At 36.3% G+C, this 576,716-nt stretch overlaps 1 protein-coding gene across 2 annotated transcripts; it reads right to left on the reverse strand.

Annotated features, from left to right (window-relative positions):
- Nucleotides 1–78,651: 78,651 nt before the first annotated feature.
- NCAM2 (neural cell adhesion molecule 2) lies at nt 78,652–353,336 on the reverse strand. Of its 2 annotated transcripts, XM_036394284.2 has the most exons (18): nt 353,171–353,336; nt 216,513–216,587; nt 215,325–215,531; nt 212,913–213,056; nt 207,500–207,637; nt 203,027–203,144; nt 197,778–197,938; nt 188,823–188,968; nt 172,667–172,817; nt 159,292–159,479; nt 158,519–158,615; nt 148,213–148,386; nt 127,084–127,203; nt 124,805–124,926; nt 117,213–117,393; nt 94,700–94,904; nt 90,298–90,417; nt 78,652–84,958 (listed from the first exon to the last, which is right to left on the reverse strand). In XM_036394284.2, exons 1-18 carry the CDS (start codon nt 353,220–353,222, stop codon nt 84,847–84,849), a joined length of 2,511 nt encoding a protein of 836 aa, XP_036250177.1. In that variant the 5' UTR covers nt 353,223–353,336; the 3' UTR covers nt 78,652–84,846. The 2 variants fall into 2 exon arrangements, with proteins under 2 accessions (XP_036250177.1, XP_036250937.1); XM_036395044.1 differs by lacking the exons at nt 78,652–84,958; nt 90,298–90,417; nt 94,700–94,904 and adding an exon at nt 102,323–108,274.
- Nucleotides 353,337–576,716: the final 223,380 nt, after the last annotated feature.

Genomic DNA, 576,716 nt, shown 5'->3' on the forward strand with positions numbered 1-576,716 from the left:
CACCAGCCAGGCAGAGGAAAGGGATAGCTAGTATTACTGGACTGTATGGAACAGGATTCCTGGCACATCAGACCCATGGGAGAGAATGCTTTGGTGGACAGTGGTGCACAGTGCAATTTAATGCCATCGGGGTCCACGGAGGCAGAGCTTAGCTGGATTTCTGGAGTGGCAGGGGGTCCCAGCTGGTGAAGTGACCCTAACAGGAAACAAGGGGCATAACATACCCTACTGTGGACCAGCCCAGATTTCCAGGGTGTCCTTGTCAGAGACCACCTCAGAAGAGGAAACAGCAAGGACTAAAAACTATACCATGGGTATACTTTTGTTGTGGACACCATGAAGATTGAACAGCTGTTTACCTTGCCCAGCCTCTGAGATGATCCATCTGTAGTGGGCTTGCTGCATGCCAAGGATCAGCAGGTGCCAGTTGCTACCATGATGGTGCATCAATGGCAATACTGCACAATCCAAGTGCCTCTGGTTACCCTCCCTGAGTTTATTCATCAATGGAGAATGAAGAGGTCATCAGCAAGAGTTCATCACACTTGAACAGTCCCATACAGCCAGTGCAAATAGTCTGATGGAGAGTGCAGTAAACTATTGTGACCTGCACGAAGCACTTTCCACAGAGTGCAGCCATACTGGATGTGTTTGCACTCCAGTACAAACTGGAGTTAAAGGCAGGCAAGTGATAGAACCTTACGTGATCAATGCTGCTTTCTCTGCTGCTTTGGCAGACTGTAGGCCACAGCTTGCTTCCATGCAGAGGGTTGTCCATTACCTGGAATTGTCTGGCCCACAAATGGCAGTACAGTGTAGCATATGACAATGAGACTTATAAGCTGAATTGATCTGTTATTTGCAGAGTTCAGACAGTACTTATACACTCAGTGTGGGAATCTCTGTTCAGTCCTTCAGACACAACCTGGTTTCAGGCCTGTAATAAATCCATCAGCCTGACAGTTTGTTAGTTTTCTCAAGGTTTGCAGGCTTCAGAGAAACAGGATGCTTTTCCTGTGTAATCTAAGTCCTTCCATGCTTCCCAGGAATTTTCTGCAGTGTCAGGCTTTGCTGGTTCCTTACAGTACAGTCCTACCATTTGCCATGGATTGATATAGATCACAGTGGAACAGGGTGAAGCTGCCCAACATTGATGAGTATATAATGTGGGACAGCACAATGAAAGAAGCAATTAAGAAAGTGTTTTTGGACCCTACCTGCAGGGCTGCATCCAGGTCTGGGATCCCAGTCCAGAAGGGACAGGGACTTGTTGGAGGCAGCTCAGAGGAGGCCACCAAGATGATCAGAGGGATGGAGCAGCTCTGCTGTGAGAAAATGCTGGGAGAACTGGGAGTGCTCAGCCTGGAAAAGAGAAGGCTTTGGGGTGACCTACTTTGGCCTTCCAGTGCCTGAAGGGAGCCTACAAGAAAAATGGAGAGAGATTATTTACATGGGTCTGGAGGGACAGGACATGGGGGAAATGGCTTCAAACTGACGGAGAGTGGGTTTAAAGTAGATGTTAGGAAAAAAATATTTTCTGTGAGGGTGGTAAGGCATGTGTACAGATTTCCCAGAAAAGTTATAGCTGCCACATTCTTGGAAGTGTTCAAGGTGAGGTTGGATGGAGCTCTGAGCAGCCTGGTCTAGTGCAAGATGTCCTTGTCCATGTCAGCAGTGTTGGAACTAGATAATCTTTGAGGTCCCTTTCAACCCAGGCTATTCTGTATTTTTATGATTAATATTTTCCCTTAACACTGACTTTGCCCAAAACAAAGCAAGGCAAGGTACCTGCACTAGGGACTTTGTTTTAGGAAATAAAATTTCATTTAGATATAGCCACATGTTAATGCGTGTGAATTATTATTATTATAGCAGCCATATTCCCATCAGCTAACTGAAAGAGAACACAGGCATGCTGAGTTTCTAGACAGCGCCTATCCTTGGTTGCAGTCAGACTGGAAGTTCTCTCCAGTGAATAACACAAGAAGTATTTCAACCAGTTCCCTAAGCATCAACAATCCTTTGAAGAGACCAAACATGAAATTAATCATGCAGTAACACTAGACCAGCTGGACAGGACCGGAATGTAAGAAGGATTGCTTACACCACAGCCAGGAAATTGTTTTTGCAGACAGAGAGCACCTAGACAGACCCAAGGTCAGACTCTGCAGTTTTGGAGCCAGGACACAGAAGATCTGAATCCCACTGCACCCTAGCTATGAAAAAGACATACTGGTAAAACACTGGTTCAGGTTGCCTCAGAAGTGTTGTTACAGAAGCACAGCTCTTCTTACAGCACCACAAATATCCATACTGTCCTGAATGATCAAATGAAGGATCCCTCTACACATCATGCAGCTGACACTACATGGCTCACAGTTGCATGAACATGCCAAAGAAAATATCACATGGTTTCTTAGGTGGAGATTGCTATTGGATGTTCAGAAACTTACTCTGTAACCAGTATTGCCACTCAAAATACCTCAAACTTCAAGAAACAAGTTTGATGATGACAACTCACCACAAAATGAACATAATTGGACAATATGAGCCAACTATGAAACTGCTTTGTAGGCATCCAGGCCAAGAAACACATTCCTTGACTGGGAATATCACATTCCCTGTCATGCACCAGCCACCAGGAAGACAGAACAAGGCAATGTATTATTAAGAAATATGCTGAAAGCAAGTTTGCAGGCTTCAAAGCTCAAGCACTGTGATGAACATTAGACAGAAGTCATATGTTTAGCAAACACTAGAGGATCTTCTTGCCCAAATAAAAACCCAGAATACTGTGGAAAGAGCTACAGCTCCCATGGCACATAAAGGGAATTGGATCAGTAAGTGTGGGTTTTACCTTCTTTGGGAAGTTCAAGGGATAGATTTTTTTCCTAAGGACACAAGTGTATTGCTGGTTAATTCAGTCAGATGGAGTAATCTGATGTGTTCTTCCAGGATGCCTAACCTTTGAGGAAAAATAAGGTCTGCTTTGAGTTTTCGTCATAGTTATACTCCATTGGGAAGCACCACATCAAGAGCCAGTAAAAAGACAAGCCTTGTAAGGAACCTGTTAAGTGCAGACTTATCCAACCTGAGTTGGCATCTGCACTCAACAATTCAACACACAATAGCATGCCTCCCCTCTCAAATCACCACCACAACAGAAAGACCCCAAGTCATAGATTTCTTTCTTCCCCATCCTGCTGGAGATTTTGGACAGTGGCAGCATGAACAAGAGGCTGCTTAGTTGCTGTCTTGTACAATCTCCAGCTGCAACTTTTTTGTTTTTTTGTTTTTTGTTTTTTTTTTCAAGACAGATTCCTGATATCTTCAGTTGGAGTTTAACTGGACAGAGGATGCTGGAATAATTTTTCTTTTACTGAAAATAATGATTTTGGTTAAAGGGAAAATACCATGCATTTAAATACCTGTTATTTTGTGCATTTGCCTTTTAGGTCTAATTTATCTTTAAGTCTCATATATATTTACATCCATATATAATTTGCATGTAATCAAACAGGTTTTGATTCTTACAGTTCATGTTCCTTTCTGAATATAACAAATGAGAAAAAATAGCAGTCAGGTATAAAAATTTGTATGCTACCAATACCACTGAAAACTAATTTAATCTTAAATTCCCTTGTAAACATCTGTTCCTAATAAAATATCCACCCTTTAAGCAATTACAAGACTACCAGGGAGCAAATAAACATCTAAATGATCTTTATTTCATTTTGCCTCCCACTGGAGGTCACTGGGACATATATTTCTTTCTTTCTCATCTTTTCTAGCCTGTTCCATCTCTTCCAGATTAATTCTATCTTGAATGCATGCCTCAAAAAATGAGCTGTTTGCCTGAAAACATGCCCTAACTTCGAAATTTGACCGGAGTTATAAGAGTTGTTCCTGTAAGCCTGCATCAAGCAACCCTGTAATTAATCATCTCTTTCCTTGAGGGCTGCTGTCACTCAGAATAAATCAGAGAATGTGTTTTCTTCTTGTTAAGGCAAACATTTGTTTATCTCTTTATGAAAAAAAAACATTTGGGATTCTTTTTTTTGTTTTTTTTTTTTTCTTATGAAAAGAAACATTTATACTCCCCCTTAGTTAAAGAGTCTCAATCAAGGACTCTGAAGGCACAATATTTTCACCTTCATAGCTGAACCTCCCTCAACAACTTTTGTTTTGCTAAATTGATATTTAAAGGTCTGGTTTTTAGTGAGTCCATTTTCTTGTGAAAATATAGCTTGTTAGAAGATTGAAATTTTTATAGGGGAAAATTGCCATGGGACAGTAAGTATTTGGAGGTTCTTCTTTTGCTTTTCCTTAGAAGAAAAACTGAAACATTTTTCCCTGAAGCAGAAGACTTTTTTTCTCTTCCCACAAAGCTTTTGCCCTGGCTCTTGAAACCATTTTCTGCAAGGATGAAACCTGCCCTAGTTTTGAGGATACTTCGCATTGGCTGGACCCCAAGCATTGAAAGGTCTGCTGGATTTACCAGCACCTCTTCAAGGTTGACTGGGAGAAGCTGACTGGGAGAAAATTAATTTGGTTGTCAATAAACAATTATCTTTCCTTCTAGGAGTTTGTACCTTATTCCTTGGGAGATCTGCTGACTTTTACTGTGTAATTGGTTCTGACTTGAATAGAGCACAGATGTATACGGACTAAACTTTAGTCAAATTAAGGTTGACTAATCCATTATCCTGGAGATGCAGCAGCAGTTGCAGGTTCACATGTGGTAACATTTTTCCAGTGGGATTTAAAAAAAAGAATCAGGTAATGCAAAAAGTGTAACACATTAAATTCAAAAAGACTTTAGTAAAACTACAAAAAACTGATGCCAAGGGAAGCTGAAAAGAACCTAGGTCAAATAGGAATGATAACACCATCACAGTATCCCAGGGAAATGTCCTGCATACTTAATCTGCTAGTCTTTGATAGCACACTGATACCCTATTACAATACTAAGGAGAAATGAAGTGACTTATAAGTCTGACCTTGTCACCGTGATATTTTCTGAAAAACCCCTTCACCAGGATTTCTTCCCCTGGGAAGATGAGAAGCCTCAGCTTCTCCATGTTTTGCTCCTCTGGAATGTGGTCTGGAGATTGTTTATCCAAACATGTGAATTGTTTTTAATTAATGGGCAATCACAGCCAACTGTGTCAGACTCTCTGAGTCAGTCACGGGTTTTTATTATTCCTTCCTTTCTAGCCTCCTGATGTCTTCTTTCTCTCTCTTTAGTATAGTTTTAGTATATAATATCATGTAATATCATATAATAAAATAATAAATCAGCCTTCTGAGAACATGGGGTCAAATTCTTATCTCTCACCTCGTTGTGGGGACCTCACAACACCACATGACCCTAAACTTCAGTTTCCCACATCTTACATCCATCTCACAGCTGTCCTGGTGAGGATAACCCTCAAAGCACAAGTCTGCCAAAGACTGAAGGATCACAAGTGCACTGGCAGACATTTATGGAGAAATGAGCACACATGTATGATTGTTTTAGGCCAGACCTATAAGGCATAGTAAGGCCTGAGAAGACTTACACGCTCACTCAGTGGCACATCTGGAGGAAAGGAGGCTCAGGGGGACCTTACCACTCTCTACAACTGCCTGAAGGGAGGTTATAGCCAGGTGATGGTTGGCCTCTTCTCCCAGGCAACCAGCAGCAGGACCAGAGGTCCTCAGGATGCACCAGGGGACATTCAGGTTTTACATCAGGAAGAATAACTCCTGTCTGTCAAGCACTGGAACAGGCTGTCCAGGGAAGCCATGGAGGTGTTCAGGAAATGACTGGATATGGCACTCAGTGCTCTGGTGTGAGACACAAGGTGGAGATCAGTCACAGGTTGGGCTCGATGATCTTGGAGGTCTTTTCTGAGTTTCTCTCAGTACAGCCTGGTGTTATCTATATTTACATAATTCTGTCTCAAAGAAGGAATTTCCAGGATTTTTTAGAATTTTCACTCCTGAGAAGAACATAACACTTGAGAAAAGACATAGCAGAGAAAACTGTTTTCACTGCAGGATTTGGAGCTTCATGGGTCAGTGAAAGGGGCTGCATGGCATGGCAGCTACAGCTGGAATCAACGTGGAAAATCCTTTCCATGTCATCCTAGCCCAATGAGACTTCAAATTGGTAGGCAGCTCTCAGAGTAGGTATGGCAATAGGCAAAGAATAATGCAGATACTAAATATCCAGTATTATCTCAAACTACGGATGTTTGGTTTCTGATATTGAACAAACAAGAAAAAAAATACAAAGTCTTGAACAAATAAATGTTTTACAGTAATCTTGAAGAATAAATTTAGTAATACTTATGATATACATTCCATTGTCCCTCTTTATGTAACAAAGATTAATCATCAAGGTCTGTTCACAATGAAATGACTTGTTCTCTATTTCATGTTTGTTTTGCTAGATGATCAGAAAATATTAAATGCGGGTAATTCAACTTTGCTTCCCAGAATTTTAAATTCTCACCATAGCTTTGATCAGCCCTCCTTAGTTATAAAAATCACATCTGTTTTTAACTTATGATTTTTTAGGAAAAAAAGCAGTACGAAGCATAGGAAATTTCAGTCTAATAATTCATTCTTAAATAACCACATTTTACTAAACAGAGATCTATGTACAGTAACATTCAATTTATTTGCTATAACCAAGGAAAAACAGATCATTAAGCCAAGGATTCCTGGGGCAAGATATTAACAAAAGCCTTTGTGACTCTTTTGATGAAATAGCTCTTCTTCTACTAATAGTTACATTAACATATGTTCAACTCCAATCCAAGTAATTGCAGCATAAGGAAAAAAACTACTTTCATATTTAAATCAGACATGCATATGTAGTTATATGTTTGGTTGTATAAATAACTAAACCAGGAGTCTGTTAAAATTCAGTTCTGTGTTTCTGGTTTGAGTGAGTTGGGGTTTATGTTTGGGGTTTTTTTTACTGTGTTTTGGCTTTTTTTTTTAAGAGTTCTGCTTTTATTTTATCACTCAAAAGCACCTGGTTTCCCCAGGGATTAGTTTTCCTACCCAAACACCAATCAGGGAAGATTTGAGCAACTGCACCTACTTCTTCCCCTCTCTCCAGCACAGAGAAGCACAGAAATAATAAAAATTATACATCACAAAAGATCACTAGTGGATATGTAACATACATTTTTCACTAAATCAAAGCAACTATTCTGTTTTCAAATCTCCTACTGAGATGTGTTGGGAGAGTTTGCATGACAAGAAAGCTGTGATGGACACATCTCAGTTCTGCAGGAGAGGAAGGCTAGGGAGACATGGGAAGGGAGTTGCCTTCTGTGCACAGGGGCAGTACAGATTCAGAGAGCTTTTCATTAGGATGAGAGACAATCTTGTTGAGAACTCATGGGTTGGGATCAGGCAAGAGGCTTTTAAGGGTGATGTCCTGGGGAAAGTCTGTCACACACTCCCTGATCAAGGCGATGTAGCAGAAAAAATCTGTAAAGAACTTGAAATCTCTGTGTCACAGACCCTTGTTCACACCAGAAGCCTTGACCTCCCTGATATTTGCTGGTAATGCAACATAGCAGGACACAAAAAATCATGAAGGAGGATGTCAGGGGATAACTTCCATATCTAATTCACTTTTAACTTTCAATTGTAATTTAAACATAAGCAGTTTCTGTATCAATATTGCAGTTAAAATGTAAGTGACAAACTGCTATTAATGGAACGTACAGGCCTGAAGCAATAATGACAAATTAATCCAATCTCTTCTGCGCATCATACATTACCAGATTCACAGATGAAGAATCCTATGTGCTTTCCATAAATGAAATATTAATATTTAGATTAAGACACTAATCTTAGATATAAGTGTGTATTTAAGTTTGCAGTATTCACATTTCAGAGTATGAACTAATAAACGCAGCTTCAGAGGAAAATTATTTATAGAAATACTTTCAGTGCTATCTTGCAAATGGAAGGTTTAAGGTAAATTTTATGGAACTGCAGAGGCAGAAGTTGACTGTAAAACATCTCACTGTAGGGTATTTAAACACTTCAAGCAAGAAAGTTTCTCTGTTTCCCAGAGCTAAATGTAGAAGGCTGACTTTTAGAAAGGTTAATAACACCCAATGGCATGCCTTTATCCTTATATATAAAACATGAGGATGACCAACTGTGATGGAAAGAACAAACATGGGCAGCCATCCTTTAAGGACGCAGACCCTTCAGGACTCTCCTAGCACTGTGATGAAATCTGCTTTTAAATCTGTCTCCAAGGAAAGCTGACAAGGTGCACATGTGCCAGTGTGTGCTACAAACACTGGCAAAGGCACTGGTGCCAGGAGAAGCTGCTGACAAATTAATCTCATTTGATAACCATAGGTTTTTGAGGTGATGGAGCTGGTACTTTCCTACACTAATCACCTCAAATGTCTCAAGATCCTTACTTATATCCTTAAGTTCATGTTCTCTCAGGAATTATTCTTCCACTAGTTGACATCCCTCTACATCCCTTCTGAAACCTTTAAGTAAATGAGCTTTTATGAATTTCATATTAAAGCATCACATTTTATTACAAATCACAGCCCACAGAACTTACACAGAATATAACAGTAAAAAAGGCATCAGAGATTTCACCAAGCTTTCTTTTAACTTCACACTTCTCATTTAGTCTTCTACTGTGCTAAACAAGGGGGTGGAGACAAATTGAGGTAACCAAATAGTGCAGAACTTAGCACTTTATTCATACACTGTCTGTTTTAATCAATCTTAGAATGTAGAACACAGGCTAAATGACAGCCAAAAAAAATCATTAGATGAATTATTCACTAACAGTTTCCACAAAACAGTCTTATTGCACTCCAGTGTGGTAAGTCAAAACACCCCCAGCTTATATCTGTTATATGTAAACAGCAACTGTAATACAAATAGCAATAAATACTTCTACAGCAGGATGGGTTTCTTTCCTCCTAAAAAATTGCCTGGATTCTGCATTTTGTCAAAAAGCTGCTCTAAAGCAAGGGTAGTCCTGACCCAGGATGTTCATATCATCAACAGGACATGCACCACCTATTTCAGAGAGCAGAAGAATGACAATACCTTTGAATTAAGCACCAGGCTGAAGGCTGGACATGCCTGGACCTCACACTGGTGATAGGTTTTCATAAAGGAATTTATAGCCAAGGGTGCCAGCACACTCCACCCACAAGGAAAAGGTAGCAAGTAAATCCTTCTAACTACTTACATCTTGGAGGCATTTAACTTGGCCTTACCTTATCAAGGAAAAAGGAGGTATACTGAACAAAATGTAATAAAAACAAGCTCTGAAATTAATTTTAATTATTTATTATTTATAAATTATTTGTTTATTTTTTTTTTCCTCCTCTACTGGGGATATATGCAAGACCACAAGCTAACTCAAAATGTCCTAACTCTCGTTATTATGTCCTTTAAAATGGGGAACAAGATCTCACATTCTCTCTATTTCAAAGCTCAGTTACTCACTAAACAAAAGGGCTTATGGGCTTTGTCTCTCCTCCTTGACAAATTTCCCTTCCAAAACTCTGGAGCAGGACTACCAACTTAGAGCAGCTCTCACCCTTATATTTTCTATAAAAATATAAGCTAAAATAAAATGAAAGCTGGAAGGCTCATGTCTGTATCTGTCTAATTTGGTATCACAATTCTTTCTATGTGCACCTTTGCTGCTACCACTTCCTGATGTGCATCCTCTCCTTACTTTGGCAAACTGTCCCACTGAAACTATTGTAAATACTGGAGAAATCAAGAGCACTGACAAACAAATAAAAAATTAACCCCATGTCTCTGATTACATTGCATTTTTAAGCTTTGTGATTAAAATAACTATTTTACCACAGTCTTAAAAGACTGTAGCATCTTGTTAAATACTTAGAAAATACAAAATGCTCTTCTATTTATAGTACATAGTAACCAATTAGAAAATCTGTGTTCTTAGAGTGGATGTGTTTTTTGTTTTTTTTTTAATGGGATGTGATGTGATTTCAGGTTCCAGTTTCTTAGCTGACATAATACTTCATTATTTCCAGAGAGTGTTGAGCAGACATATTTTAAAAAGCAGAACCACTACAGGTTTTATTGACTATTTATTTCTGAAAAGGTAGACCACAGCCGTTATTGCTGGCTCTGACATCAATGTGCTCTGACACATTTTTACACATTTTTTAAAGTGTTGTTTTCTCACTTTCCTATTTTCAAAAATTAGTCTTGTAGTATTTAGCTTCTTCATATGGTGGTGTGAAAATTAATTTGTGTTTGACAAGCTATTGTTATTTATTTTGTTGTGCTCCTTTACAGCCTACTGTACACAAGAACCTATCAGGAACATGTATTTGCTCACCACTGCTATTTACCATAGGGAAAATATATTATTAGCAAGCACAGATGTCACTCTGAGGCACAGGTGATATGAAAATTTAGTGGCAGTCATTACAGCTGTCATAGGACACAAAATATCTTCCTATGAATTCATTAAATGACACAGAATTACCCTGAAATATTTTGCACTTACCAAACAAATTTGATCTGTAAAATCTCAATTTATAAATAATTTTTATGCAGAGATGTCCTTGTGGTCGTGTAGAATTTTCTGTAAGACAGTGATGGAGGCAAGCATCCTTAAGTACACACACATTCCTTGTCTCAAACCACGTGAGAGAAGTGCTTACATTTCTCACAGTGTATCTGTGTATCTTCATTTTTCAGCTGAAAGAGATGGAGGATGAAGATTTCCTTCCATCTTAAGAAAGGAAATCTGTAGCTAGGATCTTGATGTCTGAGCTGCTCCAGCAATCTCCAAATATCAATTCTCCCCACTGCAGAACTACAAACTCCTTTTTTTCCCTGAAAAGATTGAAAAAAAGTAATTTTCAAAGTAGCCGTATCACTTAATTTTCTGTTTCAATAGAGGTGCACCACTACATGGTGGGTTTGGGGATTTGTGTTTTTTTGTTTTGATTAAGACTAAATTAATTTTTTAATTTAATTTTAAGACTAAAATTAAATATATTTAATCTGAATCATTTATTCCTTTATTTTTCTTATATGAGAAAAAATAGGAACTGCACATGTTATGCAAGGGAAGCTCCATTTCCAGTCTCCTTTCTAACCTATGACATTTCCCCAATTACTGTTTCAATTAAATATGGTGTACTCAAGCTGGGCATTCAAATAAATGGAATATAATGAAATGCTGGGTTACTCATTATGTTAACCTCATTAGAATGAATTAATGTTGTGATAAATAGATTGAGCTGTCTTTAACTGATGACAAACTAAAAATGGAGCACTAAAGAACTCCCACCACTAATTTAAATAATAAATCAATTTTCATTTTCTGATTAATTTAATGTGATATGAATGTTGTATCTTGCCTTCAATTAAGCCAAACTGTATTTCTCTTAACTAATTTCAAATACAATTGTATGTTTTCTTATTATCAGGTGAATGCCGTTATGTTTACCTTTTATCTAATCCTTAGTGTCCTTGATGTCCTATATAAACTACACACAATGGATCCTAATATGGGGCAGTGTGATGGAGGAGGTTTATTATCCACAGCCTCACTCATAGACAGAAGAGGCACTTGCAATTCTGATCAACATGGACTGGAAAAGTGAAAAGATGACTGCAAACAAGAGACAGAGAATTCATTATGAAGTCCATGTATGTTCTTCTAAATCCAGTGATAAATACCTCAGTTCAACAATAATATATACACTAAAACACTGGCTGGCACTAACAATAAAACAGATGGAGTTCTGATACAGAGCCAGGATGCAGACTGCTACAGGCAGATCACCCGTGCAGGACCTTTTCTTTGAGGTAAATTCCCCAAGTAGATGCCTTTTAATATGTAATACATTTGACCATCAATGGGTTACTTCCATTGCATTCTTCTTGCACAGCATCAGTAATCTTGGTCTTCACTGCTTATTTATTAATTTTTATACTTTCCTGTGTCGAGTTCTTTAAAGATCTGGTCCTGTTTTATAGTGTGAGATGGTTAAATTCCTCAAAGCGAATAATGAAATAAACATCTCTTGCATGTGATTAAAAAGTTTGTTTGGAAGAACTTTAGAAGGTTTGTGGAAATGGAGTAACCTTAGATATACAAATAAATAGTTACTAATCACCAGTGAAGATGCAATGTAAGGATATAAAGATGTTCTCTCTTCTCCTCAAACTTACATAGATGAGCTTGGTGCTGTGACAAATCCCCCGCTTGTACAAGGCTTGTCTTCACATTTTGAGCAGGCCCCAAGATGCCACTTGAAGCACTCCAAGTGGCAGGGTCAGATGTCCTAATTATTAATTCCATTAAATCCTATCAAGTTCATTCAAGAGAACTGGATCCTTGCCAATAATGCAATCTGCAGCTTCAGTCCCATAAGTTCCCAAAGTAAAAGCAGCTTTGGACTGAGTCTCCATCATCAATCAAAACACATTATTTTTCATTTTGAAATCTTTGTAGACCTTAAATTTAAAGGCCAAATCTGAGACTATGACAATTGAATCAGGAGTAAGCAGGCTGAGAACACTATTGATTTTGCCCCATCACACATAAACCAAAAAAATCCAAACCCCTACATAGCTTTAAAGTTTTCTTTAAAGATTTTGAAGTATGAATTGGGGAGAAAAAGGGGATAAGAAAAAAAAAAGGAGCTACTATAATTAAATATTTCTATTAAACGCTATAAGTTACAAATTGAAAAAACATATAGCCACGGGTGTATCTATTTTACTGAAATGCCAGAAATCCTTCTTTTCCAAATTTTGCATGCTAATCCCAGAGTTGAGATGTCAAATTTCTGTGTGAAACAAGACAGTCTTAAATTCACTGCAAAGACTAAATCATTCTATATCAATTTGCACAGAATTGGAACATTGGAAAATAATTAAATGGCTGACAATGTAAATTTAATCAGTGTCAGTTAAGCAGCCCTGTGGCAAAGGAGTCTTCAAAGTCCAGTTGGATATAGTGTCTGACCCTCAAGAATTGAATTGATTAAGGCTGACTTGGCAATTCTGAATACAGCCACAGATGATAATGTTTTTCTGCTTGTTAAATTTCAGAGAGATTTAGGGGTTTTATCCAGACCATAAAAACCAAACCCAAACCCAAAACACTTCACAAATTCTTCACTGGTGGTGCTGGTTGCAGAGGAATTTTCAGTTTCATGAAGGTGCCTAAACAAGAATAAGGTTACCCTGTCTTATCAGCAGAAACACAGGACTCCTGCTGGAGCCAATGTGAAGAATTTTACACTTGTTTTCCCCAATGATAAAAACAGTGAAGGAATTAGTGCTTGGTTAATAATTCTACTAGCCTTGCATTTGCTGCATGTCTATAACTCATGGAAATAAAGTCTGCATGGCTTCACGTGCCAGGAAAATAACCATTTCTGTAGCTGGACACATTTTTTTGATGTCTGGACATTTCCATGCAGTCTGTGCACCAAGTTTGAATTTCTGAGTGCATGATGCACTCTCTCTTTTATGCCAGATCTGATTTTAAGCCTCCATAAAAGTGCTACCACATACTTAATGGAACAGCAAAGTACATTAGCAACAGGAACTAAAAGGGATAAGTGCTATTTATATCTGACTTCTGTTCCCCATTGATAAGATAGTTGCCAGAAAACAGCAAGAGTAGTCAAAATACAAGTGTTATAGCTATGTATGTGTATGGCATTTGTAAATGATTTTACTGTTATGATGCTTCTAAACCACAATAATAGTAACTCATGATTCCATATTACAGTAAAGGAAATATTTTTCTGGCCTCAGGTAGCATATTACTCGTAGGATTTGGAGGGTACTGAAGAGGACGAGGAAAAAAATACCGAACTCTGTATATCCATAAGGAAAAAGTTTTCCTTTTTATGCACTGATAAAAAGTGGCCACAAATTAGAGTAGAAACTCATCATTAAAAATGTTCTTAGCTGACACTAATTCGGAGAACAGTTCAGAGAAATTCTGCATATAAATACAAGACCTGGAACTTTGTTGCTTTTAATTATCATTCTGTTTTCCTGTCTTTTGGAGGACAGGAGTAGTTCTTCTGTTTATTCTTTGTGATAAGATGATCCTGACAACACTGCATGACCACAGAATGCTGATATACTGAAAAAGTAAAAATTCTAAACCAGCCTCTAATAATCTGACCACAGAGCTCCATAGAGATTAGAGTTTGGATGTTTTTCCCCATTCTTTCTAAGAGATCCCATGTAAAACCTAAACTGTATCTTTCTCTGAATACTTGTTTCCAATTATCAAAATTTTAATTAGCCAGACCGAATAATTCTAATCATGATGAATCATTGAAAATGAGTTACCAAATGGTCTTCTGCCCCTATAGGGCAAAACAGGATGTCACACTCAAGAGCTACAGAAATAAATACTGCAACTGTATTTCTCTTACTACAGCAATTGTAGTCAGATAGGTAAGTTTTCACTTTTGGTTCAACTATAGACTCATGAAAGTTGGAAAAGACCACCACGGTCATCAAGTCCAATCTTGAACAACACCACTATGTCAACTAAACCATAGCACTAAGGGCCATGCCAAGTCATTTCTTGATCCCTTTCAGGGACACTTCCCTGGCCAGCCTGTTCTCATGCTTAACCACCATTTCAGTGAAGGAGTTCTTCCTAATATACCATCTAAGCCTCCCCAGCACAAGAAAATGCAGATATAAAACACGTTTATATAACAACAGATATAAGATTTACAGAACAAAGAAGCACAAGAGCCCCTCTCCTATCAAATGCAATAGAACTTGGACTGCTGCCCCAAATTTTATCATTTTAAGTTCAGTCCCTAACATGAAACAAGGTTTGTGACTGGCCCTAAGGGAGCACTTACACACACAGGTAGTGGTATACAGTCCTCAGTAAAACCTCCTAATTCCACTCATCAGTAATAACTAATAGAAGGAAATATCGGTCATTCCTTAAATTACTAACTATACTTAAACTCAACAGACTCATTAATATCTGCCTTACTTGCTTCCACAATTCTCATTCCAACATCTTTACAAAACTGTTGCTCAACAAAACCGAGGAAATCACACAAAAAATTCTGTAAGATCTATGCATTCCTTTCTCAGAGATCACATACTCTGACAAAGAAGCTGAAACTCCTCTCCAATTTATCCTTTATTAAAACCTGAAAGTCAATTAAATTACAACTATTAAAATGTTCTCATTTTAAATTCCCCTTATTTGACTTTCTTTTCTCAAATTCTCTATAGACTTTATAGACTTTTTCTATTTTTGTAGGAATCCTGCTATTTTCAGAAATTAAAATAGCTCAGAGATGCTCCTACTTCATAGCTTTGCTTTAGCCCTTTCCTACAGTGCTTCTGAACAACCAAAGTATTACATTTGAAGTGATGTAATAGAATAAGAGTGACCTTTACAATACCCTTCTTCTCATAGAACCTATCCTCAGAGCCAGGTGACAGACTACCCTCCTGGGCACATGAAAACCTCAAGAGAAAGGCCACTACTTACAGAGTAGAAATTTGAAAAGAGAATTAAAATAAATGTCGCTATGCGGGATTATGTGGTCTTTACTCAAACATAGCCTTTAAAAAAACTCCAAATGCCAGTATTTTTAGAAGCTGGGATAAATATGGAACATTTTTTTAACTCCTGATTCTATTTAGCACTGCGTTATAATCAAAATACAAAACCAGAACAGACAGTCAGGCTTCACTAAAATGTATATATTTCATGTCCATATTTTTTCTTGAATAGAGATAAAACAGTCTGACAAATAACTAAATGACATCTAATTTAATTACATCTGAATTACTTTGAAGTAACATCTCTACACTTAAATGGATTCATTTAGGCTAACCAAGGGAGGCAGGGAGGAATTGTCAGGGACTGCCGAAGAACTGGTTAAAGCTAGTTACAACCAGCTTGTTTGACTTCAGAGATAAAAAAATTGTATAAAGTGCATAACTTTGTGTAAATGGAATTGATAAAATCTGCTCAGGTTGCTGTAGACCAGTAATTTCCCTTTGGAAGACTTTACTCAAGGAGAGTACAGTCACCAAAACTGCTTGCAACTATGCACAGCCCCAGCCCAAATATTCTGAAAGAGAGGGGCTGGAAGAGCCCAAGGTAACAGCACTGACATTTCCCTTTTCCACTGCTGGTACTCTGAACACTGTTTGGGTCTCCGATTGATTTTCAGACTGCAAAGGAGCCATACCTCACTACAGGTGCAACATATCCTTTGTTAGGAGGAAATCCTTCCTCTGTTAGCAGGAAATAAGCACTTCTCAGACCTTGCTGTCTGTACAGTGAACTGCCCATCACCATCTGTCCCTTGGACAAGTGTTGACATTCCTAAATAGCCAGTCCTCTTATTTAAAATAGATATCCACATGACTTAGTGTCATTTGGAGAGCCAAATAAATTTTTCCGCCTGGCAAGTATTCCAATATGACCTTGTCATTGAGTGCTGGGTGGAAAATCCTCAGGATAATTTTTTTCTGCTTATTAAAACAGATTTTTTTTTTTTTTTTACTCTACCACTACACTAAGACACAATGCCATTTTTAGGAAGGAAGAAATGTTCCAAATTAATCACTGATGATGAGTGTACATGAGTTATTATTTGGACAGCTTGACGCCAGACCTCATTAAGTAGGTACCACACAGAAATTGTACTACTTCTGCATAAATATTTGCATGAGTTTCTGCAACCCTTTCCTAATTCTGGCTGATGAGAAAGTTATGTTTATAGCCCTTCTGTTGTTTTCCTGCTTTCCAAACTGAATATTCCCTATATCATAGCTATGGTATCTGTTTAGTCTTCAAATTGCACAGGGTTTTTTACATGCTCACTGATGAATACTGTCATGAATCACCAGAGCTCAGCTTCTTGAGAACTTCCTACTAAAATATTGGAATAACTAAAACTAATATTTTTGAAATTCTTGCTAAGTGAAACCAACATTGAAATACTGAGAATTTTGGGATCACAATTCTGAAACTATTTAGAGCACTGATTATCATTAAAAATCCCCAGCTCATAAACTGAAACTGCTCATCACCATACCTTTCTGGATACTCAGGAAGAAGACATCTGTCATTTTCTTAATGCTGCTATTTTCCCTAATGTGAAAGCAATTCATACTTGTGTCTTTCTATGTTCATCCTCAGAGAGCAGCTGGGTAAGCTGAAAGACCTGCACTGGCACCAATTTAGGAGTATCTGCTCTATCTCCCAAATGTATAAATACATTTCTACTTGCACACATTTCATAACCAAATAGTAGGTTGAGTTAAAAGCCCTCCAGGCTCTTCAACCTTGTTTCTAGGTAACTTTTAAAAAAAGGAAAAATACTGCAACGTGACAGTAATGTCAATGAAAGTAAATTAATTCAATACAGCCATATATATGAGTCTGGTGTAAATGTGTTGTTTGCAAAGTTTTGAGGTCACTGTTTGTCTACAAAACTCCAAATGTTAAAGAAGGAGTACGCTGTGGCACAGATGTACTGCAAAAAATATTTATAATTAAAGGAATTTATTCAATCATTATTTAGAATCTCCCAAGTAGGTCTTGATCCTCAGACTTTATTTCAAATATTCAATTTGTACTTGGAGTAGCTGGCCTTAAAACCCAATTATTCCATCCTCCTACAACACAACTGCTTAATTAAAATTAGTTCAATTTGTGTACACTCTTACATTTATGCTGGACTTCTGGAACAACAATTAAAGGAAATTAATTCTGGTCCTCTCTGAGTCTGAGAGAGCTTATATAAACACATATTAGCAAACTTGAAGAAAAACATTTTCAGATTGTTCTTAAGAAAAGAAGTAGCACACTGAACATGCCCATTCCCTATACCCAGACAGTAATCAGGGGCCAACCCATCACATTTACACCTGATGTGAAGAATAGTTCTCCAGAAACTGGAAGGAAAAAAAATAAATTAAAAATCCCTGTAGCTTGTAGAAAAAGGGGAAGCAAATCCAGTGCTGTTCCTTTTTTTTTTTTTTTTTTGAGTTCTAGCCTAACCACAGAGCTGCCAGAATTAATCTTTTCAAGACTTGGTTGTAGAAACTTGATTATGCACGTTTCAAACAAAGAACCATATTTTACCCAAGCAGTGGTATTTCTGCATACACACCACGATGAAAATAAAGATGCTGAAGAAGGGTTGATGGCTAAAGAAACAGAAAGATAAGCAAACTGTTTTCCAGCTATTTATAGTCAGATGGTCCTGCTGGAAGTGACCAGAACTGTATAATTTTTTTACCTGTATCTGGATGTAGGTCAGTAAAGAGTATTTGGGTCTAGACATGTAACTCTTGTTGTTTTCAGTGGAGGACAGTGAACCAAGTCTTCCTGAATGGGTGTTGTTTTTTTGTCTTATATATATGTAAATATCTTAAAATTGTAAAATCTGATTTAGACTTGTAAAATCTACCTACCAATCTTCAGAAAGTCATAAAATCAACAATAAAATTTAACTTTTTTTTTCCTAAGAAGTTCATTGCTCTCACTTTTTAGGATGCCAAATATTTTAGGAGTTCAGAAAGATAAGTTTATCACAGGACCACTTCTTAAAGTGGGCTTGTTTAATCAAACCTAATTTCAAAGACACTTTTTATTTTATTTTATTCTTACTTTTTGCATAATTTCTTTAAGACAGATAATTTTTAACATCTAATTTACTGAATAACACTCAAGATGTTGAATTTAATCCCCCTCATTTTAAATATATATTAATATCCTTTATTTCTCAACATCAAAATCTTTTTCAGAAGATGAGAGAACAGTAAATTTTCTTTTTTCTAAACTTATTGTAACATGAAACATTTGCAATAAAAAAGAACATTTTATATTAGCAGTCATTTTCAGGGTATATATTCAGCACCCTCTCTTTTTATTTTTTTATGTAAAGAAAAGTTCTGAAAGCTCATAATCATAAATCCTCTATAGTCCACACAGAGCAGATACATCACTTTGAATCCAGGCTCAAAGGAAAAACCCAAAAAGAAGTGAGAATATGGCTTTCATTCCCTCTTATAACTGTTTGTTGGTTTTTTGTTTGTTTATTACAATAAAATATTACTCATTCACAAATCTCTGAAGTTCCAATTAATTTATGAATATGATTCAGCCAAGAAGCTTACAGGCTGAACTGTGTTTATCTTCATGATAATAACAACAGATTACACTGCAATTCTTAATGATTAGCAAGATATTGTCAAAAATGTAAATACGGAATTGAACTGTTTCCCTGACCAATTGACCTTCTGGGTTGGAGTGACTACATCAGTAAGAGGAGGGGTACAGATGGCATCTCTCTGGAGTTCTGTAATGATGGCAGCTCCCCACAACATTCTTACCTCTAAATTTTAGAAATATGGGTTTGATGGGTGGACTGATGGATGTGTAAGGAACTGGCAGGATGAGCAAGTGCAGAGTTACAATCAGCGGCTCAGTGTCAAAGTGGACACCATGAGTGTTGTCCTCAAGGCTCATTACAGGGATTATCCATTGTTATACAAGCCCTTGGTACTACCAAATTATGTATCAGTAACCATCAAATCACCACCATGATTGCCATGATTCAGCAGCTGAATCCATATCTGGGCTTTTATATCTTCTTTCTTGGATGGTCAAAGCCTCATCCTCCCACCCAAACCCATTAGGGTTCACATAATTTTTACCTAAGTGACCTGAAGAAACTTTTCAGTTATTTTTATTTAAATGTATCCAAAACTATGCTCCTGCATACTGAAAACTCTATTTTGCTTCATATTTTGTCTCTTGTTATCTTGGCCTTGAAGGATAACACATTTAATAACTTTGAAGCAGCAGGATATCAGAAATACCAGCATTAGAAATATTCAAATTACACATTTGATATGCAATTCTTCACTTCCCATCAAATGTTTTCAAGCTTTTGTTGCCTACTTCAGCAAACAGGGTTATTCTAGTCACATTTTAAGGTGTTTTCTTTGATGTGCAAATAAACGAAAAAGTTCAGATAAGAAAATCCAATATATTTTGTGTACTTCACGTCAGCAAATCAAATAGATGAAGTGAGCTTATTTTGTACTGAAGGCAGAAAATGTCAGAAGGCATATTTAAAAATAAATGTAGTAATTGCAGGAAAATGTGTGTTAATACACTATTATAATAACAACAGGAGACCACAGATGAAAGGGTAGAAATAAATTTAAAATATCTTTGCTAGTTCTAACCAAGCACAGCACAGAAAAGCAATATACTTTTTATGGGAGTAGGACTGCTAGCCATACTTTAAGCCATCTCAATTTTTTCTTGAGATTTTAGGTACTGAAGGAATGAAACAATTCTCTCTAACTCACAATGTCTTTAAAGATAATGATGTCTACTTACAATGATTAATAAGGAGAAGACTTGCACTTTAGGCAACCTAAATTAGCTTAAAATAAAAACTTCTGACCTATAAAATCTACTTTTTTTGTCCATAGTTTATCTACTCAGTTGGGCTATATTTAAGTTACAGAAACTAATTAGAGATGTTCTTGGTTCCTCACACGGTCACAAAATTGCTGTGGAGATGAAGAATTGCCAGAAACCAGGTGGGTAAACCAGAGAAACAGCCACACCAGAATCATGAGATCCTGCAGGTCAGAGCCTTCTGGAAAGTTACTCTGCTATTTGTTTGAACAGGTTTGTGAAATGAGCAGTTTAAAAACAGAAGTCTCAGCTTCGCAGGTAATGTTTTCCCTTATAACCTTTTCAGGTTGCAGGACTGAGCTCAGCTTGGAGCCTTTAGTATTCTGGAGAAGCCTTACAATCTCTATAAAGCCATCTATCCAAATCCTTAGCAGAACTGGGAATCATCTTCTGGTGTTTCTGCAATCCACCCTCTTAATAGTGTCAACATCATGCACCACCACTTTTTTTTCCTTTTTCTTTTCTCTTTTTGTTGATAGGAAGCAGCACAACTGCAGGGCAAGTTGAAGCACCCACAACTTGCAGCTGTGTGTGCCCTCAGCCCCAGAAAGAGTTGCATGTTTGGAACTCACACCACTTGGGAAAGGGGGTGCCTGGAAATGCAAGGATTAGCTGCAAAACAGTATTTTGAACATGTAAAAATTATTAATGCTTTAGAAGTCTTTAGTATTCTGTTTCATCAGTTGTATTAGTCATATTGATCCCAAATGTGTATTTCACTGATTGCTGCCTAATTATGAATCATTAATAAATCACTAGATTAATTAAGCTACTTTGATCCTGATTTGGTTAAGCTATATTAGCCTATGACAGGTGCCAGCTCAGCAAATGTAGGAGCAATTCCTAGAAATCAGAATTCATGCCAGTAAATTTCATTTCCTCCTTGTGTTCATTTGTATGCAATTGTAGCTTGAATGTGTAGCTGCCATGGGAGACCCACTACTTAATTTAGTGTTGCTTGCCTTTCTCTGGCAATACAGAATTTCTAAGGGGAAAAAAGCTTTTCTTCTGATTCCTAAATATGAAAAGAATGAAATATAACACAGTACAGGATAATCTTAAACAAAATAAAGTTAAATAAATCTTTTTTGCAACTGCTCCAAGACAGTCACTTGAATTATAATTTACCTGAATTTTCCAACAAGGAGAGACACAGACAAGTATTCTGTGCCTGTACTCTGAATATCAGGGGAAAAGTATCACACATCAGTTACTGTAAGCTAGAAATCCTGACTACACCAAAAAAACCCCAGATAAACATATTTCCACAAGTGTCTCACACAGGACTTCCATGCAACTACAGTGATGCTGTACAGTTCTACTGCTGCATATGTGGAGGTTTCTCAGACTCCACTGCCTTGAGTCTTACTCTAATTAACAGCTGCTCTTTAGAAAAATTATCTGGATTTTTCTCCTCATTGCTGAGATGAAAAAGTGATGACAATACTTGCATAATGGGAAGTTGATATTGATCCATTGGATTTATATTTTTGTAAAGTTTCATATGAGCTCATAGGTCATACTGTGGTTCTACACTTATTCTATGTAGAATGCCTCTTTGTAACATTTAAGAGCAGAAACAGAAACATCAATTTCCCAGAAAACATTAGACCTCTGTCTAAATTCCTTCAGGCATAGAAGCAACATGTTAAAGATGTAGAAATTGACATCTGTCTCACAAAGCTGCATGGAGGACCCTGAAGATAAAACATCCTAAATAATGCTCAAGACAAATGTTTATTCACAGGATTACTCATCTGAATTTCCAGTATTTACCCTTAGATGGCAGTTAATCAAAACTTTTATGAAAAGGGGGAAAAAAGGCAGAGGAAAGAAAGCTAGAATCTAGCTGCAAAAAATGTAGTTTAAGCTTTTTTTAAACTAAACCCAATTTTTTTTTTCCCAAAATAAAGTATGTTAAAAGCTGTCCATGAAAATCAGTTGAAATAGGCCACAGATTTTATACCATCAACATGGTTTTAATGACTTATCTTCTTTTCATCCCTTGGGCTGAAATTGTGTGGCTGAAATTTCCTGACTCTCCTAGATTTCCTGAGGGGTTGTTTTATCTAATGGGCCTTATAGTGCTCATTTAATTCTTCCAGTGCTTCCACCTTAGGGTAGAAAAATGCCAGAAAAATGCCACAGGCTTGCTAGTTTTTCTCTAGACTTGAATCTGTGGTACTTCAAAGTCACCAGGCATGTTTATATTGCTCTTGGCAAACAGCAGTTATCCAGAGTGTGTTGTGATCTAACAGCTTCCAGAGGTTCAATACGTAGAGGTGTGGATCTCTCTCCTGGTGTTACTCAGAGTGTATTAAAATATCTTGAGTTAGAAGGACTCATATGGATCACCAAAGCCACCTTCCAGGTCCATCCCAAGAGTCACATCCTGTGCCTCAGGGCATTGTCCAAATGCTTCTTGAGCTCTGTCAGCCTTGGTGCTGTGACCACTGCCCTGAGCCGCCTGTTCCAGTGCCCCATCACCCTCTGGGTGAAGAACCTTTCCCTAATGTCCAACCTAAACCTCCCCCAACACAGCTTCAAGTCATCCCCTCAGGCCCTGTCACTGTATTGAGATTAACATTTCCCACCAAAATTTTGGTATGAAACAACATTAATTGATTAATCTACTGATAGACCAATTTTTAACAGCAACACGAGAGTTAAAAGGAAATTTTAAAATATTTTAAATGCTTCAAATCAGAGAGATAGGATCTGTCAGAACTACATGTGACAAAAACATAGAAGACACACTTAGAAATGTTTGGGAGATAAGAGGAGAAGTTGTGCTTTACTCCAGTTCAAGGTCCCAAAGTATTCATTGAGGAAGACAGAGCAGAGGAGCTAGATCAATTTCTTGTTCTTTCATAAGGAAAATAAATTATTAAATCAAATGAATAAATTAGATATAAATTAGAATAACAGGAGTCACACAGGAGCTCTGAAGGAACTCATGTGGCAATTATAAGAATATAGACTAAGGTGTTGCTGTGCCAGGAGACCACCAGGCTTGCCAGGATAACCCTTGCCTACAAAAAGAGATTTTCAGGGGATTCCAGGAACTACTGGCTGATGAGTCTGATTTTCATTTCAAGATGGATATTGAGATGGAGGGTGTACAGGAAAACACACAGTCACTGAGCCTGAACATAAACAGCCTGTTTGGAAGGGAACAGCCTGGCTTTCTGTGAAGAAAAGTCCTGGCCCAGCAGCCTGCCAGACTTTTTTGAAGGGGATCAATAACCACATCCAGCAGACATAACATATTTGAATTTTCAAGACACTTTCAACAAGGTTTTTCAAAACAAATTGCTATAGAAACTGAACTACCTTATGACTGGGAATGTTTTCATAAAATAAAAAGCTAATTAAGGCAGAGAAAAAGAAAAGGAAGAGCTTGGTGTTCCCTTTTCAGTACAAAGAAGAGCCAGTCCTCAGGCCCTCCAGGCATCAGTGTTGTGATTGAGTCATTTTATTCACCTTTCATGACAGAAAAGGAAGTGCACTGTCAGATCTCCAAGTCTGCTGACAATAATGAGCTTTTCCAGGTAGACAGATGCCACAACAGTGGTGAGTATCTCACTAAGCTGAGAGTGTGAGCATTAGTTGGCAGATGAGCTTCAGGGTAAACAGGTGCAAGTTTGTGAACAAAAAGCAAAAATGGTCTGAAACAAGCTGAGCTCTGAACTAGCAGACAACTCTGGATTGGGGAGTCACTACCAGCAGTTCCCTGAAATCTTTTGGTCAGGGTATAGTGGCAGGCAAAAAATCCAACAACCCTTTGGGCATCACTAGAAAGGATACAGGGAGAACAGGAGCACAGAAGGCCACACTGCAGACAGTTCTGATATCAATGTCAAAATACAGCTTGAGCTTTCTTCTCCTCATGAAGAAAAGCTAGAAAGGTCTGGAACCTTTCCTTTCAAAGACCACAAAGCTGAAGAGGGTATGATAATTTCTCAAAATTGTGAAGATGCTGTACATTTAAAATTATTCCAACCAAGTTCTGCAAGGTTGGAAGTAAAGGGTATTTAATACTAGATTTAAGAAGTATTACAAAGCAGGCCTTGAACTTCTGGACTTCCTTCTGTCAGGTTGTTAAATTAGGCTCTGACAGAGGGTTCAGAAGGAGTTTGGACAAATTCAAGTACCACAGATTCATTAATGGATGTTAATGACAAGTTGCTTGTAGAAGGCCTGGCTCTGCTGTTGTTAGATAGGGAACAGTGATTCGAATAATCAAACCTGGAATAAAACATTAAGTTATTACTCAAAACCCAAAAAAGCATTTAAAATATTTAAATTTTTAGGTATAAGAACAAGTATCTTGATTGCTGACAATGCCTAGAAGTAGAAAAAGCACCACATGATTTATAAGATTCTTTCCTCTTGGAAATAAATGGGCAGCAAAAAAAAATAAGAAAAAAATGCAGAAACTACTTTATAATAAAACCAGGCCAATCCACAGAAGTGAAGAAATATGGTTTGTTCAAGCAGTTTGTGGCCATGTGTCAAGCTGACAAAATTTTGACATATGCTCTTTTCAGCATGGAAACACATCCCACTTCCCTACAAAAAGCTGGCAATTGTCGCATGGTTGGTTTTAGTGGGGTTTTTTGTTGTTTTTGGTTTTTCTTTTTCATAGTGACAATAATTTCATAAATTTAATAGTTTATATTGCCTTCTTTCTCATATGCTACCACTTTACATGCATGCTTCATGTTCTCAGGCTTTTCCTATTTGTTTGTCCAAGATCCATTAGTCTAGTCCTGAACCCAGGATGTTATTTGACCTCTATTTTGTTTCTTCATTAAGTGACATGCCCAAAAAAATTTGTCCCATAAGAATGAAAACAACAAAAACTAAATGTACTCTTAAAAGCAAGTCTTTATGGCAAGAAGTCAATAAATAATCAGGCAGTTGATAATAGCAGGAGTAACTGTCACTACTCTTGACCACTTACACCATCCTTAAACTCCTTTCAATGAAATAAATTTTCAAATTCTCTTTGTATATTAAATTACCAAAAATATCTTAAGTGACAATGATACTAGCATAGATTCTTTAGAGTGAAATTACCTATTCAACTACAATCTAAATACTGATCTACATGAAGATAAATGTTTTTCTTTCAAGTCATTCAGCTGTGGCTTCCTCTCCTTTTGCACAGTCATTTTACTTCTGAAGCTGCCAAGGCTAATCAGCTTTTCTTTTATACTTTCAAGTTCTCAGCTCTTCCTTTTCTCACTGATTGGAAAATGTATCAGCCCTAATAAAGAAAGCCATTTATTTCCTTTCATTAGGAGTGAAAAAAACAATACACAACCGATTGTCTGTGGTCAGCGTTAAACGAAACCTGTGTCAGTGATGAAGATCACCAATACTCCTTTATGGCTTGTGAATAATCAGCTCTCAAAAGCAAGCAAGGAACAAGAGAAAACAACAAAGTTTCTTTAGGATGCAAGATTCATCACACCAATAAAGATAGCACTATATGAAGATTTGTGGATCCATAATCTCATGTGCCTACTTTCATTTTTTTTTTATTTTGTTTTTCTTTATGGGCATAAGTTCTTCAGAAAAGGTCAGGTATGTAAAGCACAAGAAAAATACAGAGATTACTGTGACGGTGTTCACAGGGGTTTTTGGATTGGGGAAGAGAAGGGAATCTGACTCCGTGTTTCAGAAGGTTTGATTTATTATTTTATGATATATATTACATTAAAACTATACTAAAAGAATAGAAGAAAAGGTTTCATCAGAAGGCTAGGTAAGAATAGAATAGCAAAGAATTATAACAAAAGCTTCTGTCTTGGACAGAGAGTCTGAGCCAGCTGACTGTGATTGGCCATTAATTACAAACAAACTAACATGAGCCAATCACAGATCCACCTGATGCATTCCACAGCAGCAGATAATCATGGTTTACATTTTGCTCCTGAGGCCTCTCAGCTTCTCAGGAGGAAAAATCCTGAGGAAAGGATTTTCCATAAAAGATGTCTGCGACAGATTATCACCTAGGTGCTTTTGAAATTTCTTGCATATCCAGCTAAACAAGTTGTCATTAAGTCAGATGAACATCCTTAATCTCCCAATCTCAGGGACAACTGCTGCAAAGCTGCAGAGAAGCATCTGCCACAACAGTGTTCTGCAAATAAAACTCAGATGAATGTAAGCTGGCAACAGGACAGTTCAATATTTTTCTGAAATATTTTCAGACTCAACATTTGGGACAGGAAGACTAAAACAGGTAACTATTCCTGTTAATGCTGATGGATATGGGATCTTTGGAGTGAAAAAATTGGTTCAAATAGTGCCTTGGAAACCAAGCAGGAATCTCTGAAACTATAACCACAAGGTGTAGGATTTAGCCAAAGTGCTAATTAAAGCCCTTCAGAAAGCAGAAGGCCAACACATCTCTGGCAACATATGTAAAGTGTGTCTATTCACAGTGCTTTTTCATAACTTCTCCATTTTCCACACAGAGAAGGCATAAGGGAAATGTTAATTAGCAGCCTGTAATGGCTTGTAAACCACAAATAAATAAATAAGGAGATTTAATTGTAATTTTTTTAAGTAAAACGTTACTATTATGTGCAAATAATTAAAAATGCAACTCTCCATGGGATGAAAGATTTGATAATGTTATATTTTTATATGAAATGTTTCTAGTATCTCCAGAACCGTATTTAGCCATTGCCAAAAAAGCAAATAGGCCACCATAAAGCATAGGATAAAGGGAACAGAAGGATGGAGCTTTTTTTATCCTATGTTTGCCTGTCTCCTGCTCTTCCCTCCTCCTCCAGCATTGGGAAATGCTAGAAATGAAGTTAAAACAATGTACGTCACAAGAGATGAGAGATTCAGCTGTCTCAACAATACATCTGACAGATTTTATTACAGCAGAAAAGGACATGGAGCTAGGCAATGGAATCTCACAAGGGACTCCAACTGGTGCAGAAAACTTTTTACACTTTGAACTGTAGCTCCACATGAGAAAATTTTAAAAGTTCGGGATGCAACTGTTCTAAAACTTTCACTTTTTTAGAATGTCCTTCCATAGTTGAAGATCATGTAACGGAGCTGAGTTTCAGTTCCTGACTGAAAGTTTTGACATAGAAATTACATAGATATCCTAAGACACATTTTTCAAAGACATATTTCTATTTAGACCTTTCATATTCTTTGCTGGTGCAAAGAAAACTAGCACACAGGTAACCAAAATTAGGCTTTCAGAAACATTTAGGTCTGTGACAAGGGTGGTTTAGGTTGCATGCTAGGAAAGGTTCTTCCCCCAGAGTGTGGCTGGGCACTGGAACAGGCCTGGAATGTGGTCACAGCACCAAGCCTGACAGAGTTTGGACAACGCTCTCAGGCACAGGGTGAGATTGTTGGGGTGTTCTGTGCAGGGACAGGAGTTGGACTTTGATGATTCTTGTGAGTCCTTTCTAAATCTTTATATCCTATGAGTCTATGATTTCAAGATAAGGAAGTAAAATATGACCCGATAAAGCATTAAAAAGTAAATGCCTACTAAAATACTATTTGTCTTTTGAGAAACCCTTTTCGTCTTCAGCCACTATTGAACTCTGTGTGTAGCCTCTGAAATATGGACAAGCAAAAAAAATTTAAATACACAAGCAAGACAAAAATTAAGATGTCATATAAAAGGACAGGACTAAAGTCTCTCTCTCTCTCTCTACTCTCTACTCTCTCTACTCTTGATTAATGTGTACCCTATTAAGCAAAAATAATCTTTTAAATCAATTCAGGGAGCTATTTCACCAGCTGAGAGCATTAGAAAAGCATTTATTTTCAAAAGGAGGCATAACAGAAGGTATTCCAAATATCCATGCAAATTCTTAACATCAAAAATCAACTGCAGAAATGCCTTAGTCTTCACAGGTCTGAATCCAAGCCCTGGAGCAAAACTTCAAATTGTCACCATCTGATTGGTGTTTAGTCACACACAGCCTATAAAGTGCTTAAGTGAAGTCTGATGAACATAAACAACAACAAGCAACTTGTTAACATTTCACTCCATGAACACACTCTATATTCAAAACTTACTGTGTGCAGCCATATAAGCACTTAAACAGGTTAGCTAAAAAACAAGTATATGTTTAAGGTACACATAAAACCAATTTTGGTACATCATCTAGTAAATAAAAAAGTGGAGATTGTCTTATTTGTGGTCCTGTTATTCTGGTGTTGAAGTACACTAAAAGAAATTTTCTATTTTAGAAAATCCGAGCAAAAGAGGGGAAGCTGCCTTTCCTAAAAAACTCTACAACAAAGAAGAAACAAACCTAAGCACACTACTACAACACAGCCAACTTCTAGAAAAGATTAAATATAACACTTGGAAATCTCAGTGACTTAAACCTGGGAGCCCAGCCTGCCACAGTCCAGCTGGTGCCAATCTTGTTTTTAAGCACAATTCAATGAAGTAGTCATCACTTACAGTTTAAGTAGAAATGTGTTATTATGAATACACAACTTAGCAGTGACTACTGAACCTGAAGTCAGACTCATCTCTAAATTCCCATCTTCTACTTTTATTCACATATTTACTCTTCTTTCCATGATAAAGATCTCCATTCTATTCTGCATCATTTCACCAGAAAGAAATCTGTTTGCTTTGCCAAGTTTTGTCTCTCCATCCGACTAAGTTCAACATCACTTTATTGCAGCTCTCATGTAATAGGATACCAGGACCTATTTTTTGCATCTTCACATGTAGATTTACATTTGTACATGTAAAAATATCTCATATCATACATATTTTCCTTATTAAGAGTGGGGTACAGGTGTTATCTTACTGCAGTAAGCAAATACATGGATTGTATAGTCCATGTTACCAGACTGATGCTGAAAGAACCTTTTCTGTCTGGAGCAACTTCAAGTAAAATCTTTGCCTTTCAGTATTTCCTTATAACATTTTGACAAGCTGAAACAAAACCTTCAATGCATTTGACTTCTCTTGAAGAATGAAAATCTAAATCCAAGTACCATGTTGAAGCACAATTGCTCATAATAACTAAGAAACCACATTGGCTACAGCAAAAGGGAAAAAAAAGAAGATAATTCTGATTTTTACCTGAAAGTGCACTTCATGATGAAGTCTGTCAAGCTTCAAGTGTTGAGTTTTGGTGCGTGTTTTGACAGGACATTAGCGAGGACACAATCTGACAAATATAGACTGTCCACTGCTGCTAGTAATTTTTAGCAATCAGCCTTTTATATAAAAAGTAGTTCAGACAGACCTATCACATTTTGCTAGGAGGGTTTTGGAGGAAAGATATATAACACCAGTGTGAAATTCACATCAGTACATTCTATAATTCAGTCATATTTGTTGTACACATTTGTGTACAAGCAACAGAACAATCTTTGATGGATAAAGCTTAACTGTATGTAAAATAAAACAAATAAAAGAAATAAACCATATGAAATTTTGAGCCTGTTACCAATTTTTCTAGAAAATTTCACTGAATAAGAGACTAACCACAACTTGCAGGGTTACACATGGACTCACATACTGAAAATAGATTAATTAATCTTTAAAATATTTCTGCCCTTGGAAAGCTTAATGACCAGTTTCAAACTAACTAAGTCATAAAAGTGTCAGGTAAAAAGAGAACATAATTTTACTTTTAGCTAACAAAAATTACATTTTTCCAACATGTAGCATTACAGTCAGCACCAGTGTTTACAATGCCATACTCTTCTTTACAGATGTTTATATTTACTTGTTCCTGGTACATGTACATTGAAAGAATGTGGTAGTCAAGGCATTATCCAGCATTTGAGGACAAACAAATAATCACAGAATCATAGAATTATTTGGACTGAAAGGAACCTTGAAGCTCATTCCATTCCACATCCTCCTGCCATGGGTGGGGATGGCTTCCACTAGACCAGGTGGCTCAGAGCCCCATCTAACCTGGCATTGAACACTTCCAGGGATGAGGCAGCCACAGCTTCTCTGAGCAACCTGTGCCAGGGCCTCACCACCCCCAGAGGGAAGAATTTTTTCTAATATCTAGTCTAAAGCCATTCCCAGTTTGAAACCATTCCCTCAACGCTGCCATTTGGAGACAGAGGAAAGACATATTAAATACACATTTACTATGAAAAGAAAATCCCACACCAACCTAACAAAATAATTTTTCTGCTCTCTGAAGATTTTAAGTGTCTGTATGTACATGAACAAATAAAATCTGCACAGTACATAATGTTATTTCAATTTAAATTCAGTATTCTATTTTCAGTGAAATTATGGCCATATTTCTTTATTTCAACACACCAATCTCATCAGAAAAGAAGTTAAGTTCTTTTTAGTGTTAGGTACCAAAGTAGTTTTCTACCCCCAAAAAATACACTATCATTTTTCCAAATTTTTCTAATCTGACTAAATGTATGGATTAGAAAAATAAGGTTTTAAATAATTCTCTTGGTGTACTTTCCTTGCTCTGAACCTTTGGAGTGTGTTCTGCTGTAGTATCTACCATCTACATGAGTGTACTCTTCAGCTTTTTATCCACATTAAAGATATTTTAAAGAAAATTGCACTTTCATAAGCCTTCTCAATTTGTTAAATTAACCATGTGATACTTTTAATATAATTTTCAAGAAAGAATGCCATAAGCTCTTTCCCAGTTTTGAGTATGCAACCTGTAATCACAAGGTGAAGACTGCATCTCCCATTTTAAAAGAAAATAGCTTTAGAAAAAATGGGTACAAAATATATGGAACTACTTTTCTTCCTGAATTGATTATTTAGGGTAGAATAAACACCAATAATAACTTAAATCCATATAAATACAAAACACATGGCATTGCCATGACTGGCTTTTGTAATGCTAAATTTAATGAATTGTTATGTTTCGGTGATGAACATTTTGTTTCCTGGAACAGATTTTAGAAACCTTCTAATCCTTGCCAAAACATCTGTATGACACTCATTATTTCAGGACATACACTATGCTTCCTGTATTTTGTGTAGAGTTGTAGGATGAAATTCAGAAAATAGACTCCTTAAGACACATTCATCCCAAGTAATCTCTAGGACAGAGATAATTTTTGGAACTACATGAAAGCAATCAGTCTTCAAGTAATTATTTGCACTTAAATTACATGATATTAAAACATTGGCAATGCCAGATAGATTCTCCAAAATCACATTTATCTCAATACAGTGTGGTGTGATGTTTTGGGTTTTTGCCCCAGTTCAATTATTTGGATTAATGGTTGGTTTTAAAAAGCAGAAGGCCCTCTTATTAAGAAAAGGAAGACCATGTTTTAATTTTTTAAAAATATCATTTACACATTTTTTGAAGGTGAATACTCACAATTATGATTTTTCCTCTTTTTCAACTAACGGTAAATCTTCCTGAAGAGTGAGAAAAAAATAAAAATTGAAGTTTAGAATCCAAGTAAAATATACTATCCCCCTAAATAGAGTGTTTCTTTAGGGTTTAAAACTGTGTTTAATTCTTTAAAGGAGATTAATCTATGGTATAGGGTGAATTTTTTTCATGTCATCAGGCGCGCTCTGTTTCAGAGATAGAAATGTTATCCCTTATGCAATATTTAAGTAGGGTTTTTCCTGCCACGTGCAAAATTCAGCTTTAAGACTTATTTCTACCGTTTCAAATTTTTATGGAGAGTGATTTCAGAACATTTTACAGCCAAAATACTTACTTGAAGAGTATATAATAGCAGGAGCTCTTCTTCTGAAACCAAGATCACATTGTTGTAAATAAATAAGAAACTTGGCTAGAGGTGGCAGCTGATCCACAAATGTTGCTAAAGAAACATTAACTAACATTTACAGGGGTGGACAGATTTCTGTTGTACACTAGTTTGAAATAGAAAATGCAGTAACTGAGGGCTTAGTTGTGGAGTGACAACACCGAGTGTGTCTGGGTACTTCCTGACTCCAGTCAGGCTTCCCAAGGCCAGTTCAGTTGGCCCTGAAATTCTCATGTAGAACACCCAGAAGAGAGCTACTGAGATTATAGCATGAAATGTGATTCCTGCGAAGCTGTTTCAGCCAGTTTCACACAGTAAGTGTGACATTTTAAAACTTTAAAATAATTTTGCTTCCATCAAACCTTTTTTCTGTGATCGAAACAAAGGCATTCAACTCTTTAGCTGATATTAATTTTTCATTTCCTGCCCTATCAACTAATTGATCAATGACAAAGTGTTACCTCAGTATCACTCTGATGGGTTATGATTTAGCCCTGTTCTTCAGTAGATTATCCTTTTTTTCTATATTTTGAATTCATTTAAATACAGCTAAAATATTTCAGTTTTAAGATTTTAAAAACAAAGTTTTCACAAACCTCTTAATCAAGACCCTGTTTCTCAGTTGAAGCATTTATCATGACCAACCATGAGGTCATCAGGATTCATCAATGTAATGTTAAGGTTACTAAATGTAAATAAAGAATTTAGTTTAACATCAAAACAGATTTTCATCAGACAGTAATTTAGCGAACACTTAAAAAACCAATGAGAATACTAGGAACAAAGACCCTGCACTTGCTTCCATATCCTGAGTGAGAACTTCAGTGAAGAAACATCCAGTTTTGCAAATTCCTGCAAACATTATATTGTTTCTCAGTATAATGAATTCTGTTACATTCCAACAGGTATTTCAGATGTACAGATTCCCAACCAACAGGGGAAGGATGTTACAGAGTCAAAATCCCCTAGCACGAAAGTCAGTTCTAGTCCTAGATCTACACTGCAAATCTCTGAACAAAAATAACTCAAAACTACTCTATAAATATGCTGAGAAATTAGCAATGTCAAAGAAAAAAAAGAAAAAAGAAGGAAAGAAAAATCAGATCCTAAAAGAAAAAAAATGCCTATTTGGTGTATGTCACCAGTCTATGTGCTTCACCAGCTGAGGAATACATAGGTTATGCTCTACTTCCCAAACTGAGATGGAAAAACCTTGATGCTCATTTCAGAAGGTATTTAATTGATTTAAAACCTTACTGGCAGAGCACCGTGTAATAGTTAAATTCTCTGTACTATAAGTCCAGATTGGTGAAATTTGTTCCGAGCAATTCTTATTCCCCTATCTAAGCACTTTCCGTAATAATAAAAAGCAGCAGGGAACCTATGGAAAGAAAATAAATTCAACATCAATAGAAATACTGCCATGGGAATGTATTATGGATTCATCTTTGGAATATCAATAAAAGTAAATTCTGTAATAACATCTGCTCCATGTTTTATGTCACAGCCAGAAGTGGCCCCTCCAACCAAACAAGCAAGTTGAAACTAAGCATGTACTTTCTGTGCATCCTATTTTCCAACTGTCACCTGCTCTTGTTTAAATGGATGTTAACAGGATAAAAAATGCTTTGTATTTGTCATCTATTTGACTGAACAGTTTATTATGCCACATTATCACTGTACACTATTGATTAGACAGCTTCCTGGCACCCACAGATCCAAACCCACAGAACATTTTAAAAATGGAAGGTGCCTCTGTAGATCACCTAGTCCAGTCCTCTGCTCAGAGAACACAGCCATGGGGCAAGGTGCCCAGAGCAAGGGCTAGGCAGATAGTAAGCATGTCCATGGACAAAAACACCTCTTAGGGCAGCCTGCTCAACACCTTTTGAGAGGGAGAGCAATGACTCTCCCTCCTCCCCTCTAATAAGCCCTGAATGCATCTCAGTCTGCTGAAGGTAGGCTGGAAAAAGAACACAATATGTGTAATCTTGTATTAAGCTTTTGAGAATTTAGGAGAAATTAATGAGGCAGATGTGCAATAAAATGCAGGAGGCCACATGAAATCCATCAGTGTTATGGATAATGGTGGGAAAATTGACTGTACACATCAAATTTGCAGTGTCTTGCAAATGAGGAGCAACTTAAAGCCAGTTTAACAAGCTGGCATTTTTTACATACTTCAGAATAATATAGAGCAGCTGAAGTGCTGATATAGCTTTAAAGAAAAAATTAAACGAATAAAGAAAAATTAATTTTGCTATCATTGCCCACATCATTGCCTATATTATCTGTCTGCTGCAGCTCCTGAAGAGCGGTGTCAGTGTTTCTGCACTGAGTTTGCTGCAGCACAACACAGCTAAAACACATAATTGTTTTTTACGTAAGACTGTGCCAGTTTGGTCCAGAGCACTCACAGAAACCCCCTGTGAAGTACAGTATGTCCTCACAGTCCACAGGTTGTTTGGCCTCCCAGTGGATTACTTGCATGCCTCGTGTTGGAGGCCTCATTGCTGGGTAGTATTTGTTTGTACTTTCTTTCTTGTTAACTTTACTAGATAAGTACATTTTAAAATCATTAACCAATCAGTGAATAGTGCTACATAAAAAAAAAAAAAAGATGACTCAAACCTGAGGTAAAATTTATTAGTCCTTTGTTGTTTCATTATGCTTGGATAGCTGCTCCTCAGACTGTCTGCAATATATGAATGACCAGTTTTATGGGTTCAAAGGCTGATAACATTATTTTTTTTTTCATTTACTTCACATTCATTATTTCAATGTCCCCCAGAGAAAAAATGTTGAAAGAATTTCAGGAAACCTTATATTATTGCTCTTAGCTACAAATGATCATCAGTGTGAAGGGTTGGTTTCTGAGAAGAAAGTCAAGGGATAGTCCAACAGTTGACAAACAGCTGCTATATGACTACATATATTCAACTACTTAATTTAAACTACATGAGTTATTAAGATTTGGCAGAATACTTACTGGAGATGCTTTTATCACAGTGGCCAGTACATAGGCCTTTGATTAATAAAATTCTTTTTCACTTTTCTGGAAAATTAGGGGAGAGAAAGGCATGAAATTAAGGACAAAGTCAGAAATGTTCCATGGAAATCAGGTTTTTAAGAAATTGTTCATTTGAAACTGAAACCAACAGTATATTTGACCTATGATCTGTTAAATACAGATATCTAGGAAATTAAAATGGGGATTTATATCTTTTAACTACTTGGAAAATTCAGATTTGCATGAGGCTTTCTGTTTAACATCCTGGTGGATCAATTTTAGTGCAAACAAAAGCATTCACTGGTGTGTAATTGGGCATGAGGTTTTCATGAAGATTTGCAGCCCAGAGAAACTCACTGTGGGATCCCAAACAGCATTTGAGTGGGATTGTAACAACTGTAAAGATTTTATCATAATAATTAAAGCAAGGTATAGGAAAGGTTGAACTCTGTTCAAGCGTGTACAGAAACTATTGTTCCTGTTCCTCAGATAAAATGTGCAACTTGACTTAGGTAATTGTTTACATGACTCAGAATAAAGCAAGCAGAATGCTGCAGTAATACCTGCATCAATTATTGTTTTGGGAGTCCTGCTCTGGGTAAGATAATACTTCTCTTATGTCCATATAACCTGGAGGATGAAGCACCAAATATGAACAAAAAGAAAGCCCCAATCAGTCTCTTACAGAAGCTGCTCTGTAGCCTTATGCTGCAGTAACATATATCAGGTTTTAGAAGGTTTTCTTTTCACATGCTGCTCTTCCTCTGCTGCATGCAGTATGTTAGCTTTATCATGGAAGAGATTTTGGTAAATAATATTATACTGAACTTATAGCACAAGTCAAAAAGTGTTCAGTAAATCGAGTTCTTCCTTCTTACCCTGATATTTTCCTCGTTAGCAAGGTTTGGTTAGATACTTTTTTATTATTTTCCTTTGCTTGTCACCCATGTTCAATAACACATTGTCATCAGCCAGATCAGGAGGTAACTCTATAGAGCATACATCTGAAAACTGGTAGCTGCATAACAGAACCTGAGACCCAGACAACAATCTCACATATGCTAAGGAGCAGTTTTTTTTGTAAAAATCAGTAATTTGCAAGGTGTTAGTCGGATTTTAGATGGTGTTCCAGGTAACTTTTAAGTTCTGAGGAAGGCCTGTAGACAGTTGTCTCCCTTCTCTGGGAGGGTGGTGTTTCCACTGTCAAAGTGGTACTGCTTTTGGGTGTGGCAGTATTAGAGACTGGAAAAGAATCAGTGAACTGTAGTTCTTTCTAACTCTTCACTTGGGAAAACAGTTTCTCATTTTTTTTATGCAACCCCGATGATACTGAATATTTTCATCAGATTCCTGTGACACACTTGTACTTTGCATTATATTTTCAAACTGTCAACAGATACTAACAAAACCCGACATCTTAAACATCAATTGCAAGCCTTTATTGAAAATGTTTGTTTCTACCATTTCCTGGATGTTATTTTGGACATTTCATTCTTTCTACTTGGAAGCCTTTACATTGGAATCCTGGAAGCACTTGTATCTGAATCCCAAAGCTTTGCATGATATTCTTTCTGTCCTCTATGGTATCAAGTTATAGTCAAGCAGGATTTTAGTTGGTTCATCCTACTTTATTTCTAGCTTTCTTTATAATGCTGTGTATTGTTTGAAATGCTATGTGAGAAGTAACTTCCACAGGCAGGTGTTTGGATACTCATTAGAAGCAGCAACATGTTTGAGTAGATTAGAGCTCCCAGAATGACAGAATGGCCGAAGTAGCAAGGCAGCCCTGGAGATCAGCTTGGCTACTCAGTTAGGACCACCATGCTCAGGACCATGTCCAGATAACTTTAAAGTTACTCAAAGGTGACTCCACAACTTCCCTGAGTGATTTTACCCAGTGTTTGGTCACCCTCTCTGTGAACAAGTGTTTCCTAATGTTCAGGTGGAACCTCCCGTCTTTCATTTCGGCCATTGCCTCTTGTCCTGCCACTGAGCTCTCATTTTTATCACCCTCCCTACAGATATTTGTGTCCACCAAGATCTCCCCATAGCATTCATTTCTTCAGGCTGAACAACTTCAGATCTCTCAGCCTTTCATCATAGGAGAGATGATCTAGTCCATTAGTCTTCTGATTGCCAGACTCTCTCTGTGGTATTTGCTGGGGTCCCCAGGAAGAAGGAGGAATTGAGAATCTGACTCCATGTTCTTAGAAGGCTAATTTATTATTTTATGACACTATATTATATTAAAGAATGCTATATTAAAACTATACTAAAGAATTGAGAAAAGATACAGACAGAAGACTGAGCAAGATACCAACTGAAAACTTGTGACCCTCTCCAGAGAGTCCGACACAGCTGGACTATGATTGGTCATTAAATAAAAACAATTCGCATGAAACCAATGAAACAACCACCTGTTGGATAAACAATCTCCAACCACATTCCAAAGCAGCAAACACAGGAGAAGCAATCAGATAATTATTATTTTCATTTTTCTCTGAATCTTCTCAGCTTCCCAGAAGAAGAAATCCTGGTGAAGAGATTTTTCCAGAAAATATGACAGTGACACTCTCTCCATGATGTCTCCCTTTGCAGTGGGGAGCCGAGAACTTGACCCAGCACTCATGATGTGGCCTTGCCGCAAGTGGTGAGTCGAACAAAAGAACTACATCCCCTGGTGTCCCTTGACCTGCTGTCAACACTCCTCCTGATGCAGCCCAGGACATCCTTAACCTTGTTTGCTACACGGGGACATTCCTGCTCCATGCCCAGCTTGGTGCCCACCAGGATTTCCAAGGCAAAGCCATTTTCCATGCACTGGTGTCTGTGGTTGCTCTTTCCCAGGGGAAGCACTTTGCCCTTGTCCTTTTTAAACTTCCTGAGGTTCCTGTTGGCCAATTTCTCCAGCCTGACAAAGCCCCTGGAAGCCATCACAACCATCTGGTGTATCAGCCATTCAAAGCAGGAATTGTGTAGATGGAAATAATTTTAGAACCTGAAGGGAAAACACAAAATGTCTTCCTAGAAATCTGTTTACTATCACAGCAGATCATCAGAGTGCATTGAGTAGGCCAACTCCAGAAAGGAATGGGTTGACTGTTTTAAGTATAGGTATCCAAATCCTTTACTCCTAAGTTAAGCAGTTATTTTCAAAAATTCTGAAATACAGCCAAAATTATTTATGAAATTTGCTGGTTTAAAGTAACAGCAAAAGAACTTCTTTGAGTTATGCATTTGCAATCAGTTATAGAAAGATTAGAAGTCCAAAAATGGAAGCAAAAAAATACCTCTCTGCTCATATTCAGTGGCAGAATTGTACTTGTGGGCTATTATTACAGATTGAAAACACAATATTCACTCTGATTTTTTTTTATTCTGATAATTATTTACATAACACTGTAATGTGCATTGATCTTTAAAATAGAGGGGAAGAAGATAGGGAAAAAGTGGAAAATTCTTCAACTTATAGGTAACATCTAAAGCTCAAAGGAATAGAACTTCAATAAAGAACAGATGCAGGATGAATGTTAATACTGAAGTGTTTGTTGTAACAGATGGATTTTGAAGAGAGAAGGGAATGTGGGGCTATGGGCACATTTTTTTTGGCAGGCAATTTGGAATTAAGGCCTTTATGCTTTCTGGCCAGTATGAGATTGTCCAGGGACATTCACATGAATAAAAACATTGTTTTCTTTTCTGATTTATCCTAGTTGTTCAAGGGATAAAAAAAACCAAAACCCATAATCCATGTGATTTGAGGTTGAGAACATAAATTACTTATAGAAAAGACAAAGAAAGAAAGCATAATAGCCTGGCCATGTATTTACTCTTCAAGAACACAGTTGCCGTATCAGTGAGGGACCTCTTGCAGATCATAAGAAACATTGGATTTAGTAAAATAACTGATGTGGTGCCCTTTATGTAAAATACTCCTTTCCTGTTCAGATACAAGTTCAAACCAGAAAGGATTGGTAGAAACAACTGTATACTGAAATTCAAAACTAAAGTTCTTTCAGTTCCCACTAAAGATGATTTAAAAATTTTGACAGTGAGGTTTCATAAATTCAGGATTTTTTTTCTGTTATTGCAGGTTCTAAAAGTCTAATTTTTTAAACTACATGCAGACCAATTTAAATATCTAATTATGTAAAATTGACCCAGTCATTGTAAAATTACAGTAAGATACTTATATCTTGTAAATAAGGAACTTGTCTTCACATAAGACTCTAAAGCTCACCATTTTTGAAAAAAAGAGAGATTTTGCACAACAGAATTAGAACGAATATAATTTAAATTCTGAACTTACTGATCTAAAAACAGTGAATAGTAAATCTCTTTATGAATCATAATTTAGTATAGCTTTGTCTCACTTCAAACAACCTCATCTTTGTCCTTAGAGATACACCATGCAGACTTTATTTTTTAGCATGACTACTACACTGTTACTCATGGTAGTGCAGTATCTGACAATCTAACACTGGGGTTGCTTCTTACCATTTGCAAAAATTGACTTTGTGTCAACAGCACTGACTTGTGCTTATTTCTCCCCTTTTCTTTGCTAATCAGGGAGTGAGCATGCAGTTAGAAATGGGAAAGATGGGACCTCTGGCAATACAGCCCTTTGAAATTTATCTCTTTTTCCTTCTTCCTCAGGCCTTTGTTGGAGGCATTGTCAGTTACCGTGAAAGCTTTCCCCTCTCTGTGTGCCTGGTCAGAATGAAGAGAAAGAGCTTATTGCTTGTTGCTCTTGTTCACTGGTGCCTAATCAGAATGCTGTAAGGAATTTTTACTTTGTCTCTTAGGGCTTCTGCTGTTTGCTCTAGGCAGTGTCAGGCTCCATGTGGGAATTGAGGTTTTTCCATTAGACTTCTGTGGTTACAGAATACTGCCAAAAATAGCAAGGCATGTATATTACATACTCTCCTTGATGCACAGAAGGACAGGGATGCACTGCAATCCTTGCAGCTAGGATTTGCCATCTTTCTTTCTCCTACTAACTTGAGGAATCCTGGAAAGAGTGATGACCTCTGTTTGCACTCAGTTAAACTCTGTGACTCCTCAAAAATGTTTCTCTCCTGAGAGGTGCTCCAGCCAGGCTGGCAGTCACTGTGTCCTAGGCAAGACAAAACACCACTAGTTTTCTTTATCATTGGCTACCTGCAGATGAATGGGTGTTTTCTTGGATAACCTGAGTTATGGGAGCTCAGAATCAATATATTCTGCAAGAGCAACCACACTGTATCTTGATTTTTCTCATCAAGAAAGTTGAATGCAGGGCCAAAAAAATCTATATTATGTCTGAAGTTCTGCACACTTTACAATGCAATATTTATATAAATGGTGCATGGCGTAAGATTTCCTGGCAGACCTGGTAATGGTGGTGGACAAGACCTATAGACAACATTTAAACGGGTAACAGAATTACAAAATGAACATAAATTATTGCATTCACTAAAGAAATTCAATTGAAATGCATCATGCAATAACAGTCAGTTCTAATAGCTGAAATTACCTACTGTCTGAAGAAAAACTTGCTATTTTGGTACCATATTATACATAGGTCCTAATCTGTATATTAATAGAATACTTTTAGTATTCTGAAAGGAAAATACATAGGACTTTGATTAGCTGTGGGTGCAGTGGTAGAAGAGTCTCTGATTTTCTGTTCATTTTTTGTCTTAGATCAACTTCCTAAGGGACCTGCAACTTCTTTCTAAAAAATATTTCTAACTGAAACTTGATATTTAAAATATGTAGATATGTAAACTCTTAGACTGGAAGCATGTATAATAAATTATGCTTCTGTGAAAAAATATAAAGGAAAAAATAAGAGCATTTATACTTTATTCTCATCTTTGTCTTCAAATAAATATCTTGCAACATCAATTTAAAAATTGCTTTTTCTAATGTTTTTTAACAGTTCTGTTGCACTTGGAAAATTTGGGGATTATTTTTCAAGGATGGAGAGGGAAGATAATAGATAGTATTTAACTGAGGAAATTCATAGTGACTTTTTAAATTATAATTCCATGAGATTTGTAAATGTGGAGTTTCCTGATACAGTGTGGAAATGCATTTTTGTATGTATTATACATGTTTTGTATATAAATATATACAGTTGAAGTGATGAACAGAAGGATTTCTGCATGTGTGTATAGAAGCATGTGTACACATTTAGTAATATAAACATGAGCTCATTTAAGCCAAGATATAGAAAAACTACATCTTTTAAAATTGAATTTTGGTACAAATTGGCTTGATGCAGTTGCACAGAAAATATTTCAGACACAGTGCTCATCCAAGGATATAAATATAGAAGCATTCATTTTGTAAATGTTCAAGCTTTGTATTTCCATATCATAATTATTCTTATCGTAAGAGCATTCTAAGTTGTTTTCATAAAATGAATAGAGAGTCTTGACTCAGCCCCTGCTGTATGTTTTGCTAGGCACTATGTGAATATAGCTTTTAAACCCTCAATCAATTCTCTTTGCCTATTCCATTTAAAATTGTTCTTTTCAGAATTTTTTTTGTAATTTATTCCTTTTTCCTTTAGTGTTGTACATTTTATGCAAAAAATTCTAGCACTTTTATACCATTTTCCTAATTACATAACTTAAAGTTATCACATGTGGGGATTTTGATATATTTAATGGCCTGTATAATCTCAAGTATACAATTTTGGAGAGGAGCTTCAGTTTGAAAATAACTTAACTACTGACTCTGAAAGGAGAGATGGAATTTTTTTTCTTTTCTGTTTGCAAAAGTGTGTTTTAAACTACCATGATGTCTTTTGAAGGAGGCAGCATTGTGGACCATAAGCTATGAAGGTTTCTGGAATGCATTCCTGACCCTGGTGATGGAGAAGCCCATGGGGTAAGATGACCTGCTAGAACTGGTATTAAAAACAAGGAAAGACTGATTGAGGATGTGGGAGTTGGGAGAAAGTAGTGCTCATGAGATGGTGGAATTCAGGATCCTAAAGTAACAAGGGAAATCATGCCTGATGAACCCAAGAGGTTTCTGTGAGGAAGTGACTGACTTGGGGATGAGGAGAGAACTGTGGGTGTTGCTGATTTCAGCTGCCTCACATCACATCACAACTGAAAAACTGATGCAGAGTGGACTTAATACTTAATAGGGAGGGGAGTGGAAGGGAGACTTCTGATCACTGTTGTGATCAGTGGCAAAATCCAGTCCCTGGCAGTGCTCTGCGGGGTTCAGTGCTGGCCCAGGTATTTCTTAATGCCCTCAGTCCTGAGCCATATGAGAGGACAGAGGGTACCCTCAGCAAGCTTTGTAGGTGAACCCAGCTGGGCTGATGGACCAAAGAGATGGTTGTACAGCCTTCCATGAGAATGTGGGCTGGAGAAATGGGTGGAAAGGAGTGTTGTGAAGTTGAGCAACAGGAAACATGGAGTCCTGTATTTGGAGGGGGGCGGCTCAGGGAATAACCTGGTGCCCAAGTACAGGCTGAGGACAGACAGGCTGGAAAGTAATTTGAATAAGAAGGTGTGGGAGGGGCATGGTGTGATCATGGTGACATCCTGGTTGATGCCATGAGCAACCAATGCACCTGTGTGGCATCCTTGAAAAGTCTCACACACTGGTGGTTGTCCTGGGCACCTTGCCTTGTCCACCAGCTCTCTGAGCCAAGGACTGGACTGGCAACCTCCAGAGATGCCTCTTAACCTGAGTAATTTTGTGAAGGCCCTTCAATCTACAGGCTACCAGCTCAATTTTGGCACTAAGAAAGTTCCTGAATGCTTTCTGATAATTAGAGCCTTTTTTCTTTGCTTTCTGTGTCAAAGATGAAAATGTAATTTTTTTCTTTTTTTGGAAGTTTCTTCTGAAGGAAGAAGAAACATACATCTGTTAGTATGCAGATGCTGTAATAATGCTATCCACCAAAGAACTTAAAATACAGTGGTTATTTAGGCTTTATTTTCTTACAAGTTTTTTTTTACTGCATCAAGTGTCAACATTGATATCAAGCACTTGAAGGAAGAATCTGATATGAATTATTACTGTATGAAATCTGAATATAACATAATAATTACATAATTGTACTATATTATGACTTTTGTCTTTGAATATTTCAAAAATATTTAATCAATAACACTAACTAAAAGGTTAGTGTTATTGATTAAATTATTTTATAAATAAAGGTTCATTTTTATTTGTGTTGCAATTGTGCTTAATAATCTGTGGTGTGCATTGCACTACTGTTTCTATGAATATTTTTTTGTGTAATCAGGGTAAAACCATACATTGCCATTTTGTGTCAGTTAATTTTTCCCTGTTGCATTTTTTAGGAAGGGGAGTGCACATGTTTTTCCCCCTTTTCTTTATGAGAGGGAGACATTAGTGATTCTAATCCTAGTAATTTCTAATCCTATAGCAGTTTCCTAGTTGAGCTCTGTGAAGCAGGGAAACTCTCAGGGTGGAATATTGAAGCACAAGGTGCAGAATTACTGAAAAATTAGTTTTCAAATGTGACTTCAGAGATGAAATGGTTGCTACATCTGTGTAAGTGCATAGTAGCACATGGTAGTGGCATACTGGTGGTGTAGCTGCAGAAAATACTGAGATTGTTGGTATTTTGGCCAAATATTTTTAAGTCATCTGTATACAGAAGAACTGAGCCCCACACACTGTGATAGTGCTCTGTCTTTCTATCCATGGTGTGTCACAAAGGGATAATAGACACAAAGTGCAGGGGCAGACAACCTCTGGAAAAGGTAATAAGAGCTGCATGTTTTTCAGGCTCTGTGGAAAGAGATATTTTAGGAGGAAATTCTCACCTGTTTTCTCCAGCTTTATAAAATTTTTAATGTTTCAGAGGGTAATAGATGGAGGAGGAGCAGAAAGATTCTCGGTGCCAAATCAGACAGCTGTAAAGCCTGTGTCCTCCAAAAAGTCGTATATAATTAGTACTTGTCATTGTGAGGAACAGTAATTAGTTACTGTGTATAGAAGCACAAAGAAGAAAACATGTGATATACTTTTCAAATTTTGGAGTGAGAGAAGCTTTGAGCACAATCTAAACTATCCCTTGATTAATGATAATAATGGTAGCCTACAAGATATGTACACCTTTCTTTTAAAGATCAGCGAGACAAAAACCTAATAGCAAATATTTCCCAGGTGTTTCACAAACATCACAACTTTTTTCTATTTGTTTTGACTAAATTTCAGAAATCAGCTGCAGAAGTTGTGAGCTAACTAGCATATTTTCAAACAGAGGTTTGTTTTCCTAATTGAGAATAATATGCAGATACATTTATCTTCTTTGGTATGTCCTAGTTGTTAAGTGTAAAGGTCTTTATCTGTATATATGCATACTGCATGCATAAATGAACATTTTCAGTAGGTGTTCAGTAATAAGCATTTTAACTGCAAATTGAGATAACATACAAGCCTTCCCAGAGTAATTGTAAATGGTCCTCTAAAAAATTAACTGAGTGATGGTTTTATTAATTAGTCATCAATAGAACAAATGAGTGACTATCTGCCTGTCAGTATTCCCTACAGTACTTAGTCTCCTTTGAAATATTAAATGTGAGCTAAATAAAAATTCCCATGCACTATAAAATATGCTTTTAGAAATGCTTTATGTTGTAATCCCCTGTTTGTAAGTATTGAATGAGAGATGATTTTTGAAGATGAGTGGTTTGAGCTGTGTATAGACACACATGGACTTTGGAACCTTTGATATGGTATTGTACATGATATTGTAAAACTTGTGTTCCCTGTGGGTGCTGTGTTTGGGGTAGTTGTAAGATGGAGCAGCTATAGTAAATGAAATCAAAGGTCTGGAAAATGTATTACCTTTGATGTTGATCAGAAATGTCAGTCTTGAGAAGAATAGGTAAAACATCCCACAGCAAAGTCCAGAGCTGGGCTGACAGGAAACAACCATGTCACTGAGGAATGGAGAATCCAAGTGGGATGAGCTAAGCAGATAGAGAGAAGTGTGCTCTTTTTCCCAGTAAAGGCTTCTAACCACCACTCAAGAAAAGAGAACATTTATTTGATCTCACCCAGATGAACATCATCTTCTTATCATTATTTAGCCTTTACACAGATATATCTGTGTCCTACGCATTATGTAATGCTGCACAGTGACATTTCTCTTATTTGATGATGTCAGACCTCTTTGAGTAACACAGATCAGGTTTTTCGGGGATCCATGTGTGTAGTATAAATTGAAATTAACTGTATTCTTTAATTTTACAAGATGCTTACGAACTTTTAGATTTTACTGCAGCTTCAGGTGTGTTCCAAGGAAAGAAAGAAAAAAGACAAAAAATTAGAAATTTAAGGGAATAAAATAAAAGAAAAAAATAATATAAACCCTGCCATTTTGATCATATGCAACAATTTATGCTTTGGGTTATAATTGCAACATATCACCTTACTTTGGAATGACACTGAAATAATGCAGAAAATATGCTGCCTTGTATTTCTCAAGGATTAGTGTGGATATCAACATTTCCTGCAGACAGCAGATAATTTAAAGCTGTTGACAGCTAGAGGTAATATTGTGTAAGGTGGAAATGCAGTGGAATGAGGAATGCTGTTGCTACATAAAAACTATGTTTACTGTCTAAACTATTAATGCTTTAACATGTCACTGAAAGGTCAGCCTTAAAGAATAATGGAGAAGCTTTTGGAATGAAGGGAAATAAATTGAAAAGGATGTATTGTGAGTTCATTCCAGCTCTATCTTTTACATAGGGGATGGTAAAGTAGATTTTTTTAATATTATTTTCATTGTTTTGTTTTGTTTGGGATTTGGGGTGGGGGTGTGTGTGTGATTTGGAGGGGAGGGGTATGTGTGTGATTTTATTTATTTGTTTAGTTTGGGGTGGTTGTTTTTGGGGTTTTTTTTATAATTGTCCTAGTTTTGGTGGTGATACAAATATTTTTTCCTAGCAATTGACTGATTTGGATTTACTATGAGAATGATGCACACTGATTGTGTGATTGCTGCTGAGTAGTGCTTACCACATCCCTAAGTCAAGGACTTTTGTTGTCTCATGCTCTACCAGGGAGCAGGTGCACGAGGAGCTGGGAAGGAGCACAGCCAGGACTGCTGACCCAAATTGGCCAAAGGGATGTTCCATAACACAAAATGATATACTCAGGATATAAACTGGGGGAAGCTGTCCAGGAAGGTCCAATCACTACTAGGAATATGACAGGCATCAGTCAGTGGGTGGTGAGCAATTGTATTGTGCACCACTAGCCTTTATTGGGTTTTATTCCTATTTAATATCTCAATTTTCATTGCTATTATTACTATCACTCTTATTAATATTGTTATTGCTGTTATTGCTACATTACTACTACTACTATTATCACAACAACAACAACTAATAATAAAATTGATAATAATTCAATTATTAAACTGTTATATTCTCAAACCATGGGTTTTGTCTTTCCTATTCTCCTCCCTATTCCATTAGGAGTGTTGGAAGCAAGTAACTGTGTGGTACTTACTTGCTGCTTGGGTTTAAACCACAGCAATAATGAGAAGGAATTAAGAATTTTCTAGATTTGTAATACTCTCCAAAACCATTGGAGAGTTCTAACCTGTCCTGATATGATTTTAATCAACATTTTCCTGCATTTTATAATGTGATTCATTAAAGAACCCAAATGCACTGTAAGAACAGTTCTATTCTTATCCAACAGGGAAGAACTTGGGTAGCACCAGCTGAGTGGGTGCTCCTCATGCATGCCAATACCAGAACCTGTCCTTGAACAGGTGCTCAGCATGAAGCTGCATCCCTCTGCTTAAGATTTCTTTGCTAGTACACATTAATATACATCACCCCCCCCACATGTGTAGTTCCAATCTACCCACATGAATATATCTATTGATTTTTCTCCTGTCCATTAAAGTCTGTTTTTTTGGGGAATATTACATGAGTTTTCAATTTTTCTGCCATAACTGTGTGTACTTTTGATTGACCAAACAGAACATACATCTTCATGGCTGTTGCTGATGTGGTGCGTCTAGCTTGTCAGCTTTTTAAGTAATTTACATTGATGTCTTATGGCGGGACCAAGCTCTCCTTTCCTTTAACTAGTTTTTAGCTAGCTGAGGCAGAGAAGTTCCCTGGACTGTGGTTTTTATTTTTCTTTGGACCTGTTTAAACCTGCTTTGGACTGAAGGCCCAGCAGAGCACCAGCAGCTCACACCTGTGGCCCACTGGGCTGGGCCTGGGCTGCATTTCCAGAATTTCCAGCACTGGAGGGACTGATAAGAGACTGAGTGAGCTCAGCTACAGCCCACAAAGGGACTTTTTGAGTTTTTCATCTCTTCACAGAGGTGAGAGGTTTCATTTTTTAATATTCCTTTTTTGTGCTGGTGAATGCTTTGCCTGTTAAATAAACAGGTTTTTTACACTTTTCTCCAAGGAAATATTTTCCCAAACTAGCTGGAGGAAGGACTGCTTGAATCTTTCATGCTTTCTAGAGGAATCCCTTTGGAGGTTTTCCTCCCAAATTTGCCCTAAACCAGGACAACACCTTTGCATTAAAATTTGGAAACAGAATCGCAGAATCACACGAAATAGTTGGGGTTGCAATGGAGTTTTGGAGATCATCCAGTCCAACCCGTGCCCAAAGCAGGGTCACCTGGAGTAGGTGACACAGGAACACACCCAGGTGGGTTTGGAATGTCTTCAGAGGGAGAGACTCCACGCCCATGCATGCACTTGTTCCAGTGCTCTGTCACCCTCAGTGTAAAGCAGTTTTTCCTCATGTTCAGGTGGAACTGCTTGTGTTTTAATTTATGGTGTGCTGCATAAGGAAAGGTTCAAGAAGTACAGACTTCCAAATTGTTTATCAATTTATAGTTTAGCATTAAAAAAAGGCCACTGTATCAGTGATGAAGATGAATGACAGAAGATGAATGTCATGGAATAGGTGGGCCTAATGTCTAACTCTCCCAAATGATGCCAACAACTTATCTGGAAGAAACAGAGCCTTTGATATTACCAGGAAACTGAATTTAAAAATAACATTTAGGGGGAGGTAAGTCAATAAAATTTATATTTTTTTTAATTATCCAGGAAGTATCCTCCTAAGAATACTGCAAAAAAGGGTGCTATTTCATAGAATTTTGAAACAGAGACCTCTCTGTTCTTCAAAAAACTAGCCAAAAAGAAAAGGTGTATTTCCAATTAATCAAAAATTCTATAAGCACCAACAAACATGTAATATATTAAAACAGTGAAATGTGAAATTTATGCAAGAGATTCAGAATTTAAATAAGTAAGAAACTGCTCATCAGTAAAAAAAAAAAACCCTCTATCATAAAAATACTTGAAACAATTTGATATTCATCAATTCACTTCTAAACATATACATTCATACATAAAAACATCTTACATTCAATTATGGAGTGGAAACTAATGCCCTTTGAGAACACAGAAAACAGGTCACTCCTCCTATCATGTCCTCCATTAGTTTTTGACAGGTCATTGTTGACTCCATCAACATTACTTGTGAAAAAACTTTTTTTTTTAAATTTCAAATATTTAAAGATAGGACTAGACCTTTCAGAGTCCAGCTACCTGAACTGTGTCTATAAAGCAGGTTTGGTCTGTCAGAAAATTTCAAGAGATTGTGATGCTAATGCAATTCAAAACAGCCCTTCTTTCACTACCTCTGAAAAAAACTTATGCTGTGCAGGAGCCAATGGGACAGCCCAAAAAGCCTGGACAAAGTATGCACTGGGCTTGTTTCCTTCAAATTCCATTTCTCTCCAACATTTCAAACAAACAGAGGAAAATCCCATAACAGAGTGCTCTTGGTGTAAGGCTGCAAAGGATGGTAGGAGAATTTTCACCTCTCCTCTTCTGATAGGAAAGGCTGAGTAGTAGCCCTGTTTCAATGCAAGAGGGGCTAGAATGCAACTGATTGCTCCATTTTGTAGCATTCCAGGCATTTCCAGACTTAAAAGGGCAGTCACTTCTACTGAGGACTATAAAACTCATAGCCCACCTTATCACTGTGACAGTGCATACATGAGACAGGACTATCACAGCAGCAAAAAAATTCCTCAAATGCATACAGAAAAAAAACAGGTAAAGAACAAGTCTTGAAAGAAAAATGGGAAACTATCGTGCAATACAAAAATAAATGCATTTCTATAGAAAGAAGTCTCTAAGCATTCCAGTGTCTGTGCCAGTGCAGCACATAGAAATTTTTACTGCATATCTTAAGAAGCATAAAGACAATGAATCTAAAATTTCTAAAAATGAGTCTAAAATCTCAACACCCTGGTGACCACATTTGGAGTGCTGTTTCCATTCTGGTCTATGCAGCACAGGAGAGACATGAAGCTCCTGGAGTGGGTCCAGTGGAGGTTACAGAGATGAGGAAGAGGCTGGAGCTTCTCTCTTGTGAGGAAAGGCAGAGGGACCTGGGGCTGTTCAGCCTCGAGAAGAGACAAGTGAGAGGGAACTTCATCAGAGTCTGTCAGTGCCTGCAGGGAGGGGTCAGAGCAGGGACCAGGCTCTGCTCAGTGCTGCCCAGCAATGGGGCAAGGGGCAACGGGCAGAAATTGATGCACAGGAAGTTCCACCTGAACATGAGGAAGAGCTTCTTTCCTGTGCACTGACCAGGCACTGGAACAGATCACACAGTCTCCCTCACTGGAGATATTCCAGACCCATCTGGATGCAATCCCGTGCCATGTGCTCTGGGATGACCCTGCTTGAGCAGGGAGGTGGGACCAAATGACCCACTGTGGTCCCTTCCAACCTGACCCATTCTGGGATTTTATGAAACTGTTTATATAAAATGCTTGCCATGGCCTAGCTCATGAGATTTCTTTTTTGAATTTCAAGAACAAAGAAACTATTTCTGTGTTCCTGGAAATTTCCAACTCCAGTGACAGACTAAAGGAGTAAGAGTAAAAAGTAGTCTTTATAAAAGGCCAAACAAAAATTATTACTCATATCTTTTTTGTTCACTTCTACTATTTGGGCAGAGTCCATCTGACAAAACTTGCCTATGTTTAAATAACTATCTAAACCCAGAATGAGCCATCTCAGTTGAAATTTTATCTTGACTGATTCTGCAGAGCCTACAGATTAGTCAATCTGGAAACATGCACTTGAAAATACATCATGTAACTAAAATGTACCGTGGTCTTTTATTCTCCCAGGAAGGCAGCTCAAAAATATATATTTTAAGCAAACTCACAACCTGCAGAGGACATTTCTCCTGCAATATAAATAAAAAAATCTTGCTACCTGAATTTTTTTATACTTATCCTTACTAAGTTTTAGTCAATCTTTCAAAACACATGGATGAGTGTACAGGCATGTATCTACATTTTATATATGTAAAACATATGCTGTCATTCTTCAGCTGCTATAGCAAATACGGGGGAAGTGAAAACAGCCTCTCTCAAATTAATAAAAAAGAAACTTCTGCCTCTAAGACAATTCTTGCCCCCTCAGTAAATATACTTGTGTAACTAGAAGCCAATTTCTTGTCACAGGACTCTGAAAATTCTCTCTGACAATTTTGAAATATGTAGTTTGTTTTAGTCTGATATATGAGACCACTTAGGTTTAGGTATGTCTTCAAGATACATTGCCCTCAAGCACAGCAGCTGATATTTGAAATGCACTCCTTTACAAAGGTTGTTGGGATTCATCCACTAAAGAAAACACATTTCTTGCATGACTGCTGAATACCACTGTTGACCAAAGACTGAGAATACATTAAAAACCAATTCTGCTATGAAAACTTGGGTAGGTTGATGCCTCTTTAGAGAAGTATTCAAGAAAAAAATAGGTAGAGGAAGAATGAAGCAATATATTGGTCTAATATGAAAGAAAATTTTAAATGATATAATGTCTTTACACATTATCCTAGAAAATTAGGGCTTAGTTTTGGTAATGCATGTTCTTACTTTTGCCAAGCAGAATTCCTATCCACTGACCACTGTCCCATATAGTCAGAACAAAGATATTATGCTCTGGAAAATGAGACTTCCCTGGCCTTTCAAATACCAGAATTTATCAGTGTGTTTGAAACAGTCTCCTCAGTTTCCCCCATTTCCCCAGATAAAACATGAGCACTCACATGGGTCACTCATTGGACAATGTTTCTGATCCATCAGTGGATCTAAGGCTTCTAGGGAGGATGGGCACTTGGTAATTATGCTTCCTCAAATCAGTGAGGGTATTTAGGATGGGTTCTGGGATATTGCCTTATAAAATTATACCCTCATTCCCAAGGATCACTGAAATCAGGAGCCTCTGAGACACAACTTCAACTCATAAAACACTCTTAGTTCTTGAGCACATTTAAAACAGACCCTGAAGCTTCTTACACATGGGTACATTTGCTAAGCTGCCCTAAAAGGCCAGCCACAACCTGAGGTATAAACACTGTGAGATTCTTTCCCCATTTCAAAATTTACAAAATTTGCCTTTTGTGTTAAAACCGGTCAGCAGTAAAGTTGCACATCCTACTCAGATGAAAGATAGGGGAGCATTTTTTCACTGCCACAACAGCTCCTCTTAGAACACTTCAACACACATTAATAGCACAATAAATTAGGTGACTACTTAGCTACATCCACATATAGCTTTTTCAGATGGGAACCTGCAAGGAAGAAATATCCTCCTTAGGAAGGTGGGGAGCAGGCATGGGACCAACAGTCAGGAAAAACAAAGTCTGGCTGGATCCTTCCAAGCCTTGTTAGGTGCTAATCTGCCTAAGTTTCCCCACTAGAAGAGCCAGGAAGCTCAAATGAAGCCTGCTTGTGGAGGATCAGCACGTGAGACAAAAGCTGACAGGGATTAAATTGAAAAGCAATACTGAGAGATCACAATTACATCACTATGAGCATATCTTTAAATAAACACGGTAACAACAGTTACAGGCAAGACGACATAAGAGCTATGTTATTTTATCAAAATGCCTCTAATATTTTTTTAAAGGTTGTGTATGGCCTCCAATCAAAGGTGATTCTACAAGAGGCAGGAGGGTGCATTTCAAGCACTCATTAATCAGACTGCTTCTGTTGTTCAACAGTGAGTCCTCTTGAAAGGCAGCTCCCCCAATTCTCTTACATAACAGGCACAGATACTCTGATCTAATCACTACCATGAAAGGGAACAACAACAGGAGACTGAAAAAACCAGAATATTTTTGTTTTCTTCTGTATATATCAAAGGACTGGATAATTTAGTACATTTGATGGTCGTGTCCCATTCCCCAAAGATTTCTATAACCAGAGAACTCAGGCTATTCAGTGATTTCTTTCAAAAATTCCTTCTACAGTTTCACTTTAACATCTGTTGTACTTTGCTGAACATTGAGGGAGCAAGCATTCTAAGACTGACATTTATTTAAAAAGAACAAGCATCAAAATCCCTCAGAGCACAATGATTTTACTCCTCCCCAAATAATGCAAGGATGTTTGCAAATGTATTTGTGGTGAGCATTTCCAGGATTACTACATTTCTATCAGAAATTTTTGTGTGATTAGCCTTCATCAATCTCACAGAATCAAGGGTCAGGTTTGAAGGGATCACAGTGGATTGTTTGGTCCCACCTCCCTGCTCAAGTAGGATCATCCCAGAGCACATGGAACACGATTACATCCAGATGGGTCTGGAATATCTCCTGTGAGGGGGACTCCACAGCCTCTCTGTGTGATCTGTTCCAATGTTTGGTCACTGCACAGGAAAGAATTTCTTCCTCATGTCCAGGTGGAACTTCCTGTGCATCAATTCCTGCCCCTTGCCCCATTGCTGGGCAGCACTGAGCAGAGCCTGATCCCTGCTCTGACCCCTCCCTGCAGGCACTAACAGACACTGATGAGATCCCTTCTGTCATTGCATCTTGAGTCTGAACAGCCTCAGCTCCCTCAGCCTTTCCCCATAAGAGAGATGCTCCATCCCTTCATCATCTCGGTAACCTCCACTGCAGCTGCTCCAGGAGCTCCATGTGTCTCTTGTCCTGAGGATCCCAGATCTCAACAGGCTGCCATCTCTCTGCTCTCTTTGATTCCCAGGTGCCTTCCTAGACACAGGCACTCACCTGTAAAAGATGCACAACGTCTCCACAACCACAGCACCTTCGCTCCTTGGGCACATAACTGTCCAAAGATGTCTCTTCAAAACATTTTAGAGACAAGCATCAATAGAAGCAAATAAGCACAGAAATTGGCAGCAAATCGTAAAATAAGTTCATGTCAAAAGACCTGCAAAAATACAAGTGTATTTCCCTGCCTCAGTTTACATACCAGTTCTGATCCTCCAGTGCAAGTCATGTAAGTCAGAGCCCTGGACCTCGAGCAGAGGTCATTCTATAAAGCATTGGACTTCTAATTAGAGAATTTAAGCAGTTTTTGTAAGCACCACAATGAAGAGAATTAAAAGGGTACCAAGATTAGCACATAACTACATGGTCAAAATCAAAAGTGTAACAAGATTCCATTTACTGTTGCTCAGCAGCATCTCTCCAGTTATTAAGCAATGTATTCTGACCACTGGCACCAGCTGAAATCTGTCAGTAACATTCAGTGTAAGTTAGCTACATTAAGCAAAGTATCATAAAGCTAAAATACATATACACCTAACCATATTTTGTTTTCCTTTTAAAAAATGGCTGTGAATCCTTCCAGCTAACCTGTCAAAATTCAAGAAATTCTGTAGACAAGAGAGATCACAGTTTCTTGCCTGCTTGATTTTCAAGTTCGGGCCTGAAATGTTGCTTATGCAGGAACTAGAAAGGGCAATACCCATCTTTTTCTCCAAAGGATATTTCTTTTTAATAGACAGTTAATATTAGACTATCCCCTATAGTTATCTCTATGCCAGATTTTGTTCTGACACCTCCTGTGAGTTTGGCTCGGTATGAAAACAGAAAACAGACGTGGCAGAAAACAAACTGCAAAATGCAGTTTGCAGTCTGACACCCATACAGAGAACCTCTAACACCAGGAAAGATCTGGTGCATAAACACTTTCCCTAGGCTGTTACAATAACATTACAAACCAAAAGGTTTGTGCAATGCTTTCTTCAGCTGACATTTAAAGCACTGTCTCATTTAATTTATGCTGCCCCCTCTGTATTTGTCCTCCTCAGAAGAATGTTTGGGTGGCTCAGAATTGTCATGACTTGAGAGCCATTTTACAGAGGCAGAACAATAAAAAAAAATTATTCCTGGATTGGTTGTATATAATTAAGACTTTAAAATATGTGCCCAACACAAAAGCTATGCAAGCAGCTGACTCTGACATACAGGGTAAGTGCTCAAATGTGTAAAAGCACATTCTACACATCCACACAGAATCTGTAATGTTTCAAGCCTTTATCCAATCCTAATTTTATCTGTGTCGCCTACACTGAATGTAAATCAGTAAGACAGGATATTTCCAAACATGCTTAACTATTCTGTAAAGGAATGCAAGGGCTAGACTTGCTTACCACCATTTCAAACTGTAAATAGAAGTAATCCCTCCTGCTCATTAGAAAATCTGAACCACATTCAGGCTCTCCTGTGGGTAACAGGGAAGTGCAAGCCAAACATTTCCTGCTCCAGTACTTGATTATAGACCTGAACTGAAGTGTGAAATACTGTAAATTTCCAGTAACTAGATTGAAATAAGGTTGTTTCTCAAGGTACACTTTTGTGTGCTGCTTTTATGCTGCCATTGTTGGCAGTGGCCAGACTCCAGCAGACAGGATCTAAAAATCGACATGCAGATTTCTCCTGATCTTGCACAAACTTCTCAGTACCTTCAGTGGTGATACTGTCTGTACAGTCTTCAGTATCAAGCTCTTCAGCAGCAGCAGATATAATTGGGTACTTCCTGAGAAGACAAATATTTTTCCTTCATCCGATCTCTTGCTTGAATTTTCTTTAGAATCCTTTTGACAATTACTGTGAAGATTCTAGAATGTAGGGGGTAACGGAGATGGGGTTTATGTATTTCATCATTTTTCCAGCTGTATTTTCATAATTGCACATCATTGCTCATTTTTTCATGGCATTTCAAGAGTCTTAATTTCTTTTAAAATATAATAGATACTGAAAAATTGTTTTAAATGCTACGGGTTTACCTTCCAGCCCCTGTGCTATGATAAGTTATACATACAACTAATCCCAGTGTTGTGCCTAGTTTTCCAAACTGGCTACTGGGAGGCACTCATTTTATTGTCAAAATAAAATTATTTCTTCTTTACTCAAACTGCTGAAGTGCAATAAAAAATATGGAAATAAACTATGAAATGCAGTTTTCATTTTGTTAGAATTTATTTTTGCTGGAAGATTAAGGGAATGGGGACATTCATGACTTTTTCCAGAAATTTCAGTGTCAAGTAGAAGCATTGTCACCAAAAATGACTCTGCTTTTAATTCTGTGCTGCTAACCAAAGTGCTTTGACTGCATAAATGTATTCTCTACATTGCATTATGAATTGTGGTACTAATCTCAGGAGCCCTAGGCAAATAATACAATGCACAACAGTGCCTTTTTATCTAAAAAAAGCTGTTTTCAGCTATATGGATATACTAGGTAATGCCAGTCTTCAAGAAGCAATGCATTTTGGAAATGTATTTATGTGGCATAAATAAGTTCAGAGTGAATGTAAACAACTGCAGATATCCCATGTTGCTTTGTTATCCTAGAAACCTGGGAAAAGTGCTTTATGATTTTGGTTGAGAGCACTGGTCTTGACAGCTCTGCATGTTTCTCCCCTAAAACACACATGATAAAAGTCACAGATAAATGCTTTCACTGCAGCAGGTCCTGGATTTTTGTCATTTCCACAAGCATAATACTTATAACCATCAAATTTTTACTGTTCATCTAGCTGAGCACTGAACTCAGTCCCAGAAATTAAGCAGATTCACCTGTATCAGAAAGGTCTACAAGAGCAGCTTACCTTACATAAAGACAGGCTGTTTAGAAGCTCCAAGAATTTAAGAAAAGAGGGATATCCCTGGGAATGGTCATAAGTGCCTCTCACTTCCCTATAGATAGCAATGACTACTGCTTAGGGCTGCTGCCTAAGGGCAAAATCTACACACAACCTAATTCAAACCTTGTAATTTATACTTTCTGTCCTTCACAGGTAAAAAGCTACCACCAGCTGTCTGACTTAAATCATGGAGATACCACTGAAGTTCAAAGACACTCTGAGGGTTATGATTCAGCGTTTAATGCAAACCTGACCTTGAAAGTACCGGTAAGAATTTCCATTAATATCTATGGGAATTACATATGCATGCCATGGAGACCATGAGGCTCTAAATGCTTTTATTGCATGATTTAGAATCCCCTTAAACTGGGTATCACGGTATTTTAGGGCCTAATTCCTCCTGCCTCATCCAGCCAAAACTCACATGAGGAAGAAAGGTCTGGATCCATAAAGCATACTGAATTAAAGCCCATAAAAGAAACCAATTGCTTACCAGAGTGATTAAATTCAGATATGGTTCCAATGGGAAAAGAAGTAGCTTCTTTGCAAAAAATTCACTGCCAGAAGTAGCTAAAATTCCCTTTAGAGATAGTCACACTTTTCTTGAAGTATTTCTAACAGACAGTGAGGGAGTCATGAAACTTAATGCTTTCTTTCCTTTTCATATGTCAACCTCTTCCCTCCTCCCCAGCTCTACTCACTGTACCTTTTATTCTTTGAGACAGAGAACGCAAACACACACAAAGTATTAGACTGGTCTATTCTTCGATTTTCATCTTTTTTATAATCTGCTCCTCTTCCCCTTAAAAGTCCTTGTCAACAAATATTATTTTCTCTATAATGCAGTTTTGTTTTGCAGCCAAAGGTTTGACAAAATGAGAGAAGCATCACTATTGTTTTTTCCCTGTATTAGTGTATGATGGGCCGGCATCACCTATTGCAGGATACAGTTGTGAAGCTATCTGAAAGACTGCAATTTTTCCTCACAAAAAAGAAGAATTATAGAAACTTCTATTTTTACTTTAAAAGTCTAAAAAACCAAACCTCTAAAATTTATGGGAGAGCATTCATTTTCCTGAAAATAATGTTAAACTATAATTTCAGACAAAAAAGTTATGCTAGCAGGTAGAGTTTTACTATTGGGGCATTTTATATCAACCATTAGTATTTTATCTGTTTCTATTTTGTCCTTTTTAAACATACCTGAGTTAAAAGAAGACCTAAATAATTTTCTCTTGGAAATGGTACATTTCCATCATCTTTCAACTTTTTTTGGCCTTCAGGATGACACTTGAAGGTTCTAGGAACATCTTTATCCTTTAAAACATACCCTAAATGATTCATTTCCATAGAATCATATTCCCAACATCAATTTTTGTTACACATACAGCACAAGAAGCTCTTTTCATTACATGCCATGGGTTAATTAAATTGATTAATTTTAAACTGATTCATCATTGTACCCCTAACTGACTGGAAGTCATGATGTTGGAATTAAAAAGTAAACTTTTCTAAGTCCAATAGAAATGGTCAAGACTAAGAAAAAGACTGTGAAAATATTATTTCTAGACCGAGGTGTCTGCAGTAATACTAAGTCAATAAGGAGCAAAAAAAAAATGGAAAAGGACAAAAACACACATCAATATTCAGGAAAAAAAAAAATTTATGATTTCATTACCCTTCTACTTTAAAGGACTGGTACACTCAGATTTTGACCAATACCTATCCTCTAAGGAGCCACAGAAATTTATGAACCTGACAGAAATCCTGTATCTCAAAATCCTTCAAGGCAACTATTAAATACTAACTGGGGAATCTGATGATTCAAAAGCCTTATGATCAGGAAAAGAAAAACAAACAAAAAAACCCCAAGCACTTTTCATATCACAAAGAAAAGCCAGAAAGTTCCAAATTGGAAACAATTTTCAAATGACCATAAATTCCTTTATGTTGTTAATATAAAAGCATGTTCCACATGAGCTTTCTGTGGTACATATATCATTTCTTTAGAGCCGCACCAAACTGGGGAGTGGCTGTTATACTCTTAGAAACAATAACATGGAACAAAATTGTATGTCTCATTCCAGTCAATTGTCATTAATAAACAAATGGAGGCTTAGTGCAAAACAGTATTTAGCTCTTTTTGTAACTGGGTCTCCTATTCAATCTATCATAGCAGAAGTTTGGCAGTGAACTGCCTGCAATCAGCGTGAACTCTCAACAATGCCAAAACCCTGCAGCTGACTCTTTATGCTACTTGATGCACAGGAGTTTCCTTCCCAGAGCTTAGAATGCTTACTTTGTGTGTTAATTTTTAGTCAGTGGATACTAAGACGTAGGTATTGTCACTTCTCCTGAAGGCTCTACTATGAGGAGAAAGCCTCTAGTGTCTCTGCTGCAGATCACTCTGTATTCCATAGCAGCTGAAATCATTCCAGCATGTACAAAACACATCCCCACCCCTGCCACCAACACACGCCTGTGGGGCTAATTAACCAACTGCTAGTTCCACTAGGGTATCCAACTCCTTCTCCACAGAGCTGCTATCCTTCCATCCATCCATCCATCCATCCATCCATCCATCCATCCATCCATCCATCCATCCACCCATCCATCCCTCCATCTCTCCATCCCTCTGTTAGTGTTCAGGAATCATGGAATGATTATATGCAGGTGCTGTAAGAGCTCTGGGTGTCAGGGGTGCACAGATCCAAATCTGACCTGCCATGGTTTTGAGCCAAACATGTTTTATATTCAATCGTTATATAGCTTACATATTAATTATTAAGCTTACATTGTTCTGTTCTATACATTAATTCCATCCAAGCATGGATTTCTCATGATCCCCCTTTAAACAATAATTATATCTAATCACCTCTAACAGTCATATCATTTATCATATATTGACTACAGAGGTGCAGTTTCACATGATTTAGCAAACACAAGGCCTAACATTTCCCAGGGTCTACCCTTAACATTTTCCCAGGGCCTACTAAGCCTAACTTTATTCTAACTCCCCGAATTTTCTATGATTTTAAAGTCTTTTACTATCACATCCATCCATTCATCCATTCCCTAGTCTGTAAACCAGGGATTGCCCCAACTCATGCATAGGACATTGCACTTGACCTTGTTGGATCTCCTGAGGCTCACAAGGGACCATTTCTCAGGCCTGCTAAAATCCTGCTGGATGGAATCCCTTCCCTCCAGGGTAACCATCATGCAACTTCACGTCATTCACAAATTGGGTGAGTTTTCAATCTAATTGTCTGTGTCCCCAAAAAAGATCACAAAGGTAGAGAAGAGTACCTTCAGACTGAGGGAATGATGTCTTCACACATAAATGAAGAAATTCTGGAGAGGGAAGAGCAGCAGGCCAGGACAGAGAATTTCAGAATATGCTATAAAACAACAACAACAAAAAAGAATATGCAGTGAGCATGGCTTATCAGAAAATTAGGCTGTTGGGATTAATGGCTGAATTCCTAGGGCTGCTGGCCAACCTAGTGCATCGTTCCTGGTATTTGTGGGCTTGCCTCCAGGTTATGATCATCCCTAACATTTGCTCCATGGAAAGAGGTAAAAGGCTAAAATCAGAGACATCTGCTGCAATCATCGAGTACTCTGTTTGCTAAATCCAACAACAGCAAAAGCTATTACAAATAGCTCAGCTGTTCTCTTTCTGTCATAATTAGGAAATAGAACTTGATTTCATGGAAGAAGAAAACAAGGACAGTGAGACAACAAAATGCAAGGCTCTAATAAGAGCTAAGTTCAGGAAGTTCTGGTTTCTTTTTTCCAGAAAACAGTTTACAAGGTGGGAAAAAGCATGTCAATATGTCTCAATTTAATTTTTTGAAAAAAAGGCAAACTTGAATTGGTATATTTACCTCTGACCTGAGAAGTTAATGGTATTTTTTGTCTTATTTTACCTAAATTCACTTATCTATGCACCTTTTTCACTATGTGATTATGACAGAAAAGAACCCCACATTCTCCAATTTGGAACCAATATTTCCCCCCCTTTTCAGATGCATTCTGTTATTCCAAAAATGAAAAAAGTGCTAAACCAGGTCTTCAGAGTAGTATCATACATGAAATAATTTTTTTTTAAAAAAGTAGTCATCCATGATAAAATTCCAAAACAAGTTTATAATAGAGACTTGCAGGCCTGAATTGTTTGAATGGTATCTCTTTTATTCCCAAGAGCCTTATCAGTAGCACAGACAAATAAGCTTTTACCAGGGTTGTGTTTCTTCCATCACTTTCCTTCAAAAGGTGGAAACATTTTTTTCCGGTTTGCTTTATCTGTTTGAATATTTTTTTCTTCTGTCTCTTAATACTCATACAGAACTTTAAATAGCAACAGGTCTACTTTTTAAAATTTGCCTGTTGGGAAGCATAGTATTAATTAAAACACAGGAACAATCAGTTGTCAGGGGGATGGGAGAGAACTCGAGCACACATATAAACACTTGAAACTCAAGTTTTCTGTTGGGAGCAAGATAAGAGTTCTCAACCTGAACCTGAGGGAAAGGACATGCTGTTCCTCCAGATGTTCAATTAAACATCACACACTGAGGCAGGAAAATTAGATAGAAGGTGATCTCTCTCTAAGTAAATGAGTTCTGATGATGAGACCTTTGCTTCTCTTGATAGATTGAAAGAATTCCTAAGAGATGCTTTCAAAACGTTTTTAGGAATTTCCATGTGCTCCAGATTACAGAAGCAAAGATAAACAGACAGCCAAGAAAAAAAAGATTACCACAGTTATTTCTGCATTTTCATTAAAAGAAAGGTCCTAATACTCCAGTTCCTTCTGGGGCTGGACTATTGAGTAGATCATTAAAACATCTAGGATGAAATAAGCCCCATAACTGGAAGACACTCTTTTATGTGCTGGCGTGAAAGAAAAGTTATAAAAATATTGAGAACTTCCAAATCAGATGATTTCAGTGAGACTGGTCTCTGAACAGCATTCACAGATACTTTAAAAATACAAAAAACCCCGTATCCAGTCTCAAAAATAACTGTGGTTTTATTACAAAAAAAAAGCAAAAAAAACCCCAAAAAAACCAAATCTTACACCAAGACAAACCAAAACCCAACCCCTCTAAAACTACACTAAGCAAACAAAACCAAAATTTCAACATTATAACAGTTAATGTCATTCTAAAAACAGAATACAAAAGCAATAGCTGCCAAAACCATGTGTCTTATAATTGCATCTTAAGTTCCCTAAGAATAAACAACAAAACATCTATGGAAAATGTTATTGCAGAGGGTAGTTAGACACCTCACAGACTTCAGCTGAAATGTAGTCTTGTTTAACAAATAAAAAAGAAGCATTATAAACTAAAAGATAAGAGATCAGGCAATGGCACAGCCTTCTCAGTTTTAATTTCTTTAAACTGAATCTGCAGGGTTTCTCCCCACTTTCCCTGTGAATCAGGACTGAGGTGCTTTTCAGGCATGATCTCAATCAATTGAATGTGCATTTCCAACATCTTCTGGGAGGGACTGTCACGCTCAAAATCTCAATATGGGTAAAAGTGAGCACACTACACATGTGGACCCAAGAATTTGTTATCAGCCTAGTGAAAGTTTTGACATTCAGTTGGGCCAACTAATCAAGCACAGAGAATTCACAGTGGTTAAAAATGTTACATGTAAACTTATGTATGATTGTATTAAAGAAGACATTCCCAGTCCTTCCTATCTCTGGTATGCCTCCATTCTCAGAGTCTGTGTGGGTCCAATGGTGTTCCCCAAGCAGAGAGCTGGGGAATGTCACGTGTCACAGACATATTTTCTGAAAAATCCTTTGCTAGGATTTTTTCTCCTGAGAAGCCTCAGAGGAAAAGAAAAACAATAATTATCTGCTGCTGTGGAATGCAACAGGTGCATCTTTGATTGGTCTCATGTGGATGTTTTTAATTAATGGCCAATCACAGTCCAGCTGTCTCAGACTCTCTGGTGAGTCACAAGATTCTATTATCATTCCATTCCCTTCCTTGCTTTGCTAGCCTTCTGATGAAATCCTTTCGTCTATTCTTTTAGTATAGTTTTAGTACATCATTTTCCTTTAATATAATATATATCATAAAATAATAAATCAGCCTTCTGAAACATGGAGTCAAGATTCTCATCTCTTCCCTCATCCTGGCACCCCTGTGAACACCACCACAGTCACGGACACATCAATGTCCACAGCTCTCTCTTTGGGGCAGGTGAAATGCTGGTGGTGGCATCCTTTCCTTGTCAGAGCCAGCTCAGGATCCTTTGCATACCTTTGCATACTATGGCCTGCTCCCTTCTGCCAGGGAAGAGGTGAAAGCTCTCCCACAGCCACGCAGCATCCCTGGGGCTGTCAGCCCCTTCCCCAGGGGCATTCCCAGAGCTGGACTAAGACAGTCTGGGCAATGGGAGCCCATCTCAGCCCCCTCAGGGCAAGGGCAGCCCAGTCACCCCTGGGACCCAGCACAGCCCAATTCCTGCCCTGACAGCATTTACATGCTGACATGATTTTGCTCTTCCCAGGTACATGTAGCTACCTGCTTTAATAGATTTATTTCTCCAGCTGTTCTCCAGCATGATTCATCTGCTAAATAAAGAGATTGGCACCATTTGGAATTTGTGCTAGACATGGCTAGCTGGGGAGCTATAATTCATATTTCATTTTCTGAACTCATTTCAGTGCCTGCTTGCCAGACTTTTAAAGTTACTCAGGATTATCTGTCTCTCACTTTCACCCAGTTCAGTAAGAGTCTTAATCAGGATAAGACTCATTTACTTCAATAGGATTTACTGCTTAAATTAGGCAGACGCTTAAGACTCTAATTCAGCAAGGTGTTTAATCATTACAGCCTGCCTGTCAAAACAGTAATCCCAATGGGAGCAGTGATTTAACACTTATTTAAACTCTTAAATATAAATTTAATTAATTTTTTTTAGCGCTGTTCAGAATACAAAGGAACGTAAGCACATGCTTAAACTCATATACTATATGCTTTGATGCATGGACTTCATATTCTTTGAAATAGCACATTAACAAGTTAGGAGAAGGATTTACAAACTCATCTATCCTTTATTCCTGATAGTCTCACCATGAAATCCATTATACATATATACAAAAGCTTCAGTTAAAGGGAAGAAAATCCTACATTTTTTATTAATAATAGAAGAGTTATTTGACTAGCATTTTGGCAAAGAATATGAGCCCTTTACGCTGTTATACAGGTGTTCATAAAATAGGTGAAAATGAAAACTTGGAAAGGCTATAAAATGTTATTACCATGATAAACTTACTTGAACAGAGATGAAAGTCAGCTCAAAGTTATCAATACTTTGAAGAACTGCAGAACTATATAAATACCTCCTTTTAATTAAAGTATTTGTACAGGGAGAAAAATTACCACTCAATCAGTATGTATCATAGCTCTCATGATAAAAGTTTTAAATCTTTTTCTTGCTCAAAACACTTTTATTTAGTGTTAGTATGTGGGGAAAAGGACTGATCAACAGGCTTCTGGGCTTTCATTCTTCCTTCTGCTTTCTTTGCTAGTATGAATGCTCAACTGCTACTGGACATCACACCAAAACACCTCACTGACATCACTGCATGCAAACTCCAGGTCCAATGAGTTTGTACATAAAATTCATTAATTATCTGTTTATGAGATAACATAGAATCATTCCAACATAGGGAGAGTGTACAGGAATATTCTTAGTCATGTTTTACATGTCTTTCTGAGTGGTGACTTGAGCAATTTCCTAAATGGAGATAATCTCCCAAAGTGGATGTGAGGCCAGAAGGACTTGCTTCAATAAACAAGCCCTAGCAGTCTAACAAGCCTAACAAGGTTAACAGTCCCTCCAGGTAATAACATAATTGTCTGGAACCCAATAACCTGAGAGTCCATCTACTTTTTTAGAGATACTGCCACACTGAGATCAAGGAATACAAAGTAGCTGCTTTCAAAGTAAACAAGGTACAAGGCTGGAACAGTCTCTGGGGCACCTTAGTTAAGTAGAACTATGTTCAGTGAAAATTCCTTTTATACACATACTTTTACCTAACTTTATTAAAACTGTTGAATATTACATGGTCTGCAGTAGCAAAGTTTGGGGATTTTTTCAATTTGTATCCTACCATAAATATGACCGAAGATACAATTTGAAAGTAGTCCTCACTTTTCAAAGTTACCTAAGCAGGGATTTACACAAATTAGGTTTTTGAGAAGAAAATTATCAGAAGAGCAGCAATAAAGATAAACTCTCTCCTTAATGGCAGGTCTGAAGATGTATATTTACTGAAATGACACAACATAAGTATATATATTTATCAGAATACAACATGACAGCAATAGTACCTATTACCTTGCACTGTGGAATTACCACACTTTCCAATAAAATCCCTGCTGGGATGTCATACCTCACTAGTATCTAGACTTGTATCAACTACTTTCTTAAAGAAAAAAAAAAAGATTTCTTTTTTCCTTAAGGAAAAGACATTCCTTTCCTTGTAAAACCATGTGCAAATTAAAATTTAAAAAGTATCCAGCTCACACATTTTTTTACTTGAATCCCAAACAATAAGAATGAATGGATGGAGACATACTAAGTAAATGCAGAATTTTGTCTTGTGAAAACTGGGCTCTTAATAAGTAGACTTTTTATTTTAATCATTCTTTTGAGACATGTGTGAGCAATATCTACCAAAATGGGGCTGAGTAATACAGCTTCCCAAGCCTTCATGCACTAAATGAGCACAGGAAAATGACAATAACAAAGTTATTTGGTTTTGACTCCTTCAAAGACTTGAATTAAAGCAGCAAATTTGAAACTACCACCTTAAACACAAGAGGTAAGGGAAGAATTCTTCTAAATTGATTTACATCTCAGATTTTATTGAAAAAGAATGCTGAATCCTGTCAGGAAAAGCCCAAATTTATTTTTGTTTATGCATGCCAATGAATACTGACAGGTATAATTCATAGTCAGTTTGTAATTTATGCCTCTACCTGTAGACAGTGGTTGATTTAGAGTTTTAATATTAAGTCAGCAAAGAAGGAGATATAGCACATATTATTAAGTATGTGCAGATGATTTTATATTGTGATACTTAGCCAATAAATTTCACAAGTAACAAACTCATGAATGGATGGAGACAAACAAAAAAAAAATATAGAACTTCTTCTTGTGAAAACTGGGCTCTTAATAAGCAGATTTTTTAAAACAATTTGAGGCATGTGTAAGCAATATCTAATACAATTCATTCTTATTCTTTGGGAATACACACATTTGCTACTCCTCTTCATCAAAATCAAAGTAGAGAGTAGCAGGACTAAAGCCATAATCTGTGAAGTAGATTTATTCAGGGTTCCATTTTATCTGCATATGTACCATTGCAATAAATCATCCCATGTACAACCAAGATGATCCCAAAAAGCTGTGCCTGAATTATTCTGAGAATTCAGCACTGAGATTTGAATGGCTCAGAATAATTTGGAAGTAACTAGTCTTCACTTTTCCCTTCAGATTGTGCAATTTTATCTTATTTTCAGCTAATTTTCTGCAAAATGTTAAAATATCTCCATTAAATTTCTGAATTTTAAACAGCAAAGGTATAGAACATTTTTCATGTTTATGTCATCTCTAGGGTTTTTTTTTAAAACCACATGAAAGTTTCTTGTACTTTGAACATTTTACATTGGCATCTTATAACTTTATTGAAATAATATACCATGTATTCAGGTACAAGATTTTAGTCGATTTTCTTTAAGAATGATTCACAGAGGTCTGAGGTTCAGTCACTGCACACTTCCAGAAGAAATCTGTTTCTCTCAGACGTCCTGCTTTGAGTCCAAGCCTTGTTGTGCAGTCTTATTTTCAGCCTTGCCAGACATTTAATTTTCACTACTACTTTTAGTTGAACAGACCATTGCTTATCCGAGAAGAGACTGGGGGAAGAGGAAAAAAAGGGAGAAGAAGACTAAAATTTGTATCTTCTCCACAGAGCCAAAATACATTATGCTCTGATTTAAATGTGACTGTGATAGTCAGCTTGTCCATGGTACATGACTCATCTTCCCTAATCAGCATTCCTCAGTTTGACACTAATGTGCCCTAACAAGGACAGCCAGAAGTTGTGTAAAAATAAAGAAGAGATTTGGCAAAGAGCTGAAGTTGTCAATAAAATCTTACAAGTGACTCAAGGTCACTGTGTCAAATAACTCACTTCAGCTTGTGTAGAACTGCAAATTGACATGGGAAGACAAACAGGTTTTCAGAGCCCTGTCTCTGCCTGCTGTAAGACAGATTCCAGGCAGGTTTCAAATTGGGTGTTTTGAAATCTAAACACTGAAGTATCACAGTTTCATCAGCTCTATCATTTCTGCCTATGGGCAAAGTAAATTGAAGGCTTCCAAGAAATGTTTCATTCAAAGCTAACATAAGGATGTGTTGTGCCACATAAACAGGACTTGGGAAGGTATATCTGCTACACCACTGTGAAACATAAATGAAAATGAAAAAGGCAGATTAAAAGTATAGAAAAGTGATACTGAATGTCAGGGACAAAACAACAATATCATTTTAGTCTGAAGACATAAGAAAAATACAAGTGGTAGAAATTTCAGGAATACATTACTTTTAATTACACAAAAACAAAAGCTGCTCCAGCTGGAACTTGGGTGTGGTTATTCATGAGGGAGAACTGGATATAATTTGATTTAGCTTAGATTTAACAGTAAAGGAAACTAGTTAGTTGAAATAAACTACAGATAGAGGAAAGAACAAGATAAGAAAATAAAAAATGAAAATAAAAGCTTTAGCATAGAGTATCACAGGAAACTGTGCATAAACAGATTAAAGCCTCTCTTAGTACATTAATTGAATATGTAAAAGTCAAAACTATTTATAAAGATACAGACTCTATTAAACTAGCATAATTGGGAGTAATTTCTAAAAGTTACTCTGATAATTATGGCCATACAGAAAGTTTAGGCCTTAAACTAGAGAGAGTTTTATTACTGCTATGATATTCCTGTCCATGATTCTTTGGTCTAAATTGTATATATGTGATATATATTTCACCATTTCTTTCATTTAATTTTTTAGTCAACTTATGAAAAGATGCAATGTTTTTGTAAAATGCCAGGTGAATGACTCTGAGAAAGGAATGGGGGTTCACACCAATATGCTGTTGATTTTGCCACTGGAAATTGTACTCTGTATATTGACAACTTCAAACACAGAAAAAAAATGCAAATATCTGAGGAAAAAAAAAAAGTGAGTTTTGCATTATACATTTTGCATTATGTTAAAAGTGGAGAGCCCAAGCTGTCACTATTCCATTAAAGAACAATATCATCCACATTTTACAGGAAAAAGTAGTGTATCTCTGTGCCTTATAGATGAAAACGTGTTACTGGATTCCAGAAATTGGGACCTCCTGGGGCATTTGATGGAGTTAGTAGCAACTGTTTCATTGAAACAAGCATTTTGGAATGTAAAAAAATCCCATCATATTATAACTAGTATTTTTAGTTATTTTGCAACATAATAATACATGAAGCAAGGAACAAAGTCGTTTTTAAATACAAGAATAATTTGTAAAGAGATATTTTAAATAATCTGTGTTATTTTTCTTTCTAAAAAGCTGTTATGTCCAATTACAGAAGGAAAAAAAAGCCAACAAAGCCAACCTGCTCTTATCTTGGATAAAGAAAACAAACCAAACTCACAGCTAAAAAAGACCATTCAAAGTAATTTTTTCTGCTTCTCGTTTTATATTTAATTTTTGGTATGCTTTCCAAAATGTCTAGTGGTTAAAAAAAAAAATATGTTGCAAGTCATCTTTAATCTTATGCTCTGTTTGTATTATCCCATTCAGCTCATCTAATACATGTAATTTGCTGAAACTCACTTTACTACAGAGTGAGGTATATTAGCAAAACCCATTAACCTAATACTTTTGAACAATGAATAGATATTCTTTTATATTGTACCCTTGATAAAGTCAAAAGGAAAAAGGTAAAACATTCATCAAATAAATCATTCATTAGAAATTAGCCACCAAGTTCTAAGAATAGAGGGCTGATATTTCTATGTTTATAGTGACTTTCTCAGTGCACTGAAACTAAAAGTATCTCTGGAGACTCTTAAGCTTAAAACACGAGTTTATGAATTTAGCAAAATAATGGAGGACTTTAAGACACATAGCTGGAGATATTTGACTTATAGTTAATTATATATATGTGTATTTTCCTTCTAACATCCTTTTCATTCTAATATTTTTCTTTCTGGAAGGCTAAATTAGCCTGTTAAAAAAAGTTGCAAAGCAAGTCACAAAAAGCTCCTCTCTGCATTCTTTGATTCCAATGACATTTGAATATACCATTAGGAAAGGGGAATAGAAAATCTAGACTGCAGACAGCATTTGCATTGAATTTCAGACTTTACATTAAATACCTGGAATGATCTTAAACCAAACCCAGAGAGGAAAGCTTTGCCATTAAACTGCTGTATAAACACACATTTTCATTAAATCTTCCTCATACTGCAGATTAAAATTTATAGAAGTTGATTAGTAGCTAGTAAACACTTAGACTGTGCCAAAATGTTGCTGTGTGACCTCTGTGATGTGAGTACCAATCAGGAGTTGTAAGTGAGAGCAAGCAGAAGAAGCATAAATCGTGCAGGGAGAGGACATGCTTGTGTTTATTTATGCAATCAGAGCTTCTCAAGTCTTTCTTCCTGATGAACTACTGCTCAGCTGAGGGAAAAAAGAAAAAGGCAGGTTATAGAGACAGCATAGATTGCCTGCTGGAGTGATTACACACGAGGACCAAAGCTGCATGAGTGAAACATTAAACATAAAACAGCTTCAGAATTATATTTTGAAAGAGTTCACAGCACAATTATGAAACCTAGAAAACTAATTGAGGATATAATCCTGTCAACATGCATTATGAATTAATATAAATAAATTTTCTCTATTTTAAATTCTTAAAGGATTCATTTCTGTCGGTTAGATCAAAATAATTTTGTTAAAAATTCCCATCCACCTCCATATGTATGAAGACACTGATGTCTCTCTATGGGTCCCTCTACCTAAAAAGAAAACAGTTTGATATTTCAGAATTCAAGTTGCATTCAAGAAAATTAATTATATCTTAGACAATACCAGCACAAGAGGGTCCAATTAAAAATCTTTTTTTAAATTGCATGTATAAGACATCAGAAGAGTAAGAGATCCTGTATTTCATATGCAGATGACAATAAAGCCCTGGTATCTTAGCAAGATCATATCTTTATATTTAGGGTCAATATTTTTTCTCAAAGCTTCCTAAATCAGCAGCAGCTTGTGGGTGTGCCTGTTACAAAAATATTTTATGAAATAGGAGACAAGGGTCAGTCAATTAAATTTAAGAACAGCAGGAATAAACAACTCCTCTTAAAATCAGATGGAACATTCTTCAGCTCCAACACTTGACTGTCAGATCCAGGGAGGTATTGGAGGGGCAAGCATAATACAAAAAAAAGTTATCATATCTAACAATTTTAATGGCATTATTATTAATGAGGATTTTCTGTACTAATTTGTATTGTGTTCCTATGGCTGGACTATTAACAATATTCATATTGTGATTAGGTTTTATAATTTTCTGTTAGGTTAAGAATAAATTCTTAGTACTCCTTCTCCTGTACGTGATGTAGTTTTCTCTGTAATAACAACTTGTCATTTTGTATGTCTCAGTTTATTTTCTTGAACTATATCCCAGAAGCTCAAATAAACTGCATGTACAATTGTTTTAAGTTCTGTGCTTAGACATCAGAAAAGCTGGCAGTCCAAAGTTGCAGTCCTGTAAAATATGATATGACAAGCCAGGAAAAAACGTTAAGAAAACAAACAATTGTGTTGTATCTAGCAAAGTGAGGAAAAAAAATAGAGATTAAAATAACTGCCTTGAAAGCATGTAATAAAAAAACCTGTAAGTTCTTTGTCCTTATCCAGAGCTGTGTTGTTTCCTCTTTGTACTTTTAGATGATAGAGTCAAAATGGGACTTGGTGATGCTTTCTCACCTGTATCTTTTAATCCTTATTAAATATATAATTACTGTCCTTTTTGGATACAAGGCCAGTTTGAGAAGTTTTTTGCTTCATTACCACAATACTTAGTTTTTCATACATAACGGCATGAAAAAACCACAATTACGTTTTCCACAATCAAAAAACAAGAGGACTAAGTTAGGTATGAAATTTGGGGTGCAAGGAGCAGAAGGCTTGCAAAATGTAACCCTTTCCAGGCAGTTGTCTGGATCTGGTTTGGCTTTGGTAGGACTATGCCAGCACACAGCAGCAGCTTGATTTGCCTAGGGCACAAACCAGACCTCTTTATCCACCCACTTAAGTGTTTTTTCAAGGGCTGACATCAAAAATTGGGATGGAGGCAAGCCTTGCCTCTAGACAGGCTGAGAACAAGCACCTGGAACACTGGCTTTGCAGAGCTGCAGCCATAAATGTACCCAATGTGAAGAGGAACAATCATCTGAAATGCCCAACATGTGGGGAAACAGCTGTTCCAGTTTCAGCATGTGCAGCTCTGAGCAGTCATTTCAGAGGCTGGATCTTTGCTACCTGCAGGATGTGTGGAGCCATTAACAAGCACCTTCCCTGCAATGTGAGCAAAGCCAAAGAAATTACCCTGGTACTCTCTAAAGTTCCTGCAGCAGCTGTGTCAAAGGAATGGGTGAGAAGAGAGATTCTGTTGATTAACTTGTAGCTCAGAGAGAGCTAGACATGGACAATCCTGCTACCAATTAAATCTAGAGTCGCCTTATCCATACAGAGATCAATCTAATGTCTGTGGCATCTTTTCATGGCATCTTATCATCCTCTCTTCATTAACATACTAAATCACACACCAAGTCAACAAGCACTAATTTGGATCAAAGAAGAAGAGGTTATTTTCTAACTGGGAGAAGAGAGAATTAAAACAAACCCTAAAATGAACTTCCTTCTTATGGGAAGCAGCTCACTATCCTGCTTTTCCTTCTGCCTTCCTGCTCCATGATTTTCCTTCTTCATTTTCTTACATAAACAGAATACACATGGAATATAAATTCTTTTGTATCTCTGGCTAACATTTTGTATACAATGATTTGCTATTTAAGCCATCAGGAATGTAATTAGGATAATAACTAACTAGGCAGTAAAAACTTTTCTTCTCCCTCTATTCAGCCTCCCCTCCCTCCCCCATGTTTCTGCACAACTGGAGGATGTTAATTATCTTTAACAAAAGGTAAAAAATCCTTCTAGTGAATGTTAAAAAAAACCCCCAAACTACATGGTTTTAAATTAGCTGCTATGTTAACTCTTGCATATCAGTAAATTAATTTTAGCTTAGCAAATATAGCAGACCTAGCTCAAAATATGTGTACATAGAAGTCTTAGGCAAGAGCTGCACTGAAAGACAGACCTATTTATAAGCCATGGATGAATACAGAGCACGAGTTGTGGGGTATCAGCACTTCACTTTCTGCACCAGCTTTGTTGCTCCAAGTGTGAGAGGAAGCTCAGACAGACTGCAGTACTTGGGAATGGGTTATACCTGTACAAACACGGGTCTGCTGAAGTTAAATGGAAGATATAAGAGAAAATCTGCATGGTGAATCAGTATTAATAGTGAAGATTGTCCATTATACTTTCTATTTCTGTAAAGCTTTACAAAAAGCCTACTTCTAGGGTCCCTAAATGGGTTGGGTTCCACCCCAAAAGCAAAGCTTTGATAAAATTGCCAGCGCAGTCAATTTGCCTCCCTTTGCTCTCTGTGGATTCCCCAGCATATCTGACATAGTCTTTCTAATTTTGGGTTTAATTGTAGGCAGTAAATTCTGTGATGACTATTTAACCATACCAGGGACTGACTTAACTCAATTTACGTATATCATGTTAGGTCTTACAACAACCTATCTGGGATTTTTCCTATTCCTATTTTCATCCCCATGCAACACTGAAAACCTCAGCACAGATGGTTCAGCTTTATAATACGGTAATTTAAAGTGTATTATCTCAGATGTTTTGGCAGTTCTGGATGGTCTGAGGAGGTTTTCTGGCAAAAGAAGTCAAGCTGGTACAATATTGTGATGAAAAGGAAGCAATTATGATGTTTATTTCCGATATATTTTGTAGCAAATGATGAATCAATCTTAATTCAGATGCAGATAGATATTTATCTCACTGAAGAAGTTAAACTTCTGAGAAAAAAAAGCAAAGCAAACAATCCATATCTATCTGCCTGTATACTATGGCAGAGTAACATGTGGTGGACCATAAAAATCAGGAAGAGAAGCTGTGCATAGAGGCAATGTGTAAGTCATCTGCATCCATCCCAACTCAGATCTAACAAAACCTTAAATTATACTGCTATTATATTTTGAGCCTAACAAAAATAACTGATGAAATCCAGACGTATGGTGTATCTTTACAAGCTGGAATTTCTTTTAAAGTCAGGTATTACTCTTTGCAGAACTAAATGCAGCACTGTGTGATGGCAGTTTGTGTACAGTGACTCAAAGGGAGTAAAGAGAAGAGACTGCAGCTGAGACAGAAAATTTCTAGATTTGAACAAATTTGTGGTTACACATGCTAGCATTCAGAAAAGAGATTGACAACCTCATGTTAATAGACTTTGTAAAAGTGATCAATTTGGCTATAAGGAAAACACAGGACAGAAATTAATTTTAACATGATTTGGAAATAATTTTTAGAGTATCTTGTATTACTTAATACAATGGACAAAAATGCATTTTTTTTCTTGGCTACAGGAAGGCAGCCCATTTTGCTCCTAGAAAATCCCAGCCTGGTCTCAACTAATTGGGAGGGATATGAGTAAGATTTAGCAAAAGGAAGTATACAAATATTCAAAGGTTTCCAAATTAGCCATTCATAAGAGAGTCCTGGGTTTTTTTTGTTTTTGTTTTTGTTTTGTTTTGTTTTGTGTTTTGTTTTGTTTTTTGTTTTTTTGTTTGTTTTTGGTTTTTTTGTTTGTTTGTTTTTTGTTTTTTTTTATTGTAGTAAAGAGATTTTTTGAGACACATGTATTGTATGGTCATTCTGCAAACACGTTTAGTAAGGGCCAAATAACTGGAAATCAATTTATAAAGAAATCAACCCTATTCCAACAGGTAACTTTGTTCAAACACTCAATTTGAGTAAAACTCTACAAAGCCTACCAGTCCACCCAGTCCATTCCCAGCTGATCTGCCCAAGAGAGCACTTCTGGATTAGGGAATTGTTGCTAAGTAAAAGCCAAAACCTTCTAAAGATGAATATATTCGATTATTCAGAATGTTGTTGTCATCTGCCTGCTTGCTCAGCTAAATGAGTGAAGTAAACCACAGCAATTCTAACAAAACCTGTCTGCCTGACACTTTTTTGAAGTTGAAGAAACGGAGTCATGACCACAAGTAAGAGCAGGAGGTCATGCCATAGGCTCATCAGTCAATAGACCCATACGTGGTTCAAAGAAAATGTCTGTGCACAGAGAAGGGAACAAGGAAAACACAGTATATTTCTCATGTTTGTATTTTTTAATTCAAGCTTAACAGACAAAAAAATACATAGTAGAATAAATGTTCAATTACGTAAATTGAGCTTAATCCATCCTTAAGGCTACTCTAAAAAAATCCATAAAAAGAAAAGATGCAGGAAATATAATTTATCAGGACTAAGCAAAAATTCCACCTCAGAAATGCTTTGGAGCACACCTGGGTGCTATGCAGCTTTGAGAAGAAATAGTGAGAGCCTGAGAGGAAGGCAATGTATTGTTAGCAGAAAAGTTTGGGTTTTGTGCTCAGCACTTTAGGAATAGGTGATGTTACACAGGTCAGAATGCTGAAGGTGTAACAGTGCCTGAACACTTACCTCTGGGAAAGAGCCAAGTTACATGGACCAGCCAGCTGCAAAATAGTCACACCACACTTGCATTTGTTTAACCCCTTGAAAGGTGCCCTCAAAAGGCATAGTAAAGAAAAAAAAAAATCCTTGAATATGTTAATTATGCTATTACAGATAGCAAAGAATTTTAAAATAGGTTAGCTAGGATAAGTTCATGTTTCTTTTGTTGTCCGTTAAGCTGCTTCCAGGGAAATTTGGTTGATGTGGTATAGGAAGATGTTGTCTGTATTCTCTGAACAATAATTTAATTCACGGCTGCCCTTTCACATAGAAGTAACTGCCAACACTTCAGAGGACTATGTCTCAACAGGCAGCATAACATGTTGATACAGCAGAGGTTTAGGAAGATAAGCACAGGCATTCAGTTTCTCATAATTTGGTAAAAGAATTCATAACTCTTCAGGGTGAAATTAACAACATCACCATTATTGATAACAGTTCTACTTTGTCCAGCTTGCCACTCAAATATCTTACAGATCACAAATTCTCATCTCAGGGTTTGGCTACTGCTCTCGTGCTCAGATAGTGGTACCAAGTCAGCTGTTAAATGTGTGCTCAGTAACACGTATTGCAAGAGCTGAATGCTCCAATATGTTCAAACACAAACACACTCACACTCCATGAAGCAGCAGGAGAAAGATTTCTCACAAAATACAGCAAAACCCTCTTTTAATCTAAGGTGTAAATCTGGCAAACTGTTTATGCGTCTTCTTATATTTATTGAGAGTGGTCTCACTGAAATCAGTAGGATAAATGGGTCCATAAATCTTTAGCAAAAAGTAGCCAAGGAGAGGAAAAGAAACATTACACTTTCCTTTCAATTGATTTGCTCAATCCAAGCAACTGTCACCCAAGATGGAAATCAGACCCTTTGACCCCGAATTCAGTGCTACAGCCTTTCTCATTGCTCTCCCACCTGAGACAAATTACAAACTACAAGGACCTTATCTCCCAAGGATTCTCATACAGAATAAAACCAATCTGCAAAGGGTATAATCAGCCTACTTGTAGCACTATATTTTCCTCTGCTGAGAATTGTGCTTAACCTGAAACACCTCAATAATCAATATCTTATTGCTTTAACATGTTGGCAATGGGCACTTACCCAATACCCATCTCCAAACCCCTTTTTTTTTTGTTTGTTTCCTCCTCAACATCTAACACAATCTGAGAATAGATTAAATTCTTTGTGAAGATTTTCTCTAACCTTCCAGGCTCTGGGAGCCCCGACTGAGCCTGGAGCTCCCCCCACCTTATCCACAACCCAAAACTCATATCAACCTCCCAGGGTCATCAACCCCTGTTCCCACCTCAGCTTCACTCACACACCAGGGGGAATCCTGGCTTGATTTTAACCCTGAGATCACTGGGGCTGAGGCTGCCTCACCTACTCCTCCCCCTCGTCCTGGCTGTCTTGTTCCTGGGATAAGGATGGGGGGAGAGACCCTGGCTGCCAAAACCTTCCAGATCCCTCACGGGTCCCCTAAAACCCAAGCGCCAAGGAGCTCCCAGACATCACAGCACCTCGACACTGATATTTCAACACCATCAGAGAAATCTAATACCAGCTTCTAATTGCTTCAGGGGTTTTATGGATATTTTTAGTTAACAGAGTTAACAGCAAATTCATCAGTAAGTGATGGAGTGGCTTTTATGCCTCTGTATTACTGCTTCTTTCCTATTCCCACATCCAGCAAATAGAAAGTGATATCTTCAGAATTTCTAGTCTGATGCTGGAATCAAACTCCCAGAAAACAATCAAACACTTTCTTTGATCAAATTTGCAGCATGTTTGCTGCATGCAAATACAAAACATATGGATGCTGGTGCATGAGACAAGACCATGGATCATTCAGCTAGCAATAGGATGTTTCAGATTTGGCAGTTTATGTTGACTGAACACAAGTGGCCATGTGCATGGCAGTGATAATAATATCTGTGTTATATCTCCAGATTATACAAGTGATTTTTGTCTGTTTTCCTTTATGCAAAGAAAAAAAACCCTATTTTCAAGAGCAAATGCCTTTAATTTTTCAAAAGATTCCACTTTCTACTGAGTATATAGTTTACAAAAAAAGAGGATAGGAGAAAATGCTGCAGATAGGTGTGCCATGAATTCCAAGAAGGGCAGAACCACTACTTCAGTGTAACAATTGACACGTACATCCCATTAGGGAATGGCCTCATTACAAAACTTGTCTATAATTAAAAGTTTTGTGTAGAAAACTCTAAAACACTTCACTACATTTATTCTGTGGTACTTATCACACAGTAGTTTGAATTTCAGTGCAAGTGCCTTGTCAATTAAATTTGCAGTAAACTATGTGCAAACACCATTACCTTCTCTAAATTCTTTTTTCTTAAAGATATCTGTAACTCTTAAATCAATTTGAGAACAATTCTTAAAAAATCCTGATGTTTATTTCTGATGGTTTTGGAGAATGCATAGTAGTACATAGCAACTTTCTATTTCTTGTGATTAAAGATATTTAGCCTTCAGATACAAGTTAATGATGAAGTGTTATTTCTGTGCTCTATGATAAAAATTAGTGTCAAAGTAAAATTAATTCATCATGATGTGGTCTATGAAAATGAAACTACTTTTTAAATTTTAAAATAATAAGATATAATTTCCCAATTCCCAATTTAGTCCAAAAAGATGGCATTTGCTTAGTAGAATAAGGTTTTCTTTTTCATTCCAAAATTTTGTTCTCTTTATCATCAGATTGCCTGAGAGAATTTTAAAAATTTGTGCCTGACTTGATCAGTCTCCTGCCAGATGTGATTCATTCTGCTTTCTCAGCAACACCTCTGGCATTGCTTTATATTGGCACTGAGTGTGAATGGGCTTCAGTGCTTTGTTTAATCAAAGACAGTTTTATCTGTTTGCTGCATAAAGGATTTTTACAGAAATTAAAGTCTGACACAATGTTCAGCCTAGAGGTTTGGGTTTCTTTAGAAAGTGTTGAATAAATCAACAGAGAAATTTTAACCATACCCCCAGAAATAAGCATTTTCCACATAGGAATGAGCTTACAGATGCAACTTGTTTTTCAGGATCTGCTAGGGCTCCAATGAGAGAGTTAAGTCATCTTTTGCCAAGAATCGAAGTGTGACTTTTTTTTAATTTTGTTTGGGTTTTCTTGGTGCAGTGCTAGCTTTGTGTCTAATTTAGGAATGACACAGATAAACAAACTATCATTATCAAGGTACCTGGCCATAATTTATCTTGTGTTTTGAGTAGCACGTCTGAAGATTGTGAGAGCATGATATATTTTGACAAGGTTAAATTTTAAAAGGTTGAATCTGTTTCTGAACATGTCTTACATTACCTTTTTGTTAGCAGCAATTTGCAATAATGGTATTAGTACCCACCTGTAAATTAAAGGAGCAACCTCTCTCGTGGCCAGCGAACTGCACTGATTGGCTTTCAAGAGATCTAAACTAAATTCGTTCATCATTTCAGGACATCTGGGGTTTTTATGATCAATAAACATGATTATATGAAAAGCTTTCAGTGACAAGCTGATGTTGAGAGGACACTGAAGTAGTTCTCGCATGTTCAGTTTTTTAATGGAAAGAGACATTTTTCTTAATGCTTGCTAATGCTTCCACTGGCACTTAGAGAACTACATGCCTAAGACATCTGCAGTGGCAGAGCTTAAGGATCTGTGGAAGGAAGAAAATGAAGCTGTGAAGACTTTGTTGGGTGAAAAAATATATTTCTCCTATGTACTGCCCCTCCATTCTTAGGCTGGTGTGGTTTTTTTAGAGCTTAGGTTACACTCAGAAAACTGTTTCTTAGGCATGAATACACAACCTAGGAAGTTTCTCTTGGGTTACTTTATTCTATTGCTGGTAATATGGATGCCACAGACACACCTCTGCCATTTCAGGGAAGTGGCTGAGCTGGGCTGTGCTTTGTCCATTTTCTGTCTTCAGTGGAATAAAACCCAGCACAGCAATAAGAGCCCATTTATTGCAGACCATGCCCAACCTGTTTTCATCATCTCCTGGTGGTGCTAACACAGTTACAAGACTTTTGGAAGGTTCTAGGTTTGGCAAAATAAGGTGGCTTCTGTCCATAAAATCTTTTTCTCTGGCATAAACTAAATACCTCCAAAATGTCACGCTTGTGTTGTTTGGAAAAAAAAAATAATATTATCTATCAGCACATTCTCTATTGGGGATGATCATAATGGGCCTCAAGCTCAGCTGGAGACTCAGGATGCTAACAATAGATGTATTTTGACAGAAAAGAGAATAATAAATTGCAGGTCTGTGTGAGCATTATTCAGTAATTCTATAACAGGGGTAAAATAAGGGGTATGTTTCTTTCCGGAAATGAAACTCCTAATGAATCAGACATCTTGACAGAAACACACTTAGCAAAAATAAATGTAACTACAACAGTTCATTAAAGTAAAAGTATCTTTACTATTAATATACAAATGGTGAAGAGTGACAAATAATTGATATACTTTAAGCCATACTTTCAATGTCTTTCATAAATACAAAACCAGCATCTGCGATATTACTTCTTTTTACAGTATAGAGATATATATATATACACACAGCATTTCATAGGGACATAAGATTCTGAAACAATAAACAAACTAGCTCCAGTGGTAGCTAACTTATCAATATATAATTCAGGTGGCAGATATCGCAAGTGGGCTGTTGACAACATGTGGAATAACAAAAACAATAGATGGTATGCTTTAGCTCATACTGTACACAGCATACAAATACGTACCGACTGCTCATTGCAGCAGGAAAGCCTTTTTTTTTTTTTTCTCCTTTTAAAACCTTGTCTAAGTAGTTCAAAGCTCTTAGTGAGAACTCTACACCATGAGCAATAGAATTATCTTCTGGGGGAATCTGACTCCTCTATGTATTTGTCATTGATCTGTGGAGACTCTGAGGGTTTGTCTTGCCTTCCTCCAACCCTGCCTTTTACATCTGAAAAACCGTAGCCTAATTACATGGGGGAGTTAAAGGATGCGGCAGGGTTAATTCCTCCTCTTCTCTGGTTTTCAGAGCTCTCATTACCTTGTCTTTTGGCAGTGCCCTTCAGCAGCCTCCCTTGCTTCAGTTACTCCCCTTTTCCCTTGTCAATGTTAAGGAGAGATGCTCCCAGCCCTCTCCTGGCTCACTCTTTGGCACCTGTTCTCCCTGGCTTTCCCGAGCTCTGTCGGCACTGCATCTGGTCGCCTCGCCCGCTCCCCATCTCACCTGTCACTTAAAAGCTGCCAATACAAATTTGGCAATAAATATTTATTTCATTTCTCTGGGCTAAAAATGGCCAATATTCAAGTTTGAAAGTCAAACATTACGAGGATCTCAATGCCTCTTAAGAGAAAAGATGGACTGGGAAACTGAGAATTCTCAGAACCTGATCCAAAGCCAAATTTATAAGGCTTATTTTGGCTCAGGTCCAAGTAAATTGATATAAGAACACATATGAGCAGTGGAAATACTGAAGATCACTTAAAACTTACAGAACTGCTGTCAAGTGGACAGGGTACTTCAGGAACTTGAAAAAATCTGAAAAAAATCTGGAAAAGGGGTGAAGAGTTTTTTAAAAAATATTTATTTAACCATGGTAGCTTTTCAACTATCAGAAAGATTATCTGAAGCTAAACAAGGAGATTTAAGAAGGATAATTATTTACTTAGAACGTTTTCATCTTCAGCTAATGAAGTATCGCAATCACAATGAGATATTTAAGAGATGTTTTCTTTCTGGACATAGTAATGTATGGGATAAAACTGTTATTGGATATTCTATCATAATTTCCTGATCAGTAGAAACTCCTGATAGAAAAACCTCCTCTGTGCAAAATGTCAGTAGGAGTTTGGCAGGACATTTGAGTTCCACTTACACCTGGAAATCTGGTTCACAAAAACAGCTCCATCAGTTGAGGACACACAGAGCCTCGCTGAGATGGATGAATAAAATCCAGGTCCTGCTGGAATCAGGTTTGTCTTAAATCCCAGAGGCCTGGATTGAGACCTGGATTCCTGCACTGTGTCTCTGTGCAGCGCTCGTAGTACCCCTCCATAGATCAAAGAGGTCTTGAGCTTTCTCAGTAAATGGCCTTTTTGGAGGTCCTTTAATCAGGCGTGAATATCCAACAGACACAACTATTCTGCAAAGATGTTACTTCTTAAAGCAGCTTACATAGCGACGGTGAGGCTGCAAATGATTGCAAAACGAACATTCTCTGCAGTTTATCTCCAGAGGTAAAATGCTGGGAATATCATCTTTCAGATTTGAGGAAAGATTTTAATGTTTTAGGTCTAAGCACTTAACTAGAACTAAGGAGACTTTCTATCTGACTCTTGAACTTGAGAAATTGGTCAAAACACCCCTACACATCCACTACATTCTCCTTCTATTTGAAACTTTTCAGCAGTAAGACACCCACCATGACCCTCATTGTAATCGTGATCTCAAAAGATTTTTGCAAATTTTGTGTTTCAAATAGTTATGTTACTTGAAAATAATACCTTCAGTTTGATTTAGATGAATATTTGAGAACATTTGAGCAGAAAAGTATGTGACAGTAAAGCTTTCAATTATTTTAAACAGGCTTTGTAGACAAATTATTGAAGATTTTTCTTTAATAAAGCAGAGTGGCATGCTATCAAAAGGCACAAATACATTTCCATTATCTGGTCTAGGAAACAGAAAAAAATGGCATGATGATTATACTACAGTTTGATGATTGGCACTTAAATAAATAATCAAACTAATTACCATCATAAAAAGAAAGCCACTTTTGTTTGGATGAACATCAATGCAGAGGCTGAAGACAGCAGCTGGGATTTACTGCACCAGGGACTGATGTCAAACAGCCTTTTAGATGATGGCCACGGTGTAACTATGTTGTAGATATCTATGAAGAGATAGAAAGTTGGCCCAATCCTGCAAGGTCTCTTAGGAAAGTACATCCATCTTCCACCCCACTGATGTCAGTGAGGTGCCATATAAGGGGTGGGTTCAACCACACAAAATTTCTTGCAAGACCGAGGCCTGAATAAATTAATCTTTGTCACATTAGGCATTAGCATCACCAGAATAGCAAATATTTCTGCAACCACAAAAAAATCTTATAAGTCAAAAAAGGCAAATAAACAAACAAAACCAGGAAAAACCTCTCCAGGGTACGTTTGATTACTAACTTGTAAAATATTAATTAAAAATTTTTAATTATTGTGATAAATCAGAACTCAAGTTCACTAAAAAACTAAAAAAATACCAAGGAGCTTTAAGTAATTTCACTTAACTGTACTCCTTTTTTTTTTTTTTTGAAAAGAGATTGTCACTGCCACATTTTGTTCAGTACTAATTTCAATGGCTCCCTCCCACCTTGGTCCCTGGAGTATGTTAGTGTAACAATTCAGATTACTTTTACAAATAGTTATATTTTGTCAACTCTTCTGACATTTCATACTAACACTTAAAATTACTTTAGACAGTAAAAGTGACATTTATACAGATACCTGTTTTTGTTTGTTTTGTTTTGTTGTTTTTAATCTAGAATAGGAAAAGAAAATAAACAAATGTTATTATTCCAGTTCTACACATATCTTACAAATTACTATGCGCAAATTATTTCCTCATTTGGAAATATTTGGAACTATTTTGAAATATCAGTGTTTTTCAGCATTCTTTCGTAGTGAGAGTTTGATTTTCTCCTGCACAGCACAGAGTTAAAGCACAAGAGATAACCTATTAATCCATAGACCAAAAAGGTGTGCTTGGACAGTCCATCAGAAATTTAGAGCTGTTTTATTCTCAGCCCTCACACAGATCAACTGCCAAGAGACATAACAGCAAGAAGAAATTAAATACTCCTGGAAACAGCTTTTGATTTGTAATGCAGCATAGTGGGAAATGCTTTTGCTTCCAATATTGAAATAATACTGCAATATATTTTGCTTGTAAAGAGTAGCACAAGTGTATTAGCAGTAAATGTGCTGACAAGACCTCTTAAATCTTCTAATCCCTTCACACTGTAATTAGAGGCCATATCAGGAAAAAAAAAGAAAAATAAAAAACAAAACAGAAAAAACCACCAATATAGAACCGTTAGGTCATTTTTTTGGGTTTTCTTTGTGTAAGTTCAACTAAAAAATACTAAAATTTGAAATGCATCTGCAGTTGAGCCTAGACACTGTTAGTTCTGCTACATTGTATAGTCACCTTCTTTTGGAAATGATCAGGCTAGCTTCAGAAAAAACACCATTTGTGAAGAGAAGATTGAATGGTACCATCCAAATTTGTCACAGCAGGTGAAGAGGAAACTGTCTACCATCTTCATCCTCATCCCGGTAAAAATATTGTGTGAGAGGATGTTCAAGCCACATCAACCACATTATTCTCAGTTGCTGGAGTTGTCCAGGTTCCTTCTTTGCATTTTGATAGAAGAAGAAAGCCCAGCTGCAAATACATACTTTCTGGAAAGACTACAAGTCCATACAGATAAATAAAACAACTGTTCTTCTAATTATAGGCCATGAGCAGGCCTGCTTGCCGTGTGCTTAGAACGAATCAGGAAATCTCATTAGAAATTATCAGAAATCTGATAATTTCAAGCAGCTATTTGGTAGTACTGCCTGCCCAGTATGTGGAAGCAACACTGAGAGTTCATAAAGAAATGTCTTCATTTTTCCTTCATCCAGAATTAGTGCCCCAGCATTTAGAGATACTTCTTTTCAGCAGTTTTCAATTGTAATCTTCCATGAATTTCATCCCACATTGCCATCCCCTCTTACCCATTTTTTTTCACTTTGGTACCGATTTTGTGGGAACTTGGCCTCCTATCCTAGCCACACCAGCAGTATGCCTCTGTCCTCAACTCCTTAGTTCATTTTAGCTATTTCTCAAAGTGAGGAAAAGTTGTAAAAAACTCATAAAATGACTTGGTTTTGAAAAATAAGAAATATTTAAAAATTAAATATAAATATATTCTCCTCAGCTCTTTCAAATGCACTTAAACTTGGGTTTACAAGAAGGTTATGATATTTTCCTCAAATTTAAGGGGATCCTTTTACATTTCATTTTCAGTTTTACTGTACAGAAGTCAAAAATTACAAAGACTTCAAATATGATCAAAATTCAGATGAAGAAAACACAATTTGATGACCAAAAGTACACTTAAACCTCATGCATGACTTAGATGTGGAAAATTCACAACTTATTCTACCAGTTACTCCTGACAAGTAGAATTTTCCAGTCTAGTTTTCTATATGGTTTATCTACTTCTTTCAAAGCAAGGCTTTGAAGAGTTTGGTAGGTGTGGATACACTATACTGGAGTGGAAACAAACTATACTGCTCCAGTTAGTGACACCACTAAATCAATTATTAATTCATGTGAATGAATTTCAGATCAAATAAATCTGTCAAATTTCCTGGTGGGGAATGTTGATCAGAATAATAAAAAGGAATATCTTAAAGAAAGCTTGACATGGGAAGAAAAAAGCATTTTGTTGAATATAAGATTGAATTAGTCAATAATTTAAAACTGTTCCAAACTGCTTAGACAAAGTTGCCCTTCCATCTGTTCTCACATTGTACCTAAGACAAATGGTATGAAATCATAAAGGGAAGAGTCCTGATTCAAAAAGGCCAAGTTTAGTATTTTATACACCGATTTGGGGAGAAAATGTATCTACTTCACTAAACTATAGTTTTATCCCTTAGCTAAATGGATTGAACTAAGACAAAAACGAATATCCTGTATGTATAAATATGTTGGGACAAATATTGTAGGTTTTCATTTGAAGTGAAGATTATGATTAAAAATAGATTTCTTTTTACCCCTTGGCTGCATTTTAGTTCACATGTAACTTTCAAAACATTCATACAGAAAACATGAAGCACTGAAAATCCTTGAGCCTTTCATAGTCACACTCTTGTAGCTAGGATGAGGCCAATAGACTGTTGAAATATTTAGCCAATTTTTGAGCTTGTATATTGTGAGTACTAGCTTTTTTAAAATGTATTTATTGAAGAACCCAGGAGAAACTGCAGTGGGACCTGGCTCTGTGTTGAAGAGTTTTGCTTTTTTGATTGCCTCAAGTGATAATCACAGCTGGAATGGCTATTGAGTGTCAGACAGAGCTAAGGTCTTAAACATTATACTGAGACTGGTTTAGTTGAGGTTTTTTTTTAAAGGCAACCCAAAATATCATTTTATTATAAATGGAAAAAAATTATTATCATATGGCACTTTATGTATGTAGCTTGCACTGAAGACCTGGAGAGGCCTGATGTGATTGTTTGTGGTTAGGAGTGCTTCAGAATTTTTCTTCTAAGTAGACACTCTTTTTCATATAATAAATTACAGTTCTTATTCTGCAGATTTTTCAGATTTATAGCATAGGACTTGGTGTCAGCAAAATTACATACTAAACCCAATAACAACCAAACAAGAAAAAAATATAGAAAAGAACTGTAGACAGGAACTGTTTCATCGTATGTACACATGTACTAACTATTCCAAGCTTAAGTTTCCCAAGAAATTAAGGTCAGCTGTAAAGTTTTGGTCACAGGATTACTTCAATCCAAATGCATTATCCAGACAGCTGTAGTTTATCTTATTATGCTTTGCTATCATCTTCTTTTGACTGGATGATGTCATTAGCAACTTTGATTTCTATGGTTTCTGGATTTAAAGCTTCTTTGCCATTTTCCTCCTTTAGTGGAAGCTTCCTATCGGGAAAAAAAAAAAAGAGGAATCATGGTAACACAAAAATTAAATAATCTGTAATTTAAGTCTATAACATATATACAGTTCATATAGGTCACAGTGTAGAACAATAGTTTTTTCCTAAAGTAGTGTATAATTATTTTATTAGGAGCACTGAGGTTCTTTACTTTTAAAGCAATTCATATTAACCCTTTCCATTTCTATAAAGCCACAAAAATCACATGATAAGAACATCGGTGCTGCTCAAAATGCAGTTCTTCAATAAGACAAAAGAAAAAAAAAGTCAAATTACTTGACCCAAGACAGTACAAAGGTATGTGTTGCCTAGAATACTGTGAAACACTTATAGTCAAGTTTTTTGCTTGACTCTTAAATCTTAATTAAACTCTTTTTAATGCCTTTTCTAAATGCAAATTCAGTTGTATACGAAAGAACACAGCTATTATTGGAGATTATTCCAAGACATAGGTAAAGAATTTCTTAAAGCGCAGAAGGTAATGGAAGTTATCATTAGAAAGTTCTACAGTTTAATTTTCATGGATCACACAATGTAGCATCATTAATAACTTCCAAGGTCTTTTAAGACTTAGTGAAAACTCTGAAGATTTGGCAAAAGAGTCCCCACTCTCTTGAATGTGATCTCATTGAAAAAGGTCTTGAAAATCATTGATTCCCTTCTGCCAGTAATTAGCTGTCGAAAAATATAGCTGTCAAAAAGATGTATGGTTTACTGAGATGTTCCTGTAATAATGTCTCCTGGACATTATAGCTCTTAATCACAATTCCAGTTTGGGTTTGTTTTCTGTTTTTTACTAGGGAATAGTATGCATATGCCTTTTTTAGTCATAATAACTGTTAAATATTTCAGTAAATTTCTGCTTTGCTTGATTCAATGTTCCAAAGAGCAATACAATGTTCAAAACCTGTCTGAGGAATCTTGTAGGAATGTCTTATTACAAGACAGTGTTTCATAACAGAAAATAAAACAAAACAATACCTGAATTCCCAGTCTTATGAAATTTAAGTTGTCTGAAATGAACTAAGAAAAATACTGTTTATCCAGAAGTTAAACAATGAGCACAACATGTATCTGAGAGAAATTAAGATTAACTTGTTCTACTACAGTAAAATACATGGGATATATCATCAGATGTCTGGCTCTGAGCACAGAGGGAGGTTTCTACTAATTGTCTGTTTCTCGTGGCAAACCCAAAGGAAACAGATTTCAGCTCACAGCAAGATGTCTGAAAGAATGGAAACAACAGAATCAACATAAATCTATTTTTAACAGAAGGTAAAACACTGGGACAGAGGAAGGGCAGCTCATGAGATGCGTTTTTGGTAGGCAGGCATTTGTGCCAGACATCTGCTTAGGCAAAACACTAAAACAAGTACTAAAAAACCCCCAAAACCTAATTTAATGGAGTTTTAAGAAAAGCAGAGTGATTTCTCAAAAGATGGTTCTGGAAAGAAGGAAATATTTAGTCAAAGTCAAAACTGGGGAATTGACAAATTATATTGAGTGGAAATTTAAAGACATTGGTTTAAGTGGATTTAAATCATGTTACAAAATATTTGAAATAGGAAGATTTGCTAGAACCCTGTTGAAAGATATTGGACATTGTTGAAATCCATGCTCATTCAAATAGTGGGATAAATTTGTTTTTACATGCAAGCAGACAACAACAACTCAACATAAGATATACACAAGTAAAAAGTTTTATGCACCAAAACTTTCCTCATCACAAAGTCCATGCACCATTCTTAAACCTTATTGTATTTTAAAACTTGTTTTGAGTTGTTTTTTTTTTAATAGGGTGTGAGTTATGAATGCAAGTTATCATTAGACATTTTTCTTTTTCCCTATGACAAAATTTTTGTTATTTTGGAATTTTTGTTTCCATTTGCTTTAAATACATATTTAATCTCTATTAAGAGATTAAATAATTTTCCTCTTTCAATTAACTAATTCAAGTTTAAGTGTTTTAATTATACCAATCTTTCTGCACCAAATTTTTCTTTAGCGACATCTATTAGAAAGAATTTTATATTTTTCAGCTGAGCAGACTAATCCTTTCAAAGGTTTATTAATTTTATAATAAAAAGATTTTTTTAAAAAAATCCCACAAAAACCAACAAAAAATTTTCTCACTTTAATCAGATGTTGGCTGCTATCAATTATTAATAATATTGACTTCCTCTAGCACTTCATGTGGCCAAACATCAACAGTCTGCTGATACCTATACAAAACTTTAGCCTCAATATTTACTTTCTTATTTTATAGAAAAATGACTCCTAGCCATTTTGATACTGGAATTCACCCAACTGCATTAACACTAAGAAAAACTCAACCAATATTAGAAACATATTAATGTCAGACTAGGAATATAATTATTGTACCACATTGCATGTGGTATTTTGTTCATATCACAAGACTGTGATATGAAATGCACAGCTTGAACTGATTTCCTGACAGCATGATTAAAACTTGTTGACTTGCAGATAAAGTGCTTTGAGATAATCTGTCATACATGGATTCCAAACATGGATCATCTGAGATAAGGTAAAAAATAGTTTGCCAAATAATATACTGAGCAAAATAATAAAGAATATTGTTGTAAGAGGAAGTAATCTCTTTACTAATTAGTTCCCACCACTTAAATTGCATTTGAAATTCTGAGTGTAATTTGCTATTATTCAACATAATTCAATAATTGTTAAAAATATTTTACCTAATTTTACCTCAAGGTTTATCATGTATATCTTTAAGACAGCCGAAATTAGTCATAATGAACCTCACCTTGTTTCACCCTCTGCCTGAAATGTCCTTGAAATTTTCTTTCCTGCAAGCTAAGCTCTCCCCTCCAAGATCCCTTCTGGTCATCCTCACCCTGCCCAGCATGTGTCTCTCTGGCTGTTGTTGACCAAGTATTTTCGTGTTATTCCTACTGAGAGACTGATTTCTCCTCTACTGCATCTTCCCTTTGTGTGTCTCACTCCTACTTTACATGGCTCCTCTGTTTCAGTGGGTGTGACCTGTGGCTGAGTCAAAGGCCTTTCCATATTCCCCTGGTATCAATGGCCCTTCAGGCGTCCCCCATTGCACCATCTCTTCTCATCTTTAGTTTCCCAAGGGATACTGTCCCAGATCTTGGGGAATGGTCCCTGTCCCACAGCTGACTTCTGTACACCTGTGCTTTTGGTTGTACAGGTCACACCTTTTGCCATTGGTTGTGAGGGAAGAAATTACCAAGAAGGAAGCTGTCATCATTGTTAATATCTCTTAGCAGTCCTATTTTTGCAAGGACATAATGCTCATCAAATACTTATCAGTTGCTCCTGGGAGTTAGTTTTTCAGGGGTTTTGTTGGTTCTTTTTTTGTTTTGGTTTGGTTTTTTTTCTGTCATGACAGTGGGCACTGATTCTTTCCCCCTCCCCTAAAACAGTAAATATTTTTGATTTTGACTCTCTCAAATTTCACTCCTGTCAGCTGATCTAATGGTTGTGACAAGCAGAAAGAATTGAACTGGATCTTTCCTTGCATCATGTTTCCTGCAAGATGCATCTTGTAGTAAACCCCACAGATTTAGGAAAAGCACCATGGAGGATATGAACAATAGGAATGCTGAAACAGCAAAAGAAAATTCCTGTTTTCCTGTCCTCCACCCCTTAACCTACCTCTGTAACCCTAAAAGGCAATGTCATGTTAACCCCTTACCCATTGGTCAAGCTTGGATCCTTTCCAACCCTATAAAAAAAGCATACTGTACCCCATTAGGGGAGAAAGAAGAAGAGCAGAGACCCTTCACGGACCTCCCCAAATAAAGCCATCTTCGTGGAACAGCCTGCGCCTTCTCCTTCTCTCTCTCCGTCTGCTGCAGCCTCAAGCCCGGGGCACCGCTACCAAGCAAGCAGAGCTGAAATCCTGAGAGCTTGCAATCACCATAGAGCTGATAATCACCATGCTTGCTAGATGGTAGCCCTGCAGCGTTGGCATGAGCGAGCGAGCTTCGGGCACCCAGTCCCTACCCAGGGACTGAGCTCCTGAGCCCTAGTGCTCTGCTTTATGATAAGGCCAAATATGAGGCTTTATTACATCTGATTTGCAAGATCTAGTGCTAAAAATAGTCTCAAGTCATGAACAAACACGGACCTGGTGCTTTACCCACTAACATATCCAAGGCTTGCTGGACTTGTGCAATGTTTACACCTACATTCCCCTGACTCTTTAGATACCTGTGGGCTTTCCACTGTGCCCCTGATTATAAATTCTAATATGAAGAGCAAACATATCAGTAGTCACTCAAAAGATTGCATTATTATTTCATTAACACAAGTTCAAACTCTCTGTGCACAGCTTCTTCAAAGAACTATACAGCTTAATGTGCAGCTACTTAACTCCCTATTTACTAAAAATATCAATGGCAGCTGGCAGCAAACATTTTTTTTAATTAAAGGTTCTGGCTCTTACAGTTTTACATAATGGCAAAAAATGAAATTTCTTCATGTTTTCAGAAAAGAAAAAGACTGTTTTGAAAGAACAGCCTCTCCTTTTAAAGAACTATGATTTCATCAAATTATCAACAGGTGAATTTCTGTATTTACTACCTAATCATCTTCATAACCTTGATGCCTTGAAGATGTCATGAGACAGGAGATTTTCCCAATATGTGTAAAGTGTTGGGATCAAAGCAAAGAGAACTTAGAGGTTTCTTCAGCAATTTCATCCCTGGGCACAAGCTGGTCCCATTATTCAGAAGGCATCCAGAGCCTGTGAGCATGGCTGCAAACTGCGAACTGCTTTCTGTACTGAGAGAAGGTTGCAGGGAAGGAAGGCGGGATGAGGAAATGGAGCAGAGGCTGCCCTTCAGCACCATTAATCCAATTCCACTATGTGGACCTAAATACCAAACTAAATTCTCAGTTCCATGTATGAAAGCAGGAAGGGGCCACTCCAGTGAGGAGCTGGGTTTCTGGAGCACAGTATCCTTGTGCCCCATCTTCAGGATGTGTGTGAAGATGCATATGTGACTCAATTTAAGGTCATTCGTGAGAGCCAGGAGATTGTTCCCACAGGATAGTTAATAATTGCTGGATAAGTGGTAAATACAAGGTGCAACCAAATTAAGAATCCTTGTATGGCTGTGCTCAGCCAGTGTTGATGAAGTACCATGATTTACATTGATTATTGTAAAAAACAAACCAATCAAACAAACCCTACCCTCACACACTGCCACTCTGGTGATGCTGTGTACCTCCCCCCAGAGTGTGGGAAGTCCAGTCTGTCCACACAGCCAAGATCAGCTTGTGTGAAACTCCAGGGAATATCAGGCTACTTACTCTGGTTCTGTGAGGGGAGTTGTCTCATTTGGCTCATTTACTGGACTCCCATCTTCATGGCTGGTAATTCTTTCATCCTCTGTTCTCATTTCCACTATTGGCTCTTTTGATCCATCTTTCCTAAAAATTATTAAAAGAGTTTTAGTCTCTTATCATCACATTAACTACGTACATTGCACATAAAGAATTACTAAGATCCTTTCTCTCAAAAGTTGGCAAAGAAAAGGCAGAACTAATTATCAGTGACTAACACCACCAAGACACATTTAACAGCGTGTTCCCAATTCCTTGAAGTCTTCAAAGCATCCTGTATCCATGGTTACTGCCCTAACTCTGTAAACACGATGAATTAGCATCTCAAAAGAGCATTTTGTTTATGACTAATAATAAGGTGACAGCTTCTTCATGAGAATAGATGTAAACTTCCTTAACCTAGTATCCTTAACCTAGTAAAATAATGATTGGACTTGATGCCTAGTTATATTTGAACTTTTCTGGCAGTGTTAAAGAGCTGTTATGTGAGTATATACACCACAAAAGTGTGCTTTAATCTCCTGGATTGTGACAACCCCAGCTGCCATTGATGCAAAGAGCCCTTGTGTGGTAAAAATCAAAGCCCTTCTGCTTTTACTGGTAGAATAAACTGTTTCTACATCATATTTCCCCCGTTTGAGGAACAGCTAGTCTCTCAAGTAAGTAAATGTACAAATATTGTGCTAATTAAACAATTAATTATAAGGAGATGGAGCAGTGAGTGCTGTCATAATGATTTTGTTGGTAACCAAAGAATCATAGAATAGTTTGGCTTAGAAGGGACATTTGTAGGTCATCTAGTCCAATGCCCCTGCAACTAGCAGGGACATCTTCAAACAAATCAGGTTCTTCAGAGCTTCATTCAATCTGACTTTGAATGCTTCCAGCAATGGAATGTCTACAACCTCTCTGGGCAACCTGTTCAAATGTTTCACCATCCTCATTGTAAAAAGCTTTTCCTCATGTCCAATCTAAATCTGCCCACTTTCACTTCAAAACCATCATCCCTTCCTTGTAAAAAGTCTGTCCCCATCTTTTTTCAAAAATTCCTGTTCAAAGGGACGCAGAAAAGTCTTTATCTCAGCCTGACCTCAGAGAGGTCCTCCATCCCTCTGATCATCTTTGTGTCCTCCTCTGGACTTGATCCAACAAATCCATGTCTTTCTTTACCAAGAACTGCTGAGCTGGATGCAGCATTCCAGGTGAGGTCTCACCAGAGCAGAGGGGCAGAATCACCTCTCCTGAATTTCTGGTCATGCTGCTTTTGATGCAGCCTGGGACACCTTTGGCTTCCTGGATGTGAGCACACATTGTTGGCTCATGTTCAGCTTTTCATTAACCAGAATCCCCAAATCCTTCTCTGCAGGGCTGCTCTCAGAAATATGGACCTGATTTGGAAATATCTGTTCACTGCCACAAAGTATTAACAATACATACTAATTAACAATACTTATTTAAAGTAATAATTAACTTTTATACAGTTTTGCTCTCAAAAAGATCAGATAATACCTGAGATATATATATACACACACACATACATATATACATATGTATACATATATATACATATATATACACACATATATATACACAATACACACACACACACACACACACACACACACACACATATATATATATATTTACAAAAAAAGCCCCTCTTTTGATGAAAATATTTTCTTCCTATATCCTGGAAGAGCATCAGCTGCAGTCTACAAACAGAGGGTAACTGAGTTACAATTACTTTTATATTTAACAGGTTCTTTTCTGGACTGGCATGTTGTAGGGATCTGTTAGACTGCTACAGGCCACACCAAAGACCTGGCTAAATTCTTCTCTAATTCATGTCTCACATTTTCATACTGTTTCTTCAAGATAATGGATAAAACAGGCTTTTGCAACAAGATGTATCAGGAAAACTCTACCATACTCTGACAGGTATCCTTAAGGAAAATCTTTGTAGGTTATTAAGAATGTAGCCCAGATAAAGAAATAGTGTGAAGAAGAATTAATAAGTAAAAGTCTAAAATATTTCTGTCTATTAAAAAAACCCAGAATTGCATGTGCTTGTTTATTTCTGCAAGTGACACTTAAGATACGCATATAGATACAAAGTTCCTTTTGGTAGATGATGCACTTAACTTTCTTGGCTACCTCATACCTGGGAAAAGATCAGGGATCAAAGTTGGACTGGTGGGTGGATTGGTGAGTTCTTCTTGCTTTGTTGATACATCTACAGTCTTACAAACAGTATTGCATGACAAAAGGACTAAAAAAGATGTTACTTGTGACCAGCAGTCATGTATATTTACAGAAGGTAGAAACTGTAGCATTTCAAATTTTAAGTGATTTGTAGGAAATCCATTATGTCATGGGTGTCTGTGTGTGTTACATGGATTATACCATCATCATTCATTACACATAGAACATTATTATTTACTATATATATATTAGGCAATACCAGTTACCATGTTATAAATTTAAATGTTGACTCTTCAAGCTTTTCCTGGGAGTTTAGTCTGACAGTATATTAACGCACAGAATAGGCTAAAATAAGAACTGTCCCAAATATTTTAAGGTCTGACTGACTGAAGACCATTCTGACAAGGAAAGAAATATGATAAAATAACATAGCTGTTCTTGCAAAAGAAGTGCAACAGAAGAATTAATATCAAGAGACGAGCTCAGTGCTTTTTTGGGACAGCATGGAATGGCATTTGGTAATAAGATGCTGATAGCAAGGTATAAACTGCTGTCAAGTGACATTTCCAACTTTATCTCCCTAAGGTCTTCCCATTTAGGAGAGTCTGTACACCAATTTATAGTTGGCCACTCCTTGAATGGGAAACTTAAGCATAAACTGCAGTGCTGTGCTCAACAAGAAAGGACAGCTGGGTCAGGGCCAGAAGCTTCACATCTTGATTCTATTGATTGGACAGGCTGGCTTCACAGGATGGAAAAAACACTGCTAGTCTTCCTCTCACTGTCAGATGTGAAGAATTAGGAAATAGCTAGTTTATGTAATTTCTTCTATTTAGAAGCATTATAAGTACTTCTGTGCTCTCTCACAACTCTGGTTTTGTCCTGTGGAGTTGTTTCTGAAATATCACCTCTTTCAAGAAGAACCCAACTAAGATGTGTAGCCAAGTGACCTAAGAAAGACACAGCCTGAAACCAAATAGCCAGAATTAAATCCCAAGAAGACACTTACACCTCTACTACTGGCAATGGAGACACCTGCTCAGCTATGAATAATGAGGGCTGCAAGATCTAGTATGCTCTACATCCATCTGAAAATGGATGAGACTTAGGAAGCTGAAGGATAATGAACAATAAAGTCTGACTATTGGGAGAGGCACATAGCAGTTGGACCAGCAAATGTGATTTAAACCACATACAGACAGTATTCTCACAAATATTATTGTGCATGTGTAAGTTGCCTACCAGATGAACAGGATGAGAAAATTATGGGGTTTTTTCTAGTAAAAAAAGAGAAATGTTTAAAATTAAGGCCCATATGTAATCTTCTTTCTAGTTTACTTATTGAAAACTCAGTAAATGTCACATCTCTAAAGTGTGATTATTTTATGTAATCAGTACTTGAACTGTTTTACCAGAGATCTCACTATCCACTCTAATAATTTAAGAGACCATATTTTCACCATATTTTCATCAATGATCAGTTCATTCACATTTGAGTGATGGAGTATTCACTACAAAAGAGTATTTGTGAGAATAAGTATTATTTCCTACTCATGTTTTGCAATCATTGACTGTTGCCATAGAGAACAATCACTCACCACCATTTCACCAACATCCAACTCAAAACTCCTATTTAAAAAAAAAAAAAAAAAGACAAGATCTTTCATTCCTAAAGCCCACAGACAAGAATCAAGGTTTTCCATCAAGTGCTATATCTAAGAAGAAAAACTCTCTCAAGGATTTTCTATAATACCACGTCCTTCACTCGTGGATTTACTGGCACTGTCACAGCCATAGGCTGCGTTTCTGGGTGTTAGCAGCTCAAAGACGGATTTGCAGAAATGGAGTTACAATGATCCATTACCTGCTTCTCATGAACCAAATCTGTGTCTCCAACTAGTACTGAATTACAATTGATTTCCTTTGTGTCGAGCTGGACAAAGAGGTCATCCTAAACTGAGCTACAGTATATTTCTTTTTTGTGTCTCAACTTTTCTTTTAAAGGCAATAAACAACTCTACACACTTCAGAGAAGCACTTTTCCAAGTAGTAGAAGCATTTTATTAATTCCCTTTGCGACACCACAAAATGGCCATAAAGTTAATGTAAGTTGGACAGCCAACTTTTTCTTTTAAGGATGTTTCCAACCCACGTGATTAATACTCACAAGTAAGCAGCTTTTCCTTCTTCCAGTTCTTTACTTTTCCCACTTGAACCACTCTTCTTCCCACAGATTCTCCTGGTGATGCACATGAGCAATCCGCATTGTCGTACAAAGAAGCAGCTAACATCAGTCACAACCAGGATTAACAAAAGGGCTGCCACTCCCAGGCCAATGACAGCACCAAGTCCAAGACCATTAAAAAGAGTGTCTTCAAGGAAAGAAAATTAAGATATATTAATAACACTAATCCTAAAATGTAATTTTCTAAGCTGTTGGTCAGGAGAGTAAAGAATGTTTAGGAATGAGCCATTCAGAAATTATTGGAAATAAACAGTTCTGATGATTATATATAGTACCTGATTAAAATCACAAAAAACCTCATTTCTTCTGCATAATATTTTCCAAAAGCCAAAATTCCAGTAAGTTCAAAAAACATAAATTTCATTAATTAATAGCAAATAATATCACATCTTAATATTCCATTACTCAGAGTATCAATGAGCAGCCTAAAGAAAATATTTTCAGTGTTCAACATGAACATTGATATAAGTTATCTTTTCTGCGTTTCAAATACAATTAATTAGCAGTGATGGTAAGCAGAATTACTGAAAGATTTAAGAGACTGGCAAACCAGTATTTATTCTTGTAATTTTCTGAATTAGAGTGAAAAATAACTTAATTCAAGTTATTTAATCTGCAAACAGTTGCACGCACTTAGTCTTAAATAATTTAATATGGGGAAAAATATGCGTATCGTCAAATGATTATAGGGTCAGGACCTCATCTTGTTTAGTCTTGTACCTTGAAAATGCAATCATACACTTCAAAATAAAAATATTCCACACCTGATCTTGCTTTCTGTGTTTGAATTTTGAGAGCTGATGTTTAGCTAATTTTATTTCATTACAAATTTCAGGAAAAATAATGCTTTGCCTCGTTTGATATTCCTATGTAGCAATGTTGTAGCAATGCTACAAACTCTTTGGAATAGTTTGATTCTCAGGTGTCTGTGAATTCAGATGAGGCTTATATAGAAGAGGATTTGTATCTGATCATTGTCTAGGGGAAAAAAAGGCTCATGCACCCAGCTAATTCAAGAAGATGACAAACCAGCTCAGCTATCGGACAGTGACAATTTCCTGGTGTGAGACTGTGCCCAGTAAACCCCAGGGGAGTGGAACTGGGTGAGTTTGCCCCTGGGTGTTGCACATCAGCATTGCTTCCCTGGCTGTCCTGTGCCCTGGAGTGATGCCTGAGCCAGCACCACTCACTGGGACATTTCCATCTGCTGCTCTGCCTGTTGCCAAAAAAAGAGCAAGATTATTCTGACCAGAGATTACTTGAACTGTTGTAACAGACACCAAACAATTTCATAATGTAATATAATATAAATATTTTAACTGGGTTACTAATATCATCATCCTCCTCTTTCTCTTCCAACTCCCCTATACACTATAGATTGTTTTCAGATTAAGCACAGATTTTCATGTTTTTGCTAAACAATTTTAATGATAAAATATTTACCACTTCAAATGTAATTTGAAAGTTATCCTAAATCAATAAATATATATTCTTTGTCTAGTCTTTGTTCAGAACTCTAAAATGGAAAAGTAAAAACTTTTTTCAAAAGAAGGGGAGCCTTTATTTTTAAGTAATTGACTTCATTGTCTATTTTATGGGTTGTTTTATTTTAGAAATGATTTCACAATGTTATTATACAGCAAACTAGAATTCAATGTATATACTTCCATGGATGGATAAGCAGAAAAACAGACATATTATTTCAAAGTTATTTTCCTTTGTTCAGAAGGACTCTAAAACCACTACACAAATTATAAAAATAATGGTGCATCAATGAAATGATTTATCATTTATGCATTGCCCCATCAGCAATGTCAAAACTTGATGTTTTAAATTTTTATTTTCTTTTTTAAACAACAGCATTCATATTTAAATATTATACTTTGTGATATGTCTTTCAAAACTTATTTTATACCTATATCCACCCACATATTTGGTGAATTCCTTTGTAACCTCAGTAATTTTTTTTGCCAGTATGAAATGTCAGAAAATACAAGTAGATATTTAATTCCAGTTTATTAAAAAGCTCATATATTTCAATTACTGGTATTGTTATAATACCAGTAAATTTTATAGTCAGCTTTAGAGCCCTCATACAGTGAGGTCTTCTCAACCATCAACTAGAATGTGAAGGAGAAAAATTAGGGTGATTTAATCCAAATTTTGAAAGAAATTCAGGGTTTTTTTACTGTTTTTTTTTCTAGGAGTATTTTCTTAATAAAGTGTTAAAAAGTTTTTACTATGAAGAGATACATTTTCCACTGCTGTGAACAGCACTTTCAGTGTCCTTGGAACATTGTGAAATGTCAAGGTTCTCATTCTAAGTGATCCAGGGGCAGAAATGACTACACAGTATCTTCACTGGCAAGTGAAGGGAATGTTTACAGTTGCAATATTGCTCCTTTGTTTTGCCATAGTTCCCATAGTGGAACACTCTGTTTTTTCATTTTTAGTTTTCCTTGTATGGATGCTGCATACTTCTCCATCTCTTCATGGCTGATGATTTCCTTTACATTCAGCATTCCCCATCCTTGCTGCTGCTCTACCAGTCCTAAGTAATTTTTTTCCGTCTTGAAACCCTTTTGTTCTTGCAGATGTCTGTAACTCCGATTTATTAAAATTATCAACACTTTTCCAACATTTCTCTCCTTTCTTTCCTGCGCCCCAAAAGTGAGAGTAACATGGCCAAATCCAGAGGTGAGGTGAGGAGCATGGCTCTGATCAGCCTTCTCACCTGTCTGAGGATCTGATGTACTTCTGAAAACAGATAGAAACTGGACAGCCTTGTTCTTTAAATCTACCTGTGTTATGGTTTATCTTTAATCTTAATGAAAACATACAAAACTAGTTTTTTAGAAGTTTATCTGTGGCTTAATTCTGTTCTTTCTCGAATTGCTTTGATTTTGTACTTGCCTATCTGCTCCCACCAAAGTCAGCTGTAAAACTAGTCCCAATAACTATTAAAGCAGATGAAGGCCTCTCCTCACAGGTTTCAAAAATCATATCCTGATATATATGTAATTTCAAAACAATGTGATTTGTTTCTTTATATGTTAAGACATCAACAGAAGTTTTAATTCTGTGACAGGATGAAATATCAATTTCATACTACAAACATCCTTCCCACCAACTTTGACAAGCAACTTTGTTATCAAAATGTGTTGCCTTAAATGAAAATAAATTATTATATTGTTATTGTTATTATAGTTATATCAAAGAAGCTATTTTAAATATTTGGTGTTTTTCCAGCTTTCCAGTATATATCAAACAAACTCAAAATAGTAGCTCTACTTTGTGCTCCTAAAATAAAAAAGTATTTATGCATTATGTAGCTTTTTTTTCCTAGTTGAACAAAACCACTTTAAATCACAAAAATTCAATGTTAATGTGAAAGAATCAGTTCTTAAAAACTTTTTGAAAATGTTTATTGTATACCTGACTTAGTTATCTAACTATAGAGGGCCTTTTAAAACACTTCTTGTTAAAAAGAAAAAAAACAGGGAAGTACAAGTTCCATAGTTCTGAATGAGTTTTAATTGTAATTTGTTAAAAATATGCTAAATTGAAAAGGATATGTTTATTTAATACACAATGTGGCATAAGTAATGTAACACCTTGACATGATGATGAAGGAAACTGACAACTTTAAAGATACTTTTTTCACCCACTTCTTCAAATAAATGATCATCAATGAATGGAAATAAGATTTAAAAACTTCCAGAAATGTAAAAAATAAACTAAAAGAAAGCCAAAAGCAAGTTTCTACAAATGTCATTGAAAGTTTTGGCAATATTCAATTTCTTCTTATTAAATAAGTTATGTTATTATTTCTAATAATTTCTAATGAGATAATTGAACATTTTTTCAGGAATCATTACTTGATGAGAACGAGGAATAAAGAGCTTTGGTAAGTAAAAAGAAATTTTCCAGTGAAAAGAACTAAGTGAAAGGATACATTTTCTGGACTCTCAAATGTAAGTTCAGACTAAATTCCTGTAAGGTTCTGCACCAGATACTCTAAGGGAAGCAGGTCAAAAGGGAGAATCTCCATCAGTGTATGTGTGTACAGAATCAGAGAATGGTTTGGGTTGGAAGGGACGTTAAAGCTCATCTCATTACGACTCCCTCTAGACCAGTTTGCTCAGAGCCCCAGCCAACCTGGCCTTGAACACCTCCAGGGTTTGGGCATCCAGAGCTTCCCTGGGCAGCCTGTGCCAGTGTGCAGCTCTGCTTTACATATGGCAAAATAAAGGTTTTGCTTCTGCACAGGAACAAAACATGCAACATCAATATATTCAGACTGATGTTAAAGGGACCTCTGTCCTCTGAGGTGACAGAATTTCTCTGTGCTCTTACAGAATCACATTGTATATATTTAATTACTGCTACAATAAAATAGTAATTACAAACTTTATAACAAGCACTCTGTGTGATCCTGGGGGGTTGGATAAGGTGACGTCCAGATGTCCTTTTCCCACCTTCAGTGATACTAAGTGTTGCTGGGGAGAAAAAAGCACGTTAGCAACTTCTTGCGCATTATTCCCTTCCCTCCTCCTTAGAAGGCATGGAATGAAGTTAAGATGAAAGATAGATGATTATCCAAACCTCCCTTTTACAGTAATTTGAGTTTTTAAGGAAAAAAAAGCAATGCTGTAAAATACTTTCCTAGCTTACAGGGCAACACCTGGCTGCTTCAAATGCATGGTGCAGAGTTAAGATACATGTTTTTCTTTCTTTCAAGACAGTCAGAAGATAAAGTAAACTGCTCTCAATCTAAAGGAAAAATTTGAAAATTATGATCTAACTAGAGGGCGAAATTGAAATACTGCACTAGGTCATGGCAGGAAAAAAACATTCTTGTTTATCAAGCTGAACTACACTTTTGTATTGACCCTTAAAAATATGCCCAAACATGTTGGTTATTTCTGCTCTGCCTCTGAATATTATCTTTGATTTTATATCTGATCTGGAACTTTTCTTAGCCTCAAAGTCTTACAAAATGTGTATACTTACCTGAAAACCTCTAAAAAGACAGAAAGTACAGGTCTTAAAATTCTTTATCCATTGATGAGCACCAAAGAAATCATAATGCAGTACCAAAAAATTAAACAGCTCTACAAAATTTTCTACCAGTTAACAGCAAAACAGTGGCAGCCCATGACCAAAAGAAGTAAAGAACCAGTGATCCCTCCTTGCTACCCAAAGAAGCTCCAATACTTTGACTGCCAGATCCAGAGCTGCATGACCTGTTTTTAGCAATTTATATCGATAAAAGTTTTCTTTTGAGCCAGGTAAGTGCCCAGAAGCATTATGTCTTCCTTCAAATGAAATAAACAAATCGTTACATTTGCAACATCAGCTTGCAAGAAATCATTGGGATTCTATGCAACATTTACTGTGGGACTGTTTGATGCAAAAGAGAATGTGACAGTAAGGTGCATTCTTTTCTATCCCATTTCTTAAAGCAAAAAGATGCTAACAAGGCCAGAATCAACATTAATTGTAATGTTTTTCTTCCTGAGTGGTTTTTCCTACAACTGTCTGCTAGGACAGATTCTGCTGAAGGGCAGTGGACAAACACATGGATGTGTGCTCTGAGCTGCTGGACTGAGTAATGTGTTCCGACAGATACACTTGACACACAACTTTGAAAAATAAGGAGACATTACTACTGGCTTCCTCTAACTTTCTTCTACTCATCAGTGACAGCTCTTCATTGTGTCCCCATCTCAGATGAAGTCTGAGCTGCACTAAGTCAGGGGAGCCTGTGGTGCCACCGGGACTATCAGTTACAAAGATGTGAGCTACTGAAATAAGTGTGTCTAAAAGGTTGTACTTTTCTGATGCTTATCTAAGCGAAGGAGTTTTTCTTCATTATGGCTGAGGTCCTCTTGCCAACAAATTTTCTGAAATGGATTTTTGCCTTTAAATTTTACAGGAAGATGTCTTGTATTATGAGTCTCTCAGGATACTGAGTAAGTAGGACTTGAATTCACATCTCCTCTAATGGCCTTTAACAACATTTTTCATAGGAAGGTGTCTTAATAGACATAAATGCAATAGCTAAGTGTAAGAAATGCAGTGTAAATAGCTAGCTTGAGTATTTCTGGCGACAGTGTTTTGTCTGTGGTCATTGAGGAATAACAAGGGAAAGGATACTAAAAACCCTTTCTTTACTACAAAAAGGATTCTGTGTTGTGAAAATGTTCTCTGGCATTGTCATTTACTATTTTTTTAAGCAAAGTTTTAAAAAAAGAGATCCTTTGCATAATCAAAGTATCCCTAAGCAGACTTCAGTAGCATTTCTAATATGCCTAAGTTATCCATTTACAGCTACAGCAGCTTTTTCCTTGTATTTACTCAGTCATCATAGTAAAGGTATTTTTTTTAGCATTGTCTCCTTCCATGGGAAGCCCCAGAAAACATGCAGGCAGAGAGATCCCAGTCCTCCTGTGCCTTGAGAGGGAAAGGCTGCACTGTGGGTTCATGGCATCAGCACTGCTCCCAGGTTTTGGTTTTCAGTAGATTTGGGAAAATAAGTTTCTGTGTCCCACTTTCCTCCACTCAAGCTGACAGCAGATTTACTGAACACGTCTCTTGGAGGAGTTCCTAAGAACCTCTGCAGATTAATTAAGATTGATGTGAGTATTGAGAACATACACTTAAGTGTGGTTTCAGTACTGCTATTACATAAAAGGATAAATTATTTTAATTGCTTCATTTAGGAGAATTCAAAACCATGCTGTGCATATACCACAGAGACATGGGAAATTTTTCCATCTTTATAGCGGATGACAACCCTAAGTAGAGTATTGCAGCCAGGAGATCTGAAAAAGAGTCAAACTATCTTAGGCTTTTATTTAAATTGAGAAAATATTTCAAGTTTGACAGCATTTTCTATAAGACCTATGTAAATTCAAGCACAACAGTTTTAAGAAGTAATACTCGGAATATTATATTAAATATATAATTATTTTATAGCATTAGCTACAAAAAGAGAAGTTTAGTATTATAAAGCTGCCAGTACATGGTGCATGTTTTTACTTTAAAAGGTTCAGCCACTACAACTGCAACTTCCAGCAGAGTCCTGCTTGGTAGGGCAGCTTTTCCCAGTATTAAAACTTCCTTTGGGGATACAACCTCAATCAGGCAGATTAAATCAGAATGGATCAAGCTCACGCTGCATATTTATACAGACAATGCACATACTTGCTTCACTAGTGCAGTAGCATGGCAGCCACCTAATGAGCAAAACTTAAAATTCGTGAATTATAATTTTAGTGACTTTGATGATTGTGGTGGAGTGGGGATTTTTGTTTGTTGGGTTTTGCATTTTTCTTTTTTTTTGGTTGTTTTGTTTGGTAATTTTTTTTTTGTTTTGGTGCTTTGTTAGTTTGGGTTTTTAAAAATATTCACTATTGGATAAAACCCTATAGTTAAAATGCAGATACAACGCAAAAAAATATCTCTGCAGATACAAAATACATCATGTAGATAATACAAGAAAAAAAAGAGCATTTATCAGCAATAAAGAAAATACAGATATTAATGCTTTAAGTCAGTTTTCTTTATTACAAAAAATGAAGACAGAAGTTGCATGAACTAAAATGAACTTTGAACAACAGATGAAAGACACACTAAGTTACATATATTTCTTGATATTGTGTTTGGAAAGGTGCTGAGGGACATCACAGGTACACCATGCACATGTTCTTCAGGGAAAAAGCAGAGATGACAACAAGTGTTGCATGCATGAAAAAAATCAGTGGAACAAAATGGTGGTGAATTATGAACAAGATAAAAATAAGCAATGTTTCACAAATTCAAATTAAGTACTTTAAGTCCAAGTTTTTTTCCTTGCCTTTCACACTGTTTTTGAAAACAGAAACTTACAGATGTTGCAGTGTATTCAATATTTTTAACAAAATTAGCTTTTAGTACATTGTATGTATTTTCGTTTGTAATTCTGTTGGATGCATACACTGAGAAAGATTTACTTTGCTTCTATTATGGGCATTTAATACATGCATTAAAGTTAAAACTTCATGTAAATAAAATATGCACTGGAAATTGCCTCTACAAAAATATTAAATGTGTAAAATAAATATACAGAACTATTAATTGGAATATCGTACAACATAATATTATAGTGGCAAGCATTACTACCACAGCTTCTTGGGGCTTCAGACCCAATAATAAATGAACAAAAATGAATATTCCTAGCTCAGTTTCTTGCTCTTGTTGTAAAATATTTAAACTTAGCGCAGCACTCAAGGGCACAGCTTACATACAGCTACTGTTTCTAAGCAGGCAAAGTTGGTTGACCTCTACACTTGGTATTTGATGCCATCAGCTTTATATTAAGATGTCATTGATATTAAAGGGAAAAGGTGATTTTCCATCACTTATACATTATGTCTGATAAATAGATAGCAATGGAAAACTGAACATTCCTTACATGCCTGAAGAAAATGAATGGATAAAGTAAATGTGATGAGCATAAAGGAGCCCTAAATATAGGAAAGATTTCAGTGATGTCATTATACACCTCAGAAGCTACATTTCTCTATATAATAGTCAATTTGCATCCTAAAAGTAACATTTGATTTTTTTTCCTTTGCTCCTAAAATTCCTGAAAAAATAAAAAATCAGAAATCATCAACATACTGGACAGCAGATAGAGAATTGGCAACTATTAGCACGATCACAAATTGTATACAAATCTCCATTATGTCTTAAAAAAAAAAAGAAACCTCAACAACTGTTTTTTCAGGCTAGTTAATTTTACATTTGCATACACATTTGAGTGGTGCCTATGCAGGTTTCCATGATGGAGACAGAGTACATGGTAAGACCCTTAAAACTGACTGAGAATTGGTCATAAGGTTATGTGTACAATTAAATCACCATATCTGTTAATCTTTTAAATAAATATTGTTCACATGAATATAATATTTTTTGCATCAGTGCTTGGCCTTATAATTTCACAAAAAACATTAAATCAAATGTTATTTTGTAATTTGGTAATAGTATGTTTTGTACACCTCAAAAAAACATTCAGAAGTTATATTTTTTACCCAATGTATGCTATATGTGTGTCTATTTCCTGGGCAATATTTTTCCTATTTAGAGGGACAGCAATTTATATTCCAATAACCCTACAGCAGTAAAAAAATGATCACATTTGAAGTTGCATTATGTAAATACTTTGATTTGTGAACAATTTGTAAATGTTAGGAACTCGTCAAAACTCTGGAAAGAAGAAAGACAACAAATAAAATCTGATTAGGAAAGAAGCCAGCCTTAGACTCTAAAGGTTGTAAATCAGAACATTTCAAAAATACTGTTCCTTAGAGATATACTGCTATATCACAGAATAATCATTACCCCTTTTAAGTTTCTGTGCCACCAATTTGGATTTAAGGCACAAGATCAGCACAGTATATTTTAGGACTTCAGTGTTACAGACAGTTTAATATTAGCATTTCAAAATATGTGACAATGTTAAAAAAAATGTAATATTTTACACTGTCAGTCATAAGACCTAAAATCCCTTTTACAATTACAACATTTAAAGGAAAAAATTTACTTATCTAACATTTAAATACTAATGTCAAAAGTAAATTGAATTCAATTGGTAAAGACATATTTATAATTTTAATAGAGTTTAAATTAAAATTTTAAGCTGGTCAGTCTATACCTATGAATTATAATTTAATTTGAAAACGTCTCTGTTCATTTTTTCCTCATTCTTGTCTGTAGGAAGCCAAGATTTCAAAATCTTCCAAATATTCACACAGATTGCACAAAATACTGTGAAATAATCTTGTTCTCAATTGTTTTTAAAAATACAATTATGAAATGCTCATAAAGAGAACTACAAACAAAGTTGTATTAGTCATTCATCTGAGGAGATATATGACAACCCAAGGACATTATTCTCTTCCACTTTTTCTTTCTCATTACAGAGGTTTTGGGTCACTGCCCAGAACTGCCTGGCTCTGCAGTCACATAATCCCCACAATATTGGTTTAAGTCATTCTCTTTGGAATTTGATGGGAAGAGAAGGGCCAAAAGGAAAAGATCACATTCAAAGTACTTGATAACCTCAAAATACAAAGCACAGAATAATTTAAATTGGAGCTGACCTAAAATTTCTCTCACTTAACAGAGCAAATTTATCTAGTTCCCAGCTGAAGCTACTATCATTTGGAAAAAAAGATAAGTGATCCAAATTTGTCTCTTTATCCCACTGGCATTGTGACACTGAGGATAAAAGACAACTTGCCATTCATAATGTATATTTAGCTTCTAAAATTTCTCAAGGCTTTTCATTATCTCCTTCACAGTATGTTTGGAGAGCTCACAGTCGATCAGTCTCTGAGCTCTAATTCCTATCTTGTCTTCTTATATACTTATCTGCAATGTTAGAATGACTTGCTAAGATAATAAATTTATAGCCTGTAAAGAGCTCTTCAAATGTCTTATTGGAGTAGAAAAATGATATGGGAATTTTCATTTTTCTGCTTTTCTGCATACCTGTAGTAGTGTCCAGTCTTGCTTTATTAAAAAAAATTAAGAACAGTGACAAGTATGCAGAAGGTGAAAATATATTAGACAACATTTAGTAGAGTAACATCAAGGTTTCAAATTTCAGAAAATTAGGAAAATTCTACAAAATAAGGAAATACTGGGATCAAACTGTCAGTACAATCTTATAAAATCCTATTTTATTTTTCAGTTTACGAGACAATATAAGTGTTACTCAAGACTCTTTAATCCAGTGGTAGGTGCTCATTAGTTTTGATTGGATCTGCAATTTTATTTTCTTTACTGTTCAGAACAGCAACTGTGCGTCCACAAGAGAAGATTCTGTTCTCTCATGTGCATGCAGTGCCTGTCTAACAGTGGGATCAGAATGCAAATGGATGGGACTGCAAAGAGGAGCCCCTAGAAATAATTTGCTGCTCTCCTGGACCAAAAGGGAGTCCCAGTGTTTGTGCACCACTGAGCTCCTGCAGACTTAGATCTCCCAGTATTGGTTTCTGGTATGCTTGTACTGTGGGTTTCTTTCCCCCTTAGCATCTACTACAACACCTACTTAGTAAATATTAGCCAATCACCACTTCTTGGATGGTAAGTACAGATATCATTGCCAATTTGTTACCCACAGAAGGCAATAGTGGCAATAGTGACAGCAAACAAACATTTTCACTATCTGGATTTTCACAATGGTAAGAGAAAAAAAAAGAAAACCTCTTGCAAAGGTTCCTGCCCAAGGTGATTATTTCACTAAAAACAAATTTAGTATTAGAAACAGAATTTGTCTGAGTTATACTCAATTGAAAATATGTTCTCAGATCTGAAAGTTTTTGGTAACTTATGTGTAGCTAGCAATTCCAAATCTGCTGTAACATAGTTAAGATGAAAAGTTTCATTTAAAATATCATCTAGCCTTCATTAGTTACATCTCTTGGTTCAATAAGCACTTAATAGTTTAAAAAAATAAATAGTATATATTGGAAGAACACCTATACAACTAAATTACAAAGTCAATATATGTATTAAAATTTTTTTTATGCATGGAAAAATGGGCTTTCACCTGAGTGGCCCTAAATAGGAACCCAAAGTTTCAAGTCCTACAAAATTAGAAGAGAAAATGTCTTTCTTTACCAAACTATGTCAGGCACTCATCAATGTAATTAGTTTCAAACTAATGTCATGACATTAAGTCCAAGTGACAGAACATAGTGGCAAGGGCCATGGATGGAACAGTGGCTTGACTTTACAGTGAGAGCTTATCTGCAGATCACAATGAAACTAATGTTTTCTAGATAGTAATCTTTTCAATTCCAGCTACTTCATTACACTGAATATGGGAACTATTTAAAAAAATATTTCTATCAATAAATTATTGCATAGACTTACACACTGAAGACATCTTACTTGTGACATAGTCCAATTTTCTAAAATGATTGTTAGCTGGTTTACATGAGGATAGCGGGTTTTTTTTTTTATATCCTAAAGGAAAGACTTCCAAAAAATATTTCAAAACTGGCAAAAATCATCATTATCAATATTTCTTAGAAGTAAGAAAATTCTTTAACTGAGTGAAGATATATAGATATTTAATTTTGACCAGTTGATTTCCAATTTGTAAGATAACTTTTTTTAGATCCCAAAAGGTATGAACTATAAGGAGGAAAAAATCAACATATACAGTTAATTTATCACGTTTGTTATATTAAGTAGCAATTTGAAGGGAACTGTCTTAAAATAAATATTTAATTCTGCCTTAGTTTTAAAGTGCATTGCCTTCTTGGGTTATTCTGTATGCAACAGAGAAATGAACCATAAACCTAGACAACTACATAAATTTTAAAATCAAATATATGTAATAAAATATATATATATGGACTCTTATTTAATAAAATCTTTTTCCCGAGGTTTTGCACACACTGCTGCAGAGCTCATAAGCCATGCTTTTAATATATAAACAGGAAAAAATGGTTTTTCCATTTTTACTACAGGTCAGAATTGAACCCCTGGAGCTCCCAAGTCCTACAGATGCCGTGAAATGAAATGTGGCACATTTGCAGTCACAAGAAGTGACTTTGGAGGGCAGGGACCTATTTTATGTGCTGAGGCATGTCAGTGGAGAGGCACAGAAAAAGTATTTTAAATGAACCACTATGAACTAAAACGATTTATAAATAATTGGTTAGGGAAGACATGCTTGTAAAAATCCATTAGAAGGTACAAAACATGTCTGTATTCACAGAACCATAGAATGGCCTGGGTTTTGAGGGACCTTAAAGATCATCCAACCCTCTGCTGTGGACAGGGGTACCTTCCACTAGACCAGGTTTCTCAGAGCTCCACCCAGCCAGGACTTAAACCATTTTTATTACGCATAAAGTTTTAAGTACCTTGTATCAGGAACCAGTGAAAGGACAACTTTTTGCAAGGCGTTAGTACAAAATGAAAATACTCTCCTGGAAGATGAATTGGTGGAGTACCTGGAAAGCCATATGACTGACAATGGTAAGGCAACTGCATGAATTTCTTATAATCAAAATCTAGCTGAGAAAATAGACCCAAATCATGTTGATTAAATTCAGTAAGTCAGATTCTCCATGCTCTGTCTGACTGGAGTGTCAAGCATCATCTTTTGAGTTTGTCACAAAACTCACCAGGCTTCCAAAAAGCCCATGAAAAATTTTGCATGCACAGACTGAAGTAATTACTCTATTTAGATCTTGACTAGGAATGGAAATTTTGGAAGGGCTGTAGAAAAGTACAAATTTTATAAGGTCTGTTTATTTTCCAGCAAATAAAAAATTAGGAGAGAGAGGAAGAATACATATTGCTTGTCTTATCATCAACAATATAAAAACATGCACCAGAAACTTATGACTACAATGAGAGAGAAAACAGCAGCATTCAGCTGCAGGGACTGGCCTCCATTTTCACGTCTAGTAGCTTCACAGCATCTGTCTGTGTGGATAAGAATAGTTATAGAAAATCAAGAGTGTGAAAAACAAGTAAATTTTAGGGAAAAAGAGTGGAAAAGTTGAGATAGTATGAAAAAGGAAGTATCAAAAGGAAAAAAAAAGTGACAGTGGGAAAGAAAAAAAGAAAAAAAATAATATTTACATTGTGCCAAAGACAGTCGCTTGAAAGACATTACTCTAACAAAAACATCAAATTATGAGTAAAGCATAGATAAAATGGCAACCATTGAAGTACCCTGGCCAAATCTATATAGTCTAGTACTAAAATTGTGGACAAGGTATACCTCCATAGCAGCAATATGGTCCCCGTCAGCAGTCAAAGCAGCAAACTCTTTGGTCTAATTTTAAAACAATTTATTTAAGTGCTTAACCTGAAGCATGTTTCTTGCTTCCCCTTGAGACCATTCAGCCAAGCCCTACCTGAATACAATTTTGACTTTTATGTTGGAGGTACTTGGAACTCGCAAAATTGCCATGTAACACGGTCCTGTAACTATCAGAAATAGTGACTACTGACTATTTAAAGCAAGGAGTATTGAAAGCAAGGAGAAACACCAGCCTGTAGGCTGAAAGGAGAAACTAGAACTGTGTCAATAATTATACAAAAAAAAGGTTTCAGTCATCCACAAGAAGGGACAAACTCGTTTATCTGTTTCTCCTTGCTAATGACTTTATCTTTTCCCTGAATTATTGTAGGAGATCACAATGGGCCAGCAAGAAAACTGGCTTCAATAATATGGACACAGGTCCAATTAAAATATGAATGACCCATGCAATTAACACATGCAGCTCAGTAATTAGATATTGACTTTGGCACTAGAGTGGGAACAAAGTAGCTTCTTAGACATTCGCATCCTCACAGTATGTCTGCTTACAATTACAAAGTTCAAATATATTTTTTCTACAAATATTTATATTAAAGGTTCCTTTTTTGGCAAATAATACAGTCAAATTTATTCAATATATAGTGTATTGACTAGACGTTTTTTCCAGCTACAGTGACACAATAATTATGTTGGTAGTGATTAATAGCAGTGTTAAAATAATATTTTGAAAAAGACTTCAAAAGAAATGAAAATGTATAAAATCTTATATTGCAGTATAAGCAACAACCTTGGTTAATTTTTTACTTTAAAACTGATTTAAGAAATTGTAATGGAAGCAACTATAAAGCAAATGGAAGCAAACTATAAAGCCATATATAGTCTTGTATGCATAATATTTAACCAATGAATTATCTTATCACAGAAATGCCCCTGTTCTTGCACAAATACATGCATGATAACTATCTTATGTAGATAACTATCAAATAGAAAAGGCAGCAATATAAATAAACTAAGAACAATTGGACAACTAAGAACAATGGACATTATTCCATCCTCATGCATATCTCTATTGTGATGTTTCCAATGATACATATTGTGTTCAAGCCATTCAAAATTCACAACCAATTCTTTTTAAGACTTAAATAGTTTGGTCCATGTACTCATAGAAAAAAAAACAAAAACAAAAAAACCCACAAACCTTGAACACATTAAACTTCCACATTTACTTCAATAATTCAGCTTTTAAATATTTTTAGAGGACATACCTAACCATCTTTTAATTGGCACTCAGGGATATTTTAATTAGAAAGCATCATAATGCTAGCAATTAACTACAACAAATGATAAGGATTAGAGTACCATAAATGTAAAGTGTGGCCTTGCACTCCAGCATTCAACATCTAGAGTGAATTTCTTTTTTCTTCATAGCATTCAAAAAGATAAGCAAACTAAAATTCATACGATAAAAGAAAAAAATTAAATGCCTTTTGAAGCAGAAATTCTGACAATACAGAATAGCTCTTTGATTGCTGCTCCACTGGTATTCAGTGGTAGTTAATGTCTGTGATATCTGTACCATAAGAATTACTTTTTTTTTTTCTGTTAACATTTTTGATGGTTCAAGCCTTTTTGTCTGTCTTTTTGATTTATATCAAATAGGTTTTATCAGTTTTAGTGAGGGATTCCTATCCCTTTTCATGTAATACCTTTAGTCTTTGCAGGGAATGGAGCAAACAGCTGGTTTTAGCCTAGAGCAAGAATATTCCCTATCACTTTCAACAATGATCATCTCCAGGATTTGATGAGAAATGGCTCTCATTCAGCAAATTCTACTACTGGTTTGAAAAACAAAACCAAATAGGTTTTGTGGGGGCTGTTATCTTTCTGAAGTTTTAGACACTACTTAATCTGATTGGTGTGAGTCCTACCAACTTTTTTCTCAAAGCAGGAGACCTCAAAGATACATTTAATCTCTCCATTCTTTTCAGAAAATAACAAAATTATTCTTCCATCACAGCAATACTGGCTGAAGAATTTAATTTACACTTTTAGCTCAGGATTATGATCTGAACAAAAGTCAGACAAAAGCCTTCATTTTCAAATTCTTATTTTGGAATTACAATATCCTTCAGCCTATGAGAAAATGAGTCAGGTAACTTCATAAGGATAATGCTGCAGCTCTTCCTTGCCTTGGGAATATGATCAGAGCCCCAGGGAGACTGACATGCCACAGGCTTTCCTTTTTCACTCCTGCATTTTGATCTTCATTTTAGATTTAGCTAAAACCCTAACTAGTCAGATCTGTAGAAACAGACTGAGAAATCCTGTAATGCACAAAATCGTACAAAAGAGACACTAATTACCAACTTAAAATTTCAGATCTGTGGAATGGAAATTTTACCTGTGAATATCTTTCGAACTTCTTCTGTGTTTTTTCTTTTTCTTTTGTGGTTTAAATTTAAGGTGGCTGTCCAGGTTGGTTTAAGGATCAAAGGTCAGAAAATTCCAACTAGTCTTTTCCAAATCATTCCAATTGTTAGAAGCATCTGAGGGTTTAATACAATATTTTGTCTACTGCACTACAGAGAATTTTACTTCTATTTTCAGATAAGATTTTATAAGGAAGGTACAGGAATGCTTTAATTTTGAAGCCCCCTTTCTCTGACAAATTTAGTGAAATTGTCAGCTATGTCCAAAAGTTTTTAGAAGCCACAAACCGATGGATGTTTGTGCGTGCACACACAAACACAGAAAGGCAGTGTAGTCACAAACCATAGGCTTAAAATCAGGCTAGTCCTGAAAGATTCTACAGTCTTTTTATGGAGATTTAGACAGGCAATTTGTAAGCCACAAGTGATGACATTTGATCCTGGCTCAAGTACCTACTGACAGCCTTTATAGCTTTTTCTATGGAAAGAGAATACAAAAGAAGACTAAAAGTCCCCATAATCCCTCTAATTTAACTTTTAATGATGAAATTTCCTAGAATTGAGAATAGGTACCAAGAGCCAAATTGGGGGTCAATATGGGTTTCAATCCTGTTCAACATCATTAACTATTTGAGTGATGGGGCACTGAGTATAGTCAGCAACTTTTCTGATGGCACACAGAGGAGTGGCTGAGGAACCAGACAGTTGTGCTGCCACACAGAGGGACCTTGGCAGGCCAGAGAAATGGGCTGACAGGAACACTGGGAAGTTCAACAAGAGGAAATACAAACCTCTGCCCGGGGTAAAACAATCCTGGTGCCCAGTTCACAGCTAAGGGCCACCCAGCTGAAAATCAACTTTGCAGAAAAGGTCCTGGGGACACCAAGTTTAACAAGAGGCAGCAATGTGCTCTCAAGGCAAGAAAGGTTAATGGAAATGACAGCAGAGGCCTTGGCCATGCAAGCCTGCTCTCATGGGATACACTGACATTGAGGATTGGTTGTAATCACATAAAATCCAATTTCAAACAGATATGAAATGATTTAAAATCCAGGAAATATGTTTCAAAGGACATAAGAGCTGTTCAGTTTGGAAGTTTGCCCATAGGAATGGTCAGTCAACAAAAGTTACATATTTTAGTGGTGGAGAACTGAACATGAGTGAGGAAGGTGGCTTTTTGGCTTCTCTTAGTGGATGTATGGTCAGGGATAAGTCAACCCTTCAGAGAAGGGGGCAATGCCCTTCAGAGCTTGGGAAACTGTGCCAGGGCCCGCAGGGATGAAGGAGTGTGAGAGATAGGGTGCAGCAAGGGAATATGCTCTTGGATTGCAAGAGGTGACAGGAAGAAAAACCTACCCCAGCTACACAGATGGGATCATATAGCATTTATTTATATCCTCAAAAGGTCACCTGATTGCTTGATTGAGATGAAAATTTAAGGAAAATGCCCTTTGCCCTGAAAGAAAATTGTGGGAATCAGGGAAATTTGTTTCTGTTTTCTGTAATTAGTAGTTTTGAGTTTCTGTCTGAAAAACCTTATCCTAGCTTCTATTCTAACAATATATTCTGTCCATATAGCTCAAAAGCTCTAGTAATACATCATAAAATGTATGTACATAAATGCAAACCCAAATATATACACACATACTTGAAGCAATGATAAGAGCTGCTTTTTTTTTTCATTCATGTCAGGACCACTACAGATCCCATTGTATTTTTGTAAAAACTAATGATAAAAATCATGTTTAACATGGTGATTATCATCTTTGCTATTGGTGGTGATGAGAGAAAATGCTATGTATTATTGTCCCTCTTTTGCCTCCCAGTATATGATTTAAAGTGTGGAGATACATATGCATAGAAAAAAATAAATGAGATGTTCAAGGGACTAAAACATTTTCAGACAATAAAAAATTACACTCACAGTTCATGCAGTATTGGAAAAAAACAACCAACCAACCAACCAAAAAACCTCAAACAACCAATATCACAAAGTAAGAAAAATAGATCCAAGAGGTTCTTGTTATATCCAAATATTTTTTTCATTTTCCCACTATTGCCCCAAGTTATTAACTTTTAGTGAAGAAGGAAAAAAAACTGATAAAACACAATTTGCAACCATTTTTAATATATCTACTGGCCTTTCAAAGTAACAGCACTGACTGGATAAGAGCCTTTGGAAAATGGCACTTTCATAAATCTGCTGATAATTCCTGAAAATATATTTAACACTTGCAGAAAGGATCTTTTTTAGCACCTTCCATTTCAACTTCTTTTGAGATTCAGTATTAACCTGTAATATGTGTATTTAGGTTGCAACTGTAATGGTTCAGGATGACAGCAGATTTGGACACTTTTGTACCAGCTGTGGGGTACAAAGACAGGATCTCTGTTTTCTCGCTGTAGAGAAAGAGTGAAAGGGCCCAAAGAAATGGGCTGTGGAGTCAGCTCTGGGAGCTAATGGACTTGAGGGGCTTTTATGGCTGCAGAGGTTCGTGCATGCTCTCCTAATGTGGATGAAGAGCTAAAGCACACTGCTCCTTTGAGAATCCCACAGAGCTAGAAGCTTAACAGTACAGATAAGCCAGAAGCAAATTTTATAAAACATTACAAATCAGCACTAAAAGTGTGATAAATACTTCACTCAGAGGCAAACACACTGAGGTTAGAGTTGTACCTGCCTGCAAGCGTTGCTAACTGACATCCCTAGTGAGTTTTTGTAACACATAAAATACTACATTTAAGACTGCGTCACTCTTTCTCCAAGAATGAGTCTAAAATACATGTCCATATGCCTAAGTGAAATGTGAAATTCAGATATAGAATTATGACCACAAAAAATAACTCAGAAAAGTAGGAAGGAAAATGGTATAATGGTGTATATATATATATATATATATATATATATATATATGTATATATATACACACATGAATGTTTTAAGAAGTTTTTTTGCTGGCATTTCTCAAAGTCAGTGCAAGTTTCCATTGATGAACTGTTTAGAAAACCTGGACACTTTTATTAAAAGGATTACAAATTGTAAGGAACTAATCACAAATATGAGTGGCTCAGTGAATGGATACTGTATTACAGGCCTAGGAACATACATTATGAAATAAGTAGATCTACATTTGGAGGCTGCTGAGGCCAACCACATAAAAATTTAAGGCAATGTCTGTCTCATTTATGCACCTCCCTGATGCCAGAGAGCAATTTGCAGCCTCAAGCTCCTTCCCAGACCTAAGACTATTACTGGAAGATCATCATTTTTGCTATCATGGGATTTGACTTGCAGCCAGGAGCTGGTACTTGCACACTTCACTAGGAAGCAGAAGCTGTGGATTCAGTGCCCACAGGAGTTGTATATTCACATAAGTGGAGTTTTGGCTTCAAATTCCTGTCCCCAGGGATCACTACTTCTGCCTGATATCCAATGGCTTTTGAAAGCACAAACAAGCTCCTTCTGCAGAATTTAGAAGCAGGGTTTTAGTTCTTGTGACTACTCCTATTTCCCTAATAAGCACCCACTGAAGGACAGCCAACATGTCCTTGCCTCCATCTCCCTTCAGTCTTGCTTCAACCTCCCTGATTTATTGCATTAGCTTGCTACACTTCACCAGGGTGTTATGTTATTTGTAGTTAACCAACAAGATATGCTTGGGATAAGCAATATTCATGAGATTGCATACATAGGGTCTGTAGATTTATTTCTCTTTAAATTTAGGGTCAGACATAAACACTCCAGCTGAAGTGCCACAAATTTGGGCAAACACAGATGAACACCTTCAGGAGTCTTAGAGGCTTTTATACTAATTACATCAATAATATGAAAGGAAACCTCACTTACTGTAGCTACTGAGAGAGCACAGGACAAATGATGAAGATTTCATCCAAAAGTCTACCCAGTTTCAATCTTGTTGTCTATGTCCTGTTTAAAATTTATCTGTAGATACCTAGCTGTTAATGCCAAAGCCTCAAACAAATAGTGCATCATCAGCATTAACTGACATCAGAAAGAATATTTCTGCTCAAACTTAAGCATTTATACATAAACTCTATTACATTTTAATAGATTGCACTCATATTTTTGCAGCATTATGTATATATGTATCTAATGTTATATCATAGTTATAATATTATGTCATTTCAAAACAAGATAATAATGCTGACTCATGAATATGAAGACTAATGGTCCACTGATTCTAAATGTCTTTTGACATACTTTAAAAAATCGCCTACAGAATGTTCTTATGATGGGAATTTCACACTCTTTTTCAGGCTTTGAAAAAACAGTTGTCAAGGAAACTAATTAGTTCCACAATCATAATTGCAGTAATGATTCATATAAAGAAGACTTGAAGTTAAATAGTGTAACAGAGTTCTTACAAGTACTTAGAGGTTATGGGAGAGCATTGAAAGGAAAAAGCCCCTAAGCACCTATAAAACTCTTTTTAGAGAGAAATGTTCTATCTTTCTTCTGAAAATAAATTAACTAAGCTACTTTTTACTTGAATGTCTAGAGATCACCTACGGTATCATTTACTGAGGAGAATTAAGCTTCTCTGCTACAGCAGCTATGGCAATAGTACAGATTAGTTTACATAATTATAAAATGCTAAAGTTGGAATTCATGGCAAAGGAAGTAATAATTTTTTTTCACATATGCAAAATTGAAAAGTGGCTTATCCCTTCCATCAGTAAGTTTTTACTTATTTTTCTACTTGACAGATATCTTCATTTCCTCAGGACAATGAGTTTCCCTACATTTTTTTCCCCTTTTTCTTTTTCAATCACAGGAAATTTTATTTCTGAATGATAGGAATCACAAGGCCCTGCCTGTTTAAAAACAAGTACACAGAACCTATTGAGACCCTGAATTTCAATCAAGATGCAAATCAACTTTACTTCAATTCAAGTGCATAAACAAATACTTGTACTAGAACTGGATCTGAGTCTATGAATGAATTACAAATGTGTTTTCTTCACAATAAATAAAAGGTAAGGATGCTTCCAATATTAAAAATTTCTATGGAATACTCAAACATATTGCAGAGATCGTGAGACAAATTTCCTGAAAATATACTGGAAGGAAACTTATAATAAACAAGAAAAAAAATAGCCAGTTATTTCAAAATTTTCATGACTCATTCCAGCTCATTGGCACTGTATCAATGCTAGTCAGGTATTCAGATTGAAATACAAGTATTAATATGGTTTACATTTTAATATATTTGCCATTGTATTTATTTGGCAAGTTCTTTGTTGATTCTAATACACTAACAATTTGAAAAACGGCAGTCAGAAAATACTATGTTAGAGGATTTATAACCTGATTTTTCAAGTGGTAATGATGATAATGATCCAATTTAGAAATAATTATTAAGGATGTAGTTCATAATTTTAATTAAAAGTTTAAAATATTTTCCTCATATCATTTTCTTTAAAAAAATTAAAATTACTAATAATACTCTAGAAAATACCTTATTTTAGGTTTATTGTTAACTAAACAATTTTTCATTGTTGCATCAAAAAAACCCCCTTATACTGGGAAGTATTAAAACTCATACACTCACTCTTAACTAAAATGCAGTTTTTCTTGAATGGAATTTCAAACCTTCCTATTTACAGACTTAAAAATAAGAACAAAGTTTCTGTAGATTTCAAATGTTCTAATCAGTCTCATAGAAGACTGCTTGGTCACTATGTTAGGGTGAATCATTCAGACAATATCTAAACAAGACTATTTGAAGTCTTAACCTCATCAGACACTAAAATAAATGCTTTTATTACATGTCTAGCTAAAAGCACATGTAGAGATGGGAATTAAATGAAGAATTCTAGAAAATAACTGGCTTAACCAGACAACAGGCAGTACAAGGCAACTTGAAAAGCAGGTGTATCTTAAATATGGTATTTTTTGTTGAGTGTCATCAACAGGGTTGAAGAATCAATGTTTCTTCTATACTCAAAAATTACTTTATTACTAAGAGAAAAGTGGGACACAGAGTCCCATTTAAGGGTCCTGAATAAATTTTTTTGTTGATAATAAAATCTGGGACCTCATGTTTTTCCAGTCCAAGACTTCAGTTACGGTATGCTCAACTATACACAGTGTACCCTGAGTTGGAATAATTCATAGAGAGAAAACACGATGAAATTAACTTACCTGTAATAATGTTGGGCTTTGGTGGCATGCTGAATTCATACAATGTTGGTTCAGAATAACCCAGTCTGTTGGCAGCTGTAATTTGTACTTCGTAACCCATGGTCCATTGAAGGTGCTCTAAGATGATGTGGTCTCTACTACCCTGTACTTTTTTCTCTAGCCACTGGTCTTCCTTATCTTTCTGTAAAGAAGAAAGTATTTGTTTCAATTATCCCTGCTTTCTCTTCAATTCTCTTGTGTTATTTGTTTAAAGTCTGTATGCACATGATGCACAAAGATATGGAACTGCCTTTACAGAGGTTATGAACGCTAATCTAATTTTGGAGTTCTAAGTACTTAGGCTTTTTGTAATTTTGACTACTCCTTATCACGTTTCCACAATGTGGATTTAGAGAATTTGGTGGTCAATCCTTTTAAACTTTTTGGCTTCAATTTATTCTTTGCTCAAATACTGGGTTTTATTTTATAGAACAGCAGGCTAATCACTTATATAATAAAATGCTAAAAATAAATTATGTAAGAAGTTTATTTTATACAGACATTTCAATTACCTTTTGATCAATATTCATTCAAATAAACTTGCCATTAAACCCATTCTTGAATTGTTCATGAGTCCAGCTGTGTTTATATCACACATTAGTTATTTAACAAAATATACATTAATTGTAGCAATATGGAAACCAGGTTTTATGAAGAATATAAACATATTTTCTCAATGATGTTTATATTCTTCATACAACCTGTTTTTTTTGAAAACCAGGTTGTATGAAGAATATAAACATCATTGAGAAAATATGAAGTACTATGTCTGCACCTGTGAGAGGATACATGAAAATCCTTAGGATGGTGTTCTAGACAAAAAAGGATTCTCATAATTTCTCCTAGTTCAGGTAATTAAGACATCTATACATAGAGAAAAAATGAGGACTTAAATTGCAAACTTAATTCTGGCATTTCATAAATTTGGAGTTCTTACCTTTGCAATCGCTACTTTGAGTGCACAATACATTTAATTATTTATACAAATAGAAATTACGCAATAATTAATAGGTAGAAGGATAAAACAATAGATATTGTCAAAAAACAAAGTAATCTTGTTCAAAGGACAACCAATAATAGTCAGCAGGAATCCATGCAATCCTACCCTTACAAGACTGAGGTACAATAACATGGCTCAAATATCTCTTGAGAGACTGGTGCTGGCCATCCAGCCACTACAGCAACACAGACCCAATCAGTGGGTAAAAACCATATGGGAAAATTTAAAGCCAGACAAACTTATAATACCTGCAAGTATAACTTCTTAGCTGCACACTACTCAGCAGCTTATAGTTAGGCTCTTTGCTGAAGCATCTTGCTCTTCACTGATACAGGTTTCAGAGAAAATAGCAACTAATTTAGAGATTTCAGGGACCAATCATGTTCTCTATGACTTACTTTTTATTTGTCCCCAGTCTTCAGAAAATAAAGGATACACTAAATTCCCTTGTGTGCATTGCTGCAATAATTTATTTGTTATCAGCTCTGAGGCTGAGGATTTTTCCATACTGACTTCACCTTTTCATAAACTTTCTTGCTTTGTCTGCATTAGCATTGGTATTGTCACGTGATAGTTCTGAGAATGAGTAAAATCCAACAAAACCTCTTTTCAGGAATATTTTCATCCAGGTGAAAATTCCTACCTGGTGCAGTGATAGACTAATGAAAAACATCAGAATGGTAGGTCAGTTACAAACAATGAAAAAAAACCTATATACACTGGAGTAAAACCAGTTTGTTCATCATATAGTGAAAGCAGTATTTCCTGTAAAGGATATTTTCCCCATATCCTTTCTATTGCAATCACCTGAGTGAATCCACTCACATTGTCACTATACTAAACTCCTTTTATAAGCTACATTTTTGCATAGCACTGCTGAAATAGAAGGAGCTAATACTGATTGCAAAATGCATATGGAAATACTCCTTAGTGATATTAGGAATAGCAGTGTTATGTAGCACTGTACTTTAATAGCTGTTGAAATTGGTGAGGTATGAGAGGAGTTACAAAAAATACAGCTAGATTTTAAAGAATATCAACATGAATCAGAAGTTCCCTACATAGTTTCAGTATTGTGCACGGATGCCATGTGAATATACCAGGGAATTCCCAAGGGTTTCAGAAACATAGAAAGACAAAAAAATATACTAAAGTTGGAAACTAAAGATTCAAGCTAACACAGCTGCTGCAGAAAAAGACAGTATTGAAAACAGAGATTTGATTATATTTTGAAAAAAAAGTGCAAAAATCTATCTGATGAATGTAATAAAGCTGCACTTCTGAAGACAGAAGAACAAGGGGAAAGGCAGGTGTTCCACAATTTGGTAAGGTGAAAAATAGTGAATGAGCTGAAGTATCACAAGATACCTCTGTCATGCATATGCTATGACAGAGATGCCAGAATTTTAGTTGAAACTGAAACCAAATGGGTGAATTGAGACAAATGAAACAAAGTCCAAAACCTGAGTGTGAAGACAGAAAAGTTTTTAAAAAGTGACAAACACAAGTTAGGAGGAAGAGAAATAAAGTGTCTGGAGAGCAAGGTGTGTTCTAAAGACAGAGATTAGATCTTCCAGAGTACTGCTTATAGCTCCATAAAGATGGAAAATAAAACAAACAAACAAACACACCCCCCCCAAAAAACCCAAAAATAAGACCACCAAATCAAACCAAACAAACCCCCAAAAAAAAACAAACAAAAAAAAGGAAAATAACTTCTATGTCCTTCATTATAGCTGTTATTTCAGCTATATTGCATTTTCAAGTACTTTCCCCTAAGCAGAGCTCAGTAATGTGTCCATGTTTGATTTACTACAAGTGTAGAAATGGAAAAAGAGGGATGAGAACACGAATCATGGGTCTGCCAGGTAAATCTTCCCAAAAATATCCCTGTTTAATGTAGAACCCTTTCAATTGTAGCTTAAGGAGCAGAAGAGAGAACCATAACAGATCACTTTGCACCTTATTAGGTTGTTCTGTTATTAATACTTAAAATTTATAGAAAGCTCTACATATGCACACTGTTCTACAACAAAAGGAATGAAACTTCTAAATTACAAACAGTAGTCTAGGTTGGGGGATGAATTAACATAAATGTCTTTAATAATCATTAATATCAAGCAACAAATTCGCATTTACAGAAATTGTGATGGGATCTGCAACCTCAGAGATGAAACTGTTCCTTTATTTACATCTTATTTTGTTTGATATTATGCAGAAATACTCCTTTACACAAGGCCACTTACAACTTAGTTAGTGACTGGCAGTTCTGGGGATTTCACTGCCCACTTCCATTACTCTTCAGCCTTATATTAACACACAAAAAAAACTAACTACACAAAATCCTCACATCATTATTTCTTAAATGTGTATATATTGGCTTTATGTAGTTTTGGCTCCATTTTTTTTTCATAGTATAAGCATCATCCAAATTTATTTAAGAAGAGTCTAAGAGCTAGGTTTTGAAGACAGCTGTAACCTAACCACCTAAATACCCTGACAAAAACAAAAACAAACCCACCTCCACTGAAACAAATAAATCCACAAAAACAACCAAAAACTAAACAAAACAATGTAAACTCCAGTCTACCATGGCTTGCTTCTCAAAATTGAGGGCACACCTGACAACAGTGGAAGTAAAGCCAATTCATTTTTTAGGCAGCAGTTTACTAGTCTGGAAAATACCATCTCTCTATTTAATGGTCATTCTACATTGTATCCTAAATCACATTCTCTGGGATCTCATAAAAAGTGAGAAAAAGTGATTAATCCCCTTCAACTCCTCCCTTATTCCCCATCCTCTCTAAATTGTCGAGCTGAAAGCTCAGCTCAAGCAGACTTATGATGGTGGTCCCTGTGATGAAAAAATGGACAGCAGACACTACACTGTCTTGAAAGCTGGCAGGAAAAATATCAAGAAATCCTCTCAGAAGAAAATCCAATCATTTAAAGCAGTGACTTCACAAGAATTAATTACATCAGGTTAGGGATTTCTAGGTCTGGTAATAAGGGTAATAAAGTACAGGGGCAAATACTGAACCAAGCACAAAACAGCTGGTAAAATGTACATGGTGTTAAAATACACACAAAGTCAGAGGATCCGGCAGGTAGACAGGAACCTAGAGATGCAAAAGCATTTACCTGTTTCGTGGTAGGTAGCTCAGAGTGGGAGTAAATGAGAAATAATCTCTTTTAAATTATTCTATATCTATAAAATTTGTTGTAGAACCCACCATTAAGGAACAAAGTTAATATGTCCCACATCAACACAGTCAAAAAAGAGAGAACGTGCTTCAGAGCAAAGCACATAAACTGTCAACTCTTATCTGCCAAAATTCAGGACATTAACAGTAATCCTGTCACAGGTCAAAAAGAGGTGAACAAGCTTTAGGCCTGTAAAAACCAGTCACTTTAGTAATTTTTCTTGCTTCTATCAAAAGGTTCATAATCATAAAAGAGAATTATTTTTATTATTCTGTTCTAATTCCAAATGTTCCCTAACATTTTCCCTGACAGGAAAAAACAAAAACAACCCTCTTCCCCTCACCACACTTTTTTTTTTGTAGCTTACTGCTGGCATTCTGTGACCTGGCAGTATAGAAATGTTAAGACACCTATTCAGAACTTTCTTTTTAAGCATTATGAAGTAAGCTTAAGCAGTGTCAATACTTTCCAAAGGCTGCTTTGTGGCCTGCCTTTCTCTTGTCTGTCTGTCCTGGCTGCTGTGACAGCCTCTCCCCTGTATTCCAACTGCTCCTTCCTCCTGGCCCCCCTTGTCTCATCAACACTCTCCTCTTGATTTTAATTTATTACTCTGGTACTTGGTAAATGCCCCATCAGATAACAGCCACTTACCAACTCAGTACACATTTCCATAATTTACATGGATAAAGCTTCACATCTGATGTGAAACGCCATCATGTGTGTCCCAACCAACTTTGGAAGCACCATAAGCAGAAGAACCAAAGGGAGGTTTGAGTTGGCCCCCATGAAAAGAATATTAAGGAGTTCCTCTGAGAAGTGTGGTTGGCTGTCATCTCTGGCACCAGACAGGACGCTTTCCTAGAGAATTCCCATCACTGCTCTTTCCAGCTGATTACCGGGGAACAATTTTCCCTTGTTTTAATCTCTCCCTTCCTATTCTTTCCTAAGGTAAGTTTGAAGTCAATGTGTGCCATCAGCCTCAGACTCCACCAGTGAAGCTTTGTCAGGCTGTCTCAACTTTCTTAGTGCAACAGCATGAAAAAAATTGAGGCTGCTAATCATAAAAATTGCATAGTACCTAACACTCTGGAATACAGAAGAAAATGTCAAGCTGCTGTAGTCTGATTGTAGACAGTAATTCCTGCCCATAATATCAAGAAACTGATGCTAGGAAAGGAATATTCAACAGAATTAAATACTGGATTTCCAGGAAAAAAATTACTGTTTGCCCTCAACCAGGCTGTAATATTGCTTTAATATATTAAAGGCTGTCCTTCCTCCAGTTAAAAAAAAAATAATAAAAATCTGTATAAAACTTATACATGGCTGAATTAACTTTCTGAAGAAAAAGCCATTGATGTATGGGTTGTTATCAAATATACTCTTCAAACATGCAAGCAAATACATTGGTCCAGGTGCTAATAATGAGGCTGGCAAGAGTTATAAGAAAGCTAATTAAACATGGCCAATGGGGAAGATGGAAGAGAAGCAGTCAACAGATAATTATGAACCTTAAATAGCATTCATTCTTGCTGATTAAAACACACAAAAAATATTCTGCTTCTTTTGTTGTAGAAAGGCCTTTAATTTAGTCAAATTGCTTTTTCAGTTGGAAGTTCAAGGAGTTCGAGGTCCAAGGAAAAGCATTCTTCAACCTTTTAAGTTTCCAGTTACTGCTTAAACTGCACATTTACCTTCCAACACCACACAGAAAAAGTAATTTTTTATACTATAATATCGTACCTTAGTAAAAACACAAGATCAAAATTAGATTTCCAAAAACTTTTTGGGATAGAACCAAAAGAATTTATCTTATTTTAATCATAAAAAAAGATTAAATTCCATATGCTGCATGAATGTGTTGTATCCAAACTGTTTATTTTGTACTCAGTGGTAGATATTAAAGGCATTGTAATCCAACTAGGAAGTTCAATCCTGCAAAACTTCATTTTTATCTTGTATTGCATATTTTACTACCCTCGTCTTCTTTGCTATTACTTTTATGTCAACTGTATTCACTGGATGGAAAGTCATTTAAGAAGGTCAATTAAGATTTAGGGATCAGTGATAGCAGAATAACTGCTGGTCATTGGCCCAGACTACTCTTAAGAGTGCTACCAAATGTTTCTCAACTAATTTGCACTATTAATCTTCTTTGGTAAAATTTAGCAAAGGAGAATAGTTTTACGTATCAGGTTTAGCATATGGATAATCCTTAGACCATTACCAAAAAGTTAAATCATAGTAAATATTAGGAAATGTGACAAAAACCTATTACAAGTTAAGGAACTGTCTTTTCCTTTTGGTAACATTCCAACAGGTTCTACAGTCACTTTCTCAAAAATTGCTTCTTTCTGTGAATAAATAAATTCCTCACTACCTTCCATTTAACATGCCTAGATATCCAGTGTTACATTCCCAATTTTCTAGTCTCTTCATGGACATGAAATTCTGCTGTAAAACTCTGGTAAAATGGGTCTACTCAATAAAAGTACTGCACAAGGAAATTTTTAAAAAATTTACACTGGAATGAAACACATCACTTTTGCCAGCTCTGCAGCTACTTCTTCAACACAATCTCTTCTAAACACAGCACATCAGGAAATGTATTTTAGCTGCACTATTAATAATAAAAAACTCACACAATTTTTTAAAAATATATTATATACTGCAGAAAATCCTGTTTTCTAAACTTGCCAGGTTTGATGAAAGAACACCAAAACAGAGCTTTCTAGAAGGCAGAAAGCAAAAAACCTCTGCCCAGTGGCTGTCTAAGAACAGATGTGTGCCCTGAAACTTATGAAATTCCCAACAATGTGCCAATGGCTTTTGGAAGATGAGACTTGGAATTCAGGCAGATAAAATATATGAAACATGATAAGCTGATTAATGTCATTTACTATTGACATGAAGCACTCCAATATAGCTTTCTATCAAAGTAAACGCATTTATAATAGATTAAAAAATTGCTGTTCAAACAACCTTAAATGTGTAATTTTAATGTTTGCTAATTTATTGTAAGTTCAAAAGGTGAACACGAATGTCCCACTTTACCTATACAAACAAAAAAGAATATAGTTTTCTTGATAACATGAATTTTCAGTATACCTTTAGGAATAGCTGAGTGCTTTTTTTTTTTTTTTTTTTCAATTTTTATTTTATATGCTGGCAGCTGCAACTTAGTTCCAAAAGAAAACATACTATATGGGTTTGTTTTTGTTTTTTAAAATTATTTTCTGGAATGCAAACCACTTTGGTAAATTTAAAATAATATCAACAATTTTCTCTACATCAAAAGCAGATATTTACAAGCATAATTTCACTTATTTTGATTAACTGAAATACTTACACTTCTGTATTTGACAATATATTCCAGTATGGGGGCACCTCCATCATCTTGTTTAGTTATGCTAAGTTTAAAACTCTTGCCACTCTCTGGTTGTCCATGAATTGAAGGAGGGCTTGGCTCCCCTAAATAAGGAAACAAACAGTACACAATAATAATAATAATAAATAAGCAGTGAGATAACTCTTAAATTACAGCTAGGAACTTGTCTATAATAATATTAATCAAAATCTTAAAGTCAATATGACCATTCCAGGCACTACAAAACAGCCTTTATAAGAATGTGAAATACTGTGCTTGAAGTATGTTCTAATGGAGATTCCTCATGCAAGGAAATAAAATTATGTGAAGTATGAAAGAAATATTCATATCTTTGAGACCTTCTGACTTCAAAACTTTTAAATGGAATTTCTTTCCAAAATCATTTAGTCATCAATTCAGCAAGCCAGACACTCTCTTACAAGTAAGCATCCATAACTTAAGCATTACCTTTAATCCTCTGTCAGATGTCTAAATTGCAATACAGTTTTTCAATTTAAAGTAAACTTACTCTCCAATAAATGTGCCAAGTCAAATTAGAGTAAAAGTTATCTTATATTAACAATGTAGAGAAGTCAATATTAAGAATAAATGTAAAAAAATAATATTTTCAAATCTAAAACCAAATGTCTTAGTTATAATAAGAAAATAAAGGTAGTCTTAAACATGAAATCAAAGATTAAAGACCACTTTCAGACTCTTTCCTAGTCAAAAAGCCACAGATTATTTTTTCTATATGCAATGCCCATTACATTTTCTTAAAAAGAGGTCCTAAATGAACATATACTGAAGTGTCTTATCTTCAAAATACCTGTAAATGTGCATTTCACCAGACAGATAAGATTAAAGACCACTTTCAGACTCTTTCCTAGTCAAAAAGCCACAGATTATTTTTTCTATATGCAATGCCCATTACATTTTCTTAAAAAGAGGTCCTAAATGAACATATACTGAAGTGTCTTATCTTCAAAATACCTGTAAATGTGCATTTCACCAGACAGATACTGTTCCTTTAGAAATAATTGTACTGTGTTTAGTTCTTATTAAAGTAAGGATAAACTTACTTAGATCACAACACAAAACTTATCTAGCTCTCTACCAGATAACATGTATAATGTTAAGAGATATATATGTATAATGTCTTTCAGTTTCTGTCATTTTTCCATCAAGTATGCAGATAGGAGTAATAGGAAATTATCTCATCCGTCCTGGAATATATTTGGAATATGTGTATGCTTCAATGAAAAAGAAATTTGAAAGCTGTCAAGTTACTGTTCTGGGACAGAAGAAATGCATACTGCAATGTAATATAATATAAAATAATATAATATAATAATTAATATAATATAATATAATATAATATAATATAATATAATATAATATAATATAATATAATATAATATATAATGTAATATAATCTAATATCACAGAAATATCTTGTGTTCTTTTGTCGTTACATTACTTTTATTTTTCATTTCCAGTATTAGCTACACTGAGTAATGCCCTATTCAGGAAACAGTTCTGTTGCAGCAGATTTATGACAGACTGGTCTGGCAGTAGCTGCTGATGTGTTTCAGAATATCTGTTTGATTACTGTACACTGCCATCTGGTAGTTCCTTTCCTTTTCTTTTCTCTATTTATTTAATTTATTTACTGTTGTTTCTATTTAAAGATAATTTGAGGAAAATATTTTTCATTTGCCCTTAATATTTTAATCTGAACCTCTGGCCTATAGTTAGTACAAATACAAAACTGGTTTCATAGAATTTCTCATTTGCATGTAGTCATAGTTAAAACAATTTATTCTCATCATTTCTTCCATAGCTTAAGATTTTCATTTGATGCTTGATAATTGCAGAACAATAGCACCATAATTTGGTGAAGAAATGTCTCCAGAAATGGCCAATTCACTTCTTAGATGTGGATAATACTCTGAGTGTTAACAATGAGAAAAATTTCTTATTCTAGTATCTCTCATGGTTTATGCTCCATTATATCAAATAAAGGCTTTTCTGAATCTCAAAAATGTAAGATAATGGGATAAACTCTCCAATTTAAGTACACTCATACTTCTTGAAAGGGTGGAATAACAAAACAAGATTTCTGAGACACAATGAAAAAACTGATATAATACACTGGAGAGTGGATTAAAAACCTGAAAAATTATCTACAGTGGATCATAATTCAAATCAAGAGATAATAATAAAAAAAATAATAATTTAACAGCACAAGTTTTACTCACGGACGGGTAAGGTCTGAAAGATCTCAATTTTGCTGTACTCTCCTTGCCCTTTTCCATTTACAGCAGCTACTTTGATTTCATAGGTTGTATTTGGTTCCAAATTGCTCAGAACAACCATAGCTAAAGGGAAGAAAAAGAAAAGGAATAAAATTTGACGAAGTAATAAATTTATAAAAAGAAAAGAAAGACAAATTCATAATTTGCTTTCTTCACTTGTAAATATCAAGTCTCATATTCTGACAGTACATTGGTTTTATCACAGTACATCAGCTTTTTTGTTGAGTGCTAATAGTCCCTTTTTTCATCTGCATAAAATCATTGTTGTAACTGAGTAAGTTATGCTTCTGAAGGAACAGTGAAGTCAGTGTAGGCAACAATTAAGGACCTCGATGGGGAGCAATGTCTTATATTCAGATTTTGAGCACAATGTATTGGGTTTGCACACCCAGGTTTTGGGTAGAAAGGCTGCTGCAGGGGTAGCTTCTCTGAGAAGGTTCCAGAAGCTTCTCCCATGTCTGACAGAGCCAATCCCAGCTGGCTCCAGGCTTGACCCACAGCTGGCCAGGTCTGAGGCCATCAGTGACAGTGACCTGTGATAACACAGCCTTCTATGATAATGTATTTAAGAAGGAAAAAAGTTACTGTGCAGATGTACTTGTGGCCAGAGAAGAGCAGGCTGAGGATGTGAGAGGAACAGGCCTGCAGACACCCAGGTCAGTGCAGAAGGAGGGGCAGGAGTTGCCCCAGAACTGAGATTCCCCTGCAGCCCATGGTGCAGCTCAAGGAGATGCAGCCCATGGGAGACCGGAGTTCCACCTGCAGCCCACGGAAGAGGTGCACACCAGAGCAGATGGATGCTGAAAGAGGGCTGGAACAGGCTCCTGGCAGGGACCTGCACACCTATTCCAGGAGCCCATGCTGGAGCAGGTTTCCTGGTAGGATTTGTGACCCTGTGGGGGGAACCACACTGAAGCAGCCTGTCCTTAAAGAATTGATCCTGGGGAAGTGACCCACGCTGGAGAAGTTAATGGAGAACTGTTGCCCGTGGGACAGACTCAGTTTGGTGCAGTTCATGGAGAACTGTCTCCCTCCTGGAGAAGGGGAAGGACTCCACTCCCTGAGCAGCAGTGGGAACAACATGTGATGAAGTCCTTTTATGACCAGGTGCCCTGCCTGGTGGAAGCAGGAAAGGCTGTGGATGTTGTGTACCTGGACTTCAGCAAGGCTTTGACGCTGTCTCCCACAGCACACTCCTGGACAAGCTGGCAGCCCAGGGCTTGGACAGGAGCACTCTGTGCTGGGTTAGGAACTGGCTGGATGGCCGGGCCCAGAGAGTGCTGGTGAACGGTGCCACATCCAGCTGGGGGCAGCCAGCAGGGGTGTCCCTCAGGGCTCTGTGCTGGGACCAGCTCTGTTCAATGTCTTCATTGATGACATGGATGAGGGGATTGTGTCACTCATTAGTAAATGTGCTGATGACACCAAGCTAGAAGCATGGATTGATCTGATGGAAGGAAGGAGGGCTCTGCAGAGAGACCTGGATCAGTTGGATGGATGGGCAGAGTCCAATGGGATGGCGTTTAATAAGTCCAGGTGCTGAGTCCTGCATTTTGGCCACAATAACCCCCTGCAGCATTACAGGCTGGGGACAGAGTGGCTGGACAGTGCCCAGGCAGAAAGGGACCTGGGGGTACTGGCTGACAGGAACATGAGCCAGCCGTGTGCCCTGCTGGCCAAGAAGGCCAATGGCTCCTGGCCAGTGTCAGGAACAGTGTGGCCAGCAGGAGCAGGGAGGTCACCCTTCCTCTGCCTTTGGCAAGTCGTTGTAGAAATGTAATATCTTAAAAAAGAGCCAGTAGTATCTTTCACAGTCCCTAGGGAGCCTAATTTTTCTTATTATAAGAAGCTTTTTTTAGTTGCTTTAGGCCTTCAAGTTACATATCCAATGAAAGCATAATTATTTCTGTCTGTACTCTTTGTTATTCTTTTCAGTGCAGATTTATTAGAATTTCTGTTTCTTTAGTTTCTACAGCAGTCCAACAGAGTTCCCATTAAATGTGAAGCTAAAGGGATTTAATGAATTTGGAAAAAACAGAAACTTCTACATTTCACACTCTATTATGGGCATTTTGCATGAATTTGCCATTGAAACATAACTTTTCTTGTAAATAGAGCAGTAGAATTGTATGTCTTCCAGCATGCTTTAGCTTTATCATTTTACGAGATTTAAAAATACTGAACTCTCAAGTATAATCATGTCATGAAAAAATAATGTATCATCATGAGAATAAGAATAGAATTAGGAGATATATCACTGAGTTCTGTTAAGATGAAATTTAAAACTTAACTAAGCAGTAGCAGTATTTGACTTGCCTTTCAGCCATGATTACTTTCCAAGGCTGAATAATTTCACTGAAAAGAAACCTTAGGGCATACCGAATATTAGTGCTACTCTAAATGTTTTTAAAATTTAAACAACATAAAAGCACGACTAGGAGTCTACATTTAAAAAAATGCAAATGTGTTAGCTACATGAAACCTAAGGATCCAATTTTATAAGCACCCCTGGGACCTATAGAAATGAATAAAATTTCTTATATATGCAGTATTTAAAGAATCAGTGTATATTTTAGAGTCCCCTGCACAGCACTATGCATCTAGATACAATGACGTTTGCAATTACATTTGTGGAATTAACCCAGACACTGGACCCACTTTGTATCAGTGATGGTGTCAGGTGTATATGTTATATATGTAGGAAAAATTATAACTGTGGCCTTCTGAAAACAGAGAACCATTCTGGATTAGAATACATACTCCACTTGTAAAAGAATACTTGGAATAATTAGCATTAAGAAGTTGTCACACAGAGTGTGACATAAGTGCAGGACTGAAGAGTAATCTAAGAGAAATGAAAATTTTACTGCTCTCTAGAAGTTGAGATTGGAAGAAAGTACTGAAAATAATTCATAAACCAGTTAATTTTTTTTATCATGTGTGTATCTGTTATTTAAGTATAAAATCAGCTTATTCATCTTTCCATATACAAATAATTTTTTCTCACATGAAAATAGCCCTGGGCACAGTGGATATATTTTTTATTTCTTTCACATTTAGTGCATAAATGTGAAAAGAACCAATCCACTGCATGCCATATATTTACATTATTGATGGATATCAAGTTGCAGATATACTGAAAGTGAAATTCCTTTCTTTCAGAGTATCATCGGAGATTTTCCAGTTTCTTCTAGCTGTTTATCAGTAGATAATGTCTTTCTAATCACAGTATCTGTGAAATTTAACTGGATAATTCAATTTTGTGGATTGATTTTGTTGGGATAATTCACATAGTGACTAGTTAGATTGAGGAGTAGATCTGGAAGGAATACTCCAAAGAGGGAAAAGCAGAGCAGTCACTTGTGAGATCTCCAAATTAAATAAATTATCAAATTAGGTTAGTTAATTAATAAATTAACATGATGCACAACAGCTCAGAGCTTAGTGTTATCCATTTATAAGTGAGGCTTTAAGTCTCAAGGTAGTCTTGGAGGACAATATGACACAAGAAGTTACCAGGTATTTATACTAAACCAGGTTTTGGTTTAGTATGCTATATTAAGGCTTTAATACAAAATTATTATTATTTTATGACAAGATATCCCACAAATATTGTTACTAGTTTGGTTGGGTTTTTTAATTTCGTCTACCAGAAGTTAAAAAGAAACACAACAACAGAAAAGAATTAAATTTTACTGAATAAAAAATTAAGTTTAACCTATTATGTGATAGTAGGGTAATCCTAAATTTTAAGCAACATTAAGTATAAAATCCTTATTTTTATTATACAGATTCTCGTAATTTGCAAACAAATCTAATAAATTGAAAAAAAAAACTCAGTACAGAAAAAAACCCACAAAAATATGTTAGATAGAAAAAAATGCAGAACTTTATACTATTTAAAATACTGCTTGCAAGGATTTCATCTAGAAAACTTCCTTTTATTGTCTCAGAATTTTAACTGCTGTCAAAATGAACCATGGGAAAGCAATATCTGACACAAGATTTGTTGTGAAATAAATTGTACCATAAATCCAAGTCAGTAAAACCAAAACAAAATTCCCCAGCTGCTTCTCTGGTCCAGGGTAGGTTGTTTATGTTACTTTATATTACAGCAGAATGAGAGGAAAAATGTCTGGCATATTAAATTGTCTTTTCACTGAAGTAATCTGCCTCAGAAACCTTCTAAGAATTGTGATATATTACATATACTATCACCAAGGAAAAGAAGGTTAAGGGAGCTTGCAGTACAGTTCCTCTACATTAATCCCAAAGTGGATCTCATATGAGGTTAATTAACAAAAATACCACATTGTTACATTGCTCTCATTGGAGAGTTATCTGCTGCAGAGAACAATGTTATTCCAGTTCCAAATTCAATCCCCTGAGGCTGTCAGATCTAACTGAAGAAGGATATAAATTTATTTTGAAATAAAGTAGCTGAGACACTGTTGCTGAAACAACATCTTCACTCCTATATATGTGAGATTGTGGTGGCAGAGTGAAATTTCTGTCAAAGAAGCATTACAAATTTTAGGATGGTTTGGGGTTTTTTTCTTACTTCTCTCCCTTTATTCTGAATCTCTATTACTGCAGAGGGTGTATGCAGCCTGACTACTGCATGTTAATAAGTGGAGTGCTTTGATTTAACAGCACTTTGCTGCACCTATTACTCACTATTTTACTACTCCCAAGGAAAAACTGAGTCCCCTGGAAATACCTGAATCTCTTTCAGAGGAAAAAAAAAAATGAATAGCATTTTTATGAAGCTTAAACAGGTTTGTGATGATGATTCATGTTCTTTTAAGGGCAGGAGAAAAAGTCATGGGAAGACAGCAGTGAGCAGCTTGAGGTGATAAAGTAATAAGGTTCTGTACAAATGTCTGAGACTCTTGTAGATGTCACAGAATATGAGGAACTTTGCCTAAAATCTGTCTGCCTGGGATGAGCAACAACTGTTTTGTTTATTCTGTGTGTTTGCACAGTAGGAGGAAGAGTATATAACCTCTTTTTTCTAGCTGAGACTCACAGTTAGCTCACAGAAATACTGACAGAATGAAGTTAGAAATTGCCACAGGGGAGAAATACAGGGGAAAAAATAAAAAAAAAGGATTTTGCTACACAATAGACAAAATGTTAATTCATATGCAGAAACAGCCAGGCTGTCTCAGTTCCATCTGTCTGCCTTGCACAAATAACAATTAATTTCATAAATACTCATTCAAGCATCTGGCTATAACTGTCAGAATTCAGCTAACACAAATAAATGAATTTTAATAATAAAACTGTTTCAAGTTGCACATTCTATGAAATAAAGATAATGATAGCAAATCATACTGTCAGTGAAATCATTGTCATAAATTGGTGACAATATCTAACGTTAATTCCCTAAAACACCAGAAACAAATGTCACCATTTTAATAATCAGATAAAATGGTTCTGTTCCTGGAATTTCCATCTTTCTCTTTACTATAATGTATAATTATTACATTATTTTGGAATAAAAGTATTAGCCATTTATTTAACTGTGAATACAAATAAAAACCCATGAATAGAGATCTACAGTATAATAGATCAGGTATAATTAATATAATCTAATGTTCACTAACATGACTAATTTCCTTACAAAACATTTTTCAGTAGCTGATATTAAAAATGCATTTGGCAAAAAATAGCTGTAATATTTTTATTAATATTAATATATAACACATTAAAACACAATTACCATGTTAAGCTCCTTTCTTCCATGTATTTAATTTTTAATTTTACTGGGCTGGATTTTGAGATATCACTATACAAACTGAACCAAAAGTAGCATCCCTATTCAGGGATTTTCTTTGATACCTATTTCTACTGAGAAAAAAAACTAGTCAGAAAAAGTTAAGTAATCCATGGGAAAATCATAGTTACAAAATACACAGTACTACGAATTAATGAAAATAAAGCAAGCAGGAGTGTAAACTAAAGTGCCTAGAAAAGAGCGAATTTGTGGATTGACAACATAATTTATAATGATTTGAATCATCATGAATCCAGAAGATGTGGGTCTTCATTTAACAAACTTCAGGTATAAAAATGAATAGATTTTCTTTAGAAGTTGATCTATTTAAAAAACACTCTTACTTCAACTTGGTTTTAATCAGAATAACACCAGAGCACACAGGGAAAAAAGAAAACATTCCTGGAACAAAAGCAATGTATTGAGATAGATTATCCTATTAGTAAACCTTCCACATCTTTATTTGAATAGAAACACACTTGCAGGAATTGCATACAAAATAAATCACCTATGCAGTAATTAAAAAAAAAAAAAGTTAATGCATGTACTATTTTTAGGCTATAGGTTTACAAAAAATATCTGTACTTCAAATGATAAATTAACCATATTAACTTGAAATCTTCTTCAATTTTTTCTGTTATACTGATTTGACAAAAAATCAAATATTTAATGAAAAAATCCTGCCACTTGTACTGATTACTGATTAGCAGATTAGCATCCTATCAGCAATCATGTGCAACCAGGATCTAGCTTTGACAGATTCTGTTTCCCATCACCACTACAATGGAATTTATATTTCAAACACACACCCTTTAATACCTCTTTCTCCAAGTTTTTATTTATATATTTCTTTGACTACCTTTATGATGACCAGGCCAGATGCTTAATACCAAATCTTGAAAAATCTTGAACTTCCATAAAAGGTACTTGTGGATATTAAAGGAAAGGGAAATGGAAGTCAAAGTATAGGAAAGGGAAAATAGAGAAGAAAACGGAAGAGGAAAGAAGAAGAGAAAGAAACAATGGGTGATTAAAAACTTTATAAGTACCACTAAATATAAAGTTCAGGATAGAATGCTTGAAACAACTGATATTTCCTGTAAAGAAGATCTTGTTAAACTAAATAAAGGCATCCTGAATGAAAAAAGTCTTTACAGAATGCAATAGGTAAAAATGGAAATACATACTCACCTTCAAAATCATACAATTCAAATACATTTAAAAAAAATGCTCTTTGAAATACCTCTTTTAAGGTGTCAGATCTCCTCCCAGTACTCATAAGCCCTTAATTTTATTTATTTAATAAGTGTTTTGGAACAAGTTTTTAAGAATTTTTTTTTCTATGTGTGTGCACAGCATTGTGACTGTTTTGTAGTGTTGCAAGTTATTGGACAATAATTTAAACAATGTTCAATGATGGCTAAGAGCTTCCTATCACAGCATTTAGAAGCATTAATTTAATCAATGTAAATTCTGGATCTCATGGAGACTGGTGAAGGACTTCAGAAAAAGTGACTGTATTTTTTTTTTTTTTTGGCATGTTCAGACCAGGTATTAGAAATATTGATACACTGGGAGAGAAGCACTGAAACAGGTTATTCCAAGAAAAGGGAGTGAGTAATCTCCATCCCTGGGACTCAAGACTGAGAGAGACAAAACCACACCTGATCTGATCTAAGACTGGCAGTAGTCTTGATTCAAGCAGGAGGTTGGACCAGATAAATACCAGGTATTCCAGCCAACCAAATTTTCTGTTTCTATAAATTAAAGGGGAATTCTATCTTGGTTCTTGGAACATTTTGCCCTCTGCTATAAAACTATTGTAAAATTCTTAATGGTAAGATTTTGCTTGGAGAAGCAGCCAGACACTTGAAAAGGACTATACTAAAAAGTTTAATGAAACAATAAATGAATGCAGTGAAATCAATGGGGATTTGGACTTCTACCAGATATTCCCTTCTTGATGTGAAAAGAAAGTATTGTTCAAAATGCTTTCTAACATATGACTAATGTTCTCAGCAGGGTTCATTGTTAAATATTTATGTCACTATAATTGCTGCAATTTTATAGTACAAATTATACTGCTAGATATAAAACCTGATTAAGTTAAACTTGTTCATTAATCAAATTTACTTTCTGTAGAGACTAGTTTTAAAATTATCCTGTAAGAAAAAATACAAGGCCATTGAATACACCAAACTTACATTGGCAATATGAACACAGAAAGACAGCAGAATTAAGACATCTAGGTAAGTAATACTTTATTGAGTGAACACAAAATACTAAAAAATGTAGTAAAGGAATAACTGTTGCAATCTCAATGCAGAGGGGCAATAATTGCCCCTTTTAAGAAAATTCACACTGTCATTTATCCTATTGTTTTTTCTCTCTTTGAATACCCTTCAAGGCCTGAAAAGAATGGTTAATGGGAGACAACCCAGAAAATAAACAAGATCACTTATTAAAAGACTACAAAAATATATTCATGGTCATCTTGTAGGCAATGCTACTATGTATTCCCTGTTTTACATCAAAGTTTGGAATCTAACCTTGATTACTGAAGAAGGAAGTATACTTTTAGAGGGGAGGCAGGAGTTAGTTATGAACGTATATCTTCCTTTCCTCTACTCTTGCTGCAGCTATATCACTTTGTCTCATTCCTCAGTTGTATAAATCAAACTCTGTCCTATCCCAGTCTATTCATCCATGGCAGAAGCTAGAATCTCTCACTCTCCCTTGCAGGGCAGAAGGAATTACTGGTATTTCAGTTTTTCCTGCTAGTTTTTTTGTTTGTTTGTTGTTTGTTTGTTTGTTTTTTGCTCGTCCTACACTGGAGTTCCTGTTGTGACTTCCATCCCATCTGAAATTTGCAACACAAAGTTGGAGTTCAAAATGGTCTCCTACATTCAAAACTCCATCCATGAATTCTTTGTTACTGAAAGATCCTGGGCAGAAGGTGAGGTGGGCTTCTCCTAAATTCACAACAGACAAAAGCTGCATCTTCTAAGCATGAAGACTATCCCAGGTGCATCACACTAGTTCCTGTGGTGCACCTGGGATACATTCTGTTTAATGTCTATACAATAGTTCATGGTGTAGTAAACACACACATTTTGTCATCTGAAGGTCCTGGTGACTGATTTAATATATCAGGGTGAAACTCAGGTCTAAACTAGCAGCTTATCCTGAGCTAGTCACTGATTATTGGGCTAAATATAGTCCCTTTCAAACAAAATACAAAAAAAAGCCCCCACAAACAAAAATAAAACCCAAAAAATCCACACAAACAAACCAAAAAAACCCAAACCAAAGCAAAGACCAAAGAAAAAACCAACAAAAATCACAGAATCACTTCAGTTGGACAAGACTGCTGAGATCGAGTCCAAGCTCTGACTGATTGCAACTTTGTCAGCTGCCACATCCATTTGTTTCTTGAACAACTCCAGGGACGGTGACTCCATCACCACTCCCTAGGTAGTCTGTTCCAAAGTTTAACAACCCTTTGAATGAAATAAACTCTTTGTGATGTTCAGCCTGAACTTCCCCTGCTGCAGTTTATGTGTCCCCTTGTCCTGTCACTAATTGCCTGGGAAAGGAGACTGCCCCCACCTGGCAACAACCTCGTTTCAGGGAGTTGTAGAGAAGGATAAATTCATCCCTGAGCCTTCTTTCCTCCAGATCAAACACCCTCAGCTCCCTCAGCTGCTCCTCACAGGACTTGTGTTCCAGACCTTTCCCCGGCTCCATTGCCCTTCTCTGGACATGCTCCAGCCCCTCAATGTCCTGGCAGTGAGGAGCCCAAAACTGAGCACAGGACTCCAGGTGTGGTCTCACCAGTGCCTACCCACCACAGGGGACAATCCTGCCCTGCTCCTGCTGCCACACCACTGCTGATCCAGGCCAGGTGCCATTGGCTCTCTTGGCCACCTGGGCACTGCTGGCGCATGTTCAGCCACTGCTGACCAAAATCCCCATGTCCTTTTCCTCTCAGCAGCTTTCCAGCCACTCTGCCTCAGCTTGTAGCACTGCAGGGGATGTTGTGGCCAAAATGCCTCCAAAGTTTAAGGAAAATAATGATTTTAACAACTGCACCTACTTCCTATCGTCAGCAAAGTTCCGCAGAGCTACAATTTCTTTTTCCTATGAGGCATTACAACATATTTAGGTTGTTTTATGTAGCAAAATACAATTCACTAGTTTTCTTATGGTGTTACAAAACTGTACTGTGTTATTACATACAAATTAGATGTGGCTTTCCTTAACCAGATGGACCTAAACTGCCCACTACTACAAATATATCAGTATTCTTACAGTGAAACAAAACAGATGCTGAGAATTCAGAAGTTCTTAATGGTAAGCCAAAGGAATACCTGAGAGCACAGGGAATGAATATTTTAAATACTATGCTTAGAGAAGCAGAGAATTTTTCATAGGTAAATTCAAATTAGCAAGACTTGTCTCTCAATTAAGACTGCTGTTTAAAATGCCAACATTTTAAATTTCACTTTAATTCTGCTTCCTAACAGTAATAAACAGAATATGTAAAATATGTATGACTTTGCTTACTTAAGTTGTGCAGCCTTGGAGCTGCCTAAAAAGCAGGTTCTGACACAGGACTTCTGTCTTTCACTCCTCTAAGCCATGCACTTTTCAAGTCTGGAGGATGCAAAGTGTGAGGAAAAGAAAGTCTACTTGCTCTACTACCCAATTCAGGAACTGGCAGAAACCTAACCCCCACCACTTGAAAAAAGAACAAAGCAGTTCCTGATTTCTGCTATCTCCACAGAGGACATTTTCATGATCCTGAATGTGTCTTTCCAAACATTCCCTACTCTGTAAACAGAAAGACCTCAAGGCTGACGTGAATGATGATTTCAAGAACTGTTCTTTTGCTTCTTACATGCAAAGATAATTTTCCTTCATAACTTTCCCCCTCATCCCCATCCTAATCCCATATACTATAATTTATTTCTTACCAATGAGAAAAGAAGTGGAGAGACAGAAAAAAGTCATAAAAAGAGATTAATTTAAAGATATTGTGAAATGTAATACAGATAGGGCCATGCAATTGTTCTGCTGCTCATTCTTGTATGTGGCTGAAGGAGAGCTCTATTCATAACCACTCTGTCTTTCAATGACCTTGAAAATACTTAAAGAATACTCTGTCATCCTGGAGCACTTCTCTATTTTGTATTACAAAGTGCAGCAGAAGTTTATATACACATAAATATTCCATAAATGTACCTTATCTTTCTCTAAGTAGACAAGCAATGTACAATAAATGTGGATGAATACAATACACTTGAAAGGCAAAATTTGCAGCTGCACCATGTGTCTCATTTATCAGTTCTTCATACCCAATACTGCACTGCATCATTCTCTGCTTAACAAGATTTACCTTTACAAGCCACGTCAGCAAGACCTTTACATCAGATCAGCTGTTCACCATAAATTTACTTGAGAGTGTGCAGTTATGAAAAGCATGAAAGGTCTAAATAGGAAATAGCACCAGGTGAAATACATTTGTAATGACTGATTCTCCCTTTAATTTCCTATTAAAATACTTACTACATACTCTTGCAATCAAAATACCTTCCATTTGTTCCTACGGATTTTAAGTCTGTGTCTTGAGAAAACTATAAATCGCATTGTGCAATGAGCTTTGACTGGTTGACTAAATGCAATTACAAACACAGAATTACCAGGAAAAAAAGAGTAAGTTCATATAGTGGTTATATCTGCAAAAAACTCAGTTGCTTTTAGTTATGAACTCATGCTGTGCAGTAAATTGTCTGGATTCTCTTCACTTCTCATGACATTTTATTCACCTTTAAATGTGAAAAGTACATCTCATTCTCCTGAAATTTCAGGTCTGTATAAAAACCTGAAATGTTTAAACATCGTTTTCCCTTTACACTTCTCACTTTCCAGTCTCTTTAATCCATCCATATAATTTAGTTTAAGACATTTATTTACAGTTCAACCTTTTCAACCACAAGAGACTTTAACAGCAAAGATTTGGATGGAGGCCAAAATTAGTATAGAGACAGAATTAAAGAGCTGAATAACTTTCTTACATGCAGGCATATTCACAAAATAAATTAGATAAAAAGTGATCTTTGTCCTCATATTTATTTTTAGCCTATAGTAGTTATAAAACTGCATACATTCTTTCACTTTTGTTTTTTTTATGACAACTTGCCATTGAAAATTTTATTGGAAAATTGCATAATGCCATTCTAACCCAAGAATGAAGATTTAAAAAAAAAACAAGGACTTTTTATTCATATTATTTGTATCAGGTCTTACAACACTATAGCTTAATAGTATATGTGTGTGTGTGTGTGTGTGTGTGTGTGTGTGTGTGTGTGTATATGCAATTCCTGGTATTCCTATTCCATTGGTATCTTATTGGTATAGCCAATTCCAAACTTCTTGTAATTTCAAAGCAGGTTTTAAGTTGAGAAAACTATTTTTGAGTCAAACTAAATACTCAGTTTATTTTGAAAAAAAAAAAAGAGTTTAGGCTTATCAATAGTATCATTAGATATTAACAGATAAGAGGAATGATCAACTTTTTTTTTTTAAATATTAACAAATATTGCCAACTGAAAATGGGCAATTTCTTAAATGAAAACATTTATTTTAGTCAATTTGACAATGATAATAAATATGACATAATAAAAAATTGGGTATAAAGCAACAATATATTTTTGGGGTCCAGCTTTTTAGTGGGGTTTGATCCATGATTTTGCTGTTCTTAAACTGCCTGCCTAACAGTCTGATAAATGAAGAACCATATCCTAAAGCTCAATTCACAAGACAGAGTTTTTTTCTGAATGGCTTATGCCATCATTTAGCAGAGTCAAAACCTCTGAGTCTTCAGGTACTTCTAGATTTGTGGTGTACATACATAGTTTTCCAGAAAGGCATAAACACTCCTCATGAATAGTAACTGTTATTGTTGAACTGAATGTGATCACAATTCATGCCATAGCGAGTAATCTGACAGATATGACAAGGAATTAAATGTCTCAAGATGAATTTTCCTCCTGGGACAGGCTGATGAAGGCATTTTTCCTTCTGTTTTTGCAGCTTGCAGTAGAAATTAATGAATTCTACCTTGAAGATTTTCAACTCTGAAAGTAATTTTGAGTGATGACTTAGCCTACCAAACTATTTGCAATTTATTTTGGTTTGATCTATAAATGATACAGATATATTCTCCTTAATCATTAAACCCATTAGGAAAATTATTTCATTATATGGGATTTGTATCTCTCAGGAATCTATTTAGAAGTCTTCCTGGTTTAATGGTTAAGCATTGTTACACTGGGAAACTGTTTCAGTAATCAGGGGGGTACATACTTTCATGCTTTAGTACAAAAGAAGCAGTAAATACAAAACCTGCAACCTAAGAGGTAATTCATCTGAATTCTTACTAGTCTGTCTATTAGATTTCCTCTCAATTTCAATAATAAGAGATAGTAATGGCTTTGTTTTATAATAGGAAAGAATATCTTCTGCCATAATGGTGCTTCTGAAATCTCAGGGGAAATCTGTGCAGAAATTCTTCCCTATGAGGACAGTGAGACCCTGGCACAAGTTTCCTAGTGAAGATGTGTACACCCCATCCCTGGAAGTGTTCAAGGCCAGGTTGGATGGGGCTCTGAGCTACCTGGTCCAGTGGAAGGTGTCCCTGCCTGTGGCAGAGGGTTTGGAATGAGATGAGCTTTAAGGTCCCTTCCAACCCAAACCACTCTAAAATTCTATGATTCAATAAAATTTTGAAGTCTTCTGAAAGAATGTTTGTTTATATGAAGTCCACCAAAATGTCCTGCTTAAGGACAGAAAATCAAGTTAAGCAGTTTTATCCAAAAACCTGATCTGCACAGACAAAAACAAAATCCCCCAAAACCCCAACCCTCTGCCCCACTCCCAAAAAAACCAAAACACACCACACCATTTCAGAGTTTGGAATGTTATATATATATATAATGTAAAAGAGAAAATGGAATAACCTTTTTTAAATTTACTGGTTTATGTTGTTTTGTTTTTTTCACTAAGAACTTTTATTGTGAGTTGCCTACATCATTGGTATCTTCTCATTGGTATAGCCAATTCAAAACTAAATAGAACAATACAGAGGGAGAGGACTTCAAGTTTTGATGACCTCATCAACACGGGCATGTACATTACTTCCTCTAACTTTAAGGACGTTTGCAGTAAAAGGAGCAGCAGTACCAGGCAGAACACACAGCACAGCAATTTAAGAACATGTCTTGGGTAAGAGAAAACACTTATCTTCTATAATGCACCTTAAAACCCAGTTAAATGTATGTGAATAAAATAGTAGAGACAGGATATGGTTTGAAAAAAAACCCCACTAATTTCACAAACAAACTGCTAAATATGGAATTTCCATGCACAGAGACATTTAGAACTCAGGGCAAAGCCCTAGCAAAACTTGGAATTTGGCCCTGCTGCAATCTGGGGGAATTGGAGCTGATGATGACAAGAATCCTACTGGTACCTTTAGTAATTTAGGAAGCTAAATTAATCTAGAATTTCATGAAGTACATGAAATGTAGTGTACCCAGATGAAAATGGAAGTAAACAGAACCTGCTGAGATTTGAATGTGAAATTACAAAGAATTAGTTATTTCAGATTAGAGACGTAAGTTGTTAAAACCCAGAGAGAAAAAAACTAAAGTTATGTTGAAAGCAAGTATTTGCCTTAGTGCTTGTAACTGGATAACTCCTTATTAGCTGAAACTGAAACCTTAAATTTATTGTTGTTCGTTTTCCATATATTTAAGATGCTGTACAACCTCAGATGTTTTCCTTATGCTGTGTTTATTTTTCAGAAAAGTAATATAATGCAACTTGTTCACCTATCAAAGGTTTTCTTTTCTTCTAGAAAGAATAAATATTTCAAACATTTCTTAGCTAGAAATATTTTTCATCCTTTCACTTTGCCTTTAAATGGAAAATTGTAAAAAACATATTTCACTTATTCTTGCCCATAGTCTGATTATGCTATCACAAGGCTTCAAAAATTATTGTCTCCTTCAATGAAATATTCACAAAAGAAATATAAACATATGTTGATAAACTATCTTTGGTATATTTTTATAAATATATTTCACTGCATGAAATATGTTTACAAGTAGCTCTTTTACTATTGAATAGTATTATACTTGGCACATTATTTGTAAAGTTTCTGCTTTCTGCCATCCAAAGAATCTCTAATATCAAAAAAACATTCTTGATCATTGAAACACAAAACACAGATATAAATTGAAAAAATCATCTCGTATAACATGTTGATTTTCTATACTTACCTTTTTTGTACCCCAAAGTTTGGAAATGTATGTATAACTTTAGCTTCTATAATTTGTCTATTGTAGAAATTATTTTATGTTAGTATCCTATAAGAGCTAAATTAATAATTCCAGGGATAATTTCACTTAAAGGGCTTAAACTCAACAGAATATCTCATGAAAAAATGCCAAGACATAGATGCCAGTAAAGTTCAGAGACTTTGAGCTTGTGAGGTTTTTGGTTTGGTGGGTTGGGTTGATGCATTTCTTAGGGGGTCTGTGTTTGGTTGATTTGGTTTGGGGGTTTTTCTGTTGTTTCTATTTCAGTTTTTGTTTCCTAGAAAAATAAATGAGATGAGACATTTCTGAGTTTTAAGATCCAGTCATTTCGTGCTGATGTAATTGTTCCTCATATAAGAAATTCTAAATTTTCTAGGGATTATACATTAGCAACTTCCCTAGAAACTCAGGAAAACTAGAACCGTCCTCAAATGTCTCTAAACTCAATGAATGAGAAGTCTTGCTTTGAGAAGTTTATTAAGTTTTTATATGAAACATAAAGTTTTTATATGAAACATAAATAATTGAATTTTAAAAGTTAAAATTTAATTAATTGAAATTTTTGCCTAAAAAATTCAAAGGATAAATACTTAGAAATAGGAAAATGAAATTCTGATCTGGAATCTGAAAACTTCTAAACACAAGTAGCTTAAAGAAAGCAAAGGTGGGGTGTGTGTGTGGATGTGTGTGGGTATGTGGGTGTGTGTATTGGCTCTACAAATCCCCAAATGTGTATCTCTCTTCTCTAAGACTGCCAGCCATCCACCCATGCCAGAGGTGAATTTCCACAGTAATCTGAATATAGAACTGTGTTTAATGTATTCCTCATGTTGTTCTATCACCAGCAAATTGAGTAGCACAAGAAATGCAGAGACTGCTTTTTTTCTTGGTATTTCAGTCAGACTAATGTTTTGGGAAAAAAAAAATCTTTATCTCTCTACCTGTAAATTGACGAACAAAGGAAATAAAGTGTTTTGTATTCCTGTTGAAGACACTCAAGTGTTTTCAGAGAGTGAACATTTTTCAGGTTTCAAGCCCACTTCCACAGTGGTTTGGATTTGTGTAAAAGCTAATTTTTACAAATGCATTATCTGCTACCTGTAAACCAGAATTACTAATGTCTATAATGCTATCAAGACAAAACAAGACCTTGATGGCTTCTTTATTAGAGTTAAACCAGTGGTGCTTTCTGAGGGATTGAATGTGAAGAACTGAATTTCAGAGACTCTATCTTGTTTCTTCCTTGGAAGTCCATATTGCACAAAACTATTTGTAAACATAAAGGAGTCTTTTTCTTATAAATTCTTTGTTGATTAGACAGAAACAGATCAGTTAATGTCCTTTCTTTAGAAACAAAACTGCACAGAGGATTGTGATAAGGTGATTTTTCCCAGCACAGGTATCTCTTACAGCTTGTCACTGGTTTCTTTGTGAGTACAGAAGAAAGCCTGGCAAATGCTCTTCACCCTTGGTTATCCACTTGCTGTTGGCACCTTCCCACACTCAGGGATTTGCCAGCTGTCTGGGTGAAAGGATGAAAACTCTCCTTGGAGAATTAATCCTGCCACTACTATCTGCATTTTTGCTACTTCAAGATTAGTGCGTTTCTTTTCACTTCTTTTTTTTCACTTCACCCCCCCCCCCCTTGGGACTCTAATCCACAGAGAACTCCACTGTAAAGTTGGATTTGTGGGTAGCCTTCAACAAAACTATTTTCATATTCAGAGGAGCACCTAAAAAGTGCAGAAAAATCTCACTGCCATTTGCTCCCTGATCTCTTGCTGAATTATGAGAGTGTTGATTATGATTTTAAATCCCTTAATAGACTGAAATTGGTGTATCAGATGATTGCTTCACTTTCTGTGCTCTGATTCAATAGCTGCAATCAGCACAGACTTTCAAATGAAATCTTCTTCATTATAAAAGACAAAGGGGAGAGAACAGGGAAATAGATATTCCTGGTTACAGCTCCAAGACTAGAATTTTCTCCTTACCTGAAAACAGCTCAAAGTAGTAAAGTTTGAGACAAATGTCACCTTTATAGGGATTTTTTGAAGAAAAGGGAAAATGAAGAGAATTGCAGAATGAATTTGCATAGAATCCACTTCATACTGCTTAATCATCCTGATTAAACTTATTTTTATTTACTGAATGATTGATTACAGAAGAATACCTAACAACTTTGATAAGCATCTATTGTAGTTTTCATACAAATAAAACAATTAGAATCTTAGTTGTAAAAGGTTTTATTCATAGCTATTGGATCATAACCAAATGAAAATTAATGCCTTGCTAGCATTAGGATCAATTATTCCCAAAAAGTTTTTGAAACACCTATTAATGCTTTATTTATAAACTTGCTTCTGTAGCCACATTTCTGTGAGGCTTGTTTAATTCTAAAATGCATTTTTCATTAATTTTATGATTTTATGGTTGCTCTTTGTTACTGTGTGAGGACAACTAAATTATTTCTTTAAGTCACAGTAGAGAGAGAGCAGAAGACAGTTTAGCCTTGAAAATCCCTGTATTGGAATTCTAACAGTCTTCCAGGTACAACACCCTCCTGCATGTAAATTTTTCTGTCTCTTTTCCTTGATGGTATTTTTAGAATTGGCACATTTTGTACATTGTGGCAAGAAAGGTCTGCAGTTTTACCCCTCCTGAGTTAAATCTGACTGATAAATAACCATCCTGTAAAATTTCAGAATATTTTGTCGCTTACTACTGGTAAAAAATCATGGCCCATGCATTATGTATGCACCACCACTTGAGATGTTCAAGCAGTTATCTGTCCCTGTGTAAACAGCATTTATATCTGAATCTTAGCCATAAACCATCCCTAAAATGTGAACAGATGTAAAAAGTGTTTTTGTTTCCATTAAGGAATATAGACTGAGTGTGGAAATCATGATAATCCAACTACAAATGGTAATACAGAAAACTGACTGCATTCTAAACGTCTTCCTCCTAGCTGAGATGATGCTGAGACATGCCAGGAAAGTGGTTCTTCATTACTTAAGCACAATCAGAAACTGTCCCAAGAACATGTATTTGTTATTACCCTTTAACAAAGTATCCTAAATGTCTCAAAAAGCTGAAAGAAAAAAGCAAAACAAACCAACCAAACAAAAAAAAAAAATAGCACCTTCACACTAATGAAGCTTCACACAAAGAAACTTTTGCTTCTTTGAAAAATATTTCAGGAATTGAAAATAGGTATTTTGGAAGAGGTATCTCAAGGTTATCTTAACATGACACTGTAAGTAGGATAAAATATAAATGGAGAGAATTTTAAATGGATATTTTAGAAATATTGCTAAAACCCTCTGAATGCCAGGAAACATGCAAAGGCTCAATATTCCAGAAGAATTCCATTTAAACTCAGTAGCATTTCCTTTTTAAAGAAGGACTAAGTTTGTTTTTTGACATCTTCATTTGCAAAAGCTTTTTCTGTTCTGAATTGTTATCCTTGTGCTTTAGTAACATGTTTTGGTTTTCTGGTTTGGCCCTATAGTACTTCACAAACAGAACAAGTTTTCAACTTATAGAATTATTATAGAATATCTGCAGGGACTTATGATAAATGAAACCAGGTCACTTTTGATTTCCCTCTACAACTACATAATGTACCTTCAATAAGATTTATGAAAACAAGATGTCTTCTCTTTAGTAAATGTTTGACAATCTGAAGTAGTTATTGATTTCTAAAATAGTTCAGAGAGCAATTCAGAGAAATATAGGATATATAGTCTCAATCTTTCTACACAGGGGTATATCAGTATAGATTTCAGAAAACATAATGAATTAATTATGAATTAAGTATTAATTTTTAATATTTCCCACTGTCCTTTCAATATTTATGTATTTACTACATGAGTCTTTGTAGACAAATATGGCTTTTCAGGTTGTATTCATATTTACTAGTTTTTGTCATCACTTGGAGTAATTTTTGGTAACATATGCTATTAAGAGGTATCTTTAATATGTCCAAAATGGTGTGACCTATTTTGTTTTCTCAACAAAAACTTTCAGCATACAATTAGGAGAAAATGAAATGAAGAGGACAACACATGCTTGCAAGATGGTATACCCCCTGAAATTGTCTGTGAGAAAGAGTAAAGTATACAAAGGAGGATGTGGGAAATAATATGACAGTATGCAGGAAGTAATACAGCTCTCTGCCAAAGAAATGTTTAATATGAGTAGGAGTGGCAGCAGAGATCCTAAATGCTCCAGTCTCCTTCATGGTCATAACATTTGCATAAGGACTGCAGGTATTTGTACCTGTCACTCTACTCCAGTTTTAGAACCATAGAATTCAAACAAGTCTTGGACCAAAATGATTCTAAGATCAATTCATGTTATACAGAAATATCCAAAGTGAGCAACAACCCTCAATGCTGAAAGAATGTTTCAAAAGAAAAGTAAATTTTTAAAGAAGGCAGCTCCAGTAAACTCTAGTAACAAGGATCTGTGAAATTGCACATCTTTTCTACTGTAATAAAAAAAAAATTAACAAATGTCCCAACAACAGAAATAAGATGAAAGAAAGTCTTATAAGGAGTAAGGTGAATATGGTTTTTGCAAATTAAACACTGAGGACATGTGTTTGTTCTGGCTTACAATGAAATCAATAATCTGTGTGATTGACTGATTGACTCTGTAGTCACTGGGTTTTTACTCATTTGAGTTCCTTGCACCCTACAATGCAGACTGGTCACTTCAGGGTTTTACTATTTGATATAGCTCATATCAGAAAACAACTATTGCAAATTCATTGAAGGAGATGATCTATGAGAATGTATGGAGCTATGAGAATAAAAGTCTCTAACTTGATCTGCAACATTGCATGAAAAAAATGGAAGAAGTATACCAATATCCATTAATGTGCCTGCCCTGCAAATAGAGGGCAGGCACATTCTTCTTTAGATCTTCTAGTACTGAGAGAAATTCAAGCTTTACTGGAATAAAAGAAATGTTACTATGATTTACATTATTACATTTATACACACAGTTACTGTGTTGAGCTAAGAAAAACAAAAGATAAGAAGTTATAAGCCTTTTTTCGAACATGTTAACTAAATGTTCATTATATGTTTCTTTGAAATAATTCTGTAATTTTGAGCATGTTCAGTTCAGTGCAGAATTTTTGTATTACAGTATGTGAAATGGAAAGAGACACACACTTTAGATTTGTAACATTTTGTCTCCTGTGACTCTGCTGATGGCTGCAAAACCGTTTACCTGCTGAAGTATTAATCAGAAAACTGTTGAGGCTGCCTTAAGTAGCACTGAAAATACCAAAAGGCATATTTGGATACAAGAGTTAACATTACTCTGTATGAACTCCCCAACTCATCAGGGGATGAGAAGAACTAAAGAACTCTTGTCTGTTTGGGGAGGCTTATGCTCTTTTCTGCCAAGAGACATGCAAATAAACACCCTTTCAGAGGGCATGAAATGTTTATTGAAGAAACATGATATGCTTTTGAAACAGGTATCTTGAATATTAACAGGTATGTAGAAAGTTACTAAGTAGCTCACAATCAGTAATTAATGCCCAGGAGTAAATATTATATAACAGCTTACTTAAAATGATTCATTTAGGTGCATACATAATGTATATTTTCAAATGCAATGTCATTTCTACTCTCTTTGAAATGTAGAGCCTCAAAAACTGGCTTTTGACTGGACATGAAAAATGGATAACAATTGTAAATTTTTTTAATAAAAAATGAACAGTTGCAAAGTTGAAAGACTATTTCTAACTGGTGTAGAGAGGTCTGCATTAATACAGAGATACAGCTCCTGGACTAATACAAATAAAGAAATAGTTAAGAAATACTTACAGTATTTTCCTTGGACATTCTTCTCAGTTAAAATGCTTCCATTTATTTTTTGTATACTTACTTTGAACTCCATGGGAGCGAACTATTTTCCAGGTTTCCGAGGCTACCTCTTTGACATCCACTTGGTAGTGGTGAATGGGCACACCTCCATGAGAGTCTGGCTTATTGAAGGAAACCTTGGCAGTGGTTTGGGACAGCTCTAAAACTCGTACTCCGTACGGATTTGATGGCACATCTGCAAAAGCACACGCACAATTTAAAAATCAGCAACAACCAGCCAGACCTAATCAGCTGATAATCGACCCACAAAAGTCTCCTTAGAGTCTTCCAGGGAGAAAAAAATAATATTGAATGTGGTGCAATAATATTTGTGTTAGATAGACAACTTATGCTTTCTACTACAGAGCTGTAAGAAAACCACATTAATTTCCTTGTATGCTAAATTACTGCAAAAATATTTTCCATTTTTGCCTTTGTTTTATAATATGATCTTCCTTAATAGCTACTTTCATCATATAAAAATGTAAGAGATCAGACTGTTGACGGTATAATTATGCAAAAGAGAATAACAAACTTTATATCAAATTTAACAAAACAAACAGTTACAGCTAATTAGATCATTCAGAGTCTAAATTCTTTAAAATAAGCTTATGACAAAAGAACCTTATAAATAATTTAGCCATTTTATGGAATTCTGAGACCAAGCTTAATACATCAATCTCTTTTTCTTTTTTTGTTCAAAGACTAGATTTCAAGCTACTAAGAAAATACGTTAATGGAAGGTTTCTTATCCTCTGCTCAGCTTGAGAACTAATTTACAAATTAGGTTGAAAGAAATATTTTCTCTGAAATCAAAAGCAAGAGTATATCTTTTAAAGTAGAAAAGATCTATGAAAATAAAGCAGGTGTTTGTAGGTGCTGAAATGCTACATATGAAACAAAAGACAAAAATAACATTGGAGTCAGTACATCTTTAAGAATAGAAATACTATATTATCTTTATGATTTGTGACCAAACACATAGAAGTCAAAAGACTAGCTTTTCTAATTGTTCTACATTTTTAAAAGTTAGAATTATAAAAAGTGATATTGAAAATTATAGGAAGAATTTTAATTCTGTGGACAGAATACCAGGGTTTTGAAACACCATTAAAAATTTGTTTTCTGATCCATTTGAAAATTATTTGCATACCTTCTTCTAGATTTGACATTGCTTTTGTCTCCATGCTATGGAAGATATTTTTGTAAGGACATGTCAGAATTTGAGCCAAAGCCTGTAATTCAGTTAGTGGGTAATGAACCATTTACATAAAATATTGTCTGTACTCAAAGGCTGTCAGACAGTGGTGAATAAAAAGAAATCAATCTGAGCTTCACCCAGCATTGGTACTTGAATGAAAATGAGACAAAAATTTGCGCAAAATATTAAAGAACTGATTTAATGACATATTCAGTCACAAATTCTCAGGAAAAGGACACTGCCAAATCTGGTCTAAAGGCACTGATTTATAAAACCTCTTAATTATCAGAAACTTAAACTTTTTTTTCAGAAGAACATCTCTATCAGTTGTCAGACTTGAGTGTTTTCATGCAAATATCACACCTCTTACAGCTGGTATTTCTGATTCCAGGTCTCCTGAAACCTCCAAAACTTGCTGTTCACTGGGATAAATCCAGCGTAGATTTTTTTTATGTGGATAAGAAAGTTGTAACATCTCTTACTTAAAGACACAACTATGTGAATCCATTACATTACAGATTTTAGTAGAATTCAAGTCTCAGCTTGAGGGATTCGAATCCTTTCCTATTCCAGAGAACAATTATCAGGATATGTGATTTTGCAAGAAATTTTCACGTTTCTTAGAAAGGGGTTGACAATCTGTGATCAGATAGAACATGACCAAATGTAACCAGTCTGCTATGAATCTGTGAAAACACAGACCTGGTTTTTTGTATTGCTTTCTGAATGGGTCAAAAAGTTGTGGGTCTTTAGAAAAAAGGAATTATGTTCAAAAAACATACAGACTGTTTTTTTCTGTGACCACACAGAAGAAGAATGTGAGTTGGTTGTTAAGTCAGTATTCACCCCAAAATCAAAAGAGGATGAAGATTAGAACCAGCTTCTGACCAGTCCTTCAGATTCTCCTTAGAGCTGAGAGAAATACGAATTTTTTCCCCCTATATAGTCATTAAGTACATAAACACCACTTTGTGTTTATGTGCTTAATGACTATATAGGGAGAAAAAATAACTATTGTTTTCTCACTTTGTTCTCTCTTGAGCTCAAATGAAAGCTCTGAGAAGAGTGGAGAAAATACAGTGTAAGAATCCCAGCCAAGCAATCCAGGACAGCCATACCTAAGCAGAATGGCACTGTATGAGCCATGTGGACACCATCACTTGGGAAGATGAATATCAATACTCAGTACTAAAGATGAATGCTCTTTGGATTCAATTACAAGCTAAAAGCTGCTGTGGATACCAACAGTATTAAAAATAGCGTCTAGACTTCTGAAAATTCTTTTTCTCTCATCAAAAGTGTTCAAAAATAAACAAACAAAACCAGGGGATGAATGAATACCTAATTTCATTCATACTACTTTTATGTTAGTTTTTGGATTATATTTTTAATAAGCCAATTCCCTGGTGTTTCTGTCTGCATCAAAACAATTATTTGGTCTATAGCATGAATCAAAAATGTGTTATTTACATATCCACTCTGTTCCTGGCTTTCCAAATGCTAGGGAGACCTCTCTTCCTTGTGCGTTAATGCCTGTATGTGTTTTACTATAATAAGCACGGCACAGGGAAGCTGAAATCCTTCAGGAAGAACCTTATGTTTGCTACTGCAGATTCTAGTATAATTTCTGCCAGAGGAAGATATGATTGCAGTTGATAATAAGCATGAAATGAAGCTCCTTTGAAAACCCAGTACGATATTTTGCGTAACTAGCACAATGAAATATGTTTGCAACTCACTGAACTGTAAAATACATCCACAATACTACTTTAAATATGTGTCTCACATTCCAAGCCACCCACATGTGCAGGTAAATTTTATACAGTTTTCAAACTTGAACGATATCAGTTGTAAGAAAGAGAGTGAATCACCTGAAGAAAATATAGACGAGATACATTCCTGGTGAAAACCATAACCAAATACTAGAAATACCATAAAAATATATTAAAATACCTATTATCTACTTCCAACTAGGCAGATCCTTAACTTTTTTTTTCCCCAATGAAGATCAATAACAGCATAATGAATTGAATCTAATTCTGTGGTTCTGTAATGAGTATGAATTTGATCATGCAAGGTATACGGCTTTCTGGTCCTGATCCAGATAAACATTCCTGCATTTGAACTGTCCCCTGTCAGTTGCAATTACTTGGAGCATTGCTGTGATTTTCATGTTAGAATTGCAAGGCTTTTGGATCAATGTTTAGCAGGGGTGAAGAATAATTTACAATACTGTGTACTCTGAATCTCTGTCTAGAAGGATAGAGCTTTGGATTTTTCTTGTTCTTTTTCATTCTAAAACCAACCAACAAAATGAATCTTAGAGGAGGTTAGCTACAGGCAGGATCACTAATTCATATACTCTTGTAGATATAAGTTGAAGGACTACGTAGTGGAAAAAGGAGGGGATTTACTTTCTATGATTTAAAGATCACTTAGTGATAGCAAAGATACCAGATTACTTCCTTGGAAGTTCCACTGCTATATTTTTTTGTCATTATACTGCTGTCAAAAAAAGAGAAAATTCATCACAAATTCAGCCTTTAAATTAAAGACATAAAATGTCACAACAAATGCCAGACATTTTGTCAACTTCATCTTCTCTCCACAACAACTATTTCTCTGTCCAAAATGTGACTATATTTATGTATGATATTAAAGAACTGCGAGGAGCCAATTTGCTTTTGATTTCTGTCTCAATACTGGTTGTCAGAGGCGTGTGGGGCAGGGGTTGCACATGTGCCACTAGCTGGAGGCAGCCAGGAGAAGATGGAGGAAAGCCTTTTCTCGGGGTAGACTTTGCCTGGTCACCCTTTCACACCTCACATGGGACAGGCAGTCAGCAGGAGACCACCAAGGATGCTGCACTCCCCAGAGAGGTTTCTCCAATCAATGCTGAAAGGTCTCCAGCAATAGACTGCAGTGGAAGGTTGGACTGGGCCAGTGGTCTCCTGTCAACAGGAGAGACTTTGGGAGGAGCCAGGGGTAGGTATAAAAGTAACTCCTCAACAAGCTCCTGGGGGCTTTTAGAGACTTGTCCTTTGGCTGGGGGCTTTTTATCTTTGGGCTTGTTGACTAGGACTTTTTGTGTCTTGTTTTTTGGCATTTTTGAGCCTGGGGGCCTTTTGGTTCTTGGTTTTTTGGTTTGGCTCCAGTCTTTTGACGTGTGCTTCTTGCCCTGTCCTCAGCTTGCTTTTGGCTCTCCTGCCCTCACTGGCTCTTGCTCACCCTCGTGTCTGTCCTTCCTCCCTGTGTCCCTGACCAAAGCCTTGCCTGCTTTGCCCCCATGTGCCTGCCTCTGGTTCAATGCCTGCTTTGTGTCTCTGTCTCCTCTCTCTCTCTCTTCCCACCCCAACCCCCCCCCACCTGCATCCTTTTCCTTTTTCCTTCCTCCTGTCTTTTCTAGCCCTCTTTAGTAGGTCAGCTCCGTTTTTTGTTTGTTTGTCGGTACCAACAAACAGTTCTCAGGCACAACGTTGTTTTGGTTGACTGAATTTCATTCTAGATCATCTATTTTTAAAAGAACTTGCAGTTCCCCACATTGGAACACGACAAGAATCAAATAAAACCACATAGTATCTCCTGCAAACAATAGGTGTAAAATTGCACCTCATCTATTTTGTACCCAGTACATAACGCTGGTTTGCACAAATGGACCTTGTGATACAATGGCTTAAATAGAATTGGTTTGGTTCCAAAAATGGTATCACAGCTGATAGAGAAGTACACACAGAATTATGAGTTCGTATTTGCCTCCACTGATGTGTAAAGTCTCCTACAATTATGACCAAACTTGTTCAAGAAATGACCACTTTTTATCACTGGGGATTTTCTTTTCAAGCTATTTTTTGATAGCTTTATGGAAGAAAATAACTCCCTCTCAGAGTTTAGCAGCCTTGGTATAAACAGAGAAAAGGAAGTGATTCTGTGAGAGTGGGTAGTGGGCTCAGGGATTGATCTTCCAGTCAGCTCTTGTCTCCTGTCAGTATGTTTCTACTGCAGTTCTTCAGCTTTTCCTCTTTCTGTACATCTGGCATATATATATTGACTGAAAATAACCATGTCTAAATGCTGAATCTAAATAGCACCAGGACCTTGGCAAGGAAAGAGATGAGCTCTGGCAAGGAAAGAGATGAGCTTTGGCAAGGAAAGAGATGAGCTGGGAAGTCTAGTCCCCAGATGAGCTGGGGACTAGACTTCTGGAGTCAAAAATCTCTATGAAATAGCTTGTGCTTGTACATCCTTAGAATGGGAACAAAAACCTCAATATTGGATCTACATGTATTTCCTTTGCCAAATCTCTGCGAGTTCTGGAAAAATAAGCATTCAGTTAGTAAACCCAACTCTGTTAGTAAGACCACAGCAAATAAATACAGAAATAATAATTAAAATAAGACACATGCACACGAAGCAAAACATACTGCTATGTTGATAGTTTCATACCTATTCTAATTGAAAATATGTTGCTGTTTGTTTAATTTTTAAATAAAAATCCTTTAGCTGATGCTGCTATTATGTGAATGGCAAGTTTTAGCAAGCTAGATTTTAGGTCTGCCCATATGTTTTTGGAGACAAGTGGGCTTTTGGCAGAATATGATTTTCTTTTCATTATACTATTCTCCAGGGAAAATTAAGTCCTATGACTTTGATTTTATTTTACCTGCATGGAAATGCAAATAAGGAAACATCCTTGTTTGCTGAACATGGTGAAACAAGGAACATCCATTAACCAGCAGCAAAGTGCCACCATCAAAACTACGGACAAGTAAATTTCTAAATTTGATTTGGTAGCCTTTGTCAGCTGTCAATCAGCCTTTTCATATTTTGGGCATGACTTTATTCCATAAAAGAGGTTACAGGGTGCATTTTCTGTGAAGCTCAATTATGGTCTTTCCCTTTTGCTTTTGTTGCCATTACTCCCCATATTCACTGACTTTCTGTGTGCACAGGATGCTTAAAGAATATCTAATTCAATAAGGTGCTGTAGGAGGTCTGAGTATCTAATGGCATAATTGACTTTTTGTTTTTTAATTCCCTGGAATATTCCTGTAGAAAGGAAAAAGATAAATCATACATCTCTAGCAGATATAGCATCTCCCATTTGCTCAGGGAAGCTGTGGATGCCCCCATCACTGCAAGTTCTCAAAGCCAGTTTGGGCAGGATGTTGAGCACCCCAGTCTAGTGAAAACAGTTCCAGCCCACAGCAGGATTTTAAAGCTGATGCCATCCCAGAATACATGGCAAAAGGGGAAAGGAAAGTCTAGGAATAGTAAGGCTATGAGATCCATAGAGGTAAATCATAGTTGACTTTTTAGGGCTCTAGATTCAGCCCAGCTATACATGCAGCTATGTAAAAAATCTATGTTAATATTTAAAAAAGAGAAACCTTAAAAATTTCTCATTTAGCTCTGTGTCACAACCTTGAAATTTACCATTTTAAGATATTAAAATATCTATTCCAATAACATAATCCTAAATTACTGATGGCCATGTGACTTTCTATTTACCTGTGCAAAACATTTGAAATAATTATACTCAGCTAAACAGAAGAATGCTTTTCTAGTTCATACTGGCTCTCTGCATAGTGATATTTCACATAAACTATGCATAAACTAGATTTGGACAAATCTAGGAATATTTATGCTCCCCTCAGCCTCTGAGACCCACTGGGGCAACCTGCCAAGCTGACCTGCCTTGCCAAAATTTAAGCCTGACTTAGATTAAAACCAGTAAGTAAAGTTCTAAAATACAAATTGTGGCTCCTGTGCTGACATGAAAAATCTAATTTGCAGTGGCAACAAGTGACTGTGGTCCTTTTCACATTCCATATGTACACACATAACATTTTAAAAGCTTGCGTAATGAGAAAGGAGGTCACCCATGTGTTATTTTTAAAAGTTCATCACCACTACAGTCAGGTCATGGGAACATCTGATTAAGCTTTCAACAAAACTCTGAAGTTTCTAAGCAGGCCATCACCTTCCAGAATGAAACCTCAAATACTCTGCAGCGTCTCAGTTGCTTTGAAAGGTTTAAATGGAATTCAGTCTGATTCAGTAGCTCTGTATAATCCAAGTGAACAGTCATGCTTTTTTCTGTCATACAAATATGGCTGTAAATTGAACACCAATTCTGAAATAAATCTTCCTTTCTAAAATCATCAATAAGTAATTTCTTAAGGAAGGCAACAGGAATAAAGATAATGGAATTTTGACAGTATGATAACTTTCTAAGTAGCATTAAATTAATAAAAAAAGGTAGTTTGATTGTGCTGAAATCTAGCAAATCAGAAAATTGAATGAAACATGAAGGAACAAGTATTCCTGCAGAATTTAAAGAGAAAGCTATTTAGCAAAATGATCATTATTTGTGATCAAATTTACCTTAGGACCATGCTGAATACTGTCTCCCAGCTAGGAATTGTATTTTTTTTTCCCTGACAGAGCCTTTGTGAAAGCATTCTATGCCCCAGCATTTATATTTACAATCAAAGCCAGGAGGCAAAGCATGCTGCATTGAAATGCATGAAATGATTTTACAGGCTTTAATATGGGAAATATCAATCATTAGGCCTTCATAATTAACCAGAGTGAAGCGACCAAGGTAATAAAACTAGGGAAAAAGCTACATTAGACATCTTATACCTGTATCTATTGTAGTGGTTTTATGCTCCGTATCCCTGATCATTTTCTGTTTCTAGCTGATGCCAGTTTAAGTGCAAAACTTCTAAGAGTGAATTACAGTTTGGGGTTTTATTCCAAAACCAAAGTCTATTTAGAGGGAAATGTTAAAAATATCAATCTTTCAGGATACTGAATATTATGCATAACACTATGGCAAGTAGTGCATAGCAGGTGGTAGTGCATAGTAGTGCACAGTAATGCACAGTGACACTCCAAATCCAGTTTTTCTAGCCCTGTTCATTATCACTACTCATAAACTTGCTTTTCTGTTTTCTGCATTTAATATCATTATCTAGAATATCCCCATATTGCTCACTTTACATGGTCTCTTCCCATAACTCTATTTATCCTCACTCCCCTTTTTATGTTTATAACTACAATACATATTTTTTAAGTCTTCATTGAGTTTCCTGAAAAATTGCCTGGAAAAAATATAAGCAAAACATTGCAGAAGTAGAAAATATTAATCTGTTTAAAAAACTGGCATTGGTAATATTTCTGATATAGTTGTATTAAAAAGAAAAAAAAAAGGATTGTAGCTTATTTGTTTTCCTTACATTTCCAGGGGTGCTCATGTGTGAATTTTCTGAAGTAAAATGACAAAATATCCTGTGCTTTTTCAATTAACTTTTCAATGCTAATATTCTTTATTACAATTGATTAATTAATAAATCATAAAAGCAGGGGATGTAGCTAAAATAGTCATCATGTAGTATCATGTGTTGTGATGAGACGTTGTTCTGCGAATCTAAGGAAAAAAAACATTCTGGAGAATATCTGTTGAAATGCTCTCCCAAGTGTATACGCATTTATGAAAAAACAGCACACAGTGGCAACCACAACATTTTCTCATCATTTTCTCTCCTGAGAGCTAAGACCCCAGAGGGATGCAAGCGGGGATTCTCCTTCCTTTCCTGTGATTTATGTTCATGGCTTCAAGAAAAGCTTTTTTTGTCAGTGGTCAAATGTAGCTTTTGAAGGAAGCTAAGATCACACCACAGCTAACACCCCAAAAAAGCTGTAAAATTAAGGGTAAGGGATGTTCTAAGTGATGTAAAATTGTGGGGTTCAGAAATTTGAACCCCTCACTTTCCTATTTTAGGAAGCTCAGCACTTTTCATGGTTCTTCAAAACCAAAAGATATATTATTGTAGAAATGTGTTCTAGAATCCTACAGAGGTGATGGGAAAATCTTTTAAAGCTGTGTACTAAGTCCAAGGAGACTATTAATATATAATGGGGTTTTATAACTCCTGAGACACCAAAAGAAAATAATTTTCCTGTGGAGCAAAAATTCTCAAATAATAGCAGCAGGTTAAGTCAGAGAACTTCCCTGTGACTGGATGTGCATGCTTCAGCAATGCTCCCCTAAAAGTGTTCTTGGTAGGAAGGAGTCTAAAGTGTTTTTTTAATAAAATAAAAAAACCCCCAAAAACCAACAACCCCCCACCCCAAAAAAAAAAACCAACCCTAAAACCAACAAACTCCAAAAAACCTAAACCAAAATAAAAATACCAAAAAACAAACAAACAAAAACCCCAAAAAACCTAGACCAAAACTTGCAACTGAAACATTAAGCATCACTTGGAATATGTGTCCTAATGAGAAAGGAAAAAAAAATTACATGTAGCATTAGTCTATTCCACAAAAAAATATAATTGAAAGCACTGGTAAGGAACTCTCAGTTTCTTACCAGTGCTTTCAATTATATTTTCTTGTAGAATGGACTAACGCTACATATAATTTTTAAAGAAAATATAATAAGAAAATATAATTGAAAGCACTGGTAAGAAACTCTTCTTTGGTGGAAATAATTATTAACTCAGTTAATAGTTATTTCCACCAAAGAACAAACATACAGTCAGATTTTTCTATTTGCCTAAACAACAATAGAAGGACATGAAAATTTTCAGACATTCTGCAAAAATAGAGTGTGTAATATCTCAGAACTTAAATGATTTCTATCTAGCACTCCAGTCAAATTCTAATTTCAAATAAATAAAAGTGCAAATGGAGATAGAAATTCTTTGCTGATGTATTTCAATCTCTTGTCATTGTTGTTCTATCAAGAAAATATGAGGTGGGAAAAAGGAAAAAAAAATTTCTAATTCCTTCTTACGTTTTACTGCCCGCAGGCCATGTGTCTCTCTGCTAAAGTAATAAAAATACATTGTTATAAACGTAGGATATAGTAAGAGCAAAGGAAAAAAGGTTAGACTAATTTTTTTCAAGTTTCAGAAGGCCTCGAAATTAAATCAAAAGAAGATTCATATTCTGAGGGAACTGGTTTACTTTACTTCATATTGCAGCTCAGTTCTTAGACAATTAAATTATCTGCACACAGTCCATGGAATAAAATAAACAGAGGAAAGGGTGTTGGAACTTAATGTTGACTAAATTTGGAAAAAATATTTAAAGAAAAAGAAAAAAGATTTTAACTTACCAGCTTGACCAAGGGTATACTCTTGATACCTTGTTCCTATTCTGTTTGTGGCTGTACAATTATACCGTCCAAAATCACTGTCAGATGTGGGAGCAATCTTTAAAATGAATACACTTTGTAAATATTAGTTGCTTATTAAATATATATATATATTTTTAAATTAGAGATTCAAGTATGTTCTCCTTAACCAATATGCAGATGTGTTCTTATTTCAACATATCTAGTATATTCTCCAAACACAGACCTAAATAAACATTTTTTCATGTTTTACTCACCCCTTCTTAACTTCAAATGAAGAAATCTGATAATGGAAAATAGCGACATGGTTCATCTTTAAATTTCACCTTTAAACAATAATTTTGAAAAACCCAAACAAGCAAAAAACCTCAAAAAAAAATTAAAAAACCTCCTTTTTTGTAGACAACAAGCACCTATGAGGCAGTCACTTTAATTTTCAGTCTTAGCTTGATATTTTAGTCTTATATTTATTTATGGATTTTTTTACTTACAAGAAATGCAAATTATATTTGTGTTGAGTGTAGTTGGAAAACTGAGCATACACCATTCAAATAAGATTTATTTTCTAACTGCTCATAAGATATGTGTAGATAGAACAGTTCATATACAGTTTTTTTTGTTTTGTTCCTTATTTAGGAGTTACCTATTAAATTATAGGTTTTAGCCTTAAATGCACTCTACACTACTCACAGTGCTGCCAAACTGAGGACAAAATTATCTTCTGCCACCACACTGATTTCCATGTGAAGTCTTACCTCCAGAATCAGCTTTCTTCCTGTACTGTAGGTCTTCAAATGAGTTGTATTTTTTACAGGTAAAACTAATTTTCCTCTTTTCCACTGAACTGAGGCAGATGGATTTGCCAGCACTTCACAGCTTATATTGATGGGATTGCCTTCCCAAGAGTAATACATGGTTTGATTGGACAGGAATGTCGGAGCATCTGGAAAAAGGAAGTAATGCACAAGTTCATTAACTGGTTTAGTAAAACATGCTGTATACCCACATCCAAGCTTTCATGTTCAATGAAAAATTTCAATTGACTTTTGTGTCAATTTACTACAGAACATGAGTTCACTGGACTTTTATCTTGGTAAGTTTCTCCTCTCCTAAATGGTTTCAGTTGAACTTCTTGGGAAAGAGAATACCTGTCAAATATATTTAACTTTAGGCAATTACAGGCCCTTGAAAGACACTCTCTCAGAAATGAGGAAGAGTGTTTCCTCTGGAGGATGACAAATTCTTCAGTCAGACCCTCATATGAAAAAGGGAGGTGACCTAAAAACATACATGGTCTGTTCATGTGCTGATTTTATAGTGTCTTCTTTTGCTATGGAGAAATTACATTCACTCCTCAAATTTTGTTGTGTTATGGCTTCACCCATTTCTGGCTGGAACTTTATTATACTTCATGAAATCTTTTTAAAGAGAGATGTTTGTTTGTGGAAATAAAACTTTAAAAATAGCAAAAGAATACCAAAGAATGTTACAATGTGTTCTACCTACTGCAGAAAATATATTGTGTGTATATTATTTAGAACAATCTTTGTATCAGTTCCTTATGAAATTATCAAGCTATAGCCAAGGAAAAAGTTGGTGTGTTTTTCTTACAACCTGACTGGTTTGTAAGAAATATCTGCATTAAACATATACCAAACACTAAGTCTGACACAGAGGAAATTGTTGGTTTGCAAACTGAATGTGATCTTCAGACCACAGTGCCATGAAGTGACAAGACTATCTCTTCTACTCAAGGTTTCTCTGGAAAGCAGGAAGTTTAGTGATTTCTATAAAATGAGAGGGAGTAGCTTTTCTCCACTTCTTCTTATGTCTTGGGTGAAGAGTGGGTTTTTCTATCAAATATTTCCTAATTTCATTGTTACTATCTTTTAACAGTATTAAAAAAATTCTTTATTCATGGAAACTTCCTTAATGCTTTAATTACAAAAGAGAATTATCAGTTACAGGTGTTGCAATGGTATCTCTTTTTAATATTTAAGATACATATGCATAAAGATATGTGTATATATATATATATATATATATATATATATATATATATATTTTGACAAATAGCTCTTAAATGTTTTCATATATGTCTCTGGAAAATCTATTCTAGTCCTCTCACATATAGCTTCGTTTTAGGCACGAAAGTTCCTAATAGGTATATCAGAGACCAGAACTGAGCATCTTTAGTATGAAGTAAAATTTAGCTTCAGGAATGGTTAAAAACAACTGGGTTTTTCTTCTTTTTTTTTTTTTTTTCCCTGAAGCGCACATTTTCAATTTCTTCCTGTTTGCCTCTGTCAAAAAGCATAACTTTTTTGATGACATATGCTGCTGCTGCATCTAGGCATACAGACTCCGAGCAAAAAGAATTGTTATCAATAGAGGTTTTAAAGCACAGATCAAAGCTGCTACATTGCTCAAGGCCAGCAGCATTTCCTTTAATAACTGTTCTGCCCTTATTTTTGTAGAAAAACAAGCATTTTCATCTAAATAAGTAAAGATTGCCTGGCTATGAATTTATTTACGAGACACAGGAGTTCATCTTTCTGCTCCAAGAGTTTTAATAAGTAATTCTAGCGATCCTGTTTTTCACAGACCTTTAAACACCCCATATTTCAGCAGCTAAACAGTTTAATGCAAAGAACAGACTATCAAAGAGTCTTCAGAGTGTGACATCTTACACTACTGGAGAATATGAAGAAAAAAGCAAACTGCATAAGTGTGTTTTATGGTTAGCTATGGTCAAGAATCTCAGAATACCAAGGCTCAGAGCCTTGGCTTTTCCTCAGGAAATAAAGTTCATGGTGGGAATCACTTGTAGAAAAACTGTACAAATTCATTTCTGCATGTTCAATTGGTGGATCAATAGCATGTTCAACAAATAGATTGGAAATCTCATTAGAGTCTTTGTGAAGCTGTTTCACAAATTTTATGTAAGCATTGTCTTCCAATGTGCTGTTTCTCACAATAAGTTCAATCCATTTATGAACACTGGCATGAATGTTGAAGATAAAAAGATACTCTGAATCTGAGAAATCCTCCTTCCTAGACAACATTATGTCGTATGATGCTCAATGAACATGTGGCAAACTCATATCCTATTTTAAGACTTGCAAGTGAAAAAATAGTGCACACTTTTATAATGCAGATAAAAGCATTTAAGTGAATAGGGACTTCCAGTTCCAGCTTCTCTCTCTTCTAAAGGTAGAGTTTGGATGCCCATTGTATATATTTTTTGATATTTTAAAAAGTATAGGTGAGTTATGGACTGCCATCTACCACCAAAACTACAGGTATTAAAAGTCATAAACACAATAAACCACAAGTAGGACTAAAAATCTGTCAAATAAAGATATATCCCGAAATAAACAACTCACAATTGTAAAGCATTCCCTTTAAAAAAAGAATTTTGTAATTTCCCTCAAAAACCTGTGTAAAATGCTTTGCAGCCATTTCCCCAGCAGTCAAGAGCTCCAGTATACAAAAAGAAGAGGACTGTACTAATGACTTGAAATGGAGAGATTATCTTGAGACAGATGATTTTTGATTTCCCAGTCAGGAATGGATTAAGATGCCTGGAGTGATATTTTACAAAAAGAATATAATTCTGTAAGTAGTTTTCTTTTTACAGTACAAATAAAAGATAATTTACATTTCTTATGAAACTAAAAGATTGAGCTGGAAGGGAATAATTTGTTTATAAAGATGACTTGTTTTTTTCTTGTATGCTCTTCATCACTAAATGCTGTTTAGCATGCTTTAATGGCTACTGAATTAGTATTTATTAAACATAAATACACATTATGTTTAATATAAAAGAATTAAAAAAAGACAAGCTTTAAAGCCAAGTCTTTGAAAACATAAGTCTGACTATATTATATGTTTACAAAACCTGATCCCACCAGTTTTATAATATAACTAACAAACAAATTACATTAAAAACCAGAATATTTATCAAAAAGTGTAAAACCAAGTAGAAATGAGAAGGTGGTTCTACGAAAGGATCTTTAAATGCAATATATTTATTCTTTAAAAAATAAATGATTCAATAGAAATCAATTAGAAAATTAGAACCATTAAAAATAATAATGCTTTCTGCTTAGCTTCTATGTAACTGAGAATTAATTTACACATGACAAAATTCAATGCAGGGTGTAAACGAACTGTTCCTTTTAAGCTTTTTTACATAAAGTAAAAAGTTAAGATGACATACTAGAGTTCTGAGCAGATAAGTAGAAGTAGGAGCTTGAATACACTCCATTAAAATATATACACCCTGATGGTATTTCTTATATCTGACCTTTTAGCACTTTACTGAAAACAAAACAAGTAAAATCCCCCAAAGCTGCAAAAAATTTACAAAATTTACCATTGATATTATTTATAGATGCACAATATCATAGAATAGCTCAGGTTGGAAAGGACCTTAAAGATCACCCAGTTCCAATCCCCCTGCCATGGGCAGGGACACCTCTCACTATCCCAGGTTGCTCAGGGCCCCATCCAGCCTGGCCTTGAACACTTCCAGGGATGGGGCATCCACAGCTTCTCTGGGCAACCTGTTCTAGGGTCTTATCACTCTCATAACTAAAAAGAAGTTGTCCCTAAAATCTAATTTCTGATGACTCTCTTTCAATTTAAAACCATTGTCCTCGTGCTATCACTACAGATAAAAACTCTCTCTTTTGCACACGGAAAGGCTGCAAACATCTCCTTGGAGCCTTTTCCTCTCCAGGCTTATCAACATCAACCCTCCCAGACTGTCTTCAGCACTCTGATCACCTTCATGGCCCTCACCTGGACCTGCTCCAGCAGGTCCCTGTCTTTCTTGTATTTGTCCCAGAGCTGGATGCAGCACTGCAGGTGAGGGTCTCACAAAAGGTGGGTAGAGGGGTAGAATCACTCCTCTTGACCTGCTGGCCACAGGGCTCTGGATGCAGTCAGGATGTGATAAAGCCCATAAGGTTTTAATGCTCAACTATGAAAGATCAAATATTATTTTGGAGAGATTAGGCAATCCAAATGAAAAAAGATGCTTTGAAGGAACAAAGACTATATCACAAAGATATAAAACTAAACCAAGCTATTCTATGGGTGCAGGATTCTGTAAGAAATTATAAATTTACCATAGCATTTTAGAGTACTTAATGTTATGGTACCAGCATCAGCTAAACTCTTGCTGATTATTTTGCCAAGCAAGAGAGAAAGTGACAGGTTGGCACTCCAGTTAGAACGAGTTCTGGAAAACCTGTGTAAGAAGATTATTTAAGAGTAGCAAATTCTGACCTGAAAGCTGTCTCTAGCATTTAGATATCCTTGTTAGTTATAATGTCCAGGAACAGTGATTCAATAACAGACTAATACATCACCTGCCTTGTCCAGAAAGTAATTAAATTAAGGATGACAAAAATCCAGCTCTGGTGTATGTTTGGTGTCATACACAAAATTAGATACAGCAAATTACCTGATTCAGTACATGTGTCCAGACAACTATAATGGAAGACTGGTGGGCAGAATCAGATTTGCACTTCTTAATTTAAGAACATAGGTTTTCAAAATGTGGCTATTTGTTTCCCTGGAACATGTAATAAAAATATGTGACAGATTGTCAGGTCTAAGACTCTGGGACATTTCCTACAGTATATTATTGGAAGCCTCGCTCTAAAATGATTAATGTTGGCATAAGTTTCCCATCATCAAGGACTTTAATAAACCACATCCTCTGGCAAATCTAGTACTGTCCTTGCCATCGATCCTGTAAAAGTGCCTCAGTTTTTTGTAACTCTGCCACAATTTAGTTAACAGCCATCTATCTTTCTCTTGTACTTTCTCCCTCATATCTTTTTCAATAGTTAATATTTTAAAATTAATAGCTCCTCCTTGGATACAAAGCAGAAGGACCTCCACAGACAAGTACAATAACTGTCACATATTCATTTGAAAGAAGAAATAATATTAGAAAGACTTCAAAAATGTGGTTAGGTGACTATATTTTAGTCTATAATCATTCTTAAAAGAAAGACAAGAATTGGAAAACTTCACCTACTTACTGCCACTATCACAATCATATGGCTGTAAGGAAAAACATCCAAGACCCACATAAGAAATGTCCAAATAGAAAAGCTAATCAAACTCATCACATATTGATTTTAAACTGCCATGATTATTAGCTATAACCAGAGGGGTCTTTTTTTTTCCTGAATCCAACCCATGACTTCAAAAGTTTTGAGAGGTTCATGTTTTTTTCAAAGCAAGTGCAGAAAACTCCACACTTATTTTAGGACGTCCTTTCCCCTGCCCCATTCTCTTGGTTCCTCTCAAAATTCATTAAAATATGGCATTGATATTCAATAGTATAATGCACTATTGACTGATTCTACCTTTATGAAAAGTAAGAGCTCCCTCCTACTGACAAACATTACTAGTTCCTGGAAACTTTAACTTGGGTATTATTTTTAATATTCAAACACTATACCAATTGCTCCATTTCCATAAGATACTTTTTGTTAGATGCAAAGCATGTTGATAATTGCACATTAAATAATGTTGGGCAATGAATGCATATATGGCTTAGGTGCTTGGTGCTGCCAGAATTGTAGGAATCCAATGTACCTATTTTTTCTTTTAATTTCACTTGACATTAAGGAATTGTATTTGTTTTTGTTTAAAAAAAAAAAAACAAACCAAAAACCACAAAAGACAAACTAAAGCCCAAGAAATTTTAATTTCATAGAAATGTCAGCTTTGAATTGATAAAAAATTGATCTAAAATTGCCTAAACTAGTTTAAATTAGGAGAAATACTAAAGAAAGCATACCTAGGTAAAATAAGCAAAATAAGCGACTAGTGAGGTATAAAATAAACTGTTTGCATTTGTCTATTACTCATTTTGTATGTCTGTGAATTGCCAACACTGGCCAACATCAGATCTAGGACAGGAAGATTCCCCCTATATATCCATCACACTAGCAGCAATTTTCATTTTAGTAATAAAATTATCAGGTGCTGCCCATTGTTAACACATTGTTCTCAAATTATGCCAATTTGTACCAAATTTTCAATTGTTACATGGATACGAGGACAGAATTACTGGAATAATTTAGTATGGCCTGGCTTCTCCATCAAATATTAGATTACATTATTGTCTTATAGGCAGAAGTGAAAAACTGCAATGTTTTCCTCAAACCAAGATCCTAACCCCATCTTTCTTCCTGTCCTATGTGTCACATTTCCAGAACAAAATCCAGCCTTTACCTTCCATATTTTCCTACTTGTCACCCTTACCTCCACAGTATGCCTCCTTATTGATATCATCCCTCCATTCCCTAATGTCTGTGTCTCTCTCATACATTCCCAAATCATAATAGCTGCTGTATGGAGCTAGCTCTTAGCCTTTTCATGTCTTTACTAAATTTTTACATGCAGTGCTGTCCAGAAAACAACAAGTAAAATCTTTAAAAATTTGTTTTGTTCAAGTTTCAAATATCAGTGCCACACTTATCATCTCACATAATTATTTTCTTCATTGTACTCAGATGCTGTGACTCTGCTTTGATGGATCTGTTTTGGAGGTATAAGAAGGCCACAATGTCTTTTTTTCATTCACAGGTTATTACTGTGTAATATGTATTACATTTTATATAGTATGAAAATACTTGTGAACCCATTTAAAATTTATAATATTCATTATCAATGTAAATATTTAAATTTCACCATGTAGAACCATGCTCAAGGAGGCATCAGAAAATTCTTCCTCAGTTTTTTCTTTTTTTTCTACCTTTACTTTTCACAATTGCAGATGTGAAAATTTATGACAGTAAGAAAATATGTTGAGGCATATATATCCATTAATAACTAAATTGTTAGAAACAAAAAAACCCAATTATTTTATTCTTTCAAATTTTGTTCTTCTATTAAGGAAAAAGTAGCTTACATGTTATTAAAAATCTACTTTAAATGATAGCAAATTAATTGCAAGATTAACCAAAACATGTAGTAGAGAGCTCTGTTCGGTAAAAATTTATGACAAATTTCTAATATCAATATCATGTTTAACAAGTGATTAACATATATTTAGGCAAAATGTTTCTAGGATGGAATTTTCTGTTTCAAAGTATTTTACAACCTTTTGGGCTAAATAATAGGTATATTTATTACATAGATGAATAATTTTTCCATTTTACCACACTGCTGTAACGTCAGAAAAAGACAATGGATGCCTTCAACTCCGCTTCACTCTGGGAAGTTTGGTGAAATGGTTTTGGAAAGTGACTGTATGTGATAAACCTCATCTTTTGCACAGAATTCAACTTTCTTGTCCCCTTGAAGTCACAGCAGTGGCACAGTAAACTTCCTCTGTGCAAGTGCACAAGCGCAGAGAAGAAAAATGATAAATCTTACAAGTGACATTCATAATATGTCAAAATTATCACACTTATTTCAGGATGTTAAAGGTTGACCTTTTCCATCTTTGCTTTCTCATTTTAACCTATAAATTTGACGGGAAGAAATGTAACTAAAGCCAATAGCATTTTATTAGAAAAGGTGGATATTTTCTATACTATTTCAATAGTATAGAAAAAATAGTATATTTTCCTGTAATTTTTTTTTCCTCTTGATTGTTTTTCCTGCAATTTTTCTGCAATTCATGTAATTCCTGTTTCTTTCCCAGGCCATATGTTTGTATTTATTAGTGTTGTTTTCTGGCTGTGATGACAGGATAAAGCTGGGTCCTCATGACTAATGGATGAAGGGAAGGTGTAAAAAAGACAAAGTCAGGTTTTTTCAGTGGTGTCCAGTGACAGGAAAGAGGCAATGCCATTCTGTGATTCTGTGAGTAATGGTGGGATGTTGCTGCACTGATCTCTTTTAACAGAAACCAAATGCAACTTATGAACTGTTTGAATTTATCATGATTTATGATAGCAGTAGGCAGCTGAAACCTTTTGTGACATTTATCACAACATTGAGGTTTCTCAGAGAATTGTGGATGATCCATCCATGGAAGTGTTTGAGGCTATTTTGGAGGAGCTCTGAGCAACCTGGTCAGTGAAAGTTGTCCCAGCCCATGGCACAGGGGTTGCTCCTGGATGAACTTTAAGATCACTGCCAAGCCAAACTGTTCTATGATTCTGTGATATTTGTGACTGTCTTGTACACAGTACTAGCATTTTATCAATTGAAAACCTTTCCTCCTAGAAGGTAAATACAATTTGTAGCTCAGTCTCTCGAATCCACTTTTAAGTAATGTTGTATATATTTTTTTTTGCAAACATATAAAATTAAATTGCATGAATCCAAAGCATCCCACTCAACTGCAGTGCAATGCAGCTAACACACAACAAAGCAGAATAATCAGTTAATGAAACCAAGTTCAATACTGCAACAGTAATAAAGTTGGTTTCAAATTGTGGCAGAGGAAAAAAAAATTTCAACCACAAAGGAAAAGACTGGTTTTGATGAGCAATACAATAGTATAACAAATACTGCACAGTTTTCTTTACAGATAAAGACTATACCACACATGTTGCATGATTATTTTTGTTTTTATCACTCAAAGTTGTTACTAAACTAATAGGGAATATTACTATAAAAATCATGTTTGGATGAAAAGCAATATTAAGAAAAATTCATATTCCTGGAATACACTAAAAATTATTTAAATGCATTTTTTCAGAAATTGCTTTTTAAGAAATCATTTTTATCAACTACTCACATGGCTGATCTCATACAAACACGTACCACATCACTCAATGTAATATATTTGTCAGAGATTTTTCTATCTCAAAATATTATTCTTTGAGCACTGTGAGGAAATAGACATTTTTTTGACCATCCAGTGTATCTAATAGCTGTAATTGAAATTGTAACCTGAAATTGAGAGGTTTAACTAAAATAGTGATGTAAAAACTGGTAAATTCAGCTAAAAAGGTCTCTTAGTCAGGATGCTTCCTGGATAGTGTATGGGAAAACAGAATTTTCCAAAGGATGTGGCTCAATGGCTTTCTCTGGTAAAAGGAGTACTGTCCAAAGGAATTTGCACCTGGTGATACAGAGCAGTCAGAAACAGTAGCATCTTACATAATGTGTGCACCTGGGAGGACAAAATTAAGTGAGGGCTGTGAAAACTTCCGACAGGTTAATGGCAGTGTGAACAAAATGAAGGGAAAACTGTAAGGGCACATAGAGAGCCTTTCAAAGATCATAAGTGTTGTTCATTGCTTCTTGTTTAAAGCTTTTCCAACTTAGCAATGATGCAGGGGCACCCTAACTAATAATAATACTATGGTGAAAGATGATCCAGCACACTGAACATGTAAAATTAGATTTTTCTTCAGTGCTAAGATGCAGTGAAAAATTTGTGAAACCCAAGACCTAATGTGTTCTCTCATCACAACTTTTCTTTTAGCCAGGTCTGTATTATGCTTTTAAAGACAAAAAAATACCACAATGAAATGCAAATATTTGTATAGCAAAACTAACTTTGAGAGACACCTGACATTATAAGCAAAATCAATTTATAATTCACTAGGTTTAATATATTTAATTTCCTCAGGCTATCTTGAAAACCTCATCTTAGCGTATGACCTGCTCTATCTCTTGTATGTATTTCTCTAATATTTTTAATTTTAAAAATAGTTATTTCTCTATGATAAATACGTAGATAATAACTATAGACACATCTTAATACCAATATACATCATATATTCAACCATACTATAATTCACTTTTCAATTGATTACTTATTATTACTCTCATCCAATACACACTAGGCTTCATACTTTAAACCAAATTTTGCAGTTAATGAAATCCATTAATAAATAATATTTGAAAATGGTATTTTATTTTGATGTAATTTTAATTTACTTTTCAGACTTTATATCAGAAAAATTAAACATAACTAAGCACAAAGATTACTTGGCAGGAAGAAATATTTAAAAATGCCCCCTGGTTCCCTGCAATTCATGTCTTCACAGCATTTCCTTCAGATAAAAGTCAAGGTTAACTGTTCCCAGTTGGTATCAAACCTGATAATCTCTTCTGTCCTAGAGAACTGCTCTTATCACCAGGAGCAACCCCAACAGAGAAGAAGGATAAAGCAGGGAAATTCTGTGCAATCCTACTGCCAGTTTAAATCTCTGATAGGGGTCAGGAAGTGAAAGGATGAGACAGTGACACCAGAGCACTCAGTGCCTTCATTCAGCCTGTTTGACTGAGGTGGCATTTAAGGATGGGATGGAAGCAGTTTCCTCTCCTGACTACACAAACTGTCAAATACAGTAAAGCATAAAGAAAGAATGCTGTAGTTTTGTTACTAACTTACATAAAGGCATAGATGCATTGTTTACTTCCATCTAGAAACTAGAGGACAATATCAAGAATTAAGTTCTGCTTATCTATATTTCTATTTTAATTTTTAAATAGTTATTGAAGTTTTATATGAGAATATTATTAAAGATAATTCAAATTTCTGTTAACATGGCTTAACTGCAAGACTGAGCCATACTTGAATAAATTCTTCTCAAAAACTGTTTGTAAGAGAACAAAACCAAACCAATGGAAGAGAAAAATTAAACTATTTTGAAGGGTTTAATGCAATTTTTAAAATGAGAATTTGGGGAAAAAAAAAAGTAAAAGCCCTGATAGCACTCTTTATAGCTGCAGTTATTATGCTAAATAAATGCCACTTGGAAAATAGTACCAGGAGAATCAAAACTATTAGATACTGACTTCATGGAATCCCCCCATTTTTAATAGTTTGCTACAAAAATACAAATTAGTTGTTTAGCTTTTGAACCTGAATCTTTTGCTGAAATTCCCAAGCCTGCAACTTATGAAGTCCCATAACTGGAATGACAGATAAGCATGACACTGCTTCATATAGGAAGATACTGGGGAAGGACTGTCAGAGCTTAGGACAACCCAGCATTGGGTGGAAATGGGGGCAAGGATGCTGAAAGGTTCTTCACAGGGGCTGTTTTGTTACAGAACTTCATGGCAGAGGCCAGACTGATGGGAAATGAGGTTGCAAAGAGGCACTTCTTCCTCCTGGGGACATTATTTTTAAGAACAGGAGAATTCTTTACCATTAAACAAGTGCTTTCTTTCCTGGGCAAGACAAATAAGTTGTATTTGAAGTTCATATACCAGTGCAAAGTTATTTGCAAAGGAAAGCGCAAAATTTCTCTGACTCATTAATCAGAATATGAGACAGACCTATACTATATCACCCCAGAAACACTTGCTTTGCATCATAGAACTACTTGACTTGAAGGAACTGAGGAAAATTGTATTTCTGTTAGTCAAACAATGCCTATGCTGGAAAAAAATACATTTGAGTTAAGGCTCACTATCAGTTGATTATTTAAAATTTAAAACTCCCATTTTAGAAATATAATAAAAATCTTCTGTTATACATTAAAAGTATCCATTACAATGCATGATTTCTCTGATGGTAGAATAATATTTCTATGTTCTTTATAAACTGTGTTTCCTCAGAGGATTTTAGAACTGTAGAAAATTTTATGCTGTATCAAAAACTGTGTCTACCAAGGCATAAATTCAGACTTTAACTTATTCCATTTTCTCATATACTGTATTTGATTGTTCCCACACATATTCAAAATTCATTCTGCCATACCATAAAAAGACTGCTACTTTTAAATTCTTTCCACATCATCTAAAACTTTCACCCTGAAAGGTGTCTTTGGTTATAATAATGTATTGGATGAATACAGACGTTTTATTATGCCCTCTGGTATGAATTCTGTATTGCTAATAAAACCTTAAATTTCAAGTGCCCATGTTTCATAATATGTGGTGCAACATATCTCTCTCCTCTGAATTCACAATATACTAATATTTAATGCTAAAGCATAGAGGCAACACAACCATAATGAAACCATGTATTTCATATCATTATGTGGAGAGTTGGCAGAATTTTAGAGAAACTACACTTAATTTAAATTTTTATCTATTTTTTTCCCCTTTATATACATTAAAAAAGTTATCATTGCATGCATTAAAGAAAACAAATATAGCAAATTAGAATTTATTTATTAGGTTTTCTGGCTTGGCAAATCTCTCCATTCCTAACACCTAAAAATTCTTTTGATCGTTCCTCATTTTTCTTTCAGATTTATATTCTATGCCACAATACAATGCTTCCCTGCCAAAAAAGAGCACAAAACTGTGTAGTGAAAGCACTTTCAGAACTCCTCAGGAAATCACTCCTGCAATCATTACTTTTATTTCTGTGCCACAGAATCCTATTCCAGCTTTTATCTTCCCACTGGAAAGAATTTTTCTCTTTGAAGACTCAGTTCAAACAGGCTCATGCAAACTCTACCGGAGATGTAAAATAATTGTATCTAGAAATTTCTAGATAAATGAAACAACAATGAAATTTAAAAAAAGAAGGATTTTTTTGCTTGTTTTAATTTTTTGAAGACCTTTGTTTATAAGTTTAAAGAAAAAATTGAAGAAGCAATTACCCAATGATTTTTTTTATATTTCAGATTTATATCTTCTGATTGGCTTCTCAAGCATGAGACTCTTCTAAGCAAAAATAATCTCCTTTTCTCCTGGATAAAATGCAAGAGCTTGGAGTAAAGACAATCTCTAAAAGAGACTGTTACAAACATGATAACTCCAGGAGGGGTTATAATAGTGGCTAGATGCCTTTTAGGGATTAGTAAATCAGAGGACTCAGAAATAAAAAAGAATCTTTGCTGAATCTTAGGAGGTTAAGCTCAAGACTTAGCTGCTGCTCAAATCAGTCCTTATTTTATCCCACTGAATACTTTTAATTCCCAGAACTCTCGGCTTGCCCAGAGATTCGAAGTTGTTAAGCTTAGCCTTAATTTAGTGGATAACAACACTGGAATATGATTTCAGACGAAATCCTGTCCTACATAAGTCACCAACACACCAGCAAGAGTCTTGTTAACTTCAGAAAAGACAGGATTCTTCCACAGAGGAATGAGCTACAGGACATGCTTTCTTCATTTACGCAAGTTTAATCATGAATTACCGCGAAAAAAAGGACCTTCCATTAAGAATGTACTTTTTTTTTTTCTTTTAAAACAGACTTAAAAGAGAAAACAAAATATTAGAACTTACATTCAATATCAAGGTACATGCTCTTTTGGTGCCCACCAATTCTACTTGCCGCTTCACAGTCATATCTCCCTGAATCTGACAACTTCACATCTTTAATATGCAGTGACGACTTTCCATGCTGCCCTTTGACTTCTATACGGCCATCTGGGCTCTGTTTACATTGATTCAGGAAAAAAGAAGGTTTTATATGTTTATATATGTATATCAATGTAGAATTTATATATATTAAACACTGCTGATAAGAATGACTGAAAGCATCTCTTCACCTATGGTGAGTTATTACTGACAGCTAAGCAACTTCTAAGTTGTCCAAATAAATTAAAAAAATATAGATAAACATGTTCTCTTTCTAGGCAGTATAATAAAAGAAATAAGTACATGCTTAAAGGAACATTGTCAAGGGAAACCACAAAACGTATCAAATTATAACAGCAATAGTGAACTACATACTCAAAACTTCTTTATGATCTCACTCAATGTGTTATGATGCTGTTAAGAAAAATGCATAGATACAACACTATATCTTAGATTACACACAGCATTATCTCTGGTCCTTACAACTGCAGCTGTGAAACTGAAAAGAAGTAATGGCTCAGACAATGAGTAAAACCCAGAATCTCACAACTGTTAAAAAAACTTGAACGATAAATGCAACTAGAGTTTCTGGATTTCAGTTCCTTTTCATTCCATGGAAAAGGCATGAAAAAATGAATGCTGCCTTTCAATTTTCTAGAACATAAATTTTATAAAAAATTCTCATCCGTAATGACTTTCCTTGCCCCTCCCCATCCCTCCCCACTTTTTTTTTGTAATTTAATGGGTATACAAATATTAGGTCAAACTAAACAGAATAAAGAAAAAGTCCTCTTCTTGATGCTTCAAACTTTATGAAATATTATGCCTGAGGAAAAAGAAGTAATTTTTTTCTGCTATTTACTTAAAGCATCATACAATACTTTGGGCTGGAAAGAACATTAAAGCTCATCTCATTCCAACCCCCCTGCCTGGGCAGGGACACCTTCCACTAGATCAGTTTGCTCAGAGTCTCATCCAACCAGACCTTAAACATTTCCAGGAATGGGGCTGTCCACAGCTTCTCTGGGCAACCTTTGGGAAATTTGTTGTACTTTGTCATCTCTCACTTTGTTTAAGGGAAAAAAACTCCAAACATGATTGAAAATACTGATGTTAACCTACCTTCATTATTTTAAGGTGGAAAAGGGATGAAAACCCAGTAACTATTTCAGTGCATGACTTTACACTTGAAGCATATTTTTATGTTCAATTCTATAATACACACACCCAAGTTTTCTGCATATTACACTCAATACTCACCAAGTGGCATCTGATGTTTAAGTGGCTGAGCTTTTAACTCATTACAACTGTTCCTTGACTTAATAAAGGAAATATGGCACAATTTAGACCTTAAAATAATTGATGTAAAGCAGTCAAATGAAGCATGCTGTTTATCATGATTTATATAGAAAGAAAAGTATCCCAATCCTATCTAAAAATCCAAGTAGAATTTTGTTTCTGTGAAAATGGCTATATAAATTAAAGTTCTTGAATTCTAACCCAGAAGCCAACATAAACCTCATGGGATTGGTAAAAATTAGCAACTTAGATCACTTAACTCTCAATTTTAATAGTGAAAATTCTATTTCCACAATATGATCAAAGAAGGAAAAGAAAAGTTATGATGTTGCTAGTAAACATGTTACAGTAGTGAACATCATGGCTTTTGGAAGGAATTCCTCAGCTAATTAAAATGCAATTTCTTTTAAAAAAAATATTGTTTCCTAATTTCTGATACAAAGCCAGTTTATATATATGTAAAACAATAAATGCTTATTTTTATAGCATTATATCTATTGTTTATATATATGTAAAACAAGTACATTCTATGACATAGTTAATACCAGTTATGAGCATTTTCTTCTTTATTTAAATATTAAGCATTTAATACCATGGTCAAACTACATTATTCCTACCTAAAATGTAGTACAATTCAGAAATTTAATTTCTGATTTTACCTTGATGACAAATATTTCCTTAAGAACTTACATTTTAAATGGTGAAACAACCTGTGACAATGAATCATAGATACAATAGTAAATACTTTATTAGTGATCCATTAGTTCAATACTAATCCCAAATACTTTAATTCACTAGTACATATTTCACTGTGATTCCATATATCCCTAAGCACATAAATGAGCACTAACAGATGTAATACAAGAAAATAATAATAAAAATAAGCACAAAGATCCTTAAATTAAATCGGTAATTTACAGTAATTCAAATAGGTAATTCACAGGTAATTACAGTAAATTAAATAGGTAATTTACAGGTAATTTCACAGTAATTTCTCAATCTCCTTTTAGTTTATTTAATTATTTTCTAATACTGATGGAAAAAATTTTGACTGTACTCAATATAACTTTTGTACATTCTCACATTCTCTTATTCAAATTTAGATGATGTAAGATATCTTAGATTTATAGGTAGGACAAAACTCAAGCTATAAATACTAATAAATATTCTGAATAATAGCTAATAAATACTCTGAATAATAAAAGATTTTCATGTATAATTTATTCTTATAATCAAATATATGGTAAGAAACATTGTAAGAGAGATTTACTAAGTTCAAAGTCCATAAAACAAATAAAATAATGGTAGGCAAGAAAATTTCACTAGAATTATAATAAAAATACACATTTACTAAAGACAATTTCTACTTTTTTTAGGTTCATGTGTTAAAATGGCTTACTAAATCAAGCAAAAATTTTAAATGTGTTCTGCTTCATTGCTTATAATGCATATTATACTGTGGCTTTTTAATAAACAGTTTAAAAAGTCCTGTTCCCTGAGTCTATTCTGCAGATGGATTGGTGGACAAATCCATCATTTATTTCTTTTACAAAGATACTGCAATACCTGATTAAAAATACACTGATAGGCTGGCATTCCTGAAAAAAGAAACACATGAAAGAAAACAAGAGCATAAATACAGACCAAGAAAATTCCATTTCAAACAAAGAAACAACTAATTAAACAAATAAATAAATGAAAGGAAATGTTTTGATGCAGGTGTCTCTATCAGTGAGAGGATTCCCAGAATATGAGGGAAACTATCACTTGTAAATCAAAAAATCTAGTTAGTATGGTCAAGTTTCAGAAGGACTTCAAAACACTGGTGGGACTCTATTATGTTTCTTTATGGTATAAATGAGACAAGAGAGATCTGGATAAATGATTCAAGGACATGTGATGACAGAAAAAAAAAGCACATAACAGTGCAGTTGGGTATGAAAAAGAGCAATGAAGAAACTGGACAAAAATCGAATGTGCAGCATTACCTGGAGCAAAAACTGAAGACACACTATTTACATTTTTCTGTTATTGCAAAGGATGTTATTAAAACCAGGATAAACTGAAAAAGCAGAACTTTCTAACCATTGGTAATACCTTTCTGGGGTTAATTTCTCTCCTGCACTAATTATGAAGAGCACACATTAGTACTATGTCTGGCAGCATAACACAGCAAAACATGAAGAGAAAGAGACACAGGTATGGGAACACTACACCTGCCCTGTAATCCTTAGGAGAAATCCCCACCAGGAAGAAAGCTTTGGAGCTACCAATGGGCCAAAACCAAACTACAGATATAATCTCAATAAATTAACAATGTCAGTAACTCTAAAGCCTGCCTGAAATAATAATGGCTATCCCATTAAACTGGGACATTCTTTTTTTTTTCTTTGCAAATGTTACAGCATGAGAGATGTAGAATCTGTATTTTATTTTATTGCATAATAATGATAAAGAGCATTAAAGGGACAGAACAAACCCCTAGACAATCAGAATAGTCTCTGTGGCCCAACACTTATGACTTGTGCTCATTCACTGAATTACTCTCCTCCCATCACGGAGTATGAACAAACATTAAGGTCTCAAAAACTTAAAGTTAAGACAGTACCATACAGATTTACATATTCTTTGGAAAAAAAATTATGTTAACAGAGCCTTACACTCTTAGACATTGGAAGAATGATGAAGTCTCCAGAAGTTACATTTTCACAGCATTTTAGAATTCCTAATAAAATCTAAAACATAAATATTTTTCATGGCTAATGTTCATTGGAGAATTTCATAGAAATCATAAATAAAAGTGGCGGTTTTGAGGCTTTGGTGGTGGGTTTTTTCTTCTCCCATAACTTTATCACCGGCATAAAACTAAGATACAAATGAAAAATCTTCAGCAGAGACTTTGAAAAGTGTTTTACTTAGTTAAAGTCACTTTGGGATTTTATTCCCATGAAAAGCACATTCCCTAAATTAGGAAGCAAGAAAGCCTTTTTATTTTGATTACTGATAGCAATCTAGTTCTCTGCCATTGTTAAAGGAAACTCTTCTATACAGGTCTGCAAGTAAAAATACCCAAAATGACACCACATAAAAAATATCTTCTGGAAAAAAAAAAAAAAGTGAAAATTTTTTGCACTTGGAATTTTCTTATTATGTGTAGATAAACACAAATGGCTCCTATGCTAATTAAAAAAATGAGAGATATTGCATAATTTGAGATTAGTGCTGCAGATTCCGGAAAGGTACATATATATTTTTGGTTTTGATACAATTTATGCCTACTATACATGTTATTTTATTCCTTGACTCCTTCTGTCACGCTCATGCTTCCTGGATGTCTTGCATAATTTGTAGTTCCACATGTGAATATTCCCAAAGGCCTGACCAGCTGATGCTGACCTGACTGGTCTATGCTCAGTTTCAAAGACAAGAACCAGAGCTCCCAAGGCAGGACCAGAACAATGATAACTGAATTTCAAGGATTCCACTTGCAGAGTGGATGGTGATGTGATGAGACAACAACATCCACATGGAGACAAGGATAACTTCTGGAACAGAGTAAATTATTCAGGAGTTTTCAATCTGCAAAATTCCACTGCCATTTTAGTAAAACCAGTTTAATTTTTTCAGGAGGAGAGAGTTTGCTGATTATGGTGCTCAGAAACTGTCATTTGTTTAAAAACTGTAGAAAGTTGCACTTGGACAGAGGTGGATGGTGTTGTTAGTGGATGAGTTTGATTTATCAGCCATTGCTCCAACTCCCACTGAGGAAAAGTAGAACCAAATGAGATGATGTTGTAGGGCTGCCAAAACCTGCATTTTGAGTTGGCTGAAAACAAGAACGGAAGGTAAGAACAGTCGCAGAAATTGGTGACTCATTTGTAGCTGGGTTCTAGTAATATTGCTTGAATGGTTAGAGCAGCTGACTTCCCTCCTTGAGTTTACCATTTGGCTGTCAAAGTATAAACAGCCTTCCTTCAGCCCCTGAAGTCCAAGTGCAAGACTGCAAGGAAAACAATCCCTTCATTTAAAATCTAGACAAGTTGAAATACCTTTATTTGTTTTTATTTAAATGTTTAAAGCCTATTCACGAGCAAAGTGCCACCACTGTCCATAGTTAAAATGCTACAGGTCAGTTTTGCCTGTCAAGTTTACCAAATATATCTTCTGACACCTTGTGTACTTTAGTATTATTTTGGAGGTGCGCTGCATATATTAACCACAGCAAAGATGAAGAGGTAGTGGCTTAGAATTGAGACTGTGCTTTTCTTTTGCAAAACATGGAGCAATGTACTAAAAACCAGTCACTGTAAGAACATGTAACTTGAGTAAAATCTGCAGGTGTTTTAAGTTTCCAGTAAAGGATCTGTTTCAGGTGCAGTGGGGAGAATTGAAAAAATCATAGTTCTTCCTTCTTTGGATCAAACTGTCAAAATTTTCCAACTCATTAGTTTGTCTTGGTTACGTTTCCAGTACACATCACTGAATTTTCAAGGAGAAAACAAATATTGATTAACAGAATCATCTTTGGAATTTCACAAATAACAATTTTTTAGGAATTTTGTTGATTTCAGGTTGTGTTCGCATCCACATGAGAGGTAACTTGAGATCATATACTTCAGGCTGATGCTTCTTATATGTGAGATTTAAGCAGATCTTAATTGGCCATGAAAATGTTTCTTGAAGCAGCATGAAAGATAAGAGCTTCTGCAACCTGACATGCTGATACTAAATGATGATAAAATTCCAGAAGTCTATTAAATGTACGTGACCAGCAATTCCTAGTCTGAAAATCTACCTTTGATGATGAGAGAAAGGGCTGTTAGTCACAACAGCCATCATCGTGTAGAAGCTGGTGGAAGCTCCCTTCTGGATTATGGATGGTATATTCACAATATTCCCCATTCTCTTCAGGTAAATGTATTCTATCCATGCACCTGTTGGAGACAGCAGAAAATTCCAAAGTATTGCTATGTGCATATGCCTTAATGTCCAGTGAATCAGAATAATGCTAAAGCAGTGTCTTGGACTTCAGTGATTTTTATAGGAGACCTTGTGATATTTTAAAACTTCAGCTTGTTAATTATACATGTCAGCATGCTGCAAATTCCTGAATTTCTAGGAATATGGTTTTCCTCAAAGAAGAAATTATTGAAGCACCTATTGGTTGTAGATCTATAGTGTAGCACCAGGGAAGTCACAAGAAAACCTAATGTTGAAGAAAAAAATACTGTTGTTTTGATTTTCTGTTCAGCTGCAGACACACCAGTTACTTTTATAGGATTCAGATTGTAAATGGCAGCAGGTTCTATGCAGGTTGTTAGCTGCATGTACAGTCTCAGGAAAAAATGTGCTCTTGAATGCTTCGTACAACTTTTTGAAATTATGAAGTGATATTTCATTGATTCATGCTGGCATTTCTTTCAAAGTTTAGTCATTATGCAAAGAGATGACACATGAAATCCTGACACCAAACACTTACTAAGACATGAAATAGAAAACTGAACTTCTTTCCTTCATTGGTTTTTACTCAACAATGAATATGCTAGAAAAATATTTAAGAGAGGAAAATGATGAGCATCCATTCAAGATTACTTCTGCTAAAGATGCAAATCCTAGATGTAAATCACAAATCTTAATGATGCAAATCACAAGAAAGAAATGGTTGATGATTTTTAATGGCAAAAATATTAGCATTATAGCAAATAAACTTGTAGAGTAGAACAAGCATTAGTGTTGCCCATGATAAATGACAACAGTAACCAAAAATGAGCGTTTATAAATATAACAGAAATACTACAACTCCAATAATTGCAGATGTACTTTGTAATTAGAAATCCTGTTTTACTCATAAATACAGTATTTAATGGCTTTATTCCTAAGAATTTTGCTGATCTGAATCTGCTCCAACACTGACTGTTATGATGCCATTAAAACTGGTGACTCAAATGGATTCAGGCCAGCAAAATTCTCAGGAAGAAGACTTTAAGTGCCACGTTCTTATTCAATACAGACCTCACATAAAACAGCCACTAATAACAACAATTTTACTATACAACTGAATCTTAGTTTAGACAATGAAATATTACTGTAACTTGGGACTGAAGGTGGTTGTTCTGTAATTTTACTGACCAGCAAGTGAAAACACGGGGAAAACTTAAAAAGGAAAGAAACCAAAAAAAACCTGTGGCTGGGCACTCATGAAGACAAGTCATGTCAACTTACAGCATTACAAATGGACAAAAACAACTTGAAGCTGACCTAAGGCAGGATGAAGAATTGTCAATCCTTTTCTACTTTTTTTTCTCTTTTTCTTTTTTTTTCTCTTTAAAGAAAAACAAGCACTGTCAGCTGACAGCCTGCCTCTGGTGTTTGAGTGATTAAAATAAGGAAAAGAAAACTGGGAAAATTTTGTACAACAATTTTTGCCATAGTGTTATTTTCCCCCCTTTATTTACTTAGATAATTTGAATTAAAATGTTCAAGTCATTTTAACTGAACAAAGAATAAGTGCTTGGTTTATTTTGTTTAAACTGATATTACTTTGACTGATAACAAATTCTTAGATATATACAGGTTGTATACTCCTCCTGCCCACGAAACTTTGCTGTAATATATGACAACCTTTAAAATTACTACTACTTCTACAAGAATTTCAAGCAGAGCTTAATTCATGTGCATATACATTCATTTCATTTTCACAGAATTCATAGTCAAACTTTAACACAGTCTAGCTTTAGTTGCAGGATAACTGATGTAGTGAGGGTATGTAGAACAAGAAAGAAAAGAGAAAAAATTAAAAAGATAAACCAAAACCAAATCACGATTTGAGTTTCTGGGTTGTTCAGTAGCAGCTTGAGATCCCTCCCAGTTTACCATAAAGTTGATGTATATTTCACTAAAATGATTTTGGCTTGACAGCAGATAAGAAGTCTGTCTGGAAACTGGGCTGTGACAGAGAACTTCAGGGTAAGCAACAAGGCTCCCTTAGAGGGAAAGTCATGGAAGGCCAGAAAGAGACACAGCTTGAGTCACAAGGTGAAGGGAATTTTCAGCAGGACAGATCCTAACCTCACAGATTACAAAGTCTTTGCTCACAAACATTGATAATTCTGGAGGGCTGTTTTCCTCTGAAGAAACAGAAGGAAATTACTGCAGTAGCAAGCAAATGGAGAAAGTGAGGTAACCTGGACATAACTGAAAGGGCATTTGTTTTCAAATAATTTTATTTAATTGATGTCCTGAATACAGCTCTCAGTTTCTCTATTTACATGTATATTTTGACAAATGTGGATATAAATAAAAGCTTATGCTTATTTTCCAGCATAAATCTGTATTTATGCTGGAAAATACAGATTATTTTTCTGTAATAGCAAATATCCAGCTAAATTGGATATTTGCTATTACAGAAAAATGTCGTGCTACAAGAGTTTGAAATAAGTTAGGAAGCAGAGATTGCAACCCATATGTTATTTTCCTGGGGAGAAAAATAAAAACTTTAAGCCAGTCTATTTCTTCTTTTCAGTCAGCTTGTAGGATTCCTGACTCAGCTGCACATATTAGGAAACAGAATATATGATTAAATTATCAGAAGTTATGTATTAGTACATCATTGAAGAAACAGATCTGTAATAACACATTAACTGAAGAGACTACGTGGATAAATTAATGACAGCTGAAATATTAGTCACAGCTCTAGAATTCTCTGGTATGCAGGTAATTGGAAGGGAAGACTGGGATCTGGAGGAAAGTAATCACTTTCTGTGTGAGGAAGAAAAGGAGAAGGAGGGCTGAGTAAAAAAGTGTCAGAAACAGCCCTTTAACCAAGTTATATAACCCTGAGGAATTTATTGTTATGTATAGGCTACCTATAGGACATATTAAAGCATATTAGATTATCATCTTGCAGTAAAGATTTCTACATGCTATTAACTCATTGAATTTTGCCACAAATGTTACAACTTGATTTGCACAAGCAGGAATTTATAAAAAGGCAAAATATAATTTTATTACTAATAATTATTTCTGCAACACTTCAAAATTTTAACAACACAGGTTGAGCCCATGCATAGATGGTAGTTCTTTTGACCATGGATGAAAACTCAGATGCATTTCCCCGTTATGCAGTCCTAAGAAATATTGTTTGTTGAATTTAATAAGCTGTCAGTAAGGGATGGTGCAAAGAGTCTTTACTTTCCCAGTGAAGAGAAATAAGACTTCTGCATTACGGTTTAGATGAAATTTCCTAGCATCCCAACTAGCAATACATTCACTGATACATCATCATTGTCTTGTTAAAGTGTCATAATTTCACTGTCTTTGAAATCTAGGAACTGGTATTAGTAGGAAAAATACTTTTTGAATAGAAACACATGGAGAGATTGCACAGTGAGAATGTGACAGGAAAATATGTATTTTTTAATAAGCATATTAAGGATGTTAACAAATTATCAGGAGCTAATTATTACACAGAGCTTAGATAAAAAAAAAAAAAACAAACAAACAAGGGATTGAAAAATTGAATACAGGCATTTGCTTTCATCCTGGCTTTGCCAAAAGTTCTGAAGACTTAAATTCTCCTAATATGTACAGGTACTCAAACTGCATTTCAGGTCAAGAGAACTGCAGACATTTTAATAGCATAAAACACATTTTTGCCAGCGTTGCATTTCTGATTTTGCCACTGATTATGCTTGTTCTCAATGTAAGCAGAATGTAGAAAATGCAACACTTCTTAAGTGTCCTGAGAAGGTCCTGTAGTACATGAGGGAATAATGGCTCCAGCTGACTCCAGTCTCTAAAGCATGGATGTATTACCTAGTGAATCGTCAAGTGCATATTCTCTATTTCACCAGAAAAGCTACAGCTATTTGGAACTTCTTAAACCATTAGCAAATAACACAAGTGATACTTAGGCTGAAGCTCATGAAACAACAGTTTGTATTGTAGAAGAAATGAGTGAATATTCCAGTCCAATACAAATGCTGGTATCATAGAAAATAGTCCATGAAAATTTCCCTGATAATTTCATTCTTCGTTAGTGTAACAGACCTAGTATCATCACTGATAACTAAATGGCAAAAACTAGAATTGTAAATTGGGAAATAAATGCCATTTCCAAGCCTTTAGAGCTTTATTTCAGCCAGTACATGCAGCACTACAACCTACAGAAAGTACCCAAAAAATACCTATTTGGTACCTAGGTAGTACAGAAGCAAATGGATTAAATAGAAAACAGTTTTAAAATTTTAAGTATAATTAGGTGTAAAAAGAGCATCCATCCATTTACAGAACTGATAACAGATCTGGACTTAATTTAAGGTATCCCATTAAAGAACAGCTTAAATTAGTCATGTTCTTAAATTAATGCTTTTCCCTAGGTTTTTTAAGCTTTTAATACAGAAGAGTTAATAAATTTTACATTTTCTTACCCTTTTGTCTCCTTTAAATAATCAAAAACTTTGTCTCTGCTTACTTAATTCTTTCCCAGTAGAAAGTGACCATAAGATTTTACTGAAAGTGTTGACAACATGAAAGGAAAAATGTACAGAAATGAGAGAATTCTGAACTGGTGTAATACCAGTACAGACAGCCATCCACACAGCATGAATAACCTGTCTCTGTGTATGTATAGGCACTTGGGCTTACTCTGAATAATAGATAATTTACCTTCTATCCCAAAAGAAGAACAAATCTGAAGGGCCCTCTGGTCGTGTGGCTAATATTAGTACTGTGACAATGCAATCAATATCTCAAAATAATTACTAGCTTAATTTTTGGCTTGATTTACACATCACTGCAGATACTGTAACCTAAAGGACTGTGTGGAGCTCAGACAACTGATTGAGGTCCTTGAGAACTTGAAAATTTCCACATTGACTCACAATTTCCCTATTTCCTCAGTTCACATAGGAAAGCTGCTCTTTCTTTCTAATGGAATACCATCCTACTCCTGCAAAATCAATCTTCTTGCTCAAATACTGTCACCTCCCAAAACTGGAGACAGATGAAGGAACACTCAAAACTATTCAGATTTCCATGGAGCAGATGGCTCCTGAAATTCTACTATTCAGTGCTCATATATAGACCTTTATTTGCTTATGTCACAGGGTATAAGCTTCTATATATCTCACCAGCATTAATTATCTAACATATAACTGACTCTCTTGGTCCAGTTCATTTATTGACCTTCTTCCAGTCACAATATTCTTGCTCTCTAACTTCATAGTCTTAATATGCAAAGCCCACTAAATTCATTTGGGGCTCACATACAAAAGAGAAGGGAACTTTCATGCCTGATTGAATTGTTTCAGAGAGTTTCAATTGCATAATCATACACAATTGTGGCTGGCTACATAAATTGTCCTGGTTTGCAGGCCTGTGCCAATATTGCAACACTAAAAACATTCATATGATATTGTAAGTAGGAGCTTTTCCCTAGGTTATAACCTGTTTCACCACAATATGTAGGTGAAACAGGTTATAACAATTTTCTCCAATACAGCAAAGAGATTGGCCTTGTATATTTCCCAGCTATTCAAAGGAGAATTATTCACAAAGAGCAGGATTTGGATAGCTCAGGAGGAAAAAAAAAATAATTCCTGGAATCAATTAAAATACCCTAGATACATCTCTGTTTTCTGTGATTCATTTCAAATAAAGACCTGATCCTTGATGAGCAAGAATTCAATAGGGCTCACTTTTCAAAAAGAAGGACAACATATTTCACCGACATTGTAAGACTGCTTCTTTTTGTGCAGGGAAAACCAACATAAACAGGGAGTAAAAAAAATAATATTCTTTTTATTAACATTTGGAATAGCTGAAGTGAAGTTAATAAGCTTGGGAAAAAATAGACTTGACCTTTCAAAGAAAAAGATTACCTTTGTCTATTGCCTAATCGTGAAAACTATTAAAAACTCTACAAGCTCCACTCTACAAATATTTATGATTTGCATGCAAATACAAAGTGAATTCAAACTTGGAAAATAAATTAATTCTTAGTCTGAGTTCTGAAATATTTAGCAACAATGTCACAGGAAATTTTTCGGGGAGAGCCAGGTTATTGTTCCAATGGAAGAAAGCAGAATTCAAACTGTTTCTGCAGTGTTCATTAAAAAATTAAAAATCACAGGTTGGGTTTTCCTTGATGGTACAAGGAGAATAGTACAAGGTATTTAAGAGACATTCAGTGAATCTGTATGAAATAGAGTACATAGTACAGTAAAAAATAGAGTATAAAATCCTACTCTACTCAACATAAGTTGCAACTGGGACCTCTCTGTATTGGCTCCTTTCATTCATTTTATGTGTTTAGATCATAAATTCCTCAGGGCATGCAGCATATGCCTCTTTGGACACATGCTGCATACAGTGGAGCCACTGTCTCATATCGAGCTCCATCTGTTATTGTGATTTGTATTCCAAAACAGGGCTTGAAATGCTAATTACAAATAACATTGATCAGCATTCATATTTCTGCTAGAATTAGATGCTATGAAAATGGGGCACTAAACTCTGTCCTCACACTTCTGCAGTACACACAGGATTCAGTGACAATTTTGTATCAGCAATCAGGATGTGCTGTCCTTCAGGGATGTGTGTAGAGTCGTATGTGCATGCCCAAAATCCATTTCATAACTGATTATGCCAAATTGAATCCAATCACTGTCTTTCCTCCTGTTCTAAAAAAAGCAGCTCTTCTCCTGCCTCCTCTTTTTACTGGGAAAAGGGCCAGGCCTGCTGGATGCACAGTGGTCTGTGGGAATGTGCCATTTGAAATCCCAGCTGGAAGGGGCACGGCCAGGTTGGCACATCAGGACAGGCAGTGCTGGGGAGTTGGGGACTGGAAGGACACAGGCAGAGTACATGCACCAAGCAGAGAGCTTTAGCTTGACACTGAAACAGCAGATGAAGCTGTGGCCTTGGACCAAGCCTCCATTTTCATTTTTACACCTTTAATGGTGAGACAAACACCTTCCAGCACGCACTGCTGTTCGTTTATTCAGCCTTGCCCACCCCCCATGTATTTATGGGCTATACAGCCACAGAAGGAGTACAGAAGTCATCTAATGTGACCTCCTGGAAAACTTTTCATTTAAGTTTCAAGAGAAGCCAGAAAAAAGGGAAAGACCCCTTTACTTCAAATTCTTAATGAAAGAGAGACCACACACTGTGTGGTAGATTGTTCTAAGAGCTAAATGATAAAAGGACAGAGGAAAAGGCTTCTTTGCTTCTGGTTTGAACTGACTTGGCTTCAGCTTTCAAATACACACTTCTGAGGTACTGAAAATCCTTTATCAAAGCTGTATTTTCCAAAGAGATAATTATAGAGCTCATACTCATTAATATTATCCTCCTTAAGCCCAGCTGGGTTACTTCTTTGATCTATGACTTTGGTGCATATTTTCCATTCTTTTGGACACAATAAATTCAAAATTCAGGAAAGTCTGTGTCCCAGTTATAAGATCTATCATTGGATAGAAAATATTTTGAATCCATGCAGGCTCAGAATGATCTCACATTTAGCAGTCTTCCTAATCCACATGAGGTACGGTTACATTTTAGTAAAATAAGAACCATATGATTGAGGAGCTACATTCTAAAGTTAATAAAAGTAAAATAAAAAAATAAGAACAGCACTTCCTGTATCCTTTTAAGGATCATTGTGTTAAAATTATTGCTTGAACAGTTTTTCCATCCTCTGTGCAAAAAATCATCCCCTAAAGATATTCTTAATTCAACAGACATGATGAAGAAGGTGCAGTTGATATCAAGAAAAAACTGACACAAAAATTCAAAATATGAATCCCTTGAATAAAGAAAATAATTTTTATGTTTATGCATAATTTATGTTGTTGAATGATGGGATATTATTTTAAAAGTTATCACACAAAAGTAATATTTTCAATTTCAGACTATGTTCTATGTTGCTCTACCCCCATTTCTTCAATTCACCTTTTCCTTCTCTTATTGTGTGCAAAATACTGCTGTATTATTTAACAACTATTCAATAATTAAATCACTGCCAGTTTTGTTCCCTATTCACCTAATTTGGTAGGAAAGCCCAAGCCAGGCTTTGGGCAACCCAGACCAAGAGACCGTGGGGCAAATATAGCAGCATATTTATAGGTCAAGGACTATTCAGTATTTCAGAATATTTATTCAAGACCCAGCAAAAGCTCTCTCATGAGCAATAGACAGAGTTCTTTCTTTGGCAAGAACAAAGGAAATCACATAACTGTATTTATTCTAATTCTTTTTGTCTTCCACATAGAGTCTGTCAGCACACCAGTAGGAAGTGAATATAGATATTCATTTGGTTATCACTATTACTGACTTCAACCACATTTCAGAGAATATTCCAGCAACATGGCAGTTTAACCACCTGCAGCTGGAATTAAGAATATAAAACAGTCTTATACAAGCACCGGATAAATTTCAGGTTTCAACTGCACCAACATTTGGAGCTTTTTCTGCTATTTTCTCTCATTTTCAATATCCTTTATGGAAAGTTATTTTGAGAACATTTCAAACATAAGTGAGTGGCTAACATTTGTAACCTTTGAACAAAGCATAGTTTTTGCAAGTCAGAAAGATGACCTTTAACTTGAAATATTTAAAGAAGAGAGAAACTGCTTTGTCTTAATGCAAAACTATTAGAAAAAATAATACATAAATACTGCTATATTGCTCCAAAGTGGAAATCACAGAACAGGAAAATGGTAGACAGAGCCTCACATAAACTGCCTCAATTCCAGGAAAGGTCAAGTCAGAGACTAGACCAGACCAGACCTTCTCCTTTAGAACACAAAAAATGAAGTACATAATTCCTTAACATACAGCAATTCCCTACGAATAAGAGATTTACTAAGTATCTAATTCCATTGGTGGCATGATTGCTATCTAGGTTTTCACCTGTGTGTGTTTTTTAAGCAACAGCTATGAATATGCAAGAAGAAAGTATTTTACTACAAAATTACCTAGCGTAAAAATTATGAATTAGTTACCCAGAAAGATGGTATCTCTTACTTCAACCACTACAGAGAAATTCTGTAGTCTATATAAGGAAATGAAGAGAAAATACTTGCTCAAATACCTAAATAATTATTTAAAAGGTAAAAAGAAGAAGAAGAACTCTGTAGAAACACAGCTTGCTATAAGCATGGTCAGGAATTGCATTGCACCATTCCCTTTTCATTTCACCATTCTACCTAAGCACAGCTCCTTTTCCCACACTGACTGACTTTCTCCATTTTCATACTGCAATCTTTCTCCACTCAACTTACTTTTGTAATAAAATATTAAAATAGGGAGATCAAATGGGAAAATAGGCTCAGTTTGTCTTCAGTGACAGGAAAAAAATTGGAAGAAAAAAGGTGAAGTGGGAAATAAAGAACTACGAAGTATTCTGTTTTTTTAAATTTAAAGTATCTTTAAGCTCCACTGTATTTTGAGGATTACTGGAAGAATCCAAATATTCTGAAGAAGTGCTATGTGTAGCCATAATAATCAAGATGAAATTGAAACCACTAGTAGGGATTATATATGACAATTTAAGCTACAAAGATGAATTGCCTTTCAGCATTTGATTGCTTTTTTCTTTTTTTTTTAATTTAAAATTTAGAATCTCCATGTCTCTCTTACTGCCTTAGAAAATAGCAATTCCTTCTAATTCCAGAGGAATCTAGAATTAATCTGTCTCTAAATTAATTTTCTGCTTACAAGGAGAAGATTAGGCAGACAATGCATATTGAGATATTTCATATATTAGAGGTAGATTTACCTTGTCGCCTTCCGAGAAAGTCATTCCATCAATGGCCCTTTTCCAAGTAATCTCTGGAACAGGTTCTCCTTCTGCTTCACAGATGAGGGTTGCTTTCCCATTCTCAAATGTGGTTTCATTTTTAAGTTGTATTATTTGAGGCTGCACTGTTAAAAATACAAATTGCATTACTGATCCTGCACAAATAATGTAATATCAAAATCTATATTTAAAAACACCTTTATTTGTCCAACTTTTTTTTTTTTTGGATTAACTAAAGTTTAATGTTATTATCTATAAAAGCAATTAACTTTTCTGACCTCAAGTTGCACAGCAACCATTTTTGTATGAGCTGGACATCGTACTTCCTTGGTGGGGTAGAGTGGGATCAGTCCTGGATGGTCTGGTTTGGTGGCTGTGTTTATGTGCTTTCTTCCCCTTAGGGACAAGCTGCCCAGGAGCCTGTGGAGCCTCCCTTCCTGGAGGTAACCAAAACCCAGCTAGATTTGTCCCAAGATATCTGCTCTTTCTGACTCTGGACTAGATGGTCTCCAGAGGTGCTTTCCTATCTCAGGCATTCTTTGATTCCATAATGCATTTGTTTGTCTTCAAATGCACATTATTCAGAAAAAAAAATAGGAATTATTACCATTCTTTGACTTTGATCTTTAGCAATGTTTCACTGGCCTACATGAATTACAGAATTTAACAAAATACCCCAGCATAAAACACATTTCGCTGGTACTAACACTATGGAGAAATGAAGAGTCCTCTGTTACAAAGGTGCTCATCCTTACTTACCAAGTAAACTGGTGGTAAGATACATTTTAAAAAGTCCAGATATTTTTTGCATCATTCAAATCATTCCACTTCATAGCCTCAATTACATATCAGCTGCATCTTTCAAACTATACTGTACCTTATCAGGTTATTTATACATAGAATACAATTTCTGGTAACATGTGAATACTTTTACACAGAGGATTTATCTGTACAAGAAGTCTGTATTAGTACTGGGATAGAATATTACTCTCTTGCATGACATTCAAGCATCTTCATTAATTTTTTTTTCCTATGTATTACCTCATATATAATGATTAATAAGCTTCTCTGAACCTATTCCCCTTGTATATCGAAAAAGACACTCATCCCCCTGAAAAACCCAACATGTAATCCTGTAATAAGAATATGATTCAATATATTTACACCCAAAAGCAGTGAATAAAATTTACATGAGAATCAAAAATTGGGCAGCTCTTAAGATTAACTTCATCAGCTTTAAGTACATTTGTTGAAAGCAATGTATTTTCTAAGCAGTTTCTCTGAGCTGCACTTTTGAGGAAGCACTACTGTGGTGTATTCCTTATGAAACAGAAAATAAAGAGATGTAATCTGTCTTCTAAAGGGGTTACTAAAGTGTATGCTATGGAGAACAGCAATATTGCCTTATGTTCATGGATCAAAATGGGAAAGATGCTCATTCAGGTTGGAATGGGCACCAGGAGAGCTTCTTGACCAATCCCCTCATCAACACAGCATCAACAGACCCTGCTCAGGTCAGACTGCACAGGGATTTGTCAGGCACTATTTTGAAAAATGTCATGAACAGAGAGTAGACAACCTCTCCTCAGCCTATTGCAGTCCTGGCTCAGCCTCAGCCTGGCTGTCCTGGGGAGGGGTGTTTTCCTTATGTCCAGTCTCCTGCTTCATTCTATGACTCCTCAGTTATAAGTATTGTCTCACAGACGTTACATTCAGCATCATCAAGAAGAATAAGTAAAGCAGGTTCAAACTTGCTATCTGTAGGCACATCACCCACTTTTTATCCATTCCCTCCACACAATTCTTGGTCTCACTTCTCAATCCTTTTCTCCATATTCTTTCTGTTGCTTCTGTAGTGTCTCTTCACCCTTTACTATTATGAATAAACAATTGTGTGTTTACTGCATAGAGATGAGAAACAAGTAGAATTTTACCTAAGAAAGCACTGAACTAATAATCCTGCTTCATTAATACATAATCTATGGTGAATGAGATCATGTGATGAAAGAAAACACCTTAAGTGATCAGGAATTCTTGAAATGTCAACTGGATGCAGATTTATTGGATGCAGTAGAAGGTAGCAAGCAAATAATTACATCAGGATATTAATTTGGCCAAGAAAATATAAAACTCCTCTGTGGTACAAAAATGGATGTCAGTGGAAAGACCTAAAACACCACCAGAATTAGACACAAAAGATAATTATGTTAAATTCCAAAATAACTTTAATTATTACTCTCACTTTCAGGATCATTCAAATGCCCATGAAATATTTCACCTTGGCACTCAAGTGCTCTATTTCTATAGCCATATCACCTGGCTACAAAATAAACTGTTCTATCCTTTCATTACTCTATCATCCTTCCTGGAAAAAAGGATGAGCTATAACAGACATAAGGCTTTTTTCTTTTTTTTTTTTTTGAGGGGTCATACATAGCATTTCATGCCAAAAATTCTCAAAAGTTATAATTATTTCCATCAAAATGAGTTCCCCATCTGGACAACATGACAAACAATGTCATTTGCTCAAGATGATGCATGTTCCAAAACACAAAAATAATTCTTAACCTTAGACTTATTCTGAATTCCTTCAAGACCTTTTTCAAATGGATCACTACAAGACAAAAAGTTTTAGCTTGACATTTTAGACAAGAGTACCTGACATTTAAAGGAATAAGCACTGATTAATCATCAAATACATCTAGCTGACAGTTATTACTTGGAAGAAGAGAGCTCATATGGGGGATATTATTTAATTAATTCATTTTTGTAGGTCACAAGTCATAACTTACTATTGACTAGAAGTTTTTACACTGTTTGAATACTTTTCAATGACATTTTGGACATTGGAAAATATTAAAATACATTTGTGTACATGTAAATAAAACTAGTTGAAAATGCCAAAACTAGATTGACAGAAATACCGGAACAGTCATTTCCCTCACCCTCCTGCCTCCAATTTTTTAACTGTTCTTTTTAAATTGATAAGGTCATTCTCAAACTGAGTTGGTATTTGCTTTTTGTATTCCAGAAAATATGAAGCAAATAAAAATACAGAGACTTGGAATGCAAATTCAGGAAGCATTCAGGGTTTTGCTGCTTTCTTCAGACAGAAATTTTGAAATGTAGATGTGATGTAGTTGAAACATTTGCAAGCTAAATGATCTGGCTCAAATGAAAGAATGCTTGAATATAGAAAGGAGCTAAACTTAATTAAAATTATTTAAGGTAAGGAACTATTATTACTAGACATGCATTGTTAAATATCAACGAAGTGATGATGCCAAATAAAGAAACAATATTTACTGATTGGAAAGTTTGTTTTCTGAGCCAAGAAGGTTGGTTTTAAGTTTTCTAACACTTCCACAGCAACAAAGTTTCTCTCAGACTTCTTTCTCGGACTATTCTGGATTTGTCTCATTGCTGTATACCTACAGCCTCTCCATTAAGCCTATGATGAACATGGATGGCAGTCTGAGGCTTTTGCTTACAACCAGTTTCTTGGAAAAGGTACACAATTTACTGAATTCACAGACTTCTACCCATACCTTTAACAAAGAGTTTCATCAAACCTTGAAAGCAACACATATATAAAGCTTGACATAGTCCTATTTATGCTTCACCAAAAGAATTTTTTGAAACAGTTTGATATTGATACAAACTTGCTTGTACTGGTGAGAAGCCTGGTGTATGTCTGTATGGCTGCCTGATGAATCACTTGATTAATACACCCCAGGAGGAATCATCCCTTCCTGCTGTTCTCCTGCCCAGACACATTTGAATCAGGTGGCAAAACTGCACCCCCATCCTCCTGGAAAGTCCTGATACAGTTTGAGCCTAGTAAACAAGCAAGAGCCCAGCATGGAAATACCTAAGAAAGAGGTTTCAGAAATTTGATCCCTTATATGATAAAGATTCACACACATGCCAGTGTGAAATGGTGACCTGACTTGTCACACCATGAACTCTCTCTTTGGATGGTATTATTGAACTATGTTAAAATGCTATTACTGCTTCACACTCAGAAGGGTTTAAAACTTTTCTTCTGGGAAAACTGCCATCACTGTCTTAACAGATTGGATATTTTTATTTTAAAAAGGAGAAGTATTCCAAAAAAGTGAGGAAGTAATAAGGAGGAAAAAGGAATGCAGAAAATGAACTTCTAATGATGCCTCAGGTTTCAGCTTTTATAATTTTCAGATTCTGTGCCACTTTAGTGTGTAATTCTGAGCTTCCTATTAGGGGATGGTGAGCTCTCTTCACAGAGTAGGTAGACAAAAGAATTCCTTCTCTAGCTGGGGACCAAGGACAAATGATCCAAATTTCAGTCCCAAGAGCATAAACAACATGGACTGAAGAGAGAAAAACAAGAAGGATGGGACTTCAGGAGTTAAAGCTATAACTGGACAATTAACTCCAATATGCTAATGGGCCAGAACTTGTAAAAGAGAGACCTTGTGACCAGTGGTCCATTTTGTGACCATTTTGGGTCCATCTTGAGTGTAGCTCTGACTGGGCTCTTGTACCGCCCAAGGTGAATCCATCAAGGCCTTTTAATAAATCCCTACTTTATTCTTTAACTGCTGCCTAGTCTCTGTTCCAGGTCAGCCTTCACAAGGCATTGCTAACATTACACCTGTAAGTGTTGAGCTGGACTTTGTGAAGCTGCAGTTGGTGAACTTTATGGTACCTGGGAGGAGCAGGCACACATAGCTCCATACACAGATCCATGGCATTCTCCTTCTAGAGGTATCAGTGAATTTAAATTAAAAGCTTCCATGTATGTGTTGAAAAGCATCTCATGACAAACAAAACAAATGACAAAAAGCATATTAAATACATATATGAATAATATATAATTAATAATATATATAATAATAGAAAAGATATATTAAAATATATAATGATATCTATTAAAATAATATGTATAAATATGTATAATATATAACATATAAATTTACTTGCTAAGCCCAAAAGAAAAATATTTAGGCATGCTCCAGGTACTATATAAAGGAATGCAGCGTTAAGACTGAAAATAAGGGGAAAATTTAGACAACTTGTCACCCCAGTCTCAGAAGCACAAGACAGCCTTTTTGGTTCCAAGATGAATGGATTTTGAAGGACTAAATTAACATAAAAGTTTTAAATTTTAGCATTTGAAATAAACACAAGAGGGATAAGATAGGAGAGGTCCATTGTATTTCCTCTTCTCTGTCAGATGATAAAAATATATATAAATAACAGCATATAGTTTCTCAATAATCAGTAAAAATTACATTTTGAATGTAAAAAACTGAAAGAAACTTTTCCACTAAACAACATTCATATTATAAAGGCATCTAGAAAATAAAAGTAGTATGTGTTTAAACAATGCATTAAGTACAAAGTGTCTTTTGTAATGCTTTTTGAGGTATCTCCTCGTTTGATTTTCGTGAAGTCATTTGTCAGAACCCACTGAAATGCCAATGAAATACTTTTACAACAAAATATTACTCAGACTGCCTTCTCACTGATTATGGAGGTAAAACACCTATATCATAGAGAACTTCAAATTAAGTTCTGCTAGAACTCCCTTAAAATTTTTATTATTATTGATTCTGATTAAAGAAAGAATATTTTTTCTTTCCAGGAAAGCAAATTATTAAACATATAGATGTAGCTTTCTGTGACCTAAGTACAGTAACAAGAATACTTGTTGAAAACCCCCACACTAAGTATCGTCAAATTGTATAACCACATATTTGAGTGTAAAGAAGTAGAAATAAGCAAACAAAATGAAAACCCTAGTAATATAAACACGATTCATATTAAGCACAAATATGTCTTTAATTAAAGCTAATTTTCTTTCATTTAGTCTGATTATATTTTTTGTTTTAACATAAATGAAGACTACTGCCATCTCCTTGGAGAGGAATGATGAAGCAAGGAATGTTTACTTTGGAGAAAGTAACGAGATGTAGGAAGCTTCAATATATTGAATTTATTGACGGTTCTTAAATCAACTGTTTGTTATTATGTTATTTTTGGAAATATTTTTGTGTTTTCCATAGATGTAAAAATGTGGTATTTCATAATATAAAATGATAATTTAGATGTATTCAAACACACAAATTTATAAAAATGGATAGTTACTACTGAAGAAAAAAATAAAGAAAAAAATAAAGTGGAACAGTATGAATGAAAGTGATAGCTATGAAACAGAGATAAATACAGAGAATATTTTTAAGGAATTAAAGGATGAATACCTATGGTTTCAAGCTGTTCAGTAGTAAACATAAATGAATTTGAATTAAAAACCTCAGCACAAGTTCTAAGCATTAATAGATAAGATCTTTTAGGTAGTAAATGCTAATGATACAAAAAAAAAAAAGCTATGTCAGATAAGAGGAGGACAGACAGAGATGATCAAATCATAACAACAAAGACTGAGAAAACCAGGGTTTTTTCTCTCTTTTTAGAACAAAGCACTGATACAGATGAACTGGGGAAGGCAGGGTATGTGCCTATAGGTTTCTACACATATATCAGAGCTGCAGAAAAACTGTCAGAGTAAGCATTTTATATCAGAATAAAAAGGGGGTTTAGCATTGATACTGAAAGAAAATCAAAGTTAAACTAAAGAATCTAGGTCATGCATGGAAACTAAATAGGTAGTTATTACATGACACTGAAATGAGCATGTCTATACAAAAGTCCTGTGCTCTAGAAAGTTTAAGTAGTGAATTCTATAATGTTACTATCATTTTTATTGCATTATGGTTATATTACTGTTATTATGAGTTTTAACACTGCCAGAGCCATGTTGTAGAAACAGTAGTTGTTGCCCTAAGGAGTTTGCATTGTAAATTAAAATTAAAGATAGCAGACATGTGAGACAAATAAGCTAATGAGGTGAGAGAGAAAAATGCAATTTAATAGGTCAATTTAACATAAACAAGTTGTTTGGGTACTATTTAGCTATAATAACCAGCCATCTGCCTCGTCATTTTCAGACTGACACTTTTTTAACACATTTAATGGAAAAAAGATAAGTAGTTGTTGGCTGTATGTATGACTGTATATAATCTGTGTGAAAGAGATAAAAGTGAAGTTTATTGTAGGAGACATTAAAGTCTGTTACAAATTAGCTATAACCTCTTGGGGCAGAAATGTGGGAGACACTCTAGAGAATTCTAGAGGAATTCTGTGGAAACTTAAACATAAGAAAGTATTTTCCATGTAAGAAAGAAAATACCTAAGAAATTTAGGAGTTTAGGATGTCATGGAAACATTAAGGATGTATAGGTTCATAATGGATTTAACCAACTCATTGCATCCATTAAAACAGTAGGATTTTGGAGTCCCCAGACTTCCCATGGAGCCCCCAGAAAAATGGTTGCTAAAGGATGAAAAATATAAGCAGGAAATCCTCTCTCTTAGTTTGGAGTCTCCTTTTTCCTATCCCTTTCATTAAATCAAGGAATTAAATCAAGCTCAGGAACACTTAAAATTACTTGTATAACACACACAGTTATTTCTGACTGAAATTTCCCTAAATTAATATCAAAATTAGAAAGCAATTTCTATTCCTTCCTTTTTTTTTTTTTAAGTTTGGAAATAGAGTTGAATGAAATATTTCAGTTTTCCAAACCAAGATGCTGTATTTCTTGAGGCTGGGATAAAATTTAAGATTTTATTTAATCTTTCCCTTGAAAGGAAATTGAGAATAACTCTCAAGTACCTCAAAACCACAGCCCAATGGAATCCACCCGGAGTGCAGAGCTGGAGACAACCCAGCATAAAGAGTTTCTCAAAGAGGAGACAGTGGGATGTGTGGGAACTCAGCCATGTTCACCTGACACCATGGCCTCAGCCTCAGGCTCCCAGGCCCCAAATGCCAGCATTATACAGCCCAACAACCACCTTCTTCAATGTCAATTATCAGATTCCTCTCTCCCGTTAGAACTCTTCACTTTTGTAAATTATTATTAGCTTTAGCTCGGAATAGTGTTAAATCCTAAATATTTGATTTCTTTTAAACTGGGAAATAATTTCATCTGTCTTAAGTATGGCATTTAACTCTTCAAATAGAAATTATCTTTCCCTATAATACAAGCTATATTTAATGTAAATATATATAATATATTTACATTAAATATAGCTTGTATTATAGAAAAGATAATTTCTCTCTATATAATTTTATATATATATATATATATTTAAACCCCAACACATTCATTTTTGTAGGTTTTTCATAAGTAAGTTACAGCCTTTTTGTTTTGCACAGTGATTCTGAGGGATGTTTTCTACATTCTTACGAATACCCACTCTCACTAGGTTATATCTCAAGGAAACCTCAAATAAATTATCAGTTCTATTTAAAGGAGGGAATCATTAGCACAGTTGGGGTGGTGGAACATAGAAAGAGAAATAAGGGTTTTGAGGTTATTACTTTTATCCTTTGAAGCTCAGCACATACAACATTGTTGTGACTGTATCTGCAATAGTACACCTAAAAAATAGATGTCAAGAAAGATAAATTGAAAAAAAAAATTAGGAAGATCTCTGCATGGCATTGCCTTACTAAAAACCCTCACTGCTTACAAGTGAAGATAACCTGCTTTTCCCCCTTTCAGAACTTCCCCCTTTCTCCTCTTGGTTTTCTTGCAAGCAGTCAACTTCTAAATTAAAACCAGGGTGAATTAACTATTAACACTCCATTGTATCCTGCATGTGAATAGCAGAAAAGCAAATGCTGAAGATAACCTTTTCAAAATGAAGTTCAGGTGTAAAGGTTTAAACAGCCAACAGGGACAAAAGAAATTGTAAAATCATACAGAAAGCACTTTGCTGCATCAGTAGGCACCTTGCAGAAATGAAAATTGTGATTGAAAACCTATTTCCTTACTGTTTACATTTTAAAAGGAAAGATGGACCATATTATGCAGTACTTACCAAAAACTTGAAGGACTGTCTGTTTTTTGTCATTTCCTGCTTTGTTTTTAGCATTACAGATATAAGGACCCGCATCGATATTTTTTATATCTCTTATTGTTAGTTGTGTATTGCTTCCTCTCAGGACATATTTTTCATTTTCTTCAATAAGTTTACCATTCCTAAAAAAAAAAAAAAAAAGTATAAATCTGCCACTAAGTTCCTTTAACAACGTGCTATAGAAGTATCAATAGGCTGAAAATAATATTTGAGGGAAGAGATTACTATTACACCAGCTTCAAAAATAACAATTTAATCAACAATTTAATCACAATTAATTAATAATTTAATCACAATTAAATTAATAATTTAATTAATAATGTAATTGTCAGGTTTATATATATATATATATATATATACACACACATACACATAAAAATATTATAATACCTTTATCCTTAAATGTTTAATATTGTCCAAATGTTAGAAAAATGGTTGTGAATAGGATTCTTATGTATGGCTTACATTCAAGGGAGGGCATAAGGAAATTGCTTATATATTGTATGCGAGAAACTATTAAAAACATATTTTTCAAGTGTAACTGCCACAGTTCACAGTAGTAACAATATAGCAACTTATAAAAAAATTAAATTACATTCACGTAGAACCTATTGGCACATCAAGAACCCATCCAAATTATTTCCTCTCAGTTGTTGTTGGCTAGCCACAACCTAGCAAGCAGGCATGTCTCCAGATGTTAGAATGAGCTGTGACCAGATGGTGCAGAAATAATAAAATCTGCAAGCAATTCTGAGGGCTGATTGAGGCTTGACCTGTTCATTTGGCCACCTTGGCCTACACACAGATGCTTTTTCAAGAGGACATTACTCAAACATTCTATTCTATTCAATATTCCCAGTTTAGGACATTAATTTTTTTTCAATATTTGAAGAAAAATTATTTCAATTTCATTCTCATATAACAGCAACTATATATTTTTCATATTTTCCTAAATAATATTTTCTCTAAAAATGAGAATACTGATTTTCTTCTTGGGAGAATCATAACTGTTAGCATGACTACCCTGATTTCTATATAGTTTGCACTTAGTACCAACATTTTTTTGTAAATAATTATAATCCACTTAGTTACCAACATCAAGACATTATTATGAAACTTGTTCATTTCCTTTCCAAAGAAAATCACAGAAACTGTTTTACAGAACAGGAAAGGCCTTATTTTCCATATTAGATAGTCTCACAGAAAATCAAACCTAACCAGAACCAGAACAACAGAAAAAGCCACCCAAACCCACTACACAACAACAAACAAAGAAACGAACAACAATGAAATATCCCAAACAACTAAAAACCCCCTAGTGATATTTTTAGGAGACAAAAGCATGTATAAAGGTTAGAAGTAATTCCAGGTAGTTGTTTTCACCATCATTGATATCTATAGCAGTTTCTCAGCAGAAATGAGATTATGAGCATTTCCCTGGACCCTCTAGAGAGCAGAGAGATTCATATTGATGTTGATATTGGGTAATAGGAAAACATGAATAGTATACTTAAAGTGGATTATTTCTTTTATAAGATAATCCTAAATCCTGTCAGCAAAGACCAGGAAATTGATCCAGCTAGACTTTAGCAGTGTAAATTATCTCCACAGCTATAAACAATGTTTTCAGTAGGACTATTCACACAAGTAAAGATTTCCAGTTCATGACCTGTAGTTACATTAGGATCATTATCTTTCACTCCTGGATAATTTAATTCCATTAGTGTATTGCCTCTCTTAAGTTTATGCTTTACATTGATGTAATATCAGCTTCAACAGAGATCCCAGTTCAATGCAGAATTAATTAGATTCTTTTAGTCCATGAAATATCAACCAAATATATACATATATGAAATAGAACAGCAACTAAACTTTGATGACCTTTCTTCTTGACAAGGTATTTCAAAGTGACTATTTTTTATAAGTGCACTAAAGGATTTTTGGAGAAAAATTGACATGTTAATTCAGATGCATCCATTTTAAATCGATCAAATCTAAATATCATCAGCACCTGGAAATAATAATCATCAACATAAATAGTTCAACTGCACCACATTAGCTAGTGTCTTAAAGAGCTAAAAGCTTGAGACTATTCTCTTGTCCACCATCTTGCTTACAGTCAACACACTGAGATATGAGGCCCTTCAATAGTAGTGTCATCTGATTTTAAGAATACAGATATTTTTCATGGCCTATCTGAAGCTGATCTGTTAAAATCAGTTAATTGGAAACCAAAAAGGAAACAAGGTCAGTAAAAATTGGGATAATTTAGTTTTTAGTTGACTAAAATAGTAGTCGACTGTAAGACTAGCTTTGAATAGATCCAGATTCTGCAGGTCTTAATAAAGAAACTTCATTTGACTGAATGACTGAATATTGGTGTGAGAGCCCATTTTAAAAGGCAACAAGGGCAGAAGAACATGGAAATGTGTAAACACAAGTCCTCAGTCTTCATGAACCACCTTAACAAGTATGGATATACCTTTTACACCATGAAGACAAAATCCTGCAGCAGAATGGAGTAAAAAATCATTTACCACCCTTTTTGTCCGTACTTTTCCACAGCTCCCCAGGAGACTGAATATACTTCAGAATGCTTTCCAATGAGACATCAGGAAAAGCTATAATTATGATTTTCTGTCAGAATATCTAACACCATGTCTCTGAGGCCATTAGCTATACCTAGCTAATCAGAGAATTCAGAAAAGAGGCTTCCATCAAATCGCTTTATTACACCTCCCCATTTTAAAAATGTTTAACCTGAGACAAATTAAAAAAATTGACTGAACTCACAGAGATAAAAGGTGAGGTTGGGTTTAAAACTGAACACAATTCCCTTGATTTGCTGTGACCAATAATTATAATCCTTACAAAAGCACTAGTAAAACTTTATCAAATTCAAGACATAATTCCACTTGTTTATTAAAACTGAAACACAGTAAAACTGAGCTTAGTACCAACTTACTTTCAACATCAAAAAGAATATTAACAGAACCAGATAGGGAATATTTTGCTATTCTGAAAAATATATTCAATTAGCTTTTCAGTGGATGACAAGCATATTATGATTAGATAAATTAGTTTAGATAAACTTCTCTAACACTCACTGAAAATGCTTTCTATATCTTTCTCAAAATCAAGAAAAAATATGTTGACCAGGTTTTCCTATGCTCAGGCTTATTACTAAAAAACCCCTGTCTGAACTATTGTAGAAAACCAAGGTCTTTATCTTGACATACCTTTTAGATAAGACCAAGGACAGGAGAAGAGATCAGCTGATTATGAAACCATGGACCAGAAAATTTTAGGACAGAGATTTCAGAAATTTGATGCAGAAATTTAGGACTGGAAGACCATTTAGTATTGTTTGCTTTCTCTAAAAATAGAAGGAATTCTCTTTCCCCATTTTTTCCCTGCTTGTGTATCACTAATAATATCTTTTCCCAGGGATAAATGTTTTTTTGATGGATCATTTTACAAAATCTCAGTGTCAGCAAATAAAAAAAAAAAAAAAAGAACATTTTTTACTGACAAGAATTTACACCTTAATCAGATGAAATTAAAAGACAATCAAAAGGGAAAAAATAAAACATCAAAAGGGAAGGGAGGTACTTTAGCCAATATTCCTCATTATGAGATAGTTTCTGAAAGAGAAATAGAACAGAAGTTTGCACATGTATGATTCAATATCCAGTCCACAAACCTTAAAAGCTTCTGGAAAATCATTACGAAAGATATGTAATGAACGGTTTAAAAATTTAGCTCCTCAAGGGCTGTCTAACCAAAGAGAAATCCTTCAGTGGGCTCTGATCAGTGTACACAGAAATAAGTGTCTCTCTAAGACACTTCGCCTGTGTGCATACTATAGTATTTATAAAACGTGGAAAAATCCACACTGTTAATGGAGATATCCACAAATGGTGGAAATTGATGTAATCTTCCTTAATATATACCATGATGCTTGTTGTCATACACCAAAGCCATTTAGGACAGCAGATTTCAGGCAACTAGTATGAATTTTGGTCAGATAGGAGAGACATTTAAAAAAGTACTTCAAAGACATCAAATAAAAATAATAGGATCTGAATTTAATATCAGTTCTTTGATTTGGGCTATACATATTTTGGGTTTATTTTTCCTCCTCTTTACTAAATTTTGTATTCTAAGCCACATTAAGGAATTAACTTTGCTTTCTATTTATTTACATCTCCTGAGATTCAAATTACATGAGAGAAAAATTCAACTTCACAACTGACCTATGGCATAACAAGATTAAGATATCAAAGGAGAGAAACTTAATCTAACATTGTTCAAATGTTCCAAAGGAGGTGAAGAATTGATGAAAATCACTTCTATGCCCATTTTGAAAATGGAATGACCTTTTAATCCACTTGAAATAATATAAGTAGATGCAAATTATTCTGGTCTAAAATAGAAATGTGCACTGGTTTGAGGTATTGAGATACTTTACATTCTAGGAATGATGCATATCTTTGTTGAAATTGAAAGAATACAGAGTAAATAGATATTTAAATTTTTACAAATGTTATAGGGTAAGTGTTCCCGAATGACATAGCTATACTATGCTCATGTCATTGATATAATGAAAAAAACACACATGAGATTTAAAAGCAATTCCACTTTCAAAGTATTTTATATTGATAAAATTATATCAAGTTACATTGAAACTTATTCAATGACACATTCCTGGATCCTACAAGTGTCTAAATTTGTACCTTTTTCTGAATCTCATTGAAATAGAGAGTTAAGGTTAAAATCTATTTTTACAAATGTGGAAAGTGCTACCTTTTTTTATTAGTATTGCTGACCTTTACTGGATACTTATTGATTACATAAATGCATATCTCTGCATTTATGTGCAGAAGTCGTTGTTAGATTGTTCTTTTACTGTTTTTGAGATATGGACTTATTCCTTTTCCCCTCACATCTGAAGAAATAATGACAATATGGTGTTTTTGTTACTTTATACATTTACCTCACTTGCTGGCAACCTGAGTGCAATTGAATTTGTGTGAGTCTGTTCACACATTAATGCTTAATCCAGCCTTAGCAGTGAGAATAGAAACGGACAGAAAATTATCTTAAAATTCAGCGGAGAAATTAAGCTGGCACAGCTTAATGGACTGTGCTAGAAGATTGGGACACATTAAAACGATGTGCTGTGATGTGGAGAGCTCGGCTGAACTCACCTGTACCAAGTGATCTCAGGGGGAGGTGATCCAGTGGCTCTGCAGAACAGAGTTATTGACTCTCCTCGATCTGCCGTGGCATTGAAGGATTTCTGCAGTAGAATGATTGTAGGGGGGACTGAAAAATAAAACATTTCCAATGAATGAAAAATAAAATATTTTAGGTGTTCCTGGAGAAATTTAAAACACAGGATCCTTTGCTAACTTGGGAATTTAGGCTTACAATTAGGGATCAAGTTACCATGTGAATTATTGTTTGTAGTATTTGTTCACTTTTGTTAAATTCAAGATTTTTAATATTATCAGGAAATTTATAACCTTTTTTTTTTAAATAGAATAGATTTTTGGAAGTCTTTTTCAGGAGTTCTTTAATTTTCTTACAGAAAACTCTAAGATGACTGAAATTACACCTAACACATATAAGACAATAAAAACATAAGACACAAAACTATGTCCCGATGTTAGAAAATGTTTCAAAAAGAGGGATCAGTACACAGGAGTCTCGATTGTGCATATTCAATCCTTTTATTGAGCCCCAGCATACTTCCCAGGCAGGAATATCACCAGCTTCCAAAGGGCAAATGCAATGCAATGGGTGCACCAATGCAATGTGCAACCAATGGATGCAATCCATTTGTATTTCCAAGAATTTAATTTTGTTCTAATAGTTAAAAAGGTTTTCTTTTCTTGATGGGATTAAATAATTATTAAAAGATAACATTTAAAACATTAATATTAATCAAATAATAACATTTTTAACTGTTATAAAATCGTAAGAGTTCACAAAGAACCTCTACCCAACCGAAAAAATAGCAATAATATTTGACACAGAATAACTCATGGGATGATATTTAACATATCTGTTTACATATCTTCTTCTATTAATTAACATGCAAATATGAAATGTTCAAGGCCAAATCAGGTGGAGGTCTGAGGAACTGGGTACAGCAGATGTCCCTGCCCATGGCAGGTGTTTGAAACTAGATGGTCTTTAAATTCCCTCCAATCCAAACTATTCTGTGATTCTACGAAACATACAAATAAAAACAATCCAAACAGGTTGGATGGAAGTTGATATGTGGAGAAGAATGAATGCCACAGAAAGTGAGAGGAAAGGGAAAAGGTTAGAGCTTCACAAAATAGAGGTCAGCTAGCAAGAACATCCTGGGAGATGACAGAGTGACTCAGTTATCCTTTTTATCTTTACTCTTTACTAGTGAAAAGATGAAACAGGCAACCCCAACAAATTTGTTTTTAGTGTTCCATTGCATTCCAACAGATTTTTCTCACCCACTCTTGAAAACCAACTGTTGTGGCTCTCTACCAAATATTTCAGAAGCCTTTTCACTTCTGAATCTTAAATATATCAAATTAATACAAAATCATGTACCAGAATTATCAATGATAAGTAACTGTGTGTTTTTATGTACTTTTCACATTTTTAATGGTGTGTTTCATAGTGTTTCACAGATCACTTCTTTCCTATCTGAAATTGCATGGGCCATTACTCAGCACACAAAACCCTTCTGCTGTGCAACGGGAATTTATCCATCTCCAATAAAAAAACCCCACACAATGCTACTTAGAAAGCTTTTAATGCATTTTAGCTATTTTGCAATGCATTCTAATGTCTGGACCTTGAAAACAGCTGGGAACATGAGGAGATAATTCTTTGCTAAAAGGATCTTCACTGTTCACCACTAAGAACTACAGGACTACAGGACGGTTCAGTGCATTACTTAAGTATTTACTAAGTGCTTCAATCTTCCAAGAGATACTGCAATGACAATAAAATGAAATATTATTTTCTCTTTTGAAAAGTAAAATTTTATTTTGTTCGTAATTTTTCAAGGAATAAATCTGTTTTTATGCTTCTATGTACAGAGGTTGGATCTAAAGTGTAAAGCTACAAGACGAAAAGCGAAATGAAGGTATGGTGGTAAATCTCTCTCATTTCATATTTAAAGCAGAGTGGCAGACCTCAGTCCCATATAACTGTGTAAATAGCTCTCTTTCATTAATTTCAGTGAGATCAGGATGACTATTTAATTTATGGAATTTCTCAGATAGCAAAAAGTAAATCTAAGTAGTACATTAGGGAAAAATAATTTTAAAAAAAGAATAAGGAAAACCAAAGAGAGACAAAAGAACAAATAAAAGAAACCTTTGTTTACAGGAGGACTTGAATTTTTTCATTCTCCTCTATATCAACCATTTGCAATCACAGAAAACCGTGACGTTCAGATCTCACTGTAAATACAACTAGAAAAGAAATGCTAAAAAAAATTTAGCATTGAAAGAAGAAAAGAAACGTAAACATCAGATTTCTAAGAGATAATCTAGCTGTCAACTTCTTACCCATTATAACCCTCCAAGGATTTCCATACATTAGAAATTACCCTGATATCAAACTTTGCTGCAAGATTTAATTATTTTTGAGTAAATTTGCAAACTGTTCATATGCAAACTTTAATTAAAAAAAACAAAATCTACTATATTTACCATGGTATGCCAGATTTCATAAAGTACCCCTTAGTTCTTTTGTTACAGTTTATCCTGCTTCAGAGACCTTACATACTTCTATCCTGGTTTAGTTGAAACCAGGACAACTTTTTCATTGGACTCAATGCTCCTTGGGGGTCCCTTCCAGTTCACCTCATTCTGTGATTCTTATTATAGAAATATTTTTAGCATAGATTTTTCATATTCCTGTAGATTCTACAGTGACTATAACAAGATGATTAAATAAACAGTAAAGCTCTAAAGCTGAATAACTTTTACATACAAATACGTTCATAATAATATTTTCTTTTTATTGCAAGCTCAGATTATCCTCTAAAGTATTTCTTCTTTCTCTTTTAGAAAAGAAGATGCAGTGAAAATATGGAAATATGGCCATGTAGCTTTTGGTGGCCTATAGACTGATCCTTCTCTTTTTTTTTTTGTTTTGTTTTTGTTTTTGAATCCAGTTCATTTATAGGCTTTTTTTTTCACCAAAAAAAACTTCAATTTTTTTTCTGCATTTTAATATTAAAACACTACAATTTTTTGCTGCATTTTAATATTACTCTAAAAGCTTTTTTGGATCAAATTTTATCCCTTCAACTTTATGTAGGCAAACCTACTTATTACTATAAATGAAGCAGGAAATAGCTCTTAATTGATGTCACTCTACATGACCAACAGTGTCATAATCACTTATTTGGCAGCTCCTTCTCCTCCCAAGACTGAAGTTTAGAGATGAGTGTTAAAATTCTTGCCTAGAGTCATAATAAATATAAGAAGGACCAGATTATTTTTTTATGATTCAGCAAAAAATAATGTGAAGTCTGACCATGGTTTGCAAACCAATGGTTTAGGTTAAATACAGACTGTCTCTGCTCAACTGCATATAAATAGAGATGAAAGTTAATCAGAAGGTGGGTTCATATCCCTGTACATAAATAGAAGCAGAGGAAAATCTCATTTGGCATTTTAAATGCTGCCAGATTCACTGTTGGAATTGTACATAACCACAAGTCATGGTAATGTAGGACCAGAATGTACCACCTACAATAATCTAGAGAATTCTGCCTCAGATGTTGCTGCTTGACAGTGTGGACTAAGAAATACCTGTGGCAGAATCTGCTCCTCCTGCTGAAACTAGCTGTGCCTTCACCTTCCATAATGATTTGTGTTTACTGGGGTTTGCTGGGAAGGACCAGTCAAGGGCACAGCATTTAAAGCTCTGAACCCAAGACACACTGTGGAAGAATTTCACTGAAAAGCTGACATTAAACAGACTGCAGAGATAAAAAATGCCCTTTATGAACGGTGTCCTTTCCAGGCAATATATGAAGAGATAGTTATCTTTCACCAGGTCAATGCAGAGGTTAAGAGAGGTTGAGTGAAATGCTCCCTCTTGTCTCAATTCATTGATTTTCCCTCTTAGAGGTCTATTATAAACTGATGAAAACGTACAATGCAAATTTTCAGGTAACTCCTCACATATTTTATCCCTCACAAAAATAAAAGTTGAAAAAATCTGTAACTGACACTGTAATAAAATGTATCTGTGACTTTTGGGACAGCTCATAAAGTACATTACACAGTGAAGGCGAATAATTATGAAAAATCAAGTGTGTTTTTTTTAAGAGTAAATGACAAAAAACTGAAAAATAGACTGACTGACTATTATAATCTGAAATTCAAGTCTTGAAATAATTATTGTACTATAAATGATGAATAATAATGATCTATGCTTTACATATTTATATTTACTGATATTATGAAATTCAATGAATTCTATTTACACAGTATAGTAGGTTTGTTTTTTTAATATGAAGGAATTATATTAATAGGAAACCAATACTAAACAGATGTGACAATTATATTAACCAGTTTAATAAGGTTTTTTTAGAAGTTGATACATGTTGAAATAGGCCATAATAATCAAATAAAGAAAGAAGTCAAATGGTCAACTTTACTCCTTACCATTCACAATAACAATTATGTCCCGAAAGTCAATTTCTCCTCTTGCTTCCACTCTTCCTTCACATCTGTAAACTCCTTCATCACTTTTATTGATCTTAAGAATTTGGAGATTATTGTTTGCTAATATCGCAAATCGATCTAGAAAGAAAAATAAGAGATCAAGTGGCATAAATCAAAGAAATCAAGACAACATGAGGAACACTAACTTAAATTATAAATATTTAAGTACTTTCTCTGTACAGTCAGAATACTCATTGACAAAACATTTGTACATTTAAAAAGAAAATGTAGGCTGAGAAGTTTGGGGTTTCTTCATTCCAAAGCACATTGAAATTCCTAGAATTCAATCTGGACTTTCCATCCATAATTTCCTACTTACTCCAAGGAGTAATCAACTGTAAGTTAAATAACAATTTATTGCAAAAGGAGTGGAATACTCATGAGCATTTACACAGAAGAACAAAAGGATTAAATGGAAAAAAAAAGACTCAAAAATTAAATTGATCAATTTTTAATAACATAGGCAACAAAATGCTGTTTCCCTCTCTATCTAGACCATCTGTCTTTGTACCCATTCTGCAGCCCAATGTTTAATGATTTTCAGCTTGCTTGCCCTTCCTTCCTCGGGTTCCTTTCTTTATTCACTCTTGGTCAATGATATCTTTCACCACCCTCTAACACTTCACAGAAATGGCAACAAAGACATAAACCAAAAAAAGAAAGCACTCTATCTTCTGAAAAGGCCAGCATAAACTGAAATTTAGTAGACATTTTGTGGAGCTGAAGGACACTGTAAAATCAGGCTCTGAAAGAAAACCATGTACAGGCTTTTCTGCAAATGCAGCAGCAAAATTGTAGTCTTCAGGAGTAAACTGGACCTGAATTTAATTTTTCCTCTCCCTTGTCTCTGAACTAGTATTGGGTTTATGTGTTGATCTGTTGGCCTCAAGGATCAGATATCTCCTTAGTAATCCATGGAAGATCCTATGCTACAGCAAATTAATCATGAACTGCAACCCAGAGAAAGGATCCACACTGGAAATGTCACAGACTGACCACAGGCTCCATTCCCCAATCTCCCTGCATTGCTTGGGGTGGGTGAGGTAGAGGAGTCAGCAAGGAAAGAGTAAAGTCTGAGAAAAAGGAGAGGGGAGATATTGCTTTAATTTTGTCTTTGTGTTTCACCATTCAACACTATTTAACTTGAAATAAATTTAATTAATTTTCCCCTCCGTCAAACCCATTTTGCTAATGCCGGTGAGCGCTCTCCCTGTCTTAATCTCAACATACTTTTTGTCTCATTTTCTCCTGTTATCTTGTTGTCTTTAGTTTTTTTGGCAAGACTTTGTGGGGGATACAGAAGTGGCTTCTTTGAGAAGCTTCCAGAAGTTTCACCCATGTCCTAGAGAGCCACTGCCAGCAGGCTCGAAGAAGGACCTGCCCCTGGCCAAGGCCATCAGCAGCTCTGGGATAACTGATTTAAGAAAGGGAAAATTAATGTGCAACAGCAATTGCAGCCAGGGGAGGAGGGAGAAGACTTGAGCAGAACCACCCTGAAGACTGCCAGGTCAGTGAAGAGGGAGGAAGAGGAGGTGTCAGAGCAGAGATTCCCTGGCAGGCCATGGTGCACACCATAGAGAGGCAGCTGTGCCCCTGCAACCCATCAGGTCCACAGGGGAGCAGAGTGCCACCTGCAGCCCCTGGATGACCTGGTGGATGCCTGAAGGAGGCTTGACCCTGTGGGAAACCTGTGCTGGAGCAGGCTCCTTGCCAGGACCTGTGAAGAGAGAGGAACCAGTGCCAAAGCAGGTTTTGTGCAAGGGCTGGGATGCCCATACTGAAATGGTTCTAGAAGAACTGCAGGCTTTTGGAAGCACTGCTGAAGTTTGTGGAGGTGTCCCCATGCTGGAGCAGGGGAAGAACATGAAGAGTCCTCCCCTGAGGAGGAAGGAGCAGGAGGAGAAAGTGTTTGGAATCATGTTAAGCCTGAGAAGAAAGAAGGTATGGGGGAAAAGTGCAATTTAAGACTTTTATTTCTCACTATCCTACTCTGATTATGTTGGTAATTATATTTGCCTCGACTCAAATCTGTTTTGCCCATGATGGCAATTGGCAAGCGATTTCTCCATGTCCTTATCTTGATCCATGAGCCTTTTATTATATTCACCCTCTCCTGTCCAGAGGAGGTGATTGAGCCAAGGTCAACCTCTTGAGGGGGGTTAGTGAGAGAAAGACTGGGTGGGTGCCTAGGAGCTCACCAAGGTAAACCCACCAAAACTAGTCCATATTAATGCACTCTTCTGAGGAGAATGACTTTCTGCAATTCACTGAATGTGGGTTTTGAAGAACTCGAACCCCTGTTATTCAGCTGTTGCTCTTGCTCTATTTTGCAACTTTCAGTATCGGAGGATTATGAGATTTAGCATTTAACTTTCATTTTTAACAAGCAAACAAATGACTTCTGTATTAGTGGCTAGAATTCTACCATAAAATGAAGAGAGAAATGGAAAAAAAAAGAAAATCATGCTTCACCTGATAGAAGTTCACAGGACATTAACACCATCAACATATTTACGCTAATTATATCTGGTTTGTTAAAGTCATGCTTGAATATTAATGCCATTTCATACACTACCACATACAAAATATATCTTTTCCTGTTCTGTTCCTACACAATTACCTGCTCAGAGCCATGCCTCCAAATGTTTTGAAATAGGGAGATCCAGCCCCTCTTTAAACCTTTAAGCATTGGTAAACCTTTTTTGGTTGGTTTTTCTGTTTGTTTGTTTGTTTGTTTTTTTCACCACAGGCATGCAATGTGTGAGATGAACGGGATGGCTGGAGGTGATCTCCATTTTTATAAAACAGAAAAAATGAGGATTCATTTAGTATCAGGAAACAAAAACTAAATGTTGGCTGGATAACTTTTCAGCTTTCATTGTAGAAAAATGGATACAGCAGTAGATAGTCCCATAAGTATATCAGAAGTTCACTGAGCCATGGATATCTTGAAAAAATTGTGCCCTTTACTAAGCAGATTCGAGTTGGTGAATCTGGAAGTAACTGGGCATTACACTACTCCAGATCATCACTGCATTGTCTGGACCAAACCCCCTCAACTTCAAATGCCTGATTTGGAACCGTCAGCCGCATGACCTCCCCCTTCAGTCATATCACATGTTAAGTGCTGTGGCTGACAGGAAGGGCTTATGTCTTTCCAGTGCCACTCAACCCAATCTGGAGGAATTTTTGGCTCATGGTTTGCAAATTTTGCTGTATATGTACCAGGCTTTGAGCCAGAATGTCCAATAAAATACTGTCTAATAGTAGGACATTACTAAAGAGCTGTTGAATAAAATATCAAAACTTTTGGAAAATGTTGAAGACCAAGACTTGTAATAATCCTTTTTCTCATACAACTGGCCATTCTTCTGTAATATATTCTAAACAAAAAATAAACACAGCATGTTAACCATCTTAAAGCAAGCAATCACCTTTGCACGTTAGTTAATACAAATGAATTTTAATGGCCTACATGGACTCTGCAGGGCAATGGCACCACATCTCCAGTACTGCAATTTGAACTGGACAAGCTAGTGATTTGAAGTGGAAAATAAATACGACTGCTACACTGAGGAAGCAGCAGGACTGTATTGCAACAGCCTGCCCAAAATGATCTGGAGGGCAAATTTGGCTCATTAGAAGCCTGCCTTCAGTCATCTTTCAGAATAAGAGAGAATTTGATCATCCACTGTAGATTTTGAATCTGGAATTTTAATATAAAACAGAATAATTTTTATTTCACTAGGCATGAAAAAAATTCTTAACTGCAAGAAAGTGGGCATGCTGTTTTTCACCTGTATTGTAAACCCACATAAAAAAAACCCACAAAGTTTATGGTGTCCTATTTTTATGTAATTTACAACTGCCACCTCCTAAACATGACTGGAGTTGTATTTGGATTTTGCTCTAGATCAGAACATAAGGGAAGTATTCTACTGTTTAACTTAAAACTTGTTTCTATCATTGTACCTTCTAGCACTGTGAAAGAAAATGGTTAAAAAAATAGAAGTTTATGCAGTAAAATTTTAAAAACTCCATTTTCAAAGTGCATGATTTTGAAGGAGAAAGGAAATGCTGCTTCATCTGCTTTGCTAATCCTACAGGCTGGTTGTAAACCAAAATGTCAATAAAAAATTTGAGCAAGATCTTTGAGGCAGTTCTACTTTTTCAAGCTCTATCATCCTCAAATGAATTTGTCCTAGATTGCTGATTCTTGTCTTATTTTCAGTGTTCTTATTTTTGAAAATTTTCTATGTTTAATTATATATATTTTTATATAAATAAATTGCAACCATTTTTTTCTAAGTGTAGAAGTTTACTGTTTCCTTTTAGTCTCTGTGTCTAGATGACAGAAGACATAGGATATACTAAATAAGAAAGAAGGGTAATCAAATCTTTCTTTCCCAATGGAGAGGAACCAAAGACTGGATCCAGAAATATCAACCAAGCTTTTTTTTTTTCCCCTAACAACTGTTCCACATTTGCTTATTTGACTTCATAAACCCCCGAAAAAACCTTTCATTTTGAAATAAAGAAAAACAATAAATTTTGACAGAATAAGAATTTTAAATATGTACTGCTACTCTGAGTTTCATTACATTCAGAGGAAAATGGATGAGAAATTCGAAACGCTGATTAATTACAATGTTAGTTCCATTTCCAGAAAATGTAAAAAAGTCCTGTTTTGAAAAGATGACTATTGAGACAGCGCTGAAAAAAATGATTCAAAGTTTTTGTGGGGGGTAAATAGAAAAAATACTGTTTGCCTAGGTAATTGCCTCTCCAGAGACTTAGAACTTGCATGTGGGGAAGGTGAGATTTATCTTAATCCAAGCTGTATCAGTCCAGCCTCAGCAGATTACTTATATCCCAGTTGCTTGTAACTCAGAGGGTAACAAGCAAACTCTCACAGTAATGCAAAATGCCTCTCCACCTGGAATTCTCTGAGCAGCTGGGCAAGTATCCCAAAGTCAGTAAGATCAGTATCACAGCTCGGTCTGCAGTGAAGTTTATCTCTGTGTGTTTTAAACATTTTCAACTCCTACAGAACAGGCACACCAGGAAGAGATCCTGTGAGGGAGGTCCCATCAATCTTTTGGGAATTTGGAAACTCATGTTACACCCAGACAAAATTCCTGATTGGAAAAAAAGACTCATGGAGGAAACCATTGTACACAGATTCTCTACAGATCACAGAACCTGATAAAATTACATTTAAGCTGACGGGCTAATGAAAACACCCCATTAAAATCCACCACAAAGTCCACTAGGACTTTAAAAAGACCTCTTTAAAAACAAGGGTTTAATATTAATTGTAATGTATAACTTAAAGAGTTACCAAAATACTAACTGTCAGCAATAGTTGTGACTTCCTCATTCCGATACAACCAGCTGACAATGGGAGCAGGTGAACTCGTAACACGGCACACAACTTCTGCATCTTCTCCCTGCCTGAACTCTTGTGGAGACACTATGTCCCGAAAAGTGAGCTTTTCTGAAAGGAAAAAAATAAAAAAAAGAAAACACAATACAGTAAGAGTCTTAACATAGCATTAAATTATATTCAATAACAAGATAAACACCACTATTAAATCTACTTATTGTGATAGTACAGAATTATTTCCATAACATAATTTTCCCACATAAGACTTAAATCATCCTGGACTCCGCCTGCAAAAATTACTTTACAATGCCTTTATATCATGCAAAATTTTGTTTATTTATATACATCCTGCAGGTTTTATAAGCATATTTTCATTGTTTTCAATGTTCCAGAACACAGTTTTTTAAACTCTACGTCTTAGAGGTTTATATATTCATGTTGATAGTTTATTTACTCTCTTGTGGGTTTTATTCCTCATTATTCTGTTATTGAATTAAAACCCCATGTTTTTATTCTATTAATTCTTCCATAAAAAACATTAAAATTTGGAAAATTCTCACGAGAAAAGTGGAATATTTGCCTCACTGCAAAAAACAGCAGCTGACTAAAATATAACATTAAAAGGCCAGTGAGAAACTATTAGGTCTATTATGACTATTAGGTCATAAGAAAATATATCATAATTTTTAGGAATTACCAAGATTGTTGTAGGTCTGCCAAGGCTTTTAATTTTTCCAAGCTCAAATAACCAAATTTGATTTTTCACATGTGTTGTATAAATCCAGTATTTTTAGGAGTCCAAGATGCTATTAATCCACGATCTCATATAAAATCTAATGCAGTTGACTAACATGCAAAAAAAAAATCTGGAAGAATTCTTGCACACAGAATAAACAAACCAACCTCTTGGCCATCTTTGTCTCTCAGGTCAAAGATGGCCAATTAAATTTCAGAATAAACTTTGGGGAGTTTAGGCCAGAGATGCAGCTTCATCTCTGTTTTTTTGTATTGATGTGAGTGCAGGCTCAAATAATCCACACAATTCCCACAGCAGGGGGAGAACAGATGTGTTGTTACATCTCTCATACATATTTGTATGAAGTCAGGAAAAAACCTCTCACAGACATCTGAGAGTCCTAAAAACCAGGCCCTAAGACTACCAAAAAGCAATCCTGCTTTTTCCTTACATCACAAATATGAATAAGGAAATTTTACACGTCTGTTCCCACAAACCTTAACATTACTTGTGTAGGTTTGCGGGTTTGTCTGACCTCAGAATTATTGAAATTAACACATGAGAATGCCTCTAGAGATTTCTGATTTTCTTAGTGTTCTACTAATGGAGTAACTGACATTTATATGCATACAAATGAATTCCTGAGAAATTGAAATCCTTTGAATTGTGAGGTTTCAAGCCACCATGTAATCACTTCTAATTGCTACCACCCTTTTATTGGTTGTTTTATCAAATGATTTTTTTTTAATCTTCTTTTTTTAATCTATGTCTTTTGTTATCTGAATTATCTGTATCTCTCAGAAGCAGCGCTTTACCATTCTACTCTGTATTTTTTGTCTCATTGTAATTTTTTCACATTTAAAAAACCTGTTCTCCAATGAATTTAGATCCTAACTCAGCTGATGGGCTGCTGGCATATGCCCCATCTTTCACCAACAAAGACCTTGCCTCACGTTTTCCCTGTGCTTGTTTCATGCACAGCTTTTAGCTATTTTTGATTGATCTAAAGAATGTGATACAATGGAGTTATTCAACACTGAGAAAAAAGCTACTCAAATCTCTCAGAGAATGTCATACTACAATAGAATGCATTTATTTTTCAAATATACTCCTCAACTTGTTGCTTGCAATTGAAATCCATTTTGGTTACTTATTACACTGAATTTCAATGGCTTATGTCAAAATTCATTCATAAGGCCAAGAATAGCAGAAGTCAGAGATTAAAATAACAATTCAGTAAAAAATCCATTTTTAAATGTCATATATTTCACTTCCTGCACTTTTATTTATGCACATATTTGTAATATTTTGTAGTTGGTAAACTGTACACACACTCGTAATACAAATTATACTGATCTATTTTTTTTCCTCCTATTTTCTAATTTCTTTGAGGGGCAGACAGTGAACCCTCATAAGATGACATTCTAAAATACAGGAGAAAAGCAATCTACAATAGTTATAAGTAGCCCTCCAATTAATTCAAATCTTTGTCATAATGTCTACTTACTAAACTGCACAGGAGGCAATTATTTGGAAGATTAAATTCAGAGCTTGGTATGATATTTTGAGAGGCTTTACTTACTCTATGCAAGTGTCTTTTAAAACAGAGTCTTTTGTTTGGTAATTGATGGCATTTTACTTACGATAAATCTCCAAAACGACAGTAGCTTCTTGAGTTTGTCCTTTAGCATCTGTTGCTTGGCACCGGTATATACCAGCATCTTCTATGTTTGCGTTATAAATGGTGAGGCGTGAGCGGACACCTTCCTTCTGAACAACCACCCTCTGACTGGAAACAATCTTCTCTCCTTGGGGGTTGTACCAATCTATGTTCTCAGGCTCACCAATGGCTACAAACAAAACCAAAACCGATGCAAATTTAGACATTTAGAAGGACATTGTGCAACGTGTATGCCTACCCAATGCACAGTCTGTGCAGTGTCAGGAATTTAAAATGAATTCAGGAAGAGTTTTTTCATGGAAAGGGTTGTCAGGCACTGGCTACCCAGGAAGATGGTGGAATCACCCTGGAGGTACTCAAGGGATGACTGGATATGACACTTAGTGCCATGCTCTAGTTGACAAGGTGGTGATCACTCAAAACTTAGACTTGGCAGTCTTGGAGGTCTTTTCCACCTCAGCGATTCTGTGATTCTGCAATGTCAGCTAATTGCTAAATTATGCCAGTTGTAAGAAAGACAAAGCAGGACAAAACTGCAGGCAGATGTACAATCTTTTGAGACAGGGTAAATAGCAGCTAAAGGATTTCAAGAGAGGGAAAAAAAACACAGAAAAGTGTAAAGTCTTATATAGGAAAGAAACAGGCTGTCAATGACTGGATCAACAAGTCAGGTCATCAGGTAGTGGCACTGTCAGTGTAGTTGGGCCATATGTCACTGTCAATGGAATATCTCAACTCAGCACCATCAAGGATCCATATCAATCAGCTGCAAATGCAAATTCTTATCCTCCTGACTGATTACTGCCTCACCAGAAAAAAAATCTCCTTTTTGTCTCATTAAGTTGGAGAGGATTTAATTCCTTAGTTTAAATAAGTGACAATTTTTTAACTACAAAAGCATCCTAACAGATACAAATTACCTGTACTGATATAGAGAATTCAAACTGATTCAGTGTGTGAAATGAGGAGATCTTAGACTGGAAATGTGAAGCCAGTGAAGTCTTAATATTTGCCACAATTCTCACAAGTCAATGTGAATGTACAATAATATGTTAATTTAATATTTTGAAACAACTACTCCAGTTGCAAATACATAAAAATTTCAAAATTTAACACAAATTATATACTTACAAATAAAATTAATACATACCTGTGCATGTGAAGAACTTGGATTCACCCACACTGAGCTCAACTTTGCTAAGTGAAATTGTTACTTGAAGTAAAGCTGAAAAATATAAAGTAGATTGTAAATTAATTTGGGAATTTATGAGTTTAAATCTTATATTTTCAAGTTTTTTATTGTTTTCATTCTATGTACTGAATCTGTTCTACAAGTATAAAATTTCAACTGAACATTGCTATGTTTTGAACTAAAGTACATATTGAGATAGAGAAAACAATCTAAATAAGGATATCACACGATGATGACAGCCTTATATCCCAAACCTGAGGACAAAATTAAAGAAGGGGGAAAAAAAAGAAAATGTGAGAGAAATATACATGAACATAAAACTAGAAATTAAATGAGAAAAAGGTGATTTGTAACACACAGAACAAGGGTAAATCATGTCTGACTCACTCCACCATTTTCTAGGATAAAATTATAAGTTTTTTGTACAACAGAAGAACAGTGGATGGCAATTACCTTGACTTTATCAAGGCTTTTAGCTTTCCCTCCCAGAATAGTCTCATATTTGAGTGTATTGGCTATAAAAAGCAAGGTTTTGTTAGGGGGGCTGGTTGCAGGGCAGGGAGTTCGGAGGTTGTGCTGTGACGGATACAGGCAGTTCTAGCTGGGTCAGGATGGAGCCACTGCAGGACATAACTGAGAGGGCTGAAGGAGTTTGTAGCACCTCTTAGAATGCCAGAGAGAGAGACAAGAAGGCCAAAGTGATAAGAGGTGCTCCATGGCACAATTGGCAACACTCCAGGACTCTGGCCAATGCATGAGCCCATGAGAGAGCAAACACATTCTGAAAGGACTGTGGATAACCCACAATGAAAAGGAGGAAATGAGTTAGGCAGAAGGAGCAGTGGAAGAAAAGAGTGAAAATGAAGGAATGACAGAAAGGAACCACTGTGTCCTCACCCCAGCCCCCTGTATTATCCATCACCTCACTGAATGGACTGTTACCTGCATGGGTGGTGGTAATAAGGGGAGTGAAGGCCAGGAATAGGAGGGAGTGGTATCTGGAGTCTGGGAAAGAGGCAGAAAGGTGTTTTCTTTAAGTCTCTAGTTTTTTTTTTTATGTGACAAATTTTACCCATGAATATAACTTCAAAACTTACTAAAAGCCACAGCAATTTTGTTCTATTGATTGTAAAAATTCAAGAAAAGCTGAGCAAAGAAAAACTATCAGCAAAGTGCTATCCATAGATATTAACATTAGAACTATTATAATTAAGAGAAAAGTGCAATAAAATAGATTTGCTATTAACTTTTATGCAATTAGCCTAAATAAGCAAGAATTAGACAAGATGTGAATTTTTTGTTCCAATAGTCATATCAAAAGCTATATGAAAAAAGACAAAGAAAATTGAAGATTATCAGTTTTCTATATCAGTCTCCCAACCTAAACTTAACTGAACTGGGTTTTTTTCCACAAAAATTGCTCACAAACAAACAAAAAAATTAAATATCAAATATCTGTACAGCACATAACATTTTTCATGCGATTTCCTGAATTGTGAAAGCTTTTCCTAAGAAGATCATCAGAACTGAATTTTTTTTAGTGAATATTAATATTTTATGTCCTGTTCCCACAAGAAAATAGCTAAGAATAAAAAAAAAAAACCAAACAGTAAAAGCCACAAAGAACATATCCTGCCTCAGAAAAAGGTAAATATCTGTGTCCACTCTGCTAAAATCAAAAATTATCAGTCCATAAAGACAACCAGAAGATGACAGGACTGCCTAGTCCAGAAAGAAGCTGAAGGAGACTGTAAAAATGTTGAGTATAGTACTATGGAGGAGGGAGCAGTGGAATTTCCAGTGCAGCAGTGAGGAGCACGGTGAAGGCTCCTTTAGGACACCCAGAGCCCTGACAGAGGAAGAGTTGGCTTGTCCTCATCTCTGGTCTTTACACCCATGGTACCAAAACCCAAAATTTACATGTAAAAAAGGAAAAGAGTTTAACACAAGGTTTTACATTTTGTTGTAATAAGAATCAAAGAGTAATCAATCATCCAGGAGGCTACTCCAAGCCTCATTTCTTTATTTAACTGTCAGGTAAAGCTTTACTATAGTCTCAAGACCTGGTGGAAACCAAGGTACTAATAAATACAGCCATGGGGGAACTTGAGGAGCTTGGATATTTATTCCATGCCACATTCCACATCACCATTTTTCTGATACCATATTCTTTTAAAGAGCAGTCTTTTACATTTGCTCCAGAAATATATATGTTAGCAGTGAAATATATGTGAAATGTATATTTCAGCAGGGTTTCTTCAAGGATAATTGCATTTCTGAATTCCAATAACTGATATCAAACTATATAAATGCAATAGACTAGGTAATACATGTCAGGTAGAATGTAAGAGGTGGTATGATGAGAGGTGTAAAAGTAAGGGAATATTTTTCCTTCATAAATTAAACAGATACTTGAGATTGCAACACAGCTTTGGCAGAGGTCTCAAATCCAATTAAATTTCTTAGCATGAGTGTAACTACATAAACTCTGTAGAGATGCTAGCTACATCTCTGAAACCAAAAGGAAATATTTTTTTCTACATATGGTACTTTAATATTCACAAAATAGAAAAATATAAAACCATCTGTCCCATTTTCCCACCCTCAAAATTTTCCTAGCTCTGCTTAATGTAAATAAAAAAATATTGCTTCTTGCAACCTAGAAGTAAAAATATTGCTCAAGTTATTAATCTAGAAATCTCTGCTTTTTAGTAGTTAGGCAAATGAAGCTAGGAGAATACTCACTTGTTACTTAATGAAAGCAAAATATTGCAAAGAGACAACACATTCAGAAAATTTCACCGTACTTCCAAATCTGTCTCAAGAGCTACAAAGAGTATAAGCCCTGATGAAGACGGCGGAAATGTAGTCACAACTCAAAATTATTACTGTACAATAACTAATGGATTAATAAAACATGGAGTTCTTTGCATCAGGCTGTTGTGAATCTCTTTAAATACACAGTTGAATGCTTATTTTATCAGATCAGTGGAGATATTGTAAATATTTAGCAGATGTGCCACCTTTGTTAAACTAAGCCCAGAAATAAATAACACCTCCTTGATAGATCTGAAAAAGTATTTTCTCTTCCCATGTTTCCAAGAATATCACCAAAGTATTCACCTATTAAAAAAAAAAAGGAAAAAAAGGCAAGATGTAAAAGATCTATTCAAGCAGAAGTCTGGGGAGTGTAATGCTAGTGTAGTACAGATGTTCTGGGAAAAAGTGAATTCGTCTGGGGCTTCCCTCAGTCTTTGGTACATGTCCAATTTCACAGCAAAATAAAAGAGCACTACTAGAACTAGGTGATACAACCAATCCCTTCCCTTTTGATCAGTCATTATAAAGGAATTATTATCAGTTGTAATACGCTAAGAGGATTCTGGTGAATTATTCCTTAATGGTTTTAAAAATCACCAAGGAAGATAAGTAGGAACAGTAATGAGAGGTCCATTTGTACTGCTAAATATGGAGACAGATGACTGCATTCATAAGGACTAATATTTAGTAGACTAATTGATTTCAGTCCCATTAGCAGCAGTAGCCTTCAGGTTTCAGAACTAACATCACAAATCTGCCATAGGTGGCATCTGTGCAGATGCAACAAAAGTGAGGTGCCATCACTGAGAGATAACAAAAATTGTAGCAATAAGTCACTCACATGTGTACTTCTACTGTCCCTTAGCGATATATTACAACACGTTCAAAATCTATACCATAAAAATGTCCATTTAAATGTATAAATATAAAAGATGTACAAAGTAGTAAAAAGGTAAAGTGGAGGATATTTTTATAAAAATATGAAAAATATTGATTAAAGCTCTGCTTCAACTAATAAACCCACTCAACATCTTCTTGCTAATTCCATTTCTTAAAAAAAAAAAAATCCCACCTAAGCACTGATAAAACTTGAAAAAACTTCCTTTTGTCTGGATTGGAAAGACACCAACAACAAAAGATATCATGTTCTGTTATAGTTTCCACAATATAAATTGCATACAGCATAGTTGAACAGTTTCATGCTACATCAATACATCAATTCATTAACTTTTTGAATTTACTTTTCAAGCATTAGACATCACTCAGCTGTGGAGGGGTCTTTCTAAACCTGCTGGACTGCAAATTCTCTGAAAAGGAGAGGATAATGGGAAGGCAGTAAAAAGGAAAAGATGCAGCTCTGAAGACAAAGCAAGGCATAACTTGGGATCAACATGGAGATAAGGGAAGCAGTGAGAGGCACAGACACTCATTTGGATCGCTTTGGCACTGGCTTCTAACAAAAACAACTAGACTGCAAGATTGAGCTGAGAGGACTGTTTTCCTTGGGAAGGTCCAAATTCTGTTTAGTGTAGGTTTCTGACAAAAGCTATACCCTTGGCTATTGGTGTCCTTTGACTTCATTCAGTAAGCAAATTGGGTGATGTAGTTTTGTTTTCAGTAAATGATTTAACTTCTATTTAATATATGCTTAGAAAACTAGGCTTCATTATCCTTGAGCATGAAGAAATTAATATGTTTTTAATAGGTATCAAATTCAATCCCAGGGCAACCACTCACCCAATTAATCTTTTTACCTTTTATCATGCAGAATTCCAAGAATATTATGTTCAAGTGCACTGATGCCCAGATAAAAGTGATGGGATTTGAATGAAAATTGCACAACCCTTGAAGAAATTGATTCTCTCTTAAAATTCTAATAATTTATAATTTAAATATAAATGAAACACCATTGAAAAAACACTTTGTGGGTTTTTACTATATTTTAGAGCCTTTTGGACCTCTACGTTGAAATGAGGAAACATAAACTAGTAAATATACAATGAACTTGTTAAGTATCAGACAGTGCAAGGAAATTTTATTTTAGGCTAAATGCTAGAGTTCTTTTTAAAAATATGAATAGTTTTAACTTTCTTAGCTACTAAGTCTGCAAAGTAAAAAATACAAATCCAAAAAATCATTAAACAAGCCATAAAGTTACATTTCCATTAGCAAAAGTCTGATCTAAGCCATCTCCATGAGTAACCAAAAAATTGGGAACAGTATACTTCTTCCCTGAAGATCTCAATTAAAAAACAATATAAAATACAGCTGAATTAAAGTCTATTTAAAGTTGTTTGCACTTGGGAGGTGGAATGACCCAATGGAAACCATGTTTGGAGATTTCATAAGTCACCTAAGGTACTGTTGTTTTTTGACATAAACAAAGAAAACTCCAACACTTTAGACCTTTGAAGAGGGAACAGCATGCAGTCAAATATTAAACAAGAGATGACTAGTATAGGTCATGACATAGTTATTAAAATTATCATTAAACAGCAAACCCACAATGAAATCTTAGGAAAAAAAATAGAATTTTACCGCATACTGAGACATCTCTCTTATATCCAAGTGAACTATCTATGGGGAAAAAAATCCTATTATCCTGTCCTGAAAAGGAGATGATCCTGTTGTTGAGCTTGTAAAGCCTGTGAGACTTGTAGTGTTTAAAACCACCTAATGCATTTGTAATCCTTTGGGAACAAAGAGAATGCTGAAGAATATTTTTTTTTCTATGTGCGTGAGAACCTACAGTGAAAAATTAATCCAAACAGACTATTCAAACGCAATTCATTCATTTAATGTTTAAACTTGCTCATTTAAATGTACTTTTTGGGTTTTTTTTTACATCTTTTGCAGTTTAATATAAACTACATGAAATTTCTTATTCATCCTTTTCTAATATCCTAATATCCTGTAAACAATGTAGTCCTGTTTTTTTTCTTATGAATAAAGGTATATTAACTGGCCTTATATATCCTTCTTCCATTGAATGCCCTTGAATACTCGTCTGCAAGTTTTGTAAAATCATATGAAAGACAAACTGTACCTGCAAAGATAACAAACATAAATTTATACCCTAAAGAGTTTGGTTATTTACAATTTTCTAGTGGGCTGACTACTAATAAATCATAAAGCATCACTTCTCCATGGTATGACAGTACTGAGAGATGTTACATTTATAATTGCTTGGCAGAAAGTTTCACAATTAATTAAGTAGCTCACTATAAATGAACTTTCCATTTCACCATATTAGCCTTAATTTGGATTTGTCAGTAGAGAATACAGTTCTGATTTAAAGTTCTATGGTTTTATTTGAATTATTATGTATTCCTTCTTCAATTTCTGTCTTATAGATTACAGAGTGTTTTATTTTTAGTGAGACAAAACATTCTTTGTGTCATCATGAATTCATTTCCTACATCTGTTGAAGCGCCATTTTCCCTGATGAGAGGAGCTGGAAGTCACACAAAGTTCAAACTGCCTTCTGGGCCAGAACAGATGTTGTAGGGGTGAAAAGCACAATGAAAGAGCGCCAACACAATCCAGTTTTGTGCAACAAATACTGAATCATAATCAGAAAATCCTCTGTTAAACATTCTTTTCTATGACACTTGCAGCAGAAAAAGTTAAATAGATAAGCCATTAATATCTGAGCAGAGACAGTAAACAAGTATGAACCAGTCTGCTTGCTACAATTCCATTCAAAAGACTAATCTTAAACAGAAGTTACTCACTACTGTTCCCCCAAAAGCCAAGCAAACTACAGTTTAGAAATAAACTCATAAATATTGTAGGTGCTATTGAGATTTTCAGGCAACTTGATAATGGGAGCTCAATTCTTCAAAACTAAAAAGATGGGTAATTGGGTAAAAATGGGTAAATTTTTATATATAGTTTTACAAGCCCAAACAGATTTAGATATTTTAAAGAATACCTAAAGAATATTTATGAATATTTAATATTCGTTTTTATGGCTTAGAAGCTTATAAAAAGTCAAGATTAATAGATAGAGAAATGAAAAAAAAATCAATATGATTTATTCACTAAGAATCTGTGTAAGTGAAAGGCACGATAAACATTGGAGGAGTTTAGCTATAAAGTGTCAGGCACGACATGATGCATATCTTTAATTCTATTTAAATTATTCTAGCTAAATTCAGTAGAGCTTTTTATTATGTGTGGGAAGAACAGTGAAGTTTAGAATTCATTTATTAACAGAATATTAAGATATTTTAACTCTAGAGGAACATACTGGGGAGCCTTTATCATGTATTGGTCTCAAACACAATTAGATACATATGTGGAGAAACAAATAGCATAGAATAGGATGATCAAAGTACTATAGAATACTAGTTATCAAAGATGAATGTCACCTTAACAAAATCTGCTCAACCTGATTTTTTTAAGCAATAAACAGAAAGAAAAAAATATTTGATGAGGAAATGAATATTAAAGAACATGCTTCTCAAACTGAAAATTATTAAATTGAGGAATTCCTCATTTCAAAATAACTCCTACACACAAGGTTAATCTTATCGAAACCAATAAGTGCCTCAATAAAGATACAGCTGAAAAATAAGGACCTGAATCTTCAAAGTAACAGTTTTTTAGTAACAGTAACATAGTCATGTAGAATAAGTGGGAGGCTGGCCATGTGCATTGTGGGTAGAGTTTATTTTTTAATATTAAATTTCTTTTCCTGAGCAAAAAGCTGTAGGAAAAGAGGCAATGGCCTCAAGTTTCACCATGAGAGGTTTTGACTAGATATCAAAAAAAAAAAAAAATTATTCACTGAAAGGGTTGTTGAGCACAGAAAAACATTGCCCAGGGAAATGGTGGAGTCACCATCCCTGGAAGTATTGAAAAGTAGAGCTGCAGAGATAAGGGTTAGTGCTGGGCTTGGCAGCGTTCAGTTAAAATGGTTGGACTTGATGAACTTACAGGTATTTTCCAACCCAAATGTGTCTATGGTGTTTTGTTTTGGGTATGGCTTTTTTCTTTGTTTCTTTGTGTTTTGGGTTTTTTTTTTTGTTTTGTTTTTTGCTTGCTTTTGTTTTATTTTGTTTTCTTTTCTAATCTACTTTAAATTGGATTTAATATAATTTCCAAAAGACAAGTAGCAATGTGCACTAACAAAAATACAGGAGTCTCTTTCTAAGCATGGTAAAACACTTTTTTACTTGGTGGTCAAACATTGTCAACACAGGAACTGGTTGCCTAGAGAGGCTGTTGGTTCTCCACCCTTGGAGATACTAAAAACCTGGCTGGGCACAACCCTGAGCAATCTGTTGCTGACCTTGCTCTGAGAAGGGATTTGGACCAGGAGTTTTTTCCTGCCTTCCTGCCTCCACTGGTCTGTGTGTGTCTATGTGACTTTTATAACATGAAAATCTAACTTGTTTCTCCTTGCTCCACTGGGCAGCCTTTCATTATAGAACAGTAAATCAGACACAGTACAGAGAAAAAAACAAACCTAAGGGTCACATTTGTCAAAACCTGCAAACTTGAAGGTAAAGCCACAAACCTTAGAAATGCTTCTGAAAAGAGGCACTCATGCCAAAAGAGTGCCTCATATTTCTCCATTATATTCCATTTTGGTTTTTCTGAGGAAGAAACTTTTTAAAACAGCATTTCTTCATTTTTGCTGGGTATTCAGCACAAGTTTGATAATGTGCCAAGGACTGTAATTGAACATGGACACCCTAATTGAAAGGTACATATGGGCTGCCTGGGGGCCAGTAGCAGAAAACATGATACAGAGAAAAGAAAAAAAAATAAAACCAACAAGCAAAATCACTGCTAAATTTCCTCCTTCAAAATCAGCTAAAAGCCCAAGTGGTCCTTCAAATTGCAGAGGGGTATTGGATTGAGCCAGCATTCATCTAACTACTTGGCATTTATAACCTAAATCCAAAGAACATGCTTCTCAAACTTCAGGCCAAAAGCAGTCTGCAAAGTTTCTGTTGAATGCTAAACACATTAACCCTGCCAAAATAACTAATACAACAATAACTGATAGAAGTAATACAACAAAAATGTGTCTTAGAAGGAGCCAAGAGCCATTCTTAAGCAATTCATAATCCAGTCTCACAAAAATGTCTGCTTCAAGCACATTCTACACAGGAGATGTGTGATATTTGTTTCCAATGTGATGTATATATTAAGGATTTCTCTGGGAAAGAAAAAAAGAAAATGTAGTTGCTTAAAAATAGTACTGTAATAAAGACAGGACAAGAAATCACGTCCTATAATTATGGAATCAACATATCCTGATTGATTTCAAAACAAGAGATCTTTGCAACAAAAGGTGTAACGAATCCTCTTTCCTCAGTTCTCACTAGAAAAATGCTACAATTAGCCTTAGAGTTCAGAAGTTAATAGGTGAGATTAAAAACCCAAGAAGAAGTTGTCCAGGTACAGGAACCATTGCAATTGCTCGACAACTGTTGCTAAAAATGAAGTAGCCTCTATGCAATGTACATATAGGTAACAAGTTAAAGCAGAAAAATATGTAAGTTAAAGTCAGCAGCAGAACGAGCAGTATTTAGGTCACGGCATTTTGAATAAAACACATTGACTAATCAATGTCTCCGTAGCTGAAAAAAGAGGATTTTAACTCTGATTGAAAGAATTGTGAAACAAACAACTCTACTGGCCTACCTTGCAGGTTTGTCTTTTTTCCTGTAAAAAAGATGACACATGCAAAAATTACTTGTTTCTGAGAAAGGACTTTTCTAATAAAAAAATGCCTCAAAGGTTACAGTCTCTGACAGAAGTTTTCTTTACTGTAAATGTAACAGTTCATTACATTTCTTGGAAATGCATAATGAAATCAGAATATCAATTTCAACCACACATAAACTTACATTTTTAATTGTAGGATTTCACAGAGATTGTGGAAATGAGACCAAGGATGGTTGTTTGACATCTCAAGAAAATGAGCTGGTGGCTGTTGAGGACAGACATCACCAGGGCAAGGAGAAACAGCTACAAGAACTTCCTGCTGCCACACATGTATATCTAAGCAGCGTCTAAATTCAGATTTAAGAATGTGCAGAATTTATTTTGGAAACAGTCACTTTGTCTACACGGTCCTTTTAAAAGGTAGGTAGTTCTTGAGACATTCCAAATTGTCTGGAATATGAATTTATAGACTCATCTTTTCATCCAGTGAAGTTTATTTTGAGCCATGTTTTTTATTTCCTCTTCCTTCCATCACATCCTTGAACAACTTGAACCTGAATTTTGAAATGCAAGGGTCCACAATCCAGCACTCAAGTTTTCCACTATTACTTATGCAAACTTAAAAATATTATCAACTTGGGGGTGATCTTAAGCCAGAAATATTACCCACATCAGCTGTGTCTTTATAAAAATTTTGTTTAGAAGAGAAGAGTAAGCATAGAATTACACATTTTGATAAATACCCTCTTCTGCCTTTATTTTTCTTTACTTTCTGCTTCTGGAACTTACAAATAAAGCAATTAAAAACATAGAGTGCATAACTTAGACAATCTTATTCAAAAACATCTTGAAAAATAAGTAGTTGTATAAATATATTTTATCTTTCATCAAAACCTTTTTAAAATATTACCATATTTCTAAGCAACTCAAACATAAAATTATTGTTGCATGAATTTTTAATCTTTCATAGTTTAGAATAGAATAATATTAAGTCAGTGATGTGTTTGTTCTTTTATATTCCCTGATGAAAACCCATTTAAACAAGTTTTAGGAAGTCATAAATCACATAAATAATGCTAAAAATGCCCAAGGACAGAAAGATATTCAATAAAAATGAAAATATTTTAGAAAAATATTCCTTCAGCACAAAGTATTACTCTGGATGGTCAAAACCTGAAGAAATAGGAAATTTGGTTGAATAAATGTCTGATTAAAAAGGCTTAGGCACCATTATTACAGAAGTGTGACTGTTGAGGATATCAGAGCTGGTGTGTGCAGAATGTTCTTGGGTTTACAGGTGCAAACATCACAGTCCATTGCAAAGATGACAGACTTTTATGCACACAACTTCAATAATTAGGAATGCTCCCAATCTACTTTAAGCAAACAGCTTAGCATTGTATGAAGCATGTTTAATTTTTCAAGAACTTTTCTAGCAGCCTTAGCATATAGAGCAATACATTAAAAAGATAGTTATATTAAATTATATAAAAGAAAGGATGATCTATTCATGGAAATGATTCAATTAGCTTACAGGTAACTATTATTATTCAGCACAAAGCTGGTCATTTAAATCAACTCCCAGGCTAAATTTGGGATGGGTTAATTGAACTATGAAGTTTGACATTTTCTTTATATCTCTGAAAAACTGACATAAAATCATAGAATTATTTAGGATGGAGGTGACCTCTAAACATTATATTACCCAGCCTTCAGCTCATAGCAAGAATTACCTCCCAACTTAGATTAGATACTTTGGTCAAACAAAAAAAATTCTCTTTCACATCTGAGTTCACTTAGAGCCTTAGATTAGAAACTGAAATGATTAGAGATGAAATTCTAAAGACTTAAAGGCTTTCCCTCATTATGTCAATTGATTTAGAACTTGCTGAAAGTATTCAATCATTAGCTACAGAACAATTTAATTTAGTTGCAAATTTATGGCATAAAAAGAAGTAATTTGGAAAAAACATTAAATTACATGAAAGATCATTTTCTAATTTATTTTAAATATGTTTAACAGCAAAATAATTATTTGTGATGGCATCTGGGCAGGTACTTTGAGTACCAAATTTCTAGCCAATACTGAGGAGGGCATACTGTAGCTTTGTGTCAAATTTTGGGTCCCTAGTTCAAGAGGTAGAATATGAAAGAGTCCAGGAAATGGTTAGGATTTTAGAGAAAATGTCTCATGAAAAAATTATGTCAGAAACTGGCTTGTTTATTCTGGGAAATAGAAGGCAGAGTACCAAGCTATTAACTGCCTACAACTTATTTAAGCAGAGTTAAAAATATGTCAGAACCAAACTCTTCTCAGGATGAATGTCATTGGACAACTCAAGGCCATGATCCAGAGGAATGTTTGTGACACTCTTACTGTAAAGTGGAGATTGGAAGAGATGGGCCCCAAAGATGCTCTCAAATCAAAATCCTATAATCTTTTGGTTCTAAGGAAACATCATGAACATTAGGGGACAGGAAAATAAATTAAACTACTTGTTTCCCTCACAGTAAGGAATGGGCACAAATAATCCAGTTAAAAATCTGAAGAAACAATAGCTCAGAGAAAAACTCTCATGAGAAACAGAAAAAGGAAACAAACTGATTTAACAAGTTAATCAAATCTGAATTATCTTTGACAGAATAGGAAGAGTCTATCACATCCGAATACACAAAAAAATCTTATGCCAAGCTACAACCGTTGTGTACAGGAATGTTATAGTTAAGAAAAAAATAAAGTGGCTTTATTTAATGTTTGTAAAGTACAATAAATAGAGGTAGTGTCTGTATAAGATAGTTCACCAAAAAGAACCAAGTTTGCAATTCTAATATCATGTAATTAAAACAACAGTTGTAGCCCTACTCATCAGAGTAGCCTCACTGACTGACCTCAGGCACCTTAGTCCTGGCCAAGAAGAACAAGGCACTTGAAGGATACTTTTCCTATAAAACTATTGTGACTAAGAGACCACATCTTTAGCTGATGCAAAAAAGTATTTTAACATTAATGAGAAACCTCCTTGGAAGTTACATAAATAAATATTTAAAATGCAAACAAGAAGATTGAATTTCTAATTATGCTGTTTCCCTGTTGTCATAAAACTAAGTAGTTCAAGTGCAAACCACATGATAAAGCTTTTGATCTTTGGATAAATGTCACAAACATTTCTTACACATAAAGTACTCCTTTACAGAAAGGTTTTATTTTACATTTGAGGTTTTTCTTCAATATGGTCTTTCAAAATCTATGGAATCAAAAAGGAACCACTAAACTTAAGAGTATGATCTGACACTGAAACCTAATGTTGGAAAATATAAGTCCTACTGTTAAGTATCCATTCCTGTAATATTCAAAGGCTAAAAATGAAATTATTTGGCAGCTAGTTGAAAGTTACTTTATTCATTATTCCTTGTGATCTTCTTGAAAATGAGATTCTAGATGTCTAAAAATTTTATTCAAGATAACTGTGTGTGTTTGGGTATGAAACAAATATACTTTTTTGTACCAAATCACGTTTGAATGTTTATTTAGAGATTCAGTATGTTTAAAATACAGGATATAGAGAAGTTTTAAAAATTCATTAGACCTGCTAGAAGATAGATCTCACTTGACTTTGGGAAGCAATTTAGTTGCCTAATAAATTGCTTCATCAACTTTTTTAGCTATTGAAGCATTACTGCTGTCTTTAAAATCAGCAATTAACTATAATAATACTTCAATTAGGAAAACAGAAAAACTACCCGGGAAACAGACACCACAAAACATCAAAGAAATTGGTTGCAACATTTTGCCATTGTTTAACTGAACTTTCAATAGAAATTTCACAGAAAATGCTCAACATGAATTTTGTTTACTTGTTAAAACTAAGTAAAATTTGGCAGAATTCTTCCCCATATCTTTAGCAAGGTTTCTGCTGGCGTGCCTTTAATACAGCTAAGATACCACTAGTAAAACTGGGAACTGCTAAATGGTTAAAGAGCTGCTAAAATATCACAGAATCACAAAATGGCCTGTGCTGGAAGGTGCCATAAAGATCACCTAGTTCCAACTCCCCTGCCATGGGCAGGACACCTTCCACTAGACCAGGCTGATCCAAAGCCCCATCCAACCTGGCCTTGATGTAAGTTCTGGTACTATCATCCTGATTCTGGTCCTATGATTGAGTGATTCCTCCTGGGTTCAAATTTTAACAGCATCATTTATATTGTGTGGGAATACTCATACAAGTTTAGATATTGAATTGCACACAGATAACTGCCTATCAGAAAAAAGCCAGTCATTGTGTTTTTGGAAATTGATGACTTGGCCCCACTTGTGAGGATGTTAATTACAATTATTAAAATGTTGTTTTCAATGTTCCAAATGCTTTCCATTAAAGGATCCAGAAGTTGTGCTAATAATTACATAAACCATGGACATGATAGGCCTTGAAGAAGACGTAGAATCAAGATAATTTCAAGCTTCTCAACAACTACATTTTCAGTTTAGTTTTGGCTAAACAGAGCAGTCCAATGGAAAAACTTTTAGCTTTTGTTCCAAATATCTTCACTGAAGAAATATACTTGAAAAGAGATAAATGCTTGCAAAGTTTTATGTGGCTTTTATGGAAAGGAGATGAAACTTCAAAATTTCAATATTAAAAATAGGCAAAGACTTGACAATATTATCACTAGGTATTGGAAGTATTACAGATCACAAAAAACCACTTAAAATCTAGTTAATCTACCTGAAAGGAACAACTGCCTATTGAGGTACTATAAAAAACTTAAAATATTGCTGTTAATACAGTGAAAGTATTCTCTTTCACTTGTGCAAAAAAGTCAGAGCAGCCTCATGAGATCTCATGGATTATAAAAACTTATAAAGTCTCTGGCATAAATATTCTTTCTGTTTCAAAAAATTAAAAGTTCAAGGAAATGCTTATAAATAAATGACACTTCCAGAGATCATAGGAAATCAGACTGGCTTTTCAAGCTCTTTTTTTTTAACCCTTAAGCTCTTTGATCTTTAAATGCTATTGTATGGGTACCAGCAAGTTCCCATCTTTAATTATCTTGATTTAGGAAACTAATTTTCTCTCAAAGGATTCCTTTGAAAAACCTTCTAATTGAGAACCAACAGGGTTGCAATTACTATGAAATTAGTTAGACAAATGTATAAACAATCTAATGTACCAGACAATCCTAAGTTTTTAAAAATCAATCCTTTCATGACACTATATACATATTTATTAAGGCTGCCATAATCCCCAATTAAATCTTTTATGGGTCAAGTTATAGCTGGCTTAGAGATTCGTAGTATTTTCTGCATTTAAGCCCCAAATAAACTCTAAATTTCAGACTAAAACCCATATAACAGGTCAGGTCAGAAGTCTGATTAGCCAGTACTGCAGCAGTGGAAAAAAAAAAAAAAAAAAAGAATGCAAGGAAATTGCACTTTGTTGATTTTTTTTCTTCTTCCACTCTAAGTGCTGGCACTTTGGCACCCAAAGGTCTGTTTGAAGCATTCAGTTCTAAAATCCCCCATAACATCATAGAATCATAGAATGGCCTGTGTTGAAAGGGACCTCAAAGATTTTCTGTGTCCAACCCTTAGTCTTGGGAAGAGACACTTTCCACCAGTCCAGGTTGGTCAGAGCCCCATCCAACCTGGCCTTGTAATCTTCCAGGAATGAGGCATCCACAGTTTTTTGGGCAACCTTCTCCTGTGCCTCACCGCCCTCATAGGAAGGAATTTCTTCCTAATATCTAATCTAAACCTCCTCCCTGATAGTTTAAAACCATTCCTCCTTGTCCTGTCACTCCAGACTCTTGTAAATAGTCTCTCTCCATCTTTCCTGTGGGCTCCCTTCAGCTACTGGGAGGCTGCAATGAGGTCACCCCAAGGCCTTCTCTATTCCAGGCTGAACAATCCCAGTTCTCCCAGCCTTTCCTCCCAGCACAGCTGCTCCATCCCTGTGATCCCCTTGGTGCCTGCTCTGGCCTGGCTCCAGCAGGTCCCTGTCCTTGCTGTGCTGGAGCCCAGAGCTGATGCAGCCCTGCAGGTGGGGTCTCAGCAGAGGGGGCAGAGGGGCAGAATCCCCTCCCTTGAAATGTTGGCCACATTGCTTTGGAGCCCAGGAAATTGTTGCAGTATCTTCATTATCATCTAAGTCTGTAAGATTTCTGGCCTCATCAACAGCTTCTGACTGTAAATTACGTTATTTAATTTTACTTGTCCAGAGAGAAAATTGGGTTCTTTGGATGGCACCAGATTCTTCCACTGTGCATTTCTTCATTCTCCTATTCTGACTGTCACCATGTGTATACTGATTTCTTATTTGCTTCCTCCATTATCTCCTGATTTTATAGAATTCTACAATCAGTCTTTTCTCTATCTGCTGCACAAAGCTCAGCGAAATTATTAAAATTCATTAGGGCCTCCCAACTGACACACCATTTGGCAGAACTTTAAAAGGTAAAATTCCCAGGTATGCTTGATAACTACACTTTTAAAGATAATATCTCATAGCTAACTGTGACTCTTTTCCCTACATTATGTCACTTTGTAGTAGACAAGGAATAAACAAAATCTGTAGATGCTATAAAGAAACAGATTTCTCTGCAATTAATGACAGAATTATTAGAAAATAAGAATTGCATTTCTACCCACCAAAAGTCTCCAATCTCAATTGGTATTGAATAATGCTGTGCTGATCACTGAAAAGAATTATGAAAAAAATATTCATTTAATTTCTTACGTTTTGTGAGGTGACATTAAGAAAAAAAAAAAAAAAACAACCTAAATCTTCAGCTCTAGACTTTTTTGAATTATTGTTCCCCAAGGATAAACCTCATGTGTTCATACTCAGACGACCCAATATTTTTAGTTTCTCAGAATTTTTTCCATGTTACTAGAAAATGCAGTAAGTTACAGTATTTTAAATGGAAAATCCACTGGGAAATGTATTACCTATGAAGTTCTATTCTTTAAATTGCAAAATAACCAATGATTCATGGCTGTTTTGTTTCTAAGAGACACATCTTATTAGAAACCAAATAAAAAATCTGAAAAAATCATGTGATGATAACCACAGATATGAAAATTTTAAATTTACATATATATGGATAACATCCTGTAGACTACATATGGCTCTATAATATAAATAATAATATAAATATAATTCCTTTATGGAATAGAAATAGCAATAGCTTTGTTGTATGATTCTGTCAGGGTTCAACCTTTCCATACCAGAGCAAATTGAACATATTTCTTTCACTGATATAATTAGTATTTGACTTACTTGTTTTATGGAACTTTATTTTATGAGGTCAGTGGCCAGACACTTTATTGCTCTCTGACTAACCGTGAGGTCAATGCTGTGTGTTTTTGTACAACAGCTCCTTCTGAGCACGTCCCTCTGACAAGAGGAGGGGAACAAATTCCCATTGCATGCTGTGTAAAAAAATCACTGAAACCAGCTGTAGGACCTGAGGGTTTCATGAGGGTTATATGAGCCAGCAAAGCTCCCAAAAAATGCAGTGGAATCAGAGACAGGAAAATTCTGAGACAGAAAAAAAACCCCAAAACTTGGAATATTTGCAGACAAAATCTAACTTATTTCTCCTTTTTTGATAATCTGTATTACCTAAGATAATAAAAGAGATGAATTATAAAAAAACCCAACAAACTTAGTTTGAATTTTATAAAATACTTCGACAAAAACAAAACCTGAAGACTACAATTATTTAATTCATCGTAGTATAGTAGTATTGTTGTAGTGCTCTATAAACACTGTGGGTATCATCTACCATATTTAAATTACTCTTTTTAGGCAGTATTGCATATGAAATATTGACTGCAGAGGGGATAAACACTCTTGGAGAAAATGCCTTGTATCCTAAAACAAATATCTAAAATGCATCAGCTGATTAACAATTTCCTAGTGCCCTTTCCATTTTTATTTATTTAGTTGCAAAAGGAACTTAACATGAATAGACTAATATCTCTTTAGAACCATTATATCAAGATACTTGATATATATTTGCAATGTCTGCTTTAATATATATTTCATATATATTGTGTGTATGTGTATTTGACTTGAATATCAATTATGCTTTGATGATAGATGTGTATTTTATATATCTTTCTGAGATAGCTTGAAAGGTTTGAATTTATGGAAGTGCTGAATATCCAACATTTGGAAATGTTTCTTTACATTTTGATGAAACATGCAAAATCCTTGGTTGGATTAGAAAATAAAGTTCAATTCACCACTGAATATATTAGGAATTAAATAATAGTTTATATGTGCCCATTTTCATGTTTGGCATTTTCATCTCTCACATGTTACATGTTGCCTGGCCATCTTCCTTTACCATATCATTAATACAGTTCTCTTTACTAAAATTACTTTGGCTAATCCTTAGGTTTTGGCACATGTTCATGGGTTCAGCAAAACCTGGAATATTTCTGCTACATGACAAGTTGTACCTTTATATGTAACCCAGTACTGAGTTCCTCACATCTCCTCTGCCATACGGTTTAAAAAAAGGGTAAGGTTCAGCAGCTTAAGCAAGAGAGGCCAACACTTGAAATATCAAAACTCCCCATTCAATCCAGTCTGAGGAAAAAAACAGATTTTTGCTACATATAAAGCCAGAAACCCAGGAGTCCTTATCTAATATGATACATGAGAATTAAAACTTGAGATAGCATAAGATAAAATAAAACTGTTTTCTAAAGTATAAAGAACATTCCCTTAGATTTTTAAGCACACTTCATTTTTTAATGAATATTTATTTTGCCTACTGAACTAACAGATTAACAAATAATCTCTAGTTTTACTTAGTTGACTTAATCCATTATGATAGACCATGATTTTTTTTTTTCTTTCCAGATCATTGCCAAAGGAAATACAGGAGAGCTAAATGGTTTTTTTCCAAATTTGGATACATTATGTGTTAACTGTTGACATTAAGTACTTGTCCATATATGTGTATAAATATTCAGAGATACATACATACATATATATACATATACATATACATGTATATACACACACATACAGGCTCTTTTAAAAGATTGTATTTTCCATTAATAATGTTACTTATAGCAATGACTGGGAGTTAAAGTTCAGCTTCTCTCCTAACTTAACAGAAAACTCATTCAAGGAAGTCACGATAGAAAATATTTTCACAAATGCCTTATTGTTGGTTGTGCCAACAATCTGAGTTAAGAAACTAAAGGGAGGGAGAAGAGAGAAGGGAATACAGACACGTACAAAGACCTAAAGATGTTTCTGTGTCAAGTATATGAATGAACTTATATGTGAAACTGTCCCTGAAAAATATTTATCAAGAAGAAAAAAAGCTGATGAGAGAGATAGAAAAGAAACATTCCTTGCCTAAATCAGAGAAGATAGCATTACCATTTAACGCCCATAAGCTGATCCTCCTGAGACTGGCTACCAAACCCTACAAGGAGTTTGAGCTCTGCACAAATTAGTCAGTGTTAACATGGCTAACACACACCATGTGCTGCTCCTGTGAGCAGAAAATGCATCTTCCACACTCTTCTCTACCCTACAGAGGTCATTCAACTGCAAAATCTCTTCAGTATTATCAGATTAGCTTGAAGAATGTATTCCAGGCAAAGAACCTCATGAAAAAAATGACTATTAATTGATCCAGGATATAAATATAACTACTGTGATGTTCGATTATAAACACATCTTGACATCACTTATTTGAATTAAGCATAATGAAAACAAAAATGCATAAATACAAATTCATCTAAGCTAGTTTAATTGGAGGTATCACATGAGGGAAAGATGTGGTCTTTGATATCAAACAAACAAGGTATTACTTCCAGATTACTGTAGTAAAATATAGCTTTGAATAAATTAATGTCCTTGAACCCGAATTTTACACAAAAATAATTTACTTAAATGACTGCATTTTATTTTATTTCATATTTAATCTTCTGAAAAAATCCATAAGAAATAAAACAGCTAGTTTTCTGACTTCACATAGTATCACCACTTGAACTAGTGTCAGGCGCACATTTTTAATTACATAGATCTGCATTAGTCACATGTTAAGCATCAACTAGTAAAACCTAGAAAAGGACTAAGCAGAAATAATATCCTAAGTAAATGTCCTGAGAAAAACCACATGTTTAACCAACCTTGTTTATCTGCATAAAAAGGCTGAACAGAAAGTGAAGTGACTGAACTGAAAAGAGTTCATTTTCCATTCCATTATCTATTTATCATATCAAGAAAAAAACCCTTATTTTCACCATAAAGTACATGCTGGGAGAAAATACAATATGTACTTCCCTGATTATGACATTTTACTAGAGCACTAGTAATTTACAAAAAGTAGCATAAACCAGAAGACTCATCTCATTAGGCCAATTCATTTTTACTTTACAACACAAACCAAGATATTCAATCTGTATTTATGCAGACTAAATCAGGCTTGGAGACTGGAGGTTCAAAGAACTGAAACTGCTTGCACTGTTTAGATTTGCAAGACATCACTAGTATTAGAAAATGAAAAAGCCAAATCAGATTCTGAAAATGGATCATCATTTTGGACTTTTGTAGGAGTACATGCAAAGTAATTCACTCAAAATATTTTTTATATGAAAAGACAAACCAAACCAAACCAAACAAACAAAAAAACCCCCAAAACATAGGAAAGCCAGAGAAATATAATGCTAGGTAAGTTCAATGTGCCAGTTACTGCATAAAAGCAATAACAGATAATTTAAAATTAGAAGATAACTTTGTTGTCCATACTAAAACATTCACTGCAGAATGCTTTAGTAAAACTGGAAATCAAGAATGTTGCCAAGGGACACTCAAGGTAGTTGTCAGAGTGTCTCCTTTTAAAAAGAATGGTAAATAAAAAATGCACATAGTTCTTGACAGAAAGCTTCATATTAACGTTTCTCATTTAAAAGTTGGGGGTGGGGGGAGCTGTAATCCCCTCTCCTCCAAACTGGAAACCCTCAGTACTTTGACTTCCAAGTGATTAACTTCAGTGATATCTTAGAAACTCTCTGGTATTTCTGCATCTCGATTACCGACAGTAAATCTAGATCACAATTACAAAAACAGTGAAGAAGGAATAGTCAGATGCCTTGCTCTGGGTCTTCCTTGCCAAAAGGTATAAGGAGAGATGATAAAAAGTTCCTGTGTTGATTAACCTCTGCACATTTATAAACTTCATGAGATAAGTTTGTGTCTGCATTTGCTGTGTGCATCACTGAGCACTGGAGTTTTTCTGTTGTTTTAACTACTTATGGTCAGCTCATTAAAATAGGACAAAATGAACTAAAAAAACTTCCTCTGTCCATCTAATCAGCAGAATTCTAGAAGTAGATGGTCTTAGAAAGACTTTGAGAGAGATGGGGTACAAAATGCAAAAAGAGGGATATGAAATGATTGCACAACTTAAAGAATTCAAGCTGCAAGCAGAAAAGCATCTCTCTGTAGCATTCCAGTGATAGAGCAAACATCTACTTGCACTGAAAGGCATCTCTTAATCTTTCATTGAAAGAAAAAAAAAAGAGAGAGAGAAAAAATACACTCCATTTTCATTCCTGAATTGATTGAGGATGACAAGGGATTTATTAAATTGGTTGTAGAACACTTGGTGGTACCTTGACAGTTGTCACATGCATTTCTTAGTGGTACCTCCCTCCCATCTAGTCTGAGCTCTAGAGAAGTGTCCTCACTTCCACTATGAATTTGGAGATCTTACAATAAACATTATCCAATTAGAGTCTCAGCATAGAGATTACAGCAACTTCTTAGCCTTCACAGGAACAGCCTTGGAAGCATTTTTCAACGTTTCAAGAAGGCATGAGAGAAACAACTCAAAAACCAATTCCCTAAATGACACTGAGAGGAGGAAGGATAAACTCAGTATGCATCAAGTGTAGAAAAAGGTGACAGATAAATTAATTTCCTGGCTCAGCTAGAATTCTCAAATCACCTTAGGAGAGCTGTAAATAATTTCTACAGTGCACTTTATCCAGAAAGAACTCGGTCTACAGGAAAATAACCAGGAAGTTTGACTTTTTCAAGCTGCTTCTAGAAAACGCTTTCATCAAAAAGGGAATTTTCACTAACATAATTAACTAGACTACAACTGTAAGCAATCAGTAGTAGACAGATTACCAGAGACACCAGGTTCTGTTCTGCACAGCATTGCAGCTCTTTTGCTGGAGAAGTCCTGTGGCTGACACTCCAAAAATTTGAAGGCAATCTTGTATTACAAAACCAGAGATACCTCACTATGGCCAGTGATGGCTCTTTAACCAAACCAAAAGATAAATTAAATTTCTTTTGGTCCATGAGGTGAATTAGAAAGGTAGAAGACGTCTGTCATGGTGAGGCAGAGTTACAGGAACAGCAGGCCCTGTTAAGACAAGAGAAATCCCCACAATTTCTGTTTTAATGAAACCATTATTCAGGACCTCTCTCAGAGGGAAGATATGAAGTGATTAAAGCAATCCAGGAAAATCTAGGTGAGAAATTTATCTCAGAATTTTTTTTTTTTTTTTTTTTGGTGTTAGTGGAAGATGCCAGATGGAGGAACCCAGTTCATCAAACTACTTGTGCTTCCATTACATGGTTATATTACTGAGACATCTCTTTTTTTTTTTCCTTCCCTGTTGGTCTCCTGGCTCTTTTGATATGTGTTCTTATATTATATGAAACCTGTCACAGTGTCTATCATGATAAAACTTTCAAGGAAAGGTACAAAACCCCATCTCAGTGCTGAACTCCCTGGGAAAAGAGTTGGAAAGGAATTGATCTCTTCAGCTGCAAAATCCACTTCCAGAGAACTGGCTGTTAATAACTCTGAAGAGGTAATTTATTTTAACAACGTGTCCCACAGCTTGATATTAAAAATAACAGAAATTTCACATTTCTCTCACACAAGTAACTCAGGAAAACTGAAATCCTGGAAGATACTTGAATTTAATAGGCTCAGGCTCCAAATGTAAGGGATAAGGAACAAAAATAAAGATATCTTTTGATGGGCAATAGGTATGTGTATGCACTGTAGGAATGTACATGTGACTAATTTTTTTTTTAATCTAGGTCTCTGAAATATGTATGAATTTATGTTCTAGATGTGAGAATTTCAGAAGTAAACTGAGTTATTCTTCTGGATAAAGGCAGAGAATGGAATATTGTACCAGCTGGCAAAGTTTTTAGAGCCTATTTTTAGTGAGCTGTTCTTTCCTGTGCTTGTGCACAGGAGACAGGAAGAAAGAAATTGTGTTATCAGAAGGTTGGGATTTGCTGACATTTTATTTTATTACCTTGGGAATGACCATGCCAAAATCTTCACTGACCTTTCTGAGGAAGCATGGATGCCTCCAGAAAGCTGAATGGAATCAGATGATTCTTGTTGGCATCATCCTCATTCCACCAGACTCTCTAATTGTTACCGCACTTTGCAGTACAAACACCAAACCCCTAAAGGGGCTCCTCCTATGTGACAACTTTGAAAGCAGAGCCCAAACTCTAGCATGCTTGAAATCCCAAACTTTGTTTTGCAATGCTCATAATGACATCAAGGCATGGCTCCAAGAGTCTTAGGAAAAGAAAGGGCAGGATAACACATGGATTAGTCACACCTGTGCATATTTTGGGTTATCTTCAGCAGAGTACAGCTTTAGGCGACATTTACTTAAAAATCTGAAAGCACAAATAAACAACTCTGAAACAAAGAACAGCTAAATCTAAATGCTAAAGATAAGAAAAGACATTAAACAACTTAATCTTTCTAATTTCATATTACTGCTGCTCACTGCAACACTGTTCAGAGTTTTTAGAGATTTAATTTAGATCATGTTCTTGAATACATGATGAAAACATAATAGAAAATATTAGATTTTGCTTGTTAATTAAATATTTTAATTTCATTTCCTAGAGTAACATGAAAACACACTTATATTCTGCAATCATAAATGTTAAAATGATTGATGACTGTCTCTATAAATTGTGTCTATAAAATCTAAAATTATATCGAGGAATACTTCAAAGGATTGTTTATTAAGTTTCTCTGATTTAACAGGCAAGTTATATCAACTGCTTTTCAATATGTTCTCTATATGCAAGCAGCTCTTAAATTTACTGCATTTTCATCTAGTGAATCAACTATATCTCCCTACAGAAATGAGACAAAGGCTGCTTCTGGAATTTATTCAGCTTGCTTTTTTTTCCCTCTTAAATGAAAAATCAATAAACAGGCTCTATATTATTAACAAAGATTCATTTGCCAGATTATTACCAAACACATGCCATTAATCCTGCTTTTGTCCCTAATAGATCAGTAAATATTAATATTGCATTTTGGTTCAGATTAAAAAAATAAATCTGAAGATGGTTTCTAATACAGGACAGGATTCTCTCTTGATGAGAAATTCTCTCTTCTCTCCATTAGAGACATGGGAGAAAGAAAATGAGAAATTATTATCAGCTATTTGATTTAGCCATCAAAAATTCTGTACAGATAAGTGTGGAGTGCTGTATTTTGTTTCCTTTGAAGTTTATCTGAATATCTTTCCTTCTACTCAGGCCCAATCCCAACCAGATTTTCCTTACATCAATTTATTCCACCCATTTATTCTCCTGATGTCAGCATCCACCTCTTCCTCCACTCCTGAATCTGTTTAGATTGCTGTTCAACAGCAGGTTCCTCCCCATCTTTCTCCTGTTAGTCTAACAGCCACAGCCCTTGCTGCCAATCTTGTTTCTTTTCACTCTCAGCCTAAATTGAGCTTTAGCTTTCCTTTCAGCACCACAGAATAGTCAGGCCATGTCTTAATGTTCTTCTTTTTGTAGCCTTTCCATTATGTTTTCTGGTTTTGACCAGTATTTCTGGAGCAATGTAAATAAATTTCTGCCACAGCAGCTTCTCCTATCTGTCCCCCAGTTTCTCCTCATCTCAATCTGAATTGCAACAGCTCACAAAATAATCAGACAGAGAAATTTTTTTGCCTACAAAATACATCCATGTCAAGAACTCCCCTAGAAATATGTCTTTCAGCACCATTTATTCCGTGTATTCTGGGGCAATCTAGAAAGCCACATAAAATAATTCTGTTTCTTGTTGTTTTCCTCCAGATAGTGCATAGTAGTACTTTATGTTTCTAAGCAAGGAATGAAGACTCAAATAAAACATAGAAATATACAGATACTTATATGAAAACCTTGTATGCTAAGCATTTTCAAGGAAAGTCTATTTTGCCACCATAACAAATCACAAAGGAAATGTGTCTGTTTCCATGGAAGGTCATTATTCCTAGGACATGGTGAAAAATACCAATTTTCCTCTACACTCTACATTATGTCATTTTCCTCTTAAAAAAAAAAAAAGAAAAAAAAAGAAATTCACAACATCTTTCAATATTCCTCAGGCACTGTACAAAAGATAATTTATTTGCAGTGAGGGGCCCAGAACAGGATACAGGATTCAAGGTGTGGCCTCAGCAGTGCCAAATACAGGGGGAGGATCACTACCTTGGTCGTGCTGGCCGCACTGTTGCTCATTAAAAAAATAGATGCTTTTATATTAGTAGTTTGTATATGCATATTCTGATAGAAATATATTAGTACTGAATATTAAGAAGATATTTTTAACAGTCTTTCTAGTCTTTTAACTTGTCTTAGTGAATTCACTAATACACAGACCTATGAAGTTGATAGTGAACAACATTAAAACAATGCAGTATTTATATTTTTCTGATTATAAACTCAAACCATATTAAAACAGAGTGGAGACCTGTTCTTAAGATAACTGACTGAATCAGCAAAAAAATGTTACCATGATATTCACTATTCATCACTGGGATCCCCTTCCCACATGTTGTACGTGTTTTGAAGCTCCATATTGTAAATGACTCATTCAAGTGTGATAAGAATCCTTCCACAATCCCTTTCCTCCATTTACATTTAGGTCTGTACCACATGTATAGAACTTAAACATATTTCCCCCTTCCTAACCCAAAATATCTCTATTTAATTTCTTAGCTTTAAAAGCTGATACCATAAGTAGAATTTGTCATTAATAAGTGCCTTACTGACAGACTGTCTGAAGGAGTATTCAGGATTTTGGATTAATTAAGTACAGAAGAGTATTTCATCAGCCTGACACTGATATTAGCCCCACATCACCCACTGAGAAACAAATTAAATTCATGAACAAGTACCTCTCTACTTTTTTTTTGCTGCAGTACTTCAAGATATTTGAACTTTTTGCAAACTCCCAAGAGATATAACTGAGTAAAAACTGGAGAAATTGGAAAGCATTGTTTGCTGTTTGCTCATGAGTTTATCAGACTTCGCTTTTCAGGATTACAACTGGTCTTGTCAGGGCTCTCAGCACAGCAGTGTCAGGCCTTTGAAATGTGAAGGAGCAACAACTCCAGGAATAATGGCTGAGACCTGCAGTGCCACTCTTTATTTCTCCGTGCAGGAACATGCTAAAGCAGCCTCCCCCATCTTCTCTTGTTAACAACAAAACCAACTCAGCACTGCTATAGTGAAAGAAACTAGGAATTTATCAAAAATACTAAAAAGATTAATTTAAATATAAAAAAAAAATAAAATTTAAGACTTGAGCATTTATCACTTCTCTCAAGGCCAGGTTTTCCTTGTGTACTCAAATGCTTTGTGTGTTAATGCATAACTGTTGAGCAATACAGGGCCTGTGGAGCTATAAACATTTCAAGCAATGGATGCAATCAAGACCAGGTGGGAACAAGTCCCATTTCCAAAGAAATGATTCTATGACAAGGCCAGATTTTGCAAGAACTCTGTTATTTCAGTCTCATATATATTACAGTACAGAATCTGTGCAGAGCCTTCAGTGAATCTGACAGAAATGAAACAAACTTTTAAAACCTGATGTTCTTTATTGATGCCAAACAAGCTGTTTCAATTCATTGGCTAAAGTACAGAGAGGGTTTGCACACAGGTATTAAGAGTACACAGGTATGTGTCTATATGTATTTTAATATGTGCCTACATGTACATAGATATTTAGAATATTTGCTTTCTACTTGAAAATTTCATCAGTTTCCCCAGTATTCAATAACATCCAGAACTGTATCCCATGTTGGTAAAAACATTTTGCTTAGTGTAAAAAATAAAATATTGCTCTCAGAATAATGACTTCTGATACCTTTAGGAACTTTTTTTTTTTTCCCAAATAACAGCAATGAAGAAAATTTAGCCACTCCATCCACAGGAAAATTTTGCATTCACTTCAATCCTATTCATTAGTTCTATTTTGAAAGCTGCCATAACCATTACTCTGGAATTTGACTTAGGTGTGCTCTTTATGAACAGCCTCAGAGGATTGACCATGCCAATGAACAGTAGTTTCTGTCACGGGAGTGAGTTATAATATTATGTAACTTCAGAGAGTGACCCTTATTCCTCAGTAGCTAATTGTTATTTATGGCATCCTAGCTTGACAAGAACAAAATATGCTACTAGTTTGGAAGAACAAAAAAATGAAACTCCTAAGTAAACTGAGAAGCCTTCATAGTCTTTTAACTGTTTAATTAGTGAAGGTGTAGCCTTTTTTTTCTGAATTTCTGTACTCATGCTGGAATAAATATTTGTTCTGTTTGTTCAACAATTCTGGTTTTTTCCACTCATATGAATTAGGGAACATACAGGGAACAGTGTATTACACACAGGAATAATAACCACAGTTCCACAGCTATATCTCTTAGAGGATTTTGTACAAACAGCCCTTACTGAGATTATTTTGACCTTTAATTAAAAGATAAATATTCTGTAGGCAATATAGGCACGAATTAAAAACCTCCCTGTAACAGCAACATGTGCCACACTGAAGAAGCTACTCCTGAGCTACAGAAATCAGAACTACCTATTATGGGCTGCAGAGCCCTAGTAAAACAGGAATATGTTCTAGTATTTGGTCCTCTGGTGAACCTCAGCCCAAAGAGAGCATGTGTTGATTTTAAAATATGGCAATAGGGACTACAGAACAATTAAATGCTCATTATTCTTTAGTACTTAAATTTTCTCAACTCAATTATTCTGGAATAATTGCTTTGTAAAATTTTTCTTTTATTTCTTGATTATATCTGAGTATAATTCCAAGCATTATTCCAAGTGTTCTATCTGTCACTGGCTGTTATCTTTTCAAGTTCATTTCCTTCTACAGTATTTTATTTACCATTGATTCACTCTCTCACTTCCCCGTTTTGAACTTGCATTATATTTCACTGATCACACTTTCAGTTTGAAGCAGTTTTCCTTCTCAGCTTCATGCCTTTGACATACAAAAGTGAAAGAAAGGGAGTCAGAATAAAAGACCATTGCAACTCCTGTGGTCCAAGTTGTTGGCTACACTGTACTGATACAGGGCTGCTCCTCTGACTAATATGGCATCTCTCAGGGCTATGGCAGACATGTTGTCATAACCTTAACAACTGTGATACCCATAAACTGTTGAATGAGTTCTCATACACGCAGAACAAGAGCAGTGCTCCTCAGAAACTGAAGATGTAGCACTGAACACACACAATACCTGTGACCTACAATTATTACAGCCAACCTGATTTTCCCCTGGAACAAGGACATGAACTGAAACACACACTGAGCCTGTCAAACACACAGTGTGTGATTTCTGCCAATCACCAGAAATATGAGGTGGCTTAACCTGTTTTCACTAATTTCTGGCTCTCTGATCGCTGCTTCATAGATTCCCCACGTAGGTCAAGAGCTGTCACCCCAACTCTACTCACAAGAATGTCCCCCTCTAATCCATCATGTAGGAAAATATTTATACATCAAACTATTTATAGATCAAGTTCTCCCATTTTTTTTTCTTAGTCCAGCACTATTGGTAGTGCTGGACTAAGAAAAAAATAGGAGAAGTTGAGTGAATCAAATAAGTCGATATCTAGTGATGTTTACGAATTCAAAGCAATGTGCCCCAGGGTTTGGAAATCATTATTCTGGTAATTTTCTCTCAAGTGAGAGACAAAGAGCATATGTCAAGCATAATATAAAATGTCTACAGCTGCCTGCCCCATGTGGGAAAGCGATCTGGGAGAAAAAGCTAGGGACGAATGATGTACGTTTCATATACATATTATATAAAGAATTTTCAGATATTAATCCTCAACATGTCTAAGCTTTTAATCTTTCTCTAGCATGGAAATGGCATATTAGCTGACCATAATATTTATTCCTGATATATAGTTGGTGTATTTAATTCCCCTGTTCTTTTTTTTTTTATTATTTTTTTACGTCTTGCATGCTGATTCTGTATTTTCTAGATACAGAACCACTTTTTTGATAAAATACAAATCAAGTAGATTAAGCAGAAGAAGGAAAATTTCAAAACAGTCTTTTCTGTACTCTAAGCAAAATATCCATTATAACATAAGTTTTATTCATTTTTATTAGTTTTCAGACCATGGAATATATCTCTGTTCAGGGGTAAATTTTCAGAAACTCAATACACTCAATAGATCATGTTTTATAATTTAATAAGCAGATCCCTGCATCTGTTTCAGACAGCAAATTATATTTCATAAGCTTATTTTTCTTTATTTTCTTCCTTTTCTCATTTTTTTAAAGCAAAGTTGTGATGGATGATAATAGAAAACGAAGAAGTGTAATTATATTATTTTAACCCTCTGTTCAAATGAAAAAAAGGGCTGCTGAAAAAATGGGCTTCGACAACAGCCAGTGAACTACCAAACCAGCCTCATTACCAGAAGTAACCGAACATCCTGTGGTTTCCTGGCTGCCTGGCTCATAATTAATCTATTCATTATAAATCATTTCTTGCATATAGAGAAAAATTGAGAAGTTCAATCCAGTTGTGCTCAATTAGCTTGCAGATTACATGAAAGGCTAAATTGGAGGCAAAAAAGATTATGTTGCTGTGCCTTACTGTGCTTTGTCTGCTACAGTTCAAACAGCATCAGCTCTACATTTCCACCTCTGTATTCATAGCAAAGGAAAGATGGCAAATTGTGTCATGCATCAACTGATATTAAAAAAGAAAAAAGGAACAGCAAGTGTCTTACATAACTTTGAACAAAGCACTCCAAAATGCTATTAAGCTTAACAGCTTCTCAGGATCAAATTATCAGTGTGATGGGAAAACAAACTTGCTTTTAGTACAAGAACAGGATTATTTGTGTCACACCTGCGTTCTGGTGAATTTCTATGCCTACCAAGAAGCTGTGCTTTTTTACACCTGTTCTGGAAGTGTTTCCTAATTAAACCATGTACACAAAGAGAAGCACATCTCTGTTTTGCTGTTCACACAATTAGCACATATGATGAAACACCAGAGGGTAGGATTTTACATGCAAAACATTCTTGGAATGAAAATAGTAAACTTAATATGTCATTATCTGTATAGTACTTGAACCCACAGTAAAGAAGGCTATGATGTGCCATTTAACTTCTATAAAAATGAAATGTGGTTGCAATACATGATGTTGTCACAATTTAGAAAGCATTTTAGAGCACTCAAACAATTTTCCTCAACTCACTTTGAAGATCTTTCCAATGGAAGTTTAAGAATTATATTATTATCACATCAAAATATTTAAACATCACTGATGAGAAATATCTATTTCAAGGATTCTTCCACAGTTGAAATTCAAAATATGGCATTTAAGCTGGTGATTTACTATTAGAATGATAGTGGGTCAAATATCAGATTTCTATATTTAACTAATACATCACATTTATTGAAATCTTTCCTCTGCTCATCCCCTAAAATTAGTTTTTCAGAATACAGCATAGTAAAAGGGCATTAGAAAGTGGAATAGTTCCATAAAAAGTGTATAGTACTCACTAGTCTTTTTCTCTTTGGGAAAAACTCCTTAATATCACAGTAGTTTAAGCAATCACAAGTGACTATTTTTCATTTTTTGCTTCTTTTAATCTGAAGGTTGGCTTGCTCTCTAGATCCTATAGTGAAACAGTTCAGGAAAAGAAACATGGCAGTCAACAGGAATTTTGGTTGAGTAAGGGCACTGGGTCTTCACTGAAAGTTCAAATAGGACAACTTCCTATAACTGCAGGTTCTCAAACCAGAGCTATTTCAAATAAGTACAAACATCTATAGCATTTAGTCTTTATGACAGAGAAAGCTCTTATTACAACCAAAATGAAAAAAAAAATCTACTTTTTTCCATATTAACTTCAGGGTTTTGTATAAATCTCAAGAAATAATATTTTGATTTTAAATACAGAATTTTAGAATTATGTGGAATAGAGGAAAAATATTTAGATGCTTCTTTATAGAGAACCTGCAGATTCTTAAGCAGTAGCTCTTTCTCAGTGAGGCATTTTTACAGGAAGTGGCAGAAAGCATAAAAAGAATTTTGTATTTTTTGACAACTTTCCTTTGGGCTGTATTTTTAAAAGAAGTTAGCATATTGCTTTTAAAATGAGGAAGGAATAACCAATTCACTTGAATAATTTGGTCTACATGAGTTATCCAAAAGCTTCATTAGACGAGGAGCCCATAAAGGCTGTCTTATTTTTCAAAAATGGAACAAGTGTCTTTCTGGGTGAATTTTGTTCCAAATATCTCTTTTTCCACTGCTTTGTTGCTCTCCTCTCCTCTTCCAAATGAATGATTTCTCCCTCCCACTGAAACAAAAGTAATGTCTCATCCTCTCATATCTGCTGTCACCAAAGTATAAAAATTGCATGAAATGCTGCAATACACAGCAGAATCTATATCGCCTGAAATACAACAAAAGTAATGAAAAATAACCAAATGTGATGAAAAGAAGCTAAAAAGATGGGTAAGGAATTTATATTTTTGCAGTAGCATGGGGACTGCTAAGTCAAACTCTTCCAAAGATAAACTCATACTACTCTCTCCCCATCACAAGACAGACTTGAGAGAAAGTAAATGAAACAGCACAGCACAAATGGGGAAATAGAGATTATGTTTAAAAGCTGAAGCTGCCCCCAAATAGAAATTATCAAAAAGCTTGCAAGGTCAAGAGTAACAATAGACCAAAGCAGTTAGAAAAAAATTTAAACTTGAAAAGTTGGTCTCAAATCAAAGCAGCGGTGAAAGTAGCTATGAACAAATCAACAGAATGAGCAAGAAGGAAGCACCTACACTGAGGAATACCCAGGTAAGGTCAGAGAAGACTCAGGATGAAAAAGCTCAACTACTAATTGCTACCCAAAACCTCTCCCTCAAAACACGTCTTTCTTGACACCCTCAGACTGAAAAGTAGCAAACATCATACACATCTTAAAAACTGCGTTCCAGGAGCACAAGGAAACCATAAAACGGACATGCCTAACTTCTGTACAGGCCATAGTAATGGACTTTTCAAAAATGTAGAATTAACAACATTTTAAATATTTGTTTTTACTTTATAGCAGCCTGGGCAGTGCTGTGCTTTGCGCTTGTGGCTAATTCATGAGTGCTTTTGGCTTTGGTTACTGAGAAATGCCTACACAGCCTCAGGGCTTTCCCTCTGTCCCCCAGCTGGCTGGCTGGAGCAGGACAGAGCATTGGGAGGGTACACAGTAGGGGACCAGTGGACCTCCCATGATCACAGAAATATTCCATAGGCCACAATGCCATGCTCAGCATGACAAGCTCAAGGCCAGGAAGAGGAAAGATTGTTGGCATCTCTCTTCCCAAGAAACCACAGTGTGTGCTGGGGCTCTGCTTCCCTGGAAGTAGCGACACACCTGCCTGTTGGTGGGGAGCAGGGAAAGAATGCCTTACTTTGCTGTGCTTCACTTACTAAACTCTTTTTTTATCAAAATTCACGAGCTCTTTTTGCCCTTCCAATTCCCTCCCTCGCTCTGCTGGGTAGGAGGAGCAGCTCTGTGGGTTGAAGCTACTTCTGGGGTTAAACCACGTGAACACTATAAATATGAAATATAGATGTAGTAAAAATACTCAAAGGGATGTGACATGTTTACATTTATACAAACAGAAGATAAAAGTACTAATATCAAAAAAGCCCTCAGAAAAAGCCCAGAGAAGAGATAAAAAAAAAAGAAATCGTTTAAAAGCATGCAAGTTTCCAGTTACATTTACTGTTTCCCAACTTAGGCACTATCCTTGCATCATTACAATCAATTGGAGTTTTATTACTAGATTCCCGCAATGTGAGAGCAAGCAAAAAGCCCTGCAATCAGCAAAATGAAGGTTATCAGGACTTTTAGAAAGCTGCTTAATGCAATTCCTTAATTGCTCAATATTCAACTGAATTTCAGATGTAGATTCCAAGAGCAGCAATCCTTAACATTTCTCCTTTTCTATCTGATAAAGGCCAGCAAGTAAGAGGTTTCAGTCTATGCCAGTTTGAAAGATAAAATTATTTATACAGAGAAGAAAGGAGAAGAAAGGAGAAAGAAAAATATTAGCTAAGGAAATAATTAAGCAAAGCAGTGACTACACCTAGATTTTATTTTCTTCAAATAGGCTCCAGTATGCTTTAAATTAACTCTATAATGATACCTCATGATCAGGCTTTATTCCAAAAATACAATGACATGATGACATTATAATAAGATTAATTCTTCATGATAGAACATCATAAACAAATTAGCAAGTAAACATTTCATTGTGTTCAAAAAGACAACTCAAAATTTCAGTCAGAGATGTGACCCAAAAAGGATTGTATTTTTTTTATATTGAAATTCTTTTAATTGCATAAATCACCAGATTTTTCATCACTATATGAAGGTTTGGAAAGGATACATATATGCCCTCTCTCATTTCAACTCTGTGGTGTCTACTAGTTTGGTAATTAAAATGGTAGCAATTTTCTTCTGCAATTAAAACATCTACATGGCAAAGTCCTTGCTTACCAATGGTTCAAAATTTCTACAGTTGTGAATAATTGCAAAAGTCTGCAAATCATTCATGTTTCAAAGTCGAGAACTTTTGAAACACAGTGCCATAAAACAATAGAATGTGATTTCTTCTGAAATCTATACACAAGCCACACAAACCAATCCTTGGGTCCTTTGCCCTAAAATTACCAGCTTCTTATACTTGAACTCTGAGAACTCTAAGATTTATTTTGATCTTCCACTCAGACAGAAAGATCACAATTAGATCACAATTTCTCTTCCAATTTTTTCCTTTAATGAGTTAATGAATTATTTAAAGCCACATATACCGTTGTTATAAAGCTTTTTATTTGCTCTAGATATTTTCTAGACATTATAAGTTTTATGGATTTTACACCATATATTTTAATTATTTTGCCTTCCTTTTTCAAGGAAAAGTGTGGAATTGGATCATTGGAGTGATAAAGAAGATTTTCTATGTGAATATTTTCTGAAAAGGTATTTCAATTTCTTAGCCTCTTACTATAAATCATATTTGTACATATATCAGAATAATTTATATTCCAAGCTTCTAGATCCTTCTCTATCTTGTTAATACCACATCTGTTCCCATACTGGTTTTCATTCTACTGAAATCTCCCAAGTCCTTCACTTTTCATTTTAAATGGTAACTAATACCAAACTTATCTATTTTTAATTTTTATAATTATATTCTCCTTGAGTCGTAGGTTGTGTGGCTTTGGGTTTGTTTTTTTTTACTGGCTTTTATCACATGTGATAGTGACATTCACAACCATAAACATCCTGTTCAGATAGGAAATCCACATTAATTCATGCTTTTAAAGCCTCAGACTGATAGACTGATCATTTATTTTTCTCGGTCTGAGTTTTGAGGGGTTGGAAGTGCTGAGTCTCAGTGTCGAGGCTGTTTCATGTACAATTACCAGTTATGCATGAACATGATTTTTAATTTTCCCTGACAAAGCAAACAAGAGCGAACAGCAGTAAAATGTGATAAGCAGTAAGAATATGAAAAACAGAGGAGAAAAAAAAAAACCACTTTACTGGAAATTTTGCTAAAAATATAGCTTATTTTTAGTATTTTATATTAATGTAATGTAGAACAGCTTCAAATGGAAACCAAAGGAATCGACCAAGATATGGAAGAATGCCCACACTCTGGTACAGTCAGAACATCTTGCAAAGATCTCTGATTGTTAGAGAACTACAAAATCCGAGGTATTGCCACTCCCTCATTTCTGTGATGGCTACTGTCTTGGTCCATCAATCAATAAAAATGGGCTGTTTATTTGTGATTTTTGTTTGTTTGTTTGTTTTCAAACAAAAGGTTCCGTGTTCTTTTAAATTGTGCAATTATGTTCACAATACTGTTTCAACTATTTGGTCATCTGCTACTTCAAATAGATGAAATTAGGAGGCCATTATATATTTCAGAATTATACTCACGTATGCACGGAGTAAATTACTACTTAGCATTCTTTAGCTAAAATATTTTTAATTCTAAAATTGTTACTTTTTTTAGTCCTGGTTATGGTTTACAAAACTTTATGACCTACCACAGGTGCTGAAGACATGGTCTCACTTCTTCTTCTAATTTCTGGTGGTAGTTGGCCCAACCACCATGAAAGGTAATAAATCCAAGACAGTGCCTTCACTAGAAAAACAAACCCATATCCACAGACATTAAAGCCCTAAATGTATGTGAAGTTGTCATTATTATGCTTCTCTGTTGCTGTCATTTTAAAGAATGTTTCTCAGTGATTCCTGAAGAATGTATAAAATTTCTCTGACTTTAAAGGAGTCCTAAAAACAAAAAGATAGATTTAAAGCTCTAGTTGAAATCTGCAGTTGGCAACTTTGCTCCTCTGGGCAATGAAAAGTCCTGATAGCAAGATTCCTAGAAGACTGTACACTAGGCAGACTTCATGAGCTTGGACCAAGACCAAAAAACAAGAGCTTCCTAAAAAGCCTTTTCCTTAGTTTCTATATCTAGGTATACCTCTCTGGGCTTGAGTCTCCTAAAACAATATGCACCATAGTATACATCTAGTGTATCTGCACACACATGAACTAAAAATAATGGAAAACAAAGAAACAAAACATCTTAAAGTACTTTTCTAGGAAGACAACATGAAAACAAACATGATAAATGATAATGGTAACACTTCACACTTTCTTCAAGGCCACCAGATTACATAGTATGACATGTATACAAAGAATCAGCAAAATAAATGAGAATGTAAGATTATTGATCATACTTGGGTGACAGAAAGTCATTCAGTCACAAGACACACGTGGCATTTGGAGACACCTAGTCGCCATCACAGAAACATGGTAGGATGACTCACAGAGCTGGAGCACTGCACGGGATGCCTACAAGGTATTCAGCAGAGACAGGAAAGGGAGAAGAGGTGGAGGGGTGGCCCTTTATATTAGGGAGGCTTTGTCCAGTGCTGTGTCCAGTTCTGGCCCCTCAGTTTGGGAAGGACCTTGAGACAGCTTGACGCATCCAGAGGAGGCAACGAGGCTGGTGAGGGGCTAGGAACACAAACCCTGTGAGGAGGGACTGAGGGAGCTGGGGGTGTTCAGCCTGGAGAAAAGGAGACTCAGGGGTGACCTTATCACTCTCTACAACTTCCTGAAAGGTGGCTGCAGCCAGGTGGGGCTTGGTCTCTTTCACCAAGCAGCAATTGACAGAACAAGAGGACACAGTCTTAAACTGTGCCAAAGGAAATTATGGCTGGATATTAGGAAAGGTTTTTTACAGAAAGAGTGATAAAGTACTGGAATGGCCTGCCTGGGGAGGTGGTGGAGTCACCATCCCTGGATGTGGTTAAAACAAGACTGGATGTGGCCCTCAGTGCCATGGTTTAGTTGAGGTGTCAGGGCATGGGTTGGATTCAATGATCTTAAATGTCTCTTCCAGCCTAGTGGTTCTGTGAATTCTGCGTGTGAAACCAAAAATGTTTTGTCAAAAATTAGAAAATATCACTGCTTATTTGTAGTTATAAACTTTGCCACAAAGGACCCATTCTTTCTAATTGCCATAGAGAAAATAGACCTCATTTTCTGTTAGCATGGTTATTCTGAGTACAATCCCAAAGCTCTTTATAGGCAAACATTACATGGCTGAAATGCTAGAGACAATCAGGATTACATTTTTGTCTGGTTTTGAACATTATTCACAGTACCAGTTCACTGTACTTTTTTTCAAATAATAAGGTCAGGAAATTTGACCTAATCCATTTGGATATGTAGGTCACTAAACTGAGAAGTCTATCTCCATGCATGTTATAGTCAGTTTTAAAATTCAATATCATTAATAAAGAAATTCAGAATTACTCTCCTTCCCTGTAAACTATACTAAGTTCAGAAATTATTTTTATTGAGATTAAAATAAGAAATTACCATCAGAAGTATTTTTGCATAGCTTCATAATGTCATCTGCTTAGCTTCATCATTTCAAAATCAAGACTAAAGTGCTACATTTTATCATGGTTTATAGCCCTGGATAAACTAGAGAAGTTTCCACAAAATTGTCTTTAATGCAAGAATTCAGGAACATCTTATTTGGAAACTTGTCATTACACAAAAACTCACAGGGGATTTTACCCAATAGGATTTTAACAAAAAGATAAACAGAAAAGCACATAACTAGAACATTACCACCTGATTCTTGCATACATTATATGACATTCTTGCATACATTATTACTAATTTCACTATAAAACTGGAAAAAAATATCTCACCATTTTCTTTTCCAAATTCGTTCCATAGCATTCTGTCTTTCACTTTGAGAATCATGTTTTTAGGTCAGAAAATTCAATTGTACTCTAGTTCACTAGGGTGGAAAAGTTGAAAATGAACTAGAGTAGAACCAGGGGTTATGGGAAACAGCTTCCTTTTTCCAGGCAATTTGCAAGTATGTGTTCTATAACTGTGGAAAGATGGGCTGGATTAACCTTAAAATTTAACTTTAACAGCAATGCTTTCAGGTGATTGTAGGAATTGCTGTCACATTACAAATAATCTACAAGTCTTATTATTCCTTTTTTTTTGTTACCTTATTGTTGTGTCACTACTTTATATGGAGAGATACTATTGCATAATTCTACTGTAATGCAAGGTCATGGTCAACATTTCTAGTTCTCGTCATCTGAGCATCTGAATCACAATGAAAAAACCAAGCCACATCTACTTAAAAACACAGATCCGTGATCCAGATCTCCCCATATCTGTGATTATTGGTTATTTACCATAACCAATGCTCCACAGATGACATCTATGTAATGACACCAGGAACAAAACACACAATGTTTATAAAGGCTTTAAAAGCAAATTTTATCAGGAAGACAAAAAGTTAACTTGATGCTGAGATCAGCTCTTCTAAAAGGAAGAACAAATGTTGGAACTGAATGCCAAAAAATCCCACTCTGCTGGTTGTATTTAAGAAAGTTTTTGCTTCAAAGGCAGTGTTTCTTTCAAAATTCAACTTCTCAACCAGTCTCCTCAAAATAGAAAAGGAGTCACTTATCAATCATCACTGTAATGCCTGCCAGCCTGTCACTGCACATCCTTTAAAGATGATACTTCCAAACCTTCAATGTACATAGCTTAAAAAGTAGGAGTACTTAAAAATTGATTCTCTTCATTCTGAATGCAAACTTTTTTTCTATGCTGTTTCAGTTGAACTTCACTTTAGCCATTATAAAATATCAAGTACTAGTGATCTGTGTAGAAAACCAGTAATCTATTAACTTCCTCTCCTCAGTAAACAGTTCATGTCAGTATTTCTCCCTGGTCTTGTCACTTAAGTTAGTCATGAATAGCTTTAAAGCCTGTGGCACTACGAACCAGTTTGTAGTGAGGAAAGAGAGCTTACCCAGTGATTGGTATCTCAAAGAGCAAACATATTTGAATATGAATCATGTGGATACTGGGTATTCTTAAAAAAAAAATCACAAGAAGTAACCTTATTTGAAAGTTCACTAATAACTTCATGGTCTATACAGAAATAATAAACATGTATAATAAATAATAAACATGTCCTCAAAATACTTAAGTGATAACTGTCCTATAAAGTTGAAAATCTAAATCATGGAACAGGTCACATTACTTATGTACAATCATAAATAGGAAGTGAAGGCCCAAAAGTTTTACTAAGCAATTCAAATTTTATCTCTTTTTCCTTTTCTGCCACTACTTTGATCTTTCTGCTACAAAGGGAAAAGCAACAGCAAAGAAGGCAACGTGTCCCAGAAGAGATGTTTCGATGAATTGAGATCTGTACAAAACAAAAGCATTGAGGTATGGGAAACGTCAGTTTAAGAATTTAAACATATTTTCACTGTGAGGATGATTCTAGGAGTAGAAAAAGTCATAGGTGAATAATTGTGAAAAACTATGTGGAAAAATGTAGGTATGACAACCCAGAGAAATTGGGATAAAAACTGCAGTCACAGTGACATTTTGCTGGTACAAACTGAAAACTGGAATGCATTATGCTGACAGAAGGATAGCAGTGCACTGCACAGTCAGGCTATTGAACATTTTTAGGTCTTGCAGATTCAGTGGGGCTAGCTCTAGTTCATTCTCATAGTTAGAAAGTAAATAAAATAATACATATTCATTTCAGTAGATCTTTAAGAACTCTTCTGCTGAAGAGCATAGAACAAGTGAAGTGTAGTAATAATGTCAAGATATTTTCAAGACAAATGAAATGTAAAATTTGGCAAAACTGTCTTTCAAAGTATTAGAACATAAGCCTCCTCCCTCTCCTTCACTTCATCCCCAACAAAATTCCTCATGCAATTGGAGAATGTCATTTAAACTTTCATAAACTTGATGCAACATAATCTTACTTTTTTTTTATTGCTTATAGTCTGGTATATAGGCACTTGAAGACGGTGAATACTACAATATTACACATATTTTTGTATTATATATATAATATATATTGTATATATATATATTATTTTTATTTACACAGAAGTTTGGATTTCCTACACATACGTGTTCAGAATTGTGCCCTATTTTTGGAATGGTATTACAGTTCTTAGGACTGACAGTAACAAGAGGCACTACAAGGATCAAAGAGCTAAAGCACAACAGACAATATGAGAAAAAGGAGCCCTTTTCATTATGTGTAGCAAAAAGTTTTAGTTAAAAAGTGTTCTCACAACTTCTAATTGTCCACAAACCCCAACACAAGTTCATCTGCTTGGAACAATGAGAACAACTTTGAGAATTGGGGGCAATTTCCAATAGCTCCACTATATTCACTAGTGCTAGAATTCACTTTAATAATATGGCTGAGTTGAGAACGAGGAGAAATCTGACTGCCTGCTCTGTTGCCAAAACATATATATAGACTAGTAGGGAGAAAAGCAAGATAAGAGGGTATCCAAAATTGATTGTTTTTCAATTCTCTGCTATTTAGGAAATCCTCGGGGCAGTTGCTGCCCCACCAGTCTTTTTATTAAAAGAAAAAACAGTTTAATTACAGTTTCAATTAGATTACCAGGAACCAATATACACAAAATGTGTTATCGTTCTGGAAGCCTGGCCAGCATTAAAGAACTTCAATTTTATTTACTTTTTGTAGCTGAACCCAAGCCAGCCTTCTTATTTCAAATGAGAAATGCATTTCCCCTCATAACATTAGGATGAAAATAAGGAAAAAACTTTGTGCACCTTGTAAAGATAAAATTCTTACCCTTAAGGATCACAAAACAAACACACCTCATGACAGACTATCTCAAGAATCATGATAAAAAATGCCAGCATCAATAACTGATTTTAAATTAATTTTCTGACATAATCTATTTCTTATCCTTCTCCCTTTCTCAACATTTTGGTCTTTCATACATGTGCATGGCTTAAGATGCAACCAAGTGAATTATTCAAATCTCCACTGAAGAGCTCCCTCTTCAGTTAATCAGACTATCTTTTATACCTCACTTCTGGCATTAATTTATACCAAAAAGCTTCCAAAACCATCTCTAAAAATTTCTCAGGGAGTGCAGCTGTCCTATCAGTTGTAAAGAGCACAATAAGACATGGAAGAACTCTAATGCTTAGCCAGCTTTCCTACATGATCCTGAATAATGGGGAGTAAGAACAGCTTGTAGGTTCTGAGAGAAGTATGCTTGAGCCATACACAGACATAGGCTCTGCTACATTGATTTGGACAACTGGACTTGAACATTTAATTATTAAATTTAATATTAATATTAAACACAGAATATATTTGGTGCTAGTCAAATAATAGGGGAAAAAAGTAAATTTTTATTTCTAACTTTCCATTATTAATGAAAGTAAAAAGAGAGTTCAGAGTTATGTACACCTTCTTGGGCACTTTTCCAGGCTCTTTGTATGGAAGATGGTAGTGGAATCAAGTCTGAAGTTATACACAAGTCAAATTTCAGCTCTCTGTATGAACTTATACATTCTTCTTTCCTATCTTCATTGACTTGGACTTCAGGTTAATTAAATTCAGATAATACAAGTCTCATTTGACATATGTAGTAGTGGACACATTTTCAATAACAATAAATTAAAAAAAATTATAACTGCATTATTGCATTATCCAATTGCATTTAATCAACAAATTACATATCCTTTAAAGCTTCCACTTTTTCTATCATAGACAACAGATACAGTATTTCTGGCCAAAAGCACATGATGCAATATATCTAGCAATATCTCAGAAGTATGGCTGTGTATAATCTGAGAAAGTCTCTAGATGATGTATCACCGATAAACTGAAAGACCTATAAGTTGAATTTTCAAAAGCATCATAATTTATGTAACTTATTTTTGCAAAAATTAATCAAATTAATACTAAAAAAACACTGGCAATATACTTTGCCTATGCTATGTACAAGAAAATCATTAACTGATCATCTATAGTACTTCTAACATTTTCAAGGCACAATTAACCGGCCTCTTGGACAACTCTCAACATGGGAGTGTTCTCCATTTCAGAACCATTAGGGTTGGAAAAGACCCCCAAGATCGAGTCCGCTTTTGACTGATCATCATCTTGTCAAGCAGACCACGGCACTGAGTGCCACATCCAGTCATTTCTTGAGCACATTTTTCTCTAAACAGAAGAGTTTCATTTCACAGAAAGAAATATGGAAGGACACAGAGACAGCAAGCAGCATGTCTGTCTCAGTATAATTCCTAGCATGCTGCTCAGAGATTCTTTGTAATGACTTAAAAATTCTTCCCCCAGGGTCTGCTGTTAAATTATTCCGTTACAATTGACCCAACAACCTCTAGTTATCTTTTCTGAAATATTTAAGATATTTTTACATCCATCTTACAGTTTTGATTATTTCTCTATTTCATTATTCTATTTCCTGCAGAAAAACTACCAAAAAAATTCAGTCACCCTGTCAATGTATCTATTCCTTGTAGGCTTGTTTCACATTTTAGAACTTACTGAGACCTTTTTTTCTTAGAGTAACACAGACTTAAGTTTATATCCTTTTTTGATTATCTTTCCTTTTGTTTGTTTTGTTTTAAAATGCCACAGCTTGCAAGCAATTCCTTTTTATTTCCTGTTATTCCCAATTCGTTTTCTGGGCAACATATTTCTTCTACTTTGCTCATCCCTCATTTCCCTCCAGGCTGTAACAATTATCTACATTCCTCTGGAGATCCACATTGCAATTACTACCTTTCTTCTTTCTTTAATGCTATTTCCCCATAGTGCTGACTATCTCAGAGATATTTGGAGTCATCTAGTGCTTCAATTTTGGTAGAAAATAATTCCAGATAATTCTTAGGTAAAAGTTTTGCAACCTTTGACTGTCTCAAAGGTAGAAAATTCTGCCTCTTCCTATCTTTCCTCCTGTAGCTTAGCAAGACTTTCAGGCAACAAATCGAAGCACACAACTGTGCTGCATTTCAATTTTGACTGCATTGGAGGTGCTTACTAAGACAAATTAAAGGGGAACTTCCTTTAGAATTGTCATGTAATTACAAAGTCAACAACTTCTGCTTACCCACTAATTACGAAAATTGTATTTGATAGCAGTATAATTTGATCATAATTGCAAATATTTGAGCATCTTTAGTGCTGTTTGAAGAATATTTCAAAATGTCTCCTCAGTTCTTCTAGATTTAAACATATGCAGAGTGTAAATAAAACACACTATATGCCAATGGATTGCTTTTATGTATCTGCCAATTCAATTTCCATTACATTAATTCCTGTGTTGAACAGTTTCATCTTTTTCAGCAGACACACATAATTTCTGTTTACAGCAGTGTGGAACTGAGTGACAAAGCATTACACCACACCAACAAGTTGAATAATCCTACATAGCTTAGTGTATTTTGGCCTGCATTTAAATAGATTGGTTTAGACTTGCACGTGTAAATCCCACACATGCACAAACACAAACTGCTGTGCCGGAAAAAACGCAGTTATATGTCTAGAGAGGAGAACACTCCAGGGGTGCTCTCTAAAACACCCCTAGAGAAATGTATTTTGCAAAGTTGCCATTAAATTAATTGAAATCAAAAACATCTAGAGAGGAATATGAACCTCAGCCACCACACTTGATTAGGTTGTATATAAGTAGGAAAACGCCACTGTCATTGGCTTTCAAAATTATTATTCTCCTTGAGACTCTCATGGATTCATTCCTAAGTAACTTAATTCCTAATCCTCATTTTTTATCCTCATTCTACATGACAAGAATTTATCTATTATAAATGTGGCCTAGACAGAAGAAATGGGTTTAAAATTACCAAAATTGAGTATTCTAAAAGGAAAACACAGTATATTTTAATTTATTATTGGACTTTGCTGCACTATCATCTTAAAGTGTACAAGAAGATCTCACTTGAAATATCTGGCACCTTTTCATGCAGTTCTTATCCTGGTTTTGAGGCAGTATGAACTTTTGCAGACCTTTTTTTTTTCCTATAGTGCATCTGTCCTTAAACACACCTTTAACATGGATGCAGCTGAGAATTCATCTGGACTATCAAATCATTAGAATTATATTGGCTGATGAAAAAATGAAATTTACATTAAAGAATACATGGAGTAAATATTAAAGAAGAATACCATGTAGAAAGAAACATTCCAAGCATTAATTCTGCTAGAGCATAGAAAATCAGAGCTGATTCCATTTAAAATTCACCATTTAGAGAGAATCAACACAGACATATTACTAAACCAGCAGAAGTAGCAAAATATTCATATTCTGAGGTGAAAAAGCACCAATAACTTCAAGTGAAATGTAGACTAAACTATTCAGATTCTCTCTGTCTTGAATTATCCCTGTTAATCTAAAGAAGCAATCATATCGAGAACAATGGTTAATTCTACAACTATATTTGTTGCCTCATATCTTCATGGGTAAATGATCCAGAATTATGGCTTTATTTGGTGAAATAATCTTTTTCTTATTTGAAAAAAGTAAACATTTTAATAAATTAAGCTGTATGATTATTACTGTTCACATTTTCCCACTTAAAATAAAGTCAAGTCATTATTTTATTTTTTTCTTCCTGCATAGATCCTCCATCGGCAGAAATCTTTATGGCCTTCTTAATTTAGACTGATATCTTAATCTTCATAGATTGAGACATTCTCCAAACTGTATACAGAAAAATCTGTACAAGATGTAAAATCTGTATGGTAAGAATGAAGGATGTAGAGAAAGCAAGCAAGGCACCTTGTAATATGAAATAATCCTGCAGGGAATTTAGGAAGGGTATCAGATAAGAACAGAATAATCTCCCTGAACAACAGGGAGTTATATCTGATGGAACCACATTAATCCCACAGAATATTATATAATATGTCACAGAATAATCAAGAAGAATGCCTGGCCTAATAATATCAATGATGTCATGAATAGATGAAATTGTCTCCTTTTGGGGAGGGGAAAGGAACACAAGGTGAACAGGAGAGGAATGATGGGAAGAAGATGGACCACAGTGGTTCTGGTTTGCCTTGCCCCTTGTCTTGACTGGGTGACATCAAGGGACATGACCATCAGCACAAACTTCATGATAGCAGCTTCTGTGGTAGTGTTATAAAGGGCTTGACACAGCAGCCAAATGGGATTTATAGCCACATCGATACCACAGGAAGTCAGTCCTGCAGCAACTCCCAAAAATAAACAGCTTTCCTCTGGTTTGAGAGGCCAACATGTACAGAGAATTTAACCTCCTCAATTTTCTCTTTTGCTGGAGTCCAAAAATAATCTGTTCCTAGCAGACCTCATCTTTTTTTTTTTTTTTCCCTCTTGAAAGTCACATCTTAAAAGAAGTTAATTCTGGGAGTAGAGAATACAGACACTGTACAAAAAAAAATATATATATACACTTCTGTGCACATACATAAGTATAAATAGCTATGCCACTACAAGCCCTGGTACTGATATCATTGACTTGGTATCTCTATGAGGAGAAGAGATAGGAGATAAAGATGAACTATTTTTTCCCTAAGCTGTCAGCTGCTGAGCTGCTCATTCACATTTCCTATGCTGTGTCTTGTTCCCTCCCTCCTTCAGCCTTTATCCAAGTTTCATAAGTAGGATGCAAATAAAAGGCACTCTAAAAGATTACAAGGACAGGGGACAGCACAACTTCAGCTTTCAAAAACAGGTGATATGGGTTTAATGTCACAATGATGGATGGATGTTTTTGGATTAGATGTGAAATTAAATTTCTGGAAGCAGGAAGGCCTTTCTGTTCCACTCAGGTTGTATGGTGTATGACATTAGAAACACCATGTTGCTAATGGAATTATTGCAAATTAAAAATAGTTATTCCAGAATAGGCTCTAATAAACTATTTTAGTATTGTGCATATAAATTAGTGTTTTGCAAAACTGCCATGTCATTGACCCCATGGCACTCAGATCTAAAATGTGAAACATTTATCTCTCTTATTACTGAAAATTCCATGGTGAGTTCAAGAAGAACTTAAGTCACTGAAAGGATATAAAATGATTTTTCTAAAAATAATATTTTTAATTACAAAGCTCCACCCAAAGCATACAAAAAATATTTCTTGCTTTGATCTGAAAGCAAAAGAGAACAATTATTAAGCAGTTGTCATTTACACAGGCTGCCACAGTTTTAGTAAGCAGGGCAAATGAACCCTTTACATTTAAAAGGAAACTCGAGCATTTCAAGTTCAAATATTTAAAATCAAGTTAATAAAAAGCTTGCTTGGCATAGTCAGAAAAAACTAGAGCAAACATAAATCACACTAAATTTTAAGACCAATGAATCATGAAGAAATCAAATTTGAAAAAAAAAAAAAGGCAAAAGTTACCTAATTTTCCATCTGCATATTTCAAATAGCCCATATATGTATAAAAAACTTACATCACATAAAAGCGGGGGAGCTTGGACTTGGAGTTTTCAGATTGTCACATTCAGACTAGCTAGAGGAACAGTCATACAGAGATGACGCTTATGATGGACAGTGACAGGTACCAGCAATTGATTTCTTAGACAAATTATTGGCCAAGAAGAAGTGACAAGTCTCTTTTGTCTACCTCACCAGGTTTCATAGAACTCCAAGAACCTGTGATTGAAAAGGGACGTTTCAGAATTCAATGAGACAAATCTTGAAAATATTTGAGACTGCAGGACTGTAGAAACAGATTTGCTACTAAGCAAGGACTGGCAAGAAAGGTTCTGAGACAGAAGAAATAGAAATTCACATCCTGTAAAAATCTCAGACTAAAGTGTACCAAATTATATATTAAAAAAAAACCAAAACAAAACCAAAAAACCTACCCTTCAGTTGACATAATTATCTTCCCAATGGAAATAATAGGCAGTGGTCAATAATTTGAACGGGTTGCATCTTTAATTTAATCATTTCTAATGGGAACAAATATTCATCCCTCTATTATCCCAGCAAGACTTCCTTCATTTTACTCACCACAACTAAAACCAATGGCCAGAGGCTATGACAAACAGTATTATTGCTGAAAGGGGCAATTACTCTGTTAAACAGCTACTGTCTCCTGATGTTAAAATTTTTCATTCCACAGGAGGGCTGTTAGAAATGTCACACTAAGTACAGATGGCCACTGTTCAGTTTCAAACACAACCCATGATTGTGCATTTTTTCAGAAAGAAGTACGGCATCATTAAGTGAAAATCAAATTCTTATGTTGAATTAGGAGAGGCATATTTAAAATGCTACATTCTGAGTAACAATATGAAAAACTAACTTCAAAACCACCATCTGGAAAGTGGCACTTTATAGCACAATATTGTCAAATCAATATATGCAGGTAAGGGCTGCAGAAACTCAGAGATGCAGGATTTCAGACAGAAATTCCTTGCAGAAATCAGAGAAGAGGCTGATAGTAGGAGTCACTGGTACAAAATTCTAGGCACATAATGTACATTTTCTATGTTTTTTAATGTAACACTGTAAGAGCTATGTAACCCTATGAGCACTGTGTAACACTCATCACTAAGAGTGAGAATTTAATGCCTTGTCCTGGTAAGGACTAAACTCATTAGGACAAATCTCTAATATTACAGGAAAAACATGTACTTCAGGAACATAAATCAGCAGGGTCTCTCAAAGTACTTACCTTTATTGATAAGATGAGCTATGATATAGATATCCAAATCCAAGCAAATTAATCCTACTATATATATGCTTAAATCTGTTCAAACTCCTTGTTTACTGCATCAAAAGCAATAAAATATGAAACTCTCTTCTCTAGAACAAGCAGGTGAGACCTGAGCTTTCGTGGCACAATTTCCTTGTGCCAATTTCCTTACCTGCAAAGATAATTAGCTGATAAGAAACTCAAAAGTGTCTTAAAACTTTTGGCTTTCTTATGTGTTTTTCTATGTTTTTGTTGTTGTTGTTGTTGTTTTGTTGTTTGTTTGTTTTTTAGTTTGGGCTTGTTAGTTTGGGGTTTTTTTTTTTCCTTTTTCTTTTCCACTGTGCATTGTGGGCTCTATTAAATTGTTAATCAGAAATTCTGTTTCAAGCTGTGGACCTTTAATATTGAGTCACAGATTTGGAAAGCATTTAAATGCTTGTTTTTGTCATCAGAACTCTACAAACATAGTCCTTCAGAGGAAAAAATAATGATTTGGCAGACAGCTACTGTATTATAAATACCATCATAATCTATATTGACAGGGATTAATTCAGGAATTAAGAAAAACAAGACATAATTAAGAAAAAAGAAGTAATATATTTTTGAGTAAGCATTTGACATCATTTTACTTTGTAATAAAGGGGAAAATATTGTCTAATAAGAAATTAAGTTATGCACTATTTAGTATTACAGAATTCTGACACATTGTTTAGTCATCAAGTTCATCTCATTTGCTGGAAACCTATTTCAATCAATCGTGTTTGACCAACACAATAAGGGAAGAAAATTTAACTATTTTAAGGTTGCAGCAGTCAATAACAACAGTCATTTATAAACTCTTTTGCATTTCTTTTTAAAAGATAATGTTCAGTATTTGTGAATTATATGGTGAATTCATTGGTTCCAAAACTCCAAAGCAATCATGTCCTACCTACTCTTACTTAAGAATAGAAACAGCAGAAAACCTGCTCTGAAAATTAATATAGTCACTAAAGTAGAGGAAATTATTGCATCAATTCTTAAAGAAGTAGATCTGGGAGATTTTGTGTAATAATTCTTTTATGGAATGATGTATTTGTGTACTACTGTTACCAAAAAATTAATCAGCTCATTTTTTCCATAATGAATTACAAGGGAAAACTGAGTATAGAATGATGATGATGATGATAATAATTATCATGAAACCAAGCAGATATTTTTATGATGATATGAAAAAAAAGGCTTCAATCTGAACAGAAATGATCCGATCATCTTGTTCTGTCAGGTATTTAAAGAAGATATATAAACATGTTTTGAATTTTTGAATAGCAAAAAAATGCACTGTTTAGTAACCAGACCAAAAAATCACGTCCAATTGTAAATGCATTAATTCCTTAATCCAACATTTTATCTATATTACAGAGGAAAAAATAATTTTAATTCTTTGCAGTAACCATTAAGACATTGTGAACCATATTGAAATTCATTGGAAGACAAACCAACTCAGTTAATTGAAATAAAATTTTAAAGAAACAAAGAAAAAGAAGATAAATGAAAAAATTTAAAATATTATTTATAATAATCTGTTTGTTAATCGCTTTTGGTGCATATGAATAGCCAACTGCTTTATTTCTGAAGGGAAGGTCTCCTATTTTAACACCCCTTAATCTTTGAAACCTTGATTTTTTTCTAATTTGCAAATACAGACTCAAAAATGTGACAACAGTGACATACACATCAATCATTCACATACTTCCACTCTGCACAAGACTAACTACTTTTCTGTACCAAGTATTCCATAAAATAAACTTTAGTTTAAGTTACCAAGCAATTAAGACATTTTCAAATCCTTATTCTTACAGTATTTACATAAAAAAAAATACAGCTGTTAATATTTAAAAGCTCTCAAACACAAATTGCACCTTGCATGAACAAGGACAGGGAAGTCAACAAACAACACGGGGTACAGGAATATTTCCCATGGAAAATACACTATTTTCAGGAAGCTTACTTCCAACACTCACATTTTAATCTTTAGTTCCTCTATGCAGAAGAGGAATACAAGGTACAGTCCAGAACTTGCATTTCCATACTAAAGAATTATCCCAGAGTTTTTTTCTTGTTAATAACATTAGTTATGATGAGTCAAATTAAATTAATTTCTAGGATGCTTTTTCCAATGAATCATCCAACTCTTCAGTAACCTCAAAGGCATGTTAACAAAAACATAACCACTAATAGTTAAAAGGAGGAATGCATCTTGGGTTAAGGAATTCTTGATAGCCTTGGACCCCAGATTCATGGTCTCAAATTCATAAACCTATTTTATCTTTTTATCAAAACATCACAGAACTACCTTTCCCAAGGTAACTTTTAGTAAATAGTACTTTCATACATCACTAGTTCACCCAAACATATTCTATCAGTCTATGTCTCTACCTTTTTCTGCAGGTTATACATTATGGAAGAAGTACTGTTTCAAAAACATAGTACTTCAAAAAGCAATAAATCATAGAGGTGGAATAGGTGTATAGAGAAGAAATTTTCACAGAAGTATATTAGATTTTTTTGGTGTACTACTGCTCCATCCTCAACCTTATAATAGAAAAAAACAAGCAGAAAATTGAAGAACAATCAAACAAGGAAAAGAACTCAAGAAGAGTTTACCTTGCTGTTAGCACTTGTTTACAGTTTTTTAGCTTATCTAGCAGTTAAACAGATATATACAGTCATATACAACCCCCTCCAGCAAAGGTTCTCACAGCAATTTTGTGCTGCAGGCATGGAAAGACAGACACACACACCCCAAATTAGTCCCTTCTGCTTTTAATAATGTTCTTGACAGTTTCATGGCCACTGGAGGAGGAATTGGTCTCACACAAACCCAGAGAAAGCATCAGACTCCTGCCTGGAACATTATGTTTCCAAGATCCCTGAAAGTTAATCTACTGCCCACAGACACTGCACCCCTGACAGGCTAAGAGATGAATTTCTCCCAAACATTTCCTTAACAGATGTTTGTTACAGGCTAATGTTAATTTTTATTTTATTACTGTATGAGCTGTTGTCCTCCTTAGCAAAGCCTTCTGTCAGACTCTTTATCCAAATCTGTTAATTTACATGAAAATTAACCTTTATGAAAATTTTCTGGATCTTCTGACAGTATTCCCTATGAATAATCTTAGCTCAAAATACATCCTGCTTTTATTGCATAGTATGTAGTTTATAAATATTCTTCCAGTACTTATATAGATTGAATACAGCAATTTAAGGTAAGAAACTTCTGGAGTAACAATTTTAAGAGTAGTAAGTTAAGAGGAACTTATTAGATGTTTATAGACCTCAAATATGTATCTTGGTAAATATTTGAATATCCATGAGATCAAGCAGAGCACATGAAATTCCATTAAGGAAAGCAATATATTAATTATTTCTTTTCCTCCTTTAATTTTTCCCCCTCTCTTCATCACAAACCTTATGCAAATGAGAGTATAGATGATTTTATCTCTATTTATATACCTTTGATTTCCTCTTAAAGTACTTTTTTTTTTCATTTGCAGCTTTCCTATCTGAAGTAGAAACAAAAAATGAAAAAGCTTTTTATATAGGCATAAATAGGCATAATTCCATCCTTCATGTTTGTAACACATAAACTAGACACTCTAATAATACAAATCTTCTACTCTCTTCCAGACTAGAAATCATAGAATCATTAAGTTTGATTTGGAAGGGACATAATAAAGGCAATCCAGTCCCAACAATAGGAGCACCTCCATTTTTCTGGCACTCTCTGATGAATCAATCCACTGTATTGGTTTCTCGATAAAACTAGAAACAAATATTCCACTTTATGCAAAATTTCACCTAAATCCATTTCTTTCACTAAATATTTCCTCTCTGTAACATCTTGATCTTGAAAGCACTTCATGTAGAAAAGCATTATGGGACAAAGTATTGCTGTAGAAGTGCAGAGATAACTATGCATTAATTATATTCAGATTTCATCAGCATTCTTGGCATGCAGATCTTTAAAAATGCCTGGGAGATATGGAAATACATTTAATATTTATCCGTCTTTAAATACAGAAAAGATTGGAAATTTCTAAATTTGTTTTTGATTTCTGAAATTTTTCTTCCACGTAGATCACTTGCCATTAAAGCACTTGTTTCTTTACATACGTTCCAGACCTTTTTATATCCCAAAGTGCAATAAGAGCACTTGCTGCCCAAATTTCCAACACTTTGTACATTGTAGCTATTCTAACAAAAGATATATTTAAGACCCAATATTGATCTCACAAAAAATGCTAGAATATTTTAATAATAGCTGCTTTTTGGACAAAATTTTTTTCAGAAGAGCACCCAAAACCACATCTCCTGTCACAATTTAGACTTTGCACACCTTCATCTAGAGAACAGAGTGAATATTCAACTCTCACAACTCTCAGAAGTGTCTCTTGAAGCTATTTGCTTAAGTAGTAGTCTTCTAAGTCACTCCTCCTCAGCTTGCAAAATCCCAGCCACAAGGGGAAGATTAAATATTTCTTCTATTTAATGATGTTCATCAGCCTTTACATTCAGGCTTAAAAGAAAAAAATTCCACTAAGTGAGTTAATCTCCATTATAACATGAGTGAAAACATCATTCAGAGACACACTGGACATTAAATGTACCAATTCACACGCTTTTGAACACACACTAAAGGAGATTACCGGGTTGTCAAAATTAAAGTAGTTTATTGCCTAGGAAAAGTACCCCACTCCCCAAGTGTATCACTATTTCAGGAAACGTGAAAAGCATGGCGTTAACTAACCAATAAATTGTCTCTGACACTATAGGTGATGTCAACATTTTTGCATACTTACCACTATTTCAAAAATCAATAAGGTATAAATGAGTGATTGCAAAGTATGTTTCCAGAGATTGCCAATCCTCCCTGGCAGCAGCAGCCACTTTGGCACCTGCAGTTGAGACTCTGCAGCATTCAACATGAGCCTTTTAACTATCCTTCAAGTGAAAGAGACAGTTTATAGCCAATGGAAGAACTAGCTTGAGAATCACACAAATTCTTACTCTTACTTCAGGAAGCTGTTTTGAACGTAATAAAATATATTTGAGAATGTCACAAAACACAGGTCTAGGCTTTTAATGCAGCATTACTTGAACAATCATAATAAAGCCATTAAGAACATATGAATAAAAAAATTGTCTCTATCTGTCTTTGGTTGTTGTTGCTCCTAAAGAGCATCTTCCTCTAGCAAAAGAAACTGTAGGGTATGCTTGGTTCATTTTAGAGGCTTAGCATTTTCATACATTTCTGTGTTTATATTTTCTCTCTTACTTTTGATTAACTGCCTGCCTTCTCTGCTCCTACTGTGAAGCAACAGCTGGATCTTATCCAATTTAGAAATCTTTCTCTTTCTCCATGCTATCAATTTCCTTTCTCTCTCTTGTTTTCTCTTATGATGGCTGTATACTGTTCCTCATTTACAGGCTTCACTTTCTGAACTCTCTGCCACTTAAGATTCAATTTGTCATTTTAAAATTGTACTCCAAGTGCAACCTAGTCAGGGCCAACTAGGAGAAAAATGATTATTTCTTTGGTGGACAACGTGAGTCTTCTTAATAGCATTTAAAATAATAGTGTCATAAAAATGTAGTTCTCAATTTCACTCCATTGCACATAATATACAGATAATTCCCTCAAAACTACTGTTTAAATATTGTCAACCCATTATTCAATAATTTCTCTGTTTAATACATGAGACTCTAGACAGACAAATTACTATAAAATTATATGCTAAAGCAACAGATGAAGCAACTCAGCTATCTTAAACCAATGGAGCACCACCCACTTCCATGTACATCCCTTTAAGGTCTCATCTGTGTTCCCAATCTTTAGTCTAAATGAGTATTCATTCCCTTTGAAGTGATGTGTAATGAATTTACACGGCAGTTAGGAACATGGTTTTGTGGTGGATTTGGTAGTGTTATGTTAACAGATGGATTCAATGATCTGAAGGGTCTTTTCAAACCCAAGTCATTCTACATTTTGATTAAAATATTTCTCGTCAGTCAGGGAAGAAGACACAAAGGAAAAACAACTGTCTCTGTTTCTATTCAAAGGATGATGTGAGCTTTTTTTTGCTTAAAAATGAAAGTGAACACAACCACCACAAGGAAAAAAAAGGCATATTCCTCCTCATTTAACTCCATTTGTCCACCTATTTCACTCTTGGCTGTAACATGGCCATGTTTGAACTGTCTGAGAGCCCTCCTGGTGCCAGTGTGCATCTGGCTGTCTGAGCTCAAAGCAGTAACCAGGGAACAAGAGACACAAAATTAAATTTCTTCAAGTACTCACATTATCAAGATGTTTTTAAATAGGTCTTCTTAATAAATCTAAATGTAACTATAATATTTAAATAGGTAATATTCTCTGAAACATGCACAATATTAAACTACTCGGGGCCCTATTGACTTTTTCTACTCTCATTATTCTTTTCTCATAAAATGTTACAAAAGAGAATCACAGGTTTAGAACACCAAGCCATTAACATTTTCAAGTGGTATGTTTCTATTTTCATCCCATTAATGGCATACAAGTCCCTCCACTCAGAACATTTCACACAGGCAGCTGCAGATGAAAAACATATAAGTAGAGGAAGATTAAGGGAAGGTGAAATGGGGAAGAGAATTTTATTTGTAAAATGAGGCACAAAGAAGAAAAATATCTCATCCAAGAACTCACAAAAATTTCTGAAAAAGCAAGGAGTAGTGCTTTAGTATCTGTAAAATGCTCTGATCAATATGCAGTTTGCCAGTAATTTATCCTGAGTTTTTCTTTCCCTTTAATGGGCTTTGGGCTTTCATTTTGTTTCAGAGACTTCTTAGATAAGTTGTCTTCTTAGATAATCAGACAGAATTTATTTTTGCAATACTGCATTGGCTCTTGCAGGGTTTTACAGAAGCTATGGATTTTAATAAGAACATGAATGTGTGGGTGTCATCCCAGCTTCCCCTTATAGGATGTCTTTTGTCTTTTCTGTATGGGACTCACTCCTTTTCAGACTTGTTAAACTCACTGTCCTCCTCTCTCTTCTGCCTAACACAGCTGCAAAAACCTGTTGTCACCTCATACCTATCCCTAGGTACTAGAGATGGGGAAAGGAAGCACACAGAAAAAGCATCCAACACTCTTCCCTTCTGTAGAGACAAGTGCCTCTAAACATCAATATAAATAACCTGATTTTCAGGACTAACTGCTTCTCTAATTGAATAAGTAGTTCCCAGCTAATAAACATAAACACCAAGAAAATCAATCTTCATTTCCCTGGACCAGTTGAAATAAAGATTCTAACCCACAACTGTCAACCCTTCTTACACTAAAATCCACTAGTTTAATATAGAGGGAACTGCAGCTTTCTAAAATACAATTTGAAAGGCAGGATATGCATGGCTACCCCAAAGACTTCAGAATAAAATTAAAAAAAAAATTAAAAAAAATAAAGATAAATACAAAACCAGAAAAAAAGTTTCCAAGTTGTTCAGGTATGCTGCTGAAAACTGCAAATTGAGTGATAATCTGATCAGAAATGACCAAGACTAAAGGGTTTGCAACACTACATCCAAAATAGGATGATGTCTGAAAAAGTTTGCTATGATTCTACTGGTATTTCAGGATTAAAGCATAAACCATTTAGCCAAAAGAGGTTTCTTTGGACTGACATGTATAGATTTTAGAAATAAATAAAATGCAACCTGGTTTTTCCTTCAGATCCTGTGCCTTGTCAGATATACAGTCAAATCTATGTAACTCCCATCTTTTTTACCCAAACACCAACAAGCCCTTAACAGCTTGCAAAATCCTTATGCACTGCAGAAATTATTATAGTTTTACTGCTTGAATACTGGAATAACAGCACCTTTTTAATACTTATCAGCTTGTATGATTTACTTGGCAAAGGAAGTAAGATGCCTTTCCAACAGGAGTTTTCTATCAATGTATCAACGTCCTCTGTTGGGTCCCAGTACTGGGGAAACAACGGTGTGCAGGGTTAGCCCTGGCTTGAGTAGGAGAGAGTAGGCTGGGAGGAAATGTAAAACTCTTGGTTGCACTCACATTTCAGCACTTCTCTCATTCCTCAAACAGTGAAAGAGCTGTGTAACTCTTGGAATTTACACAGGCAAAGGATAAGACTGTTTTATTTTCTACTATATCAAAGACATCCAGCATATTAAATACTTATGACAATTAATATTAAGTAAACCAGAATTTCACTGAGCTACAACTCTTGGCATTGTGTTTTGTAAGCATTTAACTTTGTGATAAATACACAAAAAATTCATAAAACACCATACAGCTTTAATTTTATCTTCATAGCTCTCATTCTAGTCAGAGTATTAATGGATTACTTTAGAAAACCCCACCAAGTCAGCATATGACTATCCTTATAATTGAACACGAGGTTCCACAGCTCTTAGTAAAATACAATTTAAATGCTGTTAAGTGCATCCCAGGTAAACAGCTGCTGGCCACTGATCCTGGTTAAGCTGACAATCCTATTTTCTGAATTCTGATAAAGTAGTGCCAGCTTTAATGCTCCTCCTTTGTACAAAACCAAATCCACTTTTGTGTTAGCAGCCTGTATTGCCTGATAGTGACTGCTTCCATTCTTCAATGGCAGTCCCAAAAAAGCACAAAAGTAAGGAAGCTAAGATTTGCTCATCCTAAACCTTACCAAAAAATTAAAAAAAGAAACCAAAAAACTCTCCCTCCTGAGAAAAGCCAGTCTTCAATACCTTTCCTAGAAACTGAACAAGAGGCAAATTTGATGATTAATCTCACCAAATATAAAAACCCAAATTTGCAGTGCCTGTGTATGAGCTTCATTTCCAGGATGATTTTACAAGTATATTAAACCAAGGGCCTTTCTTTTCTAAAGGATCTTTTGTCTTTTATTAACTTTTTGTCAAGTTCAGTTTCTATCTTTCACATGAAAAAAAGGGATAAAGTAGATAAAAGAAGCAAAAATCGTGTACAATTTTGTCAGTGAAAAATCTTAACAGTTTCCTGTAAAATTCAATTTTATATTTAGACATATCTATTCAAAACATTTTCTACATGCTGCAATTCTAAGCATAAATTTACTCTGGCTTTTAAACTGCATTAGCGAAAGACAGGAAGCTTGTCTAAATGTGCACATTCTTGTATGCATGCAGATCAAAAGGCAGAGAGAGAATGTATTTTACCTTAAGCTTATGAGATATTTTTAATTTTAAACAGATGCAACTAAACCAAATCCATTAAAAAAATCCCCAAAAGCTTAAAACTTGTGTCTTGTGTCTCTATGTATATCAGAACAGTATTCAGATAGTGATTATTTCTAGCAGCTGTATTGTTCCATGTAAAACAAAAATGTTACCTTTTATACATAAATAAAAATTCTCAGTTTAAATTTATTTGGTATGTTCTTATTTTATAAATAATTTAGCCTGAAGAAAAGAAGGCTTGGGGCGGGTTCCTTATTGCTCTCTACAGCTACCTGAAAGGAGGGTGTAGGTAAGTGGGATCAGTTGTCTTGTCCCAGGTAACAAGCGACAGGACAAGAGGAAATGGCCTCCCTGCATCATGAGAGGTTCAGGTTGGACATCACAAAGGATTTCATCATGGGAAGGATTGTCAGGTATGGGAATGGGCTTCCCAGATTGGTGGTGGAGTCACCATCCCTGGAGTGTTCAAGAAACAGCTGGACATGGGACTTGGCAGTCTGCTCTTTTGACAAGGTGGAAACCAGCCATAGGTTGGACTTGATGACCCAAAAGGTCTTTTCCAACCTTAATGACTCTGTGATTTAGAAATTAGGTAAGCAATTTTTCCTGCTTCTTAATTGAAAATGCCATTTTTGTTAGATCTGCCAACCAACATTTAGTCAAGATCTTCCAGCAGTAGAACAAAATCCATACCTGTATCACCAGACCTAAAACATGCATACGGTAGCTACAAAGATCTAATAAGGTAGGCATGGTTTTCCTTGGTGTGTCTAAGGAGCCATGTGAGTTCTGCTGAGAGGGAGAAGATACCATTTCCATTTCCTCAGACTGATTTGAAACCACTGTCTTTATCTTTCTGGAAAGCATTCCAATCTCTAAGGTGTTATACAAAGTGAGGTACTAAAACCTCTACCTTCACTTGTGCCCGAAAAAAAGAGGCCACATTTTGGTTGGTTGTTGGCTGAGTACTCCCAAGTGCCTCCCAGGGAAGCAGTCTGAACTAGTCTGGATATGCACTAAAAACAAAATATATGAAATTTTGAAGTGAAATTTTGAAGTCACAGTGTATCTAGCAAGTGTTGATGCACCTGTAGAACTGGTTGCAGCAGGCTGACAGGTAACTACAGACCCATCCCCTTTCCATGCACAAGAGTTTGACCTCATTTGAAGCAGACTAACAGCAATCTCAACAGGCAGAGGAAGATGAATCTCCAACTAAAATAATTGCAAGTTTCAAAATATACAAGGCAAACTTTAGGATAGCTTCTCTGGGATACCTACCTGTCTCTGGAAGAAAGAGGACACAGAGTTTTCTCACACATACTAAGAACAAGCTAGTTTATGTACTTACAGGAATTTTTCTTTGGCTTACAAGTTTTCAATACCAGCTGCCCCAAAAACACCTAGAAATAACAGACTCTGGATCTTCATTTTCATCCAACTATATTTATTCCTAAGACAAGAAGATAACTACATACAAATGCCTGTGCAAATGTTTTGATTGTCAGTTTCCATAATGCTGAGAAGTCTTAATTTTTAAAATTCAGAATTACTTGATGATTTTTTTGAAATGTAGTTTGATTTACATGAGATGCAGAAACAACTGTTGGAGGAGATTTTAAGACTACAATGCAATGTATCATTTATAGTTAGACACATTTTCTTATTCATTTCATTTCACCAAGGGCTTTATGTTTGGATTTGTGCAAAAACAATGTCAGAGGCCAAGGAAAAGTTCTAAGGACTATAGGAGTTAATTCTACATGATTTTCAAGTTCTCTTCTTTCTCATTCTTTTCTTTGTGACATATAGATGTCATGGAACACCAAAAAGCACCCTGGCTATCCCTGCAAATGGAATCAGGGATGCTGGACAGATGAGAGCTCAGGAATTTCCTGAGAATCCTAGTACATCCTAGTTAATATATATCAAACCTGCAATCAGACATTAAGCCATTTTGTCCTTGACTTCACCTGTGCACAGCAATTTAAGAAATACAAGGATGGTTAGGACAGACTAATTGGAAAGCAAAATGTTGAATAGAGGCAGTAGAGCTGGTTCTGGGTCAGTAGTGTCATCTGCCTCTCCTCATATAGCTGCATGTACCAGCAAATGAAAACACAACAATTACCTAAGTAAAGGGCAAGGTTTGAAAAATATCAGCCTAGGGAGAAATAAAATCCATGAATGACTCAATATATTAACTTAAAAGTAAGCAAGAAAAGCACATTCAGTGAAATAATCAGCTACATTTCAATCTATGTTAATTTTGTAACACCTGCAAATTTAACAAAATGTGGTGATTCAAAAATGATGTTTTGCTTTTTCAACACAATTAAATTATAGAATTATTAAGGATAATAGTATTCTGTGCCATGAGTGAAAGAGAAACAACACTTCAATGACAAAAAACTTGTTTTAAACTTGACCTGAGTAAGTCAGTCACCCACACTTCGAGTACTAAAGGATCTTCAGCGTCTTAGTTTAGGTTTTCCTTCCTTCTTTCCTTTTAGTAAGGAATAGTCTTTCAGCAGTGAAATGGATTTATCCTTCTCTCTGGAAAATCCCACATACAGGAACTGCACCAGGGACTGAGTTATCTCTTAAGTAGCTCCTAACCAAGTGGTATTTCCTACCTGGAAGATAAATTTTGGTACACTTGCTAATAACCCAGTGCACCAGAAATAGCTTATATACCAGTTCTCTATTTGTTTTTATTCACAAAGGAAAAGTGGAATAAAATTTTCAAATCTCCAAATAAATCAAACTACATAGGAAGCCTAATTATTAACTTATTAATATGTTTAGCATATTCTGGAATAGTCTTTATAAATAAAACTTAATCTGCATTTTTATTTTGTTACTTTATAAGTCAGAAGCTTCACATAATGAAATCTTTGTTCTGTATATGACTTTAATTGGTTACCTTCTCTTGACTGAGAGAAAATACTTTTTTTTCACCAATTTATGCATTGAAGCTGCTCAGTAGGCAAAAATGTCACTGAGAAAGCATGCCAAATTATTGCACTTCTGATTTTCTTTAGAATTCTGCATTCTATTTTATATGGCATGTCTTGAAAATGACAATTAAAATCAACATGAAATTAAGAAGTGCATCCACCAAGCCAGTTCCTACCTATCTCATTTTGCTTAGGTAACACACTTCTTCAATTTTCTTAGTAAAATATGATAAGCCATGTTCACCAAAGCAGATTCAGATTAAATCACATTTAGGGAAGTGCTACCCTGCAAATTAAATTTCATACAACTGTCTTGGCACAGAACCACCAGGAAGAGATGAGCTAGAAAACGTTCCAAGTCCAGAATTAGAAGACTTTCTTTATGTGGAAGTTGATCAAAATTCCTCTCAACTAGGGAGGCCAACCACAGAACAAGTGAGTTCTGAAAAACAGGTTATAAGCAATATACTTGCTTCCTGGCAGAAAATATTGGCAATAGCTAAGAGATTGAGCAGGTGACAGTACACTCCAACCACTTCCCATTTTCAAGAAGTTCTTCTGGTTTTCACTTTCCTTTCCTGTTTTTTTATGCTTAGGCTACAGGATAACTGTCATTCATTCTTACAAATTATTGACAGATAGGATATTTCTTACTACATGGACTTTCTTTCTTCAATTCTTTTAGAATTCTTTGCTGATCTGATCAGGTAGTTAGAAAAAGCTAAACTCCCAAGTTCTACAGCCTGCAGAAACACCATGATTAGAGATCTGATTGTACATGTTTGTGTTAACATAGGTGAATTAGTGTGGGATGGTGTGACCTTGTGAGGAAGGAATATTGTTCGTGTTTCACATTTCAAATGAGGCAACTTGGTAAGGCCAGTTGATGACAAACTGTGAAATGTAGTATGAAAAAAAAAATCAGCTGCAAATTAAAATGTATTGGCAAGTACGAATAGATGTAATATACTAACTTGCTTCTTTCCAAAACTTCCCTTATATCATGTTCTTGAATAGATTCCATTTAATGGCTATTCTAAAACATGTACTTAACAAAACTCTTTTTATGCACATCCAACACTTCAACTTCAACTGAAGAAGACTTTAAAGTAATACCATATCCAGTCTGTACTGTAAGCTAAGATTCCCACATGAATCTGCTTTATGTAAAAATTAGTTGGTCTCACATTAAATGTCCTTAAACACATTTATGTGTCTCATGTTCCTACAGTCCTGTCACACTCGTTTCATGTTCAAAACTCTTCTCAGATTCACTTCAGAATGAAATTAAAAGCAAGAACTGAATAGGAAAATAAGAAAGATCAGTGATGATTTGGAATGCTCTGCACTGGCACAACTACCTGAAGGAGGCATTCTACTTCTTCTATTTTTGTCCTTTTAATAGGAATTAATCTACAGAGATTTAAATCAAGAACAAACATTAAATCTTAAATTATCTCCGTCCAAACTCCTGAGAAAAATTTAATAGAACAGCACCTCTACCTAAAATGACAGAAATGGCCAAAGGTGAATTGACAATCAACTAATAAGAACACTTAACTCACAGTGATGTGCCCTGGGCCACAGGGCGTGTTTTGCTTATGGCACTTCTGGAGCAGCCTAACTCCTGAACAACACTTACAGGATTTCTCCTGGAACTGAGAGACAGACATCAAATTTGCTGCAATCTGTGCAAAACAACTGTTCCTGAACGAAACCTTGGATGCCTGATACACCAACCAGGGAAAACAACCAAGGGCTACAAGCCAAGGCCATGCTGTTTTAGTAGGACCTTCCCTATTATGGCCAACATTTGTGGAAGCACCATCTGTTCTGACAACAAAGAGCACGACTTTTTTTTTATTTTCTGGTTGATCCCCCAGCTCCCAGTCTAATATCTTCTTCACCTGTGACATTGCAACATGTCCCTGGCTTTGGAAAGTGTGCACCACATACCACAGGGAACAATCTTCTTCCAAGTTTTGCATTATCTAGCTCAGAGTAGGGAGCAGTACCACAAATTAAACTCCAATCACACAGAAAGTTGTTTACAATGTAAAGCACAGGGAGTTTTCATTGTTCAAATGCCATTAATGAAATCCACACAAATAAGTCCCTAAGCTTTTTCCTCAAAAATTAATGCTAAAGCATTTATTCATAACTACATGTTCTTTTCAAAAGACTAACAATTACCAGGCTTTAATGACATCTCTTTGGAGAATATGGATATATAATATGTATAAACCTAAAATAATTGTTTGGCTGAAAGCCTGGTTAAATCACAATTCTGTAAGTGAAAATCTTTCAGATGAAAATTTCTTTCATAGTACAGTTATATTCATTGTACAAGTCAAACTGTATTTTGAAGTCAGTAATTTTCTTCTTCAGAAGTTAGGGGAAAAAAACAATAAAATGGTTACTATTCAAAGTAGTTGACATCTTTCTTACAGTGTTGAAAGAAAATTGGTAGAACCTGCATGGCAGCAGGAAAAATTGGCAGTGCTATGGAACTATGTTAACTTAAAAATTACAAAAAGAACTCTAAGAGGCTCATGTACAGAATTAGTAAATGCCAACAGAGGTATCCTTTTCTAAGAGTTAAGGTATAAGAGCTGGGGGAGAGGGAGAGATTAAAAAAAAAGGAGATGGAAAAAAAAAAAAAAACAAAAAACAAGTGACTAAGGCATTAATCAGCTGGACAGACCAGTGGCAGAATGAAAAATTTAAAAATGGCTACAATATTTGGTCACTAATATTCAGCAGAACTCCTACTCAACCAAGGTATTGTTTCTTTTTATCTCTACCCCCAGGAAAACTATTTTATTTTGCCCATATCAGTGGTTTCAGTCACTCAAAGTTAATTGTTTCACCACACTAACAAATAAATCTACAATTCAAAATCAAATCCATGTCCAGGGATAAAAAGGAAAAATAAAAAGAAAAGAAATTAAGGGAAACTCATTAATTACTTTCCTTCATAGCTAAACGTTTAATGAATAGGTATTTAAAGGCTGCTATTCATCTGTAAGAATTCTGTAATTTTAATTTCTTGGAGGGGATTTCACAGCAGCACCACTGCCCCATCGAGGCATTATTTTCAAGGGACAACTTGGTGACAACTTCTCTAAACAAACTGAAGGTTTGATAAATAGGTAAAATACACAAACAATACTAAATTTCATGAACCATCTATTTTCTAATAAAATATTTTAAAGTATGCAAGTTATACTATAGTCAAAGAAAAATCAGGATGTTTTAAAAGTAAGAGGCAATCCTAGGTAGCCTTAAGAAATCAGGTAAATAAGAGAGAAATCATCTCCAGTTTACAGATGAGGAAATAAGCTACAAAGAGTATTTTATACTGAGGTGTGCTTCATAGCCTATTGCCACCCAGATTTTACACTGTTCAGCAAAAAGTGTGAGTTTTTTAGACATAACATTATAAAATATTTATATGAACTCATTAAACACAAGTCTACATTGGACTGGTTTTATCGCACTCTACCTTCTTAGCTGTTTTATTAGGAATTTATGTTGTGTTTCACCTATATGAAATGACCATGTTTTCCAGGTGAATGAATGCTGTTAATTTTCCAAGAGTTCTGCAAGGAACAGAGCTGTGACCTTACATTCAGTCCATTAATTTCAAAGAGTATAAAGATTTCATGGAAGGTCTATATAACTGAAACCTTTCAACTATGAATAAGCTTTTCCAAATAAGTCTGGTCCTCAAAATTTCTCAACCTAATATGACATTTTCATAAACTCTCAGAAACTTATTTTCAAAAAAAGTCTTATTATTTAAAAAAACATAAAAAAGGGACAACCATTACAGATAAAAGCTGACTTAAGTATAAAATAGATACTAATATAGTTTAGTATGTTTTTGAAAAGTGGTTTTCCTGTGAGCAGATTCAAACAATGCAGAATAATCTAATGGAATAGAGATCATGAACTACTGTGTACGTCTGAAAAAATCTCAAAATCACTGGGAAGCACACTGACTGTACTAAATTTTTTTTTGAGTTTTAGCTAGTCTGATACCCACAAAAGCCTCACGATAAAAAGATTATATTGGGTACCTATCACTGGTGAGCCAATTTGAATTCTGCTTGTCAAACACTACCCTAAGACATAGTAGTAGATTTGACCATGTGATCAAACTCTACCAACTTCATTTACTTTCTTCCATGAATAGACCAAAATAATTTATTTTTCATCCAATTTGACCTAAATTGAAAACTATGGCTGAGCCTCAGAATTCAGTCTTAAGAAGAATTTCCTGACAATCATACTGCAAGGCACTGAAAGAGTCACAATAGCGGCTGTCTCATCGAAATTGAGACCACTGATAATCCAAACACACAGGGAACAACTAATAATGGGTCTGGCTGGAAGTTCTGTAGAATGTTAAGCTTTCTGTTTTTACTTTTGAGTTAAAGAGGGTACTGCAGGAAAGTCTCCTGTATGCATCTGTTTGGTTTTTCCCCTGGCTTCAATGCCTCAGATACCAATAAATAAAACTACATGCCCTGAAATATAAAATATTTAGTTATGGACTCACTATACTACTTACAGCAGCCTAACACTCTGAAATGTAAGCCTTTTTTTGTAAGATATTTTGCTTATCTTCCTTCACAGAACTACACAGCATCTATTTCTACAGTTTGTGTTACTATTCACACAAAATATTCTATAGGCAAACATGCTTCTTTTACTTTTTTTTTACATAGGTGCATTAACCCAAGAAAGACTGGTAATATACTGAATAATAACACACTGAAAGACTGAAGTTCTGAGCTATAGGAATGCATGTGCACAGTATCATTTTCCATTTTAGTGGGAAAAAATATCAGTGACTTGAGCTGTATGCTTCTCATACTGGGGGAGAGGCCACTGAAGGAGAGATATAAGAGATCTTTGGGTAAAGAAAATAACCTAACTTAAAGCAAAAAATGTTGATGAGTTGCATTGGCAGGCAGAAGGAATAGTTTAGGCAATACTTAAAGACACCCATGGCTATAGATACATGCTGACAACTGGTAAATTCAGTTTTCTCTCCTTCTACATTAATATTGGCTGCTGTGATTAATTCATGTGACAACTGGGGCTTATTTCATCCCCATTCCTTAATAAAACGGGTATGTCTGACCTCATATAAGACTGCAGCTACAAATGATCATGCAGTTATCAGCACATCTTTAAAGCTAGCATAGTGTTTGAACTACAGAAGAATAGTTTAGCTCAACTATGGAGATTGATTCTCCATTTTTAAAACCCCTGCATAACATAAAATATTTGTATACCTAAAGAGGCAATTTCCTACTAGAAATGATAAAATACTTTTTATCAATATATTCATCTGGGAGATACACAGAAAATGCTGTCTGCACTTTTCTATGTTGACATCCCCTCATCCCTCTACAGGAAATCATTGCTCTTATATATACACTTAGAATAATTTTTAAATAATGCAAACTATTAGTATAACCTCTCATATGATTTGGACCTGAGGCACAAATAAACTACTTGCTGAAATTCTACTACTAATATTACTTCCAGATAAATTTCAGAAAACCCAAGGCACATTTCTGGTTCTTATTTTAATATGAGCAACCTCTTCTAGCATTAGAAGGAAAAAGTTTGCCTTATTCAACAAAATTAACCCCAAAATTCAGTCCTAACTAGACCTTACATTTTTCTGCATTGGTTACCAAATGTATCTTAAGCACATTTAAGAGTAGGGAGTTCCTAAGAATAACAGGAGTCACTGAAATCCAACACTGAACAAATAAATAATAGTAAATGAACACTTTTCCCACTGAAAATTGTGCAAACAAAAAACATGTGAAAAATTTACTAATAAAATTGTTCTGCCTGAAGTTTCCATTATCCTGTATTTCAAAATATGTGAAGAAACTAACCTATGAATCAAATGGGAGTATTTTCACACATTTTTTAGAATTTATTATGCTTTCCACATTATTTCCATATAATATTATTAATATTAATGTTAATAAATTATGTTTCTATAATATTATTAATATTATTTCCATATTTCCACAACTGTATTTCTCTGCAGATGTGCATCTATTACATCAACATTTTAACCATAGATCTATCACCAAAAAGAATAATTTTACAGCTACTCAATGAGCAAAAAGGGACATGCATATGGAATAAAGGAGGAAAATGTTGGAAGCACCTCAATAAATATAGACACTAAGCTACTAAAAAAAAAAATCAAATTCTGACCATCTAAAAGGAAGTTAGGAATCTGTTCTGCAGTCCAGGTTTTACTTAATCATTCAGCTTGTTATGAGACTACTACTGTGAACAAAGAACAGGAACTATGAGTTTAAATCACTTTTTAATTGCTTTCACAGTTCATTCATTGGGCAACGACCTGGTAATGGTCAGGATAAATGCCAGTAATATTTCTCTTGTGGTTCCTAATTCTAACCCCAGTTAGACAAATTACTCTACCAGATTTTTCTCCAACAGTCAGCTCAAATCAACCTCATTTAACAGCAATTATTCTTTTTTCTTTTTTTTTTTTTGTAATTGGAGCTGTTGAGAAATAAAATGGGGAATTTTTTTGAAAGTAGTCTATTTCATAATTTTGTTTATATTTTCTTCAATAAAAGCTTTTCATGTTAAGTTAATTTTTCATATTTTGGGCAGTATTTTTTTCTGAATGGACAAACTATAGGAGAAGCCCATAATTTCTCTTGAGAAAAACCCCACACAAACATATTCTTTTTCTGATTGTTTTCATTTTGTTTCCCCTACATTTTCAGTAGAAATCCCCTCCTCCTTGTTCCCTTGTTTAATCTTTGTGAACACCATGTATTCAGTCCAGAAACAGAGAAGGAATAAATCAGATTATTTTTAAGCAATGTCATGATCCTATACCAATAATGGCTTCTTTGCCATCTAAACATGTGTCAGCACTTGTGCTGCTGAACCAAATATCTTATATTTTCTATGATTACAGATGGAATCTTCCAACCTAGAAGCAAGATCTATTTTACCTAACCAATACTAAAGTATATAATAAAAATATTTTTCCTGTCTATTTCTCCTCCACATTGGAAAAAAGCCCAGTTCTGATTGAGTGTCAATAAAATCTGTTTTTTCCATGATTAGCATGGCATACTGAATGAAATTCAGATTGTGCCTTTTCTCTTCACAGACACTACAGAGCCCTTTAGCTGCAGGAATTATGCTTCCTTCTACTTGTCATTGATTAAGCTGTGGCCAGTTGAAAAAGAATGATATGTCTCATCTTTCATTTCTAGTATTTCTATGTTTATAGGATGTTTTCTGCCTTGTTATTCATAATTGAAGTGTCAAATAAAAAAAATTGTTTATTTTAACACCTTATAAGAAATAAAAACTATAAAACTATTTAGGAAACCATGGCTGAACATCTGCCAGTGTCAGCAAGACCATGTTGCTTTTCCTTCTGGACTTTAAACTAGCATTGACCAAGTGAGCTCTAGTACCTGAATCAAAAAAGTGTTCCTCAGAGGAGCTTAGTCTAATTTCTGTCCCCCTCCAAAATAAAAATATAATATGCTGAACTTGAGTTGGTATCCCTGGAAGGCACCACATTGAAACCCAGTAGACAGGCCAGCATCCTGATTCTGGCTTCGACATCCCAAGTACATTGAATAAAGAAAAAAAAAACTTTTTTATTTTTTTATTACTATTACTATTGAAACTTCAAACAGATGAAATTTAAAATTTGCCAGTTGGTGGCTGACACTGCTTAATCTCCCCACTCTGGTTCGAATGCTGACTAGAAAGCAGGTACAACATGCACTCATAACTTTGTTCAGGCACAAATCCACATCAGCCCAGCACTGTGAACATATAAATGCACATCTGATTGATCATTTCATTTTTGCTTTTCTCCTTCTGAAGGTGAGGCCACGCAAGTTACAACAAATATTTCATACATATATTCCCACCACTGCTGGCAAACAAATGTATCTGTATTTGATTTAATAAAAAAAGTCGTATGATTTCAAACAACCCCATGTATTTTAGTTATAATTTAATGAGCTCAAGCATGCTTTAACTTTTGAATTTATTTGCATATTGAGCAAGTGGACTCACAATCCTTTCTCAATCATGCACAGTACATCATTTGAGGAAAAAAGTCTCAAAGGTGTGAAAATGGGGCAAAGGAAGGACAAGAAACATGGACAGAAACAAATATGCAGGGGGAAGGTACAGAATTAGGTGAGAAGAGTGAATTTAAAGTCTCACAAGGACATGAGAATGATACCTGGTTTAAATCACAACAAAATAAATTATTCTGAACAGTGAATACATATTTTATACATATTTCTATGTGCTTTTGATAAAAGCAAATGCAAAAAACAATTTGCACTTTTGTCAACCAGTAAGTTCAATCTTCATTGTCAAATGGTAAAAAAATCATCTTTCATGTGCAACTTATGATCCTCATTTTAATGAGGACTTTGACAACTGACAAAAGCGTGTGGATTTCTGTTTCAAGTATATCTTAAGTGTGCACCTGAATTATAAATTGAGGGAGGATATTTTTGTTTCTGATAGTTCTTTTGGTACACTCTAAGTGAGGTTTGTTAGCAACATTTCTATAGTCAGACAACACTATTAAAACTCAACATGGGCATTCCATCCTTAGGGAGAAGGGGACTAATAATTTCTAGACAGAATCTTGCCTCCAGAACTTTAGTTATTTTCTTCAGAAAGATCATTAGGTCTATGTTTCTCATGGTTAATGCTACATTTTTATTATTCTATTGTTTCTTTATTGTTTTTTGTCTCAATTGTTCCTGGTTTATTACTTGTTATTTCTGTTAGTTTAATTGTATTCTGCTTTCAGTGAAGCAGAAAAGAATTATATATTTGCAAAACTGCATTGCACATGAATTCCATTAAGTTAAATACATTTAAGTGACTATATTAGAAAAAAATCTTAGAAAAAAACCAGCATAGAGGACTTTTTTTCTAATAATATATTATCACTATTCAATATTACAACAGAATGTCACAAATTGTAACAATGAAAATATTATTTAGCCATATGAATGTTTTCTACATTTAACACTTGCACAGCAAACAAACCAAGTATGAGTTATTTTGAAAACTGAACTTTGTTTTCAGCTCTTTATAAAGAAAATATTTTGAAAATAAAATTCTCAAGTATATTAAAATGTTAAAGGTATAATACTATAATGACTTATCAAAAACTACCAGATCAGATCTTAATGCCTTGTATTTCAATAACTCTTGCAGAAAGTCCATGGGAAAGGGATCATTGATTTTCCAGTATACTAAATGTGAATTTTTGCTTTCTTTCTGTGTTATTGTCAAACACTGAAACTAAAATTTAGTGGTTCCTCATTTTTATATGTTTCACTAGTAAACTATTTTCCCCATGAACACATTTCATTCCTTAAAAACTTTTTTTTTGCCAAAAAGAGACTGAAACAGGCTCTTCCACTTACTTTAAGAGGAAAAAATACAAGAATTTTTTTTAAATCCCCTTAAAAATATTTTTCTCTCTCGTTATTTCTCTGCTGGGTTTGCAGGTGAACAGTTTTTGCTGCCTTTTACTACGTGCGCTTCGAAAATTTAAAATCTTCCCATCCTTAACACTACAAGTTTGAATAACTCAATTACTTTGCAAGAGCACTTACAAAGACCCTATTTGCATTTTACCTTATATTATGTAAATCACAATATAGAAATACAGTGATTAAGTTCCACTTAAAATCACCATGTGCTGCCAAAAGCTCAAGTACCTAGAAATTTAACAGCATTTAAGGTTTTCAACTGAATTGAAAAGCCCTGTTTAAAATCTCCACCTAGGAAGGAAGCATTCAGACTTTATGTATTAGCTGTAAAATCCTCATCTGCTTGTCAACAGCTTTCAAAGGCAATACAGAGACTTCAGTGCTCTGTATAAAATTACAGAGTTATTACAGTAATCACTGGAAAATCAAAATATAGGAAATATTTCAAAAATTTCCTTCAGCTCAAATATTGGCTTAAAAGAAAGCATTTTAAGAGGCCTTAGTGAAGTGACAATTACAATAACAGATAAAATCAACAAAAAGACTATCAGTGTTTTAAACCAGATCATCTGGCTTAGAAAAGAATAATTATTTTTTTATCACATGGAAGAGATAAGATGCAAATAAATGTTTTAATACATATTTTTTAAGATTTGAAATTTTTTCTCCTGGGTTTCATGAGATAATACTATGTAAAATTTTGATTCTTTCAGTACTGTACCACTAAGGTAGCTTACAAATGCTGTGATTTATGACCCAGAATTGTTGAGATAATTACTGTATGTGCTTTGGCATTCCTTGCAGAAAGGAAATATGCAGGAGTCCTGGCACAGAGATTAGAGTTCAGTAGCAGCAGAGCACTGAGTGCCAAGCTGAAGAGCATAATATCCAGAATTGAAGAGTCAGATGTGAGTGCAGTTCCATGAACCAGCCACAGGATCTTTCACATTTCATGGCTTGGTGGCTTCTGACACTTCAGCAGCCACTTAGAAATATGACCCTGCAATTAAAGGAGTCATCTCTTCACTCCCTAGACAAAAAGCAGTGCTTGAGGCACTTCTGCATTAGATTTACTAATTTTTTTTTTAAGTTTTGTGCAGACCAGACCATCAAGTTCAAGAGATAATTATGGAGTCTGCCACCCCATCCCAGCCTACAATGCATGCATACTCTTTATTTTAAACTTCACAATTTAGCTACTCCAAATTCCTAAAGGTGTGAGGGTTACCTGGCAAAGGCTTCTGACTTACTGAAGGCTGCTGGTTGAGTAAAGGGACTTTACTTCAAACACTCAGAGGAGTTTAACACACTAGCAGACAAACAGCACAAATTGCTGGCTATTTAATAAACTGAAATGTTTCAATCTAAGAGTAATTATATTATGAGAAGACTGGGAAAAAGAGAAAATATTTTTTGCTAGTAGCCACTCCACACAAGCAACAAATTTTCAATGTCACAGCTAAAGTCACAGCATTTATGTGTAGCTTGGACTCACTGACATCTTTCATCTCTGTTGCTGAGGTGTCAAACCAGATCAGCAGCAATAGGGTTATGGTAGAGAATGGAAAGAGAAAGATGAAACAACAGCATTGAAAGAATTAAAATTTGCAGTGCTGCTGGGATTGAATCCAAACATCATTCACTTTGATGGTGGGTTTTTAGTAAGTATAGTTGCAGGATTTTGTCAGTTGATGATGATTATTTATGTTAATGGTAGCCACATTAGAAGTTGGGATTTTTATGAATCTCTGATGATGGTTGGGTCACACAGTATTCAGGTAATGACTATATCATGGCAAAAACCCAAGAAAGTTGAACAGAAATTAATCATTGGCCACTCTGCCAACAGGCAGACTGGAGGAAGGAGGAGGGAATTTTAAAACAGCTGACTTAGTTTATTATAGGTTAAACTGCCTCAGTTTTGAAGTGTGTTACCAGCTTGCCCCACTCTTTTCTCAGCATCCAACAGAGCAATTAGTTCTAAATGAATATTGAAGGTGTAGAACCCAACAAAGCCAGCCACCCAGCAAACCAAACACAGTTACTAATTTTCCATTCCCTGAGTCTGAAGGTATGTAGACTTCTGGTCAGAAATGAACATTTTTGTTAGGACACCAGTACTCTGAAAGCCATGGTGCATCCTCAGAACACAGAGGCATGGTTCATCAACTCTTTATTCCACATACCATAATGATTCCTAATCCAACAAGCTTAAAGATATTAAAGTAGTTTTGGAATAGGATTTCAGTGGATCAATATCCTTTCACTGCAGGCGATTTCATAGTATTGTGGTGCTTTTTGGATAAATGCTGGTGCAAATATCCACTCAGTACTTGAAAAGCTTGGTAGAACTCTGATGTGTAATAAATTGGACTTTTTCAGAAATTTCTGCCAACTGACAGTCTTGAAAAAATAGTCTTGTAACTAAAAAAAACTAAAAAAGAGAAAATGTTGAGTATTTTTTACCCCAAGAATACCCAATACTCTCCTAGCATCCATTGTCACCTCTTGCAGAGAGATTGTACTTCAAAACTCCAAGTGGAAAAAAAGAAAACAATCACCTCTCCTATACTACATACACATTTCCCTTCTTAGCACTTAAACAAAACTGCTTATGCTGGCCAAAGATCAAAGGTGAGAACTGATGTCAGCCAGACAAAGCTACATCAAGGTCACTCGTGCTGCTCCTGAAAACTTTCAAGGCTTTGGATGTCCAGTGATAAAAGCTTTCCCATATTGTACAAGGCTTAAAATTGTATTTCCCGTTATGAAGATAAACTGGAGACAAGCTTGGAGATGTTGAAAAGTCCATTGTAGTGAATACTTGGCAAAGCGTATTGTAACAGCCCACTTATAATGAGCAGGACTGGGTTTTTCTTTGGTTTTTTTTTTTTGAGAAATCAATAGGATATTCAAGAACACAGAAAACAAGTTTGTCTCTCCAATAGGCAGCATGGGAAAGTTAATACCACTGCTCAGTTTTCACTGTGGTATTTTCAGTGGATGCTCAGTTTCTGACTAAAGATAAATGTGCTGGTTGTGGTCATGCAACGTGCTTGTGGAGTCACAGGCTTGATGAATTGGCAAGGTTTTGTAATTTTATTATTAAGCACGACACAGATCTTGGTATTGGATTTGTCAGCCTTAAAAGGTATTGCAGGCTGAGAAACCCATCCATGACAGTTAGTATAGAAATTATGGACTCGATTTGGCAGGTGATCAGATTACTGACAACTGAAGAGAGGAAGATGTGGTCAGAGGCAAACCCTTTCATGTGGCTATTTCTGATAATCACACAAGATACTCAGAAAAACTGGGAGTGACAGTAGTAGGTTAAACCTACTAGATGGTTTCAAAAGGACCATGGCAGAGCTCACAGACAGCTGCATTGAAGGCAGAACAGGCCTAAGAGTGATTTGAAAGTTTGCAGCACAATCTAAAATCTCCATCAAAGAATGATTAAGGAACAATTACCTGAGGTTCCTGAATTAACTCATGTACATGTGAATTTAAATCAGTTCAAGAAAGTAAAGCAGAGCATGCAAATATATGGAATTTGTAACAGAAACAGTAGTACTGACAGAGAGATGCTTAATAGCATATTGCAAATTACTCCCTGTAAACATTAATTAATAAATTAATTTTTGAACCACAAAGCTGTTAGAAAATTTAAAGTTAATTACAATTTCATTTGATTTAACAACTGTTGATATCCCAAATGAATTCCATTTTGACTACCAGTCTTCCCAACAACCAGAATTCACACATCATTCAGGCTTAAGGTGAACAAGATAGCCTTGGAAAATTTAAACCTGGTTCAAGCTCATCTCCGGAAAAAAAAATAAAAATTGTTACCATCTTTTCCCAGAAACAATAGAAAAGCACTGCTATGCTAATCAAAAGGAAAGAATACTAGGACATGTATATTTAAACCTCAGAAAACAACACAGTACTAGAATACATAATCTGTGTATTTAAAGGATTATAAATGTCTTCAGACAAAGTAAACAAGAACCATTAGATCATCATCCTTAGCTCTTTTGTACCCACGAGTTTTGAGGCTTTGCCACTGCATAGATCAATAGCACATGCTTCCTAATTAAAACTCAGTCAATAATTAAAGTTAGCCACTATACCAGGGAAGTATTAGAGCATCACTGACTGCTTCATGCTTATTATTGTCAGTACATTTATCTCATTATTGCAAAATTTTCTGTTATTGTTTTAGGTCAGCTATTTCTTACACATGAGGTAAAGTACCAGCCCATTTCTCAAAGTCAAGGTAGTAATCCTTTTGACCAGAAGTATCTAAAGAGGGAAATTAATGAACTTCTTTCTAAAAATCCTCAAAAGAAGTATTTTTCTTGGGGAGAGCAATAGTAATACAGAAGCTTTTCAGCAGATACAGAATGAGATATGTAAGAATATCCACTGATGCGCATAAAGTTAATCAGAAAAACTCATTTACAAACTGAATTTAGCTGGTAGCTGCTAACATGGGACATACAAAGATCTATTGGAGGAAGAAGTGACCTAAAATCTACAGAACAATGGCTTGCACATCCTGTTCCAGACTCCCAAATGCCCTTCTCTCAGCCACAGGTTCTACAGGCAAAAAGATCTCTGAAAACTATTGTCAGAAGTCTACTTCTTTCTCTACATGATTATAATTTAAGTTTTTTACTGAAAGGCATTTTTGCACTGATTTATAAAAAAAATATGTTTGAGAACAGAATAATTACCACATAGAAAACTTGTCAGGTAAAAAGAAATGAAAGAAAATGCATATTGGAGAGGAAGAACAGTGAGGGGAGAGAAAGAAAGAAGCCTGCAATCCTGGAAAATTTCCATATTGGCATTAAAAAGATAAAACAACAGCTCAGAAACTGAAAGAATTTCAAAGCAAATGAATCACAAGGGAAACCTGGAAAACCCATTTTCAGGAGAAATGTTAACTTCTTAGCTGGTAAAGAAGTGGTGCTCTTTTTTTTCCAAACACATATTAAAAAATATAAATAAATTTCATCTGTTAATATATCAGTATGAACAGACATCACTCTCAATGATAGAAAAACACTGATCACGTAATTTTTTAAAAGAGTAATTCTTAAAAAGTGGTTAAGAAATCTGCATATATGAGAAAGAAGTTTGAAGTTGCTCTATGCAAGTGAACAAAGGGACTATTTACAATTTACAAGATTTTAGGCTATTTAAGTAATATTTAATTTTATTTTCTTAAGAGCCACATTTTTATTTTTTTCTGAACTAACACTAATATATTTAGCAGGACAAACTAATATACTAAACCATTCTGATTATTTAGAGGGGGTTTTCAATGTTACTTAGAAAGAATTTATGTCAGTGTAAAAGTATATTGGAGATCCAGAAAAAAAAATCCAAACAACCTCTCTCATGGTCAATTGGGAAGAAAGGAAATCCAGCCTTGTAACAGAATTTCTATCTACACAAGTTTTCAAATGCATATAGGCTTGAGAAATACACAAGTTATTTTTCTTATTTTCTGTGTTCTTGTTTGAAAGTTGAGAAGGTTAATAAAAAGAGCTTTGAAATTTCTTTTTAATTTTCCTTCTCTTCATTCTCCCACAAATTATTTGTGTCTTATATCAATTTAAGTCAAGGACAACTTTTCAGAGAGGAAAAAATAGTGCTACAGATTTCTCCCCTCTTTTCCAGTAATAAACTTCAAACCACCCCTCTACTATAGACATACTTACATCATACTGCCTAAATGGTTAAAAAGACTGTGACTGGGAGGTAAATATAAATAGAGAGGATCATGGGGATCAAAGACTTTCCATTGTCTTTCTCCCTCTCAAAACAAATGCAACCACATAATTTATGGTATTCACAATTTATTTTTCTCCCAAGATTACAAATGTAAAGAGCTTATTCATTTTATTATGCTTCATTCAGTCAATATACTTCTGTACAATATTCTTCAGCAACTAATCAGGAAGCATTTGGCAACAGATAAGATTAGAAGAGAAATATCTGAGAGTTGAGAGTAGAGAATTTTCTAACCTCTTACCAAGCAATTTCCCACCGTGATGTGTTGTATATAAGTGGTCCTGCACACAAACTATGCTACCAGATACAAGAAATAGCTACTAACAATAAGCAAACCATGTTAGGATGTTGTTAAGAGACTAAAACTCCACAATTTTCAAGGGAAATAAAAACCTGGCAAGTACATAATAAAAATGACAACTCTGCTAGGCAGAGAATCAATGCTGCACTCAATGCCAAGCGTGATACACTAAAGCCACACACTCAGTGAGTCTAAATAGTTGAAGTTCTCTTTAGCAATCACATCTTTAAATCCTGTTTGATTAAGGTATTTCAATAACTAAGTTCTAGAATCCCAAGAGACATTTACCTAGTTTTTTAAAATTTCTCCTTAAAGACACTTAAATTTTGGTTTCTCTCTTCTCCTTTCTTCTGCTTTATTTCCCGACAAGGAGAAAGCCTAATAAAAATTGCTTAGAAAGGGCATTAAAAAGGGAAGAAAACCTTCAGGCAAGAAAGAAGTGGAAAAAAAATTAATGTTATTCTTTGGCCCTATTAAATTTATGGAGAAAGTCCTCATTTTAAGTCTTTCAATCACTTTTGGATCCTCACATCAATAATACCGTCACACTTAACAATGTTATTCTGATAATTTCAGTAAATTTCAATCTATTGTCATTTACAGACACTGAAAATTCTTTCCGGAATTAAAGAAGTCACAACAACTAATAGCAGATATATAAATTTGTACAGGAGCCTTTCCATCAGAATCCTGGCATATACTGGTGTGATACAAATTAAAAGTCAATTTAAACACTGTACTGCTGTTGAAACTGAGACTTTTTTTTTCTTTAATACCTCCCTTACTGCAACATTTAAAAATATATACTTATAAAGCTTGTTTCCCTTATATTCATCAATGTACTACCTTCACATATCTATAATAAAAACTGGAATTCTCTTTTTATATTTAAATATTAATGTAATGCTGCTGCTACATGTAAAAATATATTTTATCAGATTTTGATTGCAGTTTAAATTATTCTAAGTTTAAACTATTATCAACAAATTTAATGCAGCAAACAAGACCAAGTCTTGGTACAAACAACTGCCATACTCCCTTCATTCAAACCTTTATGAGATGTGCATAGAAACTTTAGAATTGAAAATATTATTTTGATTCATTTTCAGAATAATCAGTTGTAACTCAAAATCCTATAGTGACTTGAAAAAGAATTTTTATAAATATTTTAAGATTTTTTTTTCCATTTTTCAATTTTTCAATTCATTAAGTGAATTTCAACAGGCAGATGGTAAATTCCTGCCTTCATTTTTTAATCCTGCTTTAGCTTCCTGTTCTTCACTTTCTGTAGAACTCAGGCACACATTTCTTTCCTTCTCCTCAGTGAATACATTTTGTTTGGCTGGTTCCATTGATGGCTTTCCTTACATCCCTCAGGTTTGCATAAAACAAAAGTACAGCTAAATTCTCCGCAGCCCTAAAATGCTTCTTACCCAACCACATCTGCCTTATTTCATTTGTCCCCTCCAATAGTACAGCAGGTTTTAGGGTTTTAATGTTATATCATTATGTATGTGTATCTTTGTCATAACCTTGTGGAATAATGCATTCACTGAACATGGAAAAGGAGAAGGCAATGGTTAAAGCCACTCATCAGCTACTTGCTGTTGTCTTGGTGTCATATGGCAAACACAAAGCTAATTCAAAATGCACCAAGATGATACATTCCATAGATTCAAAAATAATGTGTAGGGGCTCCTTTCCATAGGATTTGCTTGTAGCACACATCCCAAGTTCACTTTCAATTCCCCTCTAAAACTATATCCTACTAATTGCCATTTCAGCAATGTATTAGGAAGCATTACTCTCACAAACAAAGACAAAATATTCTGGGGTACCTCAGAATGTATCTGAAGATATCACATCATTTTTTTCAGGTACAAAGATTATATTTCCTTTATTCTTTTGTCTTATTCATGTAAGTAAGAAATAGTGCTGAAATCTAGGAATTAATGCTATAGTGCATGTAAAATGATTTGCGGTTACCAACATTCCCTTTGGAAAAAGAATCGTGGCACTGCAGTAGTTACTGCTCTGGTAGCAGGACTGTCACTCTGAAGACTTACTGCTCTTGAGGCATGAATCATGTGCACTGTCTTCTGTGAACTCAGTGTTCAATAACAGTGGCTCTGCAGCCACACAAGGAAAATGGTAAATCAAAGAATCTAGTTAAAGAAAAAAACAGATTAAACCACATTCAACAAGTTTCACTGCCTTCACAGCACCATCTTTCAGAGCACATATCTGCCTCTGCAGAGCACTGCAGCTCTCATTGTCTGAGGGTACCCCTGGAGAACTTCATAGCACCAAGGTGCTAGGGAAGGTTGACCATGTAACTCAAGCATGTTTAACTTGAATGTAATTAATCTGAAATGACTGCCAGAGAAAAAGAAGCATGGAAGAAAACAAACCAAAAGTGTGTTTATGTAAAATGAAATGTCAGACCGAGAAAGCTGTAGAAGTTGTTATGAAATTCTTGCCTTTGGGGCACCTTGAGTTTCAATTTTATACTGGCTTTTTGGTACACAATGACCATAACATGTCTTGGAGTGAGCAGCTTACTTTCACTGCTGCTCACATCTGAAATTATTGGTTTAGTACACAAATACTTTGCTGAAAATTTTATTTGGTAAGAAAGTGCTTCCTTGAAGCTTATATTTCTCGATTTACTACTTGAATCATGAAATTTTGTAACAAAACTGCCATTGCTGTTATGCACATTTTCTTAACCAAGTAAAAGTTAAGCCCCATTTCACGTTGGAAGAAAACCAACATTCTGTTAAACTTTAGAATTAACATGAAAGTGTAACTGAAAATTTTCTCTGCCAGCTTTTGTAATCCTAGTTTGGTTCATGACAAAAGAAAGACAAGTATATTCATTCCCTTTGATTTCTGAATAAGTTCAAGTATTAAATTTACTCAGGATTTTAATCATGTTTTCTCATTAAAAATACAGCTGTGCTAGGAGTTTAATCATGTTTTCTTACTAAAAATACAGCTATGCTACAAAACAATTCTATTCCCTTTAGATAAACAAGAATTATACTAGTGGAATAAAAGAGAATCATGAATTAGGGTGTTTTTCTTAAAATTTCAACTGACTTTTAAATCAATATAGCAAAAACATGTATGAAATAAATTCTGTGGCATATGCATGAAATTTTGCAGAACATTTGGAAGAGGCCTTATTTCAAAAGGATATCTTTTTGTTTCTGTCCCTGTACATTTGTTCATTCAAGTGATTCTGAGTTAGCTCTTCTCTTTATTCAGCCTTTATATGAAGGATGACATTTTGGTCATGTGTGATTTTAAACCACATCTAAAATTCAACTTGTGCCTCATGATGAAAGAACTATTCTGAGTTTCAGGGTTGAGGATGATTACTGACAATAGTCACTGAATAACAGAGTAATCTAGGTTAAAGGGACCTCAGGGTCTAGTCCAACTTTTTTATTCAAGGAGGATCAACCATGAGCACAAATGAGATTGCTCAGGGTTTTATCCAGACAAATCTGAAAAAAACCTGAAGATGGAAGTTTGTCCCCTGTTCTACTGCTGGCTATCCTCACAAAAAATATCGCTTACATCCAGCCCATCCTGACAAGAGAGATCTTAGGAAAGAATATTACAGCCCTGCAGCTGTTACTGAGCTCTGGTAGAGTAACAGCCTCTACCCTTTTAATCTGATTTTCCCATCTGATTTGTGTACCATCACAGACCATGAAGTTATCACTTGCATTCAACTTCACAGCTACAGCATCAGCTTTCTACAAGTTTTCTAGTCATATATGAAAGGAGATTTGGTGAAGAGAGGAATAAAAGCAAACTTTTTTTGGGAGAAGAGGGTGAGGGAGAGAGGGATGATGCCCTACTTCTTTCCATGTACTTCTTGAATTCCAGTCTGTGTGACACTAAAGATGTTCTTGATCCAAGAAATTATATCAAGGCCAAATACTTGTAATGGTTCACTGCCTTACCTTTCTCCACTATGGTAGCTGGGTACATCCTAATATTAACTCCAAAATATTTGAAAGATGAAAGAAGAGTGGACAAAATAATTAAATAACAGAGAAGTGGGAAAAACATCCTCATGTTTGTCATAAGGCTGTGTGTGGGCTGTTGAACTTTCAGTTTTAGATAATATAGTTCAGAAGTTGAACAGGAATTCAATGGTAAGTACGATGGTTTTGTGAATCCTATTTTAATGACTAGCATTAACCAATAATTACCATGAGTTGACTCTAACATTGCTGTAACCACTCCCTGGAGGGAGGGATAAATTTACTTCATTAAACTCTGCCAGGATACTGAAATTTGCAGAGCGGTTTCACCTTCTCTTGATTTACCTAACAAGTACATGTTATTTTAAACTAAAAGGAGAGTGATTTAGTTCAGATGTTAGGAGCAAGTTCTTTCCTCAGACTATGGTGAGGCACCAGAACAGATTGCTCAGAATTGTGGATTATCCATCCCTGCATGTGTTCCAGGCCATTTTATTTCATTATCATTTACAAGCACCAAAACATGGCTATTTGTAAATATTTTTAAATTTATTAAATTAGTATTGGACAAAGAGAGAACACAAACCAGCACAAAACTATGCAAGTGCACAGATGGGTGAAAAATGAGTACCCATGTGGTTTTTTTCTATGCTAATATTGCCATTTTTCATACAGCTTCTATTAATTTAAAAGGATAGTTCTAGTATTTAGATGGAAACAGGTGATAAGTGTATTTGAAATCTTTTTATTCCATTGATTAATTTTACGAAGACAAAGCTCTCAGTCCTGGGATACAGTTTATGTGTTTAAATATCCCAGAAGTTTTACATTAAAGACTGGTTCATTATGTTGTTACACAGGAAGAGTGTATCAAAAAGGCTTCCCATACAACAACTTTTTTTTTTTGCTAAAAATACAACCCTTTAAAACCTTAAGAAAAAATGGTCATGAACTTCTGAAAGCAACAGGGACACACTAATTTTCAAAGACATCCAAAAAGACCTGTCTGTTTGATAATAATAAAGAGATTATGCCAGTTACTATCAGTCCTGTTTCTTACTTGCGGCCTAAGAAAACCCCTTAGCTCCCCTCTTTGTTTTCTGTCAGTTACCAGTCACAAAGCTTGTATTAAACCTAATGGAGTTAGACAACCTGACAAGATAACCTTTTATGTGAAGAAATTTTGAGCTAGGCCACAGCAAAAATGCCCTAAACCTCAATAATCTTCTCCTTCCACACAAACATCAACTTTAGTAGTCAAAGAGAAGCTGTTTAGTAAAGGTTCTCTCCATAAACTTCCATTCAGGGAACATGACATAATTGTAATTATTCATCTGCTATGTACAAGTTTAAGTTCATAGAGTTCTTCAGATCCTTCTATTTCCCTCTTAATTGGATTTTACCATTCTCTCCTCTTAATGACTCTCTTCAAGCTTGGGTAGATCTGGTTTTGCACTTGTTTGTCTACTGTTCCTCCCTGAACAGTAAGTGTTTTGTTCAAGCTCATGAAGTTTAATTTCAGTCGTGGTAACCAGAGCATGGATAGCATCCTTCCCCTCTCATCCACTGTCCCACTTCTACAATGACTTAGAGGTAAAACCAAATATTCTAGTGCTACTTTTTGCACTTAAAATAAAATGTAAGGCCCAGAGTCACTTCCATAGAGCAGTGGTACCCATTTCAAAACAACTGCAAATCTTAACACATCTTCAAATTATCTAGATCCCTTTTTGTCCTGAAACACTCTTCTATTTGCAAAACCTTATTGGACTGAAACTATCACTAGAATACAAGTCTGCAAAAGCTAGTCCAAACATAAAGACTGAATCTCCTAGGCCAACACAGAAGCAAAAAAACAGATTGACTTAAATGCACACCCACTAAAATTTTAGGAAACATCCAGGTCTACGCTCATCTCATATAATTCACTTTCATGCCCTTTAGATAATTTCAGTCTCAGACTGGAAATAAGAAAAAAAACCAGCTGCATACTGCTCACATTGGTTTTAGCACACAAAACAGATAAGACCATAAAATGTTGGACATGCAGCAGCTGGATATTCAAATGGATACACTTAAAGGCATGCTCAGAAAATTACAAGCATTGAGTTATTTAAAAACAAGTCCTTTGAGATTGCTCACCTTAGATAACCACAAGTGAGTAAACTCAACCTTTATTAACTTATTTTTTATAAGGTATTGTTAGCTTATTGTTAACTTATTGTTTCTTATCCTCTTTTTTAGGATAAGAAAATTGACCTTAATAGGTTTTACTAAAGGAAATTCAATTATTTACAAATTCATGATACAAATAACTTCTACCTTGTGAAATTTTATGTATTATTTCTGAATTCGGTGCAGTAATATCAGTTCTTTCATAATGAACAAACATTTTTTCAAAGTCCTTCTACAAAATCTGCAAAAATTATTTTTTTTAAAACACTTCAGAACATTCAAAGCATTCAGGAATCTTTTTTTGAATTTAAAAAAGTAAAGAAAAGAGCAGCCTCACTTGTTTCTCTTTGCCAACAGTATTAAAAGAAAAAGAATTCTAAGGAGAGATTATTATGTTAATGTTCCTTAATGATAATTTGACACTAAAATATTTTTTATTGAAGAAGACAGGTATAATCACAACTAGTCTATAAGTTATAAAGATCTGGAAAAAACTATTCCTAGTGAATAAGCATATATACTCCTAAAACATGGTCTATAAGGTAGATGGAAGAAGATATTATTAATACTTACTTCTAGTTCTCATTAAATATTGTTTTCACCCAATGGCAAGAATTTCTTGCTGACAGCAGAGTTTTACACCATAACACCATTTTTAGAAAAAAAAAAGTTCCTAGAATCTCATTTTAATAATTTTAAATTTTACCATCAATTGTTCTATTTGAATGAACAGCTATGACCACTTACTCATAAGTCTTCAGAGATCACACTACTATACGAAGCAGCCTCTATAGAAATATTGTTCTAACACATTCTTAAGTCAGAGCCATGTAAAAATTACACATCTTTATACCTTATACTCTTCCCTTCTATACTTTCTATCTAATTTCCATTAAAAATATGAGATGCGCACTCACTTTTTTGCTTTACTGAATATTCCAAAGCAAATGCCTCCCACTGTGCAGAAGAGCTTTTGAAAATCCATATTCCTTGAAAACTTTACCTTCAGTTCTTTTTTATTAATTTCAATTAAAATACCATTTTTCATAGTCAACACCCTGAATACCCATATTTTGCTCCCTCATATGTCAGAGAAACTTGTACAAAAGTCAGCTAATGTCACCTATATTCTTCCTGAAGTTCTGGTGATTAAGCACAGCTTGAAAAGGGAAGAAGTGAAAATAAGATGGTTAATCCTCTCAGGCTGCCTGTACAGAGAGTAGAGAAAGGCTTGCCTAAAGGGGAATTAAAACTGTGGAACCAAATATTCCATCTTTTACAACTAAGGATGTTCCCTAGATTAACCTTGTAAGAGTAAGGTCAAGCCTTTGTGCAACCCACTGTCACCTTATTTCTTCTCCCAACTGGATCCAAGGGGAAGCACTAACAAACTAATGCAGTTAGTGCTGAACAAAGGAGAGGCAAATTTATTCTCTCTGTGGATGCCTTAAGGCTATAAAGCTAAAACTATTATTTTATTATAAATTAAAGCTGAGTTGAGCAGCAATTTACTAGGAGAAAAAAGAAATTAAAGGCACTAAATTTGCAGCAAGAATGTTAACTTTGATGTTAACATCTTAAGTATAATTTATGAAAGCTTATGCTCATTTGTAAAATTACTAGGACTCAATTTTCCTGAACACATTTCTTAAAGAAGTTTCACTGATGCCTGCTAAAATAATGAAAAGAAATATATCCTCATTCTCACAAATGAGAATTTATGCATTGACTTGCCATCAGCAGTAATGGAAGCTGCATGCAACAGTCCCAATGGACAGTAATACAGAGGCATTCCTAAATACACAAAGGAAGTGAAAAGACCTGAGAAATTCAGACTTCAAAGAAATTCAGGAGACATTTATTGTACCTTCTGTGACAGTTTAATAATCTAGAATGAAAATATTGCTGTATTCAGGTGCCACATTTCTCGAAATCTGCTCTGAAAATGTAATATGTGCCAGTCTGCTGTACAGAAATCTCTCCAGCCAGGAGCTACCAAAGCAGGAAAAAATTAACTTCTGTCTGCCCTCTCCCACCCTCCTCATTAACAGAGGGCTGAGGTGTCAGGGCAGGACAAGAAAGCCTAAGTTATTCCCAAGGAAAAAGAGGTACTTCTGTTTTCACTCCCATGCCAGTCAATGCACAGAAATATGACATACTCTCCAGCCAGAACAAAAATATGAGGTACTCAGAAAGGACATCCTCTCACCTAATAAAATATTACAGCTATATAATTATGATTCTATATAAATATGATTATATATATACAGCTATATAATTATTACAGCTATATAATTATTAATACACTACACAACAACAATTTGTGAGAAAGGGTGAACAAAATTTAACAAAGTATTTCGTTCAGGCTTGTTGGGATAGAACGTAGCAGTCAAGGAAGGACTTAGAAACCTGTGTGTACACTTTTCAGGGAACACCAGTGAGTAAGATGATAATAATTTCCTTACAGAAGTGTAGACACAGACTGGCTCAAAAAGCTTGCATTTTAAAATTTTAAAAAGTCAAGACTATGGGATGAAGTCCAAAACAACATATTTTCTGGAAGATTTCATCTTAGAATTAGGAAAAAAAAATCAAAAGTGAAAAGACTTAATAAAAGAAGAGACAGAAGGGGTTTTGATAATGGAACTAGAAGTAACAAAATAAAAAAGGTAAGACAAATCTCCAAAGCAGGGTAGAATAATATGACTGGAGGTAAAAGCAATTTTCTCAGTGAGCAAGAAGTACAGATGAAACAGCAAATAATTATTTTTAATTCTTTGTGTTGATATAGATATACCTTATTTGTCAGTAAATAAGTAATGCTCTATAATAATCTTTTATCTCCTACAGCAGCATAATTTTGAAACTTCATGATGTGATGATAATGATTCTGACTAAATGCCTCATATTTAGGTTTCTTCCTTGTGAAATGTTGAACTGTATTGCAAAGATATGCAAAAAGCCAAACAAATATTTTCAGGTGTTACTAGATTTTTAACAAAAGAAAATGAGAAGACCATACTGCATTATCACCGAAAATTTCCTCACTGACGTAACTGTAGCCATAACTAGCCAAGATCTATTCCCCCTCTCCACCCCCAGCAATATTTTCACTGAAAGTCTACTTTAGAATCTGACATGGTTATCAATTAGCATCCTCCCTCCCAATTTTCAGCCAAATAAATCTTGGGAACCAGGAACAAGCAACCTTTTCATCAAATTTTGTCTTCCTTTCTGTAATAATGAACAATCATATTATAACATAAGATTGATCTTGCTGACTAAAACCACAAAATCATTATCTACCTGAGCAGGCTGTGCTAGGTGGGGGCCCTCCCACCATGGCAAGCTGGACGTGAACCAGATTGGGAAGGGTCAAAAAGCAGAAAGATCATTGGATTCAAATGTTCTACCTCAGCTAATAAATTGGCATGGAATCACAAAGTTAAACACATTTACACAGACACCATTTCAGACTTGTCTCATAGGATATGTCCTCCACTCCTCTTTTTCTGTCTAGTAATTTTCCTCTTTTAAATCTGTTTTTAACTTATTAAAACTAGATCTTTTTAACATGATAAGTGGGTTTGGGCCCAGGTTCCAGATGAAGCCTCATATGGGCTAATTTACAAGAAAACAACCCAGTAAAAATTATGGAATTATCATTAAAAAAAACCCCTCAAAAAACTGGAATCACAGACCAAACCAGAGTGAGACCCTTTAAAGCATTTCACTGAACTACTGGGCACCAAAATAATTGATTATTTTAAGTAGTAAGATGATGAAAATTAATTCTAGAGATTTTTATTTCTCAAATCATCTGTTTCTAATAGATCTCTTCTATAAAGCACTGCAGACACTAAGTAAAAAAGTATCTCCTGCAATCTCATACTTTATGAATTATTTATTCGCTATGTTAGTTACCTAGCCTCAGTCTTCCATAAGCAAGTTGAAAATACAATTATCTATACAGATTTACAGATCCAAACAATGAACTAATATCAAAATTTAACCCAAAATCATATCAGAGTATTATGGATTTACATAACACTCATTTATAAAAAAAACTCTATACAAATAATTGGCAATTATTTGTGTAGGGCTCACAAAGGCTTGAGGATTTTTTGCTTTTCTTCTACTGAGCTACAGATGAATGCTAAAGAAACTGCAATGTAAAGGAAGTATTTTCACCCCTGGATAAGAAGAAGAGTGCTCTAGAGTGATGTATGGGTTGTCCATGAGCTACATACATTTGTTCAGAACCAGTTATGGATCCAACTTAAATCCAGAACCCTTTTCACAAGAACAAGTACAGTGGTACAGCCAGTCACTGAGCACAAGTTTGGATAATAAAGAAATGAATACAATTAGGAAAGAAGGAAAATATAAAGACATAAGGATATATAGCTAGCAGGAAACATTTGTCACACAGGAATAACTTTATAAATTACCTTTAGCAGTGTGGTAAAAAAACCCACTACAGTGAAGTGCAGTTTGATTAATGACAGTAAGTATGGATTCGGACTAGAGGAGATCATGTTTAAATAACCTGCTGAAGCTCTTTGAAAACAATTTTTTTTTAAATGAAAAATAAAGAAAATTCAGTGAATATCGTGTGCTTAGATTTTCAAGGAGCATTTGACAACAGTTTTCATAACAGATTCAGCACCAGATTAACAGCCATGCAACACAACAGGCTTCTAAGTAGGAAGTTGTGTGAGGAGTGAAAGGTGCATAGTTACAATTAGATTTCCATAGTAGCTTTGAGAGTTTTCAAACCCCCTTGCTCAACAATTAAGTTGAGCAAAACCCCCTTGCCGAGCTAATTAAGTCCTGATCGTCATAAGAGTGACTTTAAAAAACAAAGTATTTGTAATGAGTATTATTAATAAAAGTATTAGGAGTATATCTAATAATATTAGTGTGTAGAAGATCACTCCAGATAATTTCCACTTCATGTTTTAGAGCCTAAATGAAAATAGAAATCAGTAATAATGACATGAAATCAGAGGATTGTGCTTCTCATTAAACTTAGCAGCTGGGCAATACATTTAGTGATGTACTCCAGAGAAAATGTGGTAGCAGCTACCAGCTCCAAGTGACAGACACTGTAGCACTCACATTCAGGGCCACTGCTGGAAATCTGAACCAGGAAGCCGAAGGTGAGGTGGGGAATCTACTTTATGTGCATCACTGTCAGCTCTAATAGTGCCAACTTCACATCATCCTTTTTCCTTCTCTGCAAGATGCAAAGAGCAAGCCAAATATATCAATGAGATCAGCAAGCTTGGACATGCAGCTTCTCTTTGATTCACACCAAAGAAAAGGATTTTTTTTCCTCCCTAATGCTGCCATTGCATGACAAATTTTGTGAAAGTTGGAGACACTATAAAACAAATCAATTAGATAACATTTGGGTACTTACACAATATAAATTAAGACAAAAGTTATTAGTCATACAGAATAAAATATTGAGTGAGGACACAAAATGTGAGTTTGAAAGTCTCACAGAGGTCTTAAATAAGTAAAAGGATTCATAATACAAATGCAGCAGAGGTATGTAGAGTTAAGAGTAAATTCAGCTTGCCAAATCAATGTTTTTCAGTTTCTCAAGCTATTTTTTGTTAATATCTGAATCACTAAATAATTACACTAGAAAACATAGATTTTCAGTTTTGTGCTAGCATATCCTTTTTTCCTCATGTGTGATCAGGATTGAACTTTTAAAAAGAACAAAAATTCTCAGGTCAAGAAAACTCTGCTGCTTAGCCTATGGGTTGAAATCCTGAGATTGGATTTATGAAAATGCTGCAGTGGAAGTTTATATCCACCTTAGAAGCAGAACTAAAGCATGAACTGAGAACAGGAAAACAAACAACACAAACAAAACAAACAAACCTCCATTCCAAAAAAGAAAAACATAAAAAGCAAACACACAAAAAAAACCAAAAAACCCCAAAGGTGAAGATATAAGAATGATCATAAGGAATGATTCAGTACATAACCTTTTATTAGACTAAATGTCACAAATCTCTGCCTCATGGTATTACAGAAGCATCTAATCTACAATATACTCCCTGTAGTTAATTTGGTTTTTGTTTATGGATGCTTGGGGTTTTCTTAAAAGGGAGCTCATGTAGCATCTGACAGATTGGAAATCTCATAAAACAAGACCCTGTAAAATATACCAAATGGTTTTGACTCCTCACAGATTAAAACATTATTTTAAATACTTAATGCTTGACCATACTTTAAGGTTTTATCATAGATACGACTCCAGGGTTACTGCAGTATTGAAAAATATAAATGAGTGTGCAAGTTCAAGTACTGAAAAGATGTTTTTTATCACCAAAAGCCAAGATAACATCCTCATGAGAGAAACTAAAGGGTGGCCATGCATCTTGTAGGCCACAAAGGCCACATAGGATTTTCTCTATGTAGAAATGAAAGGAGTAGGATTCGGCCTCTCTATGCTTTTTACTTGCAGTCATGGTCCTTGTGTTGACATAGAAATTATACATACATATATATATGTATATATAGGTATATAATATAATACAATATAATATAATATATACACATGATACATATACTTAAATACACAAATACACTCGATATTCCCTTTGAGTTACATGTACTGGAATGACCAAACAAAGGCACCATTAAATGCCTTTGTTGCTATCAACAGAACACACATTTGATTAGAGAAGCAACTAGTAGGGCACAGTAAAGAACATTCAAAATGGTGAGTTTGGGAATATCTTCCACCTCGTCCTCCTGCCAAATGATCATTTGATGCAATTTCTACACATAGTTAAATAAACAGAAAAGTATTAGGAAATAGAGAAGAGGAAAGATTATGTGTTTTAATATCTAATGCAATCATACTGCACCATAACTTTAAGTTAATTGTGTTTTATATCTGCCTCAATTAAGATAACAAAATTTCTATTTGCAACAAATAGGCCTTGACCCTTTTATGGGCTTGCTTCACAATAAATTCATGTAAAGTTGCCTGCCATGTACAGTAATAGTCAGCACTATATGGTGGGGGAAAAGAAAAAAAAAAAAAACCACAAAACAACAAGCAAAAGCCCAAAGGAACAAGCAACCACCCTCCTCCCTCACCTAAAAGCAACTAATCAAAAACAACCCAAACAAAACAACAAAAATCCCTAACCCCACAACTGCAACAAGAACTGAGCAAAGTTTGAGTGGAAATGTCACCTCTCACACTTTCTAACATTCTGCAGCTTTTCTACATTATGGAGAAAAATTCTGTACAATTTTCATATAGAATTTGGTCTTGGTTAACTACTTGGGTTGTACTAAAAGCATCAAAAAATTTGTCACAAAAGGAAAACACAAAAAATGAAGCAAAAAAGATGAACTCAGCATATATTGATAGAAATTTTTAGTGTGCACGTCAGGAAAATGTGGCTCATTGGCACTGCTGTACCACAGGGGCACTTCACAGAACAGAATCAGAGGCCAGCTGAGAGAGGAAGGATGCTCAGATGAGGGTCAGGCACAGCAGGTCACTCAGGATCATGTCCAGTAAGGTTTTTAATATCTCCAGGATGGAGACCAAAGCCTCTCTGGGCAACCCTCTTTTGCTGTTAAACAAAGAAAAAGCTTGTTTAGAAAAAGACATGGAAATCACTCATTAATTAGTGCTAAAAGCAAAGCAGATTGAACTCGGGGATTTGACTTACTGTCAATTAAGATTTCAAAAAAAGGCAAAAATTAAACCAAAACCAAACCTTTTTCCCATCAAGGAAATAATTTAGGTTGGGGAAGATGTCACTAAAGCCACCCCCACGGGGTTCCATTCCACTATCAAAACTTTGCCACTTACACTAAACACATTCTTATGCCACAGCATGCGACTTTTGATCATCAGAAATCTTCTTGAAGTTAATTTTTTGAAATCTTTCCTCTTTGAAATTGGCTTTGAAAAGGTTTTGAGCAAAACAAGAGCTCTGCACATACAGCTAATGCTTCTTTTAAAGCGTTATTTTTTTCAAGATACCCCTTATAGACCAAAGCCTGCAATACAAAAGTGCCAGCTGAAGAGCTACAAGAAAGCTCTACAAAGTAAAAAAGGATCTTAAAAATCTTCTCATGTTCACACTTACACCTATAAACATTTACTTGTTTCATGTCTCCCAACAGCAAAAACAAAAAAATAAAATTAAGGCCATGAGATAATATGTTTTTAAAGAGTGAATAATTGCACTATAGGATACATTACGGTACTCCATATATAATTCCAAGTGCAGCTTTTCCATGCTCTGGCTTAGAGAAGCCCAAAACAGAGGCCTTTAAGACTAATTAGACACAAATAGTAATAATAATAAATTGTTCTCACGCCCAGCCTAGGTTTCCAACCTGAAAGTGGAAGAATTTTTAAGAAGATCACAACCCTACTGTGTAATTTATTCACACATGAACACTTTTATTATTGTTGGTTGGTAATTTTCACTCATCCTCTGTGTTTCACTGAGGAATGACCCAACAGAACTTCTTCAAAGATGCATGAATGACATCTTCAGAAAAGCAATCCTAAAGAGATGTAAGTCTAGCCTATACTAGAGTACTGTTAGAGTGTAATTAAACACCATTTTATATATCTCAACATGGAAAAAATAGCATGAAAATCAGTAGGACTGTTCTTAAATATCACTTATCACATGGATATTCTGTGTTTGGGGTTAGTCACAGCAAGAAGCAGAAGCTGAGCATTATGAATAACACAAAAAAATCCCAGATAATGCCAAAATCAAGTTTAGCTAGATGAAAATTATAAAATAACATTTACTTTCAGTTCTTCCCCATGATCAGTTTTTCTGCAAAAAGCAGGAATCTAAAACAACCTTTGCCACTCAGACTTCCAAACAGAAGGAGAGGAAATGTACATTTGAGATAGGGTTTGAGTGCTAGTTTGAGTCTTAATTTGAAATACAGGAGTCTCTTTGAGTTTATTTGTAGATTTAGTATAGAGAGGAGCTATTGCTTAGAAGACTGAAAAAAATATAAATCAACTAATGACAGCCTTTCATAGTACAAAATTTCTGACTGTTTAATTATATATAGAGAAATAGATTATAGATTAAGCATACTATATTTTATAGTTTAGAAATGACAGATCACATTTTATGGTAACTAATTCAGTGGTAACTAATTCAGTCTAAAACTACTTCAGTATTAAATCAGAGTTAATAGTAAAACTATTTTGTTTTTATATATTTCAATGTTAAAAGGAAATAATCAGTGTTCAAAATGCTTTTAAAAGAGCAGTATGAATAGATGAAGTGGTATAAAATAAACTGTGGGTCAAATACAAATGAAGGATTAATCCTGAAAAGCAACTGTAAAAATCTGTGGGTCTTCCTCATAAATGATCAAATTAGTAGATATTTTATCTAATAATTATAAAGTTAAAAGTTTTCTAATGTGTTACTCATTAATAGCCATGAGTATGTATAAATATGCATTTTAGTATCCTATCTAATCTTATTTTAATAGATTTAAAAGAAAATAGATCCTATTTCTATAATCCTTATCTACCAGTAAGAATCAAATTAACCACTTTGTCTGGACTGAAACTATTTTATATGTGTAAGGTTTCCTAATGTTGTGTGCTATCTATTCAAAACTAACTTATACTGTTTATTGTTAAAATGTATTTATTTTCCCATAAGCATCAGTGATCCTTCCTTTAGTATGAGGGAAGTGTTCAGATGTGTCTTTAAGTTTCCATCTGAATAAATGTGGAAAATGGAAAAAGGCAGGGGTGACTGTAAGCTGTCTTTAAATGAATTCAGTAGACCACTAGAATAAGTTAAAAGTGTAAAGAAAGGAATAAAAAAATGTTCCTAAAGATGAAAAAAGGCAACAAGAAAGGGCTTATTCATCCTACCTTCCCCTCACTCAGCATATCCTGCAAGTTTTCACAGGTAAAGGAATTTACAGGATCTGAATTCCTTTAAACAAGAAAATGAGGGCCTGCATCTCATTACCCATTGCAGGAACTTCATTCCTCCCTATTTCAGGATTATGAGACACAACATCTTCTTCCATTCCTTATGCATTCTTCATGTCTTCCTGCTGCTCTTGTGTAATGCTGAGATGAGATTAGATATTAAAAGTATTCTGGTACTATATTATTGTAAATCCATGAGGAAAACAGTAATTTTATTTCATCCTTGTGAGTGAGGATAAAAAAGGTTTAGCTGTACATAATATCCTCCTATGTCTTACTACAAAAGTCTTTGAAAAAGGTCAAATCTTCAAACTGCAATCCACTATATGCACAGTAATACAATCTATTACATGTTCTTGCCAACCAATCCTTGTAAATTGGGTTACATAAATATTATTTTCCCATTTGTTCAGCTAACAAGGACACTGCTACTTTCAAATCTAAGGCAAGCACACTATGTGCTTCCTGTTCAGTTAAACCATTTTGTCACTGCCTTTAGATGTTTATAGATTGTGTGTCAGTTCAGTTGGGTCTGCTGTTCTGTTACCTCTAGAAATCCAGTGTTACATTCCCCTTTTCCACTTCCACACCCATTCCAGTTGAGAGCAGCCCTGGGAGAAGGAGCTGGGGGTGCTGGTGGGTGAGAGGCTGGACATGCCCTGGCCATTGGGAGCCCAGAAGCCCCCTCTGTGCTGGGATGCATCCAAAGCTACTGACAGAAAGATTAAATATTAGGCAAAAATTATTTATTGTGGTGAGGAAAGGGGCACAGGTTTTCCAGAGAAGCTGGGGGATGACCCATCCCTAGAAGTATCCAAGGTCAGGTTGGATGGAACTCTGAGCAATCTGGTCTAGCAGGAGGTGTCTCTGCCCATGGTAGAGGGTTGGGACTGGATGATCTGCAAGGTCCCTTCCAACCCAGACCATTCTGTGTTTCTAATAGGTACTATCATTTTTTCCAATATATTAGGGAATTGTTTAGGTTGTATACATATACATATATACACACACACACATCCTAACCTCAGTGTGATCCTGTTGCCTAAACAGAGCATCTTAAACAACTTTAAACAGCCCACCCTTGTAGTCATATAAAGACGACTTATATTATACATGTTCCCAAAATACTGCTTGGAGCTCTCCATTTAACCAAGATTATCCTATCTTTTCTGAAAAAAAAGTTGATAATCTATCCCACCAGTTAATTAAGTTTTGTGCTTTCTGAACTCTCATCCAATGCAAACAGTTTAGAGTATTAAGAGGGCTGTTTTGAAATCTACTGTGTAGAATAGAAGTGCCAGAATAAATAAATAAATATATCTTTTAAAGTTTAGAATCAAGTCAGAAGCACTGTGGTGGATCAGAACAGTCAGAAGCACTGTGGTGGATTCTGACAATCAGCAAATAACAGAAAACCATACACATCAACTTTTCACTGGGAAAAAAAAAAGTAATTCTTGTTATTCCAGATGAATATGAAGCAATAGAAATTATCATAAGCTTTACCAAAAATTATTCAAGCTACTCATCCCAACCATGAGGGGTTTTCATTTCATAAAAACCATTACTGACATTAGAAAGTGAAGGTTATCCATTATTTTAAATAAACACATGTTTATTCACGGGCCCTTTGTTATCACTCTCAGCAAGAAGGATATGACTAAGAGCTGTTAGATAAAACATTCTCCTACACAAACCCTATGCAAGGACATAAAAGACAACAGAAACTCAGAAAACTCAAAGAGCTTCCAAATACTGATAAAAGTATTGCTCTCCTCAAAACTACCTCAAACCTAGCAAGGGTTGTTGGTCAGCAGGAGCTGAACATGAACCCGGGTGGGCAACGTACCCAAAGGCATCCTGGTTTTTATTAGCCATTGTATGGCAGCAGGACCAGGGAATGGTATAGAGAGAAGCTATTGCTTAGAAGACTGAAAAAAATATAAATCAGCTATATTTATAGACCATCCTTCTGTGCTGAGCACTGGTGAGGCCACAGCTCAAATCCTGTGTCCAGTTTTGAGCTCTTGTGGCAAGAAAGACACAGAAGTGTGCCCAGTGCTGGGGAAGGGTCTGGAGCACAAGTCTGATCAGGAACAGCTGAGGGAGTTGGGTGGGCTCAGCCTGGAGAAATGAAGGCTCAGGAGGAAACTTCTCATTCTCTACAACTCCCTGACAGGAGGGTGGAGCCAGGTGGGGATCAGCCCCTTCTCCCAGGCAAGTAGTGACAGGACAATAGGATATGGCCTCAAGATGCACCAGGGGAGATTTAGGTTGGACATCATGAAGAATTTCTTCATGGAAAGGGCTGTTAAGTATTAGAACAGGCTTCCAAGCAGTGGTGGAGTCACCATCCCTGGAGCTGTTCAAGAAATGACTGGACACGGAACTTAGTCCCGTGGATTATTTGACAAGGTGGTGATCTGTCAAATGTTGGACTCAATCTTTTAAATCTTCTCCACCAAAATGATTCTGTGATTACACAGTGGTGTAGATGCTGCAATGTTATATAAAAGTTAAATAGTCTATATCTGACACTTTTCACCTATTTTCACTGGAAGCATCATGGGTGAATAAATATGACATCCCAAAAAAGAAGAAAGGGGAGAATGTATTTCAAGCTTAAAATACAACTGAATGCAACTATCAGCCAAGGGCTAGGGACCATGACTACCAGGACAAATCTTTCAAAAACCATTTAAGTCTTTCACACATACTGTTCAAAAAGAGCAAAACCACAATGAGTGAAAAAACAGTACAGCTATATGGTGACACAGGGTAACTGGATGTGTTGCTCTGATTTTTTTTCTGCTTTCCCATGGTTTCCATGAAGCTCTGGACGAGAATGACTGAATCATAGGGTAAAAGAAGATTTACTGAAGCTAAGTAAGAATGCTTTAAAAAACATGAGTTTTGTCCACATAAAGTGGGAAAAGGGAGGAAAAAAGAGAAAGAAAAAAAAAAGGGGGCAGGGGGCAGAAAAGGAAACAAAAATGGGGGAAAGGAAAGCTTCCAGAAAGGTAAGCATGAAAGCACAAGAGACAAAAACTTTATATTATATCCTTTTACCTAAGAAGTCAGGACTATAAAGAGAACACAAATACAGGACCTTGGTAGAAAAGGAACATTCAGAAGAGACAAGGCTACACCATGAAAAGAAAAGTTCCCATACAATCTGGGAAGATCCCTATGTTACAATCTTACTATTCAGGCTACAAGTGACTGGATGCGTCTGAAATAAAAGTTTTAAAAGAAGCTATTGAAGAAATAAAACATTAAATTGTCCCAAAGAATTTGTCAGGACAAGACAGCATTGACTAGAGATTCCTGGGAGAATTTACAAATGACATGGCATAGGAGATACAAAACAGTAATTCATTCTCCCTTTTAATGGCCAATGTTATTTGTTGGCTTTTAGGACTCTATGCCACTGTTTACTAAATAATTTCAATATACATATCATGTTAAATATCTGGCACTATCCCTACTTAATTAATTAGAAAAATATTTTTAAATGTAGTTAAGACTAATATTGCACTCTGACATTGCACTGAAATTCACACCTAATGTACTACATGAAGTAATAGCACAATATGTAGCAGAAGCAAAAGAGTATGTTCTTCCCAGAGTCTTGGGAAAGTCCTTGGACAAGAGCCAGCTTGGAAGCACAGTTCATGGTAATGAGATTTCACTAAAATACCCTAATAACCCCACAGCTGTCACTAATAATAACCACTTTCACCTTACAGAGGGAGGAACTACGTAAATATTCCTCAAACCTTCTATCCATACTTTTGGTTATGTCTGTATGTACCAATTGTGGCTGAGGTAGAATTCATTTCTTTCACATTGGATTAGAGGGGGCTGTGTGTTGGATTTGTGCTGAAACACAGGGATGTGTTTGTAATTGCTGAGAAGCATTTGTTCAGAGTCAGGATTAAACCCCAAAATTGTATTGCCTGTATTGTTAGTCACAGAAAATAGAGAATATTTCAGTTTCATGCAATTTTTTTTTTTTATGTTGAGAGTGATTTAATTAAAAATATTTTAATGAATCCCAAAATATCAAATGGTTATTCACTGTCATAGAACCATCAAAAATCACACAGAAGTGTTCATAGTATTTATTAAGTGTTCGTATTATTAAGTGTCATTATATAAGGTGTTCATATTATTTATTAAGTGTACAAAATTATCGGGGGGAAAAAAGTCAGAAGCGGTAGTGCAGTCAAACCATGGAAATCATAATGAAAACATGTTTTTTTTTTTAAATAGTGCTGTTTAGTTATTTGTTTTGTAGCAGCTGTTTTAACACCATCACACAATAAAGACATTTACAAAAAGTGTTTAAGGAGTTCTCCTTAGATTTTAGTATCATCTTTCAATACCTATTAACGCATTGGAAAGCTCCACAGGACTGCAGCACTCTAACATCTGAAAAAGTATTTATAGACCCAACAATCAGGTGATTCAAAGGAAAACATTCTACTCAGCAGATTATTGTCTAATTTTTACTAATGTCAGTCAGTGGATCTTATCTCAGGTCTTGTTTAGAGGATCTGAAAGTCTAAATATAGTTAGAGAACTTGAAATTGGTAAATTAAGTTCTTTAAACTTTTTTTAAGATACTTGCACTATATTTTAAAATATTTACAAGAGAGGAACTAAAATAATTCGAGTCAGTTTTCTAAAAAAATGATACAAATTTTGTAATTTATTCCACTCAAACAGGAATTCTAAAGGCAAGTTGTCAATGCATGGGGGAGTTTCTAGAGTGGTCATTCAGATTAGTTCTCCAAATTATAACTACTTTAAATCACTAACACTACCAAAAATTCGCTAAGACTTGAGAAAATGCTGAGCTTTTCAACAAATCTCTCTTCACTTTTTCATCTTAATATAATGATTTTAAAAAGACATTATGCAAAGATGAAGCAAAATGTCATTATGATGTAATATTTGGAAATAAACCCCACATTTTTAATGACTCCAGATTTTAGAATATATACAAAAATGTTCAAATTATGATTTTTAAGTTTTATATTTTGTAATTTATTTTGGCAGCCTACTCCACAAGGGCATCAAAACACTTATTTCCAGACTCATGACTCATTTTTATTTCATTACTCATATTACCAAATCTCACAAATAATTCTAAATTCACAATATTCCCACTACATTTTCAAATCAAGTTTCATCTCCATATATTTAACTGCATTAAGAGCCATATATTTAACTGCATTAAGAGGTTTTTTCCACAAAATACTCTGCCCAAGAATACTGTAATTATTAGTCATCCCAAAATTCAATTTTTACCCTCTGTAAATGAAAATACATGAAAAACCTAAGCTTATTTTAGCCCTCATTTCTCAAACATGCTGCTGATCACAAGTGTATGCTTCTTTGGAATTTGATACATGATGATTTATGATTTAGCTTGTCTTTACTTTCAAATACCATCAAGGATTCGCAAATACTACACCATTCCCAAGGTTTGCTTACTTTGGGTGTATTGACTGCAAACAATTCAAAATAGAGGAAAATAAGAAGATGATGAGAGCCTCTTTCCACCACCCCGGTTCAACAACTATATTTTTGTTCTTTATTTTTCAAATATGTGCCATTAGGGCACACCAACAAAATATGCATACTTATACTGAGGCCCCTATTTCACTGAGTGATACAAGTAATACAATTTCTACTGGCAAGAGAAATAGAAAAAGATTGTTTAGTGCAAGACTGTATTTACACAGGAACTGCTGTTGGGGATGTTTAAGATGCCAATAGCTGTATAATTTAAGAAATGTTGGATATGCAAACATATTCTGCATGTTTTTGTACTATGCACATGCTTATACCTATAAATATTGATGCTATGCTACCTAAGCTAAAAATATTAACATTTAGAGCTGAAAGAATAAACCTTTTTCAATTAATTTTTTGATTTATGACTTAATTAATGACTTACCTCTTATTACACCTCTTATTACATACTATGTGCTGGCCATTACATTTTAAATTCTCTGTCAAAACAAAACCACAGTGATGAAGTTCTCTTGAAGCCAGTCTGTCTTAAACAAGAAGCACTGTTGAATGTAAATAAAACCAAGATGAATTTTAGAAACCTACTGGACACTTTTTTAGTCAGGTAAATTGCAGACTACAGGAACAGAACATGTACCTGTTGTGCCAGGTTTTCCTCCTACAGAAATTTTTGGAATATGGACAGAAATGGTACAGTACATCCTGAAGTGAGCGAACCAAACAGGTGTCAGCCCTAACTGAACAGCAGAATAACAACCACTGGGTATCAGCCTCGTTTCCACCAACCCCCCATTCTTTCTTCTCTATTTCTGACCTATGAAGTCTGCAGTTTCTATGAAGATGAAAAGAAAGAACCATTAAGAGCATCTTCTGGTATTGTCGGATGCATCAAAAGCTGCCCTTCATCTTTTGCTTCTCCCCTTCTCACCTTTTGCAATTTCATCTGTAGAACAGAACAAAAGCAAGAGATCTCTTTCTTAACACCTTTATGTCCACCAATAACAAACAGCTTCCCAGCTGCACTTTTTAGCATTACACCAGGGGTTTATGCCTTTGTTAGTCTCCAAGGATGCAGTGCAGACCAAAGGTTTGAATACTTTCAAGACTTCAGGCTTTGCACACATTACATTATACAGCTCCATGAATGAAAGGTGCTATAACAAAACCTAAATAAAGCCCATAACTTGACTCTGTAATTATCTGTTCTGGTTTTAAGTCTTTTCACAGTCTGAGAATACACAGGGTCAACCACACTCAACTTGGGATTGTGCAAGCAACCTGCACCAATTACACTATTTGCTCAGGGAATTTGATACAAATGCTTCCTTCCATGAAAACTATTTTTATTGCTACTGTTATTTTTGATAAAGATTAGTGAGCTGAAGGGGAAATGGAAAATAATTTTCTTGTCTTCCTATGCAGGCAGCTTGTGCACTCAGTATGAACTTCCAGATTCAGTGATCAACAGAGTACAAATGGAAGCTTAGACAGCCAAGGACTGCATTGACATCTCCACTCTCCCTAACAATGTGTTATGATATGAAAGACCACTTTCTCAGGACACCAGAAGGAGCTGCTAGGCTGAACTACAATACCATCCCAACATATTAACTTTAACACAGAAAGTTGACAAATACATAAAAATATGAGCATTCTCTGAAGAAAAAGTAGATTCCTTTGAAATGCAGACTTTTTTTTTTAATTATTATCATTATTTTAATATTTTTAAGGGTCTGGGGAGAGGATATACTACTGTTATTAAAGACATTTTTTCCTTAAATGTCACAGCCTAGTTTCTATTGGAAGTGATCTCTGGAGGTCCCATTGTCCAGGGCCACCTACAGCCCAGGAATTTAATGTATTTGGATCTTTTTCTTTGAAATTAGGAGTTCTTAAATAATAACATATATTTTCCCCTTGTAATTGTCACAAGGCAAGGAGCTGTACTAGACCTCTTGGGAAATAATCAACTGCCTGGCCTTAAAAATAAATATTACAGTCTCTCAGGGTTGCATGTGAGACTGTAAAACTGACAGACCATGACCCCTTACCATCTAGTCTATTCCATCAAATTCAGTAGCTACTATAATATTAAATTCAAAGAATGTTGTTAGTAAAATCAGTACTTACTTTCTCCCTCTTCCAAAAACAGATCAGGAGTCAATTTCTTGTGTTAGCTTTGCCACACTTCATGTAACATATCCTAGTTGCAGATGTTTCCAACTGGTTTGGCCAGTAAAACCCCTGCCTAGGTAGGTATTCAGATCACGAAATTCTGTGTTTGTAATTAAAACCTAAAACCAGGTAATGCTCAGCTTGTCACTAAGCACTGAAGAAGTAAATTCATCTTTATCTCCAATCAGAAAATTTCTTCAAGAACTCCAGTGATATCATTTGGCATGCAAAGATAACATTTGGTTTCCTTCAAGAGATCAGAAAAGACAAAGAAAGACAACACTGCCAAATAACTTAAGGTGATTCTGTTTTGTACTCATCTCTTTGTTAAAATCATACCAAATGCCAAGGTATACTGAGTCTTCTAGCTCATGTGTCTTTCTAAATAGATGTTTTGACAGATTTAAGATCAGTTATATATTATTTGCAATGACAGACACTTCAGTATGAACATATTTTCAGTTAAGTAAATTTATCATCTTCATTACCCTGTGAGTTCTCACATTAATTTTCTATCCTTCAGGAAACTCTAGTCATGAAATAACTCAAACTGAAACAATAGCATTCTGCTGCAAATTGGTCTAAATATCACAATTAAAATCCAAGCCTGCTAGTGTGTATATTTAAAAAAAAAAAGACAGATTTTCAGATAAACACATTTGTATTCATTGAACTTTTCTCTAATTTCAGAAAAAAAACAAGAGGCAACTCAATTAACAGGAAGTTCCACCTGAACATGAGAAACAACTTTTTTATTGTGCAGTGACCAAGCACTGGAACAGATCACCCAGAGAAGGTGTGGAGTCTCCCTCACTGGAGATATTCCACAATCATCTGGACACAATCCTGTGCCATGTGCTCTGGGATGACCCTACTTCAGCAGGGAGGTGGAACCAGATGGCCCACTGTGGTCCCTTCCAACCTGAACACTCTTTGAGTCTATAATATCTTTTTCCATTTTTTTTTCTAAGATTTTACATGCATTTTATAACCACCAATTGTTATTGAGTAGCTTTTGTTTAGTTCAGCTTGGTTTGTTTTTTTCATTAGAAGGGGATTTTTTGGCAGGTGTTGTTTGTTTTTTTTTTTTTTGTTGTGGGCTTGGGTTTTCTTTTAATGGTTGACAGCTCTGCTTCTATAAGACAAGTCCCAAAATCCCTTCAACATTGTTCTTATTTTTTAAAATAGCTGCTAGTACATGGAAATTCACTACCATGACACATCCCTTGAAACTGAATTTTTGGCATTTAAATTAAAGTTGCAAATCCTAATGTGAACAAGTAATCCAAAATTTTTGAAAGTCAGGTTGACATTTTTTTCCTTATTATTACATTTATACATTACACGTGTAAACTTTTGGAAACACCTGGAGCTATGTCAGTGATAAACCAGGAACATACCTTTCATACTACCAGTAAGCAAGCCTTTTAGGTATAAAAGGAAATAACTGCTGATCACTCTTTGACTCTCCAGTCAAGGAATCAGCATGAGGGAGTCTCAGTTGGTGTGATACTGAACCTGTGCACCATTGTGATAGTAATTGACACAAGCTGTTCTTCAACCCTCAACAACCCCAAAAGAGAAGGGTCCTCTGTGAGACCAGGCAAGGTAGGCAGCCTCTTAATTTCCTCCATCTCCAAGGCAGCAATTAAAAAAAACCAAAAAACCAAAAAAAAAACAAAACCAAAACCAACCCAATGACCCAATGATGCCTTTTTGTGGCCTTGAAACACACTTTCTTGAGGTATTCTCTAAGCATGCATAGTGGCTGGGCCAGTCACAACAGGATGTTCCAGCCATTCATTTATGGTCAGGCTGATTGTAATCTCCAGCAGAGTCTGCTGTTGGGATTCCTGTCACTCCAGAAATGCAGCTGGGCTATGCCCCTCCACAGCTTGATGGCATTAGTGTTCACTGTGCACTACTGAGTAGAGCCTTATGCTCCTCTGGGTCCAACATTCCAGGCTGTGGGATCTACACAGTCCAGAAAATCTGGATGTCCCTCTCCTCCACCAGGGAGGCCTCTCTAATACTGATATCACAGGATTCTCCACTTATTTTTTCTTAAAGTGGATTAAAACTTCTCTCCATAGAATCAGAAGTAAAATCAATCTGTCCACACTGCCTGAGAAACTGTCCACTGGAGCAGGAACTTTCCACAGAGATTCTCCATTTGTTTTTCCCTGTAATTCATGTGCTTGTGCCTCTAGGGTAAGGTAGGCTTTCCATCTCAATTCCTCACATCCTGTCAGTGGTCCCACAAGTAAAACCACAGGGTACCCTGTGGCTGTACCTTCTGTGTCATCTTTTTAGCCAAACGACACCTGCAGTCAGTCACTGAGGTATGTCCCCATACAGGTGGGGAGTTGGACATATTTCCTCTGAATTGCTGGAACTCACAGGACAGTTTATCACACAGTTTCTCCACAGATGAGATGAGGGAGGAAGAAATACTGTCCTACATTCATATTCCTCAAGCTGGTAAATGGCTTCATCCACTGTTGCTGCCACACTGTCTTTCCAGACTAATGCATCCAGTGGGTTGGTGTGTGAGAATGGGGCACGCTGGACAAATTTCTGCCCCATGGATCACATGGATTGGACTTCATCTGGATCTGTGGCTGTGTGTTGTTCAGGCCATAATAATTCATCCCTCACAGGGCTAATTCCCCAAGTTATTGGACACCTGTGCAGTCCATTTTCCTGGGCAACATGCAATATCTTCCCTGGAGGTAAACCTTTCCCTTGTGATTGATAGCATCACCTCCAGAAGTTAAGGACTGGAGTCACTTCTCCAATTACTTTGTCAATGCCTGCTTCCCTAGAAAGTGATCACAGCTGCCTGCCTTCCCTACCCTCTAATTCCAAACTGCTAGCCCAAATATCTGAGCATCAGAGCAGGTGGTAACCTGTTCACTGGGATGACAGCTGAAATATTTTTTGTATATCCTGCAGTTCACCCAAGCACAGGGAGTAGTATTCAGCCCTTGTTCTGTCTCTTCCTCCCATTCCTTCTTTGCCCTCCTTGTTCTCCATTACTAAACAAAATGATGGTTTTTTTCACATTTCCTCTTGTACACAGGGACAATGACAGCAGAATTACTGGTTCTGTGGCTCAGCTCCAGGGGCTGTCATGAGGGTTGGAATAGCTACAGAGCCTGCTGTCCTGTTACCAGCTCCAGGGACCTTCTCTCCCCCTGGAGAGTACTGAGTAGCACTGAGCAAGGCTCAGCAGGCCTGGGCCAGACCCCAGAATGCTACAGAGGTTTGTGTGTGCGTATGAAATTGCCAGATTCACTTTTTCCAAACATTTTGCTAGTTATTCCAAATTCTGGACTTACTCAGGTGTAAAGTTCCAAAACACTGGAGGCACTCACTGTCCTAGGTACTTCCCCATCCCATCTGACAGACCCTGCTACTCATAAATACCCAGCCTCAGGGCAGATCTCTGGCTGATGTTCTTAATTTGTTGTTTAACCTTAAAAAAACTTCACCCATGTGCAGTAATGTGCTAGTTCCTAGCAAAAGGACCAGGTTTGTTTCAAGGATATTTAAAAACCTTTAAAATTCTCAAAAGCTACTATAATCAGCATGGGGACAAAAAAGGGACATATCTCCCCTACAGGCTGACTCTCCAAGGAGAAAAGGGAAAAGGTGCTATTAATAATAGCTCCCAGTAGGTGACTCCTGATATACAGAGGTGACTGGTATACTGAATACTTGTACCTGAATAGTTTTATGCCCAGCAATGCTATCACACCATAAGCCCTTCATATCCCTTTTTTCTACTACAAAGTACAAAATGATAACCCTTAGCTGAGGCCCCATGGAGGATAAACATCACCACAGGGAACACACACAGCAAGTCTTAACCCTGAGAACAAGCACAACTCTGATAGCAAATAAATCAACATTGTGACAGCAACCACTAAGCCTACACCAAGAATGCCTGCAACAAATTTGCTCTAACATGCTCTGGTCAGATCTGGCATTATCTCAACCCTTTGATCCCCCATGCTGGGGGTCAAAAAGGACTGTCATGAAGGACTGTCATGGTGTAACCACACTCAACAATGACATACCCTGCCACCACTTACTCACTTGGCCCTCCATCCCACCAGTGGAATAGGGAGGAGAACAAGGAAAACAAAACTAAAAGACACAGGTTTATATTAAAATCAGTCTAATAATTGAAACAAAGTAATTATCATCATAAAAACAATAATAATAATGATAGTAATAAAAGGGAGAGAGATGGATAAAGCCCAACCAAGACAAGCCATGCACGATGCCATGCTCACTACCTGCTGACCAATGCCCAGCCTCTCTTCAGGTAACTCTCACATTTGATATGTGAGTATATTCTGTGGTAGGGAATATCCCTTTGGACAGTTCAGTCAGGTGAATAGGCCATGCTCCCTTCAAGCTTTTTGTGCCCTTCCTCAATAGCAGAGTATCAGACATGGAAAATCCTTGACTTATGGTAAGTACTATTTAGCAACAAACAAAAGAATCAGTGTGTTATCAACCTCATTCTCAGACTGAATCCAAAACACAGCACTGTACCAGCTACAAAATAAAAAAAAATAACTCTACACCAGCCAAAACAAGGGCACTTAATGAAGTTTATATTAATTTGTTCAATCTCAGTAATAAATATTTAATCAATTGTGTAATTTCTTTGTGACATTAAAAAAAGCCAGAATATGTCAGGAATATGGACTGAGGTATCTTGGACATGGCAGATTGCTGAGGCTCATCTATTTCCGAGGTCACTTCTGTTTGATACTTATTCACATGGGGACCACTGACGTCCACAGGGGACACCTTGAGGTGACTACAAGCTCTGAACACTTGGGTAAAGAAGTGGGGACCTGGGGACCCACACAGGGCCCCCTTTCATCCCATGGCCAAGGAAAATGTCTTAGTAAGGAGCAAAATTTTCCTATAGATGAATGAACATCAAGATCCAACTAAAACAGGCAAATCCTCCATATTTGCAAACAGGTCTTCTTGTAAGGTCAACCGGTAAGAGTTTCAGTCCACCACTAGATATGTTCCCTACAAAACTGTCTAATTTTATTCAATATTTAAAATTTTCTAATCAACTTTCCAGATGAAGGAACGAAACACTAAAGACACATTATATCACATTCAAAAAATGACAGATTCAAACAGTTGACCACAGGGAAAAAAAGAGAAGATGACAGTATCTAGGAACTAGAGTGGAATTAGAATTAGGATATCCCATTTCAAACTGCTTTGCATGTCCTTATACTAATTTCTAATCATGGCCTGATTCTTTAATACTGCTAATTGTGCAAATTCAGTTTGCTCCATCTGCATTTTCGACTTTTATTTAGAAAAAAGCAATTATTTTCATTTGCATGATCCTTTAAATGGGCTAATTATAAATATAAAAATTCAAATTCAATAGGCAAAGTACAGATGGTTAATCTCAAGTTATAGAGACCTTAAATTCATTTTTTATAAAAAATATTGAAAATATTTCATAACACTGGACATGCAGAAGTGCATCCATTTAAATGAAATCAAAAAAGCTTGTTAGAGTTACCATTTCTAAGTGTAATAAATTATCATAAAAGTCAAGTTATCAAAAGTAATCTTTTTATGCATTAGACAAATTAAAAAAAAAAACCCTTAGTATTCCATAAGCCAGCAAATCTGATCCTGCTGAGATCATGCACAAAGGTTAAAGTGACATTTTATAACATAAATTATTTATCCACATTTTGAGACAGCTTCCCACAGAAGAAAATAAAAGAGAAGATAAAAGCCTGTTACATACATTTTAAGGTCATATTATTACATTTTCTGATCTACAGCAATGTGGAAAAAAAAAGATTTATTAATGAACATACTACTTCAATTTCATGTTTCAGCATTAGGTAGAGTGAGAATTTGTAACTCATCTCAAAGATTTATTCTGAAACTACTGTCAAAAGTTAAGTCTAGACTGAATGTAACTTTTATTTCTTTTGACATTTGCTTGATACACAAAATTACATTTCAGGAACAGTCAATCCAAAGACCGTATTTCTGTCACTGAAATCATGTCTTTTGATGGAACTCCACTTCTTTTTGCTGAGAAAGTATCCAAGAAAAAAATAAATTATTTACTATGGCTCTGTGAATGTCATGCAAGTCTTCTGCTGAGTTCATCACAAAGTTTTTAATATGGAAAGGGCTAAACTAAAAGTTCAGCATACCTGGGAATACATCAGTAAGACAAAAAAATAAAACCAGTAAACAGAAACCTTAAGGGAGCATACTGCATTTCTTACACTTCAGTCTCTGGGGGAGTATCAGGATCCACAAGAAAAGATGAAACTCTCTGATCATAAAAAGTTCTGCAAAAACACTGCATACATTTAAGAACTAAATGCTTGCTCTGGAGACATGGAAAAATCCTTATGGTGTGTAAAGTATCTCAGGTATTAAAAAATTTCCTGAGCTTATTTTCATTCATATTTGTCTAAGCAAGAACATGTTATCCAGTATAAACCATTGTGATGTTGCTCTATTAACTAATTACACTAAAGAGACAATAAAATTAAAAGGTTGGGGAGCTCATAAATTTATAGGAGAATAAACTTGTACTTCTATGTTTGAGCCCCCTACTGCATTGAGAGATGGAAAGTAAGGCTGCCTTTAGAGCAGCATAGGCAATGACCTCCTCTGGCAGATACTTCTCCATCCCACCAAAGCACACAAAAATAAATGCACAGATAAAGAAACAAGATTATTCTGGGTCATCCCATCAGAGAAAAAAAAATGCAGCAAATGGAAATTTTCTGATAACACAGCCTTGAATTTCAGCAATGTAAGCATCTTTTCCTTTCCATGCTCTTGGCATTTATTTTTTTTCATATTTTTTATTAAACACTGTAAAAACATAGCTAGAGGAAACTAATATATAGCTCAGGCTTTAAAGAAAAGCAATAAAGAACATTCTTATACAAATCACTATTTTCAGTTTTAGGATTTAAGAGCTTCTAATAGTTTCTCATTAGACTGCTGTTCTGTTCTACGTAGTGTTCATATCTATAATACCATCTACCACACAGATCGCCTCCTTTCCAGATCCTTCTCCAGCCATTGAATAACAGAAAAATTTTTTCTTTTGTTTTTTTTTCAAATCCTCAGTTAAGCCTTATAAGCAGCTTGAGAGAGGGGATTGTGCCCCTCTGCTGAGACCCCACCTGCAGGGCTGCATCAGCTCTGGGCTCCAGCACAGCAAGGACAGGGACCTGCTGGAGCCAGGCCAGAGCAGGCACCAAGGGGATCACAGGGATGGAGCAGCTCTGCTGGGAGGAAAGGCTGAGAGAACTGGGACTGTTCAGGTTGGAGAAATCAAGTCTTTGTGGAGTGACCTAATTGTGACCTTCCAGTGCCCCAAGGGAGTTTACAGCAAAGCTGGAGAGAGACTCTTGACAAGGGTCCAGAGTGACAGGATAAGGGGAATGGCTTCACACTGACAGAGAGTAGGTTTTGATTAGACAGTAGGAAAAAATTCTTTGCCATGAGAGTAGTGAGGTGCTAGAACAGGCTGCCCAGAGAAGCTGTGCCTGCCCCATTCCTGGAAGTGTTCAAGGCCAGGTTGGATGGGGCTCTTGAGTAACCTGGTCTAGTGGCAGCCATCCTTGCCACAGCAGAGGGGTTGGAATGAGATGATCTGTAAGGCTCCCTTCCAACCCAAACCACTCTGGGATCCTGTGACCTGCTTCTTACAGACACTTCAATCAAGTGTTCCTAATCCATGCTACTGCTCAACAGATAATTTTCAGTAAAATTATGGTCAATTAATATAATTTCCTAATAACACCTTTATCCAACAGCTCTCTTTTCAAACTAGAACTTTTAGATATGTGTTCTTTTATGCCTCTATTCCCTATTGGCATTTATTTGATGTCAAGTTCTTTATAATAGAATGAAATCTTAGAATTTACAACTGGATTTTCTCCATTTGAATGTAACAAAGAACCAAATTTAATATTTGACAGTGTCCCTGAGGCTGGGGGATGTTTCTCTCTTTTCCCTGAAATTATATCACTAACAAAAATCATCAAATACAAGGTGCTGATTAATTGTGGCCAAATTAGGCAAGAAATGGTAAAAGAATAACATGTAGGGAAGCTGTTTTCCTACCATTGTAAATCTTAGATAAGAAAACAAGGGCCTTTCCAAGTTATCTGAATTATAGTAGGACGTGGCTGATGTCTCACAGTTGTAATTAGAAGCTCAAACAACTAAGAGAAGCATTTTCCTGACCTATATGAGGATGAGAAAGCCAACATCTTATTCCCTTCCTTGAGAATATAAACTCTCTCATCAAATGGGTTGGCCTTAAAACATATGAGGCCTGTCTGATTTATTGAATTCATTCTGAGAAATTAGAAATTTGAACTCTCAGAAATTGCTTTTATTTTGTAATTCACAATTACAGAATTCATGTTACTAAATAAAACATTTAAGAACTATGTAAATCTCTATATGTCCGGACAGCCATCCAAAACCTGCAAGAATGTTTTACAATGAAACAGAAACTGTATAAATGCAACACAGTGATACATGTTTTTTTCTCAGTCTTTCCTGATTACTTCTGCCCAGACATATCCAATTTTATATAACTAAGAAAATGTAAACAAAGAATCATCACGCACAGTCCTAACACTTCTATAGATTCAACTAGTAGCATCCATATGTGGAATCTCGGAACTGAGCATTTAAAAAAAATGTTATTACTACAGTTTATGATAAAAATCAGTGGTATGTTCTATGATGGTAAGCAAATATTTGTAATTAAAAAACAAACCAAAACAGAAAACAAAAACACCCAACCTATAAGAACAAGTTAACAAAGGTCACATTTTAAAAGAAAATTTATTTAACCCTGGGGATTTGAGTACAACCCAGGTAGAGATTTTTTTCCCCTTTCTAAACAGCTGAACCTCATATATGTGACATACTAGAGAAACTTATTTTCTGTGCTGAAAAGGGTGCTGTTTAATCTAGAAATATATTTTAGTTAGATGCTCTACACTTTATCCTGATATATAAAGAACTACCCTACTTAGTACTCTCAGACCTTCCTCCATTATTTCCTCTTTGACTATTTTTCCATTATTGTTACTGATGGAAGATTAAAACATTTTGAGTACAATAAAGAAAGACCTTATTCAAATATTGAACTGCCTGCTGCTCATTTCCAAACTAGAAATGGGTATATGGATCTTTTTCAGCCTGAAACTGATCACACAGACTACAAGTTTAATGATTTTCTGCCATTGGAAAAAAATAAGAATTCTTCTTTCTCTGTATGCAGTTAAAATTTACAGAGAGCTGGAACTCAGAAATTTAGCTTTTTTTGCTGAGTGAACAAGAGTATAACAGCCTCAATTTGATCACAGGTGTATAAAGTAGCATATGCTTTACTTACTGGATGTAGGATCACATGATGAAAGAAATCCTTCTAAACATTACAAAATATGCACACAATAATCTTCCCACATGATCCCAGTATCACACTTTTCAATTACTCATGTTGGAATCAAAGGATCCAAAACTCAAATGATTTCATTTCTAAAACCTTCATATCACTGCAATGTAGAACTCTCTTGTATGTACCTTAAAAAGACCAAGAAAAATCCCAAACAAAACCCCCAAATTGAAACCCCAGACCCCACAAGACTGCTCATAATTTCAGTTAGTGATAAAATGGTGCACACTGAGCTGCAGCTTTAATTTTAAGCCATTCTTAGTTTTACTACATCACAAATATGACTGTAATTGGTGCACAGAAGCAAAACAGGAGCAAAGTCAAACAGGAGATTCACATATGTAAGCAATACAGAGAGGATTTCAAAATGAATACAGAATACAAACATGAGTCTTAGGTATTCAGTGTAATCCCCAAAATATCCATTTAAATTGAGAAGCTGCATATCACTGACTTTTGTTAAAAAGGTAACAGCTTCTAACTTTTTCAGAGTGCATAGTGGCTTCGCAGTGGAAATTTCAGTCACATTAAGGTACACACTTCTCTAAAATAAAGTAGCTGATAAATTTCAATACTCTACATATTCTTAATGAATTCTGACCAAAAAAAGTTTATGCACCTTTTCAAGCCTTAGAAACAACACCCCCAATTCTTCACATTAATAGTGGTGTTACTACAGGGAGTAAAGAAAAGTTTGTTTCAACTCAAAGCGCCCAAGTGCCAGCACTGTATAGAGACACACCATGAGATACACTTGGATGAACTCCAAGATTGAGAAACACCAGAAAAGCAATTGAGTGTTTTAAGAGTTCATCTGTCTTTCTGACACAGTATGGATTCAGTCCCCCCAGATGAAATTGTCCTGGCAACCACAGCAGTAAACCAGCACTCCTAGTTTTACTCTGTCAGTAAACAAATGGAAACGTAAAATTCTACCTCATTGTCCTGTTTTGACTTAGAGGCCAGAAAAAGATAGGAAAAATGCAATATATATTATAATTGGGGCTATATAACCATAATTTCCCTAAAAAACATTACTTTTATTCATAAAGATTTTGCTCTCTCAGAAATTATTAAATACTGGAATATATATGAAGACTGCCAGACAGGATATATCATAGTAAGAAATAGAAAAGAAAAAAGAGAGGAGCTGGTTCCCACACTTTGCATGTTTCCTTTGTTAGCACCAGCTCATGAATCAGCCTTAATTACTGTAAGAGTAGAATTAATTCCTTAAATTTCAACAGAGATGTAGTGATATGTTGTAACTCCTGAACCATATGATAGACCATCCTGACATATCTTGAACAAAATTTGATTATACAGCTCTTTTTGCAGGTAGCAGCAAGTGCATAGGTAAAGATATATCACTTTATAAACACTCAACTGTTTGCATTCTTTGAATTTCTTCAATAGTGAAATGAATGGCGATATGGAGAAACAAAATTTCATGTCACATCACAGGAAATTTATTAATGGCAAATAGACCTCTACAAAGAGTATCCATATGTTCACAGCCTACTTACAACATCCAAATAAATGTTTTTATGGCTTAAAAGACAGTTTATACAGTAAGTTCCATTACCAACTCAGTTGAATGCAAATTCCCTGTCCAGGAGAAGCAGGAACATGACTGCAAGCAATACAGTTGTCTGATTATACTTTTTTGTTCTTACCCTAAAAAATTCCTTACTTTCAGAGGCCTGCCCTTTTTCACAGATTAGTTCAGATTAAAATAGTTGAAAAGGAAAATAAAAACCGATTTAAAAAGAAGGTAATTCACAAACAAATCAGTATAAAAATGACTTTGAAAAAGTCACTTTCACTCTAAGCAGTAACAAAATTGCTAAGAAGAGAGCACAGAATTCAGTGCAATTTACAGCAGATATTCGAGTCAAAAGAGAAAGAAGTGGCCATAAGTATTAAAGTACACAGCTGCTGAAGTATCACATAATGAAATTCCCAAGCCAGTTCCAGGAGGGTTATTTTATTTTTTTCTTTTCATGTTTCATCAGTACTTCACAAGATCTCAAATGCACACTATCTGAAGTATTTGCATCTATGGTAAAGAAAGGAATTTAAGTACTCTTCAAATATTCAAATATTTCAGATGTAACAACTGATAGAATGTACTTCTCATCAATTTTTAAGAAGGAGTAAGTTATAAGTATTATAGAATATGTACATATTTGCTAGTTGTTTGGTTGTTGGTTTTTTTTTTTAAGTATTAATCTAATAATCATTTGGCTTACATTACCAAAACTTTCAAATATCTCATTGAGTCTATTATTGAATCTACTTTGATGACTGTCCTTTCAAAATCTCCGTGGTTTTCTTTCCTCAACACAGCAAGCAGTAAAATTAAATCCAAAGCCTTTGCATCTCTCAGTGCTGTGAATTCAGACACACACAAACACCCTACCAACTGCTCCCCAAAACTCCAATCAAACAAAGTCTGCCCACCAAACAACGCCACACAACACTGATTCTGCCAAAATAAACTCTACTGAGCCATGAATGTGGCTCAAGATATGGAGCTGTGCAGAAGAAACTAGGCAGCCACAGGCTTCCTTTAAGAAATCACAGAATATGCTGTGTTGGAAGGGACCCCCAAGGATCACTGAGTCCAACAATCCCACCCTGTCCCCGAGAGCCTTGTCCAAATGTTTCTTGAGCTCTGGCAGCCTTAGGGCTGTGACCATTCCCTGGGAAGCCTGCTCCAGTTCCTGACCACCCTCCAGAGGAAGAACATGTTCCTATTATCCAAGTCCCTGCAGCTGAGCATCCTCTGAGCATCCCCAAGGGCAGCTTCCACCACATGTTGGAACCCAGGAAATTCCTCTGGCTGCCCTGGAGGGCTCGAGCCCCTGCCCAGGGGACTCAGAGATCTTGGCACAGAGCCCAAGACCCCTGTGCCTTTGATTTAGCCCTTGGAAAAAAAAAATACCAACTTTTATATGAAGAATTATGGGCCATGAAATTTTAAGTAGAATGATAGTGAATTTATCACAGGGTGAAAAAGTAGATTTTGGGGTTTTTAGAATGGGGGTTTAAGGGGCAAGAGGAAGGAATGGGGGCATGTCCAGCCTTTCTCCTTCTTCTTCCTGGCCTCCATCTTCTGCTGTGATGTTGGCACTTTTAAATTGGTTTAGAGTAGAAGCTCACTGTCTAACATGGCTGATAGGTATTGGAAAGTAATTGTAAACATTGTACATGTATTTTTAGTATAAAGACGTAACACCACCCCGAGGGCAGGCAGAGTGCCTCTGACTGTCTTGCTGAGCGGACCTTGGCTGGGCAGGAGAAAAAAATTTATAGATAAAACAATAAACAACCTTGAGACCAAGAAATGAAGAGTTCTGACTCCTTCTTTGAGCACCAGGCTGGGAAAGAGACTTGTACATATCAGGGGGTCACTGACAAGCTAGAGATCCCAAGAACTACACGCAGCCTGTGCCCATCAGGCCAAGCTGCAAAGCCTGGCAGGCACCAAAGCCCAGCCTAATCAATAGGGTGAGCTGCTCACTCTGAAATGCATGTTCTGCTTATCACATTGTCCCATTCCTCTAATATACCTCAGGGACGTAACCCTCTTCCCATTTTTTCCAGCCATCCTGAATGATTCTCCTCTCCCCAAAATCTGGACATCACCTCTGTCAGTTCAAACACCCACCAAAACATTTGTATTTGCTAGATACACTGAAGCCTTACAATGTCATCTAAACTGCACCCTTTGTGTCTGGTTAAAAAAAAAAAAGCCAATGAGGATAAAATTTCCAAGAGCATCTAAACAGGCACAGCTCTTATCAGACAGGGGCTTGACACCCTGCTGTTGTTTTCCCCAACATTTTCCTACTCCTGGGTTCACACTTCCCTACTCCTGGGTCCTTTTTCCTGCTAATGCACAATGACAGAGAAGGAAGCTCCATTGGGCTGTGTCTGTTCAGCCCAAGGTGAAGGACAAGAGCGAGGAACAATGGGAGAAGCTTTCCTGGCTTTCCCAGATGGACAACAAAAATCATCCAACCTACAAACGGCATCATCTCCTGAGAGAAAATCAGCAACTTGTGGTCTGAACCTCTCAGCACCAGTCTAAAAACATCTTAGTACCTGGTCAAAATTTCCAGCTATAGTTCTGCAAGGCAAATTAGACCTTTCCCCAAACATTCCATGTTTTCTCATTTTATCAATATTATAAGACTGAAAAAGCTAATAGCAATTATATTTTTTTACAATAAAAAAAATTACAATCAGTAAAGCAGGAAATTCTTTACTGCTTAAATTTCACTTTCTTTAATGATATTTTTTTTCATATTAGTTACCCTGCAGCTTATACTACCTGAGCTCATCAGAGCTGGTCAGCTCAACAGCTGCAAGGTGAAATATACTAAAAAATAAACCAAGAAAGAAGATTAATTTAGCATCTAATCTCTTTTTTTTAGATGAATTTCAGTTTTATAGCTCTTAAACAATAACTAGAAATTTGCTATTAAATTCAGAAATATATTTTCAGCCTTAAAACATTTTGATGAATCAAACAAAAATTGAATCCTGTTTCCACACAAAACCCATATATAGAAAGAAAAAAACCCTAATAGAAACTTTGCCTCAGCCAATTATATTAGATTAATGCAGTATGACAAATCAGTGAAATATTCCCATATTTATGGCTTATAAGAGAGATTGGTTGCTCAGCTATGTAAATGTAATTTACTTGGTCGGGATTCCTTCCCCTTCCTCCCCTGAATTCATATTTTCTGCATCTCACACAACAGAAAAACAAGGTGAGCACAGCCTTTTTAAGACTTTGAAGAATTTTAAGACTCAATGAACATTAGTGATGCATTAACTCCTTGTGCCCCTGGTTTTTTCTGTTTAGTACTTATAGATAACAATTTCTGCAGCCCATTAAGCCTAAGGGGACTTTAGCAAAGGTAAATTCTCTAGTTCTTACCTGGAAGGTTTATATAGCAGTGTTTTAAATAGAAAAAAGACCTCACATACAGACACTCACATATCAAGTAAAGATCTGAGAACAGGGCCTGGAATTTGCCAGATACACAAACAAACCTCCTTTCATTTGGTGTAGGCCTATTCTTTGCTTTTTAATTTTCCTCTTAAAAAACCCAGCCAAAGTAAAAGAGCATCCTAAACCAAACCAGCTTTTAGCTTTTCCATGGGAGGTTCTCATGATTTAATTTTTTTATAATTGTGTTTAAACCACTAAAGAACTCATCATAAGCCAGTATATGTTGTAAACAGCTATATCAAAATAATTACACTGTTCAACAAAGTAACATAGTAAATTGAAACTCATCAATAAAAAGGCTAACCTTCCCTTTTCAAAGAAACCCAGAGGTCCATTTAAAAAACCCCTTTAAACTAAAAAAATTGGGGTATTTGATCCAAAGTATGTTGATATAACCAATGTCAAAAGACACTACATATAAACAAATACATTTATAAGCTTTAAATCAAAACCACATGACTTATTACAAGTTGTCAACTGTTAATTGGCTCTTACTGAACAGTTTTAACATTATGATGTATTTTTTAGTTAGGGAAAAAAAAATCAAAGTAAATCTTTTTATCAACATTGTAGTTTCAGGCTCTAGTAACTAAACCCATGTTTGCTATTTTTCATTTTTTATCCCAAATCTAATATTTTCCATAGATAAAAGACATGACTACTGCCTTAAAATCTCCCCTGATGTTTAAAGCATATTTCATACAAGATTTAAGCTGGTCAAATCGCCTTACACCATCCAGGCATGCTGTATCTTCCTTACATTAGAGATTTTTTTTTGAAAACACACAATAATCTCTAATTTCCTTTCCAAGTGAACCCTCAGAAACACTCTGGGAACTCTTGAAATGTAAGAAGGAGATGTAAATGTGTAACATTTAAGAGATGACCTTATCTGTAAACCATAAAAGATCACTCAGTTGTGGATGAGCAAGTAATTATGTTTTTTCTGTAAAAAATCTTAATCATAGATATGATTTTTTCAAAAGCATATGGAATTGCTTGCAGGGTACTTCATATGTAAACCTTTTTTGGACAACTGTGACAATAAAAACTCTTTCTGAGAACTTACCTCAAGTCTTTTCATAAGATACTGTTGATACTGCACTTATTGTTCTGAAAATGTTTCCTTTCTTCACTGAGGAAAACTGGCAATTCAGCACTTCTGCAAAGAACATTTCTTTGCAACAGACTACAAAATACATGCTCCAAGAAAACACATTATGCAAACGCTGCACAGCCTAATCCATATTTTATAACTACAAGAATAAGCAGAATAGATATGCTAAACACTCTTGAATGTTGGCTTTCCCCATCAAAATACCTGCATTGTTCTTCCAAAGGGAAGCAATGCAGACATTAATACAATTGTGCCAACAGAACTCATGGCAATCAACTTGCATTTTGAAGGCATGGGATACTTATCAGTTAGAGATCCAATTACACATGAGACACCACATCCAGCTATAAAATATTTCATGCATATTTACAGGGGTTTTTAAGCAATAAATGACTCATCTGATTTAACTAGCTTTGATGTTATGTTTCTGTTAAATTAAAAAATGCTGCAGTTCAGCTTCTTGCTTGCAGGCTATGACATGCTGCCACCAGGTGGAGATAATTTAATAAGAAACCTCTTTATGTACAGAGACAGTGGGAGGAACTTCATCACATGAAATTGTTACTGTAAATTAACCAATCAAGGTGGAAAAAAAGGAAATCTCTGAACTAAAGAACTGGGACATATGCTTTGTATCTATCACTAACATTAACATATAGAGAGGCAAAAACTTGATAAAAAATATTCTGATAAATCCTCAGAGATTTGACCTTCAAAAATTCAGAAACTCATACAGAAGTTCATTAAAAAGGCTCAGCAGCAGTCATCCAAACAGAGAAGCGCTTCAAATACAATCCTGCAGCATTACCCTCTTTCACCAGGGTGTGTACATGAATAACTGCTCAAAACAAACAAAAGATAAAGCAATTTGAGGCAAATGGGTCAGGAAATCAGTTATACAGAACTGCTGCTTCTTGAATGCATCCAACAGATACCAGAAAGATGTATGTTCTAAGTGATAGCAGTAAAAATCTGACTGTCAAAGACCATGCTCTGTTCACAGAGACAGACAATGGGAACAACACATTATTTCCTTTAGGGACTGTCATGCCACTTGCACTGTGTTTCTTCACAATGCAGGATGCATTTAAAGGCAAATGCAAACAGCTTTTCAAAACACTTATAAGCAAAATACAATATTTGGATGATGCAGTAGAGTCACCCCTTCTCTGTTCATGTTCTGCACTAGCAATGCAATCCACTCATAAGCACCACCCTGCTTTAGATAACAGGAAGAACGAGCATTCTTTCACCCTGAAGTCCTTGTTGGATGCAGATAATGGAGAAAGGAAGGCTGAGAACAAGGAAGTCACTGTATCATCCATGGCTTGACCCTCAGGCTGTCTCCAGCCAAAGACACTGCAGCACTTAAAGCACATCTGGCACGTAAACTTCACTCCCTCCCAAGGGCAGACACCGGGAGACTCGCAATCAGGGACATTATACGGAGCTAGGTCGGTGGAGACGTTCATAATTGGCTGCATGTCAAAACAAAATTGCAAGAAGCAAACTTGCTTTACTACAATTTAGCTTTACTACAAATTATACTGCAAAGCAAAGGTGGAGTTGTCTTCCCCTGGGAAAAAGGCCTGTTAATTTTATGTGAAAAATAATGTAGGTCCACAGACACATATTTAGTAGTACACAAAACCTAAAAGTAGACATTTTTTGCTTCTGATCTAGAATGTCCTTCCCTATTCTTTATGAAACTTTTGCTTTCGTTTAGTTCTCCAGTACTTTAAAAAAATAATAATGTTATCTTCATATGTTTCATATTTCTTTAGAAACCCCTACTTTAAATTAAGTTTTCATAGTATGTATTTGAGAGTATCCTGTTTGTCTTAATTTGTGACATAGAATTTCCTCTCTAGTTAGAGAGCAAAGTATAAAACACATTGATACCATGAGAGATATGAAGTCTTTTTAATTATACTTTGTTACATAGAATTAAGACATTGTAAGCCAAGAAAAAAAAACACAGCACAAGTATTTTAAGTTTATTAATTTATATTCCTCTGACACAAAATAATATGTCATAAAATGAAGAATAAAGTAGCAAACTGAAGATTGCTTCAGCGGTGTTTTTGAAAGAAAATTGTAATTGTAAATGCAATTTATTTCTAAATTACAAGCCTCTCACTGAAATGCATTTAGCCAAACCTATTTAGGGAATACAGGTGAAAATCCTGTGGTTGGTGTTTTGCAAAAAGCTAAAGATTGTGTTCTAATATGTAATCATTGATGAGATGCATCAACTAAAGACATAATAAATTGGAGCTATGATGTCATTTAATGATTTAATATGAGACTGGAAGAGCACTTAAACATAAGCACAGAAATAGAAACCAGGTGTTTCCAAAAAAGTGAAGAAAAATCAGGCTGCATTAAATACTAGAATAATATGTATAGAAGGTTGCAAGAGCAGCTACATGGAAGCAGGAAGAAATTATCTTCCTGTATCTTCTAAACCTGTGTGAGCTTCTGCACCCCATGAAGTGTCACCCATGTTTTCTGATGGAATACAATGGTTCAAGATTTATGAGCAAAGAAAACACATTCAAGCAATTATTAGGTGGTAAACAGGATTTAACAGAACTGGGAATAAATGACTGGCAAACATTGTCTTCTCCAAACTATAACTACAAATAAAACATGCACTTAACACATACAAGGCTAGTTTGATATACATCCAAATAATAGGAATTGAAAATTAGTAGTGGCATAAATTTCTTTCCTGCATTGATTACACTGATATGCATCAGATGTATCCAATTCAAAAAATGTGAACAATATTGTATTTTGGGGTTTTTTTTGTGGTAAATTTTAAAACCTTAATGACAGTGATATCATTTTAAACTAAGACCTAAGCAACTTTGATTTACATGGCAGAATATCTATAAATAAAAAAAAAAAAACCAAAACTGTTATGTTACAAAATTTGGAAGTCTATCCTGCTAGAGATGCTGCTGTTTCATAAGAGAGGATATGAAATATTACAGACTCTTTCCGTTTGTCCTTTCTTTTCAAGGAATGAGTGGAACTAGACTTTGGCATGTTGAATGTAAGTTATTTTCTGTCACTACCATTCTCTTTTTTTCTTAGGCAAAGTTGCTTCTACAGCATTGACTGAAAGTAAAAATAGAGAACATTTAGGAGAATATTCACCTCTTTTATGGGTATCCAGCCTTCTTTTCTGCCTGGAAAGGCCAGAAAAAGCAGCTACATTGAAGAAATTAATGACATAGCCATAGGAAAAAGGCAGAAGTTTGTCTTATCATTAATTATTTAAAAACATACAAAAGTCACAATTAAAATTCTTCTCTTCAAGATGAGTCACTTTTTAAGGTCTCCTCTGCAGAGAGTACAAATGCTGATCATTTACTGTTTTCAGTAACAGATTGGCAAAACTTACTTGGCTATGATTTCTCTGAATACCAGATCCTGCTTTAAACATATCCAGAATAGTTTGTGTCAGTTTGATGACAAAGTTAAAGCTTCTGTTTTTCTAATGGCCATAACTCCTATTTTCTTCCACTGTTTGAGAATCCCTACTTATTTTGTGAAGGCATTTAGAAACCATTTATTTTGGTGAACAGGAGTGGACTCCACAGTCATATTTCATAGCACTTGTGAAATGCTACCTATTTTTCATCTCAAATTTTGGACTCAATTATCACTAATCCATTATGAGAACATGAACTAAGTGAAAACAGAGATAATTCTCATTGCATGATTAATCCTTGCACAGATTTTACAAATATGAAATTCTAGAAAATTTCCTGAACAGATGTTTACATTTAGAATGGCTTAAGTATAAACAATTAATTTCAATGTACTTTTTATTTTACCAAATAGAGACTTATAGAAGAAAATTCAAGGCTTAATTCCTAAAATTACCCCAAAAGTGCTGTTTGCCTGGGGTTTTTTATTAAGTTAGAGATCCTAGTGTCCTTCTGTAGGCACAGCATTACCACATCACCCTCAAATCCATTTACACCCCTTTAAATCACTTAATGTTATACAAATTTTTTGAAGTATTTTTTGAATATTTTCTCTTCCAATTTTCTTCACTCTTATGGAAAGTATTATTACATTTTCAGACTAAAGATGTTTATTCAGCTCAAACTCATTTTTTTCCTTCACCAAGCATATACTTGAATGAAAGAATAATTCTCTTTCCTTCCACTTGCCACTCTTGAATTGTTAAAGAGGTCAAAAACATCCCTCCCCACTCCTGAGTAAACAAACCCATTTGCTCACATGTCCTGATACACTTTCTTATCTTGCATGAACGTTTATTCCTAAAAGTTAAAACAATTTTAAAAGAACAGTCTTCATTGAAATATGGGAAAATGGTGCAACTAAATAAAATTAATTATATTTTTCAGATATATGAGACTACAGGCTATATTGACACCTACAGCCTCACACACTACTTGTGCAAGAGCAGCAAACCTATACTGGTCAGATATCTTTTAAACAGAAATACAGAAATTTCTGGTGAATCCTCAATTTCATTTAAGATTATGGGATGGAAATTACTTACTCATTCATTTTGGCTTCTTTCGCAATTCAAAAATCTTCCTATCATTACCCATTACCATCACTTTTTCTTTGCCCTTTTTAATACCTTCTTCCCCTCCTGACATTGGCATTACAATTATGAATTTAGGATCTTCCCATTACAATAATGAATTTAAAGATCTTGGATTCCAGAATGCATAGGATAAACCCAGAGTGTGTTCTATTATAACCAGCAAGTCAATAAATGTTACTAAAAGTAAGAACAGGAAATTATGGTGGGAGTGGTTGAGATTTCAGAAAGATCTGAGCTGTAAGTGTATAACTTGAGTTGAAGATATTTTGCATATCAAGTGGTAATTACTAGATATTTTTTTTTTATTTAGATATCTGAAATTGGCTTTTTATCCTAAGGCTTACAGGAAGGGAGAAGGAGAAGAGAAAGGAGGGGGTGGAGGGAGAGAGACAGTACCACTCCTGTTTTCTGCCATGCACACTAAGTTAAGGACAGACAAACAAATCCTGCTAGTGAGTCACAACCACCGTTCTGCAGATACAGACAGTTATGCATTACAAAGATAAAACATTTTGACTCATGCATAGGGGGAAGGACTGCCTGAAGTCCTTTGAAATGAAACAGAACTTCTGTGTAAGAAGGAAACTATGGGAATGGGTGTGGGGGTGGCACAGAGCAGGAGGAACAAGTGCTGAGGGTCTGGGATTCACAACCTGCACAATTCGTCCTCTCTGCATAGGCTGCATCACAGGAAGGTGTTGGGAGGTAACATTTCGTTCCACAAATATATATGGAAAGTCTAGAATTCCTAGCTATGCAAAGACCATTTCCCTCCCTACTTCACTCTCCTAGCATACACAACTTATTTTACAGAACTTTAGAAATGGTAAACTCTTCCACAACTTTCCTTGTATTGAAAAATTCGCCTAGCAGTCTAGCTTGCTGCCAACCACTTACTCAAACCACCTGTTCAATATGAACACCATTCGTGTTTTCCTGAGGGTGTTTTTGTTTGGCTGGGTTTTTATAGATGTATAAGAGTATAGATTTCCTCCTGTTGGTAAATTACTGATATGTCGTTGCATGGCTTCCTCTTCTCTGCTCTGCCTCATAGGACATCCAAACCTTTCACTTGTTGCAATATAAAAATAACAGTGCTCAAATGAACTAGTAAAATGAAATAATTCTGCATCTCTCAGTAAAGCTTTATGACCTGCCACCACTGTAAGAAAAAAACTGAATCTGCCCTCTTATGCAAGAAATTGATTATGATACCTGTTAGTTACAACCACCCCTTTTGTCTTCATTTACTACCAGCATCTTTCATGCTGAGCTCAACAAGACAGAATATACAAAAACACACCTTTAAGAGAAAATGAAAGCAAAAAAATATCATATGTACACTAAAATTGCAATTTCAATAAAAAAACTCTTCTGGTGGGATAATTGGTTTCAAATTTGGAAAAGAAGAGGTCTACATGAAGCTTAAAGAACTAATTAAGGATACAAAGGCTTTTAAATGTTCACAGCAAACCATTAATATTTCATTTGCAAAGGAAAATGTACCAAAAATAATATAGGTTAAATATGAATTATTACATTATTATATTATTGTAACCTTGTGCAAACAGCCTGTAAACTTAAGAAATCCTAAACATTAATAAGAACATCCATGTCTGTGAGGAGGAAGAGTATTATTGCACTCCTCTAAACTGATTTCGCACTTCATTTTAGACAATCTTCATAGTGTCAGGTTCTCTGAATAACTTTTAATTTTCTTTTTTCTATCTTTTTTTCTAACTTATCTCAAATATTATTCTAACAGTTCAAGAGAGATTTCTTGGAGGAATTTGTTTTTGGGCTGGGTAGGGAAAAGGGAGGGAGGAAAAGGGCTGTTGGTGTTTTGATTTACACACGAGAGAAACAAGCTCAGATATTGAATGAAATAAGCCTTTATTGAAAATTATGGTCTGTAACTGACCATAATTTTGTCAGATAACTGGATAATGAAGTTATCTGGCATATTTTGACTTGAAGAATCAGCTAAGTACTTTTAAATTCCTAAATATCCATCCTAGAACTAGTTTAAAATTTTCTTTCTTTTAAGCGGTTTTAAGAGCCTGAGGATTTTAGATACAAAATGCACAGTACTTCCCTTTCATTTGAGGCTGTTTCTGCCTTTAAACTAGCCCTTAACTAGTCAAGGAACAATGAACTGTATTTCTTACAGCTGACACATTCAGAAGTTAATTGCTGACATAGATTTGGCAGCTGTCCCAGTACAGGAAAAAAAGAATGTATGGATTCAAGCTACTTTGCATTCTGGTCAGAAACACGCACCAGCAACATGACAACGAACTTTGCACTCAAAAAGGTCCGTCTTTCAGAAGGCTGGAGATTAAATAAAACATCTTGTTTACTAAAGTGACAGATTTGGTCTGTAAAAACCAACAATCATGATTAAAAAAATCAAGGAGCATATATACATGCAACAAACTAACCTCTAATAAAACTATAGCTGCTCTTCTCAAGGAGCCTATTTAAACATAAGAAAACCCCCCACATTTTCCTTAAAGTGAAAAAAGAGATGCATGCTGCTAAGATACCCACATTATTTTTGAGAAATATTTAAATGCTAATTAAAGATAAGAAATACTAAAAAATATTTATTAAAGATCCAACTGAATAGAGAAATTAAAACTATTCCATACACACAGACAAAAATTCTTGTATTTCTGAGCAAGTTGCACTTTCTGTTAGGTTACTCCAGTGATACATGCTATCAATTTTAATCATAATTTATCTTGTCTTAGTGTAAATTATACTTTTGTTCATCTGAGTAATCCCTACAGAAAGACAGATACATGGTCTTGTTTTAACCCTGAAGAAGCCAGGAGGGGAGGAAGGGGAGCAAAGCATCCCAGAGCTCTGCAGAAGCAGTGCAGGGGCACGTGTGTGCGCCTCTCATGCCATTACCACAGCTCCAAGCAAGGCAGCTGCCCAAAACATTCCTTTCAGTAACTGAGTGTACACTGAACAGCATCCAGAATAGTTATATAGAAGTTATGTTATTGACTTTGAAGAAAAAACTATATATCTCCATTTCAAGGGCACATCGTCATTTTTCCAAGTTGTCTGGTGTAGAAGTGCAAGGATGAATATTCATAGCTCAGCAGAAGGAGGTGGTGATTGATTTTATAAATGTATGAAATATGATTGGTTTAAGATATAAATATGCATTTTCTTATAGGATTAGAACTTTTAATGAAATGTTGAGTCCCCTGCTCTCCACATTGTCAATGGTTTAAGTACAAAGAAATTCTACCGTAATGAAATACATCAATATATATGAGCTACATCAGTTACTTGAACGAAAGTACAGCTGCATTCTCTGTACCTCTCTTCTCTTTACAATCCCCTTCTTGTTCTTCCACTGCTCTTTTCCAAGTCTTTTAGACCTAACTCTAAATAAATTATGCTGCTCTTTATACAGCCAATTCAATTTACAGCAATAGATAACCTCTTGTGTGTACAAACAGTGAAGGGGACACATAAATTTTGCCCCTCTAATTACTCTGTTCTCTCAGTTGTTTTAAGGCATCAGGGAATGTGCATTCCAATCTGCATTCCAGGGCCCTCCCCAATTCTAGTGTGGGATTAAAGAAACTACACAGGGTTGCCCCAGCATTTGGTACCCTGTACACTGCTTGCTCAAAACACCTGCCTAAGTAACAATATTGCCTTTTTAGAACATTGATTAAATACATAGACCTATTTAGCTTTTTCTATATTTGAAATTAATTACTGATAATATTCTAATTTGAATATTATCAGTAATTAATTTTGCATTTGTATTTCAATGTGTTTGAGGATCATAGAAAGGCAGCTGTGTAACACCAAGGCACCTGTGTTTAAATGGAAACAAAACTCAGGAAGACAAAATCAGGTCCACCTTCACTCCCAAAAGACATAAAACCACAACTACAGGTATCCAGTCTGGCAATTTTAATAAGTGGAGCTTGCAGGAAAGAAGAAAAAACCTTGGTCAGGCTCTGAACTTGTCAATACTAGAAGCATTTTTCTCACCCAATTTCATGCACCTGAAGCATTACCAGTCCAACATTCACAACCAGCTAAAACACCAAAATAGCCTGGATGGCCATGGAAGTAAAACAGCTTGGTTATTCTGTTTAATTCTTCAGAGAGATACATGCTCACAGCTCTTATTTCAAAACCACAAAAAAGTGACTTCTGATGCAGTGTCAGAATAGTGAGAGCTGGAACACAAACCTTTAAATACATGTCTTACAGGTTGTTTTCACCCACATTAGGGTGTTTTTCGGCTTTGTGCTGGGTTTTTTGTTTGTTTTCCTCTCCTTCCCCCCTCCCCCCAGCAATGTATTTTCCCACCAAAAAGCACATTTCCATTTTGATTCCCTGCTTTCTTAAAAAGAACCACTGAGAATTCCTCTCACTAATCTGAAGATTTAAATAAAGATTCCTGAGAGGTACTCCTTAGGATTCTAAAGAAATGTTAAATCAAGCCCACTAAACATTTCAGCCTCAGCTTAGGCCCATTTGAGACAGAGCTCCTGGAATCAACATGCATAGCACCAAAGAACAGCAGTGAAACCAGTTTACAATCAGCACATCTTTTCATGTCAGTTTGGACTCTGTATCACGTAATAAAATAAAAGCAGGATGACTGTTACAGCATTGAAATGAAATCAAAATAGCTGGTTCAATTCTGAATTCATGATGGACTCTGACTTTTCTCAAAGTTTCTTTATGCTTAATTTCACATCAGTTAAGGAAGAAAATATCCATAGGGGCATGACTTCACTCATTTTAATTCTTGTAAGACAGTAGGAAAAGTACTTTTATAATATAAAGGAAACAAAAAAAAAAAAGAAAAAACACTCAAAAACACCCCAAAACCCCCATTCCAACAACAACAAAAAAAAAAAAACCAAAACCCAGACAAAACAAGCAAATATTTATTTAGTTAGGAATAAACCTAACACAAAGGTATTTCATGGACAATTGAACTCAGACTGACAATATGACCTTTTTTTTTGTATAGAGGTGTTTACTGTGAAAAGTAGCTTTTGCTTCACTGTGCAGGTTTTTTCCTAACAGCTGCTTAAAAAAGCTTATATTCTCATTTCTGCAGTTTTAGTAATTCTTTGTCATAGACACGTGCAGCTATTTTTAGGACCAGATTTCAGAAAAACATTAGGTAACAATTTTAAGAGGACGGATTGTCTTCCAGTCTTATGAGTGCTATGTGAGACTTTATGTGATGCTTTCATTAGTAAAAAATAAATCATGGAAAGGGTTGTAAAGCACTGAAACAGACTTCCCAGGAAAGTGGTGGAGTTACCGTCTCTGGAAAGATTCAAAATTGTGTGAATATGACAGAGGACAGGGTTTCATGGTGAACATGGTGGTGATTCTGGGTTGATGGTTGATAAACTTAAAGGTCTTTGAAAACATCAACAAGCCTATGATTCTATAAAAGCACCTCTGGACTATGAAAACCACATGCTTTGTTTTAGCAGCTCTACACCTTTTAAAAAAAAACAAAACAACAGAACAGTAAAATAACACATAAAAAAACCCCCAAACATCCAAATAAACCAAAAAAACCCTGAAAACCTCCACCACTGACCAAGAAACATCTTGTGTTGGAGGAGAACAAGCACTCAGAGCTCCTCCTTCCATACTGCTTGAGTTTCCCTTCTCCCCCCATTACAACAGGGTTTTTTTTTTGATCAAACATTCATAAAAGTAGTTAGATAATTCAATCATTTTCATAGGTAAAAACAGACCATCATTGCAGAAACAAGATTTTAGACAGGAAGACAGATAGGGATATAGGGATGTTACTTATTTAATCTCTAGAGGTCAGAAGAAATGGAGTTGGTATAGTTATGAACAGAAATGGTTTTTCTGCAGTGCTACCTTGCATTGACTTACATGTCTAAAGACTAAGGGTACCTAAAAACACTCCTCAGTGAGCATCAGTCTGGAAAATAGTCACAAACATAGTGAAGGTGCAACAATGCAATAGCAACAGTCACTAATCACACAAAAAAGAGTAAGATTTCCATAGAATTGCTTTTATAATATTTACATGATTATAAAGTCTTTCTTTTAATTTTCTGGTAATTTCACTGGCTACAGTTATCTGTCCTGTTTTAAAATGAGCACAGAGGAACAGAAATCAGAACTCCATCTAACAGGAGAAGGGCTTTTTCCTGGAAAAGGATGCTTTCTGGGATTGCTTAGTTGGGCTTGTTTTTTTCCTAAATCAGATCGTCTGTAACTAAAAATGCAAAATACGTGATTCACAGAGAGGTCTATTTCCTTTCATCACCATTTTTACTCTTTATTTAATAGTTTCCCCAGCCATATCTGCTCTTTTATGCAGCAGATAAAGTGTTCATTCATGTACCTAGGACCACATAAAAAAAAAAATGAAAGGCTGTCAGAGTGTGGCACAAAGAGCTACACAGAGTGAAATAGGTGATTCCTGAGATTTTAGAACACAGATAAGAATCTTTTGATTTAAGCTACTGTTCACAAATGATATAGAAATTTGAATGCAAGATCAAAATTATTTTTTAAATTTGCAGCACATACAAAGACCATGCACTCACAGAATTGAGAATCACTATTGTGACAGTAAACAGAATTCTCTAAATTTTCTTCCAAGAATGGTAAAATCAGAATAAGTCTACCATAAGTTTATCAGAACTGTAGAAAAAATACCACCTCTGAAAGAGTTCTCAAACCCAGCAACACAAATTTTTTACACATTCTGTATCATTCAAAGACAGAATTGTAATTCAGAGAAAAGCAGTGCACAGGTGCTGGAAAGGATTATTTTGACTAAATGCTAAAAGCTGTTGAACCCAATGTGTGGAATTGCCATAAACTGGCACAAGTCCCTGGAACATCTGATGGCTCAGACAGTGGCACTTACAGACCTGCAGGCATGACCTGAATACTGAAAGCCTAAAGAACAATTTTGACCAGTGTCACAAAGCCACAGACCAAAACAAACAAGGAAATCAAAACTCTCAAAAACTCCAGCAAAACCGAGTGATGAATTTAGTGTTGGATTTTTCATTCTGAATGCTAAACTTCCCAACACAGTTATAGCCTGGGCTACAGCTAAGTGACCACAATGATTAATTGCAATTTTTTCATCTGTTCCCAGAGGGAGACAATGAAACCAGCAGCTTAAATATTTGCAATGTATCTTAGGATTTATTATTAAAAAGCACAGAGAAAAATATCCTTTTTGTGTCTTTCACTTTATCTCTTGAATAGAACCTGGCACACCAGAACATCCCTTTATTTTCCAGTTCTTCTGTGCTCTTTGATTAGCCCTACACTTTTTCAGCGCTACTTATAAACATGCCCACTACTTAAACACACAAAGTTAGAGCTTGATTTTTCCATTCTTCACTGAATCAAAATTCCCACGTACTCATATGGAATTTATACAACTCCTGAAAGCTTCAATCAGACCCTGAAAAGTGCAATCAGTACAACCCCCGAAGCACTCGACTCCAGTGGGAGTTCCGTGGCTGCAGGGTGTGCACGGTTCTGTTAGCAGAACTCATCTCACATAACACAGTTTTCTTAAAATAAAAGAAAATAAAAGTCTGGGGATGTGGAATTCATATGATACTACAGACAGTCTCCACTGGGAAAAGTCAGCATTAGCTTCTGCTTAACTCTAAATTTGGGTATTGTTCCCCAACAGAGAAAGCAGAGGAGCACGTGAATTGCTGCATTATTTATTACAGACAGCGATGCCCAACTGGATATAATTCATCTTAAATTTCAAGATGAATAAGACAAGATTGACAAAATTAGCATTCAGGAGCAAAAACCAAACAGAAAGCAGCAAAACCAAAGATTCTGTTGCAAAATAAAGATCCCTCATACCAGATCATTCAGGTGATTAGCAAAAAACCAGGTTTAAATGTTGTGTGATGTTGTCTTTGCAATTCTCTATTATTGCGAAAATAAAATAAAATTAAATTAAAAATTCAAAGAATTTAAGGCTGCACTTTGTAAGAACTGGTGCAGCCTCACTTTAAGTGCTGTATGCAGTTTTGACTAACTCAATATAGGAATTATATTAGAGAACATCCAAGAGAGAGCAATGAGGATAATGAAGTGTCTGGAGGGGAACCATATGAGGAGCATCTGAGGGTACTTGGTTTGTTCAGCCTGGAGCAGAGGAGACCGAGGGGAGACCTCAGTGCAGTTACAATTTCCTCATGGGAGGCAGAGGCACTGATCTCTGTGGTGACAGTGACAGGACCCAAGGGAATGGCCTGAACCTGTGTCAGGGAGGATTAGGCTGGGTATCAGGAAAAGGTTCCTCACACAGATGGTGATTGGGCACTGGAACAGGCTCCCCAGGGAAGTGACCACAGCAGCAAACCTGACAGAGCTCAAGGAGCACTTGGACAATGCCTGTGGCACATGGTGGGATTGCTGGGGTCTGCTGCACAGGGCTGGGAGTCTGGCACCATGATTGTAGTGGGTTCCTTCTAAGTCAGGACATTCTGTGATTCTGAACCATCTTCAGAGTAACAATACTTATTCCCTTCTGCTCATATGCTACACAGTCACTGCTTTTTTGGTCAGAAATTAATTTTCATCCTGAAGGGTTGGTTTTGGGGTTTTTTTGTTTATTTTTTTAATCATTCTGTATCAATTTACTCATGTATCAGGCTTTGTTTTAAAGTATCTCTGCTCTTTCCATATGCTCATCACTGGGAATCTAGCAATTAAATCTCTCTCAGCATTTATTTCACCAGGATTACTGCTAGACCAGTTTTAGCCCTCACCTCCTTGTAAGGCACAACTTGCAACACTGACTATAGTGCAAAAGAGATACTTACAAACAAGGAAGCTTTTTTAAAATTGGCCTGATGCAGATCAGCTTAAAATTCAAGTACTTCACATTACTATCTGTTAAATTAAAATGGCTATTACCAAAAGGGTAGGAAAATAAAATGCTTAAAAGAAATTAGAGAACTGACTACTAAGCAAAAAAAAAAAAAAATAAAATTCATTCACTGTAAAGCCCATGAATATAACACAGTTCTGAGTCCATCACATAAGAGATTGGCAGCTTCTCTGTTATGTGCAATTTTGAATGCCACAGAAGAGTCGAGTAAGGAACTGGTATCACTCCACTACTTACAGCACCACAATTAAAGGACTGAACATTACTTTTTCAGACTTTTTCTCTTGTGTAAGTTGTTGACACTTTGTACCAAGCAGATCAAAGCACCGGCAGATTTAGGAACAAATTCAGGCAACAAAGATCTGCCAAGATTGTTAAGGAAGATCACACAGATATAACCTGACATATCCCTGAACATTGTAGGTGCACTGACAGAAGTATCACACTCTTTCTGTTCTGTACTTACTTGTTCCCTTATGACTCCTGCTTTGAGTCTCTGTTGAGGTCACTGGAGCACATCAATCTTTTTCTGATCCAGTAAGTACATTAGTTTATGAGTATGGTATGTTCAAGAACTTAAAAAATGCTGTATTATGATACTCCAGATAACTGGTCTCCAGTACATTTAATATATCATCATTTGCTGTCCTCTTCCCCATAAATCAACTACACTGAATCTGTAGTTTATTCTGCTTTGACCAATTAAAATAACAATGTCATTATATTAATGCAATACAATTTCACCTTGATTACATGTATCCTCTTACAATAAAAAAAAAAGGTACCATCAGTTAAAGGAACTCTTCATAATAAGAGGCAAGATTACCTCTTCCTTCCTATTTATCTCTATCTGTATCACATCTTTACGTTTCTGTTTTTAAATATTTTGTTATTTTAACCATGGACCTGAGTTCATGCAAGCCAAATTCAGCTGAGTACAAAGGTCTACAAAGTTAATGGGTTTGAAATTACTTGCAGCTTGACTGAATCTGGTGCAACATCTTTTAGTAGCAAGAAAATTGCTGGCAATGAGTGTTTTTAATCTGAATTCATACTATGCTCTAAAGGGCACCTCTTGGGCAAAGGGGTCAGCACAATGACTTCTTGTGTGAAGTATGAATTTTTCCAAGTATGAATTTTGGATCACAGCTGATATTGTTCCTTAGACTACAACTGCAATGCAAAGCATTAGTTTAGTATTAACTAATGGGAAACATCATCTTGAGAAGAAAAGTTTCATTTGTATCCTTATAAGATATTCATAAGCTACAGTTCTGACTATTACTGAATTATGAGGTCATTCATCAAACTCTGTCCACTGTTTAGCAATACTACTCAGGTAATTAGAACACCAAATGAAAACCAGTGCAGCCTTCTAAAGTCACAATATAAATTTTGTTAGGAGGAAAAATTTAACTTAGCAAAATGAAAATGAGCCACTTGTATTTCCTTCTCTTTTTTTTTTACCAAGAGCCACTACATCTTAAATGAATATAAATTAACATATCAAAGATCCATGCTTTTTATGGAAAGCTAGTTCTTGAAGGAACTTTTTTAGTTAAGAGGATATTTATTTCAGTAATGATAGGCGGGACTACTAAGGAGGCTGACAAAACCTCCATAGTACTACATGCTTCTTCCCAATTTTATCTGGATGCTATCCATCCAGAAACTGGATATTTCAGACAAGATTATGCTTGGACCATGGAAACTGATAACAAATTACACTCTTGGTTAGTAGCTCTCCAGGCTTGAAAAATAGGTTTATGAAAGACTTGTTCTCGTCATCCTTTTTGCAATGATCTTGATGCATCACATTAAAGAGCAGGTGAAACCAAAGAACTGCATTTTTTTCTTTTCCAGAAGAGCCAGGAAGCAGGTAAAACATTTCAGCAGATGTTTGGCTACAAGTTTTTAGCATTGTTCTTAAATAGGCAGAAACTGTGTAATGAATCTTTAGTTGATACACTTTACAGTCACCTTCTTTCCCAGATTAATCTACTTGAGACAGCAAAATAAATGCTTTTAAAGAACTGGTCCTTCTTGTCTCTCATGTAAACACAAACTTAAGTCAATGGATTGTCTCCTATGACTAAAATTAGCAGAGTTTGGCTGCAATCATAGAATGGCTTGGATTGGAAGGGACTTTAAAGATCATCTCCTTCCAACCCCACTGTCATGGGCAGGGACACTTCCCACTAGACCAGCTTGCTCAGAGCTACACTCAACCTGGACTTGAACAATCCCAGGGACAGGATCTACAACTTCTGTTCCCACAACTTCTGCCTCCCAAATGACAATATTCACAGATATCCTAGTATCTAAGCACTATGATATAAATTTCTCATTCTGCAGTAGATCATTAGACTTGCAGTTCAGGCCATTACTGCCATGCATTCATTAATGATCCAGCTGCTAATGCACAAATGCAAAGAGAGAAATTTCCTGTTAATCATCATTTCCTTAATCATAACAGCAGCATAAATGGACAGTGTTGCCTATCTCACACTATTTCAAAAATAAATTCTGGTGACCCCCTGCCATTTCAAGAGATGCTTTCACAGACTCCAGTGAAGCCACTGGAATCAATGGATTCCTGCTAAGAATGTGCCTCTGGTTTGGTGCTTCCATGTTGCCACTCAAATGCAAGACACGCAAAGGCTTGGCAGTCTTGTGAACACGAGGATTTCTAACATTGTTGATGCCTGTATTCTTTGTGCCCTTTCCACATAACTTTTACTAACACTTACATGTATTTCTTTTCCAGTACAAAAGGATTTTAATATCATAATATGTCACCATAAATAGCTGTAACCAGATAAATGACTCCCCCTGTTTTTCTTCTTTCCTTCTATTCAATAAATTAAAAGGTAGGTTCTCTGCTCATCTACAGCAAAACAAATCAGAAAATGTCTTCTCCAATGAATGATATCATCAATCAATAGATAACTAATAATGCAAAAATTCAGGTATGTAATAAAAATAAGAACCTTGGTACCTTGATTTTTGAAGACACCCCATTAAAGATGCTATGGCATAACAAAAGGCATATGAAGAGTACCTTTCTTGAGTTAGCTCTTTTGTTTCCTGATATCCTTTAAAAATATACAAACACATTCAAACATTTTTAAGAAGAACTGAGCTACAAAAGCAATAAAATGTTTTGTTAAAGAATGCAGAATTTCATCACTGAAGCTGGACATCCTCAAATCGTTGAAGTAACAGCAAGTAGTGCTCTGAATGCCCTATTTAATACTAAAAATTATTCTGAGTTTGAAACTAGTTGCTAAAAATTGAATATTCTATTCAAATACCTAAACTGAGAAGCAGTTAAATACACCAAGGGGGAAGCCATATCACTACATCAGAAATAGGCAATGATTGATTGCTTAGGTCAAAATAAAAACTGGTGTTAAGATATAAGCTAGCAATAGGCCTGGATCTAGTCTATGAGACTCCCAAGAAGCCTCCAGATTTGAATACCTCAGATTATCACTAAGTTTTTCCTCCAGTCTCTCCTATTTCTGAATTTCAAGAGACATGGAAAATGAGATTGAAATGACCTGCAGAACTTCAGAATACACATCATCAATTACACTGCCTTTTTTTCTTAAGGCAAATTAAGACAAGCAAACAAAAACCAAAACATCCCACAAAAAAGAAAAAGAAAAAAAAAAAACCCCAAGCAAATAAATAAAACATCTGGCATGAATTAGTTGAAATAAACAGTTTAAAATCTGAATACCAGCCATTATCCAGATTCTTTACCTGGACAAGTTCATATCCTACTCTTTCAATAATCGATTTTCAACTCACAGACACAAATTACAGTGAAGTTAAAACATGTGTTTCCCAAAATATCATATTAACTTGACTGAATTGCAGTGGAATCAAGTGGCATGTGCTGAATGTAACTGTGGGATTACTCGAGTAAATTGAAAGAAAATCAGTAGGTAAACATGAACCACTTGCAAAAGGTGCCTCAAAGAAAAGGTCAGTGAAAGGGCAAACAAATACTGCATTTGTTCTCAAAATATTTGTTGAAGAAGGTGGCCATGAAAGGCAAATAATACATAAATTCATCTTAACAATCCAGCATCATTTCCATAGGTAAAAATAATGAGTTATCTAAATAAATGTGTTGTGCTGAAAGAGGAAAAGTCCAAATTATGCTATTCAACCTCTAAGACTTTGAAGCTCTGTGTCTATGACTTTGTCATTCCTATGTTTCATGATTTAGAGGTACGGCAAATAATAAAAATATCTCTAATTCCATTTGTATGGGAGTGCATGAAATAAAGATCTCTACATATTTCTCATCTACCTATTTCTAAGTCAACGTTTCAGAACTCCTCATCAGTTCAGGCTTATTTTCAGGCAGGTGTTTTGATTCCCATATTTACCTGAAGAGGAGAACTTTGATTCTCATATTTACCTGAAGTGTAGCCTAAAATAGAAAAATCAAACATGATTTTGTCAGATTTTTGTTTGTTTTAGAAGGGTGAAAACAAGAAAGAAAGATAACAGCTGTGTTTTAATCTTAATGTAATTGTACAAATCAACTGGTAGAAAATGTCTACTTGAAGTCTCAAGATCTGCTTCAAATTTCAGTGTGCCATCAGAGTAAAACAGTAGTTCCACTTAATCCAGTAAGCAAAATCACTGATTTCAAGAATTCCAAATGTTATGGGTTCACCACACAAAAAGCAGAAAGAAGCAGGATTCCAGGCTGTTGGTGAATAAGACACACATGCTGGCATCTCTCTGGGGGAAAGTTCCTTATTAACAAGCAGTCCCTTTAAAGCACTTGTAAAGAGAAAGAGAAACTCTTCACAAAATGCAAGAAGAAACTTCGTACCAAAGCAGTGAAAAGAAGAAAGTTGAAGCACAACATACCCACTCCTATGAATCTCCTGGATGAGCAAAAAAAAAAAAAAAAAACAAAAAAACACTAACCTAAAGGAATGTGTATTATGCAGAGTGGTAAAAAATAGGATTTTACAATTTGGGAAGATGCCCATTTCATCCACTTCAAGTCAGTGTCCCCAGACACTGGTAAAAATATTTATCACTACATATCTTAGAAGGCAGATTTGCAGAGTGCAGTATGCTCTTTTTTGGTTTGTGGTATGGTGGGGAGTATGTGCGTGTGTTTTGTTTCAATTTTTATTAAAGCAAAGCTAATTCAAGCTCGATAAATTGTCTGGACAGCTTTGAAATGTTAAGAAAAAAAATCCTTTTGTTTGAGCATAACAACACTGCCAGTTAAACTCCTCCCTTGTGATGAAATTAGGAGAGGGACTATTTGGCCCTGGTAGATAATTATGACATTCATAAGCTCTTAACGTAAGGGGCTGGGGGAGGGGGTGCCTGTCTGCTACTTGTTCTGAAACTGCTCTGATTTTCTGGAACAGAACAAATGCAGCACAGTTCCCTCTCTCCAGTCTTAAACACCAGCACTTCTCAAAGAAAAAGGCTTCAGTCATTCCTCATAAAATCTACTGCAGCTATATCCTTCAAAATATAAATCCTGAAACCAAGTTTCAATATTTCCAAGGTAAATGATCCAAATGCAGTTACTGATTTTTTCTTAGCCATCCAAACTATCTGAAAAGTCATAAACATTTAATACTGACATAACAATGCCTTTCTTAAAAACAAACCAAAAAAGTAACCCTCACAAGCACCACAATCTTCATTTGATGATGTAAGTGTTCCTCACCACTGTATTCCCAAAAATAAAAAAAATAAAATCCCCAAGAGTTTTTGGAATAGCCTCTCAAATCATTTAATTCACTTCAAGAAATTCTCAAGATTACTTCAAAGTGGTGCGGAAAAAAAATGTACAATAAATCACCTCAATAATGCCCATTAAAATTTAAACTAATTAAACTCCCCCCCCCCAAACACCACTGTAGAAAATGTTTCTTCTCTAGCAACCTAAATGGGTGTATTCTCCATATGCAGATGTTCTCCCATTCCCATTTACTATGCCCTGCTGTGGATTGAGGCTGCACATTACTGTTACTTCTACAGTCAGTTAAAAAATCATACTCTGCCACTAAAATTCCCTTCCTTTATTAAAAAGAATAAAATGAAGCTGTTTCTTTAAATTGAGGGAAATAACTTACTATCAATATTAGGTTTATTCAGCTTTCCTCCTCTTCTTTCCATCCCCCCCCCCCCCCACACATATCCTATAATTTTTAAAACTCGGTTTAATAGCATCTGTAATTCCACTCCATTATTTATCTCCTGACATTTGTGATAGTAAGATACCTAAACTATGCAATCCTCCCACGCTGCAGAAATCACACTTCACAAAGTCGCTTTCTACCCTTCCTCCTTTGGAGGAGGCGCATTCCACATCTCCAGGCACACCATCACAGCAGGTGGATCCATGCAAAGCCTGCAGGAAGCGTTCCCCTTCTCCTCCTCTGCCCTCCCAGTGTCGGCTGGACCCAAAAGCCTCCAGAGTGCTCCCGAATCGCTGCTCCTCGGGAGACCTCCCCAGCTCACCCCGAGGTGCCAAAAGCAGGGGAGCATTTTCTGTAGAAATTGAGAGCACCTGGTGCTCTCTTTTTATTAATTGTGGCCGAAAGAAACCGCCTGGATGGTGCCAGGCTTAGCCACAGATGCATGGAAGGAGACTTGGCAGCTGCGGTTCTTGGTACCCCAAGGCATCATGCCTGACCCCTGTCCCTTCCTTAAGCGCCACAAATCTCGCTGTGCCCGCAGAGGACACCGTGGGTGACACAATCCAGCCCTTCCCAGTCCCGCACAGGACACGATGGGTGACACACAGGGCACCGTGGGTGACACATCCAGCCCTTCCAGCCCCACACAGGACACCGTGGGTGACACATCCAGCCCTTCCCAGTCCCGCACAGGACACTGTGGGTGACACACAGGACACCGTGGGTGGCACATCCAGCCCTTCCCAGTCCCGCACAGGACACCGTGGGTGACACACAGGACACCATGGGTGGCACATCAAGCCCTGCACAGGACACCGTGGGTGACATATCCAGCCCTTCCAGCCCCGCACAGGACACCGTGGGTGACATATCCAGCCCTTCCAGCCCCGCACAGGACGTCATGGGTGGCACATTCAACCCTTCCAGCCCCGCACAGGACACCGTGGGTGACATATCCAGCCCTTCCAGCCCCGCACAGGACGTCATGGGTGGCACATCCACCCTTGCCAGCCCCGCACAGGACATCATGGGTGGCACATCCAGCCCTTCCAGCCCCGCACAGGACGCTGTGGGTGGCACACAGGACACCGTGGGTGACACACAGGACACCGTGGGTGACACATCCAGCCCTCCCATCCCGGGATGGCAGCGAGGCGAGGCCGCCCCGTCCCGGGCACTGCCCGGCGCCGCCGTGGAGCTCGGCCGCCCCCTGGCGCCCGGCGGCGGCAGCGCGGCCCGGGCCGGCCCCGCTGCCATCCCGCTGGGGCGCTCGGGCTGGGTGGGGTTTATTTCGCCCCTAAAGCCTCCTCAGGAAGCGGGGCCGCCGCCCACCCCCGCAGGTGCAGGGAAGGTAGCCTCGCACAGGGCAGCGGGGCAGCGGGAGCGGGGACAGGGACAGCCCTGCGCGGCTCAGCGCCCCGGTCGGACGCCGGGAACTTGCCCGAACAGTTTCCAAACACCGCGGTGGTTATCCGTCAGCCAGCGGCTGCGCCCCTCCCGGCGCCCCTTCCCGCCCAGTCTCTTGCAGGAACACAAATCCTCAAGTAACCACGCAGGGGACATCCAAAAATAAACAAATAAATAGCTATATATATATATATATGCCAGCCCCAGAAAACAGACCAAACCCCGTGGCTGCACCACAACCCCCGAGTCTGCGTTTCTCGAAGCACTGTACGTACGTGTATAAATAAGCATTATATATAATATATATAAGCAGATACATATGCAAAGGACGAAGCGTGCCCGAAGGCGCCAGCCCGGCGCGCCCCGATCCCGCACACACCTGCCCCCGCACCCCGCGGTGCCATTCCGTGGCACACGGGCTCCGCACCCGCGCACAGCCCCGCGGCCCCCACAGCGCCCTCCCCTCCGCGCCACCCCGAGCCGGGGGCTCGGTGTCCCGGCAGCGAGCGGGAAGGGATTTCCAGAGACGAGAAACCCCGACAGGGAGACTTCAGGGCAGGTTTCTCACTGACTCTACCACCAGCACTTCTCCCTGCTTCTAAGAACGAAGCCCACACTGCCTTCCCCGCGGGCAGACGCGGATTTTAAAGACCAGTGCTCGGCAGATTTTGTGTAATCGCTTCATCTCTCTCACACATTTATCGGGCACAAAAAACCCCACAAAAAGACAAAATCCTATGCAAAGCAGCTAAGTGCACTTAGCACTGTCCAGCTTTTTTTTTCCTCCTCATGAATGACACCTCTTGAAGACTGAAACGAAAAAAAAAAAAAGAAAAAGGTGGGCGATGAAGCAAGTTTTAGGTCCTTCTTAATTTGGTTCCAGGATAACGCATTGCTTTAATTTTTTTCTCCGTTTCTTTTCCGTTAATTTGAACGAGCGGACAGCATAGGCAGGAATAATAATTAAAAGGAAAAAAAAAAAAAAAAAAGAAAAGAAGAGGAAAAAGGCGGCCGCGCTCCGCTCCTACCTTGCCCGCTACTGAGGAGCAATCCGAGCAGGTAGAGAGGCAGGAGGCTCATGTTCAGGAGCTCTCGCCGGTGGACAGTTCCAAGTCGGAGGATGCTCGGCCAGCCCAGGCAAACCCTGCCGCTGCTTCTGCCGCTTCTGCCGCCGCTGCCCGCGCAGCCCCGCACCCGCGGAGCGCCGCTCGCCAAGTGCCGGCCGCGCCTCCCGCGCCGCGCTATATCGGCGGGGCCGCGCCGCCGCGCAGGGGGCGGGCGCACGGCGGGCCCGCGATCCCTCCGCCGCACTCGCACCCGCCACAGCGGCGAGCGCCAGACCCGCAGATTCCTCCGCCGCTCTGAGAGGTGGCGGCAGGACCGGAGCATCCCACCCTGCATCCCTTCCTGGATCCCTTCCCCGATCCCACCCTGCCTCCCCTCCTGGATCCCTTCCCCGATCCCACCCTGCCTCCCCTCCCGAATCCCTTCCCCGATCTCCCCGTGCATCCCTGCCCGCACGCCCGCCTGCCCGCAGCCCCCGGCTCCCCCCGCTCGCCGCCGCGGCCCCTCCGGAGCCCGCTCCCCTCGCCGCTGACGGAGGGGACACAGCCTAAAGCGGAGAGGCGGCGGCTCGGTGGAGAATCCCACTGGGAAGCCCCCCAGCATCCCGGGAGAGCGCGGGAGCGGCGCTCCGGCTGCCCGCGGGCGGGGATGCTCCCCTGGCACCCTCGTTCCTCCCGGAGCAGGCGGCGGGGGCTGCGCGGGGCTCGGCGGGGGCCGGGACGCGAGCCCCGCGTACGGGTGCGCCTGTAACTAATCCCGTCGGGCTTGTGCTCATTCGGCTGTCTAGGAATTCACTTGGTTTGACTTCTGTTATTAGTCCAGAGGGGAAACATACCTCGGCTATTCACGGCTGTGTGAAATAAAACCGATAAAAAAATAAATTGCTTACCGTTTGGATGCTTTGGTGCTGTCTGGCTGAGGATCTTGCTTTGTAAGGAAAAAAACCTGCAACCTGCATAAAGGGGTGGTTTTTTTGTCCAGCTTGACTTTGAAGAGGTAATTCTTTTTTGAGGGGGTTAATTAAGCTATAGGCTCCAAAGCAGGTTCCATAAATTTGTCACCTTACCACCTGTATGATATATGGAAGGAGATAGAAGTAGATTTATATTAATGTGAAGCAGTGATAGTGGATAATAAAGGATTAATCCAAATTAACACATCCCTAATATTTTTTCCCAACCCTTCCCTTGCCCTTTTCAAGAGAATTTGGGGAGGAGGAAGGAGACAAGGAGTCCCTTTGCAGCAAACTAATATGAACGACATGATCAGTATCTCCAGCTTGGCTCCTGCTGCAGAGTAGTCTACAAAATTCTGAAATATAGGAAGAAGAAATATTTTTCTGGGAAGAACAAGATAGGGGATAAAGTCCAAATTCTTTCCTCAGAGGGTGGTTTTAGGACACTTGGGGATAAAACACAGTGAGCTGAAAATGCTGGTGGAAGGGAATGTGAGGGCTTTTTGCCATTGATTGGTTGATCTACACCACGTAAATCAGAATCATATTGCTCAGCTCCACACCTCACAGTCCTGCTCTTAAGCTAAAGATTTTGTAATATAGTATAAAAGGAACAGGTTCATATATATTTAAGTGGAATTGAACTGATATTCCTCATAAACTTTTGGAAATCCAAAATATGGCAGCCTCAGCAAAGCCTTACAGGTCAGAATGGGATTTATATTTAGGAGGTGCTCTGCTCATGAATGTCGTGGGAGATGCTTAATTGCAGGAGCTTTTGGCACCAACCTTTAGTGCAGGTTCAGGAAAGCACAGCAGAGAAAAATTTTTGTGAAATTTTCCCAGGTGTAAAGGTTCCATTAGCCCTAGTACCCAACTACAGGAATAGACATCATTAATATTTTAATGTGGAAAGGTAATGAAAGCAATTATTAGGTAAAAACCTTAAAAATAAAATTTGCTTAGCAAAGAGCAAGAAACCCTCACTATCAAGTGGGTAGAATGCCAGTTTTATCAAATTTAATGTTTTGGAGCACTTTCATCCAGCAAAAGTGGAATAATTAGAGAAAATAAAATAAGGGTTAATAAATAAAACCAAATAACTTGTAAACATACCTGAATATCTATTATAGTCTACCCTATAGTTGAGGGTCAGAAGCACCTTGATCTGCACAGGTTCAAGGAATGAAATCCATGTACACATGCCCCATCACAACACAATACAGAAGCAAGTGGGAAGTTTCCTGCTGACAAGAATGCTGCTATCCCAAGTTTGCTTATTTGAAATTATCAATATGATGAGAATATCACCAGTGTCAGGTCTGAGTGACTAGTTTTTGCTCCTTTGAAAGCAGGTGAGGATGCTCTTCTTCCAAACAGGATTCCTTGTCCTGAGAGCTCTGCCTTGGTTCTTGTCTGCAGCAGTCACCAGAGCACACCATGTAGGCAATGTACACATTGGTACAGCATTTGGAGAAATCTGTCGTCAGTCCAGCTTTTCAGAGAAAAGAGGAACATTTCACTGCTCTGAAGCAATGGAGTAAACCAGCAAAAGATGAGTATAAAGCTCAAAGATAATCACATTCTTGTAATACCACTGTAAAATACAGAGGCCTCCCTGAAGGAAAAGGCAGCAGCTGGTTTCCCATCAGTAGGCATGCAGCTCAAAGTACTCTGTCACATATCCCACCTAAAAGGTATGTTAGGGTATGTTTAGGTCCCTCCTCCACACTGGAGAGACAGAGAGAGGAGGGAAGGAGGGGACAAAGTACATAAGTGTGCAGGGTTTCATTATTTCTGCTCTTATGGACTAACAACTAACAACTCATTAGTTAGAAAATAAAGATCTCTAAATAAAAGTGTCCCACAGTGAACCACAACAGCAAATCATGCTGAGGTCACACAAACAGGGATTAGAGAGATGCAGAAATAAAGCACAAATTTTCTGCCATCCAAAGCTATATGACTCTTGGTGCTCATGACCATACATTAAATGAACCAAAAGATGAGAATTTCAAAGTGCTGTAAAACATTAATTAGTACCAGTAGCAGTCAGACCTGTATTATTTCCCATGCTTTGGCTTTTAGTGTTATTCCTTAGAGTGTGCTGTTACTGGGAGGAAGGCTGACATGGAGTTCAATGGCTGTGCTGAGACTAGGGCACAAGAAAACATGATTTCTGGATAATACCGCGTGTGTAACAAATATGCTGGCAGAAAACAAGCATATGATATGTAAGTTTTAAATTTAAAAAAAAAATTAAAATCAAGAGCAGAAACAAATGAGAGTGGGTATTATCCCATGTGAACTGCTAAGAGGAGCAGAATCAAGAAGTATAATGGTCATTCTGCTGGGGCAGTTATTTCAAAGGTGAGGAGCTCAGCCTCTGATAGGTTTGATAGGTTCCCAAAGCAATTAAAACACAACTCCAGTGACTGGAAAGTCTTGCCAGGAAAATCTCAGGGGAATAGAAGGGAAAGTATTACCTAATGTTACCAATCACATTTGACTGGTACCTTAGATCTTTTGGGGTATCACACTCAGAATCAAAGTGGATATATCTGTAAGTTCCCTGTCTTTTACACAGTAGCCTCCAGCTTTCAGAACTGTGCTATCATGTGCAGCTTTTCTCCCACAAAGATTTACTAGCTGTGAAGTTTGCAAAAAGACAGCAAGAATTAATTTTCCCCCGTGTTGCTTACTTGTTTTGCTCAGTGAGATTATTTATACAGGAGTCTGTCCTCCCATATGAATAAAAGCAGCAGAATTAGGCTCTGGCAACAGAAACATTTCAAGCTCTCATCACTGCACTTGAGTCAGTTTACAAGAACTGAGGATCTGTAAACTTGCTGTGACTGAACTTGTCAAGAAACATCTCCATGGTGTTTTTACAAGGATTATTTTATTTTTAAGTTGATTGATAATTGCATGTTCAATGCAAATGTAATTAAATATAGAAACTGAAATCTTGGTGATGATTTGATAATGGATATTTATCCTGAGATACATGTTCCCCAACGGACATCCAAGCTGCCAGAAAATCCAGCTGGATTTGCTTACGTATCTTCAAAACTTAAATGTTAAGGGAGCACCTTAAAATTAGCTAAGAATTTTAGGGGAACGTATGGCAATGGCACAGTTACAAAAAAAAAAAAAAAAAAGGCACAGAGATTGTATATCTGAAAATAACTGGTGAGGAGCTGTAAGGAAATTGGCACATCTTGTGAGCAATTGTCAAATGTTTTGGGGAAAAGGAAGGGAAAGAGAAAAGGAGAAGAGAAAAGACAAAATACCCCTTCTTAGCAGCACAATATGTTGCCCTTGCAGGATAATGCCTTCTGCCAATAGGGTAATTTTCAGAGGTGCTTATGAACAAAATTGCTGATCGTCTCCAAAGTGAGTAATTATCCCAACTAGGATGCTTTCCTATGAAAACTGCAAACACAATTGAAGTGGCACTAAGATAAATTATACAACAGTGAACAGCAGCATTATTGTGGTGAGGAAATGATGCACAATAAACAAAAGAGTTTCATAAATGTTTACACCACATTTATGTTTCGAGTTCTTATAATCTTATAGGGACTTTCATAAAGATATAACTTTCATAAAGATCTAAAATTACTATGATTTTGGATAAACATTTTATGAGAAAGAGACAAATTTGTTGTTTCCACTCTGTTTCAAGCGACTTTTAAATAAACAGCTCTCCTTTCTGCTAGAGAAAATTAGAACAAACCTGAAATTATTCAGATACTAAGAAGAGATTCACAGATTTTTTTTTTATTGGGGGGGGGGGGGAATGGGATAATTCTTTGTATCATTTCTGGAACTGAATAATGACAAGGACAAATATAAAATAATTTTGTCCAGGTAAAGACGGCTGCTTAATTTTTGGAGATAGCAAGGTTGCTTGAAGTACAGTGTGCTAATTTAGTTACAATATAAAGCATTGTGCTGACTAAGAAATCAATAAGCTGAATTTATATGTCTGAAGGAAACATTGTACACTTCTGTGTCTGGTGCAGCAAAAGTAACATTTGAGAGACAAGACAAGTTAACTTCTCCGGACTCTGGAGGCAGACTTCCATATGTTCAATGTTTCCACATTTCTGTATGTGTGACTTTATTCCTCTTCTCAGATCAGTCACTCAAAAACCATGAACCAGCAACAGTTATTACCCCGTCACTATCAGGTACAGATATTTGGGCAGGATTATGGACATGTTTATTATTTTACCTGGGAATGAGACTGCCAGTGCTAAGATGATCCAGCTGGCTCTATATAATTGCCTACATATTCAGCAACATGGCAGGTGTGTACTTTTTCTCTTTTATGGGTACTTACCACAGACTTTTTCATGGTAGTTCCCTTCTTTCCTATCAGTTAGCAGTGGTTCATTCCATATAATTTCCAGAGCAAAGATGCTTTCTTCTTTTTTTTTTTTTTTTCCCAACTTGGTGATATTATGAATGCCACCAAACAATGCTTTGTAAATTACTACATTTCCTCAACTCATTAGAACTTTCACCTTCATGCCTGACAAGTGTAAAAACCTGGTTTTAGTTACTGAAGTCCCGCCAGCCATTTGTTACCATCTCTTCAATGAGAATTATTCCTCCATGAACTGCATTACCAGATCATACAAGTAATAATATCTGGTTTAGTGCAATATCAGTTAATTTAATTGAAGGGAACTTCAAGGATATTTTATTACTGAGACACTGAAGAAGAGGCAACAGGATTTTCTGGCCTGAGCCAAGATGTGCAGAAGTTATTTCAGCATGTGGAAAAGCAAAGAATGGTTGCTACATGGTGAGAATTTGAAGAGCAGTTGTTTTTAAAGTGGTTGTGTGTGCAAAACACAAACCTTTCTCAGCTGCTGTTCTGTGACTGTGAAACTTGTTCCCTGCAGTGCTTTGAATCAAGACAAATTTCAGAGACACGCAGAACAAAATTTAAATCACCCTTTTTGAGACATCCATGCTTTCAGTAAGAGCAAAGACTAAAAACCGCAGTCCAAAGTAAGGTGACCTATAGAATGTAAAATTAGACATAAAGAGAAAAAGTTTATGGATGCCTTTGGGTTACATTTCTGTATTGTGTTGTGGGTGGACTGGAAGCCAGACATGAGCTGGCAGTGTGTGTTTGGGAGCCCAGAGCCCCCCGTGTGCTGGGCTCATCCAGAGCCCCGTGGGCAGCAGGGCAGGGAGGGGATTGTGCCCCTCTGCCCCCTCTGCTGAGACCCCACCTGCAGGGCTGCATCAGCTCTGGGCTCCAGCACAGCAAGGACAGGGACCTGCTGGAGCCAGGCCAGAGCAGGCACCAAGGGGATCAGAGGGATGGAGCAGCTCTGCTGGGAGGAAAGGCTGGGAGAACTGGGATTGTTCAAGTTGGAGAAGTCAAGTCTTTGGAGTGACCTAATTATAGCCTTCCAGTGCCTGAAGGAAGTCCTCAGGAAAGATGGAGAAAGACTCTTGACAAGGGTCTGGAGTGACAGGACAAGGGGAAATGGCTTCAAACTGAAAGACAGCAGGTTTTGATTAGATAGTAGGAAGAAATTCTTGACTTTGAGAGTGGTGAGGCCATGGTACAAGTTGTGGATGTCCCACCCTCAAGGTGCTCAAGGTCAAGTGGGATGGGGCTCTGAGCAACCTGGTCTAGTGGAGGGTGTCCCTGCCAATGGCAGGAGGGCTGGAATGAGATGATCTTTAAGGTCCCTTCCAACCCAGGCCATTCTCTAAGTCTTTGATTCTATGAAATATGCTGTACATTTTAATTATTGCTCAGATTAGAATATCTGGGATTCAGAGCTATCTGACTAAGAGACATCACTGTTCCCATTTTCACTGGAACTGGGTAATAATTGCTGACTTACATGTGATACAAGTGAGCAAGGACTATTGACAGTCAGTGAAACCTTCATGGAGGACCTAGAAATACATCTTTATTTATATACATTAATAAGCCTGAGGGAAAGGAAACACGTGATTTTGAGTTTATTCATTTGCCCAAGTGATAAGAGAACCATCCAATTGCCCACATATCCAGTTTTTAAAATGGGCATGATGAAAGTGCTTAGCTGTGATTTCAAGAAGAGATCAACCAATAAATAATGATAGAAAATCCAGAAAAAAACATTGTTTTTAGTGCAAGACTTTTATGAAAACATGTGATCTAAAGCCCATAATTTATACCCACATTTATCTTTTAATTCAATTTCAGACCTACAACTTCAGAAGCTCTTATTCATGAGGAGACATCTGCTGTTTTAATGAGATATTCTGAGCTCTTGACATCTTCAAGCATATTGATACAGCAAGTGGTTTCAAAGGTTAACCATGTTGGTTACACAACATTTTATTTCATTAGTTTTACCTCTGATGAGTTTTAAAAGATTAGAGCGCTCAGTTTTGTTTCTCTACATGCTGTATTCCAAGAATAAAAATTCTCTTATATCTTTTCTAAATGTGGTGATCCCAATTTACTAATCTCACTTGCTTCTCCTCCTGTCTTTGTAACATGTTTTTTCATTCTCCTTCTATATCTGTTATAAATCTTAGTAGGGTGAGGAATTAAGCACACTACTGCATATGAGGATGAACTTCTGATTTGTAGTGAATTATTTTTACACCCAGAGGGAATGTTTTTTTAATAACTGTCATAGGCACCTTTCAACTGTCTCCAAAACCAGATTGCAATACCACACATCTTCTATAACTTAAGAAAAAAATCTGAATTGTCTTTGTGTAAAATTTAAAACTTACAAGATCCTTAAGTAGAACAGAAAATACATTTTTTGTTGCTTGCTTGTTCAGATTTTCAAAGTAAGTAATCAATGTTTTCTAATAAATAACAATTTGAATTGGCAAAAATCAGGGTGTTAGGAAATTTGTCTTAAAAAGAGGGACAAAATATTGTATTTTTAAGCTAATCTATGTTATCCAAAGTACATAGATACATAAAATAGGGTTTTTCTTAGGAGATACATAATTTTCCCAGAGTTTTTCAGCCATTCAAGATTTAATATTTTTATTACTCACATTAACAGAGTCTGGTATACCAAGAACAAGTAGTTATGGAGCAGTAAATCTTGTAGGGCACTAAAAATTTTTTTGCTCAAGGAAAAGATCACTTAAAAAATATCTATCTTAAAACATGGAAGTAAAAAACAACCAGCAGTACTTCCATACATTGATGACAAATGTACTGAAATCACACTTATCTAAAACAATAATGGTTGTCTTTGCAGCACACTTGCTTATGTCTTTTTAATGTTAAATTTCTTCTGTGTAGATGCAGTTCAGTTAAATAATAAGGAGTGAAAAATACATTTTGAAAGGGAATTTTTACACCAACTTTAACAGAGGTAAAATTTAAACACATTTTTAAAATTGCATGAATGAATTATTAAAAATGTTTGTTTGGGAGTAGTGGCACTTGGGATATTATTGCAGAAAGAAACCTTTTCCATAGATCTATATGTTACAAATTGAAAACTTGAGGAAATCTATCTGGAAAATAGTCATTAAAATATATGAAGGCCTAAGGTTTCCTGACTTTTATGGGAGTAGACCTTAACCTTCCCAGAACCTGAGAAAGCATAAGGATCTCTTTCTACTGAAGTAGTTGTAAATGATATCCTTAAAGACAGATTTTGCAGGTGATTCAGTTCCTGTTCTCAGGCACAAATGATGACCATGCATGTATTCAGACTCTAAATTTGGACAATTCCACAGTGGTAGTTACACCCCAGAACAGCTAGAAGCACAGTAAATGAGATCAATTCTCAGACATTACTTAGGGTCATCCTTCCAGCAATTTCTTTAGACCCAGCATTTAACAATATTTTCAAAATTATCTCTCTCTTACAGCTTTATGAGTAAAAGCCTCTGAGTTCTAGATGCATTCTTTGAAAACAAAAAGGACATTTTAAAAATCTCACATTTGCCATGGACACAGCACGATTGCCACAGAATATTTACATTACTGAAGAAGAAGCAGGATTATCAGGGAAAACAAGCTGAGATCCTTTTTCTGCAACAACTGTGCCAATAACACTGATGAAATAATCAGTTATGTTTTTGACAAGCAAGAGAAATCAGTGTACTGAATGTAGTGCTGTGCTACTTGTACTTCATGGGAAAAAGAAAGCGTGGAGAGTTGGGAAGGATCAATATTTTTCAGAAGGAGAGTTATTTAAAAAATATTCCATAAGGGACTAATAAAAATACTGTATTTTTTTCCTTGAGGTTTTTCTGTTTGTTTCTTACATTTAGGAACTCAGCAGAACATAACCAAAACTGACTTAGGACTGGATTGCTCCCTCAGCTCACAGACTTACAGGAGATCAAGATGAGGAGGTTTTGAAATACAGAGTAGAATCTCCATGGCATTGTCCACTTTGGACCCAGGGTATTTACTGAAGTAAAAATGATTTTTTTTTTGTCTTGGGAGTATCCATGTTGGTGGAAGATATGGTAAATGAGACACATTTGGAGCACTGGGTTCCCCAGTACAAAAGAAAGAGAGAGGGGCTGGATTAAGTCCAGCACGGGGCCACAAGGGTAATTAAAGCCTTGAAGCATCTGATATACAAGGGGAGGATGAGAAAACTGTGAGGATTCAGCCTGGGAAGAGAATGTTCAGGGGATTTTATCAGTGTGTAAAAATATATGATCGAGGACAGGAAAAAAGATGAAGCCAGAATTTTCTCAGCATTGTCCAAGAACAGGGCAAGAGACAAAAAGAATTCTTTAAATCTTTCCATAGCATTTTCATTTGTCTCAGCATCCTGGTCGCCTCAAGACTTTTCCTCCTATTGTGAGTGATTTCCATGATGCCAGAGATAGCAGCCAGAGAGGGTGTTAAGAGGTGTCCTGGTTTTGCATTTCCGTTAATTGCCAACTAAATTTCTACTTGAAAACATTTAAGCAAGGGAAACATGAAAGTATTTCTTCCCTTTTTTCTTCCTAAAAACGTCGTTGTTGTGAAATTTCAAACGGTCATAAAAAATGATCAGCATGAATTCTTGAATTGCATTTTCTATTCATAATTAATTTAAATAATAATAGTAATTATTTATAAGCTCCAGGAAAACTTGAATTAAAACAAAAAAAGAAAAAGGCTGGTAAAGAAGAGCAAATGACTCTTTGATTTAGGTAAATCATACTGTGTATTAGAAATGTCACCTGAAAGAAGTCACCCTCAACTCAGACTGTCTATAGCTCCCATAGCAAAATAAGTTTGTGAGAGACTTGTGGAAAATTACGAAATATCAGAACCTCTATCCAATAAATTTTGTTTGTTCTTTGAGATGTGTCTAACCAAAGTAGTGGTTCAGCTCACTTTTAGGGGTAGGGTCATCAGCCTGTGTTATATATGTTACTGCACAAAAAAACTCTTTCAGGGTGATCCTTTGAAAAGAGCTGATAGACACTTTCTGGTTTGACCCTTAATATCCATATCTTATTCTATTTTCCACATTTCTATGAATGATTCTTCCATTTTTTCTTTCTTTTTTTTTCACTAAAATTTTCTAGTTGTTCTCTTGGTATTTTCCTTAATAGTCCCTATTATAATTCTGTTGCCTTACCATCCTTAGATACCCATAAAAGTATAATTTACCTACTACACATGATTGCAGGCTATGGCTGTTCTTTATTTTTATACTACTGCAGATTATATTTTGGCCGGACTTTCACCTTAGCTGGGTACCCAAAACATTTTTCTGCCTCCTGTTATCATTCAGTGTGCTAACATGGCTACTGAACTGGAGTATGCTCTTTTAAAAAACTTTCTGGTGGCCTGAGGATGCAAAAAGTTTGTGCTTGTTCTCTGTCACGAGAGCAGACAGGCAGCTCATGGAACTGACATGTGTAGAAGAATTATTGTTGTGGTGATGCACAGTACATCTCCAGTTCACATGCTGCAACAGGCCTTTAGCAACAGAAAAATCAAAAAAACTTCTAAAAACTTTGGCCACTAAGGCCACAATGTTAACAGTTTTCAAGGTGTTTCAATAAATATTTCAACTTTATTTGGCAAAGTCTCGTTAATATTGCATACGACTTCAAGCCAAACTTTCTATTTCTCACATGATATTTATTTATATTGTCACAAAAATTACAAACCTGACAGTAGTATGTGGCACAGTGACACTGAACCCTTCCTGAATATTTCATTGTCCTTCCTTTCAGCGTTTCTGCTTGGGAGTCCTTGAGTCATAGAATCACAGAATGGCTGGAGTTGGAAGGGAACACTAAAGGTCCTCTCATTTCCATACTCCTGTCATGGACAGGGGCACCACTCACTAGACCAGGTAGCTCAGAGCCCCATGCAATCTGTGCTGGGACACTTCCAATGTGTGGGAAGTGGGGCATCCACAGGTTCCCTGGAAAACCTGTTCCAGTGTCTCACCACCCTTACTCGTATTTTTCCTTTTTGAATGTCTAGTCTAAGCCTGCTCTATTTAATTTTGAAGTCCTTTCCCCTTGTTTTGTCACTCCTTGATGTAATTATTTTGGATCAGTGTTTTGATTGTTGTCTAAACGGGATTTGAAAATACAGATTTGGATTTTTCTTTCTGTGATCAAGTAAGACCTCCTGTAGTTATTCAATATGATTTCAAACATTTTTCCTATTCCCCGTGAATAAGATTTGTGCAGCTAAGAGAATGCCTTTTCATAGATAACCTTTCTCTGAAAGGTAACAAAACAGTCATTCTATGAGGGTTCCTCAATCTTTAAGACACATTTGAAGACAAAGAGAAAGAAATTCAAGCAGACACTCTCTTTTTTTTTGTCTTTTTACTTTAATGTTGAAAATAATTTATGTGATTAGTTGAAGCGTGAAGTTGCACATCTATAGTTTTATAGCTATGCCACCTTAAATACCAAAATGACAGAATATCGGCATTTGAAAAGAGAAAAATTACTAATCTAGAAAAAAGATTATTTTCACAAAGATGTGAAAGTAGAGAGTCAAGGCCTTTAACAAACTAAGGTTTTATACATGTTCACAACAGCTGCAATATTTTCACTTAAGGGACTAAATTAAATTAATACTAAATTCAAGTATTTCACTTCCCTGTGTATTCTACCAGTTATACACTGAGAGCCAAGGGCTCTTCAATGACTGAGTATAAAAACTCACTGTCTTAGTGTTTGAAAAGCCTGTGCCAGGAGAGGAGATTCACCTCTCCTTAAAGGATAACAGATGGATGTGAACATTCATACTTAGGAAGGAGAGATCCTTGATCATCTAAGCAAGGAAATGAGTTTTGTGTTTGAGTCTAATTGTTGTTGACTGGTTTATGAGTTTTAGTCCTGGAATACAGAGTGCCATAGCCTAGATCTTGTTCATCAGATAATTCCCCTTACTGTTTTTTTGATTGCTTCTAGCTTGGACAATGGGATTGGGATTTGCTTGAAATGTAGTTGCAGATCATGGAAGTCATAAACCAGGTGGGTTGCAAGAGACTTTCTGGAAGTCATGTTGTCTTCCCTTTTCTACTTAAAAAGGGATAATTTCAAAATTAAATTAGATTAGTCAGAGTTTTATGGAGGCTACTGAGAGTCTGCCATATTCCTGAGCAGCAAATACAAGAAAGTGGTTCAATGAATTTTATTCAGTACAGAATAAATATCAGCTGCTGTGCTCTGCATTAGGTAGAAACATTTTGAAGATTTTGTTGTTTTTTTTTCTTAATGATTTAAAAAATTACTGAATTTGGAAACATTCAAAATATTATATGGTGTAGGAACATCATTTTTTTACAGCAGAACAGAAAACTTTTCCCTTTAATTCTCCTGTTTAAGAACCAATGCCCAAGTCAATGGATGGCTCAAAACCCCTCCAAACCAGGAGCAGATAATCTGACATACATCTAACATTTTAAAAAAGCTGATAATTGCAGATATTTTGTTTACACAAAATATTAATTCATTAAAAAAATCTTCCTAAATTTTCATCTTTAGCAAAACTTCTTGTCAATGATTTTTAGAAAATTGTGCAAGAAAAAAATTATCTTTATTCATTCATTATTCTACAACATGCAAATGGTGTCATAGAGTCATTTATACTGTCTTCCTTCAAAATAAATAGATTACACAATACCAAGACAGTATACTTTCTCTTGTCCAAAAGTATCTGCAGCTGTAAACTAGTCTATGAAAAATCAAAGATATGTTAATGATAAAATAGTCCTATCAAAACCAAAGAGCATTATGTTAAGTACTGATTACATGATGATTAAATTATGATTACTTAGAAGTTACCTGGGGTAGCAAGATTTCAAAAATAGAATGGCCAAGCACTCCAAAGTTCTGGTCAAAGGAGAAATTTCATTCTTCTGTCCTATTGTGTGCCAGAACACAGCATTCTCCTCAGTTTCAAATATCATACTGTGAAATAATTTTTTATAGTCTGTTTCTGCTTTTATATACAGCAGAGAAGGACACTGGACACGCTTTCTGATGAAAAACCTAGAAAAAAGAAATTCACAGGACATCAGTGCAGTAGCAGCCACATTCATATCCACAGAAGGGAATTCTTGAGATCCAAAGATATCTTGACAGTAGCTTCAAATGGGTGAAATTTGACATATTTGAGGTAATGGTATATTATTATCAGTCTGTTTCTATTTATTATTTTCTCATAATTTTAAGTATTAAACAATGTCTGTCTTCATTTGTAAGTTTCTGATTCTAGCTGCCATTCTAAAACTACTTTTTTATTTGTGCCTCATAAACATATAGATACTTTTTTCATAATCAGTTTTTGGTTCCTTTATTAATGAGTTCTTTAATGATATGAAGATCTACTATCATACAGCAAATTGTTTTTTTCAACCACACAGTTAAAGTCTGATTTTTATTCAAATTGCAACTAAGTATGAGACTATTTTTTAATTCTTTAAAGGAGAAAAACATTTTTGGTAGCTGACAAATTAAAGAGGGGGAAATTAAAACTATTAGCAAATGTTTTACTTGTGATTGATTAGCTTTGCCCAAAACATTGAGTGAAGAATGATGTTTCACTGTAAAAGACATAAAATTGAAATAACAACAGTTCATTTCAATTAACAATATCCATTAGAAGCCTTACACCTGTAAAAAAATTATAATATACACACATTGGCCAAAAAAATTCATATTGGTCAATGGGAAAGCTGGACCCAACCCTAAATGCTTGTGTCTGACTTGTTAAATGTCCATTAACCTACTCAGATTTGTGCAAATGGGTGCTTATTTCAGTTCACAGAATACAAATTAATGTAAGGTAAAAAAAAAGTAAAAAGGGAGGTTTGATTAAAAAAAAAGACACATTTATACAATGAACAAGTTTAGGAGAATTCTGTTTGTATGTTGTGTTCTGTACTTTGTCCCTAACTACCTTTCTGTTGAGGAATACTCCAATAAAAGTAGTTATTTTTTGCTTCAACTTCCAGCCTAGAGATTGTGGTTAAATTTGTAAGGATAATTTTATTCTCTGAAGGGAAAGAAACAAGAAGAAAACATAAAATTGCCCATTAAAACCAAATTTCTCTGTTTGTTCCTGGCCTGCTCATCAGGAACTGCATGCCCTGTAATTGAAGTTAACTACCCATACCAGCACATATGTGAGTAACTCTACTGCTCTGCTATATTTCTCTAATCCAGGAGAGTAATGAAACATAAAGCAATACATTCAATCAAATCCCAGATTAGTGGGGGCCAGAAGGAGAAAAAGAAACTGCTTCAAGATGTTTGGTATTAAATGCCCAAATAAGAAAAGCAGACCTTTGACTGCTGGAGTCATTTCCAGGAAGGTTCCCTGGTCAATCACTCCAATGTTGTTTTCCATCACAAATACTTTTGCACCTTGTGTTAAGGATACTTGGGGTATCAGTTCTAGGAAAGATCTGTTGAATTCCCTGCACGATGTGCTGAATGTTTATTTGTTACAATTATCTTAGGCTTTAACACACAAACAAAGCAGGTGGTTGCCAAAGCCTTCAAAATATTAAAAGCAGCAATGAGTTCACTGACCAAAAGAGAAACTGCACCCCATGAAAAACGTATTTTTTAAAATTTTCTTTTGTTAGTAAAAAACCTGAATGGAAGCTGGTGTCAGAAAAACTGGATAGAGTAGTGAGGGGAAGAAAAGACAACACATTTAGATATTCTTTTTTGTCTATCTGTTGCAGGACAGAATGATTCATTTTGAGTACATGTTGTAATACAAAAATTTCCTTCATACTATCATAATTTTCAAAAGGAAGAACATAAATCAAGCATTTTTTTAAGACTGGTGAGATTTCCTCACTAAACAGTTTTGATCAAAGGTGCACATAGAGAAGTTGAGGGATTAGACACTTAGGCCCACCTTTCTTTCTTTCTTTCTTTCTTTCTTTCTTTCTTTCTTTCTTTCTTTCTTTCTTTCTTTCTTTCTTTCTTTCTTTCTCTCTTTCTCTCTTTCTCTCTTTCCTTCTTTCCTTCTTTCCTTCTTTCTTTTCTATCAGGAAAGATAAACATAACAGGAGAGACACTGATGCAAACTAACTGGAAGAAAATTATAACAATGTGTTTGTGCATTTGAATCTAACAGATATTAAGATCCATCCTCAAAGAGATACAGTGCAAATAAAAACATTCCTAATTCAGGAATGGGAAAACCTTATCAAGATCAGTGGCCTTGGGGAAGGCCTGCCCTGGTCTGGCAGAGAATTTAATGGCATGAGGTTCCTGCTTTAAGAAAAACTCGGGCACAAAAAGAGAACTTGAACTATTTTCTACAGCAAAGGTCACAATCAGACCCATGCTTAGTGTGTAAACTCTATACTCACACTACAATTTAGCTGTGGATTACATGGTTTAGCTTGGTTTTGATTTATGTTATCTTTCAAAAGTTGTTAATAGGTGTAGTGAACAAGGGGAAGACTCCAGCATATGGACTCCAGCATTGACTCTTTCAAAATGGATATGATTAAAGATTGGTAAGTTCTTTTATCTTTTATAGTTCATATTTATTTTCTGTTCCATAGGATCTTGTATTTTTCTTTGATTTTATAGCACATAGTCTTTATTACAATTTACCTTTCAGGCTTAGGGGAATATAGCAAGCTAATGTAGATGGGAATATGAGGATTAATCCTTGCAACTTTTGCTTCTCCCCTATTTTTGCAGACTTCACATTCAATTTTTAATGTATTTGCATGTGTTTAAGCCTGTGCTATATAAGTACGCACCAGTGAAATTTATTATCTCTGTGCAATTCACATCCTCTGTGTGCATCTACAGCTGGGGATACCACAATCCTGCATTGAGGACCCCAGTCCCCATTACTTCAGCTGAATCCAGCTATTCAGTTAGTAGTTAGAAATTACTATTCAGTCAGATACACCACTAAAATTAGATATCTCTTCACAAGAGCATTTGTTTCTCCTTTCTTTGTCATCTTTTCAGAAAGTCTTTGTCTGGAAATGAAAGAGAGTTACATTTTGCTGCTCTGATTCATCCTGAGGTGAAGTTATACTTATGTGGGTTTTGATTAGACTCTCAATCCATAGAGATGACAAAATCAAGCCTCTATGATACTTGCTAATCATAAACACCTTGTGTCAGGGGTTATTACACTTTGTTTGGCCTTTTATGTCATGACGTGCCACAGTGAGGCATTGGCTGGGAGAACTCACACAAACATTGATATAACTTGTTTTTTTTGTTTTTCCTTCATACTTGCTTCTCTAAAGGACACATTTTTATATAAACAGTTTTGAGAGAGCAGTATTTATTGCAGAAAATGAGGGGCATTTTTATGAGACAAATAAAAAAGATAGATTATATAACCGAGAGAAATATTTAAGATTTGTAAATGCTGTACTTCATAATTTGCTCCTTGTACTGTTTCTGGTGTGGAGACAGGCATCGACTCCATTACAGCAGTAAAGTATGGCTCTCTAAAGGCATCACTGAATTGGCAGGAAATAGAATCATGTTTCATAATTGGATAGAACTGGCATTTGTGAAGGCATGCAGAGATCTGAAGGATCTTACATATTGGGTAAAATCTCCATTGGTCAATAAGCGACAATAAAAAGAGCAGGGTATTGATTCAAATTTGCTGTAGATGCCTAAAGGGTCTTTGCTATAAGACATCTTTGGGCCCAAAATTCAGGCCCAAAGGTCAGATCAGGTCACTGCTGCACTTGCACTGCTTCTTATAAGACTTGTTGTCCTCTTGTTCAGATGGTCTCTGCTATGATAATTCCTATAACAAGCAACTCAAATCATGGCTTACCGGCTTACCACAATTTAAAAGTATCTCCATTACAATCTCCACCTCTGGTTCTTTTGAGCTGGTTTATAGTGCTCAACATTGCAATGCACACCCCCCCTTGCTCCAGCCTGGCTAGCAACAAGGGATTCCCTCATAAGTGAAATTTCCATAGCATGCAACTCAAAACTTGTTTCTCAGCAATTTAAAGGCATTTTCATTACCATCTCCACCCCTGTCCCCTTTGGACCAGAACTCAGGTTTCAGCATTGGAATGGACTCCTCCTTTCCCCCCCCCCACTTCATCTTGGACTTATCTGGAGACTGCAGTCCCTTAGGGGTGTACTTGATCCAAGTGGAGCCTTATCTGTGAGCCAGCCTCTCCAGAGCTGTAGCTGCTCTGCAGAGCTGTAACTGGCACAGGCACTGGGACATACACCTGCTTTATTGTGTTCTTACTCACAGCCACAGATGTTCCAGGGCGTCCTGCTCATCCACAGGTCACCGTGCTCTTGACTGGAGCTCACACTGGAGTTCCAGCACAGCAGCAGCGGTGATGCTCTGGCCATGTGTGTGCCAGCCAGATGCATGGCCCCTGCTACCACCAAAATGTTCCCAGACTGAAATGAGAAGCAGCAGAGCTCTACAGCAAGCAGCAAAATACGAGCAGAGCCACTAATGAACACTAGATTGGAATATACAAGGTGAGCAAGCCCCATGGCAGGCACAAGAGCCTGTCAATTAAAACCTAAGCAGCAATGACAGCTCTGCATTTGGTCTGGCACATTTCAATCAAATCTGTTGTTACCTCGAAATCTTTGATCTCCATGTTGTGGGCCAAACAGGACTGTCTTTAACTCCAGCCAGGAACTGCACCCCACACAGTCACCTGTACACTTTCACCCTGGTGGGATGACAGGGCAGAATCTGTCGAGAAAATGTGAGAAAACTTGTGGGTTGAGAAAAAAATGGTTTAGTGGGGGAAGGAAAATTCATGCTTACAAGCAAAGCAAAGCAAGGAATTCATTCCCCACTTCCCAAGGGCAGGCAGGAGTTCAGTTATCCCCAGGAGAGCATGCTCCCATCATACCTAATGGTGACTGGGGAAAACAAATGCCATCTCTCCAAATACACTGTTCTTCCTGCATCTTTCCCTATTTTTATATGCTGAGTGGGACACCATATGGTCTGGGATATCCCACTGGTGACTGGGGTCATCTGTTCTGGTTATGTTCCCTCTCAACTTCTAGTGTGCCCCCAGCCTTGACACTGTGAAAGCACTGCTCAGCTGTAGCTAAACAACCCTGTGCCAATAGTTTTGAGCACAATCCAAATCATAAAAGCTAATTTGAAAAAAAAAAAATCTGTCCCCATCAAAAGAAGCACAAATACATAGCATAAGAAGCACAAAATCACGTTACACAACGCTGAATATAGCCATTAAAAATTTTGAAACCAAAAGACCTCTATATTACTGCAAGGCTAAAACATCCATATTAGTGTAAGGTTGACAATTTAATTAAAGTTTTAGTAAGGTGATCTCTACTCAGGAACTTTTATATAACAGATATCATCAAAACAAGTATTTTAAGGGGTAACTAGCAGAATGTCAATCTGACAGTGATGCATATGACTACAATGCAGTCTTGAAATGTAATTGTCATCACAAAATTAAAAATTCCAATGTAACAAACATGAACAGAAGGGAATAGTATACCAATTATTATTTCTAAATTTTGAGTTTTTAATTTATGAAAAAAAAAAATATAAACACAACATATACCCAGAAGACTATTTGGTACTTGAGTATGAGAAAGGTCACAATATAAAGAGCTTGAAAGAGCTTTTATGTATATGTTCTCCTTCTTTTCTGATAGGTTTGCAAGGTTAAATGGCATAACATATATTAGTCATAGGGACTACTATCAGTGAATGAAGAGAAAATAATAATTACATTCAAACCTTATTTGTAGGAGAAGCATGTTCTGACAAGCAGACCAGTAAAAAATACCAAGAAATCAACCCCACAAAAAAAAAAAAAAACCCACCAGGGAACAAAATTACATTTCTTACAGCTTGACTGAGACTTTATATTTATCTCCCAGAAGTGAGTTGGCTTGCTCCAGTGCCTCAGTTTTCTCTAACTGATATAGAAATTAAAGGCATTGCTTAGAATATATTGCGAGCCGTTGTAGAAAAAGTTAATTGAAACTTAGAGCTAGCAGCTTAAAGATTAATAATAGCCAGAGCAGACAAAGCCAGCAGCTTAAACATCAATAGCTAGAGTAGGCAAAGCTTGTAGATTGTGGTATATGAACTGTAACAACAGTATTCCAACATGCTGAATGACTAACTAGAGAAGCTGACCTGAGGGGATGTGATATTGTAAAAGGAGACAAGCACTTAGCAACTGCTTAGTAACCAAACAGGGAACAAATCAAACGGATAAAAAACAAGGGGATCTTGGACCTTACTACTATTATTGGTACAAAATTTCACATTTGGAGTGGAGAACTCAGACTGTAGGGATATAATTGCCCAGGGATTTTTTTTGTATGGGGTCCCTCTTTGGAAGCACCCAGCACAAGCTGTAGTGCTGTTAATAAAAAATACTTTCATAAAAGAATCTCTCTTTTGGCTTAGGCAGAAATGTGGAGACAAACCCTTTTCCAGTGGCTGGCATGTGCAATTTCCATAACAGAGCTTAACTCATTAGTTATTATAAAGCATATAGACCTTCACATAAAAGGTATTACTGAAGTGCAAGAGTACCATTTTAATATAAAAAAGAATAAAGTGTGAAAGATAAAACACAAAACGCTTCAAGCACAGAAAAGGATGGGGAGTTTATAGAATGAGGGCAAAGGAATGAAAAAATAATTTTAGGGAAATGTGAAGTCAAGAATGAAGTATTATTGCTGCAAAAATATTAAGGAGGAAGGTAGTCTCTTGTAGTGGATAACCCTTTAAGAGACATTAGGGATAATTTATTGGTACAGGTGCCTGTCACCACAGGCTATTTATGTGAACTGTTCCTTGAGCATTCTCAAAGGAGGAAAAAAGACTTAAGAGAGAACTAACACCAGAGAAATACTTACACCAAATCAGAACAAGAGCAAAAGCCTGAAGGAGCATAGTATTACATGAGTAAGAAGAGAGCAATTTGAAAAAGGAAACATATCTACAAAAGATGCTAAAATCAACAGGACCCAGTACAGAACAGCAGAAACCCAATGCACAAGGTGTGAGCCTTCCTAATATGAATAATCACTAGAGGAACCTCAAATAACACACGTCCAAGTCTGGAATTATATAAGGAGAGCAAGATAATGCTGAGTAAAAAAAAACAAAACAAAAAACCAAACCAAAAACAGAGAAGAATGAACAACAACATTGTTTCAGTCTTAGGATGGTTTCATTGGTTTCATGAAATACCTTGGTGACAAACAGAACAGTGTATAGGAGCAAGGGATACGTAGGATTTGTCAGAGAAATTTTGACAGAATGTACAGCCTTCAAAGAAACATTATAAAATATTTCTTATTACTTGACCACCCAAAGATGACTTTTATCAAGGCCATCTGGTACTGCAGGAGATATGTGCAGTTCAGGAGGATAAAGAGCTATCTTCAGTTATAAAAAATTAACATGAGAAGAAACAAGCAAAAATGGATGCATGTGTCACATGCAGAACTGCAAACACCAGTATAGGGTCCTGTTGTTTTCACTGTGCTTGGCAAGAGAAGGATGCTCTATTTAGTCACAAAATATTAAAAGGAAGTAAAATGAATAGTGGCGGAAGACAGGAATTAAAAAAGCTTACAAAGCAGTTATACTTAAAATAGCCTGAATAGTTAAACAACTTAAATGCAATTAAAATGCACTTTTTTAAATCCCAGAGCTAGTCAGAAAATGCTAATAAAATACAGTTCACCAATAAACATGGAAAATAAGTATCAAAAGAATCTTAAATGCAAAGGTAAAAAAAAAATAATAATGTCATCTTCTTTGAGGTTTATGGTGGTTTGGATATCATACTCTTTTTAGCAGTGAGGACAAAGTAATTTCATGCATGATGAAAAGATTAAATCAGAATGTGTAAATAGTAAAAGAAATTATTATATAAAGATAATTTCTTCCAGGACAAGAAAAGGTATCTAGTGGAAAATTAATGAATAAATAATGTAACTTTTATAATAAAGACTGCATTCTGGTCCAAAACTGTGGACATTTTGCTAATTCAGGATAATTTCAGATTCAAGTTGAAAATTTTTGCAGCTTCCTGGTATTTTGCAAAGGTAGAAAGTAAGCCTTCCCTTGATCTGTGATAACAAGTGATTATGGCAAAGTTATATTTAGTTTTCTAGCTGGAAAGCAAAAAATAAGAGCTTGAGAATCTATTAATTTGAAAGTATTTTCCCCTTATCTTCAATAATGTGGTTTTGTAGATATTTCCCTAATAAGATTATTTGCATTTTGTAAATATTACTTAGGTGTAAAAATGTGCTGCAACATGTCATAAGGTTTAACCACAGTCATACAAAAATAGCAGATACTCTATTTTTCTTTTGTCTTTCTCCTCAATTTTTGGAATCAGATGTTGGTTTTGTCAAGTTCAAACTGTTCAATAAAGGTATTGTTTTCCAGAAACACATGTAAATTGGATATATATCCAATTCTGTGGTACACTTGAGAGTTAGTCCTGATTTTGTTTTACTTTAGTATGTGTTTTAATTTCTGCTTTTATAAGAGAGTCTCAGAATCCCTTTCTGTTGTAACAACATTATAGAAAAAATAATGTGTCCTGACCTCTTTCTGCTATGCTTTTGAAATATTTCTAATAAAACATGTTAGTGGAGATCTAGAATGAACATGTCAAAGTAGTCATGAAGCCACATTGCTGTGGCTTCAAGCCTCATAAAAGTATGACTAAGAACCCAAGGTAGCTGGAACTAGTATGAAAAAGTAAATTACTGTTTGTTTTGTGGTTTTGTGTAAGAGCTAACACATGAAGTAGCTTTTTACATCACCCCATACAAGCAAATCATACTTTAAAGAAGTATGTTAAAATGCTTTGTGCTCCTAACAGAGGGAGCCAGTTGCAACCCAACGTGTTTGGGGACAGGTCTCAACCAAGCTCTGACAGAGTATCCTGCAGGCTTGGGACTGTGGGAGTGCCTTGGATGGAGTGATGCACTTCACTGGTAAGAGACAGGCAGCAATATGTTTATTGATATAAAACAGAAATTTATCAAAGTTAATGGCAAATGTGACAGGGCTTTAACAAGTTCTGATGACAAGGAGAGGACAAAGTCAGACAAAACTGTCAGAGAGGCCCTCGTCCTGAGTCACAAGGCTCAGAAAGGACCTCCTTGCATTCTAATCTCAAAGCGGAGCTTAGTTGCGGCTGAATCCAGATTTACTCCCAGACTTGGTCAATATCTAAAGGACTATATATGTCTATGTGCACAATCAAGCCCTTAAATCACTTAGCTAAGACTTCAAAGTTCAATGTGCTCATTCCCAATTCACTTACTGAGTGTTTGGTTAGATAAGGAATCTCAAAACCTTGAGCAGCAACCTTTTGAGGTGTCCCTGCTCCAGGGTAGATCCTGTTGCTTATCCCATGCAGGATAGCTGAGTGTGCCCTGGGCTCTCCGCTGTTTACAAAGTGAAGAAATGGGCTCATGGTCATGCCTGCATCCTGACTACAGCTGTCAGTGTCTCCCAAACACGACTTGAGTCAGACCTTCATGAGCACTGGGGTTGGGTGTGCACATGGCTCAAATTAGCCCTTGGCTATTGTGTTGTTATCTGTCTTCCCTGAATCCATAGGTACAATGGCAAGAAAAGGAATCAGCTGAATGGGGCAATCTCCTGGTGACAAAGGACATGGAGAAGGCTGTGCCACTCAATATTTTCTTCATGAACCCAAGGCCCTGAGACTCACGAGAAAGTCTGGAGCAAGGACTGCTTACTGTCTGTGGAGGAGGATGAAATTAGGGACCATTTGAAGTGACTGAACATTCCCAAGTCTCCCAAACTTATTGGGATGCATTCACAATTGCTGAGGGCAATGACATGAGGCCACTCACGGTTATCTGTGGAAGACTATGGCAATCCAGGGAAGTTGGTGAAGACTGGAAGAAAGAAAGTATCATCTCCATCTTAAGGGCAGGGCAAGGGAACTGCAGGCACATCAACCTCACCTCAGTCCTCAGGAAGGGGACGTGGCAAATAATCCTGGCAGCCATTTGTAAACACACAAAGGACAAGAAGGTGACTGGGAGTAGTCAGGTTGGATTTATGAAGGGAAAATCATGCATGAAAGACCTGATAGGTTTCTATAATGAGGTGACTGGTTTGGTGCATGAGGGGGGAGAAGTGAATGTTATTTATCTTCACCTTGGTGAGGCTTTTGATATTGTCTTCCATAATACCCTCACAGGCAAGCTGATGAAGCATGGGCTAGAGAGGTGGACAGCAAGGTGGATTGAAAATTGCCTGTGATAAGCAGGGCAAAGAGAAGCTGGAAGTTGGTCCCTGGTAATGTACCCAAGCAGTAAGTACAGGGCTCAATCCTGTTTAACACCTTTTTTAGCCAGGATGATGGGAAAGAGTCTGTACTCAGCAGGGTTTGAGACACATAAAACTGGAAAGAATGGTAGGTACTACAAAAAGTTGTAATTCAGAGGGATTTTGACAGGCTGGAGAAATGGTCTGATGGGTCTCCAGAATAATTCTTGACTGTCCATCCCTACATATTCACAACTTGACTGGACACGATCCTAGGCAACGTGCTCTGGCTGACCCTGCTCTGAACATGGGGTTGAAGCTGCCTTCCTGCCTCACCATGCTGTGATTCTGTATTTAAAATGTTCAGTACTGACAGTCATTGTGAAGCCTTTGAAGTTTTAAAGTAATCAGATGTATGATATTCAATATTGAGGAGTATGTTATTCTACACAAAGCTAGAGTGAATATAAATGTCTGTAAAATTATATTGTGAAATAAAATAATAAATTAACGCTTGAGGATAAATCTTGTAGATTAAATAGGAAAGATTAAGAAATATTTAACATATTTATACAAAAAATACCAATTTGGATAGTTTTAAAAGATAAAATCACCTTTAATCAATATAAGTATCAAGAGAAGATGAACAATAAATAGGCAAGCAAATTAAAATACAAGTTATAAACTAATATCTAAAATAAAGTCAGCTTCAAGAAACAGACTTTCCTACAAACCATCTGGATTTCAACTCTCATCATATTTTAGCCTAAATTAAAGGTGTCTTGAAGGTAGCATAAATGGTAAAGAAAATGTTATGAGCTTCTTAAAGCACCCCATTTATTCTCTGTCTCTTTCAGCACTGAGAAGGCTATGGGAAGATATGGGCAGACATTTCTTCCTAAGGGGCTAAAGATAGGAATTTTCTGGGTAATAATGTCTATCTAAATTCATCACAGAGAGACTTCACTTACAATTCTCTCTCTAGCAAGGAACATTGTTTTCCATCTATTTGTGATTCTTCAGGAAATGATCTGCTCAGTTCTGTAGATTAAGATATACTGTATTAGATTTTGAGGTATTGTGCTGACATCTAACCTAAAAATCTAACCTTTTTTCTAAGGCATCAATACCTCTCCTAAAGCAAAACCTTCCCAATCTTCATAAAGAGGAAAAAAAAATCTTCTTTTCAAAACCTGAAATTTTCATGTTAATTTTCATCTGATTTCAAGAAATGCTGATAAAATGGTTGAACAAAACATGAAAGTAGATTTTACTTAAGTAGTCAGTTCATTTTCTATTATCAGTAGACTGTTTAATTTGTCAGAGAGTACTTTGAGAAGGGAATGTTTACAGGTTTAATTAATTTAAAATTATATAATTAGCCACATTATCACAGTTAACAGAATCACAGAAATTACTGAAGAAGAAAGCCTATTAGATTATTCTCCTAGTCTCCCTGCCAAAGCAGGAGTACTTCCTAGGCTATTGCTCACAACACTTGATTTTTAATGGAGTTTAAAATACTTTGTAAAAGGTGAACATATTTCAACCTCTCAGGAAACTAATGAGTGGAGTTTCACAATCCTACATCTGCATGAGCTATTCAGATGTAAGGCCCTGACTTTGCAAATGTTAGACACTGAGTCAGTTTTTATGTACCAAGTCATTCACTGATATCAGCTGATGACAATCTGTGCCCACTGGACCACAAAGGACATAAGAAGTGTTCTTCTCAGCTTTTCTGGGGAGTCTTATTTACAATTTAAACATTGAAATGCAGTTTTTCTATGGCAAATGATAATAGATATTCATGATTTGAGTAAGGGCAGTTTTCAGTCTATCATGAGGGAAACAGGAAAGGAAAAGAAATAAGAAAGGAATGACTCAAATTCTGTAATGAAATTTCATTAAATAAATGGTGGAGATGATGGGAATCTAAGGAGGTAAGGAAAATTTTTGTCCTAGCTATATATAGGATTAAAATAGCCACCAGATGCTTTAGCTGTTGTGTTTAGCCTCATACTTGGAAATCATCACAATTCAGGAGCTGATTGGATTTTCAGGGATCCTAGCTGAGTCTGAGGAGAGGTGGTGGGTGTAAGGCATAAGCTGTGACTCTTGATTAACCTTCTAGAGGCAGCATAAAGTGAAGTGGATGTCCAAAGATAGCTCATTCCAAACACAGCTTAGGAAAAAAAATTGATTTTAAACAAGGAATGTGGTTCTCATGGCTACCTGAGAAAATTAGAACTTCACTACAGTTGCATCATCAACTTTTAGACATAAATACAATACTAGGCCCAGAAAATTCAGTAAAAGTGACAGTTTTTCAACAAAAAATAATGTAATATCAAATTCTGCTAGTCAAAACTATAGTTAGGAAACACCAATTTCAAGGATAAGGAAGGTTTGAAAGAATTAGGGAATGAAGACAGTTTCTGATTATTTGTGCTCAGACTCATGTGACATGTACTGAATCATTTTCTATTCCTTGTAGAAAAGCTCATGTGATGTTTGTCAACAGATTATTCTAGGAAGAAGAGTTCAACAGATTTCCTCAGTGTTTAAAATGGTTCTGATTCTCTTTGTTTTTTCTTTTGAACATTTAATTGAAAAACTATCTCAGTAATTTTAGTTTAGGCAAGATGCAAAAATGAAAAATCCTATGAAGTAGGATTAGCAGTGAAGACTATTATCTTTCATACCATGAAGAAAAAGTAAGCTGTCTTTGCAACAAGTAAGGTAATGCAGAACAACTTTGCAGAGAATGCTGAATTCAGATATTTTCAGGTATGCTTCTTGAGAAGAGATTGTGTATATTGTCGCTGGTGACACCACTGACAGCTCAAACATCTAAAAATAATTTCCATCACTTTTGTTATCAAGCAGTGGAGCTGCAGGAGCTAGGAGAACTCCCCTTTGAGTCTCACCTGAATTTGTTCTGTGGAGACTTTAGAATGGTCTACTTAAATACATCTGCTAGAAATCACTGGACCAATTAGGAAAAGACCTCTGAGATCACCAAATCCAACCTTTGACCAATCACTACCTTGTCAACCAGACCAGAGCACTGAGTGCCACAGGCAGGCATTTCTTGAATACTTCCAAGGATGGTGATTTCACCATCTCCCTGGGCAGTCTGCTCCAATGCCTGACTGCTTGTTCATTGATGAAATTATTCATGATGAGATTCCAACCTGAATCTCCCCTGGTGCACTGCAGGCCATTCCCTCTTGTTTTGTTCCTGGTTGTCTGGGAGAAGAGCTAGACTCCCACCTGGCTGCACCCTCCTGCCAGGGAGTTGTAGAGAGTGATAGGGTTCCCTCTGAGCCTCCTTCCCTCCACGCTGAGTCTCCCCCCCTGTCCCTCAGCTGCTCCTCACCAGCCCTGTGCTCCAGACCATTCCCCAGCTCCATTGCCCTTCTCTGGACACACTCCAGCTCCTCAATGTCCTTCTTGCAGTGAGGAGTCCAGAACTGGCCACACCAGTGGCCTCACCAGTGCTGAGTACAGGGGGGCAGTCACTGCCCTGGTCCTGATGGCCACACTTGGCCACACTTCCTGTGTACTTGTGGTCCTCACTAACCAAGGTGCAATTTAACATTGCAGTGTTTCTTTGTTCCACTGATTCTTTCTGGCCAGATGTTCCTAGAGCATCTGTTATTGTGATGCTGAGACAGAGCTGAGTGCTCACCGCATACAGGGACAGCAGGGCACAAACCTCCCTTTTACCATCTGTTAAAATGATTTGCTGAATCCACCCATCACATCAATGGAGGCTCTGTGTTAGCCAAAGGGAACAAAATGGTCATATATCAGTTCACTGCCAGTATTCACACAACATGCAGGGCCTGGAATGTCCTGTGATCTCGCACCTGTATTGTAATATTGTGTGTTACAAAAATATTTTTCACAAACAGGGATATATTGGATTATTTTATGTAATGACAAAGGTATGAATACAAGATAATAGTCCAAGTGAAAACATAACAAGAAGCTGGCTACACAACTTTATCTCAGTACTATAGTGGAAGAAGCTGCTCTTCAACGCCCCACTCTAGCCAAGAAAATTGAGCTTGTATTGTACCTGCTGTTGTACAGAGAGTTGTTTAAACTTCTACAAGATTAGCATTTAATAAAAATAAGAGATGAATGAATATGAAAAAAAAAAGGGCAAAAACTATTGCATTGCCTGGGAAAATAGGATTCAAAATATAAGAAGAATGTGCATTTTATGCACTGTAGAACATTAAATATCTTTATGAGTAGATCAGACTGTCCAAGAATATGAAAAAGAGTACTCTAGTATTTGGTTAACATTCAGATTTTGAAACCTAAAGAATGAAAGCACAGCAAGGAAATGAAATGTTGACACACTGACTAGACCCTTTACTTATTTAAATGCATATTTATGGATTTCTCCAGCCCTGCCTCCCTGTAAGTCACTCACTTAGGTTTACATAGGGAGTCCTGCTAGGGAGCACCCAAAGGCATCATACAAAATCAATACAAGAACAAAATTGCTTAAATATTCATGAATACAAATGTATAATGCACATGGTCTCCATTTAGTCTGAAAAGCAGGCAAGGATTCCAAGGATTTATTTTTTTCATATGCAAGAAAGTACCAATTTTGCAGTGAAGAGTTCATTAGAAATGCATTAGATTAGATGAATACAAAACTGTACAAATAACTACATGCTCTTTAAAACCTGGCATCATTGTCTCTGTGGTGCCAGGTGAGCAGGTAGAAAAGCAAGCACACAGCTGATCCATAACCCTCACAGAAACCTCATAGTTGCAGTGGCTATGAAACATCATGACCTCAACTCACTTTCTGTGAGAAAGATGACAAAGTACCATCTTTAACATGTACATCCCTCATAAACAAATATTCTTATTATAAATGTATTTGTGTTATAAAAATTTTTCTACACTCCACTTATTTCAACAAGTCCCCAGTCTCCTTATGTCTGTCACCCAGCAATGTGTTTTATCTCAGTTATTCCTGGAACACTATTTTAACAGGCATGAGTTCTGTGAGGTGCAGATGATGGATATTGTTGTTCTTCTATTATTTCTAGAGAGTCCCATATTGTTATTATATTTCTAGAGTCCATACCTCTCCGGTGTATTCTCATGGCTGCAGATCTTCACAGCATGGACTCCTTCTTCTGCATGCTGTTCTCTCAGGTCAGGGCTCCTCCAAGGCTCTCCCTGACTGGCTATCCCACCCCCTTTTATCCTGGTCATCTTCATTGGTTACAGCTGCAGCCCAATTAAGGACATCGCAGCTGCAGCCCATCGAGGGCAACCAGGATCTCTGGGGCAAAGCCTCTATACAGATATTTAAATACAATACATATCTTCTACTATAGGATATGTCTGGATAGCCCTGAGCACTGTGCTCTAGGGAACCCCCTTGGGCAGGGAGGTTGGACTAGATGGCCTCCAGTGGTCCCTTCCAACCTTAAACATTCTGTTATACTGTGATAACAAATCAGAGTTTCCATGAGATACAGAACTGTTGAGGTCTCAGTTCCTCATTTCCTAAACAATTAACTTTCTTTCTGGGCAGTCTAACATTTTGTGCTGTTTCTGCATGTACTTTATAACCTCCCACAGAGTACTTTGGTGCCAAAATGAGTGCTATTTCCATTAGTAGCAGACTTCCTTTGATGTTATGCAAAAAATCTTGTTAGCATTTGGGCTAATAAAAGCTATTAACAGTGAACTTGTGACTCTTCAAGTTGTGTTTATCCTGCTGGCCCTACTACCTATCTTTATGAAAGCAGAGATAGCTTCTTAAAAATCATTAGAAAAAGAGAAAAAGACTCATTTCCAAGTGTCCCCAATGCCTCACATTGTCATAAGGTGCCTTCATGGGTTATTTCAGTGGCCCTTTTTGAAAATTAGTCTTTTTAGTGGTGCTGTCACACATGAAGCCATATCTGGAGTAAGGACTTTTGAGAGGCCTATCCCATACACAAGATCAGGGGAATATTGCGAGATAAAAGCTCAGCATCTCATCTCCTTATCCATTCCAAGCAAGGCTTTGACTATCCAGTCTCATGACTTTCTAGATCACGTAGTAACTTTTCTTATAGTTATGAAACAAACAGAAAGCTCTCTTTTAGCGAGACTATTTTTCTTTTTTTCCCATTTGATTACATTTGAAACTGTTTGCTCCAAAAAACTGCATTTGAGTGTATTGAGCTAATGTGGTTCATAACTTGGGTTGAAGGGGACAAAAGAGAGAAAGGGCTTGATCCTAAAAGACAAGTTTGCCTTGACAAACCAGCTGAAAACCTTCTGGCTTTCAGAGATTTTGTGTTTGAGCTTAATCAGGTTATGGACAATGATGTGATGTCCATCCAGTGCTTTTTATAATGTCCTGTTGCCACAGTGCCTTCTATAGTTCTACAGATCAGGACCTGATTTGGATTAAAAAATACACAGAGACATGTGTGTCTCATTAGAAAAAATAAATCAGTTATGCATATTTTAATACTGTATGCCCTGTGGATGTGTGGGTATAGATGAAAGAGGCTTGGCTTAACTTTCTGTGCATACTCAAATTTCTTTTACATAGAATCATAGGAAAAAAACCCAAACTTAGTTGTTTTGAAGCTTTATTGAAACAAAATATGGATTCTGGGGCAATGGAACAGGGTTTTTTTTTGGAAATACTGGAGACTAAGAAAATATTTACTTTATTTCCTTCAGCATAATTTAAAGTGAGCTATTTAATGATAGGTTCTATAAACTGAAATTGAACAATTAGTACCCAACAAAGGAAAATCACTTTAACATATTTTCTAGTGAAAATCTGAAGACAAATTAAATAGTAGTATCACCTTATCTGCTCTCTGCAGCAAAAAATCCAGAAAAGGCTAAGAAAATTTGTCTTTAAAACCAACTAATTCTTATTCTTTAAATGACAATAAGTCATTATTTACAGTTGAGTAGGTGATCTGGGTACTATATTATCTCTGATTTAAAAATCTGACCTGTTATCTAAGAATTAATGTGTGACTAATTCTATGGCCTTTTGAAGATTAAGTGAAGTAATTCCAGAATCTGTCTAAATAAATAAATACTTGGCATACAGAAGTTCACTCTTACAAACATATCTGGATCTCATTATGAAATTTGACTTTAGGTGAATCAAACTGCAATAATAATTGTTTTTAACTTTTGGGAAAGACAAGTATCCCTGATACTGAGTTTTATCAGTAAAACCAAAATGAAAAGCTGTGCTTAAAGTTGAAATTATCCTTTATTACTTTCTAAATAAATTATGTTTTATATATAAAGTTTCTGAGCTTCTTTTCACATACTCTTTTGGAAAACTACTTTAAATATTAAACATTATGTGTCCATTGTTCATATTTGAGTAATCTTATATTTTTTCCTTGAGTTCTTGGTCTATAAATATCCTGGGAGAAGTGCATCACTTGATATATACAGAAAGCTTATTTTTAATTAGTCATGAATATTTAAACCCAGACAGTCCTACCTAAGCCCTACTGGACTCCACAACCACAAGGGGGCAGAACAAACATTAATCACAGAAGTCCAATTCTACTTTCTCTCAAGAAACTCATTCCTTAAGCGTAGCACCAGATTTCTCTTCCATCTGGATTAAAACATCTTTGCTTTGCTAGAGACATTTTCCCAAGAAGTTTTCATGTCCTTATCTTTTATAATTACACTATTAAAAATTAGAAAAAAGGAAAAAGAAAAGGAAATTATTATATTATTTTCTAGAAATCTTTAAGGAACCACTTAGAAACCAAGGATGATAAAGAAAAAGGGATCATTTCTCTTGTCCTTTATTTTCTCAAATGTGAAAATTTTAGGTTCTTATTTTGTTGTTAAAACAAAAACAAAACAAACCCTTCAAATTCTGAGAGTTCTCTCAATTAAAGCTTTAAAGTTTTCTTTTAATCCTTTTGATTCAAAACAGGAACATTCATGTTTAATCCCAACAAGGCAAAAAACACATTAGTATGATTATAATGTGAATTATATTGAGGGCTCAGGAGTTAGTAGTCTTTTCTGTCAATATAGAATATATATGTTAAAGGTAGCAAAATAGTTCATGTTATTAATATGTTCATTTTGTTTTGATGCTTTCCTCCATAACTATCATAAACCTAAAGGCCAAGATATCTGGTGCAGTAGTGAATTTTCTGTGCTAATAGTTTTTATTATATAAGGAAAATCATATCACATACAGAGAGTCTGTCATTTAAATATTGCCAAAGTAGGTTGTGGGCTTCAGCCCTCACAGTTCTTCACCAAGAAAATACAGCTCTGATAAAAAGGGGGAGAGTGGATGCACTAGAAATAATCTGCATCCAAATAGTAGCAGGCCCTGTTTACAAACAGAATCTGTTTCAGAGCAGTTGGAGGTTATTTTCATAGAAATGTTAGCAGACCAATTTATGGCTCACAATTATATTTCTCTGCTTGCCAAATCATAAAGTGGTCGCCAGACTGAGATCCGTGCCACCTTCATTCTGGCTCCCAGGAAAATGCTTTGCTGCGGGCCTCTATGGAGTTTTAATGAGCTGCAGAGGACTGGGAGCATCTGATGCATGGCAGGAGACCAATCTGTGTATTAATACAGTTGTATAAATATATTAAAACACATAAAAATCCATAATGCTCTGCACATACCTGTCCTGCTTCTGACAGAAATGAAGTGCCGACAGAACCACACATTATTACAGTTCAGCTAATGGCCAGACTGAGAATAATGCTGTGGCTGCTAGACAGACAGGAGGCAAATTGCACTGCCTGAAGGAAAAGAATGAATTTCCTCATCTTCATGTTATACAAACCATGGCCTCAATTGCAGGCCATTCTCTGGCATTTTAGAGGACGCTGCTTTCCATACCAAGGTGGAATGAACCTTATCTCAAGAGCACACACCACCACAGGTGTTGCACAATTTTGGGATTGGGATTGGTATTCCAGATGGTTTTGGAAAACTGAAGAACAGCTCTGTAAAGAAAATAAAAGGAAAGATAATGGAAATAAAACCAAAATTGTGTTTGGCTGACAGTATATGGTACTTGAGTACAAGGTGTCAGCTGTCTGCTTTCTAGGAGAGAAGCTGAGGATTTACGGTTGCAATTAATCATCAGCAGTTTCAGGCTGCTTGGGAAAAGACAAACTAGAGACAATAAAAATGAGCACAGGAGATCAGATATGTAATTTTTTATTAATACTCCTTTATTTTGCATTGATAGGATCTCAGAGCATGAAGTAGATTTGGAGTAGATAAAAGCATTGCAGGCTTTTAGACTCCAGAGGGTGAGAAAAACTACACCCATTAGAATTTATTTAAAGGAAACCAGAAAAGGTATTCCTAAAAAATAATGCCTGAAAGGGGATCTTTATTTAACAGGAGGGAGAGGAAAAAAAAATACAAAAGAAAAATTGTGTCTGTTTTCAGATCTGCAAAGATTGCTTCCACAAGAAAGGGAGTAGTTGATTGTTCATATCCATATTTTAAAAATTAAAGAAAAAAAAAATTAAAGCTCCCACACCACTTAGGGCCAAGGCATCATCAGCCAAATGGCAAAACTTATCAGCATGGCAGATAAACCCCTGTTATTTTTCTACTGTAACTTGGCACTTTCTGGCCACAATATTTTTGCCTTGATTGCAGTTCAGTTTAATACAGTTGGGATGATCTGATAAAAATCGAGAATGAATTTAGCGAAGAGACCATTTTTCATACCACAAAAAGTGAGTCAGATATTGACTTAATGGATTTGGAGAAGGCTTAGATGAGTCATTCTTCTCCTGGTTAATTGATATTGCTAGGACATGCTAAATGTATCCCTAAATAGCGAAATAATTTATAGAATGTGCTTTTCTGGCTGTTAATTGTGCAGCTGGATAACTGCATTTAAAAGCTCATCCAATTCTCTTGAAATCACTAGAAGGTTTTCCACTGACTCAGAGGAAGCTGAAGTAGCTTTTCAGGGACCATTGTCAAAGGCAAGAGGTGATCTGACTGTATCAAAAATTTCAGGATCTTATTACTTTAAATGTGCTGTATCCTTAGAGTTGTTCCAAAGCTCCAAGGACAGAAGAAACCCTCCTTTATCATCCTTTTACTTTCCTAAGAAGGAGATAAATCTGATGTTTGGTTTGTATTTTCTTTTTTAAGGACTCTGACCTTTTCCAATAGCCTTAAAACATTTCATGCATACAAACTTCAGGCCACAAAGCAGTTGACAGTTTAACAGTTTGAATTAGAGCTCATTTGGGATCCAAGACTTACATGGTATTATCTCCTCTTGATGTATGTCTTCTGAAGTGCCTGTATTACAAATATTTACTATAAACTCTGCTGTGATAGTCTCTGGTTTGTTTTTTCTTTTTTTTCCTCTGAAGTTCTTACATGTTATAAACTCAGAGTAAAAAATACAAACAAAATAGTAAAAATTCTAGGAATAATGAAGTAACTTGATCATTCATTAGTTATTGACATGTAGTATTCACTAATCCAATCCCAGGGAAAGGAGGAGCATGTCCACTTTAGTGCTTTTTAAAACAGATATTCTGACTTTCATTAATAATACAATATATAAAAACATACATGCTAATGTGGGAAAACAGGAGACTAAATACATTCAGCCACTGAAAAAAAATACAAAGCTGCTTGGAAAAAAAGTCAATTAACATTATCTTGTGCACATAAACTAGAATAGTTTGTGGTATCTTATTCTGTTGAAACAGGTAAGTTTTGAAAAGAGATGCAAAATAAATAATCCAAAAGGGGGAGGCCCTTTGTATTTATATGAATGTCAGCTCTGGACTTTTTTATTATAGTCAAGAATTGAGCAGGAAAACATCTGAAGCAAAGCAGATATTTCTGCTTTCTTTTTAATAGTTAGCATTTAATTTTTTTAAAATTTTTATTATATTTTTTTTATCAGGAGGTCACCAGACTTGAGTTCTGATAAAAGGCCAGAGGAGACAGATTCCAGAGACAATCCTCTGAATGGCACATTCAAACTGAGACAGAGCTGCTGAGCTTTCTTCCAGCTTTTCTCAGCTGCAGTGATAGTGCTAGGATCTATCAAGAGTTACAAAGGTCACAAAAACACCTTGAATTGTAGAAGAAAGACGACACAAAGATTTGCCTTGGGATAAAATATTTAATTGTCTGTGTAATGTAAGGCTGTCCATCATTCCAGCTGTAACAGAGTTTGTGGTGTGAAGCTTAGGGAGCAGTTGATTGATTTTCAGCAGGAATATGTTAGAAGATGTGGTCACAGGGCCTGCTCCTAGGTGAAGTGAAGTGATCAGGTCCCTAAGGCAGTGCAGCATCAGCAATGTCTGTATCCCATGGATCTCAGGAAGGATAAATCACAGAGGCAACCAAGAGGGCAGGGGACTGCACTCCTTTGTGAGCTTCTCCTTATCTTGCCAGAACTGCTCATCTTATCAAAATCAGACCAAAGAAATATACAGACTTGGGCTTACCTATGTATCACCTTTATATAAGTAAAGAAATATATCAAATAACTTTTTCAAACAACAGCATCAAGGGGTAAGTTTTCTGACTTAAAAAATGAGGAACTGAAATTCAGGGGTTATGTAGTTACTGAGCTCTGTAACTAGTCTCTTCTTCCCTACAGAAGGTAGTTGGGTTGTTTGTAAGGAGACAAAATTTTGGTCTGTTATATTCAAGAATTTATCAACAACTCAGCATGCCTGTTCATATGGAAAAAAAAAAATCCATATGGAAGTCTATATTCACATATCCAGTGTGAATCTGGGACAGTGAAAACTTAGGTACATGTCCAGGCCAGGCTGGATATAGCTCTGAGCAATTCAGTCTAGTAGGTGTCCCTGCCCAGGGAAAGGGGTTAGAACAAGAGGATTCTTAAGGTCCCTTCCAACCCAAACTTTCCTGCAATTCTTAAATACTCCGTGTATCATTGTTTCTTGATTTAGCTCTACTGAAACAACACAAGATCTTCACAGAAATCTTCAGCACCATTCAAGGTGAGTGATTCAGCTTTCTGTGATGAATTAATATCCACTGGAAAAAAAAAGTTCTATTGCATAGAAAATGCAATAAGTGCTTAATAGCACCATGCTACATCATTGAATTAATTTGCACTTTTGAGTTTTAATCTGTTCATCTTTGGGGGATGAGTGTTATTATAGACAGTGCTAGTTCTGGACACTGCTTGGAGAATTATTTGAGAAATGAATTAGAGAAATAGAGGAAAGTTATTCATCTGCATGTGAAATAGTCTGAGAAACCCTTCTGCAAGCACAGCATGGACTAGAAGCCAGAGACACAGTAAAGACCATGAAAAATATTCTGTATAGAAGCTGTATTTGGCTCAGCTTTATCCAATTTTCTGTCACAGGAAAACAATGATCTTCAGCTTTTGACAGTGTGCACAGAGATTAAAAGGGACAAGCGAAAGCATTACTATCACTATTTGGAGCTCTTTCAGCATATCAAAACCAAAGTACTTAACTTCTGCACCTCAATTATTCTACTGTCTCTCTGAAGTACTTTGTACAGTGCCTTATCTACTAAACCAAGAAGGTGCATTTAAAGAAATACCAGACTGAAGATTTTCTATTCCTTCCCTTAGCAAAATCTCGTATCTAGGCAGCTTTATACATTCTCCTATCTGCATCTAATATTAATAGCTTATTCATTATGTCAGCCTCTGGAAAGTTAAGAATTATTACCTTCATTTTACAGACACAGTCAGGTATGGGGGAGGGTCAGGAGAGCTGGGTGTATTCAGCTTCCCCAGTCAATAGGAGCTGGTTTGCACACTCCTGAAATTTGATTCACAAACTATTTATCAGAGACAGGAGACAAATAAATTACAAAATCTGGATTAGCAAACTTTATGAAGAGCAGAACACTGAAAATAAAATACTTTTGTTAGCCACACAGAAATTTGATTCATTTATGACCATAATTTCTTGCTATTTTGAAAGAATTTGAGCAAATGGATTAGCTCTTGCACAAGGTTTTAATAAAAAAACCTGCTGTTAAGTAAAAAACCCCATACTACCACATGAGACACACCATCCCTTTGGCACTAAAAGTCCTCATCTTGCACTAGTTGCAAACCTTCTTACCTCAATAACTTAGCAAGCAGAACAATGACATGAGGGTTAGGTGATTGGCAGCACTTAATGATGTGCCAGCAGCGAGCCCTGAACAGCCGAATGCAGCTCCTCACCTCCTCCCTCAGCCACGCTCCTCTCAGGCTGACAGTTCTGCAATCATTATACTCTTTATAAATGGCTTGTGACTGCAAAGTCTGCTTACATTGCTGCTCCATGGTCACTAGGACCAGTTCTCCCAAATTACTGTATCATCAGGTCATGGTACTTTCCACTAGAAGCTTAAAGCACTTTATGGCAAAGGAGGAGTGAACTGTATTAATTGCATGCTTGGTCATAAAACACAAGGTCTATTCTTAGGTAATACCTGGTCCTTTAGCTTCAATACTTGAGAAAACTTTCTGCAAATGTTTTAAAATATGCTATTTACCCAAATATCTAATATTAATTTCCTATGTTTCCTTCATATTGAGAAGGTTTTCTTGGTGTTTCAAGCCCTGTGTGTCTGAAAAACGAGGCACATCTATTTTTATACAGGCACAAAGCATTATAATAACATATTATTTGTTATTATAAATAAGGTTCTGAGCTAGAAAACTACACGTATTTCCTTTGTTATCTCTATTGTTAAAATTGCCTCACCACCCTCAAATAAAACCTATGATTTCAATACTTTACTGAGTTCATTTCAGTGAGTATATTCCAGGTCCCTTGTGAAACCTCACCTCCCACTCAGATGCCAAAAAAGTGTTGACTTCTAGGAAAACTCAGCCTTACAAATGTTAAATACACAAATGTCTAATTATGCAAGGGAATCTTAATCCAGAATATAACTTAATGCTACAATCTGTACAGCCTGGTTTGATTTGCCAATTAAATCTGTGTGAGATACAGAACTTATCTTTTACAGTTTCAGTGGGAGTGTAATAAAACAACAGGTTTTGAGGAAGACCATAACCTCAATGATTGGTTTTTTTTGTTGAGTGGAAAATGGAATTCAGTCAGATTGTTTAAGTGACTCATTCTGCCTTGGAATGGGAAACAAAACCACTAGAATTTTTTTCCAATTGATAAATAGAAAAGAAACAAAACCAACCCAACAAAACCAACCAACAATAACCTCCTCCACAAAGATGGGAAAAACAAGAACGCTTCCTCCTGAATTTCCAGCTGCAGCTACATTTCCTCCTGGAATTATAGCTTCTTAGAGCCTTCAATCTGTTTTCTTTGTCCTAGCTGCCAGTTAAATGAACAGATGTGCTGATGAACCTCCTTCTCCTTCTCCTTCTCCTCTGAAGATTTAATTCTACTGTCCACAGCTTATTACATTCTGGTTTGCTTTCAGTAGCACTCAAAGAGCACCAATACAGACCTTGTGTGGATGTCAAACCCCTATAATAACCATGCAATGAATGCATATCCCAAGATGACTTCAAGAATAATTGCAGTTGTATCAGTCTATTTGACAGGATAGTGCAGCTGCTTAACATTGTCATTACCTGCACATCACCAGTCTTTATCTGCAGACTACAGATCATTGCTTACCTCATGCATAACTATTTGCCAGCATGACAGGAGCTTTAAAACAATAATTTTGTAGTCATCAAAGTTGTATGAAAAGCTCATGGCCCCTCACAAAACATGGTTGTGAAAGATTTTTTGCACCAAAAAAAAAGGAAAACGTTTCTTAAGAGATCTGCTACTAGACCTTCTCAGTCTTTGCAATGACAATTTACATTTGTCAATGACATAAAAATCTTAACCCAAGACAGCAATTAATTTCTAAGAGGGAAGAAGAGATATCAAAGATAAAGCAGGGATGATGTAATAATAGTATTTTATTTAGCAAATCAATCTATTTATTGAGTAGAACAATTTATAGAGCTCTGATATATTATCATCATTTTGACTTCTTGGCTTTCTCTATTTATAGTACTGTCCTTGCTGTTGTAGTCAAACTGTGATATCTCTCCTTATTCTATTTAATATTTATTAATGTTATTTTAACCCTACCATGGCAGTTTGTACTACTTCACTTTCATTATACCCTATTACCTTTGGAGAAGACTAAATTACTGATAATTCATCACCAGTGTCATACACCTTTTTTGCCAATTTCTGCATTCAGAATCGTATCAAATTATCTAAATCACAAAATTAGGAAATGAAGTCTGATTTCAGGCCTAAGAATAATTTTCTTACTTACCAGCACAACTAGGAAGGACTACTAATTTAATCTTATCTTTTCAACAGAAAATCATAACAGAAAACGTGCAAGAAAGTGGCCTCATAGATACAGAAAAAAAGAATGAAAAGCTACTCTCCAGTGTTCAAAATTCATACCCACATCTTAAGTCATGAATTTTTTACCCAATAAATTCACTCTAAAGATTTTTCCTGTATTTTCTCTCAGATTATTCACTATTTTTACTCCTAAACTGCAGCACATGGAAACACTGAGTCCAGACACCTATCAAAGTGTTACCTTACCGTTACTTGTTTCCTTCCTGCCAGAAGACCACACCCCATCCTCCTCTTTCTCCCCAGTTTTCTACTTTAGTTGGAGACAAATTGCAAGGATGGATTAGTGGCCTCTGGAAGCAAGACTGCTGGGTGCAGCCATTAGGGAGCACTCCTGCCTCATGTCTCTTCTGGGCTGGAAATCAGGAGTTGGTCCATGTGAAGCCCATTGCAAAATTCCTGATAACCTTGGTTAGCATAGGTAAGTCTTTTATTTTTGAAAAAGGCTATCCATTTTTTTTGAAAAAGAAAATTCTCCGAATTTGCACTGGTGGACACTAACTCGGGCGAGTCTCCAGCTCAAGAGACCCCTGACAAAACTGGGAGAAGCAAACTCAGTTCTTTCCCTCAAAGATAGAAAGTGGTGGGAAGGAAGAGACAAGCAAACAGCAACTGCCCCCACAGAAGAGAAAACTTTTCATTTTTCTGTGTCTCCCAGGGCAGCTACCAGAAACAGGAGTGCTGGGATCCATGGCTGTTCCTGGAGATGATGATAACAGCTTTCCTGTGATGCTGCAGTGCAAGATCCATTTTCCCAGAGCTTACTGCCAGCATGAATAAAGAGCTCTGACTTCTGAGAAGAGGGAGTGTAACACAAGGCAGAGGGATTTTGCATTTCTTGCTTATTTCAGGGACATTATTGGTGTTGCTCCAGCCATGGACTTATCAGACAAACAGCAAACAAAGCTCCATCACTCCACTGAGAGCTGAGAAGAGTATTCCTCTGGATGCTTTGTTTTGCTTTCTAAAGAAGCAAAGAAAAATAAAGACATTTTCTCAAGATTCAGCAGGTGACTGTCCTCTGTTGAAAATAAAGCCATAATTTCAGCTCACTCCTCACACTAGTTGCCTTCTCTATATCCACCAGAACTTATATTCAGTTTGAGCTCCCTGGGTTTCTTCCAGGAGCCTATTTAGCTAAAATATTTGGACAGCTGGGACACAGCAGGGAAGAAAATGAGAGACAGGGCTGACTGTGTAACCAGTTGAGTTCTTTTCCTGCTCTTCAGACTGACTTGCACAATCTTGGGCATGTCATAACCTTTCTGTGTCTCAGCTCATATGCTTTCAGATAGGTACAATTATAAACCTTTCAGGGTTTTTCTGATGGTGGATTTTACTCTAAAGTACATGGCTGAGAGCAAGCGTGTGAAAATCACTATATAAACAAGTTACTCAGCACTAACAGCCCTCTAAAAATAGAATCAGAAATGCTTTTATATTATCAAATGTTAGACCAGGAAGTATTATCTTTTTCCAAGTATCACTGCAAGGTTAATGAATTCTCTTTTTGTTGAGTGCTGTGTGTCAGAATATTATTGTGTTTAATATAACCAGTGTGTAAGGTGCTGCTGTGCCTATGAACTTTGGGCACAGATACACAAAGCACAAAGCAGTTATATTCTGCAGTGATAAAAACTAAAACAAATTCATCATTGCAATGACAGCTTTCTAGCAAATATTTTATACAAAACATGAATTTCCTAAGGTACACTCTAAAGACTGCATTTAGGGAATTAAATGCATACCTCCTGCTATTTTTGGATTTTAAGAAAAAAACCAAAAACAGTCAAAAAGTTGCATGCCTTAATGAATTCAGGAATTTGAAAATGAAGTTTGGCCAGTTTGTTTCCAACCTGGGTTATTGAGACCTAATGGTTACCCATTGTTAACATTATTATTATTATTATTAATATTATTATTATAATTATTAGCATTAGCATTGCTAACTATCTCACTGTTATCGGAGAGCTACATGAATTTAGGAGAGAAGATCCCACTGACTGGGATCTCTCCCTGTCTGGAAACAAGCTCTCTCCCCCTGCCCTTACTTGCTCTTTTACACCTCCTCCTCTTTTTGCCCTTCCTTTCCTCTCTTCTCACTCAGCTCCATGAGACAGAAAAATAGAAATTAATAAGAATCCCCGTACCTTTAGACTAAAATTCAGGGTTGTTTTTGTTCTCATGTTTTAGAAACTGATTATCAGTATGTATCTTATTTGTCTTTGCACAATTTCTTGTCTGGAAAGTCAAGAAATCATATACTGCCACAGACTAGTATCCAATACTCCAGAGTTACGATCCTGCTTATCGAATTGATGTACTTAAGGGTCCAGTCTTCCCCAAAAGGGCAAAAATACAGAAGAAAACATAAAGCAAGGTATTTGAAATCAAAGAGAGAGAGAGATGAAGTCTATAGATAGGTGAGAAAGTCACTCTGAGTAAATAGAAATTAGCAGGAACACAGCAGCAGGAAGATAGCTCTATAAAATATGTACTTTCCTTCTTAAATTAAATTTGGGATTTCAGTTCATTTGAATGAATGAAGATATGAAGAATTCAAAATTAAGCAAAGAAATAGAATCAATTTTGCCATCCCATTTTTAAGAGGGTGTGCTGATCCCAGACAAGAAACAATGCTTTGACAGGTAATTAGCTGTTCATAGGAGCAAATAAGGTTTGCCAAGCTGCTACCTTTAAGGAGCCACTCTGCTTAAAGACAGTCAGCTCTTGATCAGCCTGACACACACAGATGCCAAGATCAAAGGACCAAGCAGACATCTGCAATGTCCCATCCCTAATGAGGGGAACACCTGAGGTTTGTGGGTGCTTGTGGTCAAAAGGAACAACAAAAGTCAGAGTGCCCTCAAAAGCTTACAAAGTTTTAGCAGTAAATTACACACTTGGCATGGAAATATGAATGTTAGTCCCTGAGTGTCCATGGAAACACAGGGCTGTGAGTTTTGGGTAATGGGTTGGTGGCAGCAGGGAGAAAAAGAGAGGTGAATCGAAGAGGGGGAGAGAGGAAGAAATAGACAAAGAAACAGAGGGAAAGAGCACTACTTCTGGCTCCAGTGTTGATCCAGCTGGGATGTCCAGGGTCCTGGGGGGCATGCACAGGGCAAGTACACTGGGCTTGATGGGATACCGTGTTTTAGACAAATTCTTCCCACCCTGGAGATAAGATTCTCACTTTCAATGCAAATTAGTTCTCACTCATAGTCCATTCTTCCAGAGCTTTCTAGAAAGCAGTTGGAGGTTTCAGGGTCTCTGGTGGTCGTGTTCACCCCCTACAGACCATGCAGACCTCCCAACCTTACTTCTGAGCTGTGCTCTGTTGTCCTTATCTCCAGGAGCAAGAACAAGCATGTTTGTCCCAGAAAAGTGCTGCCCTATCTCCATATGGCCCCTGCTCCAGCCACATCCTTTCTCACAGAGTGTTACTGCCAACAATCCTTGGCTGTTTTTATCAGCAATCCATGGCTGGCTCCACAGCTATATGTCTCTCTGTGTTTCAGACATACACACTAGCCCCATCTCTTTTAGGCTTCTACAACAGCAATATCTGAACTAATGACCTTAATGCTGCCTTAACAAACAGTGGAGTAATGGAATCACTCTTAGAGCATGATACAACATCTGCTGCGTCCCAGAAGTGCATGTTTACTTCATGGGCATAAGAACACCAAGGGCAGCTTGCTTCAGAGACAGATGTTTGTAATTTTCTTTAGGTAAGCTGGGTTGTGTGCCAGTTGGGAAGCCACTGCAAAACACAGAAAGACATTTCCAGTGCACTTGGATCTTTCAATCCCCGTTGCAACCAACGCTGCTGAGCTGTAAGTGGTATGCTACACAAATGCAATGAGCTATGCTTTACCAATTGTTTGTGCCAAAGGCTGCAAAGTCAGACCTAACACAAGTCTTCCATGAAAAGCACTACCCTCAGATGCTGTACTAATCACTGAAATATGTTAATGAAATTGGTGAAATTATGTATTTATTACTACGTCTGTTTCCTGACCCAGGGTTTTGATTTTCCTGTTTCCTCATTAAATTTTGCTGTGTTTATTTGCCACATTCACATTTTCATTACAGGGCTGGTGGTGAAAATACTTGGCAAAGAACACGTGGAAAAATCCAGATATTGAGGAATTCTAATGAATTAACTTAGTCATAGAACTATGTAAGTGGTATTTGACAGAATAGATGAACACACAATCAGTCCTGTACATTGACAGTAAAAAAAAAAGCCTGAAACATTGGTAAACAGTTACAGTTGGTTCCATGGCCATTATTGGGGCACTTGGGCGTGGTATTTGCGGGATCCTCAGGATGAAGGAGAAATTGAAAATCTGACTTCATGGTCTTAGAAGGCTTATATATATTATATTATATTATATTATATTATATTATATTATATTATATTATATTATATTATATTATATTATATTATATTATATTATATTATATTATATTATATTATATTATGCTATACTGAAGAATAGAGAAAGGATACAGACAGAAGGCTTAACAAGATATTAATTAAAAACTCGTGACTGACTCCTCAGAGTCCCAACACAGCTGGATGGTGATTGGTCATTAAGTAAAAACAATTCACATGAAACCAATCAAACAATGACCAGTTGGTAAACAATCTCCACACCACATTCCAAAGTAGGAAACACAAGAGAAGCAATCAGATAATTATTGTTTTCATTCTTCTCTGAGGCTTCTCAGCTTCCCAGGAGAAGAAATCTTGGCCAAGGGATTTTTCAGAAAATAAGACAGTGACACTTGGGTTCTCTTTATTTAGGAACAGCTGAAGCAGTCAGGTAGATTGCAGCTGCTAAAGGAGGAATATTCTGATGGAAAAAGTCAGGAGGCCTAAAACAGTGATAATCACAGTTTAACAGGCAATAGCAATTTGAAAGAAGAGCTTTCCTAAAGGTGATACATATTTGATGGGGTGGCAGGTTGGGTCCTTCCAAGCAGTAAATTACATGATGTAAACAGAAGGAAGCTCCCCATTTCTCGTATAGATACCATATATATTCTTATGATATATCATAACAAAGACAGTTCATATACTTAAATGGAGGTCATTCTGCCATCATTGCAGATTTTGAAATTTCTGAGAAGGATTTCAGTGTCTGTCTGAACCACAGGCCTCTGTAGCCTTCATAAAAAGTTACATCTGCAAAGTGGAGGGAGTACATCCCGCCTTCACATCAGATAGGGATAGTAAAATCCAGCAATGACTGAACTGCTCACAGAGTAGGAAACAGAAAAATGACTGAGACAATTGAGATCATTCATTCTGAAGAAAATTGTAGCCTTCCAGTACCAGAAGGGAGCCTATTTACAAGGACCTGGAGTGACAGGACCAGGACAAAGGGGAATGGCTTCAAACTGTCAGAGAGTAGGTTTAGATTGGATATTAGGAATAAATTCTTTACTCTGAGGGCAGTGAGGCCCTGGCACAGGTTGCCCAAAGAAGCTATTGCTGCCCTAACCCTGGAAGTGCTCAAGGCCAGGTTGGATGGGGCTTTGAGCAACCTGGTCTAGTGAAAAGTGTCCCTGCCCATGGCAAGGGGATGGAATGAGATGATCTTTAAGGTCCCTTCCAACCCAGGCCATTCTATGATGAATTCCATGAAAGTACAGACAACCCTAACTGTGGTCAGCTCAATAGTTTCAAAGGCTCAAGTACAGCAGTGCACTACTTTAAAAAAATAAGTAACAAGAGCTATTTTCAAAGGCACAAGTGTGACAAAGAGCCCCTCCCTCTCCATGTCCCTTCTATTATACTTGTGTGCATAAATGGCCACACACACCTTAAAAAACTCTAGAGAGGTGCCAGAAAACAGCAAATATTATGCACAAGAATATTTTTTACAAGTTAGGCACAAAGTTTTAACAATGAGGTCATCTTTGATATAGATGCAAATGAATTTAAGATGTTTCATAGCAAGCAGCTCCCACCCAGGGGATGTAAACAAGCTACTCCTGCAATAACAAAGCATTTGCTTGGCATCTAGAGCTTCTTAAGGGGGAAAAAAGAGAGAAATCATAGATTTTATGAAATGCCTTATTAGAAGACATTCCCAGGGGGAGAAGGGGTGTGGAAATGCAGAAGGAGTGTCAAATGCAGTAAGTTAATAAAAAGCAAATAAAATCCATATGTTTTAAATAAAGCCTAATGCATTATTCATAAAGAAAGTCTTTCTCTCACAAAGAAAGTTTAATGCATCATCCTGTTTACTATATTTTACAGCATCAATTAGAAAAGAGAGATTCTCTTCCTCTCCAGTTAGTAACACATCTCCACTATACAAGAAAAATTATTATGGGGTTTCATAACTTGATGAGAGATGTGTAAAAGTAAATCAGCAAGACTGAAAGGAAATCAGCATGTGAGAAAGGACAAGTGATTCCTTTATTGTGAAAATTCATTCAGTTTACAATGACTAGGTAATGGCAGGCCTGTTTTTCTCTTTTGGACCAGTTCACCTAAGATGTGACTGTGGGAAGGAGCAATGGAGGAGGAGGATGCTGGTTCCCAACTACCCCCAGATTTTCCTTCTCCAGAAAAGGACCAGACAAACTGTGGCCTCTCGGTGTGTATGGAGAGACACAAGAAAAAGCATCAAAAAGCAGAATTTAGAAGCATACATGGATTTTTTTTTTTTTATTTTCATTGTAGCTAGTCCTTAGGATAACATCTAGCTGGGCTCAAAGCCTGTGCTACACAGATCTAGCTGGGCTGTAACTGAATTTCAAGTGTTTTTAATATGAATTTTTAATCATTTTTAAGCTAAGAAAAGGAAACAGTTCCAAAGACATCCTTCCAGAAACATTTTACTGGGTGCACTACGGACATATTTTATGCTTACAGATGTGTCTTGTGCTTTTAAGATTGTTCTTTCTTTTTTTTTTTTTCCTCCAGCTGCTGTAGACACCTACAAACACAGCAGTGTCATGCCAGCAGGCAGATGCAAAACTCATCATGGACCATTATTAACTCCATTATTAACTGATAGTTGAATATTCACATGGAATGAGTAACTCTATAAGGAGAATGGATTAAGTCTGAAAACATGATGTATATGATGTGACAGTTTTGAACTTTGTCTGTCCTTAAATGTTCTTATTCAGTAGTCTGCTCTTAAGATTACACAGATTTGGATAAATAGGTGAAAACTTCAGCTCAAGTAGCTTCAGCTCAAGTAAAGTATTTTTTTAAATATCTTTAAAAATTGTATCAGAGAGCTTTTCATAGTGAAAGAGCTTTTGAGACTTTCAGATTTGTGTTGCTTTTCTCTACATAACATTTTCTTTTTCCCTGACCTTACCATATCAATTTACTAGCAAGTGTGGTGATAACTTCCAGTGAACAAGAATTAAAATGATAACTTTTCAGGAAAGTCCTTTGAGAAGATGCCCTTATTCCAGCTGAAAGCTCTAATTGCATGCACCACATGATGGCACAAGATCAGGCATGGGAAACACATTTGCATTTACATTTCAAATATACTCCATGACTTTTATATTTGAAAGTCTTCATTTCCATCTTCAAACCTCAGTTCCTAATGTTTCCTAAGAGGCTAAAATCTACTAGGAAGATTTATAGGGAGCAAGCAAAGAATCCTGTTAAGTATTGGTAGATATGCTTTCAGCAAGTGAAGATACATATATCTCATCAGCTGCAGAATCCACAGGGCATGTGTGCAGAGCTTCCACAAATGAGCCCTTTCAACTATGTTAAGAACAAACTTGTCACCTCAGCTCAGGTTTTTCCCTGGCCACATAAAATCTCAATTACATTTCTGGAGTCTCTGCTTCATTATTTGATTAGTGGTTAGACTGGCTTCCACTGGGAAAGCAAGAGAATATGGGGCACATGGAGGAGGCCCAGAAGATGTTAGAGATGTGTGACCCTGGCAGATGTGTAAGGTTGGGACTAATCCTCAATGGCAGATACAGAGATATGGTATTAGTGGGGTAGGAAGGAATGATGAATCTGACTCCATATTCCCAGAAGGTTAATTTATTATTTTATGGTACTGTATTACATTAAAGAATACTATACTAAACTATACAAAAGAACACAGAAAGGATACAGACAGAAAGCTAAAAAGATAATAATGAAAACTTGTGACTCTTTCCAGAACCTCAACACAGCTTGACCCTGATTGGTCAATAAGTCAAAACAATTCACATGAAACCAAGGAAACAACCACCTGCTGGTAAACAACTCCAAACACATTCCAAAGCAGCAAAACACATGAGAAGCAAATCAGATAATTATTGTTTTCCTTTTTTCTCTGAGGCTTCCCAGCTTTCCAGGAGGGAAGGGATTTTTCCAGAAACAATGACTGTGACACAGAGATGCAAAGGTAACATGCGCCCCACTGCCTGAAGTCACTTAACAGCTCCGTATCCTCGGATCAGCCCAAAACATGCAAGTTGTGGTAGAAGTTCTCAAATTTTAGGGCTCCCAAAATAAAATTTTAATACATTATCACCCCTGCGCAAAATAAAATGTCAGTCAAGCGAAAGCTCTTTTTAAATGTTAGTTAACAAATCACCAGTTACAAGTTACCCTTTCAAGTTGTTCTTTTTTCCTTTTTCTTGATTCTTGCTTTCCCAATGGTTACAAAACCATCAAAGTCCCCAGTTTGTCCTGAATTCATCTCTCTCTAATTCAATTAATTATTTTTTTTTCTTAAACATCCATGACCCAGGATGTTATGAATAACTCCTACTTTGGTTTGGAAAAGTGTCCAAATAGAACTTACAGGTAGGCTGGGGAGCTGGGAGACAGCATCATCTCCCTTCACTTTTACATCTCAGCCTGTCCTCACCCCACACTTGGGGCTGTTCAAATTTGCTCCTGGCTATAGGCTGTGCTGTCTGAGGGCCTTTGTTTGGGTTTTGAAACATACTGAAGATGTTTTCGACAGAAACAGAAACTATTAGACAGAAACTATTAGACAGAAACATCAGTGCATGCAGTTAGTTCATTTTTAATGTGAATAGAAGAATTCACAGAAACTGTATAAACATTTGAGTGTATAAACATTTAAAATACTTCTATCTCTGAATAGGAAAACATGAATGAAATTATAAGAAAAAAGCAACTATTGAGCTAATAGCCTCTGTAAAAATTTAGTAAGTGAATAGATAGAGGGTAAAAAATAAAAGCTGGAATTGAATTAAAAAAAATATTTAATTCTGTTCCATTTCAATAATTTTTGAATGAAATATTTCATAGTATTAAATGTAAAACTTGAATATCAAATTAAAAATTGATTATTAATTTAATACTTTCTTTGCCAATAATATAACCAAAGTGTAGCTTATCAGAAAGTACCATGGTAAGGTCAACACTTATGAGACGACAAACTGAATCATTGGACTTCTAGTAAAATAACCCTGAAATGCTTTATTTTAATTAAGTCAAATTTCTTTGAAGCTATATCTTCCCTTTTCTTATATTTTAATCTTAATATTTAATTGCTAAATTGATAAATACCAATTTCCTGTACAATGCTAAACCTATTGAGCGAGAGTCTTTTGACTTATCTGGGGCTCCTGAAATTGGCTTTAGAGGTATTATTCCAATTGAAGCCTTGGGACCTTATCTCAACATTGGCTGTGACTTAAGGGGATAACAAAATAATAAAGAGAAAGTATGGAGAGGTGTAATAGAGGTATCATTAATGAGAAAGTACCATTAATGTATCATTAAAATCAAGGACATTATGGCAGAGAGTTAGCTATTTCATCAATGAGTGTCAAGGAGCTTAAAGGAGTTTTGTTCAAAGAAAAGTAGTCAGCTGGGAACTGCCCCCTAAGTTAATTTATGGGAGTGAGTAATAATGGGTCCAGCCAAAAAAAAAAAAAAAAAAAAAGAAATGATGGTCACACATATTAATGATTCAAACTGTTTTCCTTGGTTCTCTACGCTATAAATATAAATCTAAAGAACAATTTACAGGAGCTGGCTTCCAAACAAAATTTCAAGAATTTGAGGATTTTTTACTGAAACCTCAGGAACTATCAAATCTTCAGGTCATTGTATTCATCTGACTCCACTCAATAATAAATACTGTGGTTCAACCAACAGTGACCTAACAAGTCAGTTTTTAGTTTTTAATTTAAAGTAGAAGTTCAAAGAAGAGCAGAAAAATTGGAACAATGACAAATCCAAATTATTTTGAAGATTCATTGTCTTTTGGCAGGATAGCCTTAAATTTCAGATTAGAAAAATGTGTATTAAAAAAAAAAATCACAAAGTCATTTTGCCCAGGATTAGCATAATACTTATCTTGATTGCTTTCATAGACATTGCACCCAAGTATCTTAATTTGCTTTGTACTACAAAATAGGAAAAGAAAGATAAAATTCTAGCTAGTGATTTATTCAAGCATTAAGGTAATACAGCTCTGGGCAATTATAAATACCTATGTGTGTTATTACCACTAAATCAAAAAGTGTCTTCTGCCAAAAAGGCTGAACTCCCTGAAAGCCATTTCTGATGAATCAGCAGGAGATAACAGTAGAATTACATGAGACACACCATTCTTGGGGGATCTAAAATCAATACTTTGTGATTTCAGCCTCTGCTGGCTCCACAAGTAAAATGCTAAAGTCTGTAGTTCTACACTAAAAATTAATTTGGCTCACTATGTCTGAGGCTTAAACTTCAGCCACACAGGTAATGATGCATGATATCACTAATCACTTCCTCTATGAAATAGCAAACTGTAGCTAAAAAATAAGACATGAGATGACAATTGCTTATGAGGTTAAGAAGAAAAATGTTTTGAGGCCTTGGCAATTTCCCAATGATTACTCCTTTAAATAAATTTTGGAGATCCCTCTGTGCATCACAACTGGCAAATATTGTACTCAATTAATTTGACAGTACCTGTTTTGGCAACATTGTCCCTTCAAATAAGAGGAAAAAAAACTCCTTCACATTTCAAAGACATGCAAAATGCAGCCTTGTGATAAGAATGTTACAGCACTTACTCTTCTCTTCTAGTTTGTCCCTATGGGTCAAGTGCAGTACTCTGAAGAAATCTGATTCTTTCTACAAGTGCTTAATTTTTTTGGCTTTCTATCGCCCCATGGAGCCAAGTGCTACTTTGGTTGCCCTTACCAAGCAGACTAAACAAGGTATAATTGACCTTTTCTAACCATTACTATGTTATTGGGAAAAAAAGTCTGAATTTTTTTTTTTTTTTTTTTTTGGTAGAATGGTAATTTAGGAGAGTAGAGTGATAATAAAGCATTTCAGGAAAGTTTGGTAAATTTTGTTATTTAGAAATAACATTCAACACAACATCAAATAGCAACTTCAGGGCTTTATCCCAGCCTTACCTAAAAAATACAAAGCTCAGATATTTGTTCAAATATAGAGGACAAGGATGACTTAAGAGTTCTTGGCTTGGTTCTCAAGCACTATGACCTAATTTTTGTACCTATTATTCTGTTTGTCCCTATTATTCTGTTTGTCCTGATGTCACAGGACAAAGGAGTTACCAACCATAGTGTCAGGCAGGGTTTTAAGTTCCAGAGACAAAGTTGATACTTGTTACTTTTATCATCTGAGTAGTGAGTATTAGATTCAATAGAAGAGAGATAGTTAAAAGAAAACTATTGTGTGCACAGTGGCAGGTTCAGACCTAAATATCCTCCTTATAGCTTTTTCCATTGAACATTTGCCAGAGCAGGACCAAGTACATGAAAGGGGGACACATGGTGATCCCTTTTACACCATCACTGCTGAGAAAAATCACTCCTGTGGTAAGGCATAACAATAGATAACCCAGATGTTTACCAATAGGTTGTTTTCCCCCTGTTTTTGGACAAAATTGGAAAGAAATCAAATGCAACAATTGAAAGACCATGCAAGACCATAGGAAAGACCATCAAAGACCATAAGAAATTTGACTGGTGCACAAGTGACCTTTATTAAACACAAAGTCATTGTGGCAGTTCTAAGCTAAAGTTATTTTTTAAAGAAAAGACATAGCAGATTATTTTATTTAGACTACTGTGTTATCTTCTGGGGTCAGAATCCTCTTCTAGCATTTTTACTCATGATATGCTGATAAATCCGCTTTTAAGACTCATTCCTTCCTTTCATTTTGAGAAAGCTTATCCTCTGCAGATACTTTAATGAAAGAAAAGCTGATTGTTTGAAAACCCAACTTGATACTTATCATGTTGACAGATGGTATTAATTTGTGGTGAAATTATACTGTACTCTTACTCATAATTGACCCTAGAACTGGAGATGTTGGCTACTGAAATGCATTAGGTATACCATAGATGCCAAGATTACGATCACTGGAAAAAAAAAGCTTACTTAGGGAAATATTTTAAGTAAAATACACTGCCTGAAAAATCAGTTTACTAACTAGTCCTGTCAATAGTCAGAATTACTGCATTTTACACATATAACTGTAAGAAAGAACAAAAAACTTTTCACATTGAATAATAATCTCTAACAGTTATTCAGCCAATGTATTTATATGGCAAAAGAATAAAGATAATACACTGTAGACAATCAATGTAAATGGCAAGTTAGCAAATATCTCCAGCTTTCTGTGTTTTATAAGACAAATGTGATAAAAATAACAACTGATGACTTTGAAAATCATTGGTAGGGTTGGATTTCCATGTAATGCCATCTCACAGAAATCTGAATATTAATTAATAGAGGGAGTGAGAATGTACTCTTATACAATTGGGTTCAAAGAATAAATGACACTTTAAAATACTGGAATGGCCTAAGATGTTTTATTAACTTAACCATATTGCATATTATGAAGTTGTTCAAATGCATGCAGTTAATGAAGAGAGCTCAACTCAATTTAGTATTTTTCCCCTCTATTTTCTTGAACACAGTTCTATATTTAAATTACAGCGCTTTAGATTTAACATTTTTTTATCTATACTTCCACTCCCTTCCCAGAAATGAAAATGTGAATAAACAATTTTATTATAGTCAGTAAAGTTTACTGATAGTCCCAGAGATTTCTCCAATATCACAGTGCTAATATGGTAATAATCATTGCCATTCTGTAGGTGTTTGTGTGGCTACTTGGTTTCCCTCTGCAGAATACACAAGATATGAAAGGCCTCAGTGCTAGTGCACACTGTGATTAATCAGTCCTAATTTGACTAAAAATGGCTCAACTTTGAAACACTTTTCTTATAATTCCTGTGTAAAATATAAGACTTTTTAGACAAAAAATATTTTTCTGTATTATGGTATTTTTACTGTGTCATTGCCTAGCCAAGAATTTCACCTCATTTACTAATGGATTTTACATTGTCATTTTAAATTTTACTGTTACCTTTTTACGGTAAAAAATTACAGATTTTCCTCTTTAATATGTTGTCTATGTGATGAATGTTCAGCCTGTAATGATGGCTTTAGGAAAGGCTCTTAAAAATATGTTTAAACCTCCTTGAGACCTGGGTCTTTCAATGGGAGAAATGAGGAAAAGCTGCTGCTAATTCTTGTAATTTGGGATGCTGTGGTTCCTTCCAGTGCAGAACTAGACTTGTACAGAACAAGACAGTGTATCATGGATGGAGGGGAAAAAAACACCAACACTCCAGGAAAGAAAACAACAGAGAGGAACACCTTTAATTTGACCACTGTTAATTTACATCTCACAAGAAGGTAGAGGTAGACAGAAAGACAAAAAAAAAAGGGAAGTAAATATGTGAAGACAACAGCCCTTCTCATTTATGTTTCAATCAGCAGGCTTAGCAATGATAATGAAAAGCAGAAAGGTGAGAATGTAAAATTCAGATTAAGTGAGAAATACTGCAGGAATAAAGAAAACACAGGTAAGAAAGAAAAGGGGTGTTTGCTGTAGTTAAAGGTCTGCCAGAGCTTTTCATTACAACAGTTGTACAACTGTGAAAGAATATAAGCAGGAAGACATTTGGAAGACCCTAGAAAGGCTTGAGAAAGTGTGGCAAAAATGAAACAAATTGAAAATACAGAAGAAACACACAGGAGGTAGGGAAGTGAAGGACAGATACCACTTGACTGAATGATAGCAGCAATAAATCCACATGAGTGAGAAACAGGATAGGAAAGAAATAAAATTAATGCTTTTATCTCATCTATTTCTTTAGCAACTGAGCAATAAAGAAAAAAATAAATGAACTAATATGAGAACTCTTATTTTGTTAAGTACAGCTTTCTTTTATTCCTGTTTACTTGAAAACCCATTAATTTAAAATATGTATGAAGAAAAAGGAAAAGCTGTTAGTCTTAAGCCATGTACAGCAAGGTTCAATTTGAAGAGCTTTTTTTATGGCCAAGTTCCAAAGAGCAGTCAAATGGGATTTACAGTGCCAGTCTTGACAGGATCTTAAGCATAACAGCATTAGAAAGCTGCCACCATAACTTCTCAGGTGGAGAGGCTGCAGTAAGTTGTAGGCTACAATTAAAGCTCATTCGTTTCTCCTTCCTTCTCAGCATTGAAAAGGTTAAGGACATAGGGATCTCAAAGCCACTAAATTATCATTCTGGTTCAGACTACCCATAAATACCATGGGAAAGCTCAAGCAGTTTTCTTTCTTTGCCTTTGATGGGGACTTTTTTTCCATTATAAAGCAGTGAAAGGACAGAAGAAAGGGAAACATGATGAAATCCAATACAGTTGAGTTTTATTTAGCCAAAAGAGCTCCATTAGATCTTGCTCTTCTAGAGATCATTTTCCTTTAGTCTTTTCTTTAAAAAGCCCAGCCTCCACAAATGTCTGGACTTTAATTTTGCTCTTGTTGTTCTTGTCACAAATTGTAGAAAAATCAGAAATACCTGTGTATATTCTTTCTTTTTAGAAATCTGAAGTGACAAAATGTGAGTAAGATCCTGGGCAATAATTTGCCCTGAATATCACCAGATTCTGTCTGAGAAATAGCATTTCAGGCAGCTGATAGTCATACACTCACCAGAATCTGAATTCCCATCAGCTGACTTAGTAAGAATTTAATAATGCATAATGCATTATGCAACCTAAAAAACCATTAGCTGGGTAGTTCAAGAAGATAGAGTTGTCCTATTTTGTTGGATTCTGACAATGAATCATCACTTCCTTCATATTATGTGTTGCTGGGTGCCTATCTGTTGATAGAAATCTGAATCTGGAAAGAAAGTGCTTCAGGCCATTCTAACATAAGTCTTACAACATTAAAAATATGTCAGCTGTAAATTTTTGATTATGATTTTGGTCTGGCAAGAGACACTATGACAGTCTGAATACAGATTTAAAAATTTTATAAGCTTAATATTGTCAGCTAAACCAATATTATATTTTTCCATGCCCAGTACTGAATTTTTACTTCAGTGCAGTCTCAGATAAAGCATTCCTAGCAAAAGCTACTCAATGTCACGTCTGTGCTGAGATAAATCATTTGCACTGGAGCCCAGAGCAACCAGCATTGTTGCTGGCCTCAGGATGCGATGTAGAAAACACATTTTGACATAGTTTTCCTGACATGGTTTGCCTGTATCTCATTAAATAAATATAAACAAGAATCATTTTCAGTCTGCTCAAAGGTAGGAACTAAAAAAAAAAAAAAAATAAAAAAGAAACTACAGCTGGTAATAGACTGAAAACATCCTAGTGAAAAGCAAGATACCAGTGGCACTGTAAATTCTCCAGGGGAATAAATGAGGAGGGGGTAAAATCAGAGTTTATGGACTCCCTCACACTGGCCATCTACTCTGAGGAAGGCTTCTTCAGTCCATCCTACTGTCCAGCCTCTTATAACTACTCTGATGTTATATTTCAATTGCTTTACTTTTCTAGGGGTCTTTTGACAGGAGAGTTTTCTAGAAGCTGTTGTTATAGAATGCTTAGTCTTCAGGTTTCCAATGTTCTGTTTTGTTAGAGGAAGGCTTGAGCAATGCTGATTTATGGTACAGGGGGTTAGCAGCCACTGTTGAAGGAAATTCAGAAAAATGGGTTCTGTAAAACAAGTAATAAAAGAAGGTTAGGAACTGAGATAATTTAGAATTATATTTGGTCTGAAAAAAATAAAATAATGGTCTATGAAATGTGAAATTACAAAGTAATGTCAAAGTACTTCAGAAAATACAAAGTTATGATAAAAAAATGACATATTAATTCTGCAAGACATCCCTTCTCTTACAACACAGCTTCACCTATGCTTGTTAGAAAAAGGACATTGTTTTTATGAAGAGATAATATCCTTAACAAAATTGTGTCCATCATTTTTCCTGAAAGATAAGAATTTGTATTGGCACCAGGAACTGTATAGAGGTCAAAGAAAGACTGGGGTGCCTTTTTAGAGGACCTTCCAGGTACTGCATCCATAGCAATTATGATGATAACTAAATATTTATTGTGTTATTTGTAAACAGTACTTGATAATATCATATGTGTGCATATTATCTCTGTGTAATTTATTTTGAATAGTTTGATACACTGCTCATCCATTTTTTTTTTATTCTGAGGTCTGCAGAAAACTGCAGGGAAATGAAGAAAGGAAAAAACCCAACATTTCACATAGACCTATAAATAAAACAAAACTAAATTTTCTTTGAGCTGCCAAATGTAAATGCTTTTACAGACAAATTTGTAATTCCATACAATAGTTTCAGTGATTTACATGTTTTTCCATAATTGTAGCACTATACATGTGACTGCTTTAATGAAGCCTCTCATCTTCAGGCAGAGCAGCTGAACACTACTGCCATGTCCATTATACTGCCCTGACTTGTAAATGTTGTACACCTCGTTATTCAAGCTGCAGGTAGCAAACTAGCTGTGAATTATCAGCTTTGCCAACAGGTAGAGCTCAACAAGGATTTAATTGCCTTCGCCTTTGGCATCCTTCACCCTCGAGGGATGGCAACTGTTATTCCAATTGTAAGACAGAGCAGCTACTTCGTGGTCTTTCACCTGGAAAAGGATGAAGAATGTAAGTGTTAATTAATCAAAATTTGTGTCTGTCAACTGCTTTTTCTCCAACCCTTAAGATTAAAATGTTCTTCTGGAAGAGTCTGCAAACCTCAGGGTCGGTGGTCACCTTGTGGTTTTTGAAAATTGTGTCCAGGCCACTGGTAATTAAAAGGTGACCAGGCAAGGAAAGCATTAGAGGTGAGGAAAAAATTATTAGCTTCTGCTCCACGTTTTAGCAGTTTCCTGGAAATCAGTCTTACAACACAGTATCTCTCTGTGTCCTGGATGGGCTGTTAGGTGTCCTGAGCTCATCCTTGGTTGAGCAGTGATTTCTAGCAGTACCACAGAAAACATTGCAGCAGCCGGCAGGGCAGTCCCCTCTCCAGGCAGCTCCAGCCAGGCTTTCCTTATGTTAGGATTGCCTCTCGCAATTAAAAGATAACTATTGTGTGAATGTTAAGAGAAGCTTTAGTGATGTATAGTTATGTTATTGTGGTTTAGATGTCCTCTGTTCTCCCCACAGTTCCCTTTCCCCCCTGTGTTGCTGCCATCAGACAGCCTGGGCTGTCTAGGACAGGTACAAAGAAGGCTGCACATGTGTCCCTGGCATGGGGCAGTGGGGAATGGAAAAGCTCAGGGGGTTGCTCAGGGGGTGCAGCACGGCAACACCTGACCCCCAATCAAGTCACAAGAAAGCAATCTCCACTGATAAATGGCAAAGAAGAGCTGAGTGACAGACTCTGGGAGGGCTGGGCTGGCTGATGCAACCCCCAGGGGTATGAAAGACTGAGCATCCTTCCTGAAGATGAACTGGCCATGTGGTATGCACGTAGTAAGCTTTTTCCTTATGTAGTCCTTTGTTGTATTTTTGTTAAGGTTTAATTAACCTTTTCAAATTTTCAAAGTGAGCAGTAGTTTCTCACACCTCTCACAAAGGGTTTCAATCCTGCACTACGGCATTGCCACTGCCAGACACGTTGTACTGAGAATGCACAGCCTCAGCAGCGAGGCTTGCCACTCCCATGCTGTATGAACTTTTCTTGACCTGCCTGCAGTTTCATTTCTCTTGCTTCTGCTGTGACAGCAGTTTCTCAAATTCACTAAGTGTCCATAGCTAATTTGTCCTGCTTTTGTTTGTCTTATGTGATACAAGTGCAGTTTTTATGGCAACAAGTGCTTTGTGCAGAGTAAAAAACCTACAATACAGGCAGTGCAAGGAAACACAGCCCTGTTATGACAGTAAAGAAGCAGAAAGGTGTAAAATTGTTAGAAAATGCATAAAAAATAATCCAAAGTGGATTGTAGACCAAGGAAGAAGCAGCAAACCACATCAGCATCATCCTCCTGTCAGTAAAGGACTCCAGATACTGAGGACTCCCACAGCACAGCTCCCCCCTGTCAAGCACCAGCACAAAAGACCTGACCCCAGGATCCAGAGGAGCAGAGGGAGAGTGGGCATTGCTCCAGAAGATGGGGCATGTACGTGGAAAAAGTTTAACTGCACTATTTTTCTTTCTGTAACAGTTACATCTGGATTAGTAATAATTAAACTTAAGATTTCCATTGTACTAACAATAAATTCTTGGTTTCATGTACATACATGGCTTTATGTACATACAATATGTACATACAATTGTACATACATGCAATGTACATATCAGTCAGTTATGTGTAATTATGCACATACAAGATACAATGCTGCATCTTCACCCATAAAAGAATTATAAAAGGAGAAAATCTTGGCTTCATGGAAAAATATGTAGAAACTATTTCCTCTTATCTTTTTAGATTCAGAATTTCAATGTATGCTCCTGTATATGGAGAATGTTGCATGAATTTTATTAGCTTTGAAAAGATTTAAATTTCACTGCTTTTACCAACCTAGTCACTGTCAAGCTCAAAAAATAAGAGTTTGTTAAACTTTTAGAAACTCTGCTCTCTAGAAACATTTTGACAATGATGTCAGTCTTTTTTTCCATTGAAAACATATTAATTTCATCAAAACTTTTGAACTGGGATATGTCTCTTGACAAGGATGGAATCTCAGATCAAAAAGAACAAGAGGAAAACAAGAGAAGGAAGAAACTCAGAAACTACTGGCTAATTTGTTCCTTTCTCATGAATTTGAATCTCTCTTGGGAGTTATTTTTCAAAAGCAGAGATTGAGTCTATAGCAATCAAAACCCCTCAGTTAGGACATGGAATATTCATGTTCAGATTCTGTCCCCAAAGCTGTACCACTGTGGGACTGGAAAAATGTTTGACGTGGCTAGATTTCACAGGAAAAGTAAACTTGCAGCTTGAGAAGAAAGCTAAAAATTAGTCCCATAATACACTACTTAGAGCAGAAAAGCACTACTTGTAGCATCTTTTATTTTGAGTTGTCACTACAGTGTCATATAGAGTAATCTTTATGAAAAGTTCAGCTCATTTTCTTCTTTGAAAAATAGTCTCCTACATAATTATAAAAAGATTCCTGCTATAGCAATTAGATCAGTTTTAAAAACAAAGTGAAGGGAGAAGTAAGTTTTCCTTTTAAAGCAGACTTATTCCCATCCCAGAAATCTTAAAGATAACTCCACTATTTGGAATATATCTAGAAGGCTGAGAAATAATCTCTCTAAAAAAATCATCGATGTGTAAAGTTAATTTCTGAAATGTTAGAGAATGTCTACATCAAAACCACCCATATACATTTGTTCTTCAAACTTGCACATTTTCCTGAAAACAAGCTCTGGTGTACATAAAGAGAAGTTTAGAAATAAAGAAATACAGGTGAAATTTAAAATAAATACTGATAATATCCAGTATCTGCAGACATTATGGTGCATGAAAACATTTCGATCCACCTCACATGGCTACACCCCAACCACTGGTGGCATCAGGTTGTCTTGAGAGGTCTTTTACCAAGAACTCTTCTACCAGAATAAGGGTGGGTGATGCTCAATATATATTCTCTTGTAATTGAGAAGTAAAATTAAAATTCCTTTTACCACACAAACATTCTACTGCTTGCTCTACTCTGTTACACAAGGTAGCTTTTTAGGAAAAATGCTTCAAAGTATAAAGTGCCATTGAGTAACTATGGTAAAACAACTCTATAAAACCCATACAAAGTCAACCCCAAAGAAATCCTAAGCCACAATACTCTGGCCAGCCTAAATCAAGATCTGGCAGAAATTCATTGCTACTGCTCTATGCTGGTAGCCCATACCAAATACAACATTTACATGTGTGTTTGCATGTCACCATCTGTATTAATTTGCCCCTTCTCTACTTAATGAAGCTTTGGGAATGAAAGCCTTGACAGAGAGCTCAGAGCAGAACAGATATACTAGAAGCAAAAATAATACCAACCTTCAGAATTAATGTAAATTTGAAAATGCCTCTGGGGAGGATTGGGTACTAATTTTACCTGTGTGTCTGTTCCTGGCTCCCTCAGAGTGACTCATGAGGTGTGTGAGGTGTGAGCCTTGGTGGGGAAACCTCTGCTGCCAAAAAGACACCAAGGACTGGGATGTAACCAGGGGCTGTAGCTCCAGGGCTACAAATAACTAACTTGTTAGAAAGGACAGAAGCTGCCTAGGCCACACACCTCAGGCACTTCTATTCTTCCCTGGGGTATATGGCAGGATTTTCTATTTTGCCTAATTACAAATACTGCAGGCTATACAGTTCCAGAAGATGTATCCAAACAAAACCAGCATCAATCAAAATTTTACCATAATTCTTAAACCCAGAAAGGGCTGAGCTGCATATACAGAGTGACACATTCTCTTCCCTTTCTGTGTGTTTGAAAATCCACACTATTGAATAAAACATTGGATACTTAGTAAGTATAAAGAATAGCAGTACAATTCTACTTACTGTTCCCTTTTACACATTCCTCCAGGAAAAAAAAAAATCCCAACTAATTAGAGTTTATGAGAGCTATGGAGCACTGCTCTGGGTGTTCTATTTCAAAGGTCACTTATAGTACAGAATTTTATTGCAGCTTAGGAGAATAAAAATGTAAAAAGAAAGTTCCTTTTGTCACTATAGGGGTATGATATAAGTTTGATATAAGAATGTATTTGAGTGGCATGTAAAACACATACAGAAAAGCATCTCACAGCATTGTACTGGAAAACAAATAATTCCTTCATATTACTTTATTTTCATTTCCAGAAATTTGCTGTTTAAGAGTTTTGCAGATAAAGCTTTCTTCTATGTTGTAAGTAATTACAATTCTAAAGAAGAAACAACAGGATTGGTAAAAAAATTACTGTTGTTTACTTTAGAGCCAAAAGCAATTGCTTCATTATTTCAATTTGTCACTTTATTTATGTATTTATGTATGTATGTATGTATTTGTTTATTTATCTATTTAATGTGAGTGTTTTTATTGAAGTCTATTTTTATTGGCTCTATAATAGAAATTACTGTGATGGCATATCTTTCTATGGTTAATGCTTTTAACATTTCTTTTTACTGTCAAAGTAATGTAAATGCACAGCCTATTGACACATGAACATTTTGTTCAGCACTCTGGGTAGTAAATTTGGTATTACTGATATCTACTGTCTTCCCATTTTTACTGGTGTGACCAGTGTTTGCTATTATACAGAATTTAGATTAGATTTGTTTCTTCCAAAAATCGACAAGATTGATATATTCCTGACTGACAACTCAAAAAGGACAGAAAAATATTCTTCCCTTTTTCTGATTTCTGAGTTCAGAGAAAAAATATTTGGGTAATTCTGAGGATTGTTGAATGGTGCAGTAAGTGATATTTTTATCACATAAGAGCTTTCCACATCTATGTTTTCTCTACAGAAGTATTTACAGCTATGATTTCCAGATATGCTGGATCTTTTCAATTTGGTTGAAATCAAGAGGAGATGGAGATTTTGGGAAGCCAGGCTCAAGTGAAATATGCACTATTCAGAAGAATATGAAGACTGGCTAAGAAAATTGGGGTTGTTGAACCTGGGGAAGGGAAGGCTCCAGGGACACCTTATATCAACCTTATATCAGCACCTAACAGGACCCAGGAAAGGGGGTCTTTCCATAATGATATGTAGTGGCAGGATAAGGGGGAATGGCTTAAAAATGAAAGAAAGCAGGTTTAAATCAGATATTAGGAAGAAATCCTTTACTCTGTGGGTCCTGAGGCCCTGGGACAAGTTGTCCAGAGAAGCTGGGGATGCTCCATCCCTGAAAGTGTTCAAGGCCAGGATGGATGGAGCTCTGAGCAGCCTGGTCTGGTGGAAGGTGTCCCTGCCCATGGCTCTAAATTGGTAAGGAATATAAATAACTCTTTATTCTCACAAGTTCTGGCAACATACTCCCATCTCAAAACCCTCTTCAGGAATATATTCCCATACCCTAGATGGCACTGCTGTTGATAGGAGTAACATTGTAGGTTCTCATATCCAGCCTTTCCTCTAAACTTCTATACAAGCTTACAGAAAAGTTAATTTCTGTAACTTTTCACTTTTTCACTCTATGTCTTCTTATTGAATAATCTCTACTTTACTTTTAGGTTTGGATTTGTTTTCTAAACTGGAATCCTTGCAAATAATTAAAAGATACCTACCACTCCCAGAGAAAGACTTTTCAACAGGATCAGTTGTTATGAACAAATACTGAGAAAAACCATGGAAAACTGATCTATTTTTCTTCTATTGAAATGTACAGATCAATTAAAGAATTTTTATTTTCCCCACTGGCAATTCACCTTGAAAAGTAAATAGGTCACTTTTAAAATTTTATGTAGCACAGATCTCTCTTGTAGGGAGAATACATATTCCATAATGTTTGTTTTTATTAAGTTAAACAATAAAAAATATATATTTTTAACTTATGTGTCACAAGACAGACACTTAAAATTATAAATTTTTGCAGAGGTTTTTTGCCTTCCCTTTTGCTACAACAGGATGTCATGTACGGGAATCTACTTCTGCAATGTTTAAAATGTTCAAACACAGCTGCTACATAAATCTTACTGGAACAACAAAATAAGTGAGTAGTAGAATAAAAGGATCATAGTTCCTCTTGAGTTATATCTTTCTTTAAAATTGATTTTAAGAACAGCCCAAGTTACAATCAGAGATTATCCTAAATAAAGAGCATTTCTAAGACAACTTGGAATGGGTTAATTCCCTAGTAACCAACTTAGGATTCTGCCATGTCATGAAAGGGAAGAAAATGAATTTATGAAGCTTTTCCTTGTATTTAAATGAAATTTGTTGATGATCAATTTTTGTGATACTTTTTTTTTTGAGTTCACAGGCAGCAAGGGAAGCACAGACATGCACAGCTACTGTGTTACATGACTCAACTAAATCTAATTAAGTCCTTTCAAAGGCTAACTAGAAGAAAATATTTCATGGCCACATTTTGACTTTGACAGATAAATATCAGTGTCTCCCAGTTCAAACCCTTTTATTGCAGACTTAAAAAAATATATATATAAAAAAGTAGCTGCTCCTCCACCACCCTACCAACTTCATTTCCATACCTTTGGAAATGTGAAAATGTTTATCACACTTATCTTGGCATGGTGAAAACTAATTTTTGGGCTTATGTTTCTAATTTTTCTTTTTTGAGTTTGTGTCTTCAATAAGTCTTGTTCACAGCTTGTTTTTCAGGAAACTGAATCTTCTCAAGGATTTTTACATACTGGGATTAAGGCTGGAAGGGCCCTCAGGAGGTCCCTGGTCCAACCAGGGAATAACAAAGCCCTTGTTTTCTAAGATATATCTTGTTTTCATTCATAAGCAGGGAAAAAAAAAATCACTCCTAATCAAATGACAATAGGCTAAACAAGTTGATAAATATAACTTATGTACTCTCTAATTTTTAAGAGCAAGTGAAGGAAGTTTTTTAGCTGTGATACTCATAACAGTCTTAAGCATTGCCAATTTAGCTTCCAGTCACCTCATTTCTCATAGATAATTTGAACAGTCAGCAGGAAATAACCTTTAAAAAGCCAAGTCCAAACAAAAGATAAAAAGATACAAAAAAACCCATTGCTAATGGATAATTAAATTGGCAAATCAGAGTACCAAGAGGAGGAAGTAATTGTTAACCCTTCTGTTCTCCCAGACATATGTAAAAGTACAATTCAAATCCCAGGCTGGTTTCTGCCCTTCAACACACTGATATTTTTCCTTTCAGTTTGGATGCCTGCCTTGCACTTTTCTCTTTTAAACATGTGACTATACTGGAGGAATTGGTTGTGTCATCCATTTCCATTGTAATAAATTGACTGACTACACAGAACTCAGAATTAGGTACGGAGAAATTTGTTTTCCTTTTCCAAAAATTTGTCAGCGATTTTCCCCCCAGGCATATTACAGGGAAGAAACAACTTGCAGAGGGCAAAATACTTTGAAGAATACCAAGCATTTTTCATCAGCAACTTGATGTGGGATCCATGCTACTTTTTGTGCATGAGACAAAGGTAAGGCATGAGCCACATGTTTACCTTGGTACTTTGTTTAAGAGAGACAAAGCCCAGGATCAGAGCTAAGGTCGTGTTACAGTGCAGCCTGCTCAACCCACCAGTGGCAGAGAGGTGGAGGGTGCATAGAGTAAAATGCTAACAAATAGTTGAAAGGACTATAAAAACATTGTATTTTCAGTAATAACGTATTGTAAAATCATTCCCACATAGATCATAATTGATAATCTCTGCAGACTAAGATAACAAGGGAAGTGAGAGAAGGATAGAGTCAGTGGCAATTTGTACAAGAAAATGCCAACAAGTATGCTTGAGATTTTTACAGTCTTTTTAAAGAAAATTACAACAAGGTATGCCAGCATACATCTTTGCATTAATTTCTTGTATATGGAGGTAATTGCAATAATTCAAAATTCAAGACTGTTGACATGTCCCAAAAACTCATCTATTTCATAAATAAAAGGAGAAAGGCCATACTACAGGTGGCAAAATATTAGTTAAACTAATCTTAATCATGTTTAACACATTAACACTGATTTCTCATTTAAAAAACCAAAACCACAAAACCCTTGTATGTTCTACTGTGCTTTTTTTTTTTTTTAATATGGACTTTTTACCCATTTCAGGGTTATTCAAAAGTATCTATAAAATTTTCATACATAGAGATAAGAAAAAGAGGAGAGAAGAAAAGAAAAGCTGTCTATGGGGAAAAAGGTAAAAAGCACCAGGAAAAAAGTAATAATTAGCAGACATAATAATCTGAATATGAATTTCAGATATATTTGTACTTCTCTGAATAGCTTCTGAGGCAATAATTTTTTTTTTCAAAATGAGTCTCTTTACTACTTGTGATATTAATCAATTTCTTTCATTTTCCATGATATCAGAATTATTAACTTAGGCACTATTAAACCATATGGTAGTTTCTCTAGGAAATGTAGCTGGGTGTTATCTGGGAGTCAAGTTTGTTTTATTATTGCCATCTCAGAGAGTTTTATACAGTGAGAATTAACCTTAGAATGGGACAAGTGTTGGCAACTCTTGAAGCATTTATCCCTCTCCAATATAAGTGACAAAATTTTGGCCCTATATATAATCGCCACAAGGTCCCCTGGGATGCAGAAATAGGCAATTAACATGGAAATAGAGCCTCTCTTTCAGGTGCCTGTACTGATGTTAGTCCCTCCTGTGCTGCTGGAGTTAGGGACTGCTGGAGCAGAGGCACTGCCTTTGAACTTCCCCCAGGAGCACTTGCAATCTGGCCTCCAAAACACAGTTTCCATTTTCTCCATGGCATTTTTAATTGTAATCCCACTTCTCTGACAGAAAGTATTTTTTCACTAAACTGCCCTCTCTAACTCAGCACCTCACCTCCAGCCTTCACTTTTAGAACAGGAAATCTTGATTGGATTAAAGCAACGTGTTATTTCCAGGTGAATGCTATCATCATTTTTATGCCTTGCATGCTTATATAAATTGAATCATGGAATTTATGTATACACAGAGATATAAACTGAAGCTTGGGGGAAAAAAAAAAGAAAAGAGTTCTCTAGGGTAACCCAACAGCAAACACCATCTGCTGCTCTTCTGAGCTGAGAATGATGAGACATATTCTTGAAATTTCATGATTGTACAGTGTCCATGGATGATTATATAAAGAAAATTTGTATGACATATGATACATTAAAAGAGTACTTGAAGCATATCACTAGTACCAAAGGGAAAAAAAATCTGAAGTATGTCAATTTTTCAGAACAATATATTAACCTTAGCAGAAATAACCCTTCAATTTAAAACATGCTGCTCTAGTATCTTTCTATTGGTCACACTTTTAAAAACCATTATTTTTAAAAAGACACTCCTTCCCCCACTGCCCCCTCCTATTTTTCCAAACACATTTTTATATCCAGGTCCCCTGTCAGTATATTTGAGATCAATTTCCATGCAGTTACACTTGTGGCATGATCGTGAATGCATGGTTATGCTTTTTTGCATGCCTGCAACTTCTGAAATCACTAATTTTCTGACATTTGTCTGTGAACATTTAAGTCATATACCTATCATGCTTGCTTAGAATTTTTTATTTGCTTAAATGATCTACTAAGGAGATTTTATCAAATCTGACCTTTGTCAAATTACAAGCACTTTGAGAATGACTTTTTTTTTTTCTTTAAATAGTGAGGGTAGGCTAGGAAGGCAAAAAGTATCAACTTCAAGAGAAGTTATTTTTACCTTTAAAAATAAAACATCAAGTGTTTTTATTCAGAGATTTACTCAGTTGTGTTACCATAACTTTGGTGCTTTATAGTCATTGGATCCACCTGACTATACTTGACTATATAGGTTGGAAGGCCTTCTGAAAGTCACCTGCTCTATTCCCCCTGCTCAAGCAGGGTCATTTAAATCCCATTACCTGAGGCAGTGTCCAGATAGCCTTAGAATATTACCAGGGATGGAGACTCTACAACCCCCCTGGGCAACCTGCTTGGTCCTCCACACTGGGAAAAATATTTCCATGTGTTCAGAGGGAGCCTTCTACATTTCAGTTTGGGCCCATTGCTCCTTGTCCTGTCACTGGGTGCCCTGAAATGAGCCTGACTCCATCCTCCTGGAGATTTTTCCTCCTTTCAGAATTTACACACATTATTGAGAGCCACCCTGAGCCTTCACTTCTCCAGGCTGAGCAGTCCCATCTCAGCCAGTCATTCCTTATGTGAGAGGTGCTATAGCTCCGTCCATCACCCTTGTGGCTTTCCAAAATAGCCATAAGGACCATCAAAGACCCAAAGGAGCTTTAGCAGCCCCATCATGATCTCCTCTCTGAGTCCCTGGCCAGCAGCAAACCTTCCTGAACAGGAGGTTGCATCAGAAGACAGAGAGCTTCATCCCTGTCTGGAAGGAGTCTCCCACTGCCATCCCTCTCTCCTTCCCCATGGAGCAGCTGTGGGGCTCAGGCCTGAGCAATTCAGGCACTTTCTACCCCAGATCAAGCATGTACCAGGTGTGTTTCATGTGAACTGATATTCTAAGCAAAGAGCAGGGATAAATCGCTGTCAGTTTATGGGGAAGGATGCATCCATGTGTCAAACCCTCAGGAAAGGCAATTAAAAATTATGTGAACAATGCATCCTAATGAATGCCAGTGCCTATTGGGCCCTTGGAGAGATGCCAAGAAGAAATAGGTTGCAATTTGGAGGACTGAGCTGTGTCCAGCTTCTGAACTTCAGGTTAAGCTACACAGCATAAGCAAGAAAATCTTTCTTGCATGTGTGGTTGCATCTAGTGTTTGCTGGATTGAGGTTCAATACCTTTGCAAACTGTGTTCTGTATCAATTTAGAAACTGTGTCAACATTGCAGCTAACTTTGCTGTTTAAAATATTTTCTGTTAAATTTATAAATCTTTGACCCCTGATTGCAGCTTGTTTCTAAACAGCAGTAGCTTCTAGAAACATTCCAACACCAAATAGACCGTAATAACAGAGCTAGTATGTACAATCAAAGAGGCAAAGTAGCACAATTACCCAGAAAGATCAGTGTTGCTCTTTGTATAAAGTCACAGTGCATCTAATGTTGTCTGTTCTGCAAATTGTTTGGAGCACAGATACCTCATCTCTCAGCTGAAATAGAAATATTGCTGCCACTTTGCCATTCAACCAGTGGCAAAGCATACATAAAAATAAATTTCGTTGCCAGAAGTGAATGATGTAAGTGTTAAATAGTCACCACATACTCAATATGTTACTTAAAGAAAATAAATAAGAAAAAGAAAAAAAGAAACCAATAAAATCCTGGAGGATTTTTTTTTTTTTGCATATTGTAGAACATAAAGTTCATCTCTGCACACATTATGCCTTTTCTCATGAAAGCCAAAGGGAATTTTCAGCACATGAGACCTTGCATACCTTCAGTACAGGGAGATCAGTGACATTTCTGAGTTCTGTGGAACAGCATCCATAAAAGATTGGCTACATTAACATCACTTCCACCAAGAGCATGAGGAGCCAGGACAGTTTTGGTCAAAGCAGTGGCATTCCTGCTCCACACCTTGGCACAACAGCCCTGGACAAATGCATCTCTTGGCCTGTGGAAGCTGCTGCAATCAAAGCTGTGACAGCAACTCCTCTTTAAGCCCCACATTCATTCCCTGTATGCTTTGGAAAGGAGCTGGCACTTGGGAGAAGCCTGCTTTCACTCATGGAAGGCAAGGGGTAGTTCTCATGTAGGTTTTCATGAATCAAAACTGACAAAAACTGCATAGATCAGGCAGGGAGTGACTTTGAGCATCTTGTGAGGCTGTGCAGATTTATTGCCTGCTTAATATAAATCCTGTCTGTCTTGAACTACAATTCACAAAAAATCTCAACATGCAACGGCATATGTAGATATTTTATCTGCATCTGAGTTAGGATGCCAAAATTAAACCTATTATTGCAAAAAGCAGAAATCAACAAGAGCTTGCCTTCAATTTTCATCTGAAGGTTAAAGGTAGCACTTCATACTAGAATTTGTTTTTTCATCAACTTCCGTGGTTTTACTGGCATGCCAGAAATTTTTTTAAAGTTAATAACACCTAACTCTGAACTGTAGCTCCACAAATGAAGTCATGGTTGTCTGCTACAAACACAACAAAATAAATTAAAAGCCAGCCCTTACTTCTGACTAGTAATGAAAAAAAGAAAATTTTTTTATCACGAAGAACTATAAAATGCTTGAGATATGAGGTTTAATTAGAGTTTTGACTTAACAATCTAACAGTAAATGCTGCCATTAGTCAAATGGAATGATATAGTGAATATACTCTGTCATAAAATAATACATTAATATTAGTCTTAATAATATAAAATAATATAATAATAAAATAAATATAAATATAAAATAATATAAAAATTCTGTTATTTAATAAAAAATTGTTACATTTCTACATGCTATCATACTTTGTAAACCACTTTCCTAAGTAATAGAAAGCTGAAAGGTACATGAAGTTAAGGTACCTTTGTGGCTTCCATTAATATAATGACACCTTTCAGAGGGACTCAGGTCAATAAAGTGTTCCTCTACCTTCTCTCCTTCCCTGTCAGCAGCTCCTGGTCCACCAGGACTGTCACACTTTACTCAGTTCTGCTTCCAGTTTCAATTCCTTATTATTCTTATGGCTTTCAGCAACAACTAGGCAGCACAAACCATGGACTGGGCAACACTGAAAGAGTGCACAGGGAGTTTTTGTGAATTCTTTGAGAGCTCTTTCTGGCTCAGTGACCAGATGCACTCCCAGATGGAGCAACTGCAATGGCTTTGACCTCACTCCAGAGCAATATGAAGCCAAGCATGTATTCAACTACTTCTCCATGGAGTGGATTTAAGCTCTCAAAAGAAGGAAAGAAGCCATGGGAATTGATCCCAGGCATTACATGATCTAACTTGTAGAATTTTATGGAATGAGACAAGAGCATAGTCCTTTGGCTCCACATCCATGCAGTAGAAATCACAGCTCTATTTATGACACTCACCTTTGGCAATTAAATACACCTTATATACACTTTAGGGTGAAAGGTAGGGGTTTTGCTATTAATGTTACTTATTTTCGTAAGTATCAATGGAGAGAAGTGGATTTTCTCAGATCCAAGGCACTAAGCTGACCCTTTGAAGCTAGATGGGCATGGGAATATTGCCTAAAAGTGCTCTAGGAATTCCTGCCAGGGGAGACTGCTAGGGAGGCAACACTGCATTTGATAATGCTAACGATTTTAGAGAAAGGGACAAGGGGTGAATTGCATGGACTTGTGCACATTGTGAGTTATAAACATGAAAAAAGGGGGGAGAAAATATGAAAGCAGAAAGAATAGCAGACAATAGGGTAGTTAAACATTTGTGTATAAGAAGGCAAAAAAACCCCAAATAAATATATATGAGATATACATTTGATTGCAACTGCAATGCCATACCCCAAAGATTTGCATTCATAATCTTTTTTAAGATAATAGAAACAATTGTTGAAGATTAATGACAAAAGAGAAAATAAATGAAGACAGGAATAGCAAAAGACTCTGTGCTTTTAAATATTCAGAGATGGTTTCAGAGTAGAATATTATTATTAATAAAAAAATACATGTCCTATTCTATATTTAATTTATCAATATTTCCCTTAAACTGTCAAGGAAAGCTTTGGAAGGTCAGAGATGTTTAAAATCTCCTTTAGACAGAGATTTAATTTGTCATCAACTTTTGAGGGTTTTCTTCCAAATGATATTACCCTGTGATCATATAGCACAGTGGCTACTTAGAATTAACTGGACAGCTGCTGCAAATTCTCAAACGAGCCTTTAAAATGAATTAAATTCTTTCTATTATTTCAATATGAGTAAGGTTCATGCACAGCCTTTGTATTAGGTTGGCAGTCTTCCAGATACTTTCCTGCATTGTCAATATTATTCCAACGTATTTTATTGTAACTCTTCTGTTCTGGAATTGAGTGGATAAAGCTGATTGTGGACCCCTTGCCTTTGCAACTTCCAAGAGATATGTACTTAAAAATGTAATATGCACTGGGACAAGATAAATGCACTCTTGCAGAACAACAGCCCCTACAGTAAAAAAGACTACGACAGCAAATATGAAAAAAAGTGCATTGTCTAGAGTGTATTCAATGGGCCAAAGGCAAGAACCTCAGACAGACTTTGATCCTGTTTTTTTCCTCTTATTTTACTCTAACAGCATTCCAGATAACTGCGCTATAGGGAGGAGCTGGATACAACATCCTTTTTTGGAGACCATCAGGGAACTTTTGGCAAGATAGCACCCAGAGTGGGGCCTGACAGTGTGCCCAGCTCTTTAGGCAGTTCCTTAGTCATTTTTGTTTTTTATTCAACACTGCCTGGGGCAGATGGGTAGCAGATAGTCAAGATGAATATAGCCCTGTGTTGTGGGAAATTCAGATGGAAATTGGATTGTTTAATTGATATTTAACTACAGATAAAATTAAGGCATCAATTCAATATATATATATATATATATATATATGATAGGGATCATATCAGTCAAACTCTGAATGCTTTGTCTATATGCTTAGAATGACAATCATGCTAAAAGATGATCGTCCTAAGACAGGAAAGAGATCTCTGAGCTCTCGGTAGTTCTTTATGGTTGAGTGGACCAGTGTCCACTCCCAAGATATCAATTGCTGGCTCACTGTCAAGGGCTGACCCTGAATGCTCACCAGGTGCCCACCAAATGCTCTATCAATCTCCTTTCCTCAGCATGGCAGAAGAAGAAAATGCAGTGGAAATGCTTGAAGGCTGAGGTAAGGACAGGGACATCACTTACCGATTACTGTCATGGGCAAATCAGACCCAGCTTAGGGGAAATTAATTCAACGTGCTGCCAACTAATAAGAGAGTAGGGCTGTGAGAAATAAATACAAAGCTAAAACCACCTTCTCCCCAGCCCATTCTTTCCAGGATCAGCTGCATCCCTGACTCTTTGCCTTCCATCCTCAGAAGTGGAACCAGAAGGTGGAAAATAGGAGCTAAGATAATTTCATAACACTTAATCTCTGTTGCTCTGATGTTCTTCCCCTGCTCCAACATGGCATCTTTAACATGACATCCAGTCTTTCACAAAGTTCACCAATGTAGGTCCTTCCCACAGGCTGCAGATCTTTAAGAGATGCTCCAGTAGGGGAGAATACTTTCATTAGGGAGTTTTATTGCCATTGGGCAGTAACTTTTCCCCTCTTGTTAAATAATGTTATTCCTGAGGTACAATCACCATTGCTGTTGGGCTCAGCCTTGGCCAGGGCTGGTCCCTCTTGGAGCCAGCTGGCAATAGTTCTCCTGGACACAGAGGAAGTTTCAGGCACCTTCTCACTGAAGCCACCCCTGTGGCCCCCTGCTACCAAAACTTAGCCACATAAACCAACTATCCATCCATCCATCCATCCATCCATCCATCCATCCATCCATCCATCCATCCATCCATCCATCCATCCATCCATCCATCCATCACCCTTATCTGGGAATTATATATTTAAGAATAATCTTTAAAATCCACAGTTCCTCATATAATCTTCACAAACTTCACTTATGTCAACAAAAAGTAATTCTGTGCTCCAGAATCATCATCACAACACCAAACAAAAGAGAACAATTTATGCACAATCTGACACTGATCCTTTTGCCACAATTATGACAACTGAAAGTTCTCTAGGATCTTTTCACTCTCTAATATTGTTCAGTCCATATTTTGCTGACTGCATTTCCCAATTACTATGTTTGTTTGAATTTGTAATGCCAGATGTTGGATGCCAAAAAAGGTCTGTGGGGGACTGACCTTGCCTGAATGCCAGTTGCTCACCAAGATACTCCATGACTTCCTTCCTCAACAGGACAGGAGGGGAGAAAATAAGATGGAAAAAAAAACCCATGAAACAAGACGAAGGCAATTTAACAAGACAAAGAAAAGGCAGAATATGGAAGAAAATGAATACAGAAGATTTTATTCTCTAATTCCCATCAGCAGACAATGTCCAGGTACTTCCCAGGAATCAGGGCTTCAGCACAGATAGTTGTTTCTCTGGAAGAAAAATGTCATAGTAATGTTTGTCCTCCCTCTTTCTCTTAGCTTTTATATCTGAGCAAATGCTGTATGGTATGGAATATCCCTTGGGGCAGCTTGGGTCATCTGTGCTGGCTGTGGCCCTTCCCAAGATCCTACCCACTCCCACCTTACTGGGGGAGGGCAGCCTTGCTGGTGTGTTGGAGACATGGCCCTGGTGCTGTGGGAGCACTGCCCAGCAGGACCAGAATGCTTGCTGACACAGAACTGAGTGACATTTCATACCCCATTACTATTCTTTGATCTTGGAGATCCCACAGGATTCCAGTGCATACCCTGACAAGATATCCATGACCTTGGGGCCACTTCTCTGTCCTTTGAATGAGTGAACAACCCCTTCCTTTCAGTTGCTTATATCACATCTCTGATGGAAGTGCTTCTCAGTCTAGTGCAGGAGGAATACCAACCTATTAAACCTATCAAAGGTATTTTCCAGCCTAAATGATTCTATGATTCTAGTTCCTAGTCATATCCTACTTTTCCTTATCTCACCATTTCTACCCACAAACCAGGATTTCTGTTCAGCATTTGCTCTTGCTAGTGAATTCAAATTCAGTTGTGCTGAGACTGTAGGAGTGAAACACAAGCAGCTCCAAAATTTTATCTGATATTAAAAAAAAAAAAAAAAAAAAAAAGAAAGAAAGAAAAAAAAAGAAAAAAAATTACTTGACATAAGTGCCCAGAAAATTAGGTAGCAGATGACTTATGTTCTGGAAGATAATGAGAAGAGATTACAGAAGAAGTGAAATGTTTTATCAGTGTTCCCATGGAAACTGAAATAGGTGCAATAACAAGCTTTTAAATTTCATCAAGTTTTCTAAGAACATAAAGTTGGATCCTGCTAGCAGCCAAGGCCAAAAGTCTCCTGGTTTACTCAGAACAGTGTTCGGTCCACCTCAGGGCTCAACCTCCCAGTTTATGCCTAAGAAGGAGAAAGGAAGAGCCTTGTTATGGGGAGATAGACAACTGATAAGGGAGAAGGACAGGGAATATGCAAAAGCAAGTCCAAGACAATAGTTTTTTGCAGATTAAGCTAAAGAAATATTTTTACAGGCATCACAGCCACTAGTATTGTCAGAGCCCAGTCATATCCTTCATCCCACAGTGAACTCTGCTTTCTGAAAGCAAGAGCTCCCTCCACAGGCTTTTGACCAGAAGCCTGGTTGATAACTTGGAATTGGGAAAATGATGAGTTCTGAAACTCCCACCCTGTTCTTCAGACACGACAGTTCCACTAGGCAAGGAATAATTACTGTAGGTGTAAGACTTCAGCTTCCTGTTTTTCAAGATGTAATCTTGCATGATTGCCTCTCAGTGCCATAAAATTTGAAAAGCCTTTTTTGTTTATAGTATGTCAATCCAAAGTTTGGCTTGTTTTGCCTTTTCTTCTTCTGACTGACAGTTTATGCATCTAATATCATTAATACCTCCACTGTTTTCTAAAACAGTAATTTTTGCAATAGGTGAATGAAGTTTCATTAAAAATTTTTCCATGCTGTCATAGAGAATTAAAGAGAAAGTATTTGAAACTGTCTAGTGTTTTAAGAGGAAAAGTCTAACATGACAAGATCTCTGCAGCTCATGTGCAGTACAATATGTCACACTGTACAAAATACAGTGAGCTTTAATGCTGCAAGGGAGATATTGCTCAGCATACTCACAGATGAATTTAGGTTTCTATTTCCCTCAGTTTTTCAAATATACTCTACTGTGGTTTTAGAGCTACTTTGGCTATGGCAAAATAGGCCTTTTCTCAATCCAAATGTTCAAAGATTTCATTAAATAAGGATGCTAAGACAAACTAAATTGGACAAAAGAAAAGGACTAAGATAAATTAACCTTGTATTCAGAAGTCACTGAGCACTAAGTCTCAATTTTTCATTAGCAAAACCAGCTGCTCTTTTCTGAAAACCTTCCACTTACGATTTTCCTCTGGGCTGTGATATATCAGTGTTAGTGAATCTCTGACAGTGGAGAATGCAGAGTAATCAAATTGAGGTATGCTGAAGAAATAGGCTTCACAGGGGTACAAAGCTGGGGAATTCCCATACAAGTTCACTAAAGTGTCCTTACCAAGGATTAGGATCTTGCAAAGGTATCAGTAAACACTTAAAGACATTATTTTCATTCTCATGCTTTTGCTAGGCTCCTTAGATCTTGGTCTACCCCAAAATTTCAAGCACATATCAAGGACACAGCCCTCCTCCTCCCCCAGTCCCACTGTCACACCATAAGTGAACACCCTACATACCTCTCTGAGCATTTCTGGCCAAATGACCAAATGTCTTCTTCCTGCCAACACCAGCTCCACCCCAAACATAAGAAGCTTGCAGTTTTGTGATAACCCCAAGATCTTTTTAGGTGGTGTTGCTTTCTACATGACTGCACCTGTCCTCCCTATTCCCACTTGATTAATATAATGTAATTTACACGTGCGACATTGCGTCAGTCTTCCCTGTAGAAATCAGTGACCTTCAGTACCTGAAGGGAGCCCACAGGAAACATGAAGAGGGAAAATTTACAAGGGCCTGGAGTGACAGGACAGGGTGGAATGGCTTCAAACTGACAGAGAGTAGGTTTAGACAAGATATTAGGGAGAAGTTCTTCTCTGAGAGGGTGATAGGTACTGGCACAGGTTTCTCAGAGTAGCTGTGGGTGCCCCATCCCTTGAAGTGTTCAAGGCCAGGTTGGATGGGGCTCTGGGAATCCAGAGGTTGGAACTCAATGATCTTTAAGGCCCCTCCAACCTAGGCCATTCTATGATAAGATATCTGCACCCATTTTGCAGGCAGTCTGATAGAAGCCCCCAGTGGAGACCTTGAAAATGTCCAATGTTTGTCAGTGATAATCTGAATGATGGCAGTAGAGATTCTACCTGCATTTTAGGTGATACCAGGCTGGGTGGAGTGCTTTCTGAAACAATTTAAAAAGTAAAATCTATTTATCAGAGTGTAACAAGACTGTAAAATCTCTCACTGGGAGGAGTATTTCTCCTGAGGAGATTTCTCAGATCTCAGCTGAACACAAGTACAGAGGTGCCTGTGCTGACAGAGGAAAATAATTGTTCTACACATTTAGAAAACAAGAAGAACCAAACAGCTCAGTATCAGATGTTCCATCAATGTGTTGGAACAGCTCAATGGCAGTTTAAAAATATTGCTACAAAAACAAATGTACGAAACAACTGAAAAAGAAAAAAAAAAAAAGAGAAAAAAAGACAGACTTTAAGATTCTGAGATTAGATCCCAGCAGATGAAAAATTCCAGTCTCAAACAGTAGTATGTCTTGGAATGCAAATAATCCAACAGAAATGTAGCATATCAGGGCAGTATGCTTTTCACAGGGAAGGAAATAAGCACAATTTACTCACACTTCTATTCAATAACTATTTGTAAAAAAGATGTACGGTTAGGAAAACAATGTTAAATAAATACTTGCAGTAAACACTACGTCTTTACAGAAATAATGATACATTATACAATTATGATATAACAACAGGGAAATCTGAAGGCCAACACCTCAGAGGATATTGGACCAAGAAATTTCCTGTAAACCTAGAAGAGCAAAATTTCTAATCAACTCTGATAAACTACCACTAATAATAAGGCAGGAATAACAATTCTGCATTTGTGATTCTTGTGTATTTTGCAGTTATCCTTTCAGGCATTATACTTGTGGAGTAAAAGCTTTGCTGAGTCTGCTGAGTTCAACAGATATTGACCTAACTTTTTGATCCTGTCTGAAATCAGCTTCTAATTTCATTACAAGGCTGTAAAAATTTAATTCTGCTTGCTTGAACCTACGTACCTCTGGTTCTGCGTAAGAGTATGCTCGTATAACTTTTACAGTAAATATAATTAACTAATTTCCCTTGAAAAATACACGATTTTGATGCTTTTGATATTTTACTGGGGGCTTTGAATGAGTGAAGGTCTTTCAGTCTTCAGAGTCATCCTCTTCAAATGAAAGTATACCAAGAGTTAAAAAAGATTTTGCTTTCACATTTTAATGCACCTAGAAAATATTCCTGTAACATAATTTCACCTCATTACTTCAATGATGTAATTGAATGGAAACCCAATCATATCCATTTCAATTAATTATTAATATTTATGGGTGAATATCTAGAGAAATTGAAATGAATTTTATACAGATTTAAGGATGTCTGAAACTATTTGGAGATATCCAATTCAAGCTATACACTAATTTCTGAAATACTACAGGACAGATACAGTTTCACTCAATCTCAGCACACATTCTGCCATATCCAAGATTTTTCTATGTCTAAGGTGTCTTAGCTCTGCCCCATTCGTCCCAGCTAGGCTGTCTTTAAGAATAAAGCTTAGCTTTCCATTATGAAAGCTGACCTGAAAAACAGATTCTTTTCATATGAATTGATGCAGTATTTGTGGTAGCAGCAAGAAGTCCAAAAATATGCCTTTGCAGAGAGCAAACATCCTGTATATTCTGTGAGGCACCAAAACCTTACTGTAGCTCCAACACATCTGCAAAGCAGTGCCTCCCATAACTACCTGTAAAGGTTTAAGCACAGCCAAAAACTAAATCCCACACAGCCATTCAGCTATTGTCCACACTGGGATGGGGGAGAGAACCAGAAGGGCAAAAGGTGGAAAACTTGTAGGTTGAGATAAAGTTTGATAGGAAAGCAAGAGCTGAGTAAATCAAAGCAAAACATGGAATTCATTCACTGCTCCTCGTGGGCAGGCAGGTGTTCATCATCCCCAGGAGAGCAGAGGTCCATCACAAGGATGGTGTCTCGGGAAGACAAACACCATCACTCCAAGTGTGCCATCACTCTCCTCTTCATCCCTCTTCTCCCCTCAGCCCTATACACTGCCCACAGTGCCTTATAGCACGGAATGTCCCTTTGACCACTTGGGGTCAGCTGTGCCCCCTCCCAGCCTCTCGTGCACCCCTAGCCAAATTGCTGGCGGGGTGCTGTGGAGGTGATGCTCACCAGTATCTAAAATATCCCTGTGTTATCAACAGTGTTTTTGGCACAAATCCAAAACACAGCCCCACACTAGGTACTGTGAAGATTAACTCTACCACAGCCAAAAGCAGCATGACCCTAATCCCTCCAACTGCCTTTTTAATCTTTGTTGTAGAACACAAAACAAGTTTTAAGGGGTAGGGAGGTGCCAGGCATTGGGCCAATGGGGGTGCGGTGGGGAGTGGGGTCCAAGGGATTGACACGTGGGTAACACCAACGGGAAACATTCTGGGGAGGGGCCCCGGTTCCTCAGCCAACCATCGAACTCCCCTGCTGGAACATTCTAGCAGTAAGGGTGGGGAGTGAGAGTGATTGGCGGGGTACCGGGGAGGGATCAGAAGAAAAGATACAGGGGTTTCCAGGGAAACCAGGGCGGAGTTTAGGGGATACATTGTTGGCTGGGGTGGAGCCAGGAAGACAGACAGCTCCAAAGGCGGGAAGGGAGAACTGGGGCAGAACCATTTTCAGACAGAAGGGGATTGGAATAAACCAACCTAATAACTTAACAAAACACACTACAACAACCAGTGAAAGTCAAATATGGGTTAAACAGTTCCTAAGACAGTGAAAAGCAAATCTGGGATTATTTAAATAGCTGTAAGCTTTGGATACCAAGGTTTTCTATCAACACAGATTGTTCATTATATCATTAATGCAATAGACTATGTGAACAAAAAGAGTAATGATCAAGTACGTTGCCTTCAGGTTAGCTGTGAGCCCAGACATAGGGAAATGAGATTGCAAAGAGGGAAGGAGAAAAAAAAAACCCAAAGGCAGATTGAGCTGTGAGTTACATACATATTTTGCTGAGCTGTTAATGAACACTTCCTATTGCAATTGTAGTTTATCTAGCTGCATGACAAACAGAGAAAGCTTACCTAAGAAACAGTTTAAGATTATAGATCTTCTGTGGGTTTTTTGTCTCTACTAAAATGAAAAAAATATTGTATAAGCCATTTTCAAATAAACTGGTTTTCAGCAGTCAGTGAGGAAGCATGCATTAATTTGCATGACCTATTATCTCTGCTATCTATTTGTTTGTGGTCTTTGCTTTTAGAAGAATTGGCATTAATTATAAGTATGGAAGTAATTTGAAATGTCAGTTCAGAATTTTACAGCTAGGAACAGCTCATCCTTCAATAATTAAGTCAATAAAATTAACTTAATTTAATTTAAACAGCAATGCTTCTTTTTAGATCTTACAGAGTGATTACAACTAGTATTTCATAATTAGTATTTTATTGATGTCCATACACTGGATTGCCAGGTGTCATCAAGATACAACGATGATTGGAAGTAATTTGATAAACATTCAGAACTGTTGCATTAATGGCATGCCTCCCAATTATGCATTGAGTTAATGAATGCATTTAAATGTTATGGAGATGAATTTAAAGGACAGCTCAGCCTTAATTACTATACCATTTCCTCCCTCTTCCCATTCTAATTATAACTTCAGTAGTTATCACCTTTTAGTTTACAAATATCACATTCCTCTGTAAATGCAGAAATAGAATATTTATATTCTTTGTGGTTTTTTTTTTTTATTTTTAAGGGTGCTAACAGTACTTAACAAGGAGTCATTTCTCTGTAAACTAAAGACTTCTAGAAATTGAGAAATGATGTTTTTACCAGTCCTTCCTCATTCGTATTTAATATTCTTAAAGACTAACAGGCAGGACAGGGCAAGAGAGTATGTGAAACCCTTTCAACTAATATCTTAAATTTCCCCTCCTATTCATTAAAGAATGCTGAGAAATAATGGAAGAGTTAGCATCACTGACCAGCAGGTTGTTTGAAAGTGTGTACAGGCAGGTTGGGGAAATCTTTGCATTCAGTGCAATTTAACATCACAGGGATGACCCTGTGTGCTTTGAAATCTTTGACTCCCAAAACCCACGGAGGTTTTGCTCTCACATGGAAATGATTTGGCTTTAGAAACACCTGTCATTATCCCTGCTTCCTCCAAAGACTATGGTGAGGAAGACAGTAGTCCTGAACTCAGTGAATCCCCTGGAAGTTTATTCTCTTCTGATGCAAACCCAGGTTTTAGGGAAAAACAAAGAAAAATTGCTATCTCTAAGGGACAGAGATGAATCATCAGCTACCAGATGGCTAATTCATGGCTGCAATTTCCTAACTTTGACATGTTTAAAGGGAAGGCTGATGGAAATGGATGCCAGGAAACATTCCTATAAAAGTTGACTATGCCATTAGAAGATACTTTCCACACCAAAAAAACTACTCTAGCACAGAAAAGAGACTTAGGAAGAATATGAGGGGTTTGCAATCAGATGTTCTGGAGCTCTATAAGAAAGATACAGTTTGCACAAATCCCTTAACAGATTATAAAACTGGAAGGAACAGAAGTGTGTGATGTCCAAGGGCATTATGACATTGCAGCCTGCCAAAAATAATCTGTTGTGCTTCTCAGTATCTTTACATTTCTCAGAGCTTTAGAGGTCCTGATAGTATACAGTGAGCACTATCTGCATGGAAATAGAGTAAAAGGAATATTAAATAACATGACCTGAGTAGATCTTAAAATTTATTAATTGCTGCCTTGTCTAATTCCCTAATTTCTCTCTCTCCCCTTCCTTATTTAGTTTTTCTATCTAGTTTCTCACAAAGTTCTCACAGATTTTCAGAGGGTACCTTTTTTTTTTGTTTGTGGGTTTTTTGACCATTTTTTCCAACGTATATAATTGATAGTGGAGAACAGGCAGATTTGAGAAGAGAAAGATCAAGTTTGCTGCTTCGTTATAGAAAAAGAAATAATGGTTGAAAGTAGTGGAGACCCAAGACAGTGTCCCTAAAAAAAGATTTAAATTCTACCTACTCCCACCCTTGCACAGCTATGGCAGTGCTGTCTGTTGTGAGAGACTCTCTCCTGTGCTGAAAAGGCAGCGTCTGGAAGACAGACTGCACAAGTGGTACCAAGAACAGGCTGAGACAACACCAATTCAGTATCCTACATGATGTGCTTGCTCCTAAATTATATGTCTATCCACACTGAAGAAATAGGACATGTACAGAAGAGGGTGACCAGACAGGAAGATATATTTATTAGACTATTCAGGCTTCTCACTGCACTTATGTAAATCCTTGTAAATCCTTTGTCCTGTGCACTTGTGTAATTTTTTGAAGTGCAGTGAAAAAGGAGGGCAAGTGTATTCAGCCTTTTTGATTTGCTATGACAAACATGGGAATTTCTTCTTCTTCAAACATATTGACATATGAGAGAGCTGTGGGTGTGTGTTCAGGTCCCTTCCCACCAGTCACGAAAAGTCTTGGATGTGCAGCACTCAGCAGAAATCAGGAGCATCCTGGAAAACAAAGGCTGTACTAGTCCACCTTGACTAACTTTATTGAAAAGGTGGGATAAGAAAAGAGATCTAAATGCAGACTTTTCCAAATTTAAAAAGGTATTACCATTGCATTTCAACAGGATTTTCTATTCATGGCTAAGCCACAAATCTCAGTAATGCAACAAGAAGCTCAAAGTGACTCTTCTATAGCACTTAGAATCATCTCTGCTTTACCCTCCTACATGAAAGTGCAATTTGTCTTTCAGCATTTGAGTTTCCCTTAAGAGCTTGTATTTTACACCAAAAAAAGCCATTGCATTTTGCTAACTAGTGGTGTACTGAATGTGACAAAATCAAGATCCAAGGATATTCTAAAGACTCTGTACCAAATGTCACAAAATCATGATCCAAGGATATTCTAAAGACTCTGAAACCAGACAATTAACAAAATGACCACTGCTTTTAAAAAGCAAATGCACCTTTGGAGACCTTACCTAAAAGTTTTTGAACTTCTGAGATGGGAAATAATGGGTGCTATATAGGCCACTAGTAAAAGTATACAGTACAAATTAAATTGCCTAGAATCAACACAGGTGTCAAATTAATGTAGCATAACATCACTGTGTTTTAGGTCAGAATTTATTTTAGAAGGCATCCCTCCCATTTTTTATTAAATATGCATTAAAAACAATACACGAGTAAATTACTGTAAGACTAGAATCGTACACACTGAGCATATTCACTTTTTGCCTTAATCTAATCACAAACTGGCCAAAAAACCTACAAAAAGGTTAAAAGTCATGTGAGGTTTTCTTACAGTTTCTAGAGTTTATGTATTTTCTTAAAGTCAGTTGGCAAACATGCCTTTCTGGAGCATCAAGATACTAAAAGTTTGGAACAGCAAAAATTTAGTGTAGGGCCTTATGAAGGAGAAGGGGATGTATGAAGGGGAAGGGTTTCTTGTGTTTGCATCTTTAATCAAGATGGTCTTGTGCACTGTTTTGCTTGTGCACAAACAAACACACCAGAATGGTCTGGCCAGGTCCACACATATAACATAGAAAGAAAGAAAAAAAAAGAGATGGCAGCTGTCAGGTCTTCACCACATTTTGTGAGTTTGTTTACCACTGGCAAATTACCTGTAGCGTGGTCCTACCAAGGTGAAGATTTTCTTTCCTTATTACAGAGAAGATTTCTACATTTTACTGCTGGGAACACCATCCTGGAATTGGAAATGGTACTCTCTACTACCAACATAAGCCAGTCTTAACTCCTGTTAAACACATATTTGCACATTCCCTTTTGTAATTTGTTCATACTGATTCTTTGTATTTTTTTACAAAGTTCTACAGAATTCACTGAATTCAGAATGAAGGTTCTTCTTATGAACTTCTTGTATTCCATTGTAGCACAGGGCTCTTAAATGATGCAATTTGAAGCAAACATTTCTATTAGTTTCAAGTTCATCAATATTCAACAGTTTCACATTTATAGATATAAGCCTATCTAAAAGAACAAAAACCCCAACCTACAGAATTCAACTCCCCAGTTTGTTACAAGCTGAGATTTATGCCCAAATTCCGTGAAACATTGTGCAAACAGTAAACCATTCCTGGCTGTATTTCTTTTTCCCTTGTAAACCAGCCTGTGTTTTGGCTTTAATCCCCTGTATAAAATCAAAATGTAATAACAAGCTCTTTGAGCAAAATGTCATTCTGTCTAGCAACTGAAGCTGCAGCACCAAACTGTGCTAACTAGATCACTGACAGTTCAGCGCTGTCAATAAATGACAGTATTGGTATGAGTAATGTGTATACTTAAGGCTACATGTAATGGGAATAAAGTGTTCTTCCATTGTCAAAAGTGTATCATTTCAGAATCTTTGTAGCAGAAACCTACTCGATAGCTCAGCAGGCTGGCAGACAAGGGAGCCAGCAGATAAAGACCAGCCCGGTGACAGGTATAGCTGTTACATATTTTTGGAACATCATGATCTAACAGCAACCTTATTAGATAAACAGAAGTAAAAGGGAAAAAGAAAAAGAAAAAAAAAAGACCTTTAAAAGGAATTGCCTCAAGCTCACAGATAGCGGTACATGTACTGAAGACAGTGTAATTCTTGACCCAATGACAGAAGGTTGGTGACAATCGTAATGAAGAAAGACTGGTTTTGGTCTCACACCCTCAGCATTACATCCAAGTTAAAAACCAAACAAATACTACTACTTTCTCAAAAAAACCCCAGCCAGTTTTCATAAAGTTATTTTAAAAATCATATAGAGTACCATCACTATATATATTCAGCCAGTTGAGTGCTTCTGATGATATTCAAGTATCAGGCCTGATAATGTGAACTGAAGTTCTGGAAGTCATTCTGTTTTTTTACACAAGCCCCTCTCTTCTCCCTCTGAACTGTTGAGGATATTTACAGCTACACAGGGAGCAACATAATATTGCTGCTATACTGTTTGTCCTTTATCCCAGGGGGAGGAGAGCTAAAAGAGACACATCTGGAAGGTGTGACTGTCATATTAAGAAAAAAGACTGTGAAAGTGCCTAGGGAAAGGTTTAATTTATTAGAACAGCTGTCCTAGTTACGCCTCTTTCATGGCTTCTGATGTAGCCTTTATGTTGATCTCCCCAAGTTCATTGAGCAAAGCTTTCTCACAGGGGTGGGTTGACCTTGACTGGCTGTCAAACCTCCACACAGCCACTCTCACAAATCCCCCTCCTCAACAGGGAAGGAGGGGCACAGCACAACCTGGAAGAGCTCATGGACCAAGACAAAGACATGGAGCATTTGTCAGTTACCTCCTCAGGCAAAACAGGCTCAGCTTGGGGAAAACAAGCTGATCAGCAATTAAAATATAGAGTTGCATAGCAAGAAGCAAAGACAAATATCTTTTAGCTTCCTTCCCAGGCTCAACTTCATTCCATCACCCTCAGTTCCTCTGCCTGCTGTTAGAGCAGTGCAGGAGCCATGGGGAATGGAGGATGTGCTCCATGGGGGTCAGATGAGATGCAAGAGTAGAAACTGATGCACAGGAAGTTTCACCTGAACATGAGGAAAAACTTCTTTATTGAGCGGTGACCAAGCACTGGAACAGGTCATCTGGAGAGGGTGTGGAGTCTCCCTCACTGGAGATATTCCAGAACCACCTGGACACAATCCTGTGCTATATGCTCTGGGATGACACTGTTTGAACAGGTGACCAATGTGGTCCTTTCCAACCTGACCCATTCTGGGATTCTGTGTAATATAGGACACTCTCTCTCTTGTCAGTCTATAGATGACATTTTTCTCACTTACTGCTGATGTCAGTTTTTAGCAAGAAGATACTTAGTGATATAATTAATAGCTTAAGACCTACACAAGGAGGTCATGTTCAACATTTTTCATCTGTATGCTTTTCCCTACGTCGTAAAGTCTTGGATATATGCAAATGGTACCAAAATAAAGCTCCTTATAATATCTTCCTCTAGAATTTATAAGTCCTTAAACTGTTATTTCTTGTTACTTGAGGGTAGGGGTCGGGGGGGGTGGGTAGGAGTGTTTGGACAAGAGATGGGAAGTGGTCTTCACAGTTGCCAAGTAGCTCATGACACTGCTTGGAAACAAACAAGCTAAAAAGTGAAAAAAACAATTCACAACCTCAACATACCCCTGAATAATATATTATTTCCCCATGTAAGAAGAAATCGGAACAAATAAAGAACTGAACAGCTTCAGAGAGATATGTGCATTTATTTTTACCTTTGATAAGTGTAGTCTGGCAGTCAGTTACACAGGACTAACATCAAGATACAGGAGGTCTAGGACTGAAGAAATGAGACAGAGGTCAGAATATAGCATTAAGTTACTGACTGAGACTCAGGAAGCAATACACATGTGGACATGAAATTTCTCACAAAGGTTATTAAAGAAGAATCATGAACCTGAAACCTTACAATTCACAAGAACCTACACAGAAAAAAACAATGATTAGAGAAGTTGAAGGACAGTAGAAGGAAATAAGTTAAAAAATTATCAGAAAGTGCTAACTGTATAAGTTTAAGGAATCTGATATTTCCACACAAGCAGAGAAAGTATGGTGTATATATTATAGTGTAGCACAAGCTTTGGGATAAGTTGTTAGGGTTTTGCAATGGATATAGGAAGAGATATGTTGAGTGGAAGCTCAAAAGAAGCTTCAGGCAAATGCTCTAAGCACTGAATTCAAAAGGCAAAAGAAAAGAAAAAGGAAGGCTTGATATTTTGCAAAAACAGATTGTGTTTTAAAGAAGGGAAATACAGACAATGCTTGTCCAGTTTGTGAGGCATTTTGAATTTATACTGAAGCAACTGGATTTAAAGAAGAGATTCCCAAACTAAATTTCATTACTTTTAATAGTTCTTCAATACTGACATATGAAAAAAGCAGAAATTACTTGCTGGATAAGGCTCAACTTATGTGTTAAGGATTGATCTCTTTAGAGACTTCTCTGTTTATGTGCTTACATAATAGCATTTCATCATATAATTTTAATGGTGATAATAGTTCTACTATACTTGTCTTTAATGGTCTTTATAGAAAGAACTTTATATTATGAAAGAAAGGTAAGGAACATGCTATTAAGTAGCTGCTGGGAAAGAGATATATCCACAATGTCATTTTTAAATGCAAAATTTTTTCTCTACGTCTTAAATGTAAAAGGAACCACAATCTCTGTGTCTCATGAATCAAATAGAAGGAAAAAAAATCTGGCTTGACACTTGTGTGGGACAGCTCTTTGCTCTACAAATACACCTGAACAATGAATTCAAATAGCTTTTTATCTTGTTTCAATCAAAAAACTGATGTAGACAAAAACCTGCATTTAATAGCATTATGGCTCAGATATATGCTGACAAAACCCTGAAAATTCAAAAGCAAGAGCGTATTTTAAATTACTTACTTAAATTTGAAAGCTCTGGCTTTTGTGGTTTGCTTTGTTCATATGCTCCAGCGTGGCTTTTCTCTTTTGTCCAATTTTAATACATAAACTGTACCTACACAGTCTCCAAAGGCTGGGAAACCTTTCTAGCTTCCCTGGATGGCAGACAGGTGAGTTATTCACAATAGCTGAATTCATTCTGAGGATTTTTTTAAATGTTTACAGTTTAACTGGCTAACATCAGTTTCACAACATATGATTTAAACAGTCTTCAGGGCTCTTGGGTATACATATTTTGATAAAATTAACAATTAAATAAAACCATTTACTACTACAGTCAACAGTAGCTTCTATCCTTTGTCTCAATTCTTTCATTTTGTGGATTATAAATACTGAGACCAACTGTTCCAAAGGCAATATTAAAGTCTTTTAATGCTGATTCAGTTACTAGGCACATGTTCTACACTGATGTGTCTAAATATCATAATGAAATTTTAATTGCAAAGAAAAGAGCATTTCTAAAATGAAATAATGTTTTTCATTTCTCCAACACCCAGGGGCAATAATTCACTTATAGACTAATGGCCTGTAAAATTCTGCCTGTTGACTGTTAACTGCAAAATTCAAGCAGTGTGTAAGGACATGAAGTGCTTCCTGTAGAATACAGCCTTTAGGATGGCCTGGGTTTGAACTTACAGTTAACTTGGGACATTACCAGGGACATTTCCACCAGACCAGGTTTCTCAGAGATCAATCCAAGCTGGCTCTTAACACTTCCAGAAATAAGACATCCCCAGATTCTCAACAGAGCAACTTGTTTAAGTACCTCATCATCCTCATAGTAAAAAAAAAACTTTTTCTATATATGTAACCTAAATTCTCTGTCTTTCAGTCTGAGCCATTATTCCTTGCCCTGTCACTACAGTCCCTGAGGAAGTTCCTCTGGCTTCCTTGCAGGCTCTGTTCAGTTACTGGAAGGTTACTTCACCCAACCTTCTCTAACTCTGGAGGTTGAATTCAGTTTATTTAATCCTTTATTCTTAGTAGGTTATGTTCCCCATCTTACTTCTTGGTTTTACTCTGCAAGAAAAGTAGTAGAGATACTGAAACTTGCATTCAGCACCTCCCCTTGCTGCCTACAGCAAGCTGTAAACATCATCCCTGAGATAAACTTTATGAATGTGTGTACTGCTTCAGGACATGTGTGAACAGAGAAACAGAAGATAATTTTTCTAGCTCTGAAAAATCCATGGTTGTGCTTGCAAAGATAGAAGGTGCATGCACATGTAGGGAATACCTACAAGATTTTAAGTGCATCATGTTCAGACAACTTGCTGGTATAGGAAAAGATAAATACTCTGTCCCCTCAGAATGCTTCCATATGCACTATCACTGTTATGCATGATGTATATACACATCAGTTGACCTCCCTCTATCTGCTACATTCTTTAAAAGTCATAAATTCAGGGAAGTTTCTCCATGGAAGCGGGGGAAAGCGCAGCTTGTGTTAGGGCAAAATTTTTCATAAGTTATTCACTCATTAAAGGACAGAACGCCACTTGGGGATATGAGCAATGTTGTGCTGAGTCAATTTAGAAAGAAAGCACTAATAGACAAATTATGGATTTCCCACATCACCACCACTCTAGTGGGGAATAACATCTCAGGTCCAAGAGCAAGGGTCAGCCTCAGTACAGAATCTGAAGCTCCCAAAGTTCACAGGAGAATCAAGGCCTGGGAAAATAAGAATTCTGCTTTCAACTGGCCAGGGAAACCTGATCCTTACTCAAATACAGCTACATAGTGGATTAGAGAGTACATGGTAATAATTTGCCTTTCCCATGTACTTGTATAGATGTATTTTCTACAACTGTAGTTTCACAAGTTCTTTAAACAAACTTTGAGTGTAAGTGCTTATGTAAGAAGAATCTAAAACACACATAGATCATTTTTCCCGATTAAAGAAAACACCCTGGATATATAGCATAACAATATTACACAATTTTAATTTTTCTTTCTAGATTTAGAATTTCAAAGCATATATCTAAACCATGGTGTCCTATTGGACATTTTAATTCAGTTAATCACCTTCAAATATCAAAATTGTAAACTATAACTGCAAAGACAACTCATTTGGTGAGTTCCAAAAGAACAACAACAACAAAAAATTACCAAAACAAACAAACAAACAAAAACCCCAAACCAAACAAACAAAAAAAACCCAACAAAAATACCCCCTCAACCTTCCTCCCTCTAATCCACAAACAAGAAACTTATTACTAAAACACAGACAATAAACTGAGAAAGCCTAATTTCCCATGTTGAAGTGCAGGCTTTCTAATAACTGGGCTACAAAGTTATTGATTAAATCTATAACCAGGATCTAGCACACTTGAATATATAACTGAAAACATAGATCATGTTTTTCTGGGTGGAAAGTTTGCTTTTCTAGGACATGAGTAGCAAGTTAAATGAAAAGTAGAGATTCTTTAATTCAAATACTTTGGAATTATCCTTAGTGATTTATTTTTCCATTTAGGAACACATTATGGGGAAGAAAAAAAGCTAGTTTAAGAGTTCTCCTTTCTTAGTTCCATTACTTGTGTGTGCATAATTCTTTTGACACCTGACCTGTCTACATGCCCATCAAATATCACGAGACTGGCCTGATGTTATGGAAATTTTACATGCCAGCCACCATAACAGGATTACACTCCAGGTTCCCACTGAGTCAGGAAGCCAAAAGGAGTTTTTTTTATAAAGTTCACTTTATTAATAGTGCTACAGCTTGAGCTGCATGCCTCCAAAGAGGAAACCTGAACAAAGAAATCCTTGCGTAGTTGTACTGCTACAATCCAAGTTTTCTGTCCCTAAAGCAATAGTTTGGACCAATAGTTATATTAAGATCTGGGGTCTTACACGTTTTTTGATTTGATTTGTTTGTTGTTTCATCAGGAAAGTTATATTTTTCTGCAAGACACAGTGTTTCTCTCTCCTGTGTCACCTCCTCTCAGGCTGGTTTGAATGGGTTTTGTGGTTATCTTTTCAGCAGCTGCAATATGTTTGTTATAACACAATCTGTAGCCTTTGTCTGCTCATGCAATCTACTATTGCTAAATCTTAATTATATAATGGCCCTCTCCAGAACAGTCCTACCTTTGTTTTTATTAACATTCATGCTATTTATTATATGGGAGCACAATATTTGTAGCCTCTAAGGTGTAAGCACAGTTGAGTACAGCAAGTGCTACAATGTTAAATATAAACAGTATGACAAAGATTATTATAAAAATCAATAACCCATAAAGAATTCATTTTTCCCAGGCTCTTAAATCTTTTATCTAGGAGGTGAGCCAAGACCATACTTCTTGTAAGCCTGTTGAGGTTTTATTCAATTGTATTCTATGCATTAATTTTACTTGCTCCCACAACTTCCAGACATCAGCTGAAATCCTCCCACTCTGGTCAACAAACATGCAATGGCTAGTATTAATAATTGCACTCACTCCCCCTTGTGAGGCTAAGAAAGTGTCTGCTGACATTCTGTTTTTCAGTGAGAATTCAGAGTTGTGAAATCTTCTTTTGGAATGTCACAATTGCATCAGCAGTATTACTGCCTAAAGTTTCTATTGCCACTGAAATGCTAAGTCCTTTTCTAATTCACTCACTCCCAATCAGATAAAAAAACATAAGGAGTGGAATGCAGTTGGACTTTCAATTAATAAATTACTACATTTGATCCTAGGAACAAATGTTTGTGCCACAATCCTGATATCACAGCTGAATTTGAGAACAAAAATATTTGGAGCTGAGGCTCCTAAGACAATAATTCTTGACCCCTCTCCTGGTAATTTTTTGTGAGCTCTCTTACCATGTATCCCAGATCACACTTTGCACTCAGGTACAGGCCAAGGTGCATGGAAAAGCCCCCAACTATTCTTGTTATTTATATGCCCATTGTTTGGTTACTATCATCAAGGCTGCTCACAGGAGTAGTATTACTATAGGAGCATAAACTGAGTGAGGCAGGTGTAATGTTTTACACACTGCATAATTGTCCTTTCCTTCTGGGAACTGCCACCTCCCACTGTTGAGTGAGTGAATGTGGTCTTGGTGGAAAGAAATATCTGAACACAACATAGTCCATGAGAAGTTATCTGTTACAGGGATCCCTAACAGAGGAGTGCCCAGAGCCAAGTGGCTTGGAAGGAAAGGACATATTGAATAGTGCGTTTTATCAGTAATTTGGACTATGGTTTTTGATTTGTTGAAATAAAAATTTTCCCTCCTTGTAACAAGGCTGTATAAATTTAGATACTATCTCATGTAAAAAAGCATGGCAAAGGCTACTAACTTTACGTGCAGGATTTCCACAATTTCCTCAGGCATTTGGAAACCTCACACTCAAATGGATCTGAAAAAAAACAAAACTTATTTCAGTTTTTAAAACAGTGACCATGTTGGATTCTTCCTGCATGCATTGTTGTTCATCACTGAATTACCCTTTGACAACCACTTAACATGCAAGTGATGGATCCAAGCTTCCTGTCCTCTAACTTTTACAGCAAAGTAAGAATTTAATAAGACTATCTGCAGCCACTCCCATATTCCAATTTAGATTTATGGGAAAACATTTTTAATAAAATTTTATCTCCAGGCTACAAATCATGTGCTTATACCTCCAGAGACATGGGTTAGTACCACTAATCATGATCCCTTTTAATTTTGAAACTTTCCTGTAAGTTTAGGACATAGAGTGTCAAATGCTCATCTGCATTCAAGAAGCTGTTTTGAGCTGGGATATAAGCTCCCAGTATAGACAAGAGTCTCCAAAAAAGAACTTCATCAAGCAATAGTCCAAGGCATTGTTTTGGGGCATTTCAAACAGTCCCATAGGGTTAAATTTAATGCTTTAGGCCATTTTAACCCCATATATGTGAAAATTTTAACCATTCTTTCCTTAACAGCTAATTTATCCTTTCTACCTGTCCAGATGCTTGATGGTGATAAGGATGTCCAATCTTTTTAATTCCTAACCTTTTATAAAATCAATTGATTGTTCCTGCTGTGAAACTTGACCTTCTTCTGATTCAGAATCTTGTATTCTGTACCTAGGAATAATTTCTTTAAGGAGAGCTTTTATTACTCTTCCAGTGGCTTTTCTTATTGAGAAAGCCTCAACCATACTGCTTATTGATCTCCTATAACCAGCAAATATTTATATCCATATATTGTGGACATAACAACATTGTTTACAGGAAGTCTTCAGCGTGGGAAAAAAAGGCTGATTTCCATAGACTTTATATTTGAGAATTTCTTGCAGATAGGACAGGCATTAATAATTATTTTAGTGGCTGCACAGACACTCAGTGCCACCCGTACTTGTAGCACTTGGAGAGCCACTGCTTCCAGTCCTCCATGAGCTTTACCATGGAACCATGTGGTTACAGTAATTTTTTCAGTAAGACAGATTTTCCCTCCCATTTTCCATATAGTCTTCATCTTCTACTGCTTCCATTTTCTCCAATGTTCTTTGTTTGTCATGTTTGATCAATGTAGTTTGTAGTTTTCTTGGATGGTCAACATTGGACCTCAAGTTCTTGCCTAAAAGTAATTGCTGTGATCTTTACCGCAAGTTGGCAAGACACAGGTTTTGCTGCTATATCAACTAAGACATTCCCTTTCCTAATTACAGCACCCCTTGTGTGGACTGGACAGTAAGCCACAGCAATTTCTTTGAGGAGTTGGAAACTGTTTCATCATTTCTCAGTAAATTTCTGGGAGCTCCTGATCTCAAAGGAGTGACTGGATTGGGTCTTACTACTGAATCTATGTTGAGAAATTCCTCAAACTTTACAAGGATTTTGGCACTGGGCACTGTAATACCACTGTAATACCCATTAATTGGTAGGTATTACTGTGCCCAGTATATCTGAGCTCTCAAAAGAGAGACCTCTTCTGTGACAGTCTCCATATCAAGACTTAAGTCCATTTTTTGTGGCTACAGCATTAGACAAATGCATTTCTAATCTGTTACTTGTTTGAACCATCTAAATAGTTTACCAGCTGTAAGTGCTGACGTTTCCTTAGGGGATAATTATTTAAGAATTAGTGCTTTCAGTATTCATCCAACTTTACTGTCCACCACCAGTCTGCATCTCTATTAGAGCACATTTTTCATCTTTTGCTTCCTTTTAGTTTACATTTAAGTGCCTTGGCTTGTATTTCTGTTTGTTTCTTTGTTATCTTCTCAGTTGGCACTACCAACTCTTTTCAATTTATGACAAGCTGTGAATGTCATTAACACTATATCCCACTTCCACAGCAATAATGATGATGATATGCAAATGACTAATTCTATCCTGCTGAAGTAAATAAATCTTAACTCTCATTTACATAACTTGGAAGAAAGCCCCAGAAGAACACTTGTTAGGTTTTCCCACTTTGATACAGGTACTTGAACCCACTCTTTCTTTTTCAGACAGTTCTAATAGAGATCATCACTCTCAAATAACTTACATTAAAGCTTAAGATGATCCCTCCACTCTCCTAAATGGGTTCATTAAAAAATTCAAATAAAATGGAAACACATTTCTTCTAGATAGTCAAATATTGTGCTGATAGTTATGGAAGTCCAATTTACAAATACAAGTGTTTACTGTAAATGTGCACATCAATGGTGTTGGATGTTAAGGACATTTCAACTCCATCAACATAACTTTAAAAATATGGTTTATTATGTCTGCTGTGGAAATTTCTGCAGTTTGTTGTTTGTTCAGGAAATACTACAGTTCGGTGTGTTTAGCTGGAGGTTTGTTTTGCTTTTTGCAGGGTGTCTTTAAACCAAAGTCCATTCTTTGTAAGTCTATGACCATTACTTGACAGAAAAATAAAAGGTGTACTGTGGCACACAGAAACTACTGTTTATGCATCAAACATCATGCAAGAATGGGAACATTCACCCATGTTTACATCATTGTGGGATTTATCCACCATAATTTACAGACAAGAAACACCTTAACCTAAGCAGCTCCAGCTTTGACAGGCTGCCAAATCTCAGGCAAGTCACAGTGTCTGATGCCCAGTTTGACCATGACAGGTCAGGAGTCGTCTGCCTGACAGCACCTTAACTCACACCTAGAGATCTGTGGTGCAATCCTACATGGTTTATAGACAGGGAAGAGGAACAGGACTGTCATGGGCATGACTCACACCTTTTCAGATGAAGGTACTGAAAAAGGCTGAGATGAGCCTCCCCTTGGAGGCCTGTTCACTGACCACAACAGGGACCCATCATAGCTCACACAGGCTGAGACATCCTTCATATTTTACAGCCAGAGAGGTCAGAACAAATCTTTCCCTCCACCTTCCCAGAACTTAAATTGCTAGAAGGAGCTATGACTTAATCTGAGACTTGGCAGCACAGCACTGGAGCTCCAGCCTCTTTTTCTAACCTTAATTCAACTGCCTATCTCTATCTGCCAGACCTCACTGTGATGCAGATGTGAATTAATTGTTTCACTTAGCTTACCTGATCTGAAATCAGGGCAAATTACTCAGAATTTTCCTAGCTTGGCCAGCATAATTAAAGATATAGAGTAGATATTTTTTTATAACCAGAACACTTTTTATATTTACCACTTGTGGAAAAAAGTGTTATGCTACTGCAGTTGCAGGTGGACAACATGAAAACTGTCCATAATTTTTACCTCTCTGAAAATGACTGCTTTGTCAAAACATGAGATAAGAGAGGAAAACACGTGTATGTATTTTTGTATACACTCAATATTTTAATTATTCTGGTAGAAAAGAAAGTGTGTATTCAATGAATTCAGAAATTTAAGTAAATCTTGGAGTAATAAGTGTTTGCCATGTCTAGTTCTCCAACAGAACATTTTACCAAAATATATTTTTGTTATTTGAATTTTTATTTTCTATTTCTACTTGCACATAATTTTATTCAGACATTGCACATTATTTTATTCAATTTTATTTATTTTTGTTTGCATCTTACTTTTTCTTTTAGAAGAAAAACACACCTTAGGTCTCTAGATAACAGAGAAAGGAAGGGAAAAAATGGTTTGTTTTACTTTCTTAGCTTATTGAACCCAAACAGACTATATCTTGTTTGGTACCACTCCTCCTCCACCAGCCCTCCCTGACCTTCATCTTTTTAAGAAATAGATAAATACTCATTTTTGAGCACAAGTCCTGCATACTATCTATTCTAAATTACAGTATCAATTGAAGAATTCCCCTCATGCAGTGTTTTTATTTTTCAGACTGACTGAAACATCTGAAGCTTATGATGAATCAGAATTCATCGTAAGCTTCAGATGTTTCCATCAGTCAAAGCTTTTTGTGGTACCTTCAAGAGATCTGCAGTTCATTATGATAAACTGCACAGATCTTGTACCATAGGTTTGTGTCTGTGCTGCCACTGTCACAGAGCAGGACTCAGGATAAGCAGACAATTGTCCAGAAAGGGGCAGAAACCCAGGAGCTTGCTCCTGTAAAGGCTGTGCAGTCAGAACTGCTCATTTCTCCTCCCTAAAGTCGCTTTACCCATTTCAAATTTCACTCATCCCTCTTCCCCTTTTCCCCTCGTACAGTGACATCTCCACTAACCCCTTCCTGCTTTATTTTCAATGCACAGCCTCCAGAGTTACAGCTGCCCATGTCTCACAGTTCCCTCCTAGATATCTGTCTCTTCTTCCTTGTGCCTCAAAGACCCTGCTCCACCTCCTCCCTGTTCCCAGAATTTATTTTCTTGTTTTTACAAAATTGAGTTTTGTCCTATCCTTGAGACATGTCAGCATTGACTGCACTGCCAAGAAGTAATTAGTCAACAGCGTCTGAGATCAACGTTAAGATAGCACCACCTGTCTTTAAACAAGCACAGTAATATTTGTTCAGAGCAACATCATGGAGGAGAGTGTCAGAAGGCACTGTTTTGCAATAATACATCCCTCTGTTACCTGTTGCAAAAGCCCACATACCTATATTCCAATCTCAAGACAGCCTCAAACATTCCAGAATCATTCAGGTTTGATATTGGCGGTAGAGTCGTCAGAGGCCTTGGATAGCAAACATTTGATATCAGAGGTGATTATGTCTTAGCTACTTTAGAATTTTATTCTCTGTGGCTACTCCCCACCCCCTAACCTACTCTGAATACAGTTGCTAGCAAGCCCAACACAGACAGTAGCTTGGAATTAAGAAAGGAAAGGAAGAAGGAGAATAAGGCAAGAACCTGTGCTTCTGCACCATCTGTGCTTAACATAATAGTATTGAAATATTCTGTGCATGGACCTCTGTGCAATAATCACTAGATAATCCCTGTTACCTTCCACAGGAACTGTGCTTCTGCAGAGCTGAAATCACAGTAACAGGAAGATGAAAATGATTCATTCAGAAAAAAAAAAAAAAAAGTTTATTCTACCCAGAAGGAAAGCAAACCTCTTCTTCCAGTGCATTTACAAAGTTTTTCTCTGAGAGAAAAAAAAAGAAGTTGCTATCTTTGTCTTAAGTATATTTCTCCATTTCAGATGATAACATAATCTATATAGCAGAGATAAGTGGATAACATATCCAGATTGTAACATGTTGCATTATCACCTTTATTGACTATACGTTGTCAATAGTAGCACTGTTAATTGTTGTTTTTCTGCTATGAAAAAAAAAAAAAACCAGTAAAAACTACAAGGACAAACTACTGTTGCCAAGAGTAGGTGTTCAGCTCCACTGACTTCAGGCAAGCTGAACCTGCTGATGCCAGCAAGGACTGTGACCCCAAGTCACACTTCCCTCAGAAGAGTGAGGGTGCAGGATACAGGACATGCTGCAGTTTTCTATTTCTGTAAAGGCTTCAGCACAATCTGCATGCAGGGTGTGAAATGCGGCAAAATTGTAGCATACTGAAAGGTTGACAATGTCCTTTTGCTAACCTACATCTTCAAAGCAATATTCTCTCATCAGCTTTTCCTTCTTCTGGCCCTCTGCTTGAAGTCTTTGTCCTCTTCGCCTCCTCTCTACTGTGCATTAGAATTGAGCTCTGTAGCTAAGCAGTCTTCTCCAGAAGCCAACTGTACAGGCTAATTTTATATTCTTCTGAAAATCCACTCTCCAGTGAAGTGTGCTTTGAGGTAAATTTGAGGTCCTTTTATGTAGTTTTGCTCCTACAGGTCTTTTACTGCTTCCACCACTTCCTTCTCTACTCAATACTTTATTACGCTGCTGGCAAGTGTGGAGGCTATTCCTGTTCCTTTAATTCTTTATTCTGGAAATAAAAAATAACCTACCTTAGAACTGACAATGGAAAGAGGCCTTGTAGTAGACAACAAGAAAATGTCACCAATCTAAATCCCAAACTATTAAAATTACAGTAATAAAACATCCCCCATGCAAGTACTGCACTAAAGTTGTTGCACTGTGGCTTCAAACATTTAAATTCCCCTCCAAGTTAGATACTTGTATTTAAGGCCTTATTCTAGAATTCTTGCTGATGTTATGCAGATGACCAGAGATTTCATTCATGCATGTAAATGAATCTAAATAAATCTATTGTCCTTATCACAGATCATTGTAGTTCATTGCTTTTTGAGGAAAGTTGCTCTTCACTGCTGGATCTTTCTTTGAGCTTTATTCTAGGTGTGGCTCAAGGGGAACAGTTTCTTACTTTCCCTTCCTTTTGTTGTTTTTTTTTCAATGACGACATTTTCCATTCTCCTCCATTTTCTGGAAGGGGCACAGCTCCTATTCATTTCTCCTCAGACCTCCACACTCCCCTCTAGCAACTCTCAAATTCCCTGCCCAACAGGAACCTGCAGTCTGGTGAAAAGCACCTGTGGATGACAGCTGAGTGCTGTGGGAATGCAGAACTGAGGATGAAGCATTGCAGGTGCCTGCCTAAGACTCCACATCTGTCCTTGTTAGCTGCTGCTTTCTTACCTCCACTACATAAAAGACCAGATCAGCAACAGAACACAGAAAGATGTTGCTTTTAAGGGATCACCTGCTGTCTCACCTATAGATGTAGCTGCAGGTTTTCAGCAGACATGACAATTCTGCAGCTTTCTTCACCTCTGTCTTTGCCTCTGCCTCCATGAAAAAGCAATGAGCCACACTAAAATGACAAAGTACATGGGTGCACTTCCCACCCCCCCTTAAGGAGCCTTAGAGAAAGATGCCAGGAACAGTTCAGATCCACACTGAATCCTCATGTGGCACCAAGGACAGAACACTTCAAAGCAGAAAACACTCAGAAGCACAGTGCTCCTATATAACCCTAGTGCCTTGCCTGAAAAGTCCCTAGAGTCAGAAATGTTGTTTGGCTTGGTACTGTTTCCAGCTTTAGATCCTAGGAGCAGAATAAGAAGCAAGTTGCTTCTGAAGAGAGCAGAAACCATGATGCTCACCCAGTGAGTGGTGAGGTATACTCATTTCTATTAACCCTGCTAGACATCCTGGTGTTTCCATCCAGAGGCTGGAAAGGAAGCAATAGACTTGAAACCTATTTTAAGTTTTATGTGCAATTTTTCAAGGAAAAAATAATTTAGGAAGGATTAGAACTTAAGGGTTTATACCACAAAGTGGCCTTTCCTCCCCTTGGCAACTCCAGTCACTACACAGTCACCAGCACAAAGATGCACTGCAGCAGACTCTGCTGAAACACAAAAGCTGGGCAGCCAGCACTACTTTTCCCAATAGGACAGTCACTGGAAATGAACTCTGAAAAGAGCTAACACAGGTACACAAAGAAGCTGGAGACTGATAATGAGCAGAGCAGTAGAGTGAGAGAACAAAAAGGCAGCTTCTCACCTCATCACCTTTCAGAGCACCACTCCAGCCACACAGCTTAAAGACAATCCAGCACTGAACTATGATTATGCCTGCACAACACAGAAACAGCTTTCAAGCCCTGCTTTAGAGCAGTAGCCCTACTTCTTTAGAGTAGTGCCCTTGAAAGGCTTGCACAGACTGTTGGAGGGTTTTTTTCCAACTAGATTTTTCAGAGGTTTATAAAACACCTGCTAAACCTTCAGTAAAATTGTCAGACAAGCAGGAAGAGACTTAAATCTCCTAGAATTAGCTGTCAAAGTTAATTGGATAGTTAGAAAAATGATTTACTTGAAGCAGGTTACTTCGGTTCCTCCTTGTCTTGAGCTGATTATCTTCCTTTTCTGTAGGGAGATCTAAGGGATGTTCAGAACAACTTGGAGCAGGCATCTATTTTTCAGATATCTGGGCTATTTGCATCAAAAAGTAAATTGTATTATCACATAACCATCAATATTTCAGGCATATTTTGATTCCACTTGCATTAAAAGATAGCTATGAAAGCCTGGCTGCCCTTCCAAACCAAACATGCCATACTAGATCTGGGAATTCACCTTTCCTTATGTGATTTGATTTCCTTCAAGGAAAGCTGGAGCTCTGTTGTGTACTACAACAGAATCCAGAGATGGGGCAACTGGAAGAGTGGGATTGCATAAAACACTACACATCACACCTGACACTGAGCATGACTTCCCATCTTATTTTGCACAGTTTACCAGAGGAAAACAACATGGGAAAATCTGTCCACCACTTTTCTTCCAGAATGTGGTAGGTCTGCTGCTGTACAGAAAATATGATCACGCTTTTACAGTTATGCAGCATCTGACAAAGAAAATTTACAAGTGCTTGAAAGAAAAAAACAAAAAATAAAAACCCAAAAAATCCAACCAGCCAACCAACAAAATCCACCCACTAACACATATGCACAGAACCCAAAGGAAAAAAAAAACCCACCTTTGTTTCATGTTTTCTAGTGAGTGTTGAAACTAGAAAAAAGTCAGAAAGCTGATCATCAGTTTTTACTCCACAATATTTAGTAAAGCATAAACTTCAGGTCATAACTGTCTCCTCCTTGACAGTGCTAAACAGGTACTCTTTCTACCATCTGTTGACCTCTTGTCAGAAAACTTAGAGAAGAGTACTTGATGCTTCCACCCTCCTGTCAAATTTGTTTGGAATTTGCTAGCTCAGTCAAAAGTATCTCAAGACTGGTTCACAGCAAGAAAGACAGACTGATTAGAGACTTATTTTTACAAGAAAGTCAGGGTAAAAAATAAAAGATGTTTAGGATGAGAGGAGCACAGTTGATGCTTGAAGCTTTAAGGCTGATGATGTTCAAAAGCTTGAGAGGCTCTTGTCCATCTGACAAGACTTTATACTCTGTTAATTCTTTTCACAGGAAGATTCAAAATTTATGTTAGTATGAGTTCAATATTTCAGATCACTACATTTAAAAGAAAAGAGACACCATACAGACAAGAGGAGATTTGAGAAAGTAACAATACTCAGTTTATACAAACCAAGTGTGGGCTTCAAGATTGAAACTAAAAGTTTTCCTATTTTATTCTGTGCTAACAATCTGTAATGGAATTATTGCTCCTCTGATATTTTTTAAGCAAAAGTTTCTGCTATCACACAATTAACCAAGAAAAGCCCTTTTCAAGGGGGGAAATTTCAGATAGATCCTGTGTTTAAACAAGGTTAAAAACATGAGGTGCAAAAATTCAAGAGTCTAAGAGTAAACCTGAACTCCCAGTAAATTTGCATTTTTAAATTCTTGGGGATTTTATTTTACCATGATCTTTGAGGCTTTAAACAGAAATAGAATATATATATACAGAGAGAGACATATATAAAGGTTTTACAGTTGTAATCTTGAGTATTGTCAACAACCCTATTCCAGTCAAGCATTTTTTTGATGCTCAAAGGTCTAAGAGTACTCCTTAAAAGTAAAGGCTGAAGGAGTTAAGCATTCCCTCCCTGGAGAAGAAAAAGCTGAGGCAGAAGAAAAACCTCATCCCAGTATTTCAGTACTTAAAAGGCAGCTACAAAAAGGACAGAAGATTTCTCTTCACAGGTATCTACATGGAAAACGAAGGGACAAGAAATACAAAAGGAAGTTTCATTCAGAATAGGAAAGGAATTTATTTTTACAGAAAGAACACTCAGCCACTGGAATAATCTCTCCTGGGATACAGTAGAGTCTCATCTCTGTATGTTTTTCAAGATGTGAATGGACAAGGTGCTAGATAATCTAATCTACGCTCCCTTTCCCACAGAAATTTGGTCCAGAGAATCTTCTGAAGTCCCTTCCACTCTGAGATAATCTGGGATCCCAGTTAGGGAATGAAATTATTCCAACTCTTTCTGTGAATGTCAAGGCCCCTTAATAAGAGAGTCTTGGCTCTCCACCCGGTAAAACCAGTTTATTTTAGTTCAGTTTAATATGGTATTTATTGGGCATTTTTATAACACACCCACACCTGGGTGTAGGCACACACACCCATATGTGTGTTGCATAGCTTCAGTCAGTTCCAGTTTTACTTCCCAACACATACAACAAAAGGTTATTAATATTTAGCTTCATTCACTACTTTGCCTTGACTAAGCAGGCATAATTCCCTTAAAACTCACTGGAAAGATGTAGAATTCAAAAGCTGTTGCACAGAGTGTGCAGAGTGCAGTTTCTTTGATTAGAGTACAACAGAGGATGGTTTGAAATTCCTATACAGAAACATTTTGTGTATTGTCAGAAGCTCATGATGGCATCTCCCCAGCTGTGACCTTTATTTCAGCTAAGTTACAGATATACATTGCCTGCTCTGTCACTAATATTTAGCCTGTCTTTTGTGGTCACAACTACACAGTAATTGCAGAAATTTCTTGCAGAAGGATGTTTAAAGGGGCAGATAGCAGAACTGCAGAAGAGAGGCACCACAGATATAGAACCACTAAAAATGGAAGCCAAAGGGAACAGCAGTGAACAAGGTGCTGCCAGGCAGGGTTCCATTATTAGAAAATATCAGCTTTCTTTTAAAAATAGCTTTCTTGCTGTCTTACTCACCCACCCCTCCCTTCTCCCTCCCTACTTCCAGCAGCTCTGGCTATGCAGTTTCTTCTTCTTCTGCATATAAGCAGCCTAAAGCAAACTAATTGTTGCAGTTTATACACATAAAAGGAGAAAGCAGAATATTTTTGGATTATCCAGGTTTTCATTGCAGACACTTTCCCCCTTAAGCACTTTCCAAAAATCTCCTTACCATGCTGGACTTTTTAATGGTATCACCTCAAGCGCACCATTCAATTCTGTAAAATGAAACATTCTAAAGAATGCTTTTATTGCATTTTTTAAATCCAAAATTCTACTTCTGTAGAAGCCAAACAGCATTCTGCAACAAATTCTGGAGAAAACGTAACTCTCTAAGACACCTATGGAAGGACTGCAAGGTCTGTGTTCTCAAGGAGGGCAAAGAAAATAAAAAACAAACTGAAAACAGGCTACATTGCTTTTAAATTTATACATGAATACGAGATACTAGGTATTAGATCACAAAGACAGCTGTCTATTGCACCCAGACGTACAGGGTTTCAAACAAAACCATCTTAGAGGGGATTTTCTGACTTTTCTATGACATAAATATTTCTGTTCAGATCCACTGTCTAAATGATTAATTCATTACAACTCCAAAGAAGAGAATGAAGAATTGAGTTTCATGCTGGTTGTGGCTGGGATAGATTTGATTTTCATCATAGCATCTAGTAGGGGGCTGTGTTTTGGCTTTGTGCTGAAAAGTATTTTTTTATTACTGTTAAACAGTACTTACTTACAGAGGCCTTTTCTGCTTCCCAGACTATTGTGCCAGTGAGGCAGCTGGGAGTGAACAAGGAACTGGGAGGACACACAGCTGGGACAGCTGACCCCAAGTGACCAAAGGGGTACTCCATAACATATGGTGTCATGCTCAGCATATAAAACCGTGGAAAGAAGAACAATGAAGGTGGAACACTCAGAGGGATGGCATTTGTCTTCCCAAGTCACCATTACATGTGATGGAGCCCTGCTCTCCTGGAGATGGTTGAACACCTGCCTGCCCACGGGAAGTAGTGAATTAATTCCTTGCTTTGGTTTGCTTTCATGTGCAGTTTTTGCTTTTCCTGTTGAACTGTCTTGATCTCAAAGTTTTCCCACTTCTACCCTCCCAATGCAGGAGAGTGAGAAAGTCATGGGTGGGGCTTGCTTGCCAGCGGGGGGTAAATTAAAAGATGTAGAAAGGAAAAAAAAACAACAAAACAAGAGTGAACAGAACACTGTTGAAACATTCCTTTGTAAAAATATTTTGCTATAAATGCTAGGAAGTATGATGACAATTTAAAAGATAAACACACCAGACAACAAGAGCTGAGCTCTTGAAGAATTGGTAAAAGTAGATTGCAAAAGGTTCCAAATATGTAGTGAAGTGTCCCTTGACCATACCTTACATAGCTAAGGTGGGAGCAGAATTGTTCATATCAGGGATAGCTGTTGGCTGACTAAGATGGGAACAAGAGAAAATCAGTCACCTCTGATAGCCTTGGAACATCACTTACATTAATCACAGTCTGAGTGAAATGGTTCCATTGTTACCAGACTTCTGAAAAACTGCAGCTGTTACCAACCCTGATCATGGCCTGAATAAAAACTGACTAGTGTCTAAAGCAAATCACCTTGAACTCTATTAACAGCAGTCATAGGTGAGGTCCTTCAAGCTCTCCTGGATGGCAGGAGGCCGTGCCAGCATCGCCCTTGGAGCGTGACACTTCTCAGAAGTCACCAGATATCAAGTCTGCAATACTTCGAGGAAAATCACCAAAAGTTGACAATAAGATCTGAGCCAATACCCCCCACTCCTCTAGGCTCAATCCCTTGTCCAATGAGCCCCCCACTCCTCTAGGCTCAATCCCTTGTCCAATGAGCAATGCAAAGACATTCAATGTATTTCACTGAAGTCAAGGAGAATTTTTGACAGATACCTTCATACATTTATATTTTATATATATATGTGTGTGTGTGTGGGTATGAATTGATACCTATACTCTCTTGGAAGAATAGTATGAATGTTGCTGTATCAAATCTACAGTGACTTAATTAAAATATATCCTATTGAGTCACTTTCTAAACACTCAATTCATCAATGATTAAGTGCTGGTTAAGTCCTTTAGACATAACTGTTGACCAGGTCTGGGACCAAGGCTGGATCCAACATCACCCAGATTCTGTCAAGAGTTCAGAAAGCAAGGGGTGGTGGGTGTGTCTATTCTGAACCTCAGGACACAGTGGGAAGGTTTATCCTTTGAATGCCCATTCTCCATGCAAATCATTCTAAAGTGAATTTGAGCCAATTTTCCTTTGCATGTTTCCTCTATGCAGTAAGTAAAACAGTGAGCATTGCTATAGAGCCTTACCACACTTTCACAAATTGTATCAAAACCTGCCTTTGACAATACTGTTGATGGTGATTCTTTAAGTGACCCAAACTACTCATTTGCAACACCCCCATCACCTCCACAGAAGTAAGAGCTTGCCTGGCAAGTACTCACCATCAACTTATACTTTTAATGCTCAGAAATTTGATTTTTCAACCAAACAGGAAACTGTTTCACAGAGAAAGCATTCACCTACATCTCAAGCCCACCAACAAACCCCTCCAGCCTACTACTGATCGAGGAAAACCTTTTAAACTACTAAAGAAGACAAATTGGTTATCTCACAATGTAAATCTTGGACTTAAGGGTACAGAGCACTTAAAAAAATCCCTAAACTTGCCTTCCACTTTTATTCCATGTTTATTTCATGTGTCACTGATAATCCTGGAGATCATATCACTTTATCCTCTTTTAAATCCTTCCTTAAGACCTACCTCTCCTGCAATACCTGCAAATCTCTGCCAAATGGGACTGTTTAGACTAATAGCCACTTCAGCAAATGCATCTTTCTAAACCTTCTCTCGTTACCTGCATTTTCCACTATCAATCTGCTTATCCAATCATTTATTGTCCATGAAATATCAAATTCTGATATTTCATTAGTTTCTTTTCTAAATAGAGCTACTATAATAATTTATTATCTTACAATAACTAGCATTCGGAGGCCTGAAAGGGTCCATTGGAAAATGGAGGAAAACAAGGAGGCAAAATTACTGCTTAGAGCATTACATAAGAAAAAAAAAAGTCTGATTTCGCACTTTTAATGGAATGTACCCTTATAGTTAATCAAGAACTCAAAAATAAATGAAGACAGAAGAGCATTATTGTTCTGGAGATTTTGGATGGTAGTTTTTCATTTTTATATTCTCTTTCTTTTTCCTGAAGGGTAGGCTGATAAAACAACGTGAGAAGAGCAGTACTCAATATGAAAAACTAAAACTGACAAGGACTTCTCTCATAACTTTAAATAAGTCATGCAGAATAGCTTCTGCATCATAAAACATTGACACTTACAAGTCTAAACACAAATAAAAAACATCCTACAATTTTTTCTTGCCTCATCCAGTCCAACAAAAGGCATGAGAAGCTACTCAGAGCAGCTTCATGCTACCACTTAAATCTTCCTCAAAACTAAATAAAATCTTCAAGACATTCATAAGTCTTAGAACATTTTTGTAACAATCTTTTATTAAAAAAAAAAAAAACACAAAAGACCAAAATCAACACAACTTTATAAAAAGATTACTATCCTCAGATGTGCTCATTTGAACATAAGCAGCCCTTATCAATGCTGTTCCTCAGGATGTTATTCACTACCATTTTTATCTTCACCCCCCTCCTCAGACACTAAAACTTCTTTCCTTTAAAAGTGCTGCTCTCCAGTCACACACCAGGAATCCAGTGCACACTAGTGACTATTAAAACCTTTCTTATATCCTGCTGGGAGAGCAACAGGGCCTAGGGCTGAACTTTCAGGTGGATCTAGTTGAGTTCATTTGAAAACAGTGCCTATGCTACAGCTGCTTTTTCGGCTTGAAGGCTGCAAATTCTGGCCTCCAAGAATTATTATTTTGTACCAGTATCACTGGAGAACATTGAAAATAAGAAGATTTGTGTGTGGAAGAGCAAGATTTACTGTGTGTTCAGGAACAGCCTCTGTCACAGGTGTGGAAATGTCAGGCTCTATGGTTATGTGTGGTGAACCTCCCCTTCCCTGGGCACATCCTACTTATTACAGATTAATGGATAGATGTGACTGGATTTCTAGGGCCAGGAGTACGTGCAGGGCTGGAGACACACCCATGAGGAGGACCCTGCACATATCTCCAGCCAGCACACCAGGGATGTGGCAATGGCAATGAGGAATTTCTCTTTTATTTTCACCTGCACTGCTGGTCCCAGCTGCAGCACTTATAAAGGAATAACTCTTAGAATTATAGAATCAGAAAAGCATTTGGAAAAAAACCTTTATGATTTCTGAGCACAATGATTAATGAAGTATTGCTGAGGCCAGCACTGAACCTTTTCCATCCTTCAGTGCAACATCTACATGTCTTTGAAACACATCCAGGAATGGTGACTCCAGCACTTCCCTGGACATCCTGTTCCAATGTTTGACAACCCCTTCAATTTCCTAATATGAAATCTAAACTCCCTGTGGCACAACTTGAGGCCATTTCTTCTTGTCCTGCCATTTCTTAATTGGGAGAAGAGACCAATCCCCACCTCCTTTCACGATACAACCTCCTTTCAGGTGACTGTACAGAGTGATCAGGCTTACCCTGAGCCTCCTTTCCTCCAGGCTAAGCGCTCCCAGCTGTCCCTCAGCTGCTCCTCATCACACTTGTGCTCCAGACCATTCCCCAGCTCTGTTGCCCTTCTCTGGACATGCTCCATCAGCTCTCAATGTCCTTCTCGCAGTGAGGGGCCCTAAACTGAGCGCAGGATTTGAGGTGTGACCTCACCAGTGCCCAGCACAGAGGGATAATCACAGCCATGGTCTTGCTGGCCACAGTATTGCTGACACAGACCAGGTGCCATTGGCCTTCTTGGCCACCTGGACACATTCCCAGCTCATGTTCAGCCAATTTTCTTCTTCTGAACCATTCCTAATATGTAAAATATGTTAATATTAATTATTTTCCTAATGCTTCCAAGTCATTACCAAAGTGTTAAATATTTGATAGTGACAGTAACAGATATAGATGTCTTCAAAAAATGAAACACAGGTAATGGATCGATTTTGTGAGCTTTGATACATTTTCATTATTTAAATTGTTCAATGCTGTTGTTTGTCCCCCCTAAGCTACAGTTCTTTAAAATTTGAATCACAAAGTAAGAGTAAAAAGAAGATGTAATTTCTGAACTCTCCAGGTACTGCTAAAATTTTGAGACTGAATTAAAAGCTAAAAAAATGAAAAAAGTTAAATGCATCCAGACTATCAAAATAGAAATCCTCAAACTCCAGTTCTTGTGTATTTATTGGTTTAAGGTTGGTCTTGGGGTTTTTTTTGGGGGGGGTTGTGATTTGGGTTGGGGATTTTTAAAGGAGTTTTAAAGTCGGTCTTTTTCCTTGGAGAGTGAGGCTAGGGAAAGGGGATTTTATACTTTATAATAATTCCACATTATCAACAACCTGAGACCTGTATGAAGATTTAGAATTCCATGGAGGCAGAGAACAGTAAGAAGAGAAGTAATATGAAAGAGAGAATAAAGATTAGAGCAAATATTGTAAGGAATTGGCTGGTTCCTTTCTGTGTACTCTGCTAACATCCAGCTGGCAAAAAGCCTTATAGCACATGAATGGGAAATTCTGCCAGAGGAAGAACTTTGCAACCTGAGTGAAAGAAGCCAGAGGCTGTATTAAATACAATAGGTTGAAGGCAGCAGACTTGAAAACTGTTCATAAAAAGAAATTTTAATCCTCTATACAGGGACATATTAAATCAGTTCAACAACAATTTTTGGTTGAAAATGCAGTTCCAGCAATATTAAAATGTTTTACTTTGTTCCTTCGTGACTTGAATCTACTCAGGTGAATACAGGATGCTATTAACTTAAATTAAAATTCCATCTTACAGATAACTTTGAGTCTAAATACTTCTGAATATTTCATGCCACACAATAGTGGGGTTGTGATTTTCATCATAGTTTAGTACAATAGTAAATTTAGGAATGTAGGAATTATCTCCAGGTACCCACCATGTAACTAAAGAGGCCAGCGTACTGCAGATAAAGGGAAACATCTGTGTTGGAGTTCAGCCTGTGTTTTCTGTCCTAGCCAGCTTCCCACTTTCTCCCTCCTCACCTCCTTCTGACCCCACCAACCCCTGGCCCTAATCTGTGTCTGTGTGTTGTGGGCTGGGGTCAAGGTGTGATGCTCCAGCTCAGGGGGCAGGGACCTGCAGGATGGTCAGAACACAGAGTAAATGCTCACATGGGATTCCTGACAGACTGGGAATTGTTGTTCCAAATGTAAGACACACGGAAGACCTATCTGCTGCAGAGAGGATGGAGGGTAAAACAACATGTTTCTCTTCCCTATGAAATTGCCAAACTCCTTCGTGTGAAATTTTCTGATACACCTGTGTGAGCATGAGATCCAGCAAGAGAAAAGGTACATGCCTGAGTAGGTTTGCCAAAACTATAAACAACTGAAAAAGAGGTCTTTTAATGGAAATTACCAAATATTAACGAATATGTAGCAATGATATTAAATAACTGCATTCATTTGCAAACAGCAATGTTTCTTTTCTAAAAGAACCACATTTCAAATACTGACTATAATTTTTTTAAAGGTAAACTGGAGTTGCAAGAAATATAGCTTGTAAGAGGCAATTGCATTTTTTTTCAGAAGTGAGGGAGAACATTGGATTGAAGCTGTTCTAGACAGTAAGGTTGCTTTTGATAATGATTAATTGATTTCTAGAGACTGTTAATAATGAATTCAATTGAGCACTTAGCCACAAGTGGAGTTATATAGGTTAGGTGTAAAAATGTCTCTACCTTTCCTTCCATCTACAATTAGTGAAAAACTTCCATGCTCATGGCTTAATTTCAATGGATCTTTGAAAATATCTTCTTCCTTACTGAATTTCTAATAGTTTTCAGATTCAACATCTAATTTATTGCTAGGATTCAGGAGACTTGATCTTGTCTAGTGCCTTTTTCTGTTTTAACACGATTTATGACAGTATGGGCTGTTCTGGCAGCAGACAATGTTTTCCAAGTTATGGGCTATGACCTGCAGGCAGTGGATGCAGCAATAATCTGGTGAAATAAAAGTTAGCTTCCCAGTGATGTGTTTCGTATCAAAAGTGAAAAGCCTCATGTAAGTGATTCACAGAGGAGAAATTACTAGACAGAAGTTAATCATAACCTGTGAAGTTTATTATAATAGGGACAGTACATAATATGACAAGTGCTGGCATGCTATTTTTTACATACAGTAAATATAAGAGAATGAGACAATGAAAAAATTTGCTTTAAAAGCCTGACAACTCTATAACCTTCTGCCCAAGGACTGAGTTGCCTGTTATTCAGGGTTTGATTTGTTGCAGCACAACTCTGTGACCTTGGTGCAGTTTTACTAAGAAACTGTTGATGGAAGGGAGGTATGTCAGAGCCAAACAACATAAGGCAAGTTAAAAGCTAGACAATTGAGAAAACAATAAAAAAGTTAGTTAGTTGAGAAAACAATGGTTTCTTTCAATGGCTTGAAAGAAAAAAAAACACTGACATAAGACAACCTATAAACATATAACACCTATAAACTGTAGGGACAGGAAATGCATGCAACTAATGTGTAGCAGCACCAAGAGCCAACCCTTTTCAAGGGACAATGGAAGTGGACCCTTGCCCACTTGACCAAAATCAGTCTGGGCATGAGAGGCTCACCAGATGCCTGACTGCTGGTAGCGAGCTCATTAAAGCTTAGCTTGATACACAGAAACAAATAGTTTGGGTTATTAATAGGAAGATATATACAATTTAGAGTACAAGTCATGATTCATCTGTCTATCTATCTCTTTTAAAGTGTTTTTTGCATAAGGTGATTTTTTGTCCATATATTAAAAGTAACCCTAAGAAAGAAAATTAAAGCTGAATCATTGAATGATGACAAACTAGTCAAAGCTGTTGGCTAAGTGCCATAAATGTATGTCTCAAAATTACAGGTGTAATACATGTAGGGGGGCTTCATTGTTCAATTGCTTTATTTCAAGTCATTAGATTGAAGAAAAAGGGTATAAGATTATAGAATCAGAGAATACCCTGGGCTGGAAGGGACCTTAAAGATGGTTTAGTTCCAATTCCTCTGACATGGGCAAGGACACCTTCCAGTAGGCCAGGTTGCCCAGAGCTCCATCCAGCCTGGCCTTTAACACTTCCAGGGATGGAGCATCCACAGCTTCTCTGGGCAACCTGTGGCAGGGCCTTACCACCCTCACAGTAAAGAATTTATTCCTAATATCTGATCAAAGCCCCCTCTCACTTCCAAGACATTTCCTCTTTTTCCTACTGCTGTCATCTTATTGCATAGGTTCCATACCTTCACAGTGATGTCTCACAGGCAACTCCTTACAGCACTGGCTCCTTCTTCACAGCACAACCAACAAACTCCATCTCTCTCCTCAGCCAGCTAACCCACTCTTTTGTAGCACTCTTCTTCTTATTGGACACAGCTGTGGCCTGTTAAGGGCAGGCCTGTTCCTGATCTTTGGGGATTAGTACAGCTGCAACTCCTCAGGTGTGAGACTGCCTTCTGCACTATCTTTATTTTCTCACATTCTGTCCCCCCACATTCTGCCACTACATGCTACACAAGAATGACAGAAGAATCCCAGTCCCTCTCCAACTTTCTTTCAGGGTCCTATGTAAGGAATTGCTTGATGGTATTAACTCAGTATTAGATGCTACCATCCTACTGAATTTATGTAAGCATAATTTTTCCTTTCAGTATGAGAAAAGTAAAGTTTAGGAGGAGGGAAGAAGAGCTTCTGACTGTGACTATAGATTAGCAGTTCGACAGACTGCCAAGGCATGTTTGAGAGCTGTCATCAGTGGTTTGTTCAGTGCTAGACGAGACAGCACACATCCAGGATGTGTGTAAGCCACCAAATCCACCAGCCACCTCTGCTGTGCTGAGCTGAGCTGGGTGACTCACTACAATGGCTTTATAACTGAAATAATTCTTCTTTAAAGAGTAAAATTAATGAAAAACCTCAAACCTCAGAACCATGTCTGTGTGTTTGTGTGTGAAATCAAAACTGGTCCATACTCACAGTCTTTCTTCCAGTAGGAAAGTAGTTATACGTATGTGATGAAAGACTGAAATGGCAAATAAAAATCCTGCAGGAAATTAATTTAAATTCAGTTTTCTCAAAGGAATTTATTTGGGGTTTTTTATTGTTGTTATTTGCTTGATTTCTTTTTCTGTTCTCCATTTAATACACATTATTTAGACAAGTAATTAGCTGGAGTTTGGCTTAAACAATAACCTGTTTATCAAAACATTGCACCATAAGAAAAAGCTATAAGACAAAGACTAATGGAATGGAGAGAGAGTGAGAAATAATCTAATGTGCAAGAAATATCTTTAGGGAAGTTAAATATAATCCTAATTAGTGAAATACATAGATATTACAGCCATATAAAAGAAGTGATCTCCATCCTGTTCTTCTAGATCAGTTCTTAAAACACTAAAAGCAAAACAGAATTTGTTGCTTTCCTCTTTTTTTCCCTTTTGTTTTTTAATTTATTTTTTTTCCTGGGAAGCCTCATTATTGGCAAAATCAAAAGCCAAATAAAGGAGTTTAATGAAAATTGAAGGAAATACGTCAGTATTAAAAATAAAGTTTATGTTTCATCTTCCCTCTGGAAAATGTGAGCTTCAGTCCCAAGGGTGCTCTGTTGAATTGTTCTATGAGTATCAATAAGCTCCTCTTCACCCCAAGTACTGCGTGAAGCTTTGGATGCCACAATATAAGGAAGGTATTAAACTATTAGAGAGGGTTCAAAGGAGGAGAACAAATATGATGAAGGGCCTTGAGAGGCCATACAAGGAGCAGCTGAGGGTGCTTGGTCTGTTGAGCCTGGAGGAGACTGAGGGGAGGTCTCACTGCAGCCACAATTTCCTCGGGAGGGGCAGGCACTGACCTCTGTTCTGTGGTGACAGTGACAGGACCCAGGGAATGGCCTGAAGCTGAGCCAGGGGAGGATTAGGTTGGATATCAGGAAAAGGTTTTTCACCCAGAGGGTGGTTCAGCACTGGAGCAGGCTCCCCAGGGGTATGTTCACAGCACCAAGGCTGACAGAGCTAAAGGAGAATTTGGACAATGCTCTCTGGCATGTGGTGGGATTCTTGGGGTGTGGTCCCCTGCACAGGGACAGAAGTTGGACTCTATGATCATTGTGGGTGCCTTCCAACTCAGAATATTCTATAATTCTATAATTTATTTGACTTTTAGTTAAACATGTCAGGAAAACTATCTAATATATTTTCTTAAAGGTATTCTTTTCCTGTATCGTGAATTCCATGATTGCCACAATCCCAGAAGTGAGGAAGGCTGGGAAAGAGTTTAGCAGCACTTTTACTGTTGTTTACTTTTACCAGAAGATGAAGGAAGAAATAAACTATTATTTAAATATTGAAAATTCTCATAGGGCCTTTTCTTTTATCCTTCACAACAACTGCAATTTTCAGAGCACCCTCTTCTTTTCTTGCAGTTCTTCCAGAGAAACCCTAGGAGCTATTTATCAACTAGGTTGTTTTCATAACAGAAACAGAAAGTTTAAAAAAAAACTTTCAATAGCAGAAACAGTAATGTATGCTAATATGTGGTAATTCACATCTTTATACATACAGAGAAAACCCCAGCTGAAGAAATTTAGCAATTTTTCAGCCAAATTTTGAATGTTGTTCATTGTTTATGTTTAAGCAAGAGTTTTCTTGATATTTCTTGACTTTCAATGGTTTGGTTCCCATATGCACATCTTGCTGTTAAATTTATTTTAAGAATTCAAGTTTTAATCCAGACCCTCAAAACAATTTATAGCCTTAAAAAGTAGGAAAGAAAAAAAAATATCTAGAAGTGTAACTACTGATTGATTTACATTATTTTTAATGCTTGGCCTAAGCTACATGGGATTTCACAAACCAGTATTAGCTGTGTACCAACAACTTGTTTTTCCCTTGTCTCTCTGAGAGTACTCCTGTACTACTATTCAAATGCTCTCAAAAGGAAAAGTTTAATTTAAAAATTCTTAATCACATTAGAAATCAGGAATATCAATAAAAATTATTAAGTTTCTCCTTTTTCATATAATGTCATGTCTTAATCTTGGTAATGAAAACAGGTGAACCTTTTCTAATGTTGTTTGCAACTGGTTTAAATTTTGTTCCAATTTTTACTCCATTTACACAGTTCTCTACAACTGCTTTTGGAAAGCAAATGAGAAATGTTTTCATTAATCTTAGTTTCTGATTACCTTTTACAAAAACTAAATTGTAGACTCATAAGTATAACACTTCTAGACTACTAAGGCTATTTAATTTCTGTTGTTCATATCCTTGCAGGCTGCTGAATACTTTGATTAGCACTTACCTGGATTCTTGGTAATTTTGAACACGGCCACAATGTAGTACATTATGAGAAATGTGGAAAGCACAGTTTTCTTTAGTTGCTATTCCACTCAGACCATCTTCTACCATGAGGGCACTTGATTACAAGTATATTGAATTAATGTGAAGTACAATGCTATTGCAGAGAAATTTTTTCTAACTGGAATCTTACTCCAGGAGATTTTTACATTAAAACCTGAGAATAAACTTGGACACATTTTAATATCTGTAAACTGGACAGGACTGTGCCCAGAAAGGGTAAAGACATGATGATTTATGGACCTGGACAAGATTTAAGATGTACATTTATGCAATGCTACTCTTCATAGACATACAACGGTGTTACTCTCAAATTTTCAGAAATTAGTTTTGAGACCTGCAAATTCCACACAAGAAAAGATTCAACTGCAAATGAGCCTCTTTACACTGCAGAATTTTGGTAGGCTTGCCAGAATAAGCCAGGATTAGTATTTGACTTGGGTTTTTAAATGACTTGGGTTTTTTTTTGTAATACAAATTAAACATCTCCCTCCTCAGCATGATGGTCCAGATGTTCTGTCCAGCTCAGGGAGCCTCTCAGACATCAGTTGCTCAAAACTGGGATAAAAAAGTTGCTCAAAAGCCAGAAGAAGCATTTATCTCTTTGCCCAGTTTATTATGGTACACTGCCTAAAAATCCACTGCCAGCCCCTGGTTCAGACATGATTTTGGCATATCTCAGTTGTAGATCTTGCTTTCTAGAAGGACTATTGTACTCTTAAACTAATTAGAAACTCTAAAACCTCTCAGCTTTTCAACCATGCTGCCACCACTGACCCTACAGAAGGACACAAGCCGTTGTGGAAACTTGCAGTCCTTTGCAAAGCCTAAAATAAAAGCTAGCTGTACACATTTCAGGAACATGCAGACATGCCTTTGGAAGAATGTGATATTGCCTAATGCATGAAAGTCAGGTATGTTTCATGCACAGAAGAGTAAGTTGATATTGTGATTTGTAATGGCATTTTAATTGATTTTTACTACCACCTGGCTCCTTGTAGATCTGCAGAGCAGTAGCATGGCAGCATGGCAAAAGGCTGGATTGTATACTAAAGCTGTTTTGGTGCCTATTTTATTCAGCTGGCAAATTTAATTTCTTCTTCCTTAGATGGTGGATTTAAAATGCAACATAAGTTCAGCCATCTTCATCAAATCCAACTATGCTGAGAGTGAGACTTATTAGACATTTCATGTAATATATGCTGTCTTAGGTCTGTTATGTCATTTATCTTCACTTGTGGGCAGACCTCAGAATTCACTTGTGGTAATGTCATTGATGATTTATTAGTCTTCTCACTTGTGAAGATAAATGTCATATCAGACCTCAGTCATCATCCCTTCCTTCTACATATAAATCCAGATTTAGAAAAGAGAGTGAGAAAGAGAATTAGGGAATTTTCCCAAATGGTTTGTGGGTAAGCGATGTCAAGCTTTCTGTGGTAGATATTGGACATTTAATAAATCTTGTTGTTTGAACATTTATTCTTTGACATATCCCTTCAGGTAGATGCCACTGAAACATTCAGGTGCTTCCCTTCATGCTGCATGGAGGTTTTTTTCTAGGAATGCCAGCAGTGATTGGTAAGAGCCCTTTTAAAAGCTTTACCAGAGGAAATGGCTGGCAGACAGAGAGGTACATTTGTCAGATCCACAGAAGGGCAAAGTCCCCATTTAGAAATGGAACCTGAATACCACTTACGTGTATCTCTGGTCCAATTTTATGGGCTTTCATATATCACTCAAAACTCAAAGAAAGAACTGTGAACAAAGTAGAATAAAACAAGACTGAAAACCGAGCACCATTCTGGCTCATTTCTAAACTTCCACGGACACTGTTACAAAGGATCACAAAATCTGATTTTATATTTTGAATCTTAAAGGCTGGGATCATTCCTTTAATATCCAGATGAAGTTAAGCAGTTGTGTGACAGGTTGAGTTAGACTTATTACAGATATGCCACTTGCTGTAATGCAGATCTATAGGAAAGGGATAAAAATTGTGCCATTGTAATTTAAGTCTTCATGAATTACTTTTAACAGCTGAAGATGTTTAGATCATCAGAGCATCTGCTTTGTGGAGTGACTTTCTGATGGAAAAAACCCTCAAGCAGCTAATAGTGTCCTTGAGAGTGCAGTCTTTCTTCATGATGGTGAAAGGCACTTAGGGTTGGTCCACTTAACATGTCCTGGTGAGAACATATCATGAAACCTGAGCCCAGAAAGCAGCTTGATCTCTGTGCAGAAACAACTAAATTGCCTTCTAGAGAAAGCTGGTTAAGCTGAAAGCCATCATGCAGCGTTATGACAGCTAAGCCCATCAAGGACACTCACAGCTCCAACCTGGTTGTCTTCTGTAAGCACAATGGTTCTTAAGGCTTTAGTTTTCCTGCACTCATTCCTCCTGCAGGTCCCAAATTTAATTAAATCCTGGCCATGCTTCTCTGCCCTTAGATTTTTTTCAGAGAGAAAAAGGGCAAAAAAAAGAAGAGGCTTTTTTTGAATCTGTTTCTTATGAAATTGACAAGGGATATTTTAAATGTATATGCTTGTGTGCTTGCATAAATACATAAATAAGTATATAAATATATATATACACACAGATATATATATATACAAGCAGACATATATATAAAGGCACACCATGACAACATAAAACACATTGAGACACCCATCCTACATGTTGCACTCATATCTTTCTGGAACTAGTAGATATCATCCCAAAAGGAAAAGTACATTTTCTAGTTGGATTTAGTTAAAAATAAACATTTCTAAAGAAAAAGAAGCCAACACATGAATATAAATGCCTTGTGCCATATGTCTGTCTCAGTGTTAATATGATTTATGGGGTTTTGGACCATAGTACAAGCTCTTCACAAACTTTTCGTGTCAGAGAAATATGTATGAGTTATATTCTCCATTTAATGCCAGTGGGTCAAAAGGATGAGAAGGATGGGGTGAGGATGACTTTTATGTGGAGTACACGAGATCTGCCCAGAGTTATCATGCTGAGCTTCATAAAACACACAGTTCTCATTTCTCATTGTTCCTTTGCAGGAGTTTATGGCTATCTGCCATAGCTCCCCTCAGATGTAGGCGTTTACTGCAGGAAAACCTGATATAAGGGAGACATGATCTGCTAAATCAAGAGCCAGGAGTATCTGTGCCTAGAGACTGATTTTTTTGCAAACACAGATGTGTAGGGCGTGTGGCAGAGTACCCTGGTGAGAAAGACTCAGTGGAAACCTCTAAAACTGCTAGAAGTGGTACAGGAGCTGTTAAAATGGGGCTTGGTTCTGAATCTGTACTGAATTTTTTCACTGAGGACAAGCCAGCTGGCCCATCACTGTTAACCACATCCTGAGAATGAAGGTGGAACAGAAATGTGTTAAACCAATGCCTGTATTTCATAGACAAACAAAAAATCAAACAAACCCAGGGATAATCACCTAACATAATTTCAGCTTATTTTAGCATAAAATAGCTCTACTTGCAAAAATAAGATTTAATTTTAGATTTGTGGATTTGCCAAATAATATCCGTAGGAGAAAAAAAAAATGCTGCTAGAAGCAAGGCACAGGATTTGGCTTGCTTTGGGTACAGTCCAGAGATTTCTGTTTCACAAACAGCTGATGATGTCTCAGCTCATCACAAGCTCAGGAGATATACACTATTTATATTTGTGCAGTACAGAGTTTGCTTCAACAGCAACTATGCAGTGGAGCTATGCAATTCCTAAGAAATTGAAAGAAACACTTTTTCTGGAAGTTTAGAAGGACATCTGAACACCTGTTTTACAGATAGTATCCCCATGGTTCAATCCTGCTATTAACAAATCAGAAATCTGGCCTGTGCTTCAGTGAAGCAAAGCTGCAACACTGACAGAAAAGCATAGTGGGTTATTCAAAATATTAGCTCAGCACTCTGCTTCTGCCTTACACCATTGTGCTCTTTATTCAAGTATGCTCAAAATGGTGCAAAAAAACCCCTTAAACAGAATGCAAACATATTTTCAGATTGAGAATCTCATTCCTTTTTGTCCTCAGTCTTTTAGACCTTCCTGAGAGCAGCCTGAAAAAGTTTGATGTCCAAATCATATCTGTCTCCATAATGCTGATATTGAATTAAATCACCCCAGAAACACAGCACCAGTTATGATTAAAAATTAGTCCTTGTTACAGCATAGGCCAAGTCAAGCCCCAGTACTTTGAGTGTATAACTGATTTTTAACCTTATAGGAATTTAGACAAAGCTTAAATTACTATGTATATTTATATATAATGCCATTGTTTTTCTAAAATAATTCACATAATATTTTATGACAAAAAACTAATTTCAGTGCAGAAGGAAAATTTGCATTCATCCTTTAGTTTTTGCAACAGTAAAAAAAAAAAAGTCATTGCTTTTTTCTTTGATGTGATGCAATTCAAAACAACTATAGCCTCTAATGGGCCACAATGTACATCAGAATTCCTTTCATGTTGCTTAAATATATCCAGGGTCTGCACAGTAGAAGTTAATCTGGGCTGAATATTTTAGTTAGCATGCAGGTGGATAGGCACTGTATATATTAATACCAGGGAGATCATCCAGCACTTCGTGTTAGTACTATGTATTTGCTATTCAGGAAATACAAACAAACAAATAAACTTGTAGAAGAAAACAAACCTCTCATCCAAGCTTTTCATGCAATGAGTTTGGCTGAGGAATCAAAGCACTCTTGTCTGAAGGTTTCCAGATGAGAGCAACCTTTTTCCAGGATGAAATTACTAAATACTGCACAACATGAAAAGCCGAGAAAGGCGAAATTATTTCCAGCTTGTGGAAGCATCCTTTCAAACAGAATTTTCACAGCCCACATCCAACCCTGCAAGTATAAACACAAGAGAAACAGAGGGAAGCATCCTCTTTTTCCCTCTGGTTGTTGTTCAATTAGCCAACTCATCAGAAATGTTAATGAAGTACCAATACTGAGATACATCCTGTTGTTGTTTCAGGGAGAAAACAGGATTTTAATCAATACCTTGTCTCCAATGCCAGCTAAAAGTCTAATAGAATTCATATACTACATTAGTATCTTGCATGTCATGGTCTTTGTTCTGCTTGGGGTTTTTTTCAGAGAATGGTTGGATTACATCTGGCAAAACAATGCAACCCATGGCAGTAGAATGTATCTTCTCATGTCAAAAAGTGAAGCACTAGGATACCCCCACCCAGAGAATTTTAGTTTTCTGTGGCTGAAAATGTTTATTTTATCTCACAAAAGATGTTTCAGTTTGCACACCTTGTCTATGTGCTTATTATTTTGCATGGAGTGGTGAATTCAGCCTGGTTTGTGTACAATTGTGTATATCTGTATATTTGTATATAAAAGCCAAATTCAAAGCTACTTCAACGATGTAATGTCAGGCATGAATTGCACCACTAATAAATATTACATTCTGGATATATTGATAGAAAATGACTCTTCAAGACTTTAGGTACACCTATTTTTTCCTTCTTCAATAGATTTATCTAGTACACTGAAATCCCTAGATTAGATTTTGCTATATATCTTGACTTATCTATCCCTCAATAATTTTACTTTTCAAATGTTGTTTTGGAGATTGCCATTGCATTGTGGAATTAATCCATATCTTTGCTGACTGGGTAACATGAAGTTATCACTCACAGTACTACAGAAAAAGTAGCTATTTGATCAGACATCTGATACAGATGAGAGAGTCTTTCTTCCTTCTTTTTTTTTTCTTTTTTTTTTCCCTTTTTCTATTTTATTTTCCATGGAAGATTTAAGGTAAGTTAGAAATTTTTCAAATATAAAAAAGGCTTTGAAGTGGCAAAACAAGTTGTTTAAAAATGATTCACAGAAAGAGCAAGATTGAATTTCACTTGTGTTATCCAAGAAGGTTTGTAGTATGTGGTGTAGGATGGGTGAGGTCAGAGCAGGTGCACTGAGAAGGGAGACAGCTGATGGCTAAGCAGAAAACTAATAAATAAATAATGAAGAAAAGGTTTTTCACTGGGGTAATTCCCTGAATTTGCTCAAGGCACAGTTCCTGGCCTGGCTGAAAGAGAATCGTAGGGGTGGATGGGTCAGTGTGGATCTGCTCTTTCCAGCAGGAGCAGGCAGGTGTACCAGCCTGAAGTGTGTAGGATCACAGCCCCAGGGGGATGCTCCCACAGCACTGAGATGAATCTGGGCACTGCTTTCCTTTGAGTCTCTGTGGCTGCGTCTACAGCAGTGGGAGTTTAACCATTGACCCTCCTGCTCCCATTTCTTTGGCTGGACCAAAAGGAATTCTAAGAATTTCTCTTTAGGTCACTGATCTGTTAAAAATACAATGGAATGTGTCTTCTTACTTTAGGGGTGACCCTATATAATGAGTATCTCAATATAGTGAAGTTATTTACCTATACCATTGTTTTAAGGGTGAGGTTTCTCTCCCAACTGTTAATTTTGATTCCAAGACATTATTCTCTCCCCATCTAAATTCTGACTGGAATTTTGTTCTTGGCTAGTCTGTATCACAGCTAAGTTTTGGTGGGGATCAGTGTAATTTGTAAAGCTGGAGTAGCTCAAAGGGTCTAGACCAAGAGCTCCATCTCTATACTTCATCTGCAATACTCTTGAAAGATTATACCCAATAAGATAAGTGCTGATTATAGAGTATAGTCTCCCAGCAAACATTTTAGTAATATGAAAAAATCATTCCCAACAGTATTTTAAATCTTTCCCCCAGATATTTTAAATGTAATCCTCTATAGAGAAGCAATTAATATTCTAAATGTATTTGTCTCCTCTAAATAAGGTTTGGTGTTCCATGGTCTGGTGATCCTCTTGTCTGGGAAGTACAACATTCTGAGATCTGGCAGCTTTCCCAGGATTATTCCTGAGAAGCATGAGGGAAAACTATGATACTCTAGCACATATGGATCTTTGATGCATCTGTTTTGGTAGCAAGGTACACACATAAAAGTTTTTTCCTTTGACTTCATTATTTTTTAACATAGCAATTTAGCACTAAGGGCTGAGAAACAGTAATATTTAGGGTTGTTTCTTTGTTTGTTTCTCTTTTTATAAATTAAATGTGTAAAGCAGTGACAAAACTATGTTCTCTTTGTTTTCTGTGGTAATTTCAGAAAGTAATTGTTGTTTGTATTTTGCAACGACTTCAGATTAATAGCAAACATGCACCATCAATTTGCATTGAAACCATTGTTAGATAAATAATAATTACTTGGCAAAGTGCTTGCTGAAAATGCAAAGTCAATTAACTTGAGCGTTGTTATACACTCAGCAGTAATTTATAATGGTTTGGTTGGTGGGTTTTAATGGTATTTGTGTCTTTTTGAGCAGCTATAGCATAGAGCTAACACTAAGTACTTAGAGAACACTTTTAACTCCTGTCATTATTTTAATGTCTTTTAAATGGTAAATATCAGCAATTTGATGACATCCAGTAAGTGGAACTACTGCCAACAAAATGCCCTGTTTCTTTTGATCTGCTTATAAATGTATAAAGAGATGCATTTGCTGTTTTAATAGCACTGGGCCAGATCCTACTGACCTTGAAAGTAATTTTTTCAGATAGTAGGTCAATGTTTGCCATGGCCTGAGAATGAGACAGTGTCAATTGATACCAAGGGAATTATCAAGACATACACATTTTATGTTTTTTTCCCAGATTTATATTCAGGTCAAGTTGAAATGTTATTAATTCATAGCACTTTTATAGGAAACGTGGTGCCATTACCCCATAATAACTATGTTTGTCTCACTAAATTCTAGGTTTTTTGGGGGTATTTTGCTTTCTGGGTTCATCTCTTCATTTTGTGAGTTCTCCATGGTGAGTAGAGAAAGAGGAAGAAACAGGAACACAAACAAGCTGGGGAAGAGGCTTCTAGGTTATGAAATCAATCTCTTGCAGCATTATGCTATTCAACTCTTTAAAAAATGTACTCATTTTTCTTATAAGTATTGAAGTTCTTTTTGTCTGCATTATTTTCAATGAAAGACCTTTTCCAAATCTGATAGGCAGGAAGGCTCAGAGCCCATTTCTAAATTAAATCTAAATGTATTCATGTTCAGCTTATGTATATTTGTTCTTGTGCCAAAGTACTCCTTTAGCTCAAATGGTTATTTTCTCTCCCTTGTGTTCATTTTCTTGTTGTGTCTAAAGACAGCAATCCTGTTCCTCCTCATCCTTCACTTTTCTAATCTAATGAAACAAGTCCTTTTGTTCATTTTTCATGAGGAAAAAAAGATACTTTCTGGATCATCCTTTTCTGTACCTTTTCATCTTCAAATTCACTGACCCATTTATATGCTCACTTTATTGGTGACAGAGCATTTTTTGTGGTTCTTCAGCAGAATGGGGAGAAAGTTCTTATATGCTCTCCCTTATTTCCTACCTCTACTGTCTTCAGGTGCAAGTTTGCCTTTACTTTGCCCTACAGAAACCAGTAACCACGGTTGAAATCTAGAATGTTTTAATCTGAAAAGCTCTCTAAATCATGTTAAAGGGCGTAGAAAAACACCGACTGATTTTTGCTGTTTTAGAAACATTATCTCATTATGTTACTAAACAATTATGGTTATCTAAAGGCACAAGTAGAGACATTTATCCTCCCCTTGATGCATATGCAGGACTGCAATAAGCCCATTAGACTTGGTGAGATTTATGGGTGTTTATAATGGGAATAACAGGCCACAGTGGGTGGCAAAGGGAGAGAAAGAGTCTGAACTCAAGATTGGAAGCCAACAGCTTGAGCTCTAATTAATGCTGAATGATATTTTGAAAAAAATTATGTGTTCAAAAAATGCTGTGCTTTTGCCTATTTTTTACATTATCTTCCATACTGTCCTTAATATCAAAAATCTAGTTTTAGTTTGCCTCAGTTTGGAAGAACTATTTTTTATGAGAAAAAAAACATTGCCAAAGCCATTTCTGAAATTCTCAGTATCTCTCTGCCTTATCAGATATATGGAATTTTTTCTAGGCTGGGACATACCCTTTCTAAAAAAATTGGGTGAACTGAGTCCTTCCTGTAAAGTAGTGTAGTGAATAAAAGGCTGGAGAATTGAGACCACAAAGGAAATAAGAGCATTTTTGAACTTTCATCTTTCCATCTTTAGACAAAAATGGGAATCTGGCTACCTAACACGTGAGAACTCTAGATTTAATCATGCTTATCATTTTTGCACAGGTGTTCTGAAAGATATTGATTTGGTGCTTATCTGGCAGACTTGGATTTCACTTGTGTCACATTTTGGACAAGTAATTAATTATATGTGTGCATGAAAGTAACATTATTTTTGTAAGTTCTCATCTGATCCTTTCTTGGCTCATGTGATTGCCTGTAGAGACCCGAATGCATTGCCATATGCATCCTATATACAATTTTATGTTTGCTGAGAGTGTAAGTTTTAACCCAACATTCACGGTTTTCCCTTTTTTGTAATCAGTTTTTGTGAGTGTGGTACAATACTGATTGCAAATATTATACTAACATAACTCTAACCTTCTTTTCCATTTTGGAAGGTTGTTGATTTAAGTCCTTGGCCAGAAATTACAATTCTATTTAGTGTACAATAACTGAATTGATCTCATTTTGTCTGTTTTGTCCCTATTATGACAATTACTTCTATTTTGTTGTCAACAACTGTGCATTTTTCTCCCTTACATTGCCAGGGCAATGGCTGTAATATTTGCAGAAGTGTTCTTCAAGTTCACTGTCCTCCTTATCTCCCTGTATGTCACATTATTTCCTCCACAGTTATACTTAACAGGAAAGAGCCCCTTCCTAAATTCCATCTTGTGTGCTTGTGACCTCTTGGCCAAGTTTGCAAAGACTACAGACCCTTTACATCTCTCTCAGCCTACCTTCCAGAGAGGGAACACATCTACTTTCTCCTACACACAGTTTGCCTCTCTGTTTCCAACAGCTGACTTCAATATTATGTTTTTAATGAAAATATCTTGCTAATATTTTGCTTAATATTTTTTGAGCCCACACGCTACCTGGCAACAAATAATAATAATAAAAAAAAAGAACATTTACTTTTGGCTCACATTGTGGTTACAATTTGTCATATCAGCATTTCCATATTTCCTTTCACTTACAGTGGTCTTTTAGACCTTACTACCATTTGCTATCCCTTTCTGTCAAGGCAGAAAAGTGCAACTGTGGCCATTATTTTCCATTTTGCTTAAATTCTGCCATTTTAACTTTCTGAAGCTGTTAAATACTATGAAAATAAAATTTCTTCCACCAGAATAAATGTAGGTACTACTCAGAGACACGAAGTTATAACATGGAATATCTCTTTATAGCAAGATATATGCGACTCAGAACTATATCTCCCCAGCTGTTTTTCGTTCCATCGGGTTCCTGATGGATTTAAACTGGTCATGTTTTTTAACATCTTGTTACAATTATGGATTTCATCCTATCAAAACCATTGAGCATTATATTACTGCTATCTAGCATAATCTGCAGAACCATAAATATCAATGATGACTGACATACATGTTTCTTCTACAAAGAAAACAGGGACTTCAGGGTCCTGTCCACAGGATTATGTGTTGGACTAACATTTTAAGTTCAATTCTGGTCAAAGGGAAAATGTACTCCCTATTTTGTTACCGTCAAAAAGTGTATGATTTCATCAGTAAGCATCAATGTATTTAAGCAGCTTGTCGAAAAATTGCTTAACAAGGCACTTTATGAAGCCTATGAGAACACCACTTTCAACTGACCCATGGTATGATCTCTTAAAGTAAAAACTGTTCTCAGGAATATATGTTCTTTAGCTTCTCCCTTGGTGCACATGCCTTGCTTATTTGGTGAGGAAATTATGGTCTTTGTATAATAAATTAAAAAATCCTCAGAATTTTACCAAATAGTTGCTGATTACAATCTGATCTGTGTGATCAGCCGTATCATCTAGTTTGCTCCTAACCTGAAGTACAGATAATGCAGCTACAATATTAGAGTTCCAGCTTTGCATCATTATCTTTTGCTTTTGATAGAGGAGTCAGTAGGTAACACGGTGGAGAAAGTAACCTGGCCTTTCAGTGATGCTGATAACAACTGAAGAGAAAGTGAATTTGATTGCAAAGCTCTGGATTCAATTAATCTCCAAGACACTCCACGCCCTCCCAGACACTGACATGCCTTAGCTGGTAATCAACCTCTGCTTGGAGGAGGTCCAGAGCTGTAATCACTGGCAAAGCTAACACCCAGCTACTTGGTAAAACCTCTCTAGGGCTTTTCTATGCTTTTATTGAGCTCAGTGATGGTGATCACTCAAAGATATTTTTCCAGTGTTTCATTTGAGACCTGCCTGCTGCAGGAGAGGTGTTCTGACACCACACACTTCCACAAGCCTGTTCTGAGCAGGCTTGTCTGATTATCTGATGCAGTCAGTCAATCACCAGTAAACAAAAACTCATCTTTCCACTTATCTTTGACATTTTAGTGTAGCAGGTTCTAAAGTTAAATAGGAAAGAAATAAGCCTTGAACTTGGATGAAGTCAGATATGATACAATTCCTCCTCAGCAGCACATTTATCAAAAAGAGGCTAATTTTTATGTCTGAATGTCTAATTAGTTGGGTGCTAACACTATTTGTCCTCTGAAGATTTAGATGGCATTTTAGAAACCTCTCTGTTCTGCAAAATCTATGCCATAGCAGAACAGCATTACATTCGTAAAAGGAACATAAGTTAGTAGTCTAATTAAAAGAAATTATGAGTACTCTAAGTTACAGGAAGTCCCCAGGGTGCTTCATGCACAGTAGAATTCTTACTGTATGAAGGAGTTCATAAGTAAGTTTCTCCAAATTAGAGATTCCCATTTTGGAATTGGCATGCAGGTCTAAGAATATAGACCTGTCCTTGTCAGTCTCTAACTCAATTAAGTACAGAAGATATGCTGGAAATCACTTAAAAAATGCAAAAGTTAAAATTTTTTCTGCATTTTATTCTAAATCTGTATGAAGCAGAGCGACACAGAGTCCGCAGGCAGTGTAAAGGAGGTTTTGGCTTTATTGCAAAAACCAGGCCTTTTTAAGCAGTTAACTGGTTTTCATTTTACACAGCTTTAAGGCAGAACAAGCCCAAGTCAAGCAGCCACCATACAGCACAATGTAGACATGCAGCAGTCACATAGCAGTCACGCAGCACATCTCTCACATCTCTCTACACCCATTCCAACTGAGTCATCTCCCATAGTTCTCTTCTACTTAGCCAAAGTAGCAGGCCTGAGGCAGGATTTTACAGGTGTAACAAGGCCCTTATTTTATAAGGCTTTACCTATATGCAACATAAATCTGTTAATTAGTTATTTGATTTTGCATTTCACCAGACTGGATTTATCTTATTTTCCATCCAAATCTTGTACTATGAATGAATCTGGGTTAATCTGGCAAATACTCACATCCCACTCCATGGGATATGATGGACATAAAACAAAAGTGTAAAATTAATGGAAGTGTGCCTTTTATTCAGCACAGTGTGAAGGCTAACAAGCTCTTCAGGTTTTCTCCCCACTAAACTGCAAAAGATGCATTCAGAAAAGCAAACCACAAAAGCCAAGTCTTAAGTCAGTTAGAGGATCATGAGGAAGTGCAAAATCTGTTGCAGAAATCTTGTGTCAGGAGCAGACCATCAGGAAAGAACTGGTTTCCATGGCAGAGATGCCTGTCCATCTCTTAGTTTACTGCATTTCTGACCTCTTCAGTCTTGTAATGTGCTCTCCCTAGAAATCCCAATAGTGCCAAAAGCTTTTAAGGTTCATCATGAAATGGACTAGGCACAGCTGGGTGATGGACAGTAGTCTGACCAGGAACAGATAAGACAATCTGGTGCAGCAGCAACCCTAAGTGACACTGCTGAACCTTCAGGACTTTTTTTTGGTAGAGTGATATCAACGAGCTCCCAAAGGCATTCAGGTCTTACTTAACATCCCTGACATATTTTCTTATAAGACTTTTTTCTCTACTACTTGTGCTTTGCCCTTATTGAGTAGTTCAGAGAACTCTGGAATATCGCATATTATTTAAATTGGAAAAGACCTCTTAAGATCATCAAGACCACCTATTAGCAGAGCACTGACAAGACCATTGCTAAATCATGTCCTTAAGTGCTACATCTACCTGTCTTTAAATGCCTCAAGGAATGGTGGCTCTACCTCCTTCCTGGAAAGCCTGTTACGATTCTTGACAAACAGAACAATTTTTCCTAATATTCAACCTAAACCTTCTGTGGCACAACTTGAGGCCTTTTCCTCTTTTTCTATCACTTGTTACTTTGGAGAAGAGACCAACACCTACCTTGCTCACCTTGACTTTGTCATTTACTGACATTCTTTCACCAGTAAATAGAAAAATATCTTCTGTTTAAGGTGAAAAATAGGAACACACAAATCTGTGAATATAAATGAAATTTTAAATTTCTAGAAAAGGATCTTATTTTAGCCTTCTCTTTCCACTTCAGAATATGTTATAGAATCATATTATAATTGAACCTCTGATTGAAAGTCAATACTTCATAAAACGAAGGGACATAAGGTAATAATTAAAGTAGTTCAGCAGGAAATTGTTGCTGAACTTTTAAACTTTTACAAGGAGAAAAGCTATAATGTATGAAGCCTGAGAAAAGGAGGGTGCAGTAGAATTACTGGAAATGTTAAGGGTACAATTAAAAACTAGTTGACCCAAGGAAACATGACAGATATAATTAAGCATACATTTTTTTTGGGTGTGCATACTGCTAAGTATGCAGTAGGATGGGCTTGAAAAGAATTACTTAATGATAGTTTAAAGAATATGTTTCACCTCCCATGGCAAAATTTCGCAGTAGTTTCTGACTGCCCTCTGTCTGACTCCAATTTAATTGTATGTCACGCTCTTTTTCCTACTTGCCTTTGACCTATAGATAAAGCAGGAGGAATCACTCTGACTTTAATGTGCCAGAAACCTCTCACTTTTGTACTGTATGAATTTTCTAATGTAGCTATGATCCATAAAGGCCATTGGCATAAAGTGCAAGAAGATGTGAACGCAAATCAGGGCAAGCAAATGAATGCAAATTATCTCTAATACAGAAATGTTCCATTGTAAATTAATATTAGCTTATCTTTACACTACATTGTAAGAGAGAGAAAAGAAATTAAGGGAAAGGAAGATAGGAAGGGATGTGACTACAGCATTTTGGCCAGAGGCTTGTAAGTGTCACTGATCGCATTTTAATGTTGAGATTTTTATGCATTCAGAATATTAAAACTTCTATTACATTTTCAATTAAAAACTCACATAGAATACATGTTATAGTAATAACATGCTCTCCAAAGAAATTGATGTATGCACATTTTGAGGGAATGGTAATGTTCTAAATTTATAAACTGAGAGGTTTGCTTAGAGAATTAGCTATAGAACATCTTTTACAAACATCGTGGGACATTGCAGACTCTCATTACATTTTCTGTACTAAATTCCATTTCTTGAATAATCTCGGTCTCCAGGGCAATTATTCATTACCATTTAGAAAGAAAAGGTTCAACATCAAGTAAACAATCAGCCTCTTCAGAGAGGGAGCAGAGCACACTGAACAATAGGTATATGCTCATCTCGAAAGATTAGGTCTGGGCAAAACTTGTATGAAATTCCACCTCCGATGAAATCTCAGCAAATTTCTCACAAGTCCTAATGGAGCATTGAGTATTTCAAGTAAGACACTAAAGTGTTTCAGTTGCGCTACATTTCCTACTCAGGGTTTCTGACAACTAGATTACTTAATGAACTGACAGATTTTTGGGATGATGTTTGACATTAACTATGTTTCTTCAAATAGTAAGAGGGTCCAGTTGTAGAACTGTTATCCTGTTAATCTCCTCAGCAGTTTAATGTCTTCCCATTAAGCATTTCTTTAATGAATATCAACAGTTTGTTGTATCCAGCAGAGTTAGACAGGAGAAGTATTTATCCTAAATGGAAAAATTCATTCCATGCATTTAAACACCATTTTTCTTACAACAGGACAAACCCAAAACTACCTTAACTTTTATGAAAAGAAGGCAGACTGAGAATAACAAGCAGCTTGATCATGCCAATGCTTCTTTCAGGGGACATCAATGCTTAGGTCCTGTTTTGTTGTTATCTTAAATCTGAGGTAACCTAAAATTCCAGATGACTCTGCTGATTAAGTCGGTGTTTCTCTTAAGATATCTTCTTTATGCATATGTAGCTTCTCATCTATGACCAGATTATAAAGTTTCTTCCAGGATCAGTGTTAGGTCCTTCCTCCTCTGTGTCACGTCTTCATGGCTTTGTAAGTCTACCAGTCTGTGGCTGATCTAGGTCTGCGTTAGCTTGTGCCTGGCAATTTACATGGATTTAAAAAAAGATGTCTTGCACCATTTGCTAAGTCAGGTTGACTGCTAGCAGTCACAGCACTGTGATATAAACCAGCAGTGCTCTCCAAGGCAGTGTCTGTAAAAGGTGTAGTAGGTAACTTTCTGGGACCTGCTAAGCCAAAGCCTCAAAGCCCACAGTGACAGCATGGCAGATTTATAGATAAGAAGTTGAACACAGTTACCTTTCCAAGTGATTTTTTTCCCCATGAGCAGAGTGTAGTTCATGACAATAAACTCTTCAATTTAGCAGGCTGAACCTGGAGTAACCAACAATATTGGTACTGCAAAAGGAAATAGTTCATTTAGTAGGTACACCAAATAGAGACCAGTGAGCAGAGCCCCTATTCCAAGGGGACCAAAGCTTTACCTGCATGGGAGAGTTTCTTTTAAGGGAAGGAGCAGTAACCAAGCAGTAGAGAGGAGATTAGTTAGAGGATGAAATAGAAATACCCCATTTCACATATTTGTGAAAATAGCTGTCATTCTTCTTGTGAACTCAGGTTTGAACAGAGGGTCTCCAGAGTGAAAACCATCACACTCCACAGAAACCACTTCCCTTCTGTTCTAATATATGTATTACTCTAATCAGCTCTACAATTTGACACAAACCATGCAGTTCCTGCCAGGCTGGCAACTCCATTTGCCACTGCCATCACCTCCATCTTGGAAAGTGCTGCCCAAAAACTGAGAGCTGGTTCCATAGCTGGGACTTGTGAAATGCTTCTAATCTCTGTAAATGTGCAACAGCCTTTGAACAGTTTTCTCAGCATACTGAGAGGGTGAAAGGCAGACAGCAGAGAAATACTTGGGTTGGGAGGATACCATCAGGGAGCAGAGGGAGTGGGATACTCTCTAGGGTGACCTAATGTAAGTTGAGCTGGGCCCTCTGCCCACAGGGCACAGCCCTGGGACTGGGGTGGTGACAGTGACAGGCGGCAAAAACCCAGAAATCCAGTACCTTTGGAAGCTCTTTGTCCAGCAGTAGCCAGCCCCTTCCCTGGCAGCTTCCCCAGAGCTGGAGCTCAGACAGGGTGGGCAGTGGGCAGTCAGTCATGGGGCCCTTGGGACCTCTGTTCTGGGCAAGGACAGCCGAGACACCCTGGGACCCAACACAGCCCAACACCTGCCCCCAGCAGTGGCAAATATCACAGAATCACAGAGTATGCTGAGTTGGAAGGGATCCACAAGCACCATGGAGTCCAACTCCTGGCGCTGCTCAGAACAGCCCAAGAATCCCACCACGTGTCTGAGAGTGTAGTCCAAACATTTCCTGAGCTCTGTCAGGCTTGGGGCTGTGACCATTCCCTGGGGTACCTGTTTCCATGCTCAAACACCCGCTGCATGAAAAAATTTCTCATGATACCCAAACCAAACCTTTCCCAATGTCACAGAATCACAGAATCATGGAATAAGCTGAGTTGGAAGGTACTCACAAGGGTTATCAAGTCCAGCTCCTGGAGTCCTGTCATGACAGTGAGAATATCTGTATCTGTCCCTCCTCTTCCCCTCTGTGGGATTGTTCTTTGTAGAAATTTCCAGCACTTTGTGTCTCCATTTAGGAGAGAATATCACTAATGTGAGAGAGCAAGGGATCTGCAAATGCACTGGGTGTCGATGCAGTGTAATGATTTGCCTTCCTGGAAAGTAAAAGGCAAAAAGCTTCAATTCCAGGAAGTCTGGCCTTTTGCAATGCTAAAACTCAATTTATTGTGTTAGCAAGTTTTAAAAAGAATATTTTGACCTTCAGTAGTGGAGCAAACAGATACTTCTGGAACTGTGAGAATCAGAAACGGAAAAATAACTCAGAAATTCAAGTGAGGATTCTGTGTAGAGAAAAAGAGAATAAGTTAATCAGCATGTGTGGGAGATCCTATTTATAGAATTTTTGCTAATACAAGTGCATAAGATTTTAAGAAGAAATCAATGTAATTTATTAATTTCTATTAATTATGTAATTCTGTAGAGATACCTTAGGACACTAAATATCAGCAAAAGGTTTCAAATCAGTTTTTGTGACAGAGAGGTTTTATTAGCTCTTGCTACATTTGTCCCACTTATTTTTTAAAGTATTTGAAATATAGTTTGGACTGAGAGTACAGACAAGTACACGCTTTGTCTGAGCCTCCAATTCTTACTAATAAGGAGCTAAGTTTATAAAGGCAAATATGTGTATTTCATGAGGTTTTTTATTATACCCTAATTTTAAGAATGAATGAAGACTGTTTGGCTTAACTTGACTAGAACTTAGTCATAGCTACAAACTATGGAATTGGTAGGAAATTATTCTGAATTCAATTATATATATTGCAGCTTTTGAAAAAAAATTTGGAACTTACTAGGCTGCAGTATTGATCTTTGCAGTTTGTTAATCTCTAAACTGCAGAAAACAGAATAGTTTAATGAAAAGGAATCACAACCAAGCCTGATGCCTCTGACTGGTAACACTCATCTCCAGTCACAACATCTATGATTGCAATGTACTCACATAAACTTATGTACTCACATAAATTATGTACTCATAATGAATCACTACATCTGAGATGTATCAAAGGCAATCAAAGGTATCCCAGATTATAATAATACATATAAGTATACATGAGGTTGCAGGAAAAATTTGAAATATTAAAATCTATTTGGTAAATGCTACTTTGTCAAAGAGGAAAAAAAATCTCTGAATTGAAACAATTCTGGTGACATCATTCAAGTGAGATCAGCCTAACAGAAGTGCAATTATATTCAGTGGTAGTAACTCATGGGGTCTGTGCATTTAAAACCTACTGCTGGAGGAATCTGTGGAAACTTGCTGACAAGGTAATGTGTCCTAGTCCTACAAACTGACAGCTGGACTGAAAAATTCCTTTGGGCTACCCAACAAGAGTGGGTGCAGAGACAGCAGGGGAGAAACAAACACAGCTTAAAGGAAAAGCAGAGAAAACTTAGATTTGTGTTCCATACAACTAAACTGGTTTTTCCACTTCTTCTTTGTGTCTGTTTCTGCAGTTAATTAGTGCAGCTCTGACAAAGGGTTTGAATTAAGAGAATTTATTTCAATTAAACTGTGAAAAGACTACTCACATCTTCACTCTCACTCTCTTTAGCAGAAGAATAGGCTAGGCTAGATAGTTAACAACCAGCATTGGCTGTATTCAGAGTTCAAGCTGGAGCCAGACTTACTGCTTATGAAAAATATGGCCTGAAATGCACATCAAATCTGTCAAAAATCCAAACGAGTTCACTAAAACCAACAGAATATTAGTAACCTCTAATTCTTTGTTTGTGTTTCTATTCATGCTGCCACTTTATCATCTGAGCCCCTCCTCTACTGACACTTAAATTACTCCTACTTCTGCGTAAAGTAACAACATGCTAAATGCTTTAAAACTCTCCAGAGTGTAAATAGTGAGTTTGCGTTGTACCTTTACTTTCTTCATGCCTGCTATCTTTATAAGCCAATTGCTTCTTCCACAAAACACAAATAAAGAAGCGCTGGCTTCAACCATTTCTTGAGACTGTGTCTGGAGTTTGTTAAGGGAATGGTGCTTCAGATAGCAAAAAAGCTATCTGAAGCTTGTATTGAGCAGTATTCTATGCTATTCATTTGTTCTGGTACAGGCACAGCATTGTTAAGGAAATACTTCCTTGAGTATAAAAATGAAAATCAAAAAAGATACATCTATTCCATTATCTGTCTTTAATGAGGAAACAAACTTAACAGCTTTTTTTTTTTTAACAACAGATGAAAGAAATTTTCTAATGTGATATGAAAAATTTGGTCTGATGTACAGGTCCATTGGATTTTTCTTATTTATAGCATAAAAGTCTTTGCCTCTCTTAATGCTTATATTTCAACCTTTTAAATCTACTTATCTTTGAACAATGGGATTATACAAGCAATTAGGTGAATTCAGATATAATGAAATTGAATGCAGCTCAGTCGTAATGAACAGATCTCTCACTTTGCATTTGATTGCAGTTTGTTTCAGACTGTAAATAAGTTAATCTTGTTTATGTTTTTTGGGCTGAGAGCAACCGTATTGAGTCAGATTTTAAAGACAGCTCAAATCGCTGAGTCTCTCTGTGGCCAGATAAAGTTCTTTAGAAAGTAGGCCAAAGCATTATGTGGAAATCTGACAGTCACTCTTAAACCATGGCTGTATTAATCTTTGCAGTATAATGTATACTAACAGACTGGATTTTTTTTTTTTTTAACATAACTGTAAGTTTTTATCATCTTCTCTAGGTCTGTACTTCTGAGACATTGTTTAAAACTGCTCATGGAAATTGATACACGTAAGGCATCTGTAATATCACTTTCTATCTCAAAATACTAAGTTTCGCCAACTTAGTATGGAATAAAACTGTAATGAAGGGGATCTTAGAAGTCAGATGGGAAATGACATGTTGACCTGTCCTTTGTTTCTGAAATAAGAGAGTCAGGACATATATGCAATATGCCTTCAGCTCTCCTCCAGAGGTAACCTTGAGGTTACCAGCTATTATGCCTCTCAGGTTATTTAGTCAGTTATTTATTTGAAATAGATCCCAAATTGTTTATCATTCACTGACGGATGGTTTTGCACCTGCACTGAAAGGTGTATTAGTCAAAACCACTGGGTGGCACAAAGAAGCCAACACACAGATGAGAGTGATTCTACCTTTGATTTATGGAAGATGCCCCATTTCTCTGACAAATCTGAGGGCCTTTTACTCTCAAAGTACTATGCTAATAAGTAAAGTACGGCTATTTGCTTTTATTTTCATATGTAGGTTGTAGTCATGAGATACATGAGTCTGCCTCATGACTGGGAGTGTCAGTATGCCTGTGCTTTAAGACAGTTTTGGAGGAAGGGGGGAGGAAGAGGTGGGTAGTGTATTTTAATGTCTCTCTAAATGATCCCTGCTCAGTTTGCTTACTGATTTATACTACTTTTTTTTTTTTGGTTATTATTTATTTAGCTGATTTAGTCATATTTTTCATCATAGCAGATTGTCCCCAGTTCTGTTTGTTATTGCCCATTCTCCTATTGTCACAGCAGGTAGTTTGTTCTGCATTCTAATAGGCTACAATGGCATGTTAAAGATAGCAATGCTTTGCGTAGCTTGGTAACTTCCAAGTACTTCCACAGTATTAATTATATTATCCTAACTTTTTTAATCCCTGAAATGAAGGCATTTATTTTCTCATTCAAGGAATGGAGAACTGAGGCATGACTTATTTAAGAAACCTGTCCAAATCTGACATAAATCCTAATAGGGAACTAGGGATTTGTAATGAGATTGTCTTTCACCTCACTGATCCCATTGGCTGGTCCAGGCTATGTTTGCTGTCTTCCATGTTCTTATCAGATTAATTTTCTTATCTTTCCCCTGGTCCTTTTTAATTTCTTTTGTCTGGGTTTCAATATTTCTTTCAAAGACTGAAAGTATTTTTTTTAGAAGAGATTGAAGATATGTATTTAAATTTAGAATATCTTGCAATGCTCTGATAATACAATTGCAGTGTTGGGCTTATACTGTTCATTTTCTGTTTGTTATTTTAATGGAAGTGAGACTAAAAGTATCAGAAAGAGATAACCATATACCTATGTTTGCTATTTTTAAGTTGTTTTAAGATATGAATAGCATCTGATTCAGCTAAAGAGGTTTCTATTTTGCATTAGTATTTTGTTGTTGTTTTAGCGTGTGGGTTTTGGGTTTCTTTTTTATTATTTTATTTTATTCCCCTTTGGAAGACATCAATTTTCTTTTCTGAGAAGAATGCATATTTGATGAAGTCCTGTCTCTTGGCGACCATTTTGTATTTCAGAAAAATCTTCTATTTTGTAAATTCTTATGAGAATCAATTTAGTGCAGGGACCCTTTTCCTATTCTTTCTTTTGAACATTTAAGCTGGGTTTATGAAAACATTCAAGCTGTCCTACTTTGTTCATCCATTTGTATTTGGGTATAAAAGAGAAATTATCACGTTGAATACACTTGAGTCAGAATTCTTCTCATTTTATTCAAAGTCACAATACAAAGGAAGGGGGTTAAACTATTGCTTGGCATGTTTGTTGGCTTTTCAGACTCTGGTGTTCTGGGTTTTTCTGTGCCCCACACTGTGAGTTTTCATTAGTTTTTTAATTTCCTGATGCTGAAGTTGTGAATAATTTTCTGTTATTGGCAGTGCCTGGAACAGAATATTTGGGATGTATGGACAGTTCACCGTCAGTGTGAACACAATGGATAATTCCATCTCAGCCAGTTATTTCAAGAAGGAATCAGAGAATATCTGATCTTTGCTTCTCCACTGATCTTCCTGGCTGCCTTCTCATAAATGGTACCAAGACCCAGGAATGCTTTCTGCATTCCTTACAGATTTTGGACTATGGAGCTCCTCTGAGATGCATTTGGTAGGATAATAGGAAGCTAGCTCATGTGCTAAAAATAGGAAAGGAAACCATGGTGGACTTTTGCCTTCTGTTTTCCAGCCTGTGCATCTTCTGTGGGAGTACTGCTTTTTGTTAATGCAGAGGATTTCCAGAAATAATGTCCTGGAGAAATCGATTCTGCAAGAGTGACCCAGGGTCCTGTTATATCACGCATCACATCTTTACATGCAGAAGACCTTAATATTAAGGATGAGTTTTAAGGGCTAAAACTTTGTCTAAAGCAGAGTCATGAAAAAGTAGAAGGATAAATTAATAAATTAATTTATGTTAAAATTTAGTAATAAAACAAGTGTTTCTCTTAGTTTGTGTGCTTTAGCAGCAGCCAATTGCTCTCATTGGTGATCTCTATAATGAAACATATTTCCTTCTTGGAGTCTTTTATTTTCCAAACACCAATATTTCCCATCTTACTTGTGATGTTGTTTATATATCCCTCTCAATAACTCATGGACTTTATTACTTCTTTAAGGGTGCAGATGTTATTTCTGGAGTTCAGATGTTCCATGTATCTTTGCAGACCCAAACTCACAAATTATGAAACTGAAGGAGTCCTGTGAAAAGTGTGTTTGTGATAGTGAAAAAACCAAAGACTGTTGTATCTGAGGGTTGCAAACTGATTTAGTTGACTTATTATATCCCTTATGTTACAGTATCCCTGGAGCAAATGTCCTCTTGGTTTTACATATTTTGGCTCACAAAATGTATGAATCGCTTTCTACACAGACACTACATGGTAGTAACAAAGAAACTGTGCACATCTAAGTTTCAGCTGAACATTGCTTGAACGATTGCAATTCAGTAGAACTCACACTGTAATGCAGCCGTGTATCATCTGAGTCCATAAAGGAAATGATAAATAGTTTAAAAAATTATCTTCATATTAACATGTGTCTTTATCCTAGAAATTTTAGTAATTTATCACAAGGAAAGGTTATTTCACCCAGTGGCTAAGGGACCAAAAGTAAAAAGACAGTTATTCAGGGAAAAAATATGGTAAAATTGCAGCATTATTTTTTTGCCATTGATTTTTCTTAGCTTAGCTTCAGCTGAAACAGTTCATACTTGTCCTGGGGGTACAAAATGAAGTCGAATATGGTTGGATTTAGAGGGTCTAGCACTGACTAAATTGCCAGGCACCCACTAGAACTATTTATTCATTTTCTGCTGTGAGATAAGTTTTAGGAGGAGGGCAAAACAGGCTCAAAATTTAAAAGGGTATAAAAAAAAACTTTATTAATAGAATTAATAGAAAAAATAATATAAAAAACCAGAATAAACCTTCAGAACACTTCTCCTCGCCCTATACACTCTTTTCTTTCCCACTGAAAATGTAAAGAGACAAAACCTGGGACTTTGTCAGTTTACAACCTTTAGAATAGTCTCTCTTCAGTCTACTTAGGGAGAGTTGTCTCTCTTGCCATGCCATGGAGACTCTTCTACAGGAAACAGCTCTCTCGTGGCTTCAATGTCACAGCAAATCAGCTGCCCAGGAGAGGAAAATCTGTTCACAGTGTGAAAGTCCCACTCATGCTTTGCAGCTTTCCCACAGCTGCTTTCATGGACCATGTCAACTTACTGGGGTGCTATTTTAAGGATGAGCTGTTCTAGCATAAAACAAAACAAAAAAAAGTTCTCTTCATGCATCCATTTCTATTGCTAGGGACAAAGTTTCTCACCTGTCTTATCCCTCTCTGTTCAAGTATCACGTTGGATTACAGCAAGATCTACTTGCTTCAATACTGGTGCCTCACCTCACACTTGTGCTAAAATGCTATGCATTTCCATGAGTTTCAGGGGAGAACAAAGTCTGATATATTAAATTTATCTTCACCATGGCTTTACAAAAAGAATTTCAGAATTTCAGCTTAAGACATCTCCTCAATCCCCACCTATCTGGAATTTGACTCCTTCACTGACCTCAGAGTCCCATGTTGTTGTCTCTATGTGTCTTCACCTTTTTCTTTTCCTAATTTGGGAGAGAATTGGTGTTCGTAGGTTTGTTTGTTCTCAAGCTTTATCAATTGAAACAGTTTTTATAGAGTTTTTCCCTGGATTTTTTAGTTTTTAAGTATGCTTTTCCACAGGGGCGCGTTCAACTCTTTAAGTGGTTCAACTGGGTGTCAATCTTCAGACTTAGCCAGGTGATTGGCTCTTCCAAAACTATCCAGTTGATAGACTCCAGCAGGTCCCCAGAGGGAACCACCCTCCCTGCCAACTGAAAACCAGTCTCTGTTAAACCATGGCATTGGAACTTCTGCAGCTCCAAACCCCCAGCTTTGCTTTGCCACCTCTTGTTCTATGTAGTTTTTGTTTCAGAAATCTAATTTCTTGCAATGCTATGAAGTTTAAGAATCCTGATCTTAGAAACCATTAATTGCAAGGTTTATTCCTTCTGTTTAGGTTTGTTTTTTTTTTTTTGTTTGGTTTGTTTTTTGCTTTTTTTGGGGTTCATTTTCTTACTTGTAGTAAGGGTAGCAGTTTCTAGATCAGTACCCCATACTTCTTCCTTTATTAATTCAATTTTTTTATTTTTGTTCCAGAATCCTAGAGTAAACTTCTAGTTTATATTGTTGATTTCTATGACTTTACAACAAGAACATTGTACTCTAGTAGCAGGCAGTGAAATATCTCTAGGAAAAAGAATATCTATTTAGAGACCAATGATGTAGGTGCCCAAAATACTTAGCCTAGACTTTTGGCCTCAGTTTGGATTTCTTTCTTATCTTTGTTTAGGATTTCTTAACTGATCTACAAATATGTGAGTTTAAGATACCATAGCTCAGCTATCACAGGGAAAAGCTGCTCATTTTACATAATTAAAGCAAACCAGGATCAAAGTGGTTTTATTGATTTACTAATGACGTGCAATTAGCTGGCAAACAGTGAGCTATGCCTCTAGGATCAATATGAGTTACAGAACGAATAAACTTTCCATCCTGGCTGCTTACAAGATGTTAATAAATACCCAAATCCCAAAGAGTTCCTTGTCTCTCGCACACAGGTGCACACACAGCAAGGGGCATCTCCACCCCCTTTTCTGGGACTGTAGTGAAGGTGGGTATGGGGGTGAATCCTCCCTTTAATGCTCTTTAGGCCTTGACCCTGAGAAAAATTACCTGGGGTCAGCTTCTTGTGGGCTTATGAGAAAAACTGCGTGCCCACAGGAATTTATGGTGTCTAAGAATCTCCTGGGTTTTAACCCAAAGCCTTTGAAACTTACTTTCCTTGCCTGAATAACAACACAGGTGGAACAACATTTCTGTTATCAATCATTCAGAGAAAGTTTCCAATCCTCATTGCAGCAGGATGGAAGGTAATTATGGTTAAAAGCCAAGTGACCCTGTAAGCAGTGGTCCTGGGTGGAATTCTTTGAGCTCTCCTGGGACACAGTGGCTGATATCCCCACACTCCCCAAGGCTCAACCCTTTGCCCACAGAGAAGATGCAAAGCCATCCAACCTGAGTCTAAATTCCACTTAGCCTAAGGGGATTTTTCCACAGGAATATACCTTGTATGTGCTCTGTAGGTCTGTGTGTGTGTGAGTGGGCGTGTGCTATAGCAAATGTGCTGAGTGTTACTCTCTGAGATTCTTAAGTACATTATATTCATAAGAAGCTCAGGCCTAAAAGTGAGTTACTCTTGTGCTTACAGGAAATTCCATAGAATCTATTGTTAAGTTATTTATCTTAAGCTATTGATTCAGTGCTGTTAAGCTTACGTGCTGTTAAACTTTCAGACCTAAACTGTTGGTTAAGCCTGGGGCTATGTTTGGCAGGGGAGGGGGGGTTTCCACCTTGTGACTGAACAGGTGGTGCTCCTTATTTCCTTTTATCTTTATTCTTTCCTATACTCACCCTTTACTCACCGTCCCCCCACTGCAGCTTCCACATAGATATTTTTTGTGGTGATTTTGGGTTTAGGTTGGTTGATTTTAGATTTTAGTCTGATTTTTCTCTGAGTGCTTTGACTATCTGGTTGAATCTTGCCAATGATCTTTGTCATGCTTTCACTTTTGTATTAAACCTGCTTTTGATGATTACAATGCCAGTGATTCTTGGAGTGACCTTAAAACACTCACTCACAACAGTGAGTCATCCAGCTTTGAGTGTATTTGTGCTGTTCTGTAAAACCTGCTATTGCATAAGTCACTGAAAAAGAACCCCAGGAATCTTCACATGCACACCTTAGGTGTAGGTACTTTGCTTTTATCAACTTGATGTCCAGCAGCCACATATCACTTGAAGTTGTAATCAGACAATAATTACAATTTCAATTACAAAGCAAAGAACATTTTTAATTTTAAGTCTCAAAAAAATCCCAGAAAGCACCAAACAGGCAAACAAAGAAAAAACCAAAACAAACAAAAAGGCTACATGAACTACTGGAACTACTGTCACTAAGGCACCAAATTGTGTGGATGACTAGAGTAAATTTTGAGAATCTAGCCTATCAGGAGTTATATGCAGTGATTTGCTAGATTTGATTAATATATCAATATTAAGCAAAATTAAAATCAGTACTGAAGAGAAAAATAACTTCCTCTGAGATGGACTTGGGTTTAGGAGCTATGGTTTTAAACTTATTGAGAATTATGAATGTTCTGGGAGCATGGATGTTTGATCAAAAAGAGGAAGGCACCTGTTAGTTGCAAAATGCTGAAAGAATTTGCAAAAAAATATTTTTCCCAATTAGTTACTTTGCCCTATATAACACAGAGTTCCTGAAATTTACACTCCTTCAATCCAGTTTAAAAAATACTGCAACCCAGAATTTTGAGAAGCCTTAGCAAATAAGGGTGTTCTTGTGTTTTAGAGGACTGTCAAAAGTATTTTGTCAACTGCTATTTTATAAAGATTAGCATTTTTTAATTAATTATTGTCACTGTCTGAAATAATTTGATACTAATCTTTCTTTTCTTTTGTCTTCCACATTCTCTCCCTTATCTGTGTCGCTGTCAGATGTTGCACGGGTCTGTTTATGTTTATTCAGTTCCTTATGGGCTTATATTCCATTGTTTTGCCTTTTTGAAAGAGGAGCAAAAGAGCTTTTTATCTTTGGTGAGGGTTTTTTTTTGTTGTTGGTTTTGGTTTTGCTTTTTTTTTAATATTACAGCTGGGATTTAATGTGGCACAGAACACTGTAATAACATCTGTGCATATCAGATCACCATATGGGTGGGAGGGAAATGGCTTAATTTAGTGCATATGCATGAAGTAAATGAAAACTTGACTATTGCTGGGCTACAAATCACAAACACTACAGAGAATCAGAGGTTGGGGAGGGGCTACAGGAAACCAAAGGGCAAAGATTATCTCAGTGTTGTTATACTGTTTCTGTGAGAGGTTTCTTCAGCATTTATCCAAAGCAGTGACTCAGCAAGCACATGTCTAGCCAGAAAATCATTAAAGGTTAAATATTGACCAATATGAAATGAAATGTCATTGACTGAAAGTACAGCTGAGGGCTTCCAGGCTTACATTTATTCCAGGGAGACAGAGGATCAGCTTCACTGATTCAGCTAAAGGCATCATGAGTCCCAAAGTAGTTTCACTGATAACATATAGCCAGAAGTCTTAATCTTCTCTGGCTTTTTCTTTTAAACTGCCTTTGACCATCACTGCTTTTTAAGTCCTCCTCTCTGTTATCATAATAGGTCAGCTTCATATCTAATATTTCTGACATGAGGAACTGGTCTGAGTTTGTCTGAGTATACAGTGACTTTTTCCTAGAGCTGGCTTGGAGAGGCAGATATGTACAGGGTTGGAAGGAAGAACTCAACCACCACTGAGTTTCAGCTAATTTCACTTGCTGAAGCTATACAGGTGTTAAAAACATCTTTGTTTATGGCTGTAACATAGCTGGTGAAGGGATAGATACACCACTGGAGAAGGTAATTACTTACAGAACTGATGTCATTTGATGGGCAAATGTTGTGCCACTGCTGGTTCATGAGAAAAGAAGAGTCAGTCTAAGTAATCTGCTGTCTCAAATAAACAGGTTAGAGAGTGTTTGTGAGCAGCCTGGTGGCTGTTCTTGGTCAGGTCAGGGTGCAGAGGAGAAGCCCATTTTTGTAGCTTGTACTGCATCTCAAAAGTGGCTTACTGAGAAAGAAGAGATTATGGTTGTGCCAGACAGCTGCAATTTTCTAAAAATGTGGAAAGCACCATATATCTGAGGTCTGCCCATGTTACTAAAACCACGCCTATTGTTTCTTTTTCTTTCTTCTTCTGTTTTCAATGGGACCTTTACTGTGTCATTAGCCTTTCAGAGGGGATCTGAGTCAGGACTGTGCTATGGGTGAGTTACTAGTTCTTAAGGGTTTAGTTTCTACCTACAGAAACAGACAGTCATATTTAACAAATCTAGGATGAAATAAGTATGTGTTCTCAGATTGTGATGGTATGATGTGTAATGCTTACTGGAGAAAATACAAATAAAATTCTTGGATGAGGGATGAAGAGCTTCAACTTCTCTTCTAGAATTGTACCATGCAATTAGACCAGAGTCACATACATGCTTTGCTCTCATTTTTATTTAATTTTGAATTATTTTTGCACATTGGAAGATGTATTTTAAATTGAATGTGCTACATAAAAATTTAAAGTGGATGTCAGCCTTTCATCTAAAACAAATATAAGGCTGGGCCTCTTTATCTGGACTGAGTATAACAAGGGCTAGGTCCCACTTCTAGGAAATGCTGATAATAGCAATAAGGATGAGAGTCTGGAGTATTTCAATTTAAAAAAAAAGGAAATATAATTACTGAAAAAACAGTATTATACATAGAAATTGATTTTGATGAACTTTTGATATTGCAATATGTAATGTGAAAATTATTGGTAAAGAAAACAAAAATACTAGAAATTTTAAGGTGTGTAGGCTAAAGCAATGAGTTTTCCTTTGAAATGATTTTCATGTTGGTTTCTGGAATTAGCATGAAGTTTTGAAGTTTACATATGTCTCATTGATTATAGAGAGTAATTTTTAAGAGATTATTACTCTTATATTTTGGTACATGGTCTGAAATTTATTTTTAAAACAAAACCTAATTATCATAGCATTGTAATGCCAGAATGAAGCAATGACATCTTTGAGTTTAGAAATGCTATCCAAGAGAATCTGACTGATGAATAATCTTTAAGCTTCACTTTTAACCATATAAAATGTATTGAAGTTATGTGAGGTGTGAACGACAGTAGAAAAAGCAAACAACTGGTTTTATTGTGCCTCAATGCTTTGATCACTCAAAGCATTAATCTCATCTATTACCTCATAGCAAGTGGACTTTGTTACTTCTTGTTCAGTATCTTCAGAGGTTTTAAGGCTTCATTCTTCAAAGCCCAAAACCTTGTTTCACAACTGGATTGCACAAACATCCCAGTCAGCAGACATGGGGAATGGGAGGTGCTGAGAGAATGTGGTGTTAAATCCTCACACTGGTTCAGTTTTGCATTTACTTTGCATTTTCCAACCAAGTGAAAAAGATTTGTGTCTAAATACACCGACACCATTTTGTATTTACAAAACTTCAGAATGAAAAAAATTTAGCCTCTTTCAAAGTTTAGCATTTCTAGAGGGATTAAAACAAACAAACAACAAGTAAAAATTTACTGAAAATTTAATTGAAAATAGTAAATAAAGAGGTACAGTTTGTGAGCCCTCACTCAAACTCTCTTAAAAGCCATCTCTTCCACAAATAGTGGAAATCCACAGGGGAAGCTTCTGTAGTGTCTGTGGGCACCACCCATTTCACTACGACTAAGAATAAGGAAGTTTAGAGACAAATACATTTACCTACATTATTTTCCTGCAAGTCTGAACATATTTATGGTAGAAAACTGGTGAACACTTGAAGCCAGAGTCAATGTTTGAAGAAGACTCACATTCAGAGATCTCAAGTAATCCTTGCATCTGTACAATCAAAGATTTGCAGTGTCAAAGATGCTGGATTTGGATAAATTTGCTGACAACAAAGTGTTCTTCAGGCAGCAGCCAGAGTTTTGCAAATTTAAAGCTGTTTATTTTAGAGTGCTTCCTCCATGATGGTGTGGGGCATTTATAGTGTGCAACATATATATTATGGAAATATATTTAGTACTTAAACATACATATATGAACATGAACTTTTGGAAAACGCATGCCTGAAGCACGATTGTGAATGTGATCTGTGGGCCTGGTCCATGTCCCTTAGCATTGATCCATCCTGGGATGTTCAATCCCCTCTTGTTACATAAGTAGTGGCAGCAGCCCCTTCTCCAGCTGAAAACATGTTTAGCCTTTACTTTCCTTGTTGCACACCTATATTTTCTTGAAAAAAATGCCAGAAGAGCTGTCTTGTGCACTTTCACAGCCTTAGTAGGAGAAGGTGGAAACAAGAGAGATTGGAATTAGATGATCTTTATGGTCCCTTCTAGCCCTAACCATTCTATGACTTTCTCTCAAAAATTAGATTATTAGAAGGTTTAAAATAAAAAAAAAAAGAAAATGCAATAGAAAATAATCTTTTGTAGACCTCAAATTTATAGCAGAAAATAAAGAGGATTTTAGATGTGTTACTTTGGTTAAACCAGGGAGTATAATTTTGATGATTTCACTAGTTGCAAAATAAAATTAGTTTTTATAAGTCTGTTGCTGTGGGTTAATCCTGTACTGTAATTAATCCTGTAATTAAGTACTACATAGCTGCTCTGTCCCTCCTCCTGCCTCGTGGCATCGGGACGGAGAAAAGGAAGAGTAAAAACAAGAAAACTTGTGGGTCAAGGTAAAATGGATTAATAAGTGAAGGAAAAATAGAAGAGAACAAAAGAATAAAATAAAAATGATGCAAATATAATTACCATCATCTCCCATAAGTAGAGCTATGCCCAGCCAGTTTCTGAGCAATAGATGGCTAACCTGCCTAAATCCCTTTATTTTCCCCTCCTATCCCTGATCATGATGTTTTATCTCCTGAGTTAATTCAAATAATCTTCCTGTTTGCATCCCCCTCAGCCTCCTGTGCACCCCCTGATGCATCCACTGGAGGTGTTGAGTGAGAAACAGGGAGGGACTTGGTGCTGCTGTATTTCAGCTACAACATTAGAGTGTGATCAGCACTGTTTGGCCACAAATCCAAAACACAGCATCACACCACCTGCTCTGAAGAAAATTAACTCTATCTCAGCCAGACAGTGCAACTACTATTCACAGCAAATATTTGCTGTAATCTTCATATTTTAGTATTATGGCAAGAATTATTTCAGAGTGACCTTTTTCCAGATGCTTCACTAGCTCAGTCTTGAAAGCAGATGTAGTTCAGAAAAGTAACTCTGTTGTGAATCATACATGTAAGATTTCTAACAGATTCATAAATATGTATATATATATATACTTATATAAAGACAGATATATGCTACGTAGACCTTTTCATATGCATGGCAATAGAAGAATATGTCATGCTCTCCCTTTTTCTTTTTTTTTTTTTTTTAACCTTAGTTAATATTTTAGGGTTTTGGCTCATGGTCAGCCTGTCACCCACCAAGACTCTCATGTCCTTCTCAGCAGAGCTGCTTTCTAGCAGGTCAGTCCCAGCCTGTGCTGGTACTTGAGGTTATTCCTCCCTGAGTGCAGGACACTACACATGCCTTGTTGAGCCTTTTTAGGTTTCTCTCTGCCCAAGTGAATATTGTGTTCTGATCCTGAAGAACCCATTAGCAGCTGGATGCAGACACTCCTGAGGTCACTGTGTGCCACAGCTCTATGGGGGGAGCTACCAGTCCTGGTCTGGATTCCCCCAAGCACAGAGAACCATAATTTAAAGGAAGTTGTCAGCTCTGTGGCTACCAGCTTTGCCAAACTGGGTCTGAGGACCCCGCTGCACCCAGAGCCTGCTCCCCTACCAAATGCTGTCAGGATTTTGTCCTTGTCTAAGTGTGCCTTGCGGGAGTGCCGCGTATGTTGTTGATGCTGTCCCTGTCAGACCATGACAGTTTCTGTTGCCTGTTCTCTTGGCTTTGATTTCCAATTCCTTTGGTTCAGTGATTTCTGAATTAAATATGTCCAGATGCTGTATTTCATTTGCTGTGGTTGCATGTGTACACAAATAAGCATTTATGTTACTGACCTTTATGCACTGTAGGATCAAGAGAAGCCTTTTAACATAGCAAAACCAAGGTAAAAACCTCCAAATAGCTCAGTATGTTTCTAAAAGTGAAAAGTGTCATACCAAGTGCTGGTATACTAGAATACAGTTGTATATTCTAAAATATGAAAATAAATTCATACTTGTGACAATGTATACAGCAACTCTCTACATTCCCTGTCATTGCAAGTGTTGCCATATATCTCTGTTCATTTTTACTTTTTTTTAATTGTCCATTTCTATTTTTCCTGCATCTTATGTAGCTTTCCTTAAAGCTAAATATGTGCTGAATCTATTTTTTACCCCCTACACCAGAAAAGAAAGAGGTAAACGATATGTATTTGAAAAGTTCAGCACTTCTTTTTTTTTTTTTGATGATGTTTCAGATCCTCAGAAGTGTACTGCTGTTAAATTTAGTCTCTTGGAAATGCTGTACTCTGGTAAAATTGACACAAGTATGCTATTAACAAAGACTTTATTGATATACTTACCAAAATACACATTAATAAAAACAAGACCTCATTGCAGCTCGAGAAGTATTTTGTGAAAGAGGGGGCACATTGTTACAAGGACTTTATAGCTAATTGGTATGATCACAATGATTTCAAAAGGCTGTTCCACAAAATCATTAAGGCTAGAAATTAATCTTGGAGCTATATTAGCTCAGAGACTTGCACTTTCTTCACACTCTGCAAGCACAACCAAACTGCCATTAAGTTCAAGGTGCCCTCCATGATGCTTCATCAGAAAAGTGAATTCATTTAAGAGTTTTGTTTCAGCAGACTGTAGCTGTAGACAGAATAGTTACCCTGCCATGACTGACAGAGTAAGTGGTTTCGCGATGGATGTGCATCCACAGGAGTCAGAACATTTGCAAGTCACAGTAGGGTTTAAGGTCACCGAGCTGACTTTATTGTTGCTGCAGTGTGCTTATCTCTGACTTAAAACAGTCTTTCTTAAACAGGATTAAAATGAATATACATGCTTTAATTATGACTTTAGAGTTATTGCATTGTTCCTAGGGCAAACACCAGGCCCTTGAATTCCTCTTCCCTATTAGTTCTTTCTTATCTCAGATACATTTTAAGAACTCATTCCAAGACCACTGATTTACCTGTCTCTAACTGGTGCTGCTGCATTCCCTTTTGTATACATTTCCTTAAAGATGCACAGGAGCTGATAGAACTCCTCTTTGCCTGGGAACTGCTACAGAGATAGGCAGCTGTAGTGACTGATTCTGTAGATAGTGGCCTCATGCTATCTCCATCCTGGCAGCAAGTTATCTAGGCTTTCCCTTGACTTTTCTTTGCTGGTAAAACAGAGATGTCTTTGAAATAAAGACAAGTAAGTCTGTTAAATAAAACAAAGGCAGAACAAGAAGTGGAAGGAGAGAGGTATAATACAGACAGAATACTGGGCTAGGAAGATCCTCAACAGGTGTAGAAGAGAGGGGCAGGTTAATTAGTTCTGTAGATAGATACAATTGTTAAGATTGTCTATTTTAATTTTAATCAGATGTGTCCAAAATTCCATTATTTGTCCTTAACCACTAGCTTTATTTTTTTTTCTTGTTGATGAAAGAATAAAATCCTATACTTACTTCCCAAGATGGAACTTTCTCCCACCTGAAAGGAGTCATCTGATGGTCTGGTGGAGGTTTAGGAACTAAGGGAGTCCTTTGAGCCACATCCCTTTATGTCAATAGTTTACAACATTGATAGAAAAATGTATTTATTTTCCCTGTGCTTTCTGTCTTCTGTGTCAGTCATATAATACTTGATCACAAGAGTTTCTAGGACTTACAAGAAGTCTGAATTTTACCATATGCAACCCTCCAGAGCTACTTCACCACTGGTTTTGTGCTTCCATGCTGGTTTTGCGCTTCCATGCTGGTTTTGCTGGCAAATGTTGACTTTTTTTTTTTTCCACTGAATTCATCACATCTCAAAATTCCTCTTGGATATCTGTCCAAAGTCCAACAGGCTTCATAGTAAGACTTAACACCATATGAACATCTAACAGGGAGTACTAGATAGCAGTGAGGGTGACTTGGTATTTTATTATCAGATCAAGACTTCAGAACAAGATTGATGTAACTTGCTTTGTTTACCACCTTGGAAGACTTTTAGAGAGCTGTCTGTTCCAGAGAGTGTTCAATAAATGGGAAGAATCAAGTTCATGTCGGCTGAATGAACCAAAACGTGCAACATAAATCTCCTACCCCGCCAAATATTGTCCCGTTTATCCTCATTTAAACATCAACAATCAAATATTCTGTGTGGCCAACATGGGACCCTGGGCGCTTGCAATTATTTGATCATGTGTACTGCACACCAAAGCACACAATTTTATCTACATGTTCTTCTTACAATATCTCTTTCAATTAGTATTTGCACCATAAATTTGAAGGATAATGACTGAATATAATCCAAAATACAGATGTAATTTGGTGTAGCCACTGAATGTGGTGATTACCAGGGTAGCTCAGACACACAGCAGTGCTGAACCAGTGTGACATCGAAAGGGTGGACTGACGGACAAGTTTGGGATAACCTGCTCACCAGGGAACTTGCTTTGTTACACAGTCAGTTAGTAGAAGGCTTGCCCTTGAAAGTGAAAAAGAAATCTTGTGCTTTGCAGTCCAATTTAAAGCTTTTGTAGGTTTGGCTAGTAGGTTTGGCTAGTAAGGTGGATTGATTCGTTTGTTGTTGGGATGTAGGTCACCTGCTCTGTGGGGTTCTCTTTAAAGACCTATCATGGAATTGGATTGCTGTGGGATGGGCCTTACTCTCAACTGCATGGTTCAAAAGCAGCCTATTTTGACCTCAATGTCTGTCAGTAGGTTTGTGGGATCAGAAACCCGAATTCAAATATATCCTTGCATAATAGCTTTAGCCCGAGAATTATCTTTTTTGTTCTTCTATTCTTTATAATACAGCAAAGGGGAAATCTGAAAGAAAGAAAGAAAGAAGACCTTTTATTTTTTTTTTGGCTGTGCACATATATCTCAACTCATTCTTGGTCAATGTGCCTGCTGGCTATAAGTTTTTCTTTAATATATGTGGCAGCATACATGTTTTCTTCAGATACCAGTTCTTACTGCAGAAAACCATGCATACAAACTCTTCTGATAAGATAAAATAAGATAAAACCAAATGTAGGACTGGGATGATGATGTGTTTGTCAGTCATCAAAAATGCATGTTGGCACAAAAACTACAACACTTACTAAAAACATTAACAATATATAAGCTAAGTAAAAATCCACAATTTCTGCCTATGGGTACTCTCAAGAAACTATTATGTTTTATAGTATTTTTATATTTTAAAATAATATAAAATTCTAAATAGATTTTAGATTTTTTTAATGCTATTGTTTATGTCACAGTAGAAATCATCCTTTTTACAGCAATGTCTGTTGTTTTTAAATGTCATTTGTGGTTCTGACATAAACCTTTTGACACAAAAGCACTTTTTTGTCTTGCTTGCTACTTTTCACTTACTGGAATCAGTGCCACTAAATGGAACTACTCTGCAATTACGATTATTATTTATCTGGGTAGCGTTCCTTTTTTTATTTTTTTTCTTTTCAGTATTGAATTATTAAAACCAGCAAAAAGCCCCCAAGTCTTAAGAAACTAACTTAGGTCATCATTGTCTTTACTTTCATTTCAGCTATGTTGAAATATCTCTTCTGAAAACTTATATGATGCAAATACATTACCTGGATATTAGTTTAATTGAATTGTAGATTTTGAAAATGTGTTGCTATGAATGAGAATTTTTTTTCTCCGTTTCAATGTACAATCAAGTTTCCTCTGGGAAAAAAAAATAATATTATCTGTGTATATGTCTTTAGTCTGAAATTTGAATCATTCTGGGAGCAAAAACACTCTTCTTTTCTGTCTTTGTTTTAGGTGCCCTATTTCTAGATATTGAATTTTGGTAGCTTCTGTAAGCCTGTTGTAAGTTTCTACACTGTGTATAAATAGAACCTGTGTGGATTTAAAAGACACTCATACTACTGAGATGAATGTTAAATTTTCTGTCTTTTCATCTGGTTCCATAGATCTTTATTTGGACTCCTACATGAGCAAGGACTGTTGGAGTAAACCCAGTATATAATATACAGACAATTACAGGGTTCTATCAATCATAATTTTGTTTCTTGCTAGCACTAATTGCAGTCATTACACTGTAGTGGCATATTCATAATTCCATAACCCAAGAAGATTAGTGAAAATCCTCAGAAATCTGAGGGGTGCCTCTGGTTTTGCATGACCATTTTGATTTGCCATATGGTTTGGCATTTAAAAGGTACTTAACACCCTTCAAACTTAATTTTTCCATTTTGCACACAAGCATTACAATGGACACTTAAATTATACAGTTGCATGCTTTTTTTAATGGACTCTCTGTCTCATTCTTGCTGTGGTCCAGAAATTCTGGGAATCAGTGGGACGCCTCTGTCTTAGTCATCTGGAGCAGCATCGCTTTATGTGGTGTTTCCCAGCATTTGAGACTGTGCTTGGCAAACAAAAGTGCTTTTGACATATATAATTTAACCTAAAAATAAAGGCCTTTTCCACATGCTTGGATATTTTATGATTGGTGTAAAGACAATGGAATAGATTACTGATTTTATCATCAGTCTCTGTTGGTTGTAAACACAAATTTTGAGAAGTTAAGTTTCCTTACATATGTTATAATGAGTAAAGATAAAATTATTTTTAATGGCAATATACTTCTGAAGAAAATTTTGATTGCATTTTCTTTTCTGTATTTCTTGAATTCAGATTTCCATGTGGTGCAGCATGCAATGCTGTAAATTAAAGACAACTCCCCTAATTTGTGAGGGAAATCCAGTCACTTCTTGGAGTAGGGTTGATAATGGGGAATTTTCTCTTTCAGAGCATGAAAATTTGTGTTCAGTTGGGTTTGAGAGCTTTACAAATAGATACTGTATGGAATTCCCAAGGACAAGACAGACTTTTTGTTCTCCATGGCAGTAAGGTGCTGCATCATGGCCCAAGCCATAGACAAAAAAGGCAAGTTGGATGAGTATTTCCAGGAAAACATCCATTCTTGTCTGCCATTTCAGACAGTGCATGACATGCTTACCTGACAAAGATTGCTCAAACAGGCAAAAATACCTCAAACCCTGTGTCTGGAATATCTAAGTAGGAGGGCACCTAGAAATTAGACTCCTGCTGACTAAGGCTGTGGTTCCAGTGGCTAATAGTTTGTTTTAAATTCTTATTTTTTGGAGTATATTCATGAACCATAAATTCCTTGGAGTAATTTGGGTCACTGTACAACAGTGTTCTTGATATCAACAGCCTTTCCTCTATTTGTTACTGAATTCTAGTATTGAAGATCAGATTAACAATAAAATGCTTTTCAGTCCTATTTTACAGAGAAGTATTAATACCTAAAAAAAGTTTACTCTCTTAATAAGTGCCAAATTGTCTGCAGAGATGATGAGAACTCCTTGAGCAATTTGGATAACCTACATTTCATACCAGTATGACTTTAAATGTATGTGGGTTTTTTTAAGTTTTTTTTATTGAAATATAGGCTCCTGTAATCCAATTCTCCCTAGGTTATGTCCACATAGACACAGGATTATATGTAGACTTAGATTTCAGGAAATCTGATATTACTCCCACTTTTTCTTCTGGGATTTGAAGTTTAGGTCAAAACTACTGACAGAGTAAACGACTAACATTTCAATTTGAATTATCTTCAACAATGTATTTTTTCCAGAACAATTTGGCAGAGTATCGTGATGGCTGTTAGATCTCACTGTATTAGGAAAAAAGGAAAAAAAAGAGACAATCTGAGATCCCTAGCATTAAAATCTTTCCTAATGAAATCTGTGGTTTACACTAAAACCCTTACAAAATCTGGAACTTTTACAAGAGAAGTCATATGACATTAGGAGAAACGCTCCATCACTAGTAATGAAGACAATAGGATGTGGTATGAAGTTGGGATTCTTTTTTAATTGAAATTAGCTAGTGCTTTTAATTTCTTCCATCATTGGATGGACTTCGTATATGCAGTATATGCAGAGTTTGCATTGTAAACCTGTAAAAACAAGATCTATGGTTATATGCTTTTCCCTCTGACCTTATAAAGTGATATTTTTCCAATTTGTTTGTATGAACTTCTATTTTTTGACAATACAGAGCAGAATTACTGGTAACTCTGACTTTAAATAATTCTGGGAGAGTACATTGTCCTGATTGATTAAATTATTTTGTCATCTTACTTCACTTGAGTAAACTCCTACAGCTGAACATTGTTCTTTGTGGTTCTTTCCCCAACCCCTCAAAACCAGGGAAATGACACATGGAATTTTCTGAGCATTCAGAAAACTATTCAATTATGTCTGAAACTTGAAAAAATAAAATTGCTGTGACACTAACAGATGCTCTTGGCTTTCCTGCCGTGAACAGTCTCTACCGCAGCAGCTAATTTGGTCCTGGTGTCCTCAGTTTTGTTTGAGGCTTATGTGGTAGATTTTTTCAGAAGAACCACTCAACATGTTATGTAAGCAGAGGTAACTCAGATTCACTGACCTGCTGAACTGGGAAGAAATTTCAGTAGTTGATGATGGAAAGAGAAAACTGTTTCTGAAATCATGTGATTTAACTGTTGGGAGCACTTTTATACCTTAACCAGTCTTGCTCTCAACATAGCTACAGTTTTCTCTCTAAGATTACTTGACTATTTTATAAACATCACTACATGAACATGAGAAGGCATATATAGAAAGTTGGTCTTAAGTTTTTATTGGCTTTTTTTGTTGTTGTTGTTGTTGTTTTGTTTTGGTTTGGTTGGTTTTGTGGCTATATTTTTATTGAAACTGTGTACAGAAGTACAGATCATTTTAATGTGCAGATTTGTTATATAATTACTGTGTGGTCAGCAGTATGTGGGGGAGATATTTTGTCTTATTTGCTTTCTACCTGGATAAGCTGCTGTCTTGTCATAGGTTGTAATCTTTGCAGAATTTTGAACAGCTTCAACAGATGTTATCGCTAGTCTTTCCACTTTTAACAAAATTGATTGAAACGTGATTATTTCAGTCTTATTCCTTCTTTTCAAAAGGCTTTTATGTACCCTACACAAACGTATTCTAATTTTGGGGATAATACAGGACTTAACAACATTCTCTGATAGGATACTGAAGCCATTTTAATAGCAAAATGATGGTATAGGCGTCTGTTGTAGGTTGGTGTAATGGACATGAATAAATGTAAGTGTATTAGTATTTCTGACAGGCAGTCACAAGTCAGAAACTATTACAATCTATAAAATTATCCCTTATTTTGAAGTATAACTTTTTTCTTTCTTAGAGACATGCCATGTCAACAGCTTCTTAAAAGTATGATCATGTTTTCGGCCTTCTTTTGTTTTATTTCACTAGAGTGAAACAAATTTAAATACAGTTAAATAATTTTACTGTGATGGTCAAAGGCTGCTTAAGACAACAGTAATCCACTTCCAAACTGGCAATATCTGGTATGTCCTCAAAGAGAAACTGGGTATGATTTTGAAAGTCCTTAGGGCAAAAAATTTAAAGATGGAGTTGTCTGTTTCTACCTCCTGAAGCATCAGATGCATTTTATGAAAGAGCCATAAATGAAGGAGAGGACATAGCAGGTAATCAATTTTATGTTGCAGATAACCATGGTAGAGTAGAATTGAGTTTTGGAGAATAGTTACCTGGTTCTAATTACACTTCTTTTTCATTTCAAGTGTACTGGAACATGCGTTGTATTGTCTAGTTAAATGTCTAGGCCTGGACTTGGACCTTGAACTTTGCTGTGGTTCCAAATGCTGTGTACAGAAATTCTATTTATGATTTCTGTAATAAAATGATTTAAAATTTAATAGACCCAGATATTTCCACTGCAACTCTTGAATCCAAACACCATTGCAACTATCCAGCTATGGGTAGCTTTTGTATTAATTTTTGAGACTATCCAGGCAGCTGCTGAAAGCACCAGGGCTAAATTACTGTGGGCTGGATAAGTAAAAAGCTGAAGACATGGATGTCACACTTCTCACCTACTACAGACACTGAATTCAGAGCCATGTGCAACTGTGTTTTATCTAAGCTATGGCCACTGATAAATGGAAAATCTTCTGGTAGGCAAGGTAACACAAAGTACTTTGCTTGCTGAGCAGGACAGCTGCTGACAAACAGCTCCTCTACAGGGAAAATAATTCAATTCGTATAATCATCACTGGCTCAGGAGTGGAAATAAAAGAGGAAAACAAAGAGGTGATGAAAGTTAGAATTTGGAAGGATTGACAGGAGGTTGGGTGGCTTTTCTGACACCCACAAGCATGGATGGCACTTGTACATTAGTCTTTTGTTTTATTCATAGTGCTGTTAATTTTTAAAGAACCATTAATATGTTTCATTTATAACAATGAAACGTGCTGTCATTTTTACTCTGAATACATTTCTGGTATCCTTTTTAACTTTAACCTTGATCTGCATGTTCCCCACATGTGGGTATAAATTTGAAACTTATGAAATAGTTGTCTAAGGTATCTGAATATTGCCCAAGTGTTATTGAAATACCTTTGCTCATGAGAAATTCTGTTTGTCTACACCAGCAGAAAAAATTCAGGGAAGGTGTAGAAAGAGAAGGACAAAGGAGACTTGACATAAAAGAGCAAAACAGTGCAAACAAAGGCTGTTGAAGAATCTGACAGCAGAATAAAATGGATGAAACCCTTGAGAGCTCCCCACATACTGGGGCATATAGAGACAGTCTTTTATATTTTCCATTTTATTTTGCTACACAGAATTTAGATGTTTCTTGACTCTCTTAAGGTTGCCTCCTTGACTCTGCTTTTTTTTCTTTTTTGAATATCCTCATACAAACTAAATATCAGGTTGCATTTCTCAGAAAGAAAACTCTATAGCTCATTCAATTGGCCTTTCATTTGTTCATCTACTTTAGACATGACTATAAATGTCTCTCTCTCATGGATATTTCCAAGAGGGCAAACATCACCAGCAACCTTCAGGAAACCCCAATAATATAAATTGGAATGAATGTTGTCATCTGGCAGAAAGAGATAGTTTAATTGAGTGGTTTGTACTCTTGAAAGCATATTTCTTAGATATTGTTCTGAACTGGTATCAAAAGAGCCAGTGGTGTCATGATACTACAGCTATCAACTTACACTGGAAGGCTTGAGCACATTCTGCCAGCAAACTTTGACCAGCTGTAAGTAGATGTAAGGTAGAACTGAAATCTGAAAGCCAGCATGAGTCAAGAAAGCTGAGGACAACAAGGAGTTCTGCTTCCTTTCATGGTGTGAGGTTATTGGGAATCTGGAACCATTATTTTGGTAGATACCGTTGCTTCACACACAGCATCTTTGCCTTTTGAGGAGTGGCAATGTCTTTGTGTTCAGTTTTCTGATATGGATAGCTTCTAGTCCTGGAAAGGATAAAAACATGATAATCCTGAAAGGCTGGTGCCACCTGAAATGTTGAGACTGCAGAACTTGTGGCCTTAGGGCAGATCCAAGTTATCCTGTCAGAGGGAGTTCACATGAGGTAAAATTCACTAGGATAACGAATAAATGTTTAGTTGCTTATTAAATTTACCTTCACCCTGTTCAGCTGCATTCATCTTTTACTTTTCTGCTATTTTGTCTGCTTTAAACGTTTGTGATGTACTGGAAAATAGTTTGTATGATTTCTTATGGCTATCCATGCAACAAGTGAGAGAAAAAGGACTGTTATTTACTTTTACTTGAAGAGATTAGCAGAGTAGGTGATTGGCAGAATCAGCAACCGAATCAAGGAGTTCAGACACTTAAGAATGGACCTTCAAGAGAATTAACAGAAGAAAAAAATGGAGGCGTTTGTAGGAGATGTTACTCCCAGGAGGGCGCTGAATGTTTAGCTCTTGCTGTACTGAGGCCAAGGTGAGGCACTAAAGGAACAAAGATCTCAATCTGCTTGATTGCCAGCACTGGAGATAGAGATGGGAGATGGCTGCAACTTGACCTTGGGAGGGAAAATTAAGAAGATCACAGAGTAGAAAATAGTGCTCTATCCAGAATGGTTGACCCACTATGCAATTTCATTATTTTCCTATATTTAAATACTTCAGTATTTGCTTCCCCCTGGAGAACTGGACATGAAATTAATTTTGTTTCCCCTGCTTGGCTAATTGTTTTGTAGGGGATTACATATGGGGGAGGGGGAAAGAAAATACATTTTAAACATACATATGTGTGTGTCTGTGTATATAAGACTCCAGATACCTGTAGCTTTATTTTATAAAGCATCTCTCTTGACCTTCTGTTTAATTAAGAATAGTAGAGATCAAAATTGAAAGCCACATATGTACCTTCCCTCTTCTTTAGTATTCCACAGTGTTCCGCAAGAGTCCAATGCAAAAAAAGAACCTCAGAAAAAACAAATTAAAAAAATAATAAATCAAAACAATTCCAAAACAAATATCATCCAAAAAAATTCCCCAAAGAATGTTTATAATGTCTCCTTTATTCTGACTACAGCTGTGGATGATGCTCTCTAGTAGGAAGAAAATATTAGAGGGAAATAATAGAAGAAGCTGTATAACTAGGAAGAAAATTCCTAGAGCTTTAATGAAATATCTGCTAGATAAGTGCTTTAATAACATTTTACAATTGGTTTACTTACTGAGAAACTGAACACTGGAGTGGGGAACAAAGCTAATTAGACTAAAATACTGCTTTCTTTCAAATTTTTGACAAAATTTGTTCATGTAAAAATAAAAAAAGAACATCTGTAAACAAAAAATTTTACCTTGCAAGGAAAGAAAAAGAAAGAACTGCCTTTGGTAAAAAAACATTGTATCTGTACTTTCTCTATTTTAGCATAAGAGTGACCATCCAGGGTGGGAGAACTCTGCATCTGACTTCTTTCTCAGGGTATTTCAACACCCAGCTCACAATCTTTAGTTTCATTTTATGCCCTGAAATTATTTTTTGCTTAGCTAGTCTTGAAACTTTTCCATTTTGTATACATAAATCTGCTTTAATTAGCTTCCCTTCTCAGTCAATAGAATCACCACATTTCACATATAATTATGACCTCTAAGCTCTGCCTCAAGCCTCTTTAAAAGCCAGTCATACTCCAGAGGAGCTGGGTGAAACCACCCACTTGCTGGGTGGCTGCACAGCAGTGCTGACTTGCTATTTGCATTTGGCTGTCATTCAGGAGGTTGTGTTTTGAGGAACCTGAACTCTTGCAACCTCGTGAATCAGATAGATAAGTGATTGAGGTGGATACGCTCATTCACACAAGCTTCTTCTGCACTCAGCTCAGTGGGAACATCATGCCTTGGAGTTTTCTTTTTGGGATAAATAGATTAGCTGGTTCACAGCCAAGAGCTGTGACCTTGTGTAGTACATATGACCAAGATTTTCTTCTGATGAAACCCTGAAATGCTGTATTTGGTATTTGAATTATTTCTCACGTCTTAGATACAAGATCTCACTGTTCAAGGGATTTATGTTCTATTTGGTAGTCTGTTCTTGCTATCACATTAAATAGCTGAAGCTAGGAATCCAATTCTTGCCTAAGCACTGAGAGGGTGGCCTATTTATAGGGCTGCAGAGGGCACAGATCTTCCCCTAAATTCAATAGGGAACTGTTAGTGTTCAACACCTAAAGTTGTGTCCATCTGCTTGATTCCTGGAAGACACCTTTAGACTCATACCATTGCACAAACACAGCCTGAGATAACATGATTGTTGGTGTTTCTGGGATTGTAAAATAAAACTATAAAAATGAAATATGCTGGATTAACTTTCCTTTACTGGTATTGATTAAAGTCTTTTCTTTTCAGAGGCTCAGTGAATTCTAACAGTTCTGTTGTTGATGTCTCTGAAGGTATTTCCCTGCATTCAGCCATCTAGCTAGGACATCGTATATGAGCATCTGCTTTTCAGAATAAACTGGATAGTTGGTTTTACAGCTCAGTGAGCATTCATCCACACTGCATAGTGTTGAGGAGGTATTTCTGATTTTTCTTTCTTCTCTTAGACCAATCTCTTACTTTGAATGACAGCTGGCCATTCAGGTAGCTTTTAAAAGTAAGCAAAAATTTCCTTTTCACAATCTTTTTTTTTTCTATACCTGGTGTATGAAGAGAAGAGCTATTTTTAAATATTGCTGTTCTGGAAGTTGGTTTGATGTTGCCTCAAAATAATAAACCACAATCACCATTTGCGAGGAGTAAGAGTTTGCTATGGACTGGTGATGCTGAGACCTTAAAGAACAAAGTCAGAAAACTCTTTCTGGTTTCTCCTTCTTACATGGGAGCAAAGTGGTATTTAAGTAATGCAGTTTGTCACCTTCCTCCTTGTTTCTGTTTAACCTTATTCTAAGTGCTGAGTAGAGTATCAGTAACAGAAACATGCATTTGGGGTTATCTATGATGACAAATATTAAATTAGGAGCAGAGAAATTTCTCCACAGTTTGAGCTAAACTAAAACCTACAGTAAAATTAAACCATTATATTGATATGTGGTGCATAATCAGAATGGTATAATTTTCGCTTTTTGTGTTTCAAGAGATCTCTTCTCAATAAATGTGAACAATCAAGCCAATATTTTACAACCTGTTGTGCATAACTTGGAAAGGGTATTAGACAATTTTAAGAAATTCTAATTTCAGAGCATATTTACAAAGAAAGAAGGGCGGTGGACCTGAATCTAGGCACAGCAATCTGTGCAGGTTTCATTTGGCTTTTAGGGCTCCTGAGAGTATTCTGTGACTGTGTCTGCCAAAACCTAACCACTAGGGTGCAGATATGCAGCACAAACCGCAGTGGGGAGCACGTGCAAATGTGTCTTACAACTTCAGAAGGTGCTGCTTTCCTTAGATGCAACAAACACTTTGACAATATTTCACACTCTGCAAATATTTATTAGCTCTCTGAAACCAAAACCTTCAGGCTTTCATTCTTTACGTTAATATTTGGAAAGCTTTCTGTTGGGTTCTGTACTTCTTAACAAATTTCTAGAGTCCTCTTATTAATGTAATGATATATAGAAAAGCTTTTAAAGCATCCGTGCTTAAAGCAAAGGCATGAAAAGCCAAGTGCATTGAATGTGACCTTGTAGTTAAAACTGTTGTGTGACAATTCTGGTGTTATCAAGTCATGCTTGAGGCAGGACTGGTGTGTGTAACAGCATGAGTTGACAAGGGAGAATGGCTTCAAACAGGCAGAGAGTAGGTTTAGATTAGATATGAAGAAGAATTTCTTTACTGTGAGGGTGGAAAGGCACTGGCACAGGTTGCCCAGAGAAGCTGTGGCTGCCCCATCCCTGGGAGTGTTCAAGGCCAGGCTGGATGGGCTCTGAGCCCCCTGGTCTGATGGAAGGTGTCCCTACCCATGGCAGAGGGTTGCAACCAAATGATCTTGAAGGTGCCTTCCAAACAGGGCCATTCCATGATTCTATAAGGAAGAGGATGCTGTTGCAGCTTTACTGGTAGAAGCTGGTCTAAGGATTTGTAAAGTGGTCATTAGAATCCGGAACTGATAACTCACAAAACTCCCACCTACAGCCACAATTTTGCTCTGAATCACTGTTTCATACTAACAACTTTTTCTTTTTTCTCATTAACACTAAAGCAAAAGAACTTTCTTTACTGCAGTACTTTAAAGATGAGGACATTTTATTTTGTGATGAAGAGCCATTATGGGGGCTATAGAACATTAAATTAGGTGGCCATATTGTGCATTGACAAGCTTGCAGATAGGAAACACATCTTTGCCATTTGTAATTTTATTAGAGGTAATAAACACTGTCACTGATGTCCAGCACTACTTCCACTACTGTACATTTCTAGTATTAATAGGGCAATTGGTCTGCACTGTGGATGTGAAATAAATGTCTGGCCTTGAGATAAGAATACATATTTTCCTCAAATACTAATCCTTTCTATCAGATTAATATTCTCTTCTGCAGTAAATTTACCAAGCTGTTCCATTTTCTTTTTCATCCTGCAACACATCAGTTTCTATTTTAATGCATTCTTATTCCTTCTTCTTCTTAAAAAAAGTTTTCATTTTTATAGACCACATTTGCTGCAATGCTCTTTTCAGCTCCAGCTCATGCACAGAACCCAAAAAGAGCCTGCCTGCTGTTCCATAGACAGCCTGCTTTCATTGGACCTCTGGGTGCCATGCAACCCTGAGTTTTCTCCTCACGTGCTTTCTGTGAGGCTTTCTGCCACCTTGTCTTCTTGTCTTTTTAATGACACACAGTATTTGAAGCAGGAAAAATAAGAATTTTATAACTTTCCAAGGCCTGGTAACACTGCACTTCTGCTGGCTAAAGAAATACCCTAGAAAGCCAAGACATCCATTTACATCCATTTTACCCCTTTCACTCTATCTCATTTGGACATGAAGCTTTTCTAAGTTATCTTTCAGCATGTATGCTACTTGCTGTTTGTTTGTTCCTTGAGTGGGTCCACTTAGAAAGCCTAGCTTTTAATTTCCTTTCCTCTGCCTAGGAAAGGATCAGTTATCCAAAGGTTTTCTTTTCAGTGGTAATGTCTGGTGGTTTTTGTTCGTTCCCTTGTTTTGGTGGGAATTTGTTTTGGATGGTTGGTTTTGTGGGGAATTTTTTCCCTTTTTCTCTTGCTGGTCTTCTTGTGATCAGCAGGTAGAGGGAGGTGATTTTTCCCCTCTGCTTTTGTGAGACTCCACCTGCAGGGCTGCATCAGCTCTGGGCTCCCAGCACAGCAAGGACAGGGACCTGCTGGAGCCAGGCCAGAGCAGGCACCGAGGGGATCACAGGGATGGAGCAGCTCTGCTGGGAGGAAAGGCTGGGAGAACTGGGATTGCTCAGCCTGTAGAAGAAGAGGAGGCTCTTAAACCCCCTCCCAGTAACTAAAGGAGGCTTTAAAATTAATCTGGAGAGGGACTATTTACAAGGGCCTGGGAATGGCTTCAAACTGAATGAGAGTCGGTTTAGATAAGATATTAGGAAAAAAGTCCTTTACAGTGAGGGTGATGAGATTTTGGAACATGGTGCCCAGAGAAGCTGCAGGTATCCCATCCCTGGAAGTGTTCAAGGCCAGGTTGTGTGGAGCTCTGAGCAACCTGGTCAAATGGGAGGTGTCCCTGCCCACAACTGTGTATTTGGAAATAATGAACTTTAGGTTCCTACCAACACAAACTCCTTTGTGATTCTGTGCTCAGGGATTCTGTTCACTCCAAATCCTGCTGAAGGAACTGCTTTTCACATAGGTTTGATTTTGGTGACTATCTCTTGTTCCAAGGTGTTTGTATTTGAGTCATATTCACTAAGTGGAGTAGTATGGCCCTGGCAATGTAATACTCTCCCTATTTTTGCTGAGATCACTGTTATATCATATCCATATATTAGCAAGTCACTTCATGATACATATTTGGACTGTCAACTATTACCCTGCTGAAAATTTCTCCCAAAAAACCAGGCAAATGACCTAAGCAATGTATCTGCTAGTGCCCATTTTGGTATCAAAATGAGACAAAAACCTGTTTATGGCCATGCAATTGCTCAAGATGAAACTAATGCAATGATTAAGGGTTTAGGCTGGAGCGCTCCATTGTGCACTCTTTTAATATTTGTCTTTATTGAATGTCTCTGTTCCCCTGAAGTTGGAAAGAAAATTGGAGTTTAAGATTTTCATCCACTTGGTTGTTCCCAGCTGAATCAGTGATATCTTAGTGATGGTGCTATTAGTCCAGTGTAAGGGTTTAGCCTAAAATCACTCAAAGCTACCTCCAAAAGCAAGATATTGTATGATTTCTGGAGCAGTGAAATAATCAAAATTATAATCCAGAGCTGTAACAGCAAAATCTAGAAATAATAATGTAAAAGGTATATTAAAGTTGTTGTGAAGTTCAAGCTGATCCTTCACTATAAGAACATCGAACAATATATTGTGGTGGAAGTCATAGTATTCTCTACTTCCTGAAAGATATCTTTCAGTATAATAATTGTGTATTGTAACTGAAAGAAAAATTAGATTATTTCATTAAAATTATGTCCATGTTTCTAATGTGCAAACAATTTTCCTTATTTCCTTTTTTTCTCTTATGAAAAGTCGCAAGTTGTTGCTTTAAATGTCACAAATATATTTGGAATTAACATCCAACGAAAAAAAATATTATTTTCATGATTATTCTTTGTATCTCCACAAATTAAAACAAAATCATTCTTCATTTGTATGTCTTGTTTTCACTTTTTTCTTTACACTTCTGCAAAATAAAATAATATGTGGATATCTAAAAATATCAATAAATTAACAGCTTTTCTGGTCAGTCTTTGAGCTTTTCTAGTGGGGAGATATGTGTTCTCTGGGTGTAGTTCCTGGTGAACTGAATATCTGCCAAGGATGTGTCTGTATGAAGGAACAGTTAAAAAAAAAACCCCAAACTATAAAAACAAATAGAAAATCTAAAACAAAAACTAAAATAAAAACCAAACAACAACATCAAAAACCAAACCAAACAAACAAAACCACCCAAAAAAATCTCAAAAACCAAAAAACCCCAACCAATCAGCCAACAAACTAACCAAAAAACCCCACCAGCAAAAAAATAAAATTAAGCAAACTGTGGAAACCCAGGGCACCAGGAATATTTCTCTGTCTGCTCTGGGGTGCCCTGACCCCCAGGGGAGCCCTGACTTTGACCCTTTTTACTGGAGAAAGTTTCCTAGACTTCAAGATAGACTGGAATCCACAAAAGTGTGCAACAGATTATAGAGAGCGGTGTAGGTGTATCACTTGGTGAGAAATTTCGGTTTTGGGATTTTTAGTATGTTGTGGATGGAAGCAAGATGGAGGGCAAAGGGTGTCGTCCTCAGTTTCTTCTTCATGCTTCTTCTTCGTGGGTTTGGGAGGCATCTTGTAATTGGGCTTTGAGGGCTCTTTGAGATCAGTCATTGGGTTAAAAGGGAAAATAATCCAGGTGTCAGTTCTTATTGGATAGTTTAGTCTTAAAAGACCTTGTAACAAGGGATTGTTTGCCATTTTGTGCCTTCTAATGAAAAGCTGACGAACTCACAGTAGTGAGACTCTTTTACTGATAAATAATAAACAGCAGCATGTTTTATTGTTCAAAACCCTCTTCTCTAACAGGGAGTTCAACACTCCTGGGTCTACACAGCTCATTGGTCTGATCCTCACACAACTCAGCTCCTGGACCAGTGAAATGTCTGCAGCCCATCCATCCTGGGCAAAGTCCCTTTGTAGATTTGAATCCAAACTATCCCTGCCTTATCTGAGGACCTGTTTTACCTCTAGCCTGGCCGAGGTTGAAGGTCTGACATGATTTGGCAGCTACAAGCTAGCTGCAACCATGACAACCAACAAACCAAAAGGAAATTAAAGGGGAAAGGTATTAACAGAAAGATCTATTTCACTATGTCTTTCTAAATGCTTCTTCCCACACTAAAAGTATGTGTGTGTTGGTATGGTTTGGAAAAGTTTACTTGTAGGTTACCCTGACAAATAAACGTGCTTAGGGCAGAAAGTTTCTAGTGGAAAAGTTTTGTGGAAGAGCTCAGGTGCTTGGCATTCAGCCCTTCCAATCTTTCTGTTACCCCCATTTATGGTTAGAGACTTTATCCATACAAGTCCTTGGAAACCAAGTATGAGAAGCCAGTGGAGGCAAGTGTAGCCAGCAGCTCTTATTTCCCTTCATTGCCTTGAATGGATGTATATGGAAAATATCGACATACTGAGCAAATGTACTGGCAAATGTAGAAATAATCTAAATGTAGATTTTTTTTTTTCAAATTGTCTAAATTAAAAGAAAAATAAAAAGGCTATTTTATTGTGATAGTTTGATGTTCAACTTCCAACCCCTGTAATGAGTTTTCAAACACCTAAAGGAAAGAAGACACCTCATGCCCGTAGATGAAACAAAATTAGTTAAAATTCAGTTTTTTGATAGAGGAATAATTTATTTTATTTATTTTCCCTCACTTTGTTTCAGTTTTTTTTTTTTGTTCTAGTTACAAATTGGGATAATCCCAGTAAATTATTTGGCACTACTCTTTGATATATATTTGTCTATATGCTTTGTTATAGATGTCTTTTATTCTCTGCCTCTCTGTATAAATATATCTCCCACTTTTTTTTTTAATAATATTAATTGTGTTGATTTTGTTATGAAATGCCTCATGCAGTGATACCTTAAGCAGGATATATGATCCAGGATTTTCTTTATTATTTAGATTTGTATATTTTTCTTTCTTGATCCTAAATTAATTTCAAATTGTTGCTGCCTTTTCATGTCAAATTTTCATGTAGTTTCTTTCATGTATTTCCTTCTGATCATGTTGCAATTGCATGTTACTGACTTATTTATTTATTTCCTCAATTAGAATTTTACCTCTGTTTAGGATCTATCCCTATGCATCCCTTTAAAAGCAGCTGTGGCTTCCTGATGGGGAAAGGACAAATGTTTTTTTGAATTATGAAAACAACAAAATCTATCTAAAACTAGCTTCCACTTGGAGTTTAGCTGAGTGACTTTAGAATACAGAAATATTACTGTTGAATGCAGTTGTTGGTGTGTCTACAATGTCAGGCCATGTTTGTTAGGATAACACTGTAATGTTTTTCATTTTTCTTAAGCAAAATATGATTGAAATTTTGAGATATCACTGTGATTATTTCTATGGTAGTTCACTGGTTTTGTTCATGTATCAATGCCATCAACAGAGAATTACACTTTTCTCTCTTCTTTGCTACTTCTTTTGCTTGCGGCTCTGTTAAAAATTTGCAGAATTTATTTGAGTTGAATTTTTCCTTTTAAAAATAACCAAATCTTTAAATTCAACTTAAACTGATTTTCTGATCTAGTTTGTCTTTCTTTAGTTGTCTGATTAAAGCTTTTACTTGCACAAAGAAAATAAAAGTGTAGCTGTCCATGGCAGAGGGGTTGATATTAGAGGATCTTTAAGGTCCCTTCTAACACAAACCATTGTATGATTCCATGATAAGAGCCATATAGTGAGGATAAAAGAAGTAGAGGGAGGGAAAGTGCCCTTTAAAACATGTCAACACATTTTTAAAGACTTTCTATATTCCAGATATATTATCATTCAGACATTCCTGCTTCATGCTGCCCTTTCAAAGTTATTTTGATCCAAGCACTGTGATTTTAGTAGGTTGTCTTAATATAAGTGTGTAACATAAAATTTCACTGTTGTGAGTCATATATTGAAAATTTGTTGCTAGTAGTCCTGGACTGGAGTTTTGTGTTGCTTTTTATGTGCTCCCAGACTGTAAGGAACTGCCAGCTGACATTTTCACCATTCAAGAAATAAATAATCCGTTGCAAATGGGTTCATAAATGATGATTCAAGATACAGTCACCAAAACTGTTGGGGTTTAAATACCTTTAAAGTCTGGTGCAACTGGAAAGCTAAAAACCTCAGTAGAAAACTAACTACCTTACTGTGGATCTAAACTTTAGATTGTTAAGTGGCTAAAATGCCCACACTCATCTCTCTCAAAAGGGATTACCAACTATTGGAAAATTTGCTTATAACTTCCAACATGATTCTTCAAACTTCTCTATATAGATTTTTAATGCAATTCCTCACCTCATGCTCTAGAAACAAACCTATTTCTACAAGATATAATGTGTAATGCCTTTTGTAGCTAAAAATGGAACTAAAGGTAGTTTAGATAGGGGGGTGGGGGAGCTAATTTATAATCAGAAACCAAGAAATACCTGGAAAGTCTGTGTTCCAAACTCATGTTTTGATTCTGCCATGCAGATCAACTTAGCAGCTGGGATGGCTTGGTGAAATGTTTAGGTGACTGATACAGGGGTATTTATATTGTATATGTTAACAATAAAAACTTCAATAGAAAATTTAAATAATTTAAATATTAAAAAATTTAAATATTGTGGTCCATTTATTTCATTGCCATCTTCTGTACCACATATTGAATAAGCATCACCAGAAGTTCTGATACTAAAAAGACAAAATTATATTAATGTATATACATCGTCCTTTCAGACTTTTCAAAGCTAAATATTAATATGCAGGTGTTCATTATTTATTCTCATAAGAAAGGTGCTCAGAGACCATAATTATCCAATGAAGGTGGAAATATGGTACAACTCTCTTTGGATTACATTCTCAGTACTAGTGAATGCTAAATGACACTGAAACAAATACATAAAGCTGGGTTAGATTACCCCAAAGACCCTTAATCCTCTTCCTCCCTTAGCATCCTTTCCAGGTGACTCAGGAATAATTCCCTAATTTCGTTCTTCCTCCTAATTTGCCCATTAATACAATATTTTGGTATAAAAACACTGGGGAAGTTTCTGTGTTGCAAGCTAACAAGCAAAAAGGGAAATGTGTCATGAATTCACTAAACACTCTGTAGCTGCTCTCTCTGAGTTAAGTGAAACTCAGTCTGTAGCTCCAATGACTGATGTATGACTTAGATAATAATCAACAAGAATATTTTAATTTTTGCTAACACCATGCCATAGTTTTCATAAATCAGTTAGTTTTCAAGACAAAGAGGTTTAAACTTATATGCTATTAGCTATATCCCTCCATGGATTCTTTGTTACGTGTATTGGCAGAAAAATAAAGACCCACACATAAGCTCAGAAAGCATCACATTTGAGTTGCCAAAGGACAATTTGAAGTTGAAATCTAATGAAATTTCTGGTGTTTTCTTTAGGTCACACCTGGGAAGAATATTTTATGCCTTTTCATATGTTTGGAAACATATGAAATCCCCCCAGAAAAGGCTACAGTTTCTAAATGGTTTGCAGTTATTCAGGGCAGAACACAAATCGAGCAGTGAGGAGTTTCAGCGGGATGCTGAGTGGACGAGACACAGGATGGAGATGAAATCTAGTGCCAGTAAACACAAATTAATGCTTGTGGACAAAACTGCCCTATTTGCTTTGATAGGCTTCAAATTAGCCACTACCAGTCAGGAAAATTATCTCAGTCAGAGGTGATAAATTCTCTGAAAACATGAACTCAATATTCAGCTACCAGCAAGGAACAAAAAACCTAAATCAAATAAATAGGGAAGGTAGGCAGGAAATAATGGAGCACTGAATATAAACAGCAAAATGCCTCACTTGAGGTCTTTGCTGCACCTGTATCTTTGAGGCTGATGGCACTGCTGTTCACCCTCCTGTGCTGATTTTGGCTGGGGCAGAGTTAATTTTCTTCCCAGTGGCTGTTGTGGGGTGGAGCAAACGGAGTGAACACAGGGGTGATAATACAGAGATGGTTTTTATTCTTTCTGAGCAGGGATTGCATGGAGCCAAAGCCTTTTCTGCTTTTCATACTGCCACACTGGGGAAGGTGCATGGGAGTTTGGGAGGAGACACAGCCAGGACAGGTGACCCAAACTGACCCAAGGGATATTCCAGACCACATGGCATCATGCTCAGTATAGAAAGCTGGGAGGAGAAAAAGAAGGAAAATGGGGAATGATTGGAGTGATGACATTTGTCTTCCCAGGTAACCAATTATGCACAACAGGGCCCTGCTCTCCTCTCTCCACTCAGGGGATGCTGAATACCTGCTGAATACCCACCTGCCCTTGGGGAGGAGTGAATTAGTTCCTTGTTTTGATTTGCTTGTATGGGCAGCTTTTATTTTCCCTATTAAACTGTGTTTATCTCTACCCATGTGTTTTCCAGCTTCCACCCTTCCAGTTCTCACCCTGATCCCACCTGGGGGGAGTGGGTGGGTGGCTGTGTGGGGCTTGGCTGCTGTCTGGGGTGAAACCATGGCATCTCCTCATTGACAAAAACAAAGTGGGCAGGGAAAGTAAGAAAGGATGAAGATAAATATATGGAATGACTTCACTACACCAATGGGATTAAGTAGACCATTACATTAAATGGACAGAAATATGAATCAACAGGGACTGTTCTGTTAGCACAGAAGATAGAGCAGTGAGAATGCTGTTAGTCTGAGGGCACAGTAGAAATCCCTGACCACATATTTTGCATGATTTTGCTTGTTTGACTTTGTTTTTCCCTCAGTTTTTGTGCATCTTCGCTGGTATATTTTCCCCCTTTCACCCCCCCCCCTTCATAAGAGCAAAGTCTATTTGGACAAGCCATAAAAGAGAAGACGTAGAGGATTAAAAATGGGAAAGATGTTCACATGGATACATAGGAGGCTCATTTCTCACTAGGGAGGAAGGGGAGAGACTCCCCTGGCTGGTGCTGCTCTGTATAAGGTGATAAAATAAACATGTGAAATATGTGCTGTATGTGCACAGGCTTAGTAAGCTGTAAGCATGGCCCTATTATAAACCAGAAGTTTTTAAGCAGATGCAAATGGGTTACAGGTGAGGAAGCAGTCAGCCTACAGTAGGTAGAAAAGGCAGAAAAGACCTGGTGAATTCTGGGGGAAACAGATGAACCAAGAAGGCAAAAAGTCAGGAAGAATTCTGGAGTAAGAAGTTAAAAAGGGGAAAGTACACAGTGTTAAAATATCTGCCTGTTAAACATAGGAGAGGAAAGAATGATGAGTCAGCTTGGTAAATTGAGGAGATGTGAGGATGCAGATTAGTGGGAAAGAGTAATAAGGATGCCGGAGTAATAAGGAAGCTATTGATTCTTCTTTTTCCTGCCTGTCCTCTTCCTTCTTCTTTTGCCTGTTAGATGATAGCACTGTTCACACAATCAGCTGAAGGCCCAGGGGTCTGTGTGGTATTGACAGAAAAAAGCAAGGTTTTTCCAGGAGCCACATTACACAGTCCTTCCTGGGCAGCAGGAAGGAATCTCACAAAGTACTTGGTCCTCTGAGGAATAAAACAAAGTATTTTTCCTCCTTGCTGCTCACTTTTGGTCACTTCTGTTTAACCTCATGCTTTTAAGGCTTTAAATTTGGTTAGCAAAGACTTTGAAATGCATCAGTGACTTCAGGACACTGAATAAGAACTAGTTTGGTAAAATCAATCTGATACAAATAAAAGACAAATTCTTTTCTAGACCTGCCTTTGGCCTTTATATTCACTTTATATTCATCATAGCTGGAGATCACCCTTAAAGTCAGCTAAAACTGTGATTCATTACAATGGAAACTAAATAATGGATGTAACCCAAAACTGTTGCAAGTAACCCAGTCAATGTTGCAACAAGTTTTCCAATCTCCACACAATATTCAGGGATGAGTATTTTCACATGACATGACAAGATGGCAAGTTTTCCAAGTGTACTCTCTTGAATTATTTTGTTTTACAGAGAAAAAAGGATCTCAGGAGTTGGTATTATTATTTCTGAGCATAATTGCAGGCTGTGACTTTGGGTATGCTTTATTTATTTCTTAAGGCATGGCCCTATCAAAAGTGCAATTCAGAATTGATGGCATAGAAGAATGGTGCAATCATGTAACAGTATAGTTTTGTACAAAAGAAACTCTTCTCCTAGGCTTAACCCCTCCTCCCTCAAAAACTACTATTGAACTCTCACACTCCTGCTCAAGAAAAGCAGTCAGCATTTTTCTCCATATATTGCAAATTACTTTAAAAATCTCTCCTTTCTTACTCTCTTTTTTTCTATACTGTCAATCATAAAATGAAATGTACCAGAATCACTTAAAAAAACCCAAAAAAACCAACCCCCCCCCCAAAAAAAAAAAACAAACCAAAAAGCTATGGAGCTTAACCCTGATTTTCCTTAACTCTTATGCCAGTGTAAAACTAATGTGATTTTGGTAGCAGGATTCTTGATACACATTCTCTGAAAAATAGTACAAAACCTCTAAGGTCTTAAAGTATTTTCCAGATGTTTAAAAGTAACCTTGAACCATTCATGATGGAAGGAAAAGCTGAAGATAGTGTTTTAAAAATACTTTATGATAGAGCTTAGTGAAATCTGAATCATTCCTTAAAATCAATATTTCTATTGAACTACTCTTCAAAAAAAATAGCATTTGGCAATTATTGATTTAGAATGGTCTGTTCTCAGATTAATTATATATGCTAGTAGCTGGGATGATTGAGAAATTTAAAAATTAAAAGCAAATAACCATTAAAAAAGAGAATTTTTACCATTTGAGTTCACTGAAATATATGAGACTAATGATAATTTGGAAAAAGTATTAACTTTCCCTCGTATTAGCAACTGTTCAGTAAGTCAAGAATACTTCATATTGCCCTTAAACCTAAGAATGAGCAAGAATTTTTCACAGATTATGTGGTATTGATATTCAGCAAAGGTTTAAACTCCAAACTTCTATCAAAATGTTGCCAGAGAAGGTCTTTGGAATCATGTTATTATTATTATTATCATATTTCATAAGTTGCATAAACACATTTCATTGATAACTCTCGTGACTATTATTTGCCATAATTTTATGTCAGAATTTGACTTCATAAAATAGACTTTTAATAGGAATTTTTTATTTAATAAAGGAGTTAATATATATAATTGTTCATAATTCTGTGTGTTACGTGAAATCTAGATGACTAAAAAAGTTATGCATAGTATTTTATAAGCGTGAATATATCTCCAGCAAGCTAAGAGTGTAATATCTTCTTTAGACCTGGTTTTGTGTGTTTTCATATTCAAGGTGGTCACCTACAGTGCACAAGTAACAACAGGTATTTACTTCAAGCCTGTGGGAAGGAGGCAGGTCCTCTGTGGTTTTGTGTATATGCACCTATAAAGTACAGAAATATGCAGGTATGCATGTGTAGTTCATCAAGGAACATTGAGCAAGCCAAAAATGCTACAATTTTATATTATTTATGAGCCACAATCAGCAGTAAGAATTAGTGTTGATTTAACACTTGTGTCTGCTTTGTAGTTTAATCTAGAGCTGGCTTTCAGGTGCATTCTTCTCTCAGTCAATGCTTTGGGGTAGGGATTTAGTATTTTCAGCTGTAGGACTGGGAATGGAGAACTGATAAAAATGATTCTGGGTGAGAAGGGAGAAAATGCTACACAAGACTTGGGTCTTGAATTGGACCTAGAGCAAGGGACTTAGAATTACAGGGGCTGGACAAATTGCTTTGTCCTGTCAGTAAATATAAGTGAAAACTACTGGCAAAACACAGACTTCATTCTCTTCTAGTTGTGGTACCTCTGGAAGTTACCTGTGGAACTTGTACCTGCTCCTGCAGGTTCCCAGGATTGTTCAAGGTGAAATATGCCAAGGACTCCACTCATGATCCATCAGGACATGCTGGAATATGCATGATAGGTCCTGTGGGTTTGACTGGACTTTTTGTCTCCAATTTTATTTTCTCTTATTTGCAGAAAATCTAGGGGGAAAAAAAAGGAAAAACTAAAAAGATGTGTTTCTGTATTTATGGTTCTGCAATAATATTTGTAAAAAGGAAGCATAAATTAAGTCTGGAAAGGATTCATGATACTACTATTTTTAAAAGTAATTTGTTATGTAAAGCTTTTTTAAACACAGAGCCTTTTATATTGCTTAAAAAGGTATGATGAACTTTGCATTTCATTAGTCACCCTGGCTACATTAGTTTATAAATAGGTTTTCAAAAGAGGCTAAACTGAAATGTTAATATAAATGTTATGAAAAAGCCAAGCTTTTCAGCAAACATTTTTCTGTCATTTTGATAAGCTGAATTTTCTAATTATGTGTTGCTCTTAAACAAGTTAACTTTTCCCTTAATCTTTTAATAAGGATCTCACTTTATAGTCTAATCTGAAAGAAATTTCACCTGAATAATCACAAGAGAATTTTCTATCAACTAAAAGAGAGGGTGGTTGACTGTGCTGTCCTTTTGAACCTAGATACAGATCTATAAACAGTTCCAGTCTGAAGGCACAGTCCTTTTTTGTCTGCAATGTTTGCCCTTCATTTGATATTGTACTAGTGTACCACATCCTGGGTTTGGGGTGAAAACAGGTCAGATAATGTCCAATGAAATTAGGAATTTTAGCTTCTGCAATGGTCTGCTTAGCATGCTCATAGAAAAGCCTAAACCAATTTTCAGCAACTCTCTTTCTCCTTGCAATCACCATACCCTAATGTAAGTGATGAAAACACAACAACAGAATAATTAATGCCCACTTCCTAACCAGAAAGCTGAACGAGCTTTCGCATCTGGAGGAAATATAGATTTCTTTCCCAGTTAATGAATGTGACTGGCCGTGTCTAATTTGGAAGGTATAAAACCAGTGGACCTTCAGGTATGAAAAGTAGCACCACTTTTTTCCCCTTCTAGTCTTATACATTTCCTCTAAAATTTTTCAAATTTATATATTTTTAACATAGGATCTCAAAAGACTAATCAGCTGAGACCTGTCCTAAAATCAAATATATTTACTTTATCTTTGATACTTTGTCAATAGTTGTAATATTTAGAGACCTAATGATGCTTTATTTGGTTTCATCGTCTTAAAAATCAGATATGTTGATTCTGACTAAGCATTTCACAACAGTTCAAAATACATCAGAACACCAAGGTATTGAATGAGCATAGAAGGTTGGAAAAGGGGCCTTTAAGATCATCAAGTCCAACCAAGCACTGTAATTTCCACCACTAAAGCATGTCCCCAAGTTCCACATCTAGACAATTTCTGAATATTTCCAAGGATAGTGATTCCACCATTATTTCCCTTGGCACCTACTTCCAATGCTTGATCCCTATTTCAGTGAAGGCATTTTCCCTAATACTCCATCTAACTCTCCTCTGGTGAAACTTGAGGCCATTTCCTCTTGTACAGTCCCTTGTTCCTTGGGAGTAGAGCTCAACCCTCACCTGACTGCAACCTCCTTTCAGGAGTTGTGATAAGAGACTGATAAGGTCCCTCCCAAGCCTTTTTTTCTCCAGCTGAGCCCCCACAGCTTCCTCAGCTGCTCCTCACCAGCCCTGTGCTCCAGACCCTCCCCAGCTCCATTGCCCTTCTCTGGACACACTCCAGCCCCTCAATGTCCTCTCTGTCTTGAGGGGCTGAGAGCTGGACACAGGATGCAGGGTGTGGCCTCCGCTGTGTCCATTACAGGGGACAATCCCTGCCCTGGTCCTTGGGTCACACCATTGCCGGCACAGGCCAGGTGCCACTGGCCTTCTTGGCCACCTGGGCATACACTGGCTCTTGTTCAGCTGCTGTTGACCAAGGTCCCCAGGACTTTTCCTGCCTGGCAGCTTTCCAGACACTCTGCCCACAGTGCAGGGAGGATCCAAGTGCAGAACTCAGCCCTTGGCCTTGTTGGCCAACCTCAGCCCATTGATCCAGCCTTTCCGCATCCCCTTCAGAGCCTTCCCACCCTCCAGCACATCAACACTCACACCCAACTTGGTGTCATCTGCAATTGACTGGAGATCCTCTTGATCCCCTCATTCAAGTTGTCAATAAAAATATTAAACAGTGTGGTCCCAATATTGAGCTCTGGGGAATCTCACTTGTGACCAGCAGTGAACTGGATTTATCTCTGTTCACCACCACTCCTTGGACTTGACCATCCAGCCAGATGCTTTATCCAGGGAAGAGTGCACCTTTCCAAGCCATGAGCATTCAGTTTCTCCAGGAGAATGCTGTGGGAAATGGTGCCAAGGGGTTTAGTACACCCCAGAGAGATATCCACAGCCTTTTCCCCATCCATCCTTGGTCACTTTATAAAAGTAGACCAGGTTAGTCAATCAGAACTTGTCTTGTTCTGTCAGCTCAGAATGGTTTTAAATTGTAACTGAAGATGTGGTAGAAAAACTGGAAAATAATAATTTGCTGGATGTTTAGATCCAGTATGCTTGAAGTTTGGCCATATCTTACATTTAAGTGTGTGTAGAAATTAGGATGCATTTAAAGTCTGTAAATCTGTGGTTTAGTTATCTAGCTGTAGTTCACAGTGGCTTTTCTCTGCAAGCTCTGAAGACCAAAAAATTTTTGAAGTATTAGTATAACATATTCAGTGTATGTTACTTCATCTATATCAATTACTAGTGCATATATAGTGGTTAGTAAATATTAATTATGCCATGTGTAGCATAAGTGAATGATAAGTAGAAACATGATAATAAGAACATCCTGTTCTTTATTTCTTATTTAGAAAAATGGGAATCTGAGCTAAGATCATAGATACACTATTGATATATTGTCCTTTTTACTTATTAATGGTACTACTATTATTCTTGACATGGACCTTTTTGTGTGAGAGAGATCAGATTATACCCTGTATTCCACATTTTTGAGATGAGACCTGCTTAAATTTTAATTGTGGTTGGATAAACTGTGCTACAATTTTTTAAGAAAAAGATACATCTCGGATAGCTGCAGAAGCTCGGACAGATCTAGAAACAGCTGCCTTGCTGCTCCCTGTGAGGCAGTAACTCCTGATCCCGTTGACTTCAGCCTGTCTTGTACTGCAGTGAGTAACTTCATCTTGTTTGAAACAGTGACTCCCAGGTCAACAACACTGCTTGAAGCAGCTCCATTGGAGCTGGGAGCAGCAGCAAGGCCAGGAGCAGCTGTCTGACCAGGGCTTTCTTCTCTCTACACAGCCTCCCTTGTCTCCACTGAGTTCAATACTCTGCAGGAGCTCTTGCCCCATCAGATGGGTCACTCTAACGTGTCCTTTTCTCACAAATCAAAATCTCCCATTATATAACTGGAGAGAGCCACAAGACCCTTGCAAAAATATCTTCCTTCAGTGCTGCTGGTGGTGTTGGCTTTTGCACTCTTAATGACTCATGGACTTAGTGGGAGTTTGGGGAATCATGGCTCACACACAATCAGGGCCACAAGCTGTCATTGCAGAGGATGGCTGTTCAGGAATGGAGTTTTCTCATGGGTGAAGCACCAGATTACAGCTCTGTAGTTGATGAGTAATGCATTTCCTATATGCTAAGTTCAAATTTCCACAGGGGTTTAATGCTATATAATTTTAGTTTTCTTTTGTCTCAAGCACAAAGCAATGTGTTTGGATTTTCAGCTGTTATATCAATAGGCATGCCATTAATAAACGTGTGAAAACTGGAAAGGTTCCAGAAAACTTTCAGCAGTAAAGAAAATTAAAAAAGGTGTGAAGTCACAAGTCTCACCGTACTAAAATTACCATTGACAAAGCAAGAAAGAAATTGTATAAGAGGTGATGTTGTCCAACCCTTTTAAAAGCTCCTTACTGGAATATAACATGTCCTTATAAGGAAGAAAGACTGTGGCATTCCTGACTGAATCCAATTGACAGGCTAACTGTGGTAGAAAATTTTCCACAAGTTCATTCTTATGAAACAAAAATGAGCTATGGGAAATAACTTTGCCCCTTCAAGTATTTTTATTTGTTTGCTGGGCTGTGTGTTCCTCCTACCCACAACAAAACTTGGCTATGAGCAAGTTACTCTCTCAGCAAAGCTCAAATCTCTAGGTGTCTTGCCTTGGTTGAAATTCCAAGAACATAATGTCTTGTTGTATGTTTTGCAAGCATTTTTTAAATCTAACCAAGAGAATTGTTACTGTTCTGTGTCACAGAGAACGAATGCTCCCTTTTCATCCAAATTTTATAGTGAGCAGCACTACTGTCATTTAAGGCTCATTGCAAAGTTTTACGCAGTTCTTTATATATTTATAAAAATCTGGTCAGGCAGGAATTGTACCCAGTGTCATTATATATATAGGATCATACATGTAATATATGTAAGCGCAGCTTCTGACTGAAAATAAAGCCAAAACCAAAGCAAGCAAATATAAACCTCCCAAAACTCCAATCAACACTAATAAAAAGCCCCAACCCAAATCTGTTACCAGTCAAAACAAAATGTTACCTGAACTTTCTTATTTGCTATGTGCACATAATTAGCATAAATTTTTCAATTGTATCCAAGTCATGTAGACCCAGAAGGAAAAAATTGTCTGTGTATGCAGGATTTGGATGAGGAAAGCCAAAAACCAAGTAGTGTTGAATGTGAAAGGAGCAAGAGAGCTCCCACAGGCACATCAGACAAGACTGTGTTCTGTGATTCTGTGACTCTTTGTATTGCAATGTTCTCATACCAAGATGAACACTGTTTATCCATAAAATATGCTTGAAATAATGGCACACAAGGTAGTAAGCACAATTTCCCTCACCTATGGCTTGATTTGTGAAAGTAAAGTATCTCAGAAAATCTGGGAGATTAACAGAATTGCAGGATAAATATTAACTGCCCCAGTATTTCTGTCATTGTTGCAATATTTCCAGTTATAAAGATTAAAGGGGTTTACCCCTTCCAGGTCCATTTATATTGTAGCTTTCTGGTTTTAATTGTAATATTTCAGAAATTCAAAAGTTACATTTTTTCACATTCTAAAGGAAATTTTTGATACATAGTCCTCATTAGTGAGTTTGTAGAATGAATGAAGATAATGGAGGATTTTTCCTACTCAAAGCAATGCCTTGGTTTTTATTCCTTGACTCCTTGCAATGGCAACCCTAGTGTAAGGAGGAATGGTGTTCTGGGAACAGTGAAGTAACGGAGCAGTGAAATTGAACAAATCATATTTTCCATTAACATAATGAGATTTAACATGTTGCTTAGGAACATAACCAGTTTCAATCATGCCTCTCATGTCCACTTTGTGTATGGTGATTTTCAGTAGTATGAGTTATTTTGACACCTTGTTTGCAGCTTTTAGAGTTTATTAAGACAGTTCCTTATTATATTTCATGAAAGAATTTGTTTTCTTTTATAAACTTCTTAAAAGGAAATTCTACCTGAAAATACACTTGACAATAATGTTTTCAGGCTAAATTAAGATGAGTTCATTTTTGTAATTTTTTATTTCACTGATAATGGGCTGTTTAGTCACCAGATAATGGGACTTTTCATAGATGATGAGAACTCATTATCCCAGTCTTCTAATAGAAATGCATCTTATCACAGGTGCATGACTGCTATTCTTGATATGATTTGAAATCATGTCTGAAAAAATATGGTGTCTTTATTGTCCATGGGGCTGCTTGTTAATAGATAATAAGTCCAGATCATTCACTGTGAACTCCAGATGTGTCCTGTTTGTCCTCTATTGAGAACATAACTTTTAATTGTCTGAAACATAAGTTTAAATATCTAATAATAATGACGAAGAAGTCAAATAATATCCCTTACTCATCTCTATATTATTGTGAGATCAGAAGAAGACATTTTGTTGGAGTTTTATCTAAATGAGGGCATTCTTAATTACCCATGGCTTTTAAGCTTTTTGGTTCTTACTCCAGACACACAAGACAGAAAGATGTATTAGAAACTTTAATTTGTTGATGAAAGGACTGAAAGTCATGCTAATTTCTGAAAAGGCCTTGTATCATGTGAATAGAAGGAAAAAAAAAAAAGAAAAATATCTGTCCTCATAAGATAGATCTGCTCTTCCTGAACAAATGCAGTTGTTTTGGCAAAGAAAACAGAATGAAGGTCAAAATGAAATTGCAGATTTTCAGGATGGCTGTAGATACAAGTTGAGTTTATTTGGTACTGCCCTCCTGGTAATGCTCAACTGTTGACATTCTGGACTGTAAAGAGTTCCTTGATAACTTTTTATATTTCCTGACTTTATGGTGCTGTGGGAAATAACAGCTGAGATCAGAAAAAAAGAGGAATATTGTAAGTATATTTATTCCAGTGAGTGCACAGTGTAGTTTCTACAATCTTATTCCCTTTCATGATATTTCCAAAAAACTCAGGAGGGTATTTTTTAGAGGCAGCCTTCATTCCTTTTAGTTTGCTTGGAGTTTTACCAACCTGAATTTAAATCAAAACCTCTTCCTTTACAAAGAATGACAAGCATATTGTTGTTGCATATGTTGACTATTTCCACTGCCTTTAACTTTCATTTGCTTCATCTCCCTTGAGGCTTGAATTAGAAAATATTTTTGGGGGTCCATGCTTAAAATCAAGCTCTTCACTTTTAATATGTTTGATGAATAACAGCTAGCAGATATCTATGAAAAACAAACAAAACTTTTTAAGGAACTTATGATATTTTAGTTATATCTACTGAGTATACATACATTTCAGAAGCTTATTGAGATTTTTAACCCAGAAATATCCTTAGTCAAGAGCATCATTTTCTCTCTTTTAAGTCACGCCTTGAAGTTTTTTCTTTGCCACTATTTCTTAGTAGGCTTGATTTTCTTCTTTTTTAATTTTAACATTTCCAAGATGAAAGAGTAATCTCTTACATTTTCTTTAGTAGATCTACATAATTTATATAGATTTTCACTGCTTTCCAAACACTCTGTCACAATAAATATTCAATAAATGTACTATTAGTAATATTTTTTAACTATTTGTCTTTATTTAAATATTCTTACAATATCCTTTTATTCTTACAGAAAGTGGTAAAAGATAAATGATATCACAGAAGGAATAAGAGATCTGTGTTACAAGGTTGTTGGTCAAGTCTGGAGAGAAGTTTGGCAAGACAATCTATCCTGAACTTTGTGAGGGTCCCCCTTATCCCTTTTTGTACTTGCCCTTTCTCATCCTTACTCTTTTTCCATCTCCAGCCTCTGTGTAGATCATTTCACACTGATTTTAGTTTTAGAATGAGTGAATTTAGATTTTAGTCTGATTTTTCTGTGCGCTTTAACTGTTTGGTAAACCATAGAGTGAATCTGGCCAATTAACTTTCATTGTAATATGAAACCTTCTTTTGTTGATACCTTTCCCAGGAATTCTATGAGTAACATAAACACTCATTCATTACAAACAGAAATTGGAAGTCTTGGTGGGAACGGAGGCAGAAGGGACACACATCACTGTATCTGTGATGTGCACTGCCACCCTGAATCTCTCTGCAAACTCATAGCACTGGTGGTCTCACTTTGCCAGCAGGAGCATCAGTGTAAAAGTGGAGAGGTACCTCTCATTTTGCATTTGCAGGTTGCTGGGGCACTATTGGAAATTCTCTTAAATCATACCAGGGCCCATGAGGCTCAGCTTCTGGCTGGAGGATACCCTATGAAAACAAATCTCCCATGAAAAACCCAGAAGTTTTCTTTGCCCCGGGGAAATTACATATTCAAATACACAGTTTGCTGTTCCTTGTACATAAAAAAATATGGTCTTGGCAATATGCAGGTTAGGTTTAACAAGCACTTTCCCATCTTTCATGTCCAGAGAAAATACACCTTTTTGCTACATCGGGCAACAGATCAGTTTTCTGGGTCAGTCATGCCCTCAAGAGGACATTTTCTTGCTCATGATTCTTTTACTAGTTAGTGACTTCTTTGCGTGCATGCAGGTATGTCTAAAAGATAGGATTTCACAAATCATATATGCCAATAGAATTTAATGTAATTTATTCCATGGGTGGGAATCCATTTACTTTCACTCAACTCCATTTTGAACTCCTCAGAGATTTAAGCTTTTTCTGCAACATTTGCAAGTTCCTCATCATCTTTTTGGAACACAAATCTGAAGTGTTGATTTGATGGTAATGTAAAGAATTACTGCCTTTTTTCTTTGTAAAGTATGGTTTAATCCATTAAGACTCTAAAGCATTTTTAATAAACTGAGAAGACATTGATACCTTCCTATTAAAAACTGCAATACTCTATGCTGGCAAAATATGACTTAGTAAAGACGACTCAGAGTTAAATGAGGAGCTGGTTATTTGGGTAAGCAAAATTAGTGTTCACTTAATGTAAGAACAGAAAAATTCAAACTGTGCATCTCTGTAATTTAAGTGGTATTTCACTTCCGTAGGTATTGTCTAAAGTATCTTCTGTTCCATTTATTTTCCTCAGGGCTTTAAAATTTCAGAATATCCCAAGCAAATAGGAATTCCCAATGTAAAAAAACAAACAAAAAAGCTTTGTGTGGGGTATTTGCTACTGGTGTTTGGAAAGGAAAATTATTTTCCCCTTGTACTTGGTACTGGTGAAACCACATTTTTAATCATGTGTCCAGTTTTGGGTCCCTCACTGCAAGAAGGACATTGAGAGGTGTGGAAATCCATAAAATCAGAGGGTTTTGGGAAAGCTGAAAAAGGCAGGCCTCAGAGACAGCAGAACTTTGATTAGAGCTAAGCAGTAGCCGTGAGATAGGTCAGCAGAAAAATTATGTGAGAAGTAGAAAAGTAAGGACAAATAAAACAATGGTCTGTGTATTAATGCTTATCTAGAATAACTCACTAAGCTGCAAAAAAGTATATCTGGCAAGATATTAGGAAGTTTGAAGCTTAATAATGGAGCTCCGTACATTGTGTTTTAATGCTTACAAGCAGGTATTATATTCAAAATAATCACACATTATTTTAATCAAAGGTATGTGTGCTTATAGTGGTTGCATGGAACTACTGTCAATATGCTTTTGCTTTGTCTGATTGGGCAAAAAACTTTTAAAGTAAGTTGTAACATAAAGTTCTTGGTCTGCTGCCTGGGATGTGAGCTGGTGGCATCTTCCCATTGTCATAACCATGTAATGAGACTGATACTGGAAAATGAAACAGCTCGAGGCACGTTCCACAGCAGCCCTGTTCCATTCATGATTTGTACAGAGACCCCAGCCAGTGATAAGGGGCATGTCCAGAGAATGGCAACAGAGGTGGAGTAGGGTCTGGAGCACAAGGCTGGTGAGGAGCAGCTGGCATTGTTTAGCCTGGAGAAAAAGAGGCTGAGGAGGGACCTTGTCTATCTCTACAACTTCCCGAAAGGAGGTTGTAGGCAGATGGGGGTCAGGCTGCTCTCCCTGGCAACAAGAAACAGGACAAGAGGAAACAGCCTCACGTTGTTCCAGGGGAGATTCAGATTGCACATCAGGAAGAATTTATTCATGAAAAGGGTTGTCAAGCACTGGAATGGGCTGCCTCGGGAGGTGGTGGAGTCATCATCCCTGGAGGTGTTCAGAAATGACTGAATGTGGCAATCAGTCTCATGGTCCAGTTAGCAAGGTGGTGATCAGTCAAAGGTTGGTCTTGATGATCTTGGAGGTCTTTTCCAACCTTAATGATTCTGTGATTCTGTATAAAAGCTAAATGTCAGTGTGTTAGCAGGAACAGGCAGGATGCAGGCACCAGCACAGATGAAATACCAAGAATAAATTTATTTTCATTGCTTTACCAAGCGGGTCTTCCCTGAAGCAGTAGCTGGGCAGTGGCACACAAGTGTGAGCCTGCTCACACAGGCACCACAGAGCTCTTGCTGGAGGAGCTCCAGCCCATGCTGGAGGATGAGTGAGCCTGCTGTTTTCACCTGTGCATCAGGGGTTCCTGCAGGTGTGATTTACCACTCTGCTTTGATCTTTCCCACAGCAGGGCAGAAATCTCAAGCATGTTCCGTGGGGTGCCTCCAATTCTATCACATGTTATCTAAACAGAGATTTTTGTTCTTGTTCCACAGACAAGGCCAAATAAAAATTTGTATGATCTGTGTATTTCTCAAAACCCTGTCTGCAAGTCACTCAAGAATGTTTACAATCCTCTTCACCAATATTCCATTATTTCCCCCTCAGCTTGTGACAAGTACTGTATCATGTAATACAGAACACATAAAAATAGTGTGTGTTTTTTGCTATTAGTGGAAGATCTAAAGCACCCGTAACTTTCCCTGAGCGCCTGCATTTGCCTGATCACCTTGCACAGTGCCAGAGGCATGTCATAAAGGTTGAGAAATAATAACTTTAAGTTAACTAGAATGTGTGTCTCTAGGAGACAAAAAGAAACTGAAGAAGATTTAGGGAAGTGCATTTTGTACTTTGCTATCGGCATTGTGCTGTTTTACATCAACATATACATTCAGCATTTTCTCCATTTAATTACAAACCTACCTTATAATGTTCTTTCAATTCAGTGGCAAAGCTTTAAAAAAAAGGATTAAAACTTCAGCTTTGAAGTCTGTTGATTTTGTTTCCTCTTCTATTTGATCTAAAAATACATTAAATCTCCATAAATTACTTCAAGTTTTTTAAAATAATGATTTTTTTTTTACTATGCAAAAATGTCTTAAAATCAGTGAGATTCTATCATGCTTCTGAACTTTAGCCGGAGAGGTAATAGCTAAATTCAAGTCTTGTATTCCTTCCATGTAGCTAAATATGCAAATATTTAAATGACATCATGATATAATTTTAATTAATCAATTAAAAATTTAAACAATACTGTAATTTTCTGTTTTCTCTTTTTTTTTTCCTTTGAATTCTATGAAAGGAAACAAACACAGGTTTTTAAAACAAATAAATTAATTCTTCAAATGTTTAAGCTATCATTCTTTTTGATCTGACTCCTAACTTTCTATCTTGCTCTCTATATATCTTTGAGGTCAACCAGAAAGGTTGTGGAGTCTCCACGCCTGGAGACATTCAAAAGTCATCTGGATATAGTCTGGGAAATTGACTCCAGGTGGCTGTTCTTGACCAGAGTGTTGTGCCATGTGATCCCCAGCACTCCCCTCTAAACCTTACCACTCTGAACAGTGATGGTGCACTGTTACAGCATTGGGAATCATAAGGACTACTTATGCTTCTATTCTTTGGACATTTCCAAACCATTTCATCTGTCTTTTCCATAACAGAAATTTAGCAATGGATAAGCTCCTGCATCTTTTATATATGTTCAGTTTTATTACCTGTTCTATCCATTTTTTGGTTTATATAGATATTTAGTACAAAGCAGGAAGGTTTGTCTGAAGAATTTCTACAGTCCAAAACTTACGTAACTTGTCCATAAAAGATAATTTACTGAATCTGTCTTCTTTCTGCCTTTGGATTATTTCCCATCATTATGATGTTCTGTAGATTACAAAATGCTGAGTGTTTATTTGCAGAAGATTTGTTACAAAACATTGATGACAAATGGAATTTATGCAATATTCAAAATTATAGTTCTGCCTCCTTAGAGCTGCACCTTGTGCTTTCTAGAAGTGCAGAAACTGGAAGAAAGATTAGCCTTCAATATCCAGGTCTTTACAGTTCTGACTCCTGTTCCAAGGTTTTACACACTGATTCCTTCAAGTCTTGTTCTCTCAATGAAGTCAACAAATAAGAATAGTTGCACATTTTGCTTTTTATAATAATACATTGGTTTTGGCTTGAGAGTGGGCAAAATACGCTGGTTTAACATAGACTTGTTTTCTTGCAGCATACGTGCAGGTGAAAAGGAGGTTGTAGTTACACACTGCCCAAATCCATAGTGCAATATTTATTTTTATTGGCATGATACTAAGTAATTTTTCCACAAGGCAAACCTGCTTTTTCTTCAATTGTATTTGGTTATGTGATCTCCCTGTCTTTGTCTCTGCCCACAACCCACTGAGGGGTGAAGTGAGTGACTGGCTGAGTGGATATTTTTCTGCTAGCCAAAGTTAACCCATCAGAGTAGTTTATTTCAATCATGTTCCACAGCAAGCCATTCTCCTCTGTGAACTTTCTGCAAGAATAACAAGATTTTTCAGAATCATAGAGGTTGATAATGATTAGCATTTTGCACTTCAATGTATCTTCCTAGGACTCTTCAAAACGTGTTCAGTATGTCCTTTATCTGACACCTGTACATTCTTTTCTTACCTTCTTTTTCCCTTAGATTTCCTTTGCTGTAACATCATTTTACTATGAATATTTCCTGCAAGTGACATTAATGTTCTGCTGAGCTGCTCAATACATTTTGGCTCATCTTCCTTCTGTGGCAGTGTAACAATTAAGGTTGATGTGTTTTTGTTTTCAAGGCATTATTGCAGATGCTTGGTCATTTCTTTCAGTCAGTCTTTCTCCAGTCAGATTCTGCCTGATATTCTGCCTTGCGCATGAAGTTTCCTACAGAGTTTTTTCTTTCCTATTTAGTGGAAGGTCACAGCTAATTAGTGAAACTTTGGGCAATTCTAGGAGTACTTAAGTTTGACCTTAAGTTTTGTTCTGTCCAGACTGTCCAGGAAATGTTCTTATCATCTTTTCAGTTTATCCTCATCAATTTTTATTGTAAATCCTCCTTAATCCTCTCACACAAAGATTACTTGACTACACTTCTTAAAAGGTTTTTGAGGATTTGGTAGACAGTTTTAAAATTGATTTTTTTTTTCTTCCTTTTTTTATATCTACTTTCTTGACTTAATTGTTTATACATATTCCTTGTGCATGTCTTCATTTTGTATTCAGGTCTTTCATATTCTTAACATTATGACATGCATTATTTCTGTTGAAAGAATGCGATGACTGTTGTAAGAAAACGTAGGACCAAACCAAGGCACCATTTTTCTAACAGTAAATGTTTTCAGGAAAAGTAGAGGGATCTTCATTCCAGTATTGTAATTCAGCCATCAACAATGAGGGAATTCAGGTGGTCCAACTGTCACAATTATAATAGTTACTGGAAGGTTTAAATACACAAATTCATCTAAGTCTCCTCTGAACATACATCCTTTATTCTCCATCAGGTCTGGTGGCAGTGTTTTCTGCAGTAGAATTCCACCTTGCATAGGAAAGCACTTGGTGTTCAGAGGCTGCCAGGTGATCACAGTGTCTGTCCCAGAAAAACAGCCCCAACCTCCCTACTCATATTCCTGCCCTGGCTATGTAGTAGGTGGGCTTCCTTCCCTGTGGCTGTAGTGTCTGCATTTCCTGGATTGATCCTGGATTTGGCTTGTTATCTTGCCTTTGCCTGGTGCTTGCTGGACCCACAGCAGTCCCTGCCAGGCTCTGCTGGCCTGGCTCTGCTGCTGAGGGAGCACTGCCACCATGGTTGCCATTTTTCAAGGATCCAAGTTTATCTTCCTTCAAGGAGCACCCTGCTCTTGCCTCCTCTGAGAGAGTGTGCAATTACAATTCAATAAAATGGTGTGCATTATCTCATATTTATTGCCATTGAATATTTCTTTCCAAGTCATTTGGGAGGAGGATGCTCTGCTCATTCTAATGGCAATTAAGAGGCTGCCTCTTGCTGATCATCATTTTTGAATTGCTGTTTTAGAATGAGCTGTCAACAGGCATGTGGCAAGGTCTGGATTTGTGTACAAGGCAGGCAGCAATTTCACAGAAAACTAGCCTGCAGAAACAGTCCTCTTTCTTGAGTGCCAGGGGCAGGCTGAGTTATCAGGTTTTAACTCAATTTTAATGTGAAGTCAGCTTTTTTTTTTTCTCATCAGCCTTAGTATTCCCCATTAGGAAAACACACATAAAGACAAATATGTGCCTTTTTGGGATGGAACAAGAGAAAGGTAGTCAGACTTAACAGATACTATTTTCTTAATTTAATAGGAATTTTAAAAGTATATGAGGCACCACAGCAATGATAGTAAGTGATAATAAGGCCTAATGTGCAATTAAATGGGAAGAACTAGGTTATGTATCCCCATGAAACCCTTGGGAATAAAGAGAAGGAACAGTTTTAGTGTTAGATAAGAAGTGGGGGAAATTAAGCGGTGTAAGGCATAAAACAGTTTAATTCTTCAAATAGGTAAAAGACTTTTGCTGAAATCCATCTATCTTAAAGCTGATAGCAGTGTCAGGGAGGATGGGAGGGGCAGGGAAAAGGTGGGACTTAAACTCCACAAAATAAAGGATCTTTAATTTTTAAACATCTGAACAGCAGTGGCATAAAAGAGACAGAAAAGCGAACCACAATTCTGATTTTGACTCTTGCAAAACCAGAACAGAGACTGAAAACTGTGCTCATTATTTTCACTTTTTAATTTGTCTTGTGCTCCCCCCCATTTTCCCCCCTTCACTAGCTCCACATATTTTTTTCTCCTAGCTTTTTGGATAGTGACTAACCAGTGAAAGAAAGCCTTATACCCCTGTGCCAACTGTTCCCTAGTGTCTCTTCCCTAGTCCCTCTTATTCTTTACATGACAACTACAATCTGTCTCCTTTAAAGGGTTAACTAGCACGACCCAAGCAGCCATATTTACCCCTTTTAAAAATATTAAATATGGATGCAGATTTTCATTTTCAATACTGCATCCAAAATAGTCACAGGAGACTTAAATGGAAGCATAGATGCTTGTGTCTTAATACCAAGTACCAAAGTTTGTCTGTAATGAGTATCCCTGGAATCATAATGATAACCTGACACTGTTAGGAGAGCTAGAGAGACAGTCATTTTAAGTAATTCTCTGCTGTCAGCTTGGGACATTTCAATCATCATAAGCCCAAATGCCTCATTTCTCATACACAGAAGCAGGAGAAAATGCAGTCTGGAAGGGATGAATGATAATACATTAATTCTGGTAATGCAATGGGACAAAGAAAACCCTGGGAAGCTTACAGTATATGCTTCTGGCTCTTAAATTCTCTTGTCTGATGTTTAAGGAGTTAATAAATCAAAGGTAATCAGAAAAAAAAGGTGAAAATATAATGACACCATGAGATAGAATTACAAAGATAAAAAAAGAAGAAAGCAATAAATTTTAAAATCTTACTCAAATCCTGCTGGTTTTTTTCTTTCCTTCAGCAGTTTTGTTAAATGAGTGGTTAATGGCCATGCACTTTTCATGCTGTCCAGAAAAAATGGCCATAGTGGAGAAGTTGTTCTAGAACAGGCTGTAAGATTGCACTCTCTGTATTTTGATAACATTGATCAAGAATTTTTATTAGTATTCCTCTGGTAGGTAGATGTTTCTCCTATCACTAGTGTTCCAAACTGTTTTTCTTATTTTAAAAATGAAGTTTGATGAGCAAGTGGAGCTTAATAAAAATTATAATATGTTAAAAAATGTGTCTGAAAAATCCAATCTGTCATCTGAGTCTGTTAAAGCAGCAATAGCCCTAATGGCATTAAAATCTTTTCAACATATTTATTTAAAAAAAAAATCTGATAATATTTTCTAAAATGTTTGATAGGAAAAAGAAATTACTTTTTTTTTTTAACTTGGTCTTCAGGTATCTTAAAAGATTAGTTGAATAAGTTCTATCTGGTGGTTAGCAAAATGTCAAGATTTTTTCAAAATATTAATTGAAATATTGAGTGTTTTAATCCTTTTAAAGACATTTTGTGGCATGGTAGGAGTAATCTATGATCTCTTAGGCCCTAGTGTAATGAATTAGAAATGATTTTCAAATACAAATAAGAACACTGTGAGGAAGTGCTGGTCTTGATGAAGCAGTGCTGTTTCTCTGGACACTGAACTGAACATTCAGTAGCCATTGTAGCCAGAAAGAAACCATTCCAAGTATGAACTTCATAAATTTCAAGTGTGCAGCAATGGTAAATAAATATATCAGATCTGATAAATACATGTTGGTTTTTATGATCTTTTCTGGGTGTTTGTGACAGATTTGTGACAGAATTGAGACAAATATTATATAGATATTTCAGAAGTGGTAGATGTCCTGTTGCCCATTTTAAACACATAAATATCCTCTGTTTTGCTTCTGTCTATTAATGAGGGTCATATATTATACCCCACTCAGTATGACTAAAATATAGTTACTTTTTATGAGCATGTCTGTTTACAGTGACAATTCTAAATCACAGTTACTTGAATTTGTGTGGGGAGTGCTCCTGAGAGCTTTAATATAAACAAATACGAGAAAGCAAATGTTACCTTTCTTTCATGTGTGTGATACCAAAAATACAAAATGTAGGACTTCATAGACCTAAAATTGAAGTTTGACTCAAAAAAAAGAGCAAAGACATGAATGCAAACCAATCCTTCAGGCAGAAAAATTTCTTCAGCACATAACCATTCCATCTTCCTCAATGCAGAACATAATCTTTGACTACATTTCCCTCAGTTATATAAAAAATATCATTAAAGTAAAGCTTTTTTGTTGTTGGAACAAATAAGGACATTCACCTCACTCAGTAGCACTTCCATCACAGTGGTGCATGACAGGAATTCAGGTATATATTAAAGTGAGATATTTGAAACATTCAGAACTTCAGGATAAGAAAATGATGAGATCATGAGCCTCCATACAGTAGCTCCAAACCCTATTTTGATGATTCTTTAATAAACTTGAGAAGGACTGCAACTCTGTGGCAATTAAATTAAAAATTAGTCCTATTAATTCCAAATGATTAATGGGTGCAAGTCACCCCACAATGAGTGCACAGTCATAAACACTGTGGAATTTTGACCAGTTTATATAGATATGAAAATACTGCTTACTTCCCTGATATTATTCATCACTGAATGCTAAGAATAAAGCAAGCTCAATGTTTACACATTGCATATCAACGCACTTGTCTTTAGGAGCCAGATTTGGTGCAAAATTTCAAAGCACAAAAACAGAGTTTGCAATGTATTTATGGCCTTCTTGCAAGAAGATTTTTGGTCTTTCTTGCCCCTTACCTTCTTAATTTCTAACGAGCTTCAGACAATGCTTGTTTAACATCTATGTCTTTTTAATCAGATTCAATTAATAAGAGAGAAATCAAAACAGTAATGTCTAAGTGAAAGACATCTTCTATCTTATTTATTTTCCTCTTCTCCTCTGAGCTATGTCAGTTTCCCCAATCACTTCTGATAGATTTCCTTTTCCACTGCTGCATCCCAAAGGAGCAAATCACAAACCCATCAGCACAACTTGTGGTACTTATCAGCACTGTCTAAGACAACCTGTACCATCCATCTCAGTTGAGATACTCCTTCTTTAATTCTGATTTTCATTAGAAAGAGTCATGCTCTTTATCACAGGTGCTTTTCAAAACAAATATGGTGTTGTTAGTATACAGGTCTTTTCATAAGCTTTGGAGGGTCAGATTTGTTAGTGTGCAAAATACTTTGGTCTCTATCTTTATGAATATGTTTCCTATTCAGATCTCAACTATAGGGCTTAAATCAGAACATTTATAAGGCCACAGACAGTAACTTTTGATGGAAAATAGAACTCAAGGAGGCCAAGGAATTTTCAAAGCTAAAAATAGCTGTAGATATTAGAGTTTTTATTTTGAATATTTTAAAAATAAAAAAGTTAGACTTTTAATTTAAAAAATATAAAAAGAGAACAAGACCATTAATCAAAATAAAACTAGAAAAAAAAATAGGAGTGGGTTTATACAATATAAAATATTTTATAATGACTTGAATTGTCCCGAAACAACATTTCTACAGATGGAAGGAAGGATGAAGGAGATACAAAAACTGTTTCATTTCTGACAGAAACTCAAGTCAAATTATAGTCAGATAAAGTTTATCTCATTTAATTTAGCTAACTGATAGATTAAAAGCTGACCAATGTTTGATTACTCTTCAGGGAGATGTAGTTTGCCTATTGTATATTTAGGACATCAAAGGAACACTCACAGCTTCCTTCTAGTTTTTTATAGTGACTATTCTTCCTTCCTGACGTGAAATTTGTACCCATCATTCTTACTCATTTTAATGTATGTGTGTGTTTGTGTGTGTAACCAAGATAAGTACAGTAACTCAATATAGATAGTTTCTGGGATAACTTGTGCTGATATACAGCCTTGAAACTTTTTACCAGTCATAACAGCACTTTTATCTCTTAGTTCTGTATTTCATTCTTGCTCATTTCATCTTAGCACATTTGTCATGTGTTAGGGATCATTTCAGCCAAAGAGTTTACTTTGTATCCCATTTCCTCTTTACAGGTGTAATTCCTGTTTTGCTTTAGCATATATCTGGCCAAAACAATAGGGCCCTTAAGATTTCTCTACAAATATAAGTGTTAGCTACACCTTACTTAAATCTTACCTCAGTAAATTCCTATGGAAACTTCATTTACTCAAACTGGTCAAAAACTGAGTCAGAATTCTGATTTTCATTACCCCATTGTCTATCTCTTCTCCTGAATCCAAAATATCAGGAAAGAAGATCTGGTGTGGTTCTGATTCCTGTGTCATCTGAGATGACACAAGAGGACAAAAACAAACTGTGGTCAAGTATTTCCTCAAATTTCCAGATATATAATAATTATTATAGTCCCAGAGGAACTTGAAAGACCAAATACTTCATATTAGGGACTGGTAAAGCACATAAAAATGACATTTTCTTCCTTTCTTTACACTTTGCTTTTCCACCTGCTGTTCTTGAAAGACTAAGCACTTGGCCCTCTAAATAAGCTCAGCTGCTGATTTTTTTCTGGTTACAGAAAACTATGAGAAAACTATGAAAAGAAAAAAAAAAAAATAGAGAGAGAGAGAGAGAAACCCCCTAACTATATCAAACTCTCCAGCTCTCAGATTGCCAGGCTGACTAAACTATGGTCTGAATTTTTATTATCCTTCCTTTAAAGGGCAGTTGGTTTAAACCCTGGAGGCAGCTAAGCCCCACCCAGCCATCACTGGGGAAGAGACATCTTGGGTAAAAGGAAGAAAACTCATGAGTGTGGATAAAGACAGTTTAATAGGAAAAGAAAAAGCCATGCACAATATTAACAGAAGGAGTTCATTCTCTGTTTCCCCTGGTAAGCAGCTCTTCAGCCATTCCCAGGAGAGCAGGGTTTCATTATATGCAACTTGGGAAGACAGAGAGCATCACTCTGAGCACCTCCCTTTCCTTCTTTTTCCCCCTTCTATTTTACACTCTGAGCATGATGCTATATGGTTTGGAACTTCCCTTTGGTCAGCTGGGGTCAGCTGTCCCAGCTGTGTCCCCTCCCAGGGCCTTGTGCACCCCTGTTGTCACATTATATCACAGTACAGGCTGGCTTGTACTGGGCAATCCATGTGGCTGCCCAGCCAGCTGCATAAAACCAGCCTCTGGAATGGAAGACAGGAACCTCAACCAGTTACATTCCATCCTAAGATGTGGGCATATCATTGGTCCAGGATCTGGGGGGTGTAAAAGGTCAGACCAATGAGCTTTCTAGACCCAGGAGTTTTGAACTCCCTGTATAAGAAGGCTCTCAACAATAAACCACCCTATTTGTCACGTGGAGTTTGGGGTGTGTGTGTCATCCCTGTCTCTGACCACTGACCCTACAGAACGTGTAGATTTTAATGTAATACACCCCCAGCCCTGTTCTATTCACAGGTAGAACAGTCTGAGAGACAGAAATGGCTTTGGCTTTGTGCAAACACTTCTCAGTGATAATGGAAACATCCCTGTGCTATCAACACTGTTTCCATACCAGTCCAAAACACAGCCCCATACCAGGTACTATGGACAAAAATCATCTTTCCCAGTCAAAACCAAAACAACAACATACTGCTAAATGCTGAAGGAGCATGTTTACTATTGATCTATCAATTAAGCATGATTTACTGACAAGGAGTCTGTCATTGACAAGGAATTTTTAACTTTGTTAATATCTTTCCTAAAAATGTAATGTGTCCAATTGTATTTCCAATGTTCATGTATCTTTTTCTGTGTTCAGTAAATGATCTAATATTATATCTTTCTCAGTAAGGAAAAAAAAAACAAAACTTACAAGACAAAATTTGAAGAGAAGTAGCAGCTGATGACAGCTACCATATGTGTTCTTTAATTGACAAAGAAGTTTCTTTGCTTATCATTGGGAGAAACATTCATAGAGTGACAGTAATTCATACATGTACACTCACAAACATAGAACTCCCAGTTAATTCTTAACATAATTCATTATTCTGCACTTGATTTAATGTGTTCTGAATCTTTTGAAATCCATGCTTAAATTGAAAATGATGCTGATCAAGTGTAATTTAAGGGAATATCTTATATTTAAATTTTGTTTACTACTATCATTTTAATAGGTATATCAATAATGAAGGTTAGAAGTACATTTTTCCTTTTCCTCACTAAATTTCACAAATATTATGTGACACAGATAAGAAACTGAAAGTATTTGTCAGGTGATGTGTATTGGAAAAACAGCAGTGAAATACAACTATATTTTTTTGGTTTAATTCCATTATTTTTCTTGTCACTTTTACAGTCTAAACTGTGTTTTTTTTCCTTTCACTGGAGTGAAATCTTGCAGTTGTTCCTGCAGCCTGTACTTCTTGAACACCTGCCTATCGAAAGCAATTGTTTGCTTCCTCAAGGTGATGAGTATTTTAGGAATCTGTGCTTTATCCCTTGGGATAAATGTGACTAGTGGCTTAGTGACTGACAGCTGTCTTGACAATATATTTAACATTAGGGAAAACAACCCCAGATTTTAAAATATCAATATTTATGAGTGTCTATCATACCTGAGGTGTTACAATTATAAGAATGAACATGACAAGCTTAGCATTTTGTGCATGATCCCATGGGTTGCTGTGGCATGTGCTTTCTTTTCCTGCTGACTTTCCTCAGGAAAGTTTGTGGGTTTAATAGCTGTGTATGAATTTATTCATCTGCCTAGGATTATTTTAATCCTGAACCTTTTCTGACTTCCTTCCTCCAGCATATTGAGCTAGTTTGCAGGCTTCTTAGCAGAGCAGAGTAAACCCATTAAATTCTTTTGTCTGGCAGTGTCCCAGAACATTCCTAAAGCATTGACACCAGATGACTGTCAGAAAACAAACCTGCTGCCTGCTAGGGATTTTGTTACCTTGGTGGATCCCAGCAGTGGTTCTCCTGAGCACTTCACTGATAACAGCTCTGACTGTATGTTAATAATTTTAAGCCTTCCCTGAGTGATACATGAATAACATGTCTAGGATGAGTGCCTGTGTTTGAAGTTAATGTAATTAAAAAGACCAGTAACAGTATTCAGAAGAACCTTGACTACACTGTCATGAGTAGCTCACAGACTCACTTACTAGTGTTGGAAAATAAAACAGGAATAAAAGTAACAGAAGAAAGCAGCATAAAGTGCCATAGCAGATGGGAATTCTGAATGTTCTCATCTAAAACCTTTATGTGCCTCCAGTCCCATGTATGGACCAGCAGACCTATGTTTCCACAGCTCCTTCAGGTTTAATCCAATAATGATGACCTGAACTCCTGCCTGATACAGCAAATGCTCATAAAGTTTCCTTTTATTACACTGAGAAGTAACACATTGTTGCTGTGATATTTTTTTAGAAACAGAACCAGGCATGGATGGTGTTATTAAATATTTCAATACTTTACCTAACAAAAAAATCCTAAAGGGAAGTTCAGTGGGCCTCTAGGTTAGGATCCTGCACTGTGATTGCATAAATCAGCAACTATAAAGCATGAGATAATGATTAATATTGAGGTAGTAATCTGGTTTTATGTGACAAAAAGCTTACTATAGGGTGTAAGCCTGAGGTCTTTGCCTGAGCAATGTGAATTGATAAGTAAGATCTTAATTGTCAGTAATCTGTCAACCTATCCTCTCACAATGTATTGCAAGAAATTAAACTCATCTATAATAAAGATTTTCAATGGATGTGCATTATTATGATAAATTACCTTGAAGATTTTTTCCAGATAGGACTAAGGAGGTATTTCAGTCACTCTGGACAATTAGATAATCCTAACTAGATAGCAGATAATACATATGCATAAGAATTCAGCCTCTCTATTAATTTAGAAAGCTGAGGATAGATTTTATCATGAAGAGCGACTGAACCAAAGGCTTCTAACTCCAAACTGCTTAGAGAGATTGTTACAGAAAGCTATTATCTTGCAATTTTTTTACTGTGTCATTATTTTAGTCTGAAGTACTGTGGGAAGAAGGAGAGGATGGCAAGGAAGGGGCAAATCTTGGGAAATTGATTCCACTGAGGAAAGGGAAGGTTCAGAGGCAACTCTGAAGAAAACACAGAATTTTCTGTAGATATGAAAGCATTGTCTCACCAAAAGACCTTTCTACACATTATGGGACATTAAATGAAATGTGAAACCTAGAGAAGGAAGAATGAAACTCCAAAAAAAGAGCATCTGGTACATTTGTAGCATTCAATATATAGGATCTGATAATCTGCTTATTCTTTATTTAAAACTTCCTTGATCCAAAAAAAAATGCAACATTCAACAGTCTGAGAGCTGATGTCTGTCACAGATATCCTTAAATCTCTGTTTAATGCAGAAGCTACAGATATTTAAGGACCCTCAATATCATAAGGAAATGTTTGTATGAAAAGATTCCACCGAAAAGCTAAAAACTATCTTAGGGCTCAGAAACTTGTTTGTTCCCTCTAGCTCATCTTAAAAAGGTAGTACATTGTGTTAGAAAAATTATCTGCATCCCCAGCCCTGCTGGAATCATGGCTGGCTGATGATACAGCAATATGACAAAGATCTCAAACTTTATTGGGAACAGAGTGGAAATAGGAGCAAGAACACGCTAAATTCAATCTGTTTTGGAAGCAGGCAGGATCTGCCTGCTTTGGATTGCTTTGCAGATAGCTGAGTTGTTTTTTTTAGTAGGAGAATGAGACATGAAGCTCCATTTCAAGAGCTATAAATTCTGCTTAAAAAAAAAAAAAAAGTATTTGTACAGTCTTTGTGGTGTGTCTGTCTGATGAAAAAACCTGCAAACCTGACTTTTGAAGACACCTTAGGCAGTTCTTCTGCTTTAAAGTCCAGAGAGGCCTGGAAGCTAAAAAATAGCACTACAAATCTGACAAATTTGACAGGCTCTTTGCAAAGCTCATTTTCTTATTACAAGAGTTAATGGTAGACAAGAAAAACCAAAGTGTACCCTTCACTTCTGGTGACCTCAACCTGAGGTCAGACTTCAGAAGTGCATTGAAAACTTAGGCAAGGAATCAGAAGGGGGCTGTTTATTTAGTTTGCTGTTGTTGAGAATTTTGGCATCTTTCAGATTCCTTTTTCTTTAAAAAAAAATAAGACAACTGAAAACTTGAGTTGTAGGATGTTTAAAACCATTTAGAATCTCAAAATCAGAGCAGATTCAATCCATCCCTTTAGCTGGAATAGTGAGGAGGAGGAGGGTGTTTTTCTAAACATAGGATTCCTCTGTTGTGAAATACACTATTCTGTCACTTTCACAGAAAAAAAAATACCATATATTACTTTGACATATTGAAATTAAGTATTTCACCTTTCACTTTTGGAAGGACCTCTCATCCAGCAATAAAAAACTGTGACAGCTTAAGAGTAAAGAGAATTAATCCAAAAGACCACACATTATTGGCTGAAGCTTAATTAAGTATTACTTTTTATTTTTCCCCTTCACCACCAGTTCTGAAAATTGTCTGATTCAGTGCAAATTTTTCATTCTCTGTGCTCTGTTCTATTACAGAATAGAAAAGAAAAAATCTATGTTGTATATTTTCCCAGGTTTGACTGCACTAATGGGTAATAAAGGCCAGAGAATTTGAAATGTGTGAGTAAATTCACAATCCATGACAAGATCATGTCAACTGCATGAACGCTTTCATTCACTGAAATTCAGCTAAGCTGCTATGTAGGATTCAGCTGGGTTTAGATCTTAAGAGGAATATCATCTCTGTGTAGAGTGACCTTAAACAGTGAGGCAGACTTAGCTTTGATGCTCAAGTTTTGCCTGAGATGGACATGTATGTCTTTTCAAAAGAACAATGGCATCTTCCTGACTACACACATTTTTAATGTACTTTACAGAAATCGGTGGCATAACTACGGTTTGAAGCCAAATTCACCTTTTTGCAGCCATTTCATTTTAAAAGATACTGCTCTTTCTTCTGTGTTTCTTGATTTCACAACAGGTGGTAACAGGACTTGCATAGCACTCTTTGCATGAATTTTTTAGCTCATTTCCTCAAGTAGTTGAGTGAGGCTTAGAGAACATATGACTATGAGAAGCCATCCCGAGTAAAGATGTTTCTCTGTATTAGGAACAAAGTAAACTTTTAAGATTTCTTGCAAACCAGCAATCCTTGCAAGCCATACTCACCAGCCATAGTTTTTTATGCTTTGCTGCTGTAGACAAATACAGGTGGGTTTGTGTTTGAAAAAAAAAACAACTTATGGGGCATAGAAGGGGTTTTGAGCAGAGAAGCATATGGGGGTAGGGGAAGAGCAGGAGAACTTCTCTATATGTTTTGAAGTATTTCTGGAGAAGTTTTCTATTTGTGGTCTTGCTGTTCTGAAAGGGAACTCTGTAAGAACAAGAAATGATGTGGATGATGAGCAGGGGAGTGCAGGAGGTAATGAAGAGGACTGAAGAAGTGATCAGTGAATCAGAGATGCAAGTGACTGCAAAGGGGAGAAGAGAGAAAGGGAAGGGTAGTGAGACTACTGCAGACTAAGATAACTTTGGAAACAGCCAAGCAATTTTATGGCTCATTGATTAGGGATTAAGTATTACTTTATGTGAGGGTTGGTAGTAAGTCTGGTGTTTTGTCACTGGTAGTTCTTGGTCAGTTGCTTACAAAATACAAAGAGATGGTATTTGTATTGTGTTTTCAATCCATGAAGTGAACACAGCTATGTTTATTTATTATAATAATAACTCTGCAGATTTTTTTTTCCTGGAATAATTTCCCTTCTGAAAAACAGAATGATGTTCTTAGGGGGTGCTCAAAAACTAAATGAGAAAATAAATTTACATAGATATATGTCTATATCATGATATACCACGCAAGCCATGTTTTGGTATAGTCTGTAGGTCATTTTTGATAGATAGCATGCCTGAAAACTGGAATCTATCACAGACTGACATGTTATGGCTTATGGCTTAAACATCTTTATGAAGGATTTTTGCCTCTTATAGCAAAGGTGTATAACAAAAGGTGCATGGAAAACCACCACACCCTGAATGGAGCTTCTGACTGAGGATCTCGACTGCAAGTTAACAGAGTCGATAAAGTGACCCAAGTCTGGGCTGGGGGAAAAGAATACATTCACCAGAGGATTAAGGGAAGGAGGGAGGGAGCAGGGAGAGTGACAGAGACAGATTAAGTACAAGCATATCACCCTTACAAGGGTGATATGCTTACTAACAACATCTGGTTGCTTCCCTCCATCTGGTCTCCTTAGTGGTGAGGGTCCCTGCTGAAAAGTGTAGAATCCAATGGATAATTATACGTTTGGGCAGGTGGGAACACACAGGTACCTCCCGGCAGGGGCCAAGTTTGACACTGTCCCTTGCAAGACTGCAGATCTGTTGCATCATGTGGGATCACCTGCAGTGCAGGGTCTGGGGACCCCTTTGGTGGGGGGCCTTTGTTGAGCCATGACACCCCCTCAGCTGTCCCTGACACAGATGTGGCCTTCCAGGGGTGGGAGGCCCCAGAGCTGGGCCAGTCTGCCCGGTGGAGGATGGGTGTTCACTGCATCTGGCCAGAGGCCATGCCACACACCCAAAACCTCTCCTCCTTCCCTGCCTTGGTGTAGGGATCTGTGGGAGCCTGGCAGCAGAAAAACCTGGGGCTGTGGCCTCTACCCCAAAGGTGCTGGGCTTAATCCTCTTGTGAATGTATTCTTATCCCCCACCTCAGACTTGAGTCACTTTGTCCTATCTCATTATCTGCAGAAATGAAAATTATTTTTTAAAAAAGAGATTTGCAGAGGCTTTTCAGTGCTATCAGTCATGTTAGCATCACTGTTATCAATGTAGGGTGCAAAACTGTGGGTTATCAAGAAACAAGATACAGATTTGGTATTGTGAATACTATCCAGTTAAAAGATGCAATGGAAAAATATGGGCAGAAAAGGCTGTCCAGAGAAATTATGGTCCCTTGTCTTAAATGCTGGGAAGATGTAACTGAGAAAATGTATTGCTTTCTCTATAAAGCCAGAGAATCTATATTTCTGTTCAGGCTTGCTGGCACTGACAGAAAGATGTACGGAACGAGCTACTTTCTGAAGGATTTTGGTAGCTCAGCTTTATTAGTTGCTCTGGACTGTGAAGCTGTATCATCTATATGCTATATTGGGATTCCTGTCTGACTCTCAGACATGTTGTCTCAACCTGTCTTCATGTCCAGATTGCATCCAACAATGTAAGATTGCAGATATTTTGAAGAGAATGTAAACCCATCCCAGACAAGCTAGCAATATTCCCTGGGCTGACAGCCTCCAGTTGAGGAGGTACCACTGGAGCAGAAAAATTATGGGAGGGGAGGAAGAAAAAGAATTGGGAAAAAAAGTAAAAAGTCTTCTAAAATTATTTTCGAGAGGAAATTCCTTTGATTTTTTTAGAGCTAGAATTGCCTTACCCTCATAGAGAATCAAGAGAATACAACATTTACTTCCTATATTTGAGCCCCCTATTATTGATGAGAAATTGAGCCCAACATGTGTGATAGAGTATACAAAAATTTACATATACATGCATATAGGTACTTACATCTTTTTAGTATGACTTACTGAAATCTCTTTGAAGGAGCTCATTGCACCTTTTTCCTTTATATGCAGTAGAAAGACAAAACCTTCATTGCAGTCTGATACCTGATACCTTGCTGAAAAAATAATTTTTTATACATTTGGAACAAGTACAACATTTGAAATGGAAATTAAAAAAAGTTCCAAATATTTTGCAGGAAAGACGTTTTAAAAAATTCTAAGATAGGATAGTAATAGAAGTTGAGTTTAATAGACATGTTTGAATGGCCTTGCTGTCTCCTTTTGTCTTACACTGAACACTTTATATATTTGCGTAGGTGAGATTTTCCTGCAATATTTGGACATTTTCAACACCTTATACTTAGTCTTTGTACACTTATCACAAGACATTGAAACGACTCATATCCAGAATGCATACAATACTTGAGCTTAAAGCAAAAGAGTGTTGCATGGTCCCTGCAAAAAAAATTATTTAAAACCATAAATATTTAAAAACCAAAAATTATTTAAAACCATGAAAACCATATCGCTAGATTCAAAGGTAGATTAAAAGTCCTATGTCAGTATTTCACTAAAAAGGTTTGCCAATCTGAAAACACAATGAAAGATAAAAACATGTGAGAAAAAGATTAGTCATTTTCTGTGTCATCAGCTGGAGAAAAGCTGAGATGTGGGCAGTCTGATAAAGTAGAAACATTATGGAAGTAGACATGTTTGTGGGTCATTGAGTTTTTGGTCGGGTTTTTTTTCCTTTCTTTTTCCTTTTCTTCTGGTCTTGCATGGGGTCATAAATACCTTTTAGTTTTCTTGCACAGTATTCTGATTTTCCAGAAGTAAAAATATAAATAAATAAGTAAAAGGTAGGGTTTCACCAAGAAAACCTGTCTCTAGGTGAAAACCAGGTGTCTCCCTGTGTCAGGTCCTGAGCTGAGTCACCAAGGGAAAGGAGAACTGCAGAAATAATGCTGGAGAGAGGTTACAGCTGAAATGCTAATGTATTTCATTAAACCCCTCAAATTTTAAACAGGATTTCATTGTCACATGATGAACAAGTAATTGACATTGCTTTGGGCATAATTTTAATCATTTTTCATTTGTTCTATGTTGTAGACTAAGGCAGGGAACAGGCTCACTTTTAATAGTACATTTGCAGTAATGGTGTGAGTTATTGACATTGCTTATTTATTTAGAACATTAAGTGCCAGAAAAATCCCAGTACAATAAATGTATATCAATTCCATCACCAATGTGGGAAGTAACTTAATCAGTAGAAGTAGAAAGACTATTGCAGAAATTGTGGTTTACAAACAGGGCAATGTATATATTAAAAACATTCATTATTCCACAACAAAAAAGAGAAGTACAAACAAAGAAATCCCATGTTAATAAACATGAACTGTTAAGAACAAGATACCTGTCTTCAGAAGTTTTTTGTGTCTACATTTGCAGTCTGATTATGGACTGGCTTGTCTGAGTTTTGATTGAGAAACAGGATTTACCTAATTAGGTGGAGTAACTATTATATCTGGCTTTTGAGGGTTATGTATGAAGGCAGCAACTTTTTAAATGGATATAGTCTTGGTTTTGCTACAAAGGCATAAAGTTGTTGTGAATAGCAATTTTATTTGGCACAGGTTAGGTGAAAGGAGAGCTGGTGTGAAATTTTCTCACAAAAAGCATTTTTATTACCGATAACTTAGGAATTTTTTTTTTTTGTTTGCATCATAACTGCAACTTTTACAAACAGAAGTCTGGAGAGAATTTCTTGTCACGACAAGAAGTAGAGAAAGGTCAGTGAGTCTCTTAAAAGATTGTGAGAGAGGGGGTAAGGAACCAATCTGCCTCTCTGTATGCTAATTAAATAAGCATAGGAAGAGAGAACTCAGCTCTTGTATTACACGTATGATGTAGCTATTCTTTTGTCTATACTGTGGAGTAAAAATGTTTGTCTTAATTAATATGTACTTAATGAAATACACCAAATCTCACTGATTAAATTGTCTGAGTGGAACTCTTTCCAATGGGAGAGAGAAAAAGAATCTCTTTTTCCTCTCTGCAAACTAGTCAACCACCCAGGAGTTACTTATTGCTTATGAGATGCTTAAGGTATGACAACACATGTAGTTTAGGTCCTGCTGTGAAGATGAAGGATTTGACTTCTGCTATTTCATCAGGACTCAGAGAAAAAACAGAATCAGCTTCATGAAGTTTCATCCTTCCCTCCCCCTCCACCTTTTTTCCCTAAATATTTGTTAAGAGCTCTTGATTTCATTCCAAGGAAAATGCATAAAATAAAATAAAACAAAATGAAAAAAAATTAGGATAGTCTGAAGGGTGAGAAAATGTCTTCCACTGATGTATGAGGGTTTTTGAGCTCTTTAAAATGGGTGAATTTTTTTCCTCTGCAACCTGCGTAGCCTTTCCTTATCATTCCTATGCCCACAGGTATTGCAGGATGACAATGTCAATTTTTAATAGGATACACCTAGCTTTGAGGTTAAAAGGATAGAAGGAGGTCCATTTTGCTTCTCAATCTATGTGGACAGCAATGTGAATGTCAGTTCATCTGCTTGTTATCACAGCTTCATGAGCAACAAAATTAGTGATTACTATCAGCTCAAGAAAGGGCAGTGAACCAACCGTGCAAACTAACACAATTAGAAAAAACATTGACACAATTGTCGTTTTACTTAATCAGGCAAATGTATTCAATTAAACAGTTAATTTAATGCAATCAGTTCCAAGCATCTCTGTTTAGGCAACCTCGATAGCTACTAATTTACTTTTGCTCCAGGGCATTTGTTTATGAGGCATTAAGATTAGGTAGCTATAAGAAGAGCTGTAAATTTTCTGTATAATAGAAGTACCAGACTTTATACCAAAAACCCTTATACTTTTACAGAACTCATAAGTGCTGACTGTAACTGAGATTTTTGATTTTTCTAGTGCCGCAGAAACAACACGGAGTTTCTTTGCATTTTGACATGTACTTCAGAAGTCTTTTTAAGGAACTCATGACTTTATAGACATCTTTTCAGACCCTTAGAAACAGAACTAATAATTCCCATGGAAGTAAAAGTCATGTTTTCTAGGTTTACTTAACCATTTCTTTCCACATATATACTGTTCTGCTATTCCTCCTTTATCTTAACTTGATTTGTTACATATTTTTCATGTACCAGATAGAAGGGGTAGGCTCAACACTGAGGAGTTCCAAGGGGGTTTGTGGTGGAACACATTCATAGTCAGAGAAAGGGGTGAGTACTAAAATGACCAAAATTGCTAATGGTATGAAGTTATTAAAGAGTCTAAGGACAAGTGCTGACTATGAAAGATTGTCAAGACACCTTATAGCTGCACCAAGTAGCTGGGCAATAAATGGCAGGATAAATTCAGAGTGTTTAAATGTGATACACATGGGGATGACCAGTCCTAATTTTACATGTGAATGCTATGAAAAGCTTTAAGCTGCCTGTTACTACTCAGAAACAAGATCTTGATGATATGGAATAAAATCCTGAGAAAATGTCAGCTCAATACACAGGAGCAGACAAAAGAGAAAATCAAATATTATGACTTTCTGAGACTTCATCAAAAGAAATAGAGAGAACATTATTAATACACTGTGGAATTCCTGGGTTGTCCATCTCTTGTACATGAAAGTGTGGGGATTCTCCATATCTTGCATACTTCACCTCTAAAAGAGAATAACTGAACAAAAAAAAATTATTCAGTGAAAGCTGGTAAAGATACATGAACAAAGAAAAAGAGACTCTTCTGTATGAGGAGATATTGGAATGCTTGAGGTGTAAGTAAGAGAGAGAACTAGGTATTACAGAGCATACAAAATCCTAAGAGGCATTAGGAAATAGGGATTAATTGTTCCCATTTCTTTCAATGCAGGCAGTGAGACTCAAAACAAGCCAATCAGAGTTGATGCATACTTCTCCATATAGCAGAGAATAAGTCTGTGCAACTCATTGGAATAATGGAACATGGATGCTTAAATTGATGAAAATTGTGTGTGAGACTGGACAAATATGTGTAAGAGTTATCTGAAAAGACTTGCTGCATCAGAAAGATTACTCTTGGTCTGTAAGAACTTTATAAAATGAAAATAACTGAAGGTAAGGAACACTTTTACCAGAAACATCAGGTATTCCTACCTATTCTTGTTCATCCTATGGCATCCCTTTGTAGGTTTTACTGAGGATACACATGGCACTGGACAGACCTTTTGTCTGATTAAGTGTAATTCTCAAGTTTTCCTTAAGTGCATTTAAATGTCTTATTTCCCAGTTGATACCATCCTTGAATTTTGAGTTCAGCCTGGTAGATAGGGTTTCTTAGGTATTTGTTGGCTGCAAACCTGTCCTCAGACTCCGAAACTGTAATGGTGATGTGTCTGGTGGCTACATTGAATATTTACATGTACAGTATTTTCCATGGTGTTTTGATTTCCAGGGGAAAGAAATTGTGGGTGTACAGCTTACGAGGTCATTGAAAAAGAATGTCAGGATATACCCTGACATACACCTCCTGCACAGTCAGTGGATGGTTTTGGTCTCTGGTTTCTTTTTCAGATGATGTACAGAAAGCTTCAGAACCACCAAAACTAGATTCTGTTCTTTCTTTGAATTGGTTCCAATGAAATCATATTGATGTCTTCCATCCACCAAACAGATATTTGCTATCAATGTCAGACAGCACTAGCCATTAAAGACTGAATTTCTAGGCCACAAGACATTCATTCTGACAGAACATGGGGAGAGATTTGGTTTAAGTTATAGAAATATGAGTTATTGTTAGGAAGTTCTATTACACTGGTGGCACCTCACATTTGGCTTAAAAAAAACATGAGTAGCTATAGCAAAAATGAGGAATTAGCACAACCTGTTTCGTCTAGAATGCTTGCCTGTCTTTATTTTTCATGTTTTGCATTTTTACTCCAGCATTTGTAAATCTTTTCAGAGATCATTTGTTTGGCACAGTTGTGACGTGCTCCTACTCAATGCTCTGTTCATAAATCTGCCTTTGCGCTGGTCTGGTGATATAATGCCTGGGAGTTTACATCTTGCCATCAGTTTCATGTCTCAGACTACACAGAGTACGTAATAAATGGCATCTATACATTTTAAGGTATGTAAAGGTTCTGTTACTTTTTTGAAGTGAATTAAGTTTGATGCTATTTTGTTGACACAGATTCAGAGGTTAAATAAGAGGTTGTCATGCAATCCTTTTAAGGGCCTCTTACTCCTTGCTGTGGGCAGAGATGCCAAAAGATTAACCTCTTATCTACCTTTTGTTTGGGAAACTTTTACTCTATAAAAGGAGGAATATGGAAAAGTTCTGTCTACACAGCAATCATTTCTGGGCTAATACAACAGTCAAAGCACTGGTATGTTTTTACTTCTGGTGCAGGTACCAGATGAGTCCTTACAAGCAGCTGTTAGCAGTCAATTTTCTGCACATTTATTCACACTTTCCAAATTTCCCTGGAATCCTTAGCTATTACACAGTCTTATCTTTAGTTTATGCAATATATCACATTGATGGCACTGTTTTTTATTTCAATTAACTGGGCCAAAGTCATAGCAATGCTGGGACTTTGTTCACAGGCAGCAAGGCTGTGTGCTGTCCTCATCAGTGTGGGGTGTGTCACTTCTTCTTATGAACAGCTAAAATAATAATCATTCTTTGTCAGGGCTACAGCCTACAAAGAGATTAAATAAAATGCATTATATGTGCTAAAACTACACTAAACCTAGATGTGTTCTCACCATATTAGATGCTGAGTGTAGATATTTCCTCTGTGACTGGACTTCAGGCTAATGCCTTTTCTTCATTAAGGATCATATCTCTTCAGTGGTGATATGCATTCAAGAAATTGCTATAAATCAGTGGTTTCAGAATAAGGTAGAAATATTTGCTTGCAAGATTCCTTAGTCACCAAAGCCCTGGAAATTAAAGCCCTGTAGACATGGTGCTTGGTGATGTGGTTTTGTGGTGGACTTGCTAGCTCTGGGTTAATGGTTAGACTAAGAATTGGAGGGTCTTTTCCAACCTAAATGATTCTGTGATTCGAAAACTAGGCCAGGAATATATTGGCTGAATGCTCACATTTCATTTCCCAGATCCGAACCAGAGATTAACCAACATAATTCCATTAAAAAAAAAATTACAAGGAGCTTGCATTAAATTTTTACATTTTTCTTTTGTCTCTGGTGTCAGGGAAAACATGTATGCCTTCAATAAAATTGTTGCAAAATTTTAATGTTTTCTATACCTACATAAAAGACCGAACCTATGAAGTCTGTATGAATATGTCTTTTGACTCTGTATCCTGCAATAATTAAGAAACATGAATTAATTATCTTTCATTATCAACTGAATTAATGCCTGGACATATCATCATACCTGGGAGAAATGAAAAATGAGAACTTGAGTAAATTCTCAGCTGATGATGGATGAACCTTTGATTGCAGAGTCCGGGCTACATCATAATATGACTTCAAGGTTTGGGTACTTCTTATTATTTTTAACATGTCTGGACATTTTAATCCTGTACTAATTATAAAAACTTTTTGGGAAGCTCTTTTTCACACTGTCTGTCATCAGGAGCACATTAAGTGAATGACATCCCCATAGCTTGTGGCAATTTTCTAGTGGTTATGAATAGCTCAGTTTTGATCCTGAAGGGGAGATGGGAGCCATCAGTATAAAAACTTAACTCTGCTTCCCTGTCATTTTACTAAAATGCTGTTATAATAAAAGCTTGTATTAAATGCTGTTGCAATTAAGCCAGAGATGTTTATGGTGTTTACTATGTGTGTTCTGCAATTTTAGAATTCAAGATTACTTTTTGTGCAATAATACACATCTTCAATATATCTGACTAACTTACATTTAAAGTAGTGTGTCAATAAGAATAAGAAATGCAGGCATTTCAGTTTCCTGAGGCATTACAAGTGTTTTCTTAATTATTGTATGTGTGAGGAAAATAGATGGATCATTACAGCTATAAATTCTTGGCTGATTCTTCATTTCTAAAATTCAGATTGAACAGGGATATTATATCCTGTCATTTAAATTAGGTTATATTTTCCCTTGCTCTTCAAATATTGCTGTATTTTAATTCTTCCTAGCTTAGAAAGATGCATTTTATTTAAATGTTCATATCTTAAATTATTACTACACTTATTGATTTTAAGGTCATTTCTAAAATTATTTTATAACTGTTTGTATTGTATTGATGCTAATAAGGAAATAGTAACCATACATGTAAAATTGTACATAAATTTAACTAAAATTTAATTTATGTAAAATCAAACCTTTCAAGATAATTTTCTATCTAATTAAAAAAGAAGAAATATTTAATACCCAAAATTCAGCTTTTATTTTGAATTTTATTATGTTTTTAAGATGAAGAGATAGATATTTGAATTTTAGAAACAGCTGATCTAATAATTTGTCCCCCATCTCTGATCTATCATTGAAGAAAATTTCCTAATTAGCATTTTGACCTTTATGAAGATAATTTAATGAATCTTTCATTAGTAATAGACCAGGAAGGAATCATGGATTAAAACACTTAACTTTTTCTGATGATGCAAAACTTGCTTTGTAAAGTTTCTGAAAGTTCCCATATTTACTTTGGTGTTTGATTCACAGAAACCTCTTTTAGGTAAAGTTAGGATTTGCTGACAGAAATGCAAGTTAAGAGACCATGAGCAACATTTCAGCCTGATTTTTAAAGAGGATATTTCAAATACCCTGTCTCAGCTGGATTTGCATTGTTTCTTGTAATACTTTTAAAATTTTTATTAAAATCAAGATCATTAAGAATTAATGGAATCTGGTGAGTAGTCTGTAGAAAATTATTGTTGTGATGTCAAATTCTCAGAGGCTACAACCTCACTCAGTACGCTTTTCCACATAAACACTCTGACATTTTCTTGGAATGACGTTTCTACAGGAATTTTGAAGCACAGTATATAACAGACTACTTTGGGGCACTACTGTAGGTAGCAATTCTCATTAATTTACTGCTGGAGCCTGGTGCTTGGTTGCTGTGCCAAGGGAATGTTAACAAATGTGGGGCTTCTTCCCCTGGCAATATTTGGTGCCTTTAAGCACATGCTCTACTCATGCCTATTCAGTGAAGTGCATAGGAGTTTATACTCAAATCCTGCTAAATATCCATGGATATCTGTTTGTTTAGATTGTGGAGATATGATTGTTGAGAAAACAGTATAGATTTATTTTGTTTCTATAGGCTTACAAAGCTCCTTGTGTAAATCTTGCTGCTTCTGAGTTTTGGGGAGTCCTGGGAGCCTCAGACCAGCCTGGCTCCCACAGTTAAGATGGCACAGTCAATGGGAATTTAGAAAACTGAGTGCAGGGGAATGCAGCCTGCTGGGAAAGTGGCAATATGGGTTCTGTAAAGTGAAACACTGGCTCAGCCTGACATTACCAGGGCAGGGCAGGCACAGTGGAATCTCCAAACAGGCAAGTTACAGGGGCTTGAGAAGTCATGATGCAGCATGCAAACTGGATGTGGATTTCATTTTCAACAGCCACAGCACAAAAGCTAGGAAGCACTTGGTGAAATTAGTGAGATTGATTGGAGACAGATAGTTTACAAAACAGAAAATAAAGTTGTGAGACTTCCTTGCCACAGGAAATTGTTGGGGGAGTTGTAATTAGCAGGTTGGAGGGATTAGATAAATTCCTGGATGGCAGGTCCACAAATGAATAGCAGGATTAAGCAGAAACATAGCAGGAACCCTCCCACAATTATGGCTGCCCAAGAAGTATGAGAACAGAAGATGATTGTTTTTACATGCTCTGTATAGTTCCAAATAGCATTTCCTAATGCCAGCTGAAGAGATTAAATATATAGCCCATGGTTCTGAGATACTAGGACCTATCTTACATTCATATTTTGTAAGTTGCACTGCTTAGCATTTTCTCATTTGATGTTCAGGTAGTTTGGAGTTCAATCTATTATTTTCTGAGTTACTCTGCTTTGCTGAAGGCCATTTTGTGCCACCTTCCAGAGAGCGCTCATTACTTTAAGAAGCTTCACTGATTTTGGCCTTTAAAAATTCCCTCATTCTGATAGACTATGACACAACAAGTCCCTGGAAATTTCTTTTATTTCACTTAAAATACAGAAAAACCTACTGAGTTAAAGGAAAAGCACTCTAAGTGTCAAGACATTTCCAGTGCAATGCCCTTGACTTTGTGTGCTTCTAGCTCTACAGTCCTCAGGCAAGTGCAGTTCTCTTTTTGCAGTGATGGAACATGACCTGTAGTGCACATAAGCTAAAGGTTTGGATTCCTGATGTACTGAAAAAAACCCCTGCATATTGACAAATCCCACTGTGTTTTACACTGGAGCTGGGTGGTTTTAGGCATGGATAAAGCCATTACTCAGAAGGCCTGTGGGCACTGGGAAGTGTGATTTTCATGGTGGGAAAACTATGAGAAAAGGGTGGAAACCATTTGTATGTAGCTGGTGCACAATTTCTACAAAAACTGAAACTGCCCACAGCACTTTTTAATGAACACAGTCATATTTCCCATGTAAAGACTTGCAGCCAGACACAACCCAGTGCACACATTCTGATACATCCTGACACATGATAATTCTTGTTTATTTGCTTGCTTATTTATTTTACAATTGCACTTCAGGGAAGGCTACTACCTCTGTTGGTAACCAAAGTGAAGTGTGTTGTGGGAGCTGGTACAAATATTGTCAAAACATATCATTACTGCCTTGCTTGTGCCATGGATGTGCAATTTATCATGGAAGGTCATATGGTAATATCTTAATATAATGGCATATTACTTTTTCCTGACAATTTGACTTGCAGCTGTTTATAATTTTATGGGAATTCTTTATCAATAATGCCAAAAAAGAAAAAAGTACTCAAAAATGACAAAATGTGATCGTGGGATCGAGCATTAGCTTTCAGGAAAAACAGAATCAAGCACCTCAAAATGTTTTTCTCTTTCTTCCATATATGTTCCTGTGTGCATAAAAAAGCCTTGTGCTTGTGGAGATAGCTGAGTTCAGACAGTGATATTAAATTGTCTGGTTAATATTGGGAAAGGTCTGCTATTCAATCAACTTTTGGGACAGATTTCGACTCTCAGCTTTTTACCCATTCCTGCATTTTTTAATGGAGTTTAGGGGTTTTAGGCTTTTAAATATAGAGTTCAGAGAGTCTTTGCCGATTTCTTCTTCTCACACTTTTTCTTCCCTTTTCCATTCCCTATGTCCCCACATTACTCATATGGACAGGGTGACCAAACACAGGCATGATGTCTTTATTAAACCCTAGTAATGGAAAATGTGTTACAGAAAAGTACCACAGTTAGAATAAACAGTAAGAGAGTAAGCTCTGCTTTAACTCAGCAGATCAATAAGGAAAAAAAAAAAAAAAAAGGAAAAAGAATTAACAAGGAGATCTTAGAAAATATTCCTCATCAGTTTTTGCTGTTTGGATGTTTGGATTTATTTAGACTGCTGTTAGACCATTACAGCAGGAAAGTGCAAGCAACAATAGAAGGATCTCATCTTAAATTCTAGGCTAGTAAAAACTTGTTCCTGCTGTAGAAATGTGACACAGAAATAATGATGTATTTTGTTCATACCAGTTAGGCTGCTTCAAGCAGTAAGTCTAAGAGTAACAGTTCATACAAATACATTTTTCATATATGTTTTTAGAGGTGTCATTAAAAATATTTTTAAATGAATGAATGAATGGAGATCATTTTTTTGCAATATCTTCTTATATTTCTTCTTTTGCAATGGTTTGTGACTGGTTTGCTTTACACCTGAAAGAATAGACTGAAAGGAAACCTGAGGAAAAGCTCTGCATTATTGCCTCCATGCAGAAGGGAAGGTAAAGCCTGCAAATATCATATGTTGTAATGAACATCATTAATCCATTTTAGTGAAGCCTGGGAGAAATGGAGCAGTTTTGGTAAACAAACTCCAGATGGAGATAACAGGAAACGTGCAGAAAAATGGCACTCAGAGGGAATACCTCCAAAATATAATTAAGTGGGCAGAATGATTCAAACAAGATGAATGAGGCAGTATTTTAATTGCAGTTTTGAGAGACTGTTTTGATGTTTGGGGATTTTGAGGATAAGAGGTTATGTATATTTCTCAAAATAAAATTTACCTGCTATTTTAGCACTAGCATTTACTTTTGAGATCTGTTGACACTTAAGTTCTAATGTTGCTTTATGACAGTATTATGACATCTTCCACTTTTTTTTTAATATTGATTAAGTAATACTCATTTGCATACAAACCCCTTCTCTCCTCAATTACAAAAGCAGAATTAGACTCTGAACCTTTGCATTGCCTTGGAATCTTTTGAACCTGCCTGCCAAGTATGAGGATGATTATTGAATTATGATCTATTAGTGGTCTGCTGTGGGCACGGACGCCTTCCCCTAGACCAGGTTGCTCAGAGCCCCATCCAACCTGGCCTTAAACACTCCCAGGGATGGGACATCCCCAGCTTCTCTGGGCAACCTGTGCCAGGGTCTCACCACCCTCACATGAAAGAATTTCTTCCTTAAATGTAATCTAAACCTACCTACTTTCAGCTTGAAGCCATTTTCCCTCTTTCCAAAGCAACAGTTCAACCGGCATTTTGTGCACTTTGAGACAAACTGAGAAATCTGAAAATTTATGAAATCGTTTCTGGAAAATTTAAGGAATGTCTTTGGATTACTTTATTAGACAATAGCAGAAATAGTACAATTCTATCTTTATTTGGATTGCATGCTAAACAACACCTAGTGAGAGGTTGTAGGGCAATGAATTATAGACAGTAATGTAATCATCCCCTTGGTGTCTCGTCTTTCATATCTCTTTGAACAAATACTTTTCTTTTTGACAGTTTTTGAGTAAATAAAGCTTTTCTATGGCCTGAACTCTCCTGGGTGAATAAATGGAAGACCAGTAGTCTTCTGCATTTCATAGATTATTTAAACAGACCTAATGGTCTTCTCTTATATAACAAATATATACATATATATATATGTGTGTGTGTGTGTGTGTGTGTGTAATGAGGTGAAGATAGCATACAGTATAATTAAATAGATATAATATTTAATCAGGAAAATGACATTGTTAAGATGGCTGTTTGTTCTGAAATAATACACTCTGAAAACAAACTGGATACAGTCTATGATCTTCTGTCTGCAGCCTTTTAAACAGTTTGGAAAAATCATATCTGAAATTCATTTATACAGAAAATTTACCCCCCAGAAATTTTCTGCCATAAAATATGCACTTTTTAAAGAGCAAGTACTTAACTAATAAGGTTCATGGTCTTTTGAAGCCAGCTTTATGATGTTCTTTCTCTAAAGAACAATTTAATTAGATATCAAAATGTCACCTGCAGTGAATAAAATCCCTAAATGTTAAAGTTAGAGCTGTGTGTTGCCTACAGAAGTGAAAGTCAGTGATACTTCTATTTTGCCCTGTTGCTTAAGAGGCTGAGTGGAAGGGTCATAATATTTGTTTACAAGCAGAAGAAACTTATTGTCTAACCTAGGATCAGAGTCATTATCCATTTACATAGTAATTTCCACTGGTTTTGCATATAATATCAGTGCTTTTGGTTTTGGCAGAAAATGCAGGATAATTTTTCAGCAATAATGTTTTCATGATTAATAATGATGAATGAAGGAAATTTATAAGACTATGTAGTAAATTTCTTTGAATATAAACAAGATTATAGTTTTTCAGCCAATACTGATAATCCTAATAGGACAGAAAAGCCACCTCTACCTCTGTTAACTCCTCCTGCAATGGTTAGAATTTTTTCATTTATGTACTTTGGATTACAATAAATAATCAGAGAATCATAGACTATCCTGGGATGGAAGGGACTCACAAGGATCATCTAAATACAACACCTGGCCCAGAATCCCACCATGTGCCTGACAGTAGTGTCCAAATACTTCTTGAACTCTGCCATGTTTGGTGCTGTGACCAGTTCCCTGAGGAGCCTCTTCCAGTGGCCAAACACAGGATGAAAAATATTCTTGCTAATGAACATTAGTGTCTGTTACTCTGCATTGCAAGGACTGCATGAAATCAAAAGATTGTGGTGGATATTCATGTCAAAGTTGTTCAACAGCAAACCATCACAAAAAAACTATTCAAATAGTGGAATTTCTGAACTAACATACTTTTTCTTATGCTATAAAAAAAATTAAATTTGAAATCTTACTTTATTCAAATAATAGGGGGAATCCAGATGCCATTCCATCAGGGGTATTATTAATGGGTATTAAGCATGCTGACTAAATAAACCAAAGTATTCCTTCCAATTATTTAGTACAGAAAAAGCAAACAATTCCTTTGAAAGCTGTAAATTATATAGAAACAAGTATTCAGTGTTTGCTCTTCAATCTTTAGACAAGATCTACTGTCAAAGCTTGTGAAATCAGGATATCTGTCTCAATAGAGCCTCAAGATATAATTTATTAAAACAAAGAGCTTTATAATAAAATGGAACAGAAATGTAATTTTAAATGCATGTTAAATTTTCTTCCACTTCAAACAAATGCTGACATTTTTAATCTTATTCATATTTTCTGTGTATATTAATTATAGATGTAATTTAACAGCCACTAAGTATAGAGTCCAATCGAATTTTGGTTGGGCTATGAGTGCAGAATTTCACTGTTAATTAGAGGACATAAAAGAAAATACTAACTTTTTCAAAGATCCAGAATCTCATTCTCCCTCTTGGAAGGTTCCAGCCTGTTTCAATTGCTTTTATTTTCCTTTTCTTTCCTTCACATTCAGAAACTTTCCAGATAAAAGACACACTTCAGACCAAAACCTGTGCCCTAGCTTTTACATAGCTGAAGAGGAGACAGCAGGTAGTAAGAGCAAATCCATAGAAATGTAAATCCTGTTCCATGTCCTGCAGCAGGAGTGTGAGGACTGGTGTGTCTGGTCCTGAGCACGAAGGTCTCCCTTAGGCAGAGAGAGCGATGCCTCCCGGCCACCACCGTGTAATTCAGGACAACCGGCCTGGAACTGGATGTAATTGGAAAAGTAGAAGTCCATCAAATCATCTTGGAAACTCAGTGAGAAAGAGACAGACATGACACAGCCCAGAAGCCAGGAAAGGAGACTGAGGATGTGCTTCCTTCCTCTGATATATTTTCAACGTCCGTTTTCTCCTGCCATTTGCATTGGTTTATTGAAGCTGCTACATGGATACACATTTCCTGTGGCCCTTCCTTTTTTTTTTTTTTTTTCTTTTCTCTTTTTTCTTGTAGTCTAGAAGTTTAACTCACACATGGGCAGGCTCAGGCAATGCTCCCAAATCCATTGTGTATTCCATGTCAGCTGAAGCTGATCAAGTGAGACCATGAACTGATGTTCCCAGGGCTTGTCTGTGATGTTCAACAACTGGAAATGCTGCCAAATCCGCTTACTTTCCCCTGCTCTCAGAAGCCAGTGAACCACATTCCTGTGGTAATCAACTGCAAACTGCCAGGTGATTTCATTGGATATAGGACTGGACCCATAAAGTTAAAATGGGGGTGGAGTATTTAGTGAAATTACCTGTCAAAACCTATTTGTAAACAATCATTCAGTCTGTAGGGTGACTTTGCAACCCTTAGGCATGATTAAACAGATTGCATTTCCCACTGCTTTTTGAAATTTTCCAGCAATGGCTTTGTTTGGAGCTTGTGGCCTGTAGCAAAGTTCTTTTTTTATTCTGTGCTAACAGTAATTTAATGCAAACACCACCTGAGTACAAAGAAACAATTTTCTTTTCGATGGTTGACTCTTCACAATGAATTACAAAGGGAATTAATACTGTCAGAACATGTATGCAAAATCTTTGAAAATAAACCATCCAATGTGTCAGTTTAGTTGGTATTCTTTTCTCTCCATCAGTTTTGGGTATGTTTTTCTTCTTTCTCAAGCCCTCTAATTGGCACTATTTTCATGAGGCTGTTTATAGTTAAAAGAAAGCACAGATTAGACCAGATACCACTGGAAGTTTGCACAATCAAAGCTTCTTACCCTTTGAAAAGTCTAATAGGTTGCAGTGGAACCCAGTTTGAGTTGAATAAAAATATTGACTTCTATTTAAGGCATAATATTTCCTATCTATTTTGCACAAAACAATTAAAAATTTTCTTTATTTAATGTGTGAATATTGATTACTGTAAAGGAGATAATGGATAAAATTTAGTGAAAATTTTTGTCTAGGGTATTTTATTGACAAAGAGCTAACAACCCCCAGTTGAGAGCACATAAGTTTAAAAGTATGATATAACCTGTCTTTATAGTGGTTTAAAAGAGCTTGGCATTTTCAGAAGTGAAATAACAAATTAAATATTTAATTGCTTTCATAATTATTAGTGTCAGTGTGTTTCTAGAAGGCTTGATCTGCATTTTCTTCAAAGTAATCTGACATAACCCTCAATTCTTACAATTCATTTTAAAAACAGCAACAAAAAATCATGAGAAATCCTCTTCTATTGTAAAAACTTTGGTGCTCTTAAATGGATTTTTGACTTTGCATACTTTAAAATAGTTACTGGAAAATCTTATATTAACCATTCAGGACAATGAATGAATAATGTGGTAAAGCTCAAGAAATTCTCAAAGCTACTCAAACCATGAAATGCTAATGTTATTTCATAATATAAAGGGCCATTATAATTTTTAAAAAAATTGCTGCAAGAAAAAAATAAAAGAAATAATTGAACATTTTATGGATGGGGGACAAGCTGAAATAGCAACACTAAAATGTGATTAAAAACCACATGGATTACATAATTCAGTAGTATTTTATCAAAATGTGGAGACAGAATGGAATGTATTCATAAAAGGGGAAGACATAGTAGAATAAACCCTCTTCACTCTTTTTTTGTAATTTTGAAGTACATTTCTAACCTTTTCCATAATTTTCTCTATATTATTTTAAATATATTAGAAGTTTGTGTATATAAAATTAAACTTAAACTTACAGGATTAAACAGGCTTTTTAGAGGCAAAAACCTGAGCACTCTCATCAAAGAAGTTAAATAAACATTTTGTAGAAGGAAATGTTGGTAGAAAACATTTCATAATGCACAAAATCTCTTTAGAACTTCATTGTGAAAGTAGATTTAAAAAAAAATAAATGCATTATCCTTTTTTTTTAATTTTGTTTCTTTGCTGGTTTTTTAATTTTAAAATTTTAACCACTTCAGGATCTGATGTAGGATAATCTTTGATTCCTTTAAATATAAGGTTTTTGAATTCTTTGTTTATTTTGAAATCTATCAGAAGTCTTAAAGCTAATGTCAGTGTTATCCTTCGATTTTTATTTTGCTTTAATTAAGGTACTTATATTTATCTTAAGAGTGTTTTCTTCTAGAAATATCTGAGATAACTGCCTGTAAAAATAATGAAATCAGGAGGCTGATTAGGGAAATTAGCTAGGCTGGATCTCAGAAACTGCATTTCTCTATTAACCTCCTGGAGGGATCCATCAGGAACCTTCTCACCACAACTTCTCAGTTCTACTTTGAAACTATCTATTATGACCCTGTCCTGAAGGGGTAACTCAGGTTCTTGTTAATAGATCACTTGGGGAGAACTAGAGTGAAATGACACTGACTTATCATATTAAAATATTTTCATAGATGTATATATATATATATGTATATGTATGTATGTATGAAGGGTTTATTTTAGAACAATTTGTTCCCGATGGAAATTATTATGTAGCCATTTTGGTTAATATCAATAGTACTATATCAATACAAAAATAACACTTCAGAAAATGTATAAAGAAAATAAAGAAAAAGAAAGGATAAGAGCAGAAAGATATCTTTGCCTGAGGACCCAGCAGTGAGACTTGATTGCTGCAATTTCAATGTCCAAAGTGATCAAAGTGATTGTCACAGTCTTGATCTGTTGAGTTCAATGGCTTAATAAAGCTCAGATTTATGTGAGAACACCCAGGTGCCTCCCCTGGTGGAGGAGTTTTACGCTCTCTGCTGCAGCACTGCAGATGTGCTGCAACATTTTGGATTTTGTGCAAAAATCCAAAAGTCCTCTGGTGGAAGGCCCCAGAAATGAGTCAGGGGATACTTAATACCTTTTGATTATTTATGACCCCTTCAGAGAGAAGACAGCTGCCTCTCATGTCAGTATAGCTGAGCCAGTTTTGCTCCATCAGAAGGGACAAATACCTTCAGACCTACACATGAATGTCCCGGTACCTTCTGCAGGGTGGGGCAGAGCTTTGCAGCTGATCCAGTTCTGTGAGAGAGGAGATGGGCATGATAAAAAACAATATCCCACCTTGCAGTATCTGCTCCTTTTTGGCCTTCTCCCTTACCTGGCTCAAAATCCAGCTTGTAGCCATGAGTGCTCTCATGAGAATCAGAGGTTTCAACAGCACACACCCAAAAACTGTCCCACTCCCCCTCCAGAGCTGCAAACACAGCCATGACAAAGCACTGGCTGATTGGTTTGAGTTATTAACCATAAATGTACCAGTTTCTCACAATCTATCATTTGCTGTATGAGTTTTCTTCTACTGACTTTTAGTGTTGAAATAACTGAAAGGAAAACAGGCATTTGAACATTTGAAAATTACAGATATTTACGTACTTCATGCATACTGTAAACTGCTGATAGCAATCTTTAACATTCATTGAAGCTGCTTAAAACCAACCTACTTGTAGAATGGAGCTATACATATTTTAGGATATTGTTTTTTTACTTAAAATATCAAATTAGCTTATAAGAAATGCATTAAGTTGTACATCAAATCAATAGGACTGTGGCAGATTCTACCTTTTTTAAACTCTGTATATTGAATGTTGTGTTGGATTTGCCTGGGGTAGAGTTAATGTTTTTCACAGTGCCTGGTGTGGGGCTGTGTTTTGGATTTGTGCTGAAAAGAGTGCTGGTAACTCAGGGATGTTCCATTACAACTGAGAAGTGTTTGCACAGAGTCAGAGCCTTTTCTGTCTCTCACACCAACCCAGCAGTGAGAGGGTTGAGGGTGCATAAGGGGTGAGAGATGTTCAGAGTGATGGCATTTGTCATCCCAAGTCACCATTACATGTGATGGGGCTCTGCCCTCCTGGGGATGGACAAACACCTGCCTGCTCATGGGAAGTGATGAATGAATTCCTTGTTCTACTTTACTTTTGAGCAAGGCTTTTGGTTTCCCTGTTAAAATGTCTTTATCTCAATCCACAAGTTTTCTCACTTTTACCCTCCCCCAGTTCTCTTCCCCACCCCACGACGGTGAGTGGGTGAGTATCTGTGTGGAACTTGGTTGCTGATTGGGGTTAAATTATGATCCATGGCTAAGGCAGAAGCCTTAAGATGCTTTTATCAAACTCAGAAAAAAGATTTTACAATTTTTTTTCTTTATTCATGACCGCCAGATATTTTACTAGTAAGAAAGTACAATTATCCTTTTGCTTATCTACTCCTCCTTCAGTTTGTTGCAAATTTGCTACTTGGGCTAACCATTTATTCTTTCACTTGCTGGTTTTATTCTTTTTGTAAGGTCATGTTCCATGTGAAATTGCTGAAGTCACTCAGCCAAATCAAATGTGGCTCTTGGAGGATCAACGTTGTAATGCACCTAGCGTGACAGCATTAATCCTTTACTCTGTAACTCCAGGAGTTCTACTTCACAAATTCAAACTTCCCAAAAATGACAAAATGTTTCAATCCTGTAAATCAGTAACACTGCACTGAAGAACTTTGTCTTTAATGGTTGTGACAAGAAAGTGAAAGCCATTGGATGTTATAAAATGCTTCATCTAATTCCAGACTAACAGTTTGGAAATCAAATTAGTTGCCCTCTGCTTGCTTTCCTGAGACCTCAAGTTCTTTATAACACCAGAATGTGGGGCAAGAGCTTAAACACTGATTCATGGCAGCTGGCAGAGCTGTGGAGAAGAAATGGAAGAGCTCTGCCCGTGTACATGTGCATCCTGATGAAGTGATAAGTAAGGAGTGTAATATTCCTGATAAATTGAGCTGTACATCTACTACAAAAATAGGGTTAAGTGAACATTGGTTTCAGCTCTGCACAGCTGTTTCTGCAGATTGGGTTCCTGCTCCTTAATATTCATTGCTAGCAAAAACTCATGCAGAGAAGTTTTTGTTCAACATGAATATTTAGGAAATTACTGTTCAATGTATGAATATTTAGTTTTGCATGCAAAAAACCCAGTATTCATGAACAATTTTATGGGTCTGTTATTCATCGTTTACTTTTCTTCTCATTCATAAGTTTCATTCTTTTAGGAAAAAAAAAACAATGATGCTATAATAGTTTGGCAGTCACAAGGCAAAAAAATGCAAAAGGTTAATCTTTTCCTAATCTTTTAAAATCATTGTTTATAACAAACTTATCCACAATCCTAAGATTTTTGCTTTGGAGAACAAATACAAAATACTATTTCAGTAAATTCACTACATTTACTTTAGTAGTGAATGATAAGCATTCATTACTATGGAATTTATAAAAATGAGGATGTTTTTGGAGAGCTTCTAAGGCCAAAGGTAAGCATAAAAGTGCTCAGTTAGCCTGTTTCAGGCATTTAAAATCCAGAGGATTTAGATTCATTATGAAGAAACATCTCAAAGGGCAGATATTTATGGTAAGTACCATTTAATAAAATTACCAGATTTTTTGTCCCATCAAGTGGGAATTCTAATGAAAAAAAACAATGGGGAAACACTCCACAGAATTATTGTGCCAATGACTATAATTAAGTAATGGAAAAAAATAATTGAATCTTCTTCTTTCTTTGTGGTATTTTCTGGGGTCCCTGTCGTTGGAAAGAAAGATGAATCTGACTACATGTTCTTAGAAGGCTAATTTATTATTTTATGATATTATATTATATTAAAGAATGCTATCCCAAAACTATACTCAAGAATAGAGAAAGGATACAGACAAAAGGCTAAAAGATAAAAAAGAAAAACTCGTGACTCCTTCCAGAGTTCCGACACAGCTGGACCGTGATTGGTCATTAAGTAAAAACAATTCACATGTTGGATAAATAATCTCCAACCACATTCCAAAGCTGCAAAACACAGGAGAAGCAAATTAGATAATTATTGTTTTCATTTTATTGTGAGGCTTCTCAGCTTCCTGGGAGAAGAATCCTGGGCAAAGAGAATTTTTCAGAAAATATGATGATGACATTTCTTCACTGTTTAAAACATATAATGCAAAGGTAATTATAGGAATGTCTTTAGACCAGGATATTAGACATCAAATACTCATAATTACACCTTGTTGATTTTCCAGGATCACTTCCTGCAAGCCTATGTGCAAGAAGCCAAACAAATAAGATCTGCAGAGATGAACAAGTAGCTTTTGACAAAACTCACACATGTAAAGAAAGTATACAGGAAGTGAAAGCAGGGGTAAGTGATCTAGGAAAAATATAGTGACAGTGTCCAACCTTGCAGGAGTGGGGTTAGGAAAACTTGGTGTGAATGTCACAGAGTGATACTGGGACCACTGTTCAACATCTAAGTTAATAACCCACATGATGAGACAGAATCCACCTTCAGCAAGTTTGCAGAAAAATGGTTGGTGGAGCCAGAGAAGATTGTGTTGCTCTTCACAGGAACCTTGTCAGGGTGGAGACATAGGCAGACGAGGATCTCATATATTACAGCAAATGGAAATGCAAAGTCCTGTACCTGGGCCTCTCAGCGACACTGAGGTATCTGTGATCTAGCAGGGATCAAGGTCAGAAGTCTCCCAGGGTCTCAGACAGAGTTTTACCAGCACATTGATGGAGATGGTCCTTCCCCTCTACTCAACCGTGGTGAGACAAACCTGGAGTGCTGGCCCAGTGCTGGGGTCCTCTGTGCAAAAGACAGGAAAATACTGGGGTAGTTCTTGTAAACATCCTCTTAGTGGCTAAGGGCTTGGAGCTCATGATACATGAGGAATACAGAAGGCTTAGGAGGAATTTTATCAGTGTGCATAAATACTTCATGGAGGAAGTACAGAAAATACTCTGAAACACAGAAAAGCCATTTATACATGAGGAAATATTGACTGTGAGGATAATTGATCAATGAAGCTTGTTCCTCAGAGAGGTTATGGAGTCTTTCTCCTAGGAGATGCGGGAACTCAGCACATCGCTCCCGATGTCCAGAGTTGCCAGGAGAACCCTTGGGGGTCTCGGAAACCCTGGAATGTTGCCAAGAGTGTTTGGTGGCTTGATTTTGATCCATCCACAGAAGTGACAGCAGTTTGAGGACATGAGAATCACTTTAGAGTGAAGGGTGTAAAAGGGACACATTTAGATGGTGAAATATAAACTTTAAGGTTTTTGGTACAGGGGAGTTACGGAGACAAGATGGAGGGATCAGGGCGTGTCTCGTCCTTCTTCTTTCTTCTTCTTGTCTTCCATCTCCTGTGGTGATGTTGGCACTTGGGGATTGGTTTATGATGAAGGTGCACTTGCCAACATGGGTGAAAAGTATTGGAAAATAAAGATAAATATCATGTACGTAGATTTTAGTATAAAAAGACATGACCGCCCCATGGGTGGTCACAAGTGCCCTTGGCTGCCTTGCAGATCAGACCTCTGTTGGGCAGACAGAAAATTTTGTAGATAAGAAAGAATAAACAATCTGAAGACCGAAAAGCTGAAGAGTCCAGACTCGTCCTTTGAAACGCGGGCCACCCAAGAACCACTCTACCCGTGTCCGGGCAGCCGAACCCGACAAGGAGACACTGAAAACACAACTGGAGTGACCTGCTCTGGCTCCTTAAAGGAGGGGTTTGACTAGATGATCTCCACATGTACCTTGCAGCCTCAGCAATGCTGAGAGAGCAGAAGCTTTTTCTTTCATATGAATCAATCATCACTTCAGTTGTTAAGACTTGTCTAGTCTGACAAGTTTAAGATGAGACAATTTGAAGCGGTATTTAACCTTCATCCTAACCCTTAAATTAATGCAGATTTAGATTAATTTTGATAAAAGTAATTAACTTCCCTATTGGACTAGAGAAGATCCAGCATCAGTCTCAGTGACAAAACTGTGCATCAGTGTAACTGTACCATGTATCGTGGATGTTCCTGCTATGCTGGAGAGTGATACTGAAAGTCCTCCTTTCTGGAATTGCATCTCCCAACATGCTGGTTCAGCACTCTCCTCTCATTTTGGTTGTGCATTCTCCTGAAACAGGAGTACAACAGTACTAATGGCACAGCAACCAAACACTCCAGGAAACAACTGATGATCTGTTTGCTATTCTTTTGCCCAATCAATAATTTTTAATACATTATTTGTAAGAAATTGATTTAATATTTCTGTTTTTCTATGTCTTCTTCCAAAAGGCTACCCTTTCTAAGAGATAAGAGAAGAGCATTTAAAAACTTCTTGGATTTGTGAACTCTGTCATTGTTGGGATTTTTTTCTCCTATATTTCAACCACAGTACTGGAAACAGGAAAGCAGAAAACTCTAACATAAGTTTAAGACTGTTCAGATGTGTTTACAAGTGGGCAACTTCCCCAATACCCATGAACACTGGTAGATTCTGATATAAGGGAAAAGATACTAATGATTATCTACACATCTTTTTCTTTCCTAAACAAATACTTTAAAAAGGTCTCAATTTCCCTTCCAGTTTTAGTCCATATAAGAAGTTTGCATAAGCAAGCTGCACGACCTAGCTTGGCACTCACATCAACTACAAAATGTTTATATTTGACATGTGAGCCACACATATACATATGGGCAATGGGTGTATGCACATAGTGCATTTAATACCCCATTGTCCTCAGAGTTTGAGGAAAGACAACCCACAAGTGCTTTGAATTTCAAATTCTTGAAGGTATACTCTCACTGTGTATTTATCCAGCAGAGTAACACTATCACTAATGACAATTGCTTGATTCACTGGTCATTCTGTTTGCTTTGAACCACGACAGTCACTGTAGATGCAACTGGGCGGCCACTGTTATCCTTCAGGGAATAGCAGTGGTGACATCCTGCTTTGATAAACCACTCTAAAAGGAAGAAAATAAAAATATACAGAAATGAGATAATCTTAAAAAATAGCTAATGAAACGAGGAAAGAAAATGGTTTAGCATGAATCTGTGCTTCAGCTAAATATAGAACTGAGACACAAGAATGAAACATGAGAAGTTCTATTTTACAACAGTTTCTAGTTTTATAGATGTACACAATCTTCTCTGGCTTACCGTTGCATATGAAAGTTGGACCCCACAGAACAGATTATGTTGCCTGTTCTATCACATTTATAAATAACGAAAAATAACATGACAAGGATTATTAAGCAGTGTAAAGCAAGTAAGAGAATAGAAGCAGAAATAACAAGGTTATCAACATTCTTCCTGAACAGTTATTTCTATGAATTATGCTGGTATAGCTCAGTACATCTCCACTCAGTAACAGCAAGAGACTAATAATGAGTGTGATTAAAAACTGTCTTTTGCTAAATCGTTTCTGGGACAGAGCAAGAGTATCAAAATAATAATAGTAATAATAATAATAATAATAATAATAAATCCAAAAAACCTCTCTTTAAACTGAAATCCTGCTCCTTTTATGACATTCTGAAATATTTATTTAGTTGAACTTCAATACATTACAGGCAAACATATTTCAGAATGCTACTTCAAATATTCAATTACTTTAAATAGTAGTTCAAATAAAAATTTTAATCAAGAGAGGATTGTAATACTTTCCAAAATCAAAGTTGTAGCAAAATTCTGGAAGAAAAAAACCCCAATATTTTACCACAATCCTGCTAAAAAGCAAGTGAAAACATAAATTTTATGCAGAAATGTTAAAGTGAATTCAAGAATTCTGTCTCATACTCGGGATTCATTGCTCACTTTCCTGCCTCCCTTTGCAGGCCGCTGTCACACTGACAGTCCTTCTTTCCAGAGGTGTGCACACTGTTCAGAAATTACTTCTAGTTCAGCCTGGATAAGGATTAGGTGTAGTGGGTGGTCAGAGCCAGCCCTGCAGAATTGTCAGTGAAGCTTTACTACCAGTACAAAAATAAAGATACAATGCACACTTATCTTCAGTCTTGTACTAACGCATAGTTGGAGATTAGTTTGAGAGTAGAAAGACCATCAGAGAGTGTCCGTACTATCCTTATGTCAGGTTAAAGGAGGAGGTTGGTATGTGGCCTTGGTAGGGTAAGGTCACTTTGTTAGGGACCTAAAGGACAGAACAGGCACCCAAAGCCATCAGGGAATCACAACAGACATGGCAGGAGCAGGATGTCACAGACAAGAATGGGCTTCTTTCAAAGGTCAGCATGTTTGCTGCAGTTCCCTCCACTGTGTGTTGGTCATCAGCTCCTGAGAAGACTGGAAGGAATTCCAGAGTAACCAATTTCTGTTCCAGCTTGCTCAGGTTCAGGGATGTGTATCCTCAACTCAACATATCTATCATGCTAATTTAGGATGACCTCTTGTGAAAAAGGGTCATTCCAACTCATGTCATGAGTGCTGCTCCCAAGTCACACTGCTGCTGGCAGATGGATCCCTGATTCCGTGACATCAGCTGTTCACCCACACCAGCCAGGCTACATTTGCAGAATCCTGGGGAGATTAACTAGCACTCTCTGGAAAGGTATAAAATTTAACTCAGTTTTTGGTGGTCATGTAAGCCTTTGTGTTACCTTTACTGTTCACGGGACCATCAACCATCATTATTATTTTATATCTATTATTTACATCTTGGCACTGTTGCTGTGGTTTGTGTAAATATTATACAACCTCCCCTAAATGTATTCTTGGTTTCTGTAAAGCATTTTTATTGCCACTCTCTTATTCATATCCTTTCCTGCTAAGGTAGGGGTGATGCACACAGAGATGATGCAAAAAAGAACTCCAGTCTGCATTTGCCAGGGGTACAGTCCCATCCTTGTCCAGCTCCTTGGTGGATGCAGACCAAGACACTTAGAGAAGACTCAGTCCTGAGATTCAGACTGCCACAGCTGAGAATCCATGCCCTGTTTCAGCCCTGGGCTGTTTGGTGATGGAGAGTCTGGCAGCACTAGGTGAACTTTTAAGTGAAATAAGTTTATTGTAATAAAATACAAAGACTGGGAAAAAGTAAAAAGCAATTGCTTTCTTTTGAGGCAGACAAGAAAACCCCCCTCTAAGTACAGCATTCCTTCTCCTTTAGCTCTCACTCTAGCTTGGTTTCATTTTGTTTTCTCTGTTCTCCCCTGCCAGTGGAATAACAACTCAGCTATCTCTAAAGTCAATTCAAACATCTCCCAGGAAATAAGCAGCAGTCTGTTAGATAAATTTCAGTCTTTTCTTGCTGAGGAGCATACTGCTCTAAGATGAAGTCTCTCATTATATCCTTTTTTCTTGGACGACTTCTGCTGAATGGAAGTTCAGCCCTGGGTGTTCCTATAATCTCCAACACTGAAAGTGATTTGATAGGGCATTATCTCTTCTCTCCTGCACTGCTCTGCTGCAGTCACAGTTTCAGTCACTTGCCATCGATAGAAAATTCATTCCTATGGGGAAAGAGCCAGGTAGGTTTAACTGTTAATTGACTGCAGAGAGTGCTGGAATTTCTCTCTGACAAAAAGGTAAGTAAGGAACATTCCCCATATCTCTGAGTTTTAACTACGGTATATAAATTTTTAATAGTGGTAACTTCAGAACACTTGATGTAGCCTTGATACCATTAACACAAAAAAATCCCTTGAAGGTCATTGTGCTTGTGGGGATGACTTCTAAATAGAGATGTAGTCAGACTGTCTTTTAGGATCTGTAAAACAGAAATAATTGGGTTTAGGACTACTTTTTAAAATATTTGTGTCAAAACACAGTTGAGAAAGGTGTTTATGATATTCTGAAGGGCTTTTGTCTGTATCCCTGATCATTCTGAGCATAAACCTGTTCATGCTATGTCTTTACATCATTACTGCTAGAAGATTGATACCATTTTACATAGTCACAGGGGCAAAATAGATGTGCGGTATAAAAGATAGGAAATACCATAATGATATATTCACTTCACTGGTCACCAAAAGCAGACTCTGTATTTAAAACACACTGCCCAAAGTAGTCATAATGAGCTCATTTGTTTGCCACACTGAAAAATCTGATCTGTATATCTACTGCATGTTCATATATATATATATATCTCATTGAAAAGGAATTTATACATGGGGTAAGTTGTGTCAATGGAAATTGGCATCTGTATTTCAGTGAGAGGCTCTACATGGAAGAAACAGGCCAGAGTTAAATTGGATGGCTTCAGTTCAGAGTTTCAAATGCTTGTTGGCGTTTTTTGTTTGTTTTGGATATTTATGAAGTTGATAGAAACACATTTCAGGGTGAAAAAATAATAAGGCATTCCATGTCAGCTGAAAATTTGTTAAAATCTTTGATTCCACAGACTGTTCATGAGACCTAAAGAAGATGATTAAGTGAATTTACACTTATTTTTCCTCACTTAATGATGACATTTTTGGCACAGTACTTGTTGTCAGAATCTGTGACATAGGAAATGGGAAGAATAAAATGAGCTGAGAGCAGCAAAGTTGCTTTCCTTTTCAGTTATCCAAATATTCAATCCCTTCAATAGATCTTGTTATATACACAGTTTATGGATTTTCAGGACAAGGAGGATGCTTAGTCCCCTTGATACTGTCTCTGTCAATTAAATTGCTTTTTCTACTTCATCCAAAAAAGTATTCAGAACATACATTTCTCAAAGAAGGAAAACCACAAAATTCAGATCATAAGACACAGTATAGCAACAGGTATTAGAGTCCTATTGGATATAAATTACTTGTTAATTAGAAAGACTTTACAAAATCTCGTACCAAAAAAAAAAAAAGGTGTGTTGTCTAATTAAAATGACAAAAACAAAGAAAAAATACCTTTGTACTAAATATTAAGAAGGTACTTAACACATTTAGGTGTCAATCTTAGGGAAATACTCATAAACCCTGCTGTATCAGGACCACAAAGTAGCTGTGCTGGGTTCTGCATGCAGACAGCAGAGAGTGACTGCAGCACAAAGGAAGAGGATGTTCTACAGGTGCTACTGTGGCAATGGGAGCAGCATGGCCAAGACATGGACTAATCCACATGGAGGGGGCTTTGATCTCCTGTCTCATGTCCCAAACAATTCATATACGGTCTATAATGGCATCACATGTAGCATGACTGGGCAAGTGGACTGATTCTCTCTCTTTTTTGTTTTTTAAATTTACACCTCTAGGAACAGTAGCATCCTTGCTCTTTTAAGTAATTGATTTCAGCAGAGGTCAGAAATCCATATTGCTTAGCAAGTAAATATTGTCAAGTAAATAAAGATGGTGAGGAATGTAAACAATGACTTTGGCTATTTGACCTTAGAAAGCCCACAGGGTCAATGAAAAATTGCTGAAGGAATCATCATATCTGATTAACCAGCTAGGAAATAAACAACCTCTAGCCAAACAAAAAGAATGAATGCAATAAAAATGACAGAAGATAGTTAAAATCTTTTATAATTTTTTCTTAAATTGATCTATTGTTTTCAGTCAATGGTTGTAAATAAGAAGAAATAGATTCAG

The sequence above is a fragment of the Molothrus ater genome, chromosome 2, assembly GCF_012460135.2.
Source record: "Molothrus ater isolate BHLD 08-10-18 breed brown headed cowbird chromosome 2, BPBGC_Mater_1.1, whole genome shotgun sequence".
In the NCBI taxonomy this organism is placed as follows: Eukaryota; Metazoa; Chordata; class Aves; order Passeriformes; family Icteridae; genus Molothrus; species Molothrus ater.

Excerpts from the sequence above, each read along its gene's own strand:
- NCAM2 (XM_036394284.2), bottom strand. The coding sequence starts at position 353,222 with ATGAGCCTCCTGCCTCTCTACCTGCTCGGATTGCTCCTCAGTAGCGGG. Across the intron at positions 117,394-124,804 it reads ATATTGTCAAATACAGAAGT|AAAGATAAGGAAGACCAGTG; the intron begins GTAAGTATTTCA and ends TCTTCTTTACAG. Across the intron at positions 90,418-94,699 it reads GAAGGAAAAGCTGCTTACTT|GAAAGATGGATCAAAAGAGC; the intron begins GTGAGTATTAAT and ends AATAATTTTTAG.